General features: G+C 44.8%; 7 protein-coding genes and 1 long non-coding RNA gene across 25 annotated transcripts; 3 read left to right on the top strand and 5 right to left on the bottom strand.

The window, feature by feature from the left end:
* Positions 1–33,359: 33,359 nt before the first annotated feature.
* Positions 33,360–41,595, bottom strand: HRH3 (histamine receptor H3). Its single transcript, XM_038369934.2, has 3 exons — positions 40,867–41,595; positions 38,261–38,427; positions 33,360–37,159 (listed from the first exon to the last, which is right to left on the bottom strand). Exons 1-3 carry the CDS (start codon positions 41,117–41,119, stop codon positions 36,263–36,265), a joined length of 1,317 nt encoding a protein of 438 aa, XP_038225862.1. The 5' UTR covers positions 41,120–41,595; the 3' UTR covers positions 33,360–36,262.
* Positions 41,596–52,504: 10,909 nt separating this feature from the next.
* Positions 52,505–68,340, top strand: LOC119842029. Its single transcript, XR_006275366.1, has 3 exons — positions 52,505–54,181; positions 65,784–65,904; positions 68,200–68,340. It is a non-coding gene; the product is annotated as an uncharacterized LOC119842029 (long non-coding RNA).
* A 13,374-nt stretch (positions 68,341–81,714) lies between these two features.
* OSBPL2 (oxysterol binding protein like 2) lies at positions 81,715–137,138 on the top strand. 13 transcript variants are annotated; one of them, XM_043496178.1, is made up of 18 exons: positions 83,267–83,394; positions 86,209–86,307; positions 86,388–86,417; positions 98,627–98,707; positions 101,018–101,148; positions 104,353–104,516; positions 111,122–111,269; positions 115,870–115,945; positions 117,916–118,050; positions 119,584–119,681; positions 120,405–120,587; positions 124,043–124,150; positions 125,061–125,150; positions 125,878–126,001; positions 130,481–130,600; positions 131,707–131,830; positions 132,523–132,613; positions 134,747–137,138. In XM_043496178.1, exons 6-18 carry the CDS (start codon positions 104,480–104,482, stop codon positions 134,847–134,849), a joined length of 1,437 nt encoding a protein of 478 aa, XP_043352113.1. In that variant the 5' UTR covers positions 83,267–83,394; positions 86,209–86,307; positions 86,388–86,417; positions 98,627–98,707; positions 101,018–101,148; positions 104,353–104,479; the 3' UTR covers positions 134,850–137,138. The 13 variants fall into 13 exon arrangements, with proteins under 13 accessions (XP_043352106.1, XP_038225751.1, XP_038225752.1 ...); XM_043496171.1 differs by lacking the exons at positions 86,388–86,417; positions 101,018–101,148 and adding an exon at positions 81,715–81,851; XM_043496169.1 differs by lacking the exons at positions 86,388–86,417; positions 101,018–101,148 and adding an exon at positions 108,352–108,389.
* A 164-nt stretch (positions 137,139–137,302) lies between these two features.
* Positions 137,303–143,926, bottom strand: LOC122456552 (proline-rich protein HaeIII subfamily 1-like). 2 transcript variants are annotated; one of them, XR_006275483.1, is made up of 3 exons: positions 143,833–143,926; positions 143,498–143,723; positions 137,303–137,946 (listed from the first exon to the last, which is right to left on the bottom strand). XR_006275483.1 is itself a non-coding variant. In XM_043496181.1 (2 exons), exon 2 carries the CDS (start codon positions 143,284–143,286, stop codon positions 142,747–142,749), a length of 540 nt encoding a protein of 179 aa, XP_043352116.1. In that variant the 5' UTR covers positions 143,287–143,723; positions 143,833–143,926; the 3' UTR covers positions 142,452–142,746. The 2 variants fall into 2 exon arrangements, 1 of the variants encoding a protein (XP_043352116.1); XM_043496181.1 differs by lacking the exon at positions 137,303–137,946 and having other exon boundaries at positions 142,452–143,723.
* ADRM1 (ADRM1 26S proteasome ubiquitin receptor) lies at positions 142,870–156,660 on the top strand. Of its 2 annotated transcripts, XM_038369261.2 has the most exons (10): positions 142,870–142,993; positions 149,694–149,904; positions 150,162–150,278; positions 150,441–150,564; positions 150,959–151,045; positions 152,857–152,938; positions 153,902–154,131; positions 154,379–154,536; positions 155,509–155,611; positions 156,432–156,660. In XM_038369261.2, exons 2-10 carry the CDS (start codon positions 149,695–149,697, stop codon positions 156,536–156,538), a joined length of 1,218 nt encoding a protein of 405 aa, XP_038225189.1. In that variant the 5' UTR covers positions 142,870–142,993; position 149,694; the 3' UTR covers positions 156,539–156,660. The 2 variants fall into 2 exon arrangements, with proteins under 2 accessions (XP_038225189.1, XP_043352115.1); XM_043496180.1 differs by lacking the exon at positions 155,509–155,611.
* Positions 156,661–158,044: 1,384 nt separating this feature from the next.
* On the bottom strand, positions 158,045–324,226 carry LAMA5 (laminin subunit alpha 5). Of its 2 annotated transcripts, none has more exons than XM_038369253.2 (80): positions 323,661–324,226; positions 315,772–315,924; positions 256,747–256,864; positions 248,986–249,104; positions 247,005–247,175; positions 245,816–245,913; positions 237,022–237,137; positions 235,114–235,232; positions 234,129–234,219; positions 233,214–233,348; positions 232,852–232,914; positions 231,279–231,419; positions 229,688–229,825; positions 228,648–228,782; positions 227,549–227,683; positions 223,717–223,854; positions 223,365–223,417; positions 223,000–223,099; positions 222,376–222,428; positions 219,736–219,841; positions 218,916–219,015; positions 218,326–218,482; positions 216,177–216,315; positions 211,722–211,864; positions 211,512–211,618; positions 210,438–210,591; positions 209,681–209,841; positions 208,814–208,922; positions 206,082–206,179; positions 205,391–205,592; positions 204,476–204,602; positions 202,984–203,123; positions 201,935–202,050; positions 201,033–201,244; positions 199,571–199,775; positions 199,163–199,307; positions 198,449–198,589; positions 197,734–197,895; positions 197,373–197,474; positions 197,198–197,281; positions 195,598–195,828; positions 194,859–194,972; positions 194,392–194,519; positions 193,003–193,083; positions 192,110–192,324; positions 191,389–191,489; positions 190,562–190,742; positions 189,613–189,756; positions 188,479–188,630; positions 188,271–188,381; positions 187,199–187,310; positions 186,022–186,192; positions 184,583–184,779; positions 184,302–184,418; positions 183,821–183,975; positions 182,784–182,925; positions 182,153–182,255; positions 181,849–181,962; positions 181,410–181,589; positions 180,808–180,950; positions 179,332–179,517; positions 178,393–178,529; positions 176,273–176,426; positions 175,377–175,510; positions 175,010–175,172; positions 173,964–174,095; positions 173,015–173,166; positions 172,278–172,410; positions 171,348–171,488; positions 170,410–170,540; positions 170,135–170,302; positions 169,773–169,905; positions 168,787–168,932; positions 168,129–168,318; positions 167,323–167,475; positions 166,097–166,256; positions 165,781–165,911; positions 165,075–165,165; positions 163,651–163,770; positions 158,045–161,251 (listed from the first exon to the last, which is right to left on the bottom strand). In XM_038369253.2, exons 1-80 carry the CDS (start codon positions 323,979–323,981, stop codon positions 161,091–161,093), a joined length of 11,115 nt encoding a protein of 3,704 aa, XP_038225181.1. In that variant the 5' UTR covers positions 323,982–324,226; the 3' UTR covers positions 158,045–161,090. The 2 variants fall into 2 exon arrangements, with proteins under 2 accessions (XP_038225181.1, XP_043352103.1); XM_043496168.1 differs by having other exon boundaries at positions 168,787–168,945; positions 169,774–169,905.
* A 51,259-nt stretch (positions 324,227–375,485) lies between these two features.
* Positions 375,486–380,740, bottom strand: RPS21 (ribosomal protein S21). Of its 2 annotated transcripts, none has more exons than XM_038369702.2 (6): positions 380,470–380,740; positions 379,515–379,610; positions 378,059–378,122; positions 376,906–376,977; positions 375,743–375,798; positions 375,486–375,551 (listed from the first exon to the last, which is right to left on the bottom strand). In XM_038369702.2, the coding sequence occupies exons 2-6, from the start codon at positions 379,562–379,564 to the stop codon at positions 375,542–375,544; spliced, it is 252 nt and encodes an 83-aa protein (XP_038225630.1). In that variant the 5' UTR covers positions 379,565–379,610; positions 380,470–380,740; the 3' UTR covers positions 375,486–375,541. The 2 variants fall into 2 exon arrangements, with proteins under 2 accessions (XP_038225630.1, XP_043351747.1); XM_043495812.1 differs by lacking the exon at positions 380,470–380,740 and adding an exon at positions 380,417–380,458.
* Positions 380,741–391,407: 10,667 nt separating this feature from the next.
* Positions 391,408–438,682, bottom strand: CABLES2 (Cdk5 and Abl enzyme substrate 2). 2 transcript variants are annotated; one of them, XM_038369868.2, is made up of 10 exons: positions 438,202–438,682; positions 410,202–410,273; positions 409,942–410,034; positions 407,300–407,377; positions 402,794–402,902; positions 401,886–402,051; positions 399,124–399,227; positions 397,233–397,339; positions 395,340–395,544; positions 391,408–394,840 (listed from the first exon to the last, which is right to left on the bottom strand). In XM_038369868.2, the coding sequence occupies exons 1-10, from the start codon at positions 438,648–438,650 to the stop codon at positions 394,700–394,702; spliced, it is 1,524 nt and encodes a 507-aa protein (XP_038225796.1). In that variant the 5' UTR covers positions 438,651–438,682; the 3' UTR covers positions 391,408–394,699. The 2 variants fall into 2 exon arrangements, with proteins under 2 accessions (XP_038225796.1, XP_038225797.1); XM_038369869.2 differs by lacking the exon at positions 410,202–410,273 and having other exon boundaries at positions 438,202–438,681.
* Between the last annotated feature and the right edge of the window lie 2,184 nt (positions 438,683–440,866).

Genomic DNA, 440,866 nt, shown 5'->3' with positions numbered 1-440,866 from the left:
ATCCCTGCTCTAGTAGCTCTTTATACTCTCCTTTTAAGAAAAGAGGTGATCTCATGTAATGGAACACTCAATGGATTCTTCCATTAGCAGACAATAGTGTGGGGGTAGTGATGGTCGGTGGTTTGAGTAATTGTTTAGCCTGCCAACTTCATCCCATATATTAGAGTACTGTCTTGGTCTCTTGGTTAAAAAAAAAAAAAGGACTGAATGGTACCTTTCATCTTGCCCCAGTTAGAGATATTAAAAGTCAAGTATAGAAGCTACATGTATATGTACCTCCCCAGTTGTTTCTGGCAAAGCAAACAGACAGATTTACAGGTCCCATTCAGCTCAATGGCAAAACTCCCATTGACGTCAATCGGACCAGGATTTGCTCTACAGGCAAACCAGACTCAAGCTTTGACTGGCCTATTGAACAGCAGCCATGTTGTACTATGAATTTCCTGCTATGATTGCACTTGTAGAATAGATGGGTCCTGAAGTTCTACTCTGCCCTAGCCTTTAAACAGAATTTGGGAACATTTCTGAACTTGGTTTCATCATGATCCTGGTTTGAAACATGGCTTCAAAATACTAATCTTACAGATTGACCTAGTCCATGTTGGTCAGGCAAGCTATGTTAGAAACTAGTTTAAGTGGAATCAAGTTTAAATGTGGTACTTACTATGAAGGGACATGGTTCACCTTAGAATCTAATTCTCTGAAATGTATTTATTATCAATAATATCTAATATTTCTGTAACTGAAAAAGATTAGAGACATTATTTTCCTCTTTTTTTATTTTCCATTTGTTTGTTCTGTGTACTTGACAGTACTTTGTATATTGACAGGTTTCAGAGTAGCAGCCGTGTTAGTCTGTATTTGCAAAAAGAAAAGGAGTACTTGTGGCACCTTAGAGACTAACAAATTTATTAGAGCATAAGCTTTCGTGAGCTACAGCTCACTTCATCGGATGCATTTGGTGGAAAAAACAGAGGAGAGATTTATATACACACACACACACACACACAGAGAGCATGAAACAATGGGTTTATCATACACACTGTAAGGAGAGTGATCACTTAAGATAAGTCATCACCAACAGCAGAGGGGGGAAGGAGGAAAACCTTTCATGGTGACAAGCAGGTAGGCTAATTCCAGCAGTTAACAAGAATATCAGAGGAACAATGGGGGGTGGGGTGGGAGGGAGAAATACCATGGGGAAATAGTTTTACTTTGTGTAATGACTCATCCATTCCCAGTCTCTATTCAAGCCTAAGTTAATTGTATCCAGTTTGCAAATTAATTCCAATTCAGCAGTCTCTCGTTGGAGTCTGTTTTTGAAGCTTTTTTTGTTGAAGTATAGTCACTCTTAGGTCTGTGATCGAGTGACCAGAGAGATTGAAGTGTTCTCCAACTGGTTTTTGAATGTTATAATTCTTGACGTCTGATTTGTGTCCATTCATTCTTTTACGTAGAGACTGTCCAGTTTGGCCAATGTACATGGCAGAGGGGCATTGCTGGCACATGATGGCATATATCACATTGGTAGATGCGCAGGTGAACGAGCCTCTGATAGTGTGGCTGATGTGATTAGGCCCTATGATATCCCCTGAATAGATGTGTGGACAGAGTTGGCAACGGGCTTTGTTGCAAGGATAGGTTCCTGGGTTAGTGGTTCTGTTGTGCGGTGTGTGGTTGCTGGTGAGTATTTGCTTCAGATTGGGGGGCTGTCTGTAAGCAAGGACTGGTCTGTCTCCCAAGATCTGAGAGAGCGATGGCTCGTCCTTCAGGATAGGTTGTAGATCCTTGATGATGCGTTGGAGAGGTTTTAGTTGGGGGCTGAAGGTGATGGCTAGTGGCGTTCTGTTGTTTTCTTTGTTGGGCCTGTCCCGTAGTAGGTGACTTCTGGGTACTCTTCTGGCTCTGTCAATCTGTTTCTTCACTTCAGCAGGTGGGTATTGTAGTTGTAGGAATGCATGATAGAGATCTTGTAGGTGTTTGTCTCTGTCTGAGGGGTTGGAGCAAATGCGGTTATATCGTAGCGCTTGGCTGTAGACAATGGATCGAGTGGTATGATCTGGATGAAAGCTAGAGGCATGTAGGTAGGAATAGCGGTCAGTAGGTTTCCGATATAGGGTGGTGTTTATGTGACCATCGCTTATCTGATCCCACTGAGAGTTACCAAAAGAAACTACAGCATTTGCTCAAGAAACTCCCTGAAAAAGCACAAGAACAAATCCGCACAGACACACCCCTGGAGCCCCGACCTGGGGTATTCTATCTGCTACCCAAGATCCATAAACCTGGAAATCCTGGACGCCCCATCATCTCAGGCATTGGCACCCTGACAGCAGGATTGTCTGGCTATGTAGACTCCCTCCTCAGGCCCTTCGTTACCAGCACTCCCAGCTATCTTCGAGACACCACCGATTTCCTGAGGAAACTACAATCCATTGGTGATCTTCCTAAAAACACCATCCTAGCCACTATGGATGTAGAAGCCCTCTACACCAACATTCCACACAAAGATGGACTACAAGCCGTCAGGAACAGTATCCCCGATACTGTCACGGCTAACCTGGTGGCAGAACTTTGTGACTTTGTCCTGACCCATAACTATTTCACATTTGGTGACAATGTATACCTTCAAATCAGCGGCACTGCGATGGGTACCCGCATGGCCCCACAGTATGCCAACATTTTTATGGCTGACTTAGAAAAACGCTTCCTCAGCTCTCGTCCCCTAATGCCCCTACTCTACTTGTGCTACATTGATGACATCTTCATCATCTGGACCCATGGAAAAGAAGCTCTTGAGGAATTCCACCATGATTTCAACAATTTCCATCCCACCATCAACCTCAGCCTGGACCAGTCCACACAAGAGATCCACTTCCTGGACACTACAGTGCTAATAAGCGATGGTCACATAAACACCACCCTATATCGGAAACCTACTGACCGCTATTCCTACCTACATGCCTCTAGCTTTCATCCAGATCATACCACTCGATCCATTGTCTACAGCCAAGCGCTACGATATAACCGCATTTGCTCCAACCCCTCAGACAGAGACAAACACCTACAAGATCTCTATCATGCATTCCTACAACTACAATAACCACCTGCTGAAGTGAAGAAACAGATTGACAGAGCCAGAAGAGTACCCAGAAGTCACCTACTACAGGACAGGCCCAACAAAGAAAACAGAACGCCACTAGCCATCACCTTCAGCCCCCAACTAAAACCTCTCCAACGCATCATCAAGGATCTACAACCTATCCTGAAGGACGAGCCATCGCTCTCTCAGATCTTGGGAGACAGACCAGTCCTTGCTTACAGACAGCCCCCCAATCTGAAGCAAATACTCACCAGCAACCACACACCACACAACAGAACCACTAACCCAGGAACCTATCCTTGCAACAAAGCCCGTTGCCAACTCTGTCCACACATCTATTCAGGGGATACCATCATAGGGCCTAATCACATCAGCCACACTATCAGAGGCTCGTTCACCTGCGCATCTACCAATGTGATATATGCCATCATGTGCCAGCAATGCCCCTCTGCCATGTACATTGGCCAAACTGGACAGTCTCTACGTAAAAGAATGAATGGACACAAATCAGACGTCAAGAATTATAACATTCAAAAACCAGTTGGAGAACACTTCAATCTCTCTGGTCACTCGATCACAGACCTAAGAGTGGCTATCCTTCAACAAAAAAGCTTCAAAAACAGACTCCAAGGAGAGACTGCTGAATTGGAATTAATTTGCAAACTGGATACAATTAACTTAGGCTTGAATAGAGACTGGGAATGGATGAGTCATTACACAAAGTAAAACTATTTCCCCATGGTATTTCTCCCTCCCACCCCACCCTCCACTGTTCCTCTGATATTCTTGTTAACTGCTGGAATTAGCCTACCTGCTTGTCACCATGAAAGGTTTTCCTCCTTTCCCCTCCCTGCTGCTGGTGATGGCTTATCTTAAGTGATCACTCTCCTTAAAGTGTGTATGATAAACCCATTGTTTCATGTTCTCTGTGTGTGTGTATATAAATCTCTCCTCTGTTTTTTCCACCAAATGCATCCGATGAAGTGAGCTGTAGCTCACGAAAGCTTATGCTCTAATAAATTTGTTAGTCTCTAAGGTGCCACAAGTACTCCTTTTCTTTTTACTTTGTATATTGTTTCACTGTCTCTTTTGTTTGTGGTTTTTTTGTTTTGTTTTTGTTTTTCCCCCACACAGCAACACGAGAAAAACAGGAAAATATTGTCAGACCACCAAAGTTGGGAGGGGTGGAAAGTGTATACTTTTAGCTCTGGATGGGTTTTTAATTGACTAGCTTTTAAGTTGAAGGGGTCCCTGTTAAGGTATGTCTATGCTACAATGTAAGCCCAAGGTTAGTAGTAGAACTGGAGTTAGCAAATTCTGGGTTTGTTAACCTAGGGCTTGAGCATCTACACTCATTTGTAACCTCAAGTTAGCAATTATTGAACCCTGGGTCCCAACCTGGGGCTTTGGCATTTACATTGCATTATGCCGGCCCAAGTCCTACCACCCATATTCTGGACTTCCTAGTGCCCTCCCAAAATTTGGCTACTCAAGCTCTTTGTCCTGCAGTGTGGGAAAACTGACTGTCCAGCAAACTTGACTGTCCAGAGGACAAAGAAGTTGTCTGTAGGATTATGGTAAGCTTTTAGTGGATTCCCAGAGCTTAAGTCCAGTGGGGTTGTGCCTACGTTGCAAAGCAGTAGGGCGTGAACCCTGGGTTCCGCTTGACTCGGAATTGGACCCTTCACCACCCTGCAGTCCTGGGACTCTAGATCTGAGCTCTGTATTAGCACAATTTGTGTGTAGATGGGGAGGATTAGGCTTGAGCTTGAGTTCAAACCCTGGGCTTACATTGCAGTGGAGACATACCCTTAAAGGCCTGTGTACATCAGAGCTTTTTTCCATAGCTCAAATAACACCAGTCCTTTTGAATATTCTGCATAGTAATATGCAATCAGAGCATAACAAGCAATCACACCTTTGAGAAATTCTTTCTCTGACACCTCTCTATGCTAGGAGGTTGCTAAGTAGTTTAACAAGGTATAATACTGACTAAATTAGTTTTTGTCTATAACAGGTAGCTGATTGTGCTCTAAGATGCCAATGTGGTGATCTTCATTGTGTGTTCATATGATTAGCTTTAGAGGCGTTTCAGAAGGGCACATTTCCCTTCATCCGATTGGAAAAAAGTGCTCTGTTGGTATTTTCCAACAATGAGCTAGAAACATTACACTTTTTAAGGGCCGTATTCTCTCATCCTTGCTTGTGTTGAGTAGTACCTTTTTCCACAAACAGCTTTGTTGATTTCAGTGGGACTCCTCATAGAGTGAAGTACTATTCAGTATTAAGGGTGACAGAATAGGTTCCTAAATTAGCTGAGCATTCAAAATAGTGATGCCACTAATAGTTTATTCAGTCAGGAAAATTTACTTAGTTAGACTCTTTATAGAACAAGTGATGCTTTACAGTGTATAACAGTGAGCAGGAGGCTAGAGAACTTTCAAGTCTTTGTCCCATCTCTGATGAAAATCAGAAAATATCCCCAAGATATACAAAGTATAATGGAGTTAATAGGGTAAATGTTGGACAAGAACTGGTGATTGACTCTGCTGGAAGTTACAGTTTCCATGTCCAAGGTATCTATTCGGTAATTTATATATTTTAGCTGAAAATACTAGGTTAACAAAGGAAATTAGTCTCACCAGTGGAAATGTAGGAGAAAACTGATTGGATGAAAGAAAAAGAAAAAAGTGAACTGTTGCAAACGAAATGTGCTACCTGCAAAGTCCGCACATATTGCAGGATCTACTCCCAGTCCCACTTTATAGTGTCCTTGCATTGCTCCCTTTTCCTACTACGTGACCTCCTGTATCTTACTGTTTTCCCCATTGAAGTCCTTGAAGTCCACCTTTCTGTCTCCCTGTTGCAAGTTCACAGGCACGTGGATGGAAAAGATGAGATCTTATTTCATCTGAGAATGAACCTCATTTTAATGTGAAGTCCTAACTAAAGCAGTATTTGATATTAGAAAAGCTTTAAATATGTTTTGTTTCAAAATTCTGCAATTTTACTTGTATTAATGGCTAGTCTCCCTTTTAATTTTTCAGAAAGACTACAGAAATGAATGCAAGATCATTTTAGTACAAGCCATACTTTTGTTCAGTTTTTGCAGTCCTCTCTCCCCCCTTACTGCTGTGTTTGCTCAGGGTTAGGTTCCTCATTTAGTCAAGGGAACTACATTTTGCTTCTCCTGTCTAATTTTAACTAGGTCACAGATGAGTAGTTTCCAGCTAGATGATCTGCCAGCGCTGTTTTGGCATTAGCTTTTAGCTCTTTGTATGAAACTAATGAGGGCTAGCAGAATCTCTAAGTACTATTTGAGGGAATGTGCTTCCTAAAGTGCTGTGCAATTTAACTCTGCTGCAGTTTGCTGAAATCCTACAAACAATGAGATAATTTCAAGAGAATAGGACTATTTTACAGTATCCAGTAGGTTGGCAATGATTTATACTTTTTTAATAATAAAATCCTGTAGACAGATTTACTTTTTTAGTTTTTGTTACTATTTTGCCTGCTTTGAAAGCTGGTTTTAGTTTCTCCATGGGTATTGTGAATAACTTGTTTGTACTGTTGCTGAATGAAATGCTGTTTGTAATTCTACTGTACTAGTCTGAATGGAGACAATTATCCCTGTGTGCGTAGCACATGTACCTAAGGGGGATTGTCTTCAGCAGTCGAACGACGTGGTCTCAAAAGCTGTTCTAAACTTGGACAATTGGTCTTTTGTGAAGATATGCTGTAAAGAGAGGCCTGGACTAAGATGAAAACAGGGAGTCAGGATTTTTTGAGTTGTAATCCTGGTTCTAATATGGATTCTTGTGGTTTTGGAAGAGGTGTTTATCTGTTTCCCTAGCTTAAAAAAAATGGGGATGTTGCTCATCTCCCATGGCTACTAGGAGGAACTATCGCTTGATGTTTGTAAATCATTTTGAGGGTAAGAGGCAGGGGTTTATAGTACTAGTATGCACGTAGATCATAATGTTGCAGCCCTTACTCATGTACACAGTTCTGTGGAGGTTAATGGGACTTTAGGTGGGTAAAATAATGCAACTTTATAAGATGCCTTTCAAAAAAGTAAAACTTTTTATTATATTTAAATTACAAATATATTTTCAATTTTGTTGCATCTCACTAGAGCTTATGACAGGGTCAGGCCAGATGGCTTCCGCCCGCCCACTGTTAAAAGATCCCCCGCCGCCTAAGAGGGGGATCCACAGGACCTGGAAACAAGTAATTCCAGGGGACAACTAATGAAATAACAGGGACAGGAGTGCAGTCAAAGGGTCAAATGAGAGGAACCAGACGGGGACATGGAGCAGAGAACCACGGACAGCGCTCACTGTTCGAAGGCATCAAGGGAATCAGTGGACGCTGCCCAGAGGAACTCTGCCCGGATATGCGAACGGACAGAGGATCGGAAATAGGACCTACAGTCACAGAAGACTCCATTGGCCAACCTCTTCACCCTGATTTTATAGATAACCTCCTCCTGGCCCTGGCTAAAATGGCTGAGCAGGAGGTCCCGTGACTTTGTGGGGCCATGGATAGGGAGTGCATAAATAAAAAGCTGAGGGGAAAAGTGCAAACAAAATCTTAACAAGATGTCTAATAGGAGCTGGAATAGGGGCTGCAGCCTGGCGCACTCAAAGTAAATGTGCACCAGGGTTTCCCTCCTGCCGCAAAAGGGGCAGGTGTCCGGGATAGGGGTGAAGCACACCAAGTACACGTCCGTACTCACAGGCCCGTGAAGGAGCCACCAACTGATATCCCCGGCGAGCCTCAGGTCCAACGTGGAGTAAAGGCTGGCCCACTGGGGCTCCTCACCCTTTAGAGGTGGTAGGAGGTCCTGCCACTTTGTAGCGGAGCGGGACGCAAAGGTGAGGAGATGAAGGGTATGGAGCATGAGCACGTATAGATGTTTCCTTGGCATGGTCTGGATTCGGACTGGCTGCAGATTGTGCAGCGTGCTCACGGTGAAAGGGCGGGGGGGGGCAGTTGGTCCATGGGGCAGGGGCCCGATGAAAAGGTCCGGAGGGCCTGGGGTGGAGGGTGGACGGGGCGTGCCCTCTCTCAGGACCTGGTTGAGGTAAACCCAAGCAGCGGATGGCAAAGCGGCCCTCACCTCCTGAAGTATGCACTGGGGAGTACGAGGCCAGGAAAGCCCCAGGCGCTGAGCGAGCATCAGGGGATCTAGCCAATCTCCCCAGTCGTAGTCCAGGAGAGTGATAGAAGGCAGATATATTAGTCCCAGGTTAAGCAGATCCCTTTTCCCTGGGTAAGGTAGCAGGGGCAGTTCCAGAACAAGCAAGAACTTGCTGGAACCAATTAAGACAGACTAAGTAGGATAACTGGAGCCAATTAAGAAGCTGCTAGAATCAATTAAGGCAGGCTAATCAGGGCATCTGGTTTAAAAAGGACCTCACTTCAGTCAGTGAGGGGCGTGCAAGGAGCTGAGAGTGAGGGGGCATGTTGTTGGAGTACAAATGCTATCTGGCATCAGGAGGAAGATCCTGTGGTGAGGATACAGGTGTTGGGAGGAAGCCATGGGGAAGTAGCCGAGGGAATTGTAGCTGTCACACAGGTGTTGCATGAAACACTGTAGACAGCTGTGATCCACAGGGCCCTGGGCTGGAACCCAGAGTAGAGGGTTGGCCTGGGTTCCCCCCATCCTCCCAACTCCCTATTGGATACAGGAGGAGTTGACCTTTACTGTGGGTCCCATCGGAGGGGAAGGTCCCTGGCCTGTTCGCCGACCCACTAGGTGGACCAGCAGAGGCTGTGGGGATTGTTCACTTTCCTTTTCCCCATGCTGGCCAGTGATGAGGTTATGTGTAATGTGATGAGTAAACAGCAGGTTTGAGCTACTAGCAAAAGTGGCCAAACTGAGGGCTGCCATGAATCTCTGAGGCGAGCAAATCGGCCATTAAGCGCAGGACTCGCCAAGGCAGAGGAGGAACTTTTATCACAAGCTATATAGCAACCATTCTACATATTACTGTGACAGGTGTCCAGTACAGAGATCATTACAAGGAAGCTTGAGATCAAGCTGAAATCTTTTACTATCAGTTGACTTTTAACAGTGAGGGTAAGTGCTGCTGCTTGAACATTAGCTTTCACATAATTTTGATTCTTTCTCCAGGTTAGATATTTGCCTCTGATATATTATTACACTATTTTCATCATTTTTAAAAGTTGTTTTACATCCCACCCTATTTACACTAATTCCCTAGGCACCTGAAATAGACTTTTTCCTTGCTTTATTCCTTGTGCATGCCCACTGAGGAGTTATAGATTGCTCATGAGTATTGTGTTGGTGTAAATTTTGAAAAAGAAAACAGCCTATGAAACATTACTTCAAAAACAAATACAGAAAATTATTTTACATTGCAAGTATAAAGATAGGGAAACATCAGATTTCTGGCAGTGCCTTTGTTAAAATATATGGCATTCAATGTATTTAAGTCCTACATATTTCTTATCTTGTGTTACTAACAAAATACCTATCTAAACTTACTTCACTTCACATATGTTTTAAAGTGATTTTTAAGGCATTTGCCATCTGTTGAATTGATAGCCATGAAAACTTAGTTCCGTTATCCATAGAGCATACATAAGTCATGTAAGTTTCCCTTCACTACCCAACCATAGTTAGTATGTTTGCTTGTTCCATCCCTGGCTCCTCTTACCTGCCTGCTGGTAAGGCTGTGAATTAATGCCAATTTTTGTCGTAAAGGTGATGGTTTTGGTGATGTGGACAGCTGATGAATAGGATCTGGGCTGGGGCCACCAACTCATTTCACATAAATAGTTCTGTAAGCTTAATGGAAGCCTCACTAAGTTTGGATAGCAGGACCCAGGTTTTGAGACCTCTTTATGAAAAAGCATACATATTTGTATGCTAATTTGTACATGCAGTTGCCGTGATTGCTTGTGCAAGTCAACTGATAGGCATTTGCCTAAAGTGAATATGTGCATGCAATTATTGATTGTGCACACAAATTAAGTGCAAATCCATGTGCACAATTTTGAAAACGTTGGCCCATAATGCATGAGCATTTCAAGAGACTGTTGATTGTATTAATATCATTGCTCTTTATAAGGTCCCCCTTTGTGATATTTATAATGAAAGAGGTCTAGTCTTTCTAACAGATCATACTGAGTGCTATCTGCAAATCTCGCATGAAGTTACTCTCAATAAGTACATTGTTCCCTGTGATCGCCCTAAGCTTTAAAATAATAGCTTTATCAAGCTTTTCACTTTGAATGAATGAATGAAGCAAAGGCATAATTGGCCTCACCTCTGAGAGACTATTTCCACTTGTTCTACAAACTGCTAAAATGATGAGAATAATTGAAAACAAAAAGCTTGATGGTTACTCTTATGCGAGGCCATTGTGACTCAGCCAGTGAGGATAATAACAGTCTTCAGTGTTCCTAATGTGTTCACCAATCAGGGTCTTTTCAGAGCTGTGTCCACATTGTATCGACCTACACTATATAGCACGTGTCTCAGCTGTGATGGAAAATCACTCAGTATTTTTTGTCCATTTAGAATGAACGCAAACAAAATGTGTGATACCTGAACCTAATATTTCTGCATGTGTAGAAAACGCAGAAACCAGTACTCAAGGCCGAAGCTGAGATGCCCAAGTACTGCGGATGCAGTAGTTACTCTCCAGAAAAGAAAGATGTTTCTTGAGCAGGATGGCTCCATTTCTATGGTGAAATAATTAAACTCCATCCTCTCTCTTGCAGAGTAAAAGTCCTGATCCAGCAAAGCACTTTAAACATGTGAGTAATTCCATTGAAGTCCAATTTAAATTTAAGTATGTGCTTAAGCATTTTGCTGGAGTGTAGCCTTAATTGCCTGTTAAACCCAAGAGAGGGCATCTTGGGTGGCCAAAGTCTAGAAAGTGAGGGCATTAATTGGGTTAATATCCCCCAATTGCTTAATTTTACAAGCAGTTATGGGCCTGATCCTACACCAGTGAAATGACATGGCATTTTGCCATTGACTTGAATGTGAGTAGGATTTGACCCTATGTGCCCCTGGGCTGGATCTGGTGCACCTTATTAAGCAGTGGGTAGCTTACACCACATGTGGAACCTTGGATGCTATGCATTGCATCACGCTTAACGGGATAAGAGGGCCAGAAAGTAAAAAGCTGCAGTCTAGTCCTCAAGTGGGTATTAGAGAGAGAGAGAAAACAGACCCTTCTTCCAAGTAAGCAAGAATTTAAACAGGAAACTATTTTTCTGGCTCCTGAGTTGACCGCTCTTCAGCTGTTCTGGTGCTCCCTGTTTAAGAACAGCTAGCTCAAATCATAATTATAAACACTGAAAGAGATCTGGCTCTTGTCAGCTGCGTCATCTTTTACAATCCATCACTAAGACTCCTCTTGGGAGCTGGAGCAGATAATAAAGCACAGGGTTAGCTTATAGACATTCTGGCCTTTTCACTTGCTGCATGTACTGTTAATCCTTTAGAAGCCACTTCAGAATTATTACATCTTTATTGATACAATGCTCCAACCGTGTATAAAGTACTTCTCATATAATAGGGAGAGATGATCCCTGTCCCAAGGAGCTTAGGCCCACATCCTGAGGAGTATTTGTTTACTTAACTCTATTGATCTCAATGGGAGTTAGATGCCTAAACAGCTTTGAACATCTGGGCCTTACAGTCTAAAAGCCAGAGTCTGATACTGTGCCCATGAGTGACCCCACTGAGTTAATAGGGCTACTCTGCTATGCTGCTTAACATGGACAAGGGAATCAAACTGACTGCAAATAAGGACAAGGTGTGACAACAGAGAGAAGTGGGAAGAATGTAGGAACAGAAATAAGCAATACAGGTTAGTGGGATTGCTTGGCATTATAAAACATCTTGTTTGTGATTGGTTTTTGGGCGCGGGGTTCTCAAGGGTACTGGTCTGCTCCATCTTTCCTCAGCCTCAAGCACCCTGTCTCAATGTGCCACATACCCAGGTAGCAGTCCATGGACAGGGAGCAACAGCTGAAGGGGAAGGAGGAGAAAAACCCTCCTTTGGCAGGTCTGAGCCACCTGCCCCTCAAACAACAGAAAGTGGTTCTGCGGGAGGGAGCCCAAGAGCTGACTGGTTTGGGGGAAGGTGATGCATGAGAGAGGGAGCAGGCTGAACCGCTATATTTTTTTTTTTTTTATGGGATGGGAGTGAGAGTGGTGGGGCAGGGGTAGGTTGAACATTCCCCGGGTGGTTTGGCTTTTAACAGCCTGGGATGTTGCCCTCTCCTCCTGTGAAAAATGTGACAATCCAGCCTGTATCTTCTAAATTCCTTCTGCCCTCCTGGAAAACAACTAGGCTCCCTCCCTTGCAGGCCTCTCCTGCTTCTTGGAACACAAGGAGAGAGGCGCAGAAGTAGTGGGGGCCCAGACAGGAGAGGCTGTGAGGTTTGCCTGAACTAGTTGTAGGGGGAGGGAAGAGGGTTGCCAGCCCCAGCATTAATTGTGTGGGAAGGCCCACCTTTCCATCCACAAATCCATCTCCTTGTGCCCTGTGAAAGTCCCAGACAAGGACTCTCTCCTTTCCTCACACCCCCAGCTCCCTCTATTGTGTAACAGATTGCAATGCTAGTTTATTTAGAGTAAGAAAATATCTTTAAAATCAGCTTTTATACTTAAAAACTGTTATAACAAAACCCAGGGGTTCCACACTGGGAGCATTGGTCACACGTTGTGATGGTTTCTCTCTCACAGTGGCAGGACAAGGTTGAGAGGTACGGGGTGGCGTTATTTACATGCTAGGTTAGAGACGAAAGGTAGGAGTGTGTAGTGGGGACAGGTGGTGTGGGACAAGGAGGGGATTGGGCAGATGGAAAAGTGCGTGGGGGTTTGGGAGAGTGGGGGTGGGGCTAGAAGGAAAGAGATTGGTGATGGAAAGCAGAGAGAGTGGTGGGGGGAAAGGAGAGGGAGAGAGGCTAGGTTAGGCTATGGAAAAAGTAAAAACCAGGAAGCTTGGTGATATGCAAGCACAAGAAGCATGTGAATGGAAAATCTTGTTACCATTCTTTGCACTGAATATTTCTGCTGCTGCTAAGTTTGATGAATCTAGCACTTTTGCTGTCTGTTTTCACAAATGAGTCATCAGAATTTTTTAAAGAAAAATTAAACTACCAGAGATGCTAAATCACACTGATTTCTGTATTAATCTCTCCATTAAAGGTAACATGTTTCCAAGAACTTCCCTTTTCCCTACCATTCCATATTTTATTTTTAAAAAAATTGGAGTTTTTAACAAAATAAAATAAATGAAAATGTTAAGTTTTATTGATCTGTCATTTTGTTTGACATGTATATTAATTTTTAAAAATTTTACAAGCTAGGTATTAATAGTTGACAATCCAGTAGAGGGGAACCTCCTCATATCTATCTTTGAGGGGTAGGTGGTGGTGGTGGTGGGGGGGAAATAGTTTTATGTCTACTAGGATGTGATGCCTCAGTCATTGTCTTTGCTGTCCTATTTTCATCAGCCCTTCAGTGGATTTTGTAAAGTGAGCTCGCTGGGATGCTGATGGCTCTAATATAGGGTTAATGCCTATAGTGCTAGGGTCAGAGGATGCATTTAATGCAGGTGTGCAACTTAATGGGTTGTTAATTAGATAGAAGGTAAAAATAAATAGGGAGCAGAGCACAGAGGGTTTCGGTAAGCCAGGGTCATTTAAGATGAATGCTGAGCTCTGAAACACAAAACAAATTAATTAACTTACTGGTGTAATCTTTATAACACCAGCTTTGTTTTTTTTGTAATGAAATGTCATTGCATGCTCCATGAGCTTTGTACTGGTTATCAGAATCTCCTGGACTTTGGCATAGGCAGACTGTAGCCTGTAACATGGGAGGACACTGAGTCTCAGTCTGCAATTAAGTCGTATGCTGTTATAGAAACGAGAGACATTCTGAGTTTTCATTAACAATTACATTCATCATCATGAAAATGACTTTGTTGACTTTTTCATTATGCAATAGGCCATCTTTTTTTTTTACCAAGTATCCTTGTCCCTCAAAGAAAGGCTCCATATTCTTCTCTTTATCTTCATCACTGGCAACTACAGTTATGTCTACCACTGGCTAGTTTTCCCCATTATGTTCTATATAGGGATAATAATGCCTGCTCTATGGAGTATTGTGTTTTAGAAGCATTAAAGACTTAAGATTCTCAGATGGCAGACTGTGTATCTAAGTTATGATGATGGATGATTTGGCCACCTGAGCTGCTCTCCTGAAGCACTTCACTTCTGAGTTAGTTTATACGTATTCCAAGTATCATTACATAAGTGCCCATGTTTCTGAGCCATACATCATTGCTGGCATGACATAGGACAGGTAATCTATCAACCTTCTTTTCTTCAAGTTGAGTGGGTGCTTTCTCTTTCACACTCTCATGCAGATGCAATTATTGTATTCACCTAATTTTCCTGGTTTGAAAGAAAATTGTCTAAATCATCCTTAATAGCATCTAATTTTTTCTTATCCACTGGGTCCTATTCTTTGACTTTGTTTGAATTAAACATCATTTTGATTTTTCTGAATACACCTTCTGATTCTATATTCATTACTGATTAGGTTCAGTTCTCATCTCACTGCTGTAAGTGCTTTTATGATCAATCTTGTACAGGTGAAGGCACAAGACTACCAATGCAGCTAAGCCGTGTAATTATGGTTCATAGGTGTCACAGGCATGCCTGCTTGCTTAGTTTAAGTAAAAGATAATGGGTAGGGCCCTACCAATGGTCCATTTTGGTCAATTTCATGGTCTTGGATTTAAAAAATCATATATGACATGATTTCAGCTATTTAAATCTGAAATTTCATGGTGTTGTAATTGTCGGGGTCCTGACCCATAAAGGAGTTATGGGAAGACTGCAGTACTGCTACTCTTACTTCTGCGCTGCTGCTGGTGGCAGCGCTGCCTTCAGAGCTGGGCAGCTGGAAAGCGGCAGCTGCTGGCCGGGAGCCCAGCTCTGAAGGCAGCGCTGCCACCAGCACCAATGGAGGAGTAAGGATGGGATGGGATGGTATTGCCACCCTTACTTCTGCGCTGCTGTTTTCATTAAAACCAACATTTTTATTTCACTCTTGATGCTTGCTTCCTGCCGTCCTTAATTACCCTTGAGATTAACGTTACTGCTTTGTGTGGATATGTAAAACCGTACACCACCACGTAGACATATAGTAATCAACCATTGACTCATCTAGATGTAGACAGTAACCTAGCTACAGTTTCATCAATCTTCCACTAAATGTGGAAAATGCTCAGGGAGGAAAAAAATATTTGCAGGAGGCAATGTAATTGCTAAAACAGTAGTTGTCAAGAAGACATCTGTGATATTACAGATGAAATATCCATGTTTTGATTATCTTATTCATGAAATCATATTTTGTGACTATCCATTTCCTGTTGTTTTCCTGTATTATAAACCAGAAAGATGAATCTGGCCAGCTACTTGCTTTGTCCAGATAGAACACATTTATCATATTTAAAAAATAACCTAGTAAAATGTCACTTTATTAAATTGACATTCTACTGGGTAATATTTTTAAATAACAACTTGATTTGCTTTACCCCCAACCATCCCCACATCCTAGCAGAAAAATGCCATTCAAGTTTTAAGGCATCAGTTCAAATAAAACAATAATTGTTACAGAGAATTCTGCCCACAAACATTCTCTTATTAACAATAATTTTCTGCCTAGAATCATAGAATCATAGAATATCAGGGTTGGAAGGGACCCCAGAAGGTCATCTAGTCCAACCCCCTGCTCAAAGCAGGACCAAGTCCCAGTTAAATCATCCCAGCTAGGGCTTTATCAAGCCTGACCTTAAAAACCTCTAAGGAAGGAGATTCTACCACCTCCCTAGGTAACGCATTCCAGTGTTTCACCACCCTCTTAGTGAAAAAGTTTTTCCTAATATCCAATCTAAACCTCCCCCATTGCAACTTGAGACCATTACTCCTCGTTCTGTCATCTGCTACCATTGAGAACAGTCTAGAGCCATCCTCTTTGAAACCCCCTTTCAGGTAGTTGAAAGCAGCTATCAAATCCCCCCTCATTCTTCTCTTCTGCAGACTAAACAATCCCAGCTCCCTCAGCCTCTCCTCATAAGTCATGTGCTCTAGACCCCTAATCATTTTCGTTGCCCTTCGTTGTACTCTTTCCAATTTATCCACATCCTTCCTGTAGTGTGGGGCCCAAAACTGGACACAGTACTCCAGATGAGGCCTCACCAGTGTCGAATAGAGGGGAACGATCACGTCCCTCGATCTGCTCGCTATGCCCCTACTTATACAACCCAAAATGCCATTGGCCTTCTTGGCAACAAGGGCACACTGCTGACTCATATCCAGCTTCTCGTCCACTGTCACCCCTAGGTCCTTTTCCGCAGAACTGCTGCCGAGCCATTCGGTCCCTAGTCTGTAGCGGTGCATTGGATTCTTCCATCCTAAGTGCAGGACCCTGCATTTATCCTTATTGAACCTCATTAGATTTCTTTTGGCCCAATCCTCCAATTTGTCTAGGTCCTTCTGTATCCTATCCCTCCAGCGTATCTACCACTCCTCCCAGTTTAGTATCATCCGCAAATTTGCTGAGAGTGCAATCCACACCATCCTCCAGATCATTTATGAAGATATTGAACAAAACGGGCCCCAGGACCGACCCCTGGGGCACTCCACTTGACACCGGCTGCCAACTAGACATGGAGCCATTGATCACTACCCGTTGAGCCCGACAATCTAGCCAGCTTTCTACCCACCTTATAGTGCATTCATCCAGCCCATACTTCCTTAACTTGCTGACAAGAATGCTGTGGGAGACCGTGTCAAAAGCTTTGCTAAAGTCAAGAAACAATACATCCACTGCTTTCCCTTCATCCACAGAACCAGTAATCTCATCATAAAAGGCGATTAGATTAGTCAGGCATGACCTTCCCTTGGTGAATCCATGCTGACTGTTCCTGATCACTTTCCTCTCCTCTAAGTGCTTCAGGATTGATTCTTTGAGGACCTGCTCCATGATTTTTCCAGGGACTGAGGTGAGGCTGACCGGCCTGTAGTTCCCAGGATCCTCCTTCTTCCCTTTTTTAAAGATGGGCACTACATTAGCCTTTTTCCAGTCATCCGGGACTTCCCCCGTTCGCCACGAGTTTTCAAAGATAAAAGGTCTAATAGAAAGATAAAAGATAGAAGGTCTAATCCTGCAGCCCCTTTTCACAAGAGGGCTTATTTGTAGTATTGGGCCAGAGGTACCTTTCGTCTTTGTCTGAGGTGGTACTTTAGCATATGTTACTATAGTATCCGAGTGTCAGAAATTAATGCATCCAACTGCCCCTATGGGCCTCCTTATTTTTGGTCCAATGGAGAAAAATAAGATGCCTATAGTGGGACTGTATAAAGGGTCTGGGCTAACCTAGTTGTGAGGCACCAAGTTTATCCTATGCAAAAAGCACCTATTTGACACAGCCCAGACTTGGAAACTGGGAGTAAATCTATAATTTGGAAGGACTGGCAAAGCAGGGGCTTCAGTGTTTCCCAATTTTGTTCCCTTTCCAATGCTAAAGCAACATTATAACTTGCTACCCTCAGTAGAGTGGCAGTGCTTACAGCTAAAACATATCTGAACATATACTTTCATTCCAGATCCCCTAGGGCTGTCAAATGCCCAGAACTACTCGGAACCTTAGAAATGCTACATAAACTCCCCAGACCCATGTCTGTCATGTATGCTTTGCCGATAGGATTATTTTAAGGGCTGCAATAACCCCCCCTTCCCATGCTTCCACAAAGAACTCCAGACCAGTGGAGTTCCTCTTCATTAGCAAAGTCTATTATGTAATGTTAAAAATGCTTATGTGGATCTTAGGCTATGCCTAATACAACACAAGATTTTATTCAAAATGTATTGGACACCACAAAGGTTGTGGTGCGAGACGGGGCCCCTTATCCTCTGATGTTTGTTGGTGCTGTAACGAAGAACACGGAACCCTGATGCATACGCTGTGGGACTGTCCAACAGTCAGACAGCTGTGGAAAGAGGTGGACACAAGACTGAAACTAGCACTTGGTTTCAGCAACTGTACCTCAGCTGAAAATTATATCCTAGGTTATGTACCTACCAGGCTGGGTTTAACTCCACCACCAAGACTTTGGTTCCTAAGGGCTGCGATGATCACTCAGTGCATGATTTTTCCAAAATGGAAGAATAGGCTTATGCAAAGATAGAGCTGTGCTATTTGGATCTGTCTGAGTCTGCAGCCGAAGAAAGAATAGCTTATCGATGTAGAGAGCCATTATATGAATTCAAAGAAATTTGGACCCCATTTCTAGATACATTGGGTTTGATTACAAAAGTACTGAGAAAAAAAGAGTACTTGTGGCACCTTAGAGACTAACAAATTTATTTGAGTATAAGCTTTCGTGAGCTACAGCATCCGATGAAAGCTTATGCTCAAATAAATTTGTTAGTCTCTAAGGTGTCACAAGTACTCCTTTTCTTTTTGCAGATACAGACTAACATGGCTGCTACTCTGAAAAGTATTGAGATGGCTCAAAGAATACCTGACCTCCATTCCATCTACCCCCCTCCTCTTTGTTTCCCTTTCCAGTCTCCTCCTTCCCACCTCTTCCTATTCATGTGTGTCTTCTCTTATTTTATTACTGTTACTGCCTCCCCCCCCCCACAAACACATGTGTAATGTCTGTGCTATTGTCTGGTCTTGCAGCTCGGACAAGTTGTAAAATTGTGTAATTGAATAATTTTCTTGGTGATCCAAGGAAGTGTGCAGTATTGGGAAACACACACAAAGCTATAAGTCATTTACCAGTTTGCACTTTTCAGTCTCTGTTTCTTTATGAAAATCAATACAAAATGAATCACCAAAACAAAAAAAACCGAAGGTGTGTCCTGGACTTGACTTGTATAACATCTCTTGAGTAATGGCTAAGGTTTATGTTTCCAGAAGGTACAATTTAGATTTCAAGACCCAGTAGTATACATACTACTATTTTACCCCAAAAAGAAAAGGAGTACTCGTGGCATCTTAGAGACTAACAAATTTACTTGAGCATAAGCTTTCGTGAGCTACAGCTCACTTCATCCGATGAAGTGAGCTGTAGCTCATGAAAGCTTATGCTCAAATAAATTTTAGTCTCTAAGGTGCCACGAGTACTCCTTTTCTTTTTGCGAATACAGACTAACACGGCTGCTACTCTGAAACCTATTTTACCCCAGTCTATTTAAAACTACTGTTGCACCAAACCTATTAAATAGCACTTTAGCGGTAATGGTCTATTACATTTGTGCTTGTTGGTGTGTAAATTATTTTCTCAGTAGACAGTAATGACTCCATTTTGTCAATCCTCCATCAATTCATGAAAGCTGCAGGGTGCATATGCAACCCGATGATCAGGGAATTACACATGCAATTCCTGTTATTATTTATTGTTAAATAAACAGGCTCTAATACCCAATGCTGTGTATGAGCTTTTACTTAACTCTTAATGGCTAAAGTATTTACCAGAACAGCTGCTTTTCTTCTAGCAGAGAGCTGCTTGTTTTGTGAAATGCTGTGGATATCTTGAGTATAAATATCATTGAATAAAAATCTTTCATTTTGTTCAGTGGGATTTGCATTGCTAAATCCTCAGGTATCACACTAAAAAATTAGTCCAAAGTCTGTTAAAAATCCAAATGAGATGTGTTAAAATAAGGCCAAATATCCAGGTGAGGGATCCAGACGTACACTTGAAATGGGTATGTTCATGCATATAATGGGTGCCTGTGCATTTTTTGTACACACATGGACTACATTTACCCCTCCAGATCTCACTTCCTGTTATCTTTGGTGTATAATTGTACATTATTGCAATATGCTCAGACATTGTTGAGTGTATATTTCACAAATAAAAATAATGTAATTGCAACTTAGAGAATGCAAAGGGTGTCCATTCATTTATGTGGTTGCACCCATTCCGTCTACAGATGAAAATTTTCTCCTAACCACACTTGCACAGCAGGTAATTTAAACCCTTAATGAGGGGCAGCTCTGGTATGAGTGACTCTGGCTTCTATTCCTGATTGCTGTTGACTTACTTGTGATCTTGGGCAGATCTCTTCAGTTCTTTATGCCTCAATTACCCCATCTACAAAATGGAGTAGTAATTCTTACCAACCTCAAAAAAGCACTTCAAGACCTGTGGGTGAATAGTGCTATATACTTACAAAGTATGATTAACTTATGATGAGTTTTTCCAGGTGTGATTTTTTTCCCCGCCTCTTAATACTACAGCCTTAACTACTACTTGGCACATTTTTAAACTGAAGCAGGTTCCAAAATTTTACAAATGTAAAACAACCTACAACAAAAATAATATCCTATTTTTTCCCACCTGCACAAATGTGGACATAGCCAAATCTATACTATTTATTCATAAATTGGATTAAAATATTAATTCCCTATTGGACCCTGTCACAGAGTCCCTGGGCGATGCTCTGGAACTGCTCCCTACAAAGCCAGTCAGGACTCTGGTGAAGTCTCCTCTCTGTGAGCAGTCTGTCTTCAGGGCAAAAAGCTCACGCAGCTTCCATCTTCCTGGGTCTGACCTCAGAGCATTCAGCATCCTCTGCCCCTCTATGCGCTTCCCACAACGAGTCTGCCCAGATGGGGTCCTGGGGAAGCCAGAGGGTCCTGCACCCCAACTTCGCAGTCAGATGTGACTCTTAGCCAGCCAGTAAAACAGGTTTATTAGATGACAGAAACACTGTCTAAAACAGCTTGTAGGTACAGAGAACAGGAACCCTCAGCCAGGTCCATTTTGGGGGGCAGTGAGCCAGACAACCATGTCTGCACTTCACTCCACGTCCCTAACCACCCCAAACTGACTCACCCTCCAGCCCCTCCTCCTCTGGGTTTTGTCCTTTGCCCGGGCCAGGAGGTCACCTGATTCCTTTGTTCTCCAACCCTTTAGCTATCACCTTGCAGGGGGGAAGGGCCAAGGCCATCAGTTGCCAGGAGAGAGAGTGTCGGCCATTTATGTACACTGGCCCTTTGCTCTGCAACAATTACACCCCCTTATCCCATCACCTAGAGACTTGAGAAATGCACAGGGGAAACTGAGGCACCCCTACAGTATTCAGAAGAAATATTAAGAACAGTCCCACTTTGTCACAGACCCAGACCTTGCAAGTGGCTTGTAAATTACAAAGCAAAAACCATATAGTCTGCCCATAAATTCCTGAGAACAACAGGCCACAATGGAACTACTGAACTGTACCCTGAACTATGGCAATAGAAGTGGTGCTGATCTCATGGATAATGTGAATTCCTTACTTTGCAGAAGGAAAGAAACTCCCAAGTATATTCCAGTTGGATTTAGGTCCTCTACCTTCAATTCCTTTATTATTATTATTGATTATATTATAATATATTTGTATTACCATAGTTCCTAGGAGCACCAGTGGTGGACCAGCACTGCACTGTGCTAGGCACAGTACAAACACAGAACAAAGAGACAGTCCCTGCCCCAAGGAGCTTTCAATCAAAACAACATTTAAGGGACAAGTATGTACATGACTCCCTCCTATTGACTTCAAAAGATTTTGTTTGAATCCAACTGTGGAAAGATAGGGTTTTGTTTCAATATGATATCACAATACAAAGGATTAATGATGATATATTTTAGATTTTCATCTTGGACTTCTCCCTAAAAGCTTCTTCACATACAGGAATCACTTAATCCAGTACCAAAATGCAGCCACTTCTCATAATGAGGATGGTGGATAAATTGGCTGTATAACAGCAGAGGAAAAAGGGAGATTTAATCCCATGGCAAACTTGGGCTCCTTACTACCAATAAAGTCTTCTCTGAAACTTTGAGACAAAGGATGTGTTTATGGTGGATTGGGACTCAAGACTAGGTGGGACCTTTCCCCCAGCTCTGCTATAGTCTTCCTTTGTGATCTTGGGCAAATCATTGAATTGTTCTGTGCCTCCACTCCCCATCTTTAAGTGGGGATACTACTATTTTTTGTCATGTCTATTGAGATGGGAAGATCTTTGCACCAGGGATGATCTCTTACTATCTATAACATATGTACAGTCCTTAGCACAATGGGGTCCCAAGCTCCAGTGGGGCGTCTAGGCACTATCCTAATGCAAATACTAAAAACAAAAGGAGCTGCATGCAGTAAACTGGGTGGTTCTTAGTATCCTTGGGATAAGTTGTGTGTTAACATTTAAAGGACAAGTCCTGAAATCCATACTCAATTCGTACCTGCGGTAAGACCCCTTGAAGTGAACAGAGTAAAGCATGCAGGATCCAGCCTAGATTTTAAAAAAACATTTGGGTTTGTCAGTTTCAGCCTGAGAATCACTGAGAAGTGACAAGTTGACTCTACTCTAGTGTCCTTCCATCCTAGTTCTGTGATGTAAAACCAATGTTCATTTGCAGACAAGGAAGGGAACCATTCAGCATCCTGACAAATCAAAATATAATCACATCTTCCTGATTTCAAAGAACATCCCGCTTGGCAGGTCTCCTTAATTATCCCAGACAGGTGTTTTTCAACAAACGCTTGCTCATTTGTTGCCCTTTCTGCTGCCTCTTGCTTGAGCTAATGAAGCCTCAGTGATATATTTGGAATAATGGAGCAATTTACATATCCACAGGTTAGGACAGCACGAGTAAGGAATCATGACTAGAGAAGGGCTCTAAAGAGGAGCTACAGGGGAAAAGCTCCTCTCTCTCTCTGAGCAGAGACATCTCATTATCAGTGATTAGGGAGGAAATATTCCAGCACTAGGGGGGAAAAAGTTGCTGTGTTTTAAAAATGTTGTTTGATAGCTTGTTAATATGCTGACATTGCTCTGTGAAAGGATCAGACTGAGATCTCATTACTGTGGCTTTTACATCCTGTAGTGTTTGTAGTTAGAGAAAGGGATTGCCACTACTTCCCTGGGGTAATTCATTTAGGGCCTGATTCTTTGTAAAAATGCATATGCACATTTCATGGTTGCAGAAATGTCTGTGTGTTTGCCAACATTGGCTGCCCAACCTGGATACTTCTGCATGAAAAGAATTGTTTAGCTAGCTGGCTGTGTGCTTGCACAAATATCTGGCTTGTGCATGCCACCATGGCAACTCCTCTCACATATTTTTGAAAACCAGGCCCTCTGGACCTCAGTTTTCCCCTCTATCAAATAGAAACGGGAATACCTTTTTCACAAGTGGGTGACAAAGATTAGCTGGTGTGTATAAAGTGCCAGGGTGTAATCCTGAGATCATTTTTGTACCCTGTTCATATGAGTAAATCTGTAGAGGACAGTAGGATGAATCATGTTTGCAAGAGCTACTTGCATGAATGAAGGTTGAGGGTAAGCCCCTAAAATTCTATGAGACTAATTGATGAGTATGCTTTACTAGCCTATAAGTAATTATTATTTTATTTTCTCAGATCCGTGAATGGTGTATGGAGAAGGCTCCTTGGTTCCGACCACTCTGTGTTTTCTGCCAGTCAGACTCAGACAGACGTGTATTGTGACAGGGTCAGGCCAGATAGCTACAGGAGAGTGATAGAAGGCAGATATATTAGCCCCAGGTTAAGTAGGTCCCTTTTCCCTGGGTAAGGTAATAGGGAAGGTTCCAGAACAACCAGGAACTTTCTGGAAACAATTAAGGCAGACAGGCTGATTAGAACACCTTCAGCCAATCAAGAAGCTGCTAGAATCAATTAAGGTAGGCTAATCAGGGCACCTGGGTTTAAAAAGGAGCTCGCTTCAGTTTGTGGTGCGCGTGCAAAGAGCTGGGAGCAAGAGGCGCAAGAAGCTGAGAGTGAGAAGATGTACAACTGGAAGACTGAGGAATACAAGCATTATCAGAGCTCAGGAGAAAGGTCCTGTGGTGAGAATAAAGAAGGTGTTCGGAGGAGGCCATGGGGAAGTAGTCCAGGGAGTTGTAGCTGTCACACAGCTGTTACAGGAGCCACTGTAGACAGGTGCAATCCACAGGGCCCTGGGCTGGAACCCGGAGTGGAGGGTGGGCCCGGGTTCCCCCCATCCCTCCATCCCCCCAACTCCCTACTTGATACCAGAGGAGTTGAACTGGACTGTGGGTTCCACCAGAGGGGAAGGTCTCTGGCCTGTTCCCCAATCCACTAGGTGGATCAGCAGAGACTGCGGGGATCGTTCTTCTTCCTTTCCCCATGCTGGCCAGTGATGAGGCTGACTGAGTGAACGGCAGATCTGAGCCACGAAAGTGGCCAAACTGAGGGCTGCTGTGAATCTCTGAGGCGAGAAAATCCGCCAATAAGTGCAGGACCCATCAAGGCAGAGGAGAAACTTCGTCACAGGTTTCAGAGTAGCAGCCGTGTTAGTCTGTATTCGCAAAAAGAAAATGAGGACTTGTGGCACCTTAGATACTTTGTAACAGTGTCTTCTAAACACTAAAATCCAGCATAATGGTATGTAGCCCTTGAGGGCATTTTTACATTAGTCATCGGCCACTTTGAAGGAAGCTTCAAGCACAGCTGTGTCTCTCATGACTCTTGTTTGATTCGAAAACCAGGGCTCGAGTTTGACCTGAGATACATGCACGAAGAGCTGTTTTTCCGTTATTTCTGCAATGCATTCACTTGCATTGTAGGCAGGAAACAGTGTAAGCACATTCCCCACACAGTCTATCAATGACTGAAACACTTTTCAACCTTCATCCCTGTAATTCAATCAGAAGTGACCTCAGAACTGTGAAATGCTGCTAGAAAAGGAGTTTTTCCTGAAAGGCAAAGTTTAGGGTTGTATTTTCCCCCCAAAGTATTTTTTTTCCAGCCTGAAGCAAGAACTGTTCTGGTTGAAAATCAATGCTAGATTATCCAACCTGACCTGTCCTCCTCCTCCCAGTCAGCTCAGATGCCAGAGGCGGTAACTTAGATCTGAGCAATAGCACACCTATAAAACACCTAAATAACCAGGAATTACCAGGTAAAATCTCAGCAGAGTTGACTCACTCCTTCCAGCTTGCTAGGTAGAGGAATTAAATTCCTTGTTTACTAAGTGTGGATCTTTCTGACAAATCCTTAAAAACAAATATTTATTATTAAAGAGCTTATGGCATTTTCTGCAAGAGAGATTTTTCCCTAGGTGCTAACTAAAATTTCCTTTCTCTCACATTGTTGTAAAGGTGCTCCTGGAGGTCTAGCTCTAGCCTTAGTTGGTTTTAACACAACATTTGGGAATGAGGAACACTCATTTCAGAATTTCTTGGGAAGAAGTCTATAGGCGTTATGTGTGTGTGGGCAGGGGAACAAGAGGGGGAATTAACACTGACTGTGTACACGCCACCCTCCAGAACTATTATATGAATTGTGTGTTCATTTACTGTGAGTGCACATGCCAGCCCGCTAACTGCAAGTATAAATTAGGCATCCAACTGCCAATTAGAGTCAGACCAATTCAAAACATGATTCTGTTTATCTTTAAGGTTCCAGTACCTGCTTTTGTATTTTATGCATGCTCTATTTGGGGGAGAAGGTTAGTTTTCATGTTCTAAATAGTATGATTATAAATTCTGGTCTACAACTAAGAACAAGAAGTTATTTTTTTAATCCCCTTATTCAAAATAGGTGAGGATTTTCTTTGCTGAATTGGGGACTCCAGTGCATAAGTGCTTAAGCAAGTGCTTGGCTTTAAGCACCTGCTCACATGCCTTGTTGAACAGGGATGTACTTAAGCATGTGTTTTAAAAGCTTAATTGGGGAGCGATAGTTTTTTAGTAAACAAACACCACACAATGTTAAACAGTGTGTTTTTTCAAGCTCATTCCTCTCCTGATGTGGTCGACCGAGCCCCTAGTGTTAACATTCCATGTGTGTTGCATCATCATGCAGAAGCTGAGACCTGATCTCTTCAGGAACTCTTCCTTTACTATCTACGGGTTTGTTGCCCTGAACCTTGGAGTACTCAAAATCCAAACCCAGCTCCAGATGACAAAGACCCTTTCTGTATGACGAAACAGAACCAAACCCCTGGATTAGAACACGCCAGTCTTTGGGGTGTTTGGAATAAGATTTTCAAAAGTTGGGCCTTGATGCCATCTCCCACAGAGATCAGGGATGGTGGGCTCAGCCCAATGGACTCTCTTGTCTGCTTTTTGCATTTAATTTGTTAAAACTTCTAATTTCTTATAATGCGGCATGATTGCATTAAATGATACAAGTCAGGTTTATTTCCATACACACACACTGTCAATCTTTTTTGCTTATATCCCAGTGGAGTGCATGTATGCTGCAGCATGCCAATAATCCTGAAAATCATGTTTCCCTGGAAACTACTTTAGAGAGAAATTATGCTTTTCTCATATTGGATTTGAAAATTTATATTAGATTTGGGATTTAATTTTCTGAAGATTCACAGAAAAAATTAAATTGTTGCCTCCATCTATACGAGAAAGGCAGCGTCTCTGCATTCTTCTCTTTAAATGTAGTTATAGGATTCCTTTACTTCATGTCCCTGGTCTTCACTCTTCATTTTATTATGGACGAATAAAAATAAAGGCCATCTCCCCAACAATGCTTATTTGGAAATGACCCTAGCCCACTTTCCACAGCGAGGAGGAAAGAGGGATGATACCTGTGGTTTATAGGAGATTGCAAGCAAAATTTTTTCAAAATGTTCCCTGCACTAGTGTATGGGATTGAATGACTAATTGGGAGGGCGTTTCAGGGCTTTGGTTTACTTTATACACTCCCCATCCTGGTACCACAGTGAACCAGCAGGAACTAGTTACACAGACAAGTTATGCTAACGAATCATATTTTTGGTTGGTGCTCACACAAAGAGGACCAGGAAGCAGAGGGTTAGTGCATTACAATTTGAATCCATTTGTACATTTTGTCCTTCCAACAGGTGTGCTACTGAGAGATTCTCCCCGGACATACACCTTCCCTGGGCTACATGCAGTGTGAAGCTTCTTGAAAAGTCTGGATAAGTGAAGCTTATGGATCAGGCTTAGGCCTGCTAGGACAAGGTAATTTATCAGCTGCAACACTGGGATGGGGAGAATCAGTAGAAGAGTTTGCTTCACTGGATCAGACCATCTAGTTTGAGACCTTGCCACTGGCAATGATCAAAACCAGATGCAAAAACCTCTCCCCATACATTATAATATACCCGTCTAATTGTGCAATTCTGTATGTGTAATGGGAACATGGTTTCCTGGTGAACAGCTCACACCCTGAGGCATATTCTACTGGACCTATTAGCCAGCATAACTATAATTATTACTGATCATAGCCATGTCAAACTCCATTTACAGTATTTGACATCTTGTGGCAGTGAATTCTGAAGGCTGACAACAGATGATGTGAAGCAGCATTTCCTTATGTTTACTTCACTTGTCCTTGTGAATGGTATGGAGCAGGAGCATACAGACAGATATCTGCAATTTTTGGCCAGCTGGCCACAACTTTATTTAACACTCAGATAACACAGACAGGATAACTCCAGAAAGGCGATTCATCCTGGCAGCTGTGAAAATGGAGAACAGGAGAACATGTGCTCTAGGCCATTCTCAACCTTCCCAGAGGCTTCCATTCAGAGCCTCTCCCACCCTCCAGGCATGTCCAAGGACCAAATGATCCCACCTAGGGTGGGATCCACAAGGAACTTTGGTGTTGCAGTGCTGTGTGCCGTGGTGCCTAACTTTTAGGTGGCTAGAAAATCACAGGAACAAAACTGTGAATCACAAAGCCTAAATTAGGCACCTAGACTCCCTCTCCAATGAATGGGATGGGATAGGCACCTGGGAATGCCAGCATGCTAGGCAGGGAGCTGCCTAAACCAGCCAATGGGAGATGATGACCAAAAGCACATGTCTTAAGCCCCAACCCCTCTAAGTTCAATGCCTCAGCACTTGTCTACACACAGAACACTACAGCAGCACAGCTGAGCCATTGCAGTGCTTCAGTGTAAACACTACCTACGCTGCTTCCATTCCCTGCCTTTTTCTTTTCCTCCTGCTCTTCCTTGGCTTCCTTCCCCTCAGGCTTTTATGCAGCCCCAGGCTAATTAGCTAACAGCTGTCTCCGCCTCCCCAGTTAGGGGGAGGTTATCTCCAGCCCACTTTAATTGGTTCCCCTAATGAGGAGCAGGCATGACAGAGGGCTGAATGTGCAACCCTTTGCCGAGCACCTGTCACAGAGCACCATTCTGCCATTGTGTAGGTAATCCATCTCCCTGAGAGGCAGTAACTAAGTTGATGGAATAATTCTTCCATTGCCCTAGCACTGTCTCCACAGGGACTTAGATTGGCTTAACTATGCTGCACAGGGGGATGGATTTTTTACACTTATGAGTGATGTAGTTATGCTAACCTAATATTCTAGTATAGACCAGGCTGCAGGAAGGCACCTATCTTTGCTTGCAATCCATAAAATGGGAAGACAGGCAGTCAAAACCCTAAGACGCATTCCAGGCCCAAAACAAAACAACCAGGGAGCCGGGGGGGTGGGGTGGGGTGGGGAAGTACAGCTCCCTTATAACCTTTAGTCTACTGTGTGGTGTATTCACCCACGATATAGAAGACCTCCCGTTCAAGTCCTCTTTCCTCCTGCGGGGCAGAAGCAAGTTGAACAGGGATCGGCCACCTCTCAGATGAGTGCTTAACCATTGGGCTATGGAATATTATGATGTGGAGTGTCCTCAATCTCTTCTATTGAAGTTGCTCCACTTTAATTAAATATTAATTTGGCCGGCAAAAGAGTTAGTTGCTCTATAGCCAAGTGGTAGGGCACTCAGTTGAGAAATGGCGTCCCCCTGGCCTGTTTTGTGTGCACTTGCCTGAGGAGTCCAATCCAGTAGGCAGCCTCTGAGCACGCCTATTGGATCAGGCCCTGCATGTGACTTAGGTGGCCAAATGCCCATCTTCCCCCATTCCTGAATTGCTCTGGGGCTCAGGCAGGAGCACCCACTCTGCGCTCTGGGTGCCATGCCTCCTGCCCACCCAACATTCCGGGGCTAGGTACTTGGGCAGCCTGGGGCTGGCAGTGGCCATTGTGGTGGTGGGACTCTGCTGGGGGCAGGGCCTTGGGCTGAAGGGGTGGGGCCAGGGGCTAGCCACCCCGAACCACTGGTTCATGTACCGCCCATGTCCACACCATTCTTGATTTTATAGACCTCTGTCATATCTCCTTTAATCATCTCTTTGCAGAATAGTCCCGGTCTTTTTAATCTCTCCTTATGTGGAAGCTGTTCCATATCCTTATTTATTTTTGTTGCCTTTCTCTACACCAATTCTAATATATGTTTTTGAGTTGGGGTGACCAGAACTGCATGCAGTATTCAAGGCATAGCCGTACCATGGGATTTATATAATGACATTATGATAGTTTCTGTTTTAGTATCTATCTCTTTCCTAATGGTTCCTAACATTGTTAGCTTTTTTGACTGCCGCTGCACATTGAGCAAATGTTTATAGAGAATGATGATGCCAAGATTTTTTTCTTGAGTGGTAACAGCTAATTTATACCCCATCATTTTGTATGTGTAGTTGGGATTATTTTTCCAAGTGCTTTACTTTGCACTTATCAACATTGAATTTCATCTGTTGCCCAGTTTAATGAGATCTCTTTGCAGTCAGCTTTGGACTTCACTATTCTGAGTAATTTTGTATGATCTGCAAATTTTGCCACTTCATTGTTCACTCCCTTTTCCAGATAATTTATGAATATGTTGAACAACACAGGTCCCAGTACAGATCCTTGAGCGATGCCATATTTACTTCTCTGCACATTGAAAACTCATCATTTATTCCTACCCTTTAAGTATGGACTTAGCTTCTATTTAACTGACTTGTTGCTTAGTTTGTCAGTTGCAGTAGATAACTGAATGGCTCTGGGATTCAGAACATTAATGCTTTTTATTTGATTCAATAGAAGCTCAATAAATTCAAACTCCAGGAAGGGGCAGTTTACAGAAGAAGAATCCTTAAGTGACCTATTTATGTTCCCTGTTCCTATGCTCTGGATCTTGCCTAATAACCTTTTAATGTGTCTGGCACATCTGGGAATACAGACACTCCCCGGGTTATGCAAGATCCGATTTACGCAAATCCGCATTTATGGAAAAAGTTCCGTAAGCTAGAAATAGAAGGGGTTTTTTTGTTGGGGTTTTTTTTTGCATAACGGTCGGGTATACATTTCCGACTTACGCAAAATCCAGAACGGAACGATTGTGTAAGTCGGGGAGCATCTGTATGGTGCAGGAAAAATCTCTCTAGGCTCTTTAGTTTTTTTAATAGATAGCCCAATCCTGCCGCACTGGCTCAGGCAAAGTCCCATTGATCCCACAGCTCTTAATCAGGCTCAGAGAGTTTATAGGATGAAAAGACCAGGGAGCACTCTATTCAGTGTTCCCTGATTTCTGTTCTATATGTACCCACTTAGCAATAACAGAAATACAGTGGGGGAAGCAATCTCATGCATCTAATTAATTTGCAGGAGATTTATCTATTGACCACAAGCAGATGAGACAGCTTGTTTGTATATCCTTTGTCATAATTTTCCTCTCTGTTTAAAGATCTTGGAGGTGAAACATCTATGCCAAGAAAAATGTTGCTCAGCTTACACTTTCTTCACAAACCCATCCCTGAATGTAGAAATCGTTAAAGTGTGACAGTGAGGAGCTGTCAAGGTTCCTTCCCCACTCTGAACTCTAGGGTACAGATGTGGGGACCTGCATGAAAACCTCCTAAACTTACTTTTACCAGCTTAGGTTAAAACTTCCCCAAGGTACAAACTATTTTACCCTTTGCCCTTGGACTTCTTTCCCCCCAAAATCCTCACCAAAACCTTGCACCCCCCTGCCTGGGGAAGGCTTGATAAAAATGCTCACCAATTTGCATAGGTGACCACAGACCCAAACCCTTGGATCTTAAGAACAATGAAAAAAGCATTAAATGTCTTACAAGAAGAATTTTAATATAAGAAAAGGTAAAAAGTATCACCTCTGTAAAATCAGGATGGCAAATACCTTACAGGGTAATTAGATTCAAAACGTAGAGAATCTTCTAGGCAAAACCTTAAGTTACAAGAAAGACATAAAGACAAGAATATTCATTCTATTCAGCACATTCTAATTTCTCAGCTATTTAAAGAAATCATAATCTAACTCATATCTAGCTAGATTACTTACTAAGTTCTAAGACTCCATTCCTGTTCTGTCCCCGGCAAAAGCATCACACAGACAGACCCTTTGTTTTTTCCCTCCCTCCAGCTTTGAAAGTACTTTGTCTCCTCATTGGTCATTGTGGTCAGATGCCAGCAAGGTTATCCTAGCTTCTTAACCCTTTATAGGTGAAAGGATTTTTCCTCTGGCCAGGAGGGATTTTAAAGGTGTTTACCCTTCCCTTTATGTTTATGACAGGAGCGCTACCTGGCATGTCTTGCACTCCAATTGTGTTAGCTTGTGTTAAATTCCATAACTACTGGCTGTTTTGAGTTAGATGTCATTGGCAAAAGCTATTTATTAGTAAATACATGGACCAAGCTTTCATAAATAGCCTCTAACTTGTCCATTTTGGTGCACAATAGTTTGCATGCAGGAAACATACATTTCCACTTGGGAATGGGGGTTTGTGTATAGAAATCAGGCCATCAGATGGCTATTTATCCTACTTGTGCAAGAAAATGCTCTTTTGTGTTTGCGAATATGGGGGATGTATGCACAAAAGCTGTGGGAACTATTTTAGGATCCTGGCTGAAGCTTCTTGGAAAATGTCATCTTTTGTTTGAGTGGAGGCCAGCTGAAGTGAGGGCCTACGAGTTCTGTTTTGTAACCAGTTTAGCAATATTTTAATTGTCACTTGGTCTGACATATTAGTCAGTCCAAAAAGTCCAGGTTTCTAAACTCCATACTGGCGCTGAAGGAGCCATAATCAGAGATTCTTTATCACAGTGTTTTAGATTCTCTGCTTGATTTGACCCTGCCTACCATAGTAAGGAATTAGCTCAGTCTCATTGTCAGCATCATCATCATCTTCTGGATCAGAAGGAGGAGCAGCGTGGTTAAAAAGCTAGCAGTCAGGTAGGAGACAGCCACAAGGAAAGGAAGCAGTTGTCCTGGTTGTCATTCCTATGCTGAACATTTCAATATTGGTAACTATCACCACACCATGAGTGAGGATACTTTGCCTTCTGGTGCCATTCGGGGCTGCCTACAGCCCATTCTTTCTTTCTGAACAACCTTAGCTACATCATCTGTGTCACACTGGAGACAAGGCTATACATCAGGTCTTGACTCTTTGCTGCTTTTGCCACCGAATGCACATGTTTTTTCAAATGGATCAACAGCAGCGCCCCCTTCTAAGCTTTTCTGTCCCGCATTGGGTCCCATTGCTGCCTTCTGAGCAGAAGGCTTCCAGTCACTTGGATGGCGCTTGACTGGTGGCTGTGTGACATGCCCTGGTTATGTCTGATTCTTGTGAGCAGGCACCATATATTCATGATTCTTCCTCTGGAATTCCCACGGAGAACAAGATGCTTGTGAATTTCACTCTACCACCTATTTGCATGAAAATGCAAATGTACTAAATTGCTACAGTGGGAGGAGGGAGAAAAGGACATCCTTTCTGAAGGGAGATCTCATGTTCTGCAGCAGAGAATCCCAATGAGTCCTCCAGCAAAGCCAGGGTAGATCAGACATGACACTCACAATATTTCTAAGATTAAAAAAGAAGAAAACAAAAACTCTTTTTCGGGAGGCAGGAGAAGGGAGTGGGGGAAATCTAGGCAATCTTTTGATATCATGAAGTATAAACAGAAAAACAAAACAGCCCTCCCTTTTCGCCCTTAAGTTATAACAGAGCTTCTAACAGCTGCAGGCTAGTAACTTTGTTCACCCGGGTACTTTCTCTCCAGTGCAGTTTTTGATTTGACCAAGAGAGATAATGTTAATGGAATCTTTTCAGACCAGGATTTCATGAAACCAGAGCCGTAAAATAGCTGGACTTCAAAAAGAATTGTACAGTGTGCTCCCACTATGGACCTTATGTGCTCTCCAATTCCTGTTAATATATGGCAAAAGAAATCTGGCTGTTTCAGGAGCTGTCTCTCCTATGATACATCTGGGCTTAATTGTCTCCCGAGGCAGATCACTGCACACTCATTGCTTTTCAAAAATGTTCTGTACTTTTTACTAACACCTTGTTTTCTGTAGAGCATTCAGCACACGTTATATAAAAATAACTTTTATTGAGTTTCTCTGCAGCACAAAGAAAGCTACAAGTAGACTTCACAATACACAACCCTACTGGTCTTAGTACACTTATTATGTTGATTGAAAGATGCATTTTTAACAAGTATGTAATAGTCACTTAACTGAGGCTATTACAGATCCAAATACTGTAGACACAAAACAGAACATCGTCAATAAAAATTGACTTGAAACGGCACTGTTTATCTAATCAACAAATGTCACTGGAATGATTGGATTATATCATTTCTTTTATTCCTAGCAAAGGCCAAGAGACACAGTTATCTTTACAGCAGCTAAGTCTAATTGGGAATCACAATGTCAGGGTTTTTTTAGGGCTACTTTTCAACATTTGGGGTTCCTATTTGAAAATGTAGATTTCAGGGTCCTGAACTCTAGTTCCTTTCTACAGTCCTGTTAAATCTGAACTCTTACTGTGATAATTAATTATTATGATCATACCAAGAAGCCCCGCCTGGGATCAGGAGGTACTATACAAACATATAGTAAGAGACAATCCCTGTCCCCAAAAATATTACCATCTAAACAGGGAAGAATGACAACAGATAGGATGGGAAAGCAGAGACAAAGTGACTTGGCAAAGGTCACGCACCAGGCTGGGAATAGATTTGTCCGGGTTTCTTGAAAATAGTGCTGTAGCCACTGAACCACAAGACCACATAGAAAGTTCTTCAATGCTTATATTTGTTCCTTGCATCAGCTGAGCCAGGATTTCTGTTCGTGTGGGTGATGGGTGATCCTGGCGGGGGCTGCAGGTCTGGGACTTACTGAAATGGAAGGCCATGGAGCTCCCTTACTCCAGGGGTTGCCACTCTATAAATCAATTCCTAAAAGTGTTTCTAAAAACTTGGAGAAGAGGCTTAAGCCATTCACTGGGCCTCACCCAACAGTGTCATGCCAGAGGGGCTGTGAGTGTGGAGAGGTTAGTATCTGACTCATGCTATAGTTCAATGAAAAAGTATAGAGGTACTGCCCAGTTCCCACCAGTCTGACCTCAGTCCCTCAATCCCACAACAATCCGTGATCTTGCTATATTCTCATTACTGTTATGCAAGTCTATTGTGAAGGTTATTATAGATCGCACGTGTAAATCAAGATGGTGCTTTGTAAACAGAGGTGTGATATAGCCAAAGACATAAGAAAAGACAGACACAGGACAGCACTTCAGGAGCTCTGGGTATAGGGGGAGAAAAAAAGAGGAAGGATTTCCTGTAGAAGTGAGTTTTATGGAGGGATTTGAAGGAGCAGAGGATGCCGGAGGGCTCAGAGCACAGAGGCTCCAGGCCAATGGAGTCAATCATAGCTGTAGGTGGAGAAATTCTGTCAGTTTTTCAGCAACAATCATACAAGACAAATAGGATAATAGTGAACTGATGCGTGAATGTAGTTTGTTCTGTTCATGTGAACTTCAGTGGGGCTAATTTTGTCCATTAACCATTCTAAGAGTGAGACATACTTTCTACTTACAATAGGCAGCTGGAGTACTGTGGTCACTGCTTTTCATGCTAATATTGTCTCATTGCTTCCTTGTGCTCCTCACATCTGTTTTGTCTTGTCTTGTCTGAGACTTAGATTGTAAGCTCTTTTGGACAGAGAAGGTCTTTTTGTTTTGTGTGTATACAATGCCCAGCACTGTGGGGTCATGGTCTGTCATAGGGTTCCCAAGGCGCTATCACAATACAAATAATTATAAATGGGAGGTGTTTGAAATGTTTGCTCCTTCTCATGCATGCATAGTACACTGGCTATGAGAAGAGAACCTCACACTCATGGCAAATATCCAGTGGTTCTCAAACTTTTTTTCCATGGACCACTTGAAAATTGCCGAGGGTCTCAGCGGACCACTTAATGAGCTTTCTAAATGTTGTTTGTACCATTAGCTAACTTTTGTGAAGCCCTTTCTCCCCTGCCACAGCAGCCCCAGAGCTGGGGGTGGCAAAGAGGGGGGGCTCTCCTCCGCCATAGCAGCCACAGAGCAGAGGCTGGGAAGGAGGGCCGTCTCTCCCCGGCAGCTGCAGCCCTGGAGCTGGGAAAAGTCACCTTTTCTCTGGCCACCGCAGCCCTGCACATCCCAAATTCCCCCCATCCCCTCTTCTCATCTTAGGTGCCCCCTCCCACCTACCCCCTATTCCCCCCCAAGGCCGCCACCTCACCTTACATATGCGTCTTCTCCAGGGTCCAGGCACCTAATTAGTGGAGCCGCACCTGCTAGTGGAGTCTCCACTCATTAGGTGGGTGGCCCTTCATTTGCTCTTGTTCGGCCACCCAGGTGCCCACCTTAGAGGGAACTATCTGCAGACCACCTGAATGGAGCTTGCGGACCACTGGTGGTCCACGGACCACAGTTTGAGAACCTCTGGGTTAAACTATATATTACTTACAGTGGGAAAGATTAGATTCTCTGCACCTTAAAGTCTTTAAACCACGATTTGAGGACTTCAGTAGCTCAGACATAAGTTAGGGGTTTGTTACAGGAGTTGGTGGGTGAGATTCCGTGGCCTGCGTTATGCAGGAGGTCAGACTAGATGATCATAATGGTCCCTTCTGACCTTAAAGTCTATGATTCTATGATTTACATTTTGGGTTTCTTTTTTGTAATAAGTACCAATCGCATTTTGGCTGTCTAGGTGCCAGTAGAGCTCTTCTGGGCATGTGTAGGAGGGTGAACACAGACGTAAGTGCCATGGGATTAACACACATCTCTCCATTCAGCTCCCCATGAGAGAGCATGAGAAGTTAATACTGAACACCCTTACCCCCTGAAAGCACTATCATCACATTCTTCAAGGGAAATGAACTATTGTGGTTTTGCAAAATACGACAAAGCAATAAGACAGCTCCTCAAATATATGGATGGATTGACTCACTTCCAGCAGTGTTGGAGGGAATTGTGGGGTTGGATCTTTAGCTTCTTGGGGCACAGGAGTTTAATGAAAGCTCTTCTAAAACTGTAGTGGCAGAGGGGATACAGGACAGGGTTAACAGCAGAGTTGATCCACAGGAGCCAGAAGGAAGTCTCATACCAGAAATCAGGGATGCAGTGGCCATGGCAAGCAGCTCGGACGATCATAAGGAGGGTGTATGGTGCCCAGCAAAGCCCAAAAATGCTCACTATAACTGCCAGTGATTTTGCCACCTTCTTGTCTCTGGAGAGCCTGAAACGCTGTGTGATGCTCTGGGAGACCATCTTCATCCGTTTCTCTAAAGACATTGTAGATGCTGAGTGTTTATAGCCCCTCTTGTTGAAAGATTTTGATTTCTCTCCAAAGGGCCCAGAGCTCTTTGAGTCTGATATCTGTGAGTCTTTCACACTCTGACTGGCATTGGCAGCTCCTTGTTGTGTTTCACATTTAGGAAGGTCTAGGGTTTCACCTGGCTCTTTCTGGTCCCACTTACAGCATTTTAGGGAAAGCTTTCCTTCCGGGCTCATTTCCATCTCCTCCATGAATGACTGGCTTTGTACTTCGTGGAAGAGGTCTAGGCGGATTTTGGTGCGTTTCTGAATGTTCAGGTAAATGCTCAAGTTGAAAAACAATACACTGATGAAGGGGGTGAAAAACTCCAGTGTGGAGGCTGTCATGAGAAAATACCAGTTGTAGAAAAATTCAGCATAGCATTCCCCATCAGGTATGATGCTCTGGCCTGTTACATATTCCCAGCTGATAATTGCAGGTCCATAGAGCAGGAAAGCTAAGACCCACACCATTATCATCTTCAGCACTGCTTGCTTGGTATTACCTTGCTGAGCTCGGTATGTGACCTGGAGGGGAAAAATCTTTTCTTAGCTATGACCAAATATATTAACTGGCTTAGACTGTTTTACAAATTGTAAAATTTCTGACAAAGTTGCTATGCAATATCTTTGCAGTGTAACAAATACATGTGCTGGAGACAGCAGATCCAATCACTACATAAATCACACTCCCACAGAGAAGAGCTAGGATCTGGTCCTTTAACTCCAAAACATACTTAGAACAGTCCTGAACTGAGTCAGTACATTTCAGGGAGATTTTCACTGTTTATGTCAATGAATCATTCTTGATACATAGCCCAAATTTGGTATCTGCTTTTTAACCCCATTTCATAGATGGGTAAAATGAGGCAGAGAGAGATTGTTATTTGTCCAAGGCTGCACCTTGAGTCAGTGATAGAGCTGGGAATAGAATCCAGGGAGCCTTAATGTCTAGTCCGCTTCCCCAGCCATATGCCTATGCTTTCCCTGAATGCACTTTGAAATTGTTAGATGGGCCCATGCCAAACTCCTGTGTCCAACACCTGTGAGCTTTGTTGCAATTTGGCCCGAGATCTCTGAACTTTATGCATTGGACCCCTCTGTAGATATTTTGTTCTGTACTTGGAACCCTTCTAGCCTGTGAGTTGCTGTTCACCTCCTGTAAGGTGCTGAGCACCCTCAATTCCCATTGTAATAATTGTGCATTTAGGACACTTGGCACCTTGCAAGATTCCACTGCAACCTGTGAGCCAGTTCCTGAGTGAGACTGACTGTAACTCTCACTAAAATCAGTTTGTTTAATCTGGAAATAACCATTCAAGTTGGTAATAAACTGTTTACCTCACTCAGATTGACTGGCTGTCACTCAAACACCTTCTTCGCAGACAGTGTTTGAGGGGCAATCTGCTTCATGGGTTCTGAACCTCAAAGGATTTGATAGTTTAAAAAAACACACACCTGAAGTCAAGGCTTGCAAGTGAATTGTATATTTCCCAGGAATTTGTCTTTCCCCAGGCTAAAAGATTCATAATTTCCCAAGGAATCAAACAGCTTTTATTTGGCTCAGATGACTCCAGACAATAAAATGAGGGGGAAGGCTTTTCTCATCTCTGACATGTCAGTACTTACCGCTCTTGTCACAGAGAGGAATCTGTCATAGCTAATCAGTACAATGTTGAAGACTGAAGAGGTGCAGAGCAGATAATCAATTACCAGCCAGAGCTTGCAGAAGCTTTTCCCAAAGGCCCATCTTCCTGTCAGCACATAGGGCATGTACAAGGGAATGCAAAAGGCACCTGCAATGAGAGGTGTTTATATTTGAAAGGGCTTTCTGCACCATGCGCACGTGCTTGAAAAAAGTAACTCTCTCAAATGAATGCTGAGAATAACTGTTGGTGTATGTGATGTCATTTGCAAATCTGCTCAGTGGCCTTGGATGGCCATATTGTGTATGGGCCAGCTTGTGGCTGGTGTTGGTTGGGTCACTGTTTGTGATTTCCCAGTGAGAGTCTCTTCAAAAGCTAATCTTGTGACACATCAGCAGCAGCATAGGCTGGCAAGATAGAAAGGAGCCTATTAGATGAGAATTCTGGCCCATGAACATCCAGGCTGTGATTTTCTAAGTGGCCTAAAAGATTTGGGGCCTGGATCCTTGAAGCCATTGGTGCCTAGCTCCCATTGATTTCAGTGGGGGATAGGCACCTAAATACCTTTGAGGATCTGGGCTTTGGTTGCATGACTCATGAAAATTAAAGGGAGTTGAGTGCCCAAATGGCCCCAGGAAAAGCTTGAAATCGGAGTTTTAAAGGAAAGCTGTAAAGCAAGGTAACAATTTGGTTTTTTACCCATTACTGCTTCATGGTGATGCATAAAGAGAGACTCCCAATTCTTCCTTTAAAAATCAAAGCTTCCGTGGCTTGTATTTTGACCTGAACTCCTCTTTGCTGGAGGGCCCATGTCAGTTCCTTTGGAGGGGCTCACCAGTGCTCTCAGCTGAAGGCCTGATCCTACAAAAGCTTACACAGGTGAATTTTCGTGGGTGGCTAGTTGACTCCAGTGCATGTGTGTTTGCAGAACTAGGTGCTCAGGCTGCAACCTGAGCTGCTACTTTCTCTTCTCCCTAAATGAAGGGAAGGGGAAGATGAGTATGCTCCCCCTGCAATTGGCACACAGGGAAAGCTGAATCTCAATGTACTGCCTTATCACGGTTAACATATCCAAACCCTCCAGTGATTTTGCCCAGATTCTCCAGCAACACGCCAGAGGTGAGGGCTTGATAGTTCTGTCAAGATACAAATCGATTTTGAAAACTATCACTGAGTTCACCTGTATATCAGAGAAGCAGGGAAAGACTGAATCAAGGTTTTGCTGGGCTTTGCAGCTTAGCTGTAAACCAGGGGCTGTTCAGAGGCTCTACCTAATTTGTCTAACATTCTGAAGCACATAGAAGAACAGTCCAGTAACTCTGGCTTCCTATTTTTGTATATGAGACATTAATAATGTCCTTGCTTATCGGTGTGACTGTGAGCAAAAGCTGCTCTTGTGTCTCCAAAGTGTAAGTCTGAAGGGTGGTGGGTGGGTGGCTGGTGTGTGTGTGTGGCAGCTAAAGCAATCTCTCACTGGTTTGATGGCCTATAATCCTTCCTGGGAGTTGGGACCATTATCCATTCGTAGCTAAACGTCAATAAAGAAATCCACATCCTTCCTCCTGCATAATCCCCCTCCCACGGAGATGCGTGTTGCAGTTATTAATCTTTGGCTGGGGGATTGGTCAGGGCTGCATTCAGAGCCGATCTGAACTCAGCCCTTTGGTTTCAGCTTCACAAAGCTAGGGCTCCCTGACTGAGTAGGAGAAATGGGACGGTGCACCCTTCTCCTTTAATGAGGCATGCAACTTGTTCTCAAAACATCTGGCTAGCTACAAGTCTGCGTGGTTACTCCCACTGCACTTGCATCACTATTAAATAATCCCTTGCAAGACAAAAAAAGTGATCAGTTCCTGTAGGGCTCATTTTGCTGTCCACCCCCACGGACGTAACTAACAAAACAAATCTCCAACTTGGGCTCTTGGTTTTTTGTTTTTGTTTTTTGTTTTTTTTTTTTACAATGCACGTCTCACAGAATAGCATGTCCTTGTGGCCGGCCTGATATCAATGTTGCCATGTTAACTGGGCATCGCCAAACGTGTAAATAACTGGACTTCAAACTGCATCTTCTTTCCAGAATAGATTGCAGAGGCAAGTGCGTGTGCCGTGTAAAAGGATCTGCCTTATCCATCGGTGTGTACTGACGTATCTAGAGTATGCTGTGGAAGGAAGATGCGGTGATAAATAATCTCCCTGTGAAGTCCAGTACTTAAAGGGGAAATAACCCATGTTTTATATTGCCCATATTATTACAGTAAAATTTGTTCTGATGTTTGATACCGGTTAGCTGTGGGTGACAACAGCTTTACAAGGGAACAGCAGGAGCTCACGCATTTGCAAAGATGGCCTGGAAGACGACTTTTACCTGAGCCACAGGGAAATGACTGGATCAAGCCCCCTATTTCTCTCTGGAGTGGCTGATAACGCAGCCCCTAAAATAAAGCCCAGCTATTGGGATCTTTGCTGCTACCTTTTGAACACACACAACTTTCAGCCCAGCGGGGAAACCTTGTGTCCGAGTTGCTGTTACTGAGTCTGCTGGGCCCGGGAACCCGAGCTGGGAAAAGTGAAACAGACGTGGTACTTTACCTACTAGGAAATCTGAGATGGCCAGGTTGAGGAGGAAGTAATTGTTCTGGGTCCGCAGGCTGGAGTCCACCACAAAAGCCAGCATGACCAGCGCGTTCCCAGCCACGGTGGCCACGATCAGCAGAGCCATGAGCATGGCCAACGCGATGGTCCACGTGGCCCCGAACCTGCCCAGCCCCAGCAGCTGGTCCCCGGCTCCTTTGCCTTCGGCCGCCGGGGCGCTGAGGGGCCAGTCGTGCAGGCTGCTGTCCATTTCAGCACCACGCCGCTCCGCGACTCAGGCGGTAGCGCTGGTCCGCACCATGCCCGTGGCAGGGGCTGATCCAGTTTGCCAACGGGGCCTGATTCCTGGGCAGAGTCACACGCAGCCCCTCCCCGCTTCTCGGAAGACCCTGAGAGGCACCAGCCAGAGGGAACCGAAGCGCTTCTGGCCGCAGCGCTCAGCTTGCCGGGACTGGGAAGGAGCAAAGGGGTCTCACTCCGGAGGGGTTAGTACCTGATCTCTCCCCACCGGGATGGGCTCGGTGTCCGCCGCTCCCCTGAGCGGCTTCATGCCCCTGACCAACCTAAACCTCCGTGTGCTCCCGCTGGCTGCCGAGTCCCAAAAGGCGGGATGGTTTGCGGACCACGCGGTGGGAGGCAGGAATCACACCGCAGCCACTCCGGGTTAGCAAAGCGCTGCTCCCCGCGTAAACGCTCCGCGGCTTCTGCAGAGAGGAAGACCCAGGGGGAGGCGGTCACTGGCTGGAGTGTTCAGTCTCTCGCCCGCCAGCTGTTTCCCCCCCTTTCCGACTCCGTGTCTCTGGGTCTGAGAGCTCCCCGCCGGGAGACAATGCTTCTGTGCGCTGATGAACAACTGGCCGCATTTTAATGAGGAACGGATCCAGACTTAGAAATAATCCACTAAGAATTTGGAGGATCGGTGACACTGGACATCCTACCTGAACCTTCCCACTCACCGTGGGTGAAGTTACAGCGGGACCCACAGGGTCCCAGACTGTAAATACACGGAATCGAGCAAATAATAGGAGACAGGTACCTGCCAGGGTGCAGTAAACACCAGGATTTTAATGGGATCCCCTATATACAATACGCATAGGAATTGCTGTATCAGATCAGACCCATGGTCCCTCCAGTACAATATCTTTTTCTGACAGTGGCTATCACCTGTTTCAGAGGAAGGTGCAAGAAGGCTGGACAATGATGAAATAACTTGCCCCTCTCAGTTAATGGTTGTCTAATGTCCCAAAGCAGGAGGGTTTATCACCCTTCTAATGTTTTAATCCAAACGAATGTAAATGTGGATGCCCACAACAGCCCCAGAAAGATCCCATGTTGTTTTGAATCCCACCATGCTCTTGGCCACAATGAAGTGTAGTGACAATGCAGCCTGATTCTTCTCTTAATTAGGTGTAAATCAGGAGTAACTCCTCTGGAATGAGTAGAATTAGCCACTCAAGCATTACCCACACAGCAGGAGAGAAGGACATTAAGCTTCCCGTGATACTGGATGCTCTGTTGCTGGCTATTTTCAATCTTTCTAAAACCAAGTTTGGAACATTCTGAGAAGGTCTGTTTTCATTAGAAAGATAAGGAGGACTTGTGGCACCTTAGAGACTAACAAATTTATTTGAGCATAAGCTTTCGTGAAGTGAGCTGTAGCTCAGGAAAGTTTATGCTCAAATAAATTTGTTAGTCTCTAAGGTGCCACCAGTACTCCTTTTCTTTTTGCGGATACAGACTACCACAGCTGAAACCTGTCATTATGCAAGGCATTAGAAAGATAGAAGCTAATGCTCCATCCTTCCTCCAGGTTACACTCTTCACTTTCTAATAAGAATAATCTTTACTCTGCTAATGTCTACTATCTGGTATCTTCATCCTAGAGAATCACCAAGTACCATAAAACCTATTTGCAGAAGACCTGATCCAGTTCCCATTAGGAGTCTTTCCACTGACATTTACTTCAGTGGGGAATTGGATTGGGCCCACTAAAATGCAGCCATCTCTGGGGAGAGGATGCCCGCCAGAGAGGCAACTAACATGCTGAAGAGGTGGCAGGAAATGATGGGCTGAAGACCCTGGACAAACACTTATTCTATAGAAAAATTCTTAACTATGAAATATTGTGTAAATTGTTAGAGAGTAGCGATGAAGGGCTAAGACTAGAAAACATCATGAACCCTAAAACATGCATGATTCTAATGCTGTAGGAGACCTGTGGAATTCTCATAACTCCAAAACATATTTTCACATAATGATGTGTAACTGGCTGGCAGAGTTCACCTGGGAACCCACCACCACCTTATTAGCAGTGGTTGATCTTGCTGGGAAAGGACTAAGGGGGTTCTGCTGACACTGTGACTCATTGTTTTGCCTGGATATAATGAAGGTGGAAGTAGCTCTCTGAAGAAAGCAGATGGAGGGTGTGGGCTGAACAGTCTTGAGAGAGGAACCCTTTGGAGCAGCCAAACCTACGAAGAAGGCTCAAGCTGATTGTAATGGCCCCAGTCCAGCACAAATCTTAATTATGTGTTTCCCTTTAACATTACTGGGACTATCTGCAAGCTTAAAATCTCTGTTGGGTCACAGTTTATGTGACAGGATTGTTTTCTGCATTTAAAAAACAAAGTGGAGGATAAAGTTTGGACTTTGCATACTATCTAGACTGTATTTGAAGAACAGATTGGGAAAGACAGCTCAAGAACAAAATATCTTTAATGTTCATCAGTGAACACAATGTTGTGGGATTTGCAGTAGTGAGAGAAGCTTCCCCATATGCATAGGAAGTAATGATTCAACTCAGTACCATAAAGCCTGAGAACAGAAGGGTTCTGCCTGGAGTCATTTCACAGACCTGACAGAGGATGTCACTGTGTGCTTGTCACCACCAGCACAAGAAACTGAATAAATAAGATTAAAAGCAAAGTGGAAAAAATACAGAGAAAATGCACCATATGTGAGATAAAAATATTTCTACCTGAAATAGTCCAGGGCTGCAGATAAGGTGGCTATTTGTGCATTCATTATCCAAATAACTTCATGCATGACTACAGGGAAGCTATGAGGAGACCAGATTTAATGATAAGCTTGACTGAATATCAGTATGTTCCAATAGATCTGCTGCTATATTTAGAACAGGTGATCACCTTTTCTATACTGGGTGTTCTCTTGGCACTAATGGGAGTGGCTTTTCAGACTTCTATGAGTGTTTGATAATAAACTGATTAATGAACAAACAGGTCAGCTTCACTTTGCTGCCCTTTGAGGGGTCATATTATTCATCACTCATAAACATTCAGGCAGCCACTGGGTATTCATGAAAATGTTTATGATCTCCTAAAGATTCTGGGTCTGTGAATGCATTATTCATGATCTATTAGTAGTTATTCACTATTGACCATTCATCACTTGGTATTCTCCTGCACACAAAGTTTCCATCATCCAATTAGGAAGCAGAAACAGTACCCGGTGACTATGGTAATTTAAGATGGTTGCAAATGATTTGCAAATTGAAATATGGTCTAAATTCTTAATGACTATGGCTAACTTTGACTAATTCTCCCTGCAGTACTGATTACATGACACTTGCCATAGTAGAGCAGACTATCAGTGTAGTACAGTATCTTGCCCTAGCAATGACCTTTATCTCCTACTTCAGAGTAAGGTAAAAAATGCCTAAAAATGTGCTTGGGACAACTATGTAATATCTTGGCAGTAGGAGAAAAATTCCCTCCTGCCCCCCACAGGTGATCAGATTAAACCCTGAAGCATGAGTGTTAATAGAACTTCTAGCTTTCTGACCTACCTGCCCATCTAGTGCATATCACAGATATGTACATATAGGGTGAAATTCAACACTGTTCAGAAGGTCCATGCCAGTCCTGTGCATGATTTAAGTGCCACTTAGTCCTTTGGGGCTTATATACCACTTAAGTCCCACTTATGCTCAAGTGTCCAAATTGGATTTAAGGGATGCATAGGCCTTCCTTGTGTGGGCCTTCTGCACAGTGGTACATCTCACCAATAAATATTTAACCCCTTTAAAGAAATTTTCCCTAAGGAGTGAGTTCCACAGGTCGAAGAATTATTTTATACTTCTATCCATTTTGAATTTGCTACCCTGTCAGATGGACATGAGCCCTAACTCAGATAGCAACTCCCCTGAGCTCAGTTCTCATTCTGGATATGAGCTTTGCAGCTGGCACCTATTTTTAAAGAGGATGTAAATGTAATGTGTATGCCCTTTAAGATCGCTTTACACTAAAAGTGCAGTGTAGACAAGCCTCTAAGCCCTGTTACACTTGAAAGTTATTTTGGATTAAGATAGGGTACGAATTTAAAGTGCTGGAATTCTGAAATAAGAAGGTCCATCTAGGGAGCTATTGAGGAATAGGTAGTGCAGTTAATTTACCCGTGTAGACAAGCCCTTAGTATAAATGAGAAACGGCTTCCCAATTCCCCTGATTTTTATGGAAGTTTGCCATTGAATGTAGCAACTGGCCCCTATCTTTAGACTGGGACAAATCAAAGTCCTGGATCCAACCCCCAAACTTGGGAGTGTTTGGACCAACATACTGATCCCAGATCTGTGGCTTAGGCCCATGTCTAAATTTTAGTTTCATTGAACACTGCTGTTCTTCCCTCGCTGTTTGGTATTGACAACCATGGGCCTTTGGTCAGGTCCTCCCACATGGCACTCTCATCATTTTCACATAGCTTATTGCCATCTGCCTCTCTGTTTCCACTGTTTTCTGTATTCGTTCCCACATCCTGCAGGGACTAATTTTAAGTTGCCTTTGACATGCTTCCTCTGCTCAGCATCAATCATGTTCATGGTCTCTGCTGTGACTTACACACAGACATATGTGCTGGGCATGGCAGGCACTGCAGTTGCTCTTGTGCTTAACACAATTCCTGTTCAGATAAAAAAGTGACTGATTGATTATCCTCTGAGGCAGTGTTGATTATCCTTCCTGCTTATCTATCCTTCCTGGTGGAAATCTCTTCTCCCCTCCAGGGTTGATTCTTTGATAATGCTTCTTATTCTTCCTGTTTCTAGAGTTTAGCATCTTGGAGTCTCATTTAACTCCCAGCTTTCTGCTGGGTCTCATAGATAATATTATTGTCATAGTATCACTTGAGGAAGCCATTCAGGTTACAGGTTCTATGCAGTCATGTATACCAGGTTTCTGAGCCCATCAAACATGCCTCTATTGCATCTCGGTGCTGTTTGTTATTTCCTTCATTTATTTGCAATTCATGAAGATTTCTGGCAGAATGTTTACTAGGGCCAAGGTGTCAGATACAGAGATGGGTTCATGTCTGCAGAATCTCAATATCCCAAGGGATATTAAGGGACAAGCACCTGAGATTTTGTTAGGTTCGTTAAAAAGATAGAGACCATCTAAGAAATTCAGATCCAGGGTTTTGGGTTGTGATCATCTTTAGGATCCAATAAAATATTCTTCTGGTGTTCATTAACTTCAAGTGGAACTTATATCAATCATATTTATAAAATCTACTTAGACTTTATTCATTGAGAGACCCTTTTTCATTCTGAGGAATAGATAAGGGACTGTTCCTAAAGTCCAGACAGCATCATGTTTGCTCTGAGATATCTATTATGCACAATAATCATAGAGCTGAAAGGCCTCTCTTGTTATCTTGATGGCTCAAGTAGTGTTGTTTAAATGGACAGCTTCTCCTACAAATGACAATATGATAGCCCTGCTTTGATCACTAAAGCCACTTCTGATTTCATCTTAGTATGCATATTCTCCAGGCAGTTTTTCTTAAAGAATGTGTGAGCTGAAACCTCTCACACTCACATATCCATCACAACCCAAACAATTAGAAATGGGTCTGAACCAAAATTCTAGATCCAAACAATCCCAAACTTTGCAGTGTGGAGAAGTAATGGAACTGGGTCAGAACTTTGCAGCTTAACTTCATCCCTGTATTTAATTCCATTTTTAGAGGGCTTGTCCATGCTTAAAAGTGCTTATTCTGGTATAGCTTTTTCCAGTTAGGGAATCAAAATAAGATCTATGGGTATAAGGCACCTTTATACCAATATAACTGCATCCACACTAAGACTTTTATTGGCATAACAGTGTCAGGAAAAATCACATCCCTAACTAACACAAAGAAAAGGAGTACTTTTGGCACCTTAGAGACTAACAAATTTATTTGAGCATAAGCTTTCGTGAGCTACAGCTCACTTCATTGGATGCTCACGAAAGCTTATGCTCAAATAAATTTGTTAGTCTCTAAGGTGCCACAAGTACTCCTTTTCTTTTTGCAAATACAGACTAACACGGCTGCTACTCTGAAACTTAACTTACACAGTTATAGCAGTAAATGTGTAGACGAATGTAGTGTAGTCCAGCCTCTAGTGATGGTGTCTTTTCCCCCTTCATGAATGGATAAATGCGAGAGACCTTCAAAGAGAGATTGAAACTCCTCCTACTCCTGCAGTAATGAAACACAGAGCAGTACATAAACTGAACAAGGCTCTAAAAAAGGCAGCTGCTCCAAATTAGTGCAGGTAAAAGTAAAGCAGTTCTCTCTGAACAGCTTTCAGCATTCCTTTCATTAGTGAGGTCACACGTTGGCTTGCTGATTTATTAAGCAGGAGGAAGTGTGTTTGAAGTAAGGGGCATGATATTGACTTCATTTGAGCACTGCCTACCACTCTAAATTCATCTGTTGATAAATATCCATAGAACTAAATTTTGTTGCCAGTTTAAAACTGATTCCAGTTTTATGGTGTTTGGCTTGTTACAAACAAGCATGGGATCACAGCCAATCAAACTCAATATCTGGCAGTTATGAGTAGCCAAAACCAAAACAATGGGCCACATTTAATTAGTGAAAGTGTGCCCCAGTTCAGAGTGGGAGAGACTTGTTGCCATTATTTAAAGTTGAAGCAGTGCTCTAGAAAATGCATGGTGAAGGCAGTGATCATTATAATAACCAGTGGAAACCCTCTCTCCTCCATAGACATAGATTGCCAAAGAGATAGGGAAAATGCAGTGGTTCGGTTGTGTGGGAGGAGGATCTCAGATGTCTTTGCTGAGAGGGCAACCCCCTTACCTGCTACAGAGCTGGGCTCCATGGGAGAGCCCATGCACCCTAGCACACAGAGCCATTGGCTGATAGAAAAGGAGTAGGGTATGGAGAGTGGGTCCATGACTAAGTGGATCCACCAGCCAACCTTTTCCCTTCTGTGCAATAGAGCAGGGGAAGGGATGGTCCTGCCAGTTCAGTAGCTTTAGAGGCTGTGGCAGCCCTGAGGCTGCAGTAGCAATGTCTGTACAACTCTGCTGCAGCTCTATAGCTTGGGGAAGGCAAGATTCTGGACTGCCCAGCAGAACTCCCCTGTGTGTATAGCCTTGTTATTTGGGCTATGCACAGGAAGTGGGATTTGGTCCAATAATAATTGCATTTATACAGTGAACACTTGCTGATGTGCTTGGAGCTCTGTTCAACATCCTGAAACCAATGTAATGTACACGAGAATCATCAAGGGGTGTTAGCATTAATAGTACTTTAAAAGGCCTATTAAAATGTTCTTGGAGTCACTCTCCTTGATGAGTGTCTTCCCTGCCTCTAACTATGAGTCTGATCCTGCAAACCCTTACTCATTTGAAAAGTACCCTGCTGCTCTGACACTATTCAGGTGATTAATGGTGTGCAGGATTGGGCCCTGAGTGTAAACCACATGGACGGTAAGCCACAAAGCACATTTTGTTTAGAGCAGAGCCATCTCTGCTCAAAACAAAAGAGAAGGGTTCCCCTTGCAATCAGTGAGCTGTAGTTTTACTGTCCCTTATCTGTCTCCTGAGAAGTTGGGATGTGCGTGAAGTAAACTTTAAAGCAAGAGATGGTTAAAATAAAACATTTGTGCTTCTTTTGCTAGTGGTGGAAATTCAAACTACACCTGCACACATACTTATGAATATCATCCTTTTTTTATTTCTCTTTCTTCCTTTTTCAAACAACGAGCTATTTTGCCCTTCATCGTTGTCTGAATTTGTTTCATTCTAAGAAATTCAGACATCTTGGCGGCCATCTAAGAAGCATGTATAACTGGAATAGGTCGAGCATCCCCAGAGCTACAGCAGAATGAGAAGCTAAGAGGAACCATATAGTTGCGGCTTTGCCAGGTCATTGTGCTTCTGCTCCTGCACAAACAGAGAATCAAAGTGTGAAAAGGAGTCTTTTAAATATTTCATCAGAGAATAGGATGCAACAGGAGGAAATACTAGAGGAAGATCTCCCTTTATGTTACAGCCTTTTCCAGAGAAATGCCTGTTTTTGAATGTCTCTCCCTTTTAAAAAGATGGCTGCTGAGCACGGCGCTTTGAAGATTTATTAGGATTGAAAAATTGTAAGGGAAACAGTATGACAATCCAAACATTGATGGAACACAAAGAAATCAGCCATTGGAAATGCTTCATTCTCTGCTTCAACCAGGTGTCAGAACAACTTCTATTAGCTTCAGAATGTGTTTCTTCCTTGCCAAGTTCCAAGGTACTCCATACAGTAAGGTTAGCACTTGACAAAAATGGCAATGACAAAAGCAGCCCTTCATCAAATACAACAAACTTCTCTGTGGGTTGGGTTTTCAAAATTATGATGTCCCATGTTGTGAATCTAAGACTTGCACTTATTTGTATGCATCCAACCAGCACCTTACCCAGAGGTGCAGATGTAACATGCAGCACCACACAGTGGTATGACCTATGTACGCCTTAATCAGGAATATAGATACCCAGGCCGGGACATGGTCTCCTATCCTAGCACATCAGTGGTATTTTTAACACTTTCAAACCAAAACTGACTGTCTAATGAGGCCTGCTGATTTAGTCATAGAGGTGTAGCATTGGCAATATGGTCCAGTATGGTCCAGTGGATACAGCATTGGCCCAGAAGCTCTGGGTTCCATTCTCAGGTCTGCCACTGAACTGAACGTAGGCAAGTCACTTCACTGCTCTGTGCCTCAGTTTCTTTTGTGTGCAGTGGAGCTAATGCTACTTAGCTTTCTTTGTAAAGCACTTTGAGATCTACAGATGGAAATTCTTCTGTAAGTGCATATGGTATTATTATTCATCCATCCCCTCTTATTGCAAGTTTATCACTATACCCTATTTCCTAGTGTTTTGCCAAGTCTAGAATTAAATGTCACAAGGCTTGAGTCTTCCATTACTTGCAAGGCCTTTACATACCCTCAGATGCAGGGGGATCAAGCCCATGCTGTTGTCTTCCTTTTCAGAGTCTTTTTTCTGTGGCCCAAGGCTGACCACCAAGTGGCCCAAAGCCTGGCCCAGATTTCCATAACTGCCTGTATATGTAAACCATTCACAAGTCATTACCACGGCTCTATGAATCCTTGCAGTAATTGTACCTGGAAATCCAGCATGCACATTTCAGGACATGCAGTTATAGAACTCTGTGTCATAGCAGCCAGGTAGTTTCATGGGAAGAAGGATCAGGTGATGGTGACTATGTTTTGAAGAAGAGACAGCTAGGGAGATCTCAGCTATGAAGAAGCAAAGAGTTGAGGACACGTAAACTTCTCCATCCCCAACAGACTAGTGTGTACAAGCTGAATTCCACTGGGAGGATTCCTACAGCAGCAGTAGATACACTGAGCAGCCACACTGGAAGAAGTAGAGGTGTTGGGAGTTGCTGTAGAAAATGATGATGAAGGCCACAAAGATCCAAAAAAACCTGATCCTAGTTTTGGCTGTAACCTGAAAAATCTGGACACAAAAAAAAGTCAAGAAATGTACCATTTGGCACAGAAAAATTGTTTGTGTTTGGGCCCAATCTAAAGCCCATTGAAGTCCAATGGGAATCTTTCCTTTGATGTCAGTGGGCTTGGGATCATGCCTTTTGGAAACGAAATCTTTAAAATTACAAATCAACTTGTCTTCAGGTAGGGTCACGTTTCTTGCGAACAAAGTGCGCTGTTACTAATATGCTGCAAAATATGCTGTTCAAAATCTCTGGAGCAGACAAACTCCACAGGACAGGATGTGCTAGGATGTGAGATGGTTTGTAATGGGGAAATACTGAACAGTATTTAAACCTGGCACTAGTCAAGGCCAGATCAGCTCTGCACTTTGAAACACACAGTTTAGAGCATAAAACAGTAACAATAATATCCTCTGGGTAGCCATCAATTTGGAAGGATTTTGTGTCAGCCGCTAAACCCAACAATGTTTTCAAAAAGGGAAGGCAAGGTCTGAAAAACAAAGCATAGGGGCCACTTCCTGCTGCTGAAAATGATGCCAGATTCAGGTAACCATGCTGAGGGAGCAAACTTCCCATTTCTATTTAAACAGTTTCTAATTAAACCAGTTATTTCACTTAGGATCCATTTAAAAAAGCAAAGCTGGGCTTAGATTTCTGGTACTCCAAGTGAGGCTAAGCTATGTGGGTTAGAGGCTAAATAGGGGAGTTTTAGCAGGACTAAATAGATTCTGAGCTCAGAAGATTTTGCTCTCATGCTGATGTAAGAATGGGGCAACTTCACTGATGTCAGTGGAGTTACTCAGAATTGACACTGCTAAAAGGAGCAGAATCTGTCCCTCAATGTTTAAAACAAAGCTCACAAAATCCAACATTACTCAACAGTTAGGGGGCTGCAGTTTAACTCCCACATATGTAATTGGACGTTTTCTTTAGTACCAGTAGAAAGTACGTATGGGAGAAATATTGCAAATGTCACCTCCCCACCTTTCTGCTGGTTCTGATACCATAGAGGCCCCGGAGCAGAGAGCTCATCGGTAGCCTCATAAAATATTTAAAGGACTTCCTGAACTAATTAAACATATTATTTGCTTTATTTACTCATGTATCTCTTATACATATAAAAATTTAACTCAGATTAATTTATTGCTGCCAATCAAATCTGTGGGCCAAATTCTCATCTCACATATAGTGGTGCAACTCTATTAATCTATCCCAGTGTATTCCATATGAGAGGATCATGAGGCACTTGGTCTACAGGTTGAATTTGAGATGGAAATAGAGGAGCAATATGCCAACAATCTAGAGGTCTATGTGAAACAAGTTGATGAGAATCTATTCAGTTCCTCATGGACAGCTAGCTACATTGCAAAATCTACCATCCTTGCTGGCAGTCACAGCAGAAAGAGCAAGGATTGAATAAACATTGAAACAGAGCTCCTTTCTTCATACACACAGAGGTGGTCTCTGCAGATCAGGAATGCGATGCAGAGTCAGGGTGGTGTACAGAAGCCTGCATTGCCACCTATTCTGTAGATAAACAAAGGACTGAAGTCTCCAGGGCTGTCAATTCAGTACATTTCTGGGAACATTTGAACAGGGTGACTTATCCCTTGAAGTGCCTGAGGCCAGCCAACCCTACTTACAAAACAGGCACACCTGGGAAGGATCACTTGATCCTCCTATAAAAGAGCAGCAGGGAGCACCAAAGGAATTGCAGAGCTCTCTAGGTGAGAAAGCTAGCTCGCTCGCTCAGGAGATGGTTTCCCAACTACCCAGTATATAGACCCCATACTGTGGCAACCAGGAAGGGGTTATTAGACCAGCCAGTTACCTTCTCAGCTGTGACTAACTGGCAGATTAACCACAGTTTGGATAAAAGGCTATAATTCCAACTGAGCAAACTCTCTGCTAAAAGGGCTGAGAAAGCTGCATGGAGAACTGAACCTCTAGGGAGAGAGGACTGGAGAATGGACTTCTGCAACAGGTGCCTGCAAACAGGCCAAAGTCAGAAGCTGCCCAGGGAATCAGTGAGGGAGTGTAAGAAATGGACCCTAGCTATCTGGTTCAAGGGCCTTGGGCTGGATCCTAGAGGGAAACATGGGTCTGGGTTTCCTATTGCCCCTTCCCTTGCGGGGTGTGTGTGTGTGCGCGTGCAAATCTTGAGAGTAAAGAAGCAAGGACTATTGTGGCTGGACTGAGAGCAAAGACCTGGTGTAGGGGCAGTGAACTTTAGGCTTTTTGTTTTCCTTTCCTGTTTACCTGGAAGGGGTGTGACTGCAAGCAACCTGCCTTGGGGGCTGAGGGCCAAGAAATAAAAGATGGCTGAGTGGCCTGAGCTGTGCCTGACAGACAGAGGGGCTGCTATGCTGTGCCCAGCTATGAGATGGTCACTGCCCCCCCAGTGAGTGAATCTCTGACAACTTACCTAGCTGCGGGGGGAGAGTTTGAACCCCCTGCTAGCTCTAGCTATACCCTCGAGCCGAGTATTTACACTAAGAATAGGCTACGATCTTTACTGCAGCCAGGAGGGGGTTAACTGATGCATCATAGACCCAGCCCTATTTTGGATTCTCTCTGAGAGTGTGGGTTCTGAAACCATTTCAGGAATGGACAATAATCTGCCTTTCAAATTCCACTCTGGGGGTAAGCTGCTACAGGGGCATGTGACATATGGGTGACGTCTAGTTGTGTGCTGGCACGTTGGTCTAAATCTTGAAGTCCTTACTCAGCTCACAGGCTAAACTCTCTGCATAGACTTTCAGATTTCACCCACTGTTAACTTGTGTTCCCCTAGAGCTGGATGCTGACAGAACCCAAGTCTGGTTGAATTAAGAGTCTTAAACTGGCTTAATGTTACTGTTGGAGGGCGAGATGAGACTGGAGTCCCCAAGAGCCCCAACTGTGCTTGGGGAGCTGTGCTTGGGTCCCTCCCAACCTTTCACAGAGTGTGACTGAAAGGCAGGCTAGCCAGGGAATAAAAGGAAGCGTGTTCTCATGGGGTAAGAGCTGTCAGGAGAAGGTGAAGCCGTTTACTGGAAGCCCTTATAGGAACCATGGTCTGGGGGTTGACCGGTGCTGTCTCCTTGCTGACAGAGCCTAGAAAGAACTGTGTGGAAAGCAGACCTGGGAAGGGGGCCTAGAGGGGAGCTATCAAAGGAGCCTGGGGAAGCGGTTGTACTGGCAGGTGCCAGGAGAGAAGCCATGGTTAGTAACAGGCACTGTAGGAAGTAGCCAAAGGAGAGAATAAAGCTTGGGTAATCCTGGTTTAGAGTAGACTGCTGCCCACAATTTAGGGTACCGGTCCCTTTAGTGCAATGAGGGAGGTGCTGTGGAAACACCTGGACTGAGGGGGGAAAGGCCTGTTGCAGTTGGGGGAATGCTGAAGAATTATTTGTTTTGCCTCCAAGGGGGAGGGCAAAATGCCAACAAGCTCTCCTTTCTAGCAGGACAGCGGATGCAAACTGAAGGAAAATGGAGGTTGTGGGTGCTCTCTGACACTGGACAACCCTGGTGCTGCTGTTACAGCTGCCTTTCTACCCACCCCTGCCCGGTGAGTAGTGCTGTGGGCTTTAGTCCGAGGATCTTTTATAAGACATGTCTTATAATTACAGAGGTTAGATACGGGTTTTCTGAACCAGCATGCAGGTAAGATGGTAGTCACTAAAGAGGCTGCTTGATGTAATTATCAAATAGCTGCAGGAGCTTAGAGTTGCCATGCCACTCAATAGGACTTTCCTGATTGATTGTTGTTATGTCTACACTGCAATGAAGCAGCTGGCTGGCCTATGTCAGCTGACTTGGGCTCGGGCTGTGGGGCTATAAAATTGCAGTGTAGATGTTCAGACTGTAGCTTGAGCTTTGGGACTCTGCGAGGGGAGGTTCCCAGAGCCCTGGTTCCAGCTTGAGCCTGAACACCTACACTGCCCTTTTACAGCCCTGCAGGCATAGCCCAAGCCCAAGTCAGCTGACATGGGCTCTTCGGAAAATGACAGTCAATGAGCGCTTATGGTCCCTTGGCAAAGCAAATTTCTACTATGAGAAAAAACACTCCTATGTAGCATTCAAATATCTATTATTTCAATCCCTGTTGATTCCATTGGATTCTATATCTCTTCCGCCTCTCAGTGATTTTCTTTGTGATCATGGCTTCATGCCTTGCATCTCTTCTCAGAGGGCAAAGCTGCTTGTAGTGTGTGTGAGACTGTAACCAACTCACTTTCCCTTCCCTGCACAGAACATGAACAGCTCCTTGCTCTCTTCTGTCGTCTGAATCCATTTAGCTTAAAAATCCTGGCCAACTAAGGATTTTCCTGCCTGCTAGCTTCTCTAAACAAGTGCCTTTCTCAACCAGCTAATGACCATACAAAGCTGCTTTAGATCTAGCTAATAAAGGCAGATGGATACTAATTTCATTGAGCCTCTGCCTGGCTAATGGATTCTTTTCTATTAGCTATTGCTCTGTGTCATGATCTTTGATTCCTCATCTACTCAGACTTTCCTTTGATGTTTGTTGCATGGTGGCAGAGACTAATACAGAGCGTACCAGGTTTCTAGCTACAAAAGCACGCGAGAGAGGAAATAACAGGGACCTGGTGACAAGATGCAGACAGGCAGTTGGAAACCTTGGCTCAATGCAGGCAAACCCAGCACAATTTACTGAATATTTTAGTCCATGCTGATGGATGCTTTCTTCTGGCTTCCTAGAAGCCCTACTTCCACTGGGAACAACACATCCCCTGCTTGCTATGAAGTAATGATAGCTCTGTTATCTCGCTGCCGGCCAGCAGGGGATGCTGCTGTAAAGCGCAACCAAATTTCTTTCTCTTTAGACACTGCACAGGTCACTCTGATTTACTTGTGTTTGGATTGGAGTGCACCTGTCTGGGGGAGGGGGAAGTACCACATGGGGGTGGGGGTGGAGAGGAGGGCCAGCTCCCTCTCTGGATGCTCCCTGGCTCTTAAATAACATGCACGCTGAAGGTAAAAAGTGTGTTTATCGGAAGCATCAGCTAGCATGCAATGGCATTGTTTTTCACACTAAGAATCCCGCCCCCCCCCCACCAGATCTTCCTAGAAGGACTCTACCTTCCCTCTCACCCACTCCAGATTTTTAACACTCCTGGGCCCCATAGACTGAGCTCTTTTGATAATCTGTCTTGGAGTTAATGCTCCACTGACATGCTGCGCCCTTGGCCTAGATTTCATTAACTGATTGGGTGGATTGGGTGAATACAAAGAGGATACAAAGAGGCTGTTATTAAGCCAGCCCCAGGCTGGGCTGATGGTAACCCAGAGAGAAGCCTGTGTGCAAGAAGGAGCCCTTAGGTGGAAACAGAAGCAAGGTGTTGCCACATGACCTCTGGCTTCGAGAGGATGCTCAGGAGGCAGCTGATTCTTACACTGGTGTAAAATTCATGGTACTCAGTCTATGCTAGAGGCTTGCTCTGGAGCAGCTTTGCTGGTGGCTGAAATCTGAGTGCTGTGGACAAGGCCTAAAAAGACATTTGCTATGGTTGGTAACCTGTCAGTCCAACCGCTTTGTAAACATTCAGTTTCTCAACCAGCCCACACGGTTTTCCTCCATTTTGGTAACTAATCTGCTAGCCCATTGGCCAGGCCACAGTATGCTATGCTGTCATGTTGGGGATCTGGGTTTGGAAGTGACTGCTGACGTCCTTCTCTCTTGGCCAGGATGGGGGTAGTCTGGAGATAAGCAGCTGTAGGCCTGTTATTTTCTTTCTTCCCTGAATGACCGGTCATGGGGCAGCATTGCTGTCTGAAAAGAGACTGTTTGAATCTGTGGTGTGATGAAGGGACTGAATGACACACACATCCTAGGACAGCAAAGGCATTTTCCAGCGGAGCCTGTCCCTTCCATTAAAAAGGAAAGGAGACTCTCTCACAGTCTGCATGCCACTTTCTCCCTGGCCCAATGATTTGATGCAGTAGGCAAGGTGAAGGCAGCAAATGCAAATATTAAAATGTATGGAGTTATCCCATGGCAGATAAAGCAGTTATTATAAGTATAGGGCCTGATCCTGCTGCCATTGAGTTAAAGGGAAACTAATGGAAACAAGATTGGGCCCAGTTTTTACTTTGGTTACCAATGGCTGGACAGAGCTTTAAGGTTCCTTTTGGCTGAAACGCAAGAGGGTCATCATCCTTACCTGTAGTCTCAGCAGACAATGAGGATGTGCAGTATCCTATCCCAACACCCCAGCAGATACAGGTCAGTCATCAGAGATGCCAGCCACCTATTGTAAAGATTGTGGCCATGATAAACAAGTTCCACTTATTTTGTCATTTCACTTATGTCTCAGCTTTGACAGCGCTGTGTGGAACATTGCCTATTAGTAGTGAATGGTGAGTTGGAAGTAATTCCCCACTTGTCTCTTTTGTTCTTCTTTCCTTTCTTCCACAGGACACATGAGACAAGGGCAGGCTTGGAATTAATATTATACAGACACAAAACTCAGATGCACAATTTACATTGGCTGCATCAACTAATGAAGGCTGGATCAGTGTCAGGCTGGTAAAGAATTCCTTTGGCTTGATAAGTCACTTGGGAAATAGACGAGAATAGCCTGGGTTGGAATCAGTCAAAGACCTGCTTCTTGATTGCTTTCAAATTCTCTGGCTTGATATCAATATCTCATGGCTCCAGGGCAGCCTTCAAAGACCCATTTGGCAATTATGAAAATGCGAGTTTTGCTGTTGCTGCAGAACTGATGAGAGGTAGGGAGTCACTGTCTGCTGGGTGGCCCTTAGAGTACTGCCATGTGAAACATGTCATTAAGAAGATAAACAATAGCAAATGGTGGCTGCTGAGGGTTCTGAGCCAAACCTGGGAAGCACACCCAGAGTGGCTCTATGGGGTGGGAAGCAGGCTTGCTCTGGTCTCCAGATCACATGCAATACTTCACAGATGGCTAAAAACCTTTTTGTGAGGGAATAATAAAAGGGAAATATGGCTTGCAAAAAAACCTCAGCCATTCTTCCCTGGCACGGGAATGACCCTGCCATGAGCAGGCTGTACATGAATGGGGGAGTAGGCTAGAAGGTAGTGATGAGACCAGCAGGCTGCTGCTTCCCCTTTCCCAAGACAAGCTTTGGTGGCTCTCTAGAAGACTGAGACATGAAAGGCTGTTGTAGGACAGAATTGCTGGATCTCCAGGAGGGACAGAATACTTGGGTTACTACCTATGGAAGCTTTAATGCCCATGCCATGCTCCTTGCCATAGGCGTGTGCCCCAGTGCTGTAGGACATGGGACTGAGTGCGAAGACATTGGTCGTGAATAGGCCTAAGTGAAAGCAGGACAAGTCAAAGGTTGGTGACCTCAAATGACATACTTCCCTCCCCCTGAATTCATCCCATTCTAACAATGATGGCTGGAGAGCTCTAGAAGGAGACTACTACCAAGAGTGTAAGAGGAGATGAAAGAGCAAACAAACCTTCTGAATGCAGCATGTGTATGTCTCTAGCTAAATGAAGTTTTGTCAGTTCCTGCCTATCACATAATACAATGCAGGGAACCAGCTGCCCTCCTTGGCTTCTAAAGCCCTGCACTGACCTACTCCAGCCGGCCTCATAACCTTCTTCACTGCCTGCCTTGCTCTCTCTGCTTATCTAGGTCCAGATCCTATGCCACTGAGGTCAATGAGAGCTTTGCTATTGACTTCAGTGGGTGCAGGATCTAGCACCTGCTGCCTCTTGGTGTCTCCACAGAGTCTTGCCACTTCTCCTTTCTGCTCTTATTACCTGGAAAAGTCTCCTTGTAATTCACATTTTCATATGAATTCTCTAGGTAAAATTTAGCCGTTATGCAAATGATATGAGTTACATCTTGGCTTGTGGATGATCCACATGCTGCTGATGTGAAAAGGATGGGGGTTGTAACAGGAAAAGCAGCTACCAGGGGGTTAGAAGGCTACTTTCAGACAATAAACTTTATGTATTCCTGCTGCAGCTTTATCTTCTCCACCCACTTACCGCTGTGTAGCTTTTGTCACCATGCAGAGCATCTATGAATTTTGCCTTTGATTTCAAATGTCAGCTGTAAATATCCTCCTCTCTTGACTCCTCCTCTTTTAAATTTCCCTTTGCTTTGGTATAATTTTTAAGTTGATAAAGCATATGGCTTCTTTAGAAGGCCTCTATCTGTGATATTAGATGACATTTTCCCCACTCTGTGTTGTACCATGTTCACCATTGTCCCACACCACAGTGTAACATAATAGGAAATGCAGAGCATCAAGACTAATTTTGTTTGTTCAGATACAAGCTGAATTGTCTGAATCGATTTACAAGCTGTCACTCTACAAACAACGGATCATGGAGGCAGAGGGATCTGTTCCGAGTGGTTATTTGAAATAACATCTATAATTGTGGTTGCTAGTAATGAATTATGGAGAGAACTTTGAAGAGCTAATATTTCCAATGCCCAAGACAGGCGATTTCAGCTCCTTCTTGTGTATGCAGACAGGTTGAGGACACGGAGCTGTAATAATCTATGAAATATTTTTTAACACTTAATATATTGCTTTGCTGTTTTACTGCACTCTAACCATTCCAAAGTGCACACCCTAAAAGTCAGGAGCAGGTTTTCACATACGAAAGTGTGCTCATCCCTTTGCACGCATTTGCCTTGTGCATGCACACCAGGGGAATTTGCACACCTAGGTCAGGGTGTGCATGCATGCACTTATGCTGAGGGGAATTTGCATATCCAAATTAGCTGTGTAAAAGTGCATATTTTATTGAAAATTGGATCTAAACTGTATAATTCTGAGAGCATGCTTTTGAGGTGGGCATCATTAGTTTTGCTGTGGGGGGAGGTGCAGACACAGGTTAGAGTCAACACTTCCAACAGTGTCTACTGATTTTTGAGTGCCTCAGCTTTTGGTTATCCAACATGTTTGGCCTAACTTTCACAGGTGCAGAGCTCCCATTGACTTCCACTGGCATTCTGAGTGCTTAGCATTTCTGCAAATCAGACCCAAGATGTCTAAAGATAAGGCCCAAAAATCAGTGGCCACTTTTGGAAAACTTGGTTCAAGTCCACCTTGTGATTTAGTGGAATAAGAACAGAGGAGATTCTGATTCTATTCCTATGATCAACGGAGCAGGTAACCCACTGGCTCTTTCAGTAGCACTTTTCAACGGAGATTTACAAAATGCTTTGTGATCCCTTTATCGATATAGGGATTGCTTCTTGCACCCTTGAAATGCTGGCACCCCAGAGTCAAATATCACAGCTGTGTTTGACAGTCCTAATGCAGTCTACTCCAAAGGCTAAGGCAGAACGTGAAAAAGAATGAAACTGGTGCAGAAGTTTAGTTCAACAGAAGCCATAGTTGCCATGTGGAAAGGCAAGAATTTGAAAAAGTTCATCCAGTCATTGACTCTATTTGAAAGAAGACGGAATATTCCATTTTCATTCAAGCAGCATGAGGGAGATTTAAAAAAAATGAAATTAATTTGAATAGCGTTAACTAGATTAACTGACCTCCCTTGACCCTGCTGTAGCACTGCAGTCATTCAGAAGCCTCTGCAGTGAATATGAAACTTCCTCATGGTCTGGTGCTTATGGCATTGTTTCTTTGATAAAGGTTTCATGGGACATGCTTGAAGCGTCTCTTCGGTGGCATTTTTCATTGTGTTTACTCTTAGGGTCACCCCATGTCAGAGACTTGCGGCAAGCCTCTTGCAGTTGAAAAAAGAGGATAGGGAACAACAGAGAGAGAGAGGATTGTGCTTGTAATTGCTCAGCTGTAATTATCTGCCGTTGTGCATTGAATTAGCACGGAGTTGGGGAAAATATTTAATTTGTAACACTTAAATGTTTCAGAGGGGTAGCCGTGTTAGTCTATATCCACAAAAACAACGAGGAGTCCGGTGGCATCTTAAAGACTAACAGATTTATTTGGGCATAAGCTTTTGTGGGTAAAAAACCCCCTTCAGATGCATGGAGTGAAAATTGCAGATACAGGCATAAATATATATTGGCACATGAAGAGAAGGGAGTTACCTTACCTTGTAAGTATGGAATGTACAGCTACAGTAATTGTATGGTCAAATGGACATTCACAATTGTGAATGTCCGCACAACACTCGGGGGTGGGGGTGGGGGGAGGTTTGTTTTTTGGGGTGGGGGTGTGGGGGGACAAGGACATGGAGAAACCCTTCTCTTCTAAGAAGTCCCATGCTTACTGCATATGAACATTAGCAACTCAGAATCTCTGATGTAAAGGCGTCATCTAAAAAAAGCCCTGCACATTAAACTGAGCTGATCCTGCTGAGATTCAGACCTGTAGTTGCATGGAGTCTTGGGTCCAGCTGGGCACTGTTCACTATAGCAACCAAGGGAGTGATAGCTTTTAACATCAGCTTTTCAAACGGCAAATGGGGGCCATATCAGCTTCCCTGGCACAGGTGAGAGTGGGGCCATTATCAGAGTGTTTGGGTGTGCCAACTGTGAGTGGCATCACACTGGCTACATTACCTTTATACCAACTGGAGAATCTCCTAAAGCAGCAGCATTCCTAGCTGCCACTAAGGGTATCTTTCCCACTGCTTTGTGTTACCCCGGACTCTGCTGCCCCCTCTTCCCCTTGGCAGATAGGGAGATGCAAGAGCAGGCAGTCCCAAAGTTCTGCCACCAGCATCCAAAACAGCAGCAGGGCTCATTCGGGGATGGCACTATGCCAGCTCCACTGTGCCTCGAGGACCTTGTGGGGAGGGAGCACTTTTCAAAACACTGCAAAATATACAGCAGTGCCTAGGCCAGTCTGGATCTGCCACTCTGCCCAAAGCTCCTCCCCAGAGCCAGCCTCCAAGGTACACACCTCTTAGGCAGGATAAACAACCTTGCTCTAATGCTTAGGTTGGCTGCCAGTTCCACTCCTCTTAAATGTAGTTCAGCTGTGGATGACCAGGTGCAGAGATTCTTCACTGGATCCAGCAGACGACCAGAGATTGAACTCCCCAAGTCTCCCACCACCTGCTGGAGCCCCAAGCTGTGCTTGTGTCACAAGTGACATGAAGGAGATAGACTCATCCTAGACCACAGGACTGAATAGCACAAAAATGCTGCTCTGTTTGGCCTGAGTAACCTTATGGGTTGAGGAGGGGCCCAGGACCGGGATAGGTCAGCAATTTGTGCTGGAGATGTGCTTTGGCAGAGAGAGAGAGACTTCCCCTAGGCCCTCCTCGTCTGTCAGGCCCAAGATGGGACTATAAATCCTTTGCTCTTGTGAGCCTTAAATGCACTCTGTGGTATTGGAAATACCATGAAAATAAAATGAAGCTTGTAGACTTCACAGGCTGTCTAGGAGCTGGACACCTTGTCCTCAGAGAATCCAACAGAAATAAAAGAACTGCAATGAACTGATTTATGCCTATGTGTGAGCTGCACTGTCCTAGTCTTGGTATTCTAGTTTCATGGTATTTTGCTTTTTGCTACCATTCTGAACAAGTGAAATCTTGATGCCAGTAAACCCCATAGATGGGTACTCTCCATTGCTGCTCAGCAGATAGAATCACTTCTGCATCTGTAACAGAAAAGGAACAGGTACATAAAAGCAGGTAAAGGATAAAGGAAGTCCTTAGGTACCACTTTGAAGTGGGCTGATCTCTGCAGCACACGTATATCGCAGCTATGTCCAGATAATGGACAATATCTTGATTATGTGAATGAACTTAGTGTTGTGCATCAGATTGTGATATACTGGCGTTAAAGAACAGCCACAGCAAAATAACAAAATTCTGCTTTGCTTTGCTTCACATCTAGGATTTTGTCAGTGTGTCCAGAATAATTATTAAGCAAGTTATAATGGAAACTTTGTTTATTTACCTCGCCTTAAAAAAAATGCTAAGAACTTATGGATTGAGGAGACCAGAATCCTTAATAGCTGATTAGATTTAAAAAGCATAGTTTATTTTTCAATAAATGCTTTAGATCTAAGATCAATTACATGCATTGGGGGGCTGTTTGTGAAAGCCTTAGATCTAACTTTACCCAGACATTCAGCTAGGTTTTGCTAGACTAATATTATCCACCATTACCCTGGTACAGATGGGGGGATGGTACAGCAATATTTTACATTGTGGAATAGTGCATCAACTGTCAATTTTCTTTTTAAGTTGTTCCCAAGTACAGTGTCCTTTCCCTTTGATCTTCTCGTAATTTTTGTTGCTGCTGGTTGAAAATGAAGACATTTTTTAAAAGAAATTGCATTTCCGTTCTCCTTAATCTTTATATTTCAAGCACAATTGCAGGCTGATGACATCAGGGGAAGGACAATTATAGAAATAAGGAAATTAAGGTCCACCTTTGGTCGAATAGTTCAAGGACTGTGGGAGAGTGGGGGGCAGAAGAGGGGAACCAGGGCTAGTACAAAGCGTTATATGAAATCATACAGAAACAAAATCTGTGGTATTCAGCTGCATAGGAACAGTACTTAGCTCTTATGCAGAGCGGTTCAAATATCAGTTTTATCTTAGCAATGTTTGTTGTTTTCTTCATGTTGACAGATGGGGACATGGGAACAGGCAGATAAATCTGACCTTGGTTAGGGTTGGGACCTGGACGGCTTCTTGGCTCAGCATTGGGAAGAGGGGAGAGATAGCTCAGTGGTTTGAGCACTGGCCTGCTAAACTCAGGGTTGTGAGTTCAGTCCTTGAGGGGGCCATTTAAGGATCTGGGCCAAAAATTGGGGATTGGTCCTGTTTTGAGGAGGGGGTTGGACTAGATGACCTCTAGAGGTCCCTTCTCCCAACTCTGATATTCTCTGTTTTGAGGAGGGGGTTGGACTAGATGACCTCCAGAGGTCCCTTCTTCCAACTCTGATATTCTATGATTGCAGCTGGTGACGCTTCCTGGCCTAGTATTCAGGTTGGTGGGGCTCTAAAGTTTGTTGTTAGGGTAGGGGTAGGAGGGTTTTGAGGTCAAGTGTTTGGACTACAGCCAATACGATTCCTCTGCCAAGGCCTAAGATTGAGGCTGGTAGGGCCTCCCTGGCCTAGGGTTATTGTGGCAGGTAAAAGCCTTTCTGTGAAACATTTGTTCTGGGCAAATATGGCATATTCCTGACTTCCTCATGCTCCTGCAGATATTTGTTCCATGTTGTATAGATTGGGGGGCGGGGGGGTGACATTATCCTACCTTGGCATGTCCTGAATTCTGGGCTTGGATGATATGGGCCTGACTGCCCTCTGGCATAAGCTGAGCAGCCCTTGGGGCATATCATGCCATCTTGGGGCTGCCTGGCAGCCTCAAACAGCCAAAACTCCAAGCCCTCTTGGCAACACTCTTGGCAACTTCTCTGGGCTGGAGAAGTCCCAGATAGTGGGATCTGACTGTCAGGGCACAGTTACTCCCCTGTGAAATGCTGCTCCTCATGCTTTCCTATTGTGGCTGATCTTATTCAATTTGTGTTTGTTTTTGATACTTTAAATCACCTATATGTATCACACCAGAAAAGACAACATAAAACATCAAAATATCACATTAACACCCCCTTACTTCACCCCCTTCCACACACATCAAGAAAAACGGAAGAAGAAAATTAATAATGGGAATAAACAATACTGTTTCATCTGCAAATTTGGAGAACTTTCCTGAGCCCTCTAGACCACAGAGCTGTACAACTGCTCTCAGACTGTTTAGTTCCCAGCCAGAGGCTGTCATCAGAGGAAATGAGTGGTTGCATCACTTCCTTTTGGTCTCAGAGCAAACACATTAGGCAAGCAATTATCCTGATGCCAGTATAGTATCACAAGTCAGGGGGAAGCTTCCTTCTTGCGACTTTTTCTTTCCTTCCAGCAATGGGAGTGCAAACTGCTGTTTGACTAGTTACAACATTCAAGGCAAAAGAACAAACAAGCTCCACTTTTACCTGTAGCAAAAATTTGAGGCAAAGTTTGATAAGCCCTAAAACTAGTCTCTTGTCATGAGAATAATAGCCCATCCTTAACTCTAGCTGTGCTACTGAGTATCACTTTTTAATAATTTAAGACCTGGATTGTTATAAAATTACCCAGGTGGTGATGTTACTGTTTTCAGGTAAGTGCTTTTACATGAAATAATGGCAGCACTTACAAAAAGAGAGGAAAGCCCTCCCGGGGGCAGCAGGAACAGGTGCAATCTTAGAAGGCTGCTGTTGAGGGTGGGGGTGGGAGATAATCTCTATTCTTGTTGGAAAAACTGAACATGTAATCTGCGATGACGTTTGCCCTGTCCTGACACCAATAGTTTCACTAATGCTTTTACATCAGATCAGCAGAAGGTAGCAGAGAAGAGGACTGCAGGATATAGGGCCCAATGCTGTAAATTGGAGGTTCAGGTACTCCGCACCCAGTAGCCACTGGAGTCCAATCTATCCATCCTTCTCCTTCCACTGCAATCAATTATGACAAATTCAGGAAACGCATAAGGCCCTCAAAATAAGGTGACACCTGTAGAGAGCAGACCTATTATAAGGGACACTTGGTTCAGGGCCTGACCCAAGATCTTGGATGTGAGCAGCCGTGGGCTCTGGGGCTGTTTGAGCCCACTTTGGGATTTTACAAATGGCCTCTTCTGCTCTTAATAGGCTGAACCCAAACCCCCCAGAGCTGAAAAAGTTCAGATTGTCTCCAGACCCAATCTTTACTGCTGTCCCTTATCTCTGTAATGCACAGAACCAAATTCCCCCAAGCTCTGAGAAGGCACAGGCCCAGCTATGAATTCTGTCACTCAGGCCCACCTGTGATTTAACACATTCCTTTAAGCCATGTGAGAAACACTGAAATCCACACTGCAATTATTTCATCTCTTTATTCCAGAGCTGGGTATCGGTGCTTGTCCTGCATGGCAGATCTTTAAGGCAGTGGAGTGACAGGAAGAGAAATGTGCATTGAAGTGGGAATCGTAAAAGTACTTTGTATTGAAGTTATCAGAGCTTAAGAACCTGTGGTGGATCATATGGCAGCTTGATGAATGTCTGACATGATGAGATGTTTGCTAAGGAAAGTACACAGTTCATAAAAACCAACCTCAGAAGTCTGGTCTGACCTGTATAACACAACAGCAAGCTGGATAAACCTGCCTGCCAGAATTTTTCTTTGAGTGTATAAGAACTTTGCTGTCTTTCATATGCCTTGTTCTTGCAGCCTGGGGGCACATAGCAGGCAGAAAGGAAACTGCTCTCGGAAGAAATTGACGCATACACTTGAACTCCAGTGCAGAAAATCACCTAACGGAGTATTTGAGACTCAAGCCCTGGATGGAAAGGTATTTGAGAATCAAGAATGGGAAAGCTGGTCCAGAGTTATTTCAACAAAGTTTGCAGCTGTCGTGTGTGTGTGTGCGTGTATGTATGTATATATATATGTGTGTGTGTGTGTGTGTGTGTGTGTGTGTGTGTGTGTATTTATATAAAAATAAATAAAAGGGCGGTGAAGCGATTAAAAAAAAATGAATCGCGCGATTAAAAAAAGAATAGAATAGCCAAAAGTATTTAAATAAATGGTGTCTTCTACATTTTCAAATATTTCTATTACAACACAGAATACAAAGTGTACAGTGCTCACTTTATACTATTTTTATTATAAATATTTGCACTGTAAAAATGATAAACAAAATAGATTTTTCAATTAACCTCATACAAGTAGTAGTGCAATCTCTTTTGTGAAAGTGTAACTTACAAATTAGATTTTTTGTTACATAACTGCACTCAAAAACAAAACAATGTAAAACTTTAGAGCCTACAAGTCCACTCAGTCCTGCTTGTTCAGCCAATTGCTAAGACAAACATGTTTGTTTACATTTATAGGAGATACTGCTGACTGCTTCTTATTTACAATGTGATCTGAAAGTGAGAAGAGAGTTCGCACGGCACTTTTGTAGCTGGCATTGCAAAGTATTTACATGCCAGATATGCTAAACATTCATATGCATGCTTTGGCCACCATTCCAGAGGACATGCTTCCAGGCTGATAATGCTCGTTTAAAAAAAATGTGTTAAATTTGTGACTGAACTCCTTGGGGGGAGAATTGTATGTCTCCTGTTCTGTTTTACCTTCCATATATTTCATGTTATAGCCATCTTAGATGATGACCCAGCACATATTTGTTTTAAGAACACTTTCACAGAAGATTTGACAAAACACACAGAAGGTACCAATGTGAGATTTCTAAGGCTAGATACAGCACTCGATCCAAGGTTTAAGAATCTGAAGTGACTTCCAAAATCTGAGAGGGATGAGGTGTGGAGCATGCTTTCAGATGTCTTAAAAGCGGAACATTCCAATGCAGAAACTACAGAACCCGAACCACCAAAAAAGAAAATCAGCTTTCTGTGGTGGCATCTGACTCAGATGATGAAAATGAACATACGTCAGTCTGCTCTGCTTTGGATTGTTATCGAGCAAAACCCGTCATCAGCATGGACTCATGTCTTCTGGAATGGTGGTTGAAGCATGAAGGGATATATGAATCTTTAGCGCATCTGGCACATAAATATCTTGCGATGCCGGCTACAACAGTGCCATGCGAATGCCTGTTCTCACTTTCAGGTGACATTGTAAACAAGAAGTGGGCAGCATTATCTTCTTCAGATTGTAACCAAACTTGTTTGTCTGAGCGATTGGCTGAAATGGGACTGAATGGACTTGTAGGTTCTAAAGTTTTCCATTGTTTTATTTTTGAATGCAGTTTTTTTGTAGTACATAATTCTACATTTGTAAGTTCAACTAACTACAGTACTTGTATTAGGTGAATTGAAATATACAATTTCTTTTTTACAGTGCAAATATTTGTAATGAAAAATAAAGTGAGCACTTTATATTTTGTGTTCTGTGTTGTAACTGAAATCGATATATTTGAACATGTAGAAAATATCCAAAAATATTTAAATAAATTGTATTCTATTCTTGTTTAACAGTGTGACTAATCGCGATTATTTTTTAAAATTGCTTGAGAGCCCTAAATATATAATATAATAAAACTGCAGCATCACATATTGGGTATTTCCCCCTTTCAAGGTCAAACATTCAATGAACTGAACCAGACACCACAAAGAGAAATCTGACACAAGTTCTATTTACCTTTTACCTGAGAGGAAAGTGAAGTCACTGATTGCTAGTAATTACACACAAACCTTCTGCCACCCCAAATATCTCAACACGTGGAGTCTAGAAATCCAGATCTGGATTCTGTGTCTTGGCTCATTTCTCCTCTAAAAGGCCTATTTTCTCCTAACCTTGCTGATCAGGTGCTACCTAAGCATCTGCCATATCTCATTTGCCTTTTGTTACAGCTCTGCTGTTGTACGTCTGTATATGCAGTCAGTCGGTCACATGAAAAGACAACTCATGCCAGTAAAGTTCAGATCCGGTAAACACATAGCAAACAAAGTCTTTCTGCAAGCTTTGATCTCTGATCACCTTCAAAGCCTGATGGTGTCAGTTCTCTTTACAACAACCACTAAAATAACATGTAGGGGAATATCTAGATTTCAATTAGCCTAGACTGGAACTCCCACTCTGGGGTCTGCTTGTGATTGTCCATTAATGATTTATTCCTCAGGAGAAGCTGACTGAAATAGTCCTGTCCCTGTCTGAGACTGGCATAGAAAACTTCATCAGCTAATGTGCTCTGCCTATGGCATCCAATTGAGGGCAAGCTGGCCTTGAGTCTCTTGTCTATAAAAATTAAATGGATTCTACTTACTGCTTTCAGTTCTACATTATACTGTGTGACTGATACGTGCTTAAATACATGTGTTGTTTATGTAACTAAAAAAGTCAGGCTTGATTTCTCAGTGCAGGTGTCCAGGCACCTTGTCAAAACGTGGAAATACAGATCCCGTGGAGATGAGCCTAAGAGATAAGAACCTAGACTAGATCAGAACAGTAGTTTAATCGGCAGTTTGAACAAACAGTATTAGTGTCTGTCAGACAAACTACAAGAGTGATCCACTAAATCTTAAAGGAAGAGTCACAGGTAAATAACATCTGAGTACTGTGATCTCACAGTAAAGAGGTCTCAGACTTGGCTTGACTGGTCCCTGGGGAATAACGCCTCGCATATGGAGTGGCACAAGGCAGGTATCGATAGCCCTGCACCATCCCCATGCAGTCACCAGCTGGGGGCATCTAAGGATAGGAATGGGAGCAGCCAGACTATGTTGTATTCCAGCTTTTCTGACCTGCAGTGAAGCACATTGGTGGCAATGGGAAGCTGTCACATATTTGACAAATGCTCCACTTATGCTGGGGACTGCACTGGCCCCTGGACCAGCCCAGAAACCTGAAGATGGAAAGGACAGGTGGCATAAGCCTTGGCCCCTCATGGGTTGTGCATCCTTAAGCTGTGCTGGATCTAGCTCTAGCTGTTTACGAAGTATTTATTTTCGGGGGGAGAGGGGCGAAGGGGTTTCCCTCAATGGAGCAATCTCTGACTTGTCTCCCCGTTGCTGGAAATCCTCACTGACTGCATTGTGGAGTTACTTCTTCATCAGTCACTGATTTTCCCAACTAGAGACCATTTACTTGAAAAATTAGTTTTGACAGTCCGTCCCCAGGCTGAGTAGTTGTGTACAGAGTGCAGTAGTAGCCCATGGTGCTGTTTCCTCTAGGTCCAGGTAAAGGCCTGCGTTGGTTCGTTGCTATCACACAAGCACAATGTAGCTGTAAGAGCATTGAAAATGCTGCTGTCTGCAACCTAAGCTCCAGCCTTCTCCGTAGTGGGAGGTTGGTCACTAAGGCGTTTGCTTTCCAAATCTTTTATTTTGTTTAATGATGTTTTAATTCAGAGAATGCAGGCCTGAAACTGAATCACATTGTGGTCAATTAGTGGCTTGCTGTGAATTGTGTATCATCAAACATTAATCACTTTCACGTAAACAACATGCTTTAAGCCAAAATCTCGACCTCCATCATCCAGGAAGAATCCCTACTATCTGTAAATGAGAAGCATATACTTTCAAAACAAGCTTCCAGAACTGTATGTGTGATAAATGTATGTGTGTTATGCCACCATGGAGGCTGAGGTGAGAAAAAAATCTGGCTTTGTTTGATTTAAAAAAATAAATCTAATCTCCCCCCACCCTGTTGAATTAGCTCCCACTAAGAATATTTCTAAACCTGAAGCTGGCCACATTCAGACAGTGTTGTAAAACACACCTTTGTTTAGGCTTTTCGCTCCTGGATACCCCTAGCGAACAGCCAATTGGCAAGGCATTCTCCTGTCTCAGCTTTTAAAGTTGGGACAGTGATGCTGCCTGGAATGATGGTGTATTTGTACCTGAAACTTGAGGAAATATTTTTGCTTTGAATCCAGCCATGTGGACACTAGGGTTATGATATCCTTGTAAAGCCTGGTGACAGTAGCTTAATTAATGTTGAATGCATTTTCTAAAATAGAGTTTAGGGGATCATGGGATTTTATTGGGGCATTCAGGTGCAGGGGGAAGTTTTAGCTGGCTTGAAAATGGAGGACAAAGAGGATTTGATTGTTCATTCAGTGTCAGTATAAAGGAAGCTGTTACTTATTTGTCAACTGCAAAATCAATCTACCTGCCTTGATTACTAGAGATTTAATTCTGCATTTAATGTAGCTAAGATTCCAAATTACATTTTCCTATGACCTGGCTCAGTCAATTTCACTTTTCAGTCACCAGATACACACACGGCAATCTAACTGGCTCCTGATAGTTTAACTAATACAGTAATACCCCCTCTCCAAAGAGTTGTTTCTTCACTTCTGACAGCCATTCTTCTACCTAATAACTTGTGTTCTCACATTTTCTAAAAGCAACTCACTTAGACAAAAATAATGCTGGATTTGTGAGACATCATTGTGAATATCAATGAAGGTTTTTCTTTTTCTTCTGTTCCAAACTTCCTCTTTGGGCTAAAAGTAAATGCAGTCAGCTGTAACACAGAAACTAACTGAGGAAGAATAATTGGTGTATGCACCAAACTTCAGATCTGGATCCAAACTTCAAGTAAGAAAGAGTCTGAATCTGGGATTTTTGCTCACACCCATATTTCCTGTCTATTTTTCTACCTGCTCTCATGAAAAAAATCCTGTAAAATTTAACAATGAAAACTTTTCTTGAGATTTTTTTTTAAAAAACCAGCCTGTAGAATTATTATCATTAGAATTTCTAAAAATTCTAGATAATTTTCTAACACAAAAAGTAGTGCACCCAACACAAGGTAACTCTATTTTGGACCTCATTGTGATGAATAAAGATGAGTTAATCATTGGACTGGAAGTCACTGGTTGCCCCAAGATCATTGATCATGACCTCATTAGATGCAATATGGGCAAACAGAAGACAATCCCAACCAGCAGTAAATATACTTGGTGCTTCTAAAGTGCTAATTTCCCCAAGATGAAGAAAATTATAAGTGAAACTGATTAGGAGAAAAAATGTAGACAGAAAAATGGGAATGCAAATTGGGAGTTCTTTAGGAAAAGTTTGAGGTGGTCAAAAAGTCATAATTCCACATAAAAAAAGAGGACAACTTTAGCTAAAAGTCCATTGTGGTTCAGAGAGGAAGGGAAGGCAGAAATTCAAAATAAAAAAAAGTATATAATAAATAGAAAAAGGTGGAAATAGCAATCAAAATAAATTAGAATTTGTGAAGAACAAAATACTGATAAAGGAAGCTGAAGAGATCAGGGAAAAATCGGTAGCTAGCAGAGCTAAAGACAATAAGGAGTTTAAGTATATTAGGAATCAAAGACATCTTGGCAATGGGGTAGGCCCATTACTAGATTGAGATAGTAAACTTGTTAATAATGCAGAAAAGGCAGAAATATTCAATAAATATTTCTGTTCTGTATCTGGAAAGGAGGATGTTGGACTCATGGGGATGATAAAGTACTTTATAGCTCATTAGTAACTGAACAAGATGTTAGACTGCCTCTACCAGGGATAACATTTTTAAATCATATACCCAAGAGTTTTAAAGGAGTTGGCTAAGGCAAGCTCTGACCCACTGATTTTTTTTAAATAAATCTTGAACTATTAGGAAAATTACAGAGCATTATACCTTTCTATGTTAATTTCTATAAAACTCCAATTAATTTCCCTGAAACCCTATTAAATTTGTATATAACTGAATTGGTTTTATCCCTATTCAATCTATAGGATTTTTCCATAAGGTACTGCAACAGGGGAACTTTGCTGCTTAATGGATAGTGGGCCTGGGCCTTGCCAACCCGCTTACTAAAGAGTCAGGGTACTGCAGAGTGACCTCTGGCCTTGTGGGGGTGCTCAGAAGGGCTCTGGCCCAGTTACAGGTACCTAGAATAAACCATGACAACTGTGAATTAGAAGCTAAAATCCCATTGAGAAGTTCTAATAAGACCCTAGAATTAGGGTTGCCAGGTGTCCAGTTTTTGACCGGAATACTGGTCAAAAAGGGACCCTGGTAGCTCCGGTCAGCAGAGCTGACTGTGCCACTAAAAGTCTGGTTGGCCACAGCGGGGCAGGCAGACTCCGTGTCTGGCTCCCAGGAAGCAGCTGGCATGTCTCTCCAGCTCCTAGGTGGAGGGGCGGCCAGGGGGCTCCATGTGCTGCCCTGCTCACAGGTGCTGCCCCAAGCACTAGTTCGGCAGCTCTCATTGGCCAGAAAGTGTGGCCAATGGGAGTTGCAGGGGTGGCGCCTGCGGGTGGGCAGTGTTGGAGCCCCAGGCTATCCCTCCACCTAGGAGCTGGATGGACATGCTGGCCTTGTTCCAGGAGCTGCCCGAGGTCAGCGCTGCCCAGAGCCACACCACCTTCCACAGCCTATCCCACTGCCCCAGCCCTGAACCCCACTTTGGAATGCCCAGTTGACAAGGGAGCCTGGTAGCTCTGGTCAGCCCAGCTGCCTGAGTTACTAAAAGTTTGGTTGGCCTCAGGAGGGCGGGCAGGCTTTGTATCTGGCTCTGCGTGGCTCCCGGGCAGTGCGCGGATCCCCCTGGCTACCCCTCCACCTAGGAGCCAGAGGGACATGCTGGCCACTTCCTGGGAGCTGCCTAAGGTCCCCTCCCACATCCCAACCCCATCCCATGCCCCAGCCCAGAGCCACCCCTCACATTCCAAACCCCTGAGCTCCAGCCTAGAGCCCCCTCCTGCACTCCAAACCCGTCATCCCTGTCTCCACCCCAGAGCCCACACCCCCAGCTGGAGCCCTCACCCCCTCTTGCACCCCAACCTCCTGCCCCAGCCTGGTGAAAGTGAGCGAGGATGGGGGAAAGTGAGTGACGGAGGGAGGGGGGATGGAGTGATCAGGGCAAGGGCCTCAGAGAAGTGGTGGGTTCTCGGAGAAGGGGCAAGGGCGTTTGGTTTTCTGTAATTAGAAAGCTGGCAACTCTACCTAGAATACATGACTCCTCCACACCCATAAATCCCTCTTTGTCTGTTCAAGAGATGAACAATGGTCACTTGTTCTCCAAGAAGTAGGGTGGACAAGCTGCCCTCTGGGAGAATGGCATCATAAGCTAAATTCACCCCGGTGTAACTTTGCTGATTTTGGTGTGAATCATTTGGCCACATGGTCTTTGCACAAGCCAGCCAGCAGGAAGAGCCGATGCACAAAGAAACTATCACCCTGTTTCCTGCAGCATTCAGCTCTGTGGTTTATCTGTTCCAAAGGCTTTGGATGTATCTTAACAGCAGTCACTGGGTGTGGTTGCAGCTTGAGATAACCTATTTGAGTTAGCTCAATTATAAAGCTATCCTGGACCAGTGAAGCTGACTGCATGAGCTTCTGTGTGAGGCTATACAAACCTGTCCAGAACCCTTGTTATTCACTCTTGGGGCTAATCCATTCTGAAGTTTGCTCTATCACGGCTTTGCTGCTCCAGGACTCAAGCTAGCTAGGTTAAAGCTAGCTTATGTATATCAACTTGTCTTGAACTGCAATCACAGCCAGTGACTTCAGTTTAGACATACCCTTTGGGGACAATGACAGTGAGTGGAAGCCAGCTGAGTTTTAGCTCTGCTACTGGTCTCTTCCACTTGTCCTCTTTACGATAGTCCATCTATGTGTCTCCCCTCTTATTTTCATAATCATGATGTTTTCCTAGGGAGTCACAGTGATGAAATATCTGAAACAAGATGAAGAAGAAATCTATTTGCCGACTGACCAAGGGCACAGCCTTTAGCAGCTGTATTTGACTCTTATGTTGCTATGTTTAAGTTCCACAGTCTGCACTGCATGGGATGTTATACACACTGAACAGGGTAATATGCAGTGTTGATGAATGAAGTCCAAAGGCCCAGTTACCCTTCCCCCTCACCCCCGGATATTACATTAGTTACTCCCATAGGAGTTACTGTATTCTGCAGGGGAAAGATTGAACCCCTATAGTTAAGCACTTTGAAATAGTTTGCATCTGGATCTTAAATTTGCAATAGGTCTGTATCTATAAAAGGCCAAAGGCTCTCTCCCTGAACTTCTGAGAAGTTTAGAACTGAATTCAGGGTTGAACTTTGCACCTTGAGAGTTTTGGCACAGCTGGGAATAGAACCAGGAATCTTGACTTCTGGGCCCCGGCCCCACTCTGTGGAACAAAGTGAAAAAATAGTTAACAAATTCCTTGCTTACAACATGCCTTCTATAACCTCACTGACTAAAAACATTTAACTGGCGCAGCATCAATAAACAGCCCCGTGCCTTCTAAACTTTCCAGGCCAGTTCCCACTGCACAACTGGGATTGTAGGAATATAATAGAACCATGCTTCTTCAATTACTAATTAATCCAAGCAAGCTCCCAGATGCTTCAGTGAGTAACCACGGGATAAAAAAGGAGCCATGCAGCAAGCAGAGAGGTTGTCGTTCAAAAGACAGGTGTGTGGTAAAGGGAAATGCCCCTCACCATGATACCCCATAGAAAGTGACACAGGGAACCACTTGGTGGGCAGAGAGTTGTTTACTGTAGGTAAACCTGGCATCTGGTCAAAGATGCTACATTATTGGTATATTTTGTTTGTATCATTTGGCACCCAAGCAAAACCACATTTCCACTGGTAATGCTGATTATCGGCCCGGTAGACATACCCACACCCCAGAGTGCATGTTTCGCTACAGAAGCATTATTCTCCTTTGGCAGGATAGGAGCAACTTCAGGGACTCCTGCCCTAAAGAGGGTCTTGGGGACGAGAGATGGATTGAAACTAGAACCTTGACTCCAAACCCCTTTGGGGGTACGTGTGCATGTGTGTGTGCTTTTTCTGACTCAAATCTCCACAGATGCCCCTGTTTGTGTAATTTTGGCTCCAGGTTGTGCCCCAAACCAAAGATGCCTATTTTCCAATTCTGGCTCAGAAGTGGTTGAAACGTTGAGCTTGCAGAAATACCGCTAGAATGGTTCTGATGGGATTTCCAGTGTTTGGGGCCAAAATCTCAGAAGAGCAGCTTGCTGGACTTTGGTGCGGTTGAGTCCAACCTTGAACCCACTCCTAGCTTAAGGGCATGGCTACACTTGCAAATGTAGAGCGCTTTGAGTTAAACCAGCCTTTGTAGAGCTCAGTAGGGAAAGCGCTGCAATCTGTCCACACTGACAGCTACAAGCGCACTGGCATGGCCACATTAGCAGCTCTTGCAACGGCCACAGAGAGCAGTGCATTGTGGCAGCTATCCCAGCATGCAAGTGGCTGCAACGTGCTTTTCAAATGAGGGGTGGGGTGGGGTGGATTGTGACAGGGAGTGTTGTGTGTATGTGGGGGGAGAGAGAGTGGGTTTTTGTGGGGGCTGAGAGCATGTCACCATGCTGACTTGTAAGTTCAGACAGCAGCAGACATCCCCCCCCCACCGCCTCTCTCTCTCACACGCAGCATTCCACAGTAATGGTTGCTTTGTCTGGGAGCAGATAAGCAGCCGGCTGTCAGAAATGGAGCTTTCAAAGGTCATATCCGCATTCCTGCAGCGATTCCAAAACAATGAGAAGAGTGGCCACTTGACTTAAGGGGATTATGGGACATTTCCGGAGGCTGATCAGAGCGCAGTAATGCAACACCTCGTTCACACTGACGCCCGGATGTTTCAGCCAAGGCGCAACAAGCGGTAATCTTCTTGCTGAGGTGGAGCACCAGGAGCGCTCTAGCCACGGAGTCAGAGCACTCTATGTGCCTTGCCAGCGTGGACGGGTAGTGAGCTAGGGCACCTGGGGCTGCTTTAATGAGCTCTAACTCGCAAGTGTAGCGAAGCCCTAATTGGGCCCAGCTGGAAATATCACCGCCCCACCCCATCTTTTTAGAGGACATAGGTAGGAGTCAGAAGGACTCCTAGGTTATATTCCATGATCTTGGGCAAGTCAGGGAGCCAAAATTTTAAAACTTGGGTGCCTGAATGTAGGTACCTAAATAACTGACCTGGTTTTAAGAGTTTTTGAGGATCTGCAATTTCCACTGACGTCTCCTTCACTGAAACCCAGTGGGAGTGGAGTGTGCACAGCACCTCTAAAAATGTGACCACTTTAATTTAGGTGCTTAACTATGGATTTTTTTAGATGACAAGCTTTAGGCAGGTTTCAGAGTAGCAGCCGTGTTAGTCTGTATTCGCAAAAAGAAAAGGAGTACTTGTGGCACCTTAGAGACTAACAAATTTATTAGAGCATAAGCTTTCGTGAGCTACAGTTCACTTCATCGGATGCATTTAGGCAGCTTTAGGCAGCCAGCTTAGAAACTTTTGGCCTTGACAGCTTCCTGCCTCACTTCCCCTATTTGTATAAACAGGGATAATGGCACCCACCTACCTCTCAATGATGTTGTGAGGCTTAATTAATGTTTGTAATGTAAATTGTGATCTTCATATGAATGGTGCAGTGGCAGCAGAGAATATTATTAGTCATTTTGTGTAATCTGCTTCCCAGGATTCATGGGTGTTTGAAAGCAGCCACTTCAGAAGCACTCAGAAAACAAATGCAGACTACTTAATGCACTCATTTGACGCTGGATATTTTACAAACCCCTGAAAGAATTGTCCAGTGCTTAATCCCTTCTCAAATGAGGATTGTGTCAATTTTTTCCCTAGGATCTTTTAGATACAACTGGCATGATGGGGTCTTTATAGTAGGTTAGTACACAAGTATTTCACCTGGAGCCTGAGCTTCAAATTCTGCCTGACATCAGCTGTGAAAATGGATTGATGGTCACATTTTAAACTCCTCAGGAAATTTTTCTAAATTGTGAAATCTCTGCAGAATCTGGTAGTTTTCCTCTGCAGGGAAATTGTTGGAACAACTCTTACCATGTGTTGACAAATGGAATTTAAAATAATTTATGATTAATCATTAGGCTTTAATAGCTCTCCATTAGGGTTGCCAACTTTCTAATCCTACAAAATTGAACACCATAGCCCTGCCCCTTCTCCAAGGCACTGCCCCCTGCCCCACCCCTTCCCCATGGTCCTGCCCCTGCTCACTACATTTCCCCCTCCCTTGGTGGTGTGCTTTCTCCCACCCTCACTCACTTTCACTGGGCTGGGGCAGAGGGTTGGGGTGTGGGAGAGGTTGAGGGCTCTAACTGGGGGTGCGGGCTCAAGGGCAGGGCCAGAAATGAGGGGTTCATGGTGTGGGAGGGGGCTCCAGGCTGCAGCAGGGAATTGGGGTGTGGGAGGAGGTGAGGAATCTGTCTGGGGGTGTGGGTTCTGGGGTGGGGCTGGGGATGAGGGGTTTGGGGTGGAGGAGGGGGCTTTGGGTTTGGGAGGGCTCAGGGCTGGGGCAGAGGGTTGGGGTGCAGGGTTGGGGCATGGGCTTACCTTGGGCAGCTCCCAGTCAGTGGCGCAGCAGGACTAAGGCAGGCTCCCTGCCTGTCCTGGTTCCACGCTGCACCCTGGATGTGGCCAGCAGGTCTGGCTCCTAGGCAGGGGGGACAGGAGGCTCCGTGCACTGCTCTTGTCCGCAGGTTCCCAGCCAATGGGAGTGTGGAGCCGGTGCTTGGGGTGGGGGCAGTGTGTGGGGCGCAGGGCACCCCCCCAGGAGTCAGACCTGCTGGCTGCTTCTGGGGTGCAGCATGGTGCCAGGACAAGTAGGGACTAGCCTGCCTTAGTTCCGCTGTGCTGCTGACTGGACTTTTAACTGCCCGGTCGGTGGTGCTGACTGGAGCTGCCCGGGTCCCTTTTCGACTGGGCATTCCAGTCAAAAACTGGACACCTGGCAACCCTACCCTTCATGTTTTTATTTTTTCCTTAAAAACTATTGCACTCTTCCTCCCATCTCCCCACTTTTTCTCCCTTCCTCTAACTGCTCCTTTCTTTATGGAATGCAAGATTTGCCATATTGAAGCAAGTCTTTGCTCCATCACGTCTAATATTCTCTATCCAGCAATGGTGAATTGATACCGCAGTGGAAGTGAATCTGCCTCTCCTGTTCTCTGCCACAGTGTATCTAGCCAAATGTGCAATGCTCTAAATGAAGGCAACATTCCTTCCTGACCCCTAAACTGACCACTTAATACCCTGAAGCATGAGATTTGTATACTATCTTAGCCTGTATAACCTATATAGCCTGGATAAAGTAGTGTGGGTGTGAGTCTATTTTAACTTTCACCTTCTTCCAGCCCCCCCAGCATGTAAATTATGCCAATTTAAACTCTGATATGCTCATTCAGGCTTTCTCAGACCCCCTTCCTGATATGTAACTTTGACCACTTTACACATGATATCTGAACTTGATCTAATGTATCTAATTAGCCAGTGGTGCAGTGGTTTAAAAAAAAGAAGAATTGGGCAAACTAACCAATAGTAAACTCCGTAATTCCCAGATGAGAAATGGGTAATCTTTTTACCTGCATTTTCCCTCAACTGCAATTAGCCTCCATTGACTTTAGTCTCCAAAAAGACAGGATCAGATAAGGGATTGAATCAATCCCTGGTTTGATTCTATTGACTTCAGTGGAGATGAATTTGATCCAAGGAGTCCCATGATAACTTATCAGGCGGCAGTATTCTTCTCAGCTAGAGTCCAGACATTCTTATTAATTCTAAATCAGACACTCTTGCTGCCAAGTTTGCCAAATAAAAAATGAATAGAATAGAAAGTATCACTGATGGTCAGTAGATACATTAGAAGGCACTGTGGTGGCATGCCAATGGTATGTTATAGCCTCTCCAGACTGCAACAGAAAACAGAGGTCACCTGATATCTATTCAGTGGAGAAGTGAACTAGACAGCAAGTACAGGAAGGAAGAGGATTGCACAGCCAGGCAGGGCAGCACGAGCCTATGGTCTAAGTCTAGCTGTCACTGACATCAGCGGGAGTGAGGTGCCTAAATACCTTTGGAGATCTGGTCCTTAAGTTCCTGTGCGGTGATACTGTTTGGAAACAACAGGGATTGTTAACATGGCTTAATGAGGGAAGGCCAATGTATGTTACCCAACGCATTCAGCCCAGATTCTTTGCACCGGCAGTTCTCATGGACATGAAGGGGAGATGCAGGGGCTTGGTCCTTCCCTGGATTTACCCCATTGTTTGCTACTACACTTCAAGCCATCAGGCATTTCCAAAGGAGCTCAGGCTACACCTACATTTTGAGCTAGGGGTGTCATTCCCAACTTGAGGCAATATACCCACACTAGCTCTGATTGAGTATAGAGGGACCATATTTCCCAAAGGGAAAACAGGGCATTGCATGGGGTTGGCTCAAAGCCCCCACCCCATCGCCACCACTCCCAGCGGCTCACACCCTCCCCCACACAGGGCTGGCCCTGGCCCCTCCCTCAACTGGCACCGGCTGCTCACTCAAACCCTGCCGGCCCCCTGTGCTAGGCTGTCACTGGTCTCTCGAACCCTGCTGGAAACCTGGCTGCACCCCCCAGCGCTGTGTCCCCCCCTGTGCAGGGCTGGCATCTCTGCACATTCCTCCGACCGCACCACACCCCACTTTTTTGACAAAAGGGGGCGTTTGCTCTTCCCAGCTGATCATCTTGCCAAGAACAAAAAGGACAAATGCCCACTTTTGCCAAAACAGTCGGGACTGCCGGGACAGGGCTTAAAAAAGGGGACTGCCCTGGCCAAAACAGGACCTATGGTCACCCTAGTGTCATAGCATGTAGTTTCCGAATCCTGAGTGGTGGGAGGGGCTAGCATCCCTGAGGCCGTGCCTAGTGCCTTGGATGGGCTATGTATTCAGGGTGTCTAGCCCCACCCATGGCTCAGCTACTCTCTCTTTTTAGTGCCCTTGCTCACCCAGAGCTAGTGTAAGTATGTCTCCTCAAGCTGACACTGATATCCCCAGCTCGCAATGTAGATATACCCTCAGTGTAAGGAAAGACTGTACTTGCTCTGCAACTGTACCCAGTGCGGGAGAGGGAAGTGCCACAGGTGGAGAATTCAGAAGAGTAATTGCAGGCAGCAACTGGAGGAGTACCTCACGGATAAGTGGAAATGTCTTTGGCTTGCTTAGCTCTCCCATCTGAAAAGAATGTCTGGCTGGCAAGTGCTAAAGTTTGCCCACACAGGTCAAGCTCAAAGCTGCCATGTTTGCAACTAAAGCTTGATTGTGAGCATAACTTGTCTCAGCGTGTATCAAAACTGGTGACAGAAGATCACTATCTGTTTGTTGTAACATGCCACATATTTAGGCACATTAAAGGTAGGTCATTGGGTTAAGCTGTGGATTTCTTGCTCTTCCCCCTTGCACCCACTTATATTGTTGCAGTTCTTCTGTAATAAAAGACTGTTCCCTGACTGGATTTAATCACTAGTTTAGCTGTCTGCTCTTCAGGACAGAGACGTTATCTGTTTGGCACAGTTAAGGTACCATATAGCTCTTTGTACAGTTATGGTGCTATATAAAGCAGTGTTGCTCATTCTGGTGATTTTATTGCAAGTCATGTGATATTTGCAGTTTTCCTTAGATGCTGGATTTGCATGAGAATCAGCTTTCCTTACGAAAAAACTAAGTTCCTAGCCCTCATGGGGATGGAGAAAAGCTTGAAAATATGAAGCCAAGTGCACCCTAAGTTATTAAGCCAAACAAGTGATTTTTGAGCACTGACTTATGATTTTGAATGATAGCGGTTGGCAATACTCTATACAGTTCCAATTAATTAAAGAACAGGAGTAGTTTTTTTGAAGTGAGTTACCTGCACAAAGTTAAGCATGTGCATAAGGAATTGCAATATTAGGGCCTGAAGAGACAAACAATATAAAAACCTGTGTCTCTATGTGCATGTATATCTAAAACAGAAAATATGACATACAAGAATGTACAATATGTATGTAAGTATATATTTGGAAGAATATATAACAAATGTAAGTATATACAGTATATGCAGTTTGAGCATTTAGCACCCATAAGCAGGTCAGAATGTTATACTGAATTTTTGTAAGTGGGTAATGCAAGAATATATCTATATATCAATGAAATATGCAAGTTTTATGTAATGTACACAATTGCAAGAATATATATTTGACACAGGAAAGACATAATGCACAAAGGGTCATCGTATGCAATTAGGCAAGAGATTTTGTATATGCAAAATATTATACAGCGTATCCAAATACCTGGAGTGTGCAAAACTACAGAAAGTTCACAAGAAACACGCACACATTGAAAGCAGGGTATATAATACATGCCATTATGTGCAAAGTGCAGTAAAGATAATAGATGCAGTGATATGCAGCACTAGATGTAAAATACACACCAGTGCAATATAAGCAGTCTTACATACAATAGGGTGAAAAGAAAAGGAGGACTTGTGGCAGCTTAGAGACTAAGAAATTTATTTGAGCATAAGCTTTGGTGAGCGGCAGCTCACTTCATACAGTGTATGCATCCGATGAAGTGAGCTGTCGCTCACGAAAGCTTATGCTCTAATAAATGTGTTAGTCTCTAAGGTGCCACAAGTCCTCCTTTTCTTTTTGCGAATACAGACTAACACGGCTGCTACTCAGCAACCTGTCGTCATACAATAGGGTGTTTCAGTTCCTACAAGCGCACCAGCAGCGACCAAGCCTAGACCAGTTTCCTCCTCCCTTATTTGCATAGACGCGCCCTCCTTGAACGCCATTGGTCAGCAGGCTCGCCAGCGAGGGTCGGCCTCTGCGTCCCGGCCCTGGCACCTCATTAGCATGTGCCCCGCCCCGCAGGCACTGATTAGACAGTTTGGGGTTGCCATAGCCTCGCCCGGCTTTCCGGTTGGCGGTCCGGGCTGTCAGTCGGCGAACGCTGAGGGCCGCACTTCCGCCTTGGTGTCAGCGGGTCTGGGCCCGGGGCTGCTGCGGGAGCAGGTGAGACAACCCGCCCGCGGCCTGCGCCCTGGCGGGGCCACCGCAGCCGAGGCACAGGTGGGACCCCGGGGGGCGGCGGCGGTTACTGAGGCTCCCGCCTGGGGTACACTGGGCTGCGCTCCGGGCTCCCTCGCCCCGGGGCGTCCGGCCCCTCGTCCCTGAGCTCGCCGCCTGGCGGGGGAGCGACCCCCGATCTGGGGTGGGGAAGCGGGGGGCGACCCGCCCCTGGAGCCAGCCCCTGCGCAGGGGTAGGACACGGGGGGGGGACCCCTGAACTGGGACCTACAGCCCTAGAGGGGCAGGGGGAAGTGAGGGAGCCCCCCCGCAACCTGAAGGGAGCCCCCCGAAAACTGACTCCCCCACCCCAGGCGAGACCCATCATCCCAGTCAGGGGCACAGACGAGGGAGCTGCCCAAAATACAGAGTAGGCTCCCCCAAACCACGACACCCTCTCCCTGAGAAGCCCCAAATCAGACCTGCTACCCTGGGAAGGAGACCCCCAGACTGGGACTCCATCCCCAGAATGTCGGGGAGGAGCACTGATGAGTCAGTTTGGGTGAGGCCACTTTCTATTGTAGACAAGTGGGTACAAAAGATCCTGAAAGGTAGGTCAGGGTTGAGGGGAAAGAGCAAGGTGCACTCTCTGGAGAGCTTATTAGTCACGCAGGAGAAATGGAGATAGTCTGTATGCTTCGCTATGATGGGTCGCTGCTTTCCCTTCCCTGGTAGAAGGGACTTCGCATAGCCGCTTATTCGTTGTTGTCTTCAGGGATCCATGTATAAGAAGGCAGTAAAGCTGAACAAATAACATTAGACGTAAATCGAATGGCCAGACCCTTTTGCCCCTAATTTACATTGCAGAGATGCACTGAATCTTACCACCATCTGGAGCAATGTTTTTCATTACAAATTATTCTTTAAACTGGAAGGCTTCTGATCTGGAGGAGCTGGGAACAAGAACTGGCAGAAGGTGCTGAAGAACCTTTCGTAAGGAGAACAGCTGGCATCCTATGTCTAGTCAGAGCAGAGCTCCATTCCTGTGTGACTTAGGGAAGGAAAGTAAGGCAAGGAAAAGAGTCTGCTATGCTCCTAAAATGTGCAGAAGTGGAGCTTGGTTTCAGCATGATTTAGGAGCGTTGGGGTGCAGATTGCCTCCTGCTTGAAGTTGTCTTTCCCCCCAGCTGCCACTCACAGTCCTTGTCAGTCGAGACCCCTTGATTCTCTATTCATCCAACTGTCCCCAGCATCCCCCTCTTGCAGAGCTTCTGAAAAGTAGCAAGCAACCTGGAAAACAGTGGAAAAAGGCCATTTTTATACTTCACAAAGGTTTATGTGGCATGTTAATAAAACAGTAAAGTATGTGGCCATTTGTCTAATATGGGTTTTAATCTTATTTATGCTGTCTATTCATTTAGCCTGTGAACTCCTTGAGGGTATTGTCTGTTCCTGCAACGCTTAAGGTCCAGAACTTGAAAACTGCTGCCTAAAAGCACATATGGTTTTGTGTGTGCTTGTGTGAGGCAATGAATATCTGCAAATATACGTACAAAGCGAATAGATATTTCCCTTACATCCTTATCAGTTTTCTTGATTAAAACATGTTTTGTTTAAACTTTCAAGTAGCAGAAGTGAAAGGGACATTGATTTGCAGTGTATTTAGGATCAGAGTATCACTGTTTCATCTTTTCCCCATCTGTCTTGCTTGCACATCTCCCTTTCTTCAGCATTGTCTACGCCGCCAAGGAAAATGTTTCAGGGATACTGATTGCTTGAATGGCTGTTTCTTTTACTGATCCTTGCAAAGGTTGAGCACATCTTCATTGTGGCATTCACATTGACACCTGGGGGCAGCCACATGCATCACATCTTACAACTGTTCTGGGACTCCTGAAACTCCACAGTGCACTTTCTGGAAGCAGGAGTTTTTGGCAATTTCCAATTTGAGGCATTGTAAGGCAGGGATAGTGTTAGGAGAACTGGTTGAAGTAGCACTGAAGTACAAGGCATTACAAGCTGTTGTTTCTTACAGTGCCTTTTCATTTAGTGTAGACAGAGCCTTCCTCAAAATAATTATTCACTCAAGTTGTGTGAGTGACTTTGTAATGGTCTAATAGGAAATGTATTAAAATGTGTATCTTCTTGTTCACTTGAAGCAAAATAAAGTTTTATAACACTAAAATTTTAAATAAGTGTGCTGAACATAATGGACAGTGAATCTGGGAAGACTGATGAGTTGTACTCCAGGCTGTACAGTGAGAGAGTTGAGGAGAAACTGACTTGTAGTTGCCTTTTGACTCTTGAGCGAAGTTTCAGCGAAGCTGCCCATCAGCACACCTGAGTTGACTTAATTTAAAAAGGCAATCTGATGATGAATTCTGAAAAGGAAATATTGAAACAGCTGCTCTCAATACATATGGCATGTATTTCATGAAGCGGAAGATATGCTTTTTTCCAAAATTAGTTCCTTGGACATGACAGTGCAGTTTCATAAACAGATCGCTGAAGTTAAAGGCACAAAAAGTTAGTTAGATTACAGATTCCATCCTTGGGAATAGTTGAAAAACAGTAGTTAAGGATGAGAGACTTGAGACTGATCCAAAAGCTTAATTGTGTGCATTACTGTCTACAAAAATGTGCTTGGTTTAATAGTAGCCATTCGGGGTCACTTTCGTTGATGGATATTTATACTTAAGAACAATTACCATGTTCTCAGTAGCTTTCCACAGTAGTTAAAAAAATAATTTCTTACCTTAGCTGGCAGCTTTTATAAATAAAACTATAATGCTATTTCCGAGTGTCTGTCTGTCTCTTTTTTTTCTTCTTCTTCTCAAATGAATGTAACTATGTGCACTTCATACTCCTCAAACTAAATACAAAATAAGCTTCCCAATATCTTTTGTTTAATGTCTCAAACCACACCCAGCAATCTTTTTGGTCTTTAAGATACTGTATAGTATGAAAGTAGTTTTGCACAGATATAAACATATTTCATACAGGTAACTGCTTGAAACCAGGATTTGCACATAAGTATTCTGAAGTTTTAAGTGAATAACTCATTTGTGTTTATCTTGTAAGGCAATTTGCCCTCGAACATTACAGTGTTACATCAAACTCCTTGTTATTTAAGACTTCCTCTTATTCATCAGCATTCTTTTCTTGTCCTTCAATCGATATTGATTTTGTCACCTGACTTATTAAAATATCTCTTGAAAAGACTTTTCTACTCTAGATACTTAGACACCATAGTGCAGGGGTGGCCAACCTGTTTCTCCAGAGCCACATGCAGCTCTTCAGACGTTAATATGTGGCTCCTTTTATAGGCACCGACTTGGGGACTGAAGCTACAGGTGCCAACTTTCCAATGTGCTGGGGGGTGCTCATGGGTCCGGCTCCCACTCTACTCCTTCCCAGAGCCTGCAATGCCCTTGATCTCCCCTCCCCCCCCAGCCTCCTGTGTGCCACGAAACAGCTGATGGGGATGCGCTGATCGGTGGGGCTGCCAGTGGGTGGGAGGCGGGGGAGGGGGAAGGAGCTGATGGTGGGCTGCTGACGTATTACTGTGGCTCTTTGGCAATGTACATTGGTAAATTCTGACTCCTTCTCAGGCTCAGGTTGGCCACCCCTGCCATAGTGTCACAGATTCTTAGTATGCTTATGTTTACAATTCTTGTCATATTCTCTGCAAAATAACTAGTATGTGTGTTTCTGCATTATGTATTTTTATATGAAGTACTAAAATTTTTCCAAAATATGTAGTAAGTGTAGTTAGAAATCTGCCTTACATTTGTAATTCAGAACAGCCAAGATTTTTTTCTAAATTAAATGGGTTGATAACAAGCTTGTAACAGGAACTTCTTCATCTGGACGAAAGAAATGTGAGCAATGAGAGAATTGGTAAATCTGCTTATAGACCAAGTTTATTGGAAGATGCAGTATTTTGAGTGCTTTCCTGCAGCATAATGTAAAAGAATTGGTTGTAAATGAATGTAGGATTTTATACAAACATATTTCGTTTAAAATCTTCTGGCATGTATTGCTTTGGATTCAGCAGTGTAGGATATTGCCCTCAACTTTCACTCTTTTAAATAATTCACTTCCAGAAAGAAAGTGTGAGGACAGAATAGTTTTTCTTTGTATTCTAGAAGACTGAACATAGCAAATTGTATTGAGACACTAAACAATTAGAATGTGTCAAATGAGATTTAATATTGGCCTCAGATATGCTGTTAAAAATACACTGAGCCAGCTGTACAAAACTAATGTCTTAATTTTCAGGATTAATGAGGTATAAGAATAAATTGAGCCTGTTTTTAAAATTTGTTTAATCGTACTTTTATTTTTCCTTTATTTTAGAAAGCAAATCCCCGGCCTTGGCAAAGTCTGCGAAGTATTTCAATATATTTTACTGTGTACAAGCATTTCATTTTATCACCTGCTATAAGTACTCCAGTAGGAGGTAAGATCACTAGGAATTCTAAAGTTGTCTAAAAAACTTATGGTGTTAGTAAACTTATTTTTTTTATCCCAAATTTTCAGCTGGTAGAAGACCACTTTCACCCACAAAATGTACACGAGTTTGAGTACCTCCGTTTTGTTGTTGTCGTGTTTGTAGATACAGCAGTCACATGCACATGTGGCTAACAGTGCATACAGTTGCAAAAATGGGCATGCACTTCTAAATTTGGCCCTTTCCATATTATCATTATCAATATTATAAATCTGGGAATTGAAGTTTCAGATGTTAGATATCTTTGTTGATGGTAATTGTGTTAATCAGTAGTGTTGGTAAAGATATATATTGAAAGGAGAGTTTTGTTTTTAACAATGTGATTTCCTCTTAAGAGGTTTTTCTGAGGTTTTGCTAGACATTTTCAGAAACCAAGTGTTGCTAAACAATTGTTTATAGTAAAAAAAGAATGTCGTCTACTGTACTTCTAGAGTTAAAAACGAAACTACAATACATTTGTTAGTGAATGAGTGTTAGGGTTATTGACACTGTTGCAAACTGGTTAGCCAATAAAGTGGACTAACAATAAGAGGTACAGCTTTTTTATTAAAATTTTATTATAAATAGAAATAGATATGGTAGGCAAAGAAGTTAAACTTTCTTAATACTTTAGTTCTTGAAGACCACAAACGTGTTAAACTGATTCCCGTTTACGTAAACATCTGTGTTATGAATATTGCCTTTGAAGAGATGGCACCATAGTAGAAACTCTGATTTTTACTAATTTTCAGTAATTTCTCATCATGAAGCCCTAAGTAAGTAGTCTGTGGGACTGTTTTCATGTGTTAGTGTTGCACAATTGGGTTCTGTCCCATTAATTGCTGATGTGTATATAGAAGCATGGTTGTTTACTGGTAGCACTTTGCACTAAGATGATAAGTCGCTAGGGCTACAACAGCTGACTTTTTTGTATTGTGGCTATTTTCATGACACTTCAAGAGTAGGTCTCCATAGAAATGGCTGATAGTGGGGTATCTTGTACAGAACAAATGTATGATTAGGATATGTATGAAGAGAATTGATGAGTAGTGGCATTATGCTTGATGAGATGCTTCTGGGTGCCGATTCCTATAAATTAAACCTGTAACTATCCTTTACTGTTCTGTTTGTTTTCTGCCTTGCTGTTATATACAGTACCTGTTCCTGTAATCCTTAAACTTTAATGGTCAAGTAACGGCATTGGTCACAAAAAGTTAAGTATGATTAGGCATGGAACCATGCTAGCAAAATATGTGAGCAAATGGATATGTTGCTTTTCTCTTTTACTGAACATGCTAGAGTGAGTGGTAGGCAAGCGATCAGAATTCAAAACCATCCCGCGGATTATTTGCCTGTTGCTAAGAGCTCAGGATTCTTGTGGGTTTACAGTGTGCTGCTTACGTACTGCAGCAAAATGGGTGGGTAATCCTGCCACTATACGTCATGCACCAGTTGCTTAATGCTGTTCTGCTTAGGATAAAAGATCTATTTTTCTTTCTTTCTTTCTTTCTTCTCTATAAACAAATTGCCCCCAAAATGGTCATTATGAAAGTATAACTTGCTTTATTTATTTTATTTATAACAGACGTCCTTTTTATGTCTCTTAGGGAGTTTTTTAGTTGATGCGGGGGAGGGGTTGGCAAACTTGGAGGGGTTTTTTTTTATACATTTTGGTGCATTTAAAAATATTGTGTTGCAGTGTGTTTAAAAAAATCTTAAAGGAGGGACTCAATGGCATATGAGATTAGTAAAGGTATATAAATCTCGGGCAGGATGGCATTGAGACTGAACTGCCCTCTCACATCAGATATGGTCTCTGCAAGTCAGCGTTGAATCACACTGATGACGTCTCGAGTGTGTTGGTGAAACTTTTCAGTGCCACTGACTGTGCTTTGTCACTTGCTTCCATATCTGTTCACAACAATCCAGAATCCTTGACAGTCAGTGAATTAATTCTATTTCTGTTTTTTTAAACAACTATTTGGGGAATAGACCATGTTCAGGGCTCATTTCAGGCTGTAGGATAATATTATAGTTAAGGATACGATCCATGGAAGTCACAGATTCCGTGACTACTTCAGCTTCGGCTGTCAGCAGCTGTGGCTGGGGCTGTGTGCCACTGGAGCTGGGTCTCTGCTGCTCCCCGGTGATGAGGCTATCATTCCTCCTCCCCCGTCCTCCATGGGGCTCCAGCTGTCGTTCTCCTCCTCCAAGTTATTTTTAGTAAAAGTCATACAGGTCACGGCTTGTTTATTGCCTGCGACCTGTCCGTGACTTTTACTGAAAGAAACTGTGACGAAATCTTAACCTTAATTATAGCCATGCTTTTAAACAGATCTTCCAGCATTTAAATCCCCTTGATGAGGTGGGAATGGGAGGAAGGCATTGTATAACAATGCCAACAGCATTTCTAGTGTTTCCTAAAGAGTCTCTACAAAGGGGAAGGGTAGTATGAATGCTTTCATAAGCATATGCATCCGATGAAGTGAGCTGTAGCTCACGAAAGCTTATGCTCAAATAAATTTGTTAGTCTCTAAGGTGCCACAAGTACTCCTTTTCTTTTTGTGAATGCAGACTAACACGGCTGCTACTCTGAAACCCTTCATAAGTAAGGCAGTCAGACGAGCTAGCACTAGACCATGCAAAGCCTTCAAGATAAAGATCATGGACTCTATTCATTGCTTTATAAGGAACAAATGAACATTTTTTACTGTAAAGGTTATGTGGGGAGTAATTTGGCTATGGATTTGTGAACAAAATACATTCATTACAAGATTTTCCTAGGTATTTACTTTCAACCAAAGAATTGCATGATTTGCCACAGGATAAAACAAATTTAAATTACAAGTTTTGTCCGTAGAACTGAGAAGAAAAGATATCAAATTAAGGTTCACTACTGCCATACTAGGGAAATTCTTTATTAATATGACCTGCAAGTGGCTCAAAGATAACACCACATGTACAGACACTAGGCTTGTTCTAATGAAATTTACTAGCCAACTCTCATTGTACTATTAACCCATTAGCAACAATTTTCCCCCAAAGGGTGATGAACAAGATAATTTCCTCTAGGAACCAATAAGGGACAATGAATTTTACAATTTAGAGAAGAAATGTGAATTTTTTTTTTTTTTTTACAGGATCAGTAATGATGGATTGGTTTATCTGTCTCGTCGCTATAAGTGTAGCATTGTATACCTTGAAAGTAATGTTCACTGGGGTCTTGTGAATGTAAAAAACAAATAAAGTAACTTCATGGGCTTTAACGTTTATTGGGGAGGGCAGTACAACACTAGATTATTTCTCAAGGGAAACCCATAAAGTAAGGGTAAAGTTAGCATAATCCTAAAACAGCATGGCTTCAGATGAACTCAAAGGAATAAATGTGAATGTAAGGTTCAAAACCAACAGGGCAGCAACGTCTTCTGATGAAATATTACTGAAGGTCTGCATACCTAGGAGAGGAAAATTTGATCATCATCTTTTGTATGGAAATAGCAACATTTACCAGTTGATAGAAAGATTCGAAATGCATTGGAGGGCTTCAGGGGATGCAGAAGTGCACCTTAGGTATACCTCCTGGAAATGAAAAGGTTGGTCGGTGTGTTTTTATGGTTTGGAGGTCTCCGCTTTTGCACTGTGGCAAATCCTTGATTCTCCATTTGTGGATCGAGTGCATGCATCTTCCATGGAACGTCCTAACACGGTTGATGGTTGTCCGCTGTCTTTGGTGGTGCAAGAAACCAGCTAGTTAGACAGTGGGATCATCATCCGATGAAGTGAGTTGTAGCTCACGAAAGCTTATGCTCAAATAAATTTGTTGTTCTCTAAGGTGCCACAAGTACTCCTTTTCTTTTTGCGAATACAGACTAACACGGCTGCTACTCTGAAACCTATGAGGTGCTTGTTTACATCAGAGCCTGCCCATAGTATCTCCCAGGTGTCTTCTGAGTTGAAGAAGAGCTTCTCTAGCTGCTCAGAATGGTCCACGGGACTTAAGATGAGCGTGACAGGGTGAACAAGGTTATTGTGGAGTGGGAGCTTTTGGTTAGCAAGAGCTTTCTTGCACTTGTGCAGTGTAGCCATCTCTCATCAGATGGTTGGAGGAAGGATGTTTGCAAGGAGAATTTGGTAATGTGTGTGTTTGTAGATATATTTGGCTAACATGTTGTAAGCCAAACTTTCAGAGATGTATTAGCAGTGTCACCGCCACCTACCACATCAATCATTCAAGAAATGAGATTGTGAACTAAATTATCAGTTTAATAACATGCTCCATTTGTATGGCACTCAAAAATGAAGGGCCTGGAGCACCTAATCAAAAATCATAACAAATCCGATTTGAAGATTAGATTTTTATAATAGAAATAAATGCAGCCTTCAGAAAAGATTAAAAAATGTCAGAGGGCCAAAGTTTCAACTGGGCTTCACCTAAACCTTTCTTTTCTGCAGCATACATAGAGAACACAGAGAAGCACTGTGCATTGATCTCCATGTTGGACTTGCCTGTTGAGGGAGTTTAGTTTCTCCAGTGCAGATTTTGGTTGAGAATGTTGTTGCAGTCAGACTTTGAGAGGAAACAAGTCTAACTTGCTGAATAGTTCCTCTTTTGTGTTTCACTAGATATCTGCATTGCTGTTTTCTGGTTGAAGGAATAGTGAGTGCATGATGATAGCAGCAGGCATTGAAATAGGCAGTTTTAATCGGTAAGCCTGTAATGCTGTTTTAGACCTATTGTAGATAACCTAATTTCATAAATCAGTTGACTAAGAGTAATAGTTATTGAAGCTTTCATTTAGAGATGAAAATACTAGGTATTGACACTTTTAGGAGAGCTGTAAGAAACAGTCATGAATATTTATTTCTGTTCCTTGAAATGCAACTGGTATGCTTTGGTTGAAGTGGAATCTGCAGGAATTTGAACCCTGGCTGTCTTTCCAGGAATCCTCTTGAATGACTCGTATTCTTTGTTCTCCTGGTAGCCTTTATATTAACATGAAAAATGTCCCTTGCAGTTGCACTTTATAAACATGGGTTGTCTGTTTGTGGTGGAAAAGATTTTAAAGAGCAGTGTAATTCTCGTGGCATGTTTAGTTTGGCCAAAGCTATGTGTAACTTTAAAACCTGACCAAACTATTGCTGTTAAATTATCAGTTTGTTACTGTGGTGGCTTTTTGCTGCATTAACAAAAAGAAAAAAGTTTAAAAACAGAACATCTTTACAGAGGTCACATGATTTTAGTAATAACTGACATAGTATTTATACCAAATAATGAACCTTAATAGAACCTTTTCCATTGGCCTTTGTGATTAAAAAGCAATTAAGTGAGGTTTTGTCCCCATCTCTTTTCTTTGTTTGCAAGCATTCCTTTTCCCTCCCCTCCAAACTCTCTGTCCCAGTCTACCTCCATTGAGGCTCCTTGTCTCTAGTTGTCTTGTCCAGCCAGTTTCAGTTCCCTCCCTTGCTGGCTACTCATCTGATCTCTTTTTCTCCACACTGACCTCTGGTTGCTAAACCCCATTCACATTCCCTCTCCTGACTGGCTCCCAGTCTGTCTCCTTCCCCAAGCTCCTAGTCCCATGTCACTATTGCCTCCCCTACACTGGCTCCTTGTCCCAGTCTCTTTGCCCAGCTGGCCCCACTTTTCCCCCTTACACTCTGAATTTTCATCAGATCTATCTCCTCTCACCTCTTCTCCCTTGACCAACTGGTTCTCAGTCCAAGTCTGGACTGCTTCCAAAGCTCTTCATCCAGTCCCAGTGCCCCCACTTCCCTTCCGCTTCTCAGTCCCAGTTTTCCTTGTCCTGCCAGTCCTGGTCTCCTCCTCCACCCCAGTTCTCAGCCCAGTTTCCATCCCAAACTACTTCAACTGTTTTCAGAGTAGCAGCTGTGTTAGTCTGTATTTGCAAAAAAGAAAAGGAGTACTTGTGGCACCTTAGAGACTAACAAATTTATTTGAGCATAAGCTTTCGTGAGCTACAGCTCACTTCATTGGATGCATTCTGTGTTTCCGCTCCCCCCACTCCCCCACGCCAAATACTCCCTGGTCCAGCTCTTGTCCCCTCTGCAACTCAATCAGATAGCTTCTTCCTCCACGCTGCTTAGGGCTAGCAGGGGGTCATTGAAAACATAGTGGAGACATGGGTGAAAATAACGTATTTTCCTGTAGCCCGCTTCTTGGAAACAGATGAATTGTTTTGGCTGAAATTCACTCCTGACCACCCCCATCTCCCCCAGATTCAGTCTTAGGGAAGCACCTGGTATAGAACATTTCAGCCTTTAAGTCTTGGCAAAAAGGTTTATAAGCAACTGAAAACAGGATCTTATAGTAAGTGTTGGTCAACTCAATAAGAGCCAAGACTTTGAGCCCTGTCTCTAATACAGCCTGCGATGATGTGTATGTAGACCCTTGAGCCAGCATGTACTTTGTGTGAAACAGTGCAAATCAGATACTTTACAATAAACTACAGATCATATTTTCACATTACTAAACCTGCAATGTTTTATCATTAAAATTAAATATGTGGGGCAGGGAAATGGTCTATAGAGATCAAGAAGAGACACAACTTTTGATCTGTGGTGATGAGAGAGGTGTTTTCTACATATTCATGAAAAGAGCCACTCTTAAAATATTCTATTGCTGGGTACAATGGAATTTGAAATAACTGAGGGCTCTGTACAAGAATTAGACTTTTGTAGGCAACATGTCTTCAATAGCCAGATCACCTGATATATGTTGCTGTGCTGTACTTAACTCTTTTTCTTTGGCATTAGTCATAACCAGATGATAGATAGCTGCGATAAAACTTTTTTTTATCATACACCATTTATCAGAGGAGGTTAAGCATCACTGTGGTGAATGTGGTATAAATACTTAGATTCTAGGTTGACCCTGGCCTAGTGGTAATATTTTGCATCGGGGCTGGGAAGATGGTCATAGATGTAAATTGATTTTTCAAGAAATGAGAACTGCCAGGAAGGCATAAAGGCATTTTGATACAAGTGACCTCTGAAGAAAATGATCCACCCAAATTACTTGGCTGCTTGCTTCCAATTCAAACAGGAAACATGAGAAATTGAACAGTGCTTGGAGAGGCTTTAGCTCTGTTGACTTGTGCTGAGATATTTGCTGTACTAGACGGTGTATAAGGTGGTCAGAATGGCATCTGTTTGGCAGACTTTGCCATAAACCACTGGCAGCTTCATCCGAATAATTTATCCATCAGTCAGCAATTCTAAGAGAACTTGTAGCTGTCCAGATGAAGATCAATGTGCATTGGAGAGGAATGATAAAGTAGCATTCTTATTACAGTAGCAATACATGCCTAGGCCTATGGGTTCGGGAGACATTTTCCTCTAAAGTTGTCTTCTGGGTAATGTCAAACCCCCTATAGTAAGGGTTAGATAAAGGTCTGATGTTTTGATCAGTTGGGGATATAGATGTCTTCAATTAGTGACATTTAAAGCGTGGACTGTGGTGCTAAGTCAACTCCTGTGATTTTGTTCTGTGGTTCCTTAAGGCATCCACTATCACTATAACTGATTTATAGTGTTAAATCAGATATCCCCTCTTTTTAAACCTCGGCATCTTTCCCGGTTTTATTTATTTCAAGTGATTTTTGTAGCATTCTTGGACTGCTGATTTAAGGAACAAATGGTCTTCCCTTTACATTGGCCAGGCCCAATTATTTTAGAGCAAAGTGACATTTTGCACTGTTATCCTTTTTGATAAGATTGCCTTCTAATTCCACCTTGTCTTTGTTCAGAACTTTCCTTGAAAAGAGTAGCTACGTCAGTCTCATAAATGATGTTTCACATTTAAAATAGCTTTGTGTATTTATTTGATTTTAAAACATTCCAGCTGTATAGAGAATCTTACAATGAGCACCAGGATGTAAATGTTCAAAGCACTCATGGAGTCATAATAGTTAAACTCCCACTGATGTATTTATTAATTTAAAAGGGGAGCTACACAGCTAAAATGTGTGCAACACTTGAAAAATCCCCCCCAATGCTGATTTCCTGTTTCCACTAGAGATCACTTTATGTAGATCTTCAGTTAGACCTTTACATGGAGTCCACTTGTGTGAGTACCAGTACTTGGTGTCCACAAACTCTGCCTGCACTTTACAAATGCAAATACCTGTTAATGCTTGCATGCGCCTCTAAATAGTTTGATACCTGCATGCATGCTGCTGTTAGCATTTGCTCCCCCAGAATGCATTGGTCCAGTTGGCTGTGTGAGTGCTAATGCGAACACATATGTGGAAGTGTTTGCAAGTGCAAGGGGTATGTGCAAGTATGTACAGGAACAATTGTGTGGAAATCAGGTCCCATATACCTTTGTGAAAGGCACACTAGATATTGCAGTAGTGCTGCTAGTGCAGCATAAAGAAAACATTGAGACCTTTATTTTTAGGATTTTAACTTGGCTGTAAAGTGGGATTTATTTAAACACTCTTGGGTAAGATAGGTGGAAAATGGCAATTTGTTCTATGAAGAATTAAATATGCAGTAATTTTCAATAACAAATAATGAAATGTAAGATGTATGTGGGGGGGAAACTATTCAGTGTGTGGACACTTGGTAGAAGTGTTGACAGTTCTGTTTCAACTTTTTTTTAGCTAACTTTTGTACATCTATGAAGTACAAAATTAACTTCTTAAATATTGTGTTTCCGGTATGTAGAGTATCTTTAGGGTTTTTTAGGGATCTGTTTTCCTTTTGTAATATGCTCTACAAAGAGGGCAACCACAATTATGTTCTAACTCAAAAAGTTGAATAAGAAAAAATACCTGTCTAGGATTTAATGTGACTATTTAAACTTTTTTATTTTCTTTAAAAGTGGTTTGATCCTTTTTTCTAAAAAGGAAAAAAGTACATTAGCCAAATTTGGGATTAAATAAATGTGAAGCTATCCCCTAAAAAAGGGTAAGGCCCTGATCTCGCAACTTGTTTTGCATGGGCAGAGCCCTGCACTTTCACTTATGCCAGTTGATTTCAGTGGCCTGGCCTCTTGGAACAAGTTGCAGTGTTTGCACTGATTTTTTAGGTTCTATCTGCTACATATTCATGCTTTGGCTAAGAATTAAGTAGAGTGCTACTGGTAGAGTGGGTAAACCCAATGCCTTGGGCTTACCGTGAAAAGGGGGAATTGGGAGACGCACTTATGGTAATCTGAAAACCTGAAGATAAATTAGAAAGCCAAGGAGCCAAGCCTTTTGTATGATTGAGATAGAATACATAGTAGTCAGAATAACTAATGCATACAGTACTGTACTTATTGCTGCATCTTACTGTTTCTATCCTGCTGATTATAAACTATTTGCCATATCAAGTGTTTTAGGTAAAAATCTGGATGTTTTCTTATCCAGATCCTTTGCCTTGAGTGTTTAAAGAAACTAAATTAATGCATCTGATGAAGTGAGCTGTAGCTCACGAAAGTTTATGCTCAAATAAATTTGTTAGTCTCTAAGGTGCCACAAGTACTCCTTTTCTTTTTGCGAATACAGACAAACATGGCTGCTAATCTGAAACCTGTAAATTAAAGCTGGAAGTCTCCTGTTGTACAATAGCAATAGTAAAAGTTGAGTACCATATTCAGATGATATTTGCCTTTTTTTGGTCTTGTTTTATTTTTGTAAACAAGCCTTTCAAAGCTTTCCTTCCAGTCATATCGCTTATTTTACTGATGAGGTGTTTTTTTCTTTTTAAAACTTTCCTTCCTTACAGGAGATATGAAAGTATTAGTACCTGTAGTTTCTGTAGAGTAAATTTCTGCATGTGCCTTTTTGGCTTGAGTACCTATTGGTGCTTTTGTGCAGTGCATACTGCAACAAATTATTTGAAATGTCCCTTCTGTTGTGAACATTGCTACATGTTGTTTAATGGCTTTACACTGCTTTGCCCAGAGGTACGTCCACAGTTACCTGGCTATGCTAAAGTGTACAAACTCCCAGATAAATTGCTGGAATTGCATTGGCATTTCAGTTATGTAACTTGCTTTGATCAGTGGGAGTTGGGTAGCTTAAACCCTGCTTCAACCTTTGAAAATTTAATACTGAGTGGAGTTTGTGATCACATGACTGGTGTTTGCAATTTGATTTCAGTCCCCTAAGTGTTCTAATTTTTTTTTTTACTCACTTGGCACTAGAATTCTTATTTCAAGATTGGTGTTTGCATTACTAAACCGTGCTCTAGGGCAGTTTGATATTTGTGATACCTTGTTTAACTTGTTTGTAGTTGGTTTTACAACACCATCAAAGCACAAGGCTTATTTAAGTGGGACCAAAGCAGAAATCTTCTGATCAGAAGATAACTGTAACATCCTGTCAACTTCTGGCAAACAGAGATGGAATCCATTCTATACTATGACGGTTTCTGTGGGAGAGACCACATGACTGTTGCTAGCCTGGTCTTGTAAAAAGTGACACTAGCATCAAACTATTCCCATGCTGATTTGGGAAATATGATACTGTTGAGATGTTCTGAACAACTAGCCCATCACAATGTAACGAGGATAGGAACAAAGAGAAACTAAACCACAGATCATTTAAAAGTAGTAAGAGTCTAAGCTAAATTCACAAAGGTTCCGAAAGGCCAAAATTCCCTGATACATACGGGTTATTGGAACATGCAATATTGATATTGAACCTTTCAATTGAAAGGCTCCCAAAGTGCTTTAGAACTACGGTACATACTTATGCTATCTCCATTGGGAGGTAGACAGCAGAAATAAGCTCAGTCACTGAACGACAGTGGGGGAGGGGAAATATTAGCATATGATACTGGTGAAAACCCTACATTTAAAACCTCTGTTTCTAAAGTTTCTAAATTCTTTTGTGAGGTCCCTGCAATTGCCAATCTGCTTAGCTTCAACTTTTGGCTCTGAATAGGTTTGGTTTTTGCAGCATTTAGCCTTGCACCAGGTGTAGTCTGCTTCCTGTAATAGAACAGGAAGCACATTCCAGCACTGTATAGGTGTTTGTGATGTCACTAGCTGCTGTATGGGAGGCAGAACCCAGGATTTGGCTTTGGCAGGTAACCGAAGGGGGCAATGCCTTCCAAAAGGATTTGTAACTTCAGTCCAGCCATGGGTAGTTCTAGCTCTTTGGGCTCTGAACTTTTTCTTTTTTTTTTTTTTTTTTTTTAAAATAACTTTTATCAGGTTAACATTCGTCTTTTTCCCTATTCTTAGACCAGCTCCTCATTTGTCCTGTTGTAATTCTGTTGACCTCAGTAGGGGTTACCTCTCCTTTACATGTTGTATCTGAATAAGAGGCTCCATTACACTGTACTTTGGCTTCAGCTTGCAGGCTTTGTTCTGAAGGATCACCTTTTGATTTTTGAGAGAGTAACACTGTATCAAACCATTACTGCCCAAATGGCCTTGTTTTGTCTTGTCTTTTTTTTTTTTTTTTTAATGTTTTCTATTTCAAAACTGACCAAACCTCTTTCCTACATATCTGGGCTCCAGTTCACTTACTCATTATCAAGCTGTATCCCAGAAATTTGTTTTCACCAGTTTAACCCCAACAACACATTTGACTGTTAATTATGGCATCACAAAAATGGGACCACTGGGGAGCTGAGGAGAACAGGAATTTGAATGGCTTCTTGTGTGACCCTGGACAAGTTGCTTAATCTTCTTTTGCTTTGTATAATCAAGAGTAAACATAAGGTTAAGACCTTGCAGAACAATGTCAAGAGGGATCCTGGGCAGAACAATTCAAAATGTCCTAGAGTTCAGTGGATGGGAGTAGCAGAGTAGTGAAACCAAAAACTTTCTTGCTACTTTAAGTTTTAGTTGGACAGCCCTGGGGGCTGAGATCCTATCTACTCAGAACAGGTAGAGCACAGGGTGTGCAAACTTGCATACACTACTTCGTGTCAAAGTCTCAGCCTTTCTTAGAGAAACTGTTTCCTCTGTGGCATGTAGCTCACCCTTTGTTTCCATTCCATGCTTGATTGTCAGCAAGGATTGTGATCTCAGTCTGGTACTTAGTGGACAGTTGTCTAAATTTCTAATAATTGATTGCAAATAAATTCAGTGACCACAACTTCCAGTGACTATACCTCTGAACTGGATGCGTACTTTTGACCTGGAGTTAAAAGGTGCTAAACCAGTATCTTGAGCCATCCAGTCCTTTCTCACAACATGTTTGTATTTTTCTTTTGCAGCTCTTTTTACTGAAGTCTTTGTTTTTGGTTGCACAGTAGGAGAACTTGCTGTACTTGAAAGTCCTATATGAAGTGCAAATGATGATATCTCTCTCTTGTTTTATTCCAGGTAAACAGTAATTTCGTCTCAAGCTTACAACTGAGGGATACTTCAGGCTTTCAACATTAATATACAAGACTGCTTTTTAAAGTAAGTCTGCTTTTCATAAAGTGTTACATAAAACTTCAGTCCGTTACTTGAACAATGAGTGAAAACTGGTCCAACCGTTGCTCCTGCTTTCAAATGCAACAAGATGGAAAAAACTTTGATGGCTCACAATTTTTTTACACACTGACATTTATGTTGAAATACACATCACTAAAACTTCTATATTGGCTCTAAATAATAGAATTCTCCTTCTTGCCCCTTCAATAGAACACAAACTGGTAGTGGCTAAAGGGAAGAGCTGGATGTGCCATGTTTTCAGTGGGTAGAAGGCCTGTCTTGCACATGAAAATGAGCACAATTTAGATGCACAACTGCAAGCCATTTAGAACTGGTATATTATACTGTGTGTTTGCAATCACTGTTCTAGGTACGCAGATTTTGTTTCTGTGTAAACCAGCACATACTTTTAACATGTTTAGCACGATGACATATACAACTCTGCTTTCAGTAGGTCATAAACAAGGTGTGGACATGACATATAGAATGTTTAGTTTGAAATTCAGATTTTTTTTCTTTCTTTTCTGCTCTTGGCCCCGCTGGTGTGTGCATATGTATAATAAACATTGGCTTTAGTGAAACCTGAGTAGGCCACACAGTGTGAAATAACTAATTCAATAAACATTCTTAACAGTGTTTTTATAAAATCTTTTTGGCCTTTTGAATATTTCTGTGTTTAATGAATGTAGGTAACTTCTTGAGTTAGGAATGTAATGCAAAACCTTTTTAGATATTGTCAACATGGAAAAGCAGGAGAATAGTCTATGATGGGGTAGGCAACCTATGGCAAACTGATTCACACTGCCCGGGTCCTGGCCACTGGTACGGGGGGCTCTACATTTTAATTTAATTTTAAATGAAGCTTCTTAAACATTTTAAAAAAACTTACTTACTTTACATACAACAATAGTTTATTATATATTATAGACTTATAGTAAGTGACCTTATAAAAATGTTAGAATGTATTACTGGCACGCAAAACCTTAAATTCTGAGTGAATAAATGAAGACTCGGCACACCACTTCTGAAAGATTGCTGACCCCGGTCTATGAGATATATCTTCTGCAAACATTATATTTTCAGCTACAGAGAGAGATTATTCAGTGTAAACCACGCTAAATAACAGACTATGTTTACAGCAAAGAAATATATTCTCTCTTAGCACATCCCCTTACCCTCAGAAAAACCAAAGGAACCCTTAGGGTGATTGATTGGGTATGACTACACAGCAAAGAAAAACCTGTAGCGGGCCTATGCCAGCTGACGGGCTTGCTGGGTTCGGGCTGTGGGGCTGTTTCATTGCTGTGTAAACTTCCACTTTCGGGTTGCAGCTCAGGCTCTAGGACACTGAGGGGTGGGCGGATCCTAGAGCCTAGGCTTTCTCAACCAGTTGAAGTGAGCTGTAGCTCACAAAAGCTTATGCTCAAATAAATGTGTTAGTCTTTAAGGTGCCCCAAGTACTCCTTTTCTTCTTTCAACCAGTTGTAATTCAAGGCAGATGCTTTCAAGTGGCCTACATTGCTGCAGTCTAGATGCGAAGCAACGAAGGCATGTTTCACAGAGGACAGATGGGTCATTCACAAGGGCATTCTAGCCAGCTGGAGATGGCAGAAGTTGTTACTTGCAGATATGACTATGTCAACAGTCGGTGTGGAACAGTTGAGAAAAACTCCTGTGTTGCAGGCTGCCGTGATGAAATGTGGTTGTCTCTCATTAGTGGACTCAAGGCATGTTTTCGGTTGGATTGTCTAAGGGTTAGATGACAATGGTAAATATGTTGACACCTGGCTGTGACAGATGTGACAATATCCTACAACATTCTGGACAAACTTTATTGAATTAAGTTAAAGCTTATATTTTTAGGCATTCATTGCATTCAAAATGCAAATCCTAGAAATATGGGCCTGGAAGGGACCTCAAAGTCATCAAGTTAAGCCCTTTGTGTTCTGGCAGGACCAAGGAAATCTAGACCTCCCCTGACAAGTGTTTGAAGGTTTTTAAAAACACATTGGCCAATGAGGAGGATTCCTCATCCCTTTCCTTCTTGAAAGCTATTCCAGATCTTAACTCCCTTTATAGTAGGAAATTTTTCCTAATATCGACCCTAAATCTCTCTTGCTGCAGATTAAAACCATAACTTATTGTCCTGCCTTCAGTGGATATGGAGACCAACTGATCACTTCCTTTTTATAACAGCCTTTAACTTCTGTGTAAACTGTTAGCAGGTCCTCCTTGGTGGTCTTGTTTTAAGACTAAACATGCCCAGATTTTTTTTTTTTTTTTTTTTTACCTCAGGTTCTGAGCTGAAGCAGTGGTGAACTTGTGACCACAGGGTTTTCTCCTGTGTGGAGTTTGAAGGACTAAATGTGAACCAAAGCCCTTGCTGGAGTAGGGGAGTGATCTCTGTTAAGCTTATTAGCATGGATGTAGGTTCTTTTATTGTTTTTAATATATTTTCTTTGTAATGTTTTTATCTTAAGAATAAAAGTTCGTCTTTAGGGAGAACTGTGTGGTAATTTGTGACTGTGGCTGTAATAATGTGTGCCATCTTTGAGGAGAGAAACAAAGCAAGGCCTGCTTTTAGGCAGATTGTCTTTTGCTGAGAATATCACAGCATAGTCGGGGAACTGTGCTGCCTAGAAATACCCTGCTCAGAGGGGGGAGAGAGCTGTGGGCTGAGAAGCTGGGAGCCTAGAGTGAGTGCCTTTGCTGGACCATGGAGGGGAAATTCGGGTGCAGTTGCCCTGAACTGTGTGTCACTGTTTGTGCTACTGCTTCCAATGTTGCTTCTGCTGGTAGTGAATTATGGCCAGGCTATTCTTGAAATAGTGGTAGCTCTGTCATGGGCTCAGGAGGGGGAGCATACTATCCTGTTTTTATTAGCTGGGCCAAAAATATCTGAACTGGTTCTTCATCTTGACCCATGAAGTTACACTAGAAAGTAATCCTGAATGGTATCCGAGACAAATGCCCATATTTGGCTTATGCTAGCCTGCTACTCATTTGTCCCCTCCTCTAGGGCAGAGCACTTATTAATGATTAGGTTGAAACATGGGTTTTTTTTTTAAGTTAATATTTCTAGCTGTCTTGTTCCTCCATGTACCTTCTTGCACCTCTACTACACTGGAAATGGGAACAGTTGTCTTTGTTTGAAAAGTGTGCGAGTCAGGTGAGCAAGCTGGTAACTGTGAGCAATTGATAACTAGTGGAGCTGAAGCAGGTATAAAGTCTATAACTGCACAGATTCTGAGTGGCACACACGAAAAAAGGAAGGAAACATTAACCAATTGAGTTTGTCTACAGCAGAGGTACCCAAACTTGTTCTGCTGCTTGTGCGGGGAAAGCCCCTGCCACGTCTGCAGGTTAGGCTGATTGCGGCTCCCAGTGGCCAATGGGAGCTGCTGGAAGTAGCAGCCAGTATGTCACTCAGCCCGCGCCGCTTCCAGCTGCTCCCATTGGCCTGGAGCAGCGAACCGCGGCCACTGGGAGCCGTGATCGGCTGAACCTGTGGACGCGGCAGGTAAACAAACCGGCCCTGCCCGCCAGGGGCTTCCCCCGCACAAGCGGCGGAACAAGTTTGGGAACCAGGAATGTAGCAACATATCAAGAGCAGCAGCGGCAAATAATTCTAGACTTAGGGGTGAGGGACTGTAAATAAGAACTGTTGCTATAGGTGTGTTACTCTTAAGGGCTTAGTGGAGGCTCTGAGCATTGATCATAAACAAAGGGTGGTGTTGAGACTAATACCAAGGCATATAACTCAGCAAAAAGAAAGGGAGTTCAGAGGAGGTTCTGGGAGGGAGAGACTTAAGTTCCTGGTCTTTGAGGGCATGCCTACGCAACCTGCAGCACTGAGCCTCTAAGCCCAGGTCAATAGACTTGCATTGCCGATCTTGTCTAGGACTCTAAAAATAGTGCTGTCAGTCTTGCAGTTCAGGTTCTGAAGCCTAGGGGTGGGTTTCACAGCCTGTGCTCCATCCTGAGCCATAACTTAAAAGTGCTGTATACACACCTATGTTCAGCATGGTAGTGCAAGCCTGAGTCTGTTGACGTGGACTTGGAGGCTTGCTGTCGTGGGCAGCCATTGGCTGTATAGATGTACTTGACCGATTGTGACTTATCGGCCTGCCTTGTAGTAATAACTTAAGTGGGCTATAGAATGGTACTAAACGAACTGAAATGTTCCACTGTGGAAGTTCCTCTGTCTGAATGAAGAGCAGGAAGGTTGCATTTGTATCGGGAGTCTCATGGTTTTTGTTCTGGAGGAAAAATTAAAGGGGTTTGAAATACAGCTGGAGTCACTTCAGCAAGAAGCTAAACTGGATGAGAAAAACAGAGCTATCCCAAGACATTACAGGTCAAGGATAGAATGCCAGTGGTTTTTGTTAATCCACATAGAAGTGCCAGAGTTAGTTTCACCCCAGAAAACTGCTCCTCTTGCAGGTGAAGTGGGATCTTTAGTGACTGCGAATAGTCAGGGCTTCTAGTTCTGGCTTACTTGTATTATGTTGTTGTTGTTCAATGCTAGTGTAATGTATTAACTTAGTGCATGGTTGATTAATTATTGAATCTTTAAGCCTTCAGTGTTATGAAAACTGTATATAGTACTAAGTATTTGATTTTTCTGCTTTGGCTAAATTGAAACTGAACCAAGTATAAATGTTTTGGATATATAAATGCCAAGCAACTGAAATAAATCAAATCTAGCCTGTGCATCAAGCTTACCTGGTGGATTTCATGCACCTGTGGTTTGTTTACAGTGCATTTAGCTGCACTGTATGTGAGAAAGTGGCACTATCTCTCTTCCTTATTCACTCTTGCCAAAAACAAAACCACCAGCTGGCTTTATCTTGACTTGCAGCCAGTTGGTGCAAGAGTTGAGTCTGACAGAGGCCGACACAACTGAGTGCCTGCACTGCGAATGACTTTCCAGGTCCGTAGAATAAAAATAGCTATGTGGTGCCATGCTTTTCTGCAGAGGTGACATTCCGGGTTGACAGTTGATAGTCACGTTCCCTCCCTGGCTCCATACAGAGTTGATCCTGGGTAGTAAGTGTGCTGGTACTCTATTTTGCCCTCTAAGAGGGCAAGTTTTCCTCTACCAAACACTTTTTCTCCCTTTGCTGATACTTGACTGCCCTGGCTTCCATCTGCTGTATGAGACCTACTTTTGCTGCAGGCCTCATTTTAAATACAAGTAAATTCAAAAAGTGTTTCACATTTATTTTTGTAGATATAAAGTCTCCAGTATAGACAGTAATCCCCAAAAACTTTAAAAATTAAAGCCAGTGGACAGTATATGGTATAAATATAGAGAAAATGATAGTGTGGATAAGTAATTCTGCCATTCCTTGTAGTAGTAGATGATGCTGTATTGCCCATCTTCAGAATGATTTATTTTTTTTATTAAAGAAACCTATTTTGGATTTATATTCATTAACTCCCCCCCCCCATACTGCTGTTAAATGCCAGTGGATATAAACATAAAGATTCAAATGCCTAGGTTTTCACTTGTCAGGGATGGGGAAACTGGAGGATATGGGTTTTTTAAGGTTTTTTTTTTCCCCAAAATAAGCAACGTGTAAGCACTAATATTCTGTCTCCCCCCTCCCCCCCATCTTCTCAAATAGATAACCTAAAGTGACTTGGTATTTATGAGGGAAGATTCCGTTCCACAAAAATGTTTAATCTTTAAATCCAGCAAAATGATTCATTAGAGGAAGCCAAGTTTGCAGTTCAAAGATTTCATACTGAAGGATGAATAGTGAAGAGGAGTTCTTTGATGCCGTTACGGGTGAGTAAAAGCCAAACTGCAAAATAAAATTACAGTTTGTATGTGCTTGTGGCAAGCCAGAGTGTAAAATCTGTTAGGAAATCAAGCACCATTATCACAATCTGTGATGAAAACCTTTTGAAGAAAAGAGAATACTTTTATTGCTGGTTTGAGCCTGGGCTAGGAACTCCTTAATGCTGGTTCTCCCTATAGCCTTGAATAAATCATTTAGCCCTTCTGCCTCAGCTTCATGATCTTTAAAATGGGGATAAACTCACTAGATTGGTGAGGCTTAATGTTTGTAAAGCATTTTGAAAATGAAAACTGTTACATAAGTGCTGAGTGTTGTTTTAACTTCAGTGGAGAACTTTCTCCATGGTGTTGAAGTGGAAAGTGTTTTCTTGTTAGAAATTCATTAATATAAAACAATGCTTCTATGTAAGGAGCCAAAATCTTTGCTGTCCTGTGTTGCCCTCAGAAAAGCAAACATAAACCTCTTGAGACCTGAGTATTGTGTGTCAGTACTTTCCTTTGAACTAATGAGGAACACTGGTTGCTTGTAATAGCCTTACGTGGTTTTAAAGGTGAACTGAAATGCTTTTCAAAAATAAATTTATATTTAAAAAACTTTTAAAGATCCCAAGTTATTAACCTCCTAATTCCTGAATGGTTTTTCAAATGTTAGCAATTAGAAGCTGGCTGACTCCAGTGATTTGTTCTCTCCTTGCTGGAAGTGTGGAGTCATGTATTGGACCTGAGAACCCCTCTAACCCTGTGCTTATCTTATTCTTATGCAAAAAGAAAGATGATGGGAGGGAGGAAAAGGAAAAAAGTCTTGGCAAAGGAAGCTCCAGGTCTTAGGATATGTCTACAATACAGCAACACAGTTGTGGTGTAGATGCTGTCTACATCAGTTAAAAGGTTTTTTCCATCTATGGAGTTAATCCATCTCTCTGAGGAATGGTAGCTAAATCAATGGAATAATTTTTCTGTTGACCTAGCCATGTCTGCACCAGGAATTAGGTCGACCCAACTGCATCATACAGGTCATGAAACTTTTCACAGCCCCGAATGATATAGCTAGGTCAATATAATTTTTAAGCAAAGGCCAGGCCTAGGTCCTTTTAAAGGGATGAGGCCCCATTCCAGATCCAACTACTTTTTTTTTTTTTGACTTTGGATCACACTGCTTTCAAAGTTTGGCCTCTTTTGATTCAGGGAGGTCGGGCTGCATCACTTTTCCTGTTGTGGGTTTTGCTGCTCCTAGACCTCTTCTCCTACTGGCTGCTGTCTTTCCCTCCAGCACACTGTTCTGGTGTAAGTTTCCCTGTCTTTAGACTTCTGGCATGGTTTAGATGGGGAGCCATGTTCAGTGTTGACTTTCTGTGGTAGGTTTTCCTGCTCCACCATGTTATCTTACCAGTAGCAGACTGTCCTCCCCTTGCTGTCCTCTCTCCTATCTAGCCATGTGGTTTGTAGCCTGCTGCCCTCTAAGGGCAACCTTCCAGCTTGCTAGTCTGGACTACCTGTCCAAACCCTATAGAGCAGTGGTTCTCAGCCCGCAGGCCATTTGTGGCCCAGTCAGCACACAGCTGTGGCCCATGTGACATCCTCAGGACCATACAGATTGTGTGTGTGTGTGTGTGTGTGTGTGTGTATATGTATGTATGTGTATATATATATATATATATATATATATATATATATATATATATATATATATATAGGGTGGATGCGGTTCCCCATAACATATCGAGATCCGCATATGCGGCCCACAATGGTAAATAGGTTGAGAACCACTGCTGCAGCACATTGGAGTGAATCCCAGAACTTCTATTTAGACCCACCTGCTGGTGTGGTGGTTTCTCACCAGTGTTTGGAACAGGCCCTAAGGTCTTTCTGCAATTGTCTACCTCACCTCATTGTTCTTGCTCTTCTTTTTGCTGCTCCCATCCCTGCAAAGTATGCACCTGCCACAGACTTCCCTGGTTGGGCCTCTATGTTCTGGTGGGCCCACATGTCCCTGATTTAGATCTATATTCCAAGGAGTGCATGGTCAGACTGGATCTTGATCATTCTGTGGAGTGTCCAGTCTGAGAGGAGTTCAAAGTAATCATTTCTGGATTCTGTAGGACCTGAGGCCCCCAAATCTTGAATCAAAGCTGGATGCTCTTAGCAGAACCAGCAGTTTACTCTTTCCATGGATATGCTCTCTTTCTCCACTGATCTTTCCACTAAAAGGGAAGATGTGACCTTCAAATGTTCAGATGTCCATCTTGTAGACCACTGTGCTGTCTGAGAGGACCAGGATACACTTGAATTCCTCAATAGCTCAAGTTATGTTGTCCTTCCTCCTCATATGAGGAACTAGTTCCAAATTCACAGGAAGCAGTGGTTGCTATGACATCCTGCCTGTGCTTGTATCTGACTCTCTCCCCTGTGGACACTTGTTCTGTGCAAGAATGGATGCCAATCTGCTGGGGTGGGGAATCTACTTCTCTGTCTAGGGCTTTTCAGTGGGGGGAACGGACACTTACCGGGACTGTGTAGAACTGCATGTTGCTCACTTGTCCTGCATATTTTGAGAATTCCTCTTCGTGGTAACATGTGTCCTGATTCATCATCAGCGAAGTGATGGTTATTGCACATGTGAGCAACATCAAGGACCCAGAGCTTGTTACTTGGGGGCACAAATCTCTATCTTATGTTCTGGGTGGAGACTAGTTTCTTTGCATTCAGGGACTACCTTAGGGAACTTTTATGTGTACCACTACGATCTACATGGGAAAGTTAGTGCACAAAACACTGGTGCGCATTAGAATTTACACTCCTGCTAGTGCAAGCTAAAGCTACATGTAGACAACCCCAGAGATTCTTCAGGAAAATTATGCAGGTCAGGGAACAGGTTACTTTGATCGCTCACTTCTTGCCCATGTTACTGTGCTGCTTGGCTCTGTCAAGCTTGTCTTAGACTCATTAAAGACTTCTCTGCCATCTGGTCCTGATGTGGTGAGACTCTGTTTCCTTCATCAGTTCTGCCAGACTTCAGGTGAATGGATCAGATGTGTTGAGTGGAAGAATTGCCACAGAAAGAGGAGAGTTCCTGGCTAGTTGCTGCAGTGATTCCATCTTTGCCAAAAAGAATGGTCTTGTTGATGTCCTCTTACCTTTGTTCCAAAGGTTAACACTCAATACCATGAAATCTCCTTCAGCTGTCATGCAAGCACTAACCTCTCCACCTGGCATGTACCTGAGCAGGTTGCTCTTCCCCTCTTAATGTTAATTGTTGTTCAACTTAGGTCATTTCTCTTTGGGGGCGGGAGAGACTGAAGCATCAGCTGTTCAGTTGCTAGTTAATTCATGATTGTTTGTTTTTACCATCTGGATCTGACTATATCAGCACTTTCTGCCTCTGATTGTGCCTTCAAATTGTCTTGTGAAAGGTAAGCCCTGCCTTCTCTTGAAAGTGGCTCAATACAATTGCAGTCTGTTAAAAAAACAAACAAACAAACAAAAAAACAACCCCACCCCAAAACTGGTTTATTTTCAAAGGATGGGGGAGTGGTGACCTCTGACTAAATACAATTACCATAAATTGTATTTATCATGGTTTACCATTCGGGTTCTCTCCCACCTGCCCTATCCAGGTCTGAAGGCTCTTGATAGGTTACATCATGAATTTGATTTTCTTCTTGTCTAGTGACTAGTACCTGGAGTTTAAGCTTAGGAAGCTGATGACTGATAAAAGGGGAGGTCTTATGTCGTATATACTCTGACTCATGGAATACTTTGCCTCCTTGCTTCCTGGTAGGTAGAGGTAATAACATCATTTGAATGGGCTGATTTTCCTTTGCAGGATGGGGAAGAAGAAAACTATGAAAAACAGAATTACTGGTAAGTCATTTTTCTTTAAACTCTTGAAATGGATTAATTTATGTCCACGTTTAAATGTATGTTGTTTGAATGATTTTGGATCTACACTTTTTTTAAAAGCATTTTGGTTCACCTTTAAAACATATAATTTGGGAGTTGTGTTAGAGGATTAAGTTAATACTTTGCCACTGCTGCCTTCACAATCTTATTATTTTCCCCTCCTGAAAAACCCCACACCTGGTTTATACATCACACCTTTTTCCTACAGTGTGACTATCCTGTAACTAATGTTTATCTGGTGAATGCCTCTATATTTTGGAGGCATTAATTAGTGATGTCCAAAGAAAGATTTCCTAGAAGACTGTATTCTTTCAAAAAGTCCCACTCCAGTTTTGTCATCACCCTCTCAGTAACATGTTCTGGATTTTTTTTTAAAAGCCACTTTTAATTTTTCTAAACAGTCCTACAGAGTCTTCTGCTCCCTTTTTAAAATTCAAAATTACATGCAGAGACAAAATTTGGCCAACTAACAATTGTAAAACTTTCTCAGCTGACTTAACAGCTCTGAGAACTGGCTTAGAGTGTGCACGTGGAGTTGTTGCCATATTTAGTGATTACCTACGTGTGCTTCCTATTTTAAAATGTAGATAAAATTCAGTGAAAATAAACTCTGACAGAGCAGATTTGTCTATTTCTGATGTATTTAAGGTAAGTTGTACCATTGTTGGGGTTGAAGGTTTTTTGCCTGTCCTCAAAATTTGAATATATTTGTTTTGGTATTGTATAGTCATTGATGATGACTGGATGAAATTGTTTTGTTCTGTGTGTAATCATCCTTTCCATCTGAACTAAATACATGTTGACATATGAGAACAGCATGAGTGACTCATTTACTGAGGTGAAACAGAATGATTGGTATGTAGACACTGGGACACTTTTTCAGTTATTCTGAAATAATTATTCCCTCAAAGAAATTGCAAGGTTCTAGGCACAATCAAAGGGTTATAATTCCACAGTGAGATGCTTGTCTGAGAATCATGCCCTTGTCGACTGATTCGGCCTTTTATGGAACTTTCAGGGTGTTTTTTTTTTTAAAGGCATGTTTAACTCCATTGGAAGTAGTTGGTAAGAATGATAGTATTCCATGAGATTTAACTACACTTTTTTTATTCTAAATGAATGTCCCTTTTACTGTGGATTGTTAATGATAAGCATGTGTTCAAGACAGGTGTTCCAAAGTAGTGTTTGTTTTAATCATCTGTGTGTTATGTCTATTATTGTTCCCAGTTAAGTGTTAAATCCCATTGGGATGTGTTTTGTCATTACATAATTGCACACCTGGGAGTTTGGGGTGTAGCAGAAGGGATTAATGAGTGACCTCATCCTCTGTGCCTTATGCTAATTTTAAAATAATATCACACCACTGATACTTCCCTCTGCTTCTGAAATTGCTTAAAATTATCATGCTGGGAATGTAATTTTTTGTTTCAGAATTGTATAGCTTTCTGAAACAAATAGAACTAATATTATGCACTAATAGAATGAAAGAACTTCATGGGAGCTAAAAATACAATTTCTGCTTTAATATCAAAATAATAGCTCTCTCGTAGTTTATTAGTATTAAAACCCTTTAATATTGGACTAAACTCAGATCAAGTTAAAAGCTGAATTACTCTCATCAGAACCTGATTCTTACTCCAAAAACCTGATCTAAAGTCAATGGGACTCTTTTTCATGCAAGCAGAGTGAAGCTTGCCAGGGTCATATTAGTTCAGTTGTTGTTGTTCTTTTAAAATTTTGTGGGTGGAATTGTGTTGGGAGATTACCTAAAAGAGACCAATGTGGGAGGGGAACATGAGAGAGAGGCTAGGAATGAATAGCCATTCGGCATAGGGGAGAGAGGGCCAAGGGGGAACCCTGCAGAAAGCACTCTGGCATCAGTGCGCTGCTTCTGCAGCTGCTCCTGCCAAATTCTGTTTCTGGCTGACTCCTCCATGCAGGTTTATAATCCTAGACAGCATGGCAGGTGAAAGGAGACAGGGGGGTGCATGGGTTCTAGTTTTCATGATTTGTTTTCATCCCCAGTGAGGTCCTGTTCTGGCGGCCCTAGCTGGAGAAAGGCACTTGATCAGTTAAGTGTGCTCTAAAAAGACAGCTGCTTTAATCTTGAAAGCATTTGCCTCGTGTGAGAGGTTCTGTTAATACTGATCCCCTAAACATCGGTTAGTGAGTTGAAGGAAGTAAAAGTCTTTAAGTGAAGCATTTCTGCTGGCAAACTTCCTGTAGAACAGGCTGTTATACAAATTCAGGAGTTCCATTTTGGGTGTTTTTATCTGACTTATGTTTGTAGAGTATGGATCAGTGGATCAAGTAGCTGAACAAAATTATTATAATTGCATTTAAATTGCAGCTCTGAAGTAGGGAAGACGGTAGACTTAATCAGATTAGAAGCTATTGAGCAATTCACAGTATTACAAATTAATGTCACGTGTTTGGTAGGATGAAAAAATTGGTTGAAGGGGCCCTATACTAAAGTCACACTTGGCTCTGTGTGCTCTTGGACACTAGGTCATATAACCAAGCTTCTGGACTCGGTGATATTTCATAGTAAACTGCATTGTGTATGTCTCCATTTTTAAGGTAAGTGTATATACTGCTAGGATATTACTAACAGGTGTGCAGTGTAAGCAGGTACTGTATGTAGTGTCATAAAGTTCTTGAGAAAGTTACTGACTTGTACTTGTTGTATACAGGCTTCGATTCCGACAATTCTTCAGGAGACTTTTCAGAAACCAATCATAAAGTTGCAGAAATGCTTGATCTGGATCCACCCCAAAACAATAGGACTGGAAGACACAATGGAGAGAGGCAGCTCCAAGAGAATGGAATTAAGAAACACAGGTAGGCATGTCCGCGTGCATGCTAACCAGTAAAGGAAACCTATCCAGTAGATGCAGTCACAATTTCAGGGTAACTGTACCTGTATTTTCCCCTGGTGTGGTTGCTTTAGGGCACGCACTTAAAGGTTCCTGGCTCCCAGCTGTCTCCTCGCTTGTGCGGAGACCTGCATCTCAGTCTTTTCTCACTGGGGATTTTAAGGCTGCACAGCTGTACACTGTGATATCCCCAGTAAGCCTGACTACCTAAACAGGCCTATGTCTGCATGTTTCTTTCTCTGTGAAGGCTATGACCAATGTTTTGCCTGCACTTACAAGTTACCACTCAGCTCCTTCTAAGCAAGCACTTCTATTCTTAAGCATTACAGAGAAAACATAATAAAACAACAAAAATTCCTACAAGCATGCTAAAAAACTTGCCAGAAGTCACCCCCAAGCCCCATAGGGCTCTGACAGGTTAGTCCTTCAAAACCCACAGCTGGGTTTTCCCATTGTTATGAGTTCATATCCGTCTTAGATCCAGAACAAGAACTCAGATTGGATAGGTCAGCTGATGCTTTATACAGCTTCAGTCTTTGATCTTGGCCTTCTGTAATAGGTAATCAGCAGACAATGGCTCTTTCTTTAGCACATAGTTTCAAAAAGCTGGCTTTTTGCATCAACTTCTCCCTAGGGATTTCCCAAGAAATCCACTTAACCCTTATTGTTCCAAAAGTCCCTACTTGTCTGGCACATCTCCAGTATAGACTTTTCAATTCCCAGGTCTTACATCTGTCACATCTCCCACCAAGAGAAGTTGCATATAATCCAAGCCCACAGTAATATATAAATTTAATACAGTAAGGTTTTTCAAGGATATTGTAGGACTTTGCCATACAGTATCTCTGACAGATGCTAATCACAGTGTCTGCTGTTATTGAGAACTCTCCCAGAGAACCTCTCACCTGCATCCCTGCCAATTCTTGGCATCTTTGGTTTTCTCCCCTTGCCTGCATCTGACCTCCAGCCCTTTGCAGCACACCTCAGTGGAAGAGGACACCTCTGGCCATGCCTGTTGCTCAAGACTGAGTGGAATGTTAGCACTAAGAGCTTGTCTATATTACCCTCCAGATCGGTGGGCAGCGATCGATCCAGCGGGGGTCGATGTATCGGGTGTAGTCTAGAGAGGGTAAATCGACCCCCGAGCGCTCTCCCGTCCACTCCTGTACTCCAATGGAGTGAGAGGCGCAGGTGGAGTCGATGGGAGAGCGTCAGCAGTTGACTCAACACAGTGAAGAAGCCGCGGTGAGTAGATCTAAGTATTCCGACTTCAGCTATGTTATTCACGTAGCTAAAGTTGTGTAACTTAGATCGATTTCTCAGTGTAGACCAGGCCTTAGTTATCAGAACCTCTATGTAGAAGTGCTGATAGGTATCTTTGGGGTGGTCTGTGTGAAATTATTCATAAGTCAGTCTTTAAATTTAATAAAACAAAATAAACTGTTTGTATAATGTACCTCATCTGAATACCTTGCAAAGCCCGATAAGATAGGGGTGTCCCTTAGCTGAGTTACAGAGAGAAGAAAGTCTTGCATTTCTTGAAACCAGTCCCATCTCTGACCATTTCCTGGTCACCCCCTTCCTTTTGTGTCCAGACAGAGAACTCCCTTTTCTCTCGTGGCTCTGGAAACAAGTTTGCTCTCCTGTGTTCAAATTGATTATCCCGGACCACTTCCCATTCCTATTTGCCCCAAGTAGCCTTCTGAAAATAAATAGACACAAACATATTGGCAAACATTTGCATTCCCCATCCTGCAGGAGGTGGTTGAGGAAGGAGAATGAAGTCCTTTGATCATGTTAAATATTTCCCTTAAAAGAAATAAAAATTGACAGACTCCAGAGCTTTTTCAGAGTACACTTCAGCCCATATAATAATGGCTTTGATTGTCCCTTTCCCAAGGTCCATGCTCGAGCCATGTATGCTTCTTTCTGGAAGTCAGGTCAGATGTGCCTGCAGCATCATTCCATCCCCCGCCCCCATCCCCCATTGCTCCCCACTCCAGGATCTGTTCTGGGCAAGGGGGTGGCAGCTGTGTGGGCTAGGGAGAATGTGTGTTACCTTCTAGCTGGCCCAGTCAGGAATACCTAGAAAATATGCTACAGTCCTAGATCGTAGTACTTTTGCAGATTCTCTCCTGATGTGGAGGTTGCTGTGATCTTGAGTTGTCTCGAGGATAGTGGGGTTGTGTTGCCAGGGTTTGGGGAGGTGAGTCTGGAACTTAACCATTGCAGAGTTGTGGGGCATCCTGTTGATCTCTGGGGATTATGTGGGGGGGGCTGCAGGACAATGTGAAGGATCTGGGGGTCTTCATGGAGACTGTCCGAGAGAGCCTGCAGGTCCTTCTATGGAAGGGGGTGGGGATGACCTGGCCAGTGAAAGGTGGAATCTAATTTAACTTTATTCTTTTAATCAGGGCATGGCTTCCTGGTATTTGTATCATGTTCATTAACCTGGTAACTGAACGCATTATCATTGGGTCCCATCCCTTCCCTTTCTCTCCTGCCTGGATCATCCTGATTTAAGGGGAGGAACTTTAAGGGAACACAGTCTGTCCTTTGGTGTGTTTGAAAGGAGGATTCTGTTTGCATGTGTATACATGCTACAAATTCAATATACTAGCTAAGGAGGCTATTTAGTCCACTGAATAGTTCACTGTGCTGCAAGGCAGGATACCTGATTTCTACTCCCAGCTCTGTCACTTTGTGACCTTTGGTAAGTCACTCCACCTCGCTGTCTCCCTTGCCTCTTCTGCAAGATGAGGGTTACCTTCCATTGTAAGGTTTCAGAGTAGCAGCCGTGTTAGTCTGTATTCGCAAAAAGAAAAGGAGTACTTGTAGCACCTTAGAGACTAACAAATTTATTAGAGCATAAGCTTTCGTGAGCTACAGCTCACTTCATCGGATGCATTTGGTGGAAAAAACAGAGGAGAGATTTATATATACACACACACAGAGAACATGAAACAATGGGTTTATCATACACACTGTAAGGAGAGTGATCACTTAAGATAAGCCATCACCTGCAGCAGGGGGGGGAAAGGAGGAAAACCTTTCATGGTGACAAGCAAGGTAGGCTAATTCCAGCAGTTAACAAAAGAAGCCCTTGAGGAATTCCACCATGATTTCAACAATTTCCATCCCACCATCAACCTCAGCCTGGACCAGTCCACACAAGAGATCCACTTCCTGGACACTACGGTGCTAATAAGCGATGGTCACATAACCACCACCCTATATCGGAAACCTACTGACCGCTATTCCTACCTACATGCCTCTAGCTTTCATCCAGATCATACCACTCGATCCATTGTCTACAGCCAAGCTCTACGATATAACCGCATTTGCTCCAACCCCTCAGACAGAGACAAACACCTACAGATCTCTATCATGCATTCCTACAACTACAATACCCACCTGCTGAAGTGAAGAAACAGATTGACAGAGCCAGAAGAGTACCCAGAAGTCACCTACTACAGGACAGGCCAACAAAGAAAATAACAGAACGCCACTAGCCATCACCTTCAGCCCCCAACTAAAACCTCTCCAACGCATCATCAAGGATCTACAACCTATCCTGAAGGATGACCCATCACTCTCACAGATCTTGGGAGACAGACCAGTCCTTGCTTACAGACAGCCCCCCAATCTGAAGCAAATACTCACCAGCAACCACACACCACACAACAGAACCACTAACCCAGGAACCTATCCTTGCAACAAAGCCCGTTGCCAACTCTGTCCACATATCTATTCAGGGGATACCATCATAGGGCCTAATCACATCAGCCACACTATCAGAGGCTCCTTCACCTGCGCATCTACCGATGTGATATATGCCATCATGTGCCAGCAATGCCCCTCTGCCATGTACATTGGCCAAACTGGACAGTCTCTACGTAAAAGAATGAATGGACACAAATCAGACATCAAGAATTATAACATTCAAAAACCAGTTGGAGAACACTTCAATCTCTCCGGTCACTCGATTACAGACCTGAGGGTGGCTATCCTTCAACAAAAAAGCTTCAAAAACAGACTCCAACGAGAGACTGCTGAATTGGAATTAATTTGCAAACTGGATACAATTAACTTAGGCTTGAATAGAGACTGGGAAGGGATGAGTCATTACACAAAGTAAAACTATTTCCCCATGGTATTTCTCCCCCCCCACCCCACCCCCCACTGTTCCTCTGATATTCTTGTTAACTGCTGGAATTAGCCTACCTTGCTTGTCACCATGAAAGGTTTTCCTCCTTTTCCCCCCCCTGCTGCTGGTGATGGCTTATCTTAAGTGATCACTCTCCTTACAGTGTGTATGATAAACCCATTGTTTCATGTTCTCTGTGTGTGTATATAAATCTCTCCTCTGTTTTTTCCACCAAATGCATCCAGTGAAGTGAGCTGTAGCTCACGAAAGCTTATGCTCTAATAAATTTGTTAGTCTCTAAGGTGCCACAAGTACTCCTTTTCTTTTTCCTTTGTAAGATGCTTTGAGATCTGTAGATGAAAAATTTGCTCTATATTAGGTCTTTGTTAATTATTCTAATGGCTTTTTCCCCCTACAGAACATTGTTACCGGCCCCAATGTTTTCTAGGAGTGATTTCAGCGTGTGGAGTATATTAAAAAAGTGCATTGGACTGGTAAGTCACTCTCTGCAGTCAGAGGAGATGCCGCGTTGATTCCCCAGTGCTCTTGGCGAAATGTTTATCTTAAAGGGAGGAAGGTTAAGTTTGGAAGTACAAAAATGCAAAACCAAAGGCACCCACACAATGGAGTATTCTGCTGGTGCTGAAGAACTTGAAAGTGATGGTAGACAAAAGTGAAATTGACTAGTTTTATTGCTCAAGCTGAGAAATGCTAAAAGTAAGCGGCATAAATTACAAATTTTCTGTAAAGTAAGATGGTGTTAACAACTTATGTCAGAACTCTTTTTAACTTCTGACTTTTAATCTCTGTGTCCTTTAGTCAACTGAGGATTGATCAACACGGTTTCTGAATAATACAGTATTTGACATTTTTGTTAGAGCTGTTCATACTGGCTTGAATAGATTGATTAAAAAATTATTTTCATTATCTGACCCAGTAGTTGCGTTTGTCGAACTGATAATTTCTTACCATTTTACAAGTAATGCCTGAAAAGACTTCTTCAAATTTATGTTCTTCAAATGTGGGTTGAAGAAAATAAAATTACATAGTTCAGCTTGTCATTACAACAGTAGTCAAAATATAATTTGGGGCTTTATTTTGGCTTTCACATACCTTTAAAGGGTTGTGATACGCCAGGAAATTTCACTTTCAGCTGAATGATGGAACAAGGGAATTTGTAATCTATCCTATGCCCTGTTTCTCTATTGAGAGAGTTCATGGTGTAAACTTAGGCTAGTGGGCATGATCTGAATTAGGTCACCTGATTATTCTTGACGCCAAGAATTAAAGAACACTCATTAGCCGTAGATACCAATGTAAAGGACACTTGGTCTCCAATCTTAATGGTCGGTTACTAACATTTTTCTTTAATCCTTTCAAAAATTTGCAGTCACCTATTGCAGTGCTTACATTTTATGGGAGGAGAGAATCCCTGTCTTATCGATGTACCATTTTTTTTCAAAAATGGCCTGTATTTGTTTGGCTAGAAAGAGGCCTTGGACAGCAAAAGAGCTTGGGGCTTGGTGCATCTGCTTGTTTGAAGCTCAAGCAATAGTTCTCTTCATATCAGCGGTAGATCAGGGTGAAACTTATTTGGCAAATACTAAATGATCTGAAAAATGCACTTTTCAGGGTACCGAAACTATTTGCGAATTCAGCTCAAATTTAGTGAATCGTTTCGGCCAAAAAAAACAAAACAAACCACCCTGAAAATTTTTCAGAAATGTTAGAATAGTCTGTTTCAACATTTTGATTGAACATTTTCTAAACCATTTTTTTTTTCATTTTAGTTTCATTGAGGAAAAAACAGGAAAAACTTTTTTTTTTTTTTTTTTTTTTTTGGTTTGAAATGAGCGGAACCAAAAAAATTTGGCCACTGAAGACAAAAAATCAATGATTTGCTCAGCTCTAACTAGGAGGTAGAATAAGAAACACTGTTTAGCTTTGTTTGTAGGGCACTGATACAAATAGGGTCACTTAAAATTTGTGAAAACATCTTAAATCCTGTTCCCTCCACAAACTTGAAGGTGTTTTGAAGTACAGTAAAGAATGTGTTGGTGGTTACAGTAATAATACTGTTTAGATGATCAGTGATGATTTTTCAAGGGATCCAGTTCATTATGCTGTGAATGACTGGCTAATGCATCATCTGTTGGAAGGAAAGTTTAATCTATTCTGCACCATCACAAGCCACTGAGTTGCAGATACCATCTTTTCTTGGCTGCAGTGCTAGATAAGATTCAATTTGGAGCCCTTTATCAACACTCCTTTTTAGGCCTCTGCTCTGCTTCTAATCCCTTCCAGCCATGGTAGTTAGTGACCAGAACCAGGGGTCTGAGCTGGCCCTATCGTTTGTCAGTGAACTATTGCCAACCCACCTGAGAGATCATTTTGGAAACTTGTTCTGGCCTGTTAGTAACCTAGAAGTGTGTCAAAGGGAATGACTTCTCCTTTTATCATCTAGGAGCTGTCTAAAATTACAATGCCTATTGTCTTTAATGAGCCACTGAGCTTCCTCCAGCGGATAACCGAATACATGGAACACATATACCTCATTCATAAAGCTAGCAGTCATGCGAACCCCCTGGAAAGAATGCAGGCAAGTGACGCTTTCCATCTCCTCTTTGGCTTTCGAAAGGGTTCCTTGTGTCCTCAAACTCTCTCTTTAAGATGACATCCCATCTGATGAGAGATGGGTATGGCACTCTGTGGACTGGTTATAGGAAACACAAGAATTGCCATACAGGATCAGACTTGTGGTCCATCTAGTCCAGTCTCTTGTCTCTGACAGTGGCCAGTACCAGATGCAATGGAGGAGGATGAAAACACCCCAGCAGTAGGTATATACATCACCTTGAGATGGTTGAAGGGGTCACTGCAGGGGAGGAAGAGGAGGAGAGACAGTCCGGAGCTGAACATGTCCAGGCCCATCTTTTTAATCACTGTTTTTAAAATTGCACATACCCCATTATTTTTAGTGAAGATCAGATTATGGCTTTGAACTGCCTCAAACAAATCCATTTGCTAACTGGCATTTTGAGAGTTTTTAAGAGTGGTATGGTAGAGCCAGACTTTATTTCCCATTCTTCCCTCCCACCCCAAACCCTTCGTACCTTGGAGAGAGCAGAGTAAGTATCTGGTTAGTCACATGCTCAAAGACTTGTTGATGGTAGGCCTAAACTAGTGTACATCCAGGTTCAAGTGTTACTCTGGAACTCTAGTTCTACTTAAAAGAAATATAGAGAACAAGAAGCACATGGTAAACTGTGTATGACAAACGCATGCAGTTTAGGCTCAATCTGTGTGATGCTACAGTTGTCCTTTATTCCTGGCAGCAGGATGTATGAAATACAACAAAATAAAAACTCTGCTGCTTTGCAAGGCACACTGGTGAAAATGACCTCTCCGTAGTGACACTGGAAATTACACGTGACTGCTGTTATGTTAAATTAGATACTACTGCACAGTCACTGGGCAAAAGAAGGGGAAGATGAGCAGAAAAGAACAGTTGAGGTCTTTCTTAGAACAGAGTAGTCCGTGTGATCTGGCAAAGTTTGCCAGAGAAAATTATTGCTTTTTGGAAGTGAAATATTCATCTCACACACATATATCTATTACTTACCATGGATCACAGGTTTCAGAGTAGCAGCCGTGTTAGTCTGTATTCGCAAAAAGAAAAGGAGTACTTGTGGCACCTTAGAGACTAACAAATTTATTAGAGCATAAGCTTTCGTGAGCTACAGGATGCATCCGATGAAGTGAGCTGTAGCTCACGAAAGCTTATGCTCTAATAAATTTGTTAGTCTCTAAGGTGCCACAAGTACTCCTTTTCTTTTTACCATGGATCATTATTCCTAGTTTGGGTCTGTCAGGATCTGTGAATGTGTTTAACCTTAAGAAGCACACAGCAACTTCTCTGGCTGATTAAAAAAATGTCACTCTCTCCAGAGTGTTGGTGTGTTTGGGTGCATGTGGAGAAAGGGAGGAATCTCAGGGGTACAAGAAGTTGGTAGAGTTCCTGGACATAGAGGGTTTTTAAAAAATTGCTATAGCACATGCAAATGTATTGTAAAATACTGCTGTTTCAGTGGAGCTTTCTCTGAAGACTGCATCCTGCTGTGTTTGTTTACAGGCTGTAGCTGCTTTTGCAGTTTCTGCAGTAGCTTCTCAGTGGGAGAGAACTGGCAAACCATTTAACCCTCTACTAGGAGAAACCTATGAATTAATCAGGTGACACTGAATTCTTTTAAATATTGTTGAAGAGGAGGGTGGTTGATGGTCAGTGAATTAAACTGACTTCATGGCAAACTGGAAAATATTTTATTTCCCAAGATAAAATCAGTTCACTCTGATCAGTCATATATCTAAACTCTACAGCCACAATTAGCTGAAAACCCCAGTTATCAATATGAAATCTGAGAAGATAATGATTTTAGAAGAAATTTATTTCTATCTATTGACTCATATTTTCTGCATTGTACAAGGGCAGTGAAGTGTATATTATATTCTTCCCAAGAGCCACTTCTGACCAGAGACTCCTAATTACTGTAGCGAGTGCCTTATTGATGACCTAGTGTCAGAGTAGATTGAGACCCTTTCATCTGGTCACTTGTCCTTTAAACCATATTTGAACCCAATTTCCCAGAGGTGGACTACTATTGCCCAGCAAGCTTTGGAATTGCCAGGAGTTGCCCAGTTGAAATTACTTCATATGCATTCCCGGATTGATAGTGTTCGGTTTGTGATGCAGTTTTTATGGTGGGGGACATGGGTGAAGCATTTATTGATCGTCATACATTAACTACGGAGACCATGGGATCTGAGTTCAAGTTTGGTCTAAAAATCCTCAGACATGTTTTAAAAAATGTGTGATCTCACTTTTATTGCAATTTTAATACAAGTCCCTTTTTGATAAAGGTTGACTACCTAACTTTTTTTTTCCCCCCCCTCTAGGGAGGATTTAGGCTTTAGGTTTATATCTGAACAGGTCAGTCACCACCCACCTGTTAGTGCATTTTATTCTGAAGGCCTCAATAAGGACTTTGTTTTTCATGGATCAATCTACCCCAAATTAAAGTTCTGGGGGAAAAGTATAGAAGCAGAGCCCCGTGGAACAATTACTTTGGAGCTTCTAAAGTAAGTATAACCAAAAAACTTTTTTCTCTATTGGACATATCCCTTAACTATATTAAAAAAATGGTAAAGGACCATAATATCTATATCTATCTATATATATATCTGGGCTATGACTACCTTGAAGAATCATTCAACTAATAATGAAACTTTTCTTGGAGTGGGTGGAAGGAAGAGATACTCAGGATTTAAGCATGGACTATTGCTCATCGGTTAATTCCAGGGTTTTGTTGGAAGGATGCCATGGTCTTGCAGCTGTAACAATTTAGCCTGATTTTACTGCAAAGGCAACTGGCATTTCTTGAAACCAAATGCTATTTAAAATTACTTGTTCTTTACATTTTGTTAGGTGCCTTTAATAAATTAAAAAAAAAAGAGAACTAAAAATACTTTGTCTGAGATAATCGGTGCCACGTTAATTTCATTGGAAATTTTGCCTCTAAATCCCACAAGTGGTTTTGATAATGTTAACCATGTGTATGTGTAAACTATATGACTTCTCCAGAACAGATACTGTATGCCATGGTAAACCCCAGGAATTCAGATAAATTTCTACCTACAGTTAGACATGACTCACCTACTTGTGTACAGAGGCCTCTTCGTTGAAACCAAATCTCTATTTCCAGGTTATTCCCAGGTTCATGTCTGACTGAGAGCATATTTTACGAAGAAAGTGATTTCATAAATTGTTTTGTAGCATGGCTGAGCTATAATCAAATTAAAAAGCCTCCCCAGACTTTTCTGTAAGGAACTAATGAGTGCACTCAGGATGATAGTGAAGTAAGTCATTCTGGAATTGAGCACTTTGAGGTGGTTTCATAAGAGCTCTTAAACAGATGTAGATTTAGAGAAGTGATTCTGAAATCTGCTGCTTTTGTGAAACCTTTAAATAGACATTTGGTTTCAATAAGGTAGTGACTTGCTTACCTTATAACAGGTTAACTTCTATTGGAGATACCCTTATACAAGTAGCTTGATGCTCTTAGTTGAATTTCTGATATATATATATATATATATATATATATATATATATATATATATATATATACACCATGATATCTGATCTTTCTGGGGAATATAAAACATGAGCTGCTTGGTATCTGAACTGTGTTGTGATGAAAACGGAGTAATTGGGCAGCTTGCCTCTATACCCCAATTCCTTGCTAGGTAGATAAATTATTTTAATACATTTTTAAATGTAGACTACAAACATTCAACCAAAATAAAAGTTAGTAATGGAAAAATTGCCTTTAATGAAACACACTTTTGACTGACCAAATCACAAGAGAATATTCAGAAAAGAGCAAGTTGAGGTTTTGTGCTGTTCACTTCAAGGTGCGTTAGGGTTCTGAACTGTTCAATGCTGTAGTTGTCTTGTTAACACACTAGGCTCTCTATTGATCTAACTAGACCTGTAAGCATACCAGCAGTATTGGGCAAGAATTGATTAGAAACAAATGTGTTTAATAGGCTAGGCTGTAAGTAAATACATGTGCTGCTTTTGTGTTTGTCATGACTGCACTTTCAAAACATCCATAGTTTGATTAGTAGCCACCTTTCACCAACCGAAATATTATATTACATTTCAAGTGGTAAACTAGGACAGTTAAGTGCTGCTTCAACTGGTTGTTCGTGGGCCATACAAATGTTGCCATCCCCCAAACCGCAGGATGAATAGAAATATTAAAGTGCTCTAATTTCTTATGCCACATGAGCCTTGTATGAAAATGCAACTATTGTTCTAAAGTTCAGTGAGAGGCAGTTTGTCACTAAAGGATTCAAACTTTAAGGCTGTGTCTGTGCAGTACTTGAAAATGACAGACCAGTCAGATACATTAAGCAAAGTTTTGTTCAGTCACTTCTTGATATAAGGTGAAGGTTTAAAAAGCGGTTGGTGCTTTAATTGTTTGCTCTTCCTGCCATTATATCAAAATATCTATTTTTTTCTTGTGTTCTGTGTAATCAGAATTGAGAGAGAGAAGTTTGATTTACAGTATTACTAAAACGTCTTAGTTGCTTAGAGTGCTAAATCCAGACAGTATTTGCTTCATCAGCGTTGAAAGAGGGATAAAAGATGACATCATGTTAGAAATATGACTTGGCCAAGCCAGTGAAAATAGGAATCCTGTTTGTTGACATATTAACAGTTTGACCATTTTTAGAAACATTTTTTTTGAGGACTCGAGTCAACAAACACTGTTTTTATAAAGTTAGTGCTACAGAGCATGTTTGATACAAAACTAAACTGAGAATTTTAGTGCTAGGATTTTTTCTTCAGAGTAACTCGTAAAAAAAAAAATAGGGATGAAGTGGAAAGATGGAATTAAGGATTAAATTAGATTGTGAACATATTTTAAAAAGACTGAAAATAGTGTCATGGATTCAGTGACAAATCTTTTTTTCAGATAAAGAGCTTACATTCTATTCAAGTATAAACCTTACACAAGAAGGTTATTTTTCTGGTGTCAGTAGTTGCATAGCTTGTAGAATCAGGGAGGTACGAATTCTAGTGACTAATGACAAAACTCCTGCTGACTTCCGTGAAAGCTCTCAAGGGTCCCTACATGTTGTGAAGACTTTTATTTATTTATTTTTAGGGAGAAGATTATAATTTTTTTTTCAGTTCATTCCCCCAGAACTGACTTAAGATTAAGGGCCTGATTTGCCCCACAGTGTTCTGCACCGCAGATCCCATTGACTTCCACATCTCTGAAACGAGGTCCAAAAGCATTTACTATCAGATGCTTGTGTGAAAACCTATCTGAGTGGGTTGGTCTGCCTCGTTCCTAGTGGAGAGGCATCCATGTCTATCAAAACTGGTCGTGATCAGCATCCTTGATGGCAGCCTCAGCAGAGATGTTCATATGAAATAGTCATGAAGAGTGAACTACTTTCTTGTCTTTCAAAGTGGTCTCTCTGGGTCATGGTTGTGGCCTGTGGTGGGACTACTTGGGGAAGGTTACAGTGCAGTTTCCTGTGGCTGAACAGAAGACTTCAGTCTCTAGGGCTGTTAGTAAAAATCCTCTTGTGAGCATCCGATTCTCTCACAACTTTAAAAGGACAATTTAAAATAGTTAAAATGTCTTGATTGCTACTGATGCCCTGCTCCAGAGCTCAAGTTATCAAAGGGCACACATTTGTAGATTCCATAAGCAATTTCCTCTTTTTTTTTTTTTTAAAATCACTTATTAATGTCTAGTGAGATTCAGATAGAACACACTACCTTGGTTATAAAGAAAATCCATAAGTGTGGGGTTTTTTTTGTTGTTGTTGTTGTGGTTTTTTTTTTTTTTTTTTTTTAAGTAAAGTAGATACTGTTCAGCAGGGTACTAAGTGTTCCACTCCACTACAAGATTCAGGGCAATTAGAGTTTAATGCTGTTTTACCTTCTGTCTTTAGTTCAAGAAGTGGATTTAGTTTCCTGGCATCTGACTTCACTTTTCTGGCTTCTTTCACAGACACAATGAAGTTTACACGTGGACAAACCCAACCTGTTGTGTACATAACATAATTATAGGTAAACTGTGGATAGAACAATATGGAACAATAGAAATTGTAAATCACAGGTAATATTGCTAATTATGGCACTACGAGCATTGGCCATTATAGAGACTGATAAATGGTAATCACAGATCCAAAAGCTTTCCCCTTTGTAATGGATCTTGTAGGTCCAAAATGTTGTTTCCTGTTCATCTGCTGAAAACTGTTTTAAATAATTTCTTCTTCTGAACTGGTTAAATAGTTTTTTGTGTTTTGAAACAAATATAAAAACAGTGATAACCGTACATATGATTATGTAGAAGACTGGATGGGATACAGAATCTTTCAACTCCAGGTCACCCGTTCAAACCCCGCCCAGTCGATAGTGAATTGCCATTTAATGGCTGTGCAGTGAATTATGTGTAATGTGCAACACAGCATAAATCACCATCACGCTAGTCAATAATGGGCACGCTTATTTCAGTTTTCTGAATTTAGTCCAGGAATCCTGGCTTGACGTCTGGCTGTAACGTAGTTTGGCAGTAGCACTTGAGTGCACGTTTACAGTGTGAGCTACCTTTATTTAGCAGCTTTGTCAACTTCATGTGATTAGCTCACCATAAAGGTATCGATAGTGATATAATAAGAGATACCCTGGGTAGGGGACAGTCCTATATTCCTTTTCCTTTTAACTCCCTATGACTTCAGTGAGTTTTATATGCACACTTTATGCAGAAATCACCCATTAAAATCTTCATTTGGTTTAAACAAGCTCTCAGTGTTACCGTTTTTGCCTGTCTTAGAATAAAAAGGAGCAACAAGGACTTACAATAATCCAGTGGTTTTTACTACCCAATTTCTAATATTAAACACAGGTCTAAGTGATTTCATTAAATAGTGTTAGTTTCGTTTTAGCAAAGTAAATACATTAGTAAACACTGCACTTCAGACATTTAGATGCTGGCTTTCTAAATGGTACATTTGTTTCCTTTGCAGTACTGGAGATAAATGTATCCTTAATTTTAAACCATGTGGACTGTTTGGGAAAGAGCTTCACAGAGTAGAAGGTCACGTTCAGGACAAAAAGTAAGTGGAAAGTCTGTCTGTCTTGTACTATATGGGCACCTAGTACTTTCTGTGTAGCGCTAGCTTGTTGGACTGACACATGCTCAACATGACTGCTAAATTTTTACATTAGTACAGGCTCCTCCCATTCTCATTCATTTCTATTTTCTGGGTCAATGTTACACTTGCAGGTTTTAGAGTGAGCATTTCAGTCACTATTAGCAAAGCTTTAATGCCATTTGCACCTTGGATTTAAGTGCAGCAATCTGGATTTAAAGGAGACGTATCCAGAGAAAACTTAGAGAATAATACAATTGCTAACTGTGTCCTTTTCTTAGTAATGTATTAGGACTTCTAGTCTTCATTTTAAAATATTTACCAAAAAATGCTAACAGGTGTATTCCCCAAATTCAACCTGTTATATAGCTCTTGGTCTTTATACACTACAATATCAGCTTCATTGCTTCTATAATCCGTTTAACAAGAGCACAATTGATGGCTAAATAGTGAGGGAGCATTCAAAGCACAGGACTGAATACCATAAATGTTGGGATAGACTGCATTGTTCATCTTTGCATTTATGTTTTGATAAAATGGCTTCCCAGAAGTTTGTAGTAATCAGGGAAAAAAAGAAACCGGAAAACCTGAATATAATCTGGATTACCGGTAAATCATGCTGATTTTAATTTAGGCTAGGAAATTTTAGAAATTGGGCAGCAAAAATAAATCTCCTTTCCTCTATAAATAGCAAGAAGAAGCTCTCTGTGATCTATGGCAAATGGACAGAATGCTTATGGTGTATCAATCCTGCCACATATGATGTTTCTAAAAAGAATGAAAAGAGAGGTGGTGACCAGAAGAAAATGAAGCCGGTAAGGTTTTAGTATAATTGTTCAGGAGAGAGCTGGAGTTGCTGTTTCTCTCCCATTTGAAGGCAGCATTTTCAGAAATGGAAACATTTCTTGTTAGAAGAACATGTGTTGATGTGGTTGTGGTGAACTGATTGCTATTATGGTGGATATTTTTCATAACTAGGGCCCTGATACCAGGAAGTGAGGAGTGCTCTGAACTCCCATTGACTTCAGTGAAAGTTGAGGGCATTCAGCATCTCACAGGGATTGGTCATGGAGATTGGGGTTGATATTTGGTGACTACTGTTAGAGATTGAGTTACATCTTGCTGTTTATTAGTAAGGAAAATGGCAATATTGCCAACCTCAGGCATTTAAAAATCTGCACAAAAAAATCACGTGATTGTCTTAAAAATATGAGATTTTAAAAGTTTGGCTTTTTATTTCTCTTCAGTGTTTTGAGCCTTTAGGGTTCATGTTGCAGAGAAGAGCTTAAAAATGAGGGCTATAAGCTTTTTAAAAAATCAAATCAATCTTCCCTTTCTGATGAACTTGCATTTAGAAGGGGAGTTACCTAACTGGAAGCCAATGGAAAGCATTCACAAGGATTTTTTTTTTTTTTTTTAGAGAGGAAGCTTGAAAAGTAAGCTTGAGCTTGATTTGAATTCAGAATACAGTACTCTCATCTATTCCACAAACACAGCATACCAAACCAAACAGGATATTATTGGATTAAATACATATTCATCATCTAGCTAGACACAATTTCTTGTTTCTTTTTTAATTGTGTGACATTTTCAGCTAGGTTGTCAATGTATTGTACTTCCCTATTGATGGTCATTATTTTTCAGGTAGTCTCTCAGAGATGAAATCCTTTTGATCTCTCTGCAATTTAACTGTGGAAGGCCCAATTCACAGTGATTCCGCTATAGAGGGGATTGGTGGCTAGAAGTGAGAGTTCAGGGTTGAATGAGGGCGGGGGAGGAATGGCGGGGGGGGTGACCAAATGATCAATGGCTTGTGCAAATCTACTGGATACAGACAGCATCTGGGGCGAGGTCACACGAGGTGAGCTACCTCTATGGCTAAAAGATGGTGGTGGCAGACTGTGGTTAAATTGCACACATCCTGTTTTCAGGTTTGAGAGGAATATTATTTTCTCATCTCAGATTGCAAAGCCCATTTATTCAGACTTCACCCTGGGAGTGTGAATTTCACTCATATTGTGTGAAAGATGCAGTGCTGTAATGTTACATTTTTTTGTAGCCAGATTCTTCTTGGCAGTAAATTTTTGGTTGATTGTCACTGGTGGCTTGTGAGGCTTACAAACAGTTTTTAAAATGGGTGAAAATTTATAATACCATTCCTGAATGTCTTTTTCCTCTGTATGTCTTGAGAGTAAAGCATTAAGTAGTAGTGCCAAAGCTCACTGTAGTGATTCTGAAATACCTCCTGCATTTCCTCTATTTACAATTTCCAGGTGTTTGACACTGAAATAATGGCACTATCTCTGACAGCACAAACTTATCCCCTCTCTCATGTTATAAGGCAGTAGAGTATTTGAATTCCAATTTGGCCAGCAGATGAGGTCTATCTGATTGGTGGTTTCCTGGAACCTGCAATCATACCATTTCCAATTCTAAATGGGAAAAAAATAAAATATCTGGACAAAGGAAGGAGGAAACATGTCTTTCTGTATTTTACTCTTGCTTTTTAAAAAAAAATGTATTTTATGGTAATGAAACAAAATTCCATGCAATGTGACCTTCTCCAAAGGAAAGGATCCTTTAAGGATCGTCACTGTTGGGAGCCATCAAGCTACCAGATATGGTAGGGCTTATGCACAAGCAGCATGTACAATATACCCTGTTTTTTAATGATTGAAAAACTGATGCTCCGGCTTCACTTTAGACTAAGAAAATTTTTCTTTTCTGTTGCATTTTACACTTCGTGAAGCCTGGTTCTTTTTTCAGTCTTTCTAATCTCGTCCTGAGAGGAACTGTTACATTTTGTTCCTAGAATATCTGAAATTAGGTTCCTTAATTCTGCTGGAATAAGGTACTGGTATTAATTTTTTTACCACCTCTTTGTAGATTGTAAGAAATGAAGGGACCCCTTCAATCAGTTTTATACTGGTAGTGCAGTGGCTGTGTAGGCAAATGCGACAGCTATCTGCACCTCAGTAGTATCTGTTTTACTAGTATGGAGAGTGGGAATGTTGGTCGGAATCCTGGAAAAGTTCTGAGCCTTTTTTTAAAAGCATCATGAAATCTTTAATGACCTCTTGGCAGCCAGCAAAGATGGTAGAAAGAACCAGTATTGCACTGTACTGGGGCATGAGTCCTGGTGTAAAGTGATGGCTTATTTTAGATTGATTTAGGTAAAGAAAGAAGCAGTCGGAGGATCTAAAATGTTCCTCTTGAAATTGTGCTTGGTGTGCTTCACTGAAGCCTAAGGAACATGAGCATATCAGCTTGCTAACCAGCCCTCAGAATCTGGTATGTGATTACACAAGATTCAGGAGTACAGATGTCTTATGACTTATTGCTTACCTAGTGCTGCCAATGTATGTAGCACTTTACATAACATTGTAAGGCTTATGTCTACATGGCGTGCTTCTTTTGGCGGCATGTAGAGTACAGTATGTACTCAGGTAGCCCCCCTGTGTGGATTTAGTGTAGATGGTGAGGCCCGGCTTAGACAAATAGAGTACAAACATGCCTGAGGGTGTGGCATGTACCCAGGTACATGCCCTGCATGGGTCTCTCTTCGCCCAGGCCATGTCGTCCTGTCTACACTGCTGTTTTTAGTCACATAATGGAGAAGGGGTCCTGAGTGCACGCAGCAACGGGCTCCACAGTTTCCTCAGCTGCTGCCTCTTCATCTGGGACCTCCTCCTCCTGGCTAGGGCCACTTTCCATTGACTCCAGACATGAGGAAGTATCCACTGGGCTCTTTGCAATGGAGGTAGGGTCACCACTTAAGATTGCATCCAACTCACTGTAAAAACGGCAGCTTTGAGGTGCAGCACCAGACTGACAGTTTGCCTCCCTAGCCTTGTGGCATGCATTCCTCAGCTCCTTCACCTTCGCTCTGCACTGCAGGGTGTCCCTGTTGTGCCCCTTCTCCTGCAAGATGCATGCAATCTGCTCCTAGGTATGGAAATTCCTATGGCTGGAACACAGCTGGCATGGCACAGCCTCCTTTCCCCAAACACTGATCAGGTCCAGTAGCTTGGCATTGCTTCAAGCAGGGGATTGTTTGCTATGTGGAGCAGCCATGGTCCCACCTGGGCAGATGAGCACTCGCAACAGGAAAGAGAGTTTCAAACTTCCTGGGGCTTATAGGGGGAGGGGTGGATGTCCGTTTATCTGGCATCAGAGCAGCAGAGAGGCTGGCCAGAGTGGTCACTTTTGGAACTGTGGGATATCCTCTGGAGGCCAAAAGGTGTTCACACGGGTAGAACGTGTCTTCACTTTCACAACAGCACAAAAAGAACAGCGTAAAGAACTGTATGCCTCTTGTGAAGGTGGTTTTCTTTTTGCGGTGAAACTTCTGAGTTTAATCACAAAAAGTCATTAACAAGTGTAGATGCTCCCATGGGTTTAGCGGGAAAAAAGGGACATTTTGCGCTTTAAATAGCAAGTGTAGACATCATCCTGCTGCCTCCCAGCGGCTGGAGCCTTTTCCTGCTGCAGGAAAAGGCTCTTGTGTGAGGAAGGGCTCTGCCAACTCCCTGCTGCTGAAGCCTTTCCACACAGTAGGGAAGAACTGTGGCAGCTGTTGCCTCCCTGCTGCCAGAGTTTTCCTCACTGTGGTGAAAGATTCTGGTAGGTGGTAGCTGCTGAAGCTTTTCTCTGCTGCCTCTAGGGTGACCAGATAGCCAGTGTGAAAAATCAGGACGGAGGGTGGGGGGTAATAGGCACCTATGTAAGAAAAAGTCCCAAATATCGGGACTGTCCCAATAAAATTGGGACATGTGGTCACCACTCTCACCTGTGCTAGAGCCTTTCACTGACACGTAGCTACACGCTGAGGTGTGAAGGCAGCTTGTTTTGCACTGTGGCCTGTAGCTACACACATCCTACATGCCGCCAAAAGTGGTGTATAGTGTGGATATGGGTATGGACGCATTACCGCAGCAGAAGAGCTACTAATCGAAGACAGGAAAAATAGGATATGAGTCAAGAAAAGGGAGAGTGAAGTAAACAAAGAAAAGATTTCTAGAAGACATGAATGATGACAGAAGGTGCTTTTTCTAGATAGAAACTAGGAGTTGTTCCAAGCGTAGTAGGTAGCGTGGAAGAAGGCATGAAGTATGGAGGATGAAGAAGAGCATAAATGAGGAGGAGGAAAGGAGAGCAGAGATACAGGTGGGGTGAAACAATGGAAGGTCTTGAATTCGATATGATTTTTAATGTCCTCTCCAGAGAACTCTAGGCAGAAGAGCTGTATGTCATTTCTCTCTATTCCACTGTCAATTATTGTGTTTTCGTTTCAGAGCGAAGATGCTGGGAATGATGAGGCCGATGATATGCCAGAGATCCAAGAGACTGTGCAAGTCATACCAGGCAGTAAGCTGCTTTGGAGAATAAATTCTAGACCACCAAACTCATCACAGGTGACTAGTTCAATAAATTAGAACTCTCTGGTCATGGTGGCTTGTCCAAGAACATTATCATACTGGACAAGGGTAACTCATCTTAGATACATGGTAATCTTATAGGTAGGGCCCTACCCAATTCACAGTCCATTTTGATTAATTTCACAATCATAAGATTTTAAAAATCGTAAATTTTATGATTTCAGCTATTTAAATCTGAAATTTCAGGGAGTTGTGATTGTAGGAATCCTGACACAAAAAAGAGTTGTGGGGAGGAGAGTTGCAAGGTTAGTAGGGAGGGTTGTGGTACCGCTACCCTTGCTACCCTCAGTCAGCATGCCCAGCTCTGAAGGCAGCAGAGCTGAAGTAGCGTTGGCATGTTATGGTATTGCCACCCTTACTTCTGCGCTACTGCTGGCGGTGCGCTGCCTTCAGGCTGGGCGCCTGGCCAATAGCCGCCACTCTCTGGCCACCCAGCTCTGAAGGCAGTGCAGAAGTAAGGGTGGCAATACCACTTCCCTCCCCCCCCCAATAATTCTGTGACCCTCCCTGCAATTCCCTTTTGGGTCAGGACTCCCAATTTGAAAAACACTGGACTTCCCCATGAAATCCCTGTAGTATAGGTAAAAGCATACAAAAGATGAGATTTCATGGCCCATGACATGTTTTTTATGGCCGAGAATTTGGTAGGGCCCTACTTTACCGGTAGATTTGAAAAACGCCCAGAATGTCATCCTTTGACATCAGGGAAAAATAGGCAAGTTTTTTTAGAGAGCATGTCTGTTTTGTGTCTTCTCAATAAATTATAAAAATGATAACCCCTTGAGACAGCTCAGAATCAGAGAACCTATGAGCAACAAGCTTTCTTGATCCTCTGTAGCAAGGACTCTTCAATCACTGCAGTATCATGTTTTTATTTGTCAGTCCACAGCACAATTAAAAGCGGTATTTTCAAAAGTGCTCAGCATTAGCCAACCCTGCTCTTATTACAGCAGATTTGGTTCAATAAGTGCTTTTGAAAATCGCATTGTGACAGCCCAGGAAAGGGAATCGAATGTCACTGTGATTTTAAAAAAAAAAAAACCAAAACTTTACTATATACTGTATCTTTATTCTGCCTTAAGATGTACAATTTCACCAGTTTTGCTGTGAGTCTCAATGAGCTGGAAACGGGCATGGAAGCAGTTTTAGCTCCCACTGATTGTCGTCTACGTCCAGATATCAGAGGCATGGAAAATGGAGAGCTGGGTATGTGTATTTGCTAGAGATTTGGTATTTAATTGTCTCTTGACACCCGTCCACTCCCCTGACCATAGGGAAGATGGAGGAGAACTGGTTTGGGGTGAGGTGGCTGTCCTCAGGTTTTTACCCACCTTTTAATTCTGGGCAATAATTGTATTTCCAGGGTAACTTTTCTTTATCACCACAGTGTGATTGATTATGAATGTTACTCCCTCCAGAACAATGTACATGACTGTTCTTGCCAGCAGAATCTGGCTGTGTAAGAGGCCAAGGTCTATTCTGAATACAGATATCCTATGTTACAGCACAAGTGGAAGCACATATTGGGAAACTGGTCAGAAAGATTCTTTGTTGCTCTTGAGTTTGCTTGGAAAAATATGTAGGGTGGAATAACAAGAAAGCATCCTGTACTGCTTCCGACTGTATCCACTTTGAGTCCTTACCCCATCCAGTACAGTCCTTCCGACAAACGAAATACCAAGTTTAGGATTGCCAGTATGTTTGCTTGGATCATCCACTCCTCTGGTGTGCTGCTGCCTAGAAGGGGTGACACTTTTGGTTTAAAGAGAATGTGTACAACAAATGCTTTCCTGTGCTTAAAGTGAATTCAATTTTATTTCTCTCCAGCCTTTCCCATGTTTTGTTCTTTTTCTCTTTTATTTTGCAATATAACCAATTCCTATTTAAATGTTTGTTAGACCTGGCTAGTAAAGAAAAAGAGAGACTAGAAGAGAAACAAAGAGCCGCTCGTAAGGAACGTGCAAAAGATGAAGTGGAATGGAGGACAAGGTAACTTTTAGAGGTGGGGAAGAAAGTTGGGCATGTAGTTAAGGTTAGCGAATAGTTTGTTTTTACTGTTTGATTTCTCTTTGCACTACAGAACAATTTATAGTATCACTTAAAGCCTTGTGGGGAAAGAACATTTGAAAAATGCAACATGAAGCCAAAATTGTAGATTATTTCATCCCAAAGTACCCATACCACTGTAAATAAGTTGAGGCTGAAACTTGTAGTAGGAACAGCAAGGGAGTGCCAAAGTCTTTTGCCTACAGGGGTTGGCCTTTTTACTACAGGACAAATAAAACGTTGGGAGTATCCCAAAGTAGTTGCTCTAAGAGAGGGAGATTCTTGTGGAAGGTGGCCTTCGGTGGATATTTCCCTGTGTAGTACTGCCAGCACCAAAAAAAGCAGCCATCTTAAGGATAGAAGGGGCCAACCAAATGGTGTCCAACATGTATCACCCAATGGTGCAGATTAGTACTGGGAAACAAATTGCTTTAAAGAACATGTAACTCAAATGGCTATCTCCTAAAATAACCAAACCCTAAGAAATACTAATACAATTCTTTTAAACCCTAAAGCAGTGTTCATCCCCAGGTAACTTTAAAGTGTTTTACAAAGGTGGGGTAAGGAGGGCTCAGAGAGGCTAAGTAACTTGCTGAAGGTCACACAGTGAGTCTGTGGTGTCCTTGGGAACAGAATGGAGATCTCCTGGCTCCAACTCATGAATTCACACTGTTAATATCCTTGTAATACATAAACACTTCCGTTACCTTTTAAATATTAAACAAAAATCACTGGAACATCTTTAATTGAAAAAGAACCAAGATTTTATATGGTCACAGAAAAGAAGCTGATAGCGAAGGTTAAGAATACATCTATGTAAGGAAGAAAAGGAACATTTTGGATTATGACAGGTTTCAGAGTAGCAGCATCGGATGCATTCGATGAAGTGAGCTGTAGCTCACGAAAGCTTATGCTCTAATAAATTTGTTAGTCTCTAAGGTGCCACAAGTACTCCTTTTCATTTTGGATTATGTTTATCACTATTTAGGCATGTATCAGTGTAGTAACAGGCATAAGCACTGAAAGATTTCGGTGGTATTTAATTTTCCTACTGTTAACCCGCAATCAAGTCTTAGTTGTGGAAAGGTATTACTTTTCAGATTGGAAAATGATTTACCTAACTATTGAATAGTGCAGCACCACCTTGTTCTTGTTCAGTAAAAGAACTCTTGTCAAAAATTACAACAAAAAATAGAAGCATCTTGAAATACAGTGCATCTGTTATAACATTGTGAATCAGACCAATCTTGCCTTACAGGCACATCAGAAAAAGAAACCAGGCTGTTCTTGCACATGGTGATTTTTTTTGTTTTGTTTTTGTAGTAAGCAGATAAAATTAAATCCTGAAGCAACAGGAGGAGATTCTCAAAGGCAGAAAGAGCAGTTAAGCACCCAACTCGCATTGAAACTCAGTGGGAAATGGGTGCCTAATTCTCATTCGTACCTTAGAAAATCTCTTCTAGAGCAGTGGTTCTCTACCTCTATTCATTTGCAGACCCCCTAAAAAATTTCAAATGGCTGTGGAGACCCCTTCGGAAATCTTGGACTACAGGTTGAAAACCACTGTTCTATGGTAATGACAACCTTTGGTGGACCACTTCAAAATAGTCTGCGGACCCCTGAGCTCCGCACACCACAGGTTGAGAACCACTGTGCTAGAGAACATACAATTGATTTCAATTGATGTGCTGTACAAAATGCAGCTATACAGAACTGTATTTCCTCTCTGTGGGGACCCTTTTAAGAGGAAGAACATTTTATGACAAAAACTGACTTGCCAATTTAAAATATAAAGAACATTGATGTGTAGATTTTTTTTTCCCTTTGATGAACTGGGACAGGAATGACAAAACCAGTACTGTAAGATCAAGAAGAAAGGGGTATATAAACAAGGATGGAGTAAGGTCTTTGATAAACGTAATTTAAGAACTTGATTTTTCCCCCTGGATATCTAACGGGAAAGAATAGGTTAGATTGAGAGATTCAGGTGCCTTTTTACACTCTTTTGTAAAAGAAGCAAAAAAATGTTCTCCCTGTAATATATGTTTCCCTACCCACTTAATTTGCTTTTCACAGATGGTTTCATCAAGGCAATAACCCATACACTGGAACGTCAGACTGGTTATATTCAGGCGGATACTTTGATAGAAATTTCTCAGACTGTCCAGATATATATTGAAATCTCTGAACTCATCACTCCATCTCATCTGGACATCTAGTTGTTAAATTTCAATCTATGCTGGTTATTCTGGTTTTGTTAATAGCAAAAAACAGCTTTTCTAAAGTAAATTTTAATGAAAATTGTATCATTCACCAATCAAGGATTTGTCATTAATTTTGATTGCCAAATATTTAAATGCTATTACATTCTTTCCATAAAGCTTTCATCTGAAATCATCATGTTTTCACTAAGCTTTAAAAGGGACTTCGGTTGCCTTTTTTGTCCTTTTTGGGTCTGTCGAAGGTATGCTGTAGCCAATAGAGTTTACAGCACCCTTTTAATTATATAACTGAGAAAAAATAGCAGTGATATCCTTGTTACTTCACTTAGTACAGCATTAAAGAATCTAACTATCCAGAACTTGGAACAATGGTAAATTAGTACGGTACAAACATGATCAAATTGGGCAGAGTCAGCGTTCCCTGTGAAGAGATGTATGCAACGTTTTCAAATGGTAAGCAGAGCTGAAGAGATTGGCACTCCTGGTCTATATCAGTATAATTCGGTAACTTAAAAGCTTGAATAAACACAACGTTAGGCTTACTGCAGTTTGAAAAACTGCTACTCTGAATTCTCTTTGGGCACTGTGAGCATTACTTAAACTATATACCTATGATGACAATTACATAAAACCTTGTGTGTTGGGGGATGGGAAGGGTGCATTAATAAACATCCGCTTTTCTAAAATAAAACGTTAAATACAGTAAGCTTCAGAGAGATTTGTAGAAACATGGACATTGTTGTTAGTGTAAGATAACGATATATTGCTTGCTACCACTAGGAGGCTTGGGTCTCCAGCACTACTTTAAGCAGCTTAGGCACTATTTATGCTTCTAAACTGACTTTTCTTTGGAAGCACTCAGTATATATCCACAGATGGTCTTATTTGTGTTTAGTTTTATTTTGTTTTTTTGTGCATGTTCTGAAGCATTACTGGTAACATCTGGTTGTATGTTGTAAAAAAAACAAACCCCCAATCCGTTTAAAGCTAAGTGGCGTAACTAAAGTTATTTTAAAAATAGTATTAGGTATAATCTCTGTAACCACTTGCAGTCATAGAAAATGGATTTATTTTTGTTGTCAAAGCATATAATATTGGAACGATTTGAACTGCAAATCAGTTGACGGTATCTATAAATGTATGGAGTTAATTGTTAAAGTGGTACATTTCTGAGAATGGGAGGGGGCTTAAACAATTAGGTTTAGAAATTAAGCCAATGTTAATAGTTGTTCATTCTTTTGAAAGCTCAATTTAATAACCAATAGAAACTGGCTATGTTGCTGATAAATTTACAGTAATTCAGAGATTGCATATTAAACACCAGCATTTCTTTGCGTATTCATGAAAGAATCAGTCTGATTTCCAAATTCATTTGAGGATGTGTACTTGTGACTTCATCCAAAGACTAGGTTTTGAAGTGCATTTACCAGCTAGAAGAAAAATGAAAAATAAACAAAATCCAAGAGAAACATATTTCTTTCATATGAAATTATGCACTCAAAGATGGGAGATTTATATTTGTTACATTTTAGTACATTTTGTTCATCTTTCCAGTGAAGAAGGTAAGCTGTGAAGGTTCAGGGCAATTAAGGCACAATTCTGAAATATGTAACTGTATCCTGTTGTCAGCAATCAACTTTGTTGACCTTCAAGTCTCTTGGACATCCAGGCTAGTCTTGATCTTGTTTATATTGGTGAGTTAGATTAAAAATATTCACTCCTGATTTAAGTACATTGGCAATTCTGATTTTTATAAGGCATAACTAATGCATATGGCAACTTAAACTACTTTTGATCTGCTTTTTTTGTAAAATTAAACCTAAAAGGTTAATATTTCACATACTTTAAGCCCCTTCAGTTTTCTTGCACATAGATGTTAACATAAGGAGCACTGTACAAAGGTATCAGTGAAAACAGTGAAGGGACTCAAGTTTTAAGCCATTTTTGTAATGTTTCATGAATAAATCTTGTTTAAACTAAATACTTAAGTTTGTTCATTGTTACAGTGCTGCTTTAATACACATACATATACATAGAAAGTCACTAGAATGAAAAAAATGCTATAATTGATTTTTAAAAATCCTATTTATAAATAAGATGTACAGGTGGGAAATCTTTTAATTCTGAATCACAGCCTAAGTTCAGTAGGTCTAAAAATATTTTCATTATGCAAAAATCAGTTTTTTATTTGAAAAAGGCTATGGAGGCACACTTAATCCAAACTGCATTGTATCAGTCTTTATAGAGTAAAAAACTCCAGCAAAATGTTATCCATTACTATTGCCTACATTGCATAGATCTGTTACTTTGGCATTTTTCCTACTTTTAAAGCAAAGTCCAAAAACTTCTTTTTTCCCCTCCTGGCATGTTAATTTTCCTAAAAATCGCAAGTGAATTCCATGTTTGTCTGTTCTTTGTTTGGCTTATTAAGGCTGTATCCAAAGTATTTACAAAATGCTTCCTCACTACTCATGGCTAGTGTACATTTCACTAGCCATCTGATACCTAATGTTAGTTTGATTATTTGTGACTCAGTGAAAAACATTCTCTTTTTAAATGAAAAAAACCCGCACCTATATAGTTTTACTTCTTAAAACACATTAACTAAACTTTGCACCTTTTTAAAAGAATGTCACTTTTATAACTTGATTAAACACTGACTGTATGTAAAATAATTGTGTGTTGGTATGTGTTCATACATCTACATAGAATTTTTTTTTTTAAAGAAACCACAATAGATGCTAAACACACTGCAGGCCTATACATGGTGTAAAAGATGTTTGAAGTGTGACTTTCACAATCGAGCAACTATTTTTGTGGAGAGGAAAAGTTACACGTTATCTTGGCTTGTCATTTTCCTTCGTATCTACCTTGATACTTATTGGAGACACATGATTTGAATTAGAACTTCCATTCTTACAAACACAGCTTTTCTTCTGCGTGAGCATTCAGTAGACTCAATTCTTTGACATCAGGCTCTTGCTAGGAAAATACATAGATGGCAAAAATGTAGTTATCACAAATATACTGAAAGCTACTGTAGGAAGAAATGATCTGAAAAACAAGTGAGTTATTTAAACACTTTCTTGAAACTCAAACAGGAACCCTTCCCCCCCAACCCCCCAAAAAAGGATGTGGGTCTATCAGATATGTTTTGAATGTTATTCCCCACAGTGGAAGTCCCACCACTACATGTTTTAAAAAACCCAAACACTAAGTGGAGGGGACAGTATGGAACTCTCAATAAAAGGTAAATTAATCTTTTGGTAAAATTTTAAATTCCAACAGAAGTGAAACTCTAAGTTTATAGCCACTGCATAGCATCTAACTTGGTCATTTTGAGGATACACCATACTGTAGATTATGACAACTGTTTGGAATCTTGGACCCTTGTAATTCCTGGGACCTAGATTATATAGGGAGGGGAATTGTACTCCAAATTAGAAAAACCACAGAAATGATTAGCAATGGTTTCCCATTTGAACAGAGTTTAAAATTCTCTATAAATTAAGAGGCGAAGGCTCTGAGGTATATTTTCTTCTGCCTCCGTGCTTTGAGATCGGGAGGTGGGGGGTAGTTTTGCTTTTCATGGATTTTTTCCTAAATTTAGAATAGTTTATAAAAGACTTCAGATCACTGATTTTTACATACTAATAGTCTGTGTATTTGTAACCATCTGTACAGTACATATGCCTGATGTATTTCCTCATAAATGTAGTCTTCATCTCATGTTCACTGTACTCAGTGTATCTTAATATTACTAATAAACGTTCGTTTAGTATGTGGACTAAACACTACATAATTTGATAATATACTGTAACTTTGCCTCTCTGAAAACACACCTGTAGTTTGGATCAATTGTATAATAAAGCAATATTTAAATTTATGTAAATCTAAATGGTTCTATCATAGAAAATCCATTTTTGGTATGTTTTGTAGCATGAAAAAATTAAAACTTGCTTATACTTTGACTATACTTTTATGAAGCTGCTTTTCTTTTGCGTTACTCAATTGCTGTATTCCTATTGATTGATTAAATATTTACACAGTGTTTGCCTTATCCATGTTGCATGAAAATATCAAATAAAAATGATTTAGTGAAATGAATTTATTTTTATAATATTTAATAACAGTCAATACCCATCTATAACAATCAATCCTATTTAGCTTTTCAGAGAAGTCTGTACAGATTTGTGGACATAAATGTTAAACTGTAAATTTGAATAAAGGTCATTTTGAAGAAGACATGCAATGTTTTGTATTATTTTTTCAGTGTGTGAAATTTTTTCTGTCAGCAAAAATCTTGATTTAGTGCAAGCAATTGACTTGCAGTGCGACACTGTCCCAAGAATTATTGCTTAGCAAATTGCTTGTTTCCTTCTATAGTTTTATATGCTGAGAATATGTCTGAAATCCGTGTAGTGGCAAGAGTGACTATGTCTTAGCCTAGGAGGTCTCACCAGAGAACTTCTCAGGGCAGGGAACTGCACTGTCCCACTGGAAGAGTTTCCAGCTGCATCATCTTTGATTTAAGTCTCCATTCTTCTCTTGATTACAGCTACTGTTTGTATCACATAGATATTTCACAAACCCATGCTGCCTTGTATTGTTCACTGAGTTCTCAGCTGGGTTAAGTAGATGCTTTGATAGGAGAAATGTTAGTGCTCTTAAGATGAATCAAGAACAGATCACTGCAGGAGTCCACTAGAAACCCCTGACTCCCTCCCCCAATGATGACTGTCCATTTACAATTACTTTGAGGTTGATCAGCTAGTTTTTAAATCCACTTAAAATGTGCTACATAGCATTAAAAAAATCAAACTTTTAATCAAAATGGCATGCAGTACTAAATCAAATGTTTTACAGAAGTCTAATGTATCACAATTATTTATAAAGCAAATGTTTCTCATAAAAATAGTTTGAGACCTATGTTCAATAAAACTATGAAGGTCACTAATTATGTGGCTACCCTTTAAAAACTCCTAGATGAGCCTTTTTATGTTTGCCTGGGATCTGTCAGGTTAACAGGTCCATAATTCAGCAAGTAGTCCGGTTCACCCTTTTTAAAATATTGGCAAAATATTAGCAGCGCCTGCAGGACTGATTAACATCCCCCAAGTTGTAGTCGAAAGTACTTAATCACTGTAAACTGCATGCAAACACCTAGCTCCTTTCCAAATACAGAACAGAAAGTTAACACTTCTGCCTTTTGTATATTGTAACTGACAATTTTACCGTCCCTGTCTAGTGACAAATCTATACTATGCTAGGTATTTCTTATTCCTGAAATAGTAAGAGGCCTGTTCTTAAACCTATTGCCTATAGATTTCAATACCTTTAGCTTCCCTTGTCATTGTTCCCAATTGATTATAAGTTTAGCAATCATGAAAGCACCATAACTTTCTCCCTTTCCACTTATTTTATTGCTGCTTTCATGTCTCTTAACCAGGACTATTTTTTAAAAGACGGAATGACCCTGATTTGTGATTTCGCATTGTTACAGATTTCCCACCTCCAGAACCAAAATATTCTTTAAAAACTCTCAATTTGTATTCACATTGGTTTTTTGTTTAAATTCTCCTCTTAATCAATTTGACTCAATTGTTTTTGGCTTCATGAAATTCTGACCTCAGTTTAAAGTGCCTTTTTATGGAGAAAGAAAAGGAGTACTTGTGGCACCTTAGAGACTAACAAATTTATTAGAGCATAAGCTTTCGTGAGCTACAGCTCACTTCATGCCCTGAAGGAGTGGATAAGCATTTAAAATACTTAAGGAGCATGGGAAGATTGAGTAAAGGAGATCAATAGGTGAGGTATTATGTAAAAACATCACCTCACCCACCTTGTCTCTCTAGGTATTTATATAGTACTTTTTTTTTTTTTTTTTTTTTTTTTTTTTTTTAAAAGCAGCTGCTCAGTAGTGATAGCTGTGCCTCATGCTTCATCTTGGCCATAATAGTTAACTGCACTTAGCCTTGAGGTGGAGTAAAACAGGAATTGGGGTGCTCAGTCCTATTAGGTGAGATTCTTCACACCCTTCCTCAGGCTTCTGCTTTTCTGCACTGGAACAAATATTGCCTAGTTTATTGTGTGTTCTCTTGCTCCGTTAACAGCGCTGGCTATGAGCGAAGGGAGCCAGCTCCCAGAACTGCCTGCACAGTAATGTCTTCCCTTGCCACAAGTCCTTGTTGGGCACGGTCTGCAGGAGTAATGTACAAAGACTCTGTTCTGTTAGCAAATGATGTTGCAGTTTCTGCATAAAATGTTCCTTTAGGCGTCAAAAAACCTAGCATCCCTACCTCTAATGGATACAGAGATAAACCAAAGAGATGGAAGATGATGATGTGGGCCTTGGTCCAAAGCACCTGTGTTTTTTCTTTTAATAAATGTTGCTCGGTAGTTAGTGGTTGTATTGTGATAATGCCTCTAGGCCCCAAGGCCTCGGAGTGCTAGGCCCAAAGCATTTACAATCTAAGCAGGTCTTTGGTGAGGCCACCCCGTCGAGGCACTTGATTGATGCCTGGGGGCCCGTCGCGCTGCGCTGGAGCGCTCCATTGCTCATGGCTGAGCATCCATCGCGGCCAGAGCATCCGCCCTCCTTGTGGGCGACCCTGGCCGGGAACCAGGGGCCAGCCTTGGCCGTGCGTGGCAAGGGGCCTGCTCCTCCCTAGGGCAGCTCGGGGCTGGGCTCTGCCCCCTGCGGGTGAGGCTCCAGGCCTGGAGGAGGAGGCAGCAGGGTCCCCAGGGTGAGAGCCAGGGCCTGGGTCCCAGCGGGGTGACTCTCGCCCGGCGGGGAGCTGGGCAGCACAGCCTGGCGCAAGCGGCTCCATTGGGCCCCCACCGTGTCCCCCAGGGCAGATGGGCCAGTCCACGGGCTGTATCGAGCAGTTCCACTGGGGGGAGGGGGCTCCCCCAACCCCGCAGGGGTGAGTGGGCCATGCCACAGACACTTCTAGAGGATGACAGGTTTCAGAGTAGCAGCCGTGTTAGTCTGTATTCGCAAAAAGAAAAGGAGGACTTGTGGCACCTTAGAGACTAACACATTTATTAGAGCATAAGCTACACAAAGTAAAACTATTTCCCCATGGTATTTCTCCCCCCCATCTCCCCCCACTGTTCCTCTGATATTCTTGTTAACTGCTGGAATTAGCCTACCTGCTTGTCACCATGAAAGGTTTTCCTCCTTCCCCCCCCCCTGCTGCTGGTGATGGCTCATCTTAAGTGATCACTCTCCTTACAGTAAAAAGAAAAGGAGGACTTGTGGCACCTTAGAGACTAACAAATTTATTAGAGCATAAGCTTTCGTGAGCGACAGCTCACTTCATCGGATGCATTTTTTACACGGCTGCTACTCTGAAACCTCTCCTTACAGTGTGTATGATAAACCCATTGTTTCATGTTCTCTGTGTGTGTATCAATCTCCCCACTGTATTTTCCACCAAATGCATCCGATGAAGTGAGCTGTCGCTCACGAAAGCTTCTGCTCTAATAAATGTGTTAGTCTCTAAGGTGCCACAAGTCCTCCTGTTCTTTCTAGGGGATGGTATTAGGGGCTCCCCCTCTCCCCCAGGGGCAGATGAACCACTCCACACTCAGTTCCATTCGGTGCCAGTAGGGGCTGCTCCTCCGCGCACCCCTCAGGATCGATAGACCGCTCCAGACTGTTCCATTGGGTGTCACTAGGGGCCGCGTCCCCAAACCTCCCAGGGACCGGGTGAATAGGCCGCGCCACAAGTGTCAGCTCCATACTGGGCGCTGATGTATTCCGCCCCCACCCGTAGGGACAGATGAGCTGCTCCATAGTCCCGTTGGTCGCTTTAGGCCTCCCCCCATCGCTTGTGGGTGGTTCGGCCGTTATGACACAGCACAATAGCCAGAGCGGGCGGGGGGAGCTCGCTCTCTACCCAGGCCGGCGCGGTGCATGTCGGTCCGGCTGGCGTTGAGTGACATAGGAGGCGGCCAATGGGAAGGGCACAAGGGTGCGTCGGCGAAGGGCGGCCCCAATGGCGGGCGAGGCGAGGCGGGGCGGGGCCGGTGGGTTGCCTCTGGGGGGCAGGGAGCCGGAAGAGTTGGGTGTGAGGTGACTGAGGAAAGGTGGCAGGTCAGTGCGGGGACTCGGGGCCGGGCGTGGGCCCCGCGCTCGGGGGAAAGGGCCGTTGGGCGGGGGGTGCGCTCTGCTCCGTGGGAGGCGCCGCTGGGCCTGGCGTGCTCTCCGCCGGCCCCCGCCCCCAGCTGGGAGTCAGGCCCCTCAGCCTGCTGCGGGCCGCCCTCCCGGCGACGGCCTGGCGGCCGCGCGGGCCTGGAGCCCCTCGGGAGCCGCTCAGCCGCTCGCTGACGGCGGCGCGGTCGCTCTGGGCTTCGCGCGCTGGCCGAGGCGGTGGCGCTCGAAGCCATTTGCGTGTCCAGCCGCCTGACTTCGTGTCGGTGCAGATTAGATGCGCCGCTCGTGGCCTTAAGTAACGTCAAGTAGCGCTCCCGGTAATACCGGGCTCGCTTCCGCAGTAGCTCCGGAAGCGCTTTGCAAAGCAGCTCAGTATCGCCCCTGTCTTACAGGTGGGGGAACTGAGGACCCGGGAGATGAAGGGACTTGCCCAAGGTCACCTACCAGGCTAGTGGCGGAGCTGGAAATAGGACCAGATCTCCTGAGTCCCGGCCCAGTCTTCGGTCCACTAGCTAGGCTACCTTTCCTACGGTTCATCATTCAGTTCAAGCATTCGCGTGTGAGATGAACTGGGGGTGCCTCATGCCTGGGTGGTGCTGTTTCAGGCTCTCTGAAGACTTGGGCAGGCTTCAGGCATGCTGTCACGTGGTCATGCATCCGATGAAGTGAGCTGTCGCTCACGAAAGCTTATGCTCTCATAAATGTGTTAGTCTCTAAGGTGCCACAAGCCCTCCTTTTCTTTTTGCGAATACAGACTAACACGGCTGCTGCTCTGAAACCTGAATTACATACAGTTTCTTTCCAAAGCTGTGCTGCATAGACACTGTCTCCTGAGTAAACATAACTCAAGATCACTGCCCTATTTCCTGAATGGTTTCAGAGTAGCAGCCGTGTTAGTCTGTATTCGCAAAAGAAAAGGAGGACTTGTGTCACCTTGGTGACTAACAAATTTATTTGAGCAACAGCTCACGAAAGCTTATGCTCAAATAAATGTGTTAGTCTCTAAGGTGCCACAAGTCCTCCTTTTCTTATTTCCTGAATGTATATGCAGTGTATATAAACAGTAGCTGGTCTAGTGCAGGGGTTGGCAACCTTCAGAAGTGGTGTGCTGAGTCTTCATTTGTTCACTCTAATTTAAGGTTTTGCGTGCCTAGTAATACACTTTAACATTTTTAGAAGGTCTCATTTTATAAGTCTATAATATATGACTTAACTATTGTTGTATGTAAAGTAAGTAAAGTTTTTAAACGTTTGAAGAAGCTTCATTTAAAATTAAATTAAAATGCAGAGCCTCCTGTTTTCGGTGGCCACGACCCAGGCAGTGTGAGTGCCGCTGAAATCCGCTCATGCCTTTGGCACGCGTGCCATAGGTTGCCTACCCCGGTCCAGTGCATGTGTCAGAGAGTTGGGATCCCTGTTTTCTGGTCCTACTTCTACTGACTGATACTTTTGATATGCAACCTGAGGGCCAGTGACAGAAACTCTCTTGTATATATGTGCTTCTGTAGAATGAGATGGTTTCTTAGCTTACATGGATGATATGAGAATACTTTTTGAAGTACTTTGAAGATGTAAAGTTCTATGCAAATTTCTGTACACTACGAAATTAGGTCGAATTTATAGAAGTCCGTTTTGTAGAAAGTGTTTTTATACAGTCGATTGTGTGTGTCCCCACACACATGCTCTAAGTGCATGTAGTTGGCGGAGTGTGTCCACAGTACCGAGGCAACCATCGACTTCTAGAGCGTTGCACTGGGTAAGCTATCACACGTTCCGCAGTCTCCGCCGCCCGTTTGAATTCTGGGTAGAAACCCTAGTGCCTGATGCGGCTAAAACATTGTCGCGGGTGGTTCTGGGTATATATCGTCAGGCCCCCCTTCCCTTCCTCCCTCCTTCCGTGAAAGCAAGACAATCGTTTTGCGCCTTTTTTTGAGTTACCTGTGCAGACGCCATACCACGGCAAGCATGGAGCCTGCTTAGCTAACCATCACCGTATGTCTCCTGGGCGCTGGCAGACGCGGTACTGCATTGCTACACAGCAACAGTTTATTGCCGTTTGGCAGCAGACAGTGCAATATGACTGGTAGCCGTCGTCGATGTAATCCAGGGTGCTCTTTTAACCGATCTCGATGAGGTCGGGGCGCCTGGGCAAACATGGGAGTGATTCAGCCAAGTCATTTCCCTTTTAAGTTTCATTTCATGGTGATTCAGTCCTACCGGCAGTGCACTGTCTTTTAATCTGCAGCCAGCAGAAGATGATGGCCAGCAGTCATTCTGCACCGTCTTCTGCCGAGCACCCAGGAGATGACGATGGCTAGTGGTCGTACTGCACAGTCTGCTGCCAGCAAAATGTATAAAGATAGATGAAGTGGCTCAAAACAAGAAATAGACCAGATTTGTTTTGTATTCGTTTTCTCCTCCCTCCCTCCATGAAATCAACGGCCTGCTAAACCCAGTTTTGAGTTCTGTCCTTGAGGTTTTGAGTTCTATCCTTGAGGGGGCCATTCTGTTTCTCGCAAAGCTATCCCCTTTGTTGGTTTTAATTCCCTGTAAGCCAACCCTGTAAGCCCGTCGTAAGTCACCCCTCCCTCCGTCAGAGCAACAGCAGACAATCGTTCCACGCCTTTTTTCTGTGCAGATGCCATACCACGGCAAGCATGGAGCGGCTCAGATCACTTTGGCAATTCAGAGCACATTAAAGACCAAACGCATTATCCAGAAGTATATGCAGCACCAGAACCTAGCAAAGCAAAACCGGGCAAGTAGGCGACGTCAGCATGGTGACGAGAGTGATGAGGACATGGATAAAGACTTCTCTCAAAGCACGGGCCCTTGCAATGTGGGCATCATGGTGCTAATGGGGCAGGTTCATGCGGTGGAACGTCGAATCTGGGCTCAGGAAACAAGCACAGACTGGTGGGACCACATAGTGTTGTAGATCTGGGACGATTCCCAGTGGCTGCAAAACTTTTGCATGCATAAAGGCACTTTCATGGAACTTTGACTTCTTTCCCCTGCCCTGAGGCACAAGAATACCAAGATGAGAGCAGCCCTCACAGTTGAGAAGCGAGTGGCAATAGCCCTGTGGAAGCTTGCAACGCCAGACAGCTATCGGTCAGTCGGGAATCAATTTGGAGTGGGCAAATCTACTGTGGGGCTGCTGTGATGCAAGTAGCCAACGCAATCAAAGATCTGCTGATATCAAGGATAGTGACCCTGGAAAATGTGCAGGTCATTCCTATATCCCTGCAAATGGGATTCCCTGACTGTGGTAGAGCCATAGACGGAACCCATGTCCTATCTTGGCACCGGAGCACCAAGCCGGTGAGTACATAACCACAAGGGGTACTTTTCAATAGTGCTGCAAGCATGGTGGATCACAAGGGAAGTTTCATCAACATCAGCGTGGGATGGCCGGGAAAGGTACGTGACACTCGCATCTCAGGAACTCTGTTCAAAAGCTGCAGGAAGGGACCTTATTCCCAGACCAGAAAATAACCATTGGGATGTTGAAATGCCTATAGTTATGCTTGGGGACTCAGCCTACCCCTTAATGCCATGGCTCATGAAGCCATACACAGGCAGCCTGGACAGTAGTCAGGAGCTGTTTCAACTACAGGTTGAGCAAATGCAGAATGGTGGTAGAATGTGCATTTGGACGTTTAAAAGCACGCTGGCGAAGTTTACTGACTCGGTTAGACCTCAGCGAAACCAATATTCCCACTGTTACTACTGCTTGCTGTACGCTCCACAATATCTGTAAGAATAAGGGGAGATGTTTATGGGGGGTTGAGGCAAATTGCCTGGCTGCTGGTTACGCATAGCCAGATGCCAGGGCGGTTAGAAGAACACAGGAGGTGTGGTGCGCATCAGAGAAGCTTTGAAAACCAGTTTCATGACTGGCCAGGCTATGGTGTGAAAGTCTGTTTTCTCTCTCCTTGATGGAAACCCCCCCGCTCCTTGGTTCACTCTACTTCCCTTCCTTCTAAGCTAGCCACCCTCCCCTTCAGTCACCACTTGCAGAGGCAATGAAGTCATTGTTGCTTCACATTCATGCATTCTTTATTAATTCATCACACAAATAGGGGGATAACTACCATGGTAGCTCAGGAGGGGTGGTGGAGGAGAGAAGCACCAGGAGGGAAGGACAAGGCCACACAGCACTTTAAAAGTTTAAAACTTATTGAATGCCAGCCTTTTGTTGCTTGGGCAATCCTCTGGAGTGGAGTGGCTGGGTGGCCAGAGGCCCCCCCCACCATGTTCTTGGTCGTCTGGGTGAGGAGGCTATGGAACTTGGGGAGGAGGGCGGGTGGTTACACAGGGGCAGTAGCGGCGGTCTGTGCTCCAGCTACCTTTCCTGCAGCTCAGCCATGTGCTGGAGCATATTAGTTTGAACCTCCAGCAGCCTCAGCATTGAATCCTGTCATCACGCTGCCTCCACCTTTCAGCTTCAGTCCTCTCTTCAGCCTGCCACCTCTCCTCCAGGTCATTTTCCTGCACTCTGACATTGTCTGCCTTCACGCATTTGTCTGTGCTCTGTCAGCATGGGAGGACAGCATGAGCTCAGAGAAAGTTTCATTGCAAGTGTGGTTTTTTCACCTTCTAATCTTCGCTAGCCTCTGGGAAGGAGAAGATCCTGTGATCCTTGAAACACAGCTGGTGGGGGGGGGGAAGGGACAGTGGTATTTAAAAAGACATATTTTATAGAACAATGGGTATGCTCTTTCACTGTAAACCTTGCTGTTAACATTACATACATAGCGCACATGCTTTCGTTCCAAGGTCGCATTTTGCCTCCCCCCACCACGTGGCTAGCCCGTCATCCCTCCCCATGGCTAACAGCGGGAACGTTTCTGTTCAGCTATAGGCAAACAGCCCAGCAGGAACGGGCACCTCTGAATGTCTGCTTCAGAAAAGCACCCTATTTCAACCAGGTGACCATGAATGATATCACTCTCCTGAGGATAACACAGAGGGATAAAGAATGGATGTTATTTGAACGCCAGCAAACATAGACTGCAATGCTTTATTCTACAATGATTCCCAAGTACGTGCTACTGGAGTGGTAAAGTGTCCTACATGGTGGACGGAATAAGGCTGCCCTCCCAGAAATCTTTTGCAAAGGATTTGGGAATACATCCAGGAGAACTGCGAATGCCAGGGCAAATTAATCATTAAATATGCTTGCTTTTAAACCATGTATAGTATTTTAAAAGGTACGCTCACCAGAGGTCCCTTCTCCGCCTGGCAGGTCCGAGAGGTGGCCTTGGGTGGGTTTGTGGGGTACTGGTTCCAGGTCCAGGGTGAACGGTTCCTGACTGTCGGGAAAACTGGTTTCTCCGCTTGCTTACTGTGAGCTATCTACAACCTCCTCCTCATCATCTTCCTCATCCCCGAAATCTGCTTCCGTGTTGCCTCCATCTCCATTGAAGAAGTCAAACATGGCTGGGGTAGCGGTGGCTGAACCCCCTAAAATGGCATGCAGCTCATCATAGAAGCAGCATGTTTGGGGCTCTGGCCCGGAGCGGCCGTTGGCCTCTCTGGTTTTCTGGTAGGCTTGCCTCAGCTCCTTAAGTTTCACGTGGCACTGCTTCGGGTCCCTGTTATGGCCTCTGTCCTTCATGCCCTGGGAGATTTTGACAAATGTTTTGGCATTTCGAAAACTGGAACGTAGTTCTGATAGCACGGATTCCTCTCCCCATACAGCGATCAGATCCTGTACCTCCCGTTGGGTCCATGCTGGAGCTCTTTTGCGATTCTGGGACTCCATCATGGTCACCTCTGCTGATGAGCTCTGCATGGTCACCTGCAGCTTGCCACGCTGGCCAAACAGGAAATTGAAATTCAAAAGTTCATGGGCCTTTTCCTGTCTATCTGGGCAGTGCATCTGAGTTGAGAGCACTGTCCAGAGTGGTCACAATGGAGCACTCTGGGACAGCTCCTGGAGGCCAATACTGTCTAATTGTGTCCACAGTACCCCAAATTCGACCCGACAAAGCCGATTTCAGCGCTAATCCCCTTGTCGGGGGTGGAGTAAGGAAATAGATTTTAAGAACCCTTGTAAGTCGAAAAAAAGGGCTTCGCCGTGTGGACGGGTGCAGGGTTAAATTGATTTAACACTGCTAAATTCGACCTCCACTCCTAGAGTAGACTAAGGCTTAATGTTTTTCTGAGTAGTTTCCTAGGCTGCATCGTGCAATACATTCCACAATATATCAGGCTGTTTTGAAACCAAAGTGTTTAGTTGTGAAGGCTTTTTGTCATGGAAGTTATTGTGCAAATTATTAGCTTGGATACTACAGTGATAGGTGTGTTAGAAATATTTGAAAGAGCGGGTCAATTACAGTAGTACTCTGAAGCATACGGAATTGGTCTGGCCTGTGTCATGCTTCTTAGGATCAAAGAATGAGTTTCAGGAAGAAGTCATTTTCATTTTGAGTAATGCAGATGGGAAGGTTAGAGCCTCCTCCATATACTTGCTAGGGCTTAGTTAGCATGTCAGCTCTTCGGCAGTGCATTGCAAATTCTAGAAACAGTGGACAACTTTTTCTTGTGGAGTTAGTTCTTCGTTGGGGTTCTAATGAAATCTTGTAGTAGAGAGAAACAATGGGATATTTTCTAGTCTATTGTCTCTTTTCAGGATGTCTTCAGGTGCGTTGTTTCCAAGCCTGGTGCCAGGCTCCCGTGGCTCATCCAGCAAATATTTGGTGGAATTTCGGGCAGGAAAGATGTCTCTGAAAGGCAGTACTGTAACTCCAGATAAACGAAAAGGCCTTGTTTACATCCAGCAAACTGATGATTCCCTCATTCACTTTTGTTGGAAGGACAGGACTTCTGGCAATGTTGAAGATGTAAGTATAACTTCATTATTTCCATCTTAAGAATTTTGTAATGTCTCTTTTGTACTCTGCATTGTGAACCACAGTGAAAGAGTTTTTAAGAAGAGATTTGAATAAGACAGGTGGTGGCTTTACAAATAGGCTTTGGAAGTACATGCCTGGTGTCAGGGGCAACATGGAAGAAGGCAGATAGAGTTGTTTGTGTGAGGAGTAGTCGAAGAAGTATCCAAGTGTTTCTTAATTTTTTTATCCCCCTCTCTTTTTTCCAGGACTTGATTATCTTTCCTGATGACTGTGAATTTAAGAGGGTACCTCAGTGCACTACTGGTCGTGTGTATGTGCTGAAGTTCAAGGCAGGATCAAAGCGACTTTTCTTCTGGATGCAGGTTTGTGACAAGTAAATGATAACATTTAGAACTCCATTGTTTCAAGAGGTGTGCGAGGAATAATCAAGGAGGGGATGGACGGGGGGACTACACTTTAGAAGTTGGATAATTCTTTAATCTGTTTTGAAGATGCTTGGAGGCTTAAGAACAACTCTCTTACAGGAACCGAAGACTGATAAAGATGAGGAGCATTGTCGTAAAGTGAATGAGTATCTCAACAATCCTCCAATACCTGGTGCTTTGGGTGGGAGTGGAAGTGGCGGCCATGAGCTCTCAGCATTAGGAGGTATAGTCTATTCTCTGCTCCTTCTCAGTTTGAGAGGGTTTTTTTATACATGCTTTGCAGTTTTCTAGGAACCAGATCCCTGCTTATTTTGGAGAGTGACCTGGGGAGAAGAATTATACTAGAAATGCAGACACTCATAGCAACACAATTTATTTTGCTAAAATAGGAAGGAGCAGGCTAAAAAATGAGTCTGTGAGAAGAAAGTCCTCTTTGTTGTATCTGTTAGGTTTTCTGGTGTCCTCCCTTTTTCTAAAGCTAAGCTACTTTACTATTTTAAGATGCCAAAAAAAAACCCCCAAAAACACGTGAAACAGTTTTTCCTTGCAGCATATGTCAATTCATCTCCTGCTGCTTGAGCCAGAGTGTTGTTTTTCAGAATGTTTTTTCTTTTTAGGTGAGGGTGGCTTGCAAAGTCTTCTTGGAAATATGAGCCATAACCAGCTCATGCAGCTGATCGGACCAACGGGCTTAGGAGGACTTGGTAAAATGCTTTCATATCTTTATGCCACAATGGTGTGTTTCCTCCTGGGTTAAAACTTACCTTACGTTGATTTATTTTCTTATTGATTTGAATGACATTTCCTTCATGTGAGAAGGCAGTCCCTTTCTCAAAGACAAAACAATAAATAGATGGGAAACAAAACTGGAAAAAAGGAATGTAGCAAGCGGAGTGATTAGTAGTTCAACTTGGCATATGTTGGTTGTGTATTGGTTTTCCTCCACAAATTTAGTGGTGGTAATTTTGCATTGAGCTATATTCCAGGACTGAAGGAGCAGGAGGATGGCTAATGAGTGGAAGACCTGTCTAAACTCTTAGGACGGAGTTGGAGGAGAGCATTCTCCTTTCTTCTGAGAGCAGTAGTTGATTTCTGAGATTCCACATTTCTTCATCTCCTCAAAAAATTTACAATGATGTGTATCTCGCTGGCTTTTTTATTTAGCCATAGGGCATCTTGAGATTATTCAAGGTGCACGTTCCCTTAGTGTCCTGGCCTGGGTGTACCAGTTAACTTACTGCTCAGTGAAACAAGGTGCTTCCTTCTGTGGGTGCTGATCATGCTGTCTCTGCACTGGTCTTGGGTCCTTGCAAGTACTAGGAGTGACAGTCCTTGGATGGCATGTCTCAGATCCTGAAGGGGTGTTTTTGCTGCTGCTTATACATGAGCTTCCCAGCAGGGACTGCTGCAGTATAGTTAAAAAGTGACACTAGCCTTGCAGTTTACCTCTCCTGCTTCTACTGTGGAAGTGGTGATAAGGGACCAGTGGAGGTAATGTGCTACTGGGGGATGTGGCATGATCCACTACCGTTGGGGGAACTCTGCAGAAAAGAGGGAACAGAAGAGGGAAACTCCCCCTGTAGTTTCAGTCCATTGTGCACAGGCTGATGGGGCACTCTAGCTGCAAACTCAAGAGGGCAGAATTAGTTTCCAAAAGACTGCACAACAGAATGCAGATGGTCATGTGGACAGGTATACAGCAATTATTCTTGGAATAAGAAACAGCTGCAAGGGGAATATGTACTAAATGGAGCAAGTGGCTATCACATGGTTCAGGAGAAGAATCACAAGGAGAAATCACTGAAAGCTCTTAAACCACCCTTTAGTTCTGTGTAGCTCATTCCTGCTGCCAGCTTAGAGAAACTATGACTAGGAAAAGGGTGGAGGATTCTTTGATTGTAAATTCTTGTGTACAAGACAGTTACCTCATCATTTTTCTTGGCCTTTTGCCATGCATTAATGCCTTGTTGTGTTTTCTGCTGGGAGCAGTGGACCATCCTACTTGATTTTTTTGCTCTGCCTGTAGAGCGTTTGACCACAGAGCTGTCTGTCTAGTGCTGCAAGCCTGCACTAGAGTTGAAACTGAAGGGAATGCAGAGCTATCGGGGGATACACCCATTTTCTTGGATGAGAGGGTTTTGCTGTGTGAGGGACTTTGGTTTGTATTATACAAACCAAGGCTGCTTCATCCTTTGATATAACTAGGAGTTGAGCAGTTTTTAATAAGCTCAAGCATCTTTTGGACAGGAATTATTCTAATGGGGGTTTAAAATTATAAAATGAAAAATATCTGCATTTTCATAAAGAGGAATGGCCTTGTTTTCTTCCACCTCCTCTTCTTCCCCCATTATTTTAGGAAATAAAACTTGCAGCTGTAAAAATGACTTCTCTTCTAGACAGCAAAAAGAATGTTGCCTGTAAGTGCAGTTGAGTCAAACCTGAATAGCTATATCTTTATAAAGGGAATGAAAAAACAATAGTTTCTAAACAGATGTCTTTCCATCATTTATGGAAGGTGGGCTTGGTGCACTGACGGGGCCTGGCCTGGCTAGCTTACTGGGAAGTGGGGGACCCCCGACCAGCAGCTCGTCATCAAGGTAAGATATAAATACACCCATTTTTCTAGTTCTTAGTGTGATTGTTCCACTGAACTATGAGGAACTGGGATCTAGTGCTGTGGTTTTCAGTTTTTTTTTTTTTGTTTTTTTTTTTCCTGTGACCCAGTTGAAGAAAATTATTGATGCCTGTGACCTAACGGAGGTGGAGATGAGGGGTTTGGGGTGTGGGAGGGGGTGAGGGGTTCAGGGTGTGGGAGGGGGCTGGGGCAGGGGGGTGGGTGCAGGAAAGGGTCAGGGCTCTTGGTTGGGGGTGCAGGCTCTGGGGTGGAGCCAGGGACAAGGGATTTGGGGTGCAGGAGGGGGCTCCAGGTTTGGGCTGGGGCAGTGGATTGGGGCGTGGGGTTGAGGGGCAGGCTTACCTCAGGCAGCTCCCGGTCAGCGGCACAGTGGGGGTGGTAAGGCAGGCTTCCTGCCTGTCCTGGCACTGCAGACTGCACTGTGCCCTGGAAACAGCCAGCAGCAGGTCCGGCTCTTAGGTGGAGGTGTGCAAGTGGCTCCGTGTGGCTCTTGCCCACAGGCACTCTCCCCTCCCCCTCCCCCCCACCCCCCGCTTGGGAGTGTGGAGCTGGTGCTTGGTGCAGCCACCCCACCCCCACCCTGAGCTGGACCTGCTGCTGGCCACTGCTTCTGGGGTGCAGCGCGGTGTCAGAACAGATAGGGACTAGCCTGCCTTTCCCGTCGGCTGTGCTGCACGGCTCTTTTAATGGCCTGGTCGGTGGTGCTGACCAGAGCTGCTGCAACCCAGTCCTGGGTTGTGACCTGTGGTTTGAAAGCCAATGGTCTAGTGAATAGAATAGAGCAGTAGGAATCGGGACTCTTCCTTGCCTCTTAAAATGGGGGTAATATATGCTCACAGGGGTGCCAAAGTTGGTTGAAAGCTGCTTATAAAAGTGCAAAGTAACTGCTTCTGCTGTGAGTTAATTATATTTATTACACTTCTAGTTCTCGCAGCCAATCAGCTGCTGTAACCCCATCTTCCACTACTTCTTCTACACGTGTAACACCAGCCCCGTCTGCTCCTGCGGCTGCATCTGCAACTAGTCCCAGCCCTGCACCAAGTTCGGGCAATGGAACCAGCACAGCAACAAGCCCAACTCAACCCATTCAGCTGAGTGACCTTCAGAACATTTTAGCTACTATGAATGTGCCAGCTGGAGCAGGAGGACAGCAAGGTAACAGTACTCTGACCAGGCAGCTGTTAGATACCAGATGTGCCTTAAAGCTATTTTACTGTCCTATATAATTTCAAATCTGTTTGGAAGCCTTTCTGTTGAACCCTAACATACTTGTGACTGCCCCAAAGAGTGCCCTGAAATTGATGGTGTCGCATCTCAGTATTCACTCCAACCATTAGTGGCTCTAGTTAAAATAAACCAGTTTGCTTTGTGTTCAGTCTAACAAAGCTTTGTTCTGTCATAGTTGACTTGGCCAGTGTGCTGACTCCTGAGATCATGGCTCCCATTCTGGCAAATGCTGAAGTTCAAGAGCGGTTGCTGCCTTATCTTCCATCTGGGGAATCACTGCCGCAGACAGCAGAAGAGATTCAGAACACTCTGACATCTCCCCAGTTTCAGCAGGTAAATGTCACAATTTGACAACACATTCTTCCACCGCCCTAGTGCTGTCTACACTGGGGGATTAGTCCAATTTAATTGTGGCGCTCAAGGGTGTGGATTTTTCACACCCCTGAGCAGCATAACTTGGTTGACCTGTCTTTTCAGTGTGAACCAGCCCTAAGAAACTACTTCAATTCACTGTGCTACATGCAACTAACAAATACTGGGCATCTGTTGGTTTTTATGGAAGTGTTAAAATCAAATCTCTCTTTTAGACATACTATATTTTTTCTGTGTATAAAATAGCTACACATGTGCCCCAAGTCTATTTGTCTCTGTGCTTTCCCTCATTGATGGACTCAGTAAATGCCAAGAGCTCACTTTTCCATGGCAGTGACTTAGTCCCACATATATGGTCTAAAGAACCTTCACCTCATTAAAAAGAGAAGGGGGAAGTATCTAAGAAAGGACAGTGTTCATGACTGAATCTCAGGACCTCCCTTCATAGGAGGGCTGGTAGGAAATCTCCTTAAAGCTAGCAGATGTCCAGTCACTTGAAGTTTAAGTTGGCAGGGAAGAGAGATTTCCTTACTGCACTTTTCCTCTTTGGGCATATCTGAAGACAAAGTTGCACTAGTTTAGATTTAGAGCAGTTTAGTTTGCACTATTTAAATTGATTTGAAAAGAGTCAGTGCATACATTCTGTGGTTTAAATTAACATGGGATGTGCGCAGACCAGGCCTTAAGGAGAGATGTGCAGTACACCAAGAACCAGTGGCCTGAGGAGTGACTTTTTAAAACCTGCTGCACAGCAGGTGTTACTTTTATTTTAGTGAGTCTGCTCTCCCAATAGATCTGATGCGGTCAGCATATTCTCTTACATAGAATTCTATGTCAAAACCCAAGGTGAAGAGTAATTTATTCGAAGTGGCCACTCAGTATTGCAGAAACAAAATGCAAGTTTTATTTGGTATTGTTGACTCTGTTTCACAGGCATTGAGCATGTTCAGTGCTGCTTTAGCTTCAGGACAACTTGGTCCACTAATGAGTCAGTTTGGCTTACCAGCTGAGGCAGTAGATGCAGCTAATAAAGGTGGTAAGTTTGTTTTTTTTTGTTTTTTGTTTTCCTCTTAAAAGAGCATGGATTTACATCATTGTTGCCCTGTAACTGACTGACTGCAGTGTCGGAATCTGTTATGGGAATAGATGCTGGGTAATGTTTTCAAAAATCACTTAAGTGCTTAAACTCATTGAAAGTCAAGGGGATTAAGAGCTTTTGGGCTCTTTTGGAAAAAATTTATTTAGTAAATCACTAAACTCCTCTCCATAACACACAGTCTAAATGTTGTGTTTGCTCAGCCTCTTCTGAGGTTTCTGTTAATCTAAGATTGCACAGTACTGATGCCTAAGTAGCTTTGAGACTGCTTTCTTGACTTAGAGGCCAGAGTCTGAGAGCACTCCAGAGAAGGCTGTACTAAAGTTATGCACAATACCCAAATGCAGCAGAGCTTGCAGTGACAGTTAGGACTTAAAAACATTTTTCCTGTTGTAGTCACTCAACTGCTAATGCTTTTCTAGTGGAAATATTTAATTGAAGGCATGGCTGCAGTAAATGAAGTTATCAGTAATTCTTGGGTCCTACCACTATCGGAGGCACCGTTATCCATTCTGATAAACCTGGAAATGTTGGTATGGTAAATCCGTTATGACCAGTGTGTGTATATGTAAGGAATCAATTTAGTAAAGTTCCACTGATTGTCAAAATCTGCTTCTATGTTTAGGTAACATTATTCAAACTTTCAGCCCTGTTTCCTCTGCTAAATGACCTGTATTTTAACTTCAATCTCTAATTTATAATTATGTATCTTGTTCTTGGTGCAAAGCTAACCTAACTAATGCATTTCTTTACTTTTCAGATGTAGAAGCATTTGCTAAAGCAATGCAGAACAATGTCAAATCAGACCAAAAGGAGGGAGAATCAAAGGAAAAGAAAGATGAAGAAGAAGATATGAGTTTAGATTAAATTATCTGCTCTCCCTTATGAATAGTCCTAGACATTAACTTAAGCAACTTCACTAGGATTACTAGCTAACTTCATATTATCCTTGCGCTAAATCTACAAATAAAGGATTTTTATCTGCCAAATCACTTTGTGGTCATGGAGTCATAGAGCCTTAAGTAATTAGGCTAGCCTATTTGCCAGTGAGTCAGCTGACTATGTGCTTTTGACTCTTCATTCAAAGACCGTGGTAAATTGGCATCACTTAAAAACAAAGAGCTCATCTAATCTTTTGGATTAGAATATGGCTTTGGGGGGCAGGGATCTTCAAAGGCACCAAATGATGCCCCTGTTTGCCTTTGAAAAATTCCCCTGTATGTTTTAAAAAAAAAACTCATGGTTACAGCAAGTATGTCCAAAATTACAGCACCTGGCAGGAGCCATGGTTCTCTGATTCCCAGGCTGGAAGGGAGCAGTGTGATCATCTTGTCTGACCGTTTGTATTGCACAGGCTAGAGAACATCCCCAAAATTCTTGAGCAGAGTTTTTAGGGGAGAAAATCTAATCTTGATTAAAAAGTGAGTGGTGGAGAATCCATCATGTCCTGTAGTAAATTACCATTCAACTTGTGAGCCTGAATTTGTCTAGCTTCATGTTATTCCCTTCTCTGCTAGACTGAAGAGCCTGTTATTAAATATTTGTTCCCCATGTAAGAGTACTTGAAATCACCCCTTAACCTTTGCTTAATTAAGCTAAATAAAGTGAGCTCCTTGAGCCTATTCAGCAATTATTTTAATCCTTAAATTGGGGAGGGTTGTGAGAAGAGCTAGGAGAATTATTTATTTACATCCTTCAAGTACTGTGCTCAGTTCTGATGCTCATATTTCTGCCAAATATAGAGGTAACATAACCTCTGTATTCCTATTTGAGATTTCCTGTTTCTGCATCCTGGCAGCACAGTGGGAGCCTATGTTTATCCACCATGCCCCACCACCTGTTTCTCAGGATGACTGCCTCCTAGGAGAGAGTGTCTCGGTGTGGCCTATATTCTTTGTACCCATTACTGATTCAGAGCAACTGGATTGCTTGGTCACTTGTTCTCTTCATTGTAGAGTACACAAAAATTGGGGGATTGATAAACTATCAATGATCTAGAAGAAAACAAAGATGTCAAATAGCGGTGGGATATTTGGCTGCTGCTTCCTACAGCCCGCAGTGGCAGCTGCAGGTGGGGGAACCTGTGGCCGCTACAGGTAAATAAACCCTCCCAGCCAGCCAGCGGATTTCCCTGATGGGATGTGTGCCAAAGGTTGCTGATCGCTGGTTTAGCAAATAAAGTGTCTTTCTAGGAGCTAACTTCACTCAGGGCCCAAGGTGGGGACAACTACCACAAGTGCTGCACGAATGCTGCAGCTCACCAGTCACCTACTTCTATGTTAGTGAGACCAACAGGATTGTTTCACCTGCTGACTAATCCCTTCAAAAGAAAAGAATCCAGCTGCTGCTTAAGTCTCCTCCTTCCTTGTCAAACAGAGTAGATAACATAAAATTTTATTTGACTCAAAAATATGTACCAGTGATTTACAAAGACCATCTTTAATACTACAATTTAAAAATAGGTCATAATTATATTTGTTGGAAGATGATAAAGACATGTTAAAAGCCCATTTTACAATATTTACCCCCATCATAAAGTTATAAATCCATTTCAGAAGCAAGATTTTGTCCCCATGTGACTAGATATATACACACAAATATATATGATGTATATAAGTGAACTATAGGTGGATTGGGGAAAAATGGTTTTGTTTTTAAATGAAAGCTGCACTGCAATGGAAGTTAGAAATAAAGATGCCACACATGAGACGTGTCGGAGAGGGCAAAGTAACAAACACAGCGAAGCTTGGCGGGATTATGACCAATCTTTTTTTCTGAAATAAACACAATGTTTTCATACAACAGGTCTTTGCTGGGGGACAGGGTTAAAAGTTTCTAGGACTATCATATCCCTGGGGCTTCCTGCCTTCCCAAAAATCAGAGATTCTCAAACCTGACCTCTTCTTTTCAGCTTGCTTTAACTAGCATGAGGGGGGTTTTCCTCCTGAAATCCCAGTCAGCACTCAGAACACTACAGCAAGCTAAACGCACAGAGATGTTTTGCTATAGAGGCAATGTGTATATCCCAGGGGGAGAGATTATGCTGTCCCATCTCCATCTTAAAGCCACAGCAGCACAAGAGGTGTGTGCTCTGTAAGGGAATGGACATGAGCAAGCACTAACCTTTCTGTAATGTGTTCTGCTGCCTGGCCTCTGTTCTCAGTCCCTTTCTGAGCTACCTGTGTGTTTGCATCAGGCAGGATCAAGCATGTTGGGGAAGGGGCATATAAAGTGGTTCAGAGTCAAAGGTTTTCTTCAAGTGTTTGCTCATGTCCATTCCACATTGGGTGCATGCATACATTGTGGCCAGAGATTTTTTTTTTTTTTCCCCTCAGTGATATCTGTTGGGTAGGCTCTAGTTCCCTCTGAGCTCCTCCTTGCTGGCTAATGCCCACAGAGGGGCAAGAAGAAGTGTTGTGGAATGGGCATGAACACCACATCTTTCATAACCTTTTGTTTGCTGCAACTTTTTAGATCAACTTGTTAACCTTGGAAGGGCTCACAGTTGTGTTTTCACTTTGCCAATCCACATGATTCAGAACAACCCGCCAACAGCCTCTAACTGTAAGCAGTACTGATTGGTCTGGACTGCTGTGGTGGTCAGGCAGTGGTTGATGGCTTCAGGCCTTTAGGGCTCAGAAAAATGTCCTATAGCCTCTATTGTCTGCTCAAGTATTTCATTCACTGTAAAACAAGCTAGCATCACAATCTACTAATGTACTTTTTTGTAAGGTCCTCAGCTGTCAAGCTCTGCAGGATCTGTGGTTCCAGCCAAATCATAGCATTCAGCCTTGCTGCATTTTCTACCAAACACACAGAGTCCTTTGCATGGCCAAAGCCTATCCGCTGCTCCCTTCCACCCAAGTCTGTCTGAGTTCTCTCTGTTCTTCTAAAAGGCACAAGTATGCACTAAAGCATCAGCTCACCCCTTAGCTGCTTCCCAGCCTGACAGGGTAGGGCTAATTAATTATGGCAGAGGGGCAACTGACCCCCCCCAATTCTACCTTAAAGGACAATTGCTTTATCATGTAGGTATTTTGGCAGTGTTATGCACACATGTAGAGAGACACCTTCTTCAGCTTGTACTTGCAAAGATGAACCATCCCCTAAGCAGAATTCCTAACTTAGTTGTAGAATGTCAAGCAATTAGATTCAAACAAGTCAATCCAAAGCAAACCCAGGAATTGTTGACTGCTGGAGGAAAACGGGGGAGTCCTGCAAATGTATTTAATTTGTCTCTTCTGATGTCATGCTAAGATTGTGCCTAGGCAATAACAAGGTCTTAAACCCCCTTAGATCCCCATATGTTCATGGTAGGCTTACCCTCTGGGTCCTGTGAAGACCACAGGGGGCTGCACCACTACTGACCCCTCACAAGGGAGCAGATGAAGAGGGGCACTATAGGGTTTGGTTGAGGGCAAGTGAGGAGTTTTCAGAGTTGCACACAGAAGACTTGATCCTGCAAGGTGCTGCATGCCCACCCTGCCTACAGAAGGCAAAGGGATTGGATAGTGATCAGTACTGCCAGCCATTGCTCAATACTTTGCAGGATCATGTCCAGAGCCACAGAGGGTGGAAGTAGCTCACTGTTTCCCCCTCCCTTGGCTCTCTGCATAGAAATCTTGATTCTCTTCTTAAATTTTGGGACACCATAAGATTCTCTTCCTCAAACGAGAAGACTGTTTTGCCTTTGATCCAGGAGTTTTATAATGCTCTGTGACAATGGGTTGAACACCTCTCAGCTTTAGCTTGTTCATACTTATCTCTAAAGAAATCTTTGTATTGTTCACTATCTGTTTGAAGTTGGCAACACCCACTGGTGTACTTCCAGTTTTCAGGGGTGTTTTCTTGAAGCATATCCCAATGGCCTTACTCCAGTGAAGAGATGGCAGTAACAGCATGCTCAACTACCATGCTGAGAGCCAGGTTTAGCAAAGGCCATTCTTATTCCTCTGACAAGAGTTTGTAACTTAAACTCTCCAGCCCACCCCCACAGCAGGGAATCCCCGTAAGCATCAGGTGACGTGAACAGCGGGGAACGGGGTTGGGTGTGATGTACAGCTGCTGTGCACTTTTCTACACTGCTGTTCTAAGCAGCAAGAGGCATGGTTCATAGACAACAGGGGTTTGTCTCTAACACTCACATACTGGAGATGGGGTTTACGGAGGGCTGCATCCTTAGAGGGCACAAATAATCAAAACCAACTGAAGATAAAAAGATGAATATCAGAGAGAGTGGGGAGCTGTAGGCTCAGCCCTTCTCTGGGTTTGGACCTCCATGGCTTCACCGTAGTTGCTGGAGCTCATGTGTCTCTGGCAGCTGTTAGTTAAGGCTACAAGAGAGCACAGGCTCAGTGTCTAGTCCGAGCCAGGCACCTGGCGGGTAGTGCAGCTTTTCATAGTTCAGGCTTTACGCTATTTAAATCACAGGGCAGCCCGTAAGGCCAACTGAGCCCCTGACAGTCCCAGCTTGTGGCAGGTCAACGTGGTTCTGGTTTATCACCAGGTTCCTTATGCAGCCGACGTAATGGGGAAGAGGAGTCAGCAGGGACAGCGAAGCAGCTCCCAGCGTGGCAGTTCCTGCAGAGAGGCACAAAGGGGCTGTTTAGCAAGGGAAGGGCTGTCACCAAAGGGAGGGAAGGGCTCTAGCTCAGTCACCGGCAAGTGGCAACTTGAAATAGACTCGCTCCCGGCTCAGCACACACAAGTGGGTGGTATCTCCTCTGAGATGAGATGCTAACAAGTGAGCCTGGTTCGGCTCTGTAATGGGGGGAGGTATAGTTTGCTCTCTCAGGGGTAGGGAGGAATAGAGACGGTCTTCATGATCAGCTTCTCCTAGCTGCAGTGCAATGCAATGAAGAAAGGGGGCAGGAGCTGTGGGACACAGGTCCAATTCAGCCTGAACACAAACCTTTGCCAGCAAAGAACTTAAAGCAAACCAACCCCACAGCAAGATGAAATGAGTAATGAGCGTCTGGGCCCAGATTCACGCCTGTGATGTGAGTGGCATCGCCCTGCTTCTGTGCAGGTTGCTGGGCCTGGCTGGGGACTTTGTAGAAGCCTTGAAGGTAGAGTCTATGCAGAGGATGTGCTGGATCAATGCACGCCCGTGTCACCTGAGGCAGGACCCTGAAGGTGAGGGGGAGACTGTGCTGCCCCACCCCTTCCCTGAAGTAAACCTTCACTGCCAGAGGCTGCTGGCACAGTCTAACTGGCTTCTATTGGGATGGAGCCTAAAATGAAGTGGGTCCAATTAACCACAGCTGTCAAGAGGGGCTATTCCCCAGACTCCAACAGAAAGTCCCCTCCCAGGAAGTTCTCAGCAACAAGAGCAGTGTCTAACTGCAACCAAATGCTCCTGGGGGGATTCTGCGGGACTGTGCACCCGCAGAAAACAGCCCCCCATAGATTTCCTGTGTTTCCCCGCAGAAGACGGCCGTGAAGCAAAGGGAAGCCGGGTGAGGTGGAGGGGGATGGACGGCAGGAGGAGGGGTGAACATGAGCACAGGTTTTGGGGGGATTGCCCCCCTCCAAACAGAGGCAAGGCCTTGGGGGGGCACACAGGGTTACATGCCACTGCTCCCCCCTCACTCTGCAAGCGCAGAGCTGTCCAGCTGAAAGAGGCTGTGTCTCTGGCTCCCGGGGACTCTGCAGCTGAATGCCGCCTTCTGGGTCCTAGTGCCAGTTGTGCTCCTTTTCTGTGTACTGGGAGACTTCCCATTTTCTATTCTGTGATACAGTGAGTGCCAGGAGTGAGGCTCGGTAAGGGGTGTGCGGGGGAACTGAGGAAAGGGGGTGGGGGGGGAAGAGGCAGTGGGGATGGAATAGGGAAGGGGAATGTGAGAGTTGAGGGGAGGGGGATGGAGATGGAGAAGAAAAGGGGATAGGGGAATCACGTGGCAAAGCAGGAGCCCAACATGCAGGATCCCCTCGGCAGAGGCTGGGGCTCCCCCGTTAAGCAGGCCCATCAAATCCTCACCCTGACAAGCCCTACCCCCCTACACCTAGACCCCTCTAACAAGCTCCCCACACCTAGACCCCCACCCAGCTGCACCTGGACCCCCACCCCGCCAAGCCCTACTTCCCCAGCACCTGGACCCCTCCCCACTAAGCTCCTCTGAGCCCCAACCACCTTCACCTGCATCCCCTGCAGAGTCCCATTGCCCCTGCACCTGGAACCCCCAAACGAGCCCCTGTGCATCCAGATCTCCCACTGAGCCACCTGCACCCAAATTGCCCCACACCTGGATCCCCTCCACACTAACCCCTTCTACATTGGATCCTGCTGGGCTGAGCCTGCCCACCCACACCCTGGTGCACCTGGCACAGAGGGACAAGGCCCCAGGGTGTTTCTGGGGCAGGCTCAGCCCTTATACTGTGTCAGGGTCAGGTGCAGCCTCAGTGCTGAGTCTCTGTCCCAGGGGAGCAGGGGTCTTCAGGATGATCTCCCACCTCAATGCAGCCAGTGGCTTGTGCTCCCCACTGCCATGCTGGAGCCACATTTATTTATTGACCAATAAAATTTGCAAAATTTTTTTCATGCAGAATTCCCTCCGGAGTAAACCAAAGCAGCTGGGGGCCATGCAAGCACCATGCTCTCATCATGAGGCTGTTGAGCCTCTAATCTTCAATCCCACAAAATACCAAGAGTGGGGGCTCCGAATACACCCCTGCAGCCTTAAACACGGGGAGGGGCAACTAGACACAGCTACCTCCTCCCAAGTTGAGCGCTTGAGGGGTTAGCAGCTCCCGGCCAAGTGCTCTATGAGGACTAGACACTTCTTGGGGGATTGCCTAACAGACAAACTCAAACTAAGTGCACCGCAGTAGGGGAGCAACCAGGCCCATGGCGACAGCGGGAACAGAGTACGTGCCACTGGGCATTGAGAAATTCAGACCTTTTAGGACAAAGATCTGACAGCAGGAACTCTATAGCCCCAGTGACTCACCTCCGGCTCTCCCATGCTCCTCTGACTCACCTGGCACGCCCCCGAGATGGAACGTGTCTTTGGTATCCGCTGAGCGAGTCTGGCTGGGTCCCTTTGTGTAGTTTCCATCTGTGTCCACGTCCAGCCAGATCATGTTTTTACCTTTGATGACTTAGAGAGAAACCAAAGTCAGCGGCACGATCTCCCCATTAGAGCTGGCCCGAGGACGGCACGGCTGCGTCGCGGCAGCTTTCAGCGTTTGAAACTTGCTTTTGTTCCAAACGAAACCAAAACCTTTCAAATGATTTTGCGACACCAAATTGTGCTGAAAGGTCTGATTTTGGCTCAAAAGGGTCAGTGCCCCCCCGTGGAAGTGACTGGCGAGCCCCTCCCATCAATAATATCACTGAAATTGATACATGGCGGCAAAACACACCGATTCCAGCCAAGCTGCATATTTCCACCAAAAATTGCAATTCGAGCCAGCCAGGAGAGGTGGGGAGACTAAACCGAGAGCACTGCAGAGAACAGTGCTGCCCCCGGCCAGCAGGCACACTGCCTTTGGAGTGAGTGGCCTATCTACAGGAGACAGCCGAGGCTCCAGAGAGCAGTTCTTAGCTCAAAATGCAACAGGACTCATGAGACGTGCAGCATTCATCTCCCGCTCTGACGTGCTGACGGGCAGAGGAGAGGCACCGAGAAGAGATGCTCCAGGACTATGTACAGAGTGCCATCAGCTGAGAACCAACATGGCTCTGGACAGCCTCACTCCCCGCCTACCAAGACTCAGGGCCAGATTTTCAGCTTCTTGTAACCGCCCGACATGCTGAACTCTTCTGACCACACAGAACAGTGCTAAAGAGGAGCAGAGATCCCTGGAAATCTGGCCCCAGTTCTGAGCCCCTCTGAAAACCACAGCCATGGAGTCTCACTGCAGCATTCGGAGACTCAGTTTACATGCCACTGCCCATAACAAAAGAGAGGGTTTGTAAGTGCTAACTGCTAAGGCAGGCAGTGTAGCTAGTGGTTAGAGCAGGGAGCTGGGAATCCGGACACCTGCTTCTGTTCTATTCAAGTCTGTTGTTAATGTGTTCTGTGACAGTGCAAAACACTGAACTCGCTGTGACTCATTATTTCCTCACCTGTTAAATGGAGCTAATAATATCAAATAATTAATCCCTCCCTCTCAGTGACAGCCTTAATTACTGTTTGTACAGGGCTTTGAGATCCTCAGACAAAGGACACTAGTGAAGTACAAACGGTTGTCAGAGGCCTTAAAAAAGCCACCGATTTCTTAATATAGGGAGCAGTCGGAAGTTTTGAACACAGCTCTTTCCAGCTGCGCCTGCGGCCTTGACCGCAGTCCACTCTGCAGGAGGGCAGCAGAGGGAAATCCGAGATTCCTACGGCCCTGTGGGACGATGCAAAATCCCGCCCAACAAGTATTAGTTGCTGATTACTGGTTGCCATCTCACCTGCTATGCTGTGCCACTGGCCATCACAGAGTGACGGACGGGCCACCGACGTGGAGAACTCCCCAGCCCCAGTGTTTGCTTTCACTGTGACCTAATGAAACAACAGAGCCAAGTTTAGATGGTTTTGGGCTTAACGGTTGAATGTGAGGGGTGGGAAAGGGCCTATCCCCGTGGTATCTGAGCACCTTCCAGATGGGCATTAAGTAACGTGACTGGAACATCTCCCCTCTGGCTCCCTCTCCCTGGGGTGAAGGCCAAGTGCTGATTTTATTCCTTACCCCAGATAAGGAGCCCTCCTGGGGACAAGCTTTTCCGAAGACAAGCCCCAGGACATCCCTCCTGAGATACGAGAGCAACAAGAGACCTGCTCAAGAAGCTTCCCAATCAGGAGGGCAGTGGGACGCAGCCGGAGACAGGCAGGGAGGAATGCATCAACTGCTCAGGCTTTAAGGCCCCACGGTGTAATCAGCCAGCCCTTGTTCCACGTGTGTGCTGACCAAGCAGGGGCTGCCTCCTCCAGGCAGCACCAGAGGATGTGAGCTAGAAATGGGCAGGAGGGACTGTCCTGTCGGGCAGGATTTCCATCAGCAGCGCCTAGGCTCACCCCCCGCACCAAAGGGCCACTCTGAACATCTGTAGCCCTTGGGACTCTGCACCAACCAGCCCCCAGCACTCAGCACCAGCCAGCCCTGCCCTGCTGAGGTACCTTTGTGTCATCTGCGTACAGAGTGAGGTAGTGCTTTCTCTGTGTGCCCACGTGGAAAATCAAGGCAGAGGCACTCCGGGGCCGGACATCCAGTCTCAGCTCCAGGTGCTGCCCCATCGCCACAGAGTCGGCTGGAAGGGGAAATGGGAGCCATCAGGGATGGGGAGTGCCCAGGGCCATTCTGGAAGAAGAGACTATGGGTGCCTCCCAAGGTGAAGGGCCAGGCTGCTTGGGAAAGCACCCATCCGGGCCATACCATGGGGAGGAAGGGTTCAAGGGATCAGGGAGCCCGGGGCCAAGCCAGCTAGTCCGATACCTAAAGTCATGTATCCACCCTCTGCAGCGAAGAAGATGCCGCTCTCCAGAGACCCCTCGTAGCAGGGCGTCACTCCGAAGACGCGAGAGGGGGAGTCCAGGGGTTTCCCATCCAGTTTCAAGTTCTTCAGGCAGCCGCTAAAGCTGGGGACAGAAGTATCCTGGAGAGAGAGGGAGAGGGCCTGGTCCATTACCTGTCAGCACAGGGCATGGGCGGGGAACGCATGTGGCCAATAAATGGGCTGGAGGGCTCCTCCTCCAACCCACCAGCCACTCCTGGGATTAGTTGCATTGCGTTCTGCAGCTCTAGGCTCCCTGACAGGACAAAGGAACAACCCCGCAGCTGGACAGAGACCCTCGCCCCATCACAGCAGTCTCCTGGCTAAGGACTGGAGCCAGCACCCAGTGATGCTCAGAGAAGCCCTTCTACTGACTGCCCCTCCCAAGAGCCCTTATGCCTGGGGAATGAGGGGAGGGAACAGCGATAAAACTGAGTCGTGCGGACAGAGAGCCCACTATTGTCCTCTGCAACCTCTTGGAGCGGAGAACAAAGCCCCTGGAGAACAGCTCCATCAGCGCCTGAGAGCGTCTCCAGGAAACTCAGCAGTGTGTGATTCATGGCACTGAAGGCAGCTGGCAAATCTAACAGCACAGCATGGATGCCTGAGCATCACGTGGGCTGGTATTCCTTGGCACTAAGGCCCCTTTATGCTGTTCTGGCAGGGAAGAGGGGACTTAAGCTAAGGGGTCCTGGAGCCCTGTCCCTCTGCGTCAGGTGCACCAGGGTGTGGGTGGGCAGGCTCAGCCCAGCAGGATCCAAGTGTGGAGGGGATCCAGGTGTGGGGCAATCTGGGTGCAGGTGGCTCAGTGGGAGATCTGGATGTACAGGGACTCGTTTGGGGTTCCAGGTGTGTGTGCTGTGACCGCTGTCCGGCCCCTAGCAGGGCAGCAGGGCCTGGGTGCAAATGAGAATCTGGGCAACTCTCCCCAAAGCTGCATTAGCTTAATTTTTGCCTGGTAACTTTTACCACTTTGCACAATGCGGTCGCAGTGGGAGGAGGCTGAGACTAGCCAAAAGACTCCAAGGGCTGCCAGCCAGACTCATCTGGGAAGGCAGTGGTGTGTAACAGGGGTCCCCTGCCCTTGCCAGATGAGGGAGGACACTTGATATAAAAGCTCTTCCTGCAGTGAGCTGGGATGGCGTGACCAGGGTCCAGGAGTCCTTACTGGAATGTGAGCCTTGGCTTTCGCAGCAGGAGCTCCCCCCAAATAAAACGGGCTTTGGACCAGAAAGTCTCCATTGGTAGCCACCATGCCATTCTGAGCTCTCAGGCCATCGATGACCAGTTGAGCCCTGCTCCCGTCTCTGCCGAAGAAGACCTGCAACAAGCAAGAGTTACACACTGCGTGGTCAGCTGGGTCCAGAGCAATAACTGCTTGTTTCTACCCATACACATGCTTTGCTAAGCCCATGGTCCAGCTGGAGAACCCAGCTCTGGCGAGGGAGAAGAATCAGACTAAATTTGGGAAGGGAGGGAAGGCTCCGACATGCTAGAGGATGTAATGGTCAGGCAACGAAACCCTTCTGGCCTCAGAATCGATGGGGGTCCATGATTCCGAAGGGCTCTGATTAGCAACCCCATCAGGTCGTCAGAGGTGCACGACCATAGCCACCAATCGCAGCGATGGAAAGGAGACTGTCTATTTGAAAACATGACCCCTCCCATCACCCACTTTGCTCTCTACAGACACCCCACACCTCTGCCAGATGGGTGGGGATTAGAACCACATGGGCAGCGTCAAACAGCTGCCACCTGAAAAACAATATTAGCTTCAACAACGCACGAAAAAGAAGCTGCCACAAAAATGTTCCCTGCTGGCCACCCTATCGTGGGTGGAATTCCTGCCCCTCCGTGGCACTGCTCTGAGATGCAGAATGGGCAACATGTGAGAAGTTTAGGGTTAGAAAAGGGAGCTTTGCATACCATGCATTTCGCCCTCCCAAGTACCAGCCCAGCTGTTCCTCTGCTTACTGTGTGCCACCTGCCGTCATGATACTTGTCTTTGCTCCGGATTCTCAGTTTATTCCCATTGAGATCTGCCAGGAACACGAAGCGGCCACTGGAGACGAAGAGGGCCATGAAGGAGCCCTGCAGTTCGCTGGCCACGTAGAACAGCAGCCCACTGGATGAGTTCAGCCTGACGTCCATGGAGAAGTGGGATCTGCAGAACAAGAAGGGCTGTTCAGTGGCACAGTCCCCCCAACCTCTGCGACTAGAGCTTACCACCACCATGCCCCCTGCTACAGCACCTTCCAACTGAGATTGCCAGGAGCTTCCCGACCCTCACACACCCCAGAGAGTGGGTTAAGAATTATCCCTGTTATCAAGAGAACTAAGGCGCAGAGAGTTTAAGGGCCTGATTATTAAAGGGATTTAGGTGCCTAAAGATGCAGATGGGTGCCACTGCCGAGTGCCATTTTCAAAAGTGCCTAGGCACCTAAATACCTTTAACAATCTGGGCCAAAGTGACTTGCTGCTGATTCCCTCCAGGAAGTCTATGGCAGAGCCAGGGCCAGCCCCCAGAACTCCTGACTCCTAACCCGGTGTCATCACCAGCCCCTGCTCCTCCGCGACGGGTGGTAGAGCAGGGTTTGGGTGTATGGAGACAGGGCAGACACAGTGCACTTACTTTTCACGGAAGGACGCTGGGATGTCATCGAATTCCACATGGCTCGTGGAGGATCCTCCAAACCGGAAGGCACCTTTAGCAGCTTTGGGGTGCCTGGGTAACTGGCAGGTCCTGTCCTGGTAATGCCTGAGGTCTTTCAATGCAGCCTTGCTTGGCACCGACAAGAGGACAATTTGGAAAAGAAAGGGTCTGGGTAAGGAAAGCTACGGCTCCATTGTGGAGGACTTGGGCACTGTCTGCCAACACACACAAGACCAATGCATCGACCCTGTGCCTGCCATCATTGTATCTGGTGCCCATATAGGCCAAAGCCACCCCTGCTCAGGATTATCTGGGCTCACAGAGGGAAGAGCTGATTTGCTTTTTTCCTGTTTTGCCCAAAGGTGCATTGAGTGTCTCTCTACTGCCTCTTCATAGCAGACCCCAAATTACCCCCTCTCTTTCCTAAAACTGCTGCCACCCAACTCACAGCTGGGGAGCGTCCCCCTGGGGAACACAGAATCACCAATCCCGGAGCGGCACTGACTCTGCAGGGCACAGTCCCAGACCAGTTGAAGTGTCCCCCACACCAGTGTCCCTCGTTGGGTGACCATGGGACACACTGGGGCCTGGGAAGGCAGAACAGGCTCCTTGGAATGCGGAGCCCCACCAATCGTCATGCAGGCCAAGTGCCAGGGGGTGCAGTGCCCCAGGCTGGAGGACACAGCCAGGAGCAGGGAAGAGTGGAGATGGACTGAATGAGTCGGGGAGTGCAAGGCAGCTCCTCTGCTGTCCACACCCAGGCAGTCAATGTCAGCTGAGAGTACAGCCTCACGTTTCACCCACAGCAACCACAACTACAATGGCAAGCAGGAGTTGGGAGGTTCCTTATCCCCGGCCCTGCCCCATTTCCAGCCATCGACTGACTGCACCCGTAAGCCACCAGTCCACAGCTCGGCTATGAGATGGGAGCAGAGGAGCTGAAGAGTGGGAAGAGAATCCAACACCTTTAGTTTCCGCCTGTCCTCCTTCAGAGACACTCTCAACTGCTGCGGCTGCCGGTCCCATGGGCAGCTCATGGTCACGTTGAAGCTCTCTATGTTCTGCTGCAGGTCCACAACCATCTGCGGGTCCACCTTCCTATTGCACAAGGGAAACAGGTCTCCATCCATTACTGTGGGGGAGCCCCGGGGTGGCGTATCCTGAGCAGGTGAGCAAACACCAGGTGGGTCAGGCACCTCAGCACATCAGGGGGAACCAGGGTTACAGATGCACGGGGGGGAAGGGATAAATGAGTACATTGATTTGGGAGGGGAAGGGACCAAAGGGGCAAATTAACCAACCCTGGCAGCACCGCAACCGCACTCACCGCTTCACAAAGACATTCCCGATGCAGCCCGTCAGGCTGCTAAGAGCGCCGGCCTCTGGCAAACCACCCAGTTGAAACAGCATCTGCTCCTCCTGGCGTCTGTGCCTCCTGTAGCGATCGGCCCCTTGCTTGGGCCCTTGGAGCTTGTCATCTATGTAAAGCCGAACCCTGCAATGGGAGCATGGCTAGTGATTCGCTTGGCCCAGGCGCCCCCTGAGACGAGGCAATGCCTACCAGCGGCAACAGTGCTGCTATACCGGATGACTGGAACGTACCCCGTGGCGTCGCTGTAGATGGCAACGTAGTGGCTGGCATCGTCCGCGTAGGCATGTTTTGTGGTGAGTTCAGTTTTCAGAACTTTCACGGCTACTCGGCCATTCTTCAGAGACACCTGACAATTCCCTTCCTGAAAAAGGTAAAAATAACCCCTCGCACAAGAGCTGGGCACAGCCGAAAGATTACAAGGAACCAACGGCCATTTGCCCTCCTGGCGGGACTTCCCTCCCAGGACACCCAGCCAGGCTCAGAGGTATCAGGGTGATGTCACAGCAAGGGGGATCCTCCATCCAGTCAGGAAGACATGGCCCCAGTTGAAATGGGAAGTGAGGGTTCCTCATGCCTGGGGAGATCTATTTCCAGAACCCAACTTTCCATGCTAAGGGGTTGGAGAAGATTTTGTGGCTCCCAAAGACACACCGGGAAGGGGCAAGAGAGGATCTACCAACATTGCTTTTCTAAACAGAGACCCTTCCCTTTACTGTTCACTCACCACCGGAGCAAACTCATCCCTTTCTTTGAGAGAGTAATAGAAACCTCCTGCCGCACACCCAGGAGATACGGCTCAGATGATCCGCCATTCTGAACTCCCTGCTTCAGCTGTTACTACGAGCCAAAGACCTTTGAACTCATGCAAGAGCTCACCTGCTCCCTGCTGGGATTCCTGTTACAGTCATGCCTCTCTGGTGAGGCAGCAATTGGGGCTGAGGGTGGGGCTTTTGGGGTGAGCAGGATGCCGAAGGCCTTGTTGTCACAAGAGAGTGTCCCCCTCCCCTCCTCAGCCCTGCTCAATGAACCCTGCTTGCAAGAGCCAGCTGAACCACAGCCTCAAACAGAAGCGGCTCGGGGCTCAGAAACATGCAGCCCCCTTCGAGGTGAAGGGCAGGCTGCGCTGTGATGGGGCAAGGGAGGCAGTAGAAGTGCACTGCAGTCCTACCGCTGTGCTGTGGGAGTACAGCAGGCCGTGGCTCTGGCTAGTTCGGAAGCTGAAGCCTGTGTAGAAGTCCTGCAACGAGGGCACGTTCTTCAGAGACAGCGTCAGGTAACCATGGCCATGGAATTTAACCGAGCGGGCCACCTGCAGGAGGCAGAGAAGGAAAACGCAATCACAGGGCGTTTCTCCATTTTACAAGTGAGCCAGGCAGCCACAGCAAGTCGATCCGTGCCTCAGTTTCCCAATCAGTAAAATGGGGATAACAGCACTGCCCTTCCTCCCAAGGGGGCTGTGAGGATAAATACAGTAAAGGCTGTGCAGTGCTCAGGCCTGGTCTACACGTAAACATTATTTGACTTGGCTACGCTGGTCAGGGGTGCGAAGAACCTTCTCTCTCTCACCACCGTAGCTATGCCGGCCTAACCCCCAGTGCAGACACAGCTCTGTTGACAATGGAACCCTTCCACTGCATAGCAACCGACAGTCTGGGAGGTGGCGTTCCTGACACTGGGGGCCAGGTAAGTACCACAGATACGGGGAGGAGGGGATGTGTGAACGTCACACATGGTGGTGTGCGTTTCCTAACGGTTTACTCTGCACTGGCCCTAACTGCAAAGAGCTGCTCTGACTTGCCTCCGGGCTAGGTCTCTGCACTGAATGCTCAGTGGGGTACTTGTTTTATGGCAATGTAAGCGAGAGGAGAATCGCGCCTTTAATGCCGCGAGGCAGACGGCTCCGAGATCACGCTCATGGCTCCAAGATCACGGCTCCGCAGTGTTTCCTTTGGATCCTTTCTACAGCTGCAGGCTGCATCTCCTCCTGGAGATACCGGGTCAGGCAGCACGCATTGACGCAGACTGCCTTGCACCTGACCCCTAGGGGCAGTGGAGAGAATTACCCAGCACAGTACCAGGACAGAAGTGCCCCACTTACCAGGAGGTCCGAGGTGCACCCATAGCTCACTCCAACTGTATTCATGCGTTTTAGGTCAACGTATTTGCCGAGCGCCTTCAGGCCCTTCATGCAGCCCCGGACTGAACCTCCTTTGGGGAAGATGGCCTTCAAACTGAAATGGGGGGAAGGGGGCTGTGTTAACAGGCCTGTGTCACGCAGGAGTGACTAATGGCTTCAGACTAATGGCTCCTTCCAGCCTTGATATCTATGACCAAACAGACCTGGCTCCAAGGGGAAATGTTTTACTCTGGGGCCGGGGAGATGTATGGCACCTGGAGCATGTGTCAGCTCCAAGTAGGGTGACCATATGTCCATGGATGACCTCGTGCAAAGGGCAACAGGTTAGTTAAGTCACTGGAAATAAATAGGATGCAACTAAGAGCCCAACCTGCTTCCCCTCTGCAAGGAGCCCTGGTCCTATCCATTACCAGGAAGAGACTTCTGCCTCATTTACAGGAGGAGAATACAAATCTCTGAGCTGGCTCGATGGCTCGGACAGGGCAGGCAGTCACCTAGGTATAGTGGCTAGCACACGAATGGCTGTGGGGCTGAGCAGTTACATGTGTCTGGGGAGGGGGCAGGAAAGGTTACGGTACCCATCACATGAATCTTCACGGAAGGATACTGAAGCAAAATCAGGAGAAAAACCTTTTCCTCCCTTCAAAAAGCAACCCTGCTCCCTTCAATGACTCCCCCCGGCAGGCTACGACTGTCACCTCTCGGGCAGCAGGTGCAGAGGGACGCCCCCCAGGTAGTAGGAAACGGCATTCTCCAGGGAGTTCTCATGCTCCACCATGAAGATGGTGTGTCGCTCCAGCCGCACTAAGATGCGCTTCTTGGAACTCATGGTGAGGAGGAAAATCTGGATCTGGAGTCAAAGAGGAAAATGATAAATAATAAACCCTCGGGGTAAGGGTTTATCCACAATGGAGCAGCACACGAGAATGAGTCAGCCCCACAGCGCCAGGACAGTGTCCCAGAGCCTGCAGGACTTGGTCTGTCCTGCACCGAGCATCTATGTACCAGGAGCCCCGTCCACGCCATGGGAGAAACAGTGCCAACAAGTGCCACGCTTACGCTTTGGGTTTCCATAGTGAAGCACTGGCCAGCAAGGCGAGGATGAGTCCCTAGGAGAGAGAAAGCCCCAGGAGGGTGCGGAGAATCTCTGGCAAGCAGAGCTCCCAGATGACTGCTAAGGGGATGGATTAGCACAGCCAACCTGTGCTGCACTACCCAGCTGCTTTGCACTGCTGCAGCCTTTCCTGCAACAAGGTTGCAAATGCAGGCAGTGCCTGCACCAAGACAGACAGTGCCTTGGGCATCCCCTAGCCTGAGCTTCACCGTGTTTACCCCTTCTGGAGCCTGTGATTACATCCCTCGTCCTCACACAAGGAGGCTGGACGAGCAGGTCACCCAAGCCCTTGGCCAGTGCTGTGCCATCAGCGAACGGCGAGGGAGAAAAGCAAGCAGCAGGCTCTGCTGTGAGTGGACACTGGGGAACTGAGAAGGTCTCCTCCAAATGGCCAGGTGTGGTCCAGCTGGATCAGGCCAGGCACCTCCTGCTGCTGCCAGGCCCCCCACTTCTAGATCCCAGGCAGAGATTGCTCGTCTAGGAGCCCAGGGAAACACCAACCCTGGGGTGGAGCATCTCCTGCCCTGAATTACCGCTTTGTTCGTGGTGCTGCTGACGGTGAGAGACATGGGGTCACTGCTGGATGCTGCCATCTCAAGGCCTTCCTTGAAGTCATAGTAAAGCACCAGCTTTCCATCCCGAACAGCCAGACACAGGAACTGGCCCTGTGAGGAAGGTAAGACAAGTCCAACTCAGTCTCTTGGTGCACTGAGGTGACAGTTCCCCCAGCAAGGGATCACAGTGTTTGGAACCAGAGTGCCATCATCACTCAGTGCTGATAGGAAAGGAATGATCCAGGGCCCGATCCTGAGCCCAGCCTCCCTTTCAGCACCTGGGATTTGTGGGAGAAAGCCACCATAGCCAGAGTCTGCACCAAAAACCCTTTTGGGTGTGTGGGGAGTTGGGCAGGTAACTGTGCAACTGCAGCAGAATCTCAGGGACTTTGTCGCCACATAGTAACCCACAGAGCACAAAACGGAAAGGCAGGCGGAGCTGGCAACACCCACCTCCCAGCGGCAAAGCCAGCCCCGCCTCTGGCTAGGAGGAAACATGGTCTGGCTCTTCAGAAGGGGAGTCCGTCCGGTACAGCGCACAGACAGGTGGCAGGGCTCAATGCTCCCTGGGCAGGGCTCCCAGGGACTTTCTGCTCCTAAAAGCAGCTTTTTTTATGATTGAAATGAAAACATCCCCTTTGCCAGCTGGCTGTGTTGGGCCTGGAACCTCCGGTGGCTTTTGAAGCACCTTGCAAACATATGGCTCCCCAAAAGCCCTTTGCCTTGCTCCGAATCCTGTGAAAACTCTCGTCCTCTTGCAGTGCTTTTGCACCTTCTTGTGCCGAGTGTTTGTCCTATGACGTCACGTCTGCCAGAGCTGCAAATTCCTTCAAGCAAGGGCTTTGTCTTTTTAGCACCATTTCTGGGCTCCTAGGGCCTGAACCAACCCCCGCGGACCACAATGTGAATTGGTTCATGCCTTAGACAGAATAATGAGATTCAGATGCCCCCGTTCTGTTGACTCACTCAGTGTATGTGAACCCCCCAGAGATGAACAAAGGGACAAATGCAGGAGGGGAACCTGCCTGATGCTCCAAGAAGAAGAGAATCCCGTTGTAAGAGACCACACGAATTTCCTGTTCAAAGCGCTTGGTCGAGCCGATCTGGCTCTCAAATTTGATTTCTGCGTAGCCAGTACCATCGAAGTAGGAGCCATCGGTCAGCCAGGGATCTCCTGTGGATTTGGACCTGAACAAGGAGAGAGAAAGAAAAGGGGTTACAGGCTTTTAGGGGTGGGGAAGAACTTTCAACAAAAATTACTACAGTCAAACTCAGTCGAAGGTTTAATTGAAAGTCACCCCCTCCCCGGTGACTATCTCGGCGCCCTTCTAAGCTCTGGAGGGACAGGAGACGTTCCCACCATGCTGAAGGCAGTGCAGTGAGTTCTCGTACCTTGCACAGGGTTTGTCAGCAGCTGTGTCCAGGTGGAAGGTGCGCTGGAAGTTGTATAGACTCACCACCTCCTCATTCAGCGTATCCATCTCGATGCAGCCCCGGTAACTGGGGTAGCGCAGCGTCACTGGAGGCTGAAGAAGAATGTCACTGTCTACGGCTACACAATTTTAGGGTTAGTTTAATCTAGCAGGGCAGATCGTGCCTTCCTGAGCGTTCAGCTCTCACTTTAACGTAGGGGAACCAAACTACTAACAGGCAAAGAAAGCAAATGCCTCCGAACAATGCTAGGTATTAAATGGAATGAGCTTATAACAAATGCCGAGATTCAGCAGAGAGCTCAACAACCCCTTATCTCTAATATTATCCAGAAAAGATGGAAACACCTGGGTCACGTGATAAGGATGAAGCCAGAGCACCTGCCATGGCAGATGTGCTTCTGGGCAGCTGGGGGAACATGTACATAGGGCTGACCAAAAGAATCCCCCCATCCAACAGTATTTAGAGAAAGAAATCTTATGGGACTTCACAACAGAGGACAGGCTCAGAGCGGCTCAGGACAGAATGGTACAGAGCCACCTTTGTTTACTTGATAGCTACCTTCCAAACATGAGTGCAGCCCCCTGCAGTTTGTGCCACTCACAAGGGGTAGAGAGGGAGCCAGAGCTGTATCTGACCCAGGGAACCAGTGCTCAGTGGGAACATACCCACACAGACCCAGGCCTGTGAAGCCAGGGAGCAAGGGGGAGGAACAGAGGGAAAAGGCTCTTTGTGGTATCGCAAATCCTAGTCCAGTGGAGACACAAATGTGCCCACAGGTGTAAACAGAGTCAACTGAGGATCAAAGAATCTAGGAACCCCATCTCCGCCCGCTCTGCTGCATTAGCCCATCTCACCGTGAAGCTGGTGGGGTAGCCCCCCACATAGAAGACCACGTTGTGTGGCTCGAGGTTGAGCAACCCCTGCTCTCCTTTGGCTATGCTGTCTCCTTTCGTCTCGTGCAAGGTTTGCTTCTCCACGGTCACAGACATGTGTCCATACTGCAGGATCCTGCCCCCCCAGATCACACAGTCAGTACAAGGGGACGAGAGAGCCAGGTAGAGGGGGAGTCCCCCTCCACACCCAAACCTCCCCCTCAGCTCTATCCGACAGCATGAGACTCACCATACTGAGCCCCTGCAGAGAATGGGGTGAATTCTCCCTGGGTGAGCCCAGGGACTGCAGTGCACTTAAACTGGAGCATCTCAGCATAGTCAGCAAATTACAGCAGCTCCAATGGGCTTTAAAGCCTGTACCCATGAGGTGAAATGCTCATCTGGGGGGAGGCAGGCTCCCATAGTGGAGCTAGGCACAAGAGTTGCCTCATTGCCCAGGAAGGCGTTTCTCTGCTCTCCCTTCCCCAGCACCTGCAGGATCTGATTAGTGCCAAGCACTCCATTAGGCATGTGTGCGCGTATGGGGGGGGGGGGGGGGGGAGAACAGGACAGATGGACACAGAGATGGGGAGTTGTATTCTGGTTCTTTCGGGTGAAATTTTATCCTAAAGTCCTGGACACCTTTCAAAGTCCCATGGCACCGCTAGGCCGTGTATGTAATAGTGCCACCTGCAGGCTTACGGTGGACTGGGACCCTACCCTCTGATTAAATCCTGACTCTGCATTACATGCCACATGCCAACATTTCTTCTGTGTCCACTGGATGCGGGGTCGTTCTTCCCTTCCTGCACACTGTTAACCAGCTGCTGCATTTCGCCCTGGAGGTGGCTGCGTTTTAGTGAAGGGAGCCCTGTGGTATCCTTTACTCATCTCACCGGGGAGAGGAGAAGTTTAAGTAATGTGTGACTGTAAGGCTGAAAGATACCGTGACCCAAAACTTCCTAATGTCCGCCGGCAAAGGGGCACAGAGAGGATGTAGAGAGGTTACAAGTATCTACCGAGTCCAGCTCATACATTCTAGTTCACCAAAGAGGGCCATGTGAGGTCTCTAATAAAAGCTTGTATCATACTGATCCTCGTAACTGTTGTGACATGAATGTGTGGATGATACTTAAGGAGTTGTGTATATGTACTGACAGGCTGTCACCAACCAGACGTGAAAAACTGGTGTCCCGTCAGACCAGAGATGTTTATCCATCTATTCATTGAAATGTAAGCCAAGTATTGCCTCATTCCCAATCCCCAGCCTGAGCTAAATGCAGATGAAAGACATTTAACAGGAAGAGAAGAATAGCAGGGAGGAGAGAGCCTTTTCTGGGGGTGCACTTCCAAGGTTTACTGGATTGTAACTGGGAGAAAAGGAGAACACCCTCTTATCCTGCACCTAGGAAGTAAACAGACAGCGCATTTACATTTATTAAAATGGGACCACAACAGCCTTGGTTGGAAACGCTGCACAAGGCTTTGGGTGAGATGAAGACTGCTTTAGACAGAAGATTAACCTGTTACGTTAAATTTAGTCTCTAGAAAGTGCATGTTGATTTTGTTTTATATGCAACACTTCTGTTTCCATTATCCTTCCTCACTGGAATATTTGAATCTCGGTTAATAAACTTATTCTTGTTTTCACTACAAATATATCTCAGCGCTGTGGGGCTGTACACAGGGCTGATCCTGAGCTGAATCATACAAGCTGGTGTGTACGCTGTTCAGTGGTATTTCTGAGAGTGTTCAGTGGAGAAGGGACTGGACTACAGAGGAACACTTCAAAGGGGCTCAGGGACTGGGGTACACCTATTGTTAACCTGGAAGGCAAAGTAAAGGCTGGCATAGTTGGAAGATTGTTTGGGTGGCCAACAGACAGGAGCTGTCAGGGAGTTGGCACCCAGTTAAGCAGTAGGAAGTGTCCCTCTTGCTGAAGCCCGGGATGGGGGAGCGGGTAACAAGGTGATTCACTTTGAGATGCGAATGCAAAATTACTCTCTCGCCCTCTCGCTTCCACTTTGCAAAGTCTCCCTCTGCTGCTTTTGTTTCTTCTCTAGCTCAGCTGGCTATGCGAGCGGCTTGTGTGGATTTTGTACCTGTTGATGCTGATTGCAGCAAACTGCTCTCCGATCTCTTCGTCAACTGTTAAATAGGTCGGTTCTTCATCCCCAAGTTTATAGATCCATTGCACCTTGCGGTCTTTGAGTACGATACCCATGTAGTCTCCTTTGGCCTGAATGCACAGAGCAAACAATCCAAAGGGTTTGCAGCGAACCCATCCCAAAAAGGGGAAATCATTGAGGGAGTTTAAAGTGATGCTCTCAGGGCAAGTCAGCTCTCAGGATTTTTACAGCTGAGTGCAAAGTCTTCCAGGGGATTATTGGAGGCCTACCTCCAACCAAATGACACAACATACAAACCAGATACTCTCCCCCCTCAAAAAAACAAAAACACTCAAGTGCATGCAGAGCCCAGCACCTGCACATCACAGGGATGCACCATTGCAAGGGCTAGGATCAAAGCAACGTGGTGTTCATGTCGCAGTGGGAATGTGCGTGGCTGGAGGCTCACTGTTACCTTCACACACAGCCCAGTGGCTCTCCTGTAAATGAGCAGCATCTAGTCCTGGGGGCAACGTGGCCCAGGCAATTGCTGTCTCCTACCATACTCTCCCAGGACCTCTGTGAGGGGACAGCAGCCTCTGTGCTCTGCCCAGAGGAGGGTTTTGTCCCCTCTCCTCTCAGTTTGAATTCAATAATGTTTGACAGTAACAGTGGACACCCTGCTCCCACTATCAGTGCCTGAAACCTTTACAAACAGTAGGGAGAAGCTGGGTGAATGGAGACAGCTGGCTTAGATATTCACTGGCTGAATGCAGCATATAAGATTTTCCTGACATGAGACTTTCCCACCCCATCCAGAGCTCTGCACCAACATCCATCGCACACTTGTTCCCCATCTGGATCACCCCGCCCAAGCTCTGCCTGCTGCACAGGTCCCTCTCCCGCTCCTGTACTTGTACGGGCAGCTCTCACCTCTTTATTGCCCAGGTACAATACGAACTGTCCCGCGTCGGCTCCATCCTGACGCCGCTGCCTGGGTTTGGGCTCCGGGTTCTGGATGTAGAACTTGAGGGAGGTGTAGGCGGACAAATCCTGCAGGTCGCTGGGGGTCCGGACCTGGATGCCCGAGGTGCCGTTGAACTTCACTGGTACCTTCACCTAGGAGGTGGAGAAATCAAAGCCAGGCTGACAGAAGCAGCTCATGCAGCCTGACTCCTCATTTACGAGGACAGCATTTGCTACCAGCCCAGGGAGAGTCCAGTTTAGGGTACGTCTGCACTGCAATGAAAAACCTGCAGCATTGAGTCTCAGAGCCCAGGTCAGCTGACTTGGGCTTGCGGGCCTCAGGGTGCGAGGCTAAAAATTTCAGTGGAGATGGTCAGATTCAGGCGAGAGCCTGCGCTCTGAGACCCTTCCCTCCTTACAGGATCTCAAAAGCTGGGCTCCAGCCCGAGCCCAAACATCTACACTGCAATTTTACAGCCCCCCACCCCAGCCCAAGCCCCGCGAGCCCGGGCCAGCCGTGGGTCTTTTCTTGCACTGTATACTGACGCTTAGATGCAGAGGGCAGGTGATTTTTTCGTTCACTTGCAGAACAGATCAAGAAAAAAAAAATTCACTTTAAGTCAACCTAAAACTAAAAACTGTTGAATTTTTGGGTGAACCAAAAAGTTGAAAAAGACCCTGTATGTAGATTAGAACAAAATTTTTTTTAAACAAAATTTTATTTAAAAATCATTTGAGATTTTTTGATGCAAATGTCAGATAAAAAAATTGAAATGTTTTCTTTCAAAACTGTCAAAATGAAACATTTTGGAGGGATTGTTTTTTGTTTGTTTCTCTTTGGCCCAGAACTAGGTCAGTGAATTTGACAAGTTCTCAAAATGTTTCAGTTGACCTGAATCTGCATTGTTTGGGGGCGGGGGGAAGCTTTGCCTGAAATCTTTTGCCCAGCTGTACTTAGAAAGCCAAGATTTAACCATGACAAAATACTTTTATGGAGGCTCTGAAGGGGAGATCCATAAAGACCATGTGGAGCCTGCTGCAGATTTGGAAGGGACAGGGGAGAGCACAAAGTATATAATCAAGACTCTGAATCATTCTTCCCTACCCCCTCAAATGGATCCCCCCAATATCTGGACTTCAGAGCAATCCCTGCTCACCCGCCATTTCCACAGCCTTGAAAATCAGTTTTTAAAACTGCTCTACGTGATGCCAAAAGAGAACAAAGTTTCAGCATGCACTGCCTTCCTACAAAATCAGTCAACCTGCTTTGGCCAATCAAGACCCAAACCAAACTCAGGGGCTCCCATGAAGCCTTGTGGAAAGCAGCCTAAGGGAGGTTCGCTCAGTGCCTGCCTCTGCTAATTAGAGCCACGAGGGGTTCACCTTCAGAGCTGCCGCCCATCAGCACTCTCACATATACAGCCCTCTGCTGCAAGCCCCTACCTTGCTAGCAGCATTTCTGGCCTGCGTGATCAGCTGGCGGATTCGCACGATGTTCTCGGACACAGTGGAGTTCTTATTCCTCCTGTTCTCCAGGCCACTCAGCTTCTCCAGCAGCAGTGGAATGGTGCTTTCCAGGTTCGACACTGGCGGGCGTGTTTCAGGGAGGCAAAGGGGAGCAGGGGATAATGATCAGTGGGATGGAAAGGGATCCTACACTCAGTTATCAGGGGGCGCAAGCCAAAGAAACGGACACAGCGCAGCCATCACAGGGAGCGAAGCAGCGGCTGATGTGTATATCTCTCCTCTCTTGCAGGACTTGCTGGCAGCATTAACAAAAGTGGCTTTTAAAAACACAGCTGAAAAGTGCATCCAAGCACTTAATAAGAACATCCACAGCCTGCCCCAGTGGATGACCTGGACTTTGTGAAGAGAGGAAATAAGAGGAGGAGGACACACAACAGCCTCCCTTTAAACTTGTCAGCAGGGAACAACAGAGACAGAGCAGCACTTAGATACCACAGTGAAGTGCTTCATGATGACAGCAGTGTCCCTGTCCTTTATCCCCAGCACACTTTCCACGGCTAATCCCCCCCTTCACATACCAGACTTCTTGGCGTCTTGAACTGCCTGGTTTAACTCTTCATTTTTAAGGCCTCCATACTGGTCTTTCCACTCATCCAGGTTCTTCTTCATGTTGCTCAATGTATCTTCCACCCTGGCAACCGTGTCGTTGGCTGCTGCAGCTGCAGCTTTGGCATTCTGAATAATTGCCGTGGTGTTATCTTTGAAAGGAAAGGAGACAAGTCTCGTAAACTCAGCAAAGAGCACAAGGGAGGGCAGAGCTCCTTGCTTATGACTGGAGTCAGAAAAACTTAACCAATACATAGGGTCAGGTATATCCCTGCAAGGTCACTGGATGGGCAAACCACTGGCTACCTACGATGACTATAGACTGCCCTGTGGGTTAGAAGGGACTACAGCTAAGCTTTTCTCTTGTGATGTGCAGAGCTCTTGTCTAGAAGAAGCTGCCTACAGACAAACCTTGGTCCTTGTCCAGCATGTTCTGCACAGATCGCAGCTGGTTCAGGAGCTGCTCCTTCTTCTCTCGGAGATCGGTCAGTTTGTCCTTGGCTTCCTGCAATGTCCCTTTAATAGCTGGAATTAGACATATACAACACGTTAGGTGTTTGTACATCTATCGCTCCTCCAAAGCACATCACACACCATCGCTTCCACCTCTCCCTTCCTCCCCCACCCCCACCCAGACACACACAATACTTTCTATCTTTCCCAAACAGAAGACTTTCCCTGGAACACTTGTGTCCACTGCTGGCCCCTCTCTTACCCCCATTGAGTTTCCTCTGCTCCCTCTTCACGGCTTGCTCCAGGGCACTGCTATTCTTCTTCAGCTCTTTAGATAGGGCACCAAGATCTCCCGATACAACACTCTACAAACACACAAGACACCTCCTCACTAACTGTCGGGGCCTGGTATCAAGTGGTTCAGCAGCTGAGCCCTAGGGTTGGAAGAGGACTTCAAGTCCCCATTCCCCAGTCTCAGCAAAGGCTAAATGATAGGCAAATAGCCAATGTTGGTCAGAAAGCATCTGCACCACCTTCAGGCAAGTGTTTTGCTGGGAAGAGGTGTGTGTTTGCATGCATGGGGAGGGGTAACAGAGAAGAGAAATTGAGATACCAGATTCCAAAGTCAATAAGGCACATCACTTAACGGCTCGCTGCCTCAATTTCCCCATCTGGCAAGGTAGAGATGGGAACAGCTGTCTCACTGCAGTAAGGTCCGGCTGAGCCGATTAGTGTTTGCAAAGCACAGAGATCTCAGATGGAAGGGGTGACAGGAGTGTCGTATATCAGCAAAAAGAGCTGCAGCGTGGCCAGGGAAGCAAAGGGCACCGGGCCAGCTCATTGGAGCCAGGATTTTGCAAGGGTTTGTGTGGCCCTGAAGGGAAATTGCATACTCTCAAAGCTTCACCGGCTGCCTCATCGGCGTCTTTGGCTGCCCTCTCAGCATTCTTCACAGCCTTGATGATGCTGGCATACGCATTGGAGGCATTGACTGCTCGCTGGATAAACCCATCCTGGTTTGCGCCCTGGATGCTGCTGCATTTGAAGACAAATAAATAGAGTTCACTGCCAGAAGCCCAGCAGAGCGCCAGGGGCCAGGTCCAGGCACAGGCAACACACATCACTCTCCCGGGCTCCCCACTTTGAGACCCCCTGTACGTGGGGTTTTCAGAGCAGCATGCACTCACAACTGGCTTCCCCATACTTCCCCAAATTTCCCACTCCCGCCCGCCCCACTCCTGGGTCCAGAGATCTGCAGTGCCTAGTACATTTTGAATCCCCAGCAGTGCTGGCACCTAGCTCTGAGAGAGAAGCCCTTCCATGATCCACAGCAGGAAACAGTGGGGTGGGAGTGAGGGAGGATCAGAGTGCAGAGTGGAAGAGACAGAGAACCAATGAAACAGCACTAATAATGAATGACAAGCAGCATTCAGACATCGATTGGGTCTGAGGTCACTTGATCACATCCTGAAGACATGATGTGTTCTAGACTCAAATTCGTCCCATTAATGGGTGTCACCGCCACATCCTGCGCACTTAGGGAACAGGTACCAGCACGGTCCTTACCCATATACTTTCTCCATCACACGCTGGTTTGCTACCAGAGGGATGTCGGTGAGTACTGGGCTACAGGTAATCCATCAATTCTTACATGTAAACATTATCCCAAGATGAATTTCAAAGCAGGGACTTCAGCAATCTTCAGATCCCTCCGAGTGCCCCATGGACCACACATCACCACTTGTTTACACAAGCAGCCAGAGTCCCTCTAGCAACTGTGCTGGAGAGCAAGATGCTGAGCAGAATCAGTGGAGTTACCCCATGGCTGGCTCAGCATCCTTGATCCAGGCAGGAAGGAGAAGTGGAGCAGACCACGAGAGTTCTGGGCCCACAGAGGCCGGGGTGAAGCTGGGACAGCGAGGGATGTTACCTGGAAAGGTTCCGAGCAAGTTCATCCAGGAGCCTAGCGTGCTCCTCAGCTTCTTCGACGACTGGGATCTTACTGCTGGCGGGAGAAAACTTCTTCACCCGCTCTGTCAGGGGGTACCTGGCTCCGTCCAGCCGGGCGGCTAGCTTCTCATACTCCTGCAGGAGGACACGCCCACAAGGGGCATTCACCAACCTTGCCAGCTCCTCACTTCTGCAGCTGGACACACACCCAGGAGGGAGAGACACATTCCGGGGGGCTGGCAGGTGACCAGCACATGGCTGATTTTCTATTGCTAGCGCCATGCCCTTCATCCACACCACCATTCTTCCTCCACCCTTCCCCACAGCTATTGCCAACTCCACCAACACCCTTCCTCACCCCCACTGCCTTGTCCCTCTTGCTATCGGTGGCACACTTTAGCCCATCTGACACACCTTGACCCAGAATCCACCGGACAAGCCTGAGCTTTATCATCACTCACCTCCTTTGCATTCTCTATTATCTGTAGAAGATCTGAGACCTGGACCAGGGAGTCCTCAGCCATCTGCAGAGTGTCCTGCACCACCCCGTACTGCTTCTGCAGCTCCTTACTCTTTCGCTTGAGACAGATGGATAGTGTTAGTTAGGATCCACAGGATCAAGCAACAGACACAAGACCTAGATTACGCCAGACATTCCTTAGCCGCTGCCAAAGCCGTGCATGTCAACCCAATGGCATCAGCTCTTTTGCATTCCTATATGCAAATAAACCCCTCTTTGTACCTGGATCTCCTCAAGGTTGTTCCGATTTAGGCTGTTCAAGTCCTCTGTCTGCCTGGTTTTATTCACAGCCTCATTGAGAGCATCTCGGAGATCCATCAGCTCTGAGCTATATCGAGCCAGTAAGTCTTTGATGCTCTTCACCAGGTCTTGGTTGGATTCCCACTTGCTGTACAGCTCGCTCTTCACACGATGGAGCACTGATGACAGAGAGCACAAGGAGATTGCCTGGAAACTCTTGTTTCCCCAACATTTAAGAGTTCTTTCTGAATACGCAGTGGAAACCGCTCAAACGGCTTAGGGCCCAATACTGGTCTCAAAGCACAGATTTTAAGGCTAGAAGGGGACCATCTCCTCTGACCACACAAGCCAAAGAACCTCATCCAGTAATTTTTGCATGAAGCCCATAATTTCTGTTTGAGTTACAGCAAATCTTTTAGAAAAACAAAGACATCCCCTCTTGATTTAAAGCTGCCAAATAATGGAGAATCCACCACATCCCGAGGTAAGTTATTCCAATGGTTAATTACCATCCCTGTTAAAAATCTGCACTTTATCTGGATACATCTAGTTCCAGCTTCCAGCCATCGGATCTCATTGTTCTGTTTTCTGCTAGATTAAAGATCCATTTGCTATCCAAAATCTCTTCCCACAGTTACACTAGTGCACGTCTGGAGTAACTCCAGTGATGCCAGTGGAGAGAAGAATTTGGCCCTGAGGTTCTTGCAACAGACTATCGTTTGGTTTTGGTGCATTGCAATGAAAGTTCCCTGGGGAATCACAGACTCCATGTCTCTAACACGGCTGCTACTCTGAAACCTGAGCAAGGAACGACACACTTCTGTTGTCACCATCTGGGACAATTTACTCAACCAAATGAACACAAGACATATGAACATGTATAGGTGCATGTGAGAAAAAAAATACACACACACACACACACACACACACACACACACACACACACACACTTAAAAACACTAACTACATTTTTAAGTGTTGTCATACAAAACCATTAAGTTAAGAAATTCAAATGCACTTAAATACTAAGCCTTTTGATAGTACATGAACTTGCTTGTACAAAGGAGCTAAATTCTGTTGGGACTAACTTTAAAAATCACTGACACTTATTAGCAGCTTTGCCATTTGCAAAGGAGACTAAAAAGGGACTATCAATTACTGTCCCCTCATTGCTGGACTGCTGAGGAGGTCAGTACTGGAAACTCCTAGACTGTAAAAGCTAGATGTGCATATTCTGTTCAATAGCGTAACTCTCCAAATGTTGGTGACCACAAGAGGATAGCAGCAATGGCATGCCCAATAAATAATGTTTGCAGTAATGCCCTCAAGCTGGGACAGTTTGGGAAAAGAGCCCAAGGAGCATTAGACACAGCCTGCACCTTGGCATTTCCCATCCCCTGTGTCTGCTGAGCTAGACTTACATTTCTGAGCCTTCTCATGTTCACGTTCCACCACCCCTTTCTGGCTGAGGAAATCCCGTTCCTTCATCTCCTTCAGCATCCTTTCCACCTCAGCCATCTTTTGCCAGAACTCCTCAGAGGAGGCTGTGCTGATGTCTGCAGTCCCCAACTTGTCCATCTGGTGCACCAAATCTGCAGGGAAAGCCATGACCCATGGTTCTCCACCAGCTGAGCAAGTGGTCTCCCCATACTCAGCCGTGAAAGCCATCTCTCCTCCCTCAGTATTTAGAAAAGCTCCCACTCAGCTAAAACAGCATCCGGTTTTTGTTGGAATCCTGATGGCCCATGATAGATGGAGTGACTTGTTTCTAGTCATGAAGTGGGGGAATGACCCAGCTGGAATTGAGACAAGTTTCTAGACCCTCTGCTGTAACCACTAGACTGGACTATTTCCCAAATAATCCATCTTGTAGGTTGCCTTCTCCTTTAGATTTACTGGGGCAGACTTCAGACAGTGTGGGCAAGGAAGATTCCATGTTGCTCAATCACTCTTGGGAAAAGCACTGCCCAGGGCCCCTATTTCTCACATAAGTGTAAATATAACGTGCTTCACCAAATATGGCATTTATCCAAACAGCTGAGATTCACTGGCCACAGAATTCTCTGTAACACCGCCAACCACACCTTTTAAATTGCCACAGAGCCCCCCTGCCGGAGACGGCAGTGATTTAAAGGACCTGGGGCTCCCGGCCGCCACTAACCCTAACCCCAGGCCATTTAAAATGCCGTCAGAGCCCCGGTGCACTGTTGCTACCCCAAGGCACCGGCAGCGGGGCTCTGACTGCTATTTAAAGGGCCAAAGGCTCCGCTGTGGTAGCGGCGGCTGGGAGCCCTGGGGCCTTTAAATTGCCGCCGGAGCCCCGGGGCTCCTGGCCGCTGCCACAGCTACCACTCCTGTGGTGATTTAAAGGGTCCGGGGCCCCGCCACCACAGCCAGAGCCTCTTGATTTAAAGGGCCTGGGGATTTAAAGGCCTCATCCCCTGCTCAGGACTCTGGTGTACCGGTAAGTTACTTTCACCCCTGACAGACACTATCAAAGGTAACATTGAGCCCTGAGCAACTTGAAACAGCGGGAGCGTGGGATTTGGGGCAGGGGAAAAATCATCACAACAGTTACACTTACACCTGGTCACTTACCCGCAATGCTATCCAGGATGCCTTGGATACTCATTGGCAGGTGCTCTGCCCTCTGGTAGGTCTCTCTTGTCTGCTCCTGCAGATGGTTTGCTTTTCTGTCAGTCATTGTTGCCTACAAAACAAATCACTGGTTAGCTGAAGCATTTGGTGAGATACAACATAAGCCGTAATGCAAGATTGAGCATCGGGCAACTTTTGGGACCACAGAAATGAAAGAGTCAGCTTTTCTGCAGGGATTTGCATGGGTACTGTACTCTGCTATGATTTATCTTCATGTGTGCACAGAAGTCAGTGAGCAATTGTGTTCATAATGAAATGGATGCAGAAAAAAATCACAAGTCCATTGTCGACAAAAATCTTTCATGCTCATAACACAGTTACACGTTATGACTTGTGCCAACACAGCCTGCATATTAATCGGGGGAACGCAGAAGACGTACAAGCTTTGAGGTTCTGAAAGTTTGCAAGTGATGTACAAAATTGCAGTCAGGTCATATAACTACACACATACGAAAATGCTGGCATTTGCACAGGTAGTTATCCAATATGTAGAAATCACTTGCGCATGCAAGTGTACACACATTTTATGCACCCAATTAAAAGTCAGCCCCTGAATCTTGTGTAAACTGTAGGCGCTTTGGGGCAGGGACTGTCTTAAATCAAGAGGGGATGCTTTTCCCCTCCAAAGAGTAGGGTTTAAATACTGCAGAAGAATGAAATGGTGGTTGGGGTGGGGCTGGATATTTGCCCACATCTAAAAGTCTCCTTAACATGCACACAATGGGCCGTTTTGGCTCAGAGAAAGGAACCTGCCTGGATGAGCAGGGGTGTTGAAGATCAGGGTTCAGGTTCCCTGGCAGACTGCATGGTGGGTGACCCCAGGACTGGGTAAGCAGTGGGTGCTGCAGGAGTCAAGTGTCCAGCAGCTGCTCAAACTGGGCCTGGCCCTAACTAGCATCGTTCGCTCCTCCCATGGGCACCTAACACTCAGGGTTATGAAAATGAACAAGGGAAGGGCATTCTGTGCGTGCAGTGTTATCAGCAGGGGGAGGAGGACTGAGAAACACCCTGCCTTGTGCTGCAGTGCATTCAAATCCTGAGTGAGTTCCGCATTCTCGTCTTCCAGCTCATCTGCCTTTTGCTTGACCCTGTTCATGGATCTCTGGTATTCGCGCAGGTGGTTCTGAAAGAGAGAGGAGGGGGTGGAAATCAGGCAATAGGACTAGAGTCCCATGCAGAGACTAAGCCAGCGGGAAGAACATGTTAAGCCCTCCACGTACAGAGACGTTTTTCATAGAGCTGTTCAGACCATGCAGTCGGGCCCAAGCGATGGAGCTGGCGTTCAGGTTGATCAACTGGTTCCTGATGATGGGGAAAGAGGCCTCAGTCTTCTGGAGGTCTTCCAACAGAAGCAGCACACAGCTGTCACAGACTGCCAAGAGTAAGGGGGTGGTGAGTAAATGGCTCTGATGCGACACCAGCTATTCAGCACCCATGGCTTCTCCTTCCATTTCCCACTTCCTTACGACCATAGTAAGGACAGTTTTTTTACTCAAAGGGGGAACCACATGTCTCCAAATTCCTGCCTCTTGAATTGGATTCCCCTCTGGAGAAGGTGTTAACTTGGGGTCCCCTGGTCACCTTCCAATCCCTTTGCGCAAAGGATCAGGATTTCCAAGTGCTTTTAGAGGTGGGCCAAGGAGTGTAAACTGTCAGCTGGCCTGCTCTTGGTCTCACAGCAGCTTCCCACCAGCATACCCCACATAACTCTGATGAAGTTACTCCTGATTGGTGAGATCAGAGCCATTCCAACTATTAGGCTGATTAACACTGTTCCTCTGTTATCTGCCCTAGGGCCACAAAGGAAATCAGCCAAAAGGCAGGATGCTGTCTGCCAAGCTTACCGTCAATGTTTTAACTACTGCCAGGGGCCACCACGCTGCAGGGATCTGACAGACAATTAGGATCTGCCTCCTAGAGGTTACCCTCTAGCAAGTACTGATCAGATTACATCTCCCACAATGCACCATGGCCAGGAGACTCCCATTATGCACCTTCTTGGGGTGACTCAAAGGAGACTGTAGGGTTACCAGGGAGCTCGGCTTATAGAGGAGAATGGGCACATGAAGCAGCTTAACTACAATTCCCAGGGCATTGCAGCAGCATTTCCAAATCAAAAGATTTTGGGTTATGGCCAATTTCTTGTTTTGGCCAAAACATTTTCAGTTTTTGAATTTCCACCAAAATTGAAATTTTTTTAGATAAAAACAAATGTTTTAGATGTCAAAATTTTCTGTGAAACCCTTCCAGCCCCCATTTTTCAGCCAGCTCTACTTCACTCCTGCAATAAAGCTGTGGGAGCGCGGGGGGCGGGGGAAAAAGAGTGAGAGGAGAGACAACATGATGCTACTAACCTTCACACCTCATGCTGTCCAGGCCATTTGCTACAGGGATCTCATACTTCTCTATGCAGGTGTCGCATTGCTTCCCCGTCAGGCCATTGGAGCAGGTGCACTCCCCAGTCCGGGGGTCACAGGAACCCCCCTTACACTGACACTCTGCCAATGAAAAGGAGGCAGCTGAGGGAGGTTTGCCCTGACCTAGTGTGCCCCCTGAAAGAGGGAACACTGGGATTCCGTCACAGAGCAAACCACCACCACAGAAAAGAATCAATGAATGAACAAGGGCCAATGCGTGGGGCTGTGAACATGCTTTTTTAATGGCAGGAGAGACAAGCTCAGTCGATTCTCCCCTTTGACTAGTGAAGTTTAATGTACAAAAGAACAGGAGAGTCACGGTTTGTTTTAAAAAAAACCTTTAGATTGCATTTGCACACCTAGTTTGCATCAGGAATCGCTGGGAGTTTTCTTCTGCTGGATGAGTTGCTGCACAGGTAAATGATTTTAGCTAGCAACTTGAGCACTTGCCTGCTTTGCTCAAGTAACTGTGGGCACTGCTGGTGCAAACTGAAGGGGTGGAAAGGGCAAACGCACTTTTGACGCCTTTTTTTTTTTTTTTTTTTTTTTTTTAAATATCAGGCCCTTTGCTAGGTGATGCCAAGTGCCCAGGCAACACTTTGGCATATTTTATCTTTATTGTTATGATCTAAATGACAAATAACGATTAAAAGCCTCCATGGAATTAGGATGGTTTCTTTGATCTCAAAACTGGAACACTGTTGGGGGGGGCTCTCCAGTTGTAGCACCACAGAGACGACGTAAAACACAACATCCCCATATCCGTGGTGAGAAGGGACTGGGTTCATGCTAAGCATCTAACACAGCCCTTTGGCACTGCAGCAAAGCAGCCCAGAGATGTCCAGATATTTCTTCTATGAGATTTACTAGCAGTGAAGAAACTCACTTGTGCAGCCATGCCCGCTGAGCCCCCAGTAGCCTGGTGCGCACTGCTGGCATCGACGACCAGTCACCCCGGGCTGGCAGCTACACTGACCAGTCTCAGCGTGGCAGCTTGCGCCTATGGATCCAATGTCGCAGTCACACTTTCGACAGCCGGAGCAGCCATGGTAGCCATAGTACCCATCCTAGGGAAAGACGTGGGTAATTAGCATGCTATCACACACAGGAAGGGGAGGCAATTGGGAGGACACGCTAGCCTTTCATCTCCAGAGACACACAGTTCCACAGTCACTCTGGCCAGCGCTGAAATACGATCCATAGTCTGAACTTAATTCCTAGAGGCATTTCTTCAGAGCATAAAATTCACACACAATACAGCAAAATGCTGGATCAACGGGCAGGTTGTACAATAGGACCGAGATAGAGATGCACTGGCAGCACTGTGTCTGTAAGCTCGCCTGGTGTCTGCTTACTCCAGGTGGGGAGTTAGGATCCCCGAAATTCACCCTAGGGTTAAGTGCCTTTTTCCTACAAGCATCAAAGCTGCAGTTAGCACCCCTCCTCCCATCATTTCGGAACCAGGTTCTTTAGACATTGACCTTTATTGTTAGGTATCTGCCTGGTGTAGGCAGGAACAGCATCCACATCGCTCAGCCATCTGCTGGCACGGCAGCCATTATCCTTCTGTCTCTCCCCAGGAACCGCAGTGTGCTCATAATGGGAGGGCAAGCTACAGAAGAGTGGAGCTGGTGTGCAGTGACTCAGCACCAGCCAAGCATATAGTGATGAGGCTTCATAGTGCGTGTGGGGGTAACCCACGATTCATTTTACCTGACAGCAGTCGCAGTGCTGACCTGTCACTCCAGGTTTACAGAGACATCGGCCAGTTCTAGGGTCACATGACTCAGTCCCGCACGGCAAACAGTTACACCCTGCCAGGAAGAAATACACCCATTTACCCAACAACTTAAGAAGATCAGCCAGGCACTCTGACCCCTCCTGTTTCTGGTGGATTTAATGCGATTTGACAGTTTGTTGGGAGGAAATCCTGTCAACTGTAGGAGTTCACTAGTCATCTTCATTCTCTCATATGCGGGGACTGATCCTTCCATCCCTTATTCACATGATTACCTGCCGGAGTAAGATCTATCTCTGTGAACAGCAGTTTGCAGGACCAGCGCCTTGGATTTTACCATTTGTTCCTCATGGCAGGGCCCTGTAAGGTTAGAAATGTACTATGCAAACCCACCCAAGCACAGAAATAATAATTTGGTTAATATCACTAGCGGTTATTACTGACGAGGCTGCTACAGTGTCAGAGCTTTACCACCTGGGTGCAATTTTTAAATGCCTGCTAAAGAGGGTTGTTTTTTCACTCTTATTTTTAACCAACGTACCCTTTGCAAGCCAGGAGACCAGGCTAGCGGCTTTGTAAGAACCTACCCAGGCGATGACCACAGCTGTGCCCGCAGGCTGGCTAACTGCATATGCCTGTGACGGACTGCCCCCGAAATGCATTTGCAAGCCGGCCCCAGCTCGGTGCCACACTTACTTGTGCAGTTCTTTGCCACCACCGCGTCTCCGTGGTACCCTGGGGCGCACACTTCACACCGGGGCCCAGCCGTGTTGTGCATACATCCTGTGCAGGTGCCCGTCAGAGCGTCGCAGTCGCTGAACAACATGTTGGGATCAGTGTTCTCGCTGCAGTCACATGGCTGGCAGGAACTGCCAATCACTAAAGGGTTGCCATAGTAACCTGGGGCACACCTTTAAAAATGTAGCAGGTTAAAAGGGAGCTAAAACAACAGCCATGTGCGCACACACTCCTCCCAGCTCCCACTGAAGTGCTGCACAACTACTGACTACAGGATAGTTACAGCTATTAATTAGCCTCATGTTTTGGACTCCCACAGCACCTTCCACTCAAAGCACGTCATGGTCACTGATCAAGCCTCACAGAAAGTGTCCCTGTTCTTGCTCTTCAGGTGGGTAATCAAGGCAAAGAATGCTGCGGGAACTTGGCCAAGATGACACCCTATGCCAGTAACAGAGACAGTAATAGGGCATATCCTAGCGGTATGCTGCACCCACACTGATGCACAAAGAAACAGCATATAAGCAATGAAGTGGGCCCAACTCCTGCTGGTCCTGGGAGCTACCAGGACCCGGTGCTGGATTCGAAGAGGTGTTGCCTTGCAATCGCAGCTGGTATTTTACGCCCCTTCCACAAAATAACAGAAGCCAAACCCACAACAGAGAGGATTCACAGCTCAAATCAATCGCTTTCTCCTCAGTCTCCTGTGCCAACGTAGCTGGGGCTTCTAATTTTATTTTTATCACTATGGAAACTTCTCTTCTGTCAAAGCAACAGCTGCACTCTGACGAAGAAAACCCCCCTCCCCCCCAGCCCACGGTCCTGCCCTCCCGTAATTACCAGGCCCTTACCGTTCACACATGGCTCCGGCGTAGCCTGGCTTGCAGAGACACTGCATGGTGGAGCCCTTGTGGACACATCCAATGGCAAAGCTGAAATAACACGGGGCAAACGTCAAAGGTTATTTTACTCTGAAGGTACCGGGGCAAAGGGGCTCTTGTCAATCACTTAGGGGTTGTGTGAGGGCTGGGAGTGGTTTATGGCCATAGAAAAGGGAATGGGATCGGGATCAGCTCATGGGCATGGGCTATTGTCAGGGTTTGGATCTGTAGCAGGGCAAGGGCTGGTATCAAGAGTGATTTGTAACACAGGCTATGGAAATGTTTAGTGCTGGTGTCCGCAATGGGTACAAGGACAGGGCAAGGGTCGTGGCGGATATGGTTCCCCAGGATAGGCAGAAGGGTAGGGCCAGTAGGGACCCCCAGGGTAGAGGGTTAGGGTTGGGGCTGGCAGTAGGTACCAGGTGAAGGTTGGGGTGTGTAATGCACCCCTGGTTTGGGTTCAGGTTGAGGCCGATAGGCCTCCACAGGCTAGAGTTAGGCCTCAGGCTAACAGGGCCCCCCAGGGTAGGTTTAGGACCAGTGGAGCTCCCCGAGTTAGGGTTGTGGCCTTCGGGATACGTGTAGTTGTTTCACTGGTGTGTACCCCCAGGCTAGTGTCAGTGAGGTGGGCCAGTTCTCGTCCCTCCTGTAGGGACGAAGGCTGGAATGTAGGAAGCACTGGTGCAGGGTTAGCCTTGGGACCAGGTGTGGGGGATTCCAGCATATGGCCTGGCAGGTGGCCATTGGCTAGAGTTAGCCTGGTACTGCCCTCGGGCTAGTGTTAAGTTAGATGCGGTTGGAGTCAGGGGCTAAGGATAGCCTGGTTTACAGGAGTGAAATGCCAATGCAGAATGTCTAGCCCACGAGAGAAATCACACAAGAATGGAATCACAAAATCACCTTGAAACTTGATATTTTGAAATCTCAACATGAGCTACTCTGACTTGGGGGAAATGGTGCTAATATCGGAACTTTGAACTGGTTTAAGTACAAAATTTACTAAAATCAATACAAAACAATGTTTACATTTTGTCATGAATATTTTCACACCTCTAGAAATTACTAATATTTCCTTCAGAAAGAAAAAAAACTCTTGCTGGCTGCACTAGTCACATCAGAGCTGTGGGCCTTTCTCCTCCCTCCATGGCCTACCCCATCATTATTAGCATTAATAAAAAGGGGTGCAGTGCCCTCTTTCCTTGGTAAACAGCCAAAACAGGAATGAACGAACTGGGAATGACATGGCAGTGCATCTCTCCTGAGTGCATCATCTCTTCTTCCAGCCAGAAGAAACTCCCTCAGGATCAGGGGAAGAAATCAGATTACTTTGTGGATGAGAAAAAAACAGAAGATGCTTACTTGTTGGAAGCAACGGAAAGAGGACATGGACATCCCATGCACTGCAATGGCCCCTCGAGGGAAAAGTTGCCTACATAACCATCTTTGCACCGCTCACAACCATCTCCCTCTGTGTTGTGTTGGCAGTTCTGCAAGGACAAGACAGACAACACGTTTGGTATTTCTCCAGGGAAGTGTTCAACACCATGGTTTTCTGGAGGATTACGATGGATTATTGTTCCAGCGGGGTGGGTTAGAACAGACGACTCCCCGTTACGCATCTGGATGCCTAAATCCTTTCCTCTTCCCCAGCACACCCTGTCTGCTCATCCTAAACTGACTTGAAGACAATAAATCCCCTTGAAATGGCACATGAAGATTTTCCGTGATCAAGACAGTAATTTGGTAACCACATAAGTGTTTTGGAGGGAACCTCTTAGACAGCTAGTGAGGACCAGCACACATTGTACTCATGGGTAGCTACTTACGATGCATATTCCAGACCCTGGGAGGCACTGATCTGAGTGGCCGTTGCAATGACACGGAACACATTTTCCCAAGAAGAGGCCCTTGGTGTCTCTGTAATAACCTGGAGCACATTCCTAATGAGAGGAGAAGAAGTAGTAGTGACACATGAGCCAAACATGTTTAGGCAGAGCTAGCATACTAGCGTAACTACCTTCCATAAATGACACTGGGTTTCAAGACACAGAATAGATTAAAAGGGACAATGGTCAAGATTTTTTAGTTAAAATCTTGCCCCCACAATCGACATGAGCCAACTAGTCAGGCAGAAAGACTTATTTAAGGCTTTCAGGTATGGACCTAATGCTGGCATTGAACCCCTGAGCAAGCCCCCCAGTAGCCCACTACCACTACCCAAAATTCTAGCTCATGCAAATCTCACAGCAAACAAATCAGAGCACGTGGGCGATAGCTGGAGATGGAGCACATGTACTGTATAGTTCGCTGTGATTTTGGGACATTGTTACAAAACCGGCAGGTGCAAGTCAAGTTGTCATTAAAGAGCTGCACGCCAGGGATTGGCTGAGGAAACTTGCGCTCGAGAATCTTCCCTGCATTCTAACATACAATGGGGCACATCCAAACTTAACTGCTGAGTACAACGGCCGTAGGGGAAATGCTCGTCTCTCACATGCATCATATGAGCAGAGCTCCTACAATTTCACTTGAGCCTGGCAAGAGCACTTCACCTCTTCCCCCTACCTGGCAGGAATCTCCCTTGTAATTTGCCGGACACAAGCACAGTTCAACATTGCTGGCTCGGATGCCCACGCTGGTCTCTGTCAGAGTCTCTAGGACCACCCGACGCAGAGATACTGATGAGGCAAGCTGGGAGAAGAGCGCTCTGATCTGCAGCTGCTCTAGGTTAGCCAGCACCATCATCAGCTCTTCCCTGGACACTGGGTTGTGCGTCTGAGTGTGTCTGAAGTTACCCTGGTGAAGAGAGACACTCTAGTGTTACCATGCAGTAAGTGCAAACCCTGGGTTTCTGATTCTGCCCCTTTGGAGATATTTCAGTCAATCATCCAGCTAAATGAACCCTCTCATCCCTGGGGGGGCTTATCCATACAATATCCCAAAAACTCTTCACTTGTCTGCAGCTATGAGACCTCCTCCTTCCATCTCCACTGGAAGTTTGTCTGAAAATTCAAAGCCAATTCTCTGCCCATGGCCCATCCCCAACAAGCACCGGGAAAAATCTGTCCATGTGCCTGAGTGATGCTTTCACACCATTAGGAAGAGCTCCTGTTCACACAGTGCCTTCCATCTCCAGAGATGCACACAAACTTCACAAGCCACATACATGCAGCTTCTCTTGGGTGCAGGGCAGAAGCTACTTGATGCACAATACAACAGCATCTGTGCAGGGGAATGTTTGGTCCAGGATGTCAATGCAAATCCTTAGTGCAACAAAGGCTGCCGTGGGAACATCAGGCCTGAATTTTCACAAAGTCTGTCTCCCTACTGCCAACGCAGTTTGCATTAGTGCTCCCAGTTTGGTATCCAAGGTCCAACACGCACTCCTGCGATTCACCTCCCGCTCAAATACATGGATGCAAATATGTCGGCACAAAAAAATGCACCTGAAAACACGGATGATAGGCCGAACATTTAACCCTTTAACGTCCCCAAAAAGCAGACAGGATCTGGCTCTTAAAGTCTCAGACGAAAGCCCCAGAACTGTATGGAATTTATAACAAACTTCTGAGCGTTCAAACAAAATGAAAGTGTTAAGAGTGAGAATTACCAGCAATAGGCAACATTTAAAGCTACTAGCCTTGTAGCATCTGCACTCAGGGCAACCCTCTCTTCTGTCTGGATGGCCTCTACCCACTGTAGCATCTGAGCACCAAACAAGGATAAGTGGATTTGTCCTCACCACACCACTAGGAAGTACTAAACCCCTTGGGAACCAAGGCTCAGGGTTCAGTAAGTGACTCACCCAAGATCACATTAGGAGTCTGCAGCTGAGTTAGGAATTGAACCCCAGTCTCAAGTCCTAGGCTGAGGCCCTATCCTCTAGACCATCTCGCTACTCTTCCTGCTTTCCCGGAGCACACACCCTAATGTTTCTCCAACACGTCTCCACAGAGACGCTCTCTCTGGGATGACCCTAGTGACACACAAGTGTTCCAGGTTCTGAGGCAGTCACAGACTGCACCAAATTCCTAGGACATGTTAAAAAGTTGCCAAGGCTGCAGGCTACAGTACAGAGGAACAACATTCGGTTCTCAAGGCTCTATGCCTAGCACTGTCTGTTCCTTCAAACTCCAGGGAACACGGACAACGTGTCCAAACTCACCTCCACGAGCTGCAGCCGGCCTTCATGTACATCTCCAGGGGAAGGGTAAGTGCCTTCCAGAAACATGATGCTCATTTGGTTTCCCTGGGGAAGGTACAAAGGTGTCCTGTAAGTCACTGGCTAGAAGCACCATTTATCCCTGATGCCCTAGCATAAGGGGTTTCTGAGGCTGTACCTTGAGGATGACATCCGGGCGGGGCTCCATGGGAATGAACACATCACCCCTTCTCGTGTCTGAACGAAGCTCATACCGCAGGTATCCGCCATAGGAGGACACCTAGGGGAGAGCCAAACAACACAGGCAGAAGACGCTGTTATCACCACTAAGCTAAGTGACCTATTATGGTGCTTCATGGCTGGTGAGCATAATCAGACACACCCCCACTAAATCCGATTGACTGGCAATGGCACAAAGCGGGCCATTGGGCTGAGGCTCAGTGAAGATCAGGGCTGCATGTGACAGTGTTTGCTTCATCACCTTAACAAATGTGAGGGACGAGCATGCAGGGACTGTGGCCGGGTGTGTTCTCTCTTACCCGGTCTCCAAGGTAAGAGCTGGGTGCGTGCCAGTAGAGCTCCTGATAAGCCTCGGGAATGTTCTTCAGGTCAGCATGAATGAGTTCCTCCTCTAGTCTCAGGGAGGTGGCCACTTCTTGGCGGTCTCCGCTCAGTAACACCCACCCATTCATGTTGAGGAACTAGGAGAGAGCGAAAGAGAGCTGTATGCCTGTTTTCCGAGAGTACCCCACATGCGGCGCAGGGAATGTCTCTGTATTCGTGCTCCTTCAGGCACGTGGGACAGGGTGGGGGCTGCAGAACAGTCCTTGGAATTTCAGTTACTGTTACTCCAGGACACTGAGTCTCAATACAGGGCTCACTCTCTATAAAACGGGGTGCCGAGAAGAGGACAGTGGGATCCAATCATGCTCCAATCGCTTCTAGAGAAGCTGATTTGCTCAAGTTATTTGCAACCTCAGAACTTCCCCCATGAACTCCCAACCCATAGGGATTCCTGTGGCAGCTTCTGAAAAGCATCAGGACCTCCCAAAGGCGAACGATCCTGGGGCTCAGCTGAGGAGGCTGAATGTACAAATATGAAAATGGTTAAACCCACCCCCCAGCGCTCCAGGATATCCCACAGACGTAGCACAGAGCGGGAGAAAGAAACCACCTGGGGGCTGGCAGGAACAGAATCCCACTGAACAGAGAGGAAAGGACCACTGAGGTCCCAAACCCCAGCCCTCCATTCACCTCCACTCGGTATTTCTCAGCACTGTGGCAGCGATCAGTTGCTCCAAAGCAGAAACACCTGGTGCAGCCCTTGGGGTTGTTTGCATCCAAAGAGAAGGTCCCCAGGCGGCACTGGTCACACCTCATGCCCTCCACATTTTCCTGGAAGAAAAATGAACCACGGGGTGTGCCGAGTTTCCCCTACAATTGCTATAGGAGTATGGAAAAGGATGGCAGACTGCGCCAGCAGTTATCAAAATGCTGACGAGGGGCTGTAAAATGATGCTATTACTCAATTCACGGCAGGTTTGCTCGATAAACCCCTCATCAGCCATTAACCTCTGCTTACTGTCAAAATGCAACTCTCCCGCACTTGCCAAAGCTCTCCTGTGCCCAGCCGGGGCTGGGATCACCACCCAGAGGAGCCATCTGGCCACTGAACAGCTGAGTTATTCTCCAGTGGTGCAGCAGCAAAAGGCCCTCTTGTCACTGACACTTTCAATCCGATTTCTGCTGTTGACAGAGCCTCTTGGGAATCAAAGGTGAGAATGACCCAAGTGTGCCATGAAGCCGAGGGGCATTCCCTACAGAGCACACAGGATGCCACATGCTAGGCACTACCTGTTCTCCATCTCTCCATGCCCTCTCTCCCACTGGCCAGCCAGGTCACGTAGTCGGAGCAGGGGAATTAAATTGGCGAGGCAAGCATCACCGGAGTGTGGTAACTAGACTGACCTTGCAGTGACATTGCCCAGTGACCGGATCACACACGCTCACTTCCGTCCCTGCCAGATGACAGTCACACCTCCGGCAGTGCGGGTAATGGTGGTAGCCAGGGGAGCAGACATCACACCGCCGTCCTATTATATTGGGTTTGCACCTACATGGGACACAGCAGCAATGGAATGAAGGTACTTGGTCTTCTGCTGATCTCTAATTCCTAACGAGCTCCAACGCAAATAGTTTTGCTGCTCTATAATCCTGGAATACAACACTGATACTAGTGGGTTATTAATTTACCCTCCCTTCCCAACCTGCTCACACACTCCATAGCACTCCATAAAGCCAGATGTCTAAGCTAATGATCCCAGTGCTGCTGGCACATATCCTCTATGCGACCATGGTCCCCTCATTGTTCCTCACCTGCACTGTCCACTGTCCACGTCGCATCCTGGCTCCGCCAGTTCTTGGACTCCTGTATGAGAACAATTACAGTCCTCACAGCCAATCAAGGCGTGGCAGCCAAAGGTCTGGGGTTCACAGACGACACACTCAGGCTTGATGGTATGCGGCGGGCAGATGCATTGTCCTGTCACTTCATCGCACAGGCGGGTCCCACAGTCACAAGCTGCAAGGGAAAGGAAGCAGCTGAGTTCATTGTGGAAGCAGTAAGAACCCCGTGATAAAACAAAGCCCAAGCAACACCAAGGTTGCAAATCAACAAAAGCGGGTACGGAGGAGCTTATGCTCTGCCCATCTGCATGCCAGACTATCTGAAAGGCTGGTATTTGAACCAGCCTCAGAACAGCACCTTGGCATTGCCTGTTCAAACACCAATGCCCAACCCCAATAGGATCCACCAGGACATTCGAGTGACTGGCGCCAGGGCTTCTCTGTGTTTGCCATAGAGCTTATGAACAAGGATTTAAGTGGGACAACAAAAGCCAAGGACATCAGTTTTGAACAGACATCTGCAAAGTGAACCAGTCAGGCCTGTTATAGGGTGGCATTTCCCGACTACAGATTTATTGAAGGGAAGGAAGGCAGCGTGCAGCGAGGAGTCTGATTCTGCTCTGGAGTCTAAGAGGAGTCCTGCACGAGGAACAGCATGGCAGAGCAGGTGGCTCTTCCAGCTCACGACAACTGGCCTGCATTGCACAGGGTGCCCGACCAGGGGATTATATGCCCCACCAATGAACTTGGCAAAATCGACAGTGATGTTTGTTCCGCTGTTGCCCAGAGAATAGACTGGGAGCGTACTGACTGAAATGCAAAGCTAGAAGACACAGGGGAGTCTGGTTTTGTTTTAACTAAATATTGACAATCACCAGTGATGGGCAGAGAATTAGGACCACATTTAGCCCCAGACTTGGAGTTCGCATGTGCACACTGATCTGTATTTGCTAACTGCAGAAGCAGGCATGGAAAACCAGAAGTCAGGTTTGAGGCTGGCAGTAAAAGAGTCCATAAACAACCCGGTGAAACCCAGCTTAACAACCCATGGGACAAGCAAAGAAATGGTGTCCTGGATGAGGTGAATCTTTAAACACCACAAATACACTGGGAACCTCGGGTTACTTGAGAGAAATGGTGATGGGGAAGTGCCTGCTGGAAAGGATCTTTAGCACACACACTTCCGGAGCATGTACATAATGATATGAGCTGCACTGCTGTTTAACCTCTCCCCCCTCCCCCCAACAGTACAAACTTCATAGGGAAAATCTCCTGGAAACTTCGACTCCCATTAGGGGGCAGAAACCAGGGTTATCCTCGTCAGCCATTGTCAAGGCCTACAGAACAGGCATCTGGCCCCCAGCAGCCATCAAACCCCTCAGAACCGAGAGGAGCAGAGCTTTTCTCCCAAAACATAGAACAGGTAACTCACGCCTGCAGTTGGGGAAGCCCCAGTAACCGGTGGCACACCGGGAACACTCTCGGCCGATGACGTTGGATTTGCAAGCACACTGCCCACCGAAGAGATCGCACTGGCCCCCGATGGCCCCCGCCTCATGGCAACGGCAGGGCTGGGCTCCATTGTTGTAGAACACAGAGAGCGAGATGGCAGAGTCCCTGCAGAACTTGGATGCTGTGGTGGGACTGCAAAGAAAGGGGGAAAGAGATTCTTGGGCTGGGCTTTCTTAGACCACGCTCCCCTCAGAGCCTCCTCAGGGCTGGTTTCCCCTGCAGGTACTTTCTCCAAGGCAAGGTTAGGTTCCCAAGTGATGACAAATCTCCGTAAGACAGACTTGTTTTAAATGAGATGCCTCAACACCAGGGCACTCCCAACCTCACCGCTACCTTCCCAGATGGTCTACAGGCTGCTCACAAGAGGTGCAGGGCACCCTCAACCACTACTGAAGTCAGTGGGAGTCAAGGGCACTCAGTACTGTGCAGGTTCAGGTTCAATATTAGGACATTAAGGACCAGTGAATGTTCCTTTAGATATCAGGCAAGGAGACTCATCTGCTTAAGCTAAAACCAAGATTTTAACCAATATTAACTTGGGTGTTGTGTCATTTAAGTCCCCCAGGGTCCCTGGAGTCAAACCACCCCAAATCAGCGTGAATCAGAGCAAAACCAAACCCAGCTACTAAAAAAATCCAGCAGATTTATTAATTATTTATTAACTGGATGTGGCCAAGAGAAGGGAAGCAATTAAAGCAGACAATTCCAGCGTCCTAGGTGGATGCGTTTCCCCAGCAATGGCCTATTCTTTACTATTTCTGTTCCATAGAGAATGCAAAGCCATTGGGCAGAACAGGGTCACTTTAAAACCAAGGCTCTCACTTGATGTAGAAACTATTGACCCCACAGCTGCTGATAAACTCGTAGGATTTGTCCAGAGGTTCCTCCAGCAGATAATGGGAGCTGTAGCTGTCTTCAGGCACCACCAGGATGTAATCCTGCAGCAAGACACAAAGCAACGAGCCACACCCTAGCGTTCAGTGCTTCCTCCCTGCAATGGCTTAGGTAAACCAAAGAGAACCACAAGCTGCACATGCAGCCAGTCAGCTCACTCAGCTGCCTGAGCATGTATTTACAAATGATTGACGTCTCACCAACTGGGATATGGTGCAACACTTCAAAGTGCTTGTCTTTTGAAAAGACAATTGGTCCATGTGGCCCAGTATCCTGCCACAGGCAACAGCCAATACCCGATGTGATTGAGGCTAGCAAAAGACCCACCAAGGGCAGCATGCCTATAGGACTGGGAGTCAGGACACTGGACTTCTGTTTCCAGCTCAGCTGCTGACTTGCATTGTGGCCTCTGGTGAATCCTTTAAGAGCTCTGTGCCTTAGTTTCCCAATCTGGACGATAATGCTGCTTACCTGCCTCTGTCTCTAGAGATCCTTGGATGAAAGAGGCAGTGCAAGTGCAAAGTATTATCACAATAGTGCATGAAGCCCATTGTGCAAAAGTGCAAAAATATGATCATGACAGCACATGTGCATCCATGGTAGGAAGGGAATTTCTTCCTGGCCTTCACAGGCTGTCATCTGACAGTCTGAAGCAGCTTGACTAAGCTCAGTTTCCTCCCCTCTCTACTAGGAAGGGTACCCATTAAGTGGGGTAATGTCATAACATAGTTCCTAGTGGCTGTTGCCCATTAGTGATAGGTTCCACCGAGCCTACCCTCTAAGCTACAATGCCACATTTCCCGACAGTGGATGCAACTTAGCAGGATGGCTCAGAAAGGGGGAAATGGTGTGAAACATTCCCTGCCGCTACCCTATTAAAAGTGCCCTAGAAATCCAGTTACAACCCTGCTCCTATTGCTGTCACAGGGATGGAACCAGGTCTTGCAGGCGAGGGAGCCTTTCAGCTATACGCTTACCAGCCACAGCTGCCGGCCTGTTGGCACACGAACAATCACCGTCAGCTCGTTATCCGTAACATCCAGGATGATCTGGTTCTCGGCAACCACCACGCTCCGACAACCGTATCCATGTGGGCAGAAAGCAGCCTTGGCCTGGCCTGAAAGGCCAAAAGAGACGTCAGCCCCCAAACACCTCCATCCCACCCCCAGCCTGCTCCACTCGAGTTCATCCAAAGCCACGCCAAAGCAGCCAGCTGTGAGCTGGGGCCCACACCAATTCTCCCCCAAATGGCCCATTTCGTGGTGCTCCTGTCCTAGACACTGACTCGGCCAGCTCAACCCAGGCCAAGTCAAAGCTTCCAGAGTCCACCCTGAAGGGCTTTGTGGTCTGAGTGAAGACCCTGAGGAAGATGAATAAAGGCAGCCAGCAGAGAAGGGGTTGAGTTTCACAAGAGCCTGCCCAGTGTGCGATATATGTGTTGGTGTGAGCGCCATTCGCTTGCCATTCCATTGCTGGGTAAAGCATCGTGCAAAACCTAGTGCAAATCTTCCCCTTTGCACTGGACTTTGTAAAATCGATCCTTCTCAGTGGTGGAAATGGAAACAGTGCGCAGCTGGAAACTATCTCCTTCCCCAGGGGCCCACCATGTAAGGCCAAGGTCAATTCACAGTTAGGTCCCTAAATAGCTGAGCCCATGTGGCTCCCACTGAAGTGAATGGGACCTTCAGAAGCTCAGCACCTCTGAAAGGCAGGCCACTTTAATGATGTGTCTAACTGCGGATTTAGGTGCCTCACTTTATACACCCAAGTTTCAACAGTTTGGCCTTCATTTCACCTTCCTAGAGTCTGCTGCAGTAACTGAAAGCACCAGTGCCCATTGGTTCTACCTTAGCTGCAGCCAGCTCGTATATGGGAAAACAGATAAGTTCTACAGGTGGTCCAATGGAAGAGCTAGAGTCATAGATTTACAGATTTTCAGGACAAAAGGGACCATTAGATTATCTAATCTGACCTGTGTATCACAGGCCATCACAGAATTTCACCCAGTTACTCCTGTACTGAGCCCAATAACCTGAGTTTGGCCAAAGCATACTTTCCAGAAAGGCATCCAGTGTGGATCTGAAGGCTTCAAGAGATGGAGAATCCACCACTCCCCTGGGTAGTTAGTTTTAACGGTTAATCACCCTCACTGTTAAAAAGTTTGTACCTCACTTCTAATTTGAATGTATCTGGCTTTAACTTCCAGACTCTGGTTCTTATTCTGCCTGTTTCCATCAGATTAAAGAGCCCTTTAGTACCCAGATCAGATCTCTATCCCCTTTGGGACATTTCTCATGCAGCTGCTGCCAGGGTCTTGGCTAGGATAAAGAGGCAGTTTGGGTGCCCTTGACTCTCTGCCTTCCTCCAGGAACCTCCTACGAGTGATCCGGTATCACAAGGAGTTTACAGATCACTTTTCCCATGTTCCTCAGTCCCAGGACCCTCTCCCTAACTCCCAGTTCTGCTCACCTTGCCAAATCCGCCCACCATTGATTAACACTTCCACAGGGAATGTGGGGTGGTTGGGCTGGTAATAGTGCACAACGAAAGCATAGCGACCCAGCGTCTGGATCCGGCTGTTAAATACAGCAGCAGCCTGGCAGGAGCAAAGAGTAAAGAAATCAGGGTTGACATACGCATTCCTCTTCCAGTGCAATCCCCATCCCTCTCCAATGCACTAATATCACATCCCTTTCAACACGCCAGCAGGAGAGTGATTTCTCTGCTTTGCACCACTGGGGACTCAGTCTCCCTTTTAAAGAAAAGGAGTACTTGTGGCACCTTAGAGACTAACAAATTTATTAGAGCATAAGCTTTCGTGAGCTACAGCTCACTTCATCGGATGCATCCGATGAAGTGAGCTGTAGCTCACGAAAGCTTATGCTCTAATAAATTTGTTAGTCTCTAAGGTGCCACAAGTACTCCTTTTCTTTTTGCGAATACAGACTAACACGGCTGCTACTCTGAAATCAGTCTCCCTTTTGTATGCGACATTCACAGTTAGCCCCTCCATCTTCCTAGAACCACCAAGCTTGGTTACTCTAAGGCAGCAGCTCTCGGGCTGTAGCCTGCAGAGCCCTTGCTGGGAGTCTGCAGAAGGGGACTTTGAGAACCAAGCAGAATGGGATTGGGTGGCGAGGAGGGTCCATGTGGATTATGAAGCGATCCACAGAATAAAGTACTGGAGAAACCCAGATGAAAGCACAACTGTGTCGTGGTTAATGAAGATGGAAGGGAAAGCCACAGGCGCCCATATGAGTCATTCCGCTACTTTGCCGAGACTTGCACAGAACAATTGCATGCCTACGGTGCAGCCATCTGACACAACAATCCCATTACCACTGAGAGGAAAAGCCCAGCCCAGCTGCAGTCTGTCCTCTTTACCTGGGAAGGCTGCAGGAGAATGAGCTCTGCTGAGGAGTCCACTGCGGTCGGAGGCCGAGGTGATGGCTCAGTGGGAGTGCCAGCTGGAGCAACTGTGAAGATGTGAGTCAGGGGAAAGTCTGGAGGGATTGACAGAGCTTGGCCTTCTTCCAGGACAATGGACTGAGAGAGCTTCAGAAACCTTGATGGGATGCAGGAACTACTGCACCAGAGGGAGAAAACACAACACATGGGATCACTGGCAGTGGAAAGAGAACTATAAGCTCTTGCAGGAGAGAGACTTGCCTATAATATCGATCCAGAGCATTCCATGGCGAGGAAGGAGTTTACTGGGATTCCTTGGGGCCTTTACCATATGTAGCACTGAGGGAGGGGGAGGAATCCTGTATGGCTAACTTAGTGGTAAGCGATGAACAAGAGTAGGAATTTGGACGCACTGAATTGCTGTTACTGCATGTGAACAAGTCTCAGGAAGGCTATTTCACTGGAGCGATGCACGGAGCATATCCCATAAGGGAGACCACCTAGTCTAGTGGTGAGTACACAGGACTGGAGAGCTGGGTTCTAATCCCAGCTCTGCTACTGGCTCAAGTGGGCAGGTTACTTCCCCTCTCATTATCTCCATTTTAAAGATGGAGGCACAATTCACTCTTCTAGGTAAAGTGCTTAGAGAAATCATGTACCCAGTTACCTGGAGGGTGAGAAGGTTCCATGGAGGCTGATGCAGTGAACCTTTGGCTCAACATATTCCACGGTGAATTGTCCATAAGGTATCAGGTACACTTTATACTACAGCACCAGGAAGGAAAGAGGAGGGAAAGAGGAAGGAAAGAGAAGAATGGTAAAATTAAACCTTCTGCTACTTGAAGCCTAGATTTGCTCCTTTACCCTTACCCCTGATCCCTAAAGATCAGGCTGAATACTCTAAAGATCCTCTCATAGACACTTCAGTGTAGATGCAGACCAGTGCTGTAGGGCCCTGGGTTTGGTGGAGGGCAGAAGCCGAATGTGTTTGAATTCAATTGCTCTAAGGCAGGGGTGGGTAAACTTTTTGGCCCAAGGGCCACATCGGGGTGCGAAACTGTATGGAGGGCTGGGTAGGGAAAGCTGTGCCTCCCCAAACAGGCTGGTCCCCACCCCCTATCCACCCCCTCAAAACCCCTGACCCATCCAACCCCCCTGTTCCTTGTCCCCTGACCACTCCAACCCGGGACCCCCACCCCAAACGCTCCCCCCAGGGATCCCACCCCCCTATCTAACCCCGCCTATTCCCTGTCCCCTGACTGCCCCCCAGCCCCATATTCACACACCCCCAACAGGCCCCCCCAGGACTCCCACCCCATATCCAACCCCCCTGTTCCCTGACTGCCCCAGAACCTCCGCCCCATCCAACTGCTCCCTGTCCCCTGACTGCCCGCTGGGACCTCCTACCCAACCCTCCCACCGCTGGCCCTTACCATGCTGCTCAGTGCAGCAGGAGCTTGCTGCCCTGCTGCCCGCACAGCGACAAAACTATAGGGGAGGGAGGACAGCAGGGGAGGGGCCGGGGGCTAGCCTCCCCCGCTGGGAGCTCAGGGACCGAGCAGGATGGTCCTGTGGGCCGGATGTCGCCCATGGGCCATAGTTTGCCCAGCTCTGCTCTAAGGCAAGATTTGTATACGCCTCAAAGTGATTTAGAGCAGTGGCTCTCAACCTTTCCAGACTACTGTACCCCTTTCAGGAGTCTGATTTTCTTGTGTACCACCCAAGTTTCACCTCATTTAAAAACTACTTGCTTACAAAACCAGACATAAAAATACAGAAGTGTCACAGTGCACTGTTACAGAAAAATGGCTGACTTTCTCATTTTTACCATATTATAAAATAAATCGATTGGAATGTAAATATTGTACTTACATTTCAATGCAGAGTATATAGAGCAGTATACACAAGTCATTGCCTGTATGAAATTTTAGTTTGTACTGTCTCCGCTAGTGCTTTTTATGTAGCCTGTTGTAAAACTAGGCAAATATCTGGATGAGCTGATGTACCCCTGGAAGGCCTCTGTGAACCCCCACGGGTACACGTACCCCTGGTTGAGAACCAGTGATGCAGAGCTTACATCCCATTTTCAGAAGTGACTTTGACAGTTTGTCCCCTTCCATGGTATCTCATTAGAGCATGTTGGCCCATTTTGCAGAGTATAGGGGAATTCAGTGTAGACGTTTAGCTCCTAAGTGACTACGTACCATTTTCAGAAGGCACTGAGTCCTACCGACTTGCAATGACACTTAGGCTCCTCTTTTGAAAATGGGACCGTTATTGAAAATCAGTGGGACTCAAGTGCTTAAATCTCTTCTGAAAACGGGACTCAGGGTTGTCCATATAGAGCCTTAGTGTGCAGCAAGCCAGCGTGTGACTCCACAGCGCACTAGCCAGCCATGCACTAAGTTGCGTGTGGACCCTGCTGCTGTGCATTACAAATTCTGCAGTGCACTTTGACCTATCTGCAGTGAGCGGCAGGAGGGTACACACGGCCAGTTAGTGCACAGCAAGCTAGTATCCTGGAGGTTTACACTCCAGCTTGCTGTGCACTCACTAACCGCGTAGACAATCCCTTAGGGTCACTTAGGACCCAACATCTACATTGAATTCCTCTATGCTCTGCAAAGTGAGCCTACAGGCTCTGATGAGACAGAATGGAGGAGACATACTACCATATTGCTGAAAGACCCCATAAGAGAGTTCCGCAACAGACCACTCCTTTCGCCCTCGCTCCTTCAGTCCCAAATGCCCATGATACATTTTTCACCAAATCGTTGACCTGTCACCTCTTCTCCCAGCTGGCAGCCGACCATATCGGATTGCTCATGATTAAGGCTAAGATTTAGTCATGGCTATTTTTAGTAAAAGTCATGGACACAGGGGCAACAAACAAAAATTCATGGCCTGGTGACCTGTCCACGAATTGTACTATACACCCCTGACTACATCTTGGGTGTTTGGGGAGGAGGGGGGGGAGGTGTGAGCGCTCCAGGGCACCTGCCGGTGCTCGGGGCCTCCACCGTTGCTGGGTGGAGACATCAGGACCACCATTGCTGCCTGGAGGGGGGAAAGAGGCGACACACTGCCACTATTGCTGTGGGGGCTGGCCCCGGAGCCACCACAGCTGCTCCAGCAGCCTTGTGGTCAGGAGTGCCAGCAGGCTGCAGAAGTCACCGAGGTCCTGGAAAGTCACGGAATCTGTTACTTCTGTGACCTCCATGACAGACTCGCAGCCTCACTCATGATATAGACAGAGTTACACACCGTGACAGATCTAACATAGGAACGTCACCCTATTCTCCAGGTTAAGTCCTGAATCTACTGGTTCTAGGCCTCCACCGTCCATACCACCTGGAGCTGAGGGATGCCACACAGCTGTCCTTTGTAGAGAGGTCTTACCAGGAAGAAGTGGGCTTGATCTGCAGTGAACCGAACGGTTCCCTCTGTGGTAAGTTCAAAAGCTACCAAGCGATTCTGTGAATCTAAGACTATCCCACGGCAAAGGAAACTGCAAGACAAAAGCAGAACTCAAGGATGACCCTGGGCAGAGCCATAATTCATTTGTCGTCTTGCCAGATATACATTCTTGAAGATATTTATATAGAGCTTAGGTAAGTCTTTGAATGCCCGCTTGGGTTAGTCACAAGAGCACATTTCCTAAGGATATCCCAAGCCTTTGTTTCCTACTGCTAAGGTCACAGTTTGAAGTCAAACATGAGAGCAGCTCCCAGACAAGGCACTCAATCTGTGGATTACATAAATATTGTCTAGTGCTTGGAGCAGGCAACTCGGGTACAGGATTCGTCTTCTATATCCAGCCGCGCTCTCTCGCTGGGATTCTGTCAAGTCACTTAGGCCCAGATTTTCAGAACTGGGAATGCATGCGACATAAGCAAGCATCAAATTTGCAAGTGCATTGGCCCTAGCTGAAGTGAGAACGCACAAAAGAGGTTCTGAAGGTCTGGGCTGCCTGCATCCCACTTTCCCCACTATCAAATGGGAGGGACAATGTGCCTACCCTTCCAGGGGAGTTGCGAGATTCAAGCTGTTACCAAGATCCCACAGTGGATACTGCACTAACATATGTGCCCAGATACAATATTCTCATTCTGAGGCACAAGGGTGAACATTCTATTAGTGCAACAAAGTAGGAAGCAACTGAACAGAGAAGCTTGTCCCCTCACTGTGCAATGCAGGAGAGGGACGTTACCGTATTTACTACGGCTACCCCTTCACTCTCCCTATTGTTCAGATCTGGCTTTGTACCTGTAGTCACATGTGTGGAAGGTGAGTGACCCCTGCTGGGTGGCTAACTGCAGGGAGCTCATCGCTACGCTGGCCCTCTGCACAGCATCCTTGTTGGCATACTCCACCAGCAGCACATATCTCCCAGGCTGGGGAACAGCGAGCCGCAGCTGGACCTCCACCTGGGTGGGAAATGAAAATATGAGAGAGAGATACACTGCATCTCACCACACTGCATCTCACCTCCCCCTACTACACACACAGGTTACCAGCACTATGTACCAGCTTTCCTCTTCGTGACCCAATGCACTTCAGGGATAGAAATGATGCATTGAGATAGCTCTCAGTGCGTGCATACCACCACTCCCCTCGCCATATCTTCCTGCTGGGGGCTACATCAGTGAGATTCTTAGGTGCACAGGCTTCGACATATTACTGTATGGACAGGCTAAGAAGGCAGTGGGCCAAGTTTTAAAATCCCAGCACAACGAGCGCACACACACACACACACACACACACACACACACACCCCTACCCACCCCCACTCCCAGCCCATTTACATGCCCAGGGCAGAGTTTTCAGGGATGACTACATGGGTGAGCAGCACCTAAACACACACTCACATGAGCAGCTTAATGAGCTGCAGGAGGAATAGAAGGACGTGTGGGCGAGTTTCTGGAATAGCTGTCCCAAATATTTGAAGTACAAGCTCTCTCAAGGGGACAGCCGGCACCTTTGGTCTCACAGGGCTGAAGGGTGAAATAAACAAGCTACTCACATCACCACCGCTGCACCTCGCCATCTGTGGGTGCGATGGGGTGATGTGCACAGTGGGACAGGGCCTGGGTAAGCTGTTGTCCAGCCGGCACACCATGTCTCCTCCAGCCGCAGAGGGGAAGCTGTCCACAGACAGGTACTCGTACAAGAGGCAGCTAGAAGCGTTAGGAAAGAATTTGTGAAGTTCTGTTGTGAGCGTCGAATCCAGGTCCCAGGGAGCAAAGCAAGGGCTCCGCTGCTCTTGAGCGCATCCTGGCCTTGGATGGAGCAAGAGCTTATGTTTCACTGGCCACGGCAGCCCCCCTCTCTCTGGGAGGGTCCACTTCTAGGGGCAGACTGGGAAATCAGTCTCCAAAGCCCATTCAGCCCTGGCTGGCAGTTTCCGCAAAGAGGCCATGGGGGAAGGTGGTGAATGAGAAATGGACACCTGCCCATTAGGAGCTGAAGAGGCTGGCAGTTCATTTCATGTTGGCCAGCAAACGCTGCTTATTGCATTGCATATAACAACATTCCCGGGCTATTGACCAAGGCTAGAGGGGAACAGGGAAGCACCCCCAGTACTAACCCTTTGAGCAATCCAATGACCTACGCATCCTTCCTGCCAGTGCAACACCAGCTCCAAAATCCTATTGTGTCCCCAGTGAGATTGGGTGGGGCCCTGCCATTAGGTAGAGGAAGCCATTCAGCCTCAAACTTTAGCTGCTCCTGTTTGTTATGTTCCATTGCCACAGTCAAAACCTCTCCTTACCCAGCCACCCTCACCCCTGAGCCCTGCAGACTCCAGTGAACACAACACTCCTCCATTGGCCTGAATGGCAGGCGAGAGGCACCACAAAGGTCCTGGGGTAGTTAGCTGCTGTGGCCGATTTCTTCCAAGAGTCTAAGCCCACCCCCGTTTGCCCAGGCTCCCCTGGCGAAGGGAGATCCCTGGTGCCTCCCCCACAGTGAGCAGCTGCTGACTGAATGGGAATGCAGCCCTGCACAGAAGGGGGCAGTTTACGGGTTCATTAGTACCAGAGCGTTAAGAGGGCTGGGCAGACCCCAAATAACACAGATCATAAAGAGAGTTCCTTACTTCTGACTGGCTTGTTCAGGGGCTGGGCTGTAGGTACATGCCTCTGTGACCTTCAGCTGCAGTATGGGCGCTTCGTAGTATGAACTGGGGAGCAAAACCAGATAGTCCTGGAACGGAGGCGGAGAAGGAGGGGGACAAGTTGAGTGTGAGACTGTTCCTCGGAAAACTGCCAGAGTCTTCCTTGGAGGAGGGAGAAGGGGAAGACCTTACCAGCAGTATGCCCTCTGCCTCTACGATCAGAGACCACACAGTGGGGTTCAGCACAAAAGGCTCCCCAAAGCTGTTCTGAGGGACGGTGACAAAAGCCGGTTCAGTGCTGGGAGCGAAGATGATCTGCTTGGTCTGCTCAGTACCTGGGGCGGGAAGGACAAGAGACTGTGAGAGGGCACAAGCTCACAGCGGCTCTGAGGAGATACCGCAAAATGGGCAGCAAGCGCGGAGGATACAGTCGGGGAAGTGACTCTGTAAATGTGGCTCGGGGGGAGCCTGGTTTAGTCTCTCAAGCAGCGTCCACAGCAGATGTGCTGGGGTCCCACATCAGACAATGATAGAAATACCCCCCAAGCAGAATCTGCTCAGTGAAACAAAATCACTAACTTCCCTACTGCTATTGCTAATCTGTAGCTCTCGTCCAACGCTGAATAGCCCATACCCATCAGCATCCCACCAGCTAGAAACAAAGAGAACTTATTTACTATGAAATTATTCAAAGATGAGTGACAAGAATCAATCAGATACGCTATACACAATGGAGAATGCTTTGCTGCAAACTCTGAGACCCTCCTGCCTTTCCCCACCAACCGACATTCTGCTCTGGAACTTAAAAGGGCAATTTAATGCAACAGCCTTCCCCTGGACTTCAGGCCCCATCCTTCTCCCACTGAAATATTTTTGGCTAAACTGACCCTCCATTGACATTTTAAATCAATTAACTATGAGTGCGATCACAGCACAGCACCTAGCGTCTGAACAGCCACCGGCTAGTTTTCAGGTTCAGGGTTTTTTTTTTAAAACCACAGATGAGCTGAGGCAGGAGGCTGCGAATTTCACACACGCGTGCCTCTGACTGTCTTTGTGTGGTTCATTTACAGCACGGCACTCAGCAGGGGCGAGCGAGGGTAGGGCGAAGGAGCATGCTACTATGATGACTGTTTAGCCGCCTCCAGTATGTATTAACTCAAGATTGGACCCTAGATTCCTGAACCATAGCACTTGAGTGCAGCACCACTGAAAATGAGGGCAAGGAGGCATGTGTGTTGGATGCCTTTGTGAAGGTGCAGCTCAGAGCAGGAGCAAAATGGTGTGAGAAAATTATACCCACAAAAGAGAGGCTGTGTCCCTTTTGAAAAGCGTGCCCTACATTCGGAGCTGTCAGGGAGGGAAAGGGCTAAAAGCTTGCTAAACCGAACGCTGCAAGAGACTAACTTGCTTCTAGGCCCCTGGTCTTAACACTGGCAGCCCTTCCACATAGAATGAGGATGGCTCAATGTTTTGGAGACTTCATGGCTTAGCAAAGGGGCTGCTGTGCTGGGTCCACTCATCGGTCCACCAGGCTGGGAATATGCCTCCTGCACTAGCAAATACTGGAAGCATCCAAGGGGAAAAAGCGACAGCGTTATACAGCAAGCCAGCTGTAATCCTTCCTGACCTCTGCTGTGATCAGATTACGCCCAGCAGCATGTGAGTGGATGACCCTTCTCTTAACTTTCCTGTGTAGAAACTTAACTGGTCGTATAATTATCCAGCCGCTTTCTTCCTTTTTTTAAAGCAACATCTGGGCGTGTCAGGCCCTGTATATATCCTCCAGCTGCTCACTTTACAAGGTAAAGCAACATTTTCTTCTGTGCCAGCCCAGCAGTTCAAAATAAACAACAACATTTTCTATTCAATGTGACTTTTTATCCCAGGATCTCAGACCATGATATCAACATTAGAGAATTAAGGAACCTCCTCCCTCTCCGGGAGCATTATTACGTATAGATTGTGAAACTGAGATACAGAGGTCAAGTGATTTGTTCCAGGTCACATGGCAAGTCAGTGGCAGGGAACACCCGTTTTGTATCTCCCAGCCCTGTTTTTTAAACCATTAGACTGGGAATCCTCATGAGGTACCAAAACTATACAGCACCAGCCACCCCAACCTAGCTCCTTGAAACAGCACTCAGCTGACGATGAATGAGTAAAGGATGAATGTAGCAGATGGGGAGACACGCCAGGGTGGGTGCAGCCGTTCTCTTGCAGGGTCTCTGAGAGCTGCCCACTGGGCTAGTTCTCCTGAGGAAGGAATCGCTGCAGCTGGCTTTGAAACTTGTTGGCTTTCATGGTACAGATTGTCGAAGGGGCCTCAGACCACCCTCTACAGTGACTGCAATTTTCTACGTACGTGGCAATTCAAGAACTTCTCTGCAGAGACAGATTAGCTAACCTGTGCCAGCAAATGCACTTTGCACATGGACATTGGAGTTCCCACATATGAAAAAAAACCTGCAGACGCAATTTTGCCAGAAAAACACGTGGCATCAAGTAGTTGCAGAGACTCGCTCTTCAGAAAAGTAAATGCAAAAGGTGGCTGCAAGCGAAGACTGTAGCAGAATTTTACTGTTCCTCTTCCTCACCAGGCTGAGCACTTGCCACGCTGCAAAAACCAGGAGTCACTTCGCCATCCTGGCATGGGTAGGGTGGGCAGGGATAAGCTTGACTCGGTCCCAAGTCATTCCTTGTGGAAAACCAACCTTTAGGGTTTAATAGGGGCCAGGCCAATATGGGTCTATAGGAATCCCTTAAAAATCTGACAGAATTTAATAGAAAGGGACTTTTCTATAGGGTTTATTGAACCATCCTATAAAAAGTAGTCCTTGTCTATGCCATCCTATGGGACTGTTCCAGAAGGGACACAATCAGTCGCTGGCTGCCTGGAATACCTTGGTGGCAGTGTTGCATGCTGCCATGCGGGTATGACAGCAGGTTTCAAACTCCAAGCTTGGGAGTGCAGGGGAGCCAGAGGCAATGCCCAGCTGCTCTCCTAGAGTCTCCTGCTGTCACCGACAGCCTAGTGCTAGCAGCCCTTCCGAGGCACCTGCCAAATCACCCTGCCTGAGGGAGAGGAGCCACCCATCAAAATCATGTGTTGTGGAGAAGGGAGAGCAGCAGAGGGGCTCAGACAGTGAGGTCTCACAGAGAGGGCGGCTCTGGTGAAGCAAAGAGCTCCAGGAGGATAGGCACTCAGCTCAGGCATGGCAATGCTCATTCCTGGGGCATGAGCTCCAGAAAAGAGAAAGCTGCTGCTTGGGTAACAGCCCAGGGGAGAAGCAGATGGGCCCTGAGCTGCCAGAAAAGAGAATGCCAATGACAGGCACGAACCCCAGTTCCCATCTCCTGGCCTAGCTGAGAGGAGGCATTAGCAGTAGGCTGTGTGCATGTCTGCGCATGTTAGTTAGCAGGGAGGTAAAGCCCTTTTATCCTCTGCCGCAAAAAACCAAAACCATCTGTCCCAGTGTGCTCTTGCCTACACGTTGCTGATTCCTGGTACATACAAACGTAGGTCTCTGCCTTTCAAGCCGTCTTTGCTGGCTCTTCCTTTCCCTGACTGCACAGGATGGGTTATCGGAGCCTGTGCAGCCAGCTTAGAGCCACTGCCAAAATGATTTGGGAAACCCTGTTAAACACCTGCCAGGCCAGGCCACCTGGCACTTCCCAAAGGCCAAAAAACAGGTTCTTCCGCCATGTCCTTATGAATCAGGAAGTGGGGGTCTGGTCTCCTGCTACGGCCTCTGGCTTTAAAATACAAGGTGACGTGCTCTGATGGTAGAAGGCGGCTGTAAGGAGCGTACGGACAGGCGACGCGCATCCCCCTCCTGCATGTCTTGGTACTTCATTTACCAACTGCCAGTGAAACATGGGACCCGAAAAATAAACCCTGGGTCCGAATGCTGATGTTCGGATCTGGTTCCACCTGTGTGGCCCATCTTGGACATGTAGCTTCTCCTCTCAGGCTCTGCAAGGGCCTTCTGGGCCATCCTGTCCCTTCGGGGGCACCAGGCAGGGAAGCCTCATCTAATACCGGACGAGTCGACAAGCCCCTTGGGGCCGTGGCCGGGACTGCTGCAGAGCTGGCTTGTTAAATGGGGGAAGTGCCGCCTCAGTCCAGCCCTTGGCTCTGGAGGGCAGGAGCTCCAGAGTGAAGCCATACGGTGATGTCCACAGGAGACTGCGGGGGGAGGGGAGGAAGCAGCAGTGGTGCAGGGAAGCAGTGAGGGACCCTTACCTCTCCTTCGTGGCTGATAAGCTGTAATTTTGCCATACACATTGGCACCTCCTGAATTAATATACCTCAGGATGACATGGAATAGATAGAGCTCTGCCTCCTTCACGTCTACCGTGACTCTGACTTTACTCTGCAAAAAGCACAAGCACATTGGGCACACATCACTGTGGGGCCGGCGCTGGGCCCATCACCCGTCCTGTGGGAGAGCGGTACTTGCCTGCCTGCCTGCCTACCTCTCTCTAGTCCCCCTCCCCTCTGCGTGACACAGGGGAGCAGCTGCCAACAAGGCTAGGGCTGGCATGCTGGAGCAGCTCAGGAAGTCCCAACGGGCGTTGTTTTGGAGGGGTGGTTGCAGAAAGCAGGGTCGTTTTGGTTAGTCTCAGAGCGAGAAACACACTTACAGTTGCCACAAACATTAAACTTTCCTTCCTCAAGGACCGAGACCCTCCCTTCCACACTGGCCGGCCCCCGGTTGACGTAGCGGAAGACGATGCGGAACAGGTCAGGGGAGGTCACATTGAGAGTCACCACTACCTTGGGCTGGTGGGAGAGAGAAAGGGGAGAGAAGCAGAGCAACACCTTAAATACCTCCACCGCCAACAGCCACCAGCCCCAGTGCAGCAGCTTGAGGGACTGCTCCCTAAGCAACATGCCACAGTGCAGGAGGAGTCAAGCAGCCACGCAGCCTAACAGGGTGAAAAGGGCAGCAAGATAACGCATTGCACAGGTGCTACCAAGTTCACTTTACAAGCACCTACCTATCCTCCTCCCTCTCCACGCTTTCCATGGGTGGAAGAGGTGGAGGCAGGGGGCATGCACCAGGAGAGTAGCTCCACCTACAAGACACTCTCGCACGCTAGTGTTTAGGTTGCTTGGCCACAGAGTTTAACTGCAGAGCGTTCCTAGCTGTCAGCTTTGGAATGGAAGCTGGCTAGCACTGATGGGCGCTGTTTGGTGGAGGGGCTATTTTGGGGGCATATTCCAAGCTAGGGAAAGAGGTTACTTTAATAAAAGGTTTGACTCCATTTTTAACATAACATGGGTTTGGTGCTTTGTACTACAGTCAGCCCACAGGCGGCTCCAAGGCCATCTGTCTCTGTGCTCATGGGTTCACCACCCAAATGTCTGCAGAGAAGCTGCAAATGGAAATCACACATTTCTCTCTGACACTTGAAATGCTACTAACCAGCAATACTGACTGAAGACACCCCCGAGAGATGTGCCCACTTATTCAAGAGCTGCCACATGGCCTTGATTCAGAAAAGCATCCCTGTCTAGGAAAACGCTTAAGCATGCACTTAACATTAAGCGCATGCTAAAGTCCTATGGACTTTCACGGGATCTAAGCACATGCTTAAGTGCTTTCCTGTGCCAGGGCTCAAGGGACCAAGAGGAGGTTTGCCAGTCAAACCCTCCATGGGCATGATAAACTGGCTGCGATAAAGGAGGGCCGTTCCCTTGAGAAAATATACTGGCAAGGGACGCTAAAGACTAGGTTTTAGGGTTAAAGCTCCACTGTCACAGCCTGAGCTTCTTGCTCAAGGGCACATGGGAATGAGCTCGCACGGAAGAGGGGCAAAAGCCACACACCTGCTTGACTTTTAACGCCCAGTGGAGTCTCTAATGCAGCCAGTGGATAACAAACAAAGCCAGCAGCAAAGTGAACAACTCACTTAACAGTCTCTGGTTGCTCAGCCTGGGATTTTCAAAAGGAGCCCAGAGGAGTTAGGTGTCCAGCCCCCACCAGAATTCTGTGGGAATCTGGAGCCTAACTCCCTTCAGCCCCTTTGAAAACCCAGCCTAGCCTAGCAACAAAGCAAAGCAAAGAATTTTGTAGCTGCAGGTGGAGAGAGCAAGGGTCAGGGTAAAGAACCTGCTACACAGGACAACCCTCTATGGCTGCTATATAACCCCCCTGTCCCTCCTCCGACACACACTCAACATTCTGATAGGGGCCGTGCAGATGAAAGGTTCGCAGAGGGAAAAGCTGGAGGGAGCAAAGTGAGTGGCTGTTACAACCTCGCCCCTAGGGACCATGTAGAATATCATCTACACTCAACAACAGTCCAGGCAAAGCAGCCACAAAGGGCGTAAGCTGCATAGGGTAATGGGGAAAGAGTGGCTTCCTTTTTGGGGTCGGGGAGAGGGGGTTACATAGAGTGTGGCAGGAAAGAGAAGAGCAGGTGAAAGGGCCCTAAGGAAACCTGCAGGCATTGTATAGAGAAAGCCCCATAGTAACTGGATTAGGATACATAGATCATACAGCCAGAAGGGACCACTGTGATCCTCTAGTCTGACCTCCTGAGCAGGGCTTCCTGAATTAGGATATCTCCTCTCATCAGTCTATTCTGTCCCTAATGCTACAGGAAATATCTGCACAAACAGACTATATTTACACTGCACTGTTTGTTCTGGCCACCACATGACCCTGGGTTTGGAGCAGCTCTTTGGGTTAAAATAAGACGCACGTCTACAGCGCTTCGAATGGTTAGCCTTCTGCGTCCTCTCCCGTTAGGGAGCCCAGGCTGGGGCCAGGCCCATAAATCATACCTGAATGGGAGACATCTGAGCATATCCTCTCCAGCTGAAATTCTCAAACTCCAGGGGGTTGTAGCCAAAGCGAACGGCCCGGCCGTCCAGTGTGGTGCCTTCTTCCAACTCTAATTTCAGGTGGTGGAGATCAGGGAAATAATGGTCCCTCGCAGGCCTGGGGAAGAGAGTCAATAGGTATAATTACAAGCCTGGTTTCCACAGTCCAGGGAACTCACTTCACACTACTCCCACGATTGGTTGCATCCTGGAGGGCCCCCAAGAAGCCGGCAAATGGGATGGTGTCTGCAGCTGTCAGCTCCATATCAACACTGTTTGGGACTCCCTCTTCCCAATAATGGGGAGAAAAACTGGAGTGGCGTTTACTTCTTTCCAGCTGTTTAGGGATGGAAGGGGCAGGAAAGGAGGGTCCCCAACAAGGGGCGAACACGCTAGGGTGTAGGTGTGTGGCAGTGGTTGTGAAGCACGCAGCCTCCAATGTTCTAAGGTCATGGCCCGCTAGCTGGGGAGGGGGCGCTGGAGAAGTCTCCAGCTGAAGGAGCAAGGAGCAAACACGCCAAGCAGCTCTGTAGTGACAGCCAGCCTCTTACAGGGTGCATGTCGGGCCTTGCGTATTCTGCCTGCAGTGACAGGCTCCGGTCCTCGCCTCGCACGCCGTCCCGATGGACCCACCAACGTCGCACCGGCAGCCTGTGGACAGGAAACACGCGTTTACATTCCACTGACATTAATGAGCGCCAAATAGCACTAATCAAAGTCGCACACCAAAGGGCGGGGCCGCCGAGGTCTCTATTTTTATTCCATTGTATCCATTTTCATGTTGGCTCAGACCCCGCTTGGATCAGCTTCTCTTCCATCGCAGCGCTGAGCTATTTCAAGACTGCTGGTGGCTGCTGAGAAGAACACAGGCCTGCAAATCCTCTCAGTGAGCCCTCCAAGCTCCGACCAGGCCTCTAAACCCAAATCTCTTCAGCAGCCTTGCTCGCTGCTGATCCCCCAGCACCGCCACCGCTGTAGCGCATCACTGAGGGGAAGGGCATTGCGCAGGGCGACAGGCAGCTGCAGGCTCTGCTGCTTCGCCCCTCAGCACCAGCATTCATGTGCACACAGGAAAACAGAAGTACAAGCTTGTAAGGCAAGTAGTAAAGTCCAGGCATCCACCCTCACCTGGTTCCCCTCCCATCCTTAGCGGGAGGGGAGTGAATGAGTGTATCATCTGATCCACTCCGGTCAAAATCAGGTGCTCAAATTCTATCACTTCTGGTAGAACAGCCTAACCCGCTGTTCTCATCCACTTTGTTTTCCAGGCCTCAGTACTCTGTCCCACAGAACCCAGACAGGTAGCTCCTCTGCTCGATTTTCCACCAGCTGGCAGATCTAGCACCTCATGAAAGAGAGAAGGGTACCCACCTTGACAGCCAAAGTAATTTGCATGGTCCAGGTTGAAGTATCCATCCTTACACGTGGAGCACAACTGGCCGCAGATGCTGGGTTTGCAGAAACACTGCCCATTGTCCTAAGAGACAACCAGGTCAGTCAGCGCCCCATGGGCGTGGCTCTGCCCCTCCTCAACACTCAGCACAACCAAGCCAGCGTTCAAGAGAGGAAAGATGGTGCAGTAGTTAAGGCACAGGCCTGGCACTCTGGAGACCCAGGTTCAATCCCCAGGTCTGTCAGAGCTTCCCTAGGAAAGTATGAGACTAAGCTCCCTGCCTGTATACTGAGCTAACAGCACTGCCCTACCTCCCAGGGTGTTGTGAGGAGAAATCCAATAACGACTGCGGGGTGCTCAGACGCTAACACAATGGGGTGGGTCCTGGTCCATGAGTAGGGCTTGTAAGCACTCCCGTAATGCAGCCAATAAATAATACTGTACTGGGGCCAGATCAATACCTAAGGTTAGACTATTTAACAGCATGGTGAACATACAAGAAGGGAAGCACTTGACTCCCCTTACAAACAGCCAAAACCTTGTCATAATCTGCCCACTGCCACAGACTATGGAGAGCAATACCATTTTACCTAGGACAGGCAAGCAGTATGTGGGGGGAAGGGGGAGAGAAGCAATAGCACAGTGGTTTGAGCATTGGCCTGCTAAACCCAGGTTGTGAGTTCAATCCTTGAGGGGGCCATTTAGGGATCTGGGGCAAAAATTGGGGATTGGTCTTGCTCTGAGCAGGGGGTTGGACTAGATGACCTCCTGACATCCCTTCCAACCCGATATTCTATGATTCTATATGAGCTTCCTTGGGGAGATAATTCGGCCTTGCCTCACCGAGGAGTGTCTGTGCTGTTACAGCTACACCATTGTAACTGCCCTGGAGCCTTCCCCCAATGCAGATGCACTGCCCTGGTGTGAAAAGGGGCTGGGGCCAGAGCAAAATCACGATTTACACAGGTGCAGCACGTCTACACCAGGGTTTGCACTAGTACAGCTGTCTCGGGGCAACACCACCACTGGCTATAATCCCCATTCTCGACAAGACTTTAGTGACGATCCCTTAACACAAGCTACTGTGGAACATTCCTTGGGAAAACCACAGTCTTCATCAAGTCCATGGGCAGCAGGATGTGGCTGAGGTCCACCATATTATTCAGAAGCCTTTACTTTTCCCCAGCCCCACAGATACTACAAAGACCGTGATGGCTACCGAAAAGACTGCACGCCTGCCACCCTTGTCAAACAACTCTGCAGTCTCCCTCCAAGGCTTCTGCCAAAGATTTTCCAGCTAGCTTGGGCTCTGAGTGGATTACTACATAGTACGGTTGCAAATTCTTTGGGGGTAGAGACTGTCTTTTTGTTGTACAGCACCTAACACAAGAGGGCCCTCGTCCTTAAGTGCTACTGCAATACACACACAATAATAGGACTCTTCCATTTCTCGTAGGCCAAAGCACAATCTCTGAATGACCGTATGTCTTCTTTCCTCAATCCTGATATAGGTTCTAAACCAGGGGTGGGCAAACTTTTTGGCCCAAGGGCCACATCGGGGTCGCAAAACTGTATGGAGGGTTGTGCCTCCCCCAACAGCCTGGCCCCTGCCCCCTATCCAACCGCCTCCCACTTCCCACCCCTTGACTGCCCCCTCAGAACCCCTGACCCATCCACCCTCCTGCTCCTTGTCCCCGACCACCCCCTCCTGGGACTTCCCACCCCCAACTGCCCCCCCGGGACCCCACCCCCTATCCAACCCAACCCGTCTCCTGACTGCCCCGACCCCTATCCACATCCTCACGCCCTAACCGCCCCCCCCAGGACCCCACCCCCATCCAACCTGCCCTGCTCCCTGTCCCCTGACTGCCCCAACCCCTATCCATACCCCCCGGGACTCCCACGCTTATCCAATCCCCCTGTTCCATCCCCAGACTGCCCCCCATTCCCCACAAACCTCTGCCCCATCCAACTGCCCTCTGCTCCCTGTCTGCCCCCCAGGGCTCCCTGCCCCTTATCCAACCCCCCGGTCCCCTTACCATGCCGCTCAGAACAGCATGTCTGGCAGCAGTGCCGCCTGGCCGGAGCCAGACACGCTGCCATGCTGCCCTGCATGAGTGTGCAGCCCTGCTGCCCAGAGCGCTAGCGGTGCAGCGAGGTGAGGCTGTGGGGGAGGAGGAAGGGGAACAGCAGGGGAGGGACTGGGGGCTAGCCTCCCCAGCCAGGAGCTTGGGGTCCGGGCAGGACGGTCCTGCAGGCCGGATGGGGCCCATGGGCCATAGTTTGCCCACCTCTGCTCTAAACCCAGGTCCTCATGCAAGTCCAGGCTGCTGAGCCACATCAACAGTATGGAGAAGATCGAGGGGGTCAATGTGGATAAATGATCTCTAGTTTCAGCTTGACAAAGGGCACCCAGAACTCACTGGTGCAACCTCTGAGCAGACAGCGTCAGGACAGGACACTATGTAAACAGAGAGTGGTTCTGCGGGAGCCAGATTTGGAGAGCTCCAGCTATCACACACATGAAGGGCTTTTTTCTAACTCTAAAGGGAGCATGGGGGGGAGAAGGAAAGGGAGGGAATCTAGCTCTACACAGGGAACTTTGGGGGTGATCTTACTTGCTGACATTCTGCAACTCCACTGACGGTGCCCTTGATATCACATTGGCAGCCTGAAGAGAAAGAGAGAGAGACTATTAAAAACTCTCAGATTGACACTGACGTTCCTTGCAGCAGAGGAAACCAGACACAATAGAAGCCAAGAGGATGGAGTGAGGAAATAAACCAGCTCTTGGCTTCTGCTATGGATGGAAACTAATCAGAGTAGGACAGACTAAGGGCTGGATTTTCAGACAGCCTCTAGCTTGCCCTGGATGTTGCACATGGATGTTTGCAAGCGCACATTCCTGTTTTACACATGTAAAACCTGTATTGGTGTGAAGTCTGAGGGAAAGGCTGAGTTTGATCCCGGCAAAGCTGGCAAAACAAATCCTTGGATCCATTCATTTGAAAAGGGTCCCAGGTTGGGCCATCCCCCCTGCTAAATGTGGATCACAAAATCAGTCCCATCACTTGGGATGCTAACTCTTCGTGTCATAACCGCAGGTGGAAACGATGGGAATGGCGAAAAGGGAATCACATCTACTCAAATGGAGAGGGCCTCCCAAGGCCCAGGTTTGGGCCTTAAACCTCTAGAGCAACGGACTGCCTCCCAAAGACTCCTCTTACACGCAAGTTCCTTACTTGTGCATCCATGGGGATTATCTGGAGTCAAGTTCCAGTAGAGCGGTTTGCATCGGTCACAAGCTGGACCTTCGACATGTGCCCGACACGCACAGGAACCCTGGAAAAAAAGGGGGGGGGGAAAAAACCAGGATTAGGCGAGAACGCCAGGGGCTCAAGCAGCATCACAGAACCTGCAGCTCAGGGGACAAATGAGAGGTCTACTGCTCTACAGAGCAGGAAGCTGCCGTTCTCTGCATTGCACCTGGAGCAGAGCCTGTGATACAGTAGGAAATTCTGAGACCAGAGAAGAAAAACAAGTGAGGTTTGCAGGAAAGGAAACCCAAAGCAGCCCACAGAGACTGAGGGGCACATGAAGTACTCACCAGAGACAGGGAAGGGTCTGCGGTTGCTAACCCTGCTGGGTTACAGGAGCCCACTGCAAGGAAAAGCACAGCTTGTAGCAGGTTTAAAACAGACCCCTTAATGCTCCGAGTCATCCTGTGCATATACTCTGAGAAACTGTTCATGGAGCAGATTGAGGAGGGGGTGGAGGTTTTCTTTTGTGTTTAGGCTTTCGCTGGGTAGATGACTGGCCTGCGTATTTATTAGCATGTTTTTAAACACAGTGCTCCGAGTGTTGGCTGGTACAGTCAGCTGGGCTCAAGGGTGTAGAGAGAAGCCCTGGACGAATATGCTGTACCAAGTCATGCAGGAAGAGGAGGAAGACAATGCTACCTTCACAATGTGGAAATCCATATGCCCCTGGCATGCAGGTGTCACAGCGCAGTCCAGCCACTTTGGGGCGACAGCTGCACTGTCCAGTTTCCTGATCACATGTGCCGTGGAGAGAGCCCTCTGGGGAGCAATGGCAAGCTGCAGGTGAACAGGGAAAGGTGGGCAGTCAGGCTGAGAGCTGCAAGGCAACAGGGACTCACGGCCCAGATTAAAATAAAAGGATTTGTTTTAAATAAAAAACAAAGCAGGAACTTAGTTCTTTAAACACTCCCACCCCCACCATGCTTGGTGCATTTCGGCTAGAGGGCACAAAGTGGGGATAAAATAATACAGTTTCCCGCTGAGTCAGCAGCATCGGGAACTGAACTAGTAATCTGAAAACACGAGGGACCACTGCCAGAGCCAGACTGAGCCCTGTTAGCTCAAAGGCGGTAAGTGACTTGTATGTGGTCCATCGAACAGCTCAGAAAATGTTCCCTCCTCTCCCTCAATAACGTTTTTGCCCAATCTTTCTTTCCTTTTTTTTTTAAATTTTTCAACAACATTTCACAATTTCCACTTTCCAGTGAAAAGCCAAACACTTATTTATTTATTTTCCAGAAAACCTTGATTAAGAAATGCCATCACAGTGCCGCCTGGAAACTGTAGTTCAGACTGCCTCATGCTACCAGTCTCACCTCTATGGGCTAGGCTCCCCGGCTAGACTACATTTCCCATGATTCACCAGTCTCCCCCTCTTGCTGAACCGCCATGGTGCATCCTGGAAGATGTAGTCCTGCTGGGAACCTGGCCCATAGAATAAAAACAGGGGCACTAAGCTACCCTCTCTGCCGGACTCTCTCTATAGCTAAACCAGCCAATTAATAAACCTCCTCAGACATGAGGTATAAAGTTTAATTACAACAAATGTTTTACTTCAGCGGACACACGCCTCTCACTTTCAATGTTTGACAGTTGAAACCAAAAGCACACAGGCTAGTGAGAACAACAAGAGACACGTAGTTTATCACAAACAGGATGAGGGCCAATTACACCCAACATCTGAGAGCAGCATTCAGTTGTCAAGGCCTGGGGCCACGAGTTCTCAAATAGCTGGAACATGATGCACCGGGATGGGCCAGCATGTAGTAATGAGCTAAATGAAGATGGAAAAATATTTGCTAATTTAGAACAAAAAGTCCTGGAAAAGAGCTGGGAAATGATTGTGCTGCTTCCTGCCAGGAGCTGGGACTGGACAACAGGAGATGGATCACTTCACAATTGCCCTTGTCCTGTTAGTCCCCTCTCAAGCATCTGGCATTGTGGGAAGACCGGATCTTGGGCTAGATGGACCATTGGTCTGACCTAGTATGACCATTCTTACGCTCCTGGACAACCTGCATCTCTCTAATGCATATCAAAATCTCACTGCCCTTTCAACTTAAATGCCACCCAGCAGACGTATAGCTGTCAACTAGCCTGGTCCCAGACCGATTCAGCCCTCTCGCTTCTAGTCACCTCTCAGAAGCTTGTGGACATATTTCTAGTAAGTGTGCAAATGTCTTTGACACCTAACTGGCCTCCTCCAACAGCAAAACATTCTTAGTATTGGAAAAACAGATGGAGGATTTTCAAACTCCAGCTTACTGCCCTCTCTCAGTTCACCTATTTTTTAAATCCCGTTTGCACTTCAGCTGTTATTTCTTTCATCTAAAGAAATAAAGTGGCTGCTGCACCCCAGAGACACAATTTGATCCAAGCCTCCAGCCTCTTCAAGGGCATAGTGCCGGCATCACTTTTTGCTGTGAACGCTAAGCCAGCTGGCCGCCACCCAGGCTTCTACATTTAGCACCGTGCAAAAGGCGCGATGCTGCTGTTTTGTTGCTTCAGGGAAATTGTATCACAGAACATTTTTTTTTAAATGAGCGGTAAATTCTTGCTGGGAGGCACAAGTGTACATCTGGCTTTCCAGTCTGACTGGTGGCAGGGGCAGAGAGAAGATTCTGCCCAGGGCATGACGGGGATAGTTAATAATATACATTGCACTGCAGCCACCTGCACTAATGCAGGGCATGATTCACATGAATTCCACCGCCCTAAGTGCTTGATCCAAAGCCCTTTGAAGTCAATGGAAAGACTTCAACTGGCTTTGGATGGGGCCCCACGCAAGCAGTCCCACTGAAAATCAGGGTTGGATGGGGGAGTTACATGAAATTAACAGCCCTGATTCTCATTTAATTCTCACCCCTTTTCCCTTACTGTAGCCCCACTGGCTTCAGCAGACTTCCTGCGGATTTAGGCTGGTGTAACTGAGAGCAGAGTGAGACACAGTGGGTTCGCACGCACAGTAAGGGGCTACTCATGGAGTACAGGCAGCAGCACTGGGTTTTCTGGGTACATCTACACTGCAATAAAAAGCCCACGGCATTGCCTCAGAGCCCAGGTCAGCTGACTCAGGCTCATGGGGCTCAGGCAGGAGGGTTACAAATTGCAGTGTAGACGTTCAGGCTCCGAACGTTTACACTGCAATTTTATAGCTCCGCAGCCCAAGCCCCGTGAGCCCAAGCCAGCTGACCCAGGCTAGCCACGGCCATGCCATCGGTCTTTTATCGCAGTGTAGACATACCCACCGAGGGTATTCAGATCCTGGCAGAGGATCTATCTGAGTGATGTCACAGCTGGGGAATCCGGAGAGCAGGGTGTTAATGAGAGGTGTGCATTTAAAACTTGCTGCAACTAAACCTTTTGGCTAAGGGATAAAAACCAAGTATTAACATTTTGCCTTCAGAGCAATTAAAAAGAAGATCTTCATCGCATTTTATAAGCCCTTTACAAGCCGGTCGTTTCCTGGCCTGTCTGAAGCTGGAGAGGGGTTCAGTACAATCCCCAGGGAGGCCTGTGTTTCCTCAACTGGGCTGGTGGGTTCGGTCTCTTGGTTTTCCAGCATTCACAGTCAGCAGCTAAGAACAGCTTTGATGCGCTCGAGCCATGAGAACTATCAGACTGGCTCTGTCAGAACGGCCCTGTGTTTTGATTCTGCTGGGGTTTGCGCCCTGAAGTTTTGCTCAGGAAACTCAGCCGAAATGGTGGCTTTACCTCAAAATTAAGCAAGACCTCAGAGTTTTACACAGCTTCCACTTGAGCCAGAAATCCCTCCTCAGCACCTGAAACCCGGCCCAGGTGGAGTGATATATATTTGCGAATCCCGCCTTAAATCTTTGGTTCCAAAGCGAAATCTGAACATACAGTTTGGCATTTCATTCTGAAAGCACAGCACAGCTCAAAACATGTTACTTTAATAAGCTACTTGACTAGAGATGGTCAAACACTGGAACAAACTAGAGTAATTCAGTGTGCATTTCTCCTTCACTCTGTGCCGGTTTTGGGGGGATAGGGCTATAATTCTGGATTTTGGTATGTCCCATGGAAATTCAAATCTGTATTTTGCAAATCCAATCCTAAAACACTCTGTGTATCAGGGGGCTGGTACACCAGAATGGGCAGACCTGGGCCACTATAATTAACAATTACCAATGAACTCTATGGGACAGACACCACGGCCTTTGGATTAGCATTAGGAATTGAGACAACCTGCAAGAGAAAACGCTATTGTGGAATAACGTATTTATTCCAATAGGAGAAGAGTAAGTAATAAAAACTGAGTCCTCCAGTAATAAAGACCCAGTCTGAATTCCAATATAAAGCTGGGGCCTGGGGAGATGAGAGAACAGGGTGGGGTCAAGCCAAAGCAATGCAAAGCATGTAGCAGCGTGTATCATTCCCCGTCTGGAACACAATGCTTCTACTCTGCAAGACCGTAAGCAAAATCTTCCATGTGAAGGGAGATACTCACATGTGCAGCTGGGGTACCCATAGAATCCTGGTGCACACTGGCTACAGGTGTGCCCGGCATAGTTAGAATGGCACCGACACTGACCAGCTGGGCTACAGGTTTTATCCACCGAGCCCCGGGGATCACAGGAGCAAGCTGCAAAAGAAGGGCGCACGAATAAAGAAAGGTTTGAGAAGGGGGACTAGCGAGCACAGAGACAAATAATTGGACCCGAGTCTTTTCATCTCTGCATCACTAGTTGTGTCAATCAAGCACAGATTTGTAGCAACCCAAAGCATTCCCACTGGATGGCTATTCAGTGATCCAGGTAAACTGAGTGACAGTTCTCGCTCTTCACTTCTCAGTGGACAAATCCCCACTTCACAAAACACACACAAAATTCACTGCAGTTTGCATTTATTTGGCCCCGTTGTTAGCATCTGCGGTGGGACCTGGAAGCTGACCACTCACAGAAAAGGTCCTTTTGGAGCAGAGTCGAAGATTGAGAAATGGCGCAGGACAAGAGTGTAAAACTTGTACTGGCACTATCTGTGTGGACCTGTCATTCCATTCCAAGGGATCTCTTTGGTATTGTTCCCCAGAACTAAATTTCCTTTTAAAAAACCATCACAGTACCATGGGACACTTCTCCCTGAAGTCACAGCCAAACCAGGAAAAAAGCCTCCAGGATTTTACAGTCCATTCAAAGCTCACCAACAGAAGGAAGTTCAGTAGGTTAATGTGTAAATACAAAAAAAAAAAAATGCTTGGAAACAGTATCAGAACAGGAGTTCCATCGAGAAAGACTGATAATGACAGCTTTGTGCTTCAAACACTGACACCATTAATGACATCCAAGTCTGCGCCATTTATAAGGCAAATCACGGGGGGTTTAGGCCGAGATTTTAAAAGTGACTAGTGATTTTGGGTGCCCACTTTACAGCACCTCAAAAGGGTCATGACTTTCAGAGGGTGGGAGCTCAGCACTTCCTGTAAGTCAGGTCCCACTAAGGGGTCTCAAGTCGAGTACCCAAAAACCGAGGCCCTCAAAATCATCTGCTGACACTCAATCCCATCCGCATCTCCTCCCCGGCCCCACAAGCTGCTGTTTCCACCATACCTTGGCAATGAGGGTAGGAATGATATCCCATGCTGCACTGATCACAGCGCGGCCCATCAAACTCAGGCCTACAGAAACATCTCCCACCTGAGTCGCAGCCTCCTGGCAGGGTCCCAACAGCACTGCACCCGCACACTGCAAAGCAGAGAAAAGCCCGTGGGGAAGGGGTCTGGAGCTACCTCACCCAGAGCACGGAGCAAAGCTCAAGGTACAACAGGGAGGAAATTTTTAAGCCAGAGTGAGAACGTTGGCACTAAGTGCCCAAGACGAGTGTTGGGCGCACTGCTCAGTGCTTGAATACTGAGTGTTTGCATCCCTCCACTAGCTCCCCTTTCTCCATCACATCAAACAAACGGTTTTTCTTCACTTTCAAGGTCCTTTATGGCCTATCCCCACCCTACCTACCATCTTGCAGAGCCTAGTGAGATGTCAACTCCCACCTCCCCGTTGGCCCCCGGATGTATCCATTGCCCATTTGTTACATTTTCACCCAGCTGCCCAAGCCTTGGGAGGAACTCGACATAAACTGCCGTACAACTAACGCATTTTCCTTCTCCAAAACCCTCCTGTACTGTGATCCCTACACGGTTAGGCCGCTGGTGGGCTGAGATGACTGCCTACCACACTAATATTATCTCCGTTTCCTTGTTCTCCCACTTTGTCAGCATCCACCTACTGGTCCTGTCTTATACCTAGACTGTAAGCTCCTCAGGGCAGGGACTGGTTTTTTGTTGTTCTGCATCTGCAAAGCGCCTAGCACAACAGGGTCCTGGGCTATGACTTGCCTCCTAGGCACTCAGAGAATACAAATAATAACTAACAGTAAGTGACTAGACAGAAGTGATTTGCTCTCAGGAGACTGCCCACCTGCTCTCCTGTGACGAGGGGTGGGGGTGGGGGGGATGTCCCTCAGTTGCAGTAACAGATACTATGCTTTCTGCCACAACACAAATAAATAATACTAAGTCCAGAGGGTAAACATCCACCTCTCCCCACAGCAGGGAATCCTGCCCATCTGAGAAGAAAGAGGAGTTACGCACATTGGCAGAGAGGGTAGTTGAAGTAGCCGGGTGCACACTGGTTACATGAATACCCTTCGAATCCAGTTCGGCACAGGCACTGGCCGGTCTCGCTGTCGCAGGTGCCATCATACTGGCCAGAGCCTGAACACTGGCATGCTGGAAAAGAATAATGGAGTCCTGTGACCTGCTGCGCCTGCTAGTCCCTGCGGTGCTGGAGCAATCAGGAGGCACCTTTGCTGTTTCACAGCCCTGGCTAATCCCAACACAGCACCAGGCCTCCTATTAGAGGCTACGCAGATTCAAACTCTTTGGGGTAGCAAGCCGAGATTTCATGAGACGAATGCAGCTGGCGGGGGAGGTGGGTGTGCGTGTGCGCGCATGCGTCAGTCCATCCTGGGGCACTTTGTCGGGGGGGGAGGGGGGAGAAGGTCAGAAATTGCGGGGAGACGGGGTGTTTCAAGGAAGGGCAGTGAAGCCATGGGGCCAAAGCTCTGGTTTATTAGAATCTGTAGCTGAAATGCCTGCCTGTTCCCCAAAGCCCGAGGAGGAGTTCTGCAGGATGGCAGGTGGGCATGGCCTGGAGCAGTTGTGGGCTCTGCACTGGAATAAGCCCCCAGATTCACCATCCTTGGGCTTAAAGCTCTCAGCCCCTTTAGGAACCAGCAGAAAGCATCTCCTCACTGCAGTGAAAGGAAGCCCAGGCCTTTCGCTACTTTTCCTCCCCAGCCTGCCTGTGCTCTCTCATACATCCTGCCTCCTCATTAACAGCCCGTCAGCCTGGGCGGAAGCAGAAAGGTCAGCGATGGAGGGACCATGTGGAAGGACCCCCATGGATCCGGAGGAGGCAGCGGGCTGGCAATAGGGGTTGGGGGATGGAAAAAGGATCAGGAGCTTCAGGTGCGCGTGGGGGGTGGGGTGAGATCAAGGTGCTTTCTCAGAGGCTCAGACAGAGATGAGGGAGTCCTGTGCAGGCTGAACCCAAGTCCTGTATACCGGCCTACTGGATGAGCAGGGCTGCCCTGGGGGCCTCATTGGACTCATCTCCCAAGATCGGGCCAGAATAATAAAGTCTCATCTGTGCGAGAATTACAGCTAAAAGGCCCCCGCCCTGCCCAGGATTTTAATCCTGGGAGCTCACTAGGTGTCGACTCCAGAGGCCTTTGCTAAACAGCGTTAAACCCCGAACAGCCCCAATGCCTCTCAGGATGCAGGAGAAGCAGATATAAAATAAACTGACATTTGAATGGGGGAGTATGGGGGGGGGGGGAAATGTAACCCACAGTGACCCCTCATCCATTTAGCAGTTGAAGAAACCATGTGGGAATGGCCGTAATGCACTGTACTGCCAGAGCACCTGAGCCCACTGTTGAACTGATGGGAAATTCCTGCAGAGTGCCCCAGCAAGGCGAAGGGAATCCAGCCGGGTCAGGGCTGTTCTGGCAAACCTCAGCAAAAGTCAAGGGAATTTGTCACTTGAAGCAGGACTGAGAAATTCTCCTTTCCCAGCAGGGAGAGGGGTGCGTGCTTCTAGCTGTGCGGTTCAGAGCAGCCACCAGAGACATTTGCAAGAACATCAAGAAAACCGGTGTGATAGGCCCCAGTCACTCACGCTGACAGCCAGGTCCGTAGTGCCCAGGTGCACATTGATCACACTGAGCTCCCTGGAAGTTTGGTTTGCATACACACATTCCCCTTTGCGAGTCTTTGCGGCAGGCATTCCCTTCCGTCCCGGCGGCATTGCAATCGCAGTCTGCAAAGGGGGCGACAGGAACAGAAGGCACTTAACAAATCTCCACCAGCTGACAGCCTGGGCCCATGAGCAAAGTACAGGATGGGGAGCCAGGAACTCCTAGCTTCAAACCCCAGTTCTGCCAGTGACTCTGTCAGTTCCTCTCTCTCTGTCTCTCAGCAGGAGCTCTGGCTAGAATGCCTTCTGTAAATGGGGATGAAGCTTTGTTCACAAGATGCTATGATGATTCATTATAGGACAGCCCCATTGCCCAAGGGTCTTGTGAGGAGACCATAAACCTTCACATAATCAAGGCAGCTGCTCCATCAGGTCTCAAGGGCTGGCTTACAGCAGCATCCCCCAGTTACACAGTGTACTCTAGTTACCCCGAGTTTGAACAGCACTTCAGAGTTCCACAGAGCTGGGATGCACGAGAGCGCTAACCCAGCAGAGCTCAGTCAAGTTGGATTCTTTTGGCACCTTGGTCTCCCTGGTCCATGAAAAGGGGGTGGGGCAAGAGAAGAGATGGGGGGAGGGAGGCAGAACGGGTGGGAACCAGAGGGAGAGAGAGATTCCAGCTCAGCAAAGAAAAACCTGCCTGGAAAATAACAGAGATTAAAATATCAGAGGGAAGAAAAAGGTTATCTGGAGTAAATGTGAAACAATGGAGAAGTCTGTGGGAAAAGCAAAGAGACCCAAAAAGACTGGGGAGATGAGTCATGAGCTTGCGGGGTTAGACTTCTACTCGAGAGAGGCTGGAGGGAGAGGAAGGGAAAGGATGGGAGAGAGACAGCAAGTGATTTTATACTAAGTTTGCTGCCAAGCGTTAAACTATCATGGTCACATGCAGACTAGAAGCACATGTCCCGCAAGGCAGATTTGCAGCAGTGGAAGGTGTTGGCACAGAGGGTTTAGAAGCTCCCCCGATGCCTAAGAAAATGAGTACATGCAGATGTGGGAAAGGGATGGTCTCATGGCTAAGGCACGAGACTGGGACTAAGGAGCACCTGGCTCAGTTTCCAGCCCTGCCACAGATTCCCTGTGATCTTGGACAGGTCCCTCAATCATAGATTTTAAGGCCAGAGGGGACCATTACGAACGTGTGATCTGACCTCCTGCATAACACAGGCCAAAGAACTTCCCCCAGAGACTCCTGCATGAAGCCCAAAACTGTTCTGTGCCTCTATTTCCCCACCTGTAAGATAGGAATAATGTCATTTCCCTTCTCCCTCCCTTTCCTGAGTCAATGGCAATTGTAAACGCTTTGAGCCAGGGATGGTCTCTTCCAACATGACTCTTCGGGGCCTACCAGAGAGGGACCCTGATTTCAGCTGGGGCCTATGTGCTACAATGATAATGAACACTAATAAATAAATAAATAAATAAATAATAACAACAACTTGCAGTATATGGAACGAGCTCAAAGAGAGATAAGGAAAACAGCAGGGCTTACGTATTATCTGTCCAGCCGGAAGCACCTGTTCTCCAGTATCATTGTGAGAGAAAGCTGGAACAGCTGTGGGGAGAGAGAGCCATTGCAAACATTACATCTGTGCTCAGTTCGAGCCCCACATTGGAAATGGCCCAAAGCCGAACTGACTTAAAAACAAATAATCAACACGTGAGCAACATTCCTTCTGGATCCCGAAAGGTCACCTTCTTTCCGACTTGAAAAACGGGGGTGAAGATCCACGTTTTAGCCCAAGGACTCCACTGTCCACTAACTCCCAGCTTCCCTGCCAAAGCAAGGTGCCGGGTTGGTCTGCAATTGCAAGTGCTGCTGATACAGCCCTCCCATGCGAACAAGCCACTTACGATAGCAATGTGGGAAGTCTGTGTATCCCTCTGCACATGCATTGCAGAGCTCCCCGGTGTAATTTGGCTTGCAGTAACAGCGACCTGTGAGATCCTCACAGGTGCCATCGGTGAACTCCAAGTCACAGTTACAACCTGCAGAGAGAGAGAGAGAGAGAGAGAGAGAGAGAGAGAGAGTGAGTGAGTGTCACTTGGAGCTCCCATTACTGAGAGAGACCCTCATTTCCCAGTCTGTGTTCACACAACACAAGAGATTTCTAATAGCAACAACCAGGCTAGCAGCATTGCTAAAAAGTTTGACACATATACAGTGCAGTCCCTTTCAAAAATAAAAGGTGCATCTGTCTCTTTAAAATGGTTCAAGCTTGGTGGAGCTGCTGCTGCTGCAGCTATCTTGGAATCGCTGCATTGCAGGATCTGAGGGGAGGCTGCAAACAGCTGGGCTCTGCCCCTCAGGATCTTGCTTCTGAAAGGGTGGCAATTCTGGCTGCATTACAGCTAGGGCAGGCTCTGCTGAAGATGGCAAAAGCCACCAAACCAAGTGGCAGAACCAAACCCACCAAGACTACCAGAATGATCTGGATTTCCCATAGAGATGTGCGTAAGCATCTCCTGCTTCAGAAAATCATCCTCTATTGGGTCAGACATTTCCACCCCTTTCAGGCCTTTAAACGTGCATCCACAGCTGATTGCAACAACAGACACACACTCCTTCTACATGAGCCTTTATGAGATCATGCAGTTTGTGCATGCAAGACAGGTGGCCATGCACATTTTAAGGCTGGTTGGACAATCAGCCCCGATGGTTCACAGCACCAAACACCCCACCGTTCGACAGTGTGGGCTGCTCTTCTCTAGCTATTAAATGAAAGTCTAGAAGGTGCGTCTCTAGCCTGCAGGGCAGCCCATACTCACGGTAGCAAATGTAGGGCGAGTCTATCGAATGGTCAGGGGATTTATAGTAACCAGGGATGCACCTCTCACAGTTGATGCCAGTTGTATGATGCTGAAAAACAGTTGAGTGGAAGGGCATCAGTTACTCTGCCATCAGGAAGGAAACCATGGTCATCGACCAGACTATAGTACCAGGTAGCTTCACGACAGGGTAACATTAGAAAAGTAAATAAAGGAAAGAACAAAGATTGCTCAAAACTCCACTCATGTTGGGTTGAAACTCAGTCCTTGTGAATCCTCCAAATAAACCTGGTCTGAGTTTTAGCTCTATATCAGAACCCAGGCAAATTTTGTTTGGCTTCAGGGTTTGTTATTAAAGTTTCCCAGTTGCTTTGCATTCAGGAAGACAGAAGTAACTCATTTCGTAAAAGCACGGATAGTCCCATGCCACTATATGGTACTTGCTCTGAAATTAACCAGTCAAAGGGCTTTTGCATCGCCATGGCAAGACTTTAGTTAGATGCTGAGAGAGTAGGAAGAGCAGCATGGTACTAATACTTAAGCAGTGACAGACAAGTGATAGTATTTGGGCCCTGTAAATTGGGGTTGGATTTTTCAAAAGCACTAGAATTGGCCTAATTCTGCTCCCATTTGAAGTCAGTGGTCAAACTCCCATTGAGTTCAATGGAAGCGGAGTAAGGCCTATGCCCAGGGTGTATGAAAATCCCACCCACCCTTAATGCATTAGCCATGCATTTCCAAGGTTACGCTAACAGACAGGTGCCCCACCACTCCTGCCACTGGTACATGATCCTTTATCCTGATGCCAAGAGCCCAGATTTCCTGGGAAATGAACAGAAAAAATGAGAGCTCCTGATTTGCTTATTGCCCGCCATGAAGAACTACAATTCAGGTTAACAATACAGCCACAGAAAACGGGACACCTGACAGTCTATCATGTTACAACAACAATGTGCAATTCCTCCTCTTCCCCCCCCCCACGTACCTGACATTCTATGCAGACACCTCCCCCTTTATACTGGTCATCGTAATTTTTGCTGGCCTTGTGGCGATCGACCTCTGGATCATAGTAGCAGTCGTGGGCATGACCATTGCAATTGCAAGCTGAAAGTATAAAGAGACAGGAGCTCAATGGGTATGCTTCTCAGGGTTACTGATCAATGAAACGGCTAACTGATGTATTTCAACTTCCTCTTCTCCACTCCCTGATGAAGGGTTGAGAGGGGTTGAATAAGTCTGTATTGCATGGGGATTACATTTAAATGAGGAATGAAGCTCAAAAGGGGCTGAAGGGCCAGTTAATCACTCAAGCTTTCAGATGTCTCCAGTCTGCAAATCAAGGATGGACACCTAGGGAGAAGAGGCATTCTAGCAGGGCTTTGGCATTTTTTGCCACCAGAAAGCACCGAGGCACAAAATGAAAAGAGGCAAGCCCGAGCATGGTGGGAGGGCAGAAAGGGAAGTTATCCAAACTTTGGGGCCCCCCAAAGTGGTTTGGAGCATACATGCAGGCCAGTTCTCAATGTTATCCAATTAGAGAGGGGATGAGCTGTGAAGTTCAAACACATGGTGAGAGAGTATTGGGTGGGGTTGTTTTTTTTAAATCCATGGGAGCAAGATCCAACAGCCCATTGCAGAGTCCCTACATTTATGAGATCATGTGATTTAACTGAGCTTCATGCTTCACTTTCCCAGCCCAGCATGAATTCCAGGGTTGGCATCTACTGAAGGGTTCTGGCTATACAAATAAAGATGTAAGTAGATCTCAATGTAATTTATCTTCAGAGCAGGAATAAGCAAATCAGGATGATTGCACAAAGTTTAGGACAGAGGCAGGAAGGGGACCACAATTAGCACTCAGTACAGATTAAACAGATACCATTGTAGAAGCCTTCACAGAACAGAATAATCCACAACACAGACCGCCCCTCTTCCTATACTTCTAGTTACGTTCACTAAATCTGGTACTAAAATGCAGGGTGCCCATAGGGATGGTCTGAAGGACTGGTAATGAGATTGTAAAACCCGGCAACAGTACAGGCCAGCCTTTCAATGGAATTATGGCCACTTTCACTTCTAAAATCACCGATTCAAGTTCCAATCAGGGTCTGCAGTGAGCAAAAGTTACCACCACCCAGGGGCTTGTCTGAAATGGCTTAGTGATCTCAGTCCAGTCCCCAGTGGAGAGGGGAACAAGTCACAAAAAACAACACTACAATCAACAGCTTTGCTGCCAGTCACCCCAGAAGAAATGCAGTCTCACACCTCTACAGGGGATCCTTCCCGGTCAGGATTGTGGTTCATTGGTGGAGCAGCGTAAGAGTCGCTAGTAGCTTCCCTGGCCATGCTAGACATTCTATGGATAAAGGACTTTACCTTCCAACGCTGACAATCCAGCCATTTACAGAAGCATTGAATTCCCACCAAGGACCAACAGAGAGACTGCCCATAATGCCTGGAGAGGGAGATTTAACGCAAGGCCCCATCAGGGGCTCCAAGAGGGACTGTGCTATGAATTCCTTCCTCAAGCACCCTGGAGTGCAGGGGGCTCTGCATGCTGCTCCCCCTGCTGTGGCTGGTCAGCTCTGCAGCTCAATAATAGACAAGAAGCATAGGGAAACATTGGGGGAGCAAGCTACATTAAGGCATATTTGCTGGGTGCACCAGGTCCACGGCCAGCCAGCACCGAAAAGGTAACATTTTAACTCTCTCCCCAGAAAACCAGTTCAAGCCCACAAAGCTTTAGGAATGGGATTCTAGGGCAGAGCTTTGGGGCCGACCGCAAAGCTTCCCATGCCTGGGGGCAGTGGAGTTTGTTCATTCCATGTTTTGCAACCACCTAAACAACTGGAAAAAGGGAAAAAAGAAAAAAACCCAGCCCACAACCACCTACGTTGGCATTCATTAGCGCTGTCAGTCATAGCTGGTTTCCAGGGTAACTGGTTGAAGCCCGGGCAGCAACGATCACATGAGCCGCCACAGGTGTTGTGTTGACAATCGCACTGCAGCCTGGAAAATGAAAGGTGAGTGAGCAGAGTAACTTCCAAGCCAGGTCACAGAATGCCGAGGAATCCACTGACGGCAGCACTTGGCTGGGGAAATAATGAGAGCTGGCCAGAAAACAGAAATCCCTTCCCAGGAAAAAAGAATTCCCCCCCCCCAACCATGTGAAAAGTCTCAAACTGTGATGAAAAGTTAAAAATCACAAACATTTTACTGGGAAGTGACTCCAAGAACAATTCCACTTTGGGAGACCCACAGAGCAGCCTGGGCTCTCTGCATCTCCGGCCCCAGAGCTGGGGGAGAGGCGGGAAGGCAGAGAGCCACGGTGTTCAGCATCTGCCCACATCCTTCAGACTGAAAGTGAAACCAACAAGAGCCTTCCAGGCAGGTAGATGGGGAGCTGTCATTTTGATTTTCCCAGTGGAAAATGAAAATTTTCTGCAAAGCTGAAATTTTCCCACAAAAAATTTCCATTTTGGGAAAACGCTTTATTCGTTCAGATGAAAAATTCCTGACCATCCCTAGAAGTAACAGCACAAGAGAAGCTGCTTCTCTTCAGGCAGCATTCACAGATCAGGGGACAGATGCTTCTTTGTGCAAACGTTCGGGTTTGGGAGGACAAGTGAGAATAGGTCATTTATGCCAGGCTATCGATGCCCAGGGCTCTCTGCAAACACACTGGACTAGGTTCCTGCCCGGAGGAATTTGCAATTTAGACAGGCACAAAACAAATGATCAACACTTTTCATTCAAGACAGCTTTTCAAAACAAAAAAAGGCCATTTTCAAAAACAAAAGTTTTTGTGTATTTTAAATTTACTGATTTCTGGACAAATACAAAACATTCCCACCATCACATTTTTCTCTCTCATTTCCTTCCCTCCCGACCCATTTTGCCTTGGGGGGAGAGGAGGGGGGAGAGAAAGAAGGGAAGAAAAAAACAAAAACACAAACTCTTTTTTTTCCATCCAAAAAAAGCCCCCCAGAAAATTTCAAAAATTGAAATAAATAATTGAAAAAATTGAAATCTGTTCACAAAACTGCCCCTTTCCCACCCTACAAATCCCACCCAGTCTACAAATGACTGAGGTGAAATACGGCAGCAGGGAGCAGATAGCGCGTATGACAGAGATGCAGTGCTGGAAGGTGGAGTTAAAGAATTAACAGAGGGATCTGAAATTGGCCTGGGTGAGGTTTCTTGATTCATGGGGAGTGGAAACTTGTCCCCCAGAGCATAAGGGGCAATGCTGACAAAAAAAGCATGAAGTCAGGAGAGCAGGAGAGACATGGATCGCTAAGAAGAGAGGTACACATACTGGGTGAGCAGCTTGAAATTAAAGCAGCATCTTTCAGTCTTAGAGGCTAACTGCCAATGCTAAGAAATGCATTTCCTGGTTTTAGTAGCTAGCATAAGTAGCTTTGCGCTGACTAGACAGGCAGCCCAGAAGGCACCAGGCAAGAATTCTCACTAGTCAAGTGAGGAATCTTGTCCCACTGCACCGCAGCGGTAACTCATTCTGCAGTGACATCACCAGGAAGCCTGCTCTTATGAGCTTTTGCAGACTCAGGAGCGAGATCAGATAAATACCCCAACTTTTGGGTGCTTTTCCACAAGGAACCAACCCCAAGACTCCAAACCTTGTGCCCCCTACGACTTGCTTAAAAGAAGACATGATTTGTTACATGTATTCAGGTAACACCTAGAGGCCCCAATCTCCCCACTGCGGTAGGAACTTTCAAAAAACACAGACCAGGAAAAAGTGATCCCTGGGTGAAAGAACTTGCATAACCTGCTGGTGGATGGGGTATATTGCATCACCCTCTGTGCCCAAAATCTACTATAGCCCCAGCCACAGAGCCAGGCTCTTTAGTTCAAGCTGTAGAGACTTGTGCCTATAGGTCTACAAGTCCCTAGTTAAACTCCCGGATTAGCCAAGATGGGGTTCCTTGCCCATAAAATGCGCATTTCAGAGTAAGAACTAGATACCTATTTTGCCCTGCTGTTTAAGGGTGGCAAAGCTTTCACTTGTTACTGCAGCCCAGCAGCACCTTGGGCAGAAGATGCTCTGCTAATGAATTATGGACAAATGGGCTTGAGTTACAATATTTACATACTTCATTGATCAAGACTATACAAAGGAGGAGAGGGAGCTGGGGGTGTGCTCCTATCACACCCGCACTTCCAGAATTGTTCTGCCATGAAATAAAACTACAGCCTTTCCCTTGGCAGTGACATTGCCAAAGAGGAGTCTGAGCCACTAACCGTGCTGCAGCTGCGGCCAGATGCAGTCTGAAACCCTCAAGTGCTGGTGCACCTGGACTGGGCTGGAGCCCAGGTAACTGAAACCTTCAAGAGTCCTGATTGCTGCACGAAACTGCTGACTCTGGGGGTGCCAAAGGAGAGCCAGCCAACTGAAGGAGCCTATGCTCAGCCCGAACAAAGCTGCCACCACACAATGTTGGTCTCCCTTCTGAAATCAGCCTGGGACAGAATATCCTTCAGAACCTCCCGATAGTAGCAACACCCATACAATTCATCCCCTGGCACAATCATTTTCTGACTGACCAGGCCTCCAAAAGACTAGTGAATTTTGCCGACTATCCTATAGCAGCAGCAGATGGGATGCCCTTCCGATGGCTCACTGTCCCCCTGTACCCCCCACTCCAATGCTTTGGCATCCGTGACAGGGGACAGGGGCCCGAAAGAGAACAGTTGCTCTTGTCTGTATCTGTCTGATAATACTTGGGGTCCTTCCAAAGTCATTTCAACAAGACTATCTGCCATTGTAAATGAGTTGCTGCCTTCTGATCCTGGCCTAGTATCTGCTTGTTAGCAGGGACTCCCTGCCTGGGAATCTTTGTCTGTGTGCCTGGCCCACTCTGAAGCATGTCAAAGCCCCAGAGATGCTCATCTTTTCTCTCCCGTCTTCTGTCAGGTGAAGGGACTATTTCTGGTCCTGCTGCATTCCAGCTTGTGGAAGGAGAAAGTCACCCTTAGCCAGAGGAACGTCCCTAAGCAGTGAAATTCCATTTGGTATGAGCCTTTGGGCTTCAGCTGCGTCCCACTGAAGCCAATTGGCAGTTTTGCCATTGACTTCAATAAGGGCAGGATCAGAACCCTTGGGAACAAAGGGAATTGTGCCTTCTCCTCCCACACTCCATACACACTAAATCCAAGCCCTGTGAAAAACACGCTGCTCAGACATTTGTGTAGTGCCAATTTGTAAGGAGGAAGATGCTGTCCCTGCATCTTGGGACTTCGACAAAAACCCACGTAAGCTAGATAAACAATGTCATCTACTCCCATTTATAGACCGGCGATTGGCGTTGGAGACATGCTTCATCACACATGGGAGCTTTGCCAAACTCTTTAACTCACCCAACTTCACTTTTGAATTTCTGGGGGGGTGGGCTGGCCCAGGCCATGCAAGCATGGGTGTGCGCGCTAGGGAGAAGCCCAGTGGCAGGTATCGTGGAGCCAAGGCCCCAAACATGTCCACTGGGAAAGGGGGGCATTAGCAGCTGAGAAAGGCCCATATTCACATCTGAGGGGAGCGAGATGGGAACAGGAAGAAAACTGAAGAGCACGTGAGCATTCTGGCAGCAGCAGCCGCCTTGTGGTGCAAATGGGACAGCTGCCTTAGAAGGGGTTGAGATACTTGCTAACTATCAAACTAGGAGACTTAGAGCCTGAAACCGATTTCCACTCAACTCCCGCAGTGATTTCAGTGGAAGCTGGACCAGACCCTACCACCCCTGTTTTGCGTGATACCCTGTGTGCAGGCACGGGTGATACAGGCTTCCCACATACAGAGTCTCAATCTTCGCCAACAGCTCCCCAAATGCACCCATGTCTCTGCTGAAACTTTCCAAAACAAACATTTCCCATCATGCCTTGTGCTAAAACCACTAGACTGTCCCACCTAGCAAACCCAATCTAAACAGGATTTCTGCAGACTGACAGAAATGCACAATTCTTCGCTCCAAACAGTCTTGAAAACGGACTGCTTGCATTTCAATCACGAACTGCTTGCATTTCAATCACGAACTGCCTTTCTGCCCAACAGTTGGCAAAAGCCAACAAAATGCCACACCCCAACAATGTGACTTTATATTGCCTTTGTATCTGGAGGGAACTGACACTTACCATTTACTATACTGAATCCAGGTATATTTAATCCTGTCTCAGCATGGAGGGAGGAACTAGATAACCTCTTGAAGTCCCTTCCAGCCCTATATTTTTGTGATTATTTGTATTGTGGTGATGCCTTGAACCCTCAGTCACAGACCAGATGCCGTTGTGCAAGGTGGTGTACAAATACAGAACAAAGGACAATCCCTGCCCCAGAGGGTTTGTAATCAAAGTGAGCCTTGATTCCACTCCTCTCAGACCACAAGACGGCCAGGAGTCTTATGGGAGCAGGCAACAGTTCTCCAAACTAAGCGCAAAGGTCCCAGATTTCATGTGGGAGATTTACAAGTCCAATCGGTGCCACAGGGATCCTCACCTGACAGCATCAGAGTGTGGTTTTCACAAAACTTTTGTATATTCCAACCAATTAGGAAATCAATACAACCTGTCCGGACAGCTACCTCCCAATGTTCAGCAGAGTTTAAATGCTGAGATACCATCAGGATTTTAATTCAGCCAGAACAAAAAGAAAATTCCAGGCTTCCCTCCATTTGTATCTTCTTGTCTTGCTGCTGTCAAAGCCCTGGCATTTGAAGATGTAGGACACATGATGTCCGATACACTGCACTTCCCAGCCGGGAGGATTACACACAGATTTATGAGGGAATGATGAAGCCCTAACAGCTGCCGTAGATGACACGATAACCCCGTCAGGCTCAAAGCCCACAGCTGCATCTGCTGACAGCCTCACCACCCTCCCGTCATGCAATGTCAAGCTAGGTATCTCAATGCACCAGCTCCATGTCTTCATGCCACAGAGACATTGCATCATTGGGCCTAATTATCTCTGCATACCTGCTCTGCTGGGAGGCTACAAACTGCTGCTGTCAAAGCCTTTGAAAAATGGGAGTATTCCTCCACTGAAAATTCAAATTAATCCCATTTCTCTCCAACACCCAACTTAATTCCCATGGAGCTCAGACAAGGCAAGAAGGAAGAACTTGCTTCCCATCTCTTCTTTGCGGTTGCAGTTCTGACCACGTCTTCCTCCCTGGAAGCTAAACCATATTAGAATTACTGCTGAATTACAGCTGGCTGCCTCTCTCGCTGCACTTCCAGTGCCGTGTTTATATTGTCTGGTTTGCTATCAGTTTACAGTGGTTCCATTTTATATTCTTCCGTTTACAGAGTGCAGACATATCCCAAAGGGCCTTGCAGACGTTACTCGCCGACTATACAAAGAACACAACTAGGAAACACTTTCCACACTAGGCAAGAGCAGCCAAATCTGGAGTGAAATGTGGCAGCTGTTTAAACAGCTTGCTGCAACGCTACCCAGCCATTTGGGACAAGGAGCAAAGACAACAAATGCATCTAAATGAAACCAAAGTGGGATTCTGGAAATCAGAATATAATAATGAACAGAGCTGGTGTTTGGCCAGGATCCAGCAGGTCTGTCCTCCTCTCACTTTAGCCTCCTCTCGGGAGCATCCCCAGCTATGTAGTCACACACACCAAGGTCGCTCTTTGCTAAATAACCACTCTGCACTGGTGCATCTGCTTTATTCTGCAGCACTGACAGAAGACAACAAACACATCTAGCAACACCTAGTTTTCAAACGAAATCAAGGAATTATCCAGTTCACATCTTTACTGAACTATTTGTTAGGAGAGAGACGAGTACCCCAACGCAGACTTGCTTTTCAATACCTCCTTTGTTTTAATTCTTAGCGGATTTTAACCTTGGCTGGGACCTGCTGAAATTTCGCTTTACAAGATCCAAAACCATTACATGATCCGTATGAGAAAGAAACTCAAGCTTCATCAGGTCCAGCTGAACCTACCCAGCCTATTCATGAAAGCAACACAGGCTGCAAACAGATGGCTAAGACTCAATGCTTTCATGGTTATCAGGAACTATGTGGAGTTTCTAGCTGGAAACACTGACAAGGAGGCTCCTGCAGGCCAGAAACGTAACAGCTTTGTAGTTCTTGCTTGTTTGTAAAAACTGGCCATTTACGCCTTCATATCAATTTTACTGAAGGGGGGGGGAAAAAAAAAAAGAAGAAGAAGAAGAAGAATTCGGCATAGCCAGTGCTCCCTATGAGTGGGGCCAGCAGTGAGCCCCTTATTCCCCATGAGCAGTCCCACTGATTTTATGAGACAAATATAGAGTCAAGCATTTCTCAGTGCATCAAAGAGTTGGTGCTGGGCTTGTAGCGAATTTTCCACTCAAGAAAGATGTTTGGCAATGATCCTGAATGGAAGGATGGTCTCGTGGATAAGGCCCTGGTCTGGAACTGCAGAGACGGGGGGTAAATTCGCAGCTTGACCACAAGTTTCCTGCGTGAGCTTGGAAAAAGACCCTTCATCTCCGCTGTCCCTCAGTTTCCCATCAGCACAATCCCCACCTCACCGGCATGTTGTGAGGATAAATGTACGAAAAGCTGTTTAGCACTTGGATATTATAGCAATGGAGGCCACGTAAATGCCAGGATACAATCAAGACTCAGCACTGTGTCTGCTCACCTACCTACATGACCCCAGCAAATTGCTCTGAGCCTAAAGGGGAGAGACCAGTGCTAGAAGTGAGGGAGAGTTCAGTCCTCAGCCACTCTGATAAGGCTACTAAACTGGGTGCCCACTGTGATGGCACTGGTTTGCATAATGGATCACAGTCTGCTAGGAACCGGACTTCACCCACTGAAGTTGCCCAATTTTATAGGGGCATGTTTCTTAATCTCAGTTTAGTGATAGTTTTTTCTTTAAATTAAAGCAACTCCTCCCCCTGCTAGCTCACACATGTTCATTACTCAATTTGCACTTCGAGGCCTTGCTTTTTATTTCACCTTTTTCCCCCCCTTTGACAATGGAATGTTTTGTTTAAAACCTGACACCGTATTATATTGGAACACGGACCATACATGTTCCCCGCAAGACTGGAGAGCTTTGCCTTCCACCTACACTTTGGATCCAAATGATGTTTTGTCTGTTGTAACCCAACTAAGTGAGTCTCTGATGCTTATGTCTAAACATCAGGTGTCAAGGATTTATTTAGTTTTGCAATTTGTACACATAAGTAACCTGCGAACACGAAGATTGGATTGGGTTTTTTTTGTTGTTTTTTTTTAAGTTTTTAATCTTGTACTTTTGCCTTCTTCTGTAATGAGGTAAATTGTTTGTTATACCCAACTAGACAATAGACAGTTGTGCAAAGGAGACACGAGAGAGAGAGAGAGAGAGAGAGAGAGAGAGAGAGAGAGAGAGAGATCTCAATTATTTTTGGGATAAGAACCAACCACAAAACAAACAGATAGGTTGGCAAGATTTTAGCATTGCCATGACAAAATGTTTTCCCACCCCCCTCTTTAAAGACGAGTAAGAGGGCAGAGGACAGAACTGTTGGTTCAAGCTAACTTCCCACAGATTATGGAGATAGCTATTTAAGTGCTTTCTCTGAAGACAGCTTCTTATCCCACCAGTGTCTCAAATGATCTGGACAAGAGATGTTCTCCTGTAACATCTCTAGGACCCAATTCAGGAAAGCACCTGAGCACATGCTTAAAGTTAAGTATGTGCTTACATTTTAGGGCTTTAATCCAGGAAAAAACGTAAGGCTGAGAATGTTTTAAAAAAGCTTCTCCCTAGCCGCCTCATATGCATCCCACAAAAAAGTTTGTGCAAAAAAAAGTTTGATTTGTAGAACAGAAATCACAGCTCTAGGGCACGGATTCCCAAGTTGGAGGTTGCGAGGTTATCATGAGCTGTCAGCCTCCACCCCCAAATCCCGCTTCACCTCCAGCATTTATAATAGTGTTAAATATTTTTAAATGTATTTTAATTTACATGGGGGGTGGGGGAGGCGCACTCAGAGGCTTGCTGTGTGAAAGGGGTCACCAATACAAAAGTTTGAGAACCATTGCTCTGGGGGACATCACTGAGAGATCCAACACCCTGACTTGACTCCACGTAGCAGAATTTCCCTGTGGTGGTGGGTCCACAGATGCCTTCTCGGGGTGTCTGCAGAATGAAACATTTTGAAAACCAGACAGTAGGGTCTAGCTAAGGCAATGTGGGTCCACTAATAATCTCTCTCTTTTGAATGACTCAGCTGTATGCAATTGCAGAACCACTACCCTATCACACAGGCAAGAACAAAAAGAAAAGGAGTACTTGTGGCACCTTAGAGACTAACAAATTTATTAGAGCATAAGCTTTCGTGAGCTACAGCTGTAGCTCACGAAAGCTTATGCTCTAATAAATTTGTTAGTCTCTAAGGTGCCACAAGTACTCCTTTTCTTTTTGCGAATACAGACTAACAACGGCTGCTACTCTGAAACCAGGCAAGAACAAGAAAGTTACTGGCATATGCATGGCGACTGATCCTGGTATAAGGTTATCTCAGGACATTTGTGACAGAAGTGGTATTGGAATACAGGTCTCTTGGCTCCCGATCCAGTCCTTAATCGCAGAAGCCTTCCTTCCTTCCTAGCACAGTCAGTTTTTAATATCTCGACACAAACACCAGAATTATGGAATTTTGAAGGTCTTACCTATAGGGGTCAGTAGGGTCCTTGGCATCACAGACGTCCGCATGGCCATGGCAGACGCAGCGCCCTCCAATGCTGATATCTTTGATGCTGTAGTAATACTGGGAGAGGACAGAAAGAACTGGCCTTAGGATCATTAGGCAGAAGCCACACGGGTGCTTTCACCCTCCCACTGGCAAAATACATTGCATGTTCTCAGACTCCTGGCCAACATTCCCCTGAGCTGCAGTAACACCTGTTAATGATCACAGAGCTAATTAGCAAGAGTCTGGGGCTCCCAGCACAGCCAAGAAACCAGGTGCTGCTCCAGCAGGTGTTCTGGATTTTTATTTTGTTGGCAGTGAAACTCTGAGAATAGTTTTTCCTCTGGCTAGATTTCCTGCTCTAGCCATTGGTATGCACTCGGGACTGGGTTCACCCAGCATCATCATCAGATACAGCTGCCCAAGGATGATAGCTTGGATCGAGAACAAGCCTAGAGAGGGAAATCTCAGAGGAAATGGCTAGCTTGTGGCCTCATTGGGCCCAGGGACCTCTCCCCCAGCCACTCGCACAAGTAGAAGTGACCCACTGGGACTTCTCTCCATTCAGACAAATTTCAGAGCGGTAGCTGCATTAGTCTGTATCAACAAAAACAACAAGGAGTCCTTGTGGCACCTTAGAGACTAACAAATTTATTTGGGCATAAGCTTTTGTGGGCTAGAACCCACTTCATCAGATGCATGGAGTGGAAAATACAGTAGCAGGTATATATACACAGTACATGAAAAGATGGGAGTTGCCTTACAAGTGGGGCGGGGAGACAATTGTCTAACGAGACAATTCAATTATCAGTAGACCACCAAGGGAGGAAAAGTCACTTTTGTAGTGGTAACGAGCTTATGCCCAAATAAATTTGTTCGTCTCTAAGGTGTCACAAGGACTCCTCGTTCTTTTCATTCAGACAAAGTATATCAGTCTGTTTGAAAGAGACTGTAAAAGGAGAACATATAAAGGTCTGTCTTTTGGACAACACTGGCAAAATAGTTTCCCCATTGTGCTGAATCCTACCCAGCAGCCCTCAACAAAAAACCTTGACTTAAGGCACTGACTTGTTACCAGAGCCGCATGTTCTACATCACAAATGAACTATTTTCCAAGGCACATGGTACCAAACCTACTCCTCCCTCATTAGCATCTCAAAGCATCTCACCCTCCTGGTCACAGTCGGGTCCCTTAGGGCTTTGCCCATCAGGTGCCCAAGCAGTGTGTTGGTCTGCAGGAAGCGCAGTCTGATGTTAGTGGCTTTGGTGAAATTCCTCAGGAGAGGTGAATATGAGAAGTTCATGGCTCCTGGGCGCCCATTTACCAGCGAGACGACAATCTGTGGATGCAGAATGAGAAACACACAGCACAAACCTTCAGGTGGACAGAAAATTAATGCCTCCCTCTGCCAACCACAAATTCTTTCTGACCCCAGTAGATTGAATCAACTCCCTACACGTTGTGTTTCCAAAAATGGCTGACATTCAACTGCAGTCTATGGACACAACTTGTTCTTCAGAAGTGGCTCCTTTTTGCATCTCCCAGCGTCCAGAAAACCATAAGAATACCACCACACTCATAGCCCCTTCGATTCCTAGCCCCTAGAAACCGCCCACTAAAAAACCCTCCCCAAACAGAGTTTTGATCCCAAAAAGGGAGAGGTGCCAGAGAGTCTATGAAGTCCATTGGCTAACACCACAGATTTTACATGGAAGTTGCTCAGATACTACAGCGATGGGTAGCAGCATAAAAACAAACAGATCCTCTCTCCTTCAACCCATCTTGTGGCCAAACTAATAGGTAGACATTAAATTCAGCATAAGCCAGTCAGTCCAGGCTTGACAATGGGCAGTCAGGATTTGTATGGAAGACGTTTCTCCCGCTCTAAACTCAGACCCTTTTATGGTCAGTACTTCTGAAGGGTCCATTCCAGTGCAAGTGACTGCCCATATTCACTTAGGTTTTTCTTCTGCAGCTCTTGCAGAAGAAAAAGCTAAATTACAGCAGAGCACATGTGAAGTTGGAGAAACACAGCACTGGCAGAGCCTAAGCAAACACAAAAAGAAAAGGAGTACTTGTGGCACCTTAGAGACCAACAAATTTATTTGAGCATAAGCTTTCATGAGCTACAGCTCACTTCATCGGATGCATGTAGCTCACGAAAGCTTATGCTCAAATAAATTTGTTAGTCTCTAAGGTGCCACAAGTACTCCTTTTCTTTTTGTGAATACAGACTAACACAGCTGCTACTCTGAAAACTAAGCAAACAGCCTCCAAGACATGCAGATGCCTCTGAGCCGAATTCTCCCATGGGGATTAACAAGATGCTCCCACAAAAACCCACCTGCATTTTAGCCACAGATCCCAAGTTTACATGTGAAAGGGCAGGATTTTGACAGCCCACCCATTCCACTTTGAGTTTGGCAGCCAGGGCCTAGATTTCAGAGAAAGGCAACGTCCTCCAACTGGACAGAACAGTGTGTTTTATAAACAAGAATGTCTGTGGTTTGCTGAACTCCTTGCATTTTGTTAGGACCCTTGCTGGTTCCAGCACAGTCTGGGGGGTGGATACACAGATTACGGTAGTATCTGAACAGCTGAAACAGATCCCATGTGTACAGCAGAATTTGACAACAGGGTGCACCAGCTTCCCCAGGCCACCACATCTCATAGCCATTTATCAACACTGACAGTGCTCTGAAGGAAACAGACTACGAGTCATACAGTTTCCCCCACCCTAGGGAAGAGTGCAATTATCATCCTCAGATGTCTGAAGCCAGCCTGGTGACCCTTGCAACAGACAAAAGTCCAGCTCTGCTCGTGATGTCTGGCTCCCTGGAGGGCCAAATGCTTGCTTAGCCCATAGGAGGAGGAGGAGGAGGAGGAGGAAGTGCCTGGCAGTGTAGTACAGAGACAGTCAGCAACCAAGTCCCATCCAGTCCTCTTCCGCCTGAGGAAAGAGTGAGGAGCATCCTCTGAGCCTTACATGAGGCTCTTTCCCCACCCTACACAAGTGGAAGCATTTCCAGCCCCAGAAGAGTACCTGGAGCTCCTCAGAGATCCTTTCATTTATTTCAGCCACCTGATTCCTCCCCTACCCTGAGATAAGCAGCTCTTCAGGGAAATAAAGGCCTAGAGCAATAGCTCACCTCTCCATTTTCTAAAGGCACAATCCTGGAATATTCAGTAGTGCAGATGGCGTCATCATCCTTGGTAATACGTTCCACGGTATTCGGGCCAAACTTCTCGATACAGTCCCTCTTGGATGCTGTTTACCAAAGAGAAATCAGAGCAATAAGGTAAGATGAAAGGTATGGCCCAGATAATGTTTAAACCAGCACTTCCCAATAAATGCTGGTGGGAGTCACCTCTACACAGAATTAACTCTGCATTAAAAATTCATTACAGTTGAGCTACTGCCTCTCCTGCCATCCGCTCTGCATCACTTAGACCCTACTCCTCCACACTATTCCCCTTGTCAAAACTGCAGAGACAATGAGAAGTGAACGGGGCCACAATTTGAGAACAAACACTGAAGTCATGCCAGAAATAACCAGAGAAAAGTCCCGTTGCGGTGTATTCTAGTCAGAGTTTCATGGCTTCATAGATTTTATGGTGAGAACTACCATTATGATTACCTAGTCTGACCACCTGCATAACACAAGCCAGAGAAACTCACCAGTAATTTCTGCATCAAGCCCATAACTTCTTTTTAACTACAGGTGTCCATTTAGAAATATACCCAGTCATGATTTAAAGACTTTAAATGATGAAGAATCTGCTACATCCCTAGGTTAATTGTTCCAGTGGTTCATTACCCTCACTTAGAAATGTACATCTTATTTCTCGTCTGAATTGGTCTGGCTTCAGCTTCCAGCCTCTGGATCTTGTGAGGTCTTTTTCTGCTAGATTAAAGAGCTGGTTACTATCAGAAATCTCCTCCTCCCTGTAGGTATTTGCAAGCTGGGATCAAGTCATGTCAGAATCTTCTCTTGGATAAACTAAATAGATCAAGCTTCTTAAGTCTATCGCTATAAGACATGTTTTCCAGACCTTAGATCATTCTTGTAACTCTTTCACCAACCCTTTCTGATTTTTGACACTTTTTAGAAGCAAGGATGCCAGAACTGGGCACAGAATTCCAGCAACGGTGTCATCTCTGCCATATATAGAGGTAATACCACCTCCCTGCTACTACCGGATATTCCTCCTGCTCGTGCATCAGCAGACCACCTTTATACAACACACTGAAATACAATAATCCTGGAGTTTGTTTAAACACCAAGGAAGGTGGCAAATAGTTTACAAAGGGGCATAACTAAGAGGAATGAGATAAAAATCAAGAAGAAAAAGTATTTAGGATGAACAGAAAAATATAATCAAAAATCTTAATGAAATGACTAGCATGTGGAACAGCCTCCCGAGGAAAATGGTGGAAGCCTCAATACCGGATACATTTCAAACAGGACTGTACAAAGCACTAGACTATACCATGAAGAGCAAAATGACTGCACACAGGGGTTTTATCTTCCATTCCTAAATCTTGTGATTATTGGTAAATAAACCAGAAAACTTAAATCATGCAGAACAACCCACTTGGTGACAGCAATCCAGAGCTCCCGCCACTAAGTGGCAATGCAAGGCTGGCCAAAAACTAGAGGACAATCATAGCTGGTCATTAAATTAACTGGTCAAGTGCCGCGCACAGTCATGGAACATGCTTTTGGAATGGAAGCCAACAGCCTTGCATGGGGTTTACAGGAGCCAGGATACAACTCTAGGATGCCAAGCATTTCCTTGCAGCTGTAGGAGCGTCAAACCTCCCACTGCATGACTGAACAAGCACATGCCACAGACTGGAGAAGTCCTGCATACATTCCTGAAGCTCTTCTGTCCTCACGTCCTCCAGGGGACGCTTGACATTCCATCATCTGCAGAGTAAGTGGGAAGAGAACCACACTGTTTACTATTGCCATTAACAAGGTGGTCATTTCCTCGGACTCCCTTGGAATTAGTCACGTACCTGAATGCTCCGGTAGCAGAGACTCCGTCAACATGGACACTCAGGGTCAGGCAGCTCATTAGATCTCAAACCAAGTAAGCTACAGGAGACATGTTCTATACAGTGACCAAGGGGCTGATTATGTCATCTTTCATTTACTATAAAACATCACATGACACCACCCTCAAGACAACCACCTCCATAGAGGAAGAACCACGAATCTTTCTTGCCCATTCCTCTGAAGCATCTCGCACTGGCTACTGTCAAAAGCAGGATGCTGGCCTAGAGGGACCTTGGGTCTGGTCCAGTCTGGCAGTTCCTCTGTTCATGGAAGGGTGGTCATTTGCATTTGACTAATCTGATAATATTTAGCACTTACATAGGGCATTTCATCTGATGGTTTCAAAGCGTTTAGCCAGGGAACAGGAAGTATTGTTGTTAGAGCTTGTCCGGGAAAAAAAAAAAAAAAAAAAAAAAAAAGGTGGGGGGGATGACAAAAATTCTCACCCACATTTCTCCATTCCTCCACCTAACACAATACTTCAATTTCCATTTTAAAGATGGGCAAACTGACACCCAGAGAGGAGAAATGACCCGAAGTCACACAGCGAGCCAGTAGCAGAGCTGGGAGTAGATCCCAGGTTTCCCAAGTCCAATCCAGGACCACCCTGCCTCTCATTCTCTAAACTTTAAAATTTACTATCACTGATTGTTTCCTCATCACATGTTCTACACGTGCCAAGCACTCAGCAACACACATAAATGTGCACACAAGAATGCAACTAAGGCTTGATCCAGAGATTAACCAGGAGAAACAAGGGTTAAAGCCAGGCAAACGAGCATGGTAGATTCTCTCAGCTGTTCCTGGCAGGGCTGCTCAGCTCAAATCAGACTCAACTGAGAATCGTTAGCATAGTTCACAGGAATAATCCTCAAATTCATTACTATGTGCCTGGTGTGAAGGTGCCCCCTTTACAGCACATGCAGCCTTGAAAACTAGCTCAGGCTGGAAAGTCAGAGGAGGGAAGAGACTCAGCCAACCCAGCTCCACACCCGCTTCTCATCCACGCCAGTCATGTTGGCGTGTGCCCAGAGATACCTAGCATCCGACAACGTGGCCCTGGTCTATAAACAATGCCTGGACAAGGGAACGAGCTGATGCACAGAGGTAGCAATGGGAGGAATGGGTCTGCAAAGTGCAATGTCAAGTCTCCAGTACATGCACTGGATTTAATAACCCATCACTTTGGTTGAAGGCTGCTTTCCCTTGGAACCACAGGCAGCGGCCCGTCGTCGCTGCAGGTCAGCGCCGATCCATTTCAGGACACTGCCACCCTGGGAATATTTTGGTGGTGGGGAGAAAGAAACACACTGGCAAAATAAAGTGAGTGCCTTGGACTCTGGACCTAGCGATTTTCCGGAGGGACCCAAACAGCAGGGGCTGCAGCAAGGTTAGCGGAAAACCAAGGCTCCATTTTGTTGGGTGTTCTGGTGGTGAGGGGGAGAGATTGAAGCAGAAGATAACACTTAATTACTGTGATACACCTAATGGAAGGGGGACTCTCAATTAACACAAGTCTAATATTAGCGTTTTGCTGGAAGATATTAAACCCACTTGGGCTACGCAAACACCTAAATGTTAGAACCCCTCCTCTCAGACAGTCCCACCCCTAACTGCTTGAACAAGAGAAGAGGGAAGGAAGCGTGGGCTAGAAGCCAGCCACTTCACAGTTCTGCTGACACTGGCTGTCCCTGTGTCCTCAGGCAAGTCACTTACTCTCTCTCTGTGACTGTGTTAACCCACCTGTTACTTGAGAAGAATACTGTTTTCCCGCTTCATAGGGTTGAAAGGATCAGTGCTGTTTATTTTCATTGCATTGTGGGCTGGGGCTAACTGGTTATAAGCGTACATGCAGTCATATATCCTAGGACAGCCACTGCTGTTTAAAGCTTCCTCTGGTCCTGTGGCAACCTGAGTCCATCATGGTCAAGTTTAACCCAGTGTCCACTGATGCTTCTTAAAGCACAGCCCTGTGGGACACAGATGGACAGGAAAAACCCCCAAAACAGATTAAACCAGAGGGACCGAAGAGTCAATGCTGCAGGCCATGTGCTGTATTACATCCACCCTTCCCTTTACTAGTGAGAGAAACAGATTAAATCCTCATTCTGATTCCATGTAACATGGATAGCCAGTCAGGGCAGCGCAATGTATGTCTGGATTAACATCCCAATCCAGAACACACCCACATCTTTGATGTCCTGTCCTTACATCAAACACAGGGTTTTAAAAAAAAAAAAAAAAAAACGAATGATGAACCTTTTACCTAGCTTCACACTACAACCACCCCCACAGATCCCCTTCGCCCCCATCTGCTCTCTTTTACTTCTCCACTGGCCTAGAAAAAGTATTCTCCATGCTCCTCACTCAGACCCACAATGGAGAGGAGAAAAACTGCCATTGCTATAGTGTCTTTTGGCCATAACCTGCAGTGCTCTTCTTCCTACTCTAGTGAAGTTTTGAGTCATTTTTTCCCTCCCCTTTGAGAGATAAGCCCATCAACCTCCCTGGCATTTCAGTGGAATGTACTGCAGGGACACCAGAGAGTCTGGGAAATTTAACCCCTCGTGGGGAGTGCAGGCTTGGCAAGGTGGAACAAGCTCCAGATCTGGATGCTCCTCTTTTTGGAAGCAGGAGCCAGTTTGTACCGTTAACTCTTTGAAGAGATTGGTGTCCCTTTTGGAAAGATCCTATAGAGCAGTGGTTATCAACCAGGAGTCCAGGACCGCCTGGGGGGGCTGCGAGCAGATTTCAGGGGAGTCCACCAAGCATGCCCAGCCTTAGACTCACTAGAGCCCAGGGCAGAAAGCCAAAGCCCTGGCATGCAGCACTGCAGCCCAGGGCCCCGAGCCTCACCACCCAGGACTGAAGCCAAAGCCTGAGCAACTTTAGCTTTGTGGTGTCCCCTGTGGCGTGGGTCCCCAGTAATTGCCCTGCTTGTTACCCCTTAACGTCGACTTGGCTTTTATATGCAGAAAATCAGTTGTTGTGACACAGCTGGGCCATGGAGTTTTTATAGCCTACTGGGGGGGACCTTTTAGAAAGAAAAAGGTGGAGAACCCCTGCTACAGAGTTCATCAGAAAATGTGCATCTTTCTACAGGCTTTTTTAATCATCCTATAGAATTTAATACCAAATTGTGTCTCTCTTCTAGGGAATTGCACAGATTAGGTCAAAAATAAGCCTGTGGAAAGAATCTCAATTGCTACTGAATTCCATCAGGTTTAGTGTGTCAATCCTCTTATGTTCTACAGGAATTTTCCATAGGTTAGCAGCTTGTTCTATTGCCAGCAGCCGGAGGCACCCCAACTTCTCAGCAAAGGAGGATTTAGGCAGCACTTGAGTGAGAGGGAACAGCACATGGCCCTCGCTCCTGCAAGCTGGATGGGCAAGAGGGTGAGCACAGAGCTCCACGGACATCAAGACAGCAATAGTGGCTTTCTGTCAGCTTTCACCCCTGGATTCTAGGGGTGCTAGGGGCTGATTTGGGGATGGCAAGGACTGCTCTAACTTACATCCTGACTGCAATGGACCCCAAAAGACCCTCTAGCAACCCAGAATATTCAGAGGGCAGAGTGATGTGGCCACACTTCCCTTTGCCAGGCAGGCCCTTGTGGGGAGCCTAGAGGGCTCCTTTGCCAGTTCTGCTGGGGAGATAAGGCTGGTTTCCAGCCCCCTTACACAGCCAGAGCAGCAGAAAGGGGCAAGCCACAGCCCAGAATCAGGGCCCAGAATCTGAGGGTCTGTCTACACTCCAGCTGGGAGCGAGCACCCCAGGCCGGGTAGACAGACTTGCACTAGTAGGGCTCGAGCTAGCATGCTAAAAAATAGCAGCGTGGATGTTGGGGCTCTGGTGGCAACTCAGGCTAGCCGGGGGCAGCGGGTTGAGAGCCTGTACTGCTGCCCGAGCCGAAAGGTGCACACTGCTATTTTTAACAGGCCAGCTTGAGCCCCACTAGCACAAGCCCGTTTGCCCAGGCTGGGAGCTAGCTCACAGCTGCAGTGTAGACAGATCCTAAAATAAATGGCTGCTTTATTGAGCTGCTTTGTTTTGCAGCCTCTTCTGTGCAGGGAATTCTGTAATTACATGGGGGATGTGGCCAAAAAGGTTGCTTTACAGGCCAGGCTCCTGCTGGTTGCACTGGCTGCCACCATCGCATAACGGAGGAGCAGGTAGAGGCCCTTGGGAGGAGGGGGGAACAAGGAAAATGGTAGCTAGGAAAGAACGAGCCGAGTGAAACACAGGGAAATTTGACAGGAGCGTCTCCTCCGCTGTGCACAGCGTGAAGGTGAATCAGGACTACGGAGTATTTACAAAACTAGGACAAGTGAGGGAGGAAATTTCAGGCTGTTTTATCTACTACGTTAAAAAAACAAAACAAAAACCCTAGGATAAAGCTTCTTTCTCCTCTGCTCTGAGAGGGAAACCCATGCGCTGACCCGTAAATGCCAGGGCAGTGAGCCTCGCTAGGGAATCCCAGGGGTGGGCATCTGTGTACTTAAAAGCATCTTTCCTCGCCAGGTGTGTGGATTGGTTTTAAATGCTAGTTGTAGATCTTAGCTCACATCTTTTACCAATTACTGCCAGTGCTCTCAGGAGGAGCGAGCTGCTATCACACTCCCGGTGACTTGGCCAAGCTGCATATGTTTTAAGATGATTGAATTGTTTCCCATGTACTCTCATAACTAGGGCTTTACCAAATTCATGACCATGAAGAGCACGTCAAAGACCGTGAAATCTGATGTTCCCCATGAAATCTGGCCTCCCCGAGAAATCTGGCTATTGTAGGGGAGAGGCAGGGCTAGTGCCACCCTGGCTGGGGGTTCTACCGTGCACCAGGCTCCAGATGCTAGTCCTGGCTGGGTTGGGGAGGGACGGGATTCCCTTTTCCCTTGCATGGGGCACTCCCAGAGCTGGGTCAAACCCACCTCCGGGAACCTGCCGCACCTGCAGGAAGCTCTGCAGCTGCGGACTGAGAGCCCAGCTCTGAAGGCAGAGCCGCAGCCAGCAGCAGAACAAAAGTAAGGGTGGCAATACAACCCCACTCCACATACAATAGCCTTGCTCCAGGTGCTATACCACCCCCACCCCCTTTTGGGTTGGGATCCCCATGATTACAACACTATGAAGTTTCCAATTGAAATATCTGAAACTGTGAAATTAACCATTTAAAAAATCCTCTGACTATGAAATTGACCAAAACGGACCATGAATTTGATAAGGTCCTACTCATAACAGCAGAGACCAGGATCTTCTTCCAGGCGTATACTGGATTAGATACAATGGAGCAGTGATTATCCTCCACCCTTGCTCCTCGCTGAGGTGGCAGCCACTGGATAAGCGAGTCAGGCCTGCCATTACAAAATGGAGTAGCTAAAGGCTTTGCTCTCTTGCCCTCTGTCAGGGATCTACGGGTTTGTTCCTTGCTGGTGCTGCGCTGAAGAGGGCATTTCTAAATAGCAGCCATGCTAGTGAGGGTGTGGTGGTGAGCAGGGATGGGGGAGGAAAGCAGGCTGTAGGAGCGAGGTAACTTCTCACTGGCATTAAAGATCTACCATAACCCAAAATGGCATCTGTTCCACTGGGTAAACGTCCCGCTGCTCTGATCCAACCTTTAGTTCTGGCAGCAATAAGTTCTCTGTGGAAAGGGAGAATTACAGGTCACCTGCTGTATTAGAGCATACCACTTATTTAACTCCTCCAAACCCAGGTTCAGAGTGCATTCCCATATAAACAGCAACTCAACAATGCAAAAAACATTCCTTCTGGTCCTTCATTGCCCCATACAGCAAAGCCAGCATGAATTAAGACCCAACTCCTCCAGTGGCTGCTATTGCCATACTTACAGGCAAAGTACTGCCACGGCTCATAGGTAAGTCCGAAATCAGTAGATCGCTCCAGCACCCAGAGGTCCGGACGAGGGGAATTGGCAAATTTGATCAGGACGTATGCCACGTGGAACAGCTGAAAGAGACAAACATGTGGTTAGTGCTCAAGGCAGCACTAAAATAAGAGAGGACTGGTGTGACCCATGGTGGCACCTGATCCCTTCCCACCTTGGAAATAAAGAGTGGAGCAAAACTCTCTGCTCCCAAGTGGATCACTATGCAATGTGGATGCTGGACAGAGCCATGGCTAGGGCAAGACATTCTCAAGATTGGATGGGTCAGATTCTCGTTATATTTATCATTGGGGAGCGTTCAAGGACAGCATCTTCCCAGCTGGAACGGGACTGAATGCAGCAGGGCATTATCCTGCACACAGTTCAGAAAGTCCAAATTCACACCATCAAAATTCAAAGATCTGCTTGCCAAAATAACCACTCCAAGGCAGTTTCTGCATTACACACTGACATAGGCAGGATAGCCACCCACACTGTATCAGCTCAGTGCTATGAGTACTTTCTTCTCCAGGGCTGCAAATCACCACCTTTTACAAGACTGGTTGAATGCTCAGCGCTCTCATTGGGTTTCTCCTGCAGTTCACAATGGCAATAACTCAAAGATGGAAAGCTCAGGGGCTTAAATCAGTAATTACCCTCATAAATAAAAAACATAAAAAAATAATAAAAAAACACCACAGGGACAGGCTCCAACAAAGCTTATGTTCCCCAGTCTGATAAATCAGTTGGAATTTACTGGGGGAGGGGGGGTCCTGATAATGTTCAGTATGAAAGGAGATCATAATAATCTACTCCCTTCCCTGTGAGAAAGGGCCTCCAAAAAAAATAACATCTCTCTTCCTTCTGTTGCTCCTCAAGTCTACCCTGTGATACCAAAAGATCCTCTAAAGAGATTTAGAGGATTGACCCAAGTGCTTATCTTCCCTCAGTCCTTAAATCACACCCAACTCCCACCCAACTCAATGTGAACGGAGGACAAATGGAGCAAAGGCCTCTGGGGCATGGAATGAAAGGAGCTGAATCATAGCTAAGGTAGCACTGTGCTGACATTTAGCTTGAGACTCATACTGTTCCGTGCCGGTCAGTCTTACATCCACCCAACCAGAGAGAGACAGCTGGGTACAAGCGAAGCCCAGAACAGCTTCTCTTCCACATGCACCAAGTTCAGGAGAGCAGGCAGAGAAGACCTTTCTGGTTTCGGCTTGCCTATTGCCTATTCGGCTACTCCCAATTAGTCCGGACACCAATTTATGCACCTGCGTCCTTGCCAAGAATGAAATAAATATACTCTTTGGACAGCTAAAATGTCAGTGCTAGAAAGAAACAAAAGCTCAAGCAGAAATTCCCCTCCCCAGCTGGCACCAGCTCCCTCCAAGAATCCCCAATCTATCATCCTGTCAAATGGTGATATTTACAGGCAAACGAAGCTCTCTCGTCAGGCAAAATTCTTAGCATCAAAACACACCACAAAGGGCATCTCACGCTTGCAAGAGGTGCTGATTTGCAGCTCTGGGGTCCCTCCAGGCACAGAGCTGGCACAATATGGGCAGCTGACCTGCCAATGCCAATCTGTGTCGACTTGACTAGGAGGAATCATCTCTAGGACTGAGAGAAGAATGAAGACTCCATATCCATTTAGTCCTTCTACTGAGACTGCCAGCAAGGGGCCCAAAGTGGTAGCCAGCGTGTTGCGATTTTCTGTGCACTGGTAAGTCCCAGCGTCAGTCACACACCCAAGCCATACAGCAGCCACTAGGTACCAAGAATCACATGCTTTGGAAACAGCTGTAGCCTGCCACAGGTAGTTTCTTAAGGGAGAAAAGAAAAAGACCAGAGCCAGGGAAGAGGCAACCAAGTCTCCCAATTGTTCATAAAACCCACTGCCTCGGGAGAGACCAGGGTTTGGTGGAATCTGGTGCGACCATCCTTATGACAGCGGGAATGTATTGCAGGTCTTGACAGACAGCCCTGGAGATTGAAGCATGGGCTGTGGCAGTGCCAGCTTCCCCAGCAATGTGTCTTGGGGCTGGCCAAGTCCCTAGCCTGCCCCCAACTGCGCACACAAAGCCAGAGTTAGCATCCTAGCTTGCCCCCTCCCTGGGGGTTGGGCTTTATTGAGAGCTTGGAAAGAACAACACAAAAACAAACTTCCACCTGAACCTGCCTCTTTCTAGGGCTCCAGTCAAGACCCCCCAGCCCCTCCGCTGACTCAGAGAATGGCTGCTCCTCACCCACCGCAGCAATCTTAATGCAGGCTGGTAGCACCTGAATTTCAGATGACTCCTCAGAAGAGCCCTGCATTCCTATATACAAGGTTTGCCATTCCGTCCCTTGCCTAGACCTCCTTCTAGACGGCCTGCTGGTATGGGTAAGATTTATAAATGGCCACCCAGCGCAGGTGCACGTTACCTCTGGGAAAACAGCACCAAAGCTGAAAGATGAAACACACTTTTCACATGGCTAAAGCAAAAACCTCACTTAGATACAGGCCCAAGTGCCTCTCTGTGGTTCATGCATTTCCAGGGTATGTGAGGCTAAGATCGCACCGAGGGACAGCAATTTCTGACCACTAACTCTTTTAACCAAGCTGTTATTTATTAGTGAAGCCCCAAAGGCCAGGCTTTCAGTCAGCTGCTTTCCCTCCAGGATCAGTTCTCACAGGTTTACATCTGCTTCTTTGCATGGGAAACATGGCTGAGTACCAGCCAATGAAGTTATGCATTCCCCTCTGTTATAAATCCGTCTCCAGCTTTATTCTTCGGGGGATAAATTAATGTTCCCACTGGAATGCGGCATGGCTTTTGGCTTGACCAGATTGGCTGTAGAGTTCCAAGGTATCCAGAAGCATGTTGGATGGCAGTACTAGGAAAGCAGCTGTGCAACTCGCAATTCAGAGAGACAGACGGGCCAAGTTCTCTTTAATCAGTATCCTCCTGCAAGTGAGACAGGCGTGACGTAGCAGCCTGGCCCAGAGGCTGGGAACTAGGAACTCCCCAGGTCTAAGCCCAGATCTCATGCTGAATTGCCATAGCTTTGGCAAGTCACTCAGGTCTCATTTTCAGAGCTAGCGAGCACCCACAGATCCGAGGTCAATGAGAGGTGCAAATACTCACGACCTGTGAAAAATAACAGCCTTAACTTCCTAATGCACCCATGTACTTCCCCATATACCCAATGGGGATAATATACCCCCAGTGAGGTAGGTAGGACATGGATTAGTCTGTTATTATTTATCTGATAGTAGCATCTGTGAGCCCCATTGCGATAGGTGCTGCACACACAGAGTACTAAGAGTCCCTGCCTCAAAGAGCTTACAAGAATGTAAGGATAAGACTTAAGTCCGCCTGTAGCCACCCGTTGTCTGACAGACTGTCAGTGTTTAGGGCAGGGACTGTCTTTTTGTTCCATGTCTGCATGGCCCCTAGTACAATGGGGTCCTGGGCCATGACCAGGGCTCCGAGGTGCTACATACTATAAATGATACATCACATTAACAACGAGGGACAATGGGTGGATACAGGCAGACACAGCGCAGCCCGAGGAAACAATCAGCATGACGGGCACTGATCTCAGAGCAGTAGCTCAGTAATGTGCTTTAGCTTAAAGCACACAGGTTCAGAAGGGTGTCGGTCTGAAAGACCGGGCCTAGAAATCCTGAGATATCCACTGTATCTTCTGTGGGACACCCAAAAACACTGGCCACTTTTGAAAACGTAGGCTTAGCTTCCCTTAATCTTTCCCTGCCTCGGTTTTCCCCTTTGTAAAAACAGAGAATATCTATCTCACAGGGATGCTGTGACGTTTCACTCTAAGGAGACTTCGTATTGCAAGCAGGAGCCTGGGAGCAGCAAGCCTGTTCTGCTGAAGCCATGGTGCTATTGGAAGTGAGCTAGCAATCAAAGCTACCTTGCATATGCCTCCATGCGCTGGAGTATAGACCCCCAGATCGTTTGCAAATTGCTTTGAGATCCTTCCAGGAAAGGTGCTATCGAAGGGCCAGCTGTTTTTATTATCCAGGCATAGTCTTTCTGAGACCAAGGTACGCGTTTCTGTCCTTCCATTCAAGGAGAATGGGCCGAAGCAAAACTTTAAAAACAGACAATGTTGGTATCTTTGGTATTTATCTTCCCATCCCCAGAGGTAGCAAGTTCCACTGTGACAGGCAGCAGACCCCTGCCAGCACCCCATTGAAGCTAATTCACTGCTCTCCACTTTCACACTGGGAAAGTAACATTTGCAATTACAGGCACAAGAGACCCATCCTTGACTCACAAGTCATCCTTGTTCCCTGCTTCAGTGTTATACAGCTGCGAAGCTCCACACTCCTGGATGGTGTTGATTACACTGCAATCAAATCTCTCTCTCTCTCTTCACAGCTTGACTCAGAACACCCTCTCCCTCAACCCCACGCCTTGTTTAAAGTGAAAATGACAGCAGAAAATGAAAGAACACTCCTGGTTGCAAGCTGTATTTTTCCAGAAACATGGGAGCCGTCACAAGTAAGTAAGTCAGGAGGCCCGTGATCTCTGAGAGCAACCCCTTACATTTGTGGGGGAAAATGTTTACTAGTCTCAGTCAATCAAAAGCCATCTGAACAGTTTTGCATGCATGATGCACAAACCCACCACTCGATTTCTCTCTTCTATAGAAACAGATTTGGGACAATTGTGCCCACACTGCTGGCAAATTTTTTCAGATGCCAGCAAGAATCCCACTGCCTTCCTATGTGAGTATAGCAGAGCCTGGACCTGCTGTTATGGCGAGGGGAAATTTTACCATATAATGTCTTATGCCTCCCCTGCCATTTAAAACAAAAACAAAAAAAAAAACAAAAATATGAAACTTAAGATTAAGGTCTTAACACTAAGATCCCCTTTTAGTATGAGCCATGGTGTCCTATAAAAATCCCAGTTCATGTATTGACATTCCACCTCTAAGTTCCCCCTGCACTTTCAAAATAACACAGCATTCTTCCACTGCTCAAGTTAAACAATTGCGTAGCATTGTTGTGCACTATTAAACTGCTGCTTTCCCCCCCAGAAGTGGCTGCACTTTAGTGGCAGGATGTAGTGGTCCCAATGCTGTATATCCAATTCTCACCAACCCCAGGTGTTATGAGGCTTAATCAGCATTTATTAAGCTAACTGAATTTCTATAGCACATTTGCATCTGACAGGTTTCAGAGTAGCAGCCGTGTTAGTCTCTAAGGTGCCACAAGTACTCCTTTTCTTTTTGCGAATACAGACTAACAAATTTATTTGAGCACAAGCTTTTGTGAGCTACAGCTCACCTCATCAGATGCATTTGGTGGAAGTGAGCTGTAGCTCACGAAAGCTTATGCTCAAATAAATTTGTTAGTCTCTAAGGTGCCACAAGTACTCCTTTTCTATTTGCATCTGAGTATCTCTAAACATTTTCATTATCAGAGCTCTCTCTCTTGCAGGAGCCATTCTTGTTCACGTTACAGAAAATTTACAGGATTCTGTGACCTTGGCAAACCCAGACACTAAACTGACATGCAGCTCAGTGCAATGGTGGAACATCTTGTTAAATCTGGTGGATTTCAGCCCTCCTATTTTTCTGAACACGACAGGATGCCAGGAAAAAGAAAGGCAAAATGACTGTATCAAGTACGTATGTTGAAAAAGTTATAAAGATAGTGCAGTAGCTCTAAAAATGGAGAGAGAGAGCTGGCAAGAAAATCCTTTTAATTCCATATTTAGTCCCAATACATTTCTGCCCAACTACTATAGAAAGAGAAACTCAGTAGTGTTTTTCCAGAAGCTTTATTTAGCTCATATTATCATTCAGATGAATAAAAACCTCTATACTCCCAGAGTCCTGGCCAATTTTTTTCCTCCATAGAGAAAGGGGTTGCCGTGCCAAGTTTAGTGCATATGCTCATCTCTTTTAAAAAAAAAAAAAAAAAAAAAAAAAAAAAACCACCCCACACACACAGATCTCATTGCATCTGGCACATGTTTTATGGAGTCGGGGGGCAAGATTCAACCCTGGAGTAGAAGCTTTGGTGACCTGGAACACCAGAATGAGGTCAGCAGCAGAGCAATGGTCCAAGCAATAGCAAACACTGATACACACAATCCTCTCCCTTAGGCGATTGGTACTGTTGTGGGAAGAGCTGGGTGAATTTTTTCAGAAAATATTAAATTTGTTTAAAAAAGTGCATTTTTCAGGACACAAATTATTGGCAACTTTGGGGCAAATAGTTTAGCTTTTAAAAAAGATCTTCCAAAATAATTGTAGGTGTTCATTTCAACCCTTTCAAAATGAAATGTCTTGCATGCTTTTCAATCCAAAAAGGATGTTTTTTGTTTTTCAGTTCAGCGAGGAAAAAAAAAAAAATCTGCTTTGGTTTGAAACGAACCACCCCCCCTCCACCCCAATTTTTCATTTCAGCTCCACACCAGAAAAATAATTCTACACTCAGCTCTGCTCATGGGGTGGAGCAAGGGAGAAAAGAACAAAATGAGTAATACTGAAACGCAGTCACATTATGCACCTATTCAAAGCCTCACTGCTCAGGAAGTTGGTCTCATCACAGCTTGGCTAAAGATTAACCCCCAAAATACTGGGACAATCCTTAAGGAGCACCAGAGGATGAAGGAAGTCTAAGGGGTAAAGTCTGGAAAAAAAAAAAAAAATATCACACTAGACATCTGGCTTGGGTTCATAGGCAAGAATTACATTTTTGGACTAGGAGGGGGCCACCAACTTGTCCATGACACAGAGTCACTATATATTTTGACATGATATGGATGTCTTTGCTCAGTGAGGTGCCCAGACCAGGATAGTAGTGGTGAGGATGGGAGGTTTACTGGCAGAGTGTAGGATGAAGCCCGAGTATCATGTGTAGCATGGATGAGGGGCTCTTATTGGACGGAGCAGCTAATTTACTAACAAGACAGAATGCAAGGGTCTGTATGCAGCACTAAACAGCTGCAGCAGCAGGTAAGTCTATCAGACACAGACCATTCAAGTATGCCGGACAATGTTAGATTGTTATTTAGATCACATCAGACATGTGCACAGTCCTTAGCAGAACACACCTCAGACTAGTCCCTGATCTAAAGAAACTACCTGCTAAATTGGACAGAATCAATATGACCAAAGGAGTAGCCTTCAGGATACAAAAGATAAGTCATAGTCTATCAGCAACGGACAGCTAAACGAACAGCTGGTTTTTAAGGAAAGATGTGAACGAGGTGGAAGATGCTCAACCCATAGGAACTGGGAACTCAAGAAGAGACTGCACCCAAGGAAACTCTAAATTGAAAATGGGATAAGGTGATGATGGAACCAACTGACTCAGGGTAGCCTTAGATTTCTACTGTAGATCTACCTCACTTGGGCTAGCTGTAGTACACTTCTGTGGGTCATTTTCATGCTCTGTTGTGCCTGCTATATTTGTCACCGATGGGCTTGTTCTTTATGGATGGCACAAATTTTAAGAGCAATGAAGTTATTATTAAGAGCAGCATTATGTAGGTTTGGTAGGTGGAAGGGAAGTTCTGTGAAATCTTTGACCAGGAAATCATGACAGACACTGGTGCGCTTTAATTAGCAACCAATTTTCTTTCCAAATAGTAACATTTTTATCTTTGACTGAGGTTGCAGTTATCAGCTCTGCATCACAATCTTTTACAGGCCCTTCAAATACATGAAAAGATGGAACAAGTTCAAAACATCCTATAGAGGATGAGATACTGACGAGGAGGAGCCAAGCAGCCTAGTCCATGATTAGAACCCCTCTGAAATTAATTCCAACTAATACTCCTCCACCTGACAGCCCTGAGGTTTTGATGAGTGAAACCAGTACACCATGAATCAGCAGCAAATCCACCCACTTTGGAACCATAAATTCTTGGGTCTGAATTAGCAACCTCCTGTTTGTCCCTCAAATGAGGGAGAGGCACTGGAGTGTTTAGAAATAGCAATCGTTAATAAGAAGCCTGTACTGCTTTTTATTCCCCTCGCCTCTACAGGGAGAGTTATTTTGTAATAGCTATTCCTGATGAACGCAGTGTGCAGATGCTCGTATTCTAGAATAAGAGCATTTTATTCTGAATTAGCTTAATCTAGTACACATTGAGTTAATCGCCTTTAAATTCACCCAATGCCTTATTGCAGATTACATTTCCATGTGTAGACAAGCCCTTAAACATGACTTCAGTTTCCCAGCCATTGAAGATGAATGGGAAAATGCCACAATGAACTGGAACTAGAAACACAATGAAATTCTTTTGTGACATTTGGTTTTATTAATGACTTGAATACTCACCCACACTGCACTTGCATTAGCAAAAGATCTATTCAGTTGCACTTATTACACATAAACCATCTCACAAAACGGGAGGAACTGAGAGAGAGACCTACTTTAATGGCTGGCTCACAAACAGGACAAGAGATCTACTACTAGAACTCACTGCCAGAGGAGCTGTGGTTCTGAAGCTAGATTAGAGTTCTAATCACAGCTCCCTGACTGCTTGTGATTATGTAGTAGCTGTGTATGTTTTTCCGCAGCACCTGAATTTGTTACCATGAACTAACAGAATAGCATCCCACAGGATAAACAGGCTGGTTTCTGCCTTGCTGTTGCTAGATCTTCTTGGGGTATGCACAGACGTACACTGTTACAGACCAGAGCCTCTGAAGAGCCACAACAGAGCATGAGCCATTTAAAGGGTGTTTAAAAAAAAAAAAAAAAAAAAAAAAAAGACTGAGGCTTTTGTCCCCTCCTTATTTAAAACAGCCCATCTCCTGTTTAAAGGCCCACAGAAAGTGGAGTTCAGCCACCCTGTTCTACACTCACAGCAACACCATGGGGGCTGCAGAAGGCCCCCTGAAGAGCCATAATAGGGCACAGGGCCACACAGACCAAGCTCGGACACTCGCAGCAGGAAGAGGTCCACGCCATGGTTGGAGAGTCCACAAACTACATACCCACTGGGGGGAGGGGGGGGAGGAGGAGAAGCAGCAGCCTGCAGTTACAGCCTTATAAGGGGCTGCTCCCCAGACAAAGAGGGGTTCTTCAGGCCCCAAAACACTGGAAAAAGGCTGCAGCACATATACCTTCCAACAGAAATAGTAAATAAAGACAATTCATAACCAAACTGGCCTGATCTTGGGCTCTTTCTCATAGACAAATATATTGGTCAGGTGCAGAGGTACTGTGAAGCCATAGCGTATTTGCCTCTCTTTTTATATTTGACTTTCTCTAGCTCAGTAATGTGCCCCCTTCCTCCCACTCTTTGTACCTGGGCCTTTTATCCTTTCTTCTCATTGATCAGTTTACATATCTGTCGCAGCAGTCTCCTTACCAATCTGCTTGACTTCCTGCAGTCATTTGACCATCAAGAGGCAGCCTCGTTTAGTCTTTGCCCCAGAGGACGCAGACCTTTTTCAAAATATTTTCTGGAGATGTTGCTGATAGATATGCATAGATGGTTTCCATTGACATAGGAAAATATTTCTGAAGGGCTAGATTGTGTGTTTTTCCAGGTTAGTGAAAACTCATTTTCATCCTCGTCATTTTTTGCTTTTGTCCTTTTTAAAAGAAAACATTTAGGCTCTGTTCCCGCAACCAAACACTTGCACACAAATAACTTTGTGCATGCGAATGGTTCCATTAGGGACTACTCATGTATGTATTTGAAAGGCCGGGACCCTATCGTGTAAACACACACGTGCGCACATGCTCTGACTTACTACGGTTTCTTTCTCTTACCCAGAACACATGCTCCCTCTCAAATTTATAGGGGTGTCCAAATCTTATGACAGAAAAAAGGGGGGGGGGGGCTTCTGGAAGGCAGGGATCAGTTCACACCAGTTACAGGATGTGGAATATGTAGCTCGCTTTTAGGTAAAAGAAATTATCCCCAGTTAAATGATTTTTATGAGCAAACTTTTCAAAGCAACGACAAAACGCTCTTTAAAGGTGGTTACAAAGTCCACTGTAGCTCGCCCTGCCTTCTGCCCATACACACAAAACCCTTTAATGTACCTCATATCCCTCCCAGCTGGAAACCAGAACAACATTCCTGAGAAGGTGAGCTAGTTCTTATCTTTCTACAGTAGGTAGGTTAATTATGGAGGAATCTAGCCAGACTGAAATAGAGTCAAATCTCTTTTCCTCTATTTCCAGGAGAGTGCTAGGGATCCTATCGATACTGAATATCACTGTCACCGTTTCCATGGCTCAGCATGAGCAGAGGAGTCTTTTTACTGCTAGAGTTTTGATTAGTGCTCATTCAACATGCCATAGGGACAAAAATCCCTTCCATAAAAATACAAGGCTACTGCTATGTTCAGGGGCAAAACCGTGTATAATCCATCATCCCCCTGCAGTCAATGGCTCCTTTTCCCTCTTGAGCACAATGGGATATGGCCACTTCCCCAAGAGAAACAGAGCACTCAGATCAGGGAGGAAAGACATCCACAGTTTAACAAGGACTGTTTCACTCAAATGAAACAAGGCCTTTTGTCTAAAATTAGTGGGAAGAGGGTGCGATATGAACGATGGTCCCAGCACCCCATACTAGGCTCTTCCCAGCCCACGAGCCCAAGGCACTTTGTTTCCGCAATTAATATTTAATAAGAAGCCTTTATTGCTTCCTGCAGAAATTAAGAATGCCTTCACGTGCTCTTAACAATATGGTCTTTTAAGCACCACAAGCAGGGAGAAAGGACAATGGGATGTAATGCCTTTGCAAACAATTCAGGAGATGCATGCTCTGTAATTTAAAATTAATTAGTGCACAACACCTGGTACTCAGGGAGCTCTGAAGTGAGAAGCTTCTCTCCAGTGCCTGAAAGAGGGAAAGCCAGATAAGAGATGGGAAAGAGCACAGGCATTAGCCTTGTCAGTAGTGGGCAGGAGCCCTCCTGGGAGCTGAAAAGTGAGGTACTTAACGAATGCCGAGTCTGGGATTACCTGGGAATAGAGTTGGGACCACTCTGCAAAGCTTCAAATAACCTTTCTGGTTAATGAACCTATAGGGATCCCATTTTCAAGCTTTCCTCGACACCCAGAGGGCTAGAAGCTTTTTTTCCCCCCTCTTTCTTAAATGAAAATTGAGATTATCCATAACCAAATGACTTTAGGAGCCGAGGCTTTAAAAGAAAACCACTTAAGAGCACGAGAGTGGTGTGCCTAAAACCACAAGGTTGGCAGCACAGATCTGAATACCGTATTTTAATTTACCTATGCCATAAAACTGATCCCATTTCTTTTCTATAATAGCTGACCCCAGCCCTAAAACAAGGTAAAGCATTTCCCAGCAACGGCATCATATATTAATTCAAGAGAATGGTGGATTTCATACACAGGCTTCTGTTTTTCACAGCAGCTTCTCTCCATAAGAGTCGTTCTTCTACTGATTAGCGCAGTGTATGTACATTTCCGGCAAAAATAGTCTGAAAACTGGATCTGCAGCACCTGACTGAGCTGAGACAGATCGGTGCCATCGTAGTTGGGCTGGGCAAGCCTGGACAGCATTAAGTCATTCCAAGTCCGTAGGAAGCTTAGTTTCCCAGGCTACATTTGGCAGGGGTGTTTGATGTGCAGTCATTCAATCAGCTGACCCTTGGGAGAACACAGGGAGGTGTAAAACACTGAATAGCCTCCATACAGGCTGCTACTTCCAGTGGAGTGTATAGGTTAGATTTGTAGCTGTCACACGGAAGAGTGAGGTTGCAATGAGTGTCGTATGGGTGCTTAATTAATAATAATTAATTATATGAAGTCACCAGCTAGAGGGGAGGTGGATGCCCTGATCTTGCAGACGCTGAAGTATGTGCATAACTTGACATACAGGAGGCCTTATGCTGAGCTCAAAATTAAATGGTCTTTGTTTGGCAAACACTGGCCATGTCAGTCTCTGACTGCAGCCAAGCAAGTGTGCGCCAAAGGCATCAGCATAAACAACGGGTCACTTTTAAACATGACTCCGGGAAAAAAAAAATACACTGCTCAGAAACATTGTTTATTTCAATGCAGCTTAGAAGGAGGGCAGTAGTGAGTGTCCTATTTATTTATTTAGATACATAAAAACATGCCTATCCCAAGGGGCCTTTCATTGTAAATAAACAATATAATCACATAAATGGAGTGAACCAACAACTGCACCTACCAGCCTCAAGCCAGAAAACAGCCGAATAAAGACAAAAATCAAGCAATATCTATCCCTTATCAGATTGGCACGGTAAGCCTGAAACATGTACACAAGTGTTCATCTCGCTGTGGAAAGGAGTGAAGTGGGTCCTGTTCATTTGCTGTGGCAGGTGACTCCTTACCTCACTAGGAGATAAGGGAGGGTCTCTAGTGAGAGGATCTAGGGTGCAGGCTGAGGTGTCAGAAGGAGGAGCCGTAGGAGCAGCCCAGCCCAAGGAGAAGGCTGGAGCATAAAAGAAATGGGCCCTAGGTGTATCCTAAAGCTGCCAATTCAAGCTATTTCAGATCAAACAGCTGCAAAATTGAGAATTCCTCATGGAGAACACTGTGCTGGCTGCTTCCTCCCTTTTTATGCTGAAGACGCTGCTGCTGGAGCAAATCCACCGACTGCAACTTGGTCTGAGAGGTAGTATCAGTCTAGAAGCCAGAGCCTATGGGTTGACCAGTCACATAGGATAGTTTCAGCCTAGCACCATGGAGTTACATTTTCCCTGTCTAATCTTCTGCAGACACACTGGTGCGGAAGTGGGTTACCAGTCTGATGTGGTAGCATTATACACGCACTTTGCACTGGTGTAAGTCATTGTACAAGGGCAGGGCCACATTGACTTGAATCCACTGGACTCACACCCATGCACCAGGATGGAATTTGGCTCATTGAGCACATTCTAGGCCCGACACTCCACTGCCCTGCACCCTATGCAAATAGTCACACTTGTGCCAGGTGGGGCTAAAATGCTACCAGTCAGTATACTCCCCTTACTCCCATAAGTGGTAGCTTTTCCACTCTCACTTTGCACAGGTGTCAGTGGTATTGCAATGTACAACCCATCATAGAATCAGGTTTCCTTACACCCTAATAGGTATGTGGTGCGGTCTCCATTTTACAGATGGAGAGAAAGAGCAGAGCAATGAAGTGAGTTGCTCGAGAACACAGGAGAGTCAGGATTAGAACTCGAGTCCACAGCTCCCATGCCATGCTCGATCCAAGCCTCACGACCAGACCCCTGGCAGGGCTCAATTGATTCACAGCAAAAATCAGAAATCCCCCTAACTCAGGAGGTGGGAGGTTTGCTATAAATTTGGAATGCAGCCCAGGTAAAAGCTGGGACCAGATCAAAGCACACCAGACAGACTAAACAGGATCGAGTGTCAAAAACATGAAATCTGTGGTTTTCATAAGAAACTGGGTGAAATGCAGTTACAGCCGAGGTTTGCTTTGACACATAGGGTCTGTTGGGACCCCAAAGGCTATGGGATGCAACTGCCACTCCATTCAGAACCTCAAGTGCGCAACCATCGAATGGACTGATAGCAAAAATAATGGTCACACCAACACCTGTGACACCTGGCTCTCCATGGGTGTCACAGAGCTCCATCTTAAAAGGTCTCCTTGGCTTTGGGCCAAGGGGGATGCATGTTCCCTTGAATTAAGGAAGATCGTGAATTATGCTATATTAGTCATAGTGCACTAGTGTTACACGTACAAGTGCAACAACAGTGCAGGCTAAATGCAGGCTATTCAAATGGTAGTTCCTGGCCTCCATCTCAGGAGGGGTTAATGGGACTTGCTAATCTTCCTGCTCCCAATTGTTAAGTCTAAACTGTCTGAAAGGGAAATGAGAGGTTCAATTTACAAATCCAGGAATGTCAGGTGACAGTGGTCTCTCCTGACAGAGTCAGCCCTGTTTGGAGAAGGCTGTAATCTGAACAATGCTTTTCAACTGCTAATGGACAACCTTCAATTTCTCCAATGGCTGCACTCACCAGCCCAAAGCACCTCTAGCCCTTTTAAAAGGGCATGACCCCTTTTCTCTTCCTCTCCCTCCCCACCCAACTCGAAACAGCTGCTTTAATCCTCTTGCAAACATCAGCACTACCCCAGAACAGCAGCTGCAGTAACCTTCCTCCTCCAGACATAATTAAAACCACAGATGACGATTACTAAGGTAACTCCTCTGAGACTGTAGAAGGTATTTCAAGCTCTCAGGCCTTCACTTGGAGCAGTCAGCTTCCTTTAACCCTTAAGTCTGCTAGGAAGCATTGGGTCTTTTTGGGACTCAGATATTCTAGGGCACACTGCATCGTAGTTTTCTCTGACAGGATTGTTTTGCTTGGACATTCCAGATAGCATCCCTGTGAACAGATGTGAACAGCATTGCTGGCAAGCATAGGGAAAGGGCCAAGAAGCTACTCAAACATGCCCCTGGGGAAAACATGGAACTGAAAGAGAAGGAATTTTGCTTGGACACATTAGTTTCATTACCTAGTAAGAGAAGAGGCATAAAAACAAGACAGAGCCTAACCTAACTGCTCACCACCATGGACCAATATCCGGTTAGTGCAATGGTTGCTGAAGTGCAGTAGACAGGCATCTTCATTTGGACAGACAGCGAGTTGTGCCTCAAAAGTCTGAATAAAATAAGAGGTTTAAATAGAACTCCCTGAAGTCCAGACTGCCGTGCAATCTACCCAGATCAATTTTTTGTTAGAAACTTGCCGGTTTCTTGAGCCAAAAGGTGAGATTTTCAAAAGCTTTCAGCATTGGCCTAACTCTGCTCCCTTTGAAGTCAATGGGACTTTTACTGCTGATTTCAGTAGAAGCAGAAATAAGCCAGTACTTTTTGGGTAGGATTTTCAAAGCATTTAAAAAAAATCCTCTATGTATCCCTCTGAGTGGCATATTGGGATGTATAGCAGCCCACTATAGCTGGAGCTCGTGTATCCACAAAACAGAAAGGATGGTTTAAAGTGTTAGTCAATTTATATCTTGGGATTTGCAATCTGATAGCAGCTATTATATGAAGTAGCAAGAGGATTACAACTTTTTTAACAAGCAGTTAGTCTCCTGTCTATGGCACTGAATTTTGGTGGAGAATCTTATTCAAAAGCCAACTTCTCTCTAGGAACTCTGCAAATTGATGACTGGCTATACAAAGAACAGGCTGGAGAAGAGCAAACAGGATTTTTAGACAGGTTTCAGAGTAGCAGCTGTGTTAGTCTGTATTCGCAAAAAGAAAAGGAGTACTTGTGGCACCTTAGAGAGACTAACAAATTTATTAGAGCATAAGCTTTCGTGAGCTACAGCTCACTTCATCGGGTTTCAAAAATGACACCTTGCAGCCAAAAGGTGTTCTGTTAGAATTCAAGGCAGCTATTTATATTCCACACAGAACTTGTAAGAATAAATACAGATTAGAGACTAAGATGAGAACTCTAAAGGTTTATTAGATTTCCACTAGGGAAATCCTTTTATAGTTATTACTTCAAAATGGTTATTAATAGATAACTACCCATTTTATTTATTTCCATATTGCTGCAACAACTGGAAGCCAAAAACAATTTATAATCCAAGGAAAGAAAAGCAGCTGAGTGATCTGGACTCCGCAAGCTTCAGAGACTAGTTTTCCACTGAGAGTGGATTGACTCAATTTTAATGCCAACTTGATTGTAAGTAGATTTTCCATTAGCTTCTTGAACTGCTCCAGCCTACGCTGGCTTATTTTAGAGCATGAGCTCAATGCCTAATGAACAACCCTGAATTGGAAGGACACAGACGGACATTCTCCATTCCAGGACGAGGGCTTAGACCCCTTCCCAGCAAACCTCAGGATGGCACTAGCTGGAAACAAACCAGTTCTGCCCTTAAGCCCACTAGGCCCTAGGTCCATGATGGTCACTTCCCAACACTACAATACAAACTAGCTTCAGAATGAGCTCATGTGAATCCCAACTCTGACCAGGGAACAGTCTTTCCCCCCCACGCCCAATGAAAGGACCTGAGCCCATTTTGCTTAGCAAAGGAAGAGGTCACAAACAGTATAAAACTGCAAACTAATCCTCCCATAAGAGCAAAATCCTCACGAAGATCTATACATTTGTAACCCACACATTTCTTGGGTGTGGTGTTCTGTCCCCTCTAGTGGCACAGAGGCCACTTAGAGATTAATGAGTCTGCTACAGTCTTAGCTAAGAGCCATGTAGCTTTTAGCTCACGCAGTAGAGCAGTGGTCTCCATACTTTTTGGCTCGCACACCCCCAGGGTGAAGACTGGAAGACCTGCCACAGACGCGCCGCCGAGGGGAACACCAGCAGTGGACGTGCAGAGTTGCCACCGAAAGGAGGAAAAAAAAAAAAAGGGTAGAGTGCTGTCCAGCAACTGCTGGACCCCCTACTGCCGTGCACCCCCTGGGAACATCTCGCGCACTCCAGTTTGGAGACCACTGCAGTAGAGGCTCACACACTAAGCTCCGGAGGTCCCAGGTTCAATCCTGCCCACCGATGACTATCAGGGACTATCAGCATTACACATAATTTTTTCTATTTCAGAAGCACCTGGAAGCCCCAACTGAGATGGGTGCCCATTGTGCTATGCACTGCACAAACACATACAGACAAGACAGACAAAGCATGTGACGGGAGGCAGAGGACAGAGAAATGAAGTGACTTGTCCTGGATCACACAACTGCAGAGCTGGCAGAAAGCCTCCAGTTTTAAAAATTTTTGATTGGGGGAAAATAAAGAGATGTGTGTGTGTGTGCGCATGCGCGCGCGCACGCACACAAGAATTGTGATAATTTTCCCCACTTTTTGACCAGCTCTAAACCGCAGGTCAGTGCAGAGCTAGGACTAGAACCAGGGTCTTACAGTTCAGTGCCCTGGCCATTGGCACATTGTCATGACAGCTGAAAATCAAGATATAAAATATTTTTTAACTTCTCCATTCCTAGGACAAACACCATGAACAGAGAACAGTTTTTAAGATAGGACAGGGGTTCTCAAACTGGGGGTCGGGACCCCTCTGGGGGTCATGAGGTTATTACATGAGGGGTCGCAAGCTGTCAACCTCCACCCCAAACCCCGCTTGCTTTCAGCATTTATAATGGTGTTAAATGTATTAAAAAGTGTGTTAAATTTATTAGGGGGTTGCACTCAGAGGCTTGCTGTGTGAAAGGGGTCACCAGTAAAAAAGTTTGAGCCCCACTGAGATTGGAGCTGCAGTAATCTTTGTGAACCTAACTGGTCTCTTGACAGTATTAAGCTATATAGAATGCAGAGCGTGACCTGGGATAGGAGCAAGAATCAGAATCTAGAGACCATCTGTTACATCACTGAGTCCACCTCCCTGAAAGAAAGGATACCCTCTTTGGGGGGATTGTATCACTCAGAGTGCATTGGTCAGACTTTAGCACTGTTCCTGCTCTTTATTAACTTCCCAGGAGTTTATTTTAGTAGCTCTCCATTGTGTTTGGTCAGCTGTTTATATCCAGCTGCCTGTGCACCGGCAGGCAGAGAATACGGTGTTAATAGTCATGGATTTTTATAATAGAATCTGTTACGCATCCATGACAAAGCCTGTCATTAAAACATCTTGCATTCCAAAATGCAGACAGGTGGGCACGATAAGCTGCACACCTCCAAACATTTCTAGTTGGTACAGCAGGAGGGGTCGGGAGTCAGGTGCTCACCCAGAGGGAGCTGCAGAGCAAGCCCGAGCCCACCCTGCCTTCACCCTGCAGTGCCAGCTCCTGACCCATGGGCCTGGCTGGGTTCCGCTCCCCACTGTGGGCCCTGCAATCTAGCTGCTGATGCTCGAGGTTCCAGTGCCGCTTAGATGTGGCCTGGCCCTCCAATGCTGGAGCGGCCTGGTCAAATTTGAGTGAGCAGCGCTGTGACCTTAAGTGCCGGGTTACAATGCCTGGAACAGGCAGCAGAGATCAGCCAGTCCCAATTCAACCAGGACAGGGGGTTTTTGTGGATCAAAGCAGGACATTCTTGTAAAACCCAGCACTGTCGGGAGGTCTGAAGCTGCAGACCTGCATTTCCTAAACAGCCAGAGTTCTGAACTTCACTGCATTACATTATCCAAGCCTCATGTGTGTTTCAGCCAGGCCCTTTCAAGAAGCCACAGCTGGATGGTGGGGGTAATTAAGGCCCCAACCTGGCAATATACAACACACAGGTGCCTTCGCACACAACTCCACTAACTTCAGCTTGCACCATAGTTTGCAGGACCAGAGTCTAAACACTACTGTAATTCACAAGATGCAAACTGTTTTATAAAGTTCAGGGGAAATCTCAAAAAGTGTCCCAATGGATATGTAAACAAACAGAGCTATTTTCCCTAAGCTAAGTGCTCCCACATTATCAGGCAGGAATTTCAGAATGCAGAGGGCCAAAATTCCAGGGCTTCCTTCAAAAAGGTCCCAAATGAAGAAGTTTGGCCTGACCTTTAATACTGTTCCATTTTTCTGTACTGCAATAAAATAAAAATAAAAATAAAAAAACCCACCACAAACACATAACGGTCATCTATTTTTGCAGAGCTCCAGTCTGGAGACAGCACAGCCTGCTAAACAGTCTCCTCAGCATGGCAGAACCAATAAGCGAGTTGGTATAATAAGCGAGTTGCATCCGATGAAGTGAGCTGTAGCTCACGAAAGCTTATGTTCAAATAAATTTGTTAGTCTCTAAGGTGCCACAAGTCCTCCTTTTCTTTTTGCAAACACAGACTAACACGGCTGCTACTCTGAAACCTGGTATAACAACTGGCACCTAAAGTGTATTCATAAACTATATAGACACACTTGGACAATTTTCCAGCAGGCTTTTATTTCTATTGGAAAATAGAAATAACTTGCAGGCACCCTGCATGGTTATCTACATCCTCAGCCAATCTACATTGATTAGCACTAGCTGACGCTCTAGTCCTTCAGCTTAGAGGGGCAGCGACTGGGTCTTTTGGGTACCTTGTAAAGTCCCTGAGTACACTCTCAACGCTAAGCAAACACAGCATATTTGAGTTTGCTGTAGGGAGACCAGGTTATCAGGTTAGTGCAGAAGGCTGTTTAAAAAACAGGCCAGGAGAAAAAAGGAAGGGGAGAAGCATTGAAGAGAAGGAGATAAGCAAGAGCAAGCCACAGACTGCAAAGATTTGAGAAAGGGAGCAGTTAAGAGGACCAACCATCACACCTTTAAGGGGAACACACACACACACACCCACCCCCATGCTTTGGGAAGTGAAGTGATCACCATGGGAGCACTGTGCATAAAACATCCTGATAGAGGAAAGGGGAAACCCACTGATGGAGAAACCCCACAAGCCAGGCAAGAGATTGGAAGAGAGAACATGAAGCCTGCCTGGGTTTGGATTTAATTACAAACTGAATGCCCAGTTTAGGGTTCTCAGATGGCTCATGACCTCAGACCCATTCAAATTCAAAGAAAGCATCTGCAGAAATACCCGGGAAGCGTAACTACAGTTTTGCACGTTTCTTAAGCCCACCCTGCAGACTTGTTTAGAGACTGTTTGTTAAATCAACTCCCCAAAGCCAGACTGACCCATGAATCAATCCCTTTAGGCCTTCCCTCCATCTCATCACCACCCTGCATTCTTTAAAAGTTTCTGAACTGTGGTAACATTGAAGGAGAAGATTGCAGTCCAAATGTGCGTGAAAATCCTCTCCCTTCAGGTTAACATCTCCATAATGATAGAAAGCCAACTTCCTAACAAGTGAAGGTGGGGGGGGGGGGGGAGAAATCAAGATGAAATGCACAGCAGAAGACTGATGGATTCTTTCCCTTTGAAGAACTGAACATCAGACATCACAAGACTGATTAATGGAATGAGAATGCAGGGGAGAGAAGGCAAAGAAGGTTACAGGAGAGCCCTTGTGACTAACCCAAGGCCGGGTGGAGATGGATCAATTTAAATGGACTGAAGTTTAATTAAAAACCAAAAAGAGTGATGTAATATGAATTATGTCATAAGGTTTTGAGCATACTGAACTTGTATCCAACAAAGCACAGCTCCAAGCTAAACACATTGGAAGTTATTTCAGGTATGCCACAAGCCAACTTGGCTCTATAGAGAGGGGTGGAGACTTAAGTGCCCTGCTCAAGGGGAAGTTAAGACTTCCTTGAACTAGCCTGCTAGTTTGCATCAGAGCAGCTTCAGGCTTTTATTCTCTTCGCTCCAAGCCCCTTCCTGCCTCAGCTCTAAAAGCTCATTTAGCAACAGTGATTATGGTGCAAAGTGGAAAAGGTCCAGGACCTAGGCTCCACCCAGCCTGGTTATTCATCGCAAAAATTCAGTGGGGGAGTTGGTGGGGACAGGAAGAACTGTGATGGCTGCTGGGTTGTTTGAATCTGGCGACACTTTCTGGACTTTTGTGCCTGTTTTAGCTACACAGGCCCCAGGTACCTAAAGCAGCTCGTTCAAGTCAGCCAAAGCTAGAGTTTACTTGCTGACTCCCCATCATGCATCTCAAACCAGGTGACTATAAGCTCAGCTTGGTGGAAGAGAATGCAGGAAAGGCAAATTAAGGCCCCACTTACACTCCAGATATATCCAAGTTTAGGATCTTATTCAACATCAATTCCAGTTTGCAACATATATGACCCGGACTTTGCTTGGTGATGGAACATGATCAACATCCTGTCTGCATTACATATTCCAAGTGTATTTTAACACCTGTGCTGTGAGTGGACTCCCTGAGTTGGCCATATCTGTGGTAGTGACCAGGCCACAGGTTTCCAAACTCATTTCCTGCTAATTGGAGCTGGTATCCTTCTTTGGGCCCAAATTAAAATGCCCTACAGAAATATTTTCCAGACACTGTCCTTTCAGGTTTCAGAGTAGCAGCCGTGTTAGTCTGTATTCGCAAAAAGAAAAGGAGTACTTGTGGCACCTTAGAGACTAACAAATTTATTAGAGCATAAGCTTTCGTGAGCTACAGCTCACTTCATCGGATGCATTTGGTGGAAAAAACAGAGGAGAGATTTATATACACACACACACAGAGAACATGAAACAATGGGTTTATCATACACACTGTAAGGAGAGTGATCACTTAAGATAAGCCATCACCCACAGCAGGGGGGGGAAGGAGGAAAACCTTCCATGGTGACAAGCAGGTAGGCTAATTCCAGCAGTTAACAAGAATATCAGAGGAACAGTGGGGGGTGGGGTGGGGGGGGAGAAATACCATGGGGAAATAGTTTTACTTTGTGTAATGACTCATCCATTCCCAGTCTCTATTCAAGCCTAAGTTAATTGTATCCAGTTTGCAAATTAATTCCAATTCAGCAGTCTCTCGTTGGAGTCTGTTTTTGAAGCTTTTTTGTTGAAGGATAGCCACTCTTAGGTCTGTGATCGAGTGACCAGAGAGATTGAAGTGTTCTCCAACTGGTTTTTGAATGTTATAATTCTTGACGTCTGATTTGTGTCCATTCATTCTTTTACGTAGAGACTGTCCAGTTTGGCCAATGTACATGGCAGAGGGGCATTGCTGGCACATGATGGCATATATCACATTGGTAGATGCGCAGGTGAACGAGCCTCTGATAGTGTGGCTGATGTGATTAGGCCCTATGATGGTATCCCCTGAATAGATATGTGGACAGAGTTGGCAACGGGCTTTGTTGCAAGGATAGGTTCCTGGGTTAGTGGTTCTGTTGTGTGGTGTGTGGTTGCTGGTGAGTATTTGCTTCAGATTGGGGGGCTGTCTGTAAGCAAGGACTGGTCTGTCTCCCAAGATCTGAGAGAGCGATGGCTCGTCCTTCAGGATAGGTTGTAGATCCTTGATGATGCGTTGGAGAGGTTTTAGTTGGGGGCTGAAGGTGATGGCTAGTGGCGTTCTGTTGTTTTCTTTGTTGGGCCTGTCCTGTAGTAGGTGACTTCTGGGTACTCTTCTGGCTCTGTCAATCTGTTTCTTCACTTCAGCAGGTGGGTATTGTAGTTGTAGGAATGCATGATAGAGATCTTGTAGGTGTTTGTCTCTGTCTGAGGGGTTGGAGCAAATGCGGTTATATCGTAGCGCTTGGCTGTAGACAATGGATCGAGTGGTATGATCTGGATGAAAGCTAGAGGCATGTAGGTAGGAATAGCGGTCAGTAGGTTTCCGATATAGGGTGGTGTTTATGTGACCATCGCTTATTAGCACTGTAGTGTCCAGGAAGTGGATCTCTTGTGTGGACTGGTCCAGGCTGAGGTTGATGGTGGGATGGAAATTGTTGAAATCATGGTGGAATTCCTCAAGAGCTTCTTTTCCATGGGTCCAGATGATGAAGATGTCATCAATGTAGCGCAAGTAGAGTAGGGGCATTAGGGGATGAGAGCTGAGGAAGCGTTGTTCTAAGTCAGCCATAAAAACGTTGGCATACTGTGGGGCCATGCGGGTACCCATCGCAGTGCCGCTGATTTGAAGGTATACATTGTCACCAAATGTGAAATAGTTATGGGTCAGGACAAAGTCACAAAGTTCTGCCACCAGGTTAGCCGTGACAGTATCGGGGATACTGTTCCTGACGGCTTGTAGTCCATCTTTGTGTGGAATGTTGGTGTAGAGGCTTCTACATCCATAGTGGCTAGGAGGTGTTTTTAGGAAGATCACCAATGGACTGTAGTTTCCTCAGGAAATCGGTGGTGTCTCGAAGATAGCTGGGAGTGCTGGTAACCAAGGGCCTGAGGAGGGAGTCTACATAGCCAGACAATCCTGCTGTCAGGGTGCCAATGCCTGAGATGATGGGGCGTCCAGGATTTCCAGGTTTATGGATCTTGGGTAGCAGATAGAATACCCCAGGTCGGGGCTCCAGGGGTGTGTCTGTGCGGATTTGTTCTTGTGCTTTTTCAGGGAGTTTCTTGAGCAAATGCTGTAGTTTCTTTTGGTAACTCTCAGTGGGATCAGAGGGTAATGGCTTGTAGAAAGTGGTGTTGGAGAGCTGCCTAGTAGCCTCTTGTTCATACTCCGACCTATTCATGATGACGACAGCACCTCCTTTGTCAGCCTTTTTGATTATGATGTCAGAGTTGTTTCTGAGGCTGTGGATGGCACTGTGTTCTGCATGGCTGAGGTTATGGGGTAAGCGATGCTGCTTTTCCACAATTTCAGCTCTTCACACGGGCTCCAACCATCTCCTGAGCCACGTCATCCAACAATGTGATCTGGAGGCAGGTGAATTCCTACATGACAAAACAGCCCATGCCCTCTAGATGAAGGCACAAAGAGGAGGTGGGTGTATATAGACGGGCAGGTGGGAATGGAAGCCCTGAGGAGCTATTCAGGCTGTGGCAAAGAGACAAGTAAATCACCTGCACCTATGAAACAACACTGGGTTCTGCTGGTGCCAAAGCCTTTAAAAGGCTCCAAAGCTGGCTCCCTGGCTTGTCAGAATTCAGCTGACCAGTGACACTGTCTCAGAGGTATTAATGCCCCCAAGATTCTCTGGTCCTCTCCACGCAGTGCGTGCTATCGACAGCACGTGTGATTCAAGCTCCAGCTATGGGATTTCTACAAAGGCCTCTATCTATAGAGGAAAAAAGTGGTTAGGACAGCAGAGGTTCCATCCTGGACAGAAACATGACCTTTCACAATGGAGAAATGACTGGAGTGATAGTAAGTTAGCTCCATCGTCTCAAACAGTCTTCACTGTAAGCACCATTCTGCATAGGCTTGGATCCTTTAAGCATCTACACGCTGTGTTAGAGGGACAACATGAGGGTAGTAATATCTTTTACTGGACCAACTACACAGAGCTCTTCCTCATGTCTAGAAAAGGGACTCCGGGGTCACAGCTAAATACAAGGTTGAACAGATAGTTAGCTCTGTATAGCTTGAAAGCCTGTCTCTCTCTCAAACAGAAGTTGGTCGAATAAAAGATATTACCTCACCCACCTTGTCTCTCCAATATCCTGGGCCCAAAGCGACTACAAGAACACTGCATAAACCCTCTGTGTCAGACCAGAGGCCAATTTAAGGGCAGAGACCAGGAATATATCACTACCTAGGGCACTCGGCCAACCATAGAGCACAGACTTTTGTTTAGTCAGCTATTGTGAAAATAGCTTTCCCTGGACCCCAGTTAATTGGCCCCTTTTGACTCTTTTCAGATTGCCATAAGGGGCTACTGTCCTCCCTAGCTATTTACTTGTTCTAGAAGAACACTTTAGAGTCTTAGCCATCAAAGCTCAACATTAACAAAGGCCAATAGCTAATTAGCCATCCCCAGTTTTCATCAGGGGATTCTAAAATATAAGTGCACTGCAGGCCACTCACCTACTTTGGCTTCATTACAATCTCTTGCAAAGCAACTCGGAGGTCGTCAAGGCCATTGGAGTTGTGTGTTATTTTTAGGACTCCAAATACTGGAGGGACATCCGGGAAGACTTATGAGTCGAGTTCAATTCTCCCCAGGTTCAAGACCAAATTACTCATAACACAAGAGATTAGATTGGCTCCTTATATCCTGCAGGGTCTTTTATTTTGGGCCTTTTTTGTTTGTGTTTTGCTAAGCAAAAAGAGGATTAAAAGCAAAGCACAAACTATTAAGCTCTGTTCTTTCTTGGTTAATAAGGTTATCTCCACGCAACGTCTCACTCCACATCAACATTAGAGCTTCCGAAAGCTCATTCGAATCCTTGTGCTTAGCACTGGGGGGGTTGTAAGGAAGAGTAGGGAAGAAAGGATAAAAATGATAAGTGTCCATAAAATAATACTGTATATTCTTGGGGTAATGTGAAATGGGATTTATGCCTCACTTTTAAAGTTGTTAGCAGAGACAGTTCTCCGTCAGCATTTTAAGCAAAATTTTAGGGCTGTCGATTAATCGCAGCTAACTCACGCAATTAACTAAAAAAAGTTAATCACGATTAATCGCAGTTTTAATTGCGCTGTTAAACAGTAGACTACCAACTGAAATAGGGGGGAGGTTTTTCGCAGGAGTGGGTGGGTGAGATTCTGTGGCCTGCATTGTGCAGGAGGTCAGACTAGATGATCATAATGACCCTTCTGACCTTGGTATCTATGAAATGTATTAAATATTTTACATGTTTTTCCCCACATTTTCATATATATTGTATCCTGAGTTGTAATTGAAATCAAAGTGTATATATTATTTTTATTACAAATATTCACACTGTAGATATGATAAACAAAGGAAATAGTATTTTTCAGTTCACCTCATACAAGTACTGTACTGCAATTTACAAACTTAGATTTTTTTTAATTACATAACTGCACTCAAAAACAATGTAAAGCTTGAGAGCCTACAAGTTCACTTAGTCCTACTTCTTGTTCAGCCAATTACTCAAACGAGTTTGTTTACATTTACAAGAGATAACTTACCCTCTTCTTATTTACATTGTCACCAGAAAGTGAGAACAGGCATTTGCATGGCACTTTTGTAGCCGGCGTTGCAAGGTATTTACGTGCCAGATATGCTAAACATTCATATGCCCCTTCATAGTTCGGCCACCATTCCAGAGGACACGCTTCCAAGCTGATGAGAACTCATTTAAAAAAAAAATAATAATGTAATTAAATTTGTGACTGAATTCTTTGGGGGAGAATTGTATGTCCCCTGCACTGTTTTACCCGCATTCTGCCATACATTTCATGTTATAGCAGTTTCAGATGATGACCCAGTACGTCATTCATTTTAAGAACATTTTCACTGCAGATTTGACAAAATGTAAAGAAGGTACCAATGTGAGATTTCCAAAAATAGCTACAGCAGCCAACCCAAAGTTTAAGAATCTGAAGTGCCTTCCAAAATCTGAGAGGGATGAGGTGTGGAGCATGCTTTCAGAAATCTGAAAAGAGCAATACTCCAATGCGGAAACTACAGAACCCGAATCATCAAAAAAGAAAATCAACCTTCTGCTGGTGGCATCTGACTCAGATAATGAAAATGAACACAAGTCAGTCTGCACTGCTTTGGATTGTTATCGGGCAGAAACCATCATCAGCATGGACGCATGTCCCCTGGAAAGGTGGATGAAGCATGAAGGGACATGTGAATCTTTCGCACTCATGGCATGTAAATATCTTGCGATGCCGGCTACAACAGTGCTATGTGAACACCTGTTCTCACTTTCAGGTGACATTGTAAACAAGAAGCGGCCCGCATTATCTCCTGAAAATGTAAACAAACTTGCTTGTCTGAGCAATTGACTGAACAAGAAGTAGGACTGAATGGACTTGCAGGCTCTAAAATTTTACGTTTTATTTTTGAATGCAGTTTTTTTGGTACATAATTCTACATTTGAAATTCAACTTTCATGATAAAGAGAATGCTCTACAGTACCTGTATTAGGTGAACCGAAAAATACTATTTGTTTTTTTACAGTGCAAATACTTGTCATGAAAAATATAAAGTGAGCATTGTATACTTTGTATTCTGTGTTGTAATTAAAGTCAATATATTTGAAAATGTAGAAAACATCCAAAATATTTAAATAAATGGTGTTCTATTATTGTTTAATAGTGATTAATTTTTTTCATTGCTTGACAGCCCTACAAAATTTACCTTGGCTCTGTGTGCACTGCACCCATTTCTATTCTTATTTCAGGTACTTAATTCAGTCCCCAGTACCACAGTATTGGAGCATCTCACAATATTCAATGCATTTATCCTCACATCACCCCGGTGAGATAGGAAATTCTTTTATCCTCATCTGACAGAGGAAACCTTAGACACAACACTGTTAAGTGACTTGCTCAAAGTCACAGAAGAAGTCTGTGGCAGAGCAAGGAACTGAACACAGGTCTCCAGAGTCCCTGGCTAGTGCCCTGATCACCATCCCCTCCTCTTATTTAAAATGAGCACTTTAGTCAGTTCCCTTCAGTGCTGGTTTGTAGCTCTCAATGAATAGATTTTCTTCAGTTTGGGCTCATGCTGGTTCATCTCACCCACTTAGAGTTTCACTTTAAAGTTCACTCCAAAGCTAAATCACCATTTCACGTCATACCACAGAACAGGAGATGCTGTTGAGGTGTCTGCAGGCTACGGTGGAAATGGACCAGGCGGCTCTTAATGGCTTTATTCCTTTCTCACTGAAATATCATCCTATCATCCAGTAGTACTGGAAAACTGCTCTTCTGCCTTGGGAGCTCTCTCAACCAAAGCATGTGTGAGGCTGTTAGGACAGCTAATGGGCCGAAATGACTTCAGTAAGCTAACGTCACCCAAATTTTCTATCTCCAGCTTCTCCCCTGCAGTCCAGTGTCTGGCCGAGACTGGGACATAGATGACAGCAAGTTGGCAAAGACTATCAAGAGAAGACCATGGTGACTATGATGGTCTGTGGGGATGGTGCAGTAACCAAAGGAGATTGTCATGGTAATATCAGTTTCTCTGACTGAGAATAAATATCCATCACTTGTATCATGGTCCACAACTTGGGTATGTGGTTCAATGGTCAGCTGCTGTTGGACACTGGTGCTATTTGATTATCTATGACAGCTTCCTCGTCTCCCCCCCGCCCCAAATCTGCATCTGGCCTGCAAGTTGCTACCATTCCTCTCAGATAAAGGCCTCCCCTACACTAGAATAGCTATACCACTCTCACTAAACTGTTACAAACCACCCAGTGAGGATGTAATTTATACCAGCTTCCAAGTGCTTTTAAAATTGCGTCTACACTAGAGCTTAGATGGGCATAGCTATGAGACACACAAGGTGCGTGAGGCAGTATCTTTTATTGGACCAACTTCTGTTGGAGCGCGAAGTTTTCAAGCAACACACTGTCTCTAATATCCTGGGACCGACACAGCTACATCTACACTGCAGACTGGAATAGCTATGTCAGTTAAAAACAAAAACAAAAAAAAAAACCCTTACATCCTTAACCAAATAGCTACATGAGGTAAGTTTTAAGTTTAGAGCAGGCAACAGACTTTGCTATTGTGATTAGGGTGACCAGATGAAATGGACAAAATATCGGGACAATTGGGGGAAGCAAAAAAATAAATTTTAAAAAGCAGCTGGAGCGGAGATGCCAAAGCAAAAAAAAAAAAAAAAAAAAAGTGGCCGGAGCTGCCAAAGCTGCAATATTGGGATATCGGTCGGGACGCAGGACAAAGAACTAAAAATTGGGACAGTCCCGATTTTATCAGGACGTCTGGTCACTAATTGTGATCCATATCTGTCCCCTTTACTGCAAGCTGCTGTACATGGGGCTCCATTTGGAAGCCAGAACAGAATGCAGCAACCCACTTGTTTAATCTTGCCATGAAAATTTTATTCCAGGGCTCAAAGATCCACACTGGCTGCTTACTACTTCTAGGTAAAGCTTAAGGGGTTAACTTTTACCTAAAAAGCTCTAAATGTCCTGGCACCTTGCTACCTGCAGAACTGCCTCCCACCCTGTACTATGCTGTACTACCCTCGTGAGGCTGCCTGGAACCCAAGAGACATTTGGTTACATTATTGTATTTACATACTACTAAGGAGGATGACTCTGCCTGCAAGTGGAATGGGTACCGCTGCCCATCGGGAAGTTTAGACTTGAAATTAGATGAAGGTTTCTAACCATCAGAGGAGTGAACTTTTGGAATAGCCTTCCAAGGGAAGCAGTGGGGGCAAAAGACCTAACTGGTTTCAAGATTAAATTTGATAAGTTTATGGAGGAGATGGTATGATTGGATAACATGATTTTGGTAATTAATTGATCTTTAATTATTCATGGTAAATAGGCCCAATGGCCTGTGATGAGATGTTAGATGGGGGTGGGATCTGAGTTACTACAGAGAATTCTTTCCTGGGTATCTGGCTGGTGAATGTTGCCCACATGCTCAGGGTTCAGCCGATTGCCATATTTGGGGTTGGAAGGAATTTTCCTCCAGGGCAGATTGGAAGAGGCCCTGGGGGTTTTTCCACCTTCCTCTGTAGCACGGGGCCTTCCTCTGTAGCATGGGAAATGGCTAGAGGATTCTCTGCACCTTGAAGTCTTTAAACCATGATTTGAGGACTTCAATAGCTCAGACATAGGTGAGAGGTTTATTGCAGGAGTGGTGGGTGAGATTCTGTGGCCTGCATTGTGCAGGAAGTCAGACTAGATGATCATAATGGTCCCTTCTGACCTTAATATCTATAAGTGGAATGGGTACCGCTGGCAGGAATCAGAGCAAGGCTATGATTGCTCAGTCGCCAGTCCATCATGCCTGTATTACACACACTGCCTACCAGTGGCTCCAGCCAGCAGGCTCAATGTGTCACAGAACAGCCATGGAGATAACAAATGATACGGACACACTAGTCTATGGCACATTATGTTTGGAGATTTTACTGCAGCCCCGATGGGAAGAATGAAACATTTCTGTCTTGGCCATAATGAATACCACATTTTTGGTATTTAACAGCTGAAAGCTGGAAGGATGGCCAAAGAAAACTTCTGAAAGTATAAGAAGTCAACATCTGGGGAGCTCGTTCAGAGGGGGAAGTAAACCTTTCAAAATCAAACACAAGGAAAATTTCAATTATGCTCTGTCACAATTCACGGGCAGGAGCTGATAAGATCACATCATGGGTGTGATATCAACAGCATGTTTTCTATCTGCTCCTGGCAGTTTGACTTTATAAGGATGAAAAGAAACTGTTTTCATTTAATGAAACCCAGTAACTCCCACAGGCAGAGTTTTATTAGGGTTTCTGTCAGCCACTTGAATAATAGGGGCTTCGCTAATCTCAGCCTCACACCTCCTCTCTAACCAAGATACCCAGCACATTCCAGCTGCTACTTGCTGACCCTCCATACCAGAAGCAACCATACAAGTTTAACGCTTTCTAGAGGGCCAAGCTCTCCTGCGTAGGTCACTCCAGCTATGTCTACACTTGCACTTTTGTCGGCAAAACTTTTGTCAATCAAGGGTGTGAAGAAAGATACTCGCCCCCAACCGACACAAGTTTCACCAACAAAGCACCAGTGTGGACAGTGCTATGTCAGTGGGAGACACTCTCCGACCAACATAGCTACCGCCACTTGTTGTGGCAGGTGGTTTAATTATGCTGGTGAGAGAGCTCCCTCCCAGCGGCTACACGGGAGACCTTACAGCAATGCATCTGCAGCGGTACAGCTGTGCCACTGTAAGGTCTGTGGTGTAGACAGGCTAAGATGGTTGTTGATAAGGACAGAACACTAGTCCCAAATGTACGTGTGCACACAAGATGACTTGTCCGGACCAAATTTTAACTAAGTCAATTTCCAGCTCTCTAAATGGATCTGGCATTCCTCACCTCCTGCCCTGAACTGAACCGCAATGTCCATGCCTTGATTCCCATTCCATTTCTCACCTCCTCTCCCCAGAACTGGTCTTGCTTCTAGGGTTTCGCCACAAGTCTCCCAGAATCAGGCCTTATCTCCCAGAGGCTACTGAAGACAAACCGGGAGATTTTAGGTCGCTAGAAGTACGGTGGCGCAGTGGGGCTAAGGCAGGCTCCCTACCTGCCCTGGCCCCACGCTGTTCCCGACTGACATCCCTGCTTCCCCCATGGGGGCAGGTGTCTCCGTGTGCTACCTGCGCCCCAGCACCAACTCTGCAGCTCCCATTGGCCGGGAAAAGTAGCCAATGGGAGTTATGGGGGCAGTGCCTGCAGGCAGGGGCAGCACGCAAAACCCCCTGCCCCTTCCCCCAGGGGCCACAAGGATGTACTGGCTGCTTCCAGGAGTGGCACATGGAGCCCTCTGGCCCCGCTTACCTCAGACAGTGGCACAGCAGGACTAAGACAGGCTCTGCCCCCGCAGCTCCCATTAGCTGCAGTTCCCGGCCAATGGGAGCTGCGGATTTGGCGCTCAGGCAGCATGTGGAGACCTCTCTCTCCCCCACCCCACCCCTGGGTGTGCAGGGACATGCCAGTCGCTTCCAGGAGTGGCAAGGGGCTAGAGCAGGCAGGGAGCCTGCTTTAGCGCTGCTGCACCGCCAACCAGGAGCTGCCCAAGGTAAGTGCTCTTTGGCCAGAGCCCAGAATCCAATCCCCCTACCCTAGTCCTGAACCCCCATCCTGCACCCAAACTCCCTCCCAGAGCCCACACCCCTCACCCCCTCCTGCATCCCAATCCCTTGCCACCTGGAGCCCCCTCCCACACTCCAAACCCCTCAGCTTCTACCCAGAGCCTGCACTCCCAGCTGCACCCCAATCCTCTGCCCCAGCCCAGTGAAAGTGAGTGAGGGTGGGGAAAAGTGAGCAACAGAGGGGTGGTGGTGGAGTGAGCATGGCGGGGCCTCAGAGAAGGGGGGGCAAGGGAGTGTGTGTGATTAGACAATTGGCAACCCTACTTGCCTCCCTCCCTCCCTGATCTTCAGCAGCTGGGGGAGGGGTGTGTAGAGGAAGGATTTCTCTACCTTCTGCACAGAAAGCAAAGAAAGGAGCCCTCAGCCACCAGCTGTCCTCAACATGGAGCCACTCGGCACTCCATGTCCATTCCACCCTTCTGCCCACCCAATTACTCTTTAGCATGAGGAAGAGGGGGAGGGAATGCTGACATCACTGGGAGGTGGGACACCCATTACAGACAGATATAGGGAGGTTGGAGTAAGGTAGGTCTGTGCAGGAGCCCAAGCCCACACCTTCAGCCTGCCACACACTTCCCCTCTCCTCTTACAGTGCTCTCACAAACCTGGAGCTAGACAGGATGGTTTAATACCTAGGAGATGGAGGGAGATGGAGCATCTTTGCTTCTTATGATGGCTTTAGTAAGTTTCACCTTGGAAGGCACCGTGACATGTCCAAATCACACCGCATTACAGATGGTGCCAAGCTGCAGTGTTTGGGTCTGACCTGGACTCTCCCGAGTCCAGGGTGTCAGAGATGCAGTTTTCGCACCTGTCCCAGTTCAGATATTAATAATGTGACATGAAGGGAATGGGAACCAACTTAAGATCACATGGTATGACCTGCCAGGCCAAGAGAACACCTCCCCTGGGAGGTGTTAAGGACACAGGACCACATCTCACCCCATTCAGCCTGCCTGGCTCACTAAGGACTCTGTGTGCAGGAGTGAGTGCAACAACAGAGGAATCCCACACTGCCCTCCTTGTGCCCCTAGAGGGTTTATTCTGAACTTCTCTACAACACCTCCCTCTTTCTACAGATCCTTGCAGGCACCTAACTCTGCAGGGGAGCTGGGAACTAAACAGGATTTTATTCAACTGCCCTTGGGGAAGATGATACAAACCCCTAGCTTGGTCCAATTCAGTGTCTTGGGTACAAAAGAAATGCTCTTGGCTGGCTCAGGACAGCACACAGCCTAGTTCAATGGCGTGGGGGTGGGGGGAAGAAGTCCATTCAAGGGGCACCATTGCCTAGAAAGCTATTGGGCTAGACACCAGTACATGTCTATACTGTCACGCAGCCTGCGTATACATAGTTGTGACAGAACAGCCTACCAACACTTCCCATGCAGGCCATTAACAAGGGAGCACTGCTGCCTGCCACTGTAATCTAAAAAAACTGTGTTCAGGTACCTCTAGGACCATGGAGGATCTAATGCAGAAAGGGAGTCTTGTAAAAATTTACCTGCCTGTTGCTCAGAGTCTTGTTAGTGACCAATGCCTACATGGAGGTATAGTTGTGAATGGGTAGGAAGCCACTGCAGGCTTTGTATTCATGGGCTTTTCTTAGAGATCTTTTACTTCTAGCCTTTAGGATTATTTGTATTCCAGAAGAACCCAGCAATCCCAGCTGAGATCAGGGCTCTTCATAAGCCCAACAGCTGCGGCAGCACATCACATCATCCACCTGCTACAGGCCCCCAAGCTTAGCCCAGCAGGTGCCAACCCTCTGCACTAAAGTGCCTTCCATGGGGAAGGACTCTGCAGCCCTCCCCAGCTCAGTATTCTCCAGGTCGGTGCCATCTCTCTACCGACTCTCTGGCACTCCCAGGAAATTTCGGCCTATACACATGCAGTTTGTTGTTCCCAGAAATCCGAAAAGCTGACAACAGGAAGTCTCCACTTATAAAATTTAGGGGGAGAAAATGTTTTCTTGGGCTTTTTTTTTTTTTTTTTTTTTTTTGGAGAAGCTTCAAATTCCTCAAAAGGGAGAATCAGGGCTAGGTTTTTTTTTTTAAAAAAAAAAATACGCCCCATGTTATTGTAACTAATAACAGGAAGCGTCTAAGTAAGCGGTCGGGCAGATCAGTCCCTTAGGGCAGGCTGCTGACAACCATCAGCAGAACTCTGACTTGGGGCCCAAAGCCTGCAAAAATAGACAGACAGAGGGCTGCCGAAAGCATGGACCATCCCCCTGCACAAATCCCCAAACTAAGTTTTGCAACTCCTGCCATCAGGGACAGATTTCCTATATTCACTCCTACCTCCACGGCTTAAGGCCCCGGTTTCCTTACAGAATATTTTGTCCTTCTGTAGTTCTTTTTATTCCACAATCTCAAAGCAATTTCCAAACTAAGCCATGTTACACCTTTGCAGGTCGCTATCTCCCTGTTACAGATGGAGGCAGGGGTGCGAAGGTTAGCCCCTTTGCTTACAGCCATAGAACATGACTGTGGAGTCCCCAGATCCTCTGTTTTAGGAGCAGGGTGGTGACCCAGCAGATGTCACAGTATCTGTTAACCAGCAGTTTGGGTTGTTTCCAGGAGTTCTAACTGGAGGAACTGTAAAAGCTGTTATCTGGCTTTACTGTAAATAAAAAGACACACTAGGATAAAATGTGCTGTGTATCTTGCCAAGTCATTTCATTCCAAAAGCTCCGATAACCATGACTGGCAGCTTTGCCTTTATTCACCCAACTATTTCTTTAAACCACTCATTTCTGTCATCTATGCCACACACTGCTGAGTACTTCATTCTAAAGCATATATATAGGGTTACTGTCCGACAGACAGTACTTTATTTTGTACCGGAATAGAACCAGATGTCTGGGAGGAGAAAATCTCCTTAAAATGAGAGGGCCAATAATTTCAGTGCGTCTCCTACACATGCCAATCAATCACAGTTACCACTCTGGGAAGGGTCAGACTGCAAAGTGCATCTTGCCATCTGCTCCATTCACATTGGTTTTGCAGCTCACATGATAACCAAATGAAGGAGGATGATAAAAGGCCTGTTTTTAGTTTTGGTACAAGACTATTAGTGGACAACAAGGAGTGCAGAAGGCACCAGACCCCAGGGACTGGGGAGTGGAGGGATTGCTCAATGGTTTGAGTATTGGCCTGCTAAACCCAGGGTTGTGAGTTCAATTCTTGAGGGGGCCATTTAGGGATCTGGGGCAAAAATGGTGATTGGTCCTGCTTTGAGCAGGGTGTTGGACTAGATGACCTCCCGACGTCCCTTCCAACCTGATATTCTATGACTTGGAGAGCTAGTATAGCCTGAACTCTCAGTCAAAAGAGAGGAGTGTGTTTCAGGTCATGCCTCTGACCTAGTTTTAAAAGCAGCCAGTTTCTATTCACAGAGGACCACAGGGTTCTGATTCAGGAAGGCTGGGGTGTCCATCCTTTTTACAATGCACCTGTTACCCACTCTCCCTTTCAGTAACCTTATCTTTAGCAGTTATGCCATGAATTCATTCACATCCTGTCCAGTGGCTCAGCCTGTTCTGAACCCCAGAGGAGGCCACAATACGTGGAATGCAAAAGTTAAACAGCATAGGGTCTCCTAATAAGAACAGATCGGAGCGGGGCAGATACTAACACCTTGACCAAAACCAGGACAGACAGAGCTGGTCGAACTGGCTGTGGTGCACAGAACTGACAGGTCTGCCTTCCTATTTCCTGCTTAGTAGGTACATGGTAGCAAATCCACGCATCCATCCTAGCAGAATGGAAATTCAAGCTCCTGCCCCTCCCCAGAGGAGGGCAACATCAGGGGATTTATTACCCTTCAACACAAGAAAAAATGGACAGCAATTCAAGCACTTATTGTGGATATAGTGTAAGTGGTGGATTAGAAACTCAGCATGCCAGGAACAGCTGGTCTGTGTCCTCAATGGACAGACCTGAGAGACCACCAGCACAGCAGAGTAGCAGCCCACCTTGTGACCTACATTGTCCATCCCACCTCCTGAGTGCTCCAGTATTTCACTCCACCATCTAGACAAGGACAAGAGGGGAATTTAGTACCCAACTTTATTTAGGGAGATCAGCTCTACAGAAGAGTTTCCCCAGCACAACCACTATTGTATCCATATTATTCATCTTTACCGGGAGTGGTATTGCTAGTCACTTTGGGAACAGTGCAAGCATGAGATTGACAGGAATGGGATCCAGCACCCTTAGCAAGAGCTAGGCAGCATTTATACCAAGCCATTGCTGCTCTTTACGAAGGCTGCAAAGCCAGACTTGCACCATCATTTACTGAGCACCATGTGCATGCATTGTACTGTATAATTGTTGAAGGCATGGGCCCTGTCCCAAGGAGCTTGCAGTGTAAATTAGCCTAGATACAGCACATGTATGGACATCAGACATACACAGAGGGTCCATAAGGAAAACTAACTTCATCTCCCTTTGCCAGCTATTATGAGACCAGCAGAAAATGTAACCCTTAGAGAGTTTAAAATAAAAATAATAATAATAATTCACCCCCCAATACTGAGGACACTGGATTTCTGGTTGGCTGGTGGTAACATTACAGCATATGGCCGGCAGGTGATCATCCTGCGATGGAGCTCCCGTTTCCAATAATGCTGCAAACCAGTGTGCATACTTGAAAGATTTTCCAGCATTAAACCTGCAACAGAAAATCATTGCCTCCCCTTTCTTCAGAGCCCAGGTTCCTGCTGTCCCATTTCTAGATGGAATCTTCTTCAAAGCAGGAGGGCAAACCCATGAACAGAGAACAGGTGAGCTGCATTGAATCAACACTAGCCCCTGGGGCCCCAGTCTCCTTTGAAAGTTGTTGGCAGTGGGAGAGGGACATCTACAGTTTTACAAAGACAGCCAATCCCCCACCCCCTAGCTCCATTTACAGTCTCAGGGTCCATCACACATACAACCGCCAGAAATCAAATCTGCTTTGAGAAATTAGATAGTCTCTGTGCCTCTGCTGTTGAGGGACAGGGCTCAGATTCTGCTAAGATCAGAGCAAAGCAGATCGGAATCTGCCTCTGAACCTCTCGGTACACGAAATTAATCCACTGCCAGGGTAATAACTTCACCTCCTTGCCCCGAAGAGTCATTGTCCCTCGCCTGTCCAGAGCTGGCTAGGAACCTAGACTCCAGGTAGTCCATGCCTCCATTGTAATTGGCTTCTTGAAAGCCTTCGCAAAAGAAAATTTAAGGCATCTTCTGACCTAAGCACAAGTGATACCACCACAAATGGGATGTGCACTAGTACATATACCTGCAGTACACAGGGCACCAGTCCAAACCATGGTGCAGCCCTGCAGTCCGGGTTTCCCACCAGTAGACCACAAACACACAAGCCTTTCAGTAAACACCTGGGAACTCCCCTAGCTTTGAGCTGCAAATCTTGCACTGGGGAAGTTACCACTGCAGAGTGGGTCTGAAGTGTTGAGCTGGTGGTCACTGTCAAATCAAAAGCACTACAGACAACACGTGCGTGCACACGCACACAGAGTGACTGACCCGAAAGGATAGTATGGAGATGAGATTGGAACCCTGGGCCTTTAGCACCTCAAAAAAATCAGGCCTCCACCCCTTTTTGCTGGGGCTAGTAACAGGACCCATATTCCTTTCAGCAGCCTGACCATTATAGTGCAAAAATCACTGACACATATACAATGGCAGTGCACTGAAGCATGGATCTTGTATAAAATTCTGCAAAGTGACTACTGAATGTTTAATGTAGGGGGAGGACAGGGAAAGGAAGGGAGGCGGAAGCCCCAGGGAGGGGTCTGTTTCTAAGCAGAAACAATCAATCATTCAGTTACCAGGGCAGGAGATCCATCTCTGCCTTTTTCAGAGGCAGCATCAAGTAGAACTGAGCAGCCATCATTATGTGCATGCCATAGAGCCCAGGTTTGCGCTCCTTGCTGTTTGTGTACACCAGCAACATTCAGGTATTTTACCCACATGAATACGAAAGACACACCCACACTCCCATTGAAGCAGGTGCTAGCAGCAGGATGAAAACAGGGCTGCAGAGGTAAGTATGGGACCACAAGGCATGTTAAGAAGGAGCGTAATCTAGCTCTAGCGTAATCTAGCTCAGCATGCTAGCCTGAGATCTGGATTCTAGTCCCGACTCTCCTACCCAAAGATTGAACCTTAGTAAATTACAAACTCCCTTGTGCCTCAGTTTTTCCTGCATACTTCCACCTGCAAGGGTAGGTAACACAAGAGCTAAGAGGCTAAACGTTTGCAAGGTGCACACTGATTCTCAGATTAAAAAAGGCATTGGAGAAGAGCAAATTTATTATTCTCAGCAAATACCTGGGGGGAAGACAATCTCTTTTATTTGGTGAAAATAGTAAGAAGGACAGGCAAATTTTCAGTGGTTTTTGGCAAAGCCTGACCTAGCAATATAGAGGAAAGCTATGTTTCTGGTGGGGAAGGGCAGAGTGGAGAAAGTATCACATGAAGAACTCGGGGACGCTTTCATACACACACTTATTCAATACCCCAAAGCAGTTGTATTTAATACACAGACCAAGTAGCTCTTGGCCCAACCAAAAAGCATGACCTTAAACAGCCTAATTTATAACCTGCCTAGCAAGAGGTAATTAGAGAGACATGGTGGGTAAGGCAATATCTTTTATTGGACCAACCTTTGTTGGTGAAAGACCGACACCACCATTGCATGTAGCAAGTGGTACAGCAACAGTGCTTCAGAAAACCATAATGGAGAAAGGAGTCACACACTTCGTTGCTTCTTTGGGCAGAGTTTGTTGCATCCTACTGCTCACTGGGCCCCACTTGATACCTCCTCCCTGTTAAGGCCAATGGAAGCTTTAATTTAAATCAGAACTTGCCTAGCCCAGAGTATGTCATGACCTCAGTGCAAAAGGAAGCAGAGACCTACCCAGCCCACAGTGCTGCTGAGTAGGTTACTGAATGCATGTTTGCCCAAGCGCACAGAGGTCGTCAGAAGAAAGGTGTGATAATAAGGACAACGCCTCCTAACCTTACCCCCAATGGAGAGATGAAGAGCAAAGGAGAGAGGGTAGAGACAAAATGGAAGGGTTTTATTGCTCATGTTCTTTATGCACATGGTGTTTTACATTTGTTGGTGCATTCAGTAGGAATCTCAGATTTATCCTTCAGGTGACCCTCTCTGCACTTGGCCTCCCCAGTTGCATGTAACAGCTTGAAAACAGGAGCTGCCTTCCAAAGAACCCAACTGCCCAGGCCCCTGGGAGGGACTGACCTGCCCATCACTGTTCTCAGTGCTCTGACACCACCTCTGTAGATGTACATAGTGCCTTACAAGGGCACACACACTTACTAGCACACCTGTCCTCCCCTGCCACCCCCCTGCCCAGCCCTTCAGCTCAGATAAGGGGATCCCACAGGAAGAACAAAGCCAGAACCTCAGGAAAGGTGTGGTTAGAAAAAGCATGCAGTGTGCTAGGAGGAGCAGGGCAGCAAGAGCTGAACTGGCTTCCTTATCCAGGCTGCAATCTGATAAAATAGATGTAATTGGAATTTCAAAAGCTGCTAGCTGAACACATAAGGGAGCTGGCTCTTTGAGAGCTGATGAGCTCATGTAAAGGCAGCCCCAGCACGGCAGGCAGAGGGGCCACAGAGCAGCATGCTCTAGAGGGCCCCTTAGAGAAAACCCTCAAGTATTTAAAATATTGGTGAAGAGGGAGAGAAGAGACGAGAGGAGACAACAGGGGAAGACTGAAAGCAATTTGCTTCTTATCTGAAAGAGCCACTGCGCGCTCCCCAAAAGCATTTGTGCAGTTCACGTTGGTATGCTGGAGTAATACCATTAATCCTGATTAGCGTGGGTGGTCTTTATGAGGCATGCCGGGGAAGGGCAGAGGAATTCCAGTCTAATGCATTAGGAAGTGTTGCCAAATGCAACCAAAGCAGGGGATCCCACTGGAATCCCCATGCAACATGGGACACCACAGAATGGAATGGATTTGCACCAAGACTTGAGAACCACTGGGAATTCCTTGTCCTTGTGAATTAATTAATGCCTTCACTATGCACCAACATGCACTGGCTTAACGGTGTGTTTTTAAATGGACTTAGTTAAACATCTATCTAGATACGTATGCAGTGTTGTTCTAGCACAGAAACAAAAAGGCCCAAATTTTTAAAAAGGTATTTAGGCATCTAACACCCATAGGCGTTAAATACCTTTAAAAATCTGGGCCACTGACTTGCCAAAGGTCATACAGGAAGTCTGTGGCAAAGCAGGGAACTGAACTCAAATCTCCAGAGTCTAAGGCGAGCATCTAACCACTTCTTCTGGTACGGCATTGCCAAGTCTTGCAATTTTATCCTTTGTCTAACGACATTTCACGTTTTTCCTTGAAGTCTCAGCTCTCCAAACAGTAAGGGAGTTACTGCATTCACAAAGAACGAATCCCAGGTCCACTAGACACCCATAGAAATCTGGGGCCTGCCAGAAGAGGATAATAAGGACAGATATCTAACAAGGGCCAACTGCAATTTATCATCCAAAGAAACAGGGCTCCTAAGTAGGCATTTCAGCTGCTACCCCAGAGACAAATTAAGCCAGGAATAATAACTATTCCAGTCTAGCACTAATTCTGCACAGAGAGCTCCCCCGGCTCCTTAACAAGGCATATTAATTTTTCTCACTGTCAGGGGGCAAGCAAGCAGTTTAAACATTTTTCGTTCGGTTTCTATGGTAACAAACACATTTTTGGCGTATCTTATCAGCATAGCGCTAGTGGCAGTTTTAAGTGGCTCCAACACGTTGGCCTTCGAAATCCAGAGGAAAAGCTCTGCTCAGCAAAGTATGCACACAGAAGTATGGGACGTATTCAATGGGATTCCTATCGTCTGCCCCAGAACAAAGAACGTTTCTTTACTGTACATTTTATGTGTTAAGTGACAATAGTGCTGATCAAGGCTAGTCAATAAAGCAACAAATACACAGAGTAAAATACAGTCCTTGGAGCCAACAGATTATAATCTAAATAGATAAGATAAACAAAGGAAGTATCTCCATTTTACAGCTAAGGAATGGAGGCAAAGAGATTAAGGCCTAGCCTACACTTAGAAGTTTTGCCAGCACAACTATGTCAGTTCCAAATGTAAGCTGTTTGGGGCAGGGCCCAGCTTTCTGTCTTGTGTTTGCGCAGTACCTAGCACAGTAGGGTCCTGGTCCTTGACAAGGACTCCTAAGCACTATGGTAATACAGATCGACAATCAAAGAAAATAAAATTTTAAAAAAAAAATGGTCCTAGTGCATTTATGCTAGCAAACAGAGCTACCTGGGGGAAGGGAGCAATTTGCCCCAGGCCAATACACTATACTACAGCATTGCAACTTTTTTTTAAAATGGAAGGGGCCCCTGAAATTGCTTTTCATGAGGCCCCCTGAATCCCCTGGGCGGCACTGCTGGCAAAAGAGGGAACTGGTATAAGATACCAGCAAAAGCATGCTTTTGCCAGTGTAAGCTGCATCTTCATTAAGTTTATCTATACCAGCAAACCCTTTCTAATGTAGCCAAGGGCTAAGTGACTTGCCCAGACTCACACAGTAAGTCTGTGGCAGAGCCAGGAACTGAACAGAAATCTCCTGAATCCCAGTCTACTGCCTTAACCACAAGATCTTTCATCCATCCTCCCTGTCTCTGCACACATTCACTATATACGTGAGAGAGAAGGCAGCCAGTCAGTGAGAAAGAGGGTGCAGTTAAGAAGTTACTTTAAAGTTAGTACTTGACCATAAGATATTCCATTAAATGAATAATGAATCATACTTTTATTAGCACCTTTCATCCCAAGGCCCTCAAGCCATGCAGGAGAATCACTATACCCCACCCCCACGCTAAAATGCGGCCCTCTCTTGGGTGCAGCATGGCACCTACAGCATGAAGCCTAGGGTCTGTAATTGGAAGAGAAGAGGACTTTGCTTCAAGTGAAACTGCCAAGAGAATTTAGGAAGCAGAATAGAGATTATCCTAGCTGGAATTCAGCTAGGACACCAAAGCTAACATCCGTATACTTGCAAAATAGTGCCACGGGATCATCCCTTACCATCAATGGCCAAGACTTCTGTTTTACACGTCATCTCAAAAGACAGCAGTTCCCAGAAGCAGGATGCCCCCTCATCAGTCTGGGGTACTAGCTTGGCAGTGACAGAGTGAGAGACAAATGCCACCCGCTGAATCAATGCCTCTTCCTGCAGCAAGCTGCACTTTCCATGGTAGCACTGACCCCACCCAATCCTGTTCAGCCCAGAGAGCTCTCAAGACCATAGCCAGCTGTGATGTGGCTCCAAGGTACTTCTCACTACTTCCCCTGGAAGAGCTCTCAGACAACAACAAGAGCCACTCCTCTGGCAGGGTGGGTTGGACGCTGTCTTTTGCTATGGCATTCTCAGCCTGTCGGCAAAGTGGAAAGATAAATGCTTCAACCAGGCTCCCCTCAGCATTAGCACACTAGGCTGCCTCCGACAGGCTGACAGCGTTGCTTTGTTATTCAGCTGTCTCTAGCGCTTTCTATGTAGACAGTCACCAGCTGATCACAACCAAGCCGTGGACTGCACTGTCTACGGTCCTGTCTGTACTAGTTTAAAAAAAATCAGACATGCAAATGTACCACTGTTGCTGCCACTAACAGTGGATTTACAGGTCTGAATTCACCACTGTAGATACAGCCGGTAAGACTACCTTTTGTAGCGTAGCAAAGGCTTAAAGTTATCATGTGACGAGGGTCCCCAACTATAACAGTTAAACTTGTGCAGATGGAACTGAAATGTGTTGGAACCAAATTATTGAGTCATGCTGGAAAGTCCAGGGATGGAACATAATACACAATTGAGCCACATCTACACACTGAAAACTGAATCTATGCTGGGGCACTATGGGTATACCCCAACACCCCAAACACAGCAATTCTGGGAGCAACAAGACTTTGGAATCTGTCTGATTGTAGCTAGCACAGTTCTTCTCCATGTGTGGAGTGGGCCAAAGGAAAACTCCAAATACTGCTGGTTGCGCTTCACTTCCAGAGCTGCAGGAAATCCATGCAAATTCTGATGCCAACATCAGTTACAAGCGTTTCCTTGGGCTGCCTTTTTGAAGCCTGGAAGAACAAAGCAACCTTGGCAATTGGCCACAGCTAGAACAAATATTTCTCCCCCTTGCTTAAAATGAGTGGCTATCCTGCAAATGTAGGGGGATGGGGAAGAGGAAGGAAAGGGAGGGAGACAGATTACCTAATAACTGGCACAGTATGAGATCTCAGCATACCCCAAACCCATAGAAGATTTTCAGGTGATCAAAAGGTAAGAGCTGTGCAACTCTCCTGAACTTTAGAGGAATTTTGCATTCACAAGTACCATGAACCATGCACCAGTCAGCAAATCCTCGCCATCATGGGTTTTATGAGAGGGTCTTGCTATTAAGGCACTAGACTAGGACTAAAAGTCAGAGTTCAAATTCCAGCTCTGCAACAGGTTTCCTGTATGACACTGGGCAAGTCATTTAATCTCTGTGCCTCATTTCCCAGCTGTAAAAGAAAGAATATTGCCTACTTTCCCCTACCCTTTGTCTTGTCTAGTTAGAGACTAAGCTCTTCAGGACAGGGACTGTCACTTATTATGGGTATACACAGTATTTAGCACAATGGGGCCTTGGTTTAAATCGAGCCTCTAGACACTAGAGTAATATAAATAATTTACAAGCAGTTCTTTTCTCAGCCAGTCAAGGCCCTGACTATGCTACGTTTGAAGCCATAGCTGCTGTTAGATTTCTAGTACATGGTCCCAACATGTGTAGGCAAGTACATCCTTCTAAAACACTGTGCTACAGACGGACGGGCCGTTTCTACAATAGCATTTTTCAACAAGTTCCCCCACTATTATATTACCCTTCAGAGCAGGCTAAGCTGACAGTGATAGAAATACCTGTGCACGGCTGCATTCGCACTCCCACCCCCCATTGCTAGCGGCAGTGGCGAACTGCAGCTACAAAAGTTTTGCTAGCGTAGACACAATCCTGGGTAGTTGGTGCTAACATTTGAACAATGGCGTAGATGGGGCCTAATGGGACTCACAAGAACACAAAAAGTCTTCACAAGCACACAAAGCAAAGAGGGCCGCTCTATATATAGCCCCATCTACATGGGGCTCTGAACCAAGAAAACCAAGATTTCACACTCTGAAGCACAATCAGAGACAAAATGTTTTCCAGGGTAGTTTGGTTGGCAATGTAGACAGAACCAAACTACCTGTAAAACTGTTCTTAAAAGCCATGCTGAAGCCTAGCCAAGACCTCAGTACTCACCAAGTTTGAGTGGGTGCAGGCTTTCTGAAGGACTGAAAAAGCACTAAGCAACAGTTGGAGCAACAACAGTGAAGTGATGACGAAGCCAGAGGTACAGAGCTATGTTTGCAGTCTTGAGTTGGTATTTACAATTTGAGGCCATGTGCAAATACCAAAAAGCCATTCTTTGCTCCTTTCCCCATCAATGCTCAGCACTGTTACACATTTAACCAAATCCAAGAGATGCCTACAGCAGCAAGCTGGTTGCTTTTGGCCATATCTGCATGCTGATATCACAATGATGGGGCCACATAAGGATCTAAATCGACAGATCTGAGCAGAGCATTGATATGCTGGGACCCTAGTGATTTATGTCAAAGTAGGCAAAGAAAGATGGGGAAAGGGCAGGTACTAATTCTTATGTCAAAAATTGTGGTGACCCACCAAATTAGGTTCTTTTATAACCTCCTTTGCTGTAATGATACTAATCACTGCACAGACTAGGAATGGTGCAAATACCACAGCAGCAAACACTCTAGCAGGAGACAAACATGTTTTCAATCAAAGTGTCTTGAATTTGAGGAAGGGACTGCAGGATTTAATGCATACAAACTGGTGTATGCTTAAAGTTTAGCAGTATAACTACTCAGACAGAGGTGTTGATTTTTTTTTTTTTTTTTTTTTGCGCTCCTAGTTATGCAGGTAAAAGCCCTAGCGTGTGGATGCAATTATACTGTATAAAAAGGTGCCTTACACAGGTTCCCAAACTGCTGCAGGCCCTGGTAGCAGGGACCACATTTACTGTGAAGGAACTACCTCACCGGCACACCACACATACGGAGAGGTTTGTACGATTCCATTTGAGACCAACTGAGTAAGTCGTTCCTGTCTGGCTGCTCAGTGATCACATTAACGATGGGCTCCACCACCATGGCTTTGCCAAAGGGTAACAAGTACTTGCACTGCCACAGGAGCAGGAGCAAACCACGGACTAGACCAGGAGTCTTCACTGCCAACAGAAAGTGCGGTTTTGCCATGAGATCACTGACGCACGTTACCTATAAATCCTAGTGGAGACCAGGCACAAACGTTCTACTACTAAGTAATTTACAAGGCAAATTCGGGGAGGTCTGCCACGGGGCTTGGGACATAGTGGTAAAAGGGACAGGTGCCTGGTCTCCCTCGGCTGGGACTTTACAGAGGGACGGCTAACAGGCACTAGTCTCCTTGTTTTCAGTGAGGACAACCACAATCTGGTCCGCGATTCCCCCTTACTCTGGGAGAGGAGAGAGACAGAGAGAGGTACTGTACACCAGCCCTGTCCCAGAGACAGGCTACTTCCTCCTCTGTGCCACATCAGCTGCACTGACCAGTGCCTGGCAGGATACAGTGGCCAGCTCTGCTCACTCCTGCCCCTCCACCCACCCCATGTGCGCAGAAGGGGAAGTAGCAACCTGGCATCAGGCACCCCCACATTTCCCAGCAATCTGGGTAGGCACCAGGAGGCACGATCTCTCCCTGGGTGAGAGGCGTCTCAGTCCACTTCCTAGTAAGCAGGTGTCCACATCAGAGCCCTACATGATCACAATGGGCAGTCACAGCCCAGGGCTAAGAAGAGAAGCAGTTTCTCCAGATCAGGGTTGGATACATTAGTTAGCAGGACACCGGGAGGAAGCATGCACTGCTGCTTCCAGAACTGCAATTGTTTTGTGAACAGAAGGCTTGCATACTGCAGCACACTCCCTATTGGCAACAATGCCGTGTTAATAAAGGCCCTTTGATTTTCACAAGTGACAGGTAAGTGCTGGAAACAATGAGCTTGCTTTGCTGAAAGGATGGGCACAGAACTATGCTCCCAACATGAATGTGCAATTATCTCTGTTGTGTGCACAGGTATCTGACTTGGGGGATGCGCATGCCCAGCTACCCCATCTGCTCCTGCAATGACACTAACTGGACCAGCACCTTAGGTGCATTTTTGGGCCACACAGATGTGTGCCTAAAAATCCTTTGCCAATCTCATCCAGCATCTATCTTGGCATGGCATTCTTCATCCTGAAGCACTTCACAAAGGAACTGACATATGGCTATACACAAGACCCACTTCCTCCACTTTGAAATGCTGCCACCTCTGGCATGGAACATAGCAGCTTTTTGCAAGCAGCCACTCCACACAACAATTCAAGACAGGGAGTGAAGAATGGAATTCCAGAAGACATTTTAGGAAGGCAACATCTAACTCCAAGTGAAGATGTATTTTACAGTCTCAACTCAGAACTTTCTTCAATATTTAAATATTGGCAGGGGCAGATGTAAGGGGCATGTGATGGTCAAGTGCAGACCAGCCCCCCGCCCGGTCCCATAGCATGCTTATAAACTACATGCTGCAGCCCTTGAGAGAAGTTCAGGTACAGGTAGAATGGGTTGCAAAAAGAGAGGGTGGAGGGAAAGGGGAATGGAACAGATTAGGAACATGTAAGAAAGACCAGAGTATGGGGAAGGGGTAGAGAAATGAGAATGGGAGAGGATAGGAAGAGAGATGGAGAGCAGAGCAGAAGACACCACCACATTCAATGGACACGAGGAAAAAAATGGAAACTGGATTCCAGAATGAAATAGAAAAGGGATAAAATGAAGCAAAACACGATCTTTGGGGGTAAGTGAGTTTTACTGTATTTACTCAGGTTCCAATTTGATTCCTGCTGACAACCCACTAAGAGGTCATCACAAACAGATGATCCTAAGGACACCCAACAAACGCATGAACCAGAGAAAGGTAATGTGACTCACCAGGGAGCGTCAGGGTTAGCATGCAGAAAGAAGAATTTAAAAAAAAAAAACCCTCCACAAAACCCAGCCACCTGGCAAAGGAAGAGCACTGGCAAGCTTGCATGCAGCACTGGCAAGAACTGTTCTAGAATACATGACGTTCATGTGAAACAAATGGCCATTGTTCTCTTATCGTTGTAATATTTTTGCAAGTTTAAGGTGCCTTTTGTTCAAGGACCTACGTTATAAGCCACACAAAGATCTCTGTCAGGCAGGGAAGTATTATTGCCATTTTACAGACAGGGAAATGGAGGCATAGAAAAAGCTACGCAACTTGCCCAAGATCAGACAGCATGTCAGTGGCAGAACTGGGAACAGAACCACTCTCTCCAGGCTCATAGTCTTACATGCTAACTACAAGGGCACACTTCCTCTAACATCTGTTTGAGCTAGGAAAGTATAGATTTCTCTCATAAACAGCAACTGTGACCCACGCAGTTACGGTTTGTTTTAACTTGCCTAGCACTAGCAATTGTTCAAACAGACCCAATGCATCCAGCCCCCCTCCCCGGTGTACAAATGTTCGCACCCAGTTCAACTGAAGCTCTTGTTTACCTGCTGCCCTTCCAATCAGGCACTTTCCAGGAGAACAGCAAGACAATGACAGTGCCTGCCTTAATTACAAGCTAAACCTGCTGATATTCCCAGCTCCTAGCAGCCTGACCTCTCTGGCTAGAGCTCACCCTAGGGCTTTCTCCTAATCTCTGAAGGATCCCAGTAAGCATAATAGAAGTGGCTGGCCTGAGGCAGTAAAGTAGCATGGCTATGCAGGAGGCTCAGGTATCTTTCTAGTTTCTCTTCATTTCTCTCCACAGGCTGCAACTAAAATAAGCAGCTAGATATAGTTTGCAAAATTCTAGTGGGAAAAAAAAATTGCACATTCAAAATCACTCCTTCACCAGCATTTCAGTGGTACAGACAGTGCTGCCATCGGGCATGGTATAAGTCAGGCTGGTTTCCTGGAACCATGGGTCATGTCCAGGCAGGGTCAACTCAGCCTTTCTGAATACTAGGCAGTTTTTGAGCAAGGGCTCTTTTGAATAAAGACCAAAAGCAACAGCAAAATCTTGTCTATTGTCAGACAACAACATGGCATCTTAGAGAGGGCTTGCCTCAGTTTCTTCAGCCAAAACTAAACTTCACCTCCACTGCGGGCTGCCACCCTTCCACCCCAGAGGTGGCTGCATTTCAGCAACACTAGATATAGGAGTAAAGTGCTTTGGAATCCCTTCAGGGTGATAAGCACTATGGTAAGTGTAAAATATCACCCACCAGATAAGCAAGGTTCTGATTGGAAAGAGAGGCAGTGCCTTAGCAATGGCACCACATGTGATAATGGGCAAAGTTTTATATTGGCTATTGCTCTAATTCTAATTGCTCCAAACCCTGAATATTAGAAGCTCCCATGCCTCCATCCTCAGCCTGAAAACTCAGAATGCTCTATTTCACCCTAGGCTACCCACTACTGAGAAGATGCTTCTATGAACTAGGACACGTTTAGCTTCTATCGTGGGGGTTTCTTTTTATTGGTGATTTGCTATCTTGATATGCTTTTCATGGCCTGATGCAAAACCCATTGAAGCTTGTGGAAAAACTCAGTCAGCACTGGATAAGGCTATAAGCGACAGCTACTTAAACACATTTCAGATGGCAAATAAACTTCATACAAATTACAACCACATGTTCCATGTTTTACTTAAATTCTAGTCTTTGCATTCTTTTTCCCATAGCAAACAACCAATCATAATGATAATTGGATAATGAGGGTGAAAAGAAAAAGAAAACCACAGCTCCTGGTTGGTCCGCTTTGCTTCAAGGAATGGAATTCCGTTTCTTTAACGCTGTCATGAGGTGATCAGACTAGGTTTGGCATATCATCCCATAGAAGGGCTACAGAGATTGAGAGTGGGAGAGGATAGGAAGAGAGATGGAGAGCAGAGCAGAAGACAACATCACATTCAGTGGACACGAGAGAAAAAAAAAAAAAAAGGAAATTGGATTCCAGAATGAAATAGAAAGGGACAAAATGAAGCAAAACACAATCTAAGGCCCAGCCAGCTCTCACTCTGCTCCAGCGCTAGGAATCCGGAGGAGTTGGCAGCACATACTAATGGGTCAAAGGTGCAAGTGGAGTGTTAGATCTTCCAGACCAAAAAAAACCTCCCCTCTCTCCTTATCAGCAGAAAAGGAAAGCTGCCAGCAGAAGAATTGGGAATGGCAGCTTTGAAATACTCAATGGGTTCTTCAAAAGCAGAAGTATTTCAATGTTTAAAACAAACAGGAAAAAACCCACAAATACTTGTAGAAAGGAATATTCATTACAGGGTATTGTGCCAACTAAACATCAGCATTTGATCTCTCCCCCCACCCCCAATCTCTCACACAGCCACATGCATGTGTGCGCGCGCACACGCGCACTTCTTCCTTTGTTTTTGGAGGAAGAAGTGAAAAAAGTGTTCCCACCTGCTTAGCAGCTGCCATATTTTAAAAAAACACCCACAACAAAAAATAAATAATCCCCAGCTCATGGGCAAAGGCATCCTTCCTAGGAATAGGGAAAAGCTGTCAGAAGTGCTCAGATGGGGGGGGATGGTTTGCTTGTCTTTTTTAAGCATTCAAAATTCATGACCTGTCTACCCTGAAAGACACTATGTGGCTGAAGAGCCAGTGACCATATCATGAGAGTCAAGAGACTGTAGCCTCAGCAACTTGAGAGGAACGGATGTTTCATCAGGCTGTTAACTCTTCTCAAGCTCCAAAGGCTAACACATACTTTGGAGAAAGAATGCCTTTGTTAAAGGGTTTTACCCCTCACCCCTTCAACTGAGGTGCAAGAGCTCACAATAATCATCCCTAAGCCCCACTACTGCTCCCCACAGAAGTCCTCCAGCAAGAAGAGAGATGATTGATTATTGATGGTCCTGATACTTCTAAAAAGGTAAAAAAACCAAAATACAAATTGTATAAAGAAGTCCTGACTTCTGCATCTCTCACGGTAGCAGGACATAGTGGGTCCTTTAAGGCAAGCTGACCACTTGGCTCATAAGCCTGTTCAAGCAGCATGGCATTGTGTGACTAGTACTTTAGGAAGGAGGGATGGAACTGTAGCTGTGGCAACAATGCATTCTGGGGGAGGTGGCAGGGATATAGAAACCCCTCCCTTTCAGCTACTGTTGGGTTTCTCCAAAACAGGCTTGAGAAAGAGCATTGGAGAGGACTAAGGATTTCTTGGCAGAGAGCTGAGAAGGTGGGTAAGCAGAAATCCCGGACAGTGGAATTTGTGTAAAGAGTTTCTCTCTGGGTGCAGGAAGTGACTGCGTGCATGGAAGCGGAGCCTGCAGAAAGCAGGAGGCAACAATTTGCTTCCTCTCAGAAGCCCAGGTTTGGAGTTCCCAGTAGAGGGCAGGAGTTCTCCCCTTCATCCACCCCCAGCATAGCTGGGTGATGAGCTTGCCATAACCCAGACCACAGATTAGAAGAGCAGACGATCCAGCCAGCTACAATTTAGGCTGGACCTGTCTATCGTTTACATCTTGTACACCAGCCCCTGGGACAGATCAGGCCCTTGGGACAAATGCCTGCAAAGACAGATCCCAATGAGGCGATGTATCTTGAAGTATTATGGCCAGGTTGTCCATTTATGATGGATGTCGGTTAACCCAGCAGGGGTGAAATTCAGTTTGGCAGGGTCGCTAAAACACCTGTTCACCCTAATGGGACACCAAGGCAGCAGCTACATCACCCTAGGACCTAGTCAAAGATCCAAAATAATCAGAGGAGCTCAAAATCCCACAAACCTAATTTATTTTAATTAAATATTTTGCAGAGCACCATTAAATTGATAGCTATGGCTCCTTTGTAGCTGCAGCACCAGAGGTACCTCAGCGTGACCAGGTACGGTGAATTGCCTTACATTTATCTGTATCCCTGTGGTCTTTGGTTCTTTTGCTTGGATGGATACATTCTGTTCTAGGATCACTATGGAGACCACTGTGATGTTCTAAGGAATGAGGACCTCACTTCCCTTCCCAAGCCAAATGTTTCCAAGCAAGCAAGCAAGCATCAGCAATGCAACAGAGAACTGTGCCAACCACCAGCAGATTGGGCTTCCTTTATTAGTCATCTCTCTCAAGGTGTATTATGGCAGGTTTTGTTGTGGTTTTAGAATAACTAGGACTCAGCTGCATGCTAGTCCCCACCCATCCACGTTTCACTGGAGATGGGAGAAGTGCAGACTGGCTATTACTGTGCAGGTCCTCCGAAGTCCTTTAACAACTACCAGGTTAAAGGATAAACTGATATTTCTAAAGGAAAATTAGAGAGGACTGGACACAGGTGATAGAAAGAGCTGTGAATTGTGCTCTTCCCTCACATCTCTCCTTTAACACTGCACGAGGCCAGGTGGTTTACATACCCATGGAAAACGTTAAGAACTTTCTCTGAATGCATAGATGCCAGTGGAGGCTAGGGATTTAATTGTTCACTTAGGGGCTGCTTGTTAAAAGTGGAACACATGCCAAAGCCTTATGTCCACAACTACACACCTGGCTCACAAGGACATCTCTTCTATGTCCACCCCCTGCATGGTTAACCTTTACATAATACAGGCCCCAAGCAGCAATCTACACTGTACAATAAGAAATAGGAAGTGAGACTTGTGAACAGGAAACAGACTCCAGGAAAAAACACATCTCCTTTTGGAATGAATTTCCCCACTTAAGAATTAGTCTGATCCAGGGATAAAGGCAACCATTGTGTATTGTGATGAGTGACACCTTTAGTTCTAAACTAAAGGGGCTTAGAAAATAAGCTAATTAGCTGGGCCACTGAGACTTTAAGGAGGCTCTTTTCTTCAGAGCCTGCAACTTTGACACACCATTTTAGCTCTTCTAAAACACAGCAAACATCTACGTCACAAGGAAAAAGGTCAATGATCCACCTGCAGTGGTGCTGAAACAATTTGTACAGCAGGAGTGCTGAGAGCCAATGAACCAAACTGTAAACCCTGTATCTCACGGAAACCACTTCAGGCTGGGGGTGCAGCAGCACCCCTACTTCTAGCACCTATTAGGAATGTAAAAAGCACCTGTTAGGGATGTAACCAAAGTTAACTGTTAACCCCGGCAGACCCATAGAGAGTTGGCAGAAGGGACTCCAGCCCCAACCAGAGTGAAGCGGCCCCAGCCCCAGCTATGCCGGCTGAGCCAGTGGGACCCTAGTCCTGGTCAGAACAGGCCCTCAGTCCCAGCTGTGCCAGGCCAGCCAGGGCTGTGCCAGGCCCCTGCCATGCCCCCAGCCCTGCCCGACCCCTGTCCCACCAAGCCCCGGCCTGCCCAACCCCATCCACCAGACCCCTGCGAGCTGGCCCCAGCCATGCTAGACCCCAGCTGTGCACAATGGATCCTACAAGATGGACCTGCAGCCCTGCACCATGCCAAGCACCCCAGCTACCTCAGTTAATGGTCAACCAGTTAAATGAAATAGTAGTTTAACCGGTTAACTTTTTTTTTTTTAACTGATATTTACATCCCTAGCACCTATGTCCACATGTTCTGTAGCTTATGCACTTTTTTTTAGTATCTGTAACAAAAGGACCTTCAAACTAGTCCTAGCGTTCATCTATCCATCCTTTTCCTCTGTCTTCTGTAAATTATTACTATGTGCAGCTTTTGAATAAGGGGAACTGGATTTGAAGTGTGCATCTGGTAGAAGTTACTACCTGGAGCTCTCTGAAGGATGAAGCACACTCATCTCTACAGAGACAGAGGCAAATGGATATGACTGTCAGTACAGAAGGTCAAAGATGGAGAAGGCAGCATTCTTCTTCTATAGCAGTGCCCCACAACACACCAGATTAAGGGGCGATTGATTACAGCCTGTAAGTACCTGCATGGGGAACAAATATTTTGATAATAGGCCCTTCAATCTAGCTCAGAAAGGTATAATGTGATGCAATGACTGGAAGTTAATTAGATAGACAAATTCAAACTGGAAATAAGGTGTAAAAAAAAAAAAATTAACAGCAAGGGTAATTAACCACTGGACAATTTTCCAAGATTCATGGTGCATTCTCCAAGCCTGACAATTTTTATATTGAGATTGAATGCCTTTTTAAAAGATGTGTTCTAGGAATTATTTTACAGAAGTTTTATGACAGTGGTTCCCAAACAGGGTTATGCCATCAGGAGATGGGGTTGCAGTGATCTCTGCAGTGCCGAGGGCACCATTTTGAGCCACACAGGGTAACCTTGCATGCACTACACATGCAAGGTCACGATGCATGAAGGACATCATTTTGCTCTACAAAAGCATCCTCTGCAAGTGTGATCACATGCAGTGTGGAGTACACCACTTTGCTCTTCTAAATTGTGTCCTCCATGCTCTCTGGGGTCCTGGCAGGAAAGATTTCATTAAATTTGGGCCATGCCGGCAAAAGTATGGGAACCCCTGTTCTATGACCTATAGTATCCACGAGGTCAGACTAGAGGATCATAATTAGGGCTTTGTATTAGTTTGAGGTCACGGATTCCATGACTTCCTGTGACCTTAGTGACTTCTGCAGCAGCCAGTGTGGCTGAACCCCCAGGGCTGCCCAAACAGCTGGCCCCAGAGCCCGCTGTTCAGGGGGCCCTGGAGACAGCCACACTGGGCAACTGCTGGAGCGACTCTGCAGCCAGCCACACCAGCTGCTGCTCTGGTGGCCCCAGGGACCACCTGAGCAGCTGTCCCAGGGTGGTGGGAGCAGCCGCAGCTCGACAGCTCCTGGCACTGGTCCCAGGGACCACCCAGCAGCAGGCTCTCCCCTCCGCCAGGGCTTCCCCCAAGATTCAATCATGGGTATTTATGGTGTAAGTCATGGATAGGTCACGGGCCAGGATTTTTTGTGTTTCTTGCTCATGACCTGTTCATGACTTTTACTAAAATACCTGTGATTAAACTGTAGCCTTAATCATAATGGATGCTGCCAGACAGGAAGAAATGTGGGCTTCAGAGAAGGAAATAAATACCTGAGAGGGTGTGAATCAAGACACTGCAAAAATTTCAATCTGAAGTTTTACCCACTGTCTGTTTGGGGGAGGGGAAGTCAAGGCTACTTCAGCATCAGCCAGGGTGGGCAACAGCTCTGTGGAAGCAGGGACACTAGGCACTCCATCTCCACCAGTGCTGCAGTAATTAATCTTAGGCAAGCACTGGCATGAAGGTACTTCCATTTCATGGCTGCAAGCATTCTTCTCCATGCAACGTACCATGAAACACTGACAATACAGAACACTCTCTGGAGAGGCTTAGCCTGGTTCACCTTCATGTCAGGAAGACGTCAGGCTCTGGCAGGGAGCCAGCCATTCACATTGCTTGAAAAAGCCATCTGATTTATTATGGCTCTCGCTCCAAGAGTCTGCTCAACTAAAACACCTTCTATCATGCCCCATCCCTCCCTCCACCTGCTGCAAGTAGCAATCAACAGAACTATGGCAGGCAAACACCATGTAGATTCACAGTCACTCCTCCCTGGGCTCTGTTCTTGTAACCTGCTGGTTCTGGCAAAGGCTCCAAGGCTTTTTCTGCTGGACTCTTTCCCCTTCCCCAGCTGACCTGCTCAGTGCTCATACTGAGCCTTCACTTCCCCAGTGCATTGCGTAAGAAGATCAATCTGCATGTGCCTTGGAGTGGTTCTCTATTATTTCACTGGATAAAGCCAATGTATCCCTGCACCCACTGACTTTCTATGGCAACTGCAGCACACTTACAGCAAGCTGCCTTTCTGACCGTCACTCGTTCCCATTCCGGAGGCCTCACTGAACAATTAGCCCACGCTTCTACCCCAATGCCACTCCTGTCCACATCCGAAAGCTTCACTGGGGTGCTTTGAACATGGGCTAGCTGGCATGGCTGGGGGAAAGGGGTTGGAGCCCAGGTTCTGCTTTCACCCAGGCTGGTGACTCACCCACTTTGCCGTGAGGATCCCGGCTAAACCACTCAAGTGCTGACAATTCTCCAGTGCTTTCCCACATCTGCACTATAACATGGAGCCTCAGCATCAGAAACATGATCACGTGGGCTTGGTCCGACCTGTGGATGGGACCAAACTGTCTGATGGGACCATACTATACAACGACGCTGTAAACTTAGTGCTAATGCACTCCAGCCCCATCCACACAGGAAAGCCAATCCTTGTTCTAGTATGGTTCTGTAGAATTACATTTTGTAACATGACACTCCCAAGGAGTCACTAGAGTACTTACCCCAGTGTCAAAACATTTGGAAGCTTTAAGTTTGAGTTTATGATCAACAGCAGAAAAAAAAATTCTCTATTTATTCTCCACCAGCAGCTTCCAGTGCCAATTAGCTCCCTTTTTTCCAGTTGTAAATAGAGCACTTGTTTTGTTTCTAGCTGCCAGATATCAGCCAAGTATCAGAATTCTAGATGGCTTTTCTCCTCCCCCTTCCCTGCTTTATCAGGCATTAACATCCAATGGCAGTTCTGAAATCAGAGCTCTGCTATCATAGACAATGAGGGAGCAGATACAAGGGGGCTGGAACAATTTCTCCCAAGCAGATTATGCATTTGATTACCTTTTGCCCATTCTAGGATGAGACCTCCCTCATCTACCCTAACAATGAAACCATAATGTTTAAGCAGCTGCTGGCTCTAAGATGACATGATGTGGGCCGTTAATATCACAATTCCAGCTGGGTGGCCGATCTGCATTTTATAAACGGTTGTTCGTTGGCTGCAAAGAATATTCTCCCTCGTCCCTTCCAATTTCATCATCTCAGTGAAGAAAGAGAGCAAGTTCTCTGGACGCAGCCACTGAAAGCAGAGATCAACAGGCTGACGAACAAATTAAACACCATCTCCCCTATGCCCATTATGCTGTCAAGTGCTGGAGAAACTTGGTTCTGGTTAGTAATTAAGCAGGCATGACTCAGGGTAGGTCTACACAGAGGCTATACCAGCATAGCTACAGCAATGCAGCTATGCTGGCATAACCCCACAGTGAAGACACCATCTATAGCAATGAATGGGGTATTTCCCATCAGTGTAGTAACAGCTCTTCCCTAAATGACAGTAGCTCTGTTGAGGGAAGCTCTCTTCCATCAACACAGCTGTATCTACACTGGGCCGTTGGCATAGCTGTGTCAACCAAGTGTGTGTGTGTACTTCCCCTCCTCCCCCGAGTCCCGACTGAGGTAGTTATGTCGGCCTAACGTTTAAGTGAAGGCCAAGCCTCAGAAGAGACACTGGCAGCAAAGAAGAGCTATGACAAAAAGACAGTATTGCAAAGAACCCCTTTCCTGACCCTAACACCCTATGACACTCCAGTATCTCTGCAGCAAATCAAGTGTCTGTGATCCCAGAACCTTCGATGTGTCTGAACACATCCACCCTGTACCTCAACATCACAGGTCAAAAGGAAACAGTGCTGGTTACTATCTAAAATGAGTAGACATTTTCTCAGGCAGACGTTGGCCAATCCACTCAATTAAATTTAAACTGGACAAAGGACTCCCTGCAGGGGATTGGGAGGCATAAAAGGCCTTATTTTCCAGCCTGTAAAATTGCTCAGCCTGCCTTTCAGGCTGTCACCTGCACAGTCCCACAGGCATCCAAGGAATTTCCAACATTTCTCTTCCATTTACATGAGGCTCTTCTGGCACATGCCCTGCAGGTACAACAGGACCCCAGGCAGGCCTTTCTTTACCTTCCTCTCCCTCAGCCACAGCCCCAGGTCAACAGAAAGAAACTACGCAGGATTCTGTAACCCTTCACCAACACTTGCCATCACCTACCCCCAACAAATGGGGGACGAGAACTGGGGCCAATCCAGAGCATACATGAAAGGAACGTCCGTTTGTCCATCCATTTGCTGTTATGAGAAAACTTCCAGAAATGGGCTGCTAGTTTGAGAACAGACTATGTGCTCTTGCAGTGGCCTGCATTGGATATTTGTGGAGAACCAGTGAATGCAAACTTTGGACAAGGCAAGGAGGAGTAACAGTAATTTTAGAGGGATTCTTTCCACATAATCCACCAGTCACTATCAGTGATCACATTGGATTTTGCTCATGACCTAGCAGGTACAATGATGAAATCCCACCCACTAGCAAAAGAATGAGGGAGTGGGAAGTGAACAAGGAAACATGGGAGTGCAGCGTGAGAAAAAAACCCAAAGACCAAAAATTTCACCATGGCAGAATTTTTTCCCCACCAACGTCCCAACTTTCCCCCTGGATCTTCGCTCCCGCACTCCCAATGTTACAGTCTAGAAAGGAACTGAAGGAGGCAGATGCAGATTTGAGCCATCAAAGCTTCAGTAGCTTGCCAGCACTGTGCTCTGAAGACTGCATCCCTGCCTAAGGCAAAAGGTGCTGCTTGGAGAATGAAGGTGGGAGAAGAAAGTCTGCCTTGACTTGATGGGCTTTGGAACCCTCTCTCCTCTCCTTCCCTCCCACAGGTAAAGACAGCAGTTGGAACAAGCAGAGTTCCACCCACATCCTCAGGGTCAGGAGACAAAGCTCTAGTATTCTCCTCACCTCACAAAACCCCTGCATTTGAAGCGTTTCAGAGGGACCCAGTGGATGCCAGCTACTTTAGTACAACCTCCTTGGCCAGCATGGGTGAGGATTCTCACCCTCCCAAGAGGGAGATTATAAATCTGCTTTAGAGATTCTGATCAAGGCATTAAGGGGATGTTTGGGGACAACGTGGATTGCACAGCTTAGCTATCAAGGGTCTCTGGAAAAAGAAAAAAAAAAGATCTTTGTCCATAGCGTGCAGGAAAGCTAACCTAGCACTGTTACATGGCAGGAACGTGTTTATAGGGGATCCTGGAGACTTAGCTCAAATGGATGAGCAGAAATTAAGATATTTTAGTATTACTAAAAATCAGGAGGTACAGACTGACTAGATCAGCCATGTAGGAGGAAAATCTCAGTGCAGAACACCCCCTACAGGCACACATATTTAGGGCATGCTCAGCCCCCCCCCCCCCGAGTTTATTTAACTCCAAACCAAGCAGACTACAAATAATGTGACAGTCTGTCCATGCACCTGAAATTCTGCCCATTCAACATAACTCCTCCATTGCCATCATAATGGCCATGCTATCAAAGCCACACAATAGCAAAACCGTGCAAAGGCCTCATTCACCAAGCCCCATATCTGCACAAGCAAAAAAGCAACGTGCCTACAAATAAGGTGAGAGGCTTACATTGTGCGGCTCACCTGTCACACAGACTTCAAAAACTCTCTCCACCTTTTGTTAGCAGAAGGCCCATTGCTCAAGCCCACCCTCAACCTGCTTGGAAACCACACTTTTCCACAAGCAGGGGCCAGAGAAATCCCAATGCTGGTGATGAAAGTCTGCACCCAGCCAGCCAACTGGGGCGCTGCAGCAGTTAGAAGTGCTACTTCATCACAAACAAGCTCTGGAGCGAATGCCCGGCTCACTGAATTCAGAGGAGTAAACTGCTTACAGCACAGACTGCCTCCTTCCCCTGCTCTATTCAAGCAACCGGGAAGCCAGGGCTATTAGCCAGGAGATCACCCAGCAGACTGCAGGCACTCTTGAAATGAAAAGCCTGGAAATAGCTTCATGTCAGCAGAGTGTGCTATTACAACATGGTAGCCAAGTTAGCTAAAGACTCTTCAGGGGAACAATTTCAGAGTGGGCACTACTATTATTTAGTCAGTGCCACAGGTTTTCGTGACTCATGTGACTGCCACTGCCAATGCTTACGGAGATGGTGTGGTAGGTAACGCTACGCAGCACAGATTGCATTTAGGTTTTGTTTGAGAGCTGGATAGAACTAGAAGATAAAAAGGATGAATTCAAACTGGAGCAGGTACAGAGAAGGGCTACTAGGATGATCCGAGGAATGGAAAACTTGTCTTATGAAAGGAGACTTAAGGAGCTTGGCTTGTTTAGCCTAACTAAAAGAAGGTTGAGGGGAGATATGATTGCTCTCTATAAATATATATCAGAGGGATAAATACAGGAGAGAGAGAGGAATTATTTAAGCTCAGCACCAATGTGGACACAAGAACAAATGGGCATAAACTGGCCACCAGGAAGTTTAGACTTGAAATCAGACGAAGGTTTTTAACCGTCAGAGGAGTGAAGTTTTGGAATAGCCTTCCAAGGGAAGCAGTGGGGGCAAAAGATCTATCTGTCTTTAAGATTCTACTTCATAAGTTTATGGAGGAGATGGTATGATGGGATAATGGGATTTTGGTAAGTAATTGATCTTTAAATATTCAGGGTAAATAGGCCAAATCCCCTGAGATGGGATATTAGATGGATGGGATCTGAGTTACTATAGAAAATTCTTTCCTGGGTATCTGGCTGGTGAATCTTGCCCATATGCTCAGGGTTTAGCTGATCGCCATATTTGGGGTCCGGAAGGAATTTTCCTCCAGGGCAGATTGGAGAGGCCCTGGAGGTTTTTCGCCTTCCTCTGTAGCATGGGGCATGGTTGACTTGAGGGAGGCTTCTCTGCTCCTTGAAGTCTTTGAACCATGATTTAAGGACTTCAATAGCTCAGACATGGGTGAGGTTTTTCATAGGAGTGGGTGGGTGAGATTCTGTGGCCTGCGCTGTGCAGGAGGTCGGACTAGATGATCAGAATGGTCCCTTCTGACCTTAGTATCTATGAATCTCTCTCATCTGCACCCTGAGACCTTAGTGGAGAATTCCCCGGCCAGCCATCACAGCAGCTTTCAGTCTCACCTCTACCATGGGGATAACTGAAGCTCCTTAAAGACACTCAAGAGGACAGGTCCCTGATCAGAGCAGCTTGCAACCTAAACCACCACAAGCCCTTTTCTGTTACCTGTCCGAGGTCCAAGGTCACGTTGACCTGGTTGAACTCCAGCCCGCGAGAGAGGGGAGGACTCTGCCACCAGCGCTCTGTTCCGTCAATGGCGTTGGTTATGGGGTGAGCCTTGTTGCTGTTCATCGATGTGCAAATGTCACAGTACTGCCCCTGCCGGAAGACACAAACAGGAGAGATTAACACAATCCCAGAGCAGCTGGCACATTCCAAGGAGCAGACTTTTTTGGTTCATAAAGAGCCCAGACACCAGGGAGGGAGGATATTCTTGCCAGGTAAAAGGAGAGGCAAAGAACAATCAAGAAGTGGATGCGGCACCTAAGTGGTTTAGCAACCGCACCACCACCCTCTCCCCAAAGACGACTTGTATCCCTTTAAAGATGCACATTCTCTCCACATGTGTTCTCTTTAAACCCACATCAAGCATTTTTAATGGGGATCTCGCCGGACAGGATGCCACGAGTGCCATTACTGCGGGCAATACAATTGTGCTGTTGCGTTGGGACCACCCCCAAACTGAGGGTATATGAAGTACATTTACAACAGGAAATTCTACAGCACTGGAGGAGGGGATTGCTTGGGGTCCAAACCTGAGGGTTTTTTTAAATAAGCAAATGTGTTCCCTTCCCCTTCGGTATGTGTATAATCCTAATAGGGACCAGAAAAATCAAACCCCAAAACAAAACGGGGGCGGAAGAGGGAATTTACAAGTAAAACCCTTTCAGCTATGGCCCTGCTTGAATGTAATAGCCAACAACATCCAATACCTGGCCAGACCAGCCAGCCTTGTGATCTTCTCAGCAGCAACAGGGCCTCTAGCTGTGAGTCACATGGTCTCCCTGGTGCAGCGTGGGTTGCTATGGTACCAATAGACCCCTGGGCACGCAGCCAGGGAGGGGGAGAACCCTGCAATTCATGGGGTGGGCAGGGGCCCAGCTGCTTAAGGCACTTCTCTTCTGTAGAACAGCACGGCGGGTTATACCGAAAAGAGGGATTTGGGCCACGTTGAGGGGGCCTGAAAATAGTCCAGGGAATTGGTGAGTTATTAGCTTAGTCCCTCTGTCCTGTCACTTGAATCACCCTGCTATGAACAGCCCACAAAGGAGTTCACTTATCTGACAGTTCCCCTTTAAAAGGGATGGTTACCTCTGGGCATAGTGCATCAGCCTCATCTGTCCTGGCTCCTTGTAGTTTTAATATGAGGATGTTAAAATAAAAAGAAAACGGTACAGAGTTTAAGCACAGAAGTTTCTGGTCATCAGGGAATAAGGTCCAAATTATCAAGGAATGCAAAGTTTGGTTTAGGATCAGGTGGCATAAGGAATACATAATCTGCAATGTCCCTGATTGGGGGTAAAAGGTTAATGGGTCAAAAGTACAGATACTGAGATATGGGGGTATGTTGTTCATATAATGGCTATGTTCAGGTGTGGTATTACACCAGAAACAGATCTCCAGGAACAACTTCCAGCTTCCTCGCACTTCAAACCCTCTCCCCTTCAGGGCTGCAGTAAAACAGTCATCCCACAGAATAGCCATTGTCTTTTCCACAAACTCGAAGGACTGGATGAGACTCCAAGCCAAAAAGGAAACAGAAAATTCCCAGCATTCTTTCCTGCAGACATGTGGTATGTTATTTGCAGGCAATTGTGCAACACAACTTGTTCCAAACAAGTCCACCTTTTAATTAACTCGGCTAGAGATATGAAAATACCAGACAGTGAAGTACAAAGCCAAGGAATGGAGACAGTCAGAGCTGCCCAGTGGTGCACAGCAAACAGTGTTACAAGACCTTGCTGTAACACAGGGAGTCAGAACAAGGATCTCTTAAACTTTTAAGAAGGGCACAGACAAGCAAAAGAACAGACATTCACTGGGTGAACGAGTAACAGGTGACAAAACTGACCTACTAAAGAACAGATCTGCTAAAAGAAAGCTGTGCAACAGGTTGTGTGAAGAATTAGATTTCTAGTGCCAAGCCCAAAATTCCGAAGTTTGTCACAAAAGTGGGATGTTAAAGAAACTTGGAACAAAATGCAAAATCCTCAAATTCTGGTGTTCTTGAATTTTGTTTCAAGTGTTTCACACAATGACGTGTGAATGACATGCAGACAGACACCACTTCAAGTTTCCATAGGACTGAAAATTAACAAAGACTACTATACTTTATTGATGCTACAGATGTTCCTCTCTCCGTTACTGGTGCTAAGTGCCACTATTAAAGGGGAACAACTCAGTGGCTTACTTGAGCTTGCTATTAAATGGTGTAATTGGGCCCCTGATATTACCATTCCCAAAAGTTCATACCTCATTTGTCTAGAGAGATGACCTGACTCACAAGCAAAATTGATCATTTCTAGCTATTCAGGGAGTCAAACACATTTTAGAGCAGATTACACTTACATTGGAGATTCAGATTAAAAAAAAAAAAAAAAAAGAGCTGAGCTCAGACCTCAGAATCTGAAGATTTTGTTTTAAAAAGAAAAATGCAGGTCTGAGAAGTGTAACCCTGTGACTTGTGGAAACAACAACAGACAGCAGTTTTCTCAGCTCAAGAGTGAAAGGGAGGAAGATGCCTATCAAGGTAAGCAACAAGGTGAAAAAACTATTGAAATGGAGGAAGAAAGACAGAAGTTGTAAGAGGGTTTAAGGAACACAATAGCGCTGCTATCAGAACAAAGAGGAGTGATAAGGAGAGCGACTGAATGGAAGAGGAGCCTTCAAAGAATCACTGGCCTGCTCCTGCTCCTAATGAAGTACATGGGAAATCTCAAGTCTCTTCAGAGCACAGAGACAAGCCCTGAAGCCCTGCTGAGCTTGGCAGCCTTAAGGCAACTGGCTTTGTCCTGGCTTATCTGGCCTTGCCATTCTCAGTGATCCTCACCTCATTTATCAGAAACCCCGAGGGACAAGACCCCAGGGCTTTGGATAAGAAACTGGGGGGGGGGGGCTGGAGAAGCCCTAGGTGACATTTTCAAATGAGACAGCTACACAATTACCTTAACTGTGCGTACAAATCCGGTAACTGCACGCACCAAATTGGCACATGCTTGGCTGTTGTTGCAACAGGTGTCTGGTTTTGTAGGCAGCTATAACCTGTTGCCCAAAATTACAGGGTTTGTTTTCAATTCCAATTAAGTCATTAAAATGTTGGTGTCTTAATAAAAGGAAACATGGGAAAGACATGGGTAGAAATAATACAGTATAGTAGCAGTTGTTCCATTTTAGTCTAACATCCAAACTTCCAGGGACAGGTCTTTGACATTAGCCATCTCCCACTCATAATTTGTATAGCACACAAAGCACAATAGGCACTTTACAGACATAGCAGATAAGACAAAGGAGCCAAGTCTGCTTCCACTGGACAGCAGTGTAAATCAGGAGTAAACCCCACTTAATTCAATGGAGATGCACAGATGTAAAATGGAGAATCAGACTCCCAGGTTCAGACACGCAAGGAGCCTGGTTCACCTCGCACTTATACCAGTATGAGCAGAGAAGCAGCCCCATAAATCCTACCCCGTGAGTTTATAATCTCAAGCGCTGATCCTGCAAACACTTAGGCGAGTAACCATGCAGATGCTTGCGCATGTGTGTAAGAAGGGGGGCCTATGGCTATGTCTACGCTACAGTTTATGTCGGCAAAAACTGTGTGTCGCTCAGGAGAGAGTATTCCACCCCCTTACCGACATAACTTACACAGATAGAAGCGGTCATGTGCACAGAGCTATGTTGGCAGGAGAGCTCCTCCTGCCGACATAGCTTAGCTTACGCCAGTCCTGGAGATGGGGTGTTTTTATGCCCCTAGGACACCTCCCTCCAGTCGGCATACAGCGACAGTCGGCATACAGCGACTTCACCACATGTGCTGCAGCAGCACAGCTGTACCGGATGCAGATGTGCCGCTGCAGCGCTGTACGTATAGACATGGCTTAAATGAAGACGCATGTCAAGTGAAGGCAAAATGGGGGTGAGCGGGGCTACAGATACAGGTTCCTAAATAGACTTGAAGTTGGTGGGATTTGATCAAGTATTTCATTCTCAAAACAAAAGTAAGTGATTCCCAAAATTGCAACTAGTAATGGGCAATCCAATTACCCAGGGAAGGCCAACATCTCTACACCCAAATTGCTCTCTAGGGAGCAAGCTTCTGGAACACTGCAGCTAATTACTTCGGAGGAGGACTCAGAATACAAGCGTAAGGGTAGAACATTTCCCTCACTGCATTTTATTACATGTTTGTGGAGCACTGTCTTGGAACCCAGACAGCCTGTGTCTTCATCTGAAGTTTAATCAGAAAGTCACTTTTTACTGATAAAAGCCTGATGTGGTTCATCTTCTGTCTCATCTTTAGTTGAGTGGGCAAATTCATGGCTCATTAAAGTGAGATCGCTAGCCATGGGTAGAGCTAGTGGAATAGTAGCAAGCACTGTACAAACTTCTCCATGCAGACCTTTCCACTCAGTTCTGACCTGTGCAAAAGCGACCACAGTTTAAAATGCTGGCAGCCATTTGTGAGGCTAGAATGAACTCAGACTTCATATTCCAAACAGGTCTGGATCCTGGTGTTTAAAACTATGCCACAAACTCTGCGAGTTTCAAAGCTAGTATTATTAAACAAAACAGGGTTTAGGAATTCGCTGAAGCAAAAAAAGTTGATTTCCCTCTCCAAAAAATTCTGTTACAGTGTTAAGTAACTAAAACAGTTAGTGGTGGGAGAATTGATTGAACCCATTAGATTGACAAGCTACAATATTTACTAGGCAGCCAATCCAGCAAATGTCTGTCCTCTTAATGACCATACCCCATTGAAACTTCTTGAGTAGCCATCAAAACTGAATCTTGCAGAGCTCCCACCCAAAAACCTTCCTGACAGTGGCTGCACTTTGTGTGAAACAATGTACAAGAGAAAAGGTGAAGGGGTTAGGCGAGTAACTGGTGAAACATGAAACATCCTCATGACAAACATTTGGAGTTCATTACAGTAACACTTCCCCCCCCCCCCCACCTCCCTCACTGCTTTAGTCACTGGGTGGTGTTGAAATCCTTAACAGGGATGAATTGGGAACTCTGACCTTTGCACTAATACCTCTTTTCCCTTCCTTTCAGGTGCTGCTTGTAGTCATGGAAAGGAGCCACCACAAAAAAATTGTTCTAAATCTTTCAGATTGACCGAAGAATATTAGCCTAGGAAGCAGAGCTCAGATCAAAGCACTCCCATATCAAAGCTGCACGAAGGAGAGGGAGGGGGTCACTATATCATGTCAAAGTTTAAGAAACCATGTTTGTTTAACTGGAAATAACTGGTAAGATTTAAGGACACTACAGTGCTAGGGCAAGGCTGTATTTGCAAGGGCATGAGCCACAACTGTAGAGAGCACCACACAAGTCATTAGACTCCAAATGCTTTTATTTAGCTACTATTTAATGCAGTCCATTATAAAATCAGGGTAGTCACACAGAAGCATCAAGAATGGCCACTGACTTCATGTCAAATGCACAGCCCTTAATGTGTAATAAGCCTCCATGTTGCTAACCTTTATTTTTTAGAAGTCTCATTTTACTGGATTTACTTATCAGGTATTTAGATGTTGGTGGCAACTGAACACAGAACAGCACACACTTCTCAGTTATCTTCCTCTCTAAGCATTACATTGACAATAAAAGCGCAGCACTGTAGTTCCAACAATTGCTATGTTCAGGATCCATGGAATCCTTACCCACATCCATCAACTACAGAATATCGCAATATTTGCCCAGTTGTGTTTTATTTTAGACTGTTGCAGTATACAGGCCTGACACACAAGTCTGCTAACAACTGTAAAGCAATAAAATGGAAGGAAGACAGGGTGGGACATTGACATAGAACTCTGCCCTTTAGTAGCCAGAAAATTCCAAGTAGCTAAAGCATTGGAGACTCAGGTTTTTTTAAAAGCAGTTATTTCATTCGGGCCACATTCTCCTATCTGACCCGTTTGAGGACAGCAACGTCACACTAGTGGTTTTACAAACTCTCCCTCTGCTTATTAACAGGCTGAGTAGGGTCCTATTGCTCCAGGTGATATAGCACCATCTCTCTTAAATAACCCAAGAGAAGCTACTGGCAAACAGCACATGGTGTTGCTTAGATTTGTCATTGCTTTTTTCTCATGAGGGTTTCAGATTCTTCTATTTGCTTCCCACTACTTTGGCTGTTCTCATGGGATTACAGTGGATCTGGGATTCATGGAACTAAAGCTCCCATTTTACAAATCCTCTTGCAATTGGTCTCCCTGCCTTCCAAGATGTTCATGGCTGTTAGTCATCCGTGTGTAGCAGCCTGTGAGTATTACAGCATTTTTGCAGTCTGCATTCCAAGGGGATTCCTGGCTACAGGTTCTTATTGTCAGGTTACACTGGGACACATGGGATATAGATAAACTGTTTTTACAAGCTGATGTCAGGTGAATATTACCAATACCTCCCCCCCCCAAAAAAAAAAATCTCAACACAAGCAGTACCTGGCTTACACACCCATATTATTAAATATTAGCATGATTACCAATGTCTGATCTTTTCTTTCACACCAATTCAACAGTGTCCACTTGCCCTGGATTTCATCAGCACAGAAACCGACGCCTTTAAAAATAATGCCATGGGAACCTAACAGGCTGTGTTTAGTTTGTACAATTTCTGGCAACCCTGGAGCATTTCTAGCAACCCTCGAAAAGGAACACGTGTTCCCTTTCCCCTGCAGCCTTTGAAAGAGAAACCACGTTTGGAGAATTCAGAGAAGATGCCTCCAAAAAACTAGCCAAGTGACAAACTTTTTAGAAAAGCAAGGGGGAAGCAAATCACCCCTCACCAGCCCTTCAAAAATGGTCTTCCACAATCAACCCTTTAGTGGAGCTAAAGAAAATGAACACTCTGCAAAAGTGCAACTGCTATTTGCAGGGTGCAAGCACAAAAGTCCACACCTAGGAAAGTACTCATGAAAAGATTGGTTTCAGAGTAGCAGCCGTGTTAGTCTGTATTCACAAAAAGAAAAAAAAGGGGTACTTGTGGCACCTTAGAGACCAAAAAATTTATTTGAGCATAAGCTTTCCTGAGCTACAGCTCACTTCATCGGATGCATGAAGTGAGCTGTAGCTCAGGAAAGCTTATGCTCAAATAAATTTGTTGGTCTCTAAGGTGCCACAAGTACCCCTTTTCTTAAGGAAAAAAGACTGTTGCCCTGCTGATTTCTGAAACACTGAATTGCTCTCCTGGTAGCTAGTGGCCTAAAATGGGCCAGATAACGTGTTGAGGATTTGCCTGGCTCACACCCTTCTTTTCTAAAAGGAACCTCTGAGCTAATTCCACACAGCCAGTGGAGCTGAAATCTACCTTTGCAAACACACGCCGATAGAAGAACAACAAGATCTCGATTTACACCGGGGGGGGGGGATAAAGCGATTCTGAAGTATAAATGCATCACACAATCCCACCAGAGCCAGGCGTATTCCTTGGGAATTTAGTGCCGCTCCGCTCTGCTAAAGCGTAGGACGAAAATTGCCTCGGGGCTGCTTCCAGCCATCCCGTTGGGAGGCGACCCGGGCCATTCAATGCAGCGGCTCAAAAACAAAACAACAGCGTTTCCTAAACCCCCATGCCCCCCCTCCCCCTTCGCTGGGTGGCGAGGAGGGCAAAGGGGAGGAGAGGGCGCCTGGGGCGAAGCAAACACGGCCCTGAACTGGCATTTCCCAACTCGCTTTGTGCGCGCCTGGCCCCATTCACCGGCCGGCGAGCGCCTCCACGCAAGGGGCTACCTGGGGCGGCGGGGCAGGAGGAGGAGCGGCCCCGGGATGCGCGAGGGGGCCCGGGGCAGGTGCCCCCGGGACAAGTGGCGCCGCCGAGCCGGGCTGCCCTACCTGGATGGTCTGGTTGGGGTCCCCGCCTGCCACCGGCCCGCCGACCAGCTTGCAGTAGAGATCCTCCACGGCGCGGGGGCTCCTGCCGCTGCCGCCGCCGGCCGCGCCGCGCTCTTCCCCGCAGGTGGCGGAGGCGGAGATCCGGGTGCTCTCGGCCAGGTTGAAGTAGGGCGGGTGCAAGCTGTGGCCGTTCACGTCCCCGGGCAGGGGGACCCGCGGGCGAGCCGCGCCGGCGGGCAGCGCCGCCGCCAGCAGCAGCAGGAGCTGCAGAGACACCAGGGTCCCTCGGAGCCTGCCCGCAGCCGTCTCCCTCCTCGCCATTTTTCACCGATGCTGCGAGCAGAGGGACGGAGAAGTCGGCGGGGACGAGCCTAGCGCCGCTGCCCGCCGGGGCTCATCGCTGCCGGGGGAGCGGGCTGCACGCCGCCGCCGAGGCTGGGTGTTTGCAGCCGCCTGAGCCAGGCAGGGCTGCCTAGTCAAGTGATGAGACATCAATCCCTGCCCTCCCCGCCCCTCCCCGGGGCCGGCTGCTGCCCCGCCAACGCGCCCGCCGCGGCTTTGCAAACTCCTTCCCTCCCTCCGGGACGAGGTGAGGGGAGTGGCCGCGGGCGTATTCATGCGATTCTGCGGATTGTCTGGGCAGCCCTGGCGCGGCGGGTTAACCCCTTCCTTCCTTCCGCGCCAGAGGAGCAATTCTCTTTGCAGAGAGTCCCCTGAGCCACTAAATGTCCAGGTTGAAAAGATGTCTGCAGAGCAGTGCTCCCGCTCAAGAAACAAAGTTAGTACGGCTTTCAGAGCGGTAGCCCTGTTAGTCTGTATCAGCAAAAACAAGGAGGAGTCCTTGTGGCACTTCAGAGTAGCAGGCGTGTTAGTCTGTATCCCTAAAAAGAACAGGAGGACTTGTGGCACCTTAGAGACTAACACATTTATTAGAGCATAAGCTTTCGTGAGCTACAGCTCACTTGAAGTGAGCTGTAGCTCACGAAAGCTTATGCTCTAATAAATGTGTTAGTCTCTAAGGTGCCACAAGTACTCCTTTTCTTTTTGCAAATACAGACTAACACGGCTGCTACTCTGAAACCTGTCATTAGAGCATAAGCTTTCCTGAGCTACAGCTCACTTCACTTCATCTCTAAGGTGCCACAAGTACTCCCTTTCTTTTGTCTTAAAGACTAACACATTTCTTTGCGCTTAAGCTTTCCTGGGCTAAAACTCACTTCATCAGATGCATGGAGTGACAAATAAAGTCAGCAGAATATATAGTATAGCATGTGAAAAGTTAGTATAGGACCACATTTACTTTTACAGCTATTTTCTGACAAATCTATTTACATGCCATGTTAAAAATCGCCTGCCCCTATTAAGTCAGCAGCTGAACTACTTGAAGGAGAAGGGGCCCAATGGGGTGTACTAATTTTTTTTTTTTTAAATGATTGATATAACCTTTACCGAAGCCATATGTCTGCTTCCTGGAACTCCTGCCCTGCTGCGCTCAGCTGCGCCCTCTTGTATTGTCATCCTCTTTTGATACTTGTTAAACAACTTCGTGGATTAGCGCAATTTTAAAATCTTCAATAAAAAGTTGGTAACTAAAAATCAGATTAAAAAGTTTAATTGCCTTAAATTAACAACCCTGAGGAGGGAAAAGCAAAATCTACTTTTCTTGTCCCCAGTTATCCTGTTTGTTTGTTTCTTTTTTGCCATTTCACTCAGTTTAAACACTGAAAACAGAATGGTCACCTTATTCGAGTCATTTCATTTCCTGGTTCTCTTGCATTGATATAGCGAAATGCTGTTGTATTTGCCTCTCCAGCACTGCAGGGCAGGAATTTAAATGCAATCAAAAAAATAAAATAAAAGTTATGCCTAAACTACATGGTGGTCTCTCTTTAATTTAAACATATTTAACTGATGTTTGCAGGACCCAGGTGCGTTCTGCAAACACTTATGCAAGTATTTATCTTTACTTTATCTACAAAGTAGTACTATTGATGTCACATACTCACAGGCAGACTCATTTGAAGGGTTGTAACTATAAGAGTAAATTTAATACCAGCATGAATCATAAAATGAGGGTAAGTCTAGAATGCTGGGGCCACTGCATTGCTATAGGACTTGATCTGACTTTAAGGTGATCAGAGGTCCCGATTTTGGGGTCTTTTTCTTATATAGGGTCCACCCTGTCCTGATTTTTCACATTTGCTGTCTGGTCACTCTATCTGATTTTGCCATAAGCAATAGAAGGTCTTAATTGTGCCATAGTGGTTCTGTTTCTTAAGCCTTTGCACTCTACTAACAGGCTGTTACAAAGTTTCTCCTCTTTCATTAGCAGTTTCCAATTATCACACATTATCCCCTTCCCCTCTTTTGTGGAATAGCCTATCAGGAGATACTCCTCTGGACAGGGGTTTTGTTTGTTTGTTTGTTTGTTTTTAATCTAAATTCATGCTTTAGGCTTAAATTTTTTAAATGCCCACACAGCTATGTGCTTAATTTGAATATTTAGCTACTGTAGTTGTACATGCAGATCAAGTGTGTCCATGCAGATCAAGTGTGCATTTGTGCACCTTGCTTTTTGTACTTTTACTTGATCTAATGTTTGTAAAAGGTCTGATACAATAATGCACAATACAATAACATTTATATTGCAGCACCAGTCGTAGCAGGATGGGAACAATGGCATGCCATTGGAACTACCGGAAAATGGTGCTTGGAAGAGGCAAGCATGCACAACACCTTGCTACAACTGGTATATTGGAAGCCCTGACATTCCACTTGGATTAACTAGTGTGCCACTTGGAAGAGCTGGTAGGTCACTAGAAAACTCACTGTGCAGATCCAACCTGGCACGCCACCACAAGCCGGAAACTGTTACAGTGCCAACTATTCCTCTGCTGGCACTGCATATCATGAGATTGTATTAGCATGACATCATGACTTGTGAAGGTACAGTGGCTAAGGGTGCTTTAGTCTGCCTAGTTCTACATGGCAAGGAAGCATTATTAGACCACAGCAGCCAAGCCCATTCAATTAGCAGGGACTTCCTGTAATGCTTTCAAGTTTCTTTTAACCCCCTCCTCTTTAGGGAGCTTTATTAAGATTTGAAAATCCCCTAACAAGTAGTTGCATTCAGAAACCTTTTTCCCCTGCTTCCGCCATTTAGGGCCAAATTCTGCTCACCTTACTTACAGGAGTAGCTCCATTTAACTCTAACTCAGCTGACTAAGAAGCAGTGTTTGTTCCTTAAAATGAACATTAAAAAGGATCATTTCCCATTGGTAAGGTTTAATAGCAGTGTTTGAAATGGGTTTTTTTTTTTTTTTTAGTAATAGTTAATTAACATATCCTATGTAGAGAAATCCAATACTGCAATGGACAGGAAAATTAAAACAAACTTCCTTAAACAATATTAAATGCCCCATTCGTTAATGGACTCAAACAATTAATTATCTGTGAATGTAAAAAAGTTAATAGGAAAGCAGGGCATGGATTAGCAAATAACCTCTTTCTCCCGCCGGGGAATTAGAGGCAAAACAGCAATAGCAAATCCAATCACTTTAATCCCTCTAGTGGTAGCCTCCTGTCACATAATTAATGATCCCTCAAAAATGCAATTAAGAATATGAACTATTTATTCAGAGTGAAATCAGAGTTAACACATTTAGTATGGTAGTATTAGCTGCAAGGTTTCCATGAGCAGCGGGATAGGGTACAACGATAACTGTGATGCTTGAATTTGAACAGTTTCAATTTAACTGTGGAACTGCTTTGTGTAAGAACGTGCAGTGCACATTTAAGGACAAAAAGCAGGGTATCTAATGCTTACAGATGAGCAATGGGAATAGACTATGCTAAAGAAAAGTTTCCATTTGCAGAAAGTATAATAGTAGCAATAGGCAGAGGATTTATAACAGTGTTGATCATTTTATTTTGAGATTAAACAGAAGTAAAGCAATGCTTTTTACTTATTCTTCATCGAGAAAGAAGAAAATGCTATACACTAAGACCAAACATTTTCGTGAGCAGTAACTAATTTTGGGTCACTCGTTATCTTGGTGATGAAGAATAAAGGCACCCAGATTAGATACTGATTTTGAAAATATTGCTCTAAGGGCCCCATCCTAGCAAATGGTGACCACCTCTTATATGGTCCTTCAGTTCTAGTTCAGCAATGTGTAGGATTAGGCACTAGTACTTAATATCTATGAATCTATGAATCTATGAACATTATTCCCAGCTGCCCAGCCTATGAAGACAGTATACTTCACACTTACATAATGCCTTTCATTTGAGCATCTCCAAGTGTGATACAAGTATGAATTCCTCTTCACCACATGCGCATTATATTTATTACAATACGCAGCAGATTTCATCTGAGGATTTCAGCGTACTCTATAACCATGGGTAAATATCACAATCTCCACTTTACAAACAATGAAGCTGAGGCAGAGAGCGGTGAAATGACTTGCCTCAGGCCACACAGAGATTCAGTGGCAGGGCCAAGAATAGAGACAGAGTCTCCTGACTCCCACTTTGATACCCTACCCAGTGAGCCACATTTAAGAACTGCCAGACTGGGTCAGACCCATGGTCCATCGAGTCCACCACTGTCCTATTGCTGAGAGTAGGCAGTACCAGATGCTTCAGAGGACGGTGCAAGAAACCCCAAACAGGGCAGATATGGGATAATCTGCCCCCATGAAGGTCTCATCCTAATCCATAATAGAGAGAGGTTTAAACCTTGAAAGCTAAGGTTTTATATCCCTTCCAAAACTCCATTTTTAACATTTGATATAACAACTCTGGATATAGTCATTATTCATATAAACATTTAATCCCTCTTTGAATTCTACTAGGTTTCTGACTAGGATGATACCACCTCTTGGCTTAATGATATTAGCTGAAGCATGGGGTCAGGCATTATCTTAGATAGGAGGTCTTGAAGCAGAATGGGCCTTCCAGTTTAGAATCTATGCCACTACTAGAAAGGTAGTCAAATGCTGAAAAATCCCTCCTATGGTGGTCTTGCTCAAATCCAGTCTCTGAATCTATATACAACAACAATTGGGTTTTCAATCATACCATCATCTACTCCTCCTTAAGCCTGTTGCCTTTAAATGCATTTAACTCCCACTGAAGTCTTAATAAACTGTTAATAAATGAGATTTAGACAGCAGCAAAATAATGATGTGCTCTCTAGCTGTACAGAAATCTGAGAGACTCTGGTGAAGCCTTGGTTTAGTATTTGGGCTTCTTGGTATTTTCCCCCAGTTGGCATGGCCACTAGCTAGTTTATCTGGGCATAGAGTCAAGAAACAATGTCAATGTTTTCCCTCCCCTTCCCTCTTTAACATGGTGGGAAGAGGAAGCTTCCAACCTCAGAAACAGAAATTGTGTCTATCAACTATTTCAGCAGTAGTGCTGACAAGTTCTGGAAGGCGACCTGCCATGAACAACATCTCTGTCCATTTTCATATTATATGGTGTTGACGTCATTGATCTGAATTGGTGCCTAATTTTATTTATTTATATATGAGAGAGAGGGATGGATGGGCCTCACACAGAAAAAACCAATGGGAGTCCAGTGAAAAAAGCTATTGCATTAGCTTGCAGTACTTCTGGGCAGAGTACCACTCTACTCTGGCATCATGGTGATGGACTTAATGTATGGATATAGATAAACAGAACTGACAAGAGTTTTGCTGAAGGCTTGAGGAGTCTGAACAGAATCTGCTTCACTCTCTCAGAGCTGCATTGGGTCTGCAGAGTTAATAAGAATAGAGTAATAGATAGATAAATAGAGATATAGTCACTAAAGCATAAGGAGCTGTGATACTAATACTCACAGGTAGACCTGCTAGGTAAGAAGGTGCCATTTTTACATGTTTCAGAGTTTAACCACCCGTCAGTTCCTGGAAATGCACTCTCCCTAATTCACAAGTCCCAGAGTGCCAATGTGGAAAGCAGAATAAGGAGAAATCTTCACAAATTAGTTGTTAGATTTTCTTTTTACAAGATTATTTTGAAAGACAGCTTGGTTTTATTTAATCTATAAATTTCTTTCTTGAATGTATATTCCAATAAAAATAAGACCATTTACTCCAGCAATTCCTGGTGGGTTTGAAATGCCTGGGCTGCACTTTTTTTATTAAAAAGACATCAACTCCTGTTTTGGCTTTTGGAAGACGTTTTTACCAAAAGTTTTGCAAGTTTTTATAATCCAGCAGGAGCAGTACATGTTACTCTACTTCAGAGAATTCAGTTAACTTTAAGGTCAGACTGTACCTTCCCTATAAGCAAATGGTTTCAAAACCGCCACAAAGCCAGAACAGGTGTTTCATTCATGCTGTCTGTCTACCTGGCAAGGACCCAAATACTTTCCTTTAATGCCAAAACTTCATATTATTCTGAGACACACTGAGAATGTAGACATGTGCTGTCTCCTAGGCATGTTTAAAGCTCACTCATCATTAGCTGCATGTTTTTCTTTGCTCAAATCAAACAGGAACAGCTGTTTTCATGTTAATAATCATAATTTACATTTATGCCATATAACTCTCTTCTGGCTGAAGGATCACAAATAGCCTCACAAAATTTAACAAGATGATACATAAACAGTATGTAGAGATCTCTTCAACTGTCAGTGAAGTGCAGCCACCTCTAGGGTGAAGCATGGCAGTTATTTAACACTGCTAGAAAATGAAGAATACCATATCAAATTGAGACTACAGAGAGCATGGAGGAAGGGAGAATGTAATTACCATAGCTGGAACTTAGCCTGGAGACTGGAGTTAATGCACCATCTTACATGTAAAGTGCCATGGGATAGCTAATGACAAGTGGATGGGATGTGCTTTTACATCTTGTCTGAAAGATGATATATCTAGCAGTACCGTGCTCAGGACTGCCTCAAGTCTGACTCAGAATGTATCATCCACTCCTTTCAATACTGTGACGCCCACGTTCCTATTATAAATTGCTTATTTGGGATTTCAAAAGTACTTGCTCTACCCTGGGGGTGTCTATATGCACACACACCCTAGAGGCGTACACACACACGCACATGCTTTGGCCTCTGGCTCACGTAAACTCCCACTGGCTTCTGTGGACTTTGGACCAGATCCTATAATCCAAAATCCAAGAGCAAAGATTTATTGCAGTAATGATATTTTACGATGGAATCCAGTAAGGCTAGGTTAGTGTTTTCACTACAAACCTTATGTTTCTAGTGATTCATGCAAACAGTGACTGCTCTGGGTAAAATTATCCATTCCATTTCCATTATAGGAGAATTTGTTTTCTTTTTGTCGTTCATAAGCATCAAGTTCACAATCACCTTTAGTCTAGAGATAGTAGGTCCTACAGGAAACTAGTAGCCAGTCTTGAAAGAACAAACCCTTCTACATCAACAGGTCAGGAGACTACATTGACTGTTATATAGCCCCCATCCCCTCGACACATCCTGTCTGTCACTACATTTTCATCAGCAAATGAATCTGTTGAGCTTGCAATCTAAGGCCTTGTGTAGACTAGGCCTTAGATTGATGGAGTTACACTGGTGCAAAATGGGGCTTGTACTATTGTGGTTGGTAAATTGCTGGAGCAAATTATGTGGAAGGAAGCACCACTTCCCATTGGTGCATTGTGGCTTGCCCCAGTGAAACTAGTTTCCAGTGCCAATTCCCTTTGTCTAGCCAGGACTTAAGGCCTTGTCTACACTAGAAAAGGTTTGCTTGAGTAGTCATTATACTGGTGTAACTCTTTTAATGGAGACACAGCTTATATTAGCAAAATAATTCTTTTGGCAGGATAGTTTATACCAGTTGCCTAAAGAAAATAAGCTATATAACCAAAAGGTCTTTTTTGCCACTAACTGCATCATCACTAGGGCTTTTGCCTGCACAACTATGTCAGATATGGGTGTGATGTTTTTTCACACTCCTAACTACCAAAGTGAAGCTGGCAAAACTTTTAAGTGTAGACCAGGAATGAGTTATGGATTTCAGTCATCTCACAACTACCCTTCATTATATGGGCATTGATACAGACATTGGCTTATATTCCACACAGCATATGACTGACTATTTGCAGCACTCCTATCAAGGTTTAATGTCTGTTTCTTTAAAGTAAGAAAATAGTGAATAGAGACTACTACCAATTACACTCCTCATACTAGGGTCTATTGCTTGACCTGGCTAACATTAAAAATGTAGAACTAACTCTACCTACAAAGTCATTATCACCCTATCAGAAATGCTCCAGACTAATCATGTTCTTCAGTTTGCAAGTGAATTGTTGCAAGTTGGGGGCCACGTGTATATGCATCACATACACTAGCTTTGTTTACAGTAGGAAACCTATCGATGGCTGAAGTGGGGACTGCCAATTGAATACCAAATAAAAATAAATGGAGAATCACCTTTTTAAAGGTACCAGGCTTCTAAATTTGGACCTGTGATTTTGTGCCTATGCAGTTTTTCCATGCCCAAATCTTTACACAATTCAGATTGTATGTAAAAATACAGCATAAGCGTGCAAATTCAAGTGGACTGCATGCAACGATGGATGCAAAGCTTGAGTACAACAAATTGCAGGGCCAATTGTAAGAGACTGTGTTTGAAAAAGTAGTTCTGACAGTCCTGTTTGTTTGCAATTATGAAAAAAAAATCCTTAAAAGTCACATCAGCAACTAATCCAACAACCACAAGAAAATGGGATGATTCTCTTGGGGTTTTGAGTTTTTAAATTGTTTTACAGCCATATAACATTTGTTTTAATAGAAAGATTTTTTTTAATTAATAAAAAATATGAATCCCTAACTAATCGTAAGGATTTCAGTGAGAGAGAGGTTCAAAGATCCGGCAGCCTGGCCAAGTCGCCCTGTCAAACTCAATGGGAGGAATATTTCAGTTGGAATTTGCTTGTAGCCATTGATGTGGAGTCTGGTTTGCTTTATTTTTTTAAAAATCATTGGGTCAAACAGCAAATGAAGCTTAAGCATGTTCTAAATATAAAGTGTCAGTATTTGCTGCTCCCCTGCAGCTTCTCTGGGGTGCTGTACATGTTTCCCAGTTCAAGTGAGAGCCGTGGGGCTTAGGAAGAGTGCGGGCTGCTAAAGAGGTTAGATGCAATGTTTAAACAATGTTAAAAATGAAGGTTTTCCCCCCTCGTCCCTTTCAGAGTAGGCTGTGAATGTGGGAAATAACTTGCTCGCCGTGTACGGGACATGTACGATGAGCGGCAGAGTCCTGGGCTGAACTGCTACAACGAATGTCTAGGGCCCACTGCCTGAAAATTTTCTCCAGCCAGCAGAAATGGGAGGAGTTAGGAACACTGGACACCCATAAGGGATTCCAGCTGATAAAGCTGGTGGAGTAGGGTAGGCAGATATCAAGCACATCTAGCATTTTACCAATATCTATCTTAGGATATCCTCCAAGCACCCGAGTGTGTATTTTCCCTGTACAATCAATAGCAAAGGCCTATTCATTGAGTATGGCTCTTTTCAACCTTGGAGATAAACATTCAACTTAGGCATTCAACTTAGGGTTTGGGTGTTGTGTATTTTTTGATTTTGATTTGTTGATATGTTTATTTCAGGGAGACTTTGATAGAAGGTGATGTTTGGTAGATAGTGCCATTATTATGTTACCCAGATCCCTGTGCCCAAATTTCCTAGACTTAAAGAGTCCCCCACTGGGAGCAATGCAGCTGGACACAAGTGACCTCAGGTGCAGAGCTGTGGGATGCTCTAGGCGTTGCTGGTTTTGGCCATGTGTAAATAAGAGTCTTAGTCTTAAACACACAGCCCCATCATGATGTGGTGCAGAAAGTAGTCTGGAAGCTTCTGAACTTAAACACAGTTGAAACCCCAACACTGATGCGGATGGGGAGGAGGAAGGGGAAGTCTCCTTAGATCAAACACGAGCTCTCACATCTTGGAAATCCTCTAGGACTAGAGAAGGTTGTGTGATTGGGTTTGATTTGGAGTTGGCATATAGTAGCTGAGCCATGGGGTCTTAGATTGTGTTGTGAATTCAGGTAGGGTTGGCTCATCTGGATCAGGAGACTATGAGCCACAGAAATGGGACTTGGCCAGGAAATGCTAGGCAGTCAATTTTATACCTGAGCTCGACCTCTGGGTCGTGAATAAGCTACAGCTGCTTAACAAAGGCAAATGCGAGCTGATGCAAGGAAAGGAGATGGAGGAAGTGGCTTCTTAAGGACTAGGTCTCTGGCAGGGTGACACGCTGCTGGCTGCCATAGTCGCTGGATTGTGCCTGGATTGTATTGTTTATTTCTGTTCAAACACATTAGAAGACATGAAAGCACCTCTCAACTGACAGATAATCACAGTCCATTTCAATACTGCCACTGCAGCCCAGCAGCCATTCCCTTCCCACCCCGACCCATAGAAAATAGGCCAGCAAAGACAAACAAAACATGCCCACAAAAGTCTCCAACCCTGAAGAAATCCCCAGCCCTACAACATTTCACCCCTCCTCGAACCCCCTCTCAAAGAGACAGGCTTTGCCGTGTCCCCTGAAGGCTGACAAGGAGGAGAGGAAATCGTAGGGACTCTCATAGAGAACACCCAGCCAGCTGCCACCTTCCTAACACAAACGAGTAGGGACTCTTGCGCCAGTATCTGCAATGATCCCAAACACAGCATTAGAGAGTGGGGAGGGAGCTGACTTCTTAGTTAGGCCTGCTCCAAAGTCACTCAGAGCAATCCATGCCAGTAACCTGTTACAAACTCAGTTCTAAGAGTTGTCCTGTTTTTTTTATACTGGGGATAGTGTCACCTTCCAGTTATCTGCATCCGATGGAAAAACAGACAATGTTTGCCAAACAAGCCTGCCCCTCCTTGATGCACTCCGGCAAGGTGGATGATATCCTGAGTTCATAGCAGCAGGGGTTTGGAGTAGGCCCGATTATGTCTGCGGGGACACACTCGACCCAGGCGCCTTATGACAATAAGCTCCTCTTTCTGCTCCTTCTGATCTCGGGGATGTGAAGGGAGGGTGAAAGCTTTGTAGTGAAATATTAGCGAGAGTTGCCCTGGCAACTGCCCAGATGAAGCCCTCTCATTTTCACTGAGGTCCTCCCAGCGTGACTAATACTTCCTGAGCTATAGTTATACCATTCGGAAGGTCCTGAATACATGACCAATCCAACAGCAAATAAACTCAAGCTCCATTTATACAGCTATGGCTTAATCTGATTATCTCACAGATTGACCGAGGGAAGAAAAACCTACAGAGTTTCCACTTTGCTACCACTTGGTTTACTTTCATCCTGGATCCCTCAATAATTCATGTTAATATTTTACATTCTAGATGTCCTAGTCATTAAAAAAAAAGAAGACAAAGGAGAAGGCTGCCTAACAGCTGAGTGCAAACTGCGTCATCTGTTAAAATGCATTTGGCAACATTTTCTTTACCCTATTAACCACATCAGTGAATGCAACAGGTGGGAAATGCTGAGGGCCCTTATATAATGCAAAGCACAGGGCTTCCCATGTGCAGATCTCACCAGCTCCTCCACAACAAAATCCAAACTGGGCAACTAAAAAAAATGCTTAGCGTGAAGGAGAATTGTACAACAGAAAAAGTACAGAATTAGGATAAAAGGAAGGCTGTTGGCATAGATTCTATTATGATCTTAAGCAGCCAGGAGATCATGAGGAGTAGCATTACTTAGTTATTCTAATATAAATGGCAATAAATTAACTGATCATAGAATCATAGAATATCAGGGTTGGAAGGGACCTCAGGAGGTCATCTAGTCCAACCCCCTGCTCAAAGCAGGACCAATCCCCAACTAAATCATCCATGTGTGTGTCTGAGGTGTGAGACTGCCTGCCCTCTACTGCACGGAATATGAACTGCTTAAGTGTGTGTCATAGGCCCCCTACTGTTTAAGGCTAACAGAGAATAGAAATTGCCTTTCTGCTCAAATGCTGATCAAGTCACTCCTTAATCTTCTCTTTGTTACAGACCTATCTGGAGAACACATATTTGATAATGGTCTCTTCAGTATAGCTGACAAAGGTATAACAAGATCCAATGGCTACAAGCTGAAGCTAGACAAATTCAGACTAGAAATAAGGTAGACATTTTTAACAGTAAGGGTAATTAACCATTGGAACAACTTACCGAGGATTGTGGTGGAGTCTTCATTATTCGCTATTGTAAAATCAAGATTAGATGTTTTTCTAACATCTGCACTAGTTCAAACAGGAGTTAATTCAAGGCAGGTCTCTGGCCTGTGTTATACAGGTGGTCAGACTAGCTGATCACATTGTCCCATCTGGCCTTGAATCTGTGAATCTGTAGATGAAAAGGGCTAAGTATTGCTCCAAACTCAAGATCACTCATTATGTTTGTCCCAATCCCTGCTTCCCACTGCCTGGCCAGACAAGTTCTGTTCCCATTACTCCCCTATAAAGCATAGTTCTCTTTCATCACTGCCAGGATTAAGGATTTATAGATCCCTGAGATAGTGACCCTGTCCCCCAGACTCTCCCCGCTCCAGCTCTTGTTTCCAGTGGTGTATGATTTCTACTTAGCACTTCCCTCTGGATGGGGTGCATGGCATAGTGCCCACAAGTATGGGACTATTGGCGACATCAGACATTGGATGTTTATTTTTAACTTCTTGGAAACTCATAACATTATTTCCTTTAAAAAAAGAATTGGCTCATAATTCAAACTCCTTTTTCAGCCCAGATCTCCAGGCTCCAGAGACTTCTGTTTGGATCAGAATAAGGGTTTTTCTAATATTGGGGTCATCAGTGATGGGAAAGAGCTTTTACAAGGCCTCTTGTCTCAGAGCGGTCAAGCAAGCTGTGTAAAAGGGTGCTTGGAAATCTAAGGTGGTCTACATTTTGTGTGTGTGTGTGTGTGTGTGTGTGTGTGTGTGTGCATTCATATTATCTTCAGGCAAATGCCAGGACATTTTAGCTGCTCTGTTTGGAGCCAGTGCTTTCCAACACATGCAGTCAAATTAGAGCTTCAGGTTGGCATAGCTGATAATACAATTTAATATTTGGAACTGCCAACACTCCCATGCCATCTCTCTGTGAGGAGTTAATCTGTACTTCCTTCTCCCATTTCCAGAGGCAGATACTTAGATGTGAGTGTCTCAGGAGTCTGTTGCAACCGTAGTCCTCCACATCTAAGAGATAATCAGTCAGATTGACCCATTCCCTACTGCAACTCCACTGAAAGCCAATGGAGTGCCCCTAAGGATGAGTTTGGCTCTGTGGCTTTGAATTAGATATCCTCTTTCGGGGCAATGGTGCAGCCTGAAACTGAAACCAGCATCCCATTCTACTGATTGAGCCAGCAGAACAGAGTGCACTCAGATGGCTTTTTGTGCATCAGTGGCATCCATCTGCTTTGTGGACACAAGCAAAATGGCACAGCACTGCTAATTGGATGCTCTCTGTCTCTTTAGGGTTGCCTCTCTCAAAACTGGGACATTGCTCTTGACACATACTGAGTAATCAACCCTTGCTTACCTGAAATGAGCCCTGTCACTAATAAGAACATGCTATCACATTCCTCGTTGTAGCTAAACACCACATTTCATCTTGGTCCTACCCTCCTACCTAACACCAAGTTTATTTCCAGAAGGACCCTGTCTTCATCTCCAGTGCTAAGTTCCAGAATAAGGATCAGGCTGGGGCAATGCCTGATGGATTTCCTGACACTATGTGGAAAGTCATCACCTCCAGTCATTTGCTTCCTTCCTAGATACTGAGGAATGTGATGCAACATTTACAAGACTGCAGGGTTATCTGCATGACTCCAAGTGCTTCAGGAACAGGTATTTTTGTAGCTTGGCAAGTAATAAAAGAGGCTGAAGATACCATGGGCGAAGATACTGTGGGTGTTTTTTACATCTTCATCCCAAGCAGAGATGGGGCTGGAGCAGCTCACCAAGTTTGAACCCCCTCAAACTTTGGGAAGCATTCAGATCCTCCTCGGAGCAGCAGGGCTTGGGACCCTCTCTCGTGGTGCTTGCTGAATCCACACCATGGGTTCTTGTTCTTGTTGAATCCACATGGTGGCATCGTAATGGAAAGATACAAGATTCAGCTTGGGTTTTCAAAGCCATCTCCCGGATATGGATGCTCAGTTCCCATTCATTTTAGTAGGGTTGGGTGTCCATATATATCCCTTAGGCAAATCTCAGCCTGTTTCAAATTTATTTGCTTCAGATTTTGTCACGTGGCTTAATTTAAGAAAGGGGAAATTCAAAGAGGAATGGTGAATCCTTAGTGTCCCTGAGGCCAAAGGACTCTTCCCTCAATCTCCCTGCTATCCTCCCCACCATGCTGCCAGCAGAGGGGGAAATGAACTGACCAGGTCTCCCTTTGCAGCCCGTTCCCACTACTCTTCAATCCGCAGGTGGGACAGCTGCGGAGTGATGTGAAGCACGCTCTCATTTCAGGGCTGACATTCTGATCCCTGCCAGCCCACGGAGCCGGGAGCGAGACTGGAGAGAGGGATCCCAGGTTTCCAGTTCTCTTGATTTTGTCCTGAGTCTCATGATCATTGTTTTCCTTAAAGTCCCAGCTCCTGGAGTCAAGTGGAGATGTGATGACTTCAGCCTTCATTCTTGAAGAAAACGCAAGTTTCTAGCCCGCGTGGCTGTGGAGAGCGCTTCAAAATGCGACCCCAGTGCACCCTAAAGGCTCACAAGGCAGAAGGCAAATAAAAAGAACACCCAATCTATTATTTTAACACAATCTCCTGATTTTAAAGCCAATCTCATGATTTCTGGGGAGCCCGATGTGATTTTTGAATATTTGCGCTTGGCAATACTGGTTTGCACTAGCACCAGCTCACCAACACTACTAGCCAATAGTCCTGAGCAAGGCAAGGGCAGTCAGTGCCTTTACCTTACTGACAATGCTTCTGAGCTCATGGCTTAGCAGTGCACAGGTCACACATTACATGCATAACACGATACTCCTTGCCTTCCTGGTGAATCCTTCCCAGACTGGACTCTTCGCCATAGCCTTCGCTCTTCGCCATAGATCTCAAAGTGCTTTAAAAAAGGCAGGTAAGTAACATGATCCCCATTGGACAGATGGGAAAAAAAACCAAGCCACAGAGAGAGGAAGCACCTTGCCCCAGTTCACACAGTAGGTCAGTGATAAAACTGGGAACAGAATCCAGGCCTCCTGTCTCCTATCCAGTGTGCTATCCATGACTAGACCACATTGCCTGTAGTCTGCTGGGGATTTTTGGGTCATGAGGAAACAAAGCTGTTTGGCCAGGAAACAAACACAGACCATAAAACAAGAGCGGGTTGTGAGGTTGGAGAGTTTGCTGGATAGTTTGGTTCTATACTGCAGTAAGTCTCCCGGAAAAAATACCACATCGCAGAAGAGAATATCCCTCTCTCCACTGAGCAGATGCATCAACTGCACCCTGGAGGCTTGGTCGACACTACCAGCTTATGTCAGTATAACTGCGTCGCTCAGAGGTGTGGAAAATGTACACCCTTGAGCAATGCAATTATACTGACCTCACTCCTGTGTAGACAGCGCTGTGTCAATGGGAGGGCTTCGCCTGTTGACATAGCTACTGCCTCTCAGGGAAGTGGAGTACTTACGCCAACAGGTAGACAGCATCTTCACTAAGTGCTACAGAGGCACAGATGCACCGCTGATAGTGTAGACAAGACCCCAGTCTATTCCAAATGGCATAGGAAGGCAGCACACATTAGTCTCCTCATTTCAGAGCATGACCAGCCTGAAGTCACCTGCCCACTAAATTCTGGCACAGTTTGGGGCTCCTCTGGGTGGATGAGAGACTTACACCTTCCATTAGCATCATTCCCCCAGGTTCACCAGGAGTCGAGCCATCATAGTTTTCATTTGTACTGGTCAAGTGATAAGCCCCAGCTGCATTTGGTCTCCATAATAGGAAAGGATTTTACTTATTTCTAGTGTCAACCAAGTTAAAGTGAGATCTAAATCACTTCCTATCTGGGGAAGCAGGAGAGCTTTTCCACCCAGACTTGTTTCTGCAGTAGCTTAGTATGAAGTACTGGGTGTTCTGTATGGAAAAATAATCCAAATAAATGAACAAACAAACCCAGAGAAAATTGGAAAATAGAATCTTTGCCTAGGGCAGAAGAGATATTGGTCAGTGGCTACAAGAGGAGAACATGAAGAGAAAGGAAGGAAGGTCCAGTGTTAGAACACTAGCCTGGGACTGGTATTCAATTCCCTGCTCTGCCACAGAGCCCCAAGTCACAGTCGTTCTGTGCCTCGGTTTCCCACTTGCACACTGGAGACAACAGCTCTCCCCTGCCTCGCAGGGGTTTGTGAAAATAAATACATTAGGAGGTTATGAGGTGCTCAGATACAACAATGAGTCACGTAAGGACCTAAGCTAGATTCGTAATCTGTTCAAAAATAGATCTCAGCAGAATGGAAACTAGTCTCAGTTCTCTTCAACCTAGACCGGGGTAGGCAACCTATGGCACAAGTGCCAAAGGCAGCACGCAAGCTGATTTTCAGTGGCACTCATACTGCCCAGGTCCTGGCCACTGGTCCCGGGGGCTCTGCTGCTGGCCTGGGGTACCGGCCGCCGGCCCCCTGCCAGCTGGGGTGCCGTCCGCTGGCCCCGCTCAGCCTGCTGCCAGCCCCAGGTCCCAGCTACCAGTCCGGGGGGGCTCTGCTGCCAACCTGGGGTCCTGGCCACCGGCCCGGGGCTCTGCAGCCTTCCCCAGCTGTGGCCCACTGGCCTCAGCCTGGGGCAGTGATGGGTGCAGACAGGGGCAAGAGGGGGCACAGCTCAGCATCTCCACCTTAAAAATTGTTCCAGTGCCACTGTACTGGGATATTTTTAAGTTCTGATTAGAATGTACATGCAAGAACTGGAATCAGAATTTTCTGACAGATTTCAAGATTTCAAGCGATTTGGCCCAATGCTTTCTTTTCTAATTAAACCTGAAAAGTTCAAAGAAAGTGACTTGGATTTGGCTGTAGTTCAGTGGATGTGTGTTGAAGATTTTGAAATGCAGCTCATTCAGTTAAAAAGCTCAGAATTGTGGGCATCAAAATTTTGGAGATCATTTTGGAGATCTTTGGAGCGCTCTTGAAGCTATTGAGAGAGATCATGGGGCCTCTATTCTGACCTGCTGGACGTCCCTGCCAGTGAAATTTAACTGTTTGAAGAAAATTGCGTTTGCAAGGCTTTCAGCATTTGGATCCACATACCTGTGTGAACTTTTGTCTGTATGAAATCTGTCCTCTGTCCCTCTTGGAGCCAGTTAACAACTGATCACTCAGAAGCCTGTTGGCAGCTTAAAGTATCCAAATACATGCCAGACATTGGAAAATTCAGCAAGGAAAAGCAAGGGCAAGAATCACACTAAACTGATAAGATCTGCATTTTAATTTAATTTTAAATGAAGCTTCTTAAACATTTTAAAAACCTTATTTACTTTACATACAATAATAGTTTAGTTATATATTATAGATTTATAGAAATATACCTTCTAAAAATGTTAAAATGTATTATTGGCACACGAAACCTTTAATTAGAGTGAATAAATGAAGACTCAGCACACCACTTCTGAAATGTTGCCAACCCCTGACCTAGACAGTAGATCAAATAAACCTCAGTCCACATCAGCCTCTCAGATGTACTTTCCACTCTTGGCCAGCACAAAACTGACTTTTTTGTTAGCATCTGGATGAGTTCAGAGATGTTGGGATCTCTCAATTTCAGATGCTGTCCAATGAAATCATCAGCTCTTATGTAAAAAGAATATTTCATAGTGAGTGTGAGATTCGAACCCATATGTATATAGAGATAATGTTTTAAAAAAATACTGCACTATTCTACAGGCCTAGCACTAAACAATGCAATGTCAGAGCTGTAAGTTGGAGTGTGTAGGGCCATTATTGCAATACAGTTGTCTAAGGGAACACAACAACAAAAATGATCCTGTACATTTTGCATGAACATCAGTGATGTGTTCAGTAGTCTCACCCCCTGGGGAAGCAATGTGATGCTGTCATGTCTGCAGCAGTGCAACCTCAGGCTATGGTTTCAGCAGACAAAAAAGACCAGACCGGGCTTGTAGCTGTATGAGCCCTACGAGGAAATCCCACGTGCTCCAGAAGTGGTGTTCATGACTGAGCCAGGAGACACTCTTCCCGGCTATCTGGCACAAAACCCATGCCCTCCCATAGTGCTGGAGGGCAAAGTGTTACCCAAGGTGCAGTTCTTTTGATTAGAAATCAAACCAAGCCACTGGCCATTTGGAGCCAATGGAGTGGAGTCAGCACTTTTCAAGTATGTCCTGACCCAATAACAAATCGGGTAATTACCTGGGAAAGCCAGACACAGCATGATGGGATGGCTTACCTGACCCAGAGGCAAAGCCTAGATTAAAACCCACCAGTTTCTGTCTTCCAGTCTCGTGTCTTATCCATGTAGCTAAAGCCAGGTTGTTGCTAAACTTATCCCTGCCATTTCAAGCTGGTAAATCCTTCTTCACTTCCTCTCCCCACTGTGTGATGTTGCAAAATGGCTGGTGTGTTGCAGTGCTGGAGGACAGCAACCCCTATTTATACACTTAGGGATCCTTTGGTGTGAAAGGTGCTAAACAAAACCAGGGCAGTGCTGTATGCACATAGTGCTTCCATTATGGTAGCTGGCAGTGCACTAGGACCAGCACTGGAGTTTATTCTCTGATTCTCCTTCTGGGATTTCGTCTCTGCCTACCTTAGCCTGCAGTTTCCCTAGCGCCTTTAAGAAAGGTTTATTACCTCGTAGGATATCTCCCACCATGTAACCAAAAATCCCCAACCCCTTCTTAAAGCCTGAAATGACTGATCTGCCCCTACTTGAAGTTGTTACTGCATTTAATTACTGTGCGTTAACGTGAAGAATAATATTTACACTTAAAACACCCAGAACTACAGTTGAGCTGTTCGTGGGAGGTTCCCCACCCACATTATAAAAGTTAATTGAAAAGTTGGCAAGGAACAAAAGCTACTTTACCTACTTCAGAGAGGCGGAGGGGGGGGAAATAGGTACTTTGGAGATTGGAAGATTAAAATTAAGTATTCATTGTCTAGTAATTTTACAGTAATTAAAGCCATTCACGTCAATGTATGCAGAATTAGATGATGAAAGGAATCCACTATGGACTGATCCATAACCCATAACTTTAAGGATTCTGAAGAGGAAAGCCATTTGGAAACTTCCTGAGTGATTTTATATATAAAGTGACTGGCATCATCATCTTCATGCTCCAGGATTTATTTCTTCCCGAGTGAGGTGAAGGTCAGACATGCTGCTCTCCTTCTGGAAGCAGAGAGGGAATGGGTGTGTGCCCATTGGCATTCTTGCCTGGAGCTTTAAACTGCAAGGCTTAGGGAGGCATAAAGGAATTTAATTAGTTTCAGCTTGCTTCTATTAAACCGCTTTAGAGGGAGGAACAGGAGAGAAAGTGTAATAAAGGGGGTATGTGATTGGCTTGCTAATAAAGACACATGATCTTTTTCTTTGGACAAGAATGGACTTGACCCCAAGATCAGAACTTTGTTCCACTATAAACCTGCCACACACAGCACCACAAGGCTCTGCAGTTAATTTCAATCTGTTGAGTTGTGGATGTTTACTATGTTTTGCAGGCTTTTCCACATTCTGCAGTAAAGATCAGGTCTTTACCAAACTCTCCCTACTCCACGCACTTGATTGATGTGTAAGAAGAAACATGCAGTGATTGTTCCCTATTTGTTGCGCATGCTTAATGCGGTACAGGACCTGAGGAGACATACTTCCTCCCACAAAGAGATGACTAAAACGATGGGCAAAAATAGTATTTTGTCTTTACATACCCCTTGTCAGCCAAGGTTCTCAAAGCCCTTCACAGAGGTGGGTATTATCCTCATTTTACATATGGGGAAACTGAGGGACACAAAGGGTAAGCAACTGGCTCCAAGTTACAGACCAAGTCAGTGGAAGAGCTGGGAATCAAACCCAGGTCTCCCAATTCACAGCCCTTTAACCAAGAGCCTGTACTGGCTCACAAGACAAAGCACTGAGAGAGCATCTGATGCAGACATATAACTACACAGCTGTTTCTTTTTGTGTGGGTGGAACACAGGTAAGCAGAAGCTACCTGAAAGAGAAGAGGGTTGGATCTTGTTACACTAGGAGAGGAAGGCTATTCCTAATATAAAGAGCAGTACTGAGGAGTGGAATATTTCCAGACTCCAGTGGTTCATCTTGTCCACTATCCTTGTCTCCACCAGTACTAGCTACTTCAGAGGAAGGGTAGAACATGTGTCTTAGGTAAAGGTAGAGGAAATTGAACCTTTTTTGCACATCTGTGTGCTAACAGCCCCCATCTCCTGGAAAAAAAACATCCACAGTAACAAGACTTGAAAATCTTGCCATCTTCAATGGGCAGCATCCTGAAGGTTTGCTAAAGTGAGCTTCCAGTCCAGTTCAACTGGAGTTTTGCTTAATAGACAGTAGGTTTGGCCTTTCAAAAGCTGAACCTGTTTTATTCAGGCACCAGCAGAGAGAGGAGAGGAAAGATGATGAGTGGGTAGGCTGCTAGCCTGGCATGTGGGGAGACAGGATTCAACTCCCTTCTCTGCCACAGACTTGCTTTGTAATCCTGGGCAAGTCATTTAACCTCTCTGGGCCCCAGTTCCCATCTGTCAAATGGGGCTAATAGCCCTGCACTACCTCACCAGGGTGACGTGAGCATGAATACAAACACTGTGAGGAGTGTGGTATCTTGGACAGAGAACATGGATGAACCCTATTGGGAATCCAAAACATGCCTGGGAAGCCTTTCAGACTGAACCCTGCTCCTGGAATTGCTGGGATGCAGGCAGCTCATTGAAGAGATTACCCCAGCAGTACCTTTCCCCTGCTGAGTGCACAGTGCAGCTTTGCAGGTGGGAGGAAATGCAGAAAGGACAGGACAGCCCAACATATGCCTAAGGCATCAGAGAATTAATGGCCCTGCTGTGGAGAGCGACCTCCTGGACAAAAAGAGCTAAGGCCTCACCTGACAAGGAGCACCCTGGAAGCAGTATCACGGGCACACGGACATTAAGGGGATTGTTGGGATAGATTCTGGATGTACAGTTTACATTCCCAGAGAGAGAGCAGGGTGGTCTGTGATACAGCTCGTACTGTTAACGCTGCAATAAAACACCGCAGCCACAGCATACCACGAGCGCCTTCCTACTGAATGAAGCTCAACCTCACCCGTTCAGCTTGTTGCACTATCTGACACGGCTGTTCTGAGCGATTTACCAGGGGTGCTGGAAAAATTACAGGCACAAAGGAAAAGTTGCCGAGGCTGTAATTTTAAGGTCTCTTCCCCGCCCCAGAAGAAAATAAGTTTCCAACTTTTTTTTCGCAAAGAGCCTTCAGGGTCTGATCCAAGTATGACTGCTTGGCTAACCCAGCATAAAGGAAATAGGCTCCAGTTAAACAATTGCAACAGCAAGACCGAAATGTCCACCTCCCACTATCTCATTCACATCAAGACAGGCATTGACTTAAAGGGCTATGTGGGATCCTTTAAGTGCTAAGATGAAGCATGGACAAAGCCACTCCGCAGGAGTGAAGGTACTTTTACAACTGTAGGCCAAGGTCGACCCTGACTTCTGTGGGGTTGCACGGACAGTATGTCAGTGCAGATTTGGGCCATTGTTTTGCAGGGAGGACAGTTTTCAGGGAAGAGCTCTTGACCGATTTGTTGTTTCCAAGTGGGACTTTCCTGCCAAGCTGTACCTCTGGAATCCCTTAGTAATCGGGACCTGGCACTCACTTCCCCCTCCATCCTGGAGGGTGAACGCATGGCTCTCTTGTTGAGTTGTTGTACAAACTTCCTGGTAATGGGGGCTGTGGAGTGACAAGCCTTGTGAATTAGTGCTGGCAACTCGCCAAATACCTCTGCGCTGCTTGGCCTCTGACATGCCCAGGGTCCAGATGGGAGTTTAGCTCTCCGACTTTACCATCTGCTGTTGCATTAATGGTTAGACATAACTTGCTAATACGCCACTAGGGATGGAGCTCAAGCTTTGGAATGTCCCGATCTGCAGGTTTGGGGCAAAACTCAACAGAATTTGTAAGCATGTCCCCTTTCCCTTCCTCAGATGCTGTTATGATTGTCATATTTGAGGGAAGCCTTTGTCAAATAATATTTGTCATGTATGTTGTGGGCCAGATTTTCAAAGGTCCCTAGCATCTGCAACTGGCATCAGATTTCCAGGAATGCTCAGCTCTTTTGAAGATCTAGCCCTCTGCCTTCCATCCCAAAGGATTTCACTAACTATGTAACAGATAAAATGTGCCAAGAGTGGCAGTGATTTAGGATGCCTCAAGATCTGGGTGCCCAGCTTGGGACACCTTAAAAGGGCTCAGCATCCACCCTTTGAAAATCAGCCTTCTTTAAAGCTGTGTCAAGCTGGGCACCCAAACTCACTGGTTGCTTTTGAAAAATTGTAGGCTGTATAGAGAGCTGGACAGAATGGATCAGACATGGGAGGAGTGAAAAGTGAAAAGAATCTGCTTTGTATATTATACACACTGATGGTATTCTTTGTGTGTAACAAATTAACTTTACCTGTACGCTGCCTTCCATCAGTGAATCGCAAGCATCTTACAAACCACCCCTAAAGCCTTAATACTCCCTGAGAGGTAGGCAAGGCTCATTGTCCTCAGTTTACAACTGGGAAAACTGAGGCAAAGGGCAGCTGTGTCATTTACATAAGGTACTCCCTTCAAATAATTGCCAGTCCTCTGTGAATGTCTCTGCTGTCTTTACAGTCAGAAAATAAGCGAGAAAGGAGATGAACTGTGGAACAGTGCAAGCTACAGGGTGTAAAAGGCACCCCGCAGCGTTCCTGAGGAATGCAGAAAATCTTTACAATTCTTACCAATATTTTCCCACTCCCCTTGGTGCTCACTAATCTTTATGGAGTTTACATTCCCTATATCATATTTATGACCAGAGATCAGGTGGGGATTAGAACCAGGGTTTGTGAGCTATTCACACAAGGCCTATGCTTATCTGAGCTAACAGAGCAGCTCCCCCACTGTGACCACATAACTGCTGTAGCCCTGACACCCATGCTACCATTTACCATGCATGCTGGAAGTCAATGCACGGCCCTGTGCTAAAATGCATTTATGTGCTGTCCTTCACGTTACAAGAAGCCTCACACTAAGAGCACCATTAAGAAGATCATTAACCAAGAGCAGTTATGGCAGCAAACATATTTCTATAAGTTCACTTCTCCACTCCTTTCATTCTTCCTGGTACTTAACATTCTCATTTGCATTGGTGGCTCTGACACAAGGTTTCTCAGACCGTGGGTTGTGACCCAAAATTGAGTTGTCAGAATGTTGCTAGGGTTGTGTCCCAGCTCCGGTCCCTGTTCCAGGTGTTGCAACCTCAGGTTTGGCCCAGCTGCTCCTGACAAAGGGGGCGACCGGACCCAATTTAAATGAGTGGCCCAGCGACCCCACGTGACAGGTTATACCACCACTCACACAAATTTGGCTCAGCTGGCACCCCACGAGGAGGGCAGAGCCAAACCTGAGCAACACTGGAACCCTGGAGGTCACCACGCCCGGAGCAGGGTGCAGAGCCCAGCCAGCCCCATGGGATTGGAGCCACCACTGTGGGATGAGTGTGGGGCAGACTCTGCAGTGCCTCCAGGGCATCCCATTCCCAAGGGGCAGGGAGGGACCCAACTCTCCCTCCAGGATCTCCCACTACCCTGGATGCAGGACCAAAACCTCCATCCCAGTCTATTTACTGGATTGCAACAGGCCATCCCCCACCCTAGGGGCAGGTCCCAACCCCCCCTTCCTGTGTGTTTTTCCCCTCTTGACCCTCCCCCCGACCTCTCTACTGGGTTGTAACAGGCCATCAACATTTACAAATAGGTCCTGAGCCCAAAAAGATTGAGAACCACTGTTCTATCATACCCCCTTCTCCTTCTTCCCTGCTGCAGGGTGTGGCGTGCAGTGCCCGGAGAGGCCCAGGCCCCAGTCATCCCTGGCAGGCCTCATTTAGAGAAGCCACAAGGCTGCTCTAACTTACACTTAAGTTCAAATTGTTCCCCGATTCTTTATTACTCATCCCATCCAGTGATTAACTAATAGCACAATAATCTTAAATCATTTAATCTGGTTTACCTAATCTGCCTTGCAGGTTACACTGGATGCAATATATATTTAGAGGTAGCTATGGTTCAGTGGTGGTCAGGTGATACAGTCCAAAATGCCCACTGGGATCCTCAAGGTTGAAACATGCGCTCTCAGAGAAATATTACAGCCCCTCTCTCAAATGAGACAATCTCATTAACCACAAATACTAAGGGTGATATCCCAAAGGAAGCAGTCAGTTCATTTTGGATCCTCTGTTAGGAAAAAAAAAAATGCTACCAAGTGAGAAAATGCAGTGCATGCATGACAGTAAACAGATGCTATAAGGGTACATTCCTGGTAATGTGCAATGAGCAAAGCAAAGCATTTTGCTGAAGATCAGAGAGAAGAGACCCCATAACATGACTGCCTAGAAAAAGTTGTAAATACATTTAATTTGAACAAATCAATTGCTGCAGTGAATGTAAAAGAGTTCAGGCAACTTTCTGGAAGAGGGGAATCCAGGATATGGTGAAAAGGCAGGAAGTAGGATTTAAAATTAACCAGTTTATATGAAGAAAAGGAGTACTTGTGGCACCTTAGAGACTAACAAATTTATTAGAGCATAAGCTTTCGTGAGCTACAGCTCAAGCTCACGAAAGCTTATGCTCTAATAAATTTGTTAGTCTCTAAGATGCCACAAGTACTCCTTTACTTTTTGCGAATACAGACTAACACGGCTGCTACTCTGAAACCAGTTTATATGGTTAAACTTTCCAGACCAGGGGATCCAGGCCTGATGTCTGTTTGTAAAGCACCCTACAGTGCTGAGAGCAGTATATAAATTATACAGTAACCACAAAAGGTGGGGGTCTGGCTGGTTATATGACCTTGGCCTGTTCTGAAACTGGTTTATGTTACATCTTGACCTTGATTTTAAAGAGAATACTTTCAGTAAATTTACTGTTAACGTGACATCAAAGGACTTCTGGAATCCTACCTGCTCCTGATGGACACTGTATAACATCACACACTGATCCCTCTGTGTTTATTACATCTTGGATTGTCCCAGCTTGACTCTTCTGGAACAGGGCTATTGAAGAGTAATCTGGTGCCACAGATGAGAGAAGTCCTAAGGATCAGACTTTCTACATGCATGTAGGGGGGCTAAGTTAGTGTTTTAAGAAGTCAGATGCACAGTTGCCATGACGGTACAATTGATATGGCTGTATTCTCCATGTAGAGCGTCTTTCCAGTGCTTGGAGTCTGCTGGAGGCAGCTACCATTTTGTGAGGCACAATGAATGCAGCATGTTAGAGAGGAGACATGCTCTGTGATCTCTTATGGAGGCTTTTCTTTTGTTCTTCCTTGCTGCACCACATAACTGCATAAGCCATTCAAACAGTTGGGGTGGTATATAGAAAAAACACTAATTTTTAAAACATCAGACCCAGTATCTCTGGATTTATCAGTCAGTGCTCCTTGGTTTGATGGGAACAGTGTTAAACTAAAATAAAACTGAACAGTCCAATGTCTACTAGGCAAGCGCTGTTTGTTTATAATACAGTCAGCTTCAAGTGTTCTACGGTCTAAAAGCAGTGGGTTAGGATGATTCGGCCAATCGAATGCTGAGAACAGATTACCATTAATTGCTCGTGGTGAAAGTATCTACAGTAGGCATATTTCTCAACTATTTCCTGCCATTGGTAACACAGGTCCTGCTCAATCAGTGTTGGGAGCCGCAGTGTAGACAGGCTGCCGTCTTCAACCCCTGCTGCTTGGATATTAAAGCTGTGGCAATGGAGAAGAGAAAGGGGAACAGAAATTTCCCAGCATGCTTTATTTTCAAAATTTGCTCCCCTCCCCCTTCCAGGTATAAGCAGCTATTACAGCCCACAAAGCCCTCTCCAGTCTCCCCAAAGGCTATTGTTTCATTTGTAGCAAGAAAGCAATGAGGACAGCTGCAAACAATTCTCCAGTCTAAAGGTTACAGGTGTGCCCTGATATTCCCCCTCTGCCCCTCCTAGCATGAGAGCTGATGTCAGCAAAAAAGGCCTCCAGGCCCTCAGGTGACTGACTGATGAATGACTTGCCCCATCAGGGCTGGCAGATCCTTTGCCTGGGAGGCAGCAATGAGAATCACATTTTTGTGCTCTGAAATCACTCCCCCCAACCTGGCTGCCACTGATAGCCCTGCAGCTCATGTTTTCCTAATAAATCACATTATAAAGATGGGGGTATCAGGAAAGAACACCTCCTCTCGCCCTCTCTTTCTGTGTATCTCCAAGATAAGGTGCAGCAGACTCACTGTGGAATTTCTTATTTCACGCTCAGATGACTGGCACTTTTCCCAGCTATTTCATGGCATTATGAGATAGTCGTTCAGGGGAAGGACTAAAATTGTCAAGTAGGAGTAAGAGCCCCTGGAATTAGTCACCGCTGCAATCATGTCCTCCATATCCTGGGCAGTGCTGAGAAAACAGCTGTTCTTTTTGCCTCAAACCCACCTCAGAGGACTCAGTCCTGCAGGTTGCTGAGCACCTGTCAGTCCCCAAAAAAAGTCAGTGGGAGGGGACAGCACCTGGCACAACTGAGCTGCAAAGGCCCAAGGCCATGTCTATATATACTGTGCTACTACAGTGCGTGTGGTGAAGATACTCTTCTCTGGGCCGAGGGAGAGAGTTTTCCAGTCAGCATAAAAAAAAAAAAAAAAAAAAAAAGCACCTCCGCAAGTGGCAGAAGGTATGTTGGCAGGAGACACTTGCCTGCTGACATCACGCTGCTCACACAAAGGCTTATGCCAGCATCATTCATGCTGCTCCGGAGGGTGGTTTATTCACCCCCTTGAGTAGCATAAAGGATGCCGGCATAAGCTGCAGTGAAGACATCCCCATACCTCGTGCAGGTCTGAACCACTGAGTCACCTCCTGTCTAAGTCTAGTAGTAGATTGTAAAGTATCCTTTGCTTAAAATGAAGGGGGCCTGATCCAGAGTCCACTGATGTCGGCGGGAGTCCTTCCAATAACTTCACAGTGGCTTCTGGCTTAGGCCCAAACGGCTGGTCTGCAATCCACGGTGCAATCATCTTCCATCCCGAAGCTCTTCATAAGCTAAGCATCCCGAGCGCCCCTTTTTGATTAAAAGTGGGCAGATACGGCCCAGAGGCACAGAATTATTCTTATTTTAAACCTGAGCAAAAAAAGGTCTCGGAACGGTTGTTCTTCGAGATGTGCTGTTCGTGTCCATTCCAATAAGGAGCGCGTGTGCCGCGTGCACGGGAGCCGGAAGATTTTCCCATAGCAGCATCCATTAGGGGCGGTCCGGGCACCCCCTGGAGTCGCATCTTCATGGCGCTCCATATAGAGCCCTGACGACTCGCCACCTCTTCAGTTCCTTCTTGCCACCTACTCCGACAGAGGGGAAGGAGGGTGGGTATTAGAATGGACATGAACAACACATCTTGAAAAGCAACAGTTACGAGAAGGTGAGTGACCATTTTTTCTTCTTTGAGTGCTTGTTCATGTCCATTCCAATCAAGTGACTCCCACGCCCAAGTTCAGGAGGCAGGTTCGGAGTCGTCCACTGTTTGGAGCACTGCTCCTCTGAAGGCTGCATTGTCTCTGGCCTGCTGATTGCATAGTGCATGGTGAAAGTGTGTATGGAGGATCACGTGGCCACTCTGCAGATTTCCTGGGTGGGAACCTGTGCCAGGAATGCTGCTGAAGAAGCCTGAGCCCTGGTGGAATGCGCAGTGATCGAAGGAGCAGGCACCCCTGGCAGGCTGTAGCACTCATGGATGCAGGACGTGATTCACAATTAAATCCATTGAGAAGAGACAGGAAGACCTTTCATTCTGTCTGCCACTGCCATGGATAACTGCTCCGAGTTTCAGAACTCGGAACAGCTTCGTTCTCTCGATGTAGAAGGCTAGTGCTCTGCGGATATCCAATGAGGGAAGCCTTTGCTCCCTGCCGCTCAAGTGCAACTTAGGACAGAGCACTGAGAGGAAGATATCCTGGTTGATGTGAAACTGGGAGACAACATTCGGGAGAAATGCCAGATGAGGTCTAAGCTGGACCTTGTCCCTATGGAACACCGTGTACCAGGGCTTTTAAGTCAGGGTCTTGAGCTCAGACACTCTCTTGGTTGAAGTTATCGCTACCAGAAATGTCACCTTGTATGAGAGATGGGGCAGGGAGCATGTCACCAAAGGTTCAAAGGGCGTCCCCATGAGTCTGGAAAGGACCAGATTGAGGTCCCAAGTCAGAACAGGCTGCCAGACATGCGGTATAGCCTGTTGAGCCCTTTAAGGAAAAGACTGACCACAAGGCTGGCGAAGACTGATTGGCCCTCTGAACCTGGATGAAAGGCAGAGATAGTGGCCAAGTGAACCCTTATTGACATGGACAGCCCCTGCTGCTTGAGATGGAGGAGATAGTCTAATATAAGTGGTACAGAGGCAAGCGTCGGGGATAAATGATGCAGCACTGACCAGACTGAAAATCTCTTCCACTTAGAGCAAGGTAGGCAGTCCTGATGGAGGGCTTTCTACTGCCCAGAAGGACTTGCCTAACCGAGTTTGAGCAGGAGAGCTCCATTGGGTTCAGCCATGGAGCTTCCACGCTGTGAGGCGCAGCAACTCGAGGTTCGGGTGTTGGAGATGGCCGTTATCCTGACTTAGTACGTCCGAGAAGAGCGTCAAGGTGACTGAAGCTTCCATGGACATTTCCAGGAGTGATGTATACCAGTGCTGGCAGGGCCAGACTGGAGCTATCACTCACCAAAGCTTCTTCCTTCTGAATCTTGAGGAGCACCTTGTGAACGAGTGGGATGGGCAGAAAGGTTATAGGAGATGGCCTCCCCTTGGGAGGAGGAATGCTTCTGCGATGGAGCCCGGGCTGTGATTCAGGAAGGAGCAAAACTGCTGACACTTCCTGTTGCGTTGTGTGGCAAACAGGTCCATCTGGGGAAAACCACACTGATGGAAGGTTGAGTTTGTGATGTCTGGGTGAAGGGACCACTTGTGGCTGTGAAATGACCTGCTGAGATGGTCCACCAGCTCGGTCTGTACTCCAGGGAGGTACGATGCTTGCATATGTCGTATATCGAGCTTACGTATATCGAGTGCTCTACACAGAAGTCTCACAGCATGAGGACTTCCTGGAACAGGGGAGAGGAGGGTCCATCCCCCTGTTGATATAAAACATCACCGTGGTGTTGTCTGTCATACATATCTCTCTGCTAGGTGTGCTTGGAAAGTCTGGCATGCCAGGCGCACCACTCTCAGCTCTCTGACATGGATGTGGAGAGCGAGATCTGATTGAGATCAGAGGCCTTGTGTTCTGAGGTCTCCCAAATGTGCCCCTGCAGCCCAAGTCTGACACATCTGTCACTAGCGAGAGGGATGGTTGAGGGTTGGTGAAAGGGACTCCTGCAGATACTATCTGGGGGTCAAGCCACCACAGGAGGGAGCTGAGTACCTGGCGAGGCAGGGTTACAATCCTGTCCAAACTATCCCGGGCTGGTCGATATGCCAGCCATGACCGAAGAGGTCAAAGTCTGAGTCTGGCATGCTGTACTATGTACATACAAGCTGCCATGTGTCCTAGAAGTTTCAGGCAGTTCCATGCTGTGGTGGTGCGGAACTGTTTGAGACCTCGAATAGTGTCCTCCAGGGCTCGAAATCTCGCTTTGGGAAGGAATGCCCTGGCATGTGTTGAGTCGAGTACCGCCCCTACAAATTCTATCCTCTGAACCGGGGACACCGTTGATTTCCCCTCGTTCACTAGCAGGCCCAGTTCATTGAAAGAAGCTCTTATGAAGGCAACTTGCAGTTCTACTTGAGTCCTGGATCGGCCCTTGATCATCCAGTCGTCGAGGTACAGGAACACCTGTACCTGTCGCCTGTGCAGGAATGAGGCCACGACTGCCATACACTTGGTGAATACTCAAGATGCTGCTGACAGGCTGAACGGGAGGACAGTAATAAAGAACGTGAAGTGGTAGTGGGTATTTTTTACCACAAACCTAAGGTATTTTCTGTGGGACAGAGTTATTGCTATGTGCAAGTACGAAGGCGGCATACCAGTCTCCTGGATCCAATGAAGGGATGACCAAAGAGACCATGTGGAACTTGATCTTCTTCAAGAACTTGTTGAGTTCTCCCAGCTCTAGAATGGGCCTGAGCCCACCTTTGGCTTTCGGTATTAGAAAATTCTGAGAATAGAAACCATTGTCCTTCTGCTCCTCTTCCACTGCTTATGTACATGACAGTTTATCTTAAATGCAAGAAGAAAAGGAGTACTTGTGGCACCTTAGAGACTAACAAATTTGAGCATAAGCTTTCGTGAGCTACAGCCGATGAAGTGAGCTGTAGCTCACGAAAGCTTATGCTCAAATAAATTTGTTAGTCTCTAAGGCACCACAAGTACTCCTTTTCTTTTTGCGAATACAGACTAACAAGGCTGCTACTCTGAAACCTGTCTTTAAATGCAAGAAACCACCATGCAATACACTGGAAATAGGATTCAAAAACACAGCTAGTGTAGATCACATCTCTGATAATGCTTCTTGGGAAAGGGTTTAAATCATTCCAAAACAGAGTGGCAAAGATATTTGAATGTGCTGCCAGTTTTCAGTGAACCCCCACAATAAAAATCCCTCATGTTGTAAGGAGAATGCTAACTGGCTACAATTTTAGCTCACGACTCAAGCAGAATTTTAGAATTACTTTAAAAATAATAAATAAGAGGTTTTAATGTCATGGTGATAAAGTAGAGATAGTACTTTCAGATTAACTAGGTAAAGTTTAAAGTGTTATTGAAAAGAGAAGTTTTCCTATAGAAAACAGCATTCTGTATGCTTAGATAACAGCTGGCGCCATAAGACAAATACTGGACAGAGCAAATTCCCTGGCATTCATGGGTTTTTGTGATGGTTCCAGGAAACAGAAGAGTGTAATGAGACATCACTTGGGAAGACATCACATTAGGGCACAGATGAAAATTAATTGGGGGAAAAAACCCATTGAGTCAACATCTTGAAGTACTGTATATATAAATACATACTTGTGTAGGTTAGTACCTCATCCTGAGCTTTCATGCCTTAGGTATGTGACACGAATAGGAATGAAGAAGGGCTGAACCGTGTGCCAAGTTCTATCAGCTGCTGAGAAAACACAAGTTCTCCTAAATCCCTTCAAGAGCAAGCAAGCTAACGGGAGCTATTGTGGCATTTGCTCTGTCCTGCTCAGATGCATTGATGACCAAGACACTTTGTCTTCTGCAATCAAGTTTTAGACCTGAAATTATAATTTTAAGAACCAGCTAATTTGGGTTTTGTCATAAAAACTTTTCAGAGCCTGGGAGTTTTTAACTTGAAACAGAGGGCCAGAGGCTTAGCTGGTATAAATGGTGTAGTTTCACGGATTCCAATGGAGATAGCTGGTGAAAACTGGGAATCTACCCCCTTGTTAGGATATAAACATTCCCCCATCCAGACATTAAAGCCTTTGGTTAGGGCATGAGAACCAGAAGACTACACTGACTGGTCTATTTTTCCTTCTCCAAATGGAGGGAAGCACAATCCAAACAAAATCTCCAGAATAAATAGTGAAAAGGAAGTTAGGTTTTTAGGCCTTTTCATTTTAATACTTTCAATGTATTCCTAGGAACAGGCAAGGAATTTTGCAAAAAAACTGATTTTTAACCTCATTTTACTCTCTTATTGAAAATACAGCACAAAATGGGAAATAATTCCATCACACTCATATCCTTTTTGTTAACTAATAGGGTTGGATTATGTTAACCCAGCGGCAGTGAATAAAGAAAGCTTGCCTTGTTTACTGATTATCAGTGTGGCAAAGGATAGGTCCTATTCAAAGGTCCTTTACTCAGACAGAGGGAGTTTTGCCTGAGTAGGGATTATATGGTCATGGATTATATAAAGAGTAGCTATTTTAACAAAGTCCTTTAGAGTCTTGGAAAAACCCTGGTTCTCTGCTTGTCCCAGATGAGTTTGGTCATTTTATAAATGTCACTGCAGTAATAAAGAATGAGACACTTTATAGAGTGGGTAAGTTGTTATTTCAAACAGTTATAAACATGCATAAGAGGCTAAAACCCAAAGAACAACACAGCTTGCATTAGAGGATCCTGTTTACCTCCCACCACTGGAGAAGTTCTATCCCAAGGTTTAAAAATGAGTTTCTGTCCCCAGAGGATCCTGGTTTAATCTTTTCAACAATGAATCTGCCTGGCTGGCAGTGGTTGTGAGGATTAGGTATTATGAGACATTTATGAATGGGGACGATTAGTCAGACAGCTACCAGAATGACTTTACATAGGATTTTTAGGGCAATATCTAGGAATGGAGGAAACCAGGAAAAGCCAGATGCCATACACAGTAACATATTTAACAAAGCAAAACAACTGGCAAGCAAATAATGACCCATCATATGCATGTAGAACGATGAAGAAATAGATAAACACCACTGTCCTGATTATGCTTTAATAGAATCGTTACAAATAATGGACCTGATTTTTCCTCTCAATGATGCTGCTTTTACAGTATAAGTCCATTGGGTTCAGTGCAGTCCCTCCAGGTTTACACTAGTGTAAGCAAGTGCAGAATCAGGCCCATGAAGCAATAAAGAGCATTGTTGCTACTATAATCACTTCAAGCTGTTTCAGTGGTCAGAGGAATTGTACTTGAGCAATAAGCTGTGTAAGAATCTGTACCATACCGTTGCTTTTCTGCATATGCACTTCCTACAAGCAATTGAAAATGGGAGGGATAGTGCATTGGGCAACAGTCTCTCAAATATGATGTGGCCTATACTGGAAAGAGAGTGTGAGAACCGCAGATCTCAAATAGTTGAAAATGGTGTCCCCCAGATTGGATTGATCTGGACAGGAATTCTTGGGGGGTACCTTCATCCCAGGTTAGCTCTGTGAGCATAACTTGTATTCAAACAGAGAGAACACCCAGGGTTGTCTTTGAGAAGGCAGGACTGAAATGATCACAGATGTTGCAAACAGGATGTTCCCACTTGCCTTAATGCCGAGTGTGTCACTGCAGCATGAACACACAGGCATGTGAATGGGAATAAAGTGGGTGTACTCCGGCAGCCTCTGTCATCAGCAGAGCAAAGGACCCCTACAATTAAGAGCACAGAATCTGTCTAGTTTTGGCATCATTCATTCCTAATGGCTGCTGCCACACTGAGTATACAGACGTAAGTGAAATAAAACCTGCACTCAGCATGATAGATCATTTTTATCCAAACTGCTGAGAAAAGAAGTATGCTGGACTGGAATGTGACAAAGCGTCACTCCTGTGAATCTTCAAAAGCTTTGGCAGTTGGAATGAGACTGCCCCAGATTGCTTTGCTGTTAGAGTTTGTTTATTTATTTATTTAAAGTAACGAAAATTGCTTTGGAGGGTGAACAGTAAAGATAGCCACAGCTCAGATGGCTAAGACGAAAATTCTTGGGTCTTTATCTATTCCTCTTCATCCTGCAAAGTTGGGCCGGCAATCCTGCAAGAACTGCTACGTGTAATATTTTAGCAGATCTGGTCCTGGACCCAGGAGATCAGAGATGAAAGAACATGGAGACTGAAAAAGTAACTGATACGAATAAGTTCAGGTCTAAAAATTAGGCAAAGGTTTGTTTGTTTGTTTTTTATACAGGGGAAGAGCAGCTCTTATTTTATCCAGGCTCAGTGGGTCTCTCCACTATGGGTCGTGCAAAGAGTTGGCCTCCTCCGGATAAAGGCAGCCCTCACTTGCGTAGTACCTGAGCACTTCCCATTACTCACAAATCAGTCTCCTCTCCTCGACACCAGCTCCTTCAGACATGGGCCTTGCAAATAATAGGTGGTGGGAGATATTTCAGTCACACCTCAAAATATAATTATCCCCCCAGCCTAGAACATTCATCCTAACAGGGTTTCCAGGAGTCTGAGCAAAGGGGCTTTTTAAAATTTAAATGTGTGTCAGAAGGTCCCACATCCAAGGACAGGATGAAAGTGGGTCCAAAAAAAGCATCCTAGGAGCACTGTTTTCATGTGCAAATACAGGAAAAGTATTCCCTAGTCACATATCCTGTAGCTGTGGGCAGAGTGTCCTGCAAAGAACCTATTCTCCACTCCCCATGCAGCTAGTTACTCCTTTGACACAGCAGTTAATCAATCATAGATAGGAAGCAAACCAAACCCCTTTGCTGAAGCCCTGCAAGTAGAAGAGATTATTCAGACACCCTGTGAACACCACTTGCATTTACTGTGCTCTAATTAGGGCCAAACTCCCTTCTCATTTACTTCCAATTAGAGTTGCACCAGACCAGTGTAACTGAGAGAATAAGTTGGCCCTCAGCATACATTATTGGCAGCTGTGTCTTGCCCCACTTCTAGACACATGTACCAGGCCACATTCCCTGGTGAAGGGACTAAGCTGCAGCTCCATTCACTTCAGTGAAATCAAGCCCCTTATACCAGGAGCTATTAAGGAAAGCTGCAGATACCCAAAATACTTAGATGGCCCACACTACTGTAATATCTCATAGCCTTTAATGTATCAAATGCAAGGGAAGCGCTATTAGATCCATTTTAAAGATGGGGTGTGGAGGCACAGGGAGAACCGAGCTGCCCCAGGCAACCCAAGATGTTTGTGGCAAAGAAGGGTATTGAACCAGGGACTCCTGAGTCACACTTTGGTTCCCTAGTCAGTGAACCACCCTTCTTCTGTATGCCTGCTCTAATATATGCCCATGACAGCAGGGGCATGGAGTCCCGCAGATTAAGCGCTATACTAGGAGCCTGGAGGCCTTTATTATTTGTTAAGCACTTACAGTGGGCTCAGTCCTGTACACTCGGAACCCAAAAAGCTTCCAGTCCAGAGGAGACAGAACCAAGCAGAGTTCTTGGGCAAGTCACTGCAGCTCCCTGCACCTCAGTTTTGCCATCTGATGCTTACTCACCTTTGAAATGTGCAGATGAAGGGCTCTACGTAAGTGCTACAGACAATTTGATATGATTTTGTCAAATCTCTATTAGGCCACCAGCATCAAAACGTATCAATGGCAAGACTCAAAGAAAGGATTTATCATCTTAGTTCAAGCAGCAGGGATTGGAGGAGCAAGTTCTGAACCTCGGCTTGGCTTTACAAATGGCCTCAGGCAACCCAGAGTGGGCTGAATCACCAGCATCCCAAAACCCACAATGGAGATCTATATCAGCACAGGGGCAGAATTCCAAAACACACACCCACACTCAAAATCACACTCAAAATCAGTTAATATCATGGGAAAATACACTACTGAGCCCTGCGGGAATAGTGAGCTCATGTCCCTAACAGGAGGCACAGAACAGATTCATCCCACTTAGAAGTATCTCAAAGGATGCCTTCATTTGTACCGAAGATACTTAATTACTAAGGCTGTGAAATGTTTAAGTATTCATTGACCATAACAATGCCACATATTACACAAATCCTAATCATCAATAAATATGCACTAACAGCCAGCTGTTTAATTAGCCCACAGCACTTCTTTGCAATTGCAACAAGTAGCTAACAGCTTTAGATCTTCGACAGCTTCTGTTCTAACCATAAAAAGAAAAGGAGTACTTGTGGCACCTTAGAGACTAACAAATTTATTAGAGCATAAGTTTTCGTGAGCTACAGCTCACTTCATCGGATGCATTTGGTGGAAAAAACTTTCCAAAAAAAGGCTTTTGTTTGTGCTCTTTGTTTACATGGTTGTTCTCTCTTGGGACAGAGAGGCCAGACAGAAATCCATCTTCTCCAACCCATCCTAATCCAAGTCTCCAATATTGCATCCAGTAGAGGTAAGCCAGGCAAGGCAGATTAGTTTATCTTTTGTTTTATGTGAATTTTCCCTGTGTTAAGAGGAGGTTTATTCCTGTTTTCTATAACTTTAAGATTTTGCCCAGAGGGGGATCCTCTGTGTTTTGACTCTGAATACCCTGTAAAGTATTTTCCATCCTGATTTTACAGAAGTGATTTTTACCTTTCTTTAAGTAAAATCCTTCTTTTAAGAACCTGACTGATTTTTCCATTGTTCCAAGATCCAGGGGTTTGGGTCTTTGATGATTTTGTAACCAATTGGTTAGGATATTATTCTCAAACCTCCCCAGAAAAGGTGGTATGTAGGGCTTGGGGGGATATTTTGGGGGAAGATGTCTCCAAGTGGGCTTTTTCCCTGTTTTGTTTAAAACGCTTGGTGGTGGCAACATACTGTTCAAGGACAAGGCAAAGTTTATACCTTGGGGAAGTTTTTAACCTAAACTGGTAAGAATCAGCTTAGGGGGTCTTTCATGCAGGTCCCCACATCTGTACGCTATAGATCAGAGTGGGGAAGGAACCTGACAGGCCTAGAACCTGTGGCATTTGATAACAGCCCAGCATAAATAGCCATGCCTGTGAAGACCCCAAGATAAATCTCAGCAGAGGAGGGAAGAAAGATTTGCAGGGGTGGATGGGAGGCAGCTAGAGGAACAGAATTACTTTTGCAAACCTAAAGGCCTGGGTTCAGCCCAAATAACGTTGAAGTATGCCCCCTCTCCCACAATTGCCTCCAGAGTTGTTTAGCCCATTCCTAATGACAGGAAACACTTCCTGACCCCCAAAAGAAAAGAAGTACTTGTGGCACCTTGGAGACTAACAAATTTATTTGAACATAAGCTTTTGTGAGTTACAGCTCACTTCATCGAATGCATCCAATGACATGAGCTGTTGTTCACGAAAGCTTATGCTCAAATAAATTTGTTAGTCTCTAAGATGCCACAAGTCCTCCTTTTCTTTTTGCGAATACAGACTAACACGGCTGCTACTCTGAAACCTGTCATTATGCAAGTTCATGGGACCAGAACATGTACTGGGATCAGGGAGACTGGAATGGTCTTCTCTCCACCACTGCTGCTGTGGTGGATGTACTGGGTGATTTATCACAGCAGAACATGCCTGGGGAAGGGACTTCTGTGACTAGGGTTTATAAGGGCCAATTAAACAAAACCAACCTTTCTAACACAGGAGAGGAGATTAAAAAGTGCTGTGATGACTCCAAATGACTCCTTTTCCTTCCTGTCTGTGCCTGCCAGTCCCTCAGGAGCTCCCTGCATTATTAACAGAGACGCCCAATTAGAGCCGCTTGGAAAAAAACAAACCAAAACAATAATCATTTTACAAAACTTGTCTCCCTGTTTTGCAGGGGCATTTCACTGCACTGGACATTTTCTGACTAGCTCGGCTGTTAAGCCTTAAAACTAACCTCCATAGGATGTTGTCCCGAATGGGAGATCTGACCCAAAGGATTCCAACACTCCATTTAGAGCAGCTGATTTGGTTTCTGCGTTGGTTTAGTTCATGCATTAAGTCTGAGATTTGTTCTTTGAAATCCACCGCTGCTGGAGAGCTCAGATTAACTAATAGGATGTCCCTGATGTTCAGAATTTCACACGCATTCGTGATGATTGCGTGCGCATTTACAACTTACAGGTCGAAGTGCACATCTATTTGTGCTTGCATAATTGCCTGCACACTGTTCTGAAAGTCTGGGTCACAAAGTATAAATATTCTACCAGCATAGGAAACACCTAAAGCTTTCATAAGACAGGTTTCAGAGGATGCAGCTACGGAGATCACTTTAAAGTCAGCCAGTCTGTAAAGCTGGCTAGCATCCTTCTCCCTCTGTACTCCATGGCTGGGAAACCCAGGGTGCATTCTCCCCATCAATGGCAGCCAGACTTGGGCAAGACAGCTGGCATTTTCACTGCATTCGGGACCAGGAGATAACTGGACGAAATGGGAGGGAGAAGAGAACAGTCCCTACAAGCCTCCAAATCTCTCATCACAGTGGGGATGGACTGCGGGGTGATTCCCAGCAGGGATGGGTGGCGATGTGACAGTCAAACCATGTTCAAAATTGCCTTCTTCACAGGGTTCTGAAAGTCTCCATGAACTCATTCCATCTGTCCTTATATTCCCCTACACTCCAGTCTGCTCTCCCAACTAGCTTCCTCTCCATCCCCTCCCAGGGACTCCCCACAATAGGCAGGCTCTCTTTCAGCAGGCGACAATTCCTCTCTCCGATCCCAGCATACCCTTCCTTGGAAATTTAGCCTACAGCTGTTTCCAATGCTACAGATCACCGCCCCTCACTCTCCACTTCAGAAACTAGCCTGCAAGAATGTTTCCATCTTTGCTGCTTTTCTACTTCTACAAAAGTGGAGCATCATCCCTCAAGTCACAGATAGAGAAACTGAGGCACAGATTGGTTAATTGACTTGCCCAAGGACATGCAGCAAGTCAGCAGCACAAGGAGGATTAAGCCTCCGGCCTCTACCCATCTACTGGGCCACATCTCACCTCTCTTGTGTACTATTATGCTCCTGCCCCTTTCTGGCTGCAAAAAGGGCTATATCCAGCCATAGCGCACCCCCACTTCTTCTCTTCCCACAGTGCGTTTTGATACCGGGTAGGAAGCTCAGCATATCACAGCGGACTTTGTATTACATGACTCTGGGACCACTTGAAAGGAAGATCGCAGGCTCCGTGTTTATGTAAGCAGCGCAGGCCAGGCTGGTGAGAAGGGTTGCTATCTGACCCACCACTTACCCCGATCTCAGCACGGAGCGCATTTTTGTCCGCTTCTTCCTTTCAAAGAGCAATGATGTTTTACAAAATTAAACACCCTCCCACCCCCCAGGTCAATAATTCTTTCCCTTTCATCACAGTTCCCATCAACCCCTCCCTACCCCAAAACCTGGGACCCTTCCACTCTTCAATAGCACAGTTGGCTGGTGCTGCAGCATTCCTGTTAGCACAGAGCTGTATAATTGGGTCGCTGTTTACGACCCTTCTCCAAATCAGTTTAAAAAGTGCAAGCTGCCTGCCTGTGCAGAGCAGCCACAGCTATTGCAGCGAGGAAGCCAGGGACACAGTCTCATACACTTCTGAAAGTTGGGAATGGGTGTCATAATTAGGGTAGCCATGGCGGTCACGGGGCTAACGCCTCCTGGTAGCCTGGTGCCAAAGGAGCCGTCTGCCTTGACATCACATTGGAGGATTAGGTTTGAGCCTCTGTGGGGTGAGAAGGTCTCATTTTATGACATTCTGGAGGAGCCCATGTCCTACAGAGTTAATCCCAGCATCCTGTTCTGTGCAATTATCTCAGCAGCCTGCAACATGGTGTTTTCCCAATGCCATATTTTATGGGGTCATTCCATCAACTGGTCCTTGTTCTATGGGGTCATCTGAAAGTCAGGATTTAGAGGGTCTCATCCTGCTCCAGATGTTGGGCTGGGAACAGCAGTATCTCTAGGGGAAAAGAGGAGACAAAACTCAGCTTCAGTAAATGCAAAGCAGGTTCTTCCTTGTGGTTGCTGGACAATGGCACATGTGATTCTCCCTGCCTCTCTAGCTTGCAACCTGACACACTACCTGTTGCTTAGTGTCCCCACACAAGCATCCCTATGTCCTGGCCTAGACATCAGGCTGCTGGAACAGATAGCTGACCACAATACAAGAACCACAAAGATTCATTTTCCTTTCACCTAGCTGAGAAAAGCTGGCTACTATGTTTGCCCTCTTTTCAAAGAGTGGAAACACCATAGAGGGAGAGGAATTGTTTAGGGGATTAAAACAAGGGTAACAGAGTCATGGGATGAAAACTTTAAGCTGAAGATTTTGCTTGAATATCAGGGAAAGCTTCATAACAAGGCGATCTCTGTGTGCAGAATTAGCCTCCCAAAGGAAATGATGGAAGCGACTTTGCTTTGGCCATGTAAACGTATACTGGACAACGTACAAGAAAAGAGATGGTGGGGTGTGGGGAGGAGAACCATCCTGCTGTGGCCAAGGGAAGAAGGTGCGGGAAGATGGACTGGGTCCTTTAATTAGCCTTTCCCATCCCTCACAGGTTTTTTGACAGAAAAATCGGGTTCTGGACTAACATTTGTTCATGAAACGTAAGATTTTAGCCTAAACTAGAAATATTTCCTTTTGTATATGCCCTTGTGGAGCCTCAGGGGAGTTGTAGTTCAATTGCCTCATATCTCCCTTCTCTTCTATGGGCTGGGCTCCGCAGCTGAACTTCATCTCCCATGGTGCACGTAGGATGTGGGACTCAGATGATACATTACTTCCCCTCAGAGAGGGAGACCATGATGCATCATGGGAGATGTAGTCTGACCCATAAGTCCACCCTATAGAGAATGGGAGCATGAGGCACCACAGCAGTGGTGTCCAGCTGATGTATTTTGATCTTTGATTTTTCATTAAAAAAAAAATCAAAATTTTTCTTGGGGGAAAAAACACCATTTTTCTAGCCAGCTCCCTTATCTGATTCATTTTGTTTTATTCATTAAATTGATTGTTTCCTCCTCCAAGTGCTGCCAAGCAGTAGTTAGGGAGTCTGTTTGTCAGTACAACTTGTCCCACAACTGTTTACAAAGGCAGAGGCAAAGCTTGGGAGTCAGCACCCGGCCAAATGATGCAGGAAATGCTGTTTTTTGCAAACCTGAACTGTTGGGAATGGAATGGAAGCCGTTGATCCAAACAAGCAGCTGTGCCTGCCTGAAGGGCTCCAAAGCTACATCTGATGCAGAAATGAATGTTGCATGACACTGTTTAAATCCGGGGGGATTTATGAGGTTCTCCGATAAAGATTTTATCTCCAGTTGGAATCAGTTACCACCCCCTTTGCTGGAATTTCACTTGGGTTGGTCTGGCTGTTCCCAGCTTTGTTTGCTTCTGGATAGTGTATGGGGTGGCTTTGGTACAGTGTTTTGTAAACATGTGGAGATGGGTCTAATGTTATCTTGTTAATTTATGTTTAAAACTCCACTGAATTGAGAGGGGCTGGTAACTCCCTAGCAGGAGCTACTGATAGATAGGAACAAGCAAAGAATAAGACATTAGCCTTCTCCCACACTGCCATCACTAGCAAGAATGCCACTGTAGCAGTGGTAGCAATGGTGGCAGCATCAGTGTAGGCAATCACTCCAGGTAGCCACCACTGTGTGCTCTAGCTACTCAAGGTTACATCATATCAAGTCCTTTCCTCTCGGCTTGGTTAAGTTGTCAGTCAGATTTCCAGCATGGGTTCCAGTTATTTTAATATCAACAAAGAAATAAAAGAATTGAAAATAGAGCAAGTGCATATTCCCCATTAGTACAATTAATTCCACATTGGATTTTCAAAATATCAGAGGCACTTCCTCCAGCTGTGTGAATTGTAAATTGACTACAGAAACACAGGCCCTGTCAATTTCAGTGGATTGCTCCTAGGGTGACCAGATGTCCCAGTTTTATAGGGACCGTCCTGATTTTTGGGTCTTTCTCTTATATAGGCTCCTATTACCCCCATTCCAATCTTTCACATTTGCTGTCTGGTCACCCTAGTTGCTCCTTCCAGCACAATTAATTTTGATATGACCTTATACACACCATTAGTTTCTCTTTCATTGCCTATCCCATCTCAGCAAGCAAAAAAATCTCGGCTAGAAGGGAAAAAAACACCCAGATTACTTTATGCGCGTGTCCAGCAGTTCAAAGATCGTGTAATCACCAGTAACATCCTGATGGGCGTATAATTATTTACCATTCAGTCAATACAAAGGAACAGAATATAAATGGCTAAATAAATGACTCAGGACCCTGGCCATAGCTGGTGCAACTCTGCTGACTTCATGACAGTTACAGAAGAATCAGATTCATCCCACATTTTGTTTTTGTTTTTATCAATCCATTACTTGTCCAGGTAACAATCTAAACAACAGCTCACTCATATAGAACTTTCTGACCACAGATCTCAAAGTGCTTTTCAAAGGAGACAAATATCACTCCGATTTTACAGAACGGAAAACTTCAGCACAGGGAGTCACAATGAAGTGTCCAGGCCCTAAACTGGCCAGGCCAGTTCAGTTCCCTGCCTCTTCAGGATAGCGGTGAGATTTATTTAAAGGGCCAGTATGCCAAGGAACAGCTCTTCAATCAGCAGAAAGCGACAGCACCTTTTAAAGAAGTCAGCCATCAAACTAGATGAAGGCTGGACAATGGAACAAACAAAATGCATTCAGTTAAGTGATAGCTGTTTGAAGATTACACATTAGCATGTACAAAAAGAGTTCTACTATCGGTTTATCAGCAATGCTTTAAATTAAAGGTTTCCAGTTGCATTGTCTGTGTGTACTGAGACATGATAGTGATGAAACATTGCAAATTACTTCCAACCGACCGTTCAGAACTGAGAATTAACCCTTTGAGGTAGGGCTTGTTGCTCATACCAACTATTGGGAAAGTAGTGCACCGGTCTCTGCGGATAGGAATCAAAACACTGCAACAATGGCACCAAGCAACACAGCCTAAATCAGAATAAGCCAGGCCCTGCTATAGCCAAGATCACGTTGCGGTGACTGCCAAGACATCATGGACATACACAAGCACACCTCTCCAGCAGCTGACAGTTCTCTAGGTCCACACGGTGGCCAAGATGAATAATGCAAAGTTAAGCATATTTGGGGAGAGAAGAACTGGAAACTTCAAAGGGGCAAAGCTACTACTGGAAAGTGGATCACCCTCTCCATTACTGACCAGGACTCTGCGCTAGGTGCATCTTTGGGGAATATATTCAATCATTGCCATTCATACCTTTCACCAACACCAGACCGAAAATATTAAGGTTTTTTGTACTTAATATAGACATGCCTGTACTGTTTGCACAGAAATTAGAGAGCAGATGACCTAACTAGGGAGGATGCTATTCCAGCTCCCTCCGTTGCAGGTCATTCCCTACACTGTGAGCCAAGTCGAGGCTAGCGAACCAAAGTTCAACTCTCCGTCCTTTTGTGTTGGGGGTGGGGAATTAATCCCCATATGAAATGGACAGGGGACTGGCTCATCCATCCAAACCCACCCCAGTCTCAAGATGCTTCCCCCAAGGTAGCAGAACTCCCTCTGCAGCCTTGCTTCCAAGATCTCAGCAGTCCGCTACCCCAGTCGCCTCATGCTGGAGGCGTCACTAGGCACATGTGGGGTTAGGCTTTCCTTTGCTCATAATTGGGAGGGGAGCACATGATTTCAGATTCTTGGGGTGGCCCAGGTAGAAACAATTCAAAGCATGGGGCTTCTCCTTCTCTTATGATGGTGGATTTCTAACATTTTGGAGAGCAAGTACAACAAGGAAATGACCCATCGGAAGACAGTGAAGATAACTGCAGTCAGCTTTTTTACGGTCTGTTCATCAGCACAAAGGATCTCTGGGGCCGGACAGTCAGATCTGGCTTCTGTGCAGGGCTGAGTAATCCAGCACAAACGAGCCTATTCTCCTACAAATGCTCAGGGAGTTAGTCATGTGCTTGGGACCCATTAGTCAGAATGGAGTCATGTGTATCAGCCTCCCGGAGAACTAAATGCACCACCTTTGCTTGCCCTTCTCCAGGTGTGAGCTGGGGAAGACTGAAGGAAGCAGAGAGAGGAGGAGAATGATTTGCTGCAACTCGCAAGGGCGCGGCTGGATTTATTTTTAAAAGGTCTTTTTATTAAATGATAAAGACACAAATCCCTCTTCTCACAGCATAAAAATATCACATTTCCCAGCTCAAGAAAGAGTTAGGGTTGTCAATCTCCACAAGCGAAGAGCTGTGCCAAATATTAACAGATTTTATGCAAAGCCTGCAGATTCTCACTGTTTTTGCTCAACGCCATTTGTGTGGCAATAGACTCATTGTTGCTCACTGAGTGTGCCAACCGCCATATTTTCTAATGGCAGTCATGCGAACATCAAGTTTTTTTTTTTTTTAAACACTGAAACCTTGTTTGCTGTATTGTGAAATTTCACAGAAAAGATAAAACTTTACAGCCAATAGAGATACGACAAAAGAAATTCTGAAAGTACCTGTTAGTGCAGCCCTAGTATTATATCTAGATACACGACATCAGCGTAACAGTTTCCCCTACTGATAAGGTTTGGGAGATTAAACAAAACCAGCGTTCCTCTTCTAGAACTTGATCCAATGCCTGTCGCAGCTGGTGGAAAGACTCCCATTGATTTCAATGAGTGTAGGATCAGGCCCTCATACCAGGAGCAGCCACTGTTTCACAGAATCTGGCACGTCAGCTCTCAACTTCTGATCAACACATCAAGATTGCAAAATGAAAAATGAGGCTTTTTTTAAAAAAATCCTCCAGTGGGTTACAACCCACTTTCCTCTATACTCAGATCTACACCCTGCATTCTTAGACTTAGTCTGCACCAGCATTTTTCCTAAAACTTGTCTTAAAAGGGAAGACAGTGGGCTCAGGAGACCTGGCTTCTAGTCCTGACTCTGCTACTAGCTTGCTGGGTGACCTTGGGCACGTCACTGCACCCCGCCTCAGTTTCCTCATTTTACAAATGGAGATAATGATATTGACCTCCTTTGTAAATCCCTTTAAGTTCTACTGATGAAAAGCACTAGATGAGAGACAGGTAATATTATTATTGGAATCTCCCACAAGTGCTAGCAGCAGTAGAAGTGTTAGTGTAGATAAGGCACAGGTGGCAACTGGTATTTTTATCACCATGTTGCATACACCTCTTGAGCAGGGTTAGAGGGCAAAAATCAGTGGAGTCGTGTCTACATTAGAGCTCCCAGATGTTACCACCACTACTGGGGGATTTGCAAAAAAGGCTAGTGTAGACAAAGCCTATGAAAAACCCTTCTTCCCTCCCTAGCCTCCACCAGCAATATACCTATACCCTGGATATCCAGCTACAAACATACAGAGAGCACAATCACTATTCACAGTCCCAAACTCAGGCCTCCAAATTATCATGGAAGAAGTAGAAAAGTTCCTTTAAACTTGAAGCCCAATAAATAAGACATCAGAACAAAATGTCCAGAAAGACTAGAGTGCTACCGTGTGTCCTGGAAAACAATATTCAGTTATAATTCAGTCTCTTCGCATTTGCTTGATTTCCTAATAGCCACAATCATCGGATGCCACAGTGATTAAAAACTGCCATTTCTTTGCAATATGTGTAAAAACCTCCTGTTGATCTTGATAATAGCCCTCTTATTCAGCTCAGCACTTATAGTTCCGCTTAGGGATTTAGGCAGGGGGAACTCCTGCCTGCTATTAAACAATAGTTTACTTCCTAGCAGGAAACGGGTGTGTAATTGGTTTGCCATTGTTTACTCTTGGCTGATTAGTCCTACATGTAAGTGGGTCGCTTGTTCTCCCTGGGATGCTAAAAGGCAAGCTGTTTCCATCACTAGTGGATTCACTGAATCCCTTAACTTGCCACCCAGATGCGAAGGATGCACATGAACTGGGAATGTTCTCCCCTTAGTGCCCTGGGATTAACCCTGCTGAGAATTACACACATGGAACAGGCAGCTTTCCCAGCTGGCAGAAAGAAAAACAAAAAACACTGCCAGGCCAAGCTCAATGGTTTGGTCCAAATACCTACCTAGGTAGTCAATGACTCCCATTGCCACTGTAGCTGTGGGCCTCAACATGCACTCAGAAGCTTCACTGAACTATCCCAACCTCCTGAGTCTATTGGAAGTGTCACAAACACAGCCTCCCTCCTGAGATTCCTGCTATGTCCTGCTTTCAGCTGGGCCAGAAATGCCAGCAGAACAGCCACTGCCATATTCTACACCTCCGCTCCATACCCCAGAGTTGTATCCCTTTCTACGCCTTCGTCCCCCAACCCTACCTCAGCTGCGGCCACTAAAGCCGCAGTATCCTCCTGAATCTGTACCTCTGACCACAGGACATTTATGGCCATGATCCTCCCAGCAGCTCTTTCATGCAAATCACACTGTCGCATACTGGGAGAGTAACAAGCTCCTAGCAAGGAACGAGGTGCATTAAAACGTGAGCAGCTACCCTCTGCCCAGACAGAAAGATTTTGGCCACAGATACTGAAGTAACCTCAGTTAACGCAGATGTCTTTAGGATGCCACTGCCAAGTCCTTGTAAGTAACAGCAAAGAATTTCACAACTTGGTGCAATGTAACCATGTAAGGGCAACACTGTCCATCTTGTACAGTACAAGTACAGTTCATTCCCTTTCATGGCTCTGTGGGATCTGAACTATTCTTGTCACAAGACAACAGAAGGCATTTTACTCTATTACTGATACTAGAAAGTGCCTTAAGATGTCTCTCTAAAGGGATGCTGTCAAGTACTTAAGGCCCCATATTATTGTTCGGCAGAATAAAATTTTACAGAACTTGATACTAACAAACATTGTCCCCAAACGAAAAGATAGTTAGTGAATGGGGTTTGGATTTAAACATCTCTCTGTTGTAGTTACAGAGTTGTTCTAGTGTTTTAAGTTTCACTTCCTGGTTCCGATTAGAAACAAAAGTGAAAATGATTTGTCTGATTTCATCATGGGAGCTGAGAAAATGCACATACAGAAACCAGCGAACAGCATAAGTAGTGGAGAACAAATATTAAGAGTTTTCAGTTTTAATAATTTCAGATATTAAGAGAGGAAAGGGCATATTTGAAAGCACACATTTCAATTAATAGAGATACAGATAGCGGAAAGCCCATGCTGTCTCACATGTACAATTCACAGAGCCATGTGTATAAAGAAGCAGACAATGGGGCTTGTTTCCATTAGTCTGTTGCAGTGAGCAACCTTGCTGTTGTTCATGTTCCCCAAAGTTTATGCACAGAGCTGCCTCCCATTGGGGCCAAGCCACCTCGTTACCCCACCTAGCTGCAATTCTCACCTCTGGTCAGCCGTCACATTCCAACTGCCACAGAACCTCTGGACTCTGTCTGGTTCCCGAGGGCCCAGCAATGACTGAAGTTGGTGATATTCTCAACAAAAAGGACTCTCAACCATGCTTGTAGCTGTTTCCATCACTTTGCACTGACTCAGGTTTCAAGATAGGGTTGCCAATTTTGGTTGCATGTATTCCTGGAGTTCATCCCATGACAATCTTTAATTAAAGATTAAGCTTTAACTCCTGGAGACTCCAGGACAATCCTGGAGGGTTGGCAACCCTACTTCAAGGTGACATTAACAATCCTGGAAGACTTGTGCTGATGGCAAATGAGGGGTGTGTGGTGTCATGAGGGACTGTGTGCTTGGGGTTATTGAGTGTGCTAGCTGTGCTGTTTCTGGGTTCTGTTGCACTGGGAGAGTTGTGCAGGTGGCAAATGAGGGGTGTGTGCGATAGTGAGGGGCTGGGATTGTATATGCTGATTGTGTTGCTTTGTGTCTAGGGGGATTGTGCTGGGAGATTTGTGCAGGTGGCAGTTGGGCCAAGCATTCTACCATTTGTGCAGTTGCCCTTATAAAACCAATGAAATTGTTGCATGCAAATTATCTGTAGAGTTGGAGCGATTGGCTGAATTATCTATATCACAATAGTCTAGGACTCTTGGCATGGCACAGATACATGCCTTACTGTAATTGCACACCATACAGCTGTAATTCGTAAAGTTAAAATGACTGAACTTAAAAATTGGACAGTAACAGACCATGAAACCCAGCTATGAATCAACATGGCGATATTCTGAACATGCTTGTAGCTGCTTCCATTGCTTTGCACTGGCTGTATGGACATATTAGGCTTCTAAGTGGCATACAGAGTGACATTTTTGGGATTGTATAGATTAATTAAAATATTAATTTTTATCTGCTTTAAAAAGATGACATATAGGAGACCTCAAGTCTGTCATGGGCTTTTATGTGCCCAGTTCATTTTTTTTTGGGGGGTGGGGTGGGGGGAATTTCCACACAAATCCATGTGGCTGACTACCAGCTCATCTTAAGTGATCACTCTCCTTACAGCGTGTATGATAAAACCCATTGTTTCATGTTCTGTTTGTATATAAATCTCCCCACTGTATTTTCCACCGAATGCATCCGATGAAGTGAGCTGTAGCTCACGAAAGCTTATGCTCAAATAAATTTGTTAGTCTCTAAGGGGCCACAAGTACTCTTCTTTTTTGCGAACTCAGTAAGATTTGGACTCTTTGGTACACTAGACATTTATCTCTAAACATTTCCTGATGCTGTTCTAACTTTTATCCTAATGCCAAGGCAGGACTAGCTAATTTAGGAGATTCCAGTAAACATGAGAGATTCTCAGTGGATTAAAATTCATCTTGCTCTTATTAGGTTCAAAAGAAAGTTGTTAATGAAGACTGGAATGGGCCAAAGCTAAATCTTTGCATCAGAGACTGTATTTATCTTTCTGAAGAGTGATTTCTGAAATTGGTCTGCTTGAGTATCTTAAAAAAATATGTAAGATGAAAGCCTATTTGAGCAATATCTAACCATTCTAAGGGTGCTTCCAGAGCTCAAGGTTCATGCTGTGTGCTTTAATACATCCATGCAATAGCATATTCTGGGGATCCTATCACATTTTAGTGAGTTCAAAGGTCATATTGAATATACAGTATATTACTGGGGTCCTGTAATGAAACAATCTGCTTTACCTTCATTAGTACGAGTTCAACTGGAGTCTCTGACTGCTACTATAAATACAAGTAAAAAAAGTATCCCACACAAAAAAAACAAAAACAAACCCCATGCCATTTCAGGCTTTCTAAAAAAATACAGATGAGCAGCAAGATATCACGTATATTCTGCCAATGTAGACAATCCTTTACAAACAAAATAATGAGACAAGTTCCTTTCTCCAGATTGCCTGAGAAGAATCCTAGGCTTCAGTTTCCCACACCCACATGCATCCTCAGCAATCTACAAACACAGAAGCAGTCTCAATATACAGCTAGATACTAAATGTAAACGGCAGAACACCCCCCCCAGAGAGCTGCTTATAAAACCTGGGAAAACGGCAAACATATAGTTTTGAATGGCATGATGTGTAGAATCAACATTCTGAAGCACAAAGGGCGCAAGTCTAAAGGAAACATTTAAAAAATCCCAAACGCTATAAAAAAAATACATCAAAATCTAACTATGCTGGGAAATGCACAAAACAGAAGGTGACCCATGTAGGATCTGGATGTGTTCCACCTTAATTTCTGGAAATATACGCAGCACAACAGGAGCCTTAATGGAACCTGAAATAATAATGAAGATGTCGTCTCCCCTTATACACGCTACACTGGTAGAAGATGGGAAACAATGGATATAAAAACACCTATAATGCCAAATACGACAACACCTGGAAATTATAGCAATACCAACCATCGGAGAACGGATGGCAAACAACTTCTGTATAGCACTTCTCACTGTTGTAACTGACCTATAGTAATATGATTACTGTTACACAACACCAGATTGAAAGTTCAGAGAAATTTTGTCCATGGGGTTTTAAACCTTCCACTCAGTAATATAAGAGCACATCTGCAAATGATAGCAGAGTTATTTCTTTCTGATCCCCTTCTGCAAGTTAAATTTTTTCCCCCTTGTTGCTGGGAACAAGCCGTGATGGTAAAGAGCTATTCAACTGCTACACCAGCTTTTGTGCTTATAGCTTCCTATGGGGTTATAGCCAAAGTAAACCAGAGTCCAGAGATCAGATTTTTCAGTACATTTGATATTCACTTTAGGTGGATATTCTTCAGCTGGCACCTATCAAATTACTCAAGCCACACACAGACTCCTTGGCCCAATTCACCTTCTAACCCTGTTTCCAGCACTCTAACTCGATATTTTAGACATAGTATTTGAAAGGAAGTAGGCCACTTTTAATCCCCATTATGCCTCCCCCTTCCTAATTTATCCACATCCTTCATTCCTTTCAGTGGCTACTTTTGTAGTAACCATCTATCTTAGTATAATTCAGTATTTCTCAAACTTGTCAGGTTGGTGACCCCTTATTTGAAGTCAACATTTTGCATGAAGCCCCTTACATTTAACAGGTTCCAACTATAAACGATCTAATTTATCTGTATGTTTCTTGGGACTGACTGAATATGGATCCTGAAGGGGAAGGGTGTGCAAGTAATGGGGGAGCAAGATTTTCCTTTCTTTTAAGATGTAATCAAATTTTCAATGCCTCACAACTCCTTGTTTACTTTTCATAATCCCCCCCCCTTTCCCGGGGTTGAGAAACTGATGTAGTTTATTCGCCATGAAGGCTGACGTTATACAAGGCAGGGTATGAAACTTGCTTTTTTAGGAACACTGACAAAAGTATTGGCTACTATTTTGATACTACCATTACAGATATTAGTGAGCAGGGCCAGAATCTAGGTGGATTTACTTTCTGTTTGGCATTTCATTTCTTTACCATCCTTTGTGGCAATAGCACTTCACAGATAAATACCATACTAAGGCCTTATCCCCCAGATCTTATAAATTAAGATTATCTGGGTCAGTAGGAGAAAGTAAAGTTGTATCTAATCATTAAAAAGTGCAGTGCATTAAGGTACATGAGGCTGGAGCAACTTCAGACACCTGAGAACCATGGCTATACTGTAAGACTGCATTTATCTTAGTGTATAAAGCAGTTTTGCTGTACTTCTACGATTTCAGATTTACAAATAACATTAGAAATAGATTAGAAGTAGGGTTTTGCTGTAGCCTAATACCCCACCCCTCTATCTTGGACCCAAACTGCGAAGTCTGCTTCTATATCCATCGGATATCTGTACAGTCTGAACCTCAGCCAGCCAATCTCCTTTCACAATGCCCATTTCATCAACCGAGTATTGAGTTTGCATGCTTGCCAGCCATTTGCCATTGAAATAAAACACCTGAGGTATGATAGATAAAACTTGGAAACAATTCTTTTAAAACCTAAAGGCAAGAACAGCTGTGAGCTTCAGGTCAAAAGTGCGATGTGGTGGATATTAGCCAGAGACAGGGAACTGACAGATAACAGAGGCAGTGTCAGCATGTGTATTCTCATTCCAACAGGCTGCACTCCCTATGGGCTCTGTTAGTGAGATAACTAAAAATAACATGTCAGCAGGTAAAAAATTTAATAGGCCATTAAAGGACTTGTATGCTATGTATTAAAATATTGTTTAGATATTTTAAATGAGTTTCTCAGACAGCATAATGCCCTACTTTTTAAGATCTGAGGTCATACGAAAAGTGAAGTTTTCCTGAATATTTTGTCTCTTGCAGAGTAATTAATATGGGTAAAGCATGTTAAGAAAATGTAAGCATTTCCTATAATGACACATGATATGCTTTCAACAGAAGAGCTAAGAGTATGAGCATATCAATGGCAGAAACACATACGGCACTGATATTAGCAGAAGAAAGCTGAGCCTATACTTTAATAGTCTCAGTCAAATTAACCCACAAGGGCATATCCTACATAAGCTTTCCTTCTGAAACATTTCAATAGAACAGGCAGAATCAAACAATTTCTAAGTGTTTTCAGACTGCTATACCTGCAAAACATTCAACTCTTGATCTATGTTGTAGAAAGTTAAAGCAAGGGTAATACAATGAGCTAAATTTGCAACATACTATATTTGGATGAGAAAGTTTCAAGTTAACAGAAATGCAGACCCAAATTTTCAAATGAGGCACAGTTCTATATATTGGGTTATTAAAAGGTTTCATCTCTAGGTCCTCAGAATTAGTCAGTTCTGTAACTTTCCTGCACAAACATATGAAGATATTTTAGGCAACTTTAAAAAAACCCACTGCCATTTACGGTTCTGAACTAAAATAAAACACTGCACATCAAATACATTTAAGCTGTTTATTTTACAACAAAATGTTCCATATCAGAGAGCCTCTTCAGTTAGAAATTCCTGGAAAAGAAAACCAAACAAAATTGTTACAAAATCATCATCTGTTTCAGCAGCTTTAATAAATATTTTTGGGAAACTTCATAAACAGCCTGTAAATCCAGAATACATGTTTTCATCAAGACCTAGAACTTCGGAACCTGGAAAGGAAATCACATTGATAACCTTTGCAAAGATGAGATAAACATACTTACTTGGAAACAATCCCATCATTTTTTGCCAGACGCAGAATAGAATCATCAGATTCACCCTTAAATAGAAAAAAATGGAGTTCTGAAACACGGTCTATAATCCCTGATTTCTCATTTTTAAATGCAAAACGAGAGATGTGAGGTGTTCAGCTACTTAAAGACATTTCTAGAAGCATCAAAAGTTTAGAGATGTATAAATCTGTTGATGGAATGCTATTTTGCGAATTAGCTTTTCCAAAAGTATTCAAAATATTCATCAACTTTTTGGCCATCTTGCAGTACCAGAAAGTGTTTTTAACGTCATACATTACGTCACTTGATGCTCAGTGATGTATCTTGTTATTACAAACACACAGCATCCTGATAAAAGTGCAGAAAAAGCCTCAGACTGTGTTGGTTTAAAGAAATCTTAAAAGCTGGATTTTTGTGTTGCTTACGAATACCACAGATCCAACATTGCTCTAGAAATTGGTCACTTGTACACTGGTTGCCACACACAAAAAAAAAAGTCAACTATTTATTTTACTGATTTCATTAATACAAATTTTTGGACAATTCAATTATACATGTTTTAACCAGAAAAAAATATCAGAATAAATAAGTGGAGAAGTTGATACAGTAATGGAATTTGTTTGTGAAATTCACCTCTCAAATCTGAACAGAATGAATACAAGCTAGGTTTTTGTTTTACATTTAAAACTGATTAAGGTCTCATGAAAGGTACTGGACTGAGAACTTTAGAAACAGAAATCCTCTCTCCAGTGAGCATGGAGAGTAGCACAGGAAGCAACAATACTAACATCCTTACATTCCCCTGACAATGTGCCTCAGATATGTTCTGGAGGAAGAACAACTTGTGGATAAAGAATAGCAGTGTTTCTATGATGGACTGGCCCTGTACAAACTCCCACTAAAGTCAAGAGTTTTTTTTCCATTTAAAAAGAAGTTGGATGGGGTCCACTGTCTTTGTTCCCTTTACTGAGTCTGCCAAATAGTGTTCCAGATGAGAGGTATGTTTTTTGTGATAGACACACTAGTCAACTGGGAGTTGGACTGAGATCACAAACTTTTCACAAAGGCCAAACATGCATCACATGGGGATAAACAGTCCAACCAATCTAAGATGGAGTAAACACATTTTCTAATTTTCAAGAAAATATTCTTACCATCCTACGAATTGCTCCACAAATGGCATAAGTTTTGAACTGGCCATTGACTCTGCCTGTGACCTTGTCAACCTACAATTATAATTAGATCATTTTGATTAAGTAGACATGTTGGTAGACACACAATTCTTGTAATGCCTTACCCTCTAAAAAAATATCAAGTTTGCAAACAAGAGGTGTCAAAAGGTAAATTGTTTGCAGAGAAATGGATCCAATGGTCAGAATGTCATGAATCACAAAACCTGAGCCAAATGTCCACATTAAAAATGACAGGTTAGTTTCTCCACTTACATAAAAGGTCCATAGAGTCTGATGGATTTAGGATCAGACAACATAATAGGAATACAATAACCAGTAACGAACTGGTATATTAACAAAGACCTGGATAAAAGATAAAGTCAAAGTCTCTTTTGGGACACAAGTACATGTCCAATTTAAAAGTAAGTTTGTGGATTTAGCTGCCTTAATGACAAGCATGCTTCTCTGGATTTAGTATCATATCAAATTCGGAAGAAACAGTCTTGTTCTGCAGCCAGATAAATGCACAAGAAAAAGGAGCCAGATAAATGCACAAGAAAAAGGACACAAATGATCTCACTTTTTCAAGTTGTAGGGAAGTTTTCCAGAAAGAGAACGTTGAGCAGTGCAAGATTAAACCCTGCAGAGACCCTTAAAATAGCACAAGGATTTGTTTTTCATTTCTGCTGATCCCCAATCCTTGAATAATGAAATACGGTAAACAAGAGAATTTTTCTTAACATTTAATGGGAAATAAAATCACTTAAAAACGTTCATATTATGGTGATGTAAAAATAAAGTAATTTGCCCAAATCCACACAGTAAGCAAATTGCAGAGACAAAATTGCAAGACTTCTAATGATCGGTCCCATACTTTAACTACTAAGCCACATTTCCTCCATGAATATTAAAAAATGACAAATCCTGTACATAGCACAACAGAGGCAGATTTGCCAAAACAAGCTGCCAAGATAAATTACATCCAAAGCTGTTGAGATGGTATTAGACTTACTTGGAGATATAGTAAAACATTCACACTGAGCACTTCATAAATGTTAGTGAAACTGAAGATTCTAAATTTCACAAATAGTTAAAACTCTCAAATTAGATCTACATTTGTCATGAGTTATCTTACCTCAGAAATATTCATTTGAATGGAGGCATGGTCCTTTGCACCGATTATTCGGTTGCTAGCAGAGCTAAGGAAAGAGGTAATATGAAGTTAAAATAAGAAGCATACCAGGAGAGTATTATACTAATCAAACAAAACCTATTAAAGGCCTACCCACAGTATGGGTGCAGCTGGGCTAGCAGTTTGATGGTGATAGTCAAGGCATCGGACAGCTCAATGATCATACAGTTAAAAATAGGCCTAACACTGGATTTAAACCTGGGTCTTATTCGGCAGTATTGCACTTAGCTATGGCTGTAAATCATAATGTTGACCTATTTCATTATTTTTAGAATGTATTTAGCGCTATGTTCACTGCATGTAAATGAAGATAACTCTCACACTGGAAATATGCATTCCTACCTGCTCTGGAAAGCAACTATAAGAAACTGGAATGTAGCTGCCTACAATGTCTGGGAGGAATGCTACTTATTTAGTTTCAGAGTAGCAGCCGTGTTAGTCTGTATTCGCAAAAAGAAAAGGAGTACTTAATGCATCCGATGAAGTGAGCTGTAGCTCACGAAAGCTTATGCTCTAATAAATTTGTTAGTCTCTAAGGTGCCACAAGTACTCCTTTTCTTTTTACTTATTTAGCGACACAGCAGTGGTGGTGGAGTAGAATCAACTAGCCCTTCCAATAGCATCCAGGTTTATCTGAATTTCTCATTAAAAAAACCTCCCCAGTACTTCTATTTAATTCTCTGCCTATCTTAATCCTAAAACTGTGACTTTTAGACTAAACATTGTGGAATCCAGATACAGTGAGTAATCATGAGTTCATGGTAAACTCTTAAGAACCCAGAAGGAGCTCATGAAACCACTACTGTAGGACATTAACACATACTCACAAATGAGCAGTTAATTTTATAAGTTTTTGTTCCCCCTTGACGAAGGTCAGAACAAAATGACACTCAACACCAATCTGGCCAGTTGCTAATGCCTATGTACTTTTGTGAAAGTTGTGTTCTTTTCTCTTTAACAGTGAAGGTAACTAACCACTGGAACACTATCAATTGTCATGATGAAATCTCCATCAGTGTGAAGTTTTAAGTCAAGATTGGATGTTTTTCTAAAAGATATTCTCTAGTTCAATAAAGGAATTATTTTGGAGAAGTTTTATGCCCTGTGTTACCCAGGTCAGATTAGATGATCACAATGGTCCTTTCTGGCCTTGGAATCTAAGAGAAAACAGTAATTCAACTAAATTAACCCCTTCATAGAATATAGCGAACTGGTGCTTTGGTTAGCAAGTTTCACGCTTCATGGCATAAACTGATCCTCACACAGCATCATATACCAGTGAGGTTTATTATGGGGATACTGACACTGTTGGATCCAGGAGGCTGCACAAGACTGACCATCTGAGTCTGCCTAGAAAGACCCATGCCCCTATACAACAGCACCAAGGAAAGGCACTCACCATTTACGAGGCACGTACAGGTCCACAAATTCCCCAGCGTCGTTCTGCATCTTATTTTCTATATGTTACCACACAGGGATGTGCAAGAGAAGATACCTAAGGGGACATAAATCACAGGATCATACCCTACCAATCAAGTACTCACATACATGTTCTAACAGCCTAGCCCACTGAGAGCTGTCCAGCTCAGCTTGAGCACACCTCAGTTTATCCATCTTACATTTTATCCTGTAGTATCTGTGTGCCTTCCACATAAAATCAATAGCAACAACAAAGCCCTTGTGAGCTTAATGGAGTCTCTTTCTCCCTTTTTGCAACACATACCACTCTGCTTGCGGTCAAGTCTGTTTTTTGAGGATTTTGCGGGCATGTCAGTGTTGTGTGATTCTTCTGGTGGAAAGGCCTTTGCAAACGGGAAGGTGTTGCAGCGTTTCCCAGAGACAAGCAGGCGCATTTGCCTGATCTAACCACCAGGGCCCCATGACAAATGCTTCGCCCTCAACCCTCGTGTGCTTCGCCCTGGGCTAGGTCATCTGCGCGGTCCCAACCCTTCAGCCTCGTGCACCGGGGCTGATTCTCTGATGCCACTGGGGCTGGAGCCATTAAATCCCAAACTCCAACCTGGCACTAACGGGCCCAAACCCGGCCCCAGGCACCTCAGCGCTGCACGGGGCCGGGCGGCAGGAAAGGCCGGGCCGCCCCACGCGGCTGGGGTCGGGACGGGAAGACAAGCCCCCTCCCCCGGCGCAAGGGAGGCGAACCGGGGCTTTCTCCGCTGACGGCCGGCCCGGGGCGCGGGACAAGGCGGGAGAACCGACCCCGGGCCAGGCTGCAGAGGGGGGCGGGGGCCGGGGCCGCCCCAGGCCCGGAAGACCGGTAGGGAACCCGGCCCCGCCGCCCACCGGCATCTCCACAGCCCCCGCGGCCCGCGGCCCCGCCGCCCCTCGCCTCCTACCTCGCCGCCAGCCCAGACCGGAAAGGGCGGGACCCGCCGCCCGGAAGCGATACAACAAAGACGGGGGGAGGGGAAGACGCGAGCGCTTCCGGGGCAGCGTCCCTGACGTCACCGGCGAGGTGCGGGGGTCGGCGGGGAGCGCGAGGGGCAGTGACCTGGCGGCGGAATCCACCCGCCCTCGCTGCGGGGGGGGGGAGGGGCGCGGCGGTTAATAAATCTGAACAGAGCCGAGACCAGGGGCGTGTAGCCTCGAGCCGTAGGTGGCAGGAACAGCCCCCCCCTCCCCCATATCATCAGAGCTGGGCGGGGAAGGGGATTTCCGATTGGCGGGAAATCCCAACATAACCCCCCCCCCCGCCCCCCCGAATAATAACCCGCCCCCAGAGCTGAACGGTCAGGTGCTGAGTACGGCCCGTCGCAACGTTTCCGAGCTGCGGAAACATGAACCCCACGTTGTAGCGGCCCCTTCCCTGGGCTCCTGCCGTGGCCCTGGCGGGTCGGGTCGGGTCTTCCGCTCCTCGGCCTCCGGTTGTCACCCGAGCACCGCGGCCCCCTTCCAACATCACTACAGACCCCAGGCCGGGGGAAGAAAAGGAGGACTTGTGGCACCTTAGAGACTAACACATTTATTAGAGCAGAAGCTTCCGTGAGCGACAGCTCACTTCATCGGATGCATTTGGTGGAAAAAACAGAGGAGAGATTTATACACACACACAGAGAACATGAAACAATGGGTTTATCATACACACTGTAAGGAGAGTGATCACTTAAGATGAGCCATCACCAGCAGCAGGGGGGGGAAGGAGGAAAACCTTCCATGGTGACAAGCAGGTAGGCTAATTCCAGCAGTTAACAAGAATATCAGAGGAACAGTGGGGGGTGGGGTGGGGGGGAGAAATACCATGGGGAAATAGTTTTACTTTGTGTAATGACTCATCCCTTCCCAGTCTCTATTCAAGCCTAAGTTAATTGTATCCAGTTTGCAAATTAATTCCAATTCAGCAGTCTCTCGTTGGAGTCTGTTTTTGAAGCTTTTTTGTTGAAGTATAGCCACTCTTAGGTCTGTGATCGAGTGACCAGAGAGATTGAAGTGTTCTCCAACTGGTTTTTGAATGTTATAATTCTTGACGTCTGATTTGTGTCCATTCATTCTTTTACGTAGAGACTGTCCAGTTTGGCCAATGTACATGGCAGAGGGGCATTGCTGGCACATGATGGCATATATCACATTGGTAGATGCGCAGGTGAAGGAGCCTCTGATAGTGTGGCTGATGTGATTAGGCCCTATGATGGTGTCCCCTGAATAGATATGTGGACAGAGTTGGCAACGGGCTTTGTTGCAAGGATAGGTTCCTGGGTTAGTGGTTCTGGGGCAGCCTGAGCCCCAGGGCTTCAGACCCAGGCAGTGGGCTTCGGCCCGGGCAGTGGGGCTGGGGCTTCAGCCCTGGGCCCCAGAAAGTCTGAGCCGGCCCTGATGACCCACTTTGGGGTCCTGCTTCACGGTGTGAGAACCGCTGTCTTACAACAGAGCTGCAGTTGTTTGTCTACAGCCAACATAGTTCAAGGCCCTGTATTAGGAGGACATTTACTCCAGCTTGAATGGGAGGGCTCCTGCCACTGCTTCCCCTTCTCCCTCCCTCGTGATTGGGAGAAAGCCTGGAAGTGACCTTGAAAGGCAGCAGTACGAACTCAATGGGGAAGTGAGCTGTAGCTCACGAAAGCTTATGCTCTAATAAATGTGTTAGTCTCTAAGGTGCCACGAGTACTCCTTTTCTTTTTGCAAATACAGACTAACACGGCTGCTACTCTGAAACCTGTCAATGGGATTGTGAGTGCTCAGCACCCCTCTGACTCCAACCATACATTAGTGATGGCTCTTGCCCTTACCTAACTCTCCCCCACCCTTTTTCATATGGGGAACAGTGTCTTAGTGGGAGCTGCTTGATACTGGGACAGCCTTTTAACTAAGCTAAAAACTGTCACTGTAGCAATGGAAAATAAGAGTGGGGGAAAGCCTTAGGTGGACATGTGCCTGGCTGCATAGTCCAGTGCCAATAGAACAGGACTAGGACTTGTGCACACTCGTTTTAATCCCATTTCCATCAGTAACTTGAGGTATGATCTTGGGAAATCTCAACTTTCTGCCCCTTATTTCCTTTACATCTGTAAAACATACTTTGTAAAGTGCTTTGAGATGCATCGGTATGGATGAAAGTACTCTTGAGTGCTGCACATTTATATGAATGACAAGAGTGTCTCAGCTTTCTTGCTGGTCAGCATGAATGCCTTAGCTTTTGACCTTTACCTGGAGTCCTCATACCTGTACTTCACTCAGTGGATAAGAAACAAGAACAATTAAAATGAAGGGGTAGCTGTTCTGAGGCTTGTTCTGTCTGTCCAATTCCCACACCTATGTTTTTCAGAGAGCATTATCTATTGTAACTAGCTTTAATCAAGGCAAAAATCCATATGGGATGAAGAAAAAGGGTAGCTTGGAACAACTGCAAATAGTAATGGATGCATCAGAAGTCTAAAGGAAACCGCCTTGTGTGCCCCGTCCTCTGTTGGGCTGAAGCATGTCTGGATGCTGTGATTACTTACTTTGGTGGATTGGGCTGTGATCCTAGAGAAGGCTGCAGTACAGAAATCTCAATTCCTGACACTTTAGGATTAATTCTTTTTAAATGTGAGCTGCTGTAGGGATATAGATATTCAGGCCTGTCCGTAAAGGCCTATACTTTAAGAATTTAGGTGTATTCTTACCACTTAGCTAGTTATAGAGGTATAAAAGAAAGAATCAAAATCATTGTCTGCCTGTTTATAGGTCTTTTCTTACTGTGACAGTCTGAGGCCCTGTTCTTAGGCTAAGCCTTTGGCTAAGCAGCAGAGGCAGCCAGAAGCTGGGAAGCAAACGGGTCACATCCTTACATTCCAAACTAATCACATTGAAAAAAGGTGCTATTGGGCTCTTAGGAATACAGTCCTGTCCTGATAATGCCTATCACCTCCAGAGAAAGGGAATGCCTAGAAAATTAAAAGAAAACTTAGTTTAATAGCATTCTGTCTGGCAAGAACTTACTTATTAATAGGTGGGATGTGAAATCCTAATTTTTGTGTTGTTCTATTATTGTAGTCCCCATTTCCCTATTCTTTGTCTGTATAATATCTGTCTGGTTCTGTGATTGTTTTTGTTTGCTGCATAATTAATTTTGCTGGGTGCAAACTAATTAAGGTGGTGGGATATAATTGGTTAAATAATCATGTTACAATATGTTAGGATTGGTTAGTTAAATTTTAGTAAAATGATAGGTTAAGGTATAGCTAAGCAGAACTCAAGTTTTACTATATAGTTTGAAGTTAATCAGGAAGTAAGGGGTGGGGAAATTGGAATCATGTTTTGCTAAGGGGGGGGAATGGAAACAGGGACACAGGTAAGGCTCTGTGGTGTCAGAGCTGGGAAGGGGGATACTAAGGAAGGAAACTGGAATCATGCTGGCTGGAAGTTTACCTCAATAAACATCAAATTGTTTGCACCTTTGGACTTCGGGTATTATTGCTCTCTGTTCATGTGAGAAGGACCAGGGAAGTAAGTGGGTAAAGGAATAAGCCCCCTAACATCTTGGTGCCGTGACTTGGATACATAGCATTGGATAGGTGAGTGACAGCCTGTAAGTCCCGCTCCCCAACAGTCCATGCAGCTGCTTGGAGGGGGTATAGCAAACTCTTGTGATGGTAGTTGCGGGTTCTGGCAAGCCAGGGTAAAGGATTTTTTAGATAAATGGATAAGGAAGAACCAGGTGCAGAAGTCAACCTGGGATGAGATTAAAAAGGAAATGGAGGAAGTGTTAAGGGGACCCAGAGGGATGGGGGGAGGCTGAGGAGCCCACCCTCCTTTGGTATATGGGTAGTGGAAGAAGGTCCCTGCCCATTGGGACTGACACAGGGGGCACAAGGCTTCTGGGTGAAAGTGGAGCAGACAACAGGGTGCAGGAAGTTAGTGAGGGATTTTCTACATTTCAAATGCTATAATGGCACAGCTGAGCTGCTGCAGTGCTTCAGTGTAGACACTGAAAGGGAAAGGAGGCACTTCAGTCTGCTTGTGAGAGGTTTGAAGTGCAGCATTATTGGAAGCTGCCAGTAATCTTTCAAGTTTGGTGCTGCTTCAGCAAAGGATGCTAAAGTGTTGTAAAGTAGTTAGGGGTGGTTAAAGATGATTTGGCACAACAAAGCCAAAAACAGAGTTAACAGACTACCTTTAGAGACTGGAGCTGGGACTTGGTCCTGTGGGAGTGGAGAGAAAGAAGGGGGGTGGGGGGGAAATTTCAAAGTGCAAAATGGCAGGGTTTGCAGCAGCAGGTAACAACCCCCACTCTTCTTCCAGAGCCAGGATGAGAAACTGGGGATAAGGGTTCCCAACTGTTTCAACCCAGGGAACCTACTCTTGGCTCAGAGCTACCTATATCCTCTTCTTCATTTTCTTCTTTTTCTCAGTTTACTTAATTAGCTGCGGGTAGCCTATACTTTAAACTGACCTGACAGGCTTAATTGGTTTCTTTCCACCTCTTCCCCCTTCTCTCCCCCCCTCCTTTCCACACTTCTGTTTTTCTAAAGTTTTAATGGAGGGTACTTTGGATACTTATGTGAAATGTTTTTGGTTATTTTGGACAAAGTATGAGGGAGGTCTGCTGTATTCCACTGGAATTTTTGGAGTAAAAGATCCATGGGCGTCCATGGAGACAAATGTTTTACTGCCTTTATAAACAGTCTCAAGGTAAAGACAAAAAGAAAAGGAGTACTTGTGGCACCTTAGAGACTAACAAATTTTCACTCTATACGGCTAAATTCGGTGCCTTGCATAATCACAGGTTTCAGAGTAGCAGCCGTGTTAGTCTGTATTCGCAAAAAGAAAAGGAGTACTTGTGGCACCTTAGAGACTAACAAATTTGACTAACAAAGGTAAAGACAGCACAGGTTAAGGCAGCTGTGTGGCAATAATTGTACTTGGTGGCTAAGTTGTTAAAACAAATTGCACTACCTTTAATGAACTAAATGTAAGAGTAAGTGATTTAAAGAAGGAAGTGAAAAGTTACAAATACCTTTTGCAAAAATTGATAATACAGGGTTTTCAGGAAAGTAAACATTTGGGAGTTGTGGAAATGATAAAAGGTAACTGTTGTGAAGATGTTAAAGAGTAACAGTTGTGATGTTACAAAAAGGAAGTTTTTGTTACATTTATATAACTGAGTTATATTATTAAACTGTATGTGCAACTCTGTGCAGTCACATTGGAAGGAAGCTTGGTAATTAAAGTATCCAAGAGGGTCAGATAAAGTGGCTACTACCACCACTAGGCTTCTGTCCCTAGAAGCCTTTACAGCTATTCTGAGGGAAAATGCGCCCTTTTCCCTCAGAAATGGTCTATAAGGGACTCCTGCGGAGAGAGAATCTGATCAAAATTATTTGACTTGGGTAATGTAATCAAAATCACTAAAGGAATGTAAGGGGTTTCTATTGGAACTTAACTTGGCTGCCCCTGGTTGTGTCTAGTTGTACAAGATGGGAGTGTAATCGGGTACAGATGTGTAAAAGATTAATCGCAGTGCAAGAAATGTTAAACAAAAGAGAATTTTGTGTACACAGGTAAAAGAAAAGGAAAAGGGGAGGAATGATGAGAACACTCATCCTTGGGGTGGCTCTGGGGGATTGGACTGTCATTTTGGTGGGTGTGCATAAAAACTCTGTGGGCATGGGGGAGGCAGTTACACCTTGTGTAAAATTAATATGGCTAATACAATGTTATGGAGGTTAAACTATGAAAGAAATGTGCATTTTCCCAGGACATGTGCAGTGTATATTGGAGAAGGGGTAAAAAAAAAAATGCAAACAAAACATGGTACTTAATTAAAATTCCATTAGGGCTCCAAAAGGAGCCACAATAGGTTGTGCTTTCTTTTTCAGATCTCTGTGTGTTTTGGAGTAGGAGATGAAAGTGGAAAGTAATCAAAACTTTAGTGGAAGTGGAATGTTTCCCTTTTAAGACAGTCTCTGAGCTGCTAATAGCTTTGAATCCAAAAGCAAGCTAAAAAGCCTCTGTGTAAATGCAAATTACCTAGCTGATGGGCACAAAGGAGCTGCAAATAATGAATACATCTGGTCAGCAAAAAAGTTACTAGAAGACTCAGATTATGGCCCTCCAGGAAAGGGAGGTAAAAAAAACAAGTCAAGCCTAAAAATAAGGGGGACAGGTTAACCCTTAGGTAGGTAGGTGTGTGTGTGTACAGTGCTAAAATCTGAAGCTGTGTCTCTGCTATTTCCTAAGAATAAACTTAAAGCTTGGTACAGCAGAGAAACTATTGCAAACTTGTTTTGTTGTACAGGAGGGGAAACTAAGGTACACCACCTCATGATTTTCATAAATGACCAGTGAGGGGTTAATTCACTAGCCTGACTATAGAATAAAATAAGGACAGCCTGGAGGTAATTCTTCTGTTTTTCCTGCAATTAGCAAGGAAGTGGTGGTATTATTATTATTATTATTATTAAGCAATAACCTGTCCCCACTGGGGGGTGGGTGGGGGTGGAAATGGTTTGTTTTTCAGACACTCTACAAGCAAGCTGGCACCAGTGGAAAAATAACCCAGAATACCATGGATCTATATTTTGTGTTTTGTCTGTGGTTTTTGTCTTGTTGCTAGCATTGTTGTGTTTCAATAACCAAAAATCCTCATGACATGAGTGAGGGAAGGCTTCAAAAGGCTGACCTTGGGGGGGTGGGGGGAGATGTGTATGGGAATGCAAAATGCTCAACTAGGAGGCCAGCACCTGTGTAATAGCTACCATGGTACCTTGATATATGGAATGGCAACTAAGGTGGTCCCCGCAAGCCCTATGGAAATAATGAGAAGGGGAGGAGCTCACTGGGAATCAATGGAGGGGTGTGTAAAATAGTGTAAATCAACAGAAGATGTTTGGATTTGCCCCTCTCCTATGACTATGGAGGAGCAGGATCAATGGCCTATGCAAGGGCTGGACAGTTGGGTGTTCTGTGTATAAGGTGTTTTGCTGGGAATGTACATATTACTGGGGCACAATTACACCAGCCCATAACCAAACTACACACACCTACATGCTGCTATCTAAATCTTATTGCTATAAATAATCAAACCAGGGTGTATGGCCTGATTCCATACCAAGTGGTTAAGTTGGTTTGGACAATATCCCATTTCTCTGTGAACATTCAATGGACTTATGATATGAACAAAAGCATGCAAAACCTGCAGGGGCAGCTTGTTGCAACTGCCGGCAACTAGACACACAAGATCATGACCCTGTCAAAGGAGGAGAGGCAGTGTTTTGGTGGTGGCTTGGCTGTTGGACCATACTGCAGTGGTCAGGACTCGGTGTTGCTGGGGATTTTGTATTGTTAACTGTACTTGTGTTACATTGCATATGGAGATAACCTATAAATAATGTAGTAAGCCCTCCCCACCCTGCAGTATACTAGACAACCCGGACCCAACCTTCTTGGGCCCCCTATAATGGAAAGTCTGGAACACCAATTGAAATAGGCGTGGTATGCCTGTATGAGAGAAGATGCAGGGCACTATACTACACAAGGGGCAGTAGGACAAATGGAATATTGACACCTTCCACCTTGATGCCTGGCTCTATCAGGAAATGTGTCACCATATGTCCTATGCTTTTCCAGGGACACCTGGGCAGAAGGATCCCAAAAGAAAAAAAGGGGTGGAGTGTTAGGATATAGATATTCAGGCCTGTCTGTAAAGGCCTATGCTCTAAGAATAAGTGTATTCTTATCACTTAGCTAGTTCTAGAGGTATAAAAGAAAGAATCAAAATCACTGGCTGCCAGTGTAAGGGCCTTCTCTTACTGTGACAGTCTGAAGCCCTGGTCTTAGGCTAAGATCTTTGACTAAGTAGCAGAGACAGCCATAAGCTGGGAAGCAAACTTAATTTAATAGCATCCTGTCTGGCAAGAACTCGCTTATCAATAGCTGGGATGCGAAATCCTCATTTTTTGTGGTGTTCTATCACTATAGTCCCCATTTCCCTATTGTTTGTCTATATAATCTGTCTGGTTTGGTGATTGTTTCTGGCTGCTGTATAATTTTTTGCTGGGTATAAACTAATTAAGGTGGTGGGATATAGTTGGTTAAATAATCATGTTACAATATGTTAAAATTGGTTAAATTTCAGTAAAATGATAGGTGAAGGTATAGCTAAGCAGAACAAGTTTTACTCTATAATCTGCAGTCAATCAGGAAGTAAGGGGTAGGGAAATTGGAATCATGTTTTGCTAAGGGGGGGAATGGGAATAGGGACAGAGGTAAGGCTCTGTGGTGTGGGAAGAGCTGGGAAGGGGGACACTAAGGAAGGAAACTGGAATCATCCTTGCTGGAAGTTCACCCCAATAATCAAATTGTTTACACTTTTGGACTTTAGATAGTGTTGCTCTCTGTTCATGGGAGAAGGACCAGGGAAGTAAGTGGATAAAGGAATAAACCCCCTAACAGCTGCTATTAAAAGTAAGGCATTGAAACAAGTGTCTAGTTTGAACTGTTTAAGTTTAGAACTTCACTTTGGAGCCATTTGTGGATTGTTTATCAATTGCTTGCTGCTGGCTCAAATTCAGAGGCCATGTCTGTGGAACTAAATTAACATTCTACATTATCTATAGTGGGTATGTAATTATGGCTGCCTTTTATTTAACTTATTCATTTGCTGCATGAGACAAAACCAGTATTTGAGGCTGCCAGACACTGTAAAAGTTGATTCAAACAGCAACAGCAAAAAACATTATGGACCACACACGACCATCTGCTGTCTCTGGATCCGGCCAGGGAATGGGAAAGTGTCTGGACCCCACTTACCATTCCAAGCAAGCACATTATTACTGACCCAAAAAGCCGCCCTCCTGGTTTCAACCTGCTATGCAAACTTTGGACCACTTTCAACTGCATCCAAACAAACCCTGGAAGATGTGGCTACTCAATATACAAGTGGAAAATCAAAAATTCCCCTTCATGCAACTGGGGTGAGAACATCCAAACCAAACAACCAGTGCCCCAAATACAGATTCAAAGGTGAACTGGATGATATCCACACTGTCACAGAGGAGGGCTTGAAATTCTTGCCTTATGGACATACAACTGCATCTATAGCATATTGCTCTGCAGATGCCATATGCATGCAAAAGTGAGCAAGCAGTAGTTTAGAAAGCAGTTCAGTTTTGGGGATGGGGGGGAGGGAGACACACAGAAATAGCAGTCCTTACTTTAAATAGTAGGGGCATGGAAAGGAGACTGGAACAACCTTCCAGGGAGAGTAGTGGGGGTAAAAAACTCAACTGGCTTCAAGACTGAGCTTGATAAGTTTATGGGGAAGATGGTACGATGAGACTGCCTACAATAGCATGTCTTTAGCTATTCCTCCATGTGAGGAGGGTGTTTGTCAAGGGGGTTCATTGGTGGGTTTTTAAGTGGCTGAGGAGCCCAATTCATGCCTTGCAGATTTTCCCACAGAAGTAACCGGTGTAATCTTGGAGGAGACAGTTGTTGGCTGAACTCTTGTGCCCTTTCTTTCCTCCTTTGTCGCTTCTCTGTCTAACAAGCATGTCCATTCTCAAAGTGAGCTATGGCACCACTATTAGTCTAAGGTACCACAAGTACTCCTTTTCTTTTTGTGGCACCGCTGTGTTCTGTTCTGCATGGAGTCCTCCCAGTTTGTACTTTCAGGTGACTTATCTCCAATGACCAGTAATGGGACACTAGATATGGAGGGTTCTGCGTTACTACAGAGAATTCTTTCCCAGGTGTCTGGCTGCTGGGTCTTGTCCACATGCTCGGGGTCTAACTGATCCCACTATTTGGGATCAGGAAGGAATTTTTTCCAGGGTCAGATTGGCAGAGACCCAGGGTTTTTTTGCCTGCCTTTTTGGGTCAGTTGCAGGTTGAAATGAGTGTAAATGGTGGATTCTCTAACAAGTCTTTAAATCACAATTTGAGGACTTCAGTAACTCAGCCAGAGATTATGGGTCTATTACAGGAGTGGGTGGGCAGGGTTCTGTGGCCTGCAATGAGCAGGTCAGACTAGAGCTGTGATTCTCAACTAGGAGTCCAGGGCACCTAGTTGCCCAGTTTCAGGGGGTCCGCTAAGCAGGGCCTGCATTAGATTTGCGGGGAGGGGACTCAGGGCAGAAAGCTGAAGTCCCATCGTCTGGGGCAGAAGCCCAGGGCCCCGAGCATTGCCACCCAAGGCTGAAGCTGAAACTTGAGCAACTTAGCTACATGGCACCCACTGTGCCAAGGGTCCTAGGCAGTTGCTCTGCTTGCTACCTTCCAACACTGGCTCTGGCTTTTATATGCAGAAAATAGTTATGGCACAAGGGGGTCGTGGAGTTTTTACAGGATGTTGGGAGGGCCTCAGAAAGAAAAAGGTTGAGAACCCCTGGACTAGATGATCATGATGAGCCCTTGTGGCCTCAAAGTCTATAAGGTAGTAAGTACCTGCCTTGTTAAAATGAATTTGTCCTAGAGTTAAACGATGTATTAAATGAAGCCTGCCATAAGAAAAATTTCATACTGAAATGTGATATGATTGCTGTAACTGAAAGACTAAATTAATTAGACAGCAGTAGTTTCCATGCATGTTTAGTCAGCTTCTCCAGTTTGTGTGGTACTTTCACATAGTATTTTTTTTTAAAAAAAATAGGGCATTATTGAAAACCCACAGACATGGATTCAGAGGCAAGTGTAGTACATGAAACTATCCTGAATAGCTTTTTTGAAAATTGACTTGGATTGTCTCTTTCTGCCACGTATTTAGAAGGCGGCAAAGGAAAGGCTCTTACGGCTAGAGTTTTCTTAAAGGAATATTTTCCAGACAAGCCAAAATATGTCAAACTTGACTGGTTACAAAATATGTATCAAAACAAATTTTATTTCACAGCTTTTCTATCCCACAATTTCATCAAAAGATATTAGACAAATTACAAAGAGACTTTAATTTAATTTACCAAGACACAAAACTATAACAGCTTACATAAAAATGTACAAGCTCCTATCAAGAGTCTTCATTGTGCTGAATCTAAGCAGCACATATTTACATGTGATACATAATTAAACCACACCCCCAAATGTAAGACCAGCATTTCTCTTTAAAGGAAAAAATGTTTTGTTTTTGCATGAAAAAGTGCAACATCTCTCTTAGAATGTTATGTTGGGTCCCATTTTGGTTTAGACATTGATAATGTTGCAGTAATATTTTCTACCACACAGTGGCAGCTTTTCTATAACCAGATAAATATATCACAATAAGGCTTAACTGAATAGGACTCTAAGCCAATTTAGGGAAGAGAATGTTAACTACTATAAAACATTACACACACACGTATGTATGTTACTGCCTTTGCCAAGAGGATCACTATTTCTGTACAGATAAGTCACAGAAAAAGGTACCCAACATACAAGTTGTAGACGGTTGATTAAAATGACTATTTGGGATCAATAACCCATCTTCACACTTGAAACAAGATTTCTATGGTGTTACAGAAGAGTTTCCTTCTTATAGAAATTTACACACAGTGAACACTGTATATAATAGACCATTCCCATGATACAATTTTGACTCATAATATCTAGGCCTTTAGTGCTCAGAGCTTTGGCTGTGTGCACGCAGAGGTTTAAAATGAGCACCTATTATGGTAAAGCCTTAAAACACGGCTCTGAAGAATACATGCTTTATCTTAGGAAGGTGTAATTTTACATTTTGCTGGTAGAATAAAACCAGCTTTCCCATTTACACACTGACACAACAACCTGCATCCTTATTCAGGCACAGCTTCCATTCCAGTCTACAATATCTGAGGAAGGATTGCAGGATTAGACTTTAATGTTTACATTTCAGTCAGAGCATCTTTTCTCTGTTACATATTAGTTTAAAGCAATTTAACTCCTATAATTAAAAACAACAGCACAAGTTGTCTGGGAGCACTACATTTTTAGACATATTTACAGTAACATGACAAATGATATTACACTTTTTGGACAAATACCCTGTGAGAGTTTTACATTTACCACTTCCCCAAACACTTAAGTTCCATATTAAGTTTGTCCATTCTTAGATAAAGAAAAGGTATTGCCTGATTTGGAGAAATCTGTAGCAGATAGTGGACCATTATTAAATTGAGTGCACTGTGTTATTTAAAAAAAAAAAAAAAAAAAAGCTAAGTTGGCAAACCACAAGTGTTAGTCTAATACTTTAGTAAAATAGAACTTATAAAATCAGCACTAATTATTCAGTATAGAACATTAGCAAATAACTGAATTTTCTAACCTTTCTTCTGGAAAATAAATTCAATTGGCAAGTTGGATATTAGCTATCTTCCAATTTTAAAAGTTTGTAAAATTCTCCCAGATTAATACATTTATCATGCATGTTAAACTTTACAGAGAAGCAGCTTTATAAAATTCATGTCCTGCGCATTGACCAGAAGGTGCATATTTACTTGCACTAAAGTTGTTGTTATATAGAGCTACTAGGTTTAGGACTTGAGTGGTATTACTGCAATTAAAATATAAAATACCTTTCGAGTGCTGCTTAAAGAGAAAGGCTCTACTAAGTTTGCTTCAATTTCACTGAAGTCAAACTGGCCTTAGAAAAATGTAGTTCAATAGCAAGACGCCAGTTTTATGTTTGTTCTTATTTAGTGGCCACAAACACACAAGGAGTTGAAATTTACAGTACTCCATGTATCAGAAACCTGGTAGCCTTTTTACCTCAGGAAGAGGTCTAGTATCTAAGTTAGTCACAAACAAATTTTGTATTATTTTTGTCTCTTGCAAACACACACAAACACTTATTTGTATCATAATATTGATTAGAAAAAACCCCCAAGAGCAACTAACTGTATTGCTAAAGGTACAACATGTTTCAGAATTATTTAAACCAAATGTCTGGGCAACAGTGGAAAAAGTTATTTAACGTTTGCATAAACATCAGAGTACTGCTGAACATTAACCTCTAACTGAATGGCTGATCAAATGTGCAACAAACGCCAGTTTCATGAGGCCCATCACAGTGGCACAATGCTTGGAAGAACTGAGTAAAAAGTAACAATTTAACAACTGGACATACTTTGTTTCATTAGCTTAGTTCGGAATCCATAGCAATACTGGCTGAAACACTTGTGTACAAAGCAGAGAAAGATCACTCATGAGAGACATGGTCACGTTTAAAAAGGTGCTTAGTTTCAGACTATAGAAAACAAATCAAAATTATAAATGATAATACGGTGATTATCTCACATGTAAGTCAATTTCTTATCTCCAATTGAACAATGAACTACAAGAATGAACTACAAACTGCTTTGCTACAGCTAATGTGTTCAACAAGCGTGATATTTCATGATAGATTGCCGAACACAAGCTTCCTTTCCTTTTTTAAAATAAAACCTTTATTCAGGTATTAATAGTTAAAGAAGTTGAACTAGAATAGTTTCAACTTGTTACCTATAGATCGATAGTACAAATCCCCTCTGTAATATTAGTGCAGATATACTGGAATTGTTTTCACTATATGCAAGGCAAATGCAGGTAAAGGATACATTGCTATTTAAATTCAGGATTCACTATTATGCAACATAAGTAACGTAAAAAGTACTGGTACCAGACCAGTCAGTTTTAGGCACATCTTTAAAAAAATAAAGTATGCATTTTATTAATGTAAAAATGCAAGAAAATTCTCAGATATTCTATTTGAAGTTTATGATTTTTTTGAATGGAAATGATGCTCCCTTTAGTTTCAAGGAAGAAAATAAAGGTTGAAACAATCTAAGAGAATAATAGTGTAGCATCCATTGTAGGGAAGAACTGACCATTTCCTAGTAAAACTGAAAAGGAAAATGCAGAATAGCCAGTAGCCACAAAGGCAGCTAGTTTGTGAATCATTTGTGCTTTAATCTCCAAAGGAAAATAAAGTTCAAGACAACCCTTTCTGTACCATCTCCTGATACAGACTTGGTACCTGTATTGTTAATTTACATCTTGACTGTTTACAAGTCATGCTGCAGTCTTCAAACTAGCTGTAGGCATGATCTGATGCACACCGTGACATAGAAAAGGTCAGTGGCAAGTGTCAAATTCAGGAGCAAAGTGTTAAGTAATGCTGTTAATCCCCAGAGCCACTGGTGAGCAGCTGGAATGTAGCTTTGGTTAGGCTTGCTGTGTGAGACGTCTATAATGAGGTAAAACTTGGTTTTCAGGAAGGTAGAGGACCAGCTCCAAAGCTACAAGCACTGTAAATTCAAATCCAATGAGATCTCGTCTGTTGAATCTGAATCTTTCTTCTAGTTTCTGCAATGGCATTTTTTGAGTGGGGAGGGGGAAAAAAGAAGAGGAGAAAATCCGATCAGCAGTTATCCTCAGGATAGCCACTAGATTGTCACAGATCATACCAGCATAAGAAAGAAAAGTAATCATGTTATGGTCTGAGCTGTACATACATACATACAGGATCAAATATGCAGTTGGCTTCCAAAACTAGAAACAGACCAATTTATGGGTTCAACTCTGGTAACTGGCAGCCAAATTACCCAGTTTACATACAAACACACAGGTTTTTGCATGCTGAAAGGGACAAGTCCACAAGCTTTACAGGTGCTGTTTGGAGATCAAATAAAGACAAGCCATTCCCCGCCCAAAACAGGTGCCTGATTTTAGGATGGGAGCCTAAATTTGGTTACTCATTTTTGAAAAAGTCTTGGTCTTAGCTCTTAAAATACAAGACTGCAATCTTAATAAAAAGGCAGAGCTTATTTATGACAGTGTATGAAATAATTCAAACTATACTTACATCAAGAAGGTGTTTAACTTCATGTTTCCTGAGATCACTGCTGATCTTGGCTGCAAGAAGCACACAAGCACCAGCACACAGTTTGCGGTTCTGTTTGTTGAGCTTGCCTTGGAGAACAAGCTTCTCGAAATAAACGTATGCCATTGACACAGTAACTGGCTCTAGATTGCACTCTTCACTCAAGTTCCGCATCTCTCTCTTTAAGCTGTGTAGGGACAAAATATCTTTATCACACGAAATGGTTTCTAAAAGACATTAGAAACTCTGTAGTGTGAAGGAATCAAGGATTGGTAAAGGGACTGGCCCTGGTAAAGGCCCTGAATTTATGAATCTGTTCATATCTAATCCAGACTAGTTCTCAACAATGCTGTTACCATCTGAAGGCTGTTTGGACAGTGGACAGGCCTGCCCAATGCAGAAACGACCATGATTGCTGGCATTAACCGGCACTTTCAGAGGCCAAGGAAACAACCTCCCTGTCTCTTGGAGATGGTCCCTCCACATCAGTTTTACGGCAAATTAGCAGGGCAGTGTGGCAAGCTTGTAGTGCTATTGGTCATGCTGTATCTGTGAAAGATCTCTCTCTAAACGTGCAAGAATAGGGAGTAGGAGCTATTGAGGAGAAGAGGGGAAACAGGACTTCAGGGCAGGGTGTCTGCATGCAAATACAATACTAGATTTTTCAAATTTAACATCCTCATCTGTAGTTCTCCACATCCAAGACACTGTATATTAAACAAAAAATGATGTAATATCTCTGATTGTAAAGAGCTGCAGTGGTCATACTAAGAAAATTAAGTCCCTAAGAAAATATTCAGTGTGTAAATATAAGAATTAATAGCCAAACAGGAAACTGCCACCTTGACAGCTTCATGAAACAGATTAGGGCAGAGAAAATAAGAATTCAAGTCCCACTAAAAACTCAGTTCCAAATTTTTTTTTTTAAAGTTAACTGAAAACTCTGTTAAAATTGCTGAAAATCAGTTTAGTAACTTTTAAGTGGTGTCTGAATTTCCATAGGGCTCAATCCCGCCAACCCTCCATTCATGGGACTCCTATCGAAATTGATGCTAATGCAAAGTCCCACTGAAGTGAATAGGATTAAAGTGCATAAGGGTTTGCAGAGTCAGGGCCTAAGTTTGCTATTTAGAGAAAAGAGTCTTCCCCCTGGGAAGTTCAGCACTGTATCATCAAAACTACACCCCTATAAAGAGGGGCTACAGTACCCCTCCCTGAAGACAGAAGTTAATGTGTTCATAGGGTATTTCTAAAAATATCTGAAATTATATTTTGAATATCTGTATTTCCTATCACTATTTCACTAAAAGCTACTATAACAAATCACTGTAGTTCTCTTTAAAGATAATTGCCATGTTCTGGGATGGAAAGGTGAAGTTGCCTAGATTTTTTCTTCATTCTGCAGTTTTCTACAGCAATCCAAGACAACAGGATAGTTTCTTGTTACTCAAAACAGAAACAGATTGCCATGTGGTCCCAGATGGAGGCACAGACAGCTTATAGAAAAGGTGGAGCACATTGTAGGCTCTGAAGTCCACTTATGTTTTGATCCATAGTTCGCAGAAGGATTGCCGAGTCGGTTGTAATTTGCTAACATTATATTAGTACTAAGTTAACAAGGAAGCAATATTTGTCTGAAAATAACTACTTTTAGGTTGAGTTATATGAGGACCATTCCCAGCATCTTAAGTATTCCTGTAATGGCTGCCATCTCAGCCAGCTTAACTGGTAATAAGAGATCATCAGTATTTAATCATATACACTATTAATAGAATTAATACTTAATTCCATATAAGCATTAGAGGAAGCAGCTTGTACAAGAGACTTAAAGGCCATTCACTCTCCCCTTTCTGTTCTCAAGTGCTTGTTTCTTACCTTCTAATTTTGCTCAGTGTTAGCTTGATGTGAGGAAACTTCTCTTTAAAAGTTTCATTCATGTCCTTTTTAAGGTCTGAGGGTTTCACATATTCTATTACTGTGGTCTGAAACAAAAGAGGCAAATTTTCTATAACATTTGTGGTTTCATGTTTTACAATGCATTATAGGTACCCTTCAAGCATGCCTTTGTATCAAACAGAGGGTAAGACAGACATCTTTAATAATATTTTGCACTCCTATAGTGCACACCCAGTGCTTACACAATATTAAAAAAAAACTCAGCAATTTGCAAGACAGAATTATCCCCATTTTACAGACTCAAACTGAAACTGGGAGGGTCAGCGACTTGCCCAATAGCTCAGGCTCCCTTTCTAGTATGAGCTTCTCAGAGCCTGACATACAGGCTTCATTAACTACCCAATGCTGTACCTTCAACAAACAGAGGGCAGTGTGGGGACACTCCTGTGAAGCTAGGACTCAACTGTCAGTGACACTGCTTATTGTGAGAACTTCCCTACTAAACTATCATGATAGAGTCATGCCAGTGACCAGTATGGAATGTTAGACGCGGTTATAGATGCCTGTTACAGGCCACAACACCATCAGTCTGCTATTAGTCTGTCCACAACTTCAGAGCATTGTAAAGCTTGTGTATTTAAGAGCCAAGTATTGTTTCATAGCCTATATAATGAGAGAGGAAAGAGTTCACTTCTTCCCCAAAGCATTCAGGGTCAATAAATATTTGTGAGCAGGGCTATGTGGTCTCATGAAAAGAGGTGCCAGAGAATGAAGTTTGTGCAGGGTAAATAAGCCTTCTGGCCTTAAGAGTGGTAACCTGCTGTTACAAACATCAGCATTACATGTGATGCACATAAAGTTAGTGGAATAGAGTAACTGCTAGACAACCAGTTGAAATAAGGCCATTTCAAGGGAAAGTTGTAATCCCAATCTCACTGCGATGCTTTGAAAAAAATAAAGGAGCCAAAGTGTGGCAAAATGAAGAAATCCTAATTCTAAGATACGGAGTAGACCATAGCTCCCAAATGACCCAACTACTGTCTTGTTGCTTTGAGTCAGTTTCTCTTGAGGGAAGTGGCAGAGAATCCTACAGCTCCAGCGGATAGTGTTCCTGGGAACAGACAACAATCCTGAAATCAGTTCTCTCTTTTGTTGTTGGATCTACTCTTTGACCTTTATGCTGTTTCTCTCTATGTAACTAGCGTCCAATGTTTTGCAAGATTTCAATGCTCTAAGAGTGCCTTCTAATTTAATAAAATAGAGTTCACTCCTGGAACAAATGGTCAGGAAGACTAATTGCTTTAATGTGTTAAGCAAAGTAGCTGTGCGTAAACTAATCCCAGAGGCTCATAAAATTCACTTTTTGTAGCTGCCACTGATCAACGGTTATAGATAACAGACAAAAAGTGTTCTAAATGACTGATATCCAGTCATTTCCACATAGTTCTAATAGACAAGCTTTTGCTGCAACATCTTTAAAGTGTACCTTTGTCCATAATATTGTTTAGGAATAAGTTAACTAATTTATGCACTACTGAACATAGACTCTATTGCAGTGAATATGCAAGGAATGTATGCTTAACTGGGTCATCACCATCCAATCTCAAACTGAAGTTTAATCTCCCTGAGGACAGAAGATCCTTAGCATTCTCTGGTAATCTATTACTAATGTAGTGTTTGGCACTGCTCTCTAACTCAGTAGTGCTCAAGTTCAATGCACAACTATGCCTATTTATAGCTTTCCCAATAAGTACTCAAAGGGTACATTTTATTCAAGGTAGTTCTTTACTGACACTGAGCATCCATGCGCTGAGTATGTATGGACAGAGAGCCAGACAGCTGCTCAGTTAAAATATATCAAATTTCTTACCATGTAAGATGCAAAGATGAGGACACGCTTGTGTTTCCCACAGGGCCACTGAGGATCATCCAGGAGATTTGGATTATACTCTGACGACTCACCAACTTCGTTTACTGGAAGAATGGGAGACGTAAATACAAAATGAGTTGCAAGATAAACAAATTAGTTTTAAAGAAAGATTCCTTATGCATCTCTAAGATTAGAGGCAATCTGCAAATGAGAGGAGAAAATTCATTTAACTAGACTACTCAATGCCCCAAATTCTTGGATCTACAAACTCAAAAGCTGCAGGTCACCTACTCATGCTCCAGGAGACACTACAGTGCATAATATTCTGACTACAAAGACAGTACTTGTAAGGTGGTGACAACAGGAGACAAAAAGGCAAGTGCTTTTTTTTTTTTTTTTTTCAAATAAGCATGTTATAAGTTTGCAATTTTTTTTTTTGCTGCTCAAAAGTAGCAATGCATTGTATGTGACATACAGCTGTGAAAAAGCATTAAGATCTACCACGAACAAGAACTCGTCCATAATGCAGACTGAAAGAGAGGATGACACACACGCATTGTTTATAAACATTACGATACCCCATGATCTCAATCGAAAAATACTCAGTCCATAGATATTACAAGGGTTCTAGTGAAAAGAATGAAGAGTGAGAAGACAACCTTATCTCCAACTGTCCAAGCCAAAGATTTCAATGGGATCAGGATCTGTTTTTGTACCTCCCATATTCTGGCTTTAACCAGGGACCTGGCATTTAGCGCAGTCTTGGAGCTGCTTTTTTGTTGTACTGTCTTGTAACAACCTCTTAGTGGCTATTACACCAGATGAGCATAGCTGGAGTGCACAATACTCTGGCCACCCCCTTTCCTTCCTACTTATGCTAGGGCAGGGGGGTGGTAGAAACAGAAGAGAAAAGCACTCTGCCCTATCTAGGAACATGTTACACCAGGATTATTCTGCAAAGGCCACTTCCAGAGTGGCAGAAAGGGGCTGGAGCACAAGAAAGAATCTGGCCCACTCTCTACATTTAGAAAGAAGGTGAGCAGTTGTGTGGGGTAGAGGAGTCAGCTGGATGTTTTCATCATTAGTCCTTACACTGCTGAGTTAAAAGGATGCAGTTATTTTCGCCTACTGGCATTCTGTTGCACCTGGTGTTCTACTGTCATGCTACTTATGCTCCACTGAAGTCAGCAGACTGTTCGAGAACACCTCTGATACATTAGCAGCACAGCAGGTTCCTTCTACCTGGAACATTCAAGCAGCAGAGGTAAAGGCCTGAAAGAAAGTTCCTTTTATAAAAAATGTTATTTCTGGGTGTTGCATAAGGATGCCAGAAATGGCCCAGCATTGGAGATTCTAGTTTAGTGGCAAGAGAGAGTAAACTGATTACATACATTGGCCAGAGATACAAAAGTCTATTTTATGTTCTCCCGTTAGAATACTGTTTTCAAGTGTGACTATAATTGGAAAAATGACTAAAAATGATATCCATATCATTCCATATTTATATCTTTCCATGGTTCCAAATGTGCTCTTTTAGCAAGCAGAAAGATGAACACTTCAATAGCCAGTCATGCAGCCTTAAATCTGGATCTGAAAGTTCAACTGAGATCTTGCCAGCTCATGCATTACCACACGATAAAAGATTCTGCACTTAGAATCACTGATGCATGAGCCACAACAGAACCCAACTCACTTTCACAAAGATGTATTGACTCTACAGTATGAACAAGAACACCACATTTGTTTTGTAAAGCATGTACAGGTAGCAGATCTGTTGAATTAGCTATGTCACTTTTACACAGTTGCCTTTTTACCACTGAAGCATTGTAAGGTATATTGGTTTCTGGTTTGAACAGCAAGAGCTAGTGGGTTGGGGTGTTTAATTGCTGAGAAAGGGACACAGGAAACATCTTCTGCAAGTAAGATGTCACTTAAATATCAGAGTTGAATAATTTAAATGCTGCTACTTTAGGGAATCTACTCCAGTAATTTGTTTCTCTATTTTGAGCAAAACTGTGACTAGATCTCTTATTCTGTAAGTGTGCAGAAGTTTATTCCCCTCCCTACCTCTCGCATGACCAAAACTCGCACATGTCAAAATAGCAATAGCACCTCCTCACAGATGGCACAGACAAAATGAACTTGTTTATACTCTTAAAAAATAAAATCTGTTGGGCAGTCAGTTGGATACAGACTTCATGGTATTTAGTCTGAATTTAAGAAAATCACTTATCAGTGTTCCTTTAGGTTAGGCCTTGTCATGATACTGGCAGGGAGAGTTCTCTCTTACATTTCCATGTGTTCCAAGTGTTCAAGTAATTCTTCAGAAGAGTTGGGGGGTAGGGCGGAGAAACCTATCTTTTACAAAGCCTAGTGTTGTCTCTCCTGATAGGAAACATAACTAAACTCATTACTCAGAAACAGGTAATAAAATACAATTCCAAAGATCAGTGCTGTTCTGTTGTGCAGCCCTTTATCTCCCCTGAGCTTTTCACTCCTTTGTGCTTAAGTTATCTCTAGTCTACTCATTTGATCCTTTCACTAGTCTTTGGCCACAGCTTTACGGAATGGCCTCCTGAAGAATTCTCAACTTTATCAAATCCTTCCTAAAAGTGCTTTTTGCTGACTGCCTTCAGTTCCTACTGTAATCTAGCCTTGTTCCAGGCAAATGTATTCCTGCCATTTTATAGCATCTTACAAGGAAAAAGGGTATTGCAGTTCCCCTTGCATGCAAGCAGTGCAAAGCCATATGGAGTTTTTACCTATTTCTGTTCCTGATGGTATTGTTTTGGCTGTTACAGTTTTATGTCTTGACCCCATAAGACTCCGTGAAGCACCGAATCGACATGGAGGCACAGCACCATGATTATCAATTTTGCGGCCAACAAGGGCATTGGTTGGATACAAGAACTTTGCATAGGACACAACCTAAATAAAGACAACAACAGGTGTTAGTAATTATAGGAGGAGCTGTGAATTACCTCTATATTTAGGCTAACACTTTCTATTCTAAAAAAAATGCTTGCAACTGTTTTTGAGTAGCTTCCATTGTTTGCAGCAGGCCTTGGGAAATTCAACAGGGAGAAAGCCAGGGGCCAGAAAAGTGTTATTTCTTTGTCCCATTAAATTTCATTTAGGTTTGGCACAAATATAAACTTTTGAGGAGTCACTAGTTCTCTTCCAACATTTGCATTGTCAGCTGAATTTGGGCAGCATGCCAAATAACTGAACATGAATATTCTAATCTGAGGCTGGGCCCATATCTGCACCAAAGCTGGCAGCATCAGTACACTGCTCTGGGAACCCTAGGAGAAGACATCTCCTCTGTCATTGGGGAGAATGAACTTCACAGGGGCCTCCCTACCAGTCTCACCAGACCCAGCATGACGCTTATGGCCCATCAGTGTCACATGGAGAAGGTAGTTCTTCTCCACCTCCCGGGATACCTCTCATGAAAGGATCTCAAAGTGCTTTATACACAATAATTAAGCTTCAGCACCTCTGGTGGGATGGGCAAGTAAGGCAGGTCACTTAATGTCTACGCCTCATGGTCATATAGTGACAGAGTAGGGAACACCACTGAGACCCACCAATCCTCAATTCTCTATTCCACCCGCAGCTCCATTCATTAGCATGGTGGACTCTACAAGAAAAAAAAATATTTCCTTACCTTGCCATCAGCTCCAAGCTCCACTCCTTCCAATCCAAGAACCATCTCTGAAGAGACTGAAACGCCACCAGAAGGATGTCGCTGTTTCTGCCCTTCCATTTTTAGATCACTGTAAATGAAGACTGATACTGAAGTGTACTACAAGAAACTGCGTTACAAGTCTAATTTCCTCTACAGTAAACACTAGACATGCCATAGCACCAACATTACCACCACTGGAAAAAATTCCACTCTGTCTTCCCATTCCCCCTTTCAAGCAAGCATTAATTTTTAAATACCCTACTCAAAATGTAAGAGATCCACTTAACTAGAGAACAATCTAGTTACAACAGGACAGAAAAACTGGTTATTTTTAATTCAACTCAGTATTATTATGCTTACTATCATTTAAACTGAGCCATATGTAATCTTTCTTCACATACTGCATTAACAAATGTACAAGTTTTGGGCAGCAAACCCAAGCAGCAAATATATTTTACATTACTAATTTCCCTCCACTATCAGCTTACTTTTCAGTTACAGTTTACTGACTTGAGCCCACATTCATAAAGAACACACTGACCGTAAATAGAGATTTCTAGCGGAACTCTACTTTAATAATAATATTCTACATTGCCACCTACTACAGTCTAAAAAAAAAAAGTTACTGTATTTTGGTCAAACCATCATCATCTGACAAAGAAAAGCTGAAAGTGGTATGCTAGTAGCCAGCTATAGAATCCAACTCTTTCGAGTGACCTTGCTGCTTTCCCATCAAGTGAGAGAAACGTTTCCCATTGCCTATTTTTGCAGAACGTATGTTTGCATACAATACAATTTCCACCACTAAACATCCGTTTCCTTCTTCCATAAGTTATGCACAGGACACAAGTGACAACACAATTGTTTTAGCAAAAGGTGGATTAAAAGTAAATATAATACTTTCTGTAGACTGTGTAAGTCAAGTGTCCACAGAGCTAACAAGAGATTCCTACATGGATTTTCCTCTAGTTCTCGTCACTTATTATTCCTCATGTGAGTATCTGCAACTGTACTGTGTACATTTTGAACACATTACTACATTTCCAAAATACATTGCATAGAGTTTGCCATAAATGGATAGTTTTCAGTTCTTGGTAGTAGGCAAAGTCACAGTGGCATTCACATTTAATGTTATTTTCAGGGCTTAATATTTTTTTTTTTTTTTTTTTTTTTTTTTAAAAAGAAGAGCATCTTAAAGTATTAATTTTTATGGCTGAGTTAAAAATCCCTGAAAACGAGTCACGAAAGATAGCAGTAGCCTTTACCTCTAGTGGTACATCAGCTCTAAGGGCAAAATAATGAACAGTATGACCAAAATATTAAAATGCTAATAGAGCACTACCGCAAACCTTCGAAGAGAACCAACTGCAAACAGTGCAATAAGGCAGGCCAGGATGACCAACCCAATGGAGTTATCCAGTTTCTCTTATCAGGACTGGCAAGTTTCCATTCCCTTTAACTTAATAAAGGACTGAAACTTCAACTCAAGTTGTTGCTTTTGGTGATAGCTGGCCAAGGTGGTAGCAAATGCCCATATCACATTATATAAAGGAAAAAAAAACAAAAAAAAAAACCCACTGAAAGCCTAAACAAAAGCAGAATTCGTGACAAATACCTAATGCACTCCATCTTTCCTGATTAGATTATTATTTTTTTTTTTGGCCAAGAAAAGTAAACTCAAGACTCCTAGCTTCAATCTTTTACTATTACTATTAGAGTGGCAGCACAAGGAGGAAGGAGAGGTAGGTTGACTTTTTGGTTTGAATAAAAAGATTCAAATATTGTGTAAAACCCCTAAAAGTGTAGCATAACTGGTTACCTTAAAAATAAAAAGTTTCTGTCCTAACACCAACACCCTTATTCATAATGTCAGGTTTTTGCGACAAGCAAGATGTCTTAGGCCTTGATATTGCAAACATGTAGGACTTGCTAACCCTGCACACATGAGTAGTCTCATCATAGAATGGTTTCACATACATGAAGTTAAGCATGTGCGCAAGTGTCTCCAAGAACAGGGCCCCATTTCCCTTTTAAATCCCAAAGCATACACCTCATAAGAACATAAGAATGGCCGTACTGGGTCAGACCAAAAGTCCATCTAGCCCAGTATCCTGTCTTCAAACAGAGCCTGGTGACATGCTTCAGAGGGAATGAACAGAACAGAGCAATTTATTTTTTGCCCCGTCATCCAGACCCAGCTTCTAGCAGTCAGAAGTCTAGGAACACCCATAGTACAGGGTTGCATTCCTGACCATCTTGTCTAATAGCCATTGATGAATCTTTTCTCCATAAACCTAACTAATTATTTTTTGAACCCAGCTATACTTTTGGCTTTCACAAGATTCCCTGGCAATGAATTCCACAGGTTCACTGTGTGTTGTGTGAAGAAATACTTCCTTCTGTTTGTTTTAAACCTGCTGCCTATTAATTTAAGTGTGACCTTTGTTCAGGTATTATGTGAAGGGGTAAACAACACTTTCTTATTCACTTTCTCCACACCATTCTTGATTTCACTAACCTCTATCTTTCCCCCCTTATTTGTCTCTTTCCCCAGTTGAATGGTCTCAGTCTTTTTAATCTCTCCTCACATGGAAGCAGTTCCATACTCCTAATCATTCTGTTGCCCTTCTCTGTAGTTTTTTCCAGTTCTAATATATCTTTTTTGAGATGGGACAACCAGAACTTAGCTATGTGGGTGTGAAATGGATCTATATAGTGGCAGTTTGATTGTTTGTCTTATCTGTCCCTTTTCTAGTGGGTCCTAACATTGTTTGGTTTTTGGACTGCTGCTGCACACTGAGCGGATGTTTTCAGAGAACTATACATGACTACTTCAAGATCTCTTTGAGTGGTAGCAGCTAATTTAGACCCCATCATTTTGTATGCATAGTTGTGATTATGTTTTTCAATATGCATTACTTTAGATTTATCAACACTGAATTTCATTTGCCATTTTGTTGCCCAGTCACCCAGTTTTGTGAGATCCCTTTGTAACTCTTTGCAGTCAGCTTTGGACTTAACTATATCGAATACTTTATCATCTATAAACTTTTCTACCTCTCTGTTTACTCCTTTTTCCAGATCTGAAAATCATAGAATATCAGAGTTGGAAGGGACCTCAGGAGATCATCTAGTCCAACCCCCTGCTCAAAGCAGGACCAATCCCCAATTTTTTTTTTGCCCCAGATCTCTAAATGGCCCCCTGAAGGATTGAACTAGCAACCCTGGGTTTAGCAGGCCAATGCTCAAACCACTGAGCTATCCCTCCCCCCCATCATTTATGAATATGTTGAACAGCACTAGTCCCTGTATAGATCCTTGGGGGACTCTGCTATTTACCTCTCCATTGTGAAAACAGACAGTTTATTCCTAACCTTTGTTTCCTATCTTTTAACCAGTTACTGATCCATGAGAGGACATTACCTCTTATCCCAAAACTTTTTACTTTGCTTGAGAGCCTTTGGTGAGGGACCTTGCCAAAGGCTTTCTGAAAGTCCATGTACACTATATCCACTGGATTGCTTGTTGACACCCTCAAATAATTCTAATAGATTGGCAAGGCATGATTTCCCTATATGACACCAGTGCTGACTCTTCCCCAACACATCATGTTCATCTCGGTGTCTGATAATTCGGTTCTTCACTATAATTTCAACCAGTCTGCCTGATACTGAAGTTTGGCTCACCAGCCTGTAATTGCTAGGACTGCGTTTTGACCCTTTTAAAAAACACAAGTAGTTCTGCAATTTCATATCTGAATTCCTTCAGAACTCTTGGTGAATACATTCTGGTCCTGGTGAATTACTACTGTTTAATATATCAATTTATTCCAAAACCTCCTCTACTGATACCTTAATCTGGGACAGCTCCTGAGATCGGTCACCTAAAAAGAATGGCTCAAGTGTGGGAATCTCCCTCACGTTCTCTGCAGTGAAGACTGACACAAAGAATTCATTTGGCTTTTCTACAACAGTCTTGTCTTACTTGAGTGCTCCTTTAGAACCCTGATCATCCAGCAGCCCCAGTGATTGCTTGGCAGGCTTCCTGCTTCTGATGTACTGAAAATTTTTGCTGTTACTTTGTGTGTCTTTCGCTAGTTGCTCTTCAAATTATTTTTGGCTTGCCTAATTATACTTTTACACTTGACTATTATGCATGGGCTTTTGGCTGATAGGAGATGGGGAAATTTTACTGACTCTCTATGGGAAGCCTGGTTGAATACTTTAATTGACATTGAATCATTTTGATTTTTATATTTTACTACTCAATGAGTGCACTGCTATTTTGTGCATGCCTTAAATCTGATGAGCACATTTAAAATATACCCTGAAATAAAAGAAAATGCATACTAAAATGGGCTATGGTATATCACAGCTACACTCACTTATGAGGCTACCTCATTTAATAAATTAGGCTGTTATATATGGTAATGGACTGGACACTTCAGAGCAGTGCAGATATGTCAAGTTAAAAATAGAGACTCACCTGATTCGTAAGCTCTCCCCATATGGCAGGATAGAAAAAGCCACACATAAGGTTCGTTTAGCACAGATTAATACTATCCTGAAAGCAGACAAGAAAAGATTAAAGTGAGAACTGAAACAAAAGATTTCTGCAGCTATAAAACATCAGTCTTACTAGGAAACTACAGGGTTGCTATGAAGTGTGCACACACAAAGGTTTTTCTTAAATGGCTTCTCTAAAGAAGCCATGATGGTTGTGGAGTTTATATTAAAGAAAGCAACACAAAACCAGAGAGCATTCATATAAGGCTGAGACCCCACAGGATCAAGGGCAGGTGTGTAAAGTTCTCAGGAGAGCCAAAAGTGACTTCCATCTTGCAAAAACAACAAGGTGAAGAAGTGCGGTTTTTACCCACAAAAGCTTATGATCAAAAATCTGTTATGGTCTTTAAGGTGCCACCAGACTCCTTGTTGTTTTTGTGGATACAGACTAACACAGCTACCCCCCTGATACTTGTTCCCATCTTGCAGCTGCTCAGAGTGTTTAGCAGCGTGAGTCAGCCACTGTACATGGATTTTTAAAATAGGAAGATAATTTTGTAAACAATATTTGTAGTCATGCATGCCGAGGTAGTGGTAGCAAGCCTATACTTCAGAACCTATGCCGAGCACCTGCTGCGTTGTCAGGAAACAATCCATCCTCACATAAAGCATCACGCAACAGGCCTTCCTCCCACCCCCGTCAGCCATTAGGCATTAATTAAACAATAGCCAACATGATTTGTTGAGAACAAATCATGCCAAACCAATCTAATTTCCTCCCTTGAGTGGGTTACTGGCCTAGTGGAAGGGAGGAAAGCAGTATGTGAGACATACCTTGATTTTAATAAGGCCCGCAGTCCCGCATGACATGCTCTTAAGTCAATTAGGGAGATGTGGTCTAGATGAAATTACTATAAAGTGGATGCATGACTGGTTAAAAGACCGTACTCAAAGAGTCGTTATCAATGGTTCACTGTTGAACTGGTGGGATGTACATAGTGGGGTCCTGCAGGGGTCTGTCTTGGGCCCGGTAATATTCAATATTTTCATTAATGATTTGGATGATGGAGTGGAGTGTATGCTTATAAAATGGGTGGATGACGTAACGCTGGATGAGGCTGCAAGCACTTTGGAGGACAAAAAAGGATCAGGGGGTATAGTGGATCACAAACTGAATGAGTAAACAGTGTGATCACTTGTATGAAAGACTAATTCTGGGGTGTATTAACAGGAGTGTTGTATATATTACACAGGTGGATATTTCTCCCACTCTGTTTGGCACTGGTGAGGCCTCAGCAGGAGTATTGTGTCCAGTTTTGGGCACCACACTGTAAGAAAGATGGGGACAAACTGAAGAGAGTCCATAGGAGAACAACAAAAATGTTCAAAATATTTAGAGAAAAGCTGATCTAAAAAACTGGTATGTTTAGTTTTGAGAAAAGATGGCTGATGGGGGACTTGACCACAAACTTCCAATATGTTAAGATCTGTTATAAAGAGGACGATGATCAATTGTCCTCCCTTGCTGCAAATTAAGCCATTTTACTTCTTGTCATACCTTTAGGGGACACAGAGATTTAGATTAGATATTAGAATTTTTTTTTCTAACTCCAAGGATAGTTAAGCACTGAAATAGGCTTCTAAGGGAGGTTGTGGAATCCCTGTCATTGGAGGTTTTTAAGATGGGGTTGGACAAAACATTTGTAAGGGTTGGTATAGGTATACTTGGTCCTGCCTCTGTGCAGGGGGCTGGACTAGATGACCTCTTGAGGTCCCTTCCAACTCTACATTTCTATGGTTCTATTGATAGGGGATACTTGGCTCCTACATAAATCACTTTTCTCCCCCAGTTCTTATAGAGCTTTACAAGAAGTGGGTACAGATCATCATCTTCATTTTACTGCCCAGGAAACTCAGGCACAGAAAGGTTAAGTGACTTGCACAAGGTCATACAAACTGATGAAACAGCCAGGAGCACAACTCAGGTCTCCAGACTTCCATTCCATTCCCTATCCCCTGGAGCATATAGCCTCTCTAATTAGCTGGAGCTAAGGACTACAGTCTAAGTATTAAATCTATTAAATAGAAGTAAATAGAACCGTTGAGTTTACTCAAATTTCACAAATAAGAATGATCAGATTTTTTTTTGCATTCATTCTCTCCACTTCAAGAGCTGAAGTCACCAAGTTCTTTTCCAACCCAAAAATTCCCCAAGTGTCACATTGCTCAACTATCTGAGGCTCCATGTTGGCTTTTACCCTCACATATCTTAGCAGGCAAACTTGTACGGATACATTTTACACTTAGAAATAGATGTATATAAAAAATAGATGTATATAACAATCTTATTCCCCCGCACAGTATATTTTAGATGAACATCCTATTTACTGCAGTATCCAAGAATCAAATCTTTGGATAAACCAGCCTATTTCCCTGACTCCAACATTCCTGTGTGTTAAGCTGCAATTATTTGTGACCCAAATCTGCCAGCCTTACTCATGTAAACTGGTACTTATTCACAGACAGCCCAGCTGAACTCAGAAGACTACTCACATGAGTTAAGTCCTACTTCATGCAAATAAGGGTGTCAGAGTCAGACCCCAAACGAATATAAAACATTACCTGCTATTCTTTGTATCATATTGTCTCATATTCTTGATGAAGTGCATCTTCTTCAAGCTTTTGTGTCTTGGAGATCCAGATGTGTGCTTGGTTCTGCAATTAAAAAGAGTTATAAAGTGATCTAAAACAAAGATGTAGATGTTATGATCAGATGGCGGCACTAGCATGCGGGACCTCAGATATTCAGCTTTGAGGAGGGTGGAGGGAGGAGAGGACTTGCATGCAACGAGTTAAGATTAATGCTGCTTTTGAAAAAGTACCTTCGTACACTGGCACATTCCACTATGTCTTCTAAAAATTCTAGAGAGCAGCGCTGGGAGATAAAACGCCTTCTGTAAAAATGTACAACACCATGAAGAGTGAACAATATTAGTTCATGGCCTTTGAGATCAAAAACTGCAACAGAGAGCTATGAAGTCTTAAGATATTGTACTTCTCACAAAAGACAGCCGAAATATTCAAACCTCAGCATCTTTAAACTTCTGAAGAGGCCAAGAAACTTAGAGTTCCCAAAACAAGCAGTTTATCCTGAGTAAAGGGGTTCATCTTTTTAAGAAGTTGGTTCTCTTAAAAAAGGTGTCATTTGACGAATCAAAATACTTAATATATTCTGTAGAACAGAAAAGCCTGCCTACAAGTTACCACTCTTCAGGAATCTTTGCAATACAAGTTTAAAAGACCCAATGAGAGGTGTGGGAAAATCCCTCACCTAGGGTGGGAGGGGGAAAATAAAATTTCTTATAGCTTGTGTGCTTTTCCTCAATTCAGAAAATAGGACTAGTTACTTTCCCTGGGATATGAGTTTAGATAAACTAAAAAGCCTTCTTAAACAACAGTTCTGGCTCAATAAAAGCAACAGAAATACTTTAAGAAAACTATAGAAAGGGCTATTAAAGAGGAAGCATGGGGTACTTCATGCCCATGTAAAATCCTAAAATGGAAACATGGGGGGAAAAAAATCCACAAGAAACTGAGATGGTGTAATGTTAATGGTGTATCACATTAACATGGGGAAAACGGACCTTGCCCAGAGGAATAGATTCCTATTGTCAAAGGCTTAGATCATTCATTAACCAGTGAAAATGAAAATGTGATCAAAGATTTTGAAGCTATATACGCCATAAGAATGATATGTTCAGACCCAAATGGCACTAAGAAGCCACCTCCAAGTAATAGTACTTCACTGTAACTATTAATATTCTACATCTTCTCCCTCTGTCTTAGTAGCCATAAACACCCCGTGTACTCAGATATTTGAAATTTTCTTCTGTTCTTCTTGAGAAGGTGTCTGTTAATTCTGTAATATGCACTGTCAGAACTGGATTAATTATATCAAGAGAAGCCAGTTTAGAGACTGTACTAGACAAGTAAGGGGGCTTTGGTTTAAAAAAAAGTTTGGTAAGATTTTAAAGACAGAAAGACAATGGAGTTTCTTTAAAATATAAGCAAATATCCCTATATCCCAGGGGAAACGTAAACACTGCTGTCATTTTGTTAAGAACTATGAGAAACAGCAACTGTTTTTCTTTTATCAAGACTAATTCTGTAATTGGAAATACAGAAGCTAGGTATTTTCTTGCACAGCTGGCTCTTATTGACTAAGTATTTTCAGGTAGTCTCCTTTTAGGAATCCCATCAAGCACTTAAAAAATAAGCAGCTACACACATTGGTAAATAAACTGGAAAAAAGACTAAAGGTCAAAATTAAAAGTTGAATCCCCCCCCCCCAAAACAATAAAACAAAACAAAACACCACACATCAGCCTGCATTATTATTTGGGTGCCTAAACAGATTTATAGATAAGGCCAGAAGGGACTACTATGGTCATCTAGTCTGACCTCCTGTACAATATGCCATAGGACTTCCCCAAATTAAAAACTACAGAATACGTTTTAGAAAGACATCCAATCTTGATTTTAAAATTGCCCGTCAGAGATGTCATCACAGCCCTGAGTAAATTGTTCCAATGATTAATTACCCTCACTTAAAAATGTGCACTGTCTTCCATTGAATCTTGCACTCTATCTAGCCATTGAATCTGTCTGCTAGACTGAAGAACCCATTATCAATTTTTTGTTCCCTAGCTAAGTACTTACTGACTGTAATAAAGTCACCTTTAAACCTTCCGTTTGCTAAGATGAATACGTTTAGCTACTTGAATCTATATAAAGGTCTTTTTCCAATCCTTTAATCATTCTTGACAGGTTTCAGAGTAGCAGCCGTGTTAGTCTGTTTTCGCAAAAAGAAAAGGAGTACTTGTGGCACCTTAGAGACTAACAAATTTATTAGAGCATAAGCTTTCGTGAGCTACAGCTCACTTCATCGGATGCATTTGGTGGAAAAAACAGCTCTCCTCTGTTTTTTCCACCAAATGCATCCGATGAAGTGAGCTGTAGCTCACGAAAGCTTATGCTCTAATAAATTTGTTAGTCTCTAAGGTGCCACAAGTACTCCTTTTCTTTAATCATTCTTGGGGCTCTTCTCTGAAATCTCTCCAATTTTTCAACATCCGACTTGAATTGTGGACACCAAAACCGGACATAGTATTCCAGTAGCCAGTGGACCCAATGCCAAAGACAGAAGTAATATAACCTCCTTACTCATACTTGAGATTCCCATTTATACATCCAAATATGGCTTTGGGTGTCTAATTTTAGGCACTTAACTTTGGAAGTAAAAATGTACTTTTAGATAATTATAAAAAAATTAAGACAAATTTTGATTTCCTCCTCCCCACCCTTGTAGTTACTTTTCTCAACTTCTTTAAAGATACTGTCAGAGCTGCCGATAAAAATGTTAGTCCAGTCACACTTTAAAGTAGTAAATCATCACCATCATCATGTAAGAGTTGCAACTATACAGTGCTTTTCCTGCAAATGCAATATCTGCAGTTTGCATGGTAAGCAAAGACCCTTTATGATGAGAATATCTGCATTTCTAAATTAAATCCTTACCAGTTTTTCCTACTAAAGTTAAAGTAAAAAAAGTGTCACTTTTAATAACTGTACAAAGAGGAAGTCTCCAGGAAAAGCTCTGCCTACATATTAAGATACCCTGGATAAGGATTTGAAAATTAGACTATTTTCTGTAGTAAGAATTCCAATTAGTAGTTTGCACTTCACTATAAAAATGCATCCATCCACTTTGTCCAAATTATTAGAAAACTAAATGCCTTCATACATTGCTGAAACCCAGTTAAAAAATAATCATGATTTACCATTCGTATCTACTTTTTGTAAGAGATTGTCAAGGGACCCAAGACAAACTACTTTACTGTCTGCATTTTTCTCCCTTGGCAGTAAAGGGCATCAAAAGCAACCATCAAAAGCAAATGTGATTAACAACTAATTATGGCTTAAGGAAATATGTAACGACATTCTCCAATACAGAACTTGGCATTTTCATTAGAAAGCAAATCTGACATCTTGAACAACTCCACTAAGAGAAATTAAGGTGTTCTCTGGAAAGTGCAAAGCTCAAGCAAGCACTCAATTGAAAAATTTGAGTCGCTCCTTGTATACAAGAATGGAAAGAATATTAAATCTTCTCATGCGTGAGTTAATCAATGTTAGAAATGTTTTTTCTAGCCAGTCAAATGACTAGAAACTTGGTACATCCACGGGGAATGGATCATCTGTAGTCCCCAATGTCCTCTGCCAAAATTGAAGTTTTAAAACATTTCTTTGTATAGCTCTTTTTATGGTAGTTTCAATCCTACTCATGGTTATTTTGGAGCCATCACAGCCACAAACATGGCTACTGCAGTTATTTTAGCATGCAACATCATCCAAGATAGACAGGTGTCCACATAAATCAAACAATTCCTGGTGCGCTGAAAAGGCCATTAGACATGATGCAACATTCTTAGATCTGGAATTCAGCCCCTAATCTAAGTTTAGGAAACATCACAGGAGTCACGTAGTAGGGTCTACAGCAGCGGTTCTCAAACTGTGGGTCAGAACCCCAAAGTGGGTTGTGACCCCATTTTAATGGGTTGCCAGCGCTGGCATTAAACTTGCTGTGGCCCTGGGCCGAAACTGAAGCCTGAGCCCCACTGCCCAGGGACAAAGCCCAAAGGCTTCAGCCTTGGGTGGCAGGGCTCAGGTTACAGGCCTTGTGGGGTCATGTAGTAATTTTTATTGTCAGAAGGGGGTCACAGTGCAATGTAGTTTGAGAACTCCTTGGGTCTACAGCATCAAGCCCATCAGGATGTGATGAAACACTATTAGCCCCGTCCCCCATTACTTTGGTTTTCTCCATGTCTAACAAAACTCGCACAGACGTAGATCACTGATTCCATCTGTGTGTGCACGCACATGCAGGTACATGTGTGGTGATGATGGGGGAATAGTTGCATAAAAGGGTGTTGGTTTAACCAATTAATACAGGAAGACACAATCCTCACCTGTAAGAATCCATGGCCAAAGCCACCTTGGTGATAGTGTAGAGTACCACAGGGATATGCAAATACAAGTTCTCCTTGCTTGGCTGCATGAAGCCCACTTAAAAGGTGGGCACCAGGAAGGAAAGAACTTGTTCTTTATTCCAGGAGGCTCTGTAAAATTAACTCTCTAGGATTATGAAGTACAGCAAGAATATCTGCTTCCTGGAGATAGCACCTGTACTTATTGCTCTGAACTTTATGGGAAGATTCAAGGTTTTGGTGTGTGTGATATATTCAGCATGTTTAGGAGGGTAGCACTAAGTCCTCTGTATTGTTTTTTAAAACATCAACAGATGTTAGTTAGAATCAGCAAGTCTAAGTGTCTCTAAAACTTATTTATTTGGATGCTTAGTGAGAGGTATTCTCCATCACTCGTTACGCTAGGACAGAACAAAAAGGTCTTGGGCTCACTTTTGGCATTGTCTACTTGCATTCATGTCCAAGTGGTGGCTGGGGAGCAAATGCTAGTCCCACTTGCCATGCCCAACTCCAGCCAGAAGAAGAAAACCACCTGTTCGGAAGCAGCCAGCCCACCTTGGAAGGTGCATTTTCAGAGCCTGTGCAGGATAACAGGAAGCATTACGACAGTGAAGCATACTGCTCTGGGAAAAACTGGCCAAGTCCACTGATGTTTAGATGTATTTGAAAGGAGTAGGGCCTCACACTCACTATCTGAAACTGGACCATATAATTCACAGGAAATCAGATCTGCCAACAACCTGCTTCTGCACTAGGAGCAAAAACCCAGACACTACAATAAGAATTTCTAGTCAGATTTGCGTGGTTCAGTCTTCCAAACCTCTGGCTTCTGCCCTTAGCCCATACTTCAGTTTGCTAGGCTTGCTCTGAGCTCTTATTTGCTGCTTGACACATTAAATGTGAAAATTAAAGCAAGAGAAACCTCACTCTAGGGCCAGGGGAAGCTTACACAACTGAAGTTTAATTTTATTTAGGAAAAAATAATCAGTCCCAGTCCATTTGACTCAATGTTAGGAATGGAGAGAGCACGTGTCTAGGTGATCCACTTTAAAAGACTGTATTTGACAAGAAATGAAAAAGGTGTTTGCATTAATACCTTCCTCTGTCACTCCCAAGCTCAGGAACTTGATGATGTGCTTTGCCTGCATACTGAAGAGGTGTCAGAAATATTACCCATTCTTGAATATCACAAAGCTTTGCTTCCTACAGTTGCAGTTTCTTGAAGTTGAGAAGGTCAGGAAGAGATATCTGAACCAGTACACACAGAGAAACACTACAGCATAGGAAGATCCCACCCCATACTCTGAACCACAAACAATACAACCTGAGTACTGAGGTGGAGGAAGAGATGGAATGGCTACCACTGTTCTAAGTGCAAGAGCAAGGATTGGGTTAGTCACTGCAGACAATTAGTGCCTCAAATGTACACCCAACTCACCTAAGCAAGGAGGGAAGAGGTCAGTGGGGGCGTGAAAAGAAGCTAGTTAAGGACAGATCAAAAGGTGGAAACCCAACTCTCTTCAGCTCTTATTCTTAAAGTAGCAGGAACACATCTCCTCCCATTCCCTCTCATTTTAAGAATGCACGTATTTATGTTGAAGATTCACAGTTTGTTCTTTAAGCCGTAGATTTTTGATGACCAAATCATGTTTAAGCTGGTGAATGCAGCTGTCATCTTGACAATTCATGACTACTTCCTTCCAGGTATCTCCATTGGCTTGCATATTACTGCCAAAGTATGTGAATTGATTCACTTCCTGTATTCCTTTGCCTTCCAATGTAATGTCTCAATTGAGTTGGGAGTTGTTGGGGATCTCAGTGGATTTGTTTTTTTGTAACTGATTATTAACCCCATCTTTCTTGCAATGCTCTTCAGTCTTTGTTTGCATGTTAGTTGAAGTGTCACTTAGAAAAGTGTTATATCAGCAGAAGTAAACTAAAAGATTTAGATTCTGTTAAACCATGGCCATGTTGGATCCATCTACACTTTGTTCTCATAATGAAGTCAACACAAAGCCAAACAGGAGAGATTCCTTGTTTGACACCAGTGTCCTTATTAAACTATTTCCTCAAGTCTGTGTTTGCTTTAACTGTGTATGCTGCACCTTGATATGAAGGCTTGATGATGATAATTATTTCTATTGCCATACGATAATACAGATGTGCCAGAGTGAACGGCAATGGAGGCTGTCAAATCCTCTTAAAAAAAAAAAATCTATGACAGGTTTCAGAGTAGCAGCCGTGTTAGTCTGTATTCACAAAAAGAAAAAGGAGTACTTGTGGCACCTTAGAGACTAACATTTATTAGAGCATAAGCTTTCGTGAGCTACAGCTCACTTCATCGGATGCACGAAAGCTTATGCTCTATTAAATCTGTTAGTCTCTAAGGTGCCACAAGTACTCCTTTTCTTTTTAAAAAATCTATGACGACAGGTTTCAGAGTAGTAGCTGTGTTAGTCTGTATCAGCAGAAAGAACAAGGAGTGCATGCCACAAGTAGTCCTCTTTTTTTAAAAAAGAAAAAAAATCTATGAAGTTTATGAGGAGTGGATTTTGCCACTTGATGCTCTCCTTCAATGATTATTCTTAGGGCGAAAATGTGGTTAAGACATGATCTTCTGGGTAGAAATCCAGCCTGCTCTTCCCTTAGCTTGCTTCAACTGCTTTCTTTATTCTGCAGAAGCCTTTGCCTGTCAATATCTTGTACAATATCTTGCCAGATACTGAAGTCACCTCGGTCACCTTGCTTTGGTATTTTGAATATACAGTCATTTTTCCATTGTTCTTGAGCCTCTTCTTGGTTCCACACTTTGTTGAAAAATTCAGTGATTTTATCAATGGTTGTATCACATTGTCACTCCCCCAGTGACTTGGTCCTCACCTTCAGTTTAAAATTTTTTTATTGCATCTTTTATTTCTTTGTTTGTGATGCAAGATGGTTAGTTCTGGGTATTTGATTTCTTTGTCAAAATCACTAATAGCTTCCTGTAGTGCTGGTTAGCACTTCTTAAAAGTGCTCTGTCCATCACAACTGTTCTCGTTTTCTGTTAGGGTTTTTCCTTAACAGGCCCTTTGGCTGGAGTAAACTTGCCAGTTAGAACCATGCTGAGTTGATTTACTACCACCTCTTTTAGCAGCTGCTTCAGCATTGTTGGTGATGAAAGGTTTCAGAGTAGCAGCCATGTTAGTCTGTATTCACAAAAAGAAAGGAAGGACTTGTGGCACCTTAGAAACTAACAAATTTATTTGAACATAAGCTTTCGTAGCTCACGAAAGCTTATGCGCAAATAAATTTGTCAGTCTAAGGTGCCACAAGTACTCCTTTTCTTATTGTTGGTGATGTTATCTAAATATTTCCTCCTCTCTTCTCATACTGCTTTTTACTGCTGTATCTTTTGTTTTATACCAATGTTGTGTTTGTTCTTTTTCTGAAAGCGTGTGAGGAGTTGATGTTTGCTTTATCTTGTTAAAAAAGGTTACAATATATTTACTGGGGAAAAAGGTTATATGCTCTCATGTTCAGCACGGGCTCATCAGAATTTCAGGGGGAGATTAATGCTTGCACCTCTCCTGATATACAGTGTTTCCCACAGCAGTAGTAAAGTGAAACAGTCTGTACAGCAGCTAGTACAATGTGTTCCCAAGCACTACTAGAATTTAGGCATCAAACAGGATCCTTGCCAGTTTCATGGAGCTTCTCCTGTGGGGAGGGGAAGAGAGCAAGAAAGAAAAGGGGGAAGCACAAGGCCCATACTATAGTGGGGGAGAGGGGGAAGGGAAGAATAGTTTCCCCTACTTACAGTCTCCCTCCTGCGCCAGCAGTAAGAGAATTATGTTTACCTATCTGCTCTCACACATACTGTAGCACTTCAAAAGCAGGAGCAGTGGAGTCAAACTCACTAGGACCAATATTAGTTTCACTCTGTGGGTCTGTTGGAGAAGAGCTCCTTTGTATTGAGCATTGGCACAGAATAATGCTTTGTATACACTACAGAGTTTTGTTGACAAAACAGTGGAGGTGTACACACTACAATGCTCCTTCCGCCGACAAAACTCCCCTACTTTGTAGACAAAATAAAACCACCTTGACAGAGACAGAGCTTTTTGCAGAAAAATTATATCAACAAAGTGTCAGCACAGACACTGCGCTTGCTTATGTCACTGTAAATGGCCTCCAGGAGGTGTCCCACAATGCCCATCCAGACTACTCTGGTCAGCAGTTTGAACTCCACTGCCTAGCACCCAAGTACACAGGCATCTTCCCTTCCCCCTTTAAAGGCCTGGGAATTTTTGAAATTCCACTGCCTGTTTCCTCAGCCTGGAGAGCTCACATTGCATCTTCTCAGCTGACCATGGCAGTTCCACGCAGCAAATACTCTCCCGCTTGGAGCACACCTTAGTTGCTGGATCTGCTGGTGTTGTGGGGAGAGAAGGTTGTGCAGTCCTAGCTCTGCTCCAGCCGTAGGAACTTTTCTCGTGGCATGTTGGATAAGGGCTACGAATGAGGCACAAATCAGTGCTGTGTAAAGATAAAGGAGCTGAGGCAGGTGTAACAGAAGACAAGGGAGTCAAACCGTCACTCTGGTGCTGTGCCAAAGACCTGCTGCTTCTAAGGTGCCATTCTCAGTGGCAACCCCCCATCCAGATCTCCAAAAGCCCCCTGGATACTTCCCGTTGCTGCTCGGTTATATGAGGTAGAGGTGTCCTTGGCTTTGTATATTCTAGAAGTGGGTGAAGGGATAGAAATGTACAAGACTATCTGTGTTTGTGTGTCTTCACAATCCTCTGTGCAGATAAGCAGAGCACACAGAGATTTTCACAGGAATCCTCCGGAGAGATCTCTAGAAAACTTTTCTGAAGGTACCTGCCAGTCCTCTCCAAAAGGTTCCTTGGCACAGCTGCTTTGTTCCTTCCCCCATCGTAGGAAGCGTTCCGACACCAATCAGCAACCACTTGTGCAGGGACCAAAGCAGCACACAGGTGAGGAACATAGGGACCTGATCTGAAGCCACATGCATGCAGGAGATGCACCCTTGCATACTCTCAGGAGTGAAATATCGACTTCAATGACCCCCACCTGTGGAAAATTGTGGCAAAATTTACAATACTGTCCTTAGTCACCAGCTGTGATCCCCTTAAAAAACCAGAGACTCTTTGCCCCAGCTGCATAGAATGACACATTACTGGTTCTCATTGTCAAAATGGTGCCTCAAAGCCTCCCTGATTCAAACAGCCCCCTGTTGTGCCCTCTAATAGCCCTGGTATCGGCTGCTCAAAAAATCAGTTGCCAGGTGATCCACCTCTGCACTCCACCCCAGGAGAAACTTTTCACCTTTAGCATCACAAATATGGGGTGCACAGCAGGCTACTACAACCACGTGAATATTTTTCTCATTTAGGTCTAACTTCCCATAAAGGCAATGCCAGCATGCTTTTAATCTGCCAACGGCACATTCTATGGTCATTCTGCACCTGCTCAGCCTATTGTTGAAGTGCTCCTTGCTGCTGTCCAGATTTCCTGTGTAAGGCTTCATGAGCCCAGGGCGTAAAGGATATGCTGGGTCTCCTAGGATCACTAGGGGCATTTCAATATCCCCACTGGAATCTTCTGGTCTGGAAAGAAAGTCCCTGCTTGCAGCTTTCTCTACAGGCCAGTGTTCCTGAAGATGCGTGCATCATGCACCTTCCCAGATCACCCTGAGTTATGTCAATGAAACGGCCGCAGTGATCCACAAGCACCTGCAATACCAGAGAAGCACCCCTTCCCACTGATGTACTCCGTCACAAGATGGTCCATAGCCAGAATTGGGATATGTGCGCCATCTATTGCCCCGCTGCAGTTAGGGAATCCTATTGCCACAAAGCCACCCACTATTTTATGCACACTGACAAGAGTCACAGTCCTTCATAACAGGATGCAATTAACGGCCTTGCACATTTGTGTTAACGCAGCCCGAACGGTGGACTTCCCAACTCTGAATTGATTTGCGACCAAGCAGTAGCAGTATAGAGTCACCAGCTTCCACACAACCATTGCCACGCGATTCTACACCGAGAGGGCAGCTCTCATTTTGGTGTCCTTGCATCGTAGTGCTGGGGCAAGCTCCGCATATAGTTCCAGAAAGGTGGCTTTTTTTTTTTCTTTTACATCCGAAAACTCTGCAGACACTGCTTGTCACACCAGACCTACATAATGATGCAATCCCACCACGCAGCGCTTGTTTCCCAAGCCCAAAAGCAACGGTCCACTGTGTGCAGCTGCTCCTTGAATGCCAAAAGTAATCTGGTGTCTCTTTCCATGGCACACAACAGGCCAAGTATCTCTGATTCCTGTTCATATTGGGTGCTCATGATATGAGCATACCATGGCTGGTGATGCAGTATAACAGTAACCACAGCAGCAGGATCCATCCTTTCAGACAGAGCTGGTGGGCGCACAGTAAATAGGAGCCATTGAAAAATGCCACGAAACGCAGCTGGAAGGCAATTAACTTAGGAGGAAAAGCTTTTTGGCACATTGCCTAGATATTAATTGCTTTGTTCAACATTGTTCTTCCTTGAAGAGCAGTGGACTTTTCACTTTAATCTTCAAAGAAGATGCATCAAATTAGCACAAAGGAATCTAAGTTTCTGTACAAAGTAGAAAATTGGATTAGAAACTAGCGTTAAAATGAATAATAAAGGGTAAGAAGGACTGAACTGGTTGTAGGAGATATGCTATTTTTATTATCTATATACACACATGCACGCACGCATAATAACTAACAATTCCAGTTTGGCATGTGCTGTTAGGGTCTTGTCAACATAGCAATGACACGGACCATATAATCTGACGGCTATTTTTGAGGGGTAAATTGGGGAAGAGAATGAGGGTGAATGGGTAAATGTATTAGTGCTGTGAGATGCTATATTTAAGTCATGGTTATTACTATAAAAAGTTCTGACAAGCGAATCATTAAAATGAACAGATTTTCTAGGACATAGAAATCCACATATATAATGAAGACTTAGCCCATGAAATTTAATGGCATATTATACATTGGATATAAATGTCTAACTTCAGGAAAAATAAGACTTCAACAGTAGTTCAATATCAGCCAAGACCAGGTACTAACAATTTTCCAGATTCAATGGGTTGAAGCTACCACTGCACTTTTTAAAAAAGGGTCCCCACAAAGCCCTTCAAAAACATGTCTAGTACAGAGGAACAGTTAAATTCATTTAAGAGTGTTATAGTCAGAAGCCAATGTGTAGTTCAACTATTTTACAAGTCACTTTTTAGCATTACCGTACAGTTATATACTGGTTAGGGTATCTTTTATAAACTCTTTGCTAAGGATGTGCCGATGGAGCAAGTTCTCTTGAGTTACTACTATTGTGAGGGACATATCATTGGTAGAGACAAGTGAAATGGCAGAGATTTGAGATGCTGCAGCTCCATGATCATAGTTTCTAGAATCTGAACTGCACCAGGTTCTTGACTTCCTCCCATGTTCAGTGTGACATTAGCTTTTAGTTTATCATGCCATGTATTGGAGAGACACTGTTCAAAGGATAAGGGCAGAGGGGGCTCATCCACCATCCTAGAAGAATATTAAATGCTAATGCAGCCAATATTTCATCACCTCTCTAACATGCCAGGACCTTTTTGAGCATGCTCTAACAAATCTGTATTCCGAAAACCCATTTGTGGCTAATTTAATTATTATCTGGTCAGAATTAATCTACATTTAAACATGTATTCCACACAAGAATTCAGCTTCTTAGATAACACTACAAATTAACTGCCATAAAAGGAAAGCAAATTATTAGTTTGCTCTTGCTTCCATCACTGTCGAAGCTTAACTTGTGACAAATTAATGTCTGACATTTTTAAACCATCCATAACAGACAGGAGAAAGTCCGAATAGAACTTCATAGGATTGTAGGACTGGAAGGGCCCTCAAGAGGTCATCTAGTCCAGTCCCCTACGCTCATGGCAGGACTACACATTATCTAGATTACAATATCCATCAACTATAATAATTTAGCAAAGTTCCATCAACCACCAAATGCTTTATCAAAGAGGTGGTTTGCATTACAACAGGAAGTTCAACAAACCTGGGGTCTGGTGAACCATTAGATGGCAACTTCTACAGTCATGGACTCTACTATGAAGATATCCTTACTTCAGTTCAGAAAATTACTTTCCTTCCGAGTTCTTCAGTGATACAGCAAATGGATTTAAAACATACACTCTCCCTATCTCCTCCAAACCATGATTACCTTTCCACTGTTTTCCACAGAACCTAACGCAGGATTATCAAGATATTAAGGTGTGAAACTACCATCATTACGCATTCACAGACAAAAAATTGACCTAGTTGTTTGTGCCTGTGATTGCTCAATTGTCTGTCTGTCTATTTAGATTGGCCAAATCACTTTGGTAACCAAGCACAATTTGCACAGCTAACTGTGGTAACTGCAAGCTCAAGTCTTGTATCCAATGGAACGCCCAGTTTTAAATTCTGCACACAATAACATAGTGAAGAAATCAATTTTAGTGACCATTTTGACATTCACTTTTAGTTAAGTTTCACTAACTGTTTACAGCTCAATATTTGCATCAAACCATTCAAATTGGATGTACAACACTGAGAACTAGACCAACCATGTGCATCTCAACCTCTATTATGAGACTGATTACAGCCTTCATAGGCAACCTTCAAAATTGTATGAATGATATAAATTGGTTCACACAGACAACTTCTCTCTTCACCACGTATTTTCTGCTTACCTTCTATACCACTTCATCACTGAAATAACTAAGCACCTTCCACTTTGTTACTGATTTAAAAAAAAAAAAAAAGACTCCTTTTGTATCTGATCACCTGAGTATTCACTCAGGAACATTTGTAAAAACTATCCCCTAGAAAGCTTCTTACCCATTCAACAGCTGAATTTTTTGTAGGAGGTATACTCAATATTCCAAGGCCCAGATTTTCAATAAACCAAGATGTCCATTTCCAATAATGGCATGTAAATCAGACAGCAAGACATTTGCATGGCCAATTTGTATACGAAACTGCCGTTCTTGTATACGCAAGTCAGTCAATCACCACATGGTTTGGCAGAATTTGTGGTTTTTTAAAATTCAACAGATAATACTGATGCTTATAAAAATATTTTTTCAATTGTTATCTATTTACAGTTGCACAAAATTATGGGGTGGTCAGACAATAATGAATAAGAGAATTTAATGACAGTAGATGTCAGGATTCAAAAAGTTAAAAGCTTCATAATTATTATAACATGAGTTGTCAACATCATGTCAAAATATACAAATAAATATCCTTAAATCAAACTCTCGCTAAGTTCCCAAGCAGCATTTCTTACTTTGCCTATTTGTAAATTTTGATTATTATTGATGAAAATATTTTCTTGTCTATTTGTGTTTATCATGATTCTATGATATGGTGAAATCAACATTTACCAACAAAAATCTAATCCTTCAAAGCCTATTTAACACACCATTTATTGCATAATCATGTCCAGGATAGCTGAAAAACAGGGCTTATCTGTAGTATGGAAATTAGTAGTTACACCAGTGCAAACGCCTAATGTAGAGTGGATTTATATTGCTGTCTATACTGGTGTAACTACAGGATCTCAGAATGTGCGTGTATGGAATCAATATTCTCTCATTCTGCTCAGATTTAATGATTACACACACTGAAAATTTTGCCACCCTCCTGAAAAGATGCTAGATTTGTAATGGATATTATCCCTTAAGAATAGCTCCAGGTCATTTGTAGGAATTTAGGGCCTAAACATTCTGAATACCGCATACCCACTTGTACATACAATGTTCCTGAAACTTTAATATAGGCAACTTCTGCATTAAGGATTAGTTTGATATGCTACATGACCAACAGCAACTAAACATACCACAGTTGAAATTATAGTAATAAAAAAATTCATTTCTTCTAATCTCTAGTTTAAGGATTCCCAGCTGCCTTTTTCAGACAGACCATGAGATAATGTTTGTTTGCACGTTAATAGACTCAGCCTCCCTTTTCCCTTCCCATTCTCACAGAGAAAGAATGAGGTGGGGTGTTTTCATCAATGAACCTATTACTACTCAATAATAGATGGATTAAGCAGCATTAGTGGCTACATTTTGGCTCCATATATTTAACCAAGACAATTAAAAACAGGAACCTCGTCCTCAGTTGTGGTGAACCATGTCTGAAATATCTTGTTGTAACCACAACACGGTTAGTGCAAGAGACTCGCTTTGTAAGGTAGACTGTTTCCATGCCATTAAGTTCAGGCAGTTTTGGGCAATGCATTCCTACAGGCTGCACTGAAGCTTTCACAAAGACAAACAATACTTATAACAAAACTTAGCCATCTAATGTCTGCCTATCAACAAAACCACTGGGGACAAGACTCCAGGCAATTTTAACAACACATTTAAAATCACTTTTGCCAAAAGGCACAATATGCCTTCCTAAAAGCATAGGCTATTTGCCCTCTAAGGGACAAATCCTGCGTTTCTGTCACATGGCTCAAAATGCTCCCTGTCTCAGGAAATCTAAACATACTGTACAAGCATATGCAAAAAGTCACAGCACAACTGAACCCTCACAATGCAATTTGTGTTGTAATCCTATTACCACTCTCCTAATAATTTACTTTTTAATGTGTTTTAGATGACAGGTTGCCAACACCTTCTACATCCATAAGCAAAAGATGAGTAAAAGACTAAGCAGCTATGCTCTTCCCCACAAACAAGAGCTCAGAGGTGAACAGAGGAAGAGTATGGAGTGCCAACTGCGATGTTTTGGGCCTATTAAAATAGCATTTTGAAAATTGCATTCAGATCCTGACCTCAAGTACCCATCTGAACCTGCCAACCTGCAATTGCATGTATATTTTTGGGATCCAACTTAAGAGACCTGGGTTTCAAAAATGCATCCCTTTAGGTTTCTATGAATGTTCTCTCTGATCTCTTTTAGGTTGTGTTTCCTCTACAGCTTATAGAACCCATGGAAAACTCAAACAGATTAGCTGAATCAGCACTTAAATAGCATTTTTCTTCAACAAAAATTTTATAAGCCATAACTAACCTACCTAAGAACAGGACCACACAGGGATTCAGATAATTTCACCTGCATTCTTAGTAATAGCTGTATGTTTAAAACAATTTACAAAAGGCTGTGGTGGATTCTCCAACGCTGACAATTTTCAGATCAAGATTGGATGTTTTTCTAAAAGATCTGCTCTAGGAATTATTCTGGGGAAGTTCTATGGCCTGTGTGTGTGATCAAGATGATCACAATGGTCCCTTCTGGACTCTGAATCTATGAAAACTGAGGGAGGTTCAGGGGCTTCCTCTTTCCCCGATGCAGACAGTTTCAGGAGACTGTTTCCCCCCTAAATACATAGTTAAAGTCAAGGGAGAGGTTGGGTACAATTGGGAGGAAAAGAGAAAGGGGATATGGAAGGAATAAGAAGGAACAATAACAAAAGAGTAGACTGAGTAGGAGTGGGTGAAATAAAAGGTAAGGGAATGCGAGACAATATGCCTCAAAAAAGATTTTATACTTAGGGCTTGTCTACACTACCAGATGGACCAACAGGCAGCGATCGATCTAGTGGGGATTGATTTATCGTGTCTAGTATAGACGTGATGAATCGACTGCCGATCGCTCTAGCATCAACTCCGGTACTCCACCTCAACGAGAAGCACAAGGGGAATCAACGTGAGAGCGTTTCCAGTCGACAAACCACAGTGAAGACACCCCAGTAAATAGATCGAAGTATGTCGACTTCAGCTATGTTATTCACGTAGCTGAAGTTGAGTAATTTAGATCTATCCCGCCCCATAGCGTAGACCAGCCCTAAAGCTCTGACAATCATTTGCTCCAAATACAAGAAAAAAGTTACAGCGAACTCCAGGACCACATTTCACAACTACATAAGGCCTAATGCTGCGTTTCATATATCATGCAGTTTTGGTGCCGAGTGTGTAGACAATTCAAGGATTAAATAATGCTTTGCAAGTAAGTATTATGAAAGCCATCTGTTGTAACAAAACCACCAAAATGGCGGTCTGCAGTTCACTAAAGCATGCCTAGTGTTCTGAGAATTCCAACTATTCCTCAGAGATATAACCTATCACTAAAACTCCATTAAAACGCAGTGCGCTTTTTCTGCCTTTTCTTTCCCATTTCTGCCAATTTCCATATATATGCATAACTGAAAATTCTCCAAAAGAAACTGAGTACTTGTGGCACCTTAGAGACTAACAAATTTATTTGAGCATGAGCTTTCATGAGCTACAGCTCACTTCATCGGATGCTCAAATAAATTTGTTAGTCTCTAAGGTGCCACAAGTACTCAGTTTCTTTTTGCGGATTCAGACTAACATGGCTGCTACACTGAAACCTGAAAATTCTCAGATTGACTCCTCCTCTACAGTACAATCCATTCAGTCTGTGTTGAAGACACAGGAATGAGGCATCTTTGACCAAAACAAGCAGCAGCAAGTCAATTATAAGATGAAAGTCTTGTGGTCAGGTGACAGTGACAGTAATGAAATACAAAGAAAGCATATTCTATTTTAGTGAAATGCCTATTTGCCAAAATGAATATTTATTTTGGTTACCAGAGACAATTCATATGCATACACTACCGTGAAAGCCAACTTGCACTCCACTGGCAGTATAAATGGTTGCTCATTCACGTCTCATTAAAATAAAAGCACTCAATACAGTAGAACTGCAGCATCTCCAAGCATTTGACTGAGAAAGGCGCTTGTACACAACACATTTGTAAAGAGATTTCGTTCTAGTTATTTTATACACAACCCCACCATCTTTCCATCAAACCAATATCCCCTACCCTCTAGACCAGAGGTGGGCAAACTACGGCCCGCAGGACCATCCTGCCCGGCCCCTGAGCGGAGGTTCTTGGGGCAGAGGGGGAGGGAGTTGGGGTGGGGAACAAGGGAGGGTTGGATAGGCATGGGAGTCCCAGGGTGCCTGTCAGGGGGCAGAGTATGGATAGGGATCGGGGCAGTCAGGGGACAGGGAAGGTTGGATAGGGGGTAGGGTCCTGAGGGTGGGGGGTACAGATAGGGGTTGGGGCAGTGAAGGGAGAGGGAGCAGGGAAGGTTGGATAGTTGTGGGAGTCCCGGGGGGCCTGTCAGGGGTGCGGATAGGGGGTGGCGTCCCGAGGGGCGGTAGGGGACAAGGAGCATGGGGGGTTGGATGGGTCGGGGGTTCTGAGGGGGTCAGACTGTTTGGGGAGGCACAGCCTTCCCTACCCGGCCCTCAATACAGTTTTGCACCCCGATGTGGCCCTCAGGCCAAAAAAAGTTTGCCCACCCCTGCTCTAGACCAGCGGTTCTCAAACTAACAACCCAAGGACCCCCATTTTGATTTGAAATTTTTTGTGAACCCCCAAGCCCCACCCCCACTCTACCTCTTCTGCCAAGAACCCGACCCACTCCACCTCTTCCTACCCCCCGCTCATTCCATCCCCGTCTCCCTCAGTCGCTCGCTTTCCCCCACCCTCACTCACTTTCACCAGGCTGGAGCAGAGGTTTGCAGGAGGGAGTTTGGGTGTGGGCTCTGGGCAGGCAGCGCTTACCTCGGGTGGCTCCCAAAAGCGACCAGCAAATCTCTCTGGCAGCGGCTCCTAGGCGGGGGGAGGAGGAGGGAGTCTGCATGCTGCCCCTGTCCACAAGCACTGCCCTCACAGCTCCCATTGGCCGCAGTTCCTGGCCAATGGGAGCTGCAGAGTCGGGTCAGGGGCAGTGCACAGAAATGCTCTGGCCCACCCCTAGGGGCCACAGAGACGTGCCAGCCACTTCCGGGAGCAGCACAGAACCAGGGCAGACAGGGAACCTGCCTTAGCCCCGCTGCACTGCCAGACTTTTAGCGCCTAAAATCTCCCAGTTTGGCTTCAGTAGCATCCAGGAGATAGAGGAAGGGGAACGAGTTGATCAGTGGGGCCTGCAGACCCCCTGGAGTCCCCTCGGGGGCCTCAAGGGTTCCACAGACCCCAGTTTGAGAAATGCTGCTCTAGACCCACACAAACACAAGGTTCTAGCCTCACCACCAATCCTGGTTCTTTTCAAACTCAAGTCCAGATGCCACCTTTTACCTGCTAGCACCTAGAAAGATTGCTGGGAGCCAGTATTTCCTCAGGTTAACACTGAGCATCGGTGCTCTTGCAAAAATTGTTCTTGCACCAGTGCAATTGCAAAAATGGGATTTACAAAGCTATTTAGATTGCACTGATTCCTCTGAACAGCACTGGATGAAAGAAAATGTTAGAACCTTCTCTCCAAGCCCCACTTCACCCCACACTGGCATCTATGTAGGTCTGTCCATACACAAAGCATAGGACACATTGTCAGGATCACTCAAAATGCAAAATACAGATTACATTTAGAAATAAAACGTAAACAAAACAAAAACAATTTATGGCCTCAGCGTGGGACACGTTGAGAATAGTGCTTGACGTATGTGTCACATTAAAAAACTATGTTAAAAGGATGTTATTTAGGATTATGGTTGCATGGCAACTGTACTTCTGACATTTCCCCAACTTTCAAATACTTGACCTTCTTTTCAACCTAAATATTCTTTTAGCTTGTTTTGAATGCAATTTCCAAGGGTTTTTGTTTTTTTTTTAAATGAAGGAAAATGATTAAAAACAAGGTTATATTCAATTGTAACAATCTTCCCATCATGCAACATAAGCAGCATTTGAACTCAATCCTGCAACTTAGGGCTGATCTTCACTACGGGGAGATGGACACTGCTGCAGCAGGGCTCAATTTAGCGGGTCTAGTGAAGACCCAGTAAATCGACAGCAGAGCTCTCTCTCCGGTTGACCCTGGTACTCCAGCTCTCCAAGAGGAATAGGGGAAGTTGACTGGAGAGCGTCTCCTGTCGACGCACTCTGGTGTCTTCACTGTGCTAAGTCGACCTAAGCTACATCGACTCCAACTACCTTATTCACATAACTAGAATAGAGTAACTTGGGTTGAATTACCCCCATTGTGAAGACAAGTCCAGAGACTTCTACCACTTAAGCCACAGGACTATCCATGTCCACTAGCAGCTGGAGAATGTTGCTTTCTCAGAGGTGGAAATGGGCTGCTGAGATCATGTGCCAGGTCTGAGGAGGGGTGCATCCAGCCCAACTCTCTTCCCCCACTACTGTGCCAGCAGCTCCCAATGAAATGTGCGCTACTGCTTTGGCAGCAGTGCGAGCCAGGCCTTAAAATGTTAAGCTCAGTTATCATCTTGGCTTGTTGTTAAAGCTTTCTAGAGGAACACACGCCACACAAGCATTGTTTTAAAACACAAATTTTACCTCTCACCCAAACTTGAATGGAATTTAACAGGACAAAGAAAAAGTACTTCTCTAACCCTTGCTGGATTTTGAAGGCCTGCTGAAAACAACGAATGTGTTAGAACTTCTCAGGAAAAGATTACCAGAATCTTTTATAATGAAAAGAGTTAGGCAACCTAAATATAGGGATTGTTACCAGCGCCCCCAGTGGCTCACTAATGCATGGGCCCCGGCCAATTTGGGAGCCCGCACAGGAGCACTGAAACATGGGTAGAAGTGGGCGGGAGGGGGGGAGAGAGAAAGGGGGAGCACCGGTGCCGGAACTGTGGCCCTGCCTCTGGCCAGGCTGGAAACTGGAGTCAGGCAGTGGTGCCTGAGGGAGCCCAGCCCACTGTGTAGAGCCCCAGATCCTCTGCCTGCCCTAGGTGCGGGGCAGGGTACCCGAGAGCAGCCCCCAGCCCGTGTCCCCACTCCCCGGGGCGTGCCGCTGCTGTTGGGACTGAAGGGCGAGGGATCCAGTCCGGCTTCCTGCCCCGCCCTTCGGGCCTGCAGACACGCTCTGCGGGTAGAGGAGGCCCTGCCCTGGCTGGGAGGATCACTGTCTGCGAGGAGCCGGGCAGGGAGGGCTCCTCCAGTGCAGCTCCTATTGCTTCTGGCCCAGCCTCAGTAGCTACTGCACTCTCCCCAGGCTCACTCAATGCTTGCACCCAGCTCCAAGGCTACCCCCGCCACCACCTGGGCTTTGTGTCCAAGGCAACAACCATGTGTGGCACTGCTTCTCCTGTCACTTCTGGCCCAAGGCTTGCAGTTTGTAAGGGCAACACCCCTCTGCCCCCCCCCCAAACTATGCCCATGCCGCTGCTGCTCTGCCCGATGCTACTACACCCATGTTAAAGAGTGGGAGGATGACTCCCCTACCTTTTAAAAAGTGTGGGGAGGCATGGCCCCCCAACCCCTCTGGTTCTGGCCCCCCTGAATCCCCCAGTGTTTTTTTTTTGTGCCTAGGGCCATAATAAATCTTAACCCACTTCTGAGCGCACCCTATAATTTTTTAAGGGTACAGATTTGGGGGATGAGTGTCCCTCTAATATAAATTACTGCGCTTACAAGATAACAATTAAAGACCTTAAGAAAACTGTAATAGCAGTTTACAATAGACCATAAATTCAAAGATTTGAAGAAGCCAAAGATTAGCTATGTAGGAGTTTAAGAGCTCTACATTTGAAGAATGCCAGAATGTTTTTAGCTCATGGCAATCAGTACATAGTTACCTGCTTTATCAGAAATACTCCATGTTTGTTACACAATCTAAATTTCATTATGTTTGCTTGTGTGACTGAGTACAAAGCATTTTTAATCTCTGAATAAACCACAGAGTCAAAATATTTCTATGAAGGATCACAGGCATCTCCAGGCATGCTTAGCTCGACAGTTTCACAGCTTTAACTATTTGGGAAAGATATACAGGGTAGATGCTGAAGTTTTATTCCAGCTAACCAAACAATAAAACCATTTATCCAGGGGAAATTTATAGAGCTACAAAAAAAAGTCACTAGCTAGCTGATGCTCTTATTGCAAAAAAGGTCAGAGAGCCAATTCGTCTTTGTAGTTTGAAGGAGCTCTCTGAACTGGTGGTAAATAACCTGCACTACCTGCCTCATCCCCCTATTAGTGAATAGCTTGCAACAAATGGAAATACACATCCCAGTGTTATTAAGCTAACACTTCACATGGACTGGTTCTATGATCACCCACAATAACTTCCCTAATCCTATGTCAACCGTATACAGCAGCACTGGGGCATGCAATTCAAATATAGACAAGGTAGAATGGCCATCAGTTCAATCAGCTAAGCAGTTGTAAGTTTGAACAGTCCACTTATCTGCAGTTATTGAGAAGAGAGACTCCTGCTCTAAAACTTGTTTTGGTAAAAAGCATCTGACAGTCTAAACGTTGACTCATCACACACACACACACACACACACACACACACACACACCTCTCAGAAAGGGTACAACTGTTGCGCACCATGAGCTCTCTGAACTCTTCAGTGCCAGAACCTTAGGGAAGACACTAGTTCACCACCTCAGGTTTTTTGAGGAAAGATTATTTTAAAGGTGAATTGAATAGATTTTGTTTTAAAAAATAAACTGAGATCCCAAACAGATTTCAAAATGAGAGGATGCATTTTAAAACACAATGCAGTAAAAACCTCACTAGCTTGCTCAGTAGGGATGGGGGAAGAATACTGAAAATCACTGAATGCTGTAAGTTCTCAAGTAAGCTGTTAACTTCCCCATGAATACTGCATCACTACATATATATTGGACAATTATAATTTATGGTATTTCAACAAGTATATTTATAGCAGACTACCGTGAAAATAATGAAGTCCTGGTCACATGAGACCTTGCTACAGAATCTGCTAGGATATTTTTGCTGAGAAATTGGGATGAGAACGCCCCCATTTTTTGTTGTACGTTATAAAGTGTTTAGATTAACATTGCTCATGAGTACATATCAATTGGCAGGGTTCATTTTTTTACTGTCTCAGAAAAGGGCAAGGATTTCACTTGTATTGGTTTCACTTCTAGCAGTGGTTTCTCCAGAACAGGGATGATGCCCTGCCTGTAACTCACTCGTGCCAGCTTGCCTGTGGGGGTAAAAATGATATAAAAAGGCACGGCTGTGTCTTTCTAGCATATACTTGATTCTAATGCACTTGTCAATGACATTTTCACAAGCAATTAATTGCTTTGAAAAATTACAGCAATTTCATGCAGATAAGAACAATTGCAAGTATAATTAAGTCTACACATAGATTTCCCGTGATTGGGATCTTAAAATATATTTTTAAAAGCTGCTGGTCCCGTTTAGAAGATGTCAAATGATCTCATACGTCAGTCACAATGGAAATTTTGCCGAAGGACTCTTTGGCCAGAGTGCAAAGCACATCAAGGCATATTTTTTCCTGAGTCTAGCTTCTCTTTTATAGACATATGTTACATGGTGGGTTTTTGTTGTTGTTTTGTTTGGTGAATTGTGAACATGAATATTAGGATGATTGGTGGGCACGACGGACGCTAGCTATGCAAACATGAATCTTTACACCCGCAATTTGTTTGCTGCTGCAAAGAAGGCAGGCACAAGTTATGTGCGTAAAAATGGTACTTGCTAAACAGTGACTGGGCTAATGCCTGGCTAACATTTAGACAAACGAACAAAGTATAAATTGTGAATTTATTCATTTCAGCTATACAACGCCCATGCTACTATTGTACTTGTGCCGGCAGATTGCAAGCTCTTCAAAAGCTGGGGACTTTGTTCGGAACCATAAACTCACTGAACATTAAATCTCACCAAATGAGGGTAAACCCATCCTCATCATCATATCCACTCACTATCCTCCACACCTGAACATAGCCATTATATGAACAACATACTCCCATATCTCAATGTCTGTACTTTGACCTGTTAACCTTTAACCCCCAATCGGGGATATTGCAGATTATGTATTCCTTACGCCACCCAATCCTAAACCAAATTTTGCACCCCTTGATAATCTGTACCTTATTCCCCGATAACCAGAAACTTCTACACTTAAACTCTGTACCATTTTTTAAATGTTAACACCTTAATAAAATTATTAAAAATCTTCTGCTTCTTGTAAAGTACTGTGCATGCTCAGTGCACTATCAAAATACATTTGAAGTCTTCAAAATTAAAACTAAATGGCACAGAAAGCAGTCTATGTTATGATTTTAATATCTGCTTGGGTCTCAGTAATGACCTCATTTGAAACATTTTTCAAAAGGTATTTTAACAAAATGTTGCCCCATCCATATGGATCAAACATGTATGTTTGCAGAAATGGCTTAAAGATAAAATGTTTCTTCAGTACGAATGATGGTGCTGCAAAGCACGACATCAGCAGTCACAGATATAGATGCTTGGTGGGATATTTCTGCCCTTTTACATACTGAATTAATTTGATGGTGACTATCAATATGACACACAATTAATAGCAGCTATTTAAAAAATATGTCAGCCTTAACTATAAATCATATATTGATATCACCCACCTATAAAGATGATTAAATCAATTTAAGACATTTCTGATTTATCAGCAACCGCACATCAGCATTTTGAATTCCCCCATTTGCTAAGACAAAGACAGCTTAATTTGGGAAAGAAAGTGACTGCATGCAGAATGTGAAATGGTATGTGACTGCTGAGGCTTTAATCTGGCCAGATATTGTTTGCAGGCTAAACTAAATACACAGCAGATATATGTCACTGTTATTCCCTGCATTGGTGCCATACCAAAATCTCAGAAGTGCATAATAAACAATATCATGTATAGTATTTGCTCCCATTCTTCATGCTTTCATAACTTGGCTATTTTCAGAGCCCTCAGTTATCTGATTCTATGACAAACTCTGTCAATTTGAGGCCCAGCTGCAGAAATTCATTAAGATCTGGCAATGCTGCTCTGTTCCCTATTCACCTCCTCCCTCTTGTTAGCCTTATTCTTTGAAAGAACAAAAGAACAGAGTAAGATGGAGAAACAGAGAGGGAGGAGGGATGACAGGCAGAAAAAGGAAGGTGGTGAAAAAGTGTGTTTGTAATTTTAGATATTCTACCAGACCATATGCACAAAAGACAAAGGCTTTCAACCTTCAATCTTTCTTTTAAATGTACAATGTATAGACAGCAGCATTTTAAAATTGGGTATCGAGATGTATAAAGCAGCTCAAGAAAGAAAGTGCTGTTAGCATATTCTGTCAAGCTAAATATTAATAAGGGGTATGTGTTGGAACTTTCCACCCTACCGGCTTGTCTTTACTAGACAACAGTACAGCAACTGTGAGTAACTGAGCATCATATCACTGACAAGTCAAGTAGGACCTGAGCAAACTGTGTTCAGCATAATATTAGCCAATATTCATTAAACCCTTCATCTAGTAGAGTTTAATCATGATTTGCCCCAGTCTATACTGATCAGACATGTCAGCTATCTTCTGTTTGCCAGAAGCTGGGAATGCGCAGCAGGGGATGGATCACTTGAGGATTACCTATTCTGTTCATTCCCTCTGAAGCACCTGGCATTGGCCACTGTTGAAAGACAGGATACTGGGCTAGATGGACCTTTGGTCTGACCCAGTATGGCCGTTCTTATGTTCTTACCTTGGCTCTTCCCAACAGCATCCAAACATTAAGTTCTTGAGTGAAGCCACAATCTAGTTAGCAACACTGTACAAATACATTTAGAATGTTCTCTGTAATTATATGGGTGACAGTGCCATGGAATCAACAGCTGTGCCACAGTATTACAGGGGCATTGGATGTGTTACGAATACATCGATTTAGAGCTTATTTATGTGACATAAATAGTTTAATCCATTTGAGTGAGAACTACCATTAGCAAAAACTGATTATGTAATGTGTTACACAGAATATCTACTATTTAAAATTCCAGAGTCCCACTAAAATGACCACAATTGTTTTCCCCATTGTTTTGCAGAAGATTGGGATGATAGAAAAACATGCAGCTATTGTGAAATATTTTCTGTTCCATATTATACAGAGGATACAGTGACAGGTGCATATGATGGAATAAAAAGAACCCCATTCTATGTGGATAATAGAAACCTGTTCCATTGAAAATATACAGCAGAAATTTTCATTCTTTGCAGACATACGGACTACTTCCCAAGACCCAAGGCTGAACCTAGTTATTTTATTAAGATAATGTTGAAGTAAAAAGAAAACGGTTCAGAGTTTAAGCATAGAAGTTTCTGGTTATCAGGGAATAAGGTACAGATTATCAAGGGGCGCAAAATTCAGTTTAGGAATGGGTGACGCACTGTAGATGTGCATGGTGCCGTACCGACAAACAATGTGACCAGTCACTGACCTAGGAAGATTACCATCTAAATTAGATACTGAATAGGGAGAAATGACCTCAGACAAGAGGAGGGAGATGTGATAAGGAAAGAAATGTTTACATACTATAAGGTCACATGGCTGTTTGTGTAATACTCATTGTGTTAGTTCCTTATAATTAACTTGGCACATGAAGGAGAGGAGTCACTGAACAGTTAATTTACATATCCAGTTGTATTTCTTCAGCCTCCATTGATGTACATATACAAATTTCATGCACACAATTTTGCTCCTGTGATTGTAGCATGCAAGACACCTATAGGTACACAGGTGTCTATACCTACAAAGTGCAGGGGCACGTTAGTGCTTATGCAAGCAGAGACCAGGTGGAAATTTCCCTCAAGAGATTTAATTATGATTTTAAAAGTCAAAAGTAAGTGCACACAACCAGAACATGTCCTGTTACTTGCATCTTTCTTGAAAAATGAAGGAAGAACTGCTTGTTATTAATGTGCACCTGCAAGAAAAATACTGTTGATCAACACTGTTGTTTCCAGAGAGCTAACATGGAGAGGGCAGCCTGGTCCTGCATATAAAGACTTTGTGGACAACACATGGTATGCAGGTGTGTTGTGCAGGAAGATGTTCCAGAGCAACATTATTTCTTTAGATCTTATGCAATAACAATATTTTGTACAGTAATCTGCAGTGTGTAAAAAGCTAAACATGACAGTTGGGCCTTCTCTCCCTCTTCCTAAGAGAACTGAGACAGGACCTGTCACTATTTTATTGGGGGCAGAGGAGATAGGAAAGTGGGAGTGGAGGAGTAAAGAAAGGATAGGACAGGACTACTGACATGGGTCACTCATAAAAGGACTTGCGTAGCTATCTCCATTGATGCTGGAGCCTTTGTGTGTCCTGGTAACACTGTCCTATGGATCATAGGACATATCCATTACTTTCAGCTGCACTGAACAAGTACATTGGTCAGATGCATCAAAGAAGCTGTCCGGCATTACAGCTTGAGTAACAACATTCCTATTTAAGCACTGCAATCAACTTCTGAAGTTAGCAAACCACTGACCATGACTAAGGGGCTCATATCTCTTTGTACTATTGTTTCCGCCCCTCCGTAGACTAAGTGGGACAGTTAACACTATATGGCTATTTGTGGGAGCAAGATGACTAGAATAATCATTAATTAAATCATCAATAATTAGATCATCCAAATTTCAGAACAGTAAGAGTTCTCCTAAACACAGTCCAGTCATATTTCTTCACTGAAACACAATGTACCCACCTCTGAAGTTCACCCAAGGGCACCTATAGCATACAAGCCATTAATTAATATTGCTCATTAAATAACAGTGTAAACAAGAAGTAGACAATTAAAACAAGGTACAAAGAATTGAGATTAAGGGGAGCAAGTTATAGCTCTATCTAGGACACATTCACTGGCACAAAGTTGTGCTTAATTAATTGTATCAGCATGATCCGAGGGGAGGGGGGAAAACATGTTTCTGAACAGTTGAAAACCTATGATCACTAAAAACATACAATACAGGATTTGTATTTCTTCAAACTAACAGCTTGTTTTCCGATTGAAATATGCTGCAAAACCACCCCTTACCCGGCAAAAATGCTTTTTAAGAGTCTGACCACTCATAGCACAGTGATACAGATGCAACCAAATAACTAAGCATTAGCCATTTACAGACTTTTATAAGGCTCAAAGAAAGAAAAAGTTTTTCTGCAAGGAGCATGCCCGCTAGTACCAATATATCAAGTCAATTAAGAGTACAGAAACAAAACACAGACCAGCTGGTTTGTGCCCAGCCTTAAGGAAGACAGATGTCAAAATGACCTCCTAGATCTAAGGCTGATGAGGAACCCCCCACAGTTCACTGGCTGATTCGGATGGAGGGAGGGGGGTGGGAGAGAGGAAAACAGGCTCCCACTCCCATACAAATAAACATGCATGAGGACAAAGGGATCAGTAGTATTGAACCGAACCAAGCCCCTCAACGCACTTTTGTAAAGACCAGCCACTCAGCTAAGGGCTTTCTCCCAACGAACCTCAACAAAAGACAGAAGGATACAATCTAGGAGCTATTCGGGTACCGGCATAGGAAGGCGTCAGACCTTCGGCGCATCCCCCCCCCCCCCAATCTACTCCCCCCCCGTAGGTGCTCCCAACTTTCCCAGGCTGGCTCTCAGCCCCCTCTCGCCCCGTGATTTCCACAGCACTGACATGCCTCCTGCTGGCTCCGAGGCTGGCGATTAGTTCACGGGCTGGGGAGGGTCCGGGGAACAGGGTCTCAGCTAAGCCCCCCTTCGGGACTGGTCTCTCCCAGGCCCATGCCTTGGCCAGGGGCGAGCGCCGGGCTGGGGGGTGGTGCTAGGGGCTCACCCCACATTCTCCTTCGGGGGGGATGAAGTGTCCCCTGCTCGGTCTCAGCCCAGAGACCCGGGGGCGGGGTGGGGGGGGTCCTGCCTGCCCCGACGCTCTGGCCAGGGCAGGCGAGCCCGGCGGGGACACGGCCACCCCCACACTGGGGGGGGGGGACCCAGGAGTCCGGGCCCCCCCGGGCGCTCACCTTTGCCGCTGCACCTCCAGCGTGAATCCGCCGCCGCCTCCCGGGACGAGCTGCGTGGGGCTGAGCAGCCCCGGGGGGCCAGCGGGCGGCGTGGGGGGCGGGGGCCCGAGCTGGCCGCCCAGGAGCAGCTGGGGCAGGAACGGGGGCAGCCCGGCCGGCTCCGCCTCGCCTTTGGCCCCGCTGGGCGGCAGCGCGGCGGGAAGGAGCCGGGTGAGGGCTCCGGCCGGCTCTGCCGCCGCCGCCGCCGCCGCCTCCTCCCCCCCGGCCGGGGCCGAGGGGGGCGGCGGCGGCTTGTGCGGGGCCAGGCCGGGGGGCCGCCCGTCGAGGGAGATGTTGTTGAGGAAGTAGAGGGCGGCCTGCCTGCGCCGGGAGTCGCCCCGCTTCCGCGGCGGGGGCTGCTCCCGGGGCGGCCGGCTGGCGGGGGACCCGCACGCCGCGGCCGCCGCCATCCTCTTCCTCCGCCGCTGGCTGCGCGGCCGCCTCAGCCAGCCGCCGCCCCCATTGGCCGCTTCGCGCCGGTATGCAAATGAGGAACGGGCCGCGGCGTGCGCTCATTGGCTCAGCCTGCCCCCGCCCACCCCGGTTCCCATTGTCGATCCCGCCCCGCTGGCCCTGCCGGCTCTACTGGGTCCTAAAGCCGGCAATAGCGCAGGGCGCAGAAAGGGGGAGCCGGGGGGAGTCACAAGGGACAGCGGCCCTAGGGGCGGGGGCACAAGGCGACCAGCCCCCCGGGATGGGGGCACAAGGAAACACTCCCCAAAGAGACCCACCCTCGGGAGGGGGGGTCCAAGGGGTCCCATCCCCTGAGGATGGAGGTACAAGGAGACACACCCCTGGGGGGGGAGCATAGAAAGCACCTGCCTCCTGGGGCCAGACACACAAAGGGCACCATCTCCATGAGGAGCCAGAGGGATGTGTTGTGCAGAGTTTGGCCATAGGACCTGCTGTAACTAGGGCTGGCTGTGGGTCCTTATGCAAGTCACCTACCCTCCCTGTATCTGAGCTTCTCCCCCATGGAACCGTGATTCTAATCTGCCCCCCAAGCAGGGAGTTGAAGGGCTAATTCATTAGCATGCCTGCTGTGCTTTGAAAGTAGCAGTATTTTTCGTATGTTATTTATTTATTGATTAGCTAGATCCCTTGATGTGCTCAGAACTGTAGGTGCTGCTTAAATTGGGGAGGGGGATTTCAAGGGATCAGAGACCTGGTTTAAAATAAATAAAAATAAATTTTAAAAAAATCAAGCTGGGTTGCTAAGGAGTGAACCTTAAACTCAGTTTCACCAAATCAGTTTCTCCCAGGCTATGATAGCCCACCACCCCCCACACTATACACACACTTCTTCCAGAACACTTCCAGCACTGAGGGCAGGTGACAGAAACAAATGCAGCCTCTGCGGAGAGGGTTTTACAGCCTCCAGTTGCGTTCAAGGAGGTTTGATTATTTTGTTTGACAAGTTTTCTCCATCACTGGACATTTTAAAATCAAGGTTGTCTGTTTTTGTTTTTACAAGATGTCTAGGAATTATTTTTGGGTAGTTATGTTGCCTGTGTTATACAGGAGGTCAGACTAGATAGTCACAATGGTCCCTTCTGGCCTGGGAATCTGTGAATCTGTAACTATGTGGTTCTTGTGTTTCCCCAAATAAACAACATTTGGGGTCCACATTCCTAAGGACTCCTGAGTGCTTGTAAGTGGGGTAGAAACACTTGTAAAGGTGACTGGGGTGTGTTTGTGTGTTAGGTTGTTAGTTCCTTTAACCTGGGAGTGGGTAAGGTTTCAGGCAGGGTCTCATTTTTTGTTTTAATCAGAGCCCCTAGACAGCACTGAACATGGCCCTTTTTACTGCTATATCACCTGGCAGAAGGATAACATTTTGGGGACTTGTCCAGCAGTTGAACCTAGGACCACTGGATCTAAAAGCACACAGTGTTACTGCTTTAGCTGAAAGACTCACCTCTACTTGCATGAAAGCTGTAGCAGACTCATAAACTTCTAGGTGTTCCAGCCGCTTGGGGGCAGTGAAGAGTAACACAGTGGAGTGTGGGTTACATGTTGAGAAGACTCACTGGGAGACTTAAAAGGGTGAAGACTTAGGCCCTAGTACCACAAATGCAGCATGCCAGTTGTTCCATTAAGGTAAATGGAATTACTCACAGGCTTAAAATTAAGCAGATACGTAAGTATTCACAGGATAAAGGCCTTGGAATGTTGAATTTCATTTTCCAATAATACCAAACCAGGCCTCATTTTTAAAGAGGCTTCACACCAACTTTTAATACCATGTCTGCAACTGTGCATCTGCAATCAAATCAACGTCTAACTACATGAATTGTAGATGCTAAACTATGGGCACAAGATTAAAGGCAGATTTTTTTTATATGGCCCATAAACCACTATATAAACACTAAATATTATTATTGTAGATCTTTCGTAAACTCTATTTTTTGCATACTGTCCTACATAAAACGTTTGTGTTATAAAATTAATAGCATTTAATAATAACAAAGGAAACGCAAGGCATAAAACATCTATTTTTAAAAAAAAGCCATTGCAAAAAAAAAATCACTAATACAGTGTTGTATTAAAAAAAATCAGAGAATCAAGAGAAAACTCCCTATTATTTATGACAGTCAGTGTAGGTCAGGTTTTGGCCTAAATCATT

The sequence above is a fragment of the Dermochelys coriacea genome, chromosome 13, assembly GCF_009764565.3.
Source record: "Dermochelys coriacea isolate rDerCor1 chromosome 13, rDerCor1.pri.v4, whole genome shotgun sequence".
Lineage (NCBI taxonomy): Eukaryota > Metazoa > Chordata > Testudines > Dermochelyidae > Dermochelys > Dermochelys coriacea.
This window is presented reverse-complemented; position numbering and strand designations above follow the sequence as displayed.

Coding starts and splice junctions, on each gene's coding strand:
- HRH3 (XM_038369934.2), bottom strand. CDS start 41,119: ATGGACAGCAGCCTGCACGACTGGCCCCTCAGCGCCCCGGCGGCCGAA. Junction 38,428..40,866: donor CATCTCAGATTTCCTAGTAG/GTAAAGTACCAC, acceptor CTCTCATTGCAG/GTGCCTTTTGCATTCCCTTG. Junction 37,160..38,260: donor TCCTCTCTGTGACAAGAGCG/GTAAGTACTGAC, acceptor TTTCCCCTCCAG/GTCACATACCGAGCTCAGCA.
- OSBPL2 (XM_043496171.1), top strand. CDS start 104,480: ATGAATAGTGAAGAGGAGTTCTTTGATGCCGTTACGG. Junction 115,946..117,915: donor TAAAAAAGTGCATTGGACTG/GTAAGTCACTCT, acceptor TTTATCATCTAG/GAGCTGTCTAAAATTACAAT. Junction 118,051..119,583: donor ACCCCCTGGAAAGAATGCAG/GCAAGTGACGCT, acceptor GTTTGTTTACAG/GCTGTAGCTGCTTTTGCAGT.
- LOC122456552 (XM_043496181.1), bottom strand. CDS start 143,286: ATGGCTTCGAGCGCCACCGCCTCGGCCAGCGCGCGAAGCCCAGAGCGA.
- ADRM1 (XM_038369261.2), top strand. CDS start 149,695: ATGTCTTCAGGTGCGTTGTTTCCAAGCCTGGTGCCAGGCTCCCGTGGC. Junction 149,905..150,161: donor CTTCTGGCAATGTTGAAGAT/GTAAGTATAACT, acceptor TCTTTTTTCCAG/GACTTGATTATCTTTCCTGA. Junction 150,565..150,958: donor TGAGCTCTCAGCATTAGGAG/GTATAGTCTATT, acceptor TTTTCTTTTTAG/GTGAGGGTGGCTTGCAAAGT.
- LAMA5 (XM_043496168.1), bottom strand. CDS start 323,981: ATGGCGAGGAGGGAGACGGCTGCGGGCAGGCTCCGAGGGACCCTGGTG. Junction 234,220..235,113: donor GTGTCTGCATAGAATGTCAG/GTACGTGGGGGG, acceptor ACTGTTTTTCAG/CATCATACAACTGGCATCAA. Junction 181,963..182,152: donor GCAGAGGAAACTCAATGGGG/GTAAGAGAGGGG, acceptor GTCTAATTCCAG/CTATTAAAGGGACATTGCAG.
- RPS21 (XM_038369702.2), bottom strand. CDS start 379,564: ATGCAGAACGACGCTGGGGAATTTGTGGACCTGTACGTGCCTCGTAAA. Junction 376,978..378,058: donor TTCAAATGAATATTTCTGAG/GTAAGATAACTC, acceptor TTATAATTGTAG/GTTGACAAGGTCACAGGCAG. Junction 375,799..376,905: donor GTGGAGCAATTCGTAGGATG/GTAAGAATATTT, acceptor TTTCTATTTAAG/GGTGAATCTGATGATTCTAT.
- CABLES2 (XM_038369868.2), bottom strand. CDS start 438,650: ATGGCGGCGGCCGCGGCGTGCGGGTCCCCCGCCAGCCGGCCGCCCCGG. Junction 410,035..410,201: donor GAATGTGCCAGTGTACGAAG/GTACTTTTTCAA, acceptor TTTTAATTGCAG/AACCAAGCACACATCTGGAT. Junction 402,052..402,793: donor AGCTTGGAGCTGATGGCAAG/GTAAGGAAATAT, acceptor GTCTTTATTTAG/GTTGTGTCCTATGCAAAGTT.